Below are 576,716 nucleotides of genomic sequence, written 5' to 3' on the forward strand. Positions count from 1 at the left end.
TTATTCCAGGGTAAAGTGAGGAGCAGAGAAGATAAGCAATATAGCTAAGGCAACATTGCATGTTTGGGAAAGAGATGGGTCTAGAACCAAGGTCTCCTGGCTGCTAGTGTTTTGCTCACTGACCTACTTTGCTTGTAAGTAGAGGTGTAGAACCACAGTATTGGAATGGAGCCATCTCTAACATCTACCATTGTATAAATTAACCAGGTAGTATTCATGGCGTCTAGGAGCATTCTACAGGATGCTCCTAGTATGATCATGAACAGAATATTAAAATAACATTAGAGAAAATGGAACCTTCTTGGCAATTATTTCAGAACTGAGCTGGCAAGTCTGCTGGTTTTGTTCATGTTCATTTGAAAGCCTTTGACACATCAGTGCTGTATGTTTCTTTTATGAATATGCAAATCAAAGCAGTGAAATTACAGATAATGATATGTAGTCAAAACTTTTCAGAAGTTAATGCATATTCCTTATTTTGCAGATTTCTATCACATTTGTATTTGCAAAATAGATGAGATAACGCAGCTCAAGAGAACAGCTTTCCTGTCACAGAAACAGCGATACACCTTTCAAATCCAGCAATGGAGAAGAGCCAACTGCCTTCACATTGACAGGGGTGCCTTTTGGTGGGGAGTGAGGTTGTTAAGCTAACTCTCATATACTGATTACATTGGGGGTAACTGAAGAACAATTGCCCTGGGAAACCATATAACTGGCTCAAGCAAACAGATCAGTGCACACGGAGGCCACAGTTATGCAGTTACCTGCTTTGTGTGCACCGTTTGGATGTCTATTTAGCCAACCTCATGTGGGCTGCTAGTGAACCCAGGTCCTTCAGAGCCAAAAGCCTAAACTCAGCCAAAGCACCAGGCCCCTGAGGTATAAGCAGTAGCACACACATAAATTCCTATGCAGACCCGCCATCAAAGCCTCTTCCTAGTGTGGGTTACACACATATAGTGACTTGTTTTGCTCACAGAGTTACTATCAAGGTAGGATTTGCCCTTTCAAGAGAGTACAGAGATTAACAATGGACACAAGGAAGCTGCAAGACTGAACTTGGCTTTGTCTGGATAGTTGCTGTTGCATTATGTTTGTGTTCTAACCATTGATGAGCGTGTGGGGCTGCCACTGTGTGGCTGGCATCGGGGCAGAGTGCCCACATGTCCTATGTTAACACCCCCACCTGCTACACATAGCTCTGCCATTGTACTAGTACTGATTTACACTCCCTCCTCCCTGCTACTTTAGCTCTGGGGTTTCAGGGATGGTTACAATAATACGTGCGGTATAAATATGGGGTCGTATTTATCACTGTGTTACTCCACTTTTACTCCTGATTGAGTGCATTTACACTGTCCTATGACTTCACTGACTTTGTGGTGCATCAAGGCCATTGGTATTTGCAAGTGTGCTAATAATATTAGTGGATAACACAAAGTTGGGAGGTATTGCCAATACGGAGGAGGACCAGAATATCATATAAGCAGATCTGGAGGACCTTGAAAACTGAATAATAGAAATGGGGTGAAATTTAATAGTGTAAAGTTCAATGTCATGCACTTAGGGGTTTACAACAAGAATTTTTACTATAAGCTGGGGATGTATCAGTTGGAAGCGACAGAGAGGAGAAAGACCTGGGTGGATTGGTTGATCACAGGATGCGACCGTGAGAAAGGTTAATGCATCAGTCGAGGTATTTCCAGGAGAGACAGGGAAGTGTTATTTCCATTATACACGGCATTGGCGAGACCTCATCTGGACTACTGTGTGCAGTTATGGTCTCCCTTATTTAAGAAAGATGAATTCAAACTGGAACAGGTACAGAGAAAGGCAAATAGGATGATCAGAGAAATGGAAAACCTACCTTTTGAGAGGAGACTCAAAGAGTTTGGCTTGTTTAGCCTAACCAAACAAAGGCTGAGTGAATGAATATGATTGCTCTCTATAAACACGTCAGGGGGATAAATGCCAGGGAGGGAGATGAGTTATTTAAATTAAGCACCAACGATGACATAAGAACACATGGATACAAACTAGCCATCAACTAGTTTAGGCTTGAAATTAGACAAATTATTATCTGACCATCAAAGGCATAAAGTTCTGGAACAGCCTTCCAAGGGGAGCAGTGGGGGGGGGGGGGCAAAAGACTGTTCCAAGACTGAGCTTGATAAGTTTATGGAGGGGATGGTACGATGAAACTGCCTACAGTGGCATGTAGCCAATCTGCGACTGCTACCAGCAAATATCCCCAACAGTCAGAGATAGGACACTAGATGGGGAGGGCTCTGAGTTACTATAGTGAATTCTTTCTCAGGTGTCTGGCTGGTGGCTCTTGCTGTCATGCTCAGGGTTCAACTGATCGCCATATTTAGGGTCAGGAAGAAATTTTCCCTCAGGTCAGATTGGCTGAGACCCTGGGGGGTTTTCACTTCCTCTGCATCATGGGACACAGGTCACTTGCTGGTTTAAACTAGTGTAAATGGGGGATTCTCTGTAACTTGACATCTTTAAATCATGACATGAGGACGTCAGTGACTCAGCCAGAGGTTAGGGGTCTGTTACAGGAGTGGGTGGGTGAGGTTCTGTGGCCTGCGATGTGCAGGAGGTCAGACTAGATGAGCACAATGGTCCCTTCTGGCCCTTAAAGTCTATAAATCTATGAAGAATGCAATATCTCAGTTGTATGAAAAGTGAAGTGCACATCACACAAAAAATACACCAGCCTGCAACCATTCATTTTACTCCTCTGTGCTCTAATTGAAGTTAAAATCAACAAACTCTGCAAACATTTTATATGCTCCCCGGTAGTTCTGTGCTTGTTCTATCATCCAGCAAACAAATCAGAAACTTCGGTGAGGTGTTTTCTCTCAGTATTAACCTCTGAATGCCACATTGCTGACTTGGTGGTTTCTAAAAGACAGGCAACATTTAAGAATAAAGAAATGACGTCTGTAGGCAGAGAGAAATATTGTAGCTCAATGTGATTCATGAAGGTCATTGTCTAGAGAGAATATCTCCTGCGGAGAGCCTAGCAAAATCTCATCTCACCTCACTGGTAAGACAAAAATGCCCTCTGAAAAGCAAAACCAAATCTGAGAAGTGCATTGATTTGAAGAATCCACTGTGGTTGCACACCACCTGTATGCACATGCCTGGGACTGAGGGAGGGTAGAGGTATCAGACGAGAAGAGTTATGGAAGGAAGGGGCATTTGTTTTTCTCTGAAGCATACGGTCCTGTTCACTGTTGAGAGACCATTCCAGACTGGACCATTGGATTGGTCTAGTGTGGAGAATTCCTTGATCTTAGGCATCAAAGTGGGGCAGTCAGCTCCCAGCAGGAGAGTGGAGCAGAGAACTTTGCTTCTTCTTCTTCTGAGCGGCTGCTACTCCAAACTGACTTGTAATGAGCATCCCCCAAGTCAAATATTTGCTGTGGTTAGAAGCAGTGATGATGATGGATAACGAGAAAGCAGAACCACGAGAGAGAAACATGAGGAACTCTTTGTATTCGTTTAAAGACACACTAATGGAAAAGGGGACTATGCCTCGTGAATTGAAGACTAAGAAACTGCATCCTCCAGCAGAACGAGGGGTCGGGTGTATGTGCCCTCCCAAGCAGCTATTCCATCCAACACCTCTTGTATAGCCATCTCCCACTCTTGTCTTTGTGCCTGTTTCCATGTGGCCTCATCCTCCCAAAGCCCCTGCACCTCCTCAATGTGGCAAAGTATAGGCTGATTTCCATTCAGATCCCTCCTTCACACACCCCTCTCCTGTAAGACTTCACAACAATGACCCATAAGAGACATGGAATACGCACTCAGGATATCCCTGGGGTCACCTTGTGACCAGATCTTCATCTGCAGCTGATAGAATGCCAGTTCCCTCGGACAGGGGCCCTATCTCCTGCCATGTTTCCCACTGAGCTCAGCCCTCTGGCAGTGTCCCAGTAAGAAGACTGTGACCAATTAATAGCAGGGCACAATAATAATAGCAAATACTAGTGTAAACTGGCCACAGCGGCTCACTAACACAGCCATGCTGTAACTAATGAAAGCTTCCTAGTCAAGACGCAGTGGAAGAGTGAGCTGGTCTCTCAGTTTGCATGGGATGTGGAAGCTGGTGCAGTGACTGCTCTCATCAGACTCAAGGCTCGTCTGAATTTCATGCTTTGCACAGGAGCTGAGAGCAAATTCCTTCCTGACCCCTGGGGGCACCTTCGGTCCTGAAGCAGGGGGTTTGGTTGCCCTCATGTTACCATGCATAACCACAATTGTTACTGAACATCTAGTTATCCCTGGTTTCAGAGTAGCAGCTGTGTTAGTCTGCATCCGTAAAAAGAAAAGGAGGACTTATGGCACCTTAGAGAGCAACAGGTGCAGTTTGTAACCAGTCCTCTGGCTCTTCCAGCTGAAGACAAGAGCCCTTCCACTGAACAGGAGCTGGATTGGGTAGTATGGGAGAAAACAGTTAAGGGCTTAGCTCTGCCCCTTCTCCGTCTCACTGAGCCACTCACAAGCATTGCGATACCCTTCCAAAGCCTCCCTGGTGGGAACTTGACCCCTGCTGCGCCATTCACTCCAAGATTTATTTCATCAGCCTTTGTAACAATGAGTGAATGACTGTATGTTTATTTCTCACTGTGTCCTTTCACCTTCCTGCAAGTGACAAACACACAGAGACCTTTTCAGCTGCACAAGGGCCCTCTCCCCCACTTCTTTCTTCTTGCATACACCTACATCCTTCCTGTATTGTTTCAAACCACAAGAGAATAAATTAACTGACAAGTAAGCTTCAGCAGCCCCCCATCAAATGGCAAGTGGAAAGGTCTGTGGCTATGGAGCCGGGTGTGGTTCGAGGTGGACCTTTGCACCTCGCATGCTCCCCCTCCTTGTGCAAATATCACCGGAAACCTGTGGCCTGCTTATTACATAACCACAGCCTGGGTCAACAGAGAAGTTTATAATAACTTGGTAGGGCTTGGGACGTGACTTTAATGAGTTCCGGCCTTTTAAGGTCATTTCTCCCCTCCCCTGCAGCCTGCCCTGGCTGCACGGCAGTTTCGTGCTAGCAGCTGGGGGCTCACCAGCCCTGCGCCCGGGGGCTGGTTTTCTGGGTTCCTCGCAGCGTTCTCACCAGCTGCTATTTTAAGCAACAGGTTTGTGATAATCCTTCCCTTCCGCATCACAGCCCAAAAAGGCTGATTTCTCACTGGCAATAGCAGGCCTTGAGAAGGCAATGACCCCCCACCCCTCAGGCATTGCTGAAAGGGTGGGCAGAGGTTCGCTGGGTCAGAAATATTCACCACCTGGATCAGAACCGGGATCCGCTTCCACACAGATCACTTCAGTGCCATGCCACACGCCACCCATCTGGTGAAATTCCCTCCCCCTGGGGCAAGGGAGAGAGACACTCAGGGGCTGGGTATTTCTTTTAAAACTTTGTAAGGTGTCCAGACACTATGGTGTGGGGCCTGGTGTCAAAACTTGAGAGAGAAAGTGAGGCATACTTCAGTCTCCTTTGTCCCAGGCTCCCATCTTAACTGTGGCCTTAACTTAGACTTGGTGGAGGAGTCATAGACCCATAGACTTTAAGGACAGAAGTGACCATCTGATCATCTAGTCCAGCTCTCAACCTTTCCAAACCACTATACCCTGTTCAGGAGTCTCATTTGTCTTGCGTACCCCAAAGTTTCACCTCACTCTTAAAAACAACTTGCTTACAAAATCAGACATAAAAATACAAAAGTGTCCCAGTGTACTGTTACTGAAGAAATGGCTGACTTTCTCATTTTTTCCATATAATTATAAAATAAATCAATTGGAATATAAATATTGTACTTATATTTCAGTATATAGTATATGGAGGAGTATAAACAAGTCATTGTCTGTATGAAATTTTAGTTTGTACTGACTTGGCTAGTGCTTTTTATGTAGCCTGTTGTAAGATGAGTTGATGTACCCCCGGAAGACATCTGCATACACCCTGGGGTACATGTATCCCTGGTTGAGAACCACTGATCTACTCTGACCTCGTGCACATCACAGGCAACAGAACCTCACCCACCCACTCCTGTATTAGATCCATAACCTCTGGCTGAGTTACTGAAGTTCTCAAATCATGATTTAAAGACTTGCAGTTACAGAGAATCCACCATTTATACTAGTTTAAACCTGCAAGTGACCTGTGCCTCATGCAGTAGAACACGTCAACCCCTCCCACCCCCCAAGATTTTTGCCCATCTGACCCAATGGAAGTCCTGGTGAAGAAGCAGCAATTGGAGAAGGGGAGCTAGGCACATTGGCATGAGCTGCATGCACCCTGCTGTATATTATCCTTTTAATCCTTTTCCAAGGTTTTTCATTTTTGTCTCCTGAACACCCTGATGATTCGATATTCTGGCTCCCACAGCAAGACTCCTGGGCCCAAAGCTCCCTGTGTGGAAGCCTGCTGGCATCCAGAGAGATGCACCAAGGAGGAATTTGGCATCTACTCCCCATTTTTAAAAATGAGCAGGCAGCGGTCCTGGGACAACCCCCGGTTGCTCGGTTGGGGCTTCACAACCAGAAGGCAAACAGACAGCAGGCTGAATCAAGGTCACCATTATGGAAAATGGAAACAAATACCAAGATTTCAAGGGGAAGCAATGTCCAGTGAAAAGGCTTTTGAAAGGAGTGGGGTGCAGGCAGGGGGAAGGTGGGGACCGAGGCCTGGTGCTCTCCACTCACACAGACAATCCCAGTTGCCACATTCCAGCCGCTTTACCAGGATATGCTTGGGTTCTCTCAGAAGTGAGGAGATTTCTTCATGCGGCCTGTAGGTGGCAGCATTGCAAGCTGATACTGGGCCGCAGGGCTTCATACAAGGAGGAAGAAGAGCACGCCAGCCTTTGAGACAACAGAGATCTCCTGCTACATTGCTGGCTCTCTGTGGAACATCCCACCACGACTTCACTCAGAGACTTTGTTAGTAGTTTTTGAAGCCCATCCATATCTAACATCAATGAGTGGCAGGATCTCAGGCAGAAGCAGGGAAGCCCAGAGGACACAGACTATCACAGAAGACGACAAAGTTCTGTCCACACCTACGCTGCGGTAAATCTGGAGTAAGTACTCCATCGTCATCAGTTGACTCCAGATCTTGCTCCAGCATCTATACAATGACTCGTCTGTGTGGGAAAGCTCAGACCAGCGGGTTTGTATGGGGTCATGGGGGGCAGTGCTGATGAAAGGGCCCTGAAGAAAATAAGGTTGGAGACAGTCACATTGGGTCAAACCCTGAGGTTCTGGCTCAAGTTCTACCTGGCCTGTTCTCAGGCAAAACTCCCTGGGACGTTGAGAGGAATTTGCCAGAGTTAGGGCTGAGTAAGAACTGATTAAAGGAGCTGTAGCAAGAAATGTGCTTATCTGTTAAAACATTTCTAATATACAGAAAAGCTGGGGGGCATTGATCCTGGCCGTGTCAATCTCCGCTGACCGCAATGGATATTACATTACATTCCCTCCACCCACCTCAGCTGAAAGTATCCCCCATGTAACATGGATCAGATAATATATTTGGGGTTGTGAAGGTCAGCGGTCAATTAAAGCGAACTGTGGTCCATATACTGGGAAAGAGGGCTGTGTGTCCTGCACAGAAACCTAGTTCGGTGAGACCAGGATCCAGGGAGTGTCACTGAACCTCGCTCTAGTAAATACACAGCAGGATCAGCTGAACAATCCACCTATTTAGTGAGCAAAACAACAGGAGGGTCAGCCCACGAGTGCATCCCGTTTGCCCACGTGCTTCTCTGCTTCCCATCCCTGCTCAAGCAGAGCCCTGCATGATTTCACTAGCATGTCACCGATAGATTATACGGCACTTCAGCTTTAAACCCCAGAGCATATTTCATGACTAAAACATCATAATTAGGAAGACTAGGGAGAGGAGGCACGAACAAAAGGCTCCCATGAATCTCCATAACTCTGCCAGCTGAGCACGGGGAGTTTGGAGAGATAGTATATTATCCTAGCGTGGAGGAGAGCCTTGACTCAGGCTTGCTCATCACACTCGTCCACCAAGCATCTGTTTCTCAGGAGTCACGATGCATCCCCAAGGCAAAGGCACCTGGCAAATCCAGGCAAATTCAAAGCCAGGCAGCTTTTCGTTTTATTTATTTTTGAGCTACTTTGGGACCGTCAAGGCATATCTCTAGGTCCAGATTGTGGCCCATCCAGTGAGCCCAGGCAGGCTCCCCTCTTACTGCTCTGCATCAGCTCTCCATGTTGCAGGTAGCAACACAGGACATAGACTGATATATTGCAAGGTCAGAAGGGATCACTGTGCACATCTAGTCTGCCCTCCTGTATAACACAGGCCAGAGACCTTCCCCAAAATAACGCCTGTTTGAACGAGAGCAAATCTTGTAGAAAAACAGCCAGTCTGGATTTCAAAATTACCAGTGCTGGAGAACCCACCACCACCCTGGGTAAATTGTTCCAATAGTTTAAAAGTGTTAACATTTGCATCTTATTTCCAATCTGGATTTGTCGAGGTTCAGCTCCCAGCCATTGGATGATGCAGGCTCTGCAGAGCTGCTACTCCTCCTCCCATGCAGCTGAGCAGAGAGCAGGTGGAGTGGGGGGGGGGGGGGAAGCCTGGAGTTCCACTCCCACAATGCACCAGGCAGCAGAGGGAAGTCAGGAAGCAGGTTTTGACTCTAAATCACAGTCTGACTCCCAGACTGCAGCATAACAATGTGCTGCCCCCAAACGGGGCTGGTAGCAAAGTAACAATACAGTCTGTACAGGGGACTCCAATTTCACACCCGTAATTAAATGATTTGCTCTAAATCTGTCACTGCTTATCAGTAGCATGCCGTCTGTGTGCACCAGGCACACGTTGCATGCCCCAGGACCCACTGTGCCCACGGGATGGTTCCATCCGGCCCAAATGCACATGGAGGATGCCATTTTATAAAATAAGATGGCATTGCCCAATAGTGCAACCTTGCACACACCATACATGTGAGGTCACGCTGCATGGAGGACACCATTTTGCACGCCTGACTAAAAGTGTCACGACACGCCGCTGCTACTTACGCAAAACAGAATGGGAAACGTTTGAAATTCCAGTTCTGCTCACCGCCCACCTTTTTAACGTCCTGGGTCTAGCATATTTTGCCATATTTGGCTTATATTGCATCCTGGGATGAGTAAATCCTGAGCAGTAAATGCCTCTCTGTACTGTGTATCTATATAACGAGATTCCAGGAACGTCACTGTGTGTGTCACTCCGACGTCTGGAATGTCTGAGTCAGTGTGAAGCGATGGAAGCAGCTACAAGCATGGCTGAGAGCAATTTCTGTTCAGAAATTCACTGGGTTCTGTCATCGCTGGATTTCGTGGTCTGTTACTGTCCATGTTTGAGGTTCTCAGCCATTTTAATTTTCCTAAATATGCTCATGCTGTGTACAGCTACAATAAGGCATGTATCTATGCCATGCCAACAGTTCCAGACAATTGTGATATCCTCGTTAACCAGTCACCACCCTCACTCTCCAGTAATTTGCATGCAATAATTTCGTTGGTTGTATGATGGAGACGGCAGAGCATGTGTATTACTTGGCTCAGCGGCCCCACCTGTGCACCCAACTGCTACTTACACAATTCAATGGATAGCTCCCAGCACAACCCCCACAGATGCAAATCAACACAACCAGCTATTGAGCAAGCTCACCAGCACGCACAATAACCCCAAGCATCATGAATGCCTGTAGAGTCAAGGTGAAGCAATGGAAAGCTACACACGTGGTTAAGGGCTCTTTTTGTTTAGAATATCACCAGGTTCAGTCATTGCTGGGATTTGCGGTCTGTTGCCACTCAGTTTTTAAGTTCAGCCATTTCTGGCTTTTATACACACATGGCTTTATGAATTACCCCCATGCGACAACACGGGCCTTCAGCTATTAGCAACACGATAAGCTGGCCTCAGCAGCACTTGGAAATCAAATCCCATGACAGCTTTATCATAGATTTCCATAGCAAAGTCCACTTTCACGCATTCAAAACTTTGCATCCTAAATCTGTAGGAGTCTGGGTTTGCAAAAAAACCAGCACCAGGAGCTAAAAGATGGTCTTTAGTTATACCACTACCTGCACCACTTTGCACTTGTGCAACGTTTGTACAACTCCCGGGCACTACCGCTACATTTTTCGTGTGTGGTTTTTGTGAAGTGTGTTGTTTAAAACCCAGGGTGCTGTGTAAGGCACACTTGTACTCCTCGAGCTTTTCGTTTCCTTTCTTATTTTCTATCTGCAAAATCCCCAGGGAACGGAACGCAAAAGCTTATATCAATGCAACGGCATGGCTGCGAGTCTGTACACAAAGGGCCTGCTTTCCAGCCCCATGGGAGGGTGGTTTTTGTGCGAGTGCCGTGCCTAAAACATTACACACTGTGGACATGGAAAGGAGTTGGATGTCAGCAGTCCCACGATGGGCCAGAATCCGTCCGGGTCTGAGTAATTTCAACTCCATTGGCTTCAATATGTCAAAAACTACAAGCAAACTCAGCTCAGCTGATTTCAACAGGATTGCACTTGCTTGTGCCAGGGTTGAGTCCTAGGAGTTCTCTGGTCCCTGCAGAATCCAGTGGACTGTTAGGGAGTAGGCACCGACTGAAACAAAACATAGCATTGGTACCTACACAGACCCGGAGAAGAGGGAGAAGGAAAAATCAGTGAATCTGATATAGCGACGAGTTTGCCCCCATAGGAAGATCTGTTCCTTGCCTCAGGTAGTCATACAGGTGCGTACCTCTGCAACAGCCTGGTGCACTAGCTTAGAACAAGAGCAGCAGTGAAAATGGAAAAGAGCACTGTGCAGCCGTCACTATGATGACAGGCCTCAGGCAGCCATCCTGAATTGTGAGGTCTGATGGCAGGGTGCACAGTGTTCTCAAAGAAAGATGCTTTACACTTAATGAATTATTATTACTGTTGCAGTGGCACCTAGGAGTCCCAGACTGAACCAGGCCCCCACTGTGTCAGGTGCTGTACAAACACAGAGCAAAGATGATCCCACAGAGCTTATTTCAAAGAACACCTGGAAGTGGTCTAGTGGGGAGGGCAGTGAACTGGGAGCCAGAAGATCTAAGTTCCATTCCTAGCTCTGTCACTGATTTGCTGTGTGAAATTTGGCAAGTCCTTGCACCTCTCTGCCTCAGTTTCCCCTCCCAACCTTTGTCTTTCTCATCTATTTGGAAGGTAATCTCTTCAGGGCATGGGCCATATCTCTGGATGTGTTTGTACAGCAACCACCACAAAGGGGCCAGGATCTTAGCTGAAGCCTCTAGAGGTGACTGTAATAAAATAAAATTAATAAGGGCCTGATCCAAACCCCACTGAAATAAATGGAGAGACTTTTACTGACTTCAGTGGGCTTTGGACTAGGCTCAGGCTGATGAAGAAGCTTTGGTGGCTGGATTTCTGCGCGTTCACTCATGCTGAGTAGTGTCTGTACCACCTGCCTCTGTGAGCAGTTCCACTGACACCCGAGGGACTAACTGTAGAGTAGGAAGGCACTATGCGGTGTAAGAAAGGGTCACAGAGTCTGTACCTTTCTGAGCAGCACCTATTACTTCCCCCCATCTGTGCTCAGCCCGCCCAGAGAATTATGGGCCAGATCAGCGCCAAGGGAATACACCATATACACCAGCTAAGCATCTGGCCCATATATAGAAAATCTAATCCATTGTAGGTATTTATACGGTTCCAATCACTGGAGTATTGAGCCCCCATTGTTCCTGCTTGAATACCCAATATATGTCCTAACAGCACTTGTCTCGATGAGTCGCCTACACGGCCCCTTCAGTGCTTGCCAGCTGCACGGCTGGATTTAGGCACATTACTGATCTCCTGCACTGGGCTCCACAGTCACAGAACAGGCTGTACATACGAGAGAGAAAACTGTCGCTCGACTCCTACTCAGAACACAGGAAGGTTACTTCCACCCTTCAAAGCTAGTGTTAGACAATTTGCTGCAATAGCTTCCCCCAGTAATATATAGGTATAGGCGACCAAATATGGCAGGCGCCTAGCATGGCTTAACAGAGAAATCTTCGGCGAGCTGAAACACAAAAAGGAAGCTTTACAAGAAGTGGAAACTTGGACAGATGACTAGGGAGGAGTATAATAACATTGCTCGAGCATGCAGGGCTGTAATCAGCAAGGCCAAAGCACAGTTGGAGTTGCAGCTAGCAAGGGATGTGAAGGTAACAAGAAGGGTTTCTGCAGGTATGTTAGCAACAAGAAGAAGGTCAGAGAAAGTGTGGGACCCTTACTGAATGAGGGAGGCAACCTAGTGACAGATAATGTGGAAAAGCTGAAGTATTCAATCCTATTTTTGCCTCGGTCTTCACATACCAGGTCAGCTCCCAGACTGCTGCACCGGGCAGCACAGTATGGGGAGGAGGTGAGCAGTGCTCAGTGGTGAAAGAACAGGTTAAGGACTATTTAGAAAAGCTGGACATGCACAAGTCCATGGGGACGGATGCAATGCATCCGAGGGTGCTGAGGGAGTTGGCTGATGTGATTGCAGAGCCATTGGCCATTATCTTTGAAAACTCATGGTGGTCTGGAGAGGTCACGGACGATTGGAAAAGGGCAAATATAGTACCCACCTTTTAAAAAAGGGAGAAAGACAATCTGGGGAACTACAGCCTCACCTCAGTCCCCAGAAAAATCATGGAGCAGGTCCTCAAGGAATCCATTTTGAAGCACTTGGAGGAGAGAAAGGTGATCGGGAACAGTCAACATGGATTCACCAAGGGCAAGTCATGCCTGACCAACCTGATTGCCTTCTATGATGAGATAACTGGCTCTGTGGATATGGGGAAAGCGGTGGATGTGATATACCTTGACTTTAGCAAAACTTTCGATACAATCTCCCACAATATTCTTGCCAGCAAGTTAAAGACGTATGGATTGGATGACTGGACTATAAGGTGGATAGAAAGCTGGCTAGATTGTCAGGGTCAATGGGTAGTGATTAACGGCTCGATGTTTATTTGGCAGCCGGTATCAAGCAGAGTGCCCCAGGGTTCGGTCCTGGGGCTGGTTTTGTTCAACATCTTCATTAAATGTTCATTAATGATCTGGATGGTGGGATGGATTGCACCCTCAGCAAATTCGCGGATGACACTAAGCTTGGGGGAAGAGCTAGATACGCTGAAGGGTAGGGATAGGGTCCAGAGTGACCTAGACAAATTAGAGGATTGGGCCAAAAGAAATTGGATGAGGTTCAACAAGGACAAGTGCAGAGTCCTGCACTTAGGACGGAAGAATCCCATGTACCGCTACAGGCTAGGGACCGACTGGCTAAGCCGCAGTTCTGCAGAAAAGGACCTGGGGATTACAGTGGATGAGAAGCTGGATATGAGTCAGCAGTGTGCCCTTGTTGCCAAGATGGCTAACTGCATATTGGGCTGCATTAGTAGGAGCATTGCCAGCAGATTAAGGGAAGTGATTATTGCCCTCTATTCGGCACTGGTGAGGAGTATTGCGTCCAGTTTTGGGCCCCCCACTACAGAAAGGATGTGGAAAAATTGGAGAGAATCCAGTGGAGGTCAATAAAAATGATTAGGGGGCTGGGGCACATGATTTTCGAGGAGAGGCTGAGGGAACTGGGATGATTTAGTTTGCCGAAGAGAAGAGTGAGGGGGGATTTGATAGCAGCCTTCAACTACCTGAAGGGGGGGTCCAAAGAGGATGGAGCTAGACTGTTCTCAGTGGTGGCAGATGACAGAACAAGGAACAATGGTCTCAAGTTGCAGCGTGGGAGGTCTAGGTTGGATATTAGGAAAAATTATTTCATTAGGAGGGTGGTGAAGCACTGGAATGGGTTACCTAGGTAGGTGGTGGAATCTCCATCCTTAGAGGTTTTTAAGGCTCAGCTTGACAAAGCCCTGGCTGGGATGATTTAGTTGGGGTTGGTCCCGCTTTGAGTAGGGGGTTGGACTAGATGACCTCCTGAGGTCTCTTCCAACCCTAATCTTCTGTGATTCTGACAGAGGAAACACACATGTTAAAAGGACCCAGCAACAACTGAACCTATTCATTATTATGATGACTACTATTATTTATTTATTTGTTGTACCATAACATGTAGCAGCCACAGTCATGGAGCTGGACCTCACTGTGCTGGGTGCTTTCTGAAATAGAACAAAATATAGTCCATACCCCTAAAATCTTACTAGGTGCTATTTAAGTGCTGTCCTCTCATGGCTAGGCTTAGACACAAGGGAATTTGAGCGTCAAAATGTTCAGAACCAGAGCTAGTTAAAAGTTTTTGAAGGAAAAAATTTCCCGCTGAGAAATTGAGTTTTGCCTTAATTAAATGGGTCATTGGGCAAATTTAATTGTTATTAGCGATTTTTATATGCAAATTTCTAAATGAAATTAAAGTAAAATGTTTATTTTGAATTTTATTTTTCCATCTTAGTTTTTGGAAACCATTCCCCACCTCCCAAGTTTGGATTTTTCTCCCCTTTCTTTTCTGTTTTCTGTTTTTTGCCACCAAAGGAGTGATGGCCGGGGGTGGGAAGGAGGTTATTTTCCTTTTTGTTCCTGGTTTCCAGTTTTCCACTCTGCAACTTTAAACAAGGACATCAGCGGTGGAAACATGGTGGGCACAGCAAGACAACTGGAATGCCGTAACCCTGCCACAGTTATGAAGTTGGAGAACTTTTCAAAAGAGACCAGAAACAAAGGAAAAGAAAAGGAAGACAAAACTGAACCCTGGACACTATCACTTGAATGTACTTTGTGGCAAAAAGCGAGGAAGGAGGAAAATGGAAATTTTGAAACTTAAAAAAAAATCATAAATATTGAAAAAATAAACCAAAAATTATTTCATTTCTAACACTGCAAAATGGAAACTCCTGGGAAATTTTTATGCAAAATTGTTTTTCCCATTTTTCAGGCCACACTATTCAGAATAAAATGCCAACTCCTGGTCTTGGTTCTGGATTTCCTTCGGAACCCAAACCCTGAATAAGGTTTTTTTGAAGGTACACAAACATTTTAAGTGGAGCAGTTGTGTTCCAGGCAAACCCCTCCGCGTTTGTTTTGACTCAAAACAAAATGAATCTTGGAGGTTTCAACTGAATGTTGCTTTTAATTTTGGGACAAACAGTGCAAAATTCAGAAGGTGTGCAGGCCAATAGGAATCAGCCTCTCTCCCCGAAATGTTATTGAAAGCTATGGGAACTGAAACTGCCGTGTTTCACACTGTTATAGGAAACAGCCCAGAGCAGATAGCTATGAGTATGTTGGCCTTTGGTTGCAAACTCTGGCTGCCTGAGATCACGGTGAGTGTGAGTTGTATCATATTCAGAGCACAATGCAGCTTCTTCTCACGGGTCTCCTGTCAGTAGAGGAGACAGCAAAGCAGCCTTGCATCTTTGCTCCTTTGAAATCAATGTCTAAGGATGCTCGTTCAGCAACCAGAGCGAGCAGGGAACATGGTGCAAGGAGCTCCCCTTGGATGCTCTTTGAGGATGGGGAAGCTTTTAAATATGTTACTCCATCATGTCTCTCCTTTTCCCTCTGATGCTTTTAGCAACAAGAAGCGCCTTGCATAGTGTTATTCTCCAGGAACACACAGTAGAGGCGAGTCAATGTTCATGTCCTTTCTATCATAGTTTTCTGAGACTGATTAACCCAGCAAGTCACAGTGCTGCCCAAACCCCTTACCAGAGTCCTGGCACAGAGGTGAGTAAGGAAACCAGACAAGGATCTGATCTCACGTTTTGCTAACAGCCTGGTATGCACCTATAGAAATATTTGGAATAAATGCAATGAAAGAAAATTTGGTGTAAACCTTGCCCCAGGCCAATAAATATTACAGTATTCTAAAGTCACCAGAAACAATGCTTTGGATCAGGCTTGTGTGGTCAATAAAAGAAAAGGGTTAATATGTTCTACAACACCTTAACCCTGGGTCTCTGCTTCCTCTCCCCAGGCCATTCCCACTCCCTGAGGAATTCCAAACCCCAGTGGCTTCTCCCAGCCCTTCTTTCCATATTCTAAGAGTTATGATCATCCAATCAGAAAACTGAAATGATATCACATGACACGTGACCAATCAAAAGTAACAGAGACAGATAAACTTTAGACTATCGAGCATCAGCGCTCCCTAGAGTAGGAAGAAATTTTAAAAAAGCTAGTCTGGCCAGCGATTGAGATCCCGGACTACTCCCAGGCCTTACCCCTCTCGCCTGCTGCGGGAAGGATCAAGTGAGGCCACCTGCTCATAGTAAACGGATTTTGGCTGATTTCTTTGTGTAATTACCTATTGTGTCTATATTTTGCTTGTTGCTTGTTTTGGGGGCTTTTTCGGGGGTGTGGCTTCTGCTTTTGGGGGTGGGGGGTTGTTTTTGTTTTTAATTTCCCACCGGAGAGTGTGATTGGCTCTTGGTTGCACAATCTGTCTTCTCTGTGCATGAGCACACTGCTAAAAAAACCTTAAAACGCTGCTTTTGGTGACAACCTGGCTCTGGGTGAATATGAACACAGAGGAAATTGCAGCTTGTTTCCAGAAATTCCAACAGGAGAAAACAAAAATCATTGATTTGCTGTAGCCTGTTTGCTCATCTCAAGTAGTCAGTCAGTGCATTTATCCCCCAGCCTAGTCCTGAGCATGAATCACAGACGGACATGCACAAAGGCAGAGCTCCATTACGACACAAGCGCAGTGCTCTGCATTGGTGGCCCTCCATTGCTCCCCTACTGGGTATCTCTTGGCTCTAAATTGACTCCACTAGCTAAAGGGACAGGAATCCAAAGCAGGGAATTACCAAGAAGAGCCAAATGCTCTTGTTGTTTTCTGGTTCCTGTACTAGAGTGGGGGAAAGGACTTGTTTTCCTGGATCCATTTAGAAACCCGCGTCCCGCGCATTTTTATCATGATCTGCCTGGGACCTGACAGAAAGAACATAACAGGGAAGCCTTATTATCCCACAGCCATTACATTAAATTGCTTAGGAAAGATGACATTTTGAGAAAATTGTCCCAACAAGCACCCTCTCCTGGCCCCCACTGCTGCCGTGCAGCTGCGACAGCAGTGGGACTGTGTGTGGGTTGTGCGGGAAAGTGTTGTTACACATCATTGTGCTGAATGGGGGGAAATAACCCAATAAAAACCCTTGATGGCAGATATTTCTAGATCACTCTGTGCCTTCTGCTCTTGCTATTCATGCGCCAATCACCTACTTCCCCCCCAAATGAAGCAATCATGAGTTGCTTGAATCCCTCACACGGAGAATGAGCTCTGAGTGGCACAATAAAGAAACACCTGGAGATGAGGATTGCTCTTAGTTATACTCACCGCCAAACCATTTTGGAACAAATTCTGCCTCCTTCACTCCTGCTGACTTGTAACATACTCCTTGGTTGCTCCCATTCATTTCACTGAGAGTTCTCAAGTACTAAGGTCCAGATCCCCAAAGGTATTTAGGTCTTTAACTCCTGCTGAAACCAATGGGAATTAGGCACCCTCATACCTTTAAGTATCTGGGCCTAAGATACTACTCAGAGGGAATAAAGAAGGCAGATTCTGACCCTTTAGTTGTATAAATTGATAGACTCCAAGGCCAGAATGGACCACAGTGAACATCTACTCTGACCTCCAGTATAACACAGGCCAGAGAACTGCCCCAAAATCATTTCTAGAGCAGATCTTTTAGAAAAACAGCCCATCTTGATTTTAAAATTGTCACTGATGGAGAATCCACCACCACCCTTGGTAAGTTCTTCTGATGATTAATTCCACTCACTGTTAAAAATGTACACTTTATTTAAATTATATACATATATGATTTATATATATTACCCATCTACAGCACTTCTATTAACTACTTTATTTTATTGTTATTAATAATAATTATTATTAATTAAAGTAGATCCCAAAGGTCCCAGACAGATCGGAGCCCCATTGTGCTGGGAACTGTACAAACACATAGCAGAAGGTAGGCCCTACCCTGAAGAGCTTATAGTCATAGAATCATAAAACCACAATGTTAGAAGGGACCGCAAGGTCATCTCGTCCAACCCTCTGCCAAGATGCAGGATTTGTTGTGTCTAAACCAGCCAAGACAGAAGCTCTCCAGCCTCTTTTTGAGAGCCTCCAGTGAAGGAGCTTCCACAACCTCCCTAGGCATCTGTTCCATTGTCCTACTGCTCTTACAGGTAGGAAATTTTCCCTGAGATGTAATGTAAATCTGCTCTGCTGTAGTTTGAGCCCATTGCCTCTGTGGCAAGAGAGAACAACTTTTCTTTAGGTAGTATTTGAAGACCACTAACATCTTCCCACTTAATCTCCTCTTTTCCAAACTAGACAGACCCAGTTCCTTCAGCCTTTGCTCATATGTCTTTTCATCAAAAGATCTTAAAATGCTTCTGGAAAAGGCAGTGATCTGAATCATGCACCCTCCTGAGTTAGAGAAATAGGGTTTGTGATCCTCGTTTTACGGATGGGAAACTGAGACACTATAGGTAAAATTCTCAAAAGCACTTCAGGCAGGTCTACACTGACAGCTGTGCCTAGACTCTGCACACCACTAGCAGGGGTATAAATAGCAGTGTAGAGACTGCTTAGGTGGGTAGAGGGCCTTACACACCTGAACCCCAAGGTATGTATGCTACATGGCTCTCCACATGGTCAAGCCATCCCTACCCCATCTACACTGCCATTTTTATCAGTGTAGTGTCCCCCTGCGTCCATCCTTTCCTGCCGCAGTGAAAGACTCTGGCAGGGGGGAAAGGTGGCAGCTCCCGTTGCTGGAGCCTCTCCCCGTTGCCTGCCCCCGCCCGAGCCTTTCATTGCTGCATGTGAGTGTGGACACCACCTGCCTTTCACTGCAGTGTGTAGCTATACATACCCTAGATGCTGCTGCAAGTGTAGACTAGGTCTAAGTGACTTAGAAGCCTGAAAGTCACCAGGACTTAGGCTCTTAAATCACATAGATGCTTTTGAGACCTTTACCCAGAGAGGGTAAATGAGTCACTCATGGTCACACTAAGGCAGTAGCAGAGACAGGAGCAGAATGCAGCTGTCCTGACTCTAGCTGAGCACTAGGGCTGGGATTTACAAATGGGGCCTATAATCATGTGCTGCTCACCTCTGACGAGCACCCCCTGGCCAGGTGCACATGTGCCTCCCTCAGCTTGTGCTGCTTGCACTGTTGGTTGTTCTGGTCTTCTCAGGCGGGTGCTCTGTGACTCAGCCCTGCAGCCCCATCCCTGGGCTCAGGCCTCAATTAGCCCAATAGGGCCCATTGCCAGACCCTCAGTTACTAATGTCTACGGCCCAGTCCTTGCCTAGCTTTCAATTCTCTCTCGACCCTGGTATGGGACCATGCCCCCAGGGCTTCCTCCCTGGAGCCTTTTTGCCCTTGGCAGTCAGTCTCTGATCCCAGCTCTCCAGCTGAGGCCCTCATTGGTCCCCATCTGGGGGTGTATCAGAGTCCACAAATGCTCACCCTCTTCAGTGTCTTCAGCCCCTTTCGCTGGGCCTGTTAAATTCCCCTCTTTGGGGTTAGGCCACTCCACCTGTGGCCAGAGTGGGATCCTGGGCCCGCCCATTACTCCAGATCCTCCCACTACTCCGGGCCCCAACCCAGAGACCCTCTAAATAGCAGCCACCCATTGCTTCCCCCTAAATCTGCTGCTACTGCTCCTTGGGCCACTTCCCACATGGCCCCTTCACCTTCACTCTTACCTCAGGGTTCTTCCAGCTTAAGTCCCAGTAGCCAGTCAGGAGTTCCTCCCTGCTTCCCCAGCCAGCAACGGCTCTGCTCCTGGTGCTGCAGCTTCTTCAGCCGGCCAGGAGCAGCCTCCGTGGTCCTCTAGCTCCAGGCAGCAACCTTGGCTCAGGTCCTGCAGCTCCTTTTAACTGGGCCTGCACCACTCTGATTTGTTGATCCCTGTAGCCTCTCCCTGATTGGCTGTTTCCCCCCACAGCCTCTCTGTGCAGTCTGGAGCACTCACCTCTATTGTTCTTTCTGTGGTGGGGTGTGCTAGGACCGTGAGGCTTCAAGCAGGGGGCCTGGTGGACTAGTGTACCCTATCACAGGTGCCTAAAAGAATGAGGTGCCCAGATCAATGGGACTGATACAATCAGTGGGTCTAATTCCCTTAGTCCCTCTGAAACCCACAGTCTAGCTCACACTCAGCCCCTGTGACTGAGAACTAAGGAACAGGGCTTTTATTATGAAATCTGGATCTCCTTTCTCTGAGCCACTTCTGAGACCTTTCCCTTCACCTTGGGTCTTTTTGCTGAGTTCTCAATTTTACTGGGATCTTTCTGGCACCATGCACAATTCTCCCACCCCCTCAACACCCATTACAGATCTACAGAGAAAAGCTAATCTGCAGCATATGGGGCAGGAGACTGCCCCCTGTGGCCCTCTGGGAGGCATTACAACGGCAGTGTGATTTCCACATTGGGGAATATATAATTGCCAATCTAAGCCTTCAAGTGTTCATTGCATAAATGCCTCAGCCTAGCAGATCCACCCATGTTTAGGACATGTGTTTTCTTGCATGTTTGCTGAGCTTGGAATCTGCAGTGTTCACTTATGCTTCCAAGCTAAACTTTTCAGGTTTACTGCATTTTATAAGCATATTTCTGGGGGCACATACTATCTGACCATAGCAGGTCCAGTTTCAGGGGGTGTTAGACCACTGTGAAGCTTCTAAGATAAGAAGGGGTGTCTGCAGTAATCTGATTCCAATTACTGCAGGTCTCTGGAGGCCAAATTTTCAGAAGGCCCTCAACCTTTCACCTGCAATTGCACCCACAATTAAACATGCCCGTCTATATGCACACAATTTTTCATGCCCCATATTGTTTGCAAGAGAATGTGCACACACAGCTATATGTATAAACATGGGGGCATGAAAAATCCCACCCACGCAGAGCTGAGCAATCAAACCAGAGTTCAATTTTAGAAGCCACTTTTGACGATTTGACCCCCAAGGATGCAGAAAAAACTATTTTCTGAAGTCATAAGACTAGGCCTAGAAGCCGTCTTTAGAAGGAGCTATTCCTCTCCCAGAAATGGTTATGGGCTTCTCTGACCATGACGGCTTTGGGTCACCCCACATACCATGTCCCTTAACCATTCAGCACCACGGCCAGAGCATGAGGAGAGCAATACAGAAACGCTCTAGTACGAAGATGAAAACAGGCAGAAACAAAAAATCTCCACTATGTTATTGATGCCTCTCCAATCATTCCATGGAAAGAGCAGGTATTTTATTTAAAGGTGTTTTGAACGTTTTCATTTGTGCTCTTTTCTTTGTGACGCCCTCTCAGATGTTTGGTGGTTCCAGCTAAGTAACCAGACTGAAGGGGTCTCTAACAGGTGGGCTGACTGCACACAAGTACTCTGGGCTAATTCTGTTGCACGCTCCCAATGTCAGGCTGTTTATTAGCTCGCCTGTGTTATTACCCAGCGAGTGGAGTCTCCGCTTTGTATCCAAAGGGCTGCATTGTCCTGATCCAGTCCCTTCTGATGAAGCCAGCGTGAGTAATGCTGATTACGCAGTAAGATCGGAGGAGGACTCTGCCAGCTTCATAGAAGAGTGTAACCTATACTCTTTACCCCATCAAAACTAACTGTCATTTTACAGCCATAACTATCTCCCATGACAAAAATTCATTTGGAAAGCAATGACATGTACATTAATTACACATTGAAAAGCAGTAAAAGTTTTCCTCTCTCCCATCAACTTGCAGTGCAAGAGGCTTTGTTCATAATAAAGGTTTAATGTGATTACATTCTGAGGAACTGTATTATAGCAACGGGACTAACTGCAGTCAGTGGCATAAAACGGGGGCGGGAGGAAGAGGGGGCAGAGCTGGCTTCCCTAAAAGTCAAGGCTGTGTGCTGGGACAGGCCTGGAGCACTATCCCTGCAGCTGCTCAGCGGCAATGCCTGGACCAGCTGCGAGTGTTGGGAGACAGAGAGCAGGACAGAGAAGTCAAGTGGTTGCGCTGGCATCCCAAGGGGCAGTGACAGGACACTGACCCCATCCAATGGCCTGCCTGTGGGGCGTGTTGTCAGAAATCCTTCTCTGGATTTCTGTTTGCAGAGTTGCTGCCTGGGTGCTCAGCAGAGCCAGAACACAACGGACCTGTTATTAAGTAATCTGACGGGTAGGAATGTTCTGTCCAGTCCCCTGCTCCAAAATGAATCGGAAGCAGTTTGGAGTAGAGGATGGCTTTGTTTTTTGGCTAATGATAAAAGCTAAGTTCTGCTGAAACAACTGTCAACGGGGGCTGTAAGACCTCCGCCCTAGAGCACTGTCGGGGCTTTACAACACAAATATATTTGTTTGCACTAGAGCTAGTTGAAAAATGGTAACAATTTTTCATTAAGAATTTCTAAAACATTTTTGTGCTCCAAACTTTGAAGCACGAGTTTTCGTTTATTTGTCTTTTTTTTTCAAAAATGTTTGTTTGAAAATGTTTTTATTCCTGCCATCCCTCCCCCCCCTTCTTCTTTGTTGCCTTTGGAAAAGGGGATGGGTGGAAAGAGAAAAAAAACTGTAAAAATAAACCAAAAATGTTTTTGTTTTCAGGTTTTGTTGAAAAACCAGAACATTTTAAAAAAACGAAGTTTTTTTCCATGATGTGTTTTTTAAAAATGCCATTTTCCAATTAGAGCTGGGAAAACATTTGCATCAACATTTTTTTCCCCTAGCAAAAAACTTGCAGATTTGGTGTCAATTTCAATTAATTCTTTTGCTTTAAAAAGGGGGTTCTAAAAAAAGCCACCCCCAAATATTTCATTTCAACATTTTTAAAACAAAACCATTTTGACTTTTTGATTCAAAATAATTTTTGCATCAGTTTCCTTTAATTTTACTTTTAAAAAATTAAATGTTAAAAATGTTCAAAAGCTAAAGATTTTTTTTACTTTTTGTGTCTCTAACATTTTTGGAAAAAAAAATTTTTTAGTTCAATCCAAATGTATTTTTTTCCACATTTTTTCAGATTTACCAACAAACCACAAAATCCATTATTTCCACAGCTCTACTTTCAGTTAAAACATATTTCATTTGAAAAATTATGATGAGCCTCTTGATGTATTTTGAATGTGGTGTACATAGTAGAATGTCCCATCAAAAGGTAAGCTAAATTCTCTTTGTTACTTCCAAGCATTCTCCGTCACTCTGAGAGCAGAACATGTGCTAACTGGTTCAGCATTTTGTAGGTTTCTGAATAGGGTGGGCACAGTACACTGTGCAGCTCGGGGTGTGTGTGTGTGTGTGAGTGAAGTAACTGATAATCAAATAGGGACGCTTTGCTAAATGCGTATGAGCAGCATTGTTTTATTTTCGAGTGGAAAAATGGTCCAGGTCCTTCACCAAGAAATTCATCAAAAGGGCCAACAAAACAGATTAACTTCTCCTAAGAGCCATCTGATGGGTGTCAGGATGGGCACATCGGATCCAGCAGCCTGGAGAAAGGGTCAGTGTTACCCTAAAACAAATTTCAGAGTAACAGCCGTGTTAGTCTATATTCGCAAAAAGAAAAGGAGGACTTGTGGCACCTTAGAGACTAACCAATTTATTTGAGCATAAGCTTTCGTGAGCTACAGCTCACTTCATCAGATGCATGCTGTAGCTCACGAAAGCTTATGCTCAAATAAATTGGTTAGTCTCTAAGGTGCCACAAGTCCTCCTTTTCTTTTTCCTAAAACAAATGTGATTTTAAAAGAAGGTAAACACTGAAAGTATTTCCTACTGAACTGTTTCCCTTGTTGTTATTACACTGTATTCTATGGAGATGGAGCCAATTGCTGGGTGGCTTACCCTAAGGCATAGCATTACTTGCTGGGACTTGTTGTCTTCACAGACCTCCCTGTTGTTAAAGATGAGAGGAGCTGCAAACTGTTCAGTTGCTTTGCTGGCTAGATACCTGGCAAGTTGCCCCTGCAGCCCTTGGCTGGGTGGCCTCTCTTCCTAAGATATGATAATTCCATGTGGACTGCTGAGGAGGCTGATGGAAAAGACAGGCTAGTCAGCGTTCACCTTGCTCAGAGGGAGCATTTAAGGGTATTTTTGCCAAGCTTGTCACACTTGAGGGGTGAGTAGTTCAAACTGAATCGCAAATGGATGCCATGGAAACTACCATTACTGCAGTGAAAGCGAGAGCCAAGGCGCAGAATGAACCTTCCAAATCCCTAGTCCCAGGCAATGCTGCAGCAGAATGAAGGACTGGAGTTTTGGCATTTCAACTGTGGGCTGCGAACGAGAGGATGCTGGACGTTCCTCCTGGTGGGGGGGTCTCCAGGGCTGCTTCCATTCAGGGACAGAGCAGGGTTGACCATTCCAATAATGCTGAGCATCATCTAGATTCCATATGGAGCTTTCCACCCAGAGAACTCACTGATATGGAGAAGTAGCATCGTCCCTATTTTACAAAAGGGGAAAACGAGCTGCAGAGGGGTTAAGAAACTTACCCAATGAGCCACTGGTGGAGCCAGGAAGAGAATCCAACTTCTCTTGACTAGTGACCAATCCCTTGGCTTGCCTGCCTCCTTTAGAAAGGCTGTAGTGAGGCTCAGTTACCCTTAGAGGGTACCTATGGCTGTTTGTTGAGATTACTAAGGAGATGTCCTGCATTCATAGAATAGTTTATGGCAAATAAAAATCACCCTATGGGATGCTCCCAAATTGTTCACTTTAATTAGTTGCTAATTGTTATCTGTGCTTTTTGATTAGCCAGCTATGTCACATGATATTGTTCCTGTTGTCTTATTGGTTGGCTGAAACTTTTCAAACAGGAGAATAATGCATATCAACTAAGTGCATGTCATAAGAATATAAGAACGGCCATACTTGGTCATCTAGCCCATCCATCTAGCCCAGTATCCTGTCTTCTGTCAGTGGCCAATGCCAGGTGCCCCAGAGGGAATGAACAGAACAGGTAATCATCAAGTGATCCATTCCTTGTCTCTCATTCCCAGCTTCTAGCTAACAGTCGCTGGGGACACCATCCCTGCCCATTGATGGACCTATCCTCCATTAATTTATCTAGTTCTTTTTTGAACCCTGTTATAGTCTTGGCCTTCACAATATCCGCTGGCAAGGAGTTCCACAGGTTAACTGTGCATTGTGAAAAAATACTTCCTTTTACTGTTGCCTATTAATTTCATTTGGTGACCCCTAGTTCTTGTGTTATGAGAATAACAATAACACTATTTACTTTCTTAAAACCAGTCATGATTTTATAGACCTCTGTCATATCCCACTTTAGTCGTCTCTTTTCCAAACTGAAAAATCCCAATCCTTATTAATCTCTCCTCATATAGCAGCCGTTCCATACCCCAATCATTTTTTGTTGCCCTTTTCTGAACCTTTTCCAATTCCAATATATCTTTTTTGAGATGGGGCAATCACATCTGCATGCAGTATCCATGTACTATGTATTTATAAAGAGGCAATATGATATTTTCTGTCTTATTATTTATCCCTTTCTTAATGATTCCAATATGAAATTATAGAAACTTTGGGGATTCCTAAAGACTCTCTCTCAGACAATGTGGCAGGCTGGCTAGAAGTGTAAGCCATTGGTTAGGTCAGTGGCCTAAAACTTGGTGGACTGGTGGTCAGTCAATCCTCTGCTCTGTCACATACTTTGTGACCATGGGCGAACCACTTAGCCTGTCTGAGCCTCAGTGCCCCACATGTATAATGGGAATAATAGCCCTGCCTTATGGGGGCGGGGGGGTTGTGAGGCTAAATATGTTACAGGTTGGGAGGTACTCAGATATTATGGTGATGGAGGCCAGATAAGTATGATGGATAGTTTGAATACTCATAAGCAACAAATCTCCTGACACTGCAGATAACAGAGAATTGAGCAGGCCAGTTTTATTTGCAAAAATATTTACCCAATTTTTTTTGCATTCTTTGAGCTGCTTTACCCACAACTAATAATGGTAGAGTAACAAAAATCTCCTCTCTAATGTGCTTGCAGTATAATAAACTAACCCCACTTGGCATAAAACCTAACACAATTACTGTGCTAGGTATTATGCTGATATATCAAATCGCAGTTGAAAGTCAAGAAGAGTTGAGGATATAGTGATAAAACGGCTGATCTAAAATCGGACTCTAAATTACCCTTCTGCCTGGCATGATATTTCACCCAGAAGAATTGTTATTCCTCTGATCTCTCCTCTTCAAAAATCGGAGTGCAAACTGCTCATTTACAGGTCCTTTTTAAATATTAAGGAAGGAAGAGATTAAAGGCCAGATTCTATCCTTGGTGCCAGTGAGCAGCTTCCAGTGACTTGACTGGCTATGCACACATCCAGGGGCAGAAACTGGCTGGGTGGGGTTTGAGTCAGTCCATGCTTGCGGGCCACAATATCTCCTCTAAACTAGAAGGGCAGGGCATCGAGTCTCCCACCCGCCTGCACCTGGGCAAATAGCAGCACTCGATTGGGGTTGCTCTGCGGTTCATGGAGCTGTCCTTCAGGTGATGCGGGGAGAGGGCTCTCTTCTGAGGTGGTCCAGATGAACACGAAACAGCTGACCTCTGATCTGTGGCTAATCTGTCCTTCTTTCTGCTACCCACGAGCCTAGGACGCTCTTCATAAAGAGAAGATTAGTCCAACACTCTGTTTAACATTCATCTTCCACTTTGCAGAACACCCCTGAAGGATTTGTGAACCCAGGCCAGGGGCTCTGGTTATACCATGTGCCCACAATGGAGTGTACTGGGTTTGGTGTCCCCTGGAGTGGTTCCTGGAATGCTGGCACTCGTAGGAGTAGGTCCTACTGAGCTCGGTAGCAGCGTGGAGTTTGGTGGTTAAAACAGTGTGGGAGTTCTCAGTGACTTCTGATGCAATCACATTCAGCTGTGCCGAGCCAAGCTCCAGTTACTTGGGGCTGGCCCTGGCCCAGAGACTGTATTCTAATGTGCCTGTGTAGATGTGTGTAGATCTAATGTGTAGATCTCCTGGGCCTGATTCCCTTTGGCCCTGTACCATATGCTGTCACTTAAACCTGTGTAAAATGCTCCCAAACCAGAATGTTAGGTTTGACACTCAATCTCCCAGGTGCGTGAAGCTACCCAAGGTCCAAGGCAGGGGGCAGTCACATCTTCAACTAGGGGAGCTGTTCCCTCTACTGTGAAAGTGAAATGCATCAGTGAAATGCACTTGTTTTTCCATCAGATCTGGCCTATCCAGTAGCAGTAAGGTGGTTTCTGTTATTCATCATTGTGATGGAGCCAGTGGAGGCTGGTGACTTCTGAGAGTGGGCAGGGGAAAAACAAAGCAGAAGGGGGTACCCAGAATCATTTCCCACTGGCAGAAAATGGTGACGGCACCTCTGGCTGCAGACGGAACGGGAAATGCATGCTCTGGGCAGAACTGCTGTCTTCTTAAGCTGCAGATCATGTGATCTTGTCCGCTGGAGGCCCTGGAATTTTTCAGAAGAAGTTCTTTGCTTTGATCCTTCTTGCATAACATTTTCAATATTACTTGTCAACACTGTTTTCACTTCCATTCCATCATCTTAATAACAATAACAGAAATGTAACAAAGACAAAGTATCCCTCTGTCAGCTCACAGATGCGCCATCAGAGCTCACCCAACTCCACACTCTCTGCTGGGACTTCAGGGAGGATTTGCTGCAGGTACCTAATGCAAAAGGGCACAAAAGATGGACATTTCAAGGGGGAAAACACCCGAGGGAGGCGAATGGCTCAGGAAGTCCAAGGAGGTATAGTCAGGAGCAATGGGGTGAAATTAAATGGAAGAGTATTCAGGCTAAACTTTCTGTGTCTAGGCCGCTAAGGGGATAGTGGCAAATCAGTCTCTTGAATTATTTAAAACTCTATTGGAGCAAGTATTGTAGAGGACAATTTTGCACCAGCATTGGGACAGATCAGAAGATCAAATAGGTCTTTGCTATCTCTAACTCCCACGATCCTGCTTATCAATAAAGGAGGAGACCTGAGAAGCTTTTTGAATGCTCCTCCTGAGATCTTTACATTCCCACATGTCCTGTAGGTAGGGAGGGTTTTTTGCAGGAAGTCAGTGCTATTCAGGGGAATTCATCCTGGAGGGCAGGTGCAATTTTAAATCTCCAGGACCACTGCAAACAGCAAGAGCCGGTAGAGATGGTGTGGCAATACATTATGATTTCCTAAGGGGTACTGGGGAGACAGCCTGGAGGAAAGCTACACTTTGGCACACAAGGTGGGAGGACAGTAAGGAGACAGGAAAGAAGCAGCCTGGTCAGATTCAGCAAGAAGCAGTTCATGATGCGGCTGTCCATGATCTCTTCCCTGTGGCTAATTTTAAAGGCCAAGGGGAAGCAGCAATCTAACTCAGGAAAAATACTGACCAAAGAAAGAGACCATGGCACAGAAAAATGTCTGTGGGAGGCTGAATTGACCAGAAGGAATGTGATGGCCTTCACCAAGGAAGATGATGGGATACATGCAGGTACCAGACGTGGATGGGGGAAGTAGTAAGGGAAAGGAAGAAAGCAACAGAAGAGTGTGTATATAATTTAGTGGCCTGGCCCTTAGCTGTACCACTACAGACTGGTCATGGCAGGTCTCCAAAGATGTGCAGGGTCTGGGCTGACCAGTGCTTGGATGGGACGGGAGAGAGTCTGCCACAGAATGGATGGGCATCTCTGTGCCTCACAGGATGGAGGAGGCCCTAGTAAAAGGGCAAAACCAATGCAGATGTTAATGTTCTTGGCTCCAGTGCATGGAGAGCTGGTGGAATCAGAAGTCAGTAGCAATTCCACAAATGTGGCATATACCTCCAAAAAGAAAGGCGGGGTGCTACTGAGCATACCCATTTCCTGCCGCTTCTAGTCCTAGATCTTTGGCATGGCCAGGATCAGCCCACTCCATCTCAGTGACAGAGCAGGGGTGTTCACACTCATTTAGGTTCAGGGAAGGGGGAGCCCGACAGCCCAATTCCCCAGGCATTTGAAGGGTTAATAACAGGGAGGAATTCAGTGATGAGAGTTGTTAAATTCTCCATGACATTTACCCTAGTTCTACAATATCTTTAATTACCTCTTCATAAAACAAACTCAATTAATGATCTCTATCTGCCTCTGCCTCTTAATTTCTGTCTCTGTTATTAGCCTGATGACTGAAAGCTCTAATTTTCAGCACTGTTTTCTCTCATTTCATATTGCATGTTGTACTCTGCCCTGGAAGACTGAAGGCTGTACATTGTTCTGGGAACTGAGCAGGGCCAGCCTGAGGGAAAATGGCCCCCTGGGCGAACTTGTATTTTGGCATCCCTGGACCCCGTGAGCACCCCGCATCGCCCCTGAACCCCGCAGCTCCCCCCAGCACCTCCAGGCCCACTACCTCCCCGCAGTATTTAATTTGTATTGAAAGAGGGGCCAGGGCTCAGCCCCAGCATAAATTACGCACTGGCAGGGCAGCCTGGTACTGGGCACCTAGCTCTGAAGGCCACGCTGCCTCCAGCAGCAGCGCAGAAGCAAGCGTGGCATGGCATGTAGCGTATTGCCACCCTTACTTCTGCACTGCTGTATGGCTTGTGGTGTCTGGTGCTTGGCTTGCGGCTTAAGGCGGGCTTTGTGCTGTCACACGGGGGCTGCGTCTTGTCAGAGCCCACGGTCCTCCCACAGCCCTCTGGCCACTCCTGGCTCACCAGGGCACCATTTCAGATTGTGGCCGGAGGGGGGGGGGGCTAATTTAACCATGATTCCAGGGGCTACTTAAGCACCTGAAAACTAGGGGTTTTTTTTGCAAACACCAATTTAGAAATTAGCTGACAGAAGCACTGTATCTAATTCCTATAGAAAGAAAGGGAAAAAATATATATACAAACACCAATTAATGCCATATTTTAAGTTTATATGTAAGTTTAGACCAATCGGGAGATAATACACTATCTTTGGTGGAGAGAAATAAAAATAAATAAAATCTGCTGAATTTCTCTAACAGACACACCCTGTGTAACTGCCATTATCTACTCTATTTTAGTCAATTGTTTTTCATTCCACTAAAAGTGTATTTACTTAATTTTAACATATGTAATTAAGGGTTTTCCCCTCTTTTATTAAGAAGAAGGAATTTTAATTAGTTTGACATTTATGTCTACCAATCACAATCATGTACATGACTCGCTAACATTTGACTCCATCATTACTATCAGAATTGGAGCCACGTTTACTTTTGTACACATTTTAAGTTATTTTACAGAGATAACTAAAAATACGATTTGAAAACATGCAACCCTTCATCTGCCCAGTGTCTAAAGTTATGTGTTTAGCTATTTTTTTAAAACTGGCACTGCTGTTTCTATGAGCCAAATTTACATTCTAGAAGGATACTATTAGTTGATTGTACCATTTTAAATAATGAATGACAATGCACAATATGGTAATAAAAGTAATAATGATAATCACTCCTGCCAGGACAGGTTAGGCATTATAGAACTCACTACTCAAATAATTAAATTTAAGCCTAAGAGAGAAATAAAATTATGAAATGCACAGACCAGTCAAAAAACTAAACAGCACTGTAATCCTTAATGAGTTTGAAAGAATAAAATTACTGAGAATATTATGTGCATTGCGCATTTTGCAAGGAAGTGCCAAGAAGTAATAACAACAACACCACCACCACAAGTGTGTGTGTGAGAGATGGAGCATGTATTGCAGGAGTGTGTGAGAGAGCGTGTATGTGTGAGAGAGCGTTGGCGTGTGTGAGAGAGGGAGTGTGTGTATGACACACTGTCTCTTTAAGAAAGCAATCAGGATCAGGAGCCTGAAGACTTGTTCAGACATGGTCAGCCACTGGCAGCTCCCACTCCGGACCCAGAGAGGCATCAGCACAGACAAGTTCCCCCGGTGCTGCCACCCCAGCTCTGCGGAGACCTGGTACACTGGCAGGGGGAAACACCCCGACATCAGCCTCCTGCACAGCAGACAGGATGCTCCCAGTCCAGAGCAGTGTGGCCAGGGGAGGCTCGGGGAGAAACGGAGGGGGCAGGGAACAGGAACAGCAGCGGGTGCACATGGCAGTGAAGCAGCAGGGGGGAGGGCCATCCCTGCTCCGGAGGAATGACTTGGCTGGTCGTCCAACTGCCCCCCTATAGCTGGGGTCCCTCTGCCCGCTCCAGACGCTGCTGCTCGCCTGCTTCCTCCATCAGCCCAGGTGGCTCTTGGTGGTTACAGGGGACTTAGGTACCAAACTGTGCACATAGCACCTGCTTGAGCAGACCACCCTGGGCCACCACCCAGCCCGCCCATGCCTAAAGTTGGCCCTGGAACTAAGGTTCTATAAAAAATGTTATTATACACTAGACTCAGCGGAAGGATGGCCCAGAGCCAAGGGCACTAGCCTAAGTCTAAGTCCTGTGTGACCCTAGGCAAACTCTGTGCTTCACAACTTCATCCGTAAATTGGGGATAATAGCTGTGCCTCACAGGGGTGTTATGAGGATAACTAGACTGAAGAGGGTATGGTGCTCAGAGGCTATGGTGATGAGGGCTACATAAGTACCTCAGATAGATAGAATGGTGCTCTGCCATGCAACAATGTGGCTTCCTATAGGCAAGCATAGGAGTTTGAAGCTCCCACAGAAGTGATTCTGAAGTCAGCCATGATGGAACTCCATTAACTGGCCCAAAGTCACACAAAAAGTCTGTGGCAGAGCTAGGAATTGAACCAAGATTTCCTGTATTTTACCCATGCCATATCCCACGGTATAACTGCTGCATGTCATTACCCAGCATGCTCCCCCAACCCCATGCACACAGGCTGTGCTCGCCTCTTGGGAGCGGTTACAGAAGGGTTATTTGGTGCTGGTTTCCCTTTGCCAGGGGTGCAGCACAGAAGTATTTTGACTTTTCTTTGCTGGGTATTGTGTAGACGTAAATGTATTGTGAGACGCCGTTCCTGCAGTATGGACAAATGGAAAGCAGTGCTTCCAGCTGGAATGCTGGAGTGACTCCAACTCAGGACACTTGGCTAGCAGCTAGAATGCAGGTTAGGCAAAGCTGCCTTTGTGAAAATGTAAGGATTATGAGGGATTTAACTGGGCTGGCATGTTGCACAATCTCATCCTAATTCCTTCGTCCCATAATAGCCAACTGCCCTGGATCTGCGCACAGAGCTTCACCCCTGTCTTTGTCTGAGTGACGTCACTGTGCCCACCACCAGCCCAGGCAGCAGCGGTCCTGTGGTCATTGTTTAACTGCAGAGGGGAGCAGCAGGGAAGGATGGGGTTGGAACAGCCCAGTCCTGTCATGTGGCTGGATAGTAATTGAAAGATTTAATGTTGTTTTTCACTGGAACCAGTTAATCCTGAGTCTAAATCTGCAGAGGCAAAACACTTGCCATCCCCCACCCAGAGATTATTAACCCCTTTTGGTCTCTCCCCACTGCCAACCATCTTTCACCCCCCTGCACAGATGTCTAACGCCAACTCTTTCTAGACCAATGCCAGGACCTGGGAGGCTACTCCAGAATCACAACCTGCCCTGAGCATGGTGAGGCATAGCAGCTGGAAGATGTGCAAACGTCCCTTTATTTCCAGTGGGAAGGGGAGGGATCTAACTGCCAATTGTACCTTCGAAAATCTGCCCCTTGGTGCTTTTGGGAAGGACAGAGAAGATGTCAGAGACCCTGGTGCCTGGAACCTCTTCAGAAGTATCCGTGGCAATAAAATACCCATTGTTGGTTTACCCTGAAACTGCATCGGGTTGCCCCAGAGGAAGTGGAATCCAGTGACAGGACAACTGTGGCAAACCCAGGGCTGCGGGTGGAGACGGGGCAGCGTCATGGCAATAGGATGTAGCTCAAGGTTCCGAAAACTCTCCTACCGGTCCCACGATGGGTCAATCCGCACGGACCCTAGCAGCTATTGTTACACACATAAAACGGGAATCCAGCTGGAAGGAGTTTTCACTAAGCCCGCAGGGAAGCTGGATACTTCAGGGATACACAGCATTGATACAAAGGAAGCTGCACAGGTCCAGCTGCTCTGCTGGCCCACGTTTGCAATCTTTCTGTGACCCTCCCCTTTAGAGAAGCTAAACAATTTGGAGGTATATTTGGTCCTGCTTCTTCACAGGGGGCCAGACTTGAAAACCACTTGAGGTTCCGTCCAGCCCTATACCCAGTAGTTCTGGGCTTTAGTCTCCCAGCCCTCACTGCTCCTTCCCTGGACTGCTTCCTGCCACTCCTGGTTCCCCTCCTTGCTCTGGGTGTATCAGCTCCCAACCCCCTTCCCAGGGAGTGACTCCCTTTTCCCAGCAATCACCTCTGTTGCCAGCCTCCTGGCTTTTGTAGAAGCCCCGCCTGCCCCTTGCAGGTGAGCTTCTCTCTCATTAGCTGCCTCCAGCCTAGAGCTCCTCCTCCCTTCCTCCCCCTTTGCAGCCTAATTAACTGATTGGGCCCACCTGGCCTAATTCAGCTCTGACAGGGCCAGTGTGGGGAGCACACCGCATCACATGCGCATAGGCAGCTCAAAAGAGAGCAGCTGATTGGTAAAGAGAGATGTGCTGTAAATCAATGTTCTCCTCCTGCCTTTGCTCTTTCCATGTTTGTGCAAGGTGCTGGATGGAGCGGGAAGACCTCTGGCTCTCAACGAAAAAGTCGCAATATGGGCCACAGCAATGTAAACTCCCCCACAGTGCTCACAACTGTGCATTGCCCTGCTGAGGGAAACCGCCCCCAGGAAATCATCAGTCTTTGTGCATCTCCCCTGATGCCAGTTTGGGGCATGGTTTGTTTGATGGAGACATCATATGGCTACATCTACACTGCTCACACTTTTGGCAACGTGTAGGGGATGTGCAGCTACACACCGCAGCGAAAAGCAAGATGGGTCTACACTGCAGTTGTAGCTACACGTGTCTACTCAGTCAAAAGCTCTGCCAGGATGAGCTTTTCCCCACTGCCTTCCCCATGAGAGCCATTCTCTGTGGCTGGAAATGGTGCTGCAGCAGGACACTACATAGCTAAAAACAGCAGTGTAGACAGGGAGGCATGACTTGGGTAAGGAAAGAGCCATGTTGGAGACATACTCAGGTACATACCCACACCCTTCAGGTGTGTCTTTACTCACCTAAGCTGTCCCTGCCAGTCTACACTGCTGTTTATACCCATGTGAGGGGGGCTACCCCTGTATGGACTCGACGCTCTGCCAAAAGAAGCGTGCGCTGTAAATGTAGCCAAAGATTCAGAACTTCTAAGACCAGACAGGACCATTATGATCATCTAGGCTGACCTCCTGCATAACACAGGGCAGAGAATTTCACCTTGTAATTCCTAGATCATGCCCAATTGGTCTTCTCAGAGCTGAGCTGAGCCCTACCAACTCATTTCACAGAGGTCCCTGGACACACGCTAAATGAGAACGACTTTTTTTCACTGCAGGCATGGGTGGGCCTCAAACCAGTGACCTGGGGTAAAGTCAAAAGTCTTGCCATTAGTGGGTCCAGCATTTCTTCTCTGGAGTAGAAGGCTTCATGTCCCATTACCCATCCCCTGAACCAGTTTGCCTATAACTACCAAATTAGCAGGGCCACACTTCCCTGTTACATAAAATAATATTAACATTCAAGAAAAGCCCCTGGAAGAAGTCCTATCTTCTTTCTGTGAGAATTCCAGCTAGGTTTCATGTTAATGTTCTCGTTTCATACTTGCATATTTTGAGGAAATCTCCCTGCTTTGATATTGGGAAGCAATTAAACACTTGACAGAAGATCCCAGGCCTTGTTGAGATATCATTTTCAGAAATGTTATCTCTCTCCCAGGTTCTATTTTAAAATGGACCAAGATCACTAGTGATACAAAGGCTGATTCACAGCAGCGGGGTTACCCAGAACACCAGCATGGAAGAGTTTAACTTTTGTTGTCTTACTCAACAGCTCAATTTCTTATTGCTTAGCCAGACTGCTGCAGTCATAGTGCAAACAGTGTCCCTTAGGCTTGCTGAGGGAACTCTGCTGGTTTCGCAGGGAACTGGCAGTTCTTTGCATTTCTCCCCACTGCCCCCTGCTCACAATTATTCCAGGATCAGGAATAAAATACATGGGCCTTGTGTTTCATGGGAGCAGGCATTGGCCCTAACAGCTTCCTACACGTGCCTTTATTTTTCCATGACTGAGGAGGGAAATGGGCTGAAGGGGATCAGCTGTGGTTGGTAAATTGGCCAATGAATGCAGGGCTCTCTTCAAATCTCAGTTCCCTGTGTTTTTCACACAGAGAATAAATGTTTTCTGTGGGGAGGGCTGCCACTAGCAATAACATCATGCTGATATTGGAAACTGATGAGAACAAGGGTTTTATGTCAGACTGACAGCAGGATTTGTTTTTTACCTGAATATATTTCATAAAACATCCAAGGCTTCCCTAGAGCTGAAGACATGACCCACCACGTCCCATTGGAGTCGGCCTATTGGCCTAGGCCTCTGGAATTTATCTTGGTGACAGCTGCTGCATGAAGGGCAGCCGAGGATTGTGATTGCACCAGAGCACACAACCATAGCCAAACACAGATCAAATGGGAGGGTTCAAGAAGGAAGTATCGAAAACTTCCAGCATCCTACCCAGCAGGCCTATCATGCTGCCCACGATTGTCTTACCGTTTCCTTGTACTCCCCCATCTGTCTGTCTGTCCATCAGTCTTAAATTTGGAGGGTCAGCTCCTTGGGGCAGGACCATCTTTTTGTTCTGTTTGTGCAGCGCCGAGTGCAATGTGGTGCTGGTCTAGGACTGTAGCTCCTAGGTACGAAGGCAATACTCATAATAAATAATAATAAAAGGCTGCCAACGTTTCATCCAAACAGACTAATAAGGTGCCCATGGCTCATGCGAAACCACAGATTTATTGACAGCAGTGACCAAAGGTAAAAAGTTATGGGCAGTCTGCTTCATTTGTCAATGCAATATAGAGTGGCTTGTGCTGAAAGGAAGTGAGAAACAAACTATGAAAGACACACAAAATTGAGAGAAATATTTTCCTCTGTTTCTAAGGGGTCTTATAAGTAGGAAATAGAAATTGGTAAATTTCAGGTAAGAATGTGTTCCTGTAATGGGTGCTTATTCTATGGGATACCAGCTGTGTTAGCGTTTGTGCCTGGAGAACGGTATGTAGAACCCATATAGGTTAAAGATTTAATTGAAATGAACATTTAAGACCCCCATGTGAAAAGGATGGACTCCCCTCTGGCATGTCCCCTCCTGGTTGGGCATGGCATAGCAGCTTTTCTCATCTAGTGCCTATTGCCAACAGTCACTCCAGCCCTGCACTGGTCTGCCTCTTCTTGTGACTCAGTCCTCTGACCAGGTCACTTTAAACTCCGTCCCCTTCTGGAGTAACAGAAATTCAACTAAAGGTCCAAAGATGTCCCAACACAAAAACTCCTTCTGCCCTCTCTTGGGCTATTCTTCAGCCCCACGCTGGGCTCAGTTGTCCTTACATTGACCTGTACGCCCCTTCCTCGGGGCTGGCCAGAGGGCCCAGCCCATACTCTGCTCTGGGTTCCAGCCCAGGGACCCTGTCTGAAGCAGCGAGGTCTGCTCCTTCAGACGCACTTCTGTTCCCTGGGCCACTTAGAATCATAGAGCCAGAGGGTTAGAAGGAACCACAAGGGTCATCTAGTCCAACCCCTGGCCAAAATGCAGGATTGGTTGGGTTTATACCACCCACAACAAATGGCTCTCCAGCCTCCTGTTGAGAGCCTCCAGTTAAAGAGCTTCCATGACCTCCACAGGCATCTGTTCCATTGTTTTATAGGTAGGAAGTTTTCCCTGAGATTTAATCTAAATCTGCTCTGCTGTGGTTTGAGCCCATTGCCTCTTGTCCTGCCTTCTGTGGCAACAGAGAACAACTTTTCTCCATCTGTTTTTATGGCAGCCTTTCAACTATTTGGTGACTTCTGTTCTGTCCCCCCCGCCCCCTTTAATCTCCTCTTTTCCAAAGTAAACAGACCCAGTTCCTTCAGCCTTTTCTCCTATGGCCTGCATTCCATCCCTTTGATCACTTCCCATCTCCGAGCGCCTCGTGCTGCTTCTCTGCAGCCTGCACTTAACACAGCCCCTTCTCTGGTCCCCAGGCCTCTGGCTTCTCCCTAGCGCCTCCATTCTCTGCTGGAATGCAGCTCCCTCAGGACTGCCTCTCTGTGCCCCATTTCTAGGCCCACCTCAGGGGCTAATTCCATCCCAGGACCGTCTTCCGTCCACCTTCCCCAGGTCCTTCACAGACAGCTTGACTCCCTACCTCCTCTCTCCTGTAACTTTCTGTCAGGTGCACTCCTGGCTCCTTCATCCCAATGCCCTCAACCACAGGCCCATCCTGGGGCACTCCCTCCTGAAGCTCCTCGTCAGGTGAATGCCTTGCTGGGTTTCTTCCCTGGAGGCCCAGGTCCTGCCCTACTGCTGGGGCTCACTACTGGCGCATGCTCCAGCCTGGTAGCTTCTCTGTGTCTCTCCAGATTCCACTCTGATACTCAGAGGGCTGACAAGTTCCTTCCCTCTCCTGCAAACCCCTTCCACTCAGTACATCCCTTTTTATAGCAACCACCCAGCTGGGCTTCATCACCCACTATGCCTAACACCCAGTGGCCTAACTGGGCTCAGGCTCCTGTTAAGCCATGTTAACCAGTGTGGGGTTTATACACTCTATCACACCCCAAACAACCTTAACTCTGCCCTGCTGTGATGCCGGGTGTGGAGGGGTGAAATATGAAAAGAATGAATCTACTTTTAAAGGTCAGTTTAAACTAATCTGGAGACCACAAACACTAAAATAGCTCAGAATCATCTACATTAAAAATGGGCACATTTAAAAAATGTGGGATTTGGTATCAGACCTTGTTCCCCCCCACCCCACCCCACCCCAAGGATGTTAATAATGGAGTAACAGAATCTTCAAATATTCCATATAGTTAAAACTCTTTAAAATCTACATTTAAAGAAATGAGGTTGTAATTAAGATAAGCTCTTAATGTTCGTAGTATCTAATAGCTATGATTATTATGGAAGTGTTGGTTGTGACTCTAAGTTTAAGGTTCTGTTCCAACATGGCCTTAAAATGCTATGTTAATTCCTGTGTGTCTGTACCAGCAGATGGCCTTTTGGTGTAAAACTTAACATTGCGTTAGGTTTTATGCCACTTGAATTTTCTATCCTAGCTGTTTTCTCGTTTCTTTTCATGAATATTTAATAGGAAAGGTTTGAAATTGGTCTCTTGTTGACATTTGTCTGTGGCCATCACATTTCTGGTGACTCATATCCTTATAAAACATCACCTGTCTGCACAAAAGTTGGCAGAAAGGGGATTCAGGAGTAGATCTGGCACAGTGGGTAGTTTTTGAAAAGAAACATTTAGGATTAGAGGTTGCTTTTTGTAAAGGAAACTTTATTCTTAAGGAGAGGCTAGTAAACAAAATCTGCAGAGAAACTGATGGAGAATTGCCCTCTTTTAAAATGGCTGTATCCCCCTCACTGTTCTCAATAGAACTGAAGCCACAGCCTGCCCTTAGTAGAGATGTCACTGCTTCGGGCACAATGGAACTCTTAACTCTGAGAGTAAAGTTGGTCGGCATGGGAGACAGAGCTTTCTGGACAGCTGGTCCGAGACTATGGAATAAACTCCTCCAGGTGCATTGCTGTGACCTTGCCTTCTTTAAAGTAAACACGGAGCAATAGGTTTATTTATATTGAAGAAAAGACACACCCTACCAAAACAAGCCATGCCATTGCACTTCTCCCTCTAGGGAGCGGCTGAGAGAACAAACATGACAGATGTTGGTCACGTTGCTTAATGCTCGACTGGAGGGGGCTCAGATCTACACTGATGAACGGGGTATGAGAACCTATACAGAATGGAATATCAGCCATTAATTCACAGCCTCCCAGTAACTCCTTCATATCAGATGCTGCACTTCAAGAAACGATTGCAGTGAAGTGGTTAAAAAATCGGCGGAGGCCCAAGTGCAAGCTATTCATAGGTGTCGCCTGGGTCAGAGGAGAGGGGCTGTTTCCCGAGTGCATCCCAGGCCAGATGACATTTGCAGCCCATGCAAAGGCAAAGGCCATTGGAGATAGAATTGCCAAGCTGGGGGAAGCCACACCAGGGAAATTAGCACTTGTTGATGCAGCAGGGGCACGATCAGCAGCTACTGAACGGCCCATGTGAAATGCTGCCCAGACACATATTACTATAATGTCTGGAGACAACAATGGCTGGAAACCCACAATGCTGCTGGACTGAGGAGCTGAAATAAGTCTGATCCAGGGAGGGCACACACTGCTAAAAGGCGGGAAAAATGTAGTGCAGGATTATTTGGTGATTATAAATCATCAGCCACTGCAGGCAACAGGAGAAATCCAGCTCTCACTGAACTTGGGGTCTCTGCATACTAAATATACTCTGTGGTGACCAATATTTCCAGTGCTGTTGTACTAAGAGTGGATTGGATCTGAAGGCGTCACAGGAAGTCCTGGGGTGTTCACAGAACACACTTGTCCGTGGACAGCATTCAGGTCCCCCTGCTGGTGTGTGGGTAGGAAGAAACTTGGACCCTTGGGTGCAACTCCTGGCGCCTGAGAAGAGCCTCTACCATGGCTACAGGGTGATGGAGAGGAACTGCTCCCTGGGGTGGCTCAGAATTAAGTGGTGGTGAAGCCAGGTCATCCTGCAATAATACCCCTAGGATAAAGGGCAGCTGCAGCGAGCCTGTGGGAGTGTTTGATGCTACCAAGATCCAGCCAGGATTGCTGGGTAGCAGAACTCTGTGCAGAGCTGGACCAAGAGGGAGTTCTGGGTAAGAGACATTCATGTGACAGGGCAGGCAGTGCAGCTAGTGAGATGTCAGTGTCCAGTTTAACCAGTGTTTCAAAGCCTCTCGCAAGAGCAGAAACCAATAGATGTGAAGCAGTCAAGAGGGTAAAAAAAAGGTAGGCGTTGATCTGGCAGAAGCATCTGTGGAAGGCAATGAAAGGAAGTGACTAGACGAGTCACTCTTGTTATATGCTACTGTTTTGTTCAGGAATAAGGAAGAATTTGGGAGATACGATCAGGTGCAACACTGGATTGTGCTTAGGCTCGGGTGTTCCTCTGAGGCAGCCCCAACATCAGATTCCCCTGGCATATCAGATCTTAGTGAGAGAGAAGCTAAATCATAAGCTGAACGATGGTCTGAAGCAATCTGCATCACCGTGGGCATCCCCAGCTGTAACTGTAAAAACGTCTAATGGAGATTTGACCATATGTGTTGACTACAGGAGACTTAATTCCCAGGAAGTTCAAGATGGCTGCCAACTTCCCAGCATAGCACACCCCCTGGATAAAATATCAGGAGCAAAATATTTCAGTAACTTTGATTTGGTATCTGGAGCCATCAGATTAAAGTGGGACCGAGGATCGAGAAAATAATACTTTTATTCAGTTCTGCAGAATGCCTTTTGAACTCATGAATGTACCAGGGATGTTTCAGAGGGTAGTAAGTGATCTCACCCGAATTTTGACTCTAGAGAACCTCATGTACTTAGGTGACTGTTTCCATAAAACACCGAAGGAACAACTGGCAGGACTGGAAAGGATGCTAAAACTTTCTAAGGAGTCAGGGTTTAAACTTGCAGGAAACAAATAGTTTATGCTCTAATAAATTGGTTAGTCTCTAAGGTGCCACAAGTCCTCCTTTTCTTTTTGCAAATAGTTTGTGAGGAGTCACAATCTTCCTGCGAGATATAGTCATTGAGGACAGGTTGGAATCCCAACTCCAGAAACCAAACGTTATAAAGACTGGAAGTTTCCTACAAACCTGAAGGAGGTGCAGTGGTTTGTAGGCCTCTGCAGATTTTACAGGAAATTTGGACAAAGTTTAACACAGTAGGCAGTGCCATTATATCAGCTAAGAGTGACTGTGTCTAGACAGAGGACCACCAAAAAGAGTTTTAGTCACTAAAGGAAAGACTTCTAAACGGTTTAAACTGAAAATGGTAGAATGCAAAGCAGGAGCCCGGGGTGGGGAAAAGCTGAGTCCCTGAACACTAATGTCTCTGTGCTTTAAGGGCTTCCCTGACAGTGTTGTTTTGGTGAGCAGTGAAGCTGAGGCCACAGGACTTCGGGAGCCTCTCTCCTGCACTGATTGCTCACTACACGAGGCCTGGGCGCCCCACTCCAGAGCTTCACAAAGCCCCAGAGTGCGCTGGGGAGTCTGGCCCTAGAAGTTTAAAAAAAGAAGAAAAATGTTTTGCACGGAAGTAGGGACTCAACCTTTATTATGGAATGAAGAATTCAGTGCATCCTCCCCAAATCTGCAGCACTTACTTCATAGCACAGGATGAATTTTCTGAGAATGTATAAATCAATCTGTTAAATTGTGAGGCAAAATTAATAAAAAATTGGTCCTTCAAGCTATTTAGCATCTCGTATCAGACTTTTTTGTGTCTGAATGATCTTAATGGAATAACACAGATTCTTCAAACTTCCCAGAGAATTAAAATTCACTGAAATCTTGTCCACAGGTTCCATATTAAAACATTATGTTGTAATGAAACAAAGTTATTAACAGTTGATTAAATATAGCATTCATGGTTGGATTTCATAGTTTAATGTTCATATATGACCTTTTAGTAATTAAAAAAACCAAGCAAATTCCCAGACAATAAATTATGTTAAGGTCTAATAAGGTTGAGAGTAGGTATCAGAAATTTAAGGGTAAAAAGCCATTGCATATATAGGCCGAGATCCTGTGAAAACATATGCACATGCTTCTCTTTACACAGTGCAAATAATCCCATTTAAGTCAATGCGACTGTGTGTAAAATTAAGCATGTGCATAAATCTTTGCAGGACTGGGGCCACAGTCAATGAGGTGAGGCTGGTTTCTATACATTACCTCTGGGTGCTGCCCACAAAAGAAGAAAAGAGTCTGGTTCATTTCTACTTTTCATATGTTTTATTATAAAGAAAGGTAAGATAAGCATTGTGAACTGAATGTGCTGGGTGCTGAGAAAACAGCACCATCCAAAAAAATTAAAAAACCCCCCAAAAACGCACCTTATGATAAATTGTAATTCTGCTTTCTAATTCTTCATAAATAGACAAAAATCATTGTCAGCAATTTTAAATAGATGGACATATGGCTGAAAAAAATATAATAATGCCATACAACATGGATATAAATTGTCCATTTCTTGCTGTACAAATAATAGAAACAAGTTTGGCAGGCTTTTTTTTTGTTTTTGTTTTTTATACACATCTCCCTTCTATGTATAACTAAAAAATGTGCTACACTTAATATAAAATGCTTTTACTATAAAGTAAACTACGAATTTTTTTCCACAAAAAAATCTTAAAGGATGTCTTCAGCACAGCTCTAAAACACTTAGTAAACTACTTACAACTATCCAACAAATTATATTTTTTCATGATCTTTTTCACATTTTTTCCTTTCATATTTTGCCAGCTGGTCTTTCCACCCGCCCATCTAGGAATAGTTTTTACTTTTATTTTTTCTTGCCAGACATCCAAGGCCTTTGCATGTACAATATTCACACAAACTTCACATTTTCCTGCACAAAGTTTAGTGCTGTTAGCAAGTCAAAGAGTGCATCCTCCTACTGAGCCGGCCTAATGCGGCAGGACCCCAGACCTGGGCCTACGCTGCGTCTAAAAGCAGTTCACTAGGAAAACAGTCCATAGCTAAGCTGATGGCAAGCAGATAAACGGTGTTCTTATTTTTTTTTTTGTTTTTTTTTTGTTTTTTTTTGTTCTTCATGATTTATGAGGTTTGGGCTTTCACGAAAAGTAGACTTTAGAGTTCAAAATAATAAAAGAAAACTGCTCTTAGAGCCTGGAAATGAAGCCAGCAACGAGACGTGTTAGCTCAGCTCTCTCCTCTGTATGACTTGCGTGACGCCCCTCTGGGTGGTCCGTATTATAGACCCTCTCAAGTGTCCTTCCTTTGAGCCTTATTGGAAAGAGATGGTGGGTTTAGGTGAGGTAGAGTGACTTGTCCCTTGGCAGCATGCTGTAAGAGAAACGAGACAGAGGGCGGTGAGACAGGCAGCACAGCACTTCTAAAATCAACAACCCTCAGGGAAGGCGCCTTGGAGGGGAGGGCATAGAAATGAGCCATCCCACAAATAGTGACTGCATCTTTTGAGCTGGTTTATGGTTTTTATGGTGTTATGAGGCAGATTTTAATAGATGTAACTGCATTGGCCTGCATGCGGGTGCGTGTGCGAGCAGCAACATCAATGCCTGATGTGACAAACAGGCAATTAAAACAGCAACAAATTGGGCACTTTTTAATTCTTAATGAACTTCAATAAACCTAACAATCCTCCAGCATTACACCAGGTCCTTGCCTGCCCCAACATCTGCTTTTTACAGGGAGGCCAAACATTTGCTCTCAGTTTTTATTCTCCTCACACACTTTCCATACTAGGTTCCCCCAAACCAAATACTTTAATGCAATCAGTTTTTAACAAATATCTGTCATGCCTATTAGGCACTGGCATGCATGGGGGAGGGGCGGAGAGAGTGAGCTCTCTGGAGGCCCAGGCCCGCCCCATCCCCATCCGCTGCACAGGAGAGCACCCAGCTGCTTCACCAGTTCACGGGGCACAGCACCCCTCTCGCTGCATGCTGGTGGCAGAGCCATAGTCCTGTCTCTTGCTGGCCCTTTTGGGGGTTGGGAGCCCTGGGGGCGCACGTAAAGAGCAGCCCCATAGCCCCACGGAGTACAGGGACTGCTGTTCTGAGAAGCCCTTGTTGCCAGGTGTCAGAAGGGCAGGGGGAACACCTTGCCTGCTCCCCCAACCTATCTGCCTGTGTCGGTGCTTGCCAGAATCCAGACCTAACAAAGGGACCCGTCTTCAAAATCAATTGAAGTTCGGAGCCTAAATACTTTGAGGATCTGGGCCTTAGTACCAGTCCTAGTGCTCGGTGCTGTGATCAATCCCAGGAAAAACACAGCCTACACCTGGTAGTAAGTGCTTGCAGAACTGGGCTCTGCATGGGCCCTGCTTTGCCAAGACTTAGGGAAATCTTCGCCCCATTTGAAGTTGATGGGATTTTTGCCATTGACTTCCAGTGCCAGGATTAGACCCTAAATAAATGGGGTTAACTTTACACATGTGATCAGTCTCCACATCTCCTGTCCAATAGTGGTTGTCTCCTTAGGCCTCAAAACAACAACTTCTGAGTATTTTACAGCCACCTATGCCAGAGAAACTCTTATCCAAGAGCTCCTTTGCTCTGTACGGGTATGTCTACATTACACACTAAGCCTGGTCTGTGGGAGTCAGTGAACTCGGTGTTTCCAAGCCTGTGCTTCAGCGTTCACACTACACTGTAAACCTGGGTTTACAATTGCTAGACCTGGTTTCACAGCCATGCTAATGGGTCCATGCTACACTATGCAGACCCTTTGACTCAGTCTGCAGCTTGAGCTGCGTCCACACTGCAATGTGACAGGCTTGGACTTGAGTCACAGGAGAACTTAGGCTCTGACACCCCCTGCCCCTTTGCAGAGTCCTAGGACCTAGGTTCTGAGTCAGAACTGATGGCCCGAGTCAGACTGATTTGTGTGTGGACAGAAGGGGGACTTGGGCTCAAACCTGAGTCAGGCCCGGGCTTAGTGTGCAGTGTAGACATGTACTATGACCCTCGCACTCCCACCAAAATCAATGGGCTTACCAGATCGTTGCTCTCCCAATGGTAACACTTCCCAAGAGGAATTCACAACATGATACCATGCAGTTTCCCAGCATGGAACCCACAGAACAGCAGCAGCCCAATCGCTTTTCGGCCAAAATGAGGTCATCTGCAATTTCTTACGGCAATTGAATTTCTAACCTGCCATTAGCAGTGGACTGCAGGTGACCCCAGCTGGTCCCATTGGGAACGTATTAGCCACAAGCAACGGAATGGAGCCATCCAAACAAGAGGCATTCCCAGCTCTAGGGGGTTATGTCATGCAAGTAAAGTACTTAGGGTTGCCAAAAGCGAAGGCATGAACTCTGGAAGGCTCTTTTATGGCTTTCATAATCTACACAAATCTGCTCCAACAAATTTAGCCCCATAAAAAAGTCTGGCTTTAAAAGGTGATGAGAAAAATGATACAACTTTGGGAGATTCTTGTGTGTGTGTGATTATTAACTAGAGTAATAGAAAAAAAGGAATGAGGGCAATGAAGTACTGAAGGCCTGGTTGATGCAGCTGTTGATAAAACAAGAGCAATGGAACGCAGCCTGGCCCACACTTCACTAATCTGCATGTTTTATAATTTGCACTTAAAATGCACAGTCTTTCCCTACCGCACTAGCAAAGATTTAATACCAACGAACAGTAGTGAGGTCTTCTAGTATCAAAACTTCATTAATTTTACAATATGCACTACAGAACATTTCCTAGTATATTACAATGCATTACCATAAATAACTGAATGCAAACTAAGTCTATTTGTGATGTTTTATCTTTGCTTTTTTATGGAGCTTGTTCACTCAGTTGCTGATTTGGAAAATTCAGCCATCTGGAATGGCTCTCCCAGTCATTAGTATGAATTAGTGAGCATCTCCTCGTTTGGACAAACTGTGCATACACAACTCTGCAGGCCTGGTTGATATGCATCCCAAAGTAAATTATTCAGCTTTGGTAAGGTGCCCAGAGGACGGTGGGGAAATCGGGCCAATAGTAAATCATAATAAGTAGTTATGAGGGTCATAAGGACTGGACAACTGACCAGATCTTTGAGAAAATACGAGCCAGGCAGATACCACATAACTGGAAAAGAACACATGTGGTAGCATCTTTACAAGGGAAAACCCATCCGTGTCAGTAATACCCGTCTGGTAACATCAGTCCCTACTAATATCATGGTGCAAATACTAAAAGAAAAGCCTCACAGTACTCATCCTGTGGCTCTAGAGTTTTATATGAAATGTAGGGGTGACACAAGCGACTGGATCTGATCAGAGCCTCTTGCTGTGCATGCGACTAAGCTGAGCTGATTCCAGAAGTGCTTCTCACACCGGTGAGGCTGTGGGGAGCATGCAGAGGGCTCCAGAAAGGCAGTGCAAGCGGGGAATCTTTCCCAGGTACAGAGGGATGAAGAGGAGACCATCCCTCACTCTCTCCTTGTAACCCAAGGTGGAGTTGGGGGAGGGGAGAAAATTTGCTGAATGGAGTTACAGAGTCATAAAGACAATCAGCCCATGGAGATGAGACGTTGTCTTGCAATGTTTGCATCTTGATGTTCCACCAACACATGATGCTGACGAGTCGTGACAGTGCATTGTCACGACGTTAACATCACAACCGCAGAACTGAGATGGTTTTTACATCTCTCTTCAACTCCATTTGATGACCTATTAGTTCTTCAGCTTTTCAAGATCAATCACCACTGACCTGGAGGACATCAGCTGCTATAAGCAATCGCCAACATAGGTTTATAATGAAAACACCATGCCAGAGGTACTGGGATACTTTTTTTCTTTTTACCAAATCACATAATTATCAGATGCAGGCAATGCAATAGAGGGCCTCAATTTGGATTTTAGTACAGCATTTAATATAGTGCCTTGTGTAATCTTATTGAAAATATTAACACTTGCAAATTTCTGTCAGATTGGAAAAGTGGTTATAGGACTGGGGAATTATAATGCCTTAAATCATAAGGAGGTGTTCAATGTATTGCTACCTACAAAGATCTAGATGGGGGAGCTAAACATAAATGAAATCTGCAGATAATGCTACACTGGGAAGAACTGCAACTGCCAATGAGGGCAGAGGAAACATGCAAAGGGGCCTGGAGAGATTAGAAAGATTGGCAGGTAATCACAAAATGAGCTTCAAGCTGAAAAAAGGCCAGCTGATATACTTGAAGGAAAGCGATCTAAAACCCAGGTCTTTAATAGGTACTTGAGAAACAGTGATGGTGAAAGAGGCCAAGGGGTGATACAGAAGAGACAACTCGAGTCCGTAGCTTGTGATATACAGTACCTGGGAAAATGAAAGCCACGCAATCTCACAGTTCTAGATTGCAACAAATCAGAGAAATGATAGTCACTCTTTAGGCAGTAATAGGGAGATAGTAGCTATATTATTACTTCCAGTTCTGGGCAACTCAGGACCAGAAAGATATTGAAAAATTGGGTGGAGTTCTGTAAAATCAGCATGATAATGAAGTGTTAGGAGGGAATGATTGGTGAAGAAATATTTAAAACGCTAAATATGCACAGCTGGGCTGAGTGATAAATGAAGGGATATGTGACCATGATATATCAGTATTTGAAGGGTATAAATGCAGGAGTATAATCATTTAGTGGGATAGAATTAGCAGTAATTGGATTAAACTGAGCTAAGGAAAATTTCAGCTGAATTATCAGGAAATACTTCCTAACACCAAGGAGTTAGGAGATGCAGAATAGTCTTCTGAGGGAAGCACAATCTTGTTATCATTTAAAAGTTGTCTGGACAACAGATTCAAGAGAACAATGCAACACTGGCCGAGAGAATGGCCAAGATGACTACAAATATATAGAAACAAAGCAAATGTATGGATCAGACATGAAGCTTAGAAAACACTAATCTGGAAAGCAAGATGGGATTGTCTGTTGCTTTAGGGAGGTTGGTACAATCCTAGCTAACGGGAACCTGAGCACTTTGTGTGTCACATCACCATGGAAAACATTCAGATTTTTGCCAGCCCATTGCTGATTTCTCTCCCCAGATTGTTGCTTTAATTACAGTTATATTGAGCACAATTTTGAGGCTGAAGTGGGAATTACCCGATTTAGTGATTATCTGATAACACTGAAAACTGTGCCACTCAATCAAACCCAATGAGGTGTGAATTTCCTTTGACAGGCCATGCATTGCCTAAACTTTGTTGATACAAAGTCAATTTATTCATGTGGTCAACAATCCACAGCCAAGAGTAGAAATGATGGGAGAAGAGCAGTCCAGTTTAACATTTAATGTGATCTGCAAATTATCATGAAGTTTGTTGGAGATGCTGTGGAGACATTCAGCTTTCACATACAAGTACCTACATTGACAGATGGAGTTATAGTCTCATTGAGACATATAGGGCTAAGCATTCAAAGTTAAGCAAAATGAGTCCTCCTGCAAAAATGTGTATGCACCATAGACCCTGAAAACCATCCATCTTGGCAGCAAATACCAGGTTTTAGTAAGTGCAAGAGGCACAAATTCATTATTGCAGGTACAATCACTGACAAACTGTGCTTACAGCGAAATAAGAATTTGTCTCTGAAATGCAACAATGTAGCTTTGGTAACTGAGCTTCCAACAGAATGAGTCTCTGTAATACAGTGGTTCTCAAACTGTGGGTCAGGACCCCAAAGTGGGTTGCGACACCGTTTAATGGAGTTGCCAGGGCTGGTGTTTAGATTTGCTGGGGCTCAGAGACATAGTCGAAGCCCGGGCTGCACCACATGGGGACAAAGCCTTCAGCCCTGGGGAGTGGGGCTCAGGTTACAGGCACACTGCCTGGGGCTGAAGGGCTTGGGCTTTGCCCCTCTTCCCCCCACCCCCCCGCCTCGGGGTGTCGGGGCTCTGGCAGGCTCAGGCTTCAGTCCCCCTTCCTGGGGTCATGTAGTAATTTTTGTTGTCAGAAGGGGGTTGTGGTGCAATGAAGTTTGAGAGCCCCTGCTCTAGTACTAAGCTTTGCTCTTTGCTCGATAGCAACTGTGTTTTTTCAGTCCTGAGCCCTGTCTGTACAAGTGGAAAGAACGGAGAGACAGTCCACACAGACAGACCCATACTCAGTTCAGTTCATTGTTATAATTTGCTGTAATTATTTTCTGGCGTTCTCTGCATAATGGGCGTGGTTTTAATATGATTCTTCCAGGAATCTGAGATAAACCCATGAAATTTGATATTTTCTCTGTGACAAATGCATGAACTTTGATCATGAATCACATGGGGCCCTGTGCATACAATACAGCTTTTGTCAGGCTATTAAAGAGCTTGTTTTAGCAGCACACAGCTCACACCGGCCAATTACAATGGTGCTTCTCGCAGCTACCATGGTACCCCAAGTGTTCTGTATAATACACTTTTTATCAAGCTACCTCTATCAGGATGCCTGGAGGGGCGCACTATGGGAAACTTCTCTCCCCACCCAATCCCCAGAAAGCTCCTTCCATGGAGTCTGGGGGAAGGGTGTGTGTGACTTATCCCTAGGCCTGAAAATCCAGCACTTTTCACCAGAGATAAATGCACGTAACATTTATAAAACGAACTCACTGATGAGCTTCGTTAAGTGCTTGAAAGAGGCTACTGAGGACAGCCCTGAATGGTGATGTTCACACTGAGTATCACTTATTTTTCTCCCAAGGTATCATAAATAGCATGAGAACAAGACCTCACTTTCCTCTGGCTTCCCCAAAGAACTAGAGCTACCCCCTCAGAGCTACCTGCTCCTGAGATGCCCAAACGACCAGCAGGGAGAGCCAGTTGATTTCAGAATGCTGGCCTGACTGTTCGCGCAGTTCATGCTGTGGAAACCCTTCCTGCCCTGACCAGAATCGCCCTCTCAAGCTCCGGAGTGTAAATGTTCGTTTGCTGCTGCTGGATCTAAAGAGGGTTTTGTTTTTCCTGATACATTTGGTACCCAGTGCTGCTCCTTCGGGCCAAAATGTTCAGACATCTCTTCGGCGCCTAGGGCCACATTTTCAAAACTGGCCACTGATTTTGCGTGTCTTAAATTCTGGTGCCCAAAAGGAGATGCTTTGTGTCTGATTTTCACGAATGCTGAGGACAGACATGGCAGCTGACGCTAGTAGGATTGTCAGGTGCTCGGCACCTCTGGAAATGATGTCGTCAGGCCACCTTTATTTAGATGGTAAGCTTTCTTGGGCAGGATGGCCTTTCTGGGATGTGTTTGTACAGCATCTAGCACAAGGGGGCTCTGGTCCAGGACTCCGGAGTACCACTGACATACAGATACATAACAATAAACATCGTCAGAAATAACGAGTGAGTTTGGGTGCCTTGATTGTTGATGAGCAACTTCAGTCACCTCAAAGGAGCCGGCACAAGATGCTCAGAGCATTTGGGCACTTCAAATTTGAGTGCCCCAACTTCAGAGAACTTGGCAAAGATTTTCCAAGATGACGAATCAGTCGTCAGGTCTGAGGTGCCCAAAATTTGAAGCCACTTTTGAAAATGTGGACCTACACAGCTGCAATGGGAGCTGTGGGTGCTCAGCACCTCTAAAAATCAGGACCCTCATAGATGTAGGTGCCTGAATTTAGGCACCCAAGTCTTAACATTTTTGCCTTAATATCCAAAAGTACCTTCCCGGGGTCTGGGAGGCAGTTCACTTCGTTCAGACTATCTATACCAGAGGTTCTCAAAGTCAGTCCGCCGCTTGTTCAGGGAAAGCCCCTGGCGGGCCGGACCGGTTTGTTTACCTGCTGCGTCCGCAGGTTCGTGACTCCCCACAAAGGTTTCCCAGAAAAGTCTGCAATAATCCATGTAGCTGAACTGTTTCAAGTAGACAGAAGTCCAAAGCATCCTACAGGCTCAGAAGATTATTTACTTCCCCGAAACAAATACAATGTATGTGCTATCTGGGCTGAATCAAGAGATCGTAATTGCATTGCTGGCATAGAAGAGTGTGTTATTTCCAAAATACCTGTAAGCTTGCTATTATCTATAGTGAATGCATTATGTTCCAGTACAGCACTATACCTCAGTCAAATCAAACAAGCGCTCAGAAACAACCATGCTTCCCCTTCCATACTTTCAGAGTGGGCAGCATCCACATCTCACAGGGTAACAGGATAAAATGACTCCCAACTCCTTATCACTGCACTTTTGTGCCACGAGGAGTGGATACAGCAGAGGCCGGAGTGCTTTTAATACGCCCACCCCCTCTCAGCTACAAGAACTAAGATGCTTCCGGACTTTTAGTTTATTCTTCCCTCAGAGCTTGAATGCCATTGCACTGAACTTTCCATTGACATCCTCAATATTGTAATTCTCATTATGGCATAATGAGAAAGAGCTCTCTTCAGCTCTGCAGAATTTACAGGTCTTGTCCTGAGACATGTGGAGTGCCTGCTGTAAAGTACTTTGTGTGTATTAGGGAGGCATGCTGTCCTTTAGTGCTCAGCCCTACAGAAAAGATAAGGGACATACTACTAGTGTTAGCCAGGGGAGTTTTTTAGCTTAAGTGTTAGAGGCCAATATTTTGGAAGCTGAAAAGACAAGTCCATTGTCTGCAGACATAGTATTGCAATACCACAGCTCCCACTGAAGTCAAGCATTTTTCAGGATTAGGTCCTGTATTCCCACCCCCTGAACATGGAACAGAAGCTGTCCAGACAAGAGAAAAATCTTGTTTTCTCAAGTTTGGGGGGCAGCAAATCAACCTCTCTCTGGTTACAAGAAGCTGCTCCTCTTGATTAACCAGCACATGCTGGGGGGAGGCCATCCTTGCTAATACTTGAAAAAGTCTTTCACGTTTTCAAAACTTAAGAAGTCAAAACTAGTCAAGCCGGATTTTTCACTTCAGTGCATGAGAACCATACTGGTAGGGATGAGACAAGAACTGTCCAATGCACATAACAGCAGTGGGTCAGGCTGACCTGTCCTGCTCAGTGTAAATGTGCCTTTACTGTGCATTTACTTACACAAGAAAATCACAAGATTCAGTCATTTTCTTTCCTTTTTAAAAAATATTTTTATATTCAATGTATGTGTAATTTTCAAACTGCCTGCTCGTGTGGCATGGTTTAGATTATTAGCCTGTGCAGAACGGACAATTGCACAGCTTCATTTACCTTCATTAGCAGAACAACTTGCTGGACATTTTGGGGCAGATCTTCACCTGGTGTAAGCTGGCAGAGCTCTGCCAATTTACACAGCTAAGGATGCGTACCCCCTGTGACAAACTGCCAGCACTACTTTGATGGGTCTCGCACTTTCTCTTCCTGCCCTCCCTCTTTTCCTGCCCTCCCTCTGCACAAACCAGGTGTCCCTTTACGTAGGGTCTTGGTCTTAGCCCACCGCAGCACTTCTCCAGACTCTCCTCTGCATCCCTCCAAACTGCTCTCTACTCCAACATCAATCCACTCTGCTTCAACTCCTTCCCTTGTCTGCGGCGGGGGGGGGGGGGGCGGAGGGAAGGGTTATCAGGTGACTGGCTTCAGGTGCTTTAATTAATCTATACCAAACTTTCTTCCCTCTACAGGGAATAAGGCTCCTTTCTAACACTCTCCTGCTGTCCTCTGGCCATGCTGTATCACCCCCCCCCCCTTTTTTTTTTGGTCAAAAAGTGCTGATTAAAACTTTGCTCAGCGGCAGTTGGAAACACTGCAGAAACTGCTTCCACAGCTCAGGAATGAAAGTCAGACGAAGCTAATGGGAATCTTCACTGAGTTATCCTGTTATCATTTTAGTCCTCAGATTCAAGCAATTGTTTTGGGGACAGGACAGCTCACTTTCCCAGAAACCCAGGTTACTAAATAAAAGGAGCACACGAACGTTAAAATAATGCATGTTTTTGGAACATGGCATTTTGATTTCTTTTACATTTTCCTTTCTTGAAGTTATAAACTATCATGTGTCTGATCATAAGAGAACAGTGCAGACAGCTCGTCAAGCATATTAGTAGTACATTGTTTTGTCTACTGGCCTGCAGTGGTTAATTCCACACTCTCTGCTGGAGTAATCATTGTCCCAGTCGGTATTTCCTGGGGGGTTTGATGCACCAGGTGACCGGGGTCCAACACTGTTTTGAAACTCAGATGAAATATGTGAAAAGTCCTGTGTGGGGAGACAATAAAAGAAGGGAAGAAAAAGTTACACCCATACAAACAGGCAGATAAGCAGAAGTTCTAGTTAATGTTTGCCTATGCATGTCCAAATATACTGCCCAGAAAGTATGGGCAGAGCCAAGCTAAGACGAGCGTTAAACATGTGCATAATCTCACTGAAATCAAAAGAATTTGAGCATGTGCTTAAGAACAAAATGGGAGAGTGGAACCATTTCAGAATGACCCCGATACAAGGACAACGTTTACTTCACCTCACTGTTTCTCTCCCATGTTTTTAAGGGCCTCTCTTCTAGGGAGAGCTTTGGTAAACAGCTGCAGAATATGCAACGTGATGAAAGCCTTTGCATCAGCATTCTGGTAATGAAAGCCATTTTCCCATCTCAAGTGCGGTTCTCTTTGCAGTAATACATTAGCCTGTCCTAATGTACAGTAACAAGTTAAAGAATATCCACACAAGCAACATTCTCTCCATCAACTGTCATGGCTGGCAATTTAACAGGAACTGTGGGAGTTCATATTATCTGAAAACCTCTCATGGTACTGTGTGTGCATGGGTGACCTAATTATCAAAAGTTAGGGAACAGATATTAACAATGGAATCAAGGCAGCTACTTGACTGAGAACATGGCTTCTCCCGAAACATTCATTTTTGGTATATAAATTGCTAACAAAATATGTGGAATTAAGCTTTAAAAAAAAAATCTGTGTCCAACCTTGCCTGACACCTCCATTTTAAACGATTGCCATATGATTGTCTCTTATCTCCACCATGGGGTGAGAGCTACTGCTGACTCTATAAGGTGGCCACCTTTGATTACACAGCACCACACCATGCCAATATTGAAATTATTTGCTCTATAAAGAGCGTTTGGGATTTCTGGAGTATGCAGGATATTGCTCTTTTGGATAGGATGTCTTTTAGTAGCCTGAGGGAGAATTTTGTTACCAAGGCCCATTTCATATTATATTTTTTTCCCACTACTCTATATGCCAAGGTTATCAAATGATCTTTTCTCAAAGTTAGTCCTGAATAGGATGGGCAGAATCATGGAAAAAGCCTTGTTCATTAATTACATTATTTGATTAATTTTGTGAAACATATCTAATAAATAAATGATTCGACAAATTAGTCAGCCAGGTCCTCTGGCTGGGAGAAAAATGGGGTAAAAGATTCATCAAATAAGTTGTCTGACAGCTGTGAAATTCATAGAGCAAGTCCTTCATTATGAATAGTTCACCCAGCTCTAGTTACATGGGAGAATCAGAGACTCCTAGAAATTAGAGACGGAAACGATCTCTTACGTCATCCCACTCATCCCTAGCCAATGCCAGAGTGTTCCCTTTAGGGTATATGATGTACTTTGTACCATTGTGGCCCATTCATCCAAAAGCTCTCTCCCCTCCTGGTTTATTTTCTTCATATCAGAAACCCATGACTGGCCACTCTAAATGTGGGCGCACAGGCTGAGTTTGGACATTGCAAAGAATGGTTTGTTCATCTTAAGGTGGGCAGCTTGCATATGAGCACACAATACAGGAACTACTTTGCTTTCATACAATTCAAGTTAAGCCCGTTTTTCATCCTTTCAGATCTTCTACCAAGCAAGTGAATTGGGTAATTTTTCCCATTGCTGGGAAGACACTGCAAAATCAATCATATTCCATGAAACGCTTGGTTTTTCCCCTCTGCATTTTTTACTTATTTTCTCTTCCCACATGCTAATCTTTGGGAAAAAAAATCCTACATTCACCTCTGTTGTTATCCCAGGAGCTTTCATCCTTTATTTCAGTGCTGTCACATATGCTTTCTTTGCTGGATTTTCCAGGGCACTGCATCAGATGAACAGAAAGCTCCGCTCTACCCTGCTAAATTCACCTGAAGCCCAATAGACAACTAAGGGACAGCTTGTCTTACAAGAACTTCTTCCTGGTACATCCTTGACTGCTATGGGAGTCTAAAGGCATGTCTACACTGCAGCCGGGATGGCAGATCATGGAGACATACAATGAAAGTCAACAGGATTTATGCTCCTAAGCCGCTTACTCCCTTTTCAAACTCCCACCTTAAAATGTCAGACAAATAACAGAGCTGGGAGGTAACAGAGCCAGCGGCCATCTACAGGAGAGTCGCATGGCTAAGGAGTTGACAATGGAATACTTTCTTAGAGTGACATCTTTGCCCAAAGTGCCAGATTAGTACTGTCATGACCTAGAAAATCATTATTAGTAATAGGCTCCACCGGTAACATGAGAAACTTAAGCTGAGAGTACAGTCTCTGATGCACAGCAGATCTTGCTTTAAAAATGTGTTTCCTTTTAGACTGGTATTCAGGATCCAGGCCACTCACCTGCTGCCCTGGAGGTGAAGCGTTCATTGGGGGCTGTACCTGTAGTGCCATGGAAGGAGACAAGATGGATTGCTGTTGGACCTGCTGCATGCTGAGTGACTGGTTGAGGAGGGAGCTCTGTGGGTGATGCAAAGACAGCTGCTGATGGAGAGGAGGGCTGATTTGGAAAGAAGGAGGTGGCGAGGCACTGATGCTGGGCAACATGGGTTTGGAACTGAGGGTTCGGGAGAGGCTGGGGTGAGGGTGTCCCCGGTAACTCTGCAGATCTGATGGGGACAGGAATGAGCCTAAGCCAGGATAAGGCGATGAGGCCTGCGGTGGCATCGTATACATGGGCTGTTTTGGTGGTATCATTTTGGAAGGTTGGTTGGGTTGGGTGCTTTTTGTCTCACCCTGGTCAGCAGAGCTCTGAAAGAAAACAGAACAGGGGTCAAGTGAAAAAGGAGTTCTTTAAATGAAGAAAACATCATCATCATCCACCTTCGCCTGTTTCCTCACAGGCACTCTGCCTCCACCTCTCCCACACTGAGGATAGTGCTCAGGATTGTTCTGTGTTTGTATAGCGCCTGACACAATGGGTCCAGGTTCGTCGCTAGGGCGCCTCGCTGCCATGGTACTACAAATAATTCATGATACGGTAATAACAACAAGCTCAGACACAGGTTTAAACCCAACATTAACACACAGTTACCACGTGGCTCTCACTGACTCAGTTTTATTCCCTAAAATCTTGCAGCAAAAGTCATGTTAGTTTCCCTGATTCTCTTCCCCACCTAATACCTCCAGCCCCCTCTCAGACTGGCACCATCACCTACTGCTCTCAGCATGTCACTGATTCCTTCCCGTTAAAATCCCTCCATGCTGATTCTAGTCTCCTCTGCAGGCTCCACAATACAAAGGTGCACAGGTAACACCTTCCTTTCCTTTGTTCCTCCTCCCGTCCACCCAACTCAAGCCAGCAGGCCTGTAAAACCAGACTGACAGCAATATCCAAAGCCAGGAAAATCAAGCCCAGTACTCAGCAGTGGACTCCGAAGCGACTGGAGCACGAGGAAGCCAAACTCCTCAGAACTGGTGCCTGCCTGCAGTTCATTTTTAGACCCAGAGAGATGGGTGATAGAATCGCTTTCTTTTCCAATTAAAAAAAGAATGGCATTGTAACATGCTGACTTCTTTATCGTGTGCATTCCTGCAATCCTGACAGGGCTTCATAAAGTACAACGCAGGAATGGCCTCATTTTGGAACAAAGAGGACTACATGGGATATTTTTTGGCTTGGGCAAGCAGGGTTTTTCATGAGGGCTTTATAATGTAACTAACAGTTTCTTTCTGCCAGAGAAAGAGGGAGCATTGCCTAATCTGACTTTCACCCAGAGTTGCCCTTCTGCAGACCGATGACTTTTGGATTAACTGAAATTAAGAAAATCTCTCTCTCCCGTCCCCGCCAATTAACTGCCCACACCCATCTCCCTGGAAAGAGCAGCATATTATAGCAATAACTTCAGTACATTTTGTTCCCTGGAAAAGACTCTTATTCTGTCCCACCAAATGTGGGTTCTCACTGCTTCTCAGGATTGATCCCAACAGCTGTTGCTGCAGTAACACAAACAGCCCTAACATCTCACACCTCAGACACACTCCCAGTACTTCTGCCATAACCTCAAGCCTCTCCCGCCCCACCCACCCCCACCCTCCCAAACCAAACCGCTGCTGCTGCTGTACATAAACCCTTCACAAACCCTGCCAGTGCTCCCCTGCACTCAGTCGCTAAGTTAACTGCCTTATGTCACTGCCTGTTGTCGGTTCAGGGCAAGATCCTGCGAGTTGCTCTAGGCAGACTTAGTGAGAGGCTGTTAGGCCAGGCAGAACTTGAAATCTATTAGAATCAAAACTGACCCTCACATACAGTCACTTTTCAGCTGCTCTGACCCTGACAGTTACGAACGCTACAGTGTGTGTGTTTGTACGATGGCTTTGTTCTCTTGCTGCCCATCGCATCCTCCTCTTTGATCCTGCAGATCAGTCAGGATGCTGGATTTGGGACATCACATTATCTTCCATGGTAACTGACTGTGATGCAATCAACTAAGGCTTAAGACTTCGGTGCAGGACCAAGGAGGAGAAACTGGGTTGGGAGGGAAAAGGCCCTAATATTCTTACAGACACAGAGACACATGCATAGAATCCTGCACTGCACTGGAATTTTGCAATTGACTTCAAATGGTGCATAAACACACACACAAAAGTGGACATAAAAGTTGCACATGTCCACACCCACAGTAACTGCAGAAGTCCAGTGGTGGTTCTTAAAGGCATCTTGTCTCAGTGTCTGCATGTAACAGCACTGCACTGGCTAGGGCCCTGTACGGGAGTGCTAGAGCCTTGCATAAAGAGTCAGATAAATTACTGACTGTCAGATGAATCTTGTTAGCTCCAGTCAGGATAGAAATGGGGTTGGAGGGGATCTCTGGGGCAGAGGGAACTAGGCTGGGAAAGATGAGTTCCTGCAGGGAAACTCTAGCAGCAGCTGTGCTCAAAGAGAACGCTAGGCTGAAGTCTACATTTTCTTAATAATATAGTAATACTAGCATCAGCTCTTAGCCAGCATTTTTCATCGGTAGATCTTACAGCACTTTTCAAAGGAGGGCAGTATTATTACCCCATTTTACAGATGAGGAAACAGATGCACAGGGAGGTGAAATGATTTGCCCAAGGTCACCCAGCAGCCCAGTGGCAGAGCAAGGACTAGAACCCAGGTCTCCTGAGCTCCAGAGCTCTATGTACTCGGCAACATTGCCTTGTGATTTGATTTACCAATAAAACTAAGCCCTAGTAGGAAGGTCACCCCGGATGATGCAGTGTGTGTAGGAGCAGGATTGGGCCCCCCCGCAATATCCCCTTGTACCTCCTATGCTTACTTGCATACAACAAATACTAAGTTTCTCTAACTGCAAATACCTGTTTACTTATCTGAAGCAACAGGCAAGTTTTTAAGGCACATACCGACACAGGAAATATCTTTGCCTCTAAATGATCTCATTTCCACATTTATTTAAATGTGAAACTCACTCTTTGAAACTCCAGCTCTCTCTAACCGCTCCCCCACACAACAGTGATTATTGCTTTCTTGCTGTATGCACCGAGATACTGCTGCACTGTATTAAAGGCAGCACGAACAGCATTCCAAAATCAGAATAGCCCGGCAAGCTCATACTAAATACATTCAGAGCGGTTATGAATCTTTTTAAACACTTAAACCAGTGAAAGGGAGTTAGATTACTTCCTTTTTGACCTTTTCGCCACAGCTCTTAACCTTCAAGTGTGGCTCGGTTAACTCTGAGGCAAGATGCCTCGGTGCTCACTGCACAGCATGACATGTGTAGCTACTCCGGTTGTAATTACATTCCAGTTTAAGCCATGCAGGGTTATTTTTAACATGAAGTATAATTCTGCACAATATTAACAATAGGCTGACATCACTAAGCTCTCAGTCTGACACAGTCTCACTCCCGGGGCCTATCAGCCCATGCAAGTTTAACAGGTTTCCATGCCAGGCACCCTTGTCATTGAAGGCAGTCCCAATTCTTAAAGGAAAGCGTATATTCGGTCCCCTCCCTCCACACCTTCAGCAAGGGCAGAAGCTTAGTTTGGTCCTTCACTGTGATGGCGCCCTCTGCAGGAAAGGGCCAACAGCTACACCTAGTTCCACTGCCATACAGTGGACAGGTCACATTCTACCACAATTGGGAGAGAGGGGGGAGAGAAGTCAGGCTGATGTCCTATATTTAAGATTCTCCCTCTGTGGTTTCACAAGTGGGTTGGGCTTCTCCCTGGCTGACTGTCGAATGCATCCGATGAAGTGAGCTGTAGCTCACGAAAGCTTATGCTCAAATAAATTGGTTAGTCTCTAAGGTGCCACAAGTCCTCCTTTTCTTTTTGTGAATATAGACTAACATGGCTGCTACTCTGAAACTAGTCAAGGAAAGACATTTATTGGTGATTTGTCTCTACGCCTCCCATCTTCTACAGGATGTTGATGAGGATGTTCCGTTTCCTTGTGGACCTTGTCAGCTGAAGCCACGTGCAGCGTTTGAGTCACGTTGATGGGCCATGAAGCTGAGCCGTTGCTCCTTCAGAGTTCTGGCTGGCTGAGCGATGTGCATGTGTGATGTCAGCCTGCAAGGGCCATAGACACAGCATAGAAATCTGCCTCTGCTTCTTGTAGAGTGCTAGCCAAAATAGAGATGCACTACCATGGTGCAGGAAGAGAGACAGCACTGATAACAACCACTGAGGGAAGGCAGTCCCCTGCCAGCAAGGTGCTAGCAATGGAAGATACTTAAAAGGCATCATTCAGAGTATGAGATTTGGATGTTTAGCCAAACCTTTGAGATCTTTCCCATCAATCCATCCCCATTCCTTGTTCCTCCCACCCAGGTCTCCTCCCCTTCCCATGTGAACCTGATTCCAAGTCCTGCTACTATCCTTCAGCATGGGGACACTTGCCTCTAGCTAGTCTCAACCACCCTAACCCTTGGTTAGGCCCTGCTCATTGGGTCCCTCTTGTTCCTCACATGCCAGTGGCTACTTTCCCTCAGTTAAAAGAAAAGGAGTACTTGTGGCACCTTAGAGACTAACCAATTTATTTGAGCATGAGCTTTTGTGAGCTACAGCTCACTTCATTGGATGCATCTGATGAAGTGAGCTGTAGCTCACGAAAGCTCATGCTCAAATAAATTGGTTAGTCTCTAAGGTACCACAAGTACTCCTTTTCTTTTTGCGAATACAGACTAACACGGCTGTTACTCTGAAATCTTTCCCTCAGTTCTGTCCTTCTCCATGCCCTTTGCTAACATTCTCCAAACACCACCGAGTCTCAGCAGTCTGTCTCCCTGAGTCCAGGCTGCACACAGCATCGCTCAATCTGATACCCTCTTTCTGACCTGGGACACCTCAGAGCCCATGTGACTCAATGACAGCCGACCTGAGACCCAACCCCGCAGAGATGGCCAGAGCTGCTGAGAACCCACAATGGCTTCATGTCAGAAAGTGCACAGGGATGTAAAGGGGATAGAGTAACTGGGTACAGCGAACAGAATGAAATTTACTGTATGAAACCGTGAAGGTATAAAGGGGGCATGAGGAACACCCAACCAGCAGAAGGAGATGAGCCAAGATCTCAGAAGTGTGATACTAATGTCCTGGGACCAGTGCTTAATTTGTAACAAGAGAGGTTCCTGAGCTCAAGAAATTTTTTTACTTTCATAACTGAAGCAGCAAGGCCAGAGGGGCTGGGGCTCTGAACTGCCAAGCTGAGAGGTGGCAGGGCTCAACCCCTGGCACAAATTAAGCACTGCCTGGGACCTCACTGAGAGTGACATTTATATACTTCCAGAACTGACAGTGGCAGATCCATTCTCTCTCCATCCTTTCTCCTCTGGACTGGATTCCTCCTCTCTAGCAGAGAAGGTTGTTTTTATTTTTTACTGTTGCTGTTGCCATGTGTTATTTACCCAGCTCACAGCTGTTATGGCACTAATTAGCTATTTATTTCTTCACTGTTTGGGACGGTACACTTTCCTGTTTTCTAGGAATTCATTCACATTCGTTTTTAACCTTCTCTCCTAACCTGGCATGGGGAAACAGCACCCTTCTCCCCTTCTTGAATGCACCGCAGACTTCTGTTTCCATTTAGAAGGTCTGCCTGAACTGCAGACCTATCCATTAGATTACACCAAAGTAAACTCTCCCTAGCACTGTGCTGTGCACAAACCTAAATGGAAGAGAAGAGTAAGCACAGAGGAGCGGGGAGGAAACATTAGCACAATTCCAATGACAAAGTACAGGCACTTTCCCCTATAATGATGGTCCAGAGAATCTACTGCCTGCATATAACTCCCCTCCTCCCAGATCCAGCCCTGTTCAATGGGGCAAGAATAGCTGCAGGACAAAGAGAATCTATATTGTTTCTATGGAACCTACTGCTGTGATATCGGCACTCCTGTCTTGTCCCATATTGTGCACTGACCTGGTAAGTCACAACCCAGAAGTAACGCTACCTGGCGGGAGGGTTGATCCTCTGCCCCCGCTCTCCACTTCCACTGATGTTGCCTCTACCTCCACTCAACTAGCATCTGGAATTGCACCCCGAGTCTACTACAGCACCCAGGCCACATCAAGAGAGAGAAAGGGAAGCACTGGGTGCTTCCAGGCATTGAGGCCAACAGGTGCTACTTGAGGACTAAGCTGGATAGGCCAAGGGGCACCATGGGGGGAGTTCTGGTGCAGGAAGAAGCCGACTGCCCTCCACACCATAGGAGACCACCCCAGATCAGGAGCTGTAGTGGGGGAGTGAGGTGGATGGAAGGCAACCTCCCCACCCGAGTGATGCAGAGAGAGAAATGGGGAAGACAGGTTGGGAGGAAAGGAAAGAAAGATAGGACTGGCTGGGGTGGGGAAGAGAAATGGGACCTGGAGGGTGGTCTGCAGAGGACAGACTCAGGGGAGGGGAAACTAAAACCTTCTCTTCCCAGGGAGCCAAAATAAACAACCACCTCAGAGCCCTGTAACACTATCACACCGTGGGCTCTGCTCTGCAGATGGCTGTGCTGCTCCTTCAGGACTCTTCCCACGCAGTGTGAACCTGTGCCCTCCAGAAGGAGTTGCTATTCCTCCCTCACACAGCCAAAGTCTCCTCCCTGCTAGTCTGGAGGTGCCCCGTGTGCTTTCACTGGCAGCAGTGTGAATTCACAGTAACACCACCGACACCAATGGAGTGACTGGGTATTCACACTGCACAGGGCGCTGGACTCACAGCCGGAGCCACCAGCAGGGCTGAACTGATAGCTCAGCACATGTGGCTCCAGTCCGGCTACTTAGCCCAGCTCCAGAACAGTTTAGGGCTCACCTTGCCACCCCAGCCCTTTCCAGGAGTCAGGAGCATCACTCGCTGCAGTGCTCATGGCCCCTCTTGATTCAGGGGACAGGAGAAGGGGCCTGGGATATGAGAAGGCAGCCACTGGGAGGTGGACAAAGTCAGCATACGTGTTCCCTCCTCCCCATGGACAGAGATGCCCATTGACTGCGGTGGTACCTGCTGATAAGGACACAGATGGTAAACAGCAAGATGATCAGTGGTGAGCCAGGAGTGGAAATTGGGGAATACACTCACATCTGCAGGTTGTATCTAGGAACCTTACAGACCAGTTCCTTTCTCCTCTCTCAGGAATTAAATCCAGCAGAAGGTTCTTCCTTCCTCTTACTTTGAAAGGCAAACAGTGTCCTGATCAATGGCCATGGGCACTCAGACAGACATGCTGAAGAGGGTGTACGGCTCACACTACCATTCTAGGAGACACTGGCAAGTGAGGGGGGCACTGGGCTTGGGCGTTACTTCTGTTCTGCACACTCCCATGTAAGGCCATGAATTAATGTACTGAGAGTCCCCTAAGCTGACTTTCCTGTAATGGGTACGAAAGTCTCCTGTTGTGGGCATGGAAGGGACAAAACCTCCAAAGAGTTATAAAACCACCATAGCCGATCCTCAGCTGGTGTAAATCCATGGACATTGCTGCCCCAAATTATACCAGCTGCGGATCTGGCCCATTATCTTTAGTTCCTTTTGCAAAATGCCTGTATATTGCAAATCCTTTTGCTCGTCAGCCTATTACCTGGAAGCTAATTGCAAGAGTGGTGTAAAGAATCCAAGCACCATGCTCTGGAATGGTGTAAGTGAGTGACAGAACCGGGTAATGGAATCAAATAACATCTCACCTTTGAGCGATGTCAACGTAGTGCTGACAATTCAGCCCCCTCTGATGGGGGGGCGGGAGGAACCAAGACAAAATGGAAACCTATCTAAAGCTGCAAATCAGTTATTACTCAGTGTGGTTACAGAGCAATCCAACTGCAGTGAGGGATCATGGAAGCCCTGCCTTCAAACACTCCAATGTGCCATAATAAATTAGATCTTATTTTGGTGTGTTAAGGAAAAAAAATTGGCACCCACACTGCATTGTGTATGCTCAAGTCGTGCTGCAGAGCATTTCATTTAGCTCTTCCAGAAGGTATTTAACACTGATATTAGTTTTGATAGCACGGTTACAGTGTATTTCTTACAAACTTGCTCCTCCCCAGAGATTTCCATGAGTTCCAGCTAATTCATCATTGCCACATCCATAGAGACGCATGTATGAAACACATTGTCTGTTACCTTGGAAACCAAGCTGGCCCTGTAGGCTGCCAGAGCCTTTAGATACTCCTTCTTCGCAGCTTCTGTTTTCCTCTTATATGCCTGAAAGGACCAAACAATGAATAATAATTAATAAAGCAAAACAGGGTGCTGTCTGGCACTGCTACATCTCACCCTCCTCAGATCGCCCGTGTCTCCACTGGGCTGCATTGCTTTGTTACAAGGAACGGGGATGGGGCCTTAAAATACAGTATGCAGGAAAAGCTGATTTCTCACTGAGGTGCTGCTGCCAAGGGGGCGGGGGAGGGAGAGAGAGAAAAATTTGCCCCAAACAAACCCCTACATCTGAACACCCTTAGATATTGGGGAAGTTGGGGCGGGACCTTATCTGAACCTTGCTAGATATCTGAACCTTGCTAAGTATTTGTACGTGCTCATTGCCATGGTATCTGAGAGAGTGGGTTGGGGAGGTAAGGACAGCCTCTCTCTCATGGCATAGTTCAGAGAAGTCTGTGTTCCTGGTGCATGCCAAAGTGGACAGCCCTGTCAATGGAGCAAATCTATTACAAAAAATAGAACCCCATCAGGGTTCTATGCTGACATCTGCCCTAGCCAGAGACCTGTTTCAGAGAGAGGTGCCTTTTCACTCACCCTTTGATTCATGGCTACCAGGGCTGTCAAGCTGTGGTTATCTGAATGAGTGAGATTTTGTCTATTTCATTGAAATACATGGGGAAAGTCTTCATGGTAAGAGTGAGGGTCATGGAGTCAGGGGGAGGAGGTCCGCTGTCGCTGACGCTGGTGTGCAGTCAATGGAGTCATTCCATACTGTTACCCCGTGTGTGAATGAGAACAGAATCTGCTCCAGGTACTTGAAAAAGTACCAACAAATTAATTCAATATAAGGAAGCCTCCCAACACTGCAAATTCCAAATGTTCAAAAATCATGAGTCAGGCCCCCCAAAATCATGTTTAAAATCATATTTAAAAATCACAACATTTTCAGAAATCCTAAATTTTGGGTTCTTTTTCTTTGCCTTCTGCTTTTGAGTCTTTAAGGCTCATGTTTTCAAGCTTTTCTCTGCAACCTTAAGGGCTAGAAACTTAATTTTCCTTTTCAAATGAATGCGGAGATTCGCCACGAATTGGTGCTTTGAGAAAAACACTACATATCCTGAGACTCAGCATCACTAAATGGAGCTTTGCAGACTTTAACAAGTCTGATATTTAGTCTCTTTCTACCATAAGAACAATTGTTTTACTGTAGCTGTATTGTGCTGGGCTAATTTTCAGCTCAGAATGACACTCATGAAACCTTAGTATGAAGTCAACAGGCTGCAAGGAGCATAAGTATTAGCAGAATCTGGTGAGCTGTCTGTAGAACTGGCACAGAAATACAGCCCTGTCTCATGCAGGCCGATTCCCCAATGGCCCTCAAGGACCAAACTGGAACCAGTTAAAATGATCAAGTGAGAAAAATATTTTCAAATGAAAGAAAAATTTGGGCAAGGGAGGAAATTACTGAAATAAAATATCTACTAACCTCCCGTGTGAAACCCAAATCTCTCATCAAACAAGTCAAAGTTAACTTCAGTTAGAACAGATTTGAATGCATTTAACTCTTCTTTCAAAACAACAACTTTACAACAATAAATATGCTGATGTCCACAGGGGATTTTCAGTTCTTTTTCGCCATGTGTTTCTATCATGGCATCATGTATTATAGTCAAGTAATGTAAATGACCAAGGACTCACCTGTGAGCCCAGCTCCATGCCTGTCAGGGGGGCAAGGAGCTATAAGGAGCCCCCTTTCTTCCCTTTGTGGGCTATGTGCACCCGAAGATCTGTGCAAAGGGATGAGCAGCCCCTGCGGGGCTATGACCTTCCCTGCTCAGATGGACAGGGATTGGGCAGAGCTATGGCTCCACCCCCATGCTGCCAATAAATTGGCCAGTGCAGCTGAGTCAGCCTGGAAGGGAGATTAAACTGTCCAAGCTCCAGTCACAATCTGGTTCCTGCGCTGCCCCTTACTCAGGCTGGATTGGAAGATAACCATCCAGTTACAAATTAGTATTTTATTACAGTCAAATGCCAAAGAGTAAATAATGTTTTTACCAGTGAGTTCACACATTTCTGCACACCCTGAAGGCGCCTGCCTGGCATGTCCCGTTGTGTCGTGTCTGTCCACACCCTGATCTTTTTTATCTTACTATGTCTGGTCTCTCAGCCTTGATAGCTGTTGCAGACCCGCAGTATTACCACACTGGGCAGTGAGAGTTCAAATAATTGTGGCCCCAGTAGTATCAGAAAGGCAAAAAAGGGGTGTGAGGTTTTGCATCATGCTATTTCTTTCCTTAGGATTGTAATTTACAAACCATACTTGCTCTAGGTTGAATGCACCGTCTAAGAATGGGATCATTTCTCTTTACACTTCTGAAAAGGATCAATCTGGGAGATGTTGGGCCTGGTCCTGAAGTCCTTGCACATGCAAAACTTCCAGTAAAGTGAATAGAATTGAGAAGGTGTTCCAGCCCACAGACATTCATGCCCACTGAGCATATTTAGCAGCCCCACAGATCTAAAGATCACGCAGGAGTCAATATGGTTTCCCAGGATGAAATTTCTGGCTTTTCACTTAAAAGATACGAAATTTGATACAAAAAATTAGGTTAAAAGACCATTAAAATGACAAAGTCAAGCCCTCTAAAGTGAGAAATGGAGAATCAAGGTTGCCCATGCAATCTTAATTTCTCCCTTAGTAGGAAGCTTTATGATACAATCTTTAGTAACGATCACATTTGTTCTACATGGTCCCTGCCTCATTCAGTTCACTGAGTGGATGGTGCAAGAACAGAATTAGAAAGGATGCTTTTTTGTAGTTAAGGCACTGATGGAACCCAGGAGAGCTGGGGACTCTTCACAGACTTCCTGTGTGATGTCTAGCATACATACACAGGAACCCAATTAAGAATACAGAGACATATTTAATTCTGACATTTCCTAATTTTTGAGTGCTAGAGTTTGCAGCCTTTATTCGCTTTTAACGTATTTTTTGTTGTGTAATATACATCATATACACTGCCTATATTGTATATATTATCAGGCAACCTTAATAGTAAGTGGTGCTATCAGCCACACCTATAAATGCACATACACATATGCATTATACACATACCGATGTGTGAGTGTTTGGGTGTGCAGGCATGTGTCTAAAACAGTGTCAGGAAAGATGGTTCCAGTTGGAACACACTTTTTTATTCATGCTGCAGTCATGTACTGCTTCAACTCAGATACACTAACAAAGGATCTGAGTGCAAGATTGGGAGGCAGACATTTTAAAGATCATCTTGCGTGTAAAGGCTGAAAATTGGATGAAAGCTAATCAGAAATGATTTCAGAGCTGAAATTGTTTCTTCCAAAATGTGCAGAAAAACATTCATCTGGTCCCAGTGCATGAAGGACGCCATCCTCTTCACAGGGGCTTTTCAATCCCATGTCCTCTTCATTGGTTTGTATAAAGGAATATGTAATACTGAGGAATTTGCTTTTAATAGATGCTCTCAAATGCAATATCAGATGCCAGTATAACAATGAAATATCCATCCCCATCTCTCAAGTCAGTACATAACAACGACCATATCTGATGGTGATGAATCAAAACCATATTTATTTTCCTCTTATGCTGCTATAAAATACCTAGGACGAGATTTTCTTGTCTTTGGAAGCACATAAACTAAAAGTGCTCTTGACTCAAACGCTGCATGGAAGCTCATTCAATGACATGGACACTATTGTCATCTGTACACACAGAGAAGCAGCAATATAGTGCTTGGGAGAGTGGGGAGGAAGGAGAATTTTAGAGTTTTTAACTTAACAAACAAACAATAAGAAACAAATAACGAATAAGTCACGTGCTTATCACCCCAGTCACTTTGCTTGTGTGTTAGAGCCCTTTCCCACCTCCTTCATCGGTCTTTGTCTTTTTAGATTGTAAGCAATTTGACGCAGGAACTGCGTCTTCTCTTGTATTTGGAAAGTGCCAGTAACTTGTAGTTGCTACAGCAATCTATTACATGATAATTGAACAAAGAGACCTCATATTAAGAAGCAGTAATAACAGAAGGGAACTTTGTCACAGGATAATGGTCTCCTGCTGCTGAACTAGATTTATGACACTACTCTAGGCTGATGTTGCAATGTAATATGTGGTGCACTATTTAGGCGGCTGTGGTCCCTAAAAGGAAAAACTGCTTTGTGGAAAAGTGTGGAACCAACCTGACATCAAACTATTCCTCCTCGGGCCTGCAGAAGCCCCTCGAGAGATTTTTTTTGTTTTAAAAATAAACGGGCAGTTTCTCCTTTTGACACATTTACTGTGGTGACACTTGGAATGGTCATTTCCGGCGAGAAGTTGCACTTCTGAGCTACTTGTCCTCTTCCTGAAGGTGGCAAGTTAGAGGGGAGCTCCACCGACATTTCGTCTCCTTAATCGATGCTGAAGTGTGCTGAACTCTTAAGGAAACACGAGGCATCTGGAAGCTCAGCACTGCGAGACTACAGTAAGTCACAGATTAATATATTCTGAGAGCCTTCCCAGGGTCTGCACTCTTTCTGAAGCATCCTCCTCCAAGTCCTTCTCACACAGCAGCCATACGGCTTGCCCTTCACATAGGGGAGGTGGGGAGACTTCTTGGCATGTGCTACTTGGAAATTGTTGCCAAGTCCTGGAATCTGAGATCTATTAGATCCACTAGGGCTGAGTAACATTAGGGGAAGGTGACTCTGGAAACACTCCAGCAGGAATCTATCTGAAGTAGCTTTCAAAGAGCTGTGTGTATGTGCGTGTGGATTTAGCCACATGATCCTCAGGACAAAATGTCACCATGTCCAAACATGATGGCCAACAATTGTCCTGACACACTCAGCGGTTCTACGCTGACCGTTAAACCTTATTCCGTATGACGTTAACACAACTGGTGGCAACCTTGTTTAGGTCACAGCCCAGACCTGACTTTATGTGGTAAAATCCTGGCTTCACTGAAGTCAATGGCAAAACTCCCACTCAGTGGGGCCAAGAATTTACACATTGAGCCATGGGAGTCTTGTGGCTAAAAACACTGCATGACACTTTGAAAATGTAGGGCTTAAGTGTGAACAGCAGATCCTAGTGAAGCCGTTTAAAACGCCTCTGTGTTAAAGGAGCTTTGAAGCAGTGTTTATGACCTTTTAAAGTTTTCATTTAAATATTGACAGAACCATGCTACTTTCTAATTAAATCACATTTTCTCCCAGGGATTTTAATTTCAAAGTCATTTATCAGATTTAAAGATGCTCCAAATATTTTACATGTGTTCCTTGATAATCTGTCATGCCTGCTGATTTATTTTGCTTATTCGTAAGCAGAATTCATTAGTCATTAAGGGAGGGGGTGGAGGATGGTGGCGGGGGGGGAGCAAATACAGTTAGTGATTATGAAAAAAAATATCAGAGCTGTAAGAAGCATACGTTGGAGTCGTAATCCTGACACCTCCTGTGTCTCAGCAAAGCAGCTAGTAATTGTACCCTAATGAAATGTTCTTGTTTGATAACCAGTTAATTAGAGAAGACAATTATTCCGGACCCTGCTGACGCCCGTGGAACTGCTCTGTGTTGCGCACACACAGGATGACAGGAGTAGCGGTATCAATAACCTTTCCATTCCAGCCCTGCTGTTTGAAAAGAAACTGGTTTGTAACGTGGGGCGGGGGGGGGGGGGTGAAAAGGAACCCAGAACTACCACAGAAACATTTTACAGTGACAATTACCACCCAACCGACTGATTGTCTTTGCCCAGAAAGTATAGTTTTTTGGTGAAATCTGGAGGGGTTTTTTTCGTTTTAAATACCAAATATATACCACCAAGGTGCAGTTTGGTATTATTGTTATTTCTGAAGGCAAATTTGGTGCATTTCATAATGAAGAGGATCAAACTGCTCCCCCTTTGCACCCCCACCACATAACTCTATATGACCCATCCAGCCCCATGCCATATGACTCAATAATGACCAGCCTTCCCCCTTTACCTCCCCACTCTAAATGTGACTGTATCGCTATATAAAGCCATACAGACCATTACCAACATTGCCACCAACCCAGACTGACCATGGTCCTCACTGGGCAGTATAACTCCATATGAACTATCCTAACACACTATAACCATATACAGCCTGCAGCTGTGCATCCTGCCTGGGCAATGTCCTCCATATGGCCCTACCATCCTCACTGCCCACTGGCAGTCCCATATGGACTATCCTATACAGACCATATAGAGCTGCATGCACTGGTCCTCTCTGCCCTGTACTCCTGATGACTCTCTCCCCACTCAGGCCTTTGCCACCGTCAACCCCAAGGTCTCCCAGGTGGACAACTCCTCCGACTTCCTGGGCAACGTCCCCCACACCCCAGGGGCAATGTGTTCTAATAATAATGCCATGAGTAGTAGATAAGGAGTACATGCCATACAAAGTAGAAGCAACCTTAAGTGACACGGAGCAAGAAAACTTGCTGTTTTGTATCAACACAGAAAAGCTAAAGATTTGGTACAAGAGAGGTGACACCAGCTGGTGCACGGCAAGAAAACTATCCAGGGCCCAACACCCGGAAGTCAAATGTGAAAGCAGTGCAGCCCATACGGTGCGGAAGAAGTTTGTTTCTTCTCCTCAGCTACTGTAGGAAGAAAATGCCAGGTCTGGCAAGCCCCAGCCTTGTTCTGTTGTTTGTCCCCGGAGGAGCACTGACATGTGCAGGTGTAATATCCTGCAGACAGAACTGCTGGCCTGAGGGTTCACTATGGGAGAGCAGCCTCCAAATTACATAGTACAGTTGAGATACTGCAGTGTTAATAAAGTAAAAAGTGCCCATGCTGGTGATAACAAGTACTGTGCGGTGGCTGAAGAGGGCACTCCTGGTATGAACCCAGGGAATGTTATTTTCATTGGCCTGTGCTCTGTTTCATGCCTAAATCTCCAGTGATGACAAATCAAAAGGTTTTTATATTTTGGAGCAGTTTATCATGATGTAATTAAAATAAAAGCCAAGGTGAAATCACAGATAGGAGACTTTAAAGACAGAGCAAGCTTATAATGTGGGTTTGGGGCTGTACCCATAGGAGGTGAGCATGCAGCCCCTGCCTCGTTCTTTGAGCCTAGTGTTAATGGTGGTTCAAACTATTAGAGCTACTGTGGACTTGGGAATACGTTGCTGAGTAGAGACCTTAAAAAAAGGAAGCACGGGAAGAAGGAGATATGATGCCAATGAAATGTAAGCTAATGGAGGAAAGACAAAGAACAGTGGTGCTACGTAAGCTTGGGTTGACATGAGTGATTGGACATGGATGATGTGGAGAGAGTGTGTGTGTGGGTGTACGTACGCACGCATGATTGCAGTCACTCACTGGGAAAATACCCACTCCATGGCCTGGAGGAATGGCATATCCCAGTGCAGTGAAGATGGATCCACAGGCTAGGGAGGATGGTGACCAGAATGCATGGTGCCAGCTAAGAAACTTGCACACAGGGTGGAGTGGGAGAAATGGTTCTCACGGGCCTGTCCTCTCTTTCCCCTCCTCCCTCAGCTGAGGAGGAAGCAGCTGTTTTGGGTAAGGAGTGGGAGGAAGACAGCACCCCACCTAAGGTATCCTGGGAGAATATCAAGGAAATAACAAGCACACACTAGATTTCTGTCTTGGCTCTCTTAGGAGAAGAGTTCAGACTCTTGGGGCTATGTTAAGAGAAACTCAAGCCTTTCCTCTTTCACCATACAGCCCTGCTAGATCACTTTATCTCTCCAGGGAACTTCACTCATTCTGTTCTCGGGGAGAAACGTTCAGCTTCCCCCAGCCCGTATTCCCCTCAGGGCACGAAGGACTGTGCAAAAGCCTTGGATGGCACTCACAAGGCCTTCCTGTCTGCTTCCAGTTAGTGGTACCAGTCTGGTATCATCCCATTGCTAACAACAGCCAGGTCATTACATTGTTGCCTATTATCTCCCCACTGAATTACCACGGTTCATCATTGCCAGCTCTCTGTATAAACACTATTACTGGTCAGTATTATGGCCAGGTTGCCTTACAAGACCGCGCTGTATATTGTTCCCAGCAAGTCTAGGCTTCACTGTGGCTGAAATGTAATATAACTTTACAACAGGCCTCAGACGCCCTTATATCCTGCAGGTGATATATGCAGTACCCTGTCAGTAAGTGATGTATCTGGTCCAATGAGCAGATGTCTCTGATTAGATGGGTGATCTATTATTTTCTGCTGAGCAAGTAATTTTTTCCTTGGGTGATTTATCCATTTAGTATAAACTCTGTTCCACTCCCCATGCAGTGTATTTATATGGGAATGTTGCACATGCATTTTGCCATGGGTACTGTATATCGCTACTTAGCATAGTGAATGTGTCCATTTCTGTGTAAGGTAGCCACAACGAGATATATTCTGCTCTCACATTTGTGTAATCCCACTGAATCCCAAGCCTCAAAAATGCAGTCAAAACTGCTGCTGAGTTTAACCTGATTTTGCATGAAAGCTATGTGAAATGGTGAATTTCACCTGTTTTATGATGTAAAGCCCAGGATTACTTGAAAGCATTGTTCATGAACCTTGTGCTGATCCTGGTCTGAGTTTCAAGTTTTTAATGAAATCCCAAACCAGCAACTTTCATATGTTCAGTGGTTTCATAATGCAACTTCCATAAGCCTCCAGTATTTATCCACATGAAAATGTAACCGTGATGCTTGCAGACCAAGTGCCAGCTCATGCCAAGACTCCTAGGCCTCACTGGACACTGACAAATGCATAGCTGGAAATCAGCCTGGATCGTCTGTGTGTTCATATTGCTAAAATAGATATTAGAGTTACGAGAATGCATTTAGACTTTATGAAATGATTGTAGGATGCTGCATGCCTTAATCTTACTTATAATATCTGTATCCCATCATATAAGGTAATATTTAAGTGTTTGCTCTGTACCTATTAACATGTTTGTTAAGACTGTAAATCCCCACAGCTGGGGAGAAGCATTACCAAGTGTGAAATGCTAGTTTACCACAAGAGGCGTTATCTCCTCCCCAACAAAAGGCCTGGGTAGACCAGACAAGCCATTGTGAAGCATCAACGGATAAAAGGTTTTGTTGGTCGCTTCTGCCTGTCTGCGTTGGGGGGGAGGGAGGGGGCGGGAAGAAGGAGAGGTAGGGTCCGTATAATTATGTTGCTCAGGGGTGTGGAGTGTAGATCTTGCCAAAGATTCCTATTGACTTCAATAGGAATTAGATCAAGCACCTTGAGAAATTACTCTAAAAACCTATAGCAGAGATATAATTTTCTATTAGATTCTATAAAATGATGCAAAACACCGATGGACAAGTGACTCTGTGACCTTTAAAAGTTTTAAATTGAGTAAAATAGTACTCTGTTTTAACTTAGGTCCATTTTACTCTATCTAAAACCGAGAAAAGCTAACTAAAGGGAAAGACAATTGCCTCTACATTAAGATAAATACAGTATTTTTATATTAAGACAATGTTTATGTAACTCTAAAATCAGGGAGACATGATTCATAGTTACATGAAAGTGCTTGGTTCTGTTTATTCAATAATTTTTTTATGCGAATGCTGCTCTTTAAGTGGTAGCTGGTATACAAGGCAAATAATTGAGGAAAAATAAAAAAAATAAAGGTGATTAAATAATGAATGTAAACTGTATTTGTGATTTCAAGTACTCTGTAATTTAACTACCACTAACAATCAGTAAATCCAGAAGTTAGACCTATACATATTATTAAGCCCCTTGTCTCCCCAAATACAGAAGTCAAACTACGCCCTCATCCCATCACAGTTTGAATGCTGGGGGGAAGGGAATAAAAATCCCTGTTAAAGAGAAATTGTATCCCTATGCTGCCTGAATTCTGAGGGGTGAAGTTTTGAAGCATAAGCAAGGGGTCCCCAGTTGTTTAGCATGGGCTAGCCCTAAAGGACATATAAATCTTGCATGTTATAGCAGCTACTCTCATCTTTTGGAACTTAAGACTGTAACTCGTGTGTGTGTTTACCAGCTTTAACCTTTAAATAACTCTCATTTCTTTTTCTTAGTTAATAAACCTTTAGTTCATTATAGGATTGCTTACAAGTGTTCACTTTGGTGAGAGATCTAGGGTGCACCTGACCTGGAGTAAGTGACTGGTCCTTAGGGACTGGGAGTAACCTGAATATTATTGTGATTTTTGGTGTAAGGGACCATCTATCACTAAGGCAAGCCTGCCTGAGTGGCAAAATAGACTGGAGTGCCCAAGGGGGCTGTCTGTGGTTCCATGTTGAGGGTGTTGTAGTGCTTGATTTGTTCACACTTGGTGGATAAAATCTAAGTATACAACATACAACCAATTCGGGGTTTGTGCCCTGTTTCTTGAGGTGGGCATTCACAGCCATGGGTCACTCCAGAGACCTTGACAGCAACGACCAAGGAAATCTGAGGTTTTCTGTTCTATGCAGGTGTCTTGACGCCCCCATCACCATGTCAGCTGAGAGCCCTTTGGGTCTTTCCCCTGAGATAGAATAGGGCTTTGGGGAGTGAGACACAGGAAATGTGGTCAGGGAAGAGAGGATGGGAGACAAGGGAATGGGTGCGGGGGGAAGAGGAGGCCACATCATTCATGTAACTTTTCAATATGCAGCAGAATCGCTTCTGGACATCTCAGCCAAACAAAATCTCCCAGCCCTTGGCAATTCACCCACTATCACCTGGAGTCAGGCATGGGCTGTTTATGTACAAGTGACAAGCAGGAGGCAATGATGATACCCTGGAGTCTTCGCCCTGGTACCTCCTGCTGGAGACGAATAGAGTAGCACTGAACTAAGGCTAACTCCTGCCTTGATTTATACATGTGCTATCCACTGACTTCAGGGAGGTTGCACTGGTCTGGGCAGAGTTTAACTACACTGCTGAACATGAAATTTTTCTAAAGGGGCACACCTCATCTCTGAAAGCTTCTTGGAGCAGGCTCCATGTTTCAGGTTAATGTATTTCGCTCTCTCTGTCAGGGCAATGACAGGGGTCGCTGGCTTGGAAAACCAAAGGCAACACATAAGGAATGAGGTAGGGTCCTGGGGTGCTCATGGTAAAGAGATGGAACAGGACAAGAGCCACTGAACCAGGAGGAGATTAAACCAGGCAACAAGATCAGAGAGGCTGAGCTCATGGAAGAGGAGAAAAATTATATGAGAAGGATGGTTCAGTCAATCAATACAGCTAACTACAGCTGAGCTGTTGGAGGAATAAACACCAAGAGGCCAGGGAACCTCATTGCCATTTTGTTTCCCTCTGATTTGCCTATTGACCTGGTTCAGACTTATAGCATAGGCTGTACCTGGGTATGAAACAGGGTTACCTGCACCACAGATTTGAGCTACATTTATAGCCAGGCTGGGGGACAACCAAATTGTTTGGCTCCCTGGCACAGCTGTCTGGGTATCATGGATAGGGCCTTTGTTGCGTCACCTACAAAGGCAGATGGGCATGGTCACAGAGCTCCTCAGCGAGGGCTCTCATCATCAAGAACTCATGCCCTGTAATGACAGCAGTCCCGTGGGATCCTGTGCTATTCACACCAATTCCAGTGCTAGGACTGTGCCTCCCTCAAACAGGAGCGAGGGCCCACTCCCCTCTCCTGCAGGGTCATCCTGGAGAACCATTAAAGCATTCTAAGAAGAGCAGAGATCAGATTCTTCCTCCATTTTTTAAGGGACAGAGGAGTAAAGGCTTCGACTGCCTCCTTTATTCTAGCATGACCTTTTTGCCCACATGTTTAAATACATGCCACACCCTCCAGGTGGAACAGCTAGCCCTACTGGAGACCAGTGCACTTTGCACCTCATCCCTGGGAACCCAATGCAACAGCCTCTGGCCGACTTACTTGAACCTAGTCAGTCCAGTAAGGTAGCGTCTGAACGGTACCTTTCTGGATAACCTAAGCTCTTCTAGATGGTGCTAACGTTAACTAGATTCCAGCATCTTAACTGCATTTTGACAGGTGGCCTCAACTCCATGCTTGCTCCAGGATAGAATCTTCTCTGCAGAATTAGAAGAATTCCTTTCAATCTGATCCTCAAGATCTGCCACAGTTAGCGTCAAATCAGCCTGCTCGTTTTAAACCTCTGTCTAATATTGTGAATGTAGCTGTTTAATGAAAAAAATAACATTGTGGCAAGGAATTATACGGGAAGCTGGGAGTTGAAGGATTACTAAAGACAGGTATCCCATTTGATGATAATAGCTGAATTAGCATTTCACTTTTGAGTAAAGTATAAGCTATCTCTACAGGAACAGCTGCTAAACTATTTGCAAAGTTCAAAGACTGTGTATTATTATTTTTTTTTTAGTGTCACATTCTTTAGATTCCGGTGTAAGCCTCTTAGGAAAGGCCATGCCAGCTGTTGAAGAATGAAGATTATAATGTACTGTAAAAGTAGTGGTTATGGTATTTAAAATTATTAATATTATTTATTATATTTATTATTATTTGCACATGGCAAAGTTCAATGCCCGAAAGGGTTAAGGAGGGGAAGGAAATGGTGCAAGTTGTTGAACAGGTGTCCTTGAGCAGTACCCAAGGACAGGGAGATTGCTAATCCTGTATTCCACAGCATGATCAAATCACCAGGCAACAGATATAAATAAAAAAAGGCAGGAAATGAGGAATTTAGATACAAGTGTGTCAGAGGGAAAATGAAGATTCATTGTGAAGAGGCTGGGAAGAGAAGAAGAAGGAACAATCTGACAAAAGGCACAAGTGATAAACCAGAAGAAAAAGAAAGGCTAAGAAATACACGTCCGTGACAGCAGCCTTCTAATCAAAGATGTTCCTAGATTATAGGTTTTCTTGCATAATATGCATTCTGTTTCCCAGTCTGTGTTTGTCTTTCAGTTAGTGGAGGAGAAAGAAAAAACATATTTGAAATGGGATGGAAGCAACCTTTATTTTGCTTATTTCATCAGGAGAAAAAAGCAAATTTGCTTTGTGGGAGCAGCAGCACCTGTTCAATGGCAAATAAAAGGCTACAGCTTTGCTATTCCAGTGCATATAATCATTAGCAACCCAAAGGAGAGAGAGGATTAACCCTCTGCTTGCTGTCAGAGGTATGTGGCAAACAGCAGCGTCTCGCTTCAATTTGTAGAGAAGCCATATGCAGTGTCTCTCAAATTAACACACACTGCCAATCAGCCAGCTGTGGGAGGGTATTAGATTCTGCCTGCCAGGAGGACTGGCACTGGGCCACCCTCTCTAACTGGAGGGATTGGAAACACTGTGTAGCGTGGGTGGGCAAACGTTTCGGCCTGAGGGCCGCATATGGGAATAGAAATTGTATGGCGGGCCATGAATGCTCACATAATTGGGGTTGCGGTGTAGGAGGGGATGAGGGCTCTGGTTGGAGGTGCGGGCTCCGGGGTGGGGCCAGAAATGAGTTCAGGGTGTGGGAGGGGGCTCCAGGCTGTGGCAAGGGTTGGGGTGCGGGATGGGATGAGGGCTCCAGCTGGGGGTGCGGGCTCTAGGGTGGAGCTTGGATCAAGGGGTTTGGAGGGCGGGAGGGGGATCAGGGCTGGGGCAGGGGGTTGGGATGTGGGGAGAGGCTCAGGGGTTCAGGCTCCGGGCGGTGCTTACCTCAAGCGGCTCCTGGAAGCAGCGGCATGTCCCTTCTCCAGCTCCTACACACAGGCATGGGCAGGTGGCTCCACATACTGCCCCGTCTGCAGGCACCGCCCCTGCAGCTCCCATTGGCTGCAGTTCCCAGCCAATGGGAGCTGCTGGGGTGGTGCTTGGGGTGGAGGCAGCATGCAGAATGGAACCCCATGGCTGCCTCTACGTGTAGGAGCCAGAGGGGGGCCATGCCATTGCTTCCGGGAGCCACATGGAGCAGCCACCAACCCTGCTCCCCAGCTGGAGCGCCGGAGCAGGGAAAGCCCCAGATCCCACTCCCCAGCAGGAGCTCAAGGGCTGGATTTAAACAGCTGGTGGGCGGGATCCAGCCTGCGAACTGCAGTTTGCCCACCCCTGCTGTGTAGTGATCCTGGCCAAGGTACTGGCACAGGCAAGGAATTTATGGACCATCCTTCACCAGCACAGATATGGCGGCTGGGTTCACTCAATACCATATATAACTTTCAAATGTAGCATATAGGGACAGACGGATCAATGTATTTGTAATACTTAATGGGCATGTGCTGTGAAACGGTCAGCATGTATTAGAAAGGTGTGACTTGATAATGCAATGGCTCCGCTCAGCTAAGAATAGATTCATCAGACAACCAGATTCAAACCCCTGCCCTTGGTCCTCCCCTCCTGCCTCATCCTGGCCATTATCTGGAAGAGCTTGCACCAAAACTCACCTGCAAGGAGAGGTTTGAGACCATCTGAAAACAAGAAATGATAAGGTTTGCAATCTTTGTCCAAGCGAAACAGAGCTATCAAGTCCAAAGGGCTGTGGGAGGAGTTCACTTCCAGTTATCCTCTTATAAAAAGTGGAAAGCTCAATGAGGCAAATGATGCATAAAAATATTGTCTGAATTGACTAGTGACTTGGGAACACTTTTGCCTTCTTTAAAATCATAGGATCATACAAATGTAGGGCTGGAAGGAACCTTGAGAGGCCACCACGTCCAGCCCCCTGCACTGAGACGGGACCAAGTAAACCTAAGCCATCCCTGACACATTTGTCCATCCTTTCTTCTTAAAAACCTCCAGTGATGATGACTCCACAACCACCCTTGGAAGACTGTTCCTGAGCTTAACTACTCTTAGGGTACGTCTTCACTACCCACCGGATTGCAAATTTTATAAGCATATGCTCCACTCCATTATCCAAGTCATTAATGAAAATACTGAATAGCAGTGGACCAAGGACTGACCCTTGTGAGACCCTACTAGAGACATCCTCCCAGTCTGACAGAGATCCATCCACAACTACACTTTGAGTATGGTCTTTCAACCAGTTGTGTATCCACCTTCTAGTCATTTCATCTACGCTACTTTTCCCTAGTTTGCTTTTGAGAACATCAGCTATCTATAGTCTTGATCCACCATACCTTGCAGATCCCAAACTCCTGATGACATCAATGGGAGTTGTGTGTGCGTGCAAGGAATGCAAGGCTGGGGTCTCTATGTTATGCCAGCTACACAATAACATTCTGGGGACATATCCCTAAATCCACGGTTTTTATGCCGGAAAAACCTTGTTGGAGTCAATGGGAGTTTTGTCTGAGCAAGAACTCAGTAAAAATTGAGTAAGGCCTTCAGGATTTGGCTCATTGCTTGTCTGGTTTTCATTGTTGTAAGGAATCGTTTATTATGGGGCTAAAGTTATGTCTTTCTGAACACTGGGTTCTGTGGCAGACTGCAATCTTGCCATTCATACTTCGCATGGACCTTACTGAGAGATTATCTCCATGTGAAAAACAATGTAAATTAAATTTCTTTCAGATACTTTATAAACATTTAAAAAAGTCCATGTCTCCAGAGCTAGTCATGTATTAGAACCAGTAATGAACACTAGAGTGTCTTTTCAGAGGATCTAGTGAATTGTAGTCTAGAAAAGCGACTGCTGAGAGTCAGGATTCCTGGTTTTTATTTCTATTTCGGTCACAGATTCACTGAGTGACTGTTCTAGCCACTTACCTTCTTGGCCCCTCCCTTTGCCCATCTGTTAAATAGGGATAATGATGCTTACCTGTCTATTTACAAAGGAATGTTTGAGTTAATACATTAATCATTGAAACGTCGGCCTGGAAAGGACCTTGATAGTCCAGCCCCTTGCACTGAGGCAGGACTAAGTATTATCTCTAGACCATCCCTGACAGGTGTTTGTCTAACCTGCTCTTAAAAACCTCCAATGACGGAGATTCCACAACTTCCCTAAGGAATTTGTTCAAGTGCTTAGCTATCCTTACAGTTAGGAGGATTGTATCATGCTTTGAGATGCTTAGAAGAAATGCCCTATATACTGTATGTTCTAAGCACCAGTCAGTGTTTTCATATATCAAAAAAATTGTGTTAATTTAACCTGTCTTTTTTTCCTTAGCATTTGCTTGGGAATGTAAATGAAGGAGACTGGAAATACTGGCAGCTTGGCCAAGAGAAAGCAAATAGGGACTAAACAAACCATAATCCAGCCAAACTCTTCAAGAACAAACGTGTCCCATCTCACAAACCACCAGTGCAGCCTCGGAGTCAAAGATAAATAGTGTCCTCTCTGCCAGGGCCTCAGGCGGAGGGGGTAATTGTAGCAGGAGAAATGTTTACAGATGGAGACAAAGCCAGGAAGTTAATATTTAAGCATTCAGACAAGGAACAAATGACTTAATTAAATCAATTAGAAAGAGAGAGAAATTGAGCCACTTATAAAGCATGTGTAAAGAAATGGCAAGCGCCACTGCTCTCTTGTAAAAGAAAATAAGGGAGAATTAGCAGGCAAGAAAAATGGGCTGGTTTAATTCCTTCTGTTAATTAGAGTTGAGCATTTGCACCTTGCTCAGGCAGGGGTTGCACCAATGTTTCCATTATGTAAACCCAATTTTCAGCTGGGCTGGGTTGAAACTGGGTCTCCCATCCACAGAGACATCTTTAACATATTAAGAAAAGAAGATGCAGTTAGGGCTGAAATTAAGTGGCAGGAATAAAGGTTGAGAAAGCTGCTGTCTCCGAAGCCTGGGTTGGGTTTCTTCTGTACATCTATAACTCAGATATGCCTGGGCTCTGTACATGGGAGGGGTCAGAAACCTAGGGGCAATTCCAACCCCTGCTCTGCAGAGGGTCTCTTGGCAGCAGAACTGATGCAGCTCAGCTGTGGAAGGGGGAGGTGGAAGGACTACAGGGCATGGAGTCTGGTATGGTAGCACACAAGGGTATGAGGGGCGCATGGGTGGTCTGCATGAATCCTCCTGTCCTCCTCTTCCACCGGATGCTGCAGAAGGGAGGGCCCCTGGGGGCTACTCCAGCCATTGGGCTAGAAGGGCCTTTACGCAGCTACTCCATTCTCTGGGAAGGCAGAGTCCTCTCCCGTGGCTCTCTAAAGTTAATGGGGTTATATCAGGGGTAAATTTAGCCCATTACATTCCTGGAGGGTCCTAATTCATATGGTGTCATAGGACGATTTACTGTGAGAGTCAACCATAAGCTACAGGGGAAGGTAGGTTTTAAGCAGATTATTAATGACTAGAAGTGAAAGTGGCTCCATGGATTAGAGATGGGGGGAAGGGCCAATTTCCAGATGAAGGGTGCAGCCCATGCAAAAAGCACCAACTGCTGTGGATAGCATGGAAGAGGGGGACAGAAAGAAGTCCCAGAATGGAGAAGTGGAGTCTGTGGGCTTGGTTTTTGTCTTGGTTACATTGACCAGGATTACTTCTGCACTACACCAGTGCAACTGAGATCAGAGTCGGAGCCAGGGAGCAGATGGGTATGAGGCCAGAGATGTGGAGGAGGAATAAGGCCCTGGAGAGATCTGAAACGTAGGAAAGCCATTTTGAATTGGTTTAACGGCTGTATAGGGGAGAAGCCAGAGGGAAGGTGACAGAGAGGATAAGACTGGTATGATTCTCAGACCTGGAAAGAAAGAACATTCCTAGGAACCATGGGAATTGCCAGACCAGATCAGACTCGGAGTCTATCTAGTTCAGAATCCTGTCCCAAACAGTGACCATTTTCTCATTTTCCATATAAATGTTCAATTATTATTGGAATCCTGCTAAGTTCCTGGCCTCAATGATATCATGTGGCAATGAGTTCCATAGGCCAACCTTTTGGACTTGCTGAAGTACAGAGAGTAATAATTTAGGAAGACTAGTAGTTAAGGATTTCAGGATTAAGAATTTCAGTAGAGGCCAAGTCAAAGCCAGGATGAATCCCAGCAAGAGGATGGTGCTGGACACCTTACAGAGAGCTAAGATGTAAGACGACAGAGAAGGTGTGAGGTCAAGAGGAATTCCAGGAGGTCTGGTTGTAGGAGCAAAGCAGAGGGGAATGTGTTAAGTGAGAGCAGGGTCAGAGAAATGGAACAGAGTACTTTTTACCTAGGGGAAGGACTTTGGGGCTGTTTAGTAATAAGAAGTTATGGTGTATTCAGGAGACAAGACCACAGCAGCAGAGAGATGGGAGAGGATCGGATCAGCAAACCATCAAAAGGGTCACTGCCATAGAAAGGGATGTCCAAGACTTTACATGCCATACCCTAGCTGTTAAAGTCCACTGGGTAAATAATAACCAGAATACGGGCTTGATTGTGCAACCACTGATCACAATGCTGGTAATCTCATTGAAGTCAGTGGGACCCTTTGCATGAATAAACACTCATTGACGGGAGTGACTGAGGGTTGCAGCATTGCATCATGTGAAAAGGGCCTATGCACATTCTGACAGCACCCACCAGAACTAGACTGACCATCTGGTTTATCATGTAAAGGACAGGAAGCATGAAAAATCCTTTTTAGCCACAATTTAGAAGTCATCTAAATATTCATTTTCTCAACTGATTCTGGGTTTCTGATGCAGGGGTGGTAGAAGCTTACTAACAGTGGGGGAGCCACCAGTGCCTGAACTGTGGCCCTGCCCCTTCCCCGAGGCCCCTCCTCACCCCTTCCTCCCCGAGGCCCCGCCCCGTGCCATCATAGAATCACAGAATATCAGGGTTGGAAGGGACCCCAGAAGGTCATCTAGTCCAACCCCCTACTCGAAGCAGGACCAATTCCCAGTTAAATCATCCCAGCCAGGGCTTTGTCAAGCCTGACCTTAAAAACCTCTAAGGAAGGAGATTCTACCACCTCCCTAGGTAACGCATTCCAGTGTTTCACCACCCTCTTAGTGCAAAAGTTTTTCCTAATATCCAATCTAAACCTCCCCCACTGCAACTTGAGACCATTACTCCTCGTTCTGTCATCTGCTACCATTGAGAACAGTCTAGAGTCATCCTCTTTGGAACCCCCTTTCAGGTAGTTGAAAGCAGCTATCAAATCCCCCCTCATTCTTCTCTTCTGCAGGCTAAACAATCCCAGCTCCCTCAGCCTCTCCTCATAACTCATGTGTTCCAGTCCCCTAATCATTTTTGTTGCCCTTCGCTGGACTCTCTCCAATTTATCCACATCCTTCTTGAAGTGTGGGGCCCAAAACTGGACACAGTACTCCAGATGAGGCCTCACCAATGTCGAATAGAGGGGAACGATCACGTCCCTCGATCTGCTCGCTATGCCCCTACTTATACATTCCAAAATGCCATTGGCCTTCTTGGCAACAAGGGCACACTGCTGACTCATATCCAGCTTCTCGTCCACTGTCACCCCTAGGTCCTTTTCCGCAGAACTGCTGCCTAGCCATTCGGTCCCTAGTCTGTAGCTGTGCATTGGGTTCTTCCGTCCTAAGTGCAGGACCCTGCACTTATCCTTATTGAACCTCATCAGATTATCATCATCCCTTCCCCTGACGCCTCATCATCCCTTCCCCTGACGCCCCACCCCCATGCAGCCCCTTCCCTTGAGGCCTTGCCCCTGCACCACCCCTTCCCCCGAGGCCCCTTTCCTTCTCCCCATCGCTTGGCTTTATGGTAGATAAAAAGTGAGGGGGCCATGGCCCCCTGACCCCCCTGTTCTGATGTCATCTGCAGTGTCTCAGGGTGAATGATGTACTTCTCTCAATTGGCACTTTTATATTTACACAGGTTATAGATTTCTTTAGAACTTAAGAAAATAAAATACACCAAGGAATAACCAATACGAATGGTATGGAAGACAGTACGGAAGCCTCATGCAGCCTGGCAAACAACACTAGTGTGGAGAGTCATGAATCTTTGCAGTTAAATAAAATGGCTTTTACACCACCGGAGTGAAATACATCCATGCTGTTTGTGCCTGACCCAAAGCAACAGGGACTATTTCCCGGCATAACTTTCGTTTCAATTGGTTCTGTCTATTTGCTGCTCCTCTCTTAAGGGTAGCCACCTGGAATTCTGGCAGTGGGAGCACTGGGAGCTCAGTGACAGAGGGCGCAGGCCCTAAGCTGTCAGTAAGCCTTTAAAGTTAGGGCTCTGTGCTTCAGGAGAGAATGGTGAATTTCCGAACGGTTGGGTTCAGAGACCAATTGCAGAGAATGTCAGATCTCTCTCCTTGTGATAAAAAGACACACGTGCTACCAAAAAAGGGTGCCCTGGGGTCTTCGCAATAGGCAATTACAGGGCTTTTGTAACTGACTCAACATCAACAAGAATAGCTAAACTGAGCCTAGAAATCTCTGCGTGAAACAGACTGAGGGCTGTGTGATGGTTACAGAGTAGGGAAGTTCCCTGTGAGATGTTACACTGAAGATCTGCTTCCTAGGCTTTTTTGAAGCCTTGACACTGGATTTGAGGCTGCCAATCTGTAGAGAAGCTATTGTAGTTTATAAGCAAGCCCCAGAACAGTGAATCAGCACATACAAAACTGTTTCCTGACTAGGCTTATTTTACATGACTGGCTGTAATAACGAGCCCTGAGAATTTCCCTGCTTTTGCATGTGTACAAGGGATTTATATTGTCTTAAATAATGTTTATATTATTCAAATGAAATTACTTCCCAAAGGAAAGCCCCTCCCCTCCTTCCCAATGGCATGAAGGATCTCTTTGCAAAGGACAAAGAACATAAGAACGGCCATACTGGGTCAGACCAAAGGTCAATCTAGCTTAGCATCCTGTCTTCCGACAGTGGCCAATGCCAAATGCCCCAGAAGGAATGAACAGAACAGGTAATCATCAAGTGATCCATCCCCTGTTGCCCATTCCCAGCTTCTGGCAAACAGAGGCTAACAGCCATTGATGGACCTATCCTCCATGAATTTATCTAGTTCTTTTTTGAACCCTGTTAATGGTCTTGGCCTTCACAACATTCTCTGGCAAGGAGTTCCACAGGTTGACTGTGCATTGTATGAAAAAATACTTCCTTTTGTTTGTTTTAAACCTTCTGCCTATTCATTTCATTTGATGGCCCCTAGTTCTTGTGTTATGAGAAGGAGTAAATAACTCTTCCTTTTTTACTTTCTTCACACCAGTCATGATTTTATAGACCTCTACCATATTCCCCCTTAGTCGTCTCTTTTCCAAGCTGAAAAGTCCCAGTCTTATTAATCTCTCCTCATATGGCAGCCGTTCCATACCCCTAATCATTTTTGTTGCCCTTTTCTGAATCTTTTCCAATTCCAATATATCCTTTTTGAGATGGGGCGACCACATCTGCATGCAGTATTCAAGATGTGGGCGTACCATGGATTTATATAGAGGCAGTATGATATTTTCTGTCCCTTTCTTAATGATTCCCAACATTCTGTTCTCTTTTTTGACTGCCGCTGCACACTGAGTGGATGATTTAATTGGGGATGGGTCCTGCTTTTGATCAGGGGGTTGGACTAGATGACCTCCTGAGGTCCCTTCCAACCCTGATATTCTATGATTCTATGATGTTTTCAGAGAACTATCCACAGTGACTCCCAGATCTTTCTTGAGTGGTAACAGCTAATTTAGACCTCATCATTTTATATGTATAGTTGGGATTACGTTTTCCAATGTGCAAAGCACATTGCACAAGCAGCTCAGCTCTAAAGCTCAGGCTATCTTCCCTTTGACACTACAACGGTATGAGCCTGATCATATCCCCTGACCTGCACAGGTGGGAGATATTCTGTGTGTGGTTCTATCCCTTCCCAGTGGTACTAGCCTGAGCTACCTCCCCGAACTTGGCTACCTCCCCGCAGTCTGCAGGGAGTGCCCCAAGAGCCAGGAGATCCATGCAGGGAGAGAGGGAGGTTGGGGCACATCACCCCCACACCATCTCTATGGAAGTCAGAGTAATAATACAGCCTTAGACCTAATCTGACCTGACACCATCACTCTAACTCACCCCAGTAGAGTAACTGCCATTAAAATCCATACAGTTCTACTCTGTGCCCTAGTTAATATTACTGCAGCCATCAGTGTGTTCTCTACATACTCCTTTAGGGACTATTAGAAATACTGCCAGCAAGGCTAATTACTTGTGAACTGCAACAGTAAAGATGTGACTAGAGGATGCACTGTGTTAACAGCTGATCACCTAGCAGGTCTCCGACATGTCTACATGCAGTGTGGTGGGATGGGAGTTGTAATGTTAGCTTTGATAGGTCAGGCTCTGAATACAAAACTTCAAAAAATCTGTTGCATGCAGAACTCCATCTGTGTGTGCTCACTGGAGGATGCGATAAGGACAGAGGCACTCAGAACATATTCTCTAGTGGCTTCTGACCCACAGCTCTATCAAATGGCATGCAGCAGGTTGTGAGCATTCCAGGACAAGTCCATAAAAAAACTATCTTTGATTCATTGTAGCTGCACTGCATTATGATATAGCTGCTCTTGAGATTTGTGTGTGGAGAGAACTTACTTCCACTGGAATTATCCAGGGGCCAGGTCACACAATTACTGTATAGAATTAGGAGCTCAAAATTGTGCATGCAAACCCTAAAGCCTTGCTTCTAGTGGCAAAGGGCACTTCAACAATACTCCTGAAAATAGCCTCCATTTTTGTGCATACACCTTTGGGTACCTAAGCTCCCAACGGTTTCTACCATGCTGGGCCAGACTCTAACTCGCTGGAGGTAGAAAAATAAAACCAATTCAACAGCTGTAACAAACCAGATCAGAAACTCACCTGCTTTTGTTCTTCTCCCAAACTGTCCCACATGGATGCAACAATTTTTGAAACATCTCCGAATGTAGCATTTGGGTTTTGCCCTTTGATAGCTGCTTGTGTGTCTCTGAAAAACAGGGCATAAGCTGACACAGGCTTCTGGGGCTCGTTGGGGTCCTTCTTTTTCTTCTTCTTTTGGCTTTTGGGTTTCTTGCCCAGGTCTGTTGATGGTCTCTTCTCTCCAGAAATCTGTAAAACCAAAAGGGACCCAGTAATGACCAGCTCTCTCTGGTTGGAGTTAAAGATTCTGGTGGCATTGGGAAAATGATGAGACAGGAAGCCAATGAAGAACGAGCACTCATGACAGGCACAGGATGGCGCCTGGCACCACAACCTGACTCTCTCCCCAGTATCATCCCTTTCACTTGTACAAATAGTTTGAGAAGTTTAGTGTTCAACCCAAGTGAGGAACTAATAACCCTGGCTAAGGGCAGGCCTAGTGCAGGCAGCTCCTGGGCTTTCCCCTAGCTACCCAGCACTGCCCTCCAGCACAGGTATCCCATTACTGCCATCCTGAACCACTTGAGCAATTTGCTGGTTATTCCCGCCTCGATGTACTTGCTGTGTATGGTATGAACAAGACTGGGCCAGTACACTGTTTTTCAACTCCCTCCCACCTGATCTCTCACCAGTACCACTCTCTGATCTTGGTGACCACCCAGCTTCTTATGCCCCTGAAGATTTCGCCACTGATACTACATTGTTAACCCAATGTAGATCAGTTTTTTAAGCAGTGTATTGAAGGCCTTTGGAAATTCCAAATAATGCGTCTCTTTCACCCCATGCTGCTCCTATTATCACTTCCCCAGAGACATTAGTCAGGTTAGTTAAGCAGGCCCTTCCTTGGTGTAGCCTGTGGAATAACTCTCCCGAAGTTCCACCTGACCTCCGACTGCATGCTTGATCAGTTGTTCAGGAATCCATCTCAGTCTGTATGTTAGTTGGAGTCTGTATGGAGTTTGCCATAGCTCTTCCACTGATCCCTTTTCAATATTGGGGGAGGGGGAGGTGTCACTTTAGCACTCTGCTCCCCTCCAGCTGTGCCCAGGCGTTCATATTTTCTATTCACCTCCTCTTTCTGCACTGTGGGATGCTGGGTGTACAGCTCTGGAACTGTCACTGCACTTCTCTCCCTGACTTGTGCTGGTGTCCTGTAGTTTCATGAGTTTCTCACTCTTTGTCCCCCAGTACATTCCCCTCTGTGTGTGGCATGTTTCCCTCCTTTTCTTTTGTAAGCACCAAGACTAAAATGGTGCCTGATGTATCCCCACATTCCTCATGCTCTCTCCTAGGGACACAACCTCCCTCACTGTTTCCACTAAACAGCTCCCCAGATACTTTCACTTGCTCTTGCTTATTTCCCCTAACCATCCCCTGGAGGCTCATATACTCCCTCCCTGTGCCCTGCCCATTTCCTCTGCCGGTGACCTCCCCATTCATTTTGCTTTCCAGCTGGTTTCATTCAGCAGCACACACTTTTTTCAAAATTCACTTTCATGTTTTTGCTTTCCCCTTTCTCAGATTCCTCCCTGTCCTGATTTCACCCTGGTGAAGTCATGGTCCATCTTTACCCATCATTCCCCAACTTTCCTCATTCCGACTGCGTGCTGTGTTCCTTTGCACCAGGTCCACCTTGCCCCCCAGAGCAGTCATGAGCAGGGGCCACAAGCACTACCGGCATGACACTGGAGCACCGTGCCCTTTTGGGGACATCTATACTTTGAAAGGCAGCTTGCTTCCCTCCCCCAAATAGTGCAGGGCCTGTTTGCACGTACGCACACACACACGCATACACTCCACAACAACAGGGCAAGAAGCACCTCTGGGGGAATTCACAAGTAAAGTGTAGTATATCTTTATGACAACACTATACACTGTGTTAATCCTTAGAGACCTGCCAATTTTGTGTTAAACAAGTAGACTCGGCTATCTGAATGCATTCAGCATTCCATGAGCTTTGAGAGCACTGAAAAGACTGAGGTAACATTAATTATTTAGTTATCTGCAGCATCTGGCAAGATTTTAAGGGAGTACAGATCCTCTCCTGCTTTCCTTGCTTACCTAAACCTTGACCAAAGACCAAGGGGAGTTTTGAGTGCAGAAGGACTACAGGATCAGGGCTGCATTTTGTTACCTGTGATTACCAAGTCTCATCAGATCACTGTGCTGGGCAGGCCATTTAGTGGGTCGTTTAGTCCACTCCCTGTACCATAACAGAACTGAATTCATTCTCCCCAAATTCTTCTTGAAGAGAGTCTAAGACTCAGCCTCCAGTGAGGTAGAATCCATAGCTTCCCTTTTTAGTTAGTGTCACCGCCAAACTTCTGCTTCTTATAGGGTCTGATCTTTGGCCTTGGGCACTCTCTTTGGCACTGCTGCACAGGCCATGCTGCTGAAATGTAACCACCTTTTTTACTGCTGTTTACAGGCTGCTGTTCCAGGCTGGCATGCCTGGGTATTCCAGGGTGTTAATGTAGCATATGTGACAGCTGGTAACCAGAACACACAGTCACAGGGCTAAGAAATAACACGCGGAACTTGAAAACAGAAAGTAAATTTCCAGGTGGAGTGCATTTGCTAAAGAAGATGGTAAGATGCAGCAGGGGTAAGTATATCAGACACAGACAAAAGAAAATCCATGAATATTGAAGCGTACATGTTCACCTATAGAGGAAAGAGATACTTTTAAACCACTTTGAACTCATACACTGAGGACCTCTACGTTAGTGAGTTAAGCCACACAATACCCCTGTGAGGCAGGGAAATATTATTAAACACATTTTACAGGAGGAAAATCTAAGACACAAAGAGGTTCGTTGACTTGTCCCATGTCAACAGCAGAGCCAGGAACAGAACCCAGAACCAAAGGCTGCCAGTCCTGTATTCTAACCACTAGAAACACTTCCTCAAAGGCAAAAAGTCAACTAGCATCTCTGCTTATCAAATGCTGACAGTGTTGAGACACTTCTCAGACTGCTCAGCAATTCCATTAGTTAAAAAGTTACCCACTTTATCAGGAAGATGATTTTAAAAGAGGAAGTTACTTACTTTCATAATTGGAAGTCCTTTGACCTGTGCGGGCCCCTGTAGGTATGCATATGCTCCAGGCCCCCGAAGCCAGAGAATTTTGAAAGCAGTGTCTGTTGGTCTGTGCCTGCACCTTCACTCTCCTCATGACTCCAACTGAGGAGATAAAGGGCTGGGCAGACTGACCATCTCTCCAATTCCTGGTCTACTGTGAATCAAAAGATGATCCAAAACAGAGGGGAAGGAGGGCGAATAGTGAAATACAGACAGGGACCATACATCTTGAAGAATCTCCAGTAAGTAACTTCCTCTTCTTCGAGCGCTGGTCCCTGTGTGTATTCCACTGTGGGTGACTGACAAGCAGTACTTAAGTAGGAGGAAGGTGTGAGAATGTAGATGGCAGAGCTGAACGAAGGGCCACCATTCCAAAGGATGCACTGGTGGGGGAGTCCTGTACTGAAGCAGTGTGGCTGGAATTCCATGTAGTTGCTTTGTAAATATCAAGTAGAGGTATTTCTTGAAGCGATGCCATAGACGTCACTTGTGCTCTCGTGGAATGAGCCCTCCCCCCATGAGGGGAAGGGAGATTAGACAGCGGATAGCAGAGCAAAATATAGACATATAGTTTACAGATAAATGGATAAAGACAACAAAACTCTGGACTCTGGCAGTTCTGACCTGGTGGTGAGAAGGAACTGGGGAGGAGGCTGGTCTGCCTCACCCTTTATCTCCTTGGTTGGAGGCACGGGGAGAGTGAGGATGCATGTGCGGATCAGTGGACACTGCTTTCAAAACTGTCTAGCTCCAGGAATATGGAGCACATGCATACCTACACATAGGGACCAGCACTCAAAGAAAAACACCATTTTATGATAGAAACTAGGCTGAATACCAAGCCCTTAAGCATAAAATGTAACTAGACATGGCTGTCTGTCTGTCTAAAGAAGGTTGCTGTCATAACGGCTTTGTTATTTAATTGCAAGCACCAGAAGTGCTCGGAAACCACAGAGTTTAAGAGGACTCATTTCAGCTGGCACAGTTCTAATGTTCTCTGTTCATCAGCTCTTGAATGGCCATTAAGCTCGGTCTCAGTGCAGTGGCATTTCTCAAATGGACAGTTGCCCATTAGCGAATAAGCAAAAAAAAAAAAAGGGGGGGGGGAATGGGACAGAAAAAAACATTTAATTTAAAACTGCCAATTGGGTTGGAATGGGATTCCTGGGGGTGAAAGGCCACCTTGTTAGGAGGAAAAAATTCATTACAAGGTTTCACTCCGTGGGTGAATTGGATGGCATTTTATCTCATTTTAATCTCAGTTCATCTACTTTTGTACTGATGGGAAAGAAAACAAACCCTCCAGCAGTTATTGGCCAAAGTGCAGCATCAAGTAGAGGAGCCAAGAACAAGAACCAGCAACTCTCAGCAACTATTAGGAGTTTGTGATCATTCTTATTTATACAGAGCCATAAGTGTGCATGGCACTTTACAGACAAATGACAGACTATGTCCTGGCCCCACAGAGTATTGAGACTCCTAACTTCTGTTGAAATGCCTTTGTGGATTTGGGTCTTATAGTCTTTAGCAGTGTGGATTGTGCAGCTTTCATGGCCCATGTGCTAAGCAGTGAGCAGAGCTACAACACTGTTTAGAGTTCATTTTCTGCTGAAGTATGAATCTGGTACAGCGTAGTACGACATAGTCCTGGCTAGAGGGAGGTGTCTTGCAGGCGGGTATTATGTAGGCTTAAACAACCTGATCATTATTACTGGCACCCTAAACCAAACCTGAACCAAGGCCCAGGTCACAGAATCACATTGGGTAGAGATGGAAAGATCTGTGAGATTATGTAAACCCCCCACTCCCATCATGCCAACCAATGTACAGTGGGATTACTCTCTACAGTGGGATAAATTGTTCTGGGCCATTATGTCTCTTCCACCCTCCTGTCTCCTCCACCTTCACACTTTGCATAAATGCCAGAGACAATCATGGAAGCACAAGGCTTTCTCCCTGTAAGCACCACAGGAGTGCATCCCACCCCACAGGAAGTGGGAGGAGTACAGTCATGACCCCACCCCTCTGCCTGTGGAGCTGGCTGGGTATGATGCTGGGGGAACAGGCTGCAACCTCCAAAGAGTTGGTGCATTAAGCATGTCCTCCCACACCCGGCACAGTTTGCTCGGGGAGGGATTTTATGGGCTGGCTCCACAGAGCACCCAAAGGGAGCCAGTGTCTTCCTAGCACAATCTGGCTCTCGGTCTTCCCTCATGGGTTCAGGAGCCTAGTGCCCACAGCAGTGGGAACTGCCGCAAGGACTGAATGCCTTTTGCCAATAATTCAAGTGGAATCACTCACAAGGGGCAGCTCAGAATGGCCTGGATTTGCTGCTGTTGACTTAGAAAACAGCTGTGAATGTTATTTTAACATGTGACAGTGCTGTGATGTGAATCCAGCTATAAATGCCCTGAGATAACGCACTTTACTCCATTGGAGAGGCCGGTGTGCAGAACAATCGATGTAACATGAAGAGTAAGCTGGGATAATTCACAGGTTTGGGCAATCAAATTATAAACAGGCTGCTTTGCTGTCATCTAGGCGATTCTCAAAGAGTCAGGGGCTTCATTGGTCACATCTGAATTTTATAAAACCTGCAGAGAGATTTCTAAAGCAAGGGTAATTGGGACTATACCCACTCCCCAGGCTGGGCGAGTAAGAGTTGGATGCTTAATCCTGGGAACAACTAAGCCCGGAAACACACTAAACTCTTAGGCTGGGGTATTCAAAAGGAGTTTAGCACCCAAATGCCATTGAAATGTCCATTGGTCTTTCCTTTGAAAACCCCTGTCTTACTGTTTTAATGGATGTGAATTCAAATGAGTAGCCTGTGCAGACAGGGCAGGGGCACAAGAATGTTTAGCTTTCCAGACACTACTAGTGAAAACAAAACAGCCATATTTCTGCCTTGATGCAACAACAAAAACAACTTTTCAGCCATGAAGTGCTGGAAGTGAAGTCACTTAGCACAAAATGTTAGTGTGCTGCTTTCCCCCTACATCTGAATTATCTACTGGTATGTTGCTTGGGTTCCCCCACTGACCCCTCAGGGCTTTGAAAATTCTCCAGTGAAGGGATCTTTCATGATCCCTCTTGCAGTGGGTCACTACGCTTCCAATAAGAGTTACAATTTACTTCAGCGTTTGGTCTCTATCCAGTTTTCACAAATTACTGGCTTTTGTGGGAATAGAAAAACCACCTCCTGGCATCAGGACCATTTCTTATGTGTTAATATGATTTTCTTGGTAGATATTTTAATTTCTGTTCGTTAGAAACTCTTTTTATGATCTGTTGTACAAAGGTCATTAATGGTCATAAAATAAATGATGGATTGATGCCTTTAAATATTTCCAACAGCTGTGTATATAGAGAAAGCAAACAAAAACGCATAAGCCACTGTGACTCCAGTGCTCTCTTTACACTGTGGTTTCTTTTCTCCAGGAAACATACCACTTGATTATTGCTTTGCCTAACTTGCTATGTGTATACAGGATAGACAAGGTATATATTTGTGGCCAGAAAAAAAATACAGGGCTTTATCAATTGCCTTAGCTATCTTGCTCCAAGAATCTGACATATCCCCAAATTCTGTCTCCCTCATTGGGACTCGTTGGACCTATAAGAAATCCAGCAAAAAATCCATGACCTAACAGGTAACTCCTGTACTATCATATTGTCAGGCTGAAACCTTGAAGGTGATTGGTAAAGGTACAATGGAAAAAGCTGCTGCAGACACTGAGTGTAGTTAGCCTAAAACTCACACTGCACTCTCACTGCAAGAAAGGTTTTAGCTGCAAAGCAAATGCCATTTGCTTTCTGTGACCCTTGAGTTGCCGGTGATACAGTCTCTTCTAGCCAGCAGATCACCAAACTCCTCTGGCTGCATAGGGCTGTGCCAAATAGACACAACCAAATTCTAAAACTGCAAAATCTGAGGATTTCATAAAATACTTCTATTTTCAAGCAAAAATATATTTTTATTTTCGCAAGTTAGTTCTAATGAAGATCAGATTTGCATCCACACACACTTTTTGAAATGTCAGGTTTTGAGATGAAAACTTTCATTTCATGAAAAGTGAAATGAAAACGAAGAATATTTTTTCCTGAAGTTTCATGAGAAAGTATTTGATAGTTTGCTCAGCCCTAATACTAGAGCTAAGCGGTCACTATATTACTTGTTACTGTGGGTAACACACACACAATTTGATCTTCAGGAGGTTTTTCTTCTGGGAATGAAGATACACTACCAGCAAGCCAGTGATTTTGGTAATACAGTGTCTTCCTCAGAAGTAGCATCTTTCAGAGACAGCCCTTCCACGAAGGCTTAACAAACGGGTCAGCACCATCCCAGAACGTTACAAGTCTAAACATCAAAGTACCCAATGTCGGTGAATGCTCATGTATCAGGTACACAAGACATTATGGCTGTACCATAATCATCTCTGCAATCTGCCCACATGCAAGGAGAGTCAGGGAAGACGTGTGGACAACAGCGCAAAGAGTTTGCTCTGCCAGTGCATTTTCTGAGAATGATGCAGGATGACTAAGGTGACCCAGAAATCTTAGCCCAAGCTGTCCTTCAACACTTCCTCCACACCAGTCCTAACGAAGCAGGTGATTTTTATTTTATAATCTTCCCTACGTTTTACCTCTTTGTTTATCAGTTCTCTTCATCCACTCAAGACAACTGGCATCCTAAGGGCTTCTGACCACTAGCCAAACAAGAATGGCAAGCAACTTTCACTATATCCTGTGTCACCATCACTTTATTAACTGTCCTAGGTAATAACCGGTTGCTAAAAAAATACCCAGGTGAATTAAAAGACAGAGGATGCTTTCTTTGTTATTTGACACGGGTGCTTCTTAAGGACTCTGCTAAATCACACGCTGGATTTTTGCTTCTCTCTTCCAACACAAAGTCTAGTTTTACAGATACAGTCTTTGAAACGGGAAAAAAATTGAGCACTGAACCACGTATTTATTGTCAAAATCCTAATCTGAAAGAACAATGTAGCATGATGTATCTGGCAACTGCAGTAGGAAAGAAAAGACTTAGGGGAGAAAACTTCTCTCAGAATTAGAGACTTTCATTCATTGAGTTGTTATATGCACCAATATAGCACACCAATGTTTGATATGATTTGCAAATCTGCCATGCTTTCCCGCGTCCTAGCCCAGAAAAGTTCTCTGTAAACAATCGCCTGTTACAGAGAATGTCTCTATCTCTGTGCAAAGGAAAAACAAAAGGTCTGTTCTCTTATTAGAGCGAATTATTTCTATCACTGTAAATACTGTCTGTCATTCTCTTATTGTATGTCTGTTAAAACAGGCATGGCTGCACGTACCTTATAATGTGATTCTGTCTCCTCTTCCTGAGTAGAACTGGAGGGAGATGGTGTAGCAGATTTACTTCCTGGGGGTGATGGGGAACCATGGGTAACACCGCTCCTCATACCCATCTGAGAAATCAGCTGTGACTGGCTGAGGGCACTCATGTGACCGGCTAACATCCCTGGTCGATTGATCAGGGGGACTTGACGGTTGGAATCATAGGAAGTGGCGTCTGAGTGGACCATCTCCTGGATCTGAGTTAGGAGAATATTACTTTTTAATTAAAAATGTATTTTATTTATTGTCTTATAAAATTACTTTATGATGAACTAGTATTGACTGATTTAGAAATTATATTACAGAACTGGTAGAGAAAAATCTTCTTCCCTGCCCCTTTCCAAAACAAGAGAAGAGAGCGAGTTGGGCAGCGTATGCTTGTGGTTTCTCCTTTCCATAATTTCCCTGTGGGAAAACAAGGATTACGTCTACACGGCAGCTAGGAGGTGTAATTACCAGCTCAGGTAGATGTAGACACGCTAGGTCTGCCTGAGCTAGCACGCTAAAAATAGCAAAGCAGCGTGACTGTGACGGCACGGCTAGCTGCCTTAGGCTCTCAGGTGGGCTTGTGCCTGGGCGACTAGCAGTGTAGACGTACCCTAAGGGTTTACAACATGAGGGCTTAAATTGTATTAGCAAAATGTGTGTGCGCATGTACCAGAGAGAAATGCTTCAGGCTATAATAGCGGGAAGAAACTTCCCCCAGGGCAGGCTACAGCCAAACTGTCCAAAGTGGGGTTTTCACAGTCTCCTCTGAAATGCCTGGTCATAGCCACGGGATGTCAAACTAGCTGGGCCAACCAACTGAGCACACACACATATTGTGTGGACACATCGTCAGCCCTTGCTTTTGAAAGTTCAGCCCTGCTCTGCTCAGGGATGCAGCTGCAAGGAGTTGCGATTCCTCGCATGCTGCACATGATCAAATACAACGTGTTATCGCTTAGAAAAGTGAGAAGCTCAAAAAATTAACTTCTTCTTGTTTAACAAGTTACCACAACTTCTCGGATCCCCTGCTCCCTGGCTTAAACAGAAAAGTACAAGTAGAAATAAATAAATACATCGTATACTCTGGAGCAGAACAAGCAGAAGTCCCCAGCCTCCCCCAGACAGGCCTGGATCTGGCTTTAGGCCAGATAGCAGAACGTAAGTAGGTTTTGTTGCAGAAGTTTGTTGTTTGACCGCACTGCGAAAACACAAATTCCAACCTAACCAGCTGAGGATCTGGCCCCATGCCGAGGTATCATTAGGGAAGTGACTTCAGTATAGTAAAACCAAGAAGATTCCGAGACCCAGAAGCGACTGTGTCCTAGACACAGAGGGTCTCTCACACAGTTTGCTCCCATGTGCTGTATAGTGTGGCCCAGGCACACAATGGGGTGTGTTAAGAATGATGCTTGAGCCTTACTGCCAAGAGCCTTACCTGACACTGCTCTGACTGCAGCATCTCTTTCATGAAGGTTTATGGACCTCCTTTTAATTTTTTGAATAACAGTAAAACAATAGGTGCAAACCCTCCCTTTGTCATCAAAGCCCCATGTTTACAAAGAGGGGTGCCTCTCTGGCAAGTCTGAGTCCCCTGACTGGCAGAGAAATCAAGAACTTTCTACTGTATTTACTTACTTAAAACATGCCACCCAGTGCTCCAGACACTAGAACTAATGACACAAAACAACAAACACTCCCCACAAAGATCTGACCCTACTCAATCATTCATCCTGTCCCCCAGAAACCTGTGCCCTGTCCCATCTCCTGAAGGCCAGCAGATTCGGGCTCTGGCAGACTGAGGCAACAAGCAAATTCCACAGTCAAGAGGGCGAAGGATTTCAGAAGTGACTATTGATTTTGGGTGCCCGACTTGGGACACCTTAAAGGCCCCCAATTTACAGGCACAGGGGCTCAGCACTTTTCAGTGGAGGCAACCAAAACCAACAATGGACTATAAGGTGGATAGAAAGCTGGCTAGATTGTCGGGCTCAACGGGTAGTGATCAATGGCTCCATGTCTAGTTGGCAGCCGGTATCAAGTGGAGTGCCCCAAGCGTCGGTCCTGGGGCCGGTTTTGTTCAATATCTTCATAAATGATCTGGAGGATGGTGTGGATTGCACCCTCAGCAAGTTTGCAGATGACACTAAACTGGGAGGAGAGGTAGATACGCTGGAGGGTAGGGATAGGATACAGAGGGACCTAGACAAATTGGAGGACTGGGCCAAAAGAAATCTGATGAGGTTCAACAAGGACAAGTGCAGAGTCCTGCACTTAGGACGGAAGAATCCCATGCACCGCTACAGACTAGGGACCGAATGGCTCGGCAGCAGTTCTGCAGAAAAGGACCTAGAGGTTACAGTGGACGAGAAGCTGGATATGAGTCAACAGTGTGCCCTTGTTGCCAAGAAGGCCAATGGCATTTTGGGATGTATAAGTAGGGGCATTGCCAGCAGATGGAGGGATGTGATCGTTCCCCTCTATTTGACATTGGTGAGGCCTCATCTGGAGTACTGTGTCCAGTTTTGGGCCCCACACTACAAGAAGGATGTGGAAAAATTGGAAAGAGTCCAGCGGAGGGCAACAAAAATGATTAGGGGACTGGAACACATGACTTATGAGGATAGGCTGAGGGAACGGGGGATGTTTAGTCTACGGAAGAGAAGAATGAGGGAGGATTTGATAGCTGCTTTCAACTACCTGAAAGGGGGTTCCAAAGAGGATGGCTCTAGACTGTTCTCAGTGGTAGCAGATGACAGAACAAGGAGTAATGGTCTCAAGTTGCAGTGGGGGAGATTTAGGTTGGATATTAGGAAAAACTTTTTCACTGGGAGGGTGGTGAAACACTGGAATGCGTTACCTAGGGAGGCGGTGGAATTTCCTTCCTTAGAAGTTTTTAAGGTCAGGCTTGACAAAGCTCTGGCTGGGATGATTTAATTGGGGATCGGTCCTACTTTGAGCAGGGGGTTGGACTAGATGACCTCCTGAGGTCCCTTCCAACCCTGATATTCTATGAGTCACTTTGGACAATCTTACCCTAGGACCCCTCACTGAGACGGTTCTGTTTCCAGCCCCCTGGCAATCAAACAGGATGTGTTCAGAGGCGCACAGCGCTGTGCATGATCAGACTCATGCCACTGCAGCAGGATGCCCAGATTTTGCCTTCAGGTGCCGCCGTCAGCAGTGTGGCGTCTAAATGGGGTTCTGTGGGCTGAAGTGTCTCCCTGAGCTCCCTCAGGATCCCCTCTTAATATGACCACTCTTGAAAATTGAGCTCTTCATCCCATTAGCCTACAACCACCACAGTTAGGCTGGATCCATGAACACAGAAAACAAACCGCACAACGACAGATAGAGCAAGACAGACCCAGCGTGGCCCTCTAACTCCCCAACAGAATGGTGATGGCCTACTTGCGCCATAGGACAGCTTACAACGTAAACCACCATACTGTGAGCAAATTCCACTTCAGTCCATGGCCTGCAAGAGAGCTACATCACACTCACACATTCAGGGCCAAGTTCTGCTCCTACTGAACTCAGTGGCAAAGCTCACATTTGTTTCTATGGGAGCAGGATTATAAGGAAACAGGCAGCAGGATCGGGCCCATATACAAGCGAACAGGCTTGTTTTGCATTCTTCAGCAGCTCAGCCCTTTCCCAGCTTCAAAAGATAACATGTGCTGGGGCCTTAACCAACACTGCAAGCACATCAGACACCAAACTGCAAAAATTCATCTTTGCACCCGTCTGGAAAGTAATGGAAAACAACAGACAGAGCCTGCTGGAAGGGCTGAAATTATAATTGCCTAAGGGCCAGCTGTGTGAAAAGGTGAAAAAAACTAATATTATTCTTTTGGGCAGAGAATCTGTATGTCTAGTTTATATGACAGATTGTACAGATGTCAGGCTTAAATCGCAAACACCACTGATGAAAGGTGCTACATAAATCATTAAAATGCAGAAGGAAAAGGAGCAAAATGACAACAGATGCTTAAATACTCCCAAGCTAAGCTAGGGAGAGAGGCTATGGTGAGGACCGTTACTGCATGAAGAGTAAAACGCCCTGTTCACCAACAAAAGAAATGTTCATTGTCTAGCCATTTTCAGCCTTACCATTCTGCCATCCATCTCTGAACAAGCCTCAGAATATACAATCAGCCCAGCCTCAAACTGAAGGCCCTTTGGACATGGATGATCCTCCAGGCTGTTGTTCATATAGTGGGATACCATGGTGCCAGGAAGAGTGTGGGAACCTATATACTGAAGGGAGAAAAGACAGATAAAATAGAGATACAAGGCCAGATGTTCAGCTGGTGTAAATCATTGTAGCTCAACCGAAGTCAATGGAGCTAGGTTGACTTACACCATCTGAAAACCTGGCCCATAATCTGTCTATCAAAGGTACTTCTAGACCACCCCATCACCCAATAACTGAGCACTGACTCACGGTAATTGGCCTCAGGAATATAGTGCGTTCATGAAGAAGAAATCCTGGAGAGGACTGCTGCACTTGCTCAGATCACGCCACATTATAACAAGCCCTTCCCACTGAGAATGAGTCATACTCTGAGAAACATCAGGCAAACTTCAGACATGATGTAAGCGGCTACAGCTCCACTGAAGTCAAATGGGTTGCATCTGCTTACATCTGGGCTGAATTTTGTCCAGCGTTTCTAATTCCAACTGGCTTTTCACATCTTCCTTCAGGCTCTGGGAACTGCAGTAAAGGAATGGCTGTCATCTACGACCATAAGGAACCCAGTGTAAGAGAGCCCAAACCAGTTCCCAACCTGCTTTATCACTCTCTTAAAAGTCTTTGTGGACTTTAATGTTTTAAGTTAAATATTTCGGATCAAATTTACAAAGGGCAGAGAACCATATACATACAGACACCAAAAATACACAACCTTATTTATGCATGCAAATTCTATGGTTGTGTGCATAAGTTTGGCAATGCATTGACCCAATTTGCACCTGCAGTTGCATGCACAAATAGAGGACAGAGTTGCCTTTCTATAAATGGAGCATTGTTTAGTGGATGAAGCATAGGTCTCTAAATGAGGACCTCCTGCATTCCAATCCTGACTTTTTGCATGCCCTTGTACTTTTCATAGAGATGATTTTCCTGTCGTCTGATTATCCAGTATACACAGAGTAATAACTGAGACATGTAGTAATCACAAAAATATAACAGTGAGGGGTTACTGAAGGTCCAGACTCGATGTAATAACAGAATAACAACACTATTATGACGTGCTACTTGTTTGGATCCAAGGTTGTAGAAAAATAGAGCCTTCTTCAGGGAAATGACCAAAGACACTGAACACTTTACTACATGGACCACTTGTCTGATCTAGCAGGGAAATTCCCATGCTCCATGTTGCTCTCCTCGATCACAAAACCCACCCTCCTGTGTCTATGGGAGGATTTTGTGTAGTCCTCACTGTACTGCTTGTTACTCAGTGAAGCTAGCAAATCTGATAAAAAAGAAAACTAGTTTGTATTCCTCTCCCTCCATTAATCCACTCTCTCCCCCACAGTCTCATCTGGGCACGCTACAGCCCCAATCTTGGAAAGACTTAGGCACACACTGAACATTACAGATATGAGTAGTTTTGATATTCAATGGGTTTTTTCATGTTTGTAAAGTTAAGCACATCTCTAAATTTTTGTAGAATCGGGACCTAAGCACCGATATCACTGCAGGACTGAGCCCACAAATACTTACTCACACGAGAGACCCTTACACATACAAGCAGTCCCAATTAATCCAATATGACTGCTCACATGAATGAAGACTACTCATGTGAGTAATGCTTGTCAGATCAGAATCTAGAACAGAATTTACTCTCGGGGACTAGTCAAATAACAGCAGACTCAGAAGTGCCCAGAAAAGACTATGCAACCGAAATCTGTGCTGCCTTTCCTAGAGAAAACCCTACCAGAATTCACATTAGGTTATTTATCACCTTCCCTTCCATATACAGATCAGTTACCCCCGCCCTATAAATGAGGGAGGCCTATCCACATGTCAATGTCATCAGCAGCATGCCAGAGTTCTCTTACTAATTTCAGAGACAGAGCTAAGCCAGCTACTTACATACAATCTGATTCAGCCACAGAAGAAGTCAGCAGGAGGGAAATCAAACACAGTCTTAAATATCTTCCAGACTTTGTGCTTTCTGTATTAATCTGATTAATGTTAACATGAGTTTAAAGACCCAGGGCTTTATTTATTAACAATCTTCCGATAAACCCACTGAGGTGCAATCGCTCATTAACAGGGAAGTCCTGCCAACACCATGAGCAGCACATAAAGTAAGAAATGGAGGGAAGATCTGCTAGGGCTCAGCAGGCTTCAGTGGAAATAAATCCAAATGCAGAAGCAGATTTACTGCTGCAGGTCAGGAATCGAGAGCTCTTCCACAACACCAGACAGCACACTCCGCTCATGCATTCAGATCATACACATGGGGAGAGAACAGATTTTGACAAGAGCAACCCCTTTCTATGTTAATTACTTAGTGCTGGGATTTAACTTTCAAACAGCAAATATGTCCTGCATAGAAATAACACCAAGAATTTGACTTAGGCTGACTATGTTTCATGCCCTTTAGGGTCAGACTGCATCACTGTCCTCAGATCACATCATTGTGAAAAGATACAAATAAATACATGGAGAACCACAGAAATGTGAGTTAATGACAGAATGACAGCAGTGGCCTGTGCTATATATCTGCAAGGAATTTCCAATGCACACTATCCAGCTAACACATTCCCAAATAGTGGGGCTCACTGGACAGCTGACTGCTCACAGGGCACTGGCCCCTCCTCCTCATTTCCAAATGCTAAATTGCACTGAGACAACTACAAACACATCAAATACTTGCCTCCTAGAACTTTTCCAGATAAGTAATTGCTGTAGTGGCGGCAGGGATGGTGAATGATTATGAATAGAATGGGAAAGGAGGGGCCAATGAGACAGTTTCTGTATGAAAGAGGAGGTCCAAGTTATGAAAACGTTTGTGAACAGCAGGTTTTGCATGTTGCTTCTGGGAGTCCTATGCTCAACAGCTATCTCAGGACACAAGCACAAAAAAGATCGGTGGGAATACTGTATGACAGCCAGTCTCTCTTCACCAGAGGCCTAGGACAAGGGCCCTGACTCAACAAGGGATTTAAGCACGTGCCTAACTGTAACCACGGGAGTTTAGTCCCACTGACTTTAGGGGGACCATTCATGCTTACAATTAGGCATACATTTATGCACCCTGTAGAACTGGGGCCCAAGTCATGGGACTCTTGGAAATGTGTCTGCCTGTCTACGATATTTCATTCTACAGTTGTCTTTTTAACAGTGAGGATGATTAACCATTGGAACAAACTACTAAAAGAAGTGGTGGATTCTCCATCTTTTGAAGTCTTCAAATGAAGACTTGATGCCTTTCTGGAAGATGCTTTAGCCAAAACAAGTTATTGGGCACAATACAGGAGTAACCGACGAAATTCCATGGCCTCCGTTTTACAGGGGGTTAAACTAGATGATCTAATGGTCCCTTCTGGCATGAAGATCTATTAAACTTTTAATCTAAATGAGGAGGGTGCTGCAGGTGCATTGACTGAGAGGGCTAGTCATCCCAGAAATGGCACAGTAAGGGCTACTGCAGGTCAGAAATTGAGTGTATTTGCACTAGGCAGAATATTCTTGGGGGCCAGGAGAGAACTGGAATAACAAGGGGGTGAGACAAGCAGGACTGAGGTGAGTGGCAGAGCTGGGTGTGGGGAAGCTAGTATGGGACCTGTCTGGCTCACATGCAGTGAGTTCACTTGCAAATTTCAAAGGACAAAATGGTAAATTTGTCTTGGATTTTGTCAGTTTAATCCAGAACTTTCATGTTCAAGATGATCTGCCAGCTCCCAAGGAAAAGCATAATTTATTGTCCTTATTTTAAATTTAAATGAAGAGAAGTTTATAAGATGTGTGTTTTATAAATGGGGAAGGCTTTAAAATGTGGTTTAAAAAATCCTAAAAGCTAAAATAGCTCATTCTCATTTACAGCCATTCCAGTCTCTTGGGTAAATACTGTATTAAGACAATTTTAAAAACTCTTATTATGTGGGCAATAGACCACAACGGCTCCATTTATCCATTAAATATGTAATCATACATTTTTTCTTTAAAGTGCATATTATTTATGCAGCAGAGCAGAACAAGTCCAGGAGTGTAATTATGGATAATGGACACGTGCTACAAATTCTTATGAAAAATTGTAGGAATGAGTTAGGGCCTGAGCCAGTGCCCATTGAAGACAATGGAAACACTCCCATTGACCATAATGGTCTTTGGACAGGTCTCCAGAGAGCATATCCATCAGGTAGGGTGGAAATTTCAGCAGCTCTGCTTTTTGTTGTCTTTCAAAGACCCGCATATGATTTTCTCCACCAAGCCCCATGGGACTCTGGGAGAAATTGGGACTCCAGAAGTACCAAAAAATTGCAAACCTCCATAACAAAGGGCTGGCAAAATCCCTTCACAGCGGGAACTGGCACATTCCTTGACATACTCTCAGAATGCTCCTAAATCGGCCAGGATTGCCTCTGCCTTGTTTAGATTAAATTTCAGTCAAGCTCACTCCCAATCGGCTCCTAGCCTCAGCCAAGCCTGAAAAAGTGAGAAACTGCACCACCTGCATCCAAAGAAAAGGGAACGGTGCTGCCGCCCAAACCACAGCGCAACCGCCACCTGCAGCCTCAGATCCACATTGAACAGGTGGAGTGACAACAAGGATTGCCACGGAACCAACGAGGTCTCAAAGTGCTTTGCAGACACTGATCAGCTCTCACAACTTCCTAGGGACAGCATCCTCATTCTTGTTTTACAGATGTGGAAACTGAGGCAGGGGAGTGACTGACCCAAGGCCACCCAGTGAGTCAATGGCAGAGATGGGAACAGCTCCACAGTGTTCTAATCCATAGACACTTATTCTAACCTCTGCACATGCCTCCTCCCTAAAATAAGGGAGACCAGTATTATTGGTTAGTAGTGACAGAAGACCAACAAGTTAAGCACTGCATCCTCACTCAGAGCTGTTGCCTGCAGAACACTCATGGGGTCACATTTGGAAGGCTACCTGAGCAACCTGGAAAATATATTTTGAAATAATCCTGGTGCACGACATGGGGGAGCAGGTTCCAAAGGTGGAAGGGAAGGGCAGGTGGGCTTCCAACTGGGTCTGCCCTGCTACTGAACTCAGAAAGCTGAGCTCCAGTCATCATTAACTGATACACCTGGGCAGCCTCTTATTTAAGTAAGTGTTTCCCAGCCCTTGCAGAATATAAAGAGCGTCACTAGCACCTGGAGCCAGACAGGTGGCCCGAGAAACACATGGAGGACAGGGGCATGTTCAAGGCGAGAGCATTTCAGCAATCCAAGCTGGAGGTGACAGAGGCACAAGTAACTGGGTGGATGGCAGAATGGTCTCCTCTCGTCATGGAGATCATCACCTGGGGGAATTCTTCTGCTCCCGGAGCTTCCAACAGACAACACATGTTAGCCCACAGACCTCCTCCAAGAAAGAGTATCTGCATCCTCTCTCTCCCAAGACATCCGTTTCCACTTACTCTTTTTCCTCTTTGCTGCTTACTCTTGGTTCCTCTCTCCTCTCCTTCATGCAATCCCGCAACTCAGCCTTCAAGCACCCACTCAAGTAACTCTCAGAATCATGATAATGAATGCAGAGACTCAATGGTACAGTCCGCACTCCATAATCTCCTTGTTTACTGCATTAATAGCTGTTATTTTTCATTCATGACCAGGGCATTTTTACTGAGTGAATGATGGCAGGCTGCACTCAATTGCCCCGACCCTGCCAACCCTCAGAGCAGTCCGACTGAGACCACTGAGCTACTGACGTCGGCAGGAGCTGGCCCAGCCTTTGTCACTCACTAAGCTCATATTCCTTTTCTGAAGAGCATTTTTCAAACAGACAAGGCTGCAGCCATCCCCTGCACACCCACTCCCTTCATTCTGCATGGCTTACTTTTATATCCCTTTACCACAATCACTGATTTTTTAACGTAGGCTGTGATGGGCAGTATTCAGTGTGAAGACCCAGGAGAAACAGTCCTGTGTATTCCAGCCTCTCCTTTTTGGAGACCTAGATTCAAATTCTGCTCATTTCAGAAATACTAATAACTTTGATGGTCTTCACTCAGCTTCTAAACAATAATAGTGAGTAGTTTTGGCAAAGAAGGAACGCTTTATTCAGAAAAGGCCAGAGAGCAAAATTCCAAGTCTCCATTCCTTCCGTCTCTCCCAAAATGGCCCACCTGCTGGCACCAGCCTAATTAGCTAAATAAACAAAGCAACAACAACTGTCCCTATTCAGAACAAGGGCACTAGTATGATGTGTTCCCCTTACAAAAGCAAGCCCACCTTCACCTTCCCAGGCATAAGCACCCCATCCCCGATATTATCTATCTCTGCTTCCTGTCATGCTGAATATAACCTATCATGTAGGCTCACTGGCGCAGGCTCTGTGTCTTTATTCTCCGTAAAGCTCCATATGCCCTGATGGAGCCAAATGCAAATACATTCATAATTAAATCATCATCATGAGCATACCGTTAAAAAGGCAAAGAAGAGAAGATGGCCTAGTGAATACAGCACTGCTCTGGGTCATAAGGAACCGAGATTCCATTCCTGGATCTGCCACAAACACCCTGGGCAAGTCATTTCCTTTCCCCGTGCCTCAGTTCCCCCAACTGTAAAGTGGAGACAATGATCTGAATTCTGCTCTCCTACGTGTATCTGTGGCTCGCACAGAAAGAGAAGCTGCAAGTGAGTATCCGAGAGGGAATTCGGTCCTGTTTTTTAAGTGCACTGGCATCCTCGCTACACGGCACTATAGCAATGCAAACTTCTAGACTCCAAAGGACATGTTTGCTGCCTCTGTTTATAAGATGTTATGCATCTCAGAGGAACATGAGTAAAATGTGATGTAGTAGTTACTAAAGTAATTAAATGCATCTTACTTAAAAGATTCCCAAAGGCTGCTCTAATTCAAAGCCAGCCTTCTTTTTTTTTTTTTTTTACAATAGTTTAGTTTTTTTTTAATGAATATGCATATCAGGCATATAAATACTCCAGCTAATCCTCCAAAAAGGAAAGAAAAATAGGTTGACAAACTGCACATGCTCTGAGCTCCTTATTTATGGGGAAACCAGTAATCTACACTTTTGCAGCATGAGTAACAAAACACCATTAAAAACAGGCTAAAGATTCTGCTATGGGAATTGGACACTCTGGCAGCAAAGATAATGTTTTTAAATATATCAAGTGCAGTTTTATGTTAACTCCCAAAAAATTCATCGGCAAAAGGCAGCTCTTTCCAGCAGTAAGTAGCACAGAATTAGCCAATTTATTTGGGCAGACAATATACTGTCATTCCAAGCAGCATCACGCTTCGGACAGTGTAGTCATGAATGAATTATTTCAAGATGGGAAGATACTGACTACTTCTGGCCATTCAGAAGTCTGTGGTCTCTTTCTGCAAAATGAGATTTTAATCCCAGTGCCCTGGCTGAATTCCACCGTAGATAATTCTGCCTATCTAAAATTCCCTGTTTCTTTCATTCTGTTAGGAATTCTTCTTCTTTTCCACCTTCTACCTCTAGACTGTTGTGCATATGGCTGCTAATACTTTTGCGGTCATGTTGCACCTCGGACGTAGTTGTGTTTGGCTGTAGAAGACTAGATCCTTATATATAGCATATAGATGGTAAAATTCTCCTCTGAAGCCATTATCTCTCCTTGCTGATCTCCACTGCATATTTTGTCCTTGTTACACATGTGGAACTGCTACTCTTGTTGATGAAAGCTGCTTGTGAAGAATAGGCTACAGTGAAAACAGGAGAGAAGTCTGCCCACAGCTTCTGTTTCTACAAAGCACTGCGAGTTCGTCTAGACTAGGAAAGGTGACTGACGCGAGCTTGGGGCCAGCTAACACATTGTAGAGGAAAACCCAGGAGGGGCCTACACTAGCTAAATCCATGTAGAACAGTGGTCTCCAACCTTTTTACGCACAAGAGCACTTTTTGAATTTAAGTGCAACCCAGGAGCTACCCCACCCCTTCCCCAAGGCCCCGCCCCACTCACTCCATCCCCCTCCCTCAATTGCTTGCTCTCCCGCACCTTCACTCCCTTTCACCAGGCTGGGGCAGGCGGTTGGGGTGCAGGAGGGGGTGCAGGTGCTGGACTGGGGCCAAGGGGTTCAGCGTGTGGGAGGGGGCTTCTGACTGAGCCTGGGGCAGGGGGTTGGAGTGCAGGACAGGGTGCAGTTTTGGGAGTTTGGGTGCAGGAGGAGGCTCCGGGCTGAAGGCAGAGTATTGGGGTGCAGGAGGAGGTATGTGGTGCTGGCTCCAGGAGGGGGCTCAGGGCTGCGGTGTGGGAGGGAGTTTGGGGTACAGGACGGGCTCGGGGGACGGGCTTCGGGAAGGGGCTCAGGGCTGGGGGTTGGGGTTCGGGTGGGGTGTGGGCTCCCGCCAGGTGGCACTTACCTTGGGCGGCTCCCCGTCAGTGGTGCAGCGGGGCTAAGGCAGGTTCCCTGCCTGCCCCACTCCCAGAAGCGGCCATCACCCCTCTGCGGCCCCTGCGGGCAGGGCCACGTGGCTCAGGACGCTGTCCCTCTCTGCAGGCACCATGCCCGCAGCTACCATTGGCCGCAGTTCCCTGTTCCCGGCCAATGGGAGCTGCAGGGGCAGTGCTTGCAGGCAGGAGCAGCGCACGGAGACTCCTACCCTGCCCCCTCTGCCAGGGCCTCAGGGGCGTGCTGGCCACTTCTGGGAGCAGCATAGGGCCAGGGCAGGTAGGGAGCCTGCCTTAGCCCCACTGCACTGCCGAACTTTTAGCGGCTGGAGATCACGATTGACTGGCAGAGGCTCTGCGATGGAACAGTCGATCACGATTGACAGGTTGGTGACTACTGATGTAGAAGGTGTTTTCCCTTGGGAAAAAAGAGGTTAGGCCAGGGCTTGCTAAAACATATTCGCTAACCCTGACCTGACCACTCTTTCTAGTCTAAAAAAGTCCTGTGAGCATGGCAAGACAACGGACAATGATATTGGCTATGCATATCAAAACCACACTACAAGATCACATCCCAACTCCATGCACCCCAGGAGGTGAGGGGGGGCTCCACTTACAAAATATCTTCAGGGCTACCAAACACTCTAGAGTGACTTTGGTCCATCTCCCAGGATTAGCTCCTATAGCATGTCTCAGACAAGAGCTACTTGTCCTTTCAAACTTCAACTATAATATTATATTCCTGCATCTTTAGCAAACCAAAACCTACAACCTGCTGCTATCACCCCAATAGACGAGCAGCTATTTCAATGGCAGATTATTTGGGGGATCCTCTGGCAACCCCTATCTCTGGCATAGATTATCTCTCCTTAGATTTGTTCCTAAAGAACAAGCCATTACAATCATAATCAACCTGGGAGGGAAATTATCTGCTGAACAGCTTTGAAGCTACGTTTTCCCAACAGGCTTTTTCTGTATTGAAGTTTAAATGTAAATGCATCACCATAGTTGAAATGTGTAAAGATGATTTACTTTAAAAAAAAAAAAAGAGAGAGAGAGAGAGAGAGACATGCTGATAAGAAAATATATCCCCAATTACCACCCCTTCTCTTCTCGATTTGTAACTGCTCCTAATAAACTTTCATGGTCTATAGAAAATGCTCTAGCGCAGTGACAAATTTCTGCTGGAATTTGAGATGTCTTGTTCAGAGTAATAGCTATCTCACACAGGTGCCCAGCTGCTATTGTAAAATCAGTAAGCATTTAATTGAAACAAATGACTATAATAATAGTACATTATCCCTGCAGGCTCATAGCCATAACAGTTTTAATTATTGAGTTAAGAGTCAAACTAATTTATCCTTTAAAGTAACAGCCACATCTTTGGTTCCACCGATCATCCTATTATGAATATGAGGGGAACAGTAGGGAAGGATTTAAAAAGGAAGTGATTTATTTTGGTAGGGGCTGCATTTATCATGTGGTAGAGGCCTTCTAGTGCTGTGGTTCCCAACCACTGGTCCGTAAGCCAGTTTTGCTACCTCAGAGAACAGGCTTCCCCTCCCTGTCATAAGGACTAATCCGGCCAGGTGCTGAGTGCCTCTGGTGAGTGGTTGATTTGCCCTTAGTGCTTGTTGATTTCCGGCAGAGCTGAGGGCGCTCTGCACCACACAGAACCACGCTCCGAGGAATCGGCCTTGTTGAGGAGCCCTGGGGAACTGCCACTACGATCTCTCAATCACTGGTACATGTTCTACCCCTTAATAGAGTTTGTGCTGCTCCAAAGCTTAGTCTGGTGCATACAAGTCTGGGCTTGAAGGTAGGACCGGTTCCTAGGCAGCTTAGAACATGGAAAGCAATGGACAACAGCTGGTGCAGCAGTATCTGATTCGTTAAAGTCTTCCCGTGCTAGACTGGTATCAGCACTGAAACACCAAATATCACTGGCAAAGTCCCAGCACCTGGAGGCATGTGACTGAATGAATCTCAGTCTTCCACAAAAAAGAAAAAGTTTCTTGCCCTCATGGTGCAGGAGAAAAGGCTAGAAACCAGAAGGCAAAGAAAAAGAACCCAAGATTCACTATTCCAAAAAAATCTTGATTTTAAAACCAAACTCGTGTTTTGGCAGCCTGACTGGTGACATAAAGGCTGAGACCCACTGTCCTGATATAATTAGAGTATGATGCAGGTGAATGGAAGCAACAGGACATCACAGACAGACATTTTACCACCCAGTGCACGGGAACTATGAGGCTAGCAGGCAGTGATGGAGACTGTACTGCCAAAAAACACACAGCAGATTCTAGCACTAACGTGAGGTTTGAAAAAAAAATCTGGGTTTAGACCAAGATCATGAAAGATAGATTAGACAGATAATGTTTGATAACGGAAGGTTTTTAAAGTTTACCTTAAAGGTTAGTTACCTTAAACCCTGCTCATTTTAATTAACTCAGGTTTTGCAAACACGTTTCATTTTCTTTGCCACAGAACTGACCCAGGACATTGTCAGCTGAAATCTCTCAGAGAGTCTTCGAGCTCAGATAAATTTATTTCTGCATCTTCACCTGTAAGGTTTTTGTTCTGCTTGTTTTTTTTACCTTGGGAATATCAGGAATCTCTACTCTGGCCTCCATTGGCTTAGCTCCAGGACTCAGTAGGAGTTCTAAGAGGATGTTTATTGTTATTCTCATGCCTTAATTGAAGATGTGATAATTGGAGGTTTTAATGGAAGTTTCCTTTCTTTAAAATACTAATTAGTCATTGCCATTAATAGATGTTAACAAAACAAGAGGTTTTTACTCAGCTTTCCCTCTCTTAGCATTTAGGGTGCCATCATTTCACTAGCTTCCTACAGCCTTGCAGGACAGGTAGGACCTGATCTTCTAATGTAAAAAGAACAAGAAGAAAAACAAAGAAATCAGACTTGAAACAAAGAACTTCAAAGTCTTTTAAGTATTATATATCCATTGCAAAGAAGCAAAAGAGGTACAAGCACATTTTTGCCACCTTTAAACCATGATATGGAAAAGCAGAACATCCTGTAAGCAATATTTTGCAACAGTACCCTTATAACAGACCTCAGGGCTTGATTCTGCAAAATACTTAAACAGATGCCTAAGTTTACTCATACAAATAGCCCTATTGACTGGAGAGGGATAACTCATGCATAAAAGTTTGCAGGAGTTAGCCCTTTATTAACTTATGATAGGAATAAATAAACAGGGATATGTTCTGGTCTCATTTACACTGGTGAAAGTAGAGTAACTTCATTAGCTTCCATGGAGTTACCTCGCTTTACAGCAGGATATTTCAGCTCAGAACAGAATGCTGCTGAGTAAGACAGGATGGTAAGAGGGTTAGCAGGGACAAGGAGGCATATATAAAATGTGTGTATTTCTGCTAGAGAGAGAAGGTGGGTGAGGTAATATCTTTTATTGGACCAGTGTCTGTTGGTGAGAGAGAGAGAAGCTTTTGAGTCACCAGAGCTCTTATTCAGGTACCTTTCCCAGACCCAAAGAAGAGCTGAGTGTGGCTTGAAAGCCTGTCCCACATCAACAGAAGTTGGTCCAATAAAAAATATTACCTCACCCACTTTGTCTCTAATATCCTGGGACCGACACAGCTACAAGTACACTGCATACATGTATATCTGATAAACAGAATCCCAACATTTAAAACAAACATGAAAAGTACCCAAAAAACCTTTCCAATATGCAAAGTTCTCCCTAGAGTCTACAGGCTTTGTGTCATTATGGAGCTGGGAATAGGAATTATATTTTAAAAATGTAAAGACATACATGAGAGATTAAATAATTATTACTGTATTAAATCTTTATACCATCAGCCAGCACATTTTAATGGTCTTCATTAGAAACCTCAGCGGGAGTCTTGCCTGAGTAAGGACTGGAAAATTGGGCCCTAGATAGCACAGGTATCATCGGCATCTCAAATGGTTGCTAAGTTAATAATTAAGGAAATGGGTAACTGTACATTTGTTGATCAAAACAGATGTTATCACAAGTTTCCTCATCCATTGCCATGTCACAGACAAAGGGAACCTGGTATTGTTTTTGGAGCATACCTGCACGACAATCTGAATTCAGCATTTTGACAGGCTCTGATCTAATGTTATGATATCCTATTATTAGTAGGAAAAGAATCATCCAAACACAATTAACACTTCATTATGAAGATAAATCACTCTGACTTCTGTGCAAGGAAAGCGGCAAAAAACAGGATGGAGACAGCATTTAACAAATGGGGGATGTCTCTCGTTAATATTCCTAGCTCTCTCACACTGTAAGAGCATGACCAAAAGGGATATCCCAGGGTTCTGGAGTGGTTCCTAAACCTTGTTATTTTAATATTATAAAAACATGCCATCATGCACATTTCCAATGATGAATATAACTGTGGACTAATGTAGCAGACTATCCACAGTGAACCCAAATCCAATAACTCTCAAAACCCAGGAAAGTGTTAGTCTCTTTTTAACAGAGAGATTCCTTGTCTCTGAGGCAGCAGAATTATTACACAGATTGTAACATTTTATCTTTCTTTAAAAATCCTGCTAGCCCTTCACAAGGAATAAAAATAGCTTGTGCAAAGCAGCGGATTCGGCTGTGACATTGCTTGCTGGTTAACAATCCATGGATGGAGCTTTTTCCAGCAAAAAAGTAGTATTTTTCGTTTGTTTGTTTACTTTCTGTTGAACAAACAATTTTGAAACCTTTTATTAAGGCAAAGTTACAATAAAATGTTAACCTGCAAACTTGTACTTTACTTATTACTTATGGAGGATCAGGTTAATATTCAAAGAACCTGGCTGAAGATTCTGGCTTGCTGGCTGGGGAGCCCTCCTACTCTGAATACGCTAAACGAGGTCACCAAATTTCTAAATATCTGTCCCCTTTTTGGCACTTGTGTACATACTTTGTGTGAAAGTTTTTCCATTGCAAGGACAGTCAATATTTTACTATACTACAGTTCACAGAAGGAGAAGTCACATTTTCCAATAATGTGGTGTTACAAGATCCTGAACCAAATGGTACCATCAGTAACACCCATAATTTCTGCCTGGGAATTAGCAGACCAGGGGTCTGTTTCCACTGACCTGCTGCGTTACTTCACCTCTCCAGGCCTGTTCACCCTCCCACCCTTTGTCTGTCTTGTCTATTTAGACTGTGAGCTCTTCAGGGCAGGCTCCGTCTTTTATCATGTGTATATACGGCCCCTGACACTATGGGGCTTTGGTCTCGGAACCACTGGAATATAAGCAACAACAACAAGAAGTCTGTGTAAGGGGCCTAGCAGCTGGGATTACTACTGAAAACTGAAGAGTTTGCAGCTGATACTGAGGGTTTGGGTATATGAAGGATCCTGGGGCCTCCTGTGCTCCCTAATCATTTCAAATACATTCAGCTGAATAAAATAAAATAAAATCAGAACAATGCTTAGGGTCACATTCAACTCTCAATGGAGCCTGGCACGCGTGTGCTCAAGAATTTGGAACTTACGTTTTCCTGGACATCTTGATCCAGGAAACTTGAGATCTCTGACAGGTCCTAGTGAATGTGTTACCCCATCGCAACATGTGCTGGAGCCCTGGAGAGCCAGCCCACTTCCTTCCCCCAGCTCATTCGTTCACATGGGGAAGGACAGATTTCTATAGGCATATATTTATGTACTTAATTCTCATTAAACGTTCAGGAATTTACTATACTATATATTGCACAAGACTGTCCGGGCACAGAAAGTGTTGTGAGATTTATTAGGAGCCCTGCTGAGAGTGGGTTTTATATGAAACATCTGGAATGCCGTGAAGAAAGGAAAGCTGATAGCATTGGACAAAGTAGAGGACTAGAGAGAGATTCTGAATGCTGGTTTGAGTCAGAGGCTCAGGTAAGAGAGGAATGCACAACATCCCCTCCTCTACTAAAAGCAGGGGGAGACCCCCCCCCGGCTCCTCTTCCTGACTTGGGATAGCTGCCCAGCCCCACAACTCCCCCTCTGGCTTCATTCCACTTCAATCACTGGCTTGAGTCTCTTGTCTAGGTTCACTTGGGAAAGGTCAAGCGACTGAACTGCCTAGTTCTGAATGATCATTCTGTAGTTTGGTCACTGAACTTGCCTTGCCCCAAATTTGATTCATGCTGCAAGTGGGGTGTCTTGAGCTACACTCGGAGCAGCTGGCATCTTTTCCATGCACCTGCCTGCATTAGGAATGTATTAGGAGATGTGAGTGAGTGCCTAGGGGCTAGGAGAAGGGAACAGAGTTAAGACAGCAAAGGTCTGATTTCTCTCCCAGCCTGCACCTTGCAAAGTCACACCTGAGCAAAGTGCAAGTCAGTATGGCAATATTTTATCCTTAGTCGGTCCAGCTGTAAAGGACTCCACAGGTTGCAAGGGAGGGCAGAACCATGCTGCTAGAGGCTACTATTCTGTTTTCTACTCTGCCTCCAACTTGCTGTGAGACCATGAGAAGGCTATTCAACCACTGTGTGTTTCATTTGATCCAGCTTTATAACAGGCACAAGCAGAACAGACAGACTTAAGACATGTCTACACTGCCCTCCAATATTGACGTAGGGGGTGTGAATAACAGTGCACCAAAGTGCTGTACTGTAATTCCCCTGTGTGGGCGCTGCAGATGTGAACGTAAAGGTACCGAGTTTACACTGAGTGCACCTATGTATGCGACTAAATCACCCTTGCACTTTCACCAAGATTGGCAAATAAGGAAAAACTCCGCTGGTAAAGTACAAAAATTAGCCGTGGTCTCCCTCAGTTCACCCTTCATGGAATTACTGGGCAAACAGATAAACATTGATACTTGTACAGAAGGTCACAGAGTTTAGTCCTGTGGGACAGAAAGTGGTGGAGTGAACTTCAGAGTCAAGGACCCTCCATGAAGAAGGCCCTGCCCCCAGCGGACATGAAAATCAAGGCACTGTCAGCGCATATGTCCAAGCTAATCTCAGTTGTCAGAGTATGGTAAGAAGAAGGAGCTGGTAGCCAAGATGTCAAAGATTCCGTCATAAAGGGCTTTAGTAGAGAAAAACCTTTAACTGACCTGGACATGACTAGAAGCCAGTGCTCTCCCTGGAGCACAGGTGTAAAACACGCTCCTGCTGAGAAGCCCATGAAAGCAGACAGGCTACTGAATTCTACAGGAACGGAAGGCCAAGTGTTATTCCAAGTGTTGCCCAAAGCAGAGAGGACTGCTGTAATCATGTGAGGATTGACAAAGTTAACCCTGATCATTCTGTGTTGCCCCATTTTCAAGAAAGAGGAATGCAAACTGGAACACGTGCAGACAAGAGCCTCTAGGATTATTACGGCAATGGAGGGCCTATCTTACGAGAGGAGACTGGAAGAGGTGGTTTGTTTAGTCTAGCACAAAGAAGGCTGAGAGAGGATATGATTGCTCTCTATATACACATGGGGGAGGTAAACACCAGGGAGGGTGAAGAGCTATTTAAGCAACAGGACAATATTGGCACAAAACCATACAGGCATAAACTGGCTATAAACAAATTCAGTTTGGAAACTAGAAGAAGGTTTCTAGCCATCGGAGGGTTGAGGTTCTGGAACAGCCTCCCAACAGGAGTTGTGGGGGCAAACAACCAAATTAGTTTTTGGAGAGAGCTGGAGAAATTTGAGTGCAATTGTATGACAGGGTTGCTTGTGATGAATTGGGCATGGCATCAGAACCTCATGCTTCAGGTGTTAGGAAGGGATTTTTTCTCCCCAATGTATTCTGGTTTGGTTTGGTTTTTTTGTTGGTCTCCTTCCTCTGAACCATCAGCAATGGCCACAGCTGGAGAAGGGACACTGGAGGGCCAGGGCTCTAAAGTGGTATCAACCATTCTCTCTCTCTCAGGTGCTTGGCTGGCTGGTCTTGATCACATGCTCAGTGTCTAACAAATCACCACATGTGGGGTCAGGAAGGAATTTCCCCCCAAGTCAGATTGGCCTTGGGGTTTTTTCGCCTTCTTCTGCAGTGTGCGGGTCACTTGCCAGGATTATCTGGGTATATCTCACTTAATCATTTCCCTGACACAGTGGAAGTCTCAGGCACTGATACATCTTGGTCCCCCCTATTCTAGTCCACTGTGGGCTGTAATACTTTGGTTTAATGTCAGATGTTGGTTTAGTTTGTAGTGCTGGTGGCCTGTCTTAGGGCTTAGCTTAGGTCGACGTACCCCGGTGTCTTCATAGCACTGTGTCAATGGAGACGTTCTCTGGTCGACTTCCCTTTCTCTTCTTGGAGAGCTGGAGTACCATGGTCAACCGGAGAGCACTCTGCCATTGATTTAGCGGGTCTTCACTAGACCCGCTAAATCGATCCCTGATGCATCAATTGCAGCAGCATGGATCTCCCCGTAGTGGAAACTAACCCTTTATAGGAAGTCAGTCTAAATTGTCTGGTCATCCCTTCTGGCCTTAAAATTTTTGACTTTGTGACCAAAGCCAGAGGGAGTTTTGCCATTGACTTCAACAGAAGCAGGATCAAGACCCAAAGCAAGTCAATGTATATACTGTGACAATCATGTCTGGTTACAACCATACAAGTGAACTAGAGTTCCATCTAGCTGGAGAAACTGCCATCATGTTTCTTTCTTCAAACTTAGATTCCAAAGGGTAGACAACGATCTTAGTGGTGCAGGAAAAAACAAAGTGGAATGCCATGTTCCTCTCGCTGGAGGTGAATCAGTTTTCATGTGGCACACTGCAAGTAAAATAGTTGTATGTGCCATACAGTGTGCATAGCTCTAGATCCCTGCTGGAGAAAGTCAAATAATATTCTTCAACTAATGTATTCGGTGAGTTTTATGATATTAAAAAATATTCATATTAGTTCGTTAATTGCTATCCAGCGACAAAACGAGGCTGATAATTCAATGAACATATTTTCAAATCTATTCAATTAAGTCTGATGACATTTTGTGAATAAATTATTTGACAATCTTTTTAAAATCGCTGAAGAATGAACATAATAGAAACTCAACCAGCCATCGCATCACTATTTCTCACCAATTGTGAGCCAGGATTTTTCTTATGCATGTAACAGGAATTACCTCCTGCTCCTGTAAAGGATGGTTGGGAGGTTAAATAATTAGGGCCAAATCCTGAGCCTGTTGCTTGGGCAGAGAAAGACCTAAAAACAACGAAATGGTCAGTTTCCCTGTGTGTGCATTAGGAGGGGTGGAAAGGAAAGTTCTTAGTTGCAGAGGTCAGGTTCAGGGGATATTTGCAGGATAGACATGGCAGTAAGTTTTCCTCAAACATGTATATAAAGAATTTTCTCTATTCACAGGAAAAGTGCATTCAGTTTAGGATTCACCCATTCAAAAACAAACGGGAATGGAGAGAGTTGAGAGGAGAACAACAAACATGATCAAAACTTTGCAAATAAGACCTGTGAGAAAGGCTTGTGAGAATCAGGCATATATGTTGCAGAGAAAGGTCTATGAAGAGACATGTCTGCAGTTATGTAGAGAAACAAGGTAAAGAGGGCAGGGATCATCATTTAAACCGCAACAGGAAACATTGCACTTAAATATTGGGAGAAATGCAAAAAGAATGTACTAAACTGCCCAGAGAGGAGGTATCATCTCAGTCACTGGGGATATTCAGTCAGGAGGCCAGACACCATACCTTAAATGATAACAGACTCCATCCTGACACAAATGCAGTGAAGAGAAATTATTAATCAGACTGCCAGCAGAAACACCACATCCAACCCAAATCTCCCTATGCAAAGCTGTTCCCTGTGTTCTGGACACAGACTAGGTGAGGCCCGGTGCCTCCAAAGAAGCTGTTGAACTGTATCTATAGAGAACAGAGTCTGAAAGTTCCACTGACCTTCTGATAATAAATAATAATATTTTGCAATCTCAGGTGCCTTTCATCACAGGGTCTCAAAGAGCTGTGCCGGCCAGACTTTCACTGCACTACTGTGAGGGGGGGGAAGTAAACTTTGGGCCACTAAGTCTTCTTTGCACAGCCCAAGTGATGCAACGTGGATGTCAACTGGGAAGAAATGACCATCAAAGTTCTCCTGCACAGGGGACGTTATATCTGCTGGCAGAAGCAGTGAAGTTGCCTCTTGTGCTAGCCAGCACCACAAACTCCCTGCGGCATTGGAGGGCATATTCGAGACATGACGGGATGTGGCAGAGGAGCTACACCCGATCCTCCACTGACATAGGGTATCTGAAGGACTATATGCCAATGGCATAAGCTAGAGTCACGCCTCTAACCACTGGGAATCACTCCAGCCACCAAAAAAGTGCTTTCTCCTCTGACATGGAAGTCAACGACTGCTTAAAAGAGCACAACAGCACGCTGCAACCATTACATTCACCAAGGCTCAGAAAGGGGTGCCCAGGTATTGTGTTGGCTCTTTGCACAGAGGTGATTTTCACCCAAAAGGAACATGACTATACATGTCCATCTGAAACATCAGGGAGGATTTAGGGAGGCAGAATATAATTAACTATCTTACCACCAGAAACAGAAACAGATCCCTGAGACAAAGAGTTTGTTTTCATGCTTATAACTAAAAGAATAAAAAACAAAAGCAGAAAAATACGAGAGAGAGAACGTCTTCCATTCAGTATCTCCAGCTGTAGGAGCCTCCCTTGGAGAAGGTTGCTTTGTTTGGTGGGTTTGCCAACCCTTGACATTATTATAATGTGTTTTATAGCTTGAATTATGGTTCACTCTTCTCTTTGCAAAGTTCTGCACTATTAAAATGGATCAAAGTCCCTTTTTCTTCCCCTAGGGCTTGCTCCTGCAAATAATTATGCACACACTTAACTTGAAGCATGTACCTACCTCTCAAAGTCAGTGGGACTACTCAGGCACGTGTGTAAGTGTTGGCAGGTTCAAAGCTGTAGTGATAGCTGAACTCCATGAGCAGACAGTAAGAAAATTTGGGGAACACAGGGCCTGAGTGCTTGACTTTTCACCCTTAACATTTTGTTAACGTAGGGTTTTTCGTATATAATTACATAGATAAAGAAGGGACTAAGACCCCAATCCTGAGAAGACTTATGCACGTGCTTAACTTCATGCACTGTGAGTAGTTCCATTCATGTCAATGTGATTACTCACTATGCATAACGCTAAGCACATGCCTAAGTCTTTGCTGTATCAGAACCTAGGTTATGTTATTTTCAGGTGCCACAAGCCTTATACTCACATGATGCAGAATTACATTGCTGAAGAACAAGCTGAATCCCTCAGATAACTTGCATGGAAATAACAGGGAACAGTGTGTTGGCTATTGTCATAGGCATGAGAATACTGGACTATATGGACCACTGGTGTGGTCTGGTCTGGTAATTCCTGTGCACCTATGAAAACCTTTCTAACAACTCTCTGAGTTGGACCAATTTCTTCCATGGAAAAGCTCACAGGAGGGAGCAATGCATGTGGAACACGCTAAAGGCTGACAGAGGGGGTAAGAGTGCTCTGAGCCTGGGATGGTGGCAGAGATCTCCCTCTGCCCTCCAACACTAGAGATCTCGCTGAGCTCAGGGAGCCTGCCCAGCATGCTATCCTCTTTGTGGAGCTGCATAAGGCTTCAGTGCATTGCAGGATCAGGACTGCAGGTGTTAACACTGACAGCATCAACTATAATTCCCATGGGAATTTCCAAAGGAAATTATATAGACCATCTGGAAGAAGACTATGGAGTGCCCCTGTCCATCCACAGCCACAGAGTCATACACTGCCCTAGCCCATGGTGCACCACTTGCATGGAGGTATGTGGTTGAGGGGCCAGGAAATGATGCCAAGTCTGTTCCCTCCATGTTTATGGGGCCCTTGTTCACGATTTCTGCTACTTCCATCCCTTCCACACTGTGCAGAAGAGACGGTGACAGCGACCATGATGTTTATTTAGCAGTAAGACCCCTCAGCGTGAACATTTGCCTTTTATTGAACCCTTTCTGCACAGTACCATCCACCTTGTTTTATGTCTCTCCTGGCCTTTCCCAGACATTTTAGATATTGCATTCCCATAAAGCAATAGGCTGAAAAGTAATGACAGGCCTCTAAGTTTTATTGCAAGGAGTTAAAAAAAAAAAAGTGTGTGATTTCAGAACAGGGAAAATGGGAGGACTATGGAAAAAATCACCCCCTTGGGATTGTGCTCTGTGAATTCATTTTAAAAGCATGCTTCTTCATTGCGAAGTTTAACAGCTCACTTTTCAAATATCATAAAATACTCATTCAGTTATATAACAATGAAGTCTAAATATGTACCCCAACATTTACACTGCACCTTCAAAGAGACAGCTAACAAGAGGGGGCACCCTAACATACACTGGAAAAAACTCTGTCCCCAGTTATTTCCCACACTACCTCAACAAACTCAATGGAATTGCACAGGGTATCAATCATGGCAGAATTTAGCCCTCTATGTTTCGATCTGATCTACCTGGAAATGCTATAAATTACATTTGAATTAGGGAGATTTGCATTCTGGGGGAGACAGTCTGGGGTTGTTGGTTTGCAGTGTGTTTTTATGACACTGTGAGAGTTATCAGAAACACCAGGATACAGGGATGGAGGATGGTTTTAAGGCTAAGGCACTGGCCCTGGACCCGAGAGACATGGCTGTAAATCCCAGCTCTAACAGAGAGTCTCAAGGCACGTCACTTAACCTCTGTACCTCAATTCCCCATCTGTAAAATGGAGATAATGATATGTGCCTACCACATAGGGTAAATTAATTAATACCTCTGAGGTGCTCAAATACTACTTTGAGTGGGATTATATAAGTAGATAGTAGAATAGATCAATAGTTTCTCTAATCTAGTACCTTGTCTTTGGCAATGGCCAAAGCTGGATACCTCTAACACAGGTGTAAAACTCTCACAATGCACCTGTCTGTACAATACTTACCCTAGAAGGGGAGGGAAAAGGGATGCATGAGAACTACCTTCTTACCCCAGCTGCTGACCACTTCAGTTTCTGCTCTGAATCATGAGAGCTGATAAACATTTTTAATTTTTATCCGAGCTAGGGTAACTGCAGACAAGAATGATGGCAAATGCAAAAAGCGGTGTTACTGTAACGTTATGGTTGCACAATTAAAGTAATAAAAACATCAAGAAATGCCACATTTAAGGGTCCAATAGCCTCATTAACAGGACCCATTGTGCCTCCTGTATGAGTTATAGTATATATTTCATGACATGAAAGGTACAATATTAAAGGTGACCTGCAGAGGATGGTTTAAAAAAATGGGCTTGTGTCCCTCTTGCTTCTTTATGATGGATAAGGGACACCTGAACTTCCTTCCTTCCCTTATAAAAGCAAGAAAGCCAGAGTCTGCTTTTCATGGGGTTTGAAATGCACGGGATCTAAGGGTGCCTAGGTCTGTCCTAGAGCTTCTTTACAACAACAAAAAACTGCTTTGAATGGATCCTTAATTAGCCAAGGTGACCATCTGGGACTCACATAATCAAAAACACTCGCTCCCAAATCATACTCCCCCAAATATTTAATCCAAATTGGAAAACTAAAACCAACATGAAAAGGAGGACTTGTGGCACCTTAGAGACTAACAAATTTATTTGAGCATAAACTTTCGTGAGCTACAGCTCACTTCATCGGATGCATTCAGTGGAAAAATGTGGCCTATTACAGGTTTGATTTTCCCAGTTGGGATTAAATTTTTGGAAGGATGATCTTGATCCATAAGTGTCAGCTACAATGTACTACATTATCGTTACATTATTGTTTTATCATGTTAAATAATTCCAAGCGTCCAAAACAGAAGTGTACTAAGACAGCAGTTAAAGCCTCAGTCATTCCAATAACAGTGAAGTCTCTCTATTTAAGTATTTATAATGTGCCATAATACATCAGTATCTTGGGGTAGTGCGCAGTTAATATTTTGGAACCAGAGTGGCCAAACTCATTAGGAATGACTATAAGCACGAAAGGACAGAATGACGATTTGTCAGTGCATCACGGAGAGGAGAACAATAGGAAAAATATCCATCTCAGTATCATCCACATTAGATGTGTCAGAGGGCCAATGTTAATAGACATGGTAAAACTCAAAGGCAATGACAAACATTTTAATTAGGGTCTTTCGAAAAGTTACCCCTTTGTCTTGCACATTGGATCACCAAAATATTTCAGAAAGACTGGCACACTCAACACCACAACTGCATTTCCATCCAATCAGATATTAAGGACACATGCCAAATCAATGTTTACATTCCAGATCAAATCATACATCTCATAGATCTTATTAACTTAAAGACCTGGAATTAAACCATAGCACTTGGAAGGGAAGCTCTTTCATTCACTATAAACCAAAAGGCACATGCATGCCATGTAATACCAAGCCCTGAATATGTTTTGCCTTATGTTGGCCTAAGGATCTTGATTCTCTGGAATATCTCCCAGGCCACAGAACTTCAATGCGTGCTTTCAAAATGGATACAGCCCCTAAGAAGATACAACTGTCTCCATACATAGAAATAGTAGGGCTTTATAACTGGAGAGAGAATACCCAGAAAGAATGAGTTAATACGGGTGGGTGGAGGGAAACACTAGTAGTATCAGCCCACTTGATTGGGGGAAGCGCCTCTGCCATTAGTTCTGAGGGTTTGCAATGCTGGGGTGATTTGAGACCCGCAGCTGCTGAACATATTACAGTAGTAGCCCAGTCAGCTTTTAACCATCTGTCTACCAGTAGGAGGTTTTACCCTTCCCTTCGGATGCAGACACTGCCGCTATTGTCCACGTTTGTTACCTCAAGATCAGCCTACTGCAATGTCTGCATGGGGCTGCACCTTAAACCTGTTCTGAGCCTGAAGCCAGTGCAGAACCACCAGCTCGCTTACTGAGTGGGCCATCTCTCTGGGAGCATGGGACACCACTGCTCCAGACCTGCATTGACTGCCCACTGGTGTCTGTGTGGCGTTTAAGGTGTTGATCATGACATACTAAGTCCTAAATGGCTGGGATCAGCCCACCTTAGGGATTGCCTCTCCCCCTGGGCCATACTGCCACAGCTGCAGTCAGCAGGGGTGCCTGAGCTGGACCCCCCTCGTTATAGAAGAGTAGGGCGGCTGGCAGGGCATGCTCCGTGGGGGCTCAGAGTCTGTGGAACTTGGTCCTCACACCCTGGTCCAAAATAGCCCAAATGTGACATTCTGAGCAGGCTGCAAGAGATACCACCTGTTTGACAGGTCTTTTGTAGCGGGCTGAGGGCGACGTCCCCATAACAATGAGGCACTGGGAAGGAACTTCTGTGGGCTTCTGTCTGGCTGAGGTCTTGTGAAATTATTACTGTAATGCTGCTGGGATGTAATTGCATTAATGACGTGCTAGGGCACTCAGGGCCTTGGACAGGCACCTTTTCATTATTTAAAATCTAAACAAATCAAATCAAATACATGCCCCCAATTTAAGCAAATAATAACAAAACAAGTACACTCCCCATAATGCTGAGCACTGTAAGCCACTGTACACTTGCCTGCTGTCTCACCCACACCCTCTCTTTCTAGCCTGATTGACAGGAGCAGCTCGTGCTTGGGTAATCCACAGAGAGCCCCGGACTTTGACACTTTCTACATCTCTTCCCTTTGATCTCTGTATTTGTATCCTGAATGTGATCAGGATGCCTGTGCCCTCCCACAGCCGCCCTCTGCCTGGATGAAGAAAATGGGGATTCTGGGAACTTGAGAAACTTCTTGACTTTTTTAGTAAATTCAGTTAAAGGGGATTCTCACGTACAGCTGTGGGTTCTCTCGCTCTACTAGAACAGTCTCAACACCCTAAGCAGTAAAGGTCCACTCCTGGGAATTGCTCAGCACCTCAACTGCCATCATCAGCACCGCCACCGTTAGCGGAAGGCGCTCAGTACTGCCCAGGAAAAACTCAGCACCTCACTGAATGCAACCCTCTGATGAAAACTTAATCCCAATAAAAGAAGGGAGGAATAATTCCAAGAGCCAGCATGTTGGCCATATAACTTTACTCCAGGCTTTAAACCCTCTCTGCCAAGATGTCAGCCCTCCAGTTAGGACAATTCTCACATGGACTGAGCTTCCAGGTGAGCAGCTTCCATGACAGTGTTTATGGAACATCTTAATGTAGTCAAAACAGCAAGGCAGTCCCTTCTGTGATACTGGCAAATATCCCACAATAAATACTTCATTAACATGCCACAACAGCAATAAACCACCCACCACAGGGCCAGGTTTCACAACTCCATTGTGCCAAGCCTCAAGTTCTCTTCTTCTATGGCCTGCAGCTCAACAAGCCAACTGCATGCAAAGAGCGGAGCAGCAGGCGTGAGTCCTTCCAGAAAGCAGACAGCCCCTCCTCAAACCAAGACTTGAACATGACAGACGGGAGGAGAGGAGGAAAAGAAAATCTACTAAACAAATCTCAAACCAATCTCTATTTCAGATATCACAGCAACAGATGGATAGTTACATTGCAACTAGAGCTGCTCACAATTTTTCATTCCATTATTTTTAAAATTACTGTTTTATTAAAATGACTTTTTTGTCTGTTTTCAACTACGTTTCAGGTTTTCTTAAAAACAAACAAACAAACAAAAAAACCCACAAAAAACAAAAAACCAACCAAAAAACCAATAAGAGAATTATGTTTCAGTTTTCAGCACCAAAAAATTGAACAATTTTGGCAGAAAAAGATTGGTTTTGGTTTTTTGACAACTGAAATTTTTCACAGGATAATAAAATATTTCTCAACCAGCAATAATTGTACCAAAGAAGCAGTGGATATAACATGGGCCTGGGAATGGATAAAGCAGGGCTTCTGGTATCTATTTACATCTCTCCTACTGACTGGCGGTAAAACCTTAGGCAAACGACTTAATCTCAAACTGTGACTCAGTTCCCCCAAATTGTAAAAAGAAATAATTATACTTACTCCTCTTCTTTGAGATGTTTGGAGGAGAAGCACTGTATAAGTGCTGGTTATCATTATTGTAAAAGACCTGCAATTACTGCAGCCATTCTGCAGCTGGAACTTGTTGAATTTGAGAAGCAGACTGTCCAAAATTATGAGAAAATTAAAGGAGAGAAAAATATTACCTGGGAGAAATGGGTTACTTTTCAGTCAAAAATTAATGCACTGCGTTCCAAATTAACATGTGGGATAATTAAAACCATCTTTCCAATGAATTTATTATAGGATATACAAAGCTAATTATAAATTCTCTGTTGCTAATCCCTTGCAGTTTGCTAATGCAGCGTTGAAATCTCTTTGGCCACACTTGTTTAAATTATTCATTAGACACAGCAACAGTTGTGAACTGTAATTTAAATTGGCATCTCATGAATATTCAATTAGAACAATAAATATTGGAATGTTTTACTGCACACTGCTCAATATTTTGTGCTCTATCCTATGTTTACACATTTTTATTAACTCTTTATAAAGGTGTTACCTATTTATGTCACTGATTACAATAAGAATAAAAAGCCCTACTCATAAATATTTGTGTCGTTGCCTTAAGAGAGGCAAGGTAATTAGGCAAAGCTTCAAAAGTCATAATTAACATTGTGCAGATATTATTCTCCTACTGTTTTGCTTTGAACATGTGGACTGGCACCACTTCAAACACTGTCACATTTACATACAATGCGGCTCCAGCACTACAGCTTTCCCAAGCAGCCAGGGCCATATCTACTAATTCCCATACCCTCACTGCAGAAGGTCCTCAGTGGAGCACAGCTATACAGGGAGGTCACTATCAGGCGCTCCATACCCCCTCCATGCTGCGGAGGATGCTCTGTGCCAGCTCCCTCGGTGACTGTGCAGAGAAGACCTAGGACGTGCATGCATGGGTGGCTGGCAAGCCCTGTGGGTCCACAGCCCCAGATCCAACACAGTAGTTGTGGGCAGTAATAATGGCTGCAGAGCATCTGAGCTGGAGCTCTGCTCCTTGGGCAAAGGTTCTATCTATCACCACATGCCCAGTAGAGATCCCCGCACAAGGCACCTTTACTTAGGCTTTGTGCCTGTGCCTGGCATTTGGCTCTGAATGGACCCAGAAGCCAGAAATCTAGTGCACTGGTTTAGGATTCGATCCTGCACGGTACAGAGCATTGCAGCCCCGAGCCAACAAAGCACATAAACAGGCCCACTGACTTCACTCGAACTTGTTACGTGCTTAGCAAGTAAGCACATGCTGAAGTGCTTTGCAGGATCACGGCCTTAGTGCTCAGAGTCTTGCAGGATCCAGTGCACAATGATTGGGACCACGAGATTTGATGTGAGCTGCAACAGGACTTGCTGATTGGGCAGCCTGCATCTGTGTACAGACACGAATGGTGCATTTCTGGGACCTGACTTTCTGAAGCTCTGAGCACTTGCAGCTCCCTCTGAATTTGACAGAAGCTGTGGGTGCTCAGCACTTCTGAACAGTCTCTTGCCAGGAACTGATTTTCCTGGTAGGAAGGAGTCATTTGTTCTGGTAGGCAGCATACAAGGGCAACAGGTGTTGTTTGCCTTTCACCGCAGAGTGCCAGCCACAATGAAGATAACGAGGAAGGTCTTGCCTTCAGTTGACAAGAATCCAAAAGATCCTGGCAAACTGACTGGCAAGACATTAGCATACACAGGAACCTGCAGTTCCTGGTCACGTGCTTTGGTGGTGGGTGAGATTGCAAGTGACTAGCTCAGACATCAGCAGTAGCTATTTCACTGTACATATTTACTCTCTACTCTGTAGACTTGGACCAGCCAAAATAAGTAAATAAAATCCTCATGTGTGGGAGCGCAGCAGCATTCTGCAGTGAGACACTGCCTTTTCAGGGGGCATTTTTAGCAGCAGCACTAAAAAATAATTATCGAGTACCGTATAATTCTGTGTGCTTTTAATTTTTTAATCAGACAATTTTTATTTAAAGTTTGGTTCTACTGTGAAAAGTGACTATAAAAATGACATCGTGGAGCTCCATGTTTATTGATTCTCAGTGGCACCATATAACAGTCATTCAATTTATAGATTAAATGATGTTTCCCCCTAACTGCAACCCCTGTAAACTCAGCATGGGAACTGAGAATCAAACAGGGTTCTTTCAGACCCAGTTATCCCCACCGGTGGAATAGGCTCTGCAGTCAGTACTAAGGACATGATTCAGCAAAGCAATTCAGCACACGATTAAGATCCACCCCTGTTCAGCAAAGCAATAAGACGTAAGCATGTACTTAGCATTTGGCTGAATCAGGGCCTTAGTTAACAATTCTGTTGATGCTGCACAGCACATCCCAATTCACTCTCCTTTAGGTCTATGGCCTCTGAAGGGCAAATGGGGAGAAAAAAGCCAGTGAAAGTTCCTTTGGCAATAAAGAAGGCAGCTGAATATACACAGGATGAAACTTAGCTCTCTGCAAAGGGCCAGCACGAAGCCTGCATACCACTGATATCTCACTCAAGCTGTCCGGTGCTGGTCACCTAGGTCCCGCCTTAGGCCTGCCTTAGGCTTTGTGCTGTTCTTTGTAGAGAGATGAATGATTCTCAGTGGGGGCAGAACTGCTGAGTAAGAAAATGCCGTTTTTACATAGTCATTTTCAGACCATAGTTTCACTTCAAATGGTTCATTCCCAGAGAAATAAGGAGATTTTACAGCAAACTCTCCATCTGTGCATTCCTATGTATATTAGACAACTGACTGGTTTGTTTAAGTGATCATATTGTTGACCCTCTGTTTTATGGAGTAATCTGATTAGCAAGTGGATAGATCAGGAGATCAAAGGCCAAGCAGTTTATCACGCCAATGGAATCTGTTGATTGAGGAGGGAAACAGAGAAGCGCTGATATCCCTGCTATTTAAGGTGAGTGTAAGAAACACAACAAAACAACTAGACTGGAGTCTAGTTTCCAGCTCTACCACCACTTGACGCTGGGCAAAAATCAGGTGCATATCTGCACCTCATTCCCCCATCTGTAAAGCAGCCATAATAATTACTTCCCTCTCTCACGGGGATTCTGTGCGGAAAAGCTACTGAATATTTGTGACAGGTTTCAGAGTAACAGCCGTGTTAGTCTGAATTCGCAAAAAGAAAAGGAGTACTTGTGGCACCTTAGAGACTAACCAATTTATTAGAGCATAAGCTTTCGTGAGCTACAGCTCACTTTATCAGATGCATATCGTGGAAACTGCAGCAGACTTTATATATACACAGAGAACATGAACCAATACCTCCTCCCACCCCACTGTCCTGCTGGTAATAGCTTATCTAAAGTGATCATCAGGTGGGCCATTTCCAGCACAAATCCAGGTTTTCTCACCCTCCACCCCCTGAGAAAACCTGGATTTGTGCTGGAAATGGCCCACCTGATGATCACTTTAGATAAGCTATTACCAGCAGGACAGTGGGGTGGGAGGAGGTATTGGTTCATATTCTCTGTGTATATATAAAGTCTGCTGCAGTTTCCACGATATGCATCTGATGAAGTGAGCTGTAGCTCACGAAAGCTTATGCTCTAATAAATTGGTTAGTCTCTAAGGTGCCACAAGTACTCCTGAATATTTGTGAGGCACCCAGATATTATGGTGATGGGCCATATACTTAGACAGTTACCATACCTTCCCTTTTTAAAGAGGTTTGCCAAATTCCTTGAGTCAACAAAATAAAATACAGAGATTAAACAAAAGAATATTATTAATGTTATTACTTTATCAACAGGTTGAAATTAATCTTTTTGGCTACTTTAACAGTTTTCTGGAACTACTGTAAAGCAAAGCAACTTTTAGGCATTTCCGTGCCTTTAACAGTCTAGTCAGTCTCTTTCACATAGTCCTGAATAATGTTCCCAAGTACCATTAGCATACATTTACAATTCCTTTGTAAAATGTTTCCACATTTGGTTATTAATAAATATGAGGTACTATTTCTTTACTCTCCATAAATTGGTCTGGCCAGAAATCATCTTGCCAAAATCTAACAGAATCTTTGTTTTTTAACTGTGGTAAAAGTCTCTGTGTTATATTTTTGTGTCTATCTGAGTTGTCTAATCTCTTTGCCGAGACCACATTTGTCTTCTCTGTTTTATCTTGTAATCAAGCAAATATATGGCTGTTACACTGAAGATGTGATGATGATTTTTCATACTGAAGCAATGTTGCTTTGTAGTTGAGTGTTGCTAAATGTAGATTTTTTTTCCCACCATCACTTGCTTTTCTGAGCAAGTTCTTCACCATAGGACTCCACATTCTTCTGTGCTGTTTACTTGTGGGTATCTAGGACTAGATTCTCATGATGAAGTTCTTAAGTTTTAGCAATGCCCAGGAATTATCTGATTTCAAACTATGATCCATTATCTGCAATTACAGTCCTTGGAATTCTACAGCATATAAAAATGGAATTAACAAATTGGATTATAAATGGACCTTTGTGATGAGATGGTCCAGTAGTGAACAAATCAATTCCCACTCTGTCTCATTGGACTGAAGGCTTTCCAAACTGTATCATAGGTTCTTACTGCTCTCAGTCTTTGTATCGCAGGCAGGTTCTAAACTTCCTCACCATTTCCTCAATATCATTGTTCATTTCTGACCAGAATACAGCATCTACAGCTCTTCTGTTTGACTGAGTCATTCCTATGTGTCTTTCATTTACTCTTTTCAATATTTTCTTTCTGGCCACTGTGGGAATTACTGTATCTTCCATGAGTACTTCTGAAATCAATAAAGATTCATTTTATATTGGGAATAAGTCGGTGGAAAACCCTGATGCTTCTATCTATTAATTACTGCGTTTAATCTCTGGCTCTCTGCAGTTCAATCTTTCTTTCTAGTGATACAGCACATGATGATTTTATCATGCTTTTATGTACTGATACTACTTGTTCCAGATCATCTGATTGTGGGTCAGCAGTGGAACATATACTCTTGATAGGACTGCTGCAATTATGGGGTGATGTCCTGGCTTGAACTGCAGTGACCTTCCAAAATTAATCACTGTATCCTTGCTAGTGCTTCTTCAAGCCCTTTCTTATGCACTGCAATCAGTGATTTATGGACAGTTTCAGTTTTGCAGCTTCAACCATAGAGAAAATTGCAGAATTTTGTATTGACATGTGCAGCTCATTTTTGATCTGTGCATAATTCTGTCTACCATTGTCGCAGTTCTCCTAACTTATAGCCGTCCGGTCCCATACCGCCGTACTGATACAGGTCTAACAATGAGTCAAAGAACTGAAGCACTGGTGGTGGTGTCAGTTCACGCTTCAAAGACTTTACCTCTTGTTCATGCTCTGGCATCCATGCCCATTCTGTGTCTCAGAGAGACCTGCAGAGCTGGGTATGAACTTACTGTATAATTCAGCATGGCCTGTGGTCTTTGAATTCCCGTTTTATCTTTCGATCGCTATGTGTTCGGTATAACTCACACCTTAGACTGGAGTCTTCAGGCATTATTCCCTTTGTGGTCACTTTCTCTGCTAAGCAGGTGATTTCAGTCATTTGAAATTGACAAAATGGCCTTGTTCAACTTAAGATTTCCTCTTCCTGCATTTTCGAGTACTCTCTTTGGTTGTGGCTGGTGTCTAACAGCTGTGCTGCCCCAGACTATTGTCAACAGTGTACCCTTTTTCTCCTGCAAGACCTTCTAGCACCTGCGATATTATGCAACAAAACACTTCCGATGCCTACCATATTCCAAAAGGCAATCTGCAGAAGCAGCGTCTGACGAATTACACATTGAAAGTAATATTGGCAGATGTTGATGCTGCCCAAACCTTGCAAATGTATTTTAATTTACAAAAGAATTTGGCTTCTGCCATCACAGCAAAAATTTTGTTCCTAGTGGTATGTACAAATGTTCCTTTTCAAAGTTCTTGTTTAGCTTCTTGGGGTCCATAAAAAGCATTTGTCTCCCCCTTATTTCCTCCACACTTACTCAGGCCACATCTACGCTTACCGGTAGATCAGCACTGCTGCAATCGATGCAGCGGTGTCCATTTAGCGAGTCTAGCGAAGACTCACTAAATCAATCTCGGCGTGCTCTCCGTTCGACTCTGGTACTCCAGCTCCCCGAGAAGAGTAAGGGAAGTCAGCGTGAGAGTATCTCCCATCGACACAGCACAGTGTAGATCCCGTGGTAAGTCAACCTAAGCTACATCGACTTCAGTTACGTTATTCACATGACTGGAGTAGCGTAATGTAGGTTGACTTACCGCGGTAGAATAGACAAGGCCAAAGGAGCGAACCCAAGTCTACTAAGGAGTGGCTCTTATACCACTGATGACATCTGCTGCGATGTTTTGCAGCTCCTCCTCAAGGTTCTTTTACAAAGCTTGTGGGACCGGATAGTGGCTGTGTATAATGGGTTCTGCATTCTTCCATAACCAGATCTTGCATGTCACCTGAAGACAGCCTTTTCCTTTGAACATATCTTCCTACCACATGATTAGCTGATTCATGCCTGAGTTGCATTTCTTACTAGAGTTACAGCATACACCCTGCTGCTAGACCAAGCACTTCACACATGTATAAGCCCAAGAGTGGTCACTTTCCTTGATATACAACCACAAGCTCTTGTTCTAAGGCTTTGCCTTTACACTACAGCAACAGTTCACACACATCCAGGTCTAGAATTTGTTGCTCGCTATCGGCGCTCACCTTTGACTTTTCCAACTTTATTCTCTCTTTGAGCCACTCTAGGTCAGTTTGTTACATTCACGTGGACTCTTGCGTTTATTTTGTATGTCACATATGGAGCAGTTATGCATCATTTTATTGACCATTTTTAAAAAAACAGGCAGCTTCTTTGTCCACTGTGTTTATGAAGGAGTTCGTCCCATTCCACAGAGGAACCCTCTCATTACTGACCCAGGCACTCCCCTGCTACAGCACATTTTTAAAAAGTGGTTGGGCTTGGTGGGACATCTCTCTACTCATGCCTGACATTGCCCTTTCCCTGGCTATTTTATTCCTGGTCTTATCTGGGAAATCTGTCCTCCATAAATAAAACGTCATCCTAGGGACTCAGCGATCCTCAAACCGTTTCTTTACTTCTTCATAGCTTTTTCCCTTCCTCCTCGGCCAATGCCAGCATGGAAGGCATTGTATATATTCAGCACTCCTGTAATAGCTACAGAACTAGTGATAGACATGTGCGTGTGTGCATATTTTTTTTTTGCTAACTGTCCATTTTTCTAGTCACTGCGGCCTTCATATACTGTTCAAATTGCTGTCTGTATCTCTACCAGGTCTCCGTAGCATTCCCTATGGCATGGGAGGGGGAAGGGAGGGGGGAGAGATTTACATGTTGCAGTAGCACAAGCTTGGCCATAGTCATATTTAGTTTACTATTATCCTTGCAGAAATTGGAATTGCTGTCCACAGACATGAGAAATGTAGTTGATCTTTTCCTAGATTCACCTGCATTTTGGGCCTTAGACTCCTGGTGCCATGTGGTATATCTTTAGAGGCTGAGGCAGTGTTTTGGGTAATTCATTTACTTAGCTAACAACGAGGAATAATTTGTATACTAAACAGTACTGATGCTGCTGTAATCTAGCCTGGCTGTATTCTCTGTCTCCGGCTGCAACTGGTTCTCTACGTGAGTGAGTCCATGAGACTGGAGGAATCCTGGCATTGAACAGGGTCCTGCAGAATCAATTTTACGCTTCCTGCTGAAACACAGTCCTGTAAAAGCACACTCACTCAGAGCTCCCCATTCATATGAAGAGCTTGGGTAGATCAGGTTTGCTATGGGTATGCGGACAGAGAATTCTAAGAGCGGAAGACACTAACAGCACATGGCTGTACAGATCACAACACAATGGTGAGAGGCCAGAAAGCACATCTCATCTTCACACCAACTTGGGAGTGCTTCCTGTAAATATGGTAACACAGTATGCTTGGTTAGTGATCTCTGAGTCCAAAAGCCTTAGTTTACTAACAGAATGCAGTTGAAACCTCATAAACAGGAAACACACGAGTTACCATCTAAGTAATTTCATCACTGACCATAATTATTTTTACCTTGAATTGTGACTGGTTGAGCAGCCTACTATACCTGTGTTATATAATTAAATACACAACAATTGATAAATATAGGGAATAAATGTGGTAGGCAAGTGCTTTTAAGTTAAACAGTAGACTTGATTCTCACCTACATAATGCCACTTTCCATCACTCTAGGTGTGTAAAGAGGCCTTAAAATGAGATTAAATGATATTTATACTCATACTACCCTTTAGATTGCCAGAGCAGTGTAAAGCAGCCTGAGCATAAAGAAGAATCAGGCCCATAAAATCTAATAGATACATACTTATTTTAATGATCCACTATTTATAAATTACAGTAGGTTATATATTACAAAGGAACCTGCTTGTTCTGACATAACTGTACTCGCCTAATTTTTCCCTGATGATCCATAGTATCTAAGTATAGTGAGCTGTAGCTCACGAAAGCTTATGCTCAAATAAATTGGTTAGTCTCTAAGGTGCCACAAGTACTCCTTTTCTTTTTGTGAATACAGACTAACACGGCTGTTACTCTGAAACCAGTCAAAATTCAGTTATTAATATTATTTATTATTTGCATAGTCCTAAAGCGTGCCAGGTAAATGAGTGTAATGTCGTGACTGCATGGACACCTTTCCTACAACAGATCAAGCCCTCTATTTCTTCTAACCATACTGCAACATTCCCATGCAATATGATCCATTAGAAAAGGTAAAGATGCCATGAAATTATTAAAAATGTAGTGCAAATATTCTGCTCTTGGATTTGCTCAATGGATCTCAGGCTCCAAAGCCAGTTTTCAGCCCACGGGGAGGATTCTCTGTGCTATCTGCTCAGTGTCTATGCAGAGCTGCTCAGAAACAGCCCATTGCTGAAGCTTTGGCCCATAATGTTCTGAACTGCTGGGTTCCTTGGCAAGACCAGTTACTACTCTCAGTTTTTATTGTTCTAAAATAAATGCAAACATTATGATAATGATACAGAGGTAGCCATGCTAGGCAAAGGGAGAACTTCAAACAGACTTGTATGCCACCGTCAGGGCAATCAGGAGTCGCAAGGGATTTCGTTACTGCAAGTCCAGTGAAAGCAGGAAAACTGGAAAAGTAACAGAGTTCCCAAAAGTGAAGGCTCAGCATTTGTGTGAAGTAGATAGTGCCGGCCACACCTTAGAGACCAAGCTGTGACCCTTCCCAGCTATGCTCGCTATGGGAAGTCCCAAGCTTTCTCCTTCTCATGCGTTTGCTCATGGAGCAGAATCATAGAAATTGGGTAGGGCTCACACCTGATTCTCAGCTACCTTGTAACACCCCCTGAATTGTGCTGGGTTGCGCTGATTACATAGGGGCAGAGTTGCTCCTGGTAGGTCACCTTTCACCCATTCCCCCTTCCATCCAGTACTGTTCTCTAGCCCTTTGCTCAACCTAACCTGTACTCAACTCAATTCAACATTATTGCAAACACAAACAAGACTCTTCTTGAAGAAGAAAGCTGGTTTACGATAGGCAGGTCATCAGCATCCTACCCTAAAGTAATGCTCACTGGATGGCCAAGGGTCTGTAGACTGTAGTGACTGACTACTAAGTAAGCCCTGCAAATCTGAAGATGTCCATTTTATATCTGCAGATATCTGCATCCATAAATGCAGTTGTATTGTTTATCATCGTTGTGGATTGGACAGTGATCCAAATATTTGTATCTGCGCAGGGCTCTAACAGTAAGACGGTGCTGGTGCAGGTGCAGATACATGTAAAAGGTCAAGTGTGGATCCAATACAAGTTAATTATCGTGGATGCGCATCAGATGTGGAGCCAAATTTTTGTATCCGCACAGGGCCCTATAACTAAAACATACACTGCTAAAGTGATCAGAGAGAGAATCAAGGACAACCACAGAAAACCAAGACAGGGCTGGAGAAATGCCATGGAAGCTCAAATAGATAAGATCGAAGAGCCGCAAACAGGACAGTTTTCAACTCTGAGCAGAAGCATTCTGCAATTAAGCAGGTGGGCTGGCAACGGTAAAGGTGGTTGCTCTCCACTAACAGAAAATGAAACCTGCATCGTATTAGCACTACCAACTCTGCTCTTCAGCAGACTAGCTTTGCGCATGAAAGCCAGATGCACTGATGTGATCAACCTCTTTGCATTAGATAAAACAACATTGATAAGACAAACAGAACATTTGCATAGAAAGCTACACGGTTTAATCTGGAAATGCGCCCACATTTCTCCCTTCCTCTCTTCCCTCAACAGAAAAAAAGAATCAAAGGAGCTAGGACTTGGATGGAAGGGAAAAATTACACAGACAACTTTGATTAGTGTAACTATGTAGAAAATTACAGCATAGTCAGTACTGACTCAGTCACCTTGCCTAACAAGGATCTAGGGCAAATTAATAAGATCAAACCATTATCTAATGACCTAAATGAGATATGGATTGATATAGACGATGTAGAGTGGCTTTACACTATACATTGTTTTGCTAAAAGTCATTATTAAGTACAAACATGGCAATTGTCAGATTGAATCAGTCTTGCACACTAGTTCAGCACACTGTGTACCACAGATTTATAATATCAAATATACTATAACATCTCTGTATTATTCATCGTCCTATTCCTTATGTATCCTAACCTCTTGTTTGCTTTGTTGATGGCTGCTGCACACTGAGCAGAGGTCTTCGTTGAGCTGGCCACAGTTATGTCATGGTCTCATTCTAGAGCTGCTACAATTAATTTAGAACCGTGTAAGGTATAGGTTACAATTTTTCATCTAATGTGCACTGCTATGTATTTATCAGCACAGAACACCATTTGCCATTGTGTTGCCCATTCACCTAACTTTGTTTGGTCTCTTTGAGGTTCTTCACAGTCCTCTCTGGTCCTGAGTAATTTAAATAACTTTGCGTCACTTGCAGATTTTACACCTCACTACTCCCTGAAATTCACAGGACTTAGTACAGAACCTTGAGGCACCTGCTGTTAACCTGCTGGCATGATGAAAACTGACCACTTAATTCTACTTTTTGTTTTCTGTGTCCCGACCTTTTTTTTTATTCAAGACAATACTTTGCCTCTCATCCCATGATTACTTCATTTCTTTAGTGACTTCTTGAGTGTGACTTTGTTGAAGCCTTTTGGATGTCTAAATAAATCATGCCAACCTCTTCTCCTTTAACTCACTATTTTATCGACAAGTCAGAAGAATTCTAAGAGATCAGTGAGATACGATTTCCCTTTGCTCCCTTTCATGCTGGGCTTGGTGGTCCTCTCAGTCTCTGAATTTCAGTGGGGAGGGGCAGCTAGCTCTTGTCACTTCCCCAGAATCCTGGGGGCAGGAGAGCGACCAGGCAAGGGTTGCTGCCTCTCCTGAATATGAGGGGAACATGAAGTGCTCACACATACAGGAGAGCAGGAGCCAGGAAACAAGAAGGCCCAGGTCCTTCTGCCAGTAGAAGGCAGGCCTCCATTCATCTGCAGAGCCAGTTAGCCAGGACACCTCCTGAGGTTGCAAAGCAGCTGCACACCATGAGAGTCTCCACAGCGTTGAGAGCACATTCAGGATTATGCTAGGTGGGAGTTGAGAGGCTCATGTTCTGCAGAACCCAAGACTCCTTGACAACCACCAGAGGGTGACCTAATGTCCAATCCCTGTGAAAGAAACTTGGTTTGTGGAGCCTTGCAGGATTCACACAAGCAGAGGTGAGGCTCACAAGGAGGGTGGGGAGGGGAGATCTGGTCTATACTACGCCTGCTCTAAGAGAAGACTTCACTTGCCAGAGCTTTCAGTAAAAATAAAGCTTTTATTAGTATTCATATTCTATAGTGACTATTGCATTTCAGTTTGTGTTGGGGTGTCAACGTGTGTGTTTTTGAGTTGGAAAGAGAAGACAAATTGCCGGGAATCCAAAGATTCATCCCACCTGACCATGCCTTGCCGCTACAGAAAGCCATTCTAATTTGAGTCTTTGAGTCTCCAAATCTCTTGCTTATGGGTATGGCTGCAACATACTTCTTGAAGGCAAGTGCTTTCCTTTACAGCCCCATCACCAATGCCACTGCAGGGGTTGGCTGTCAGATGCTGTGAAGGGCAGCCCTCCTGCCCTCTAAACCCCAACCAAGCAGCATCTACAATTGGCTTCAGCAACACCTGAAGGCTGAGGGACAGGGATTCAAGAATACTACTTCCTCTTTGTCCCCATCCAGTGTTTGGGGGTTGCATCACTGGCTGCAATGGAGGACCATAAATGAAGATTGTTACTCTCCTGCAAAGGAGTTTAACAGCTGACTAGTGCAGCTCACTTTATAGTGAGAAATGCCCACTGCAGCGAGAGATCAGTGAGAAGTACAACACTGATAATTTTTATGGATGTTGAAGAACTGCAGCAATACAATCCCATGTTCTCCAAAAGCCAGTTCTGAGAAACCAAACAATTTCCATGGTATTAAATGGAAGGATAGTAATGGGATTCTGTAGAGCTGAGAGACAAATATAACAGCCAGATACAGCATTATGGGATGCTTTATAACCAACAGAGTCAAAGTGAAACATTCGGATTCGTAACATTACCAGCTGGCTTCCTGCCATGCATCAGATGGTATGGAAACATATCTCTCTCTGGATGACGAGCTGTTATCTGTAGCAATCATCGTAATTTCTCTTGACACTGCATGCCACATTTTTTTTTTTTTTTAACAGTCGCAGGACTCAAACAGGATTCCTTATTTAAAAGGTAGCTTTGATTTTTCTGATCCACATAGATTTAAACCATTTAGATCTGTGCCACTGATGCACAAAGTAGGATATTCAGGAACTGCATCCTCTGGGAAGGTTGAGTCCTGGCCTCCCATTGGGGGCCTGAACATTTTCCATCTGCAGTCAGATAGTTGGCTACAGCTGAAAATATTCAGATTTACCCCCACAATTTAATTGTAGATGCAAAATGCAGGCACAGATTTGAGGGACTCATACTACACCCACAAAGGGAAAAATCTGACTTTAGATTAATATTTTCCAAGGGCCAAACCCTGAAGTTCTTATTTGCTTTTTACTCTTTTCCCCACAGTGAGAATAAGACCCCACTGAGGCCATGGACAGGGTAAAAATGGAGTAAGGAGGTTAGGATGTAGCCCTTTATATTTACCAGCTAAGAAAAGTCTTACCTACCAATTAGAACCTATTTCTCAGCTCACCAAGAGCACTTGCAGAGTGGCTGATGTAGCTCTCTGATCTACTCACTGCATAACAAAGCATTTTACAGGCTATTATTTTTATTGTAAGCACTTTCTGTTATTTGTCTCTAAAAATGGTTCACATTTAAATAAAAAAAAAGATGTATTCCCTGTGCATACACCTACACGACTGTACAGTCATCCTAACCCCTATGTCGGAAACAAAAGCCATGGAATTTTCCATTCCTTTGTGCTCTGTAGCCTACAGTATATCTTAGCAGCAATTCAACTGTAGGGATGGCATGCAGGCTGCGATTCCGTATTCTGTATAAACAAACTACTGCAAGAACATTTGTTCACTGCCAATGAAACCTGCACAAAGAAGGTTGGAAGAAAGCAATTTAACACAACGTATATTTTGATTGGAAACAAGTCTAAAAGTAGTTTTTACCCTGCTTTTTGGCATGTAAACTCAGACCATCTTCAGGAACGATGAGTAAATATTGTGAACAGTCCAACTTGATAAGATGCTAAGAGGCGGCAATTGTAAGCAAAGAGATAAATAATGTTCAGATGAAATAATTAAAGATCAACTGTAACATATTTGCAGAGCAGATTTTCAAGAGTGTTACGGGTGTCATCAAAGACTACTCACAGTTACACTGTGGGATTATTTGCAAAAGCACAGCTCTTTCTGAGTCTGTGAGATCATGCTGTTTGAAGTTAAAAATTATCCTACTCCGACTGCCCATTGCAATTAAAATAGATTTTATGTTGAGTAACAATAGTGTGCACAAATACATACAGGGATATAAAGAACTATCTTTATCCCATATATGAGGTCATGACACAAATTAAAACCATTACTTATATTGATTTTATATGACATTGGTGCATGCCACAGAGCTCCCCCCATAAAATAACATCATTTCCATGGTATCTAATGTACATCAAAACGGAGAGAGTGGCATAAAAGTGAAAGGACAACAAACAAACAAAATATGCGGCACAGACTGTGGGATGGCATGGGAGCGCCATGCATTCAGGAAAGCCAGCTACACCAGACAAGTGGCAATAGGAACTTTATTCCACGCTGCACAATTGCACCAATACCCACCTCCTCTCCACACATATGGCATATAGTCAGTGGAAGTAGGATACAGTATAATGCTCAGACTCACAGTTTTTGGGATTATTGTCATCTGGAAATTACTAGTGCGGCCAAAAGGATCCCCCATTACAGACAAACTAAATACTCCTGTTTATAGATATTAAACACTTTAGAAACATTTTTTGGCCCCATATAGACTGCAGCTTGCAGTTAACTTCTGATGAGACTTCCCTTTTAGTCCCTATCTTTGAAAAACTGCAAATTGCTGCCACCGTTATTTATTGTTCCTAAAGAGGTTATAGTTCAAATATAGAGGATGCAAATTCCAGAACCTGATAATCTTTAGCTAGACAGCAGTATGACTCTGTCATATTTGACGGAGGAAATTATGATACACTCTTTAATTACAATGGTATGTGCTCATGTAACTAAAGACTGAATGCACTATGATGCATATGCACAAGGGGGCCAAATTAAGATTACATGGACAACCTTAAAAGTTGGCAATTTCTAACTTTTGAGTACTTGACTTTGCAATGTTAACATTCTTTTAATGTAGGTTTTTTGGATGTAATTTCCTAGGTTTAAAAAAAGCAAAAAAAAAAAAATAGAAATTCCATGTGGAACTGTATTTGACTTCCATATAGTTCATCAACAGGGTTAGGACACTTAGATCCACAGCACACACCTCTGCTACTTGTGTTACCTGAGTAATTGGTGGCAGTAGTAGGTTCTCATCCTACATGTGGGCCAGCCATTAGAGGGATCACAGCCACAGATTTTGCCAGCGGGTCTCACACGGTATTTGCTGATGGCAGAGGAATGATAGACTCAGGGATCCTTGGTTCTACTCCAGGTTCTGAAGGGAGTGTACTTAGTGGTAAAATAGTCCCCTCCCGAAGTCCAATACCTTCTGCCTTAGGCCCCTCCAGTCTGTCCTCCTGCCAATCTTAGTTCCCTAACTCCACTCAGCCCCTTGTCCTAGCCCACCCTCACTATTTTACAGCTCTTTGTCCCAGTCATACCTCTCGCCACCCGAGCTCTTCACCCCTCAGTACTCCAGTCAGACTGATTCCTCCTTCTCCTCTTTGCTGCCTACGCGCCAGCAAGGGGGCACTGAGAGCACAGGTGAGACAATCTCCCTGCTTTCAGCTCCAGTGCCTGGTACCTCCACAACCTTTGGCAGCTGAGTGGAACAACTGTAGGAAAAGTCCTGCTCAGCCTATGCAGCTCCTGCTGGATGGAGCATGCTCAGCTGGTGTGTGGCGATGGCATGGAGCATGTGCAGCGCAGTCGGAACACAGGAGCTGTGCGGGGATGGAGCACGCTTAGAACAAGCAGACTCTTCAGAGAATTTAGCTGCCAAACTCCACAGATTCTCTTCTGAGCAGGTGTGAACTGAGATTTTCAGAGGCTCATAAATTGGCCAAATATGGGCAGTTTTTCACTGGGATGGCAAAAGGTCTGTCCCTGATCCCAGAGCAACCCCTCCACCCCCCTTCTAAATTTCAAGCCCCTGTTTCAAAGCATGGAGGCATTAAAGCTACCCAATGAAAAACAGAAAATTTCAGCCTAAAGTGTTTAAGTTTAGCAAAGTTATACGCATTCATATAAGTATATGTATGTATATACATTCATACTCAGATATATCATCCACATGGATTTTAAATTCATTAGTGGACTAGAAATGGCACCCACACACCCTAAACATATTTACTGTGCCTATTTCCAGCCACTTTATATTGTTCCTGAAAATCTCCTTCCTGCTGTATTATCTTCTCTGCTACAGTAATTCATAGATTTTATTTTCCACAACATTTTTAATTTATATCATGTTTTATTTATGCTACCGCCTTTTGTGAAATCCCAAATTTCAAACCAGACACAAACAGCACACACATAAAGTAGACTTCTCATTATCAACCTGACATAGGAAACACAATTGACTGAAATAAATCTTGGGTTTTATGTCGGTGAGGCGTTTACAGAGTACGTGACATTTTGCAGCAATACAAATTGTACATTAAAAGATAATTTTCCAAACACGATACCAAATATGCACTCGGAGCGTTGCACCATTATGTAGAGTAATACTGAAACTGTGCTTTAACAAATGCTGTTGTTATTTTGGACTAGTTCAGCTTCAAGATTGCATCAGGCCTTGTGAGTAGGTTTAGGAGTGATTAAGTTTACTGTGCACAAAAGCCAGCTATTTGGCAAACTGTCAACACAGCGTAATTGATATTTTAATTACACCACTAATACATACATGCTGCTGCTCACAATGAGCCTCCTCATTGGTGTTAGACAAACAGCTTATTTACGGCTCTGATTATTGTTCCAAAGAAGTTTGCATTTAAATTGGTAATATTCTAAATTGCTATAAAAATGAACCAAATTGTTTTTTGCAAATTCCTAATGGCAGGAAATGGATAGAACAATGCAAACAGAAATGATCATCCCGCTTGGCATACATTCTGTGGGATGAAATGGGGCACAGTCAATTTACAGCTGAATGTCCAGGAAAATCTCGTAAGGGTGACACCTACTATTAGGTGGTGGAACAGTCTCTCTCAAGTTGTAGAAGCTCATCCTTTGAGACATAATGGGTGGCAAAGAACTGCAGAATATATAAATACCTATATAACTGTGGACAAGAATTCATCATTGGCTAATGGAAGAACTGTTAGAATTCAAAGACCTGAAAGGTCTTTTCTGCCTCTAGCCTCTATGATCCTGGGAAAACACCATGTGTTGCCCAGGTAACATGGACTTCTGGGCCTCCATTTACACATGCTTATTGAAAGGGAAATCAGAGGGGCCATCTATTGGCCAGACCCTGCAGCCTACTACTTTGGAGGTTGTGGTTAAACCCCTTCTCCTAGATCTGAGCGGACAGGATGAGGCTGTATGAAGAGGGAGATTTTTAAAGGCATTAATAGGAGCCATGTCTTCAAAGGTAATTGTGCACCTAGTTGACCTGTGTGCTTTTGAAAATCTCCCATGCAGTGTGTTTAAAATTGCTATGGGCATTTGGGACCTCCTCTCCTCTAACATCTCCCCTCCCCTCTCTCATGTGCCAGCCACACCAGGCTTGACATCCCATTTAGATCCTACTTCCACTTCTCTCTCCTTGCTATTTCCTTTATTTTCCCCAAGGCATGGAATGACCTCCCAGTCCCAGCGCTCCAGGCCACTTGCCTCTCATCATTCCAATCCCTCCTCAAAACCTTCTTTTCTGTGAGGCCTGTAAGGAGTGAACTAATTACTGATTAGGGAAGGAGGACAAGGAAAAACCTGAGTTGTTTCCCTCTCTGGGTCCCGCAGATAGAGATCTAGCTTTCAGATGATGAACACTACAGAGGAGTGGCTCTCTATTTCGATGTATTAACCGTACTGAGTGTGTTGTTGGCACTGAACAATAAGGGTGGGATTTTCAAAGGGATTTTGAAAGATCAATAGGAGTTGTGCTCTTAACTCCCTCCCTCCAGCAAATATGAAAATCCCATCATGAATAATTATTCATCCATCCACATCCTGTGCTCTTCACTGGAGGATCTGAGCATCTGTAATAACAATAATGCCACAGCAGTGTCTCCTATGTAGCTGAGGAACAATATGATATAGATATCTGTACAAACAGGCTAGGGACAAGTAACCCAGCATGCAGATGCAATTGCTGAATTTCACATATTAGCATCTCGACCGTTTAATTAGCATGGTTGAAGTGGGAAGCCCTGGAAAGGTCCACACCAGGGGCTGATCTGTACTCATGTACATTCAAAGCTCCCATCAACATAGGGCCTGGTTCTGGGAACTGGTGAGCATCTGCAACTCCTAACTAAGTCAATGGACGTGGTGCTACTCCCACTAAAGCCACAAGGAGCCTTGCCACTGATTCTCGTAAGAGCCCAAAGGGAGTTGTCACCTCTCTGCATCTCCCAGAACCGGATGGAGAGCGCTGAAGCTTCAGAAGACAGCACGTGCTCTCTGACTGTGCATGCAGGGGATTCTGAAATGAGGTGACTATGCACTGATGGGCAGGGTCATGGCATGATCTGCAAATAGCCACACACAACCTCTTTCAGAGCTGCTCAAGGGCCACCCAGGGCAACGCAGCACAAGCAAATGAGACACAGTGCAGGCAAGTGCAAGCCAAGAAGCGCAGCAAAGTTAAGGGAAGCTGCAAATAAGACTCAGAAAGAGGATTTTAAGCAAATGAAAATAGCAGACCAATTTACTGCAAAGTAAAAGCTACGGCTCAGGCACCATTACTCCCCGGTGGGCCTGGCCTGTTGGCAACAGCAACTGGGGTGGGACCAGAGCATCTAGCACACAGACTCATAGACTTTAAGGCCAGAAGGGATGATTATGATCATCTAAAAGCTTATCTTGGATTGAATCTTCCCCCTGAAGCCACCAGGACAGTGAATTGCTCTGCAAGTCACTCCTCCAGCTCAGGCATAGGGTCCCAAAACAATCTCTGTCACACTGCCGCTGACTCAGTCTCTCCACAGATCCAGGGTCTCAGAGGGCAGCATGACTGTGAAATGATCCAGCCACAAGTCTCTGGGCACCCGGGGCTCAGTGTGCTGCAGAGCATGTGGAAGAGGGCACATTCAGCACCATGAGGACTAATGCCTACAGCAGCTACTAGCCAAGGAGGTGAGGGACAGCTAGGGGCAGGAAGGGGGAATTGCTGGATGGCACTGGGAAGGCCCTTTACACAATGCCAGTGCTGAATTCATGTCCATTCCCAGACCTTGACTGCACAGTTCTGGCCTCATTTTCAGCCGGCCTAGGCATACAATCAGTCTTTGAATATAGATACCATCCCATGTACCTCTCGACACCACTGCACACAAGCTGCCTTGGAAGTGTGACCGCTAACCACAGCACTGCTGCTTAACCGCCCCAAAAGGCATAGAAACGCCCAAACCTGAGTGCAAAGCAAAGAATTTAGACAGCAACTTTTAACAAATGTCCGTTCCTATGATCTAGAAAGAGGAAAAGTGCTTTCGGTTTATTTATTTTTTAAGTATGTATAAAAGTAATTTGCTCCTAGACTTGTCTTCTAGGTTCCATGAAGTGAAATTTTGTAACCTAGTGATAAACCCCAGAAAAAAAGGGGAGCTTTCAAATGAAACTGCCAACAGAATCTTAACAGGAGCACATATGGGTGCTGCTAAACTAAGCTCACAAGGAGGTGGGGCAAATGCCTTAAAAGAGTTAGTGAAGGCAAAATAATGTTCATTAAAAACAGAAAAACAACTGAAAAAATATCCTTTGTATTCAACTTCGTACTCGTACATCATAATGTTCCAGTAAAAGCCCATTTTCCCTTGAGATAATAAAAGAATTGAATTTTTCCTTATCGGTCATCTATTTTTCTAGCTAAAGCTATTACTCCCTCTCTGTGGTTGCTAGGCAACAAGAAATATTAATAGCAGCTTTTATTAGCTTAGCTTTAGCAGCAGAGTACCAGAATGAGAAAATGGAAAACATAAATGTGTTACATAAATCTTTCAACCTTTCAGGGTTTGTGTTAGTCTCTGTTTTCATAATGATTTATTGAAGTGATGGTTCATTTATGAGAAAAAGGAGTGTGAAATAAGAAAACGGAACATTACCCTGAAGGACTGTTTGAAAATAAATAATTATAGGAGGTGAAGAAAAGCTGTTTAAAACCATTTTTCTGAGTTTTATAAAATTTAAAAAGACATATTTCTTTCATTTATTGCCTCTGAGAAAAACACTAGCAGGAGACTGCAAACAGGGCTCCGTTTAATACAAAGAAACCTTCACATATGATAGTATTATTATTATTGTCCACCCAGGCCTTATCTTAGGCAGTTTAGTTTTTAAATAGCGAACCACTAATGAGCAGAATTACAAATTAGTTAAAACCCAAGATGTAAAAAATTAGTACAACTCCAGAGAGGCACAAACCACCATAAGGTTTCACTCACTCTCTTTGCACTCCGTCAGTCCCTGTGTTGACAAAGTCTGTCCCTACATTAAACTGCACCAATATTAGTGCTGTTCATTGTGTTGTAAAGCCTGCTAATTTGGAATTTAATTTGGTTTGCATCTTGATTTGTGTGGCGTCATGCTCTGTTTTATCGCAGCTGTCCTCAGCAATATGTCTGGTAACTGGAGCACCGTATTTATTTATTTCTGATTGCGTATCACATGTGTTCTAAACACTGTAACTCAGGAAAGCAAGTCTTCTTGGCTACCACGTGGAAAAGTAAGACATACAGTCCTGGTACCTTATCATTCCATCTTTCCTGTAAAGGATTTCTGCCTACCTGGGTGAGTTCCACTGAATAACACCGAGTTCTTGTTTTAAAAAAAAAAAAAAAAATACACGAGGTGAAATCCTGGCTCCATGGATGTCAACGGACTTCTGGCTGAACAGGTGGAATTTTAAGGCACAGGGAGGGTATCTCCTCAAAATGAACTCTCCAACGAACCTCAGTTATGAAAGCACTACCCCTCCCCGGGAACTAAATCACAATGATATAGCCCCCAACCACACAGACATTTACAAGTCTGACAGGACCTCAGCCATAACTGTCCTCTGACTGTTGCCTTCCCACATCCCGCCTGCATACCTCAGCCCATGAGGGCCTTCTACAGCATCCAGCACAGAGAGTATGCCATGTCTTGGACAAGGGTCCACCAGCCACAATCTGACCTATAATTCTTAGGGGGAAGGAGGAGGAGTGAGACAGAATCACAGCCTGACTGTGAACGATGCAGCCAATCATTCTACATGATTTTCTTCGTTGTAGGGCCATGATAAGAGCAAATTTGCTCCCAGGTTTAATATTTGACCCCTAAACCTAACACACATAGAAATGTTGTTTTAAATGATAAAGAAACAAAATTCCAGTAGGAACAGGTTTTCTAAAAATCAGTAAAATAAGCATCTCCTCCCCCATACAGGAGAACAAGAAAGTGAAACTCACTAAGGTGCAATTCCATAATATTTAAGCATTGTGGGATCAGGGGCTAACTTACATACAGAAGCAAAGCTGACTTCCAGCCTGTTCTCATGCTGAAGTAAAACACAAAAAGGAGATGAATACCAGAGCTAGAGGGAGTGCGATTCAATTTCCTTTTTAATTGTTCAGCTCTAATAATCTAAGCCATTGGGTTTGATTCAGTGCTAGGCTAAGGGATGCTACGGTGATATATGCAGTATCAATGTGGGGGATGGGATTTGGACGTAAAAAACACTATGCATTAATTTCATATTTGAAATAAGTCTCATTGAAATAAATTAAATTATTTTTTGTTTCCCTTTCTGTTCTGTGACTGTCTGGACCGTTTAGACTGTGAGCCTTTTGGGGCGGAGGCTGTCTCTCACTGTGTGTTTGTACAGCACTTAACACAATGGAACCCTGGTCTCAGCAGAGACCTCTGTATTCTACCATAACAACAGCAATTAAAAAAACCTCCCTGTTCATGACATTGTTCCTTTAAATCCTCTTATAAAGGAATAGTGCTAGATTACAAAGAATACTTTTAATACATTTTATTTAAAATATGTAACTTTTATTTAAAGTAGATAGGAATTTAAGATAGATATATTTATTTAAATAGTTACGCATTTAAATATTTATAAACAATAAATACATTATATCATCTGCCAAGCTAAAAACCACATTTAACAATTTCCATACCTCGAAGAAACAGCAAATGGCTAACACTTGTTTTTCTAGTAAATTTCTAATTGATTTCCTTTTTGGGCTATTTCCTGTGTTAGAAAATGATCCAAAACTAATTTAAATCAATTATTATCTTTAGAGTGTAAGCTCCTTAGGGCAGAGACCCTCTTTTTGCTCTGTGTCTGTAAGGTGCCTCATTCAATGGGGTCCCCTAGTCCATGCCTGGGGCTCTGAGGCAGTACTCAATACAAATAACTAACAATAAATTATTAAGACTTGCACTGACTTCAATGGGATTTGGATCTGGCCCTAAGGGAGCACACAGTTATGTATGGACTTATCAGCACAGCAGGTCTGACTCAGGAGAAAAAGTGGATTCAAGTATGTGAGCAGTCTGAGGAAAGAGAACAGAGATGACCAAGGGTTTGATCCTGGGAAAAGTTACGCCTGCTAGGTCCCACTGACAATGTGCAGGAATAACAATACTCGGGGGGAGGGGGGGGCATAGCTGTTTGCAGGATTGGACGCCGAGAAAGAAATTGCTAGGGAGAGTGGAAGGTGTGGGAAATGTCATGAAGAGAGAACCAAGAGGGTGGGAACTGGGGCACTTGGGGAAAAGGAATAAGGTCTGGGAAATGGGGAGAAGCAACAACAAGAGAGATGGAGGGAGACACATGGAGCAAAGACACATTCAGCGACAGAAGACAAGGTAGTGAATCAGAAGAGAAAATGCAGCAGCACAGTCACAGGGCTCTGGATGGTTCCATTTGACATTTCAAATGTCTGATTTAATGTTGCTGTTTATTATTTATTATTCAGATTGTGGTTTGGGCCCACACGGCGTGAAGCACTTTCTAAACACAAAGGATCCTACCTTGAACAGCTCACAATCTATGGTCTTTGACCATTTGCATTTTTAATTACTCTAGGCTTTGATCAGGGAGAGGGGAGGCTTCATCTCCCCCATCACGCACATATGCACACATCCCAGCCCCAGCCAAAGGAAGTGGCTATTTTTAGTTTCCATTTCTCATTGTGAGATAGGCAGATTGTTTACAGGTGGATTGTTTATTTGGCTTTTATTTATATTTCATTCAAAACTGCCACAAAGTTAAAAGAGCGTTATTTAGGTTGCAAAATGAAGCAGTTGACTGTTAGGAAATTCCAGATTTACAGATGCCCTTGCAATTTCAATTCTGCTTCTTTGTGCATGTATCCTATGCACTAAATGAGACAGGGGTTATGTGGAAAAAACAGCATGTACTATAATTAAAGACTGTATCATAATGCATATATACCGGGGACTGAATTAAGGTTACATATGCAACTGTAAATCTGGCATAGTCAAACTTCCAAGTTCTTGCAACCTTAATGTTCTTTTAACTCAGGGTTTGTCTACTTGTATAGCACAGCAGCTGCGCTACTGTAGTGCTTAGCGAAGACACTACCTATGTCGATGGGAGAGCTTCTCCAGTCAGTGTAGATACTCCATCTTCCCAAGAGGCAGTCGGAGAAGCCCTCCCATCAATATAGTGCTATCTACACCGGGGTTAGGTCAGTATAACTGTGTCACTCAGGGGTGTGGATTTTCCACAACCGAGTGATGCAGTTATACTGACATAAGTCTTTAGTGTAGGCCAAGCCCTAATGTGGGTGTGGAGGGAATATACAATATTCAATTTTGTTGTAACTGTAACAACTCCCCCGTGCACTGGATTTGAACCTTGAACTTCTAGCCCTGGAGCTCAAACTGCTACAGCTTGACCTACGGACTAACTACATTAGCTGGTAGGAGGAGAAATCTTTTATCCCACTCAGTCCAGAGGATGGTTATGAGGAGCCCAGGCTGGCTCTCTTTCCCACAGTGATCTAGGGGAATTTCTACCGCACATGATGCCCCTAGAAGAAAATATGGGACACTGGATGGGGGGAGCTCAGCCTGGCCCAACTCTTCCTAACCCTCCAATACAGCTGCTCTGGCAGCTCCCAGGCGCTCTCAGAGCAGTGATTGCTGCTGCTGCAAATTTGGTGGCAGTGTGAGCCCAACCTTAGAATGTTCATATTCAGTTATTACTTCGGCGGGCTGCCAACATTTTCCTGAGACACAGGAGAGACAGAAGTAAAATAAAAGTTAACTTTCAACAGTTTACAGCTCAGAAAAACTCAATGGAATTTTGTTGAACAAACTCTTATAAATTTCAAAGACCTATTGCTAATCATGGACATTTTTGAGCTTCTCAAATAAAGTCACAAGAATGTTTTATGATGGAAGGTCTTAGGCAGCTTAGATACAGGGGTTGCTACCAGTTCCCCCTATAATACAGTGATCACCACTAAAAGGTCAGCGCTTCCTAATAGTTACCATTGTGTGGTATCTAAGACACTGAAGCTTCCACACACACAACAGTGCATGTAACAATAATGTCCTTGCTTCTGCCCCTACCTTGGTGGAACCCGTAGGAGAGGAGCACAGGGGACAGAACTCTCGGCAGTGATACCTTCAACATCTCGAACCCCCTCCCTGAACCAGTCACACACAATGCCCAAGCCCAAGGGAGGAATGCCCCAGTGCTCTAATACCCTTTTCACTGCCATTGTGGACCATGGAAGAACAAGGCTGTGTTCCTGGAGTTGGTGTTTGTTCACATGGAGTTTTGTGATATTCATCTCCTAGGAGCAGGTTTGAAATAACGTGACCCCAAGTGTTTGAGTCAATGGTAAGTTACAATGGCAGGCGCAGTTCCAAACTGGGCCAGTGGGGGAGCTGTCAATGGGCTCCCATCTGGCTGACCAGCAACGCTGCTCTCAGGAAGTGAGGTTTAGGGGCTGGGCCCTCAATAGGCTCGGGGGACTTCTCCCCTTTACGGGGTGAACCCCTGGACAGCCAGGGAAGCCCAGTCCAAAATGGCTGTGGGCAGAGCTGTGTGCAGAGAGGTTAGCCTGGGCCTGGGCAGCACAGGAGGGCCCAGCAGGAGTCACTGCGAGTGGTGGCTCCCGTCTCAGTGCAGTAAAGTCCCATCGGTGGGCCAGGATACACCGACTCCTCCCCTCCGCTTGGGGTGCCTCCAGTGCTGACAGGCTCCGTTCGGCAGTCTCGCACGATGAGGGACGCAGACATTCTGAGACCCCTATCTAATATTTATGGAAATATGTTTGCACTGCATTGGAAATTCTTCAGTCTGACCTTGATCACCCTTTGTTTCTGTCAAACATGTTCTTCCAAATCCCTTCTGAAAACTCATTTATTCACAACAGCTCTTTAACCCAACATGCTCCCATTCTCCCTGCTACCCTGGCCATTTTACCTCAGCTTTTTCAAAGGCTGGGGCTGTGCTGCCTCCAGTCACTTTCAGCCAATCTGCTCTGGCTGCACCACTCTCTTCACTGTTCTGTCCTCAGTAATCACCTCAATTCGGAAGGCACCCTCGCCCACTGTGCCAAGGCCCAGGACATGCTCTGCTGCCCGCTCTCATCATCACAGACACTCCTGATGGACAGAAGTAGCAACAACTGCTGGCTTCAGGAAAAAATCCTTGTGCTCACTGAAGCTGGTCAAAAATTTATTTCAAAACTCTCTTTTTCTGACAGAAAACATCATTTTTCTAAATTACTGATTTTTGGAGGGGGAGGGAATTTTTCGTTTTGTTTGAAATGTTTTAATTTCTCACCAAAACATTTTCTGGTTTTCTTTTTTTTTTTCCTCACGCACTCTCTCCCTTTTTTCTCTCCCTCTTCACTCCCATTTTTATTTCCCCCCTATTTTCTGGAGGCAAAAAAGAGAGAGAAAGTGGAAAAAAACTGACAATTTGGGGGGGTTGGGTTTTGTCAACAAAACAAATTTTCCCATCAAAAAGCGACCTTTTCTGACCAGCCCCCACACATTTCCCTGCCTCCCGACTATCCTTATGTTCCTCCCATATCTCTGCCCCTTGCCTATCCCCAGCCCAGGACACCCTCCTTCTCTCCTCCATCCTTTCTAGCTCTCCCATTCTCTTGTCCTCTGCCTTCTCGCTCCCTTCCCTTCACATGTTTTCCACCACCTTCTTTCCTCTCATCACCTTCACCTATTTCCCCAACCTGTGAAAAGTCACCATTTGTATGAACAGTGATACAGGCAAGAGAAGAAAACACCACCACTACATTACAGAACCATCTACTTTACCAAGATGAGCACATAATATAAGAGAGCGAACACAAAGGGTGAACTCCTAATCCCACTCAAGTTAATGGCAAAACTCCCAAGGACTTCAATGGGACACAATTTCCGACATGCCCTTCTCCACCATCCCACCCCCAGGCCTTCTTTCCTATTGTTTATTTAATTCACTCATGCATCTTGTAGGTCATAGGCTCATCGAATCAAGGATCATGTCCTGTATGTTTGCACAGCACCCAACACAACAGGCCACTAATTCTGACTGGGGTATTAGGTGTGATTCATAATATAAATAATTAATAGTAACTGTAATTATGTGCCAGGGTCAAAGGTGGCATGAAAACCATCTCCATTTATTCTCACTGTGTTTGTAACAATATTCCTTAAGATTCAGGCCTGAGAAAGGCATCTACGGTTGCATCTCAGCTTTTTGCTTTGCTATTTCATGTTATGATTTTTATTTGTGCAGGAAATTTGCACAATAAATGCTTCCTTACTAGTGACACAGCAGCACGCTTTCTGCTTATCAATGGAGAGAATGTCAACTAGCTTTCAGCATGCTTCAGGCGTTGAGGAAAAGGCCTGAGGGCTAGGGAGGAGAACAGAACAGAACCATCCACAGAGCTACCCGCCCTCAGCCAGAGGAGTAGGGTAGAAGAACAGAGATCTTGAGAACACAGCAGAGCAGCTCAACATTGTTCAACTGAAAAACTTCTCCATCAAAAAATGCAGTCTCATTGAAATCAAAATGTTTCACAAAAGCACTGCTATTTCAAGGAGATTTTTCCAAAAAATCATTTGAAATGAAACAAAAATGTTAATTCTGTTTTATTTCAAATCACAATTTTCATTTTGTTTGTGATTTTGGACTTTAGATCCCCCCCTCCTTTGCCCCTGTTTTGTCCCCACTGAAAAAGGAGGGGAAAAACAGGTTTGGGGGATTCCCTCTCCCTGCCCACGCTGATTTATTAGTAGGGCCCTACCAAATTCATGGTCCATTTTGGTCAATTTCACACTCATAGGATTTTTTAAATGGTAAATTTCACAATTTCAGCTATTTAAATCTGAAACTTCAGGGAGTTGTAATTGTAGGGGTCCTGACCCAAAAAGGAGTTGTTGCGGGTGTCACAAGGTTATTGTGGGAGGTGGGGGTTGCAGTACTGCTACTCTTACTTCTCTGCTGCTGCTAGCAGCAGCGCTGCCTTCAGAGCTGGGCAGCTGGAGAATGGCGGCTGCTGGCCGGGAGCCCAGCTCTGAAGGCAGAGCCACTGCCAGCAGCAGCCCAGAAGTAAGGGTAGCATGGTATAGTATGCCGCCCAGCTCTGAAGTCAGCACAGAAATAAGGGTGGCAACACTGTGACCCCCTAAAATAACCTTGTGACCCCCCCCCCCGCAACTTCCTTTTGGGGCAGGACCCACAATTTGAGAAACTCTGGTCTCCCCCCGTAAAATCTGTATAGTTTAGGGTAAAAGCACACCAAAGACCAGACTTCACAGGGGGAAACCAGATTTCACAGTCCTGATGCATTTTTCATGGCCATGAATTTAGTAGGGACCTATTTATCAGTGGGAAAAAAGGAGGGGAGTAAAAAAGGAAGAGGGTAAGGGACAATAATCCAAAATGTGAAATATTTTTGATTTTTGAAAACTGAAACAATACAAAAAACTGTGATTCAAAATACAGAGCAAAAATGTCATTTTGTTTACAATTTCTTATAGAAAAATCTGAAGTTTTCTTCAGAGTATTTTGAACAAAACATTTTTATTTGAAACTTTTCAGGGGGAAAAACACTGAATTTTTGGCCTGTGTCTGGTACAGAGCATTACATTTAATTTGTTTATTAATAACAAGAAATATCCATCTATCTAGTTTTCTCCCCCCAACTTCCCCATGCTGAGATTTCTCTCTCATAAGCGCGCGCACACACACACACACACACACACACACACACACATTCAGTGACCCCTCACTCTCTCACTGTCCATCCTGCAGCACTGGAATCCCAGTGGTATCTATTCAATTATTATTATTTTTTATTTGTATTATCATACCACCTATGAGCCACAGTCATGGACCAGGTCCCCATGGTGCAAGGTGCTGTACAAACATAGAACAAAAAGACAGTCCCCCGTCCCAAAGCGCTGCCAATGTAAGTATAAGATAAGTGACCACAAAGGGACAGACACATGAGGGTACAGGGAAACTATATCGGTCAGCATGGGAGGCCATGATCACAGCACACCAGCAGCCTAACCACTGTCAAGTTTTCTGTAGGCCTCTTTCTTCTCCCTCAAAGTTCTGCTCTTCCACAGAGGCAGCCTGTACATGATGTTTGGAATGCCCCGTGTGCCAGAGAAATGTGTTGAACCTCACGTCTTCAACAAAGGAAGAGGTTTGAAGATGAACACCCAATTTGAGCAGCCAGGACATATCAGACATTCACACAGAAAGAAGAGGAATAAAAAGTAACTTCCCATAAACCAGTGGCTTTTTGATCCCCTCTTGCAAATCAATCCAGAACCAGGGATGCTGCTGGGGAATCTGGGATGGTTGGCAATGCAATCTAATTGTGTCCCAAGGACACATGAGTCTGCAAGAGGGAGACCAGACATTAGATCTCAGGGAGCAGTCTGAAATGCCCCAGGAGCAACTGGCTGAGCAAAAGCAGGCAGCGCACAGAAGGTGCCAGGGAAGGGAGACTGTTGATAGGATGTATTCATAATAAGCAAATACGGAGGTGACCTTAGTTTTGCAAAACCTCCTTGGTCAGGTTACTGCTCTGGAGATGTAATACAAGGTCCCATTTTATCAATACCCCTATATTCCAGATACAGAGTGTGCTTCGCAGGAGGTCAGACTAGATGATCAAAGTGGTCCCTTCTGGGTTTATAATCTCTGAATCAGATAAAATATTCCAGTTTTGGCCCATTTTTGAAACACGACCACACAGCCCTGGGAGTCAGGAGACCTGGGTTCTATTTCTGGCTCTTTAATGACAATGTGGGTCTTTTAACAAACTATTTCACCTTGCAGTGCTCCTTTCTGTAAAATGGGGATAGTAATTTTCTACCTCCCAGGGGTATTGCAAGACTTAATGAAATGGTTGGAAAATGTTAGTTATCAGATTCTTGGATAGGAGACATTACAGGATTGCAAAGCATCCCTTACCCTTATTCCCAATTAATTTTTGAGCAGTAGAGTAAATGTCATTTCCCATTGCTCTCAGTAATGCCTAGGTCATGTCATTTTAGTAGTCCTAGATTTTTCATTAGAGCACATGAAAAAATCCGAGCTACTAGACATAAATTCTTAACAACATTTAAAATTTGTATCCCAAACTTCTTGCAAATTACAATTTTTCCCTTTCATTAAAAATATTCTTACTCCAGAAATAAAATAAATAGCAGCAAACGTAGGAAACATCTGTGTATGCAAAAAAATGTACAGACCATTGTGAGCCAAAGCACATAGGAGGCATGTTAATACCCTTAACATTTGCATTAGTCATTTAGGTTTTGAAACAAAGACCAAATCTCATCTGGCTTCCTGCTGAACTCTCAAACAAGAGTCACCTTCCTAACCGGCTGATGCCCCCATTTCTACACACAGTGAAACAATTAGTGCTTTGTTACTGTCAAGTCTGTAAACATGTTCCTCCTCAGAATGAATTTTTCCTGTTGCAAATACCTACCTTAAATATGAGTAACTTTCAGGGAGGATCACAGCACTTCAGACGCCCTGCAATGTCACCCAAGCAATGCCTGAAGCACAGTCTACTTCATTAGACCATTACCAAGTGGGTTATGGCTTGATGGGCATGCGGGCAGAAGATATTAATGATACAAATTTAAAAATCTGCTCCATCTCTGGGCTTTTATTGTTCCCTCATGTGCGTGCACAGCTCCCATTAATGCTAATCAGGAGTACACATGCACATTGGGACAAACACTAACTGCCATGTGCACACACGGGAGTCAATGGGATCCCTGTCCATGCATCCAAAGGCAGAATTGGCCAATTTGTGAGGGAAAAGGGCGGTCAGCCTGTAACAAAAAGTTTGATTGTAGAGGAAAAGTGTCTGACAGGAGGGTAAGAAAGGATTTCATTTGGGCCTAAAATTACAACACAGTTCATTTAGTGATCTACCTCATTACTGCTGGGATCTATGGAGATATCTTTCCCAAAGGCTTTGCTTTAAAACTAAACACTTCCAATTCACTATCAGCTGGAAAATTCAGGATACCCTGGATTTTTAATTTTAGTGGTAAGGGGGAAACAACTCCTAATCTCTCTATTCTGTTTTCAGCATACTAAGCCCCCTTCTTATCTTCCCTAGCTCAGTCCTGATTTATTGTCAAGATGCTGCATTTGTAAAACAGAACCATAAAATAAAAAAGAGAACATTTCCCAAGGACTACTCCAAAATAAATTATTTCAGCCATTCAGAAGCTGCTTAATAAATCCCACTATTCTTGTTTCTTTGGGTATTTTAGAAACTGATTTATCAATGCAATATCACCTTGCAAAAATGAGACAATCAACACAAGATAAAAATATTGTGGTATGAAAACAGGGGTCAGAAGTAGGGGCTGTGCTTTAAATTAAACTAGGGAAAACATCTTTCATATAAAATTGACTCTTTTTGTCTCAGAAATGAATAATTTAATGAACTAAGTACCTAAAAGCTAAAGAGGAGCCCGACGTAATATTTAATTTCATAGAAAGAGGTCTGTTTTCAATATCATGCTCGATCAATTTTTTTTAAACACACAAACTTTATAAAAAAAAGAAGTGCAGATATGCCAAGGATTTTGGGAGCTTTGGAGCATTCCTAGAGAAAGTGATAATATCTCCTGTGAACACTACTACCTTCCAGACCCTTATCTACTGAGGCAAGGAAAAGCAAATACTCTTTAGCTAGGATGGTTGTGGAGATGCAGGCATGTTAATTAAACAAAATTAGCTCTGTTTGATATTGATGCATTCCAGTGACACCCATGGAAATCAATGATCTTAGAAGCAAATAATATAGAAAACCTACCATGTAGTTAAATCTGCTAAAAGGGAAATTATTATTAAATGACTTCATCATAAATTCAATACAGCTGATGAAATCAAGACAAAGGCTTACACAACATGGCTGGTTCTGTGCTGAACTGATCTCTATACTGAGTTAAATAAGCTCATTTCCCCCCCTCAGACGTCCATTTTTAAATTTTCATTCATTATCCCTGTGCTAGTCCTTTCTGCAATAGGTTAACATGAAACTTCTGAAGATACCGCCTTGTCCCAGAGTAATCCAAAAGGCATTTTAGTATTGCCACCTCTAACCTATGCAGGACTGGGGACTGATCCTGCTCCCCTCAAAGTCACAAGCAAAGCTCCCATTGACTTTGAGAGGAAATGGGATAGGCTCACTTCTTTCACTAAATGGGCTTTTAAACCACAGAATGAGGTAGTCCATGCCATACCTTAACCTTTTTACCAGGCCCGTGAGCAGATTGCTCCAATTTTACAGTACTTGCAACGAACGTGGTGGTATATTTATTATTCAAAAGATCATCAATATTGAAGTGCCCTGGGATCTTTTTTGGATGCTTTGTTTTGGATGATCCAACCAAAGTATGCAAGAAAAATAAAGCAGGCGTACTTCACTCCCTCAAGGCAAGAATCAATGCGTATGACATTATACACCAAGAGTGAAATACAAAACCACCCCCTGAATATAATTAGGTTATTAACATGGTCCAAAAAGGCACAGAATTTAAAATACAAAATTACGCTGAAAAGCACCATGACCATGCAAATGACTTCTACAGAAGCAATCAAACCACCCCCATCTTTGAGATATGCTCCCTGTCCAACTGAAGGCAGCTCAGTGTTCACTGCCTTTATTCAATCCTTAGTTGGAAATGTTTTTTCCAAGAATATCCTTCTATATTCAAACGACTCATAGTGACACACAGTGGATTGTATCGGATCAAACAGAACATGATAAAAGAGAAAACTTTACTCACCGTAGGTAGTTGGCTGGAGAGAAGATGCCCATCCTGACTCAACATATTAGACACCATGATGGCTGGAAGGTCCATGTTCTGATAGGAATATGCTGGTATCAGGCTATTTGGAGGGAGGCCGTGGCACAGTGAATGATACCCGGTTTCATGATCCACCAAATGAAGAAGTGAGGGCTCTGGGAGGTTAGGAGGAGTTATAGGAGGGATTTCATAGTCCTCATTATTCTCATTCTGACCATTATATGTCTGAAATAGTAAAAGGACATTTTTACAATGTGTCACTTCCTCATTGCTTCAGCAAAAGAAATGTTTTGTGATGAAAAAAATAAATAAAAAAATTAACCACAACCAGATAATACAATAATTCCTAAATGACAATTCCCAGTCATGTACATAAGCAGGTCCCAGAGCAACATCAGACTATCACAGCATGCTGTAGCTAATCTCAAGATCATCCCAAATCAAACAGAAGGGCATTTCTCATGGCCTGAGCTTCAATTTCTATCACTAAGGTATAATGTCCTGCCTCCATCTGCTTTGTAGAACTCTCATCCACCTCAGCAGAAAATTCTGTGCATGGATCAATGTCAAGATATGACCAAAAGAACTAAATTTGCAAAAAGGGCTCTAAGCTTGCTTCTTGAAAGGGTATTTTCATGCATAAATCTGGTAGTAATACATACAACTGCTGCATTTGTAACTACAAATGTTTCTTTGGACACACAAATGAGTGTGCAATATTTATGACTAGGATTTCCAAAGGGGCTTAAAGGAAGTAAGCACTCCACTCCCATGGAAAGTCAGTGATGGTACCTGAGCAGCAAATTTCTTTAGGCTCCTTGAAAAAACCCAGATTTTATCTACCAGTTGAGAGACCTACTCAGAAAAGTGGCTGTAGCATCTTTTTCAAAAACGAGTCTCATTTGACTGTCCCAGGCATGGAGACCTGCCCATATTTACTTTATTGTGCAAAGATATTTAAGAATAAAAATACCTTTAGCTAGCTCTTTTCCTGATGACACTACCTTGAAAAAGAACACAACTGTGCAGATAGTTTGATTGTGATCATTTCCAGTTCAGTGGGATTTATTAAAACATTTCCCTGCCGTGTGTTAAAAATTAATCTGAAATTGCACCCATGTAATTCTCCTGAGACAAAATATATTAGATCTACAGTAAATTTAAAATAAATGTGAATCTTACAATAAAATTGTTAATTGTGGTATGGAAGACCATTATAACAGGTTCTATTTTAAAGAGAAAGCTTATTCTGAAGATATCCTACATTATATATGACTATACTATATGAAATTCTGATTATCCCTAGTGTTATACACATGGATTTTAAGATCAGCTTCCAAGATCACCTAATTTCATGGTTGGATTTTGATTTAATATTGACTTAAGACCAGAAATCTATGTGTGCAAAAACGGTTAAACACTATAGACTATTAAGCCATTGCCCCAAAACTCTCACACAAATCCTCATCTTCCATCACCCCAGATTTAAAAAATTATAAAATAAAAGATTTATGTAACTTGAATTCTTCATGAAACTCAGCAGAGAGCAAGTGAAGAAGCAGCTGTCTGGAATCTTGTTATGAAGCACCAGTTGGAGAGTGCATGAGCTTAAGCGTTCTGGCACTTTCTTTGGACAGGAACATCGACTGCAATGGCACCATCCCTTCGTCACTCTTCACGGAGGTGCAGGGAGTTTAACATTTTCATTATCCTTAGCAAAGGTGATTCCCCTCCCTTCTTTGTCTCCCCTATGTTGTTCACATGATACCATTGCAATAAAGATAGTGATTGGAGCACTTATTGTGGGGCCAATTCTGTGATTTATATGCCCTCAAAATTCCCATTGACTTCACATGGTGTACATAAGAAATAGGGGCTCAAGGTCTATACTACTATATATTAGTATCAACACAGTTCTCAAGTGGAGATTCCAGTTCATTTATTCTTCCAGCCAGCTTGTCTAGCTCAGATATTACACTGGAAGGGGCGGGGGTGACAGGCTGCACATAAAAGAGTATAAGGCCGATGGATTCCATTTAATAGGTTTGGTAGTTAGTTTTCATTTGGGTTACGCAGTTTGAAGTGCACTGATTCTTTCCCAGATATTTAAGAGGATTTTGTTCCACGGTATAGGGAGAGGGATTTGAACAAATCTTTACGCAGCAAACTTCTTCCAACTGGTTTATTTTGGTATCAGGTATATAAACAAGTGGCTTTGCTGTACTTAGTTAAATTATGTAAAATCCACTCCAAGTTTCCTAAAGCGCTCTTCAAAAATACAAGTTTCTTGTGTTTCTGCTGAGAAGCTTGCTAAAAGGCTTTGAGGAGGTTTTGTCAGGAGTATGGAAAACCTGTCATCCCTGCTCACACCCCCTGCGCATTTCTGTCTCCTCATTCTATTCAGCTCAGAAAACAAGAACTGTCTAAATCACAAAGCTTTCCGATTCACTACAGTATTATGTAGTCATATCAAAATAAGGATCAAAGCAATACAAAATCAGTATCATATTAGACAATATCCAATCAACATAATCAGACTTCACGCCTGCAACCATTCACACCATATCAGCTAAGAACAATTTTCCAAGCCTATATTTACTCTATACGTGTTTTAAAAAGACAGCTAGAAAGATAAGGCAGAGAGATTCAATAGATAGATACTGTATATAGGTGGAATCCATGATGATGATGTATTGTAATACACTCTGTTTATTTTTACGTTTGGGATGACTGAATCCATACGGACAAGTGGTGGTTTAAAGTCACAACTGAAGAAATGCTGTCCTCTAAAACTCGTCTCAGTAACAACCAACTCCCATTTCCTCATCAAGTGTGTTATACAACATATTTTGCATTTTAATGTTATTTTAGATTAAATTATGCAGTAGATTATTCATTATAATACACACTACAGATTAAATTAAAGATTATGTTAAATTTTAATTATTTACTAACACAAACGCCCCCTCGGTTTATGTTTAAACCAATTCATCCCACCAGTGACTGAAAGATGTCACCACAGTGAAGCTCAACTTCCCTAAAAGGTGGCTTGCTTTATTATACACCTCTACCCTGATATACCATGACCCGATATAACACGGGTTCGTATACAATGCAGTAAAGCAGGGTCTCGGAGGCAGAAGCTGTGGGGGGGGGCACTTTGGGGGGCCCCGCAGGCCCAGAGTGGCCCGGGTGATTAGTGGGGGGCTGGGAGCAGCCTGCTCCACTTCCCTCGCCGCGGCCCCAGCCGTGTCACTCGGGGGAGGGGGCTTGGGGGATGAGGTTCCCCCCCCACACTCACTGGCAGTGTCGGAAGCAGAGCAGCCTGGCCCCAGCCCAATCCACTCCACCAGCTCCCAGCTGCAGTGCTCCACTTCCCACCGCCGGTGAGTGGGGTGGGGCGTCCTTTCCCTAGCCTCCCCGCACTCACCGGCGGCGGGAAGCGGAGTAGCGCAGCTGGGAGCTGGCGGAGTGGAGCAGGCTGGGGCCAGGCTGCTCTGCTTCCCACCGCTGCCGGTGAGTGCCTGTCAGGGGGCGGGGGTGTGATAGGGGTCGGCGCAGTCAGTGGACAGGGAGCAGGGGGGTTGGGTAGGGGGTGGGGTCCTGGGGGTGATTAGGGATGGGGGAGTCTCTGGAGGGGGTGGTCAGGGGACAAGGGGCAGGGGGGCCAAAGCAAGTTCTATATAACGCAGTTTCACATAACGCGGTAAGCTTTTCTGGCTCCTGCGGACCGCATTATATTTGGGTAGAGATGTACTACAAATGCGGAAGAGGTAGGGTTTTCCACTTTCAAATATATTGAGCTAGGCTGAAATGAGGAGCCTGAATCTGCACAACTACCATCAACTTCTGGGGTGGAGGGGAGAGTTGGATGCAAAGTCCCTGCTTGATTCTGCAGTAATAGGCACATGTTAAAATTAAGGTTGCCACCCATATGGTTTCTACTTGGACAGTCCAGTTTCTGGTTTCTGTGCCAGATTTTGAGGGTCCTGGCAACCCTAAATGGCACCTGAACCAAAGGCCCAAAGGCAGAGGGAGGCACCAACCCGCGCCAGCACCTGCTCATCTGGGGCCACCTCCTACCTGCAGGCAAGTTCCTTGAGATTATCTAATTAGCGGTGTGGGTGGGAGATCAATGGGGATGGGGCCTTGGGGGAAGAGGCAGAGAAGGGGGCGGGGCCTTAAGGGAAGAAGTGGGATGGGGCGGGGCCTTGGGGGGGGGGAAAGAGGTGAAGCCTTGGGGGCGGAGTCCAGTTACCATGAATTAGAAAGGTGGCAACGCTAGTTAAAATGGAGTGATGATGCCAAGAATCCATGTATCTTTCCATTTTTGCAATATGTCGGCCATATGGTAAAAAGACTGCATTTCCCCCCTGCCCCACCCCCAACTGCACTTCTCTCTTCATTGTATTCAGACCCTTTCATGTCTTTATGTGATGCTGATAATGGGGCTAGAGTTCAAGGACCATGTCCAGTATGTTCAGCTCTTATGGAACTAGCTAATCCTTGTGTAGATTGCACCTGTGCAGAGACTCATTTCTAGGGTCTTTGTGGGAGGGGAACTATGGGGTGGAGGGGGGGGGTACTGTGGGAGAAACAAATAAATACTTTTTACATCAATTGTTTTAATTGCAATTAAATATAAACTTGTTTCAAAGTTAAAGTGTGAATTTATGACTCTGAATCTCAAAGACTCAGCTTACCCCACAGCCTGGCTAGTTTGTGACTTTCAAGCTATAGCCCAGCAGGATGCAGAGGGGCTATGATACAAGGGTAGCTGCTGAAAGGATTCTGGCTGACTCAGCCAGAATTCAAGCTGCAGCAGCCTCTCTGCCATCCTTTCAGCAGGTACCGCATGCCTTCCCCTCCAAAGGACGCCAGGGCAGCCATGACTCCACCCCCAATTTACCATGCCCATTCCACTTTTGCAGAGGTAACATTGCCTGGGCTGCTAAGAGGGAGCAGTGTCTCTGATCCCTAGTGAGATCATACCCCTCTCTCATAGATCACAGAAATATCGGGCTGGAAGGAACCTCGAGGAGTCAAGTCCAACTCTTGGGCTGAGGCAGGTCCAAGTAAACCTAGACCATCCCTGACAGGTATTTGTCCCACCTTCTCTTAAAAACCTCCAACGATGGGGATTCTACCACCTCTCTTGGAAGCCTGTTCCAGAGTTTAACTTCCCTTAGAGTTAGAAAGTTTTTCCTAATATCTCACCTCAATCTCCCTTGCTGCAGATTAAGCCCATTACTTCTTGCCCTACTGTCAGTGGACCACTGATCACTGTTCTCTTTATAACAGCCCTTAACATACAGGAAAACTGTTATCAGTCCCCCACCCTGAGTCGTCTTTTCTCAACACTAAACATGTCCAGTGTTTTTTTTAAAACCTTTCCTCAGAGCTTAGGTATTCAAAACCATTGATCAGTTTTGTTGCTCTCCTCTGGACTCTCCAACGTGCCGACATCTTTCCTAAAATGTAGCATCCAGAACTGGACACAGTGCTCCAGCTGAGCCTCACCAGTGCCAAGTACAGGGGACAAGTACTTGCTGTGACTTACATACAAAACTCCTGTTAATACACCCGAGAATGATATTCACCTTTTTTTCTAACTGTATCACATTGCTGACTCATAGTCAATTGTGATCCACTATAATCCCCAGATGCCTTTCAGGAGTACTACCACCCAGCCAGTTATTTCCCCATGGTGAGTAATGGGAGAAGAATCTGTTCCACATCCTGTACAAGACTACAGCCTATTGAATTGAACAATATAAATAAAAGCACACTATAAAATGGTACAGAACAGGTACTGACAAGTCAGTGGATCCACCAGCTTTACTGTTGTTGGTTGATCAAGGAGCCTATTTCCTGTTTCCTCTGCACCCAGACACAGTATCAGTAAAGCCTGGGGCAGTTCCAGCCCGTTTAGTATCTTTCATACAAACCACGACCCCAGAGACTTTCTCGAGTGGGTTCATTAACAGCTGAGAGAGACACAAATGAAGAGGAAGGAGATTTTCAAAGGCACAAATGGCAAGTAGGCACCTAATTCCCACTCACTTTCATGGGGAAGAAGAGATGCATCAAGCTGAGGTTGGTAAGGAGAGTTGAGGAGGTGCAGAGATGCAGGGGGCTGCTCCTGACTGCACACGCCAGTGGCCTGACTGGGGATGAGCAGAGTGGAGGCCAGAGCTAGAAGACGGTGGGGAGCAAGGAGGGCAGTCAGCTGGAGCAAGTGCATGAAGGGAGACCGTGGGGAGAAGAGAGACCCAAAGCAGGCTCCTCTCTCCGTGGGGAGACCGAAAGGGAGAAGAGAGACCCAAAGCAGGCTCTGTTAGGCTGGCTACAGGAACTCCATGGAAGGTTGTTTATAAACAGAGGGAGATTTTGAATTGCACAGAGGGCAAGTGGGGTTGTTTCAGGAGGGTGACTGAGCATTAATGCTTCTTTCATGCATATTCAAGCAGCAATGTTCGGTACATGCTGAGGCCTGGGAAGCAGGGACATAGGGCAGGGAACTCCAATTGCCAAGATAAAGGAAGATGAAAGCTTAGAAGAAGAGTTTAACAGAGGGGGAGGGGCGTGAATTTCAAGGGGCAACAGAAAACAGGGAGTTATGCTCAACACCCAATCACCTTTGTAAATGAGAATTAATTGGTCCCACTGAAAAACTGCTCCCTGTAAAATTTCAGAGGAGGTGATTGCTGACAAACTCATGTTCATCTCAGGATTCAGGTGGCTAAAGAGCAACTTCTACCAGCTCGTTGGTTCTAAGGGGGTAGGCAATACACAGAAGAGCCCAGAGTGCCTTCTCTGACCTAGGGGAGGCATCATTCAGAGGGCCAAGAGGGGAGGCTATGGAGGTGGAGGATCTTTTTCTGGAGATGGGGGAAGTGCTGAGGACAAGAGAGATCCTGAGGAGCTCAGTGAAAAATGAGGATGTCCTTAGTACCCCAGGAGTTAAGAGCCTGACTTTCTTCTAAGGCAGTGGTTCCCAAACTGGGGTTCATGAACCCCTGGGGGTTTGCAAAATGTTACAGGGCGTTCTTGGGAAAAAATTCCCTAATGGTGGACAGAGCTATCCCTAGGGACTCCAGGCAGGATGGGCCAGCAGCCCAGAGCCCCTGGAGTTCTAAGAGCTAAGCAGATCAAAGCAAGCATATCTATCACACTGAGCAGATTTAAACTTCAAGACTCATAAGAAATGGAAAAGGAGGTGGATATTTTTTGCTCTTTTTAAAATTAAATAGGCAGCTAGTATTGTTTTTAAAACTATTATGAAGAACAAGTTTAAGCTTTGTTGAAATGTGTGTTGTTTTCCTGGACTGCTCAAGACCTGAATGCTTGTGAAGGAGAAACTTTTTGAATTGGCTTCTTAAATACCTTCATGCTGTTTCACATCTGATACTTCTTGATGAAACCTAGGAGCCTTGTCTTATAACAGGCTTATTCAAAGTGATACAAGCTACGGAAGTGAGATCTTGGAAGCGTGTTGCCGTTTTCATAAATAAAAATACTGTAATGATAAATAATTAATAATAAATAATGTGTAATAAGCATGTCATAAAAACAAATTTTCTATTTCCAAGAGCACTGCTTTTATAATTTATATTCGGGTAAAGGAGAAAATCCCTGGAAATATTCATTTTTAGGAGGGGGTTCGCGAGACTTAACATTTCAGTGAAAGGGGTTCACAGGTTGTTAAAGTTTGGGAACCACTGTTCTGAAGCTTAACCACTCTCCCTTTTTGTGCCCACCATTTCAGTCACTTAGACATTGAAGTGCCTGAAGTGTCATGTATTTGGACATTACTACAGATACCTTAAACTGCATCTGCAAATTACTGGGGGTGGAAGAACAGAAGCCAGGATTTTTCCTTTAAGATCATTTGGGCCCAAAGATTAGTGAGTTTGAAGCAGCACTGAGCCTTTTCAATGCAAACCTCTAACACTGTTGTAACACAACTTAAGCGTATGTGACAAAGGAACATGATGCTTCTGCTGCTTCCAATGGTGGAGAGAAACAATTGCAGTTCTGTTCTGCTCTTATCAGTGTGCTGCACAAGGCAGCTTCGCAGAGAGGTTAGGTAGGCGGGATGCTGGAATCAGATCTCCCCTTCAGCTGGGAGAATTCATTGGACATTCAGCTGCTGCAAAATCTTTGCACATGGGAACGTTGTGTGTACAGACTGCAGGAAAAGTGGGAGGAACTTGTGCCAATAAACAACTGCCCTGTCTTGTCTCCTGCAAGTACAGAACTTGCTGGGCCACGTAGCTCTAGAGTGCCAGGCAACTTTTCCTCATGTGTTAACCCTGGATTTGCCTGTTTCTGCCCTCTTGCCAATTATAGGCATCATCACACACATGGCTTCCGGAGCATGTTGTCAGACAGGTCCCAGGAAGGGGGAAGTCCCCACCTCCCTCTTAATAAATTAACCTGAAGCACCATGCCATCCATTCTACTTCTCTTCCCTGGGTGGGTACGAGGAGCCAGAAGACATCTGCCCTGGGGGATGGAAAGACCATTTCTGTGGAATTACTGTCCTCTTTCAAGATACTATAGAAGCCTCCCAGCAAGGGCCCTGTGTGATGCATGATGTAGGTCTGGGGTGTGAATGGGCTCTGGGGAATGTTTTTGGTAGTGACATGATAGCTGCCTACATCCCCAGCTACACAGGACTGTGGTGGGTATGTGAAAAGCTGACTCAGGTACCTTTCTCCTCCAAGCTGTGGAATCTATTGCCCTTCCTGGGAGGGGCTCCAGGTTCAGCAACCTGTGGGGGAGTCCATTTTACCATCATAAAAAGAGATGGGCTGCTAGGAGGCTGGTGGGGCCACTGTGGACTGCCTGCACCTCTGCTGATTGCCTGAGGTGTACATGGTTCTTCAAGGGTCTGCTCTTTTGGGGGCCTGAACCCCCAGCTACTTCCTCCGGCCTTGTGCCAGAGCAAAGCTCTCTCCCTGACAGATAGGAATGGGCAGGTTTCAGAGTAGCAGCCGTGTTAGTCTGTATCTGCAAAAAGAAAAGGAGTACTACTGGCACCTTAGAGACTAACAAATATATTTGAGCATAAGCTTTCGTGAGCTACAGCTTATGCTCAAATAAATTTGTTAGTCTCTAAGGTGCCACAAGTCCTGCTTTTCTTTTTGAGGAATGGGTAGGAAGCACTGAGAAGAGAATGTTGGAGTTTCCCATCCCCTGTGCATTAGCAGATCACACAGGGGACAGTATGGGTTTCTCTCACCCTCCAGCCTCCCAACAGTGTGGAACAGAGTGCGTGTTCCTATGAGCAGAGCATAGGCTTGGGAGTCAGGAGTCCTGGGCTTCATTCCCAGCTTGTCCCATTTCTCTCACCCAGCTGCAATCTAACAAGGTTGCCACGTGTGACAAGCACCCAAAACAAGAAAAAAAATTCACACAGGAAACTCAGAATGCCGTGGGAGTCCTTCCTTCAGCACAAATGCCTCGAACACCTCTGCTGCATGATTCTTAACTGCTGCCATAAACCATTTTCAACAATAAACCTGTGAAAGGTATGGAGCTTTGAGACTAAAATGAGTGACATCCCTTGATATGACAGAGAGCTGAGCGGTATGGTTCCATTGCTAACTCACGGCATGACCTATGGAACAGTTCTGGGGCTATGGCTGGCGGTTTCTGTGAATCCATGTTGCATTTCAGCCTCCATTTTGGCTGTGTCCTTGTCTGTACACTATAACTCTTGTGCTGGATTGTATCACTCTGTTGTTGGTGGGCCTGGTGCCTAGATGTCTGACTCTGCATGAGAGTCAACAAGGGGGCACCAACTTTGAACGACCCTCTGCAATGGGAACAATGGATTTGCCAAAAAGGGAACCAAACTAAAGGAAGTTGGTTCTCCCAGTTTGTGTCCAGGGAGGCTGGACTTTAACTACCTGACCAGGGCTTTGAAGCCGGTCAGTGACAGAGTAGTCTGAAACTTTGTTTAATGGTAGAATGTGACCTCTTTCCCCAGCAGAACATCATCAGGAAGCAGGAGACCAAAGGTAAGAGGGGACTACCCACCTCACACATGGACTGGCCCCTTGGCTCACAGAAGCAGTGAGCACAGACACATACAGGGTGGAACATGTAGGTGTTGATTTTGCATAGATCTGCATAGCTCCAGTACTGCTAAGAGTAAAGTGAGAGTGTGTGTGTAAGAAATTCCTGTGCAAAGCCTGTGGGTTCCTTGCTTTATCTGCTATGTCCCCCCGAAGAGTTAGGCGACACACCTCACTGCCAATGAGGATGGAGCTCTGGGAGATTGTAACCTTCAGCACTGGTCTCTGGCACACCCAGTGGTCTGGGAATAACAGGGATTCACAGGTTGGGCCAAATACAGCAGACCTGTGACCATCCACAAGGGGGATCTCAGACAGGGCTGTAACTGCTATATTTTCAGAGATGCTAAGATCTCACATCTTACATGGACCTTATGGGAGTTGTGGGTGCTTAGAACCTCTGAAAATTAGGCCCTTAAGCTTCCTGGGCCTCAGCTTCTCCCCATATGGAAAATGGGGACAGTAATGCCCTTCTTTAAAAAGCATTTTAAGATCTACAGCTAGCCAGCCTCATCTCAGCATGTTATTGGTCACAGAGAAGATGACTTGACCATGAACCTGGGAACCAATTCTCCTTTGAAACATGCCAAATATCCAGTGACCCCAATTCTCCACTGAGTCATGTTCTCTGTGATTATCTGTTAGGATCCAGGAGTTCCAGCCAATCTCAGAGATTATTATTCACAGTTAGAGGGGGAGATTTTCAGCATTATTGCCAGTAAATATTTGCCCTGTGAAATAACGTTCACAGGCAAGCTTGAGTCTGAGAGAGAAAACGGCAGAGAATTTATTTTCGGTGAACTGCAAGGAACCATGGAGAATGGTGTGATCCACCCCACCCTAACAGCAGAGACAATGCAAAATATTCAAATATGTTTACTGTAAGCAATGCCTAGGAAATTTCTACATATCACTTTGTCATTTATGATGGAAACTCCCTCATCTACATCCGGTTTATGGGATTGTACAGTAAACTGTCATGCAAAGGAAACTGTGAGATGAGAGTAGCCATCCACTTTCCTGCTTCTTCACCACCCTCCAGCCCCAGCTGAAATCATCACTTTCCATTACTCTGGTCCTCTGCAGCTCTTTCCTTCTCTTTTCAGAGGTATCCTTGAATTCAATGTACAGCTAGATGAAGTACTGCAGTGCTTGGAGTGATATGGTGCTGTGGACCAAGTATACCAAATAGGAATACAGACTAACACGGCTGTTACTCTGAAAACTGGTAATAATGGTGAGCAAATGGATATTATAGACTGAAGAGAAATGAGAGGAGTAAAAGAAGGCAGTGTGATCACTATGGATGTCAGGGGAAGGACACACTGCTGGTAGAGAAGCAGTGGGCAGGGGCACATGCTCCTTCATGTCCCTTTGGCATGATGCCTCTGCATAGTACTGATGGAGAAGGGGATCTTCTTTAACACCTGGGATTTCAAAACCTCAGTGCCAAAGAAATGAAGCAGCACTGATTTTCTGCATCAGCAGTTGTGTGTGTTGGGAAAGGAAATTGATTTGCTTCATCTTAGCGTGTGGAGATCTAGCCTGTTCTCCACTGATGTATGTGGAACAAGAAAAGAGGATACCTTCTGCTATATTTAGACTACACTCTGAAATACGCATAGATCCACGACCCTTCCTATAGTCACAGATGTGAATTGCAGGGCCTACGAAATACATGGAGTACAGTTGGCCGAATACTCTAAAGAGACATTTGTGAATAGTCACTCATATACAAATTGCTGATGGCCTTTGACAGTATTCACTGCTCCTTTCCCTCAGTTGCACTCCTTTCCCCCAGTGCAAATGTTCATGTGCACAAGTTTTTGTTCATAAGAACGTAGGTGGAAGGGGAAAGGGGCACAAATACTTGTGAAGAAGTATATTTCCACTGGAACTGTTTGCACAGTTCCAAACTATGACATGAAAATTATCTTTCTGAAGGTTTTAAAGGGAAGGCTAATATGAAGCTTATAATGGAAGGCAAGTCTCAACCTTAACTATGGCTCCTCTGAATAATACCAATTGTCAATGGGCCCTAAAAGCCCAACGACTAGGTATAAATAACATGTGGTTTTTAACCATGCACGAGTTGTTTACGGGTTTTTTTAAAAGAAATTTAAATAGAATGAAAGCCAGAAAATGTGTCAAAACTGTCTCTGATCTGAACGTCCATATCTGTACTTTGTTTACACTGGTATAAATAAGGAGGAAGAGATGATGATGATGATGATGAATTATCTGTATTACAGACACACCCAGAGACCTGATCAGGGCCTCGTTGTGCTAGGTGCTAGACATGATACAGAAGTCCCGTCCCCAAGGCCTTACAATCTAAGACCCTGATCCTGCAAAGACTTACACTGACTTCTGGACTACTCGGTGTGCAAAGAGTTTAGCACATGAAAATCTCTGGAGAATCAGAATGTACCTAAAACCTTACAATATAAATAAGAGCTTACACTGAATGTTGACTTTAATTCTCAAAGCTCCAGCTGACTTGCATCACAACCTCAAATGGAAAATAAAATAAAAAAAAATGTTGCTATGTACAATTTGTAGCAAAAGAAACCAGTCCTATTGTCGGCTTTTAAACAGTCTCTCTACCCTGTCCCTTTTTTTAAACAGTATCTTATCCAGACCTGAAATTCTGTCAGATAGAGTGGATAGCATAGAACTATAACTTCTTATTATGTGTACAGTGATTTTACGAATTCAGTGGGGAATGAAATGCAATTTTGTCAGACTTGTCTGTGTTCATAATGACCAAGTCAAATTAATCATCGTGGATAATACTCTTGTGTCAGCCATTCAAGAGATTTTTTAATAGAATTTTTCTGATTCATGTCTTGCAGTACATCAGATCTGTAGTACTGCAGCACTTCTAAAAATCAGTGCAATTATGGCTTCTTGTTGGCCTGTCATTTTCCTGGAATAAAAATGTCTCTGCAAAAGTCACATACTGTATATAAACCAAAATGAAAAACAAAAATATAGTTACAATTAGACTTTTTTTTTTTTTTTTTTTTTTTTTAAGATTTAATGTCTTCTGGAGGCCATTACTCATAGGCAATATATAAAGGTACAGTGTGTGATGCTGAAGATGGGCTGTTTTATCACAACACATACCAGTTTTGTGCTGGCTGCCATTCTTCCTTTGATTACGCTGTGATTTAGTGTTTTTGTGGGCATGAAAATGATTATCCCATACAATAAACATAGAATAGGTAATGGGTTTACAGTCAAATTACTGTGTTTATTAAAAATATATCCTGGAAAGTCCACACAGGTCCCAGAGGGCTCTTGTTCAGGAAAATCTCTGGTTCAGGAAAAGGTTACAGTTACCATAAATGCAGATAATACATGCACGAAAGTAGCAATGCAGCATGCAATGGTATATAAAGAATTAGTAAAGCTACTTTTATCCTCTTGTGTGAGGATAGAGACCCAGAATTCCCCAGTGACAATGCCAGAAATGAGCTTTGGAAGTAGTTACCCTCAGGAATAAAGAGGAAAAAATTGTAATCCATCACAGTTCCCAACCTTTTCTGCTTTTATTACTAGGCTTTTTGAAGTACAGCAATTGCTTTGTAAAGAAGTACCCAGGAGGAGCCCACCAGAGCTGCAGAATGTCCCCAATTACAAATCTACACAAAGATTTGGGGACTTCTTCCTCCAGATACATGCTCTCAAGCCCCTCTGACTTCATCTAGGAGGAGAACAAACCCTCTGATAGAAACAGCATTTTTTAAAAAATAGAGGAAAGAATGGAAACTACACACATTTATTACAGGAACAACTGACATACTGGATCAGACCAACAGGCCATCAAGACAAGTATCCTGCCTCTGAAAGTGACCAGACTAGATGCTTCTGAGAAAAGTACAATAAATCCATAATGAACAATTACAGAATAATCGGCTCCTCGGGCAAATTTCTTCTTACTAGAACTTGTCAGCTAGCAGTTGGCTTATGCCCAGCAGCATGAGGGTTTAGCCTTCCCATATTATATATAATTTAACTATAGATGTTCTCATCATCCATAGAAAATGTCCAATTCTTTCAAAATTTCTACTAAGCTCTTGGCCTCAATATTTAGCGACAGTGAGTTCCACAGAATAATTATACAGTGTGTAAAAAGTATTTCCTTTGACAAGTTTTAAGTTTGTTGCCTTTGGTTTTTCACTGAAATATCTACTTAGAAGATAAGGTAAACATGAGTGCCTGCAATATCTTGGTTCATCAGCAAGTCCTAGAGCTTTAATATTCTCTTCTCCCACTGAGCAGACCAGAAAAGGGCCCCAGGTTTGTTTGTGAGATTTTTGAACGTGCTCATCTAGTTGGCTTATACAGAGTTAGGGCAACACTGAGCATGTCTGAGAAATCCCACCCTCTGTCTTTGTAGTCAGATTTGGAGGGTCTCATCAGATTCATGTTAGATCCTTGGCTGCTCTTGAATTTTTAGGAAGCATCTGTGACCAAGAATGCTTTTCTCCACTTGTGCTTGATGAGAAGGATGTGACCATTTCTTTCAGATGAGTCAAATTGTTGCTTTTCTTGGCTATTCATGCTATCGTCTTAAGAGCATTTGCATACATCATGCAACTGAAGGGTTCTGTCTACAGTTTACTTTGCACTCCACTGGCTGACATCTCTAGGTGCCAGTGCTCACTGTTACTTTGGCATGACTTTTGTTACATGCTGTGTATTTTGTTTGAGCTCAGTGGAACTATCAGCCATCTTAATATTACTGTTATTGCTTGCATGATCTTAAAAAAGATTGGGGATGAATTACACAGCCAGTGTCAGCATCTTAGCTGGTGTCAATTGGTGGAGCTCCCTTCCACCAATCTACACTAGCAAAGGGTCCATCAAATACTGGTGTCTGCAAACAGTGATGGGGCCAGACTCTCTCCCTTAGTTTCCTAGTATCTTGGGCTGTGCTGGACAAAAGAAATATTAAAACATAAAACATTTGACAGGCACAAATTTTATATATTTTTTTTCATTCATGATATACTGCATGTGCATAATGAGGTGATCACAGTATTGCATAGAGATGCATTGTTGGACCATACCAATTTCATATTTTGTGTTGAGCAAATGCAGCTGTACATAATTATACATAATACGGTATATGCAGGTCAAAAGATAAGGCTGCTTGAAAACATTAATGGAATTCATGCAGGAAAGAATAAGTAACAAGCACTCTAAGAAATTAATGCAACCTGGCTCCAGTGAAGCAGGAAAACAAGTACCCAAAGCAGGAACAATACTATGCTGCACTATGCATATTCTCCTTCCCTTTCCATCTTACATAATATTTCCCTAGTGTACAGAATTTAAATGGTTCTAAAGAAGTTGTGCCAGTTTTAATGGATAGTTTGGAATAGGTTTTCAGCAGACTTACATCAAAGCACATGCTGCCTATATTCCACTGCTCAGGGCCAATATGCACTTCACATGGTTGTAGTACTGTGTTGCAAATGGATTTCAGCAAACACTACTTTATTTAAGGCGCTGTGGAATTAAAGTGATCAAATATTGCTACAATGAGAGGGCTACATACTAACTTGATTCACCCATGGTTTCCGCTGAAACATCTCATGTTGCTTCTTAATTTGTCAATGAAGATTCAAGACATAAGGGGCCAACTGTTCAAAAGGAGGCATGACTATTCACCCACACGCCATCTACAAAAATGCACATCCGTATGCACAAAAACTGATTTATGTGCATAAACTAGTGTGTTACTAAGGGGCCATTCACAGGAGCATGTGAATTTTTGAAGATGCAGAAGAGATGCCCTCCTTAGAAAATAAGATACAGTGTTTTCCACATCAGATCCTTAGTGAATATCTTGGACTTTCCCACTAAATGACCCACCAGCACATAACTGGTGTGCCTTGATGTGTGTGAGTCTCTCTCTCTCTCCCTCTCACACACACCCCTCTCATGTACAGCGTGATATTCTGTACTCCTTGATGTATTTTTATTATAGATACAAAATCTTATGGAGTTTAGAATATCCAAATGAAGATTTACAATGGCCACATTACGCACAATACCAAGACAACTCTGGGGGGATGGAATATGGCAGCTGTTTAACAGCCTACAGCAACAGTTCTTGAGATTTTATGTAGGGAGTGAAGAATAATGCAACTGAAATCAGAGGGAGAGTTTTAGGTGGAAATTTGAGCCGCAAAGCTGGAATTAGCCACATTACACTTGCAGAAAGTACCATTAGATATTTAATAACTGTACATAGTCAGGCCTTCGATTTTTACCTCCCATCCAAGATATGAATATGTGAGGGATCTCTGTGACATGTTCTCATTTAAACAAGGCCTAGACCAATGAAACAGCTGCTGAATACCATGACAAGATGAACACTCTTACTGTGCAGCGCGTTTTGGAAGTTGCCATTTATTTCTGTAAAAACCACTGAATAACCTTTGCTATGAATAACGCTCAGGCGTTAACCATAAAATAGACGGAACCCACCAGTGTAGGCAAACCACTCTCCATATGTCCTGGCAGCTTATAACCATCAATTCTGTGAAGCTCTGAATGCTAAGGAATACAGGGCCAGCCCTACTTAAGTGATTGCCAGATCTCCCACTGGCTTCATTGTGGCCAGGGTTTGGCTCATACTGAGAAAGACACTGAAATAAAGCTGAAACTTAATCGAAATGTGACGAGCTAAACTCCACATTAGCATAAACAGGAGCAGCTCCATGCATGTTGGTTTTCTAAAGTAGGCACTAACCACGGCTGTAGGACAGCAATGCTGTCACTCTGGATATCTCAACACAGTAATAAAAGACGTGGTTGGCCCAGGTCAGCCGACTTGGTTAGGGTTGCAGAGCCCGGGCTCCAGCCTGAGCCCAAGTGTTTCTACAATTTTATAGCCCCACAGCCCGACCCTGAGTTAGTTGACTAGGTGCTGAGACTTGGTGCTGCAGGTTTTTGATCGCAGTGTAGACCTACCCTCTATGTCTGGGGAGAGGGATTTCTTCCCCCTGCCCGCCCCATAACCCAGCTGAACTCCTCAGCACACAGCTCATGTGCTGAGCCTGTGCAAACAGAACAGGGTTTAGCAATAATACTATTCCAAGCATGCCCCCCTCCCCCCCCGAGAGGGGCCAAATAACTGAATGCAATTTAGGCAAGCATTTGCCAAGGGTTCTAAAGGAGTTAGGCTCCCAACCACTGACCATCACTGGGAGCAGAGTGTCCATTGTTATTATTTATTGTCGGTATTACCATAGCATCCAGGAGACCCAGTTGTGGACCAGGACACCATTGTGCTAAGTGCTGTATGAATACAGAGCAAAATGATGGTCCCTGCCTAACTCTGGAAAGTCCCTTTGCAGCCCTCAGCCTAAATCACTATGGAAAATGATTGGACTTAACCCACTTACTTCAAAAGTTAACTTTGGGCCCTAACAAGTAAGCTGACAGTGTTTCAAATTGGGGGGAGGGGGAAGAGAGAAAAGAGCATGGAAAGAAAAACCTAACAAAATACAATAGAAGCAATGCCAATTCCCCTCCTCCTCCATCCCCAGATTTGATGTGTCTGATTAGCACAAGTAACAGACAATCTCGGGGAAAGCTTGCATAATGTGGTGCAATCTAGCACCTCCCCCAGGGTGCCCAGCTGCTGCAGAAGCAATTTCACAGCTCATCATCCATTATGAGATTAAAATAATTTTTTTTCCTCCCGTGAAGTATTAATAAATTGTGCAGGCAGCCCAGAGTCGGTGCCGTTTACACGAATGGTAGTGAATCACCTACCTAGTTATTTCTTAATGGATGGAGTCTCTGCAGTTCTCCTGATCCTGTAATTTAAGAAACCAAACACACGAACCTGTACACGTTGCTGTTTGTTTGCATCATCATACCCTGCATGCCACGAGGCTCATGCTGTAGCGGTAGGATGATGAGAACCAGGAGTATGGGAGGGGCGAAGATGCTCTAGTGGATTCCCATGGTAAGTGTATAAATCCAGGTTACTTACTACAGAACGACACCAAAGCATCCATGTCGATCAATACAACAGAGGAAATGCACTTAAAAAAATAAAAAGTCCAAGTCCATGTTCAAATCCCTTCTAGAATTCACTTACATTTCCCTGTGGGGGCAAAGTCACTGAAGCACCACTGACAAAATACAGGCTCCAAGGAACCTACAGCGAAGATGTAAAGCTGTAGTCAGAGCACCACTAATGGGTCTTCGAAGACCTCTGCTTTATTACAGCATCACACAAAGCAGGCATGTTTAATGTTTACACTCCCACCAACTAATGCCTTCAGCAAATATGTATTTATCCAGTGCTCTTTGAAGCGCCTGTTGCCTGGGCAGCTAGACGCTGCTTTTACACACACACCCCCACACACACACTTAAAAACAAATAATACATACACTGTCCCTCTGAGCACCTCCAAACAACAGTAGCCTGAAAGCCCTTGCCAATCCATCCATCTTCAGATTGTCCAGAAGTTGTTAGGAGGGGAAAACGAAATTAACCACATCACTAACACAATAAATCCACCTTAAATGCTGCCCTGAAGACCATCAAATTCAGGATCTGGCCCCAAAGAAATAAGAAGGGGTGCTGAAGACCAGGCCCCTTCCTGCCAGTCTGGGACAGCTGAATTGTAGGAATCGACAGCTGGAACATCCTCTCTATGTCTTAACTGCGGTGAGCAGGTTTGGGTGAGAGGCATTCTGCAGTAATGTGCAATTTGGGTTTCGTTTGTAATCAAGCACACACTCTCCTGTGGAAGCTGTTCTACTGTGGATAAATAATTAAAAAATCCACTGGAGAAGGGGGACTGGACCCTGGATCTCCCACCTCTTAGGTGGCTTCCCTAACCACTGGACGACAGAGTCATTTTCTGTCTCTCTTGTCCAATGAGTGTTACACTGTGGATAAATACCTGAATACATAGTATCCATTGGCCCAGAGCAAGAGAGAGTGAGAGAATAAGTTTGTAGTCCAGTGGTTGTGGCACTGAGGTGGGAGACCCCAGGTCCATTCCCCTGCTCCAGTCACTCCTCCACTATTTATCCATAGTGGAACAGCTTGAAAAGGAGAGACTGAGGGAGACCCACACCAGAATATCCCACAGCCCAATGGTTAGCGCACCCACCTGAGGGGGACTTGATCGGGGTCTCCCTCTGCTCTCCCCCTTTGGCACAGGGGAGGAATTGAACCTGGGTCTCCCATATCCCAGGTGAGTACTTTAACCACTGGGATAAAAGTTATAAGGTGAGCACCAGGGTAAACTGCCACCTCCTCATGGGTGACAGGTATAATAGGCCAGGGTATAATAGGCTTTGCCTTCCCTGGCGCTGCCAATGACCCGCCGCCAGACAACTGGGCCGCGGTGCCCCCCCACTTCCCCGAGACCTTCACCGCCTCCTCTACTCATGGGGGGAGGGATAGCTCAGTGGTTTGAGCATTGGCCTGCCAAACCCAGGGTTGTGAGTTCAATCCTTGAGGGGGCCATTTAAGGATCTAGGCAAAAATTGGGGATTGGTCCTGCTTTGAGCAGGGGGTTAGACTAGATGATCTCCTGAGGTCCCTTCCAACCTTGATATTCTATGATTCTATGATACTCCTCACCCGACCCCCGAACGTTGCCACTGCTCGCCGCGCTGCTGGGGCTGGCGGCTTCGGGGGAGAGGGCCTTCAGAGGCGGGAGGAGCTGGTGCTCGCGGAGGCTGCCTGCTTGGCCCAGTGAGCCTGCTGGCTCGGCCTGGCCCAACTCTGGCAGCACTGGGACTGGCTCAGGGCTGGAGCCGGCCCAGCACTCGGGGTGGGGGCAGCAGCTCAGCTGGGTGCTGGGGCCGGGGGGAAGCAGTGGGGCAAGAAGGCCAGGGCTCTGCCAGTGTGGGGGAGGCCCTTAGGGCGTTTCTTTTTAGGGGGGGATTCAGGGCTCTGGTGTGGGGGGGGTTGGTGGGGGCATGGTGTGCTAGGCTCCCCAAAGCAGGGGTTCACCCGCTGCCCATGCACCTTCTCCTCCAACCAACCTCTTGCAAAACAGCATAGGTATCTCCCTGCAGTCCAGACTTAGGTGCCTATCTCTGAGAGAGGGGAACGGCTTAGCGCACACCGCTGTTGTCAGCATCTCCCGTTGGTTAGGTTAGGCAGGTAGCCACCTAACATGCTGGCTTTTGTGAATTGCAGTCTGAGGTGCTTCCCTCTCTCCATTCATTGCATAGGGAGCCTAGACACCTAACAGGCTTTTGGGATCATAGTGTGTTTCTGTGATTTTTCTAAGCTCCTAAAAGTTAGGTGCTGTGTCACAATGCTTAACTTCTTATGGCATTCAGCCCTAAGTGGCCTGGAACTGAATAAGCATATAGTGCAGGTCTCATTTCAAAAAGGAAAAAGTAGAAATGAAGGAAACAAAAAAACCCAATCCAATTAGCAAGAAAAGGTAGGCAAAAATGCAGACAAGTAGACAAAAGGTACTAGACTTGGTCGAGAACAGGAACCAAGACACTGAAGAGCATTTAGTTCCAATGTACCATGATTGCCATGGGGGAAAAATACATTTTCCAAAGGTATAGTGCATAGTTAAAGCCAAGAGCATCTGCGTGTTTGGAGATCAGCAAGGCCATGAACAGCAAATGGCTTCTGACAGGCAAATGCTAATGACAGAGTTGTATTCTTCAAGCTACAGACTGAAATATAATGCAATGTTATTCCCACAGAAATGTGTGGCAATGTACCTAAGGAAAAGCTATAGAAAACTAAAGCAAAGCTTGGGTCACAGTTAGGAAATATATTACCAGTACCAGGGCAATTAACTGCTACAAACTTCTTTTTAAAAAACAGTATTATTTACTGTGAGAGGAACAGAGGAATTTCTGACAATTCACTGTGAAGTGTTTTTAGAAGACTTTTGTATTTAGCATGACATAAAATTCATCACATGACTCTGAAGCTGCAAAGATAAGGAGGTAACTCCTCAGTGGGACTGAATGGGAGGGCGAAGAGTGCTTCTAACCCACATTTCTACTCTATCCTGGAACCAGTAAAGTTAAAATGGCCCCCACATAACTGAAAGCAGCCTAAGAGCCAGTCTCTCTTATGTCAATCTGAGCAAATGTCTTAAGAACTGTTCTTCCATCTGAGGACTGGCCAGATGACTGGTCACTGAGACCCTGCCCCAATATGCCCCAAACATGCCCACTATGCAGAGTGAGTAGGAATAGGTAGCATAGAAGAATGAGAAGACTGACAAGGACATTACTTCCCATGAGAGTTCAGGGTCTCAAACATTAACAAATACCAGATTTCTAAACTGAATGGGAAGAAAAGTAAATCAAAAAAAAATTTCTATGACACTTATATAACGCACTGTCCAGAATGGCAGCCTGGCACTCTGGGAACAGATAACAGCTAGTAGCCTGCCACAGTTATTAGCTACAATCACATATTGTGGAAATGGACAGTCACAGGTACTATGACAGCCAAGATTTACTTACAATTCCTGAGACATTCCATATACTCGTGGATACAAGGGGAAAGGTCAAAGCTCAATTCCTCAAGGAACAGATGAGGATATCAGAGGATTTAAATCAAAGCCATTATTGCCTGAGTCACCAAGTACAGGCAGAACCTGGCTGAAGCCATGAGTTAATCAGCCTGGAGTGAGATGTGTTAGCAACTGGATCCTAAGAAAACCTGCCAGACATTTAGGGGCTGAAACCTTATAAAAATGACTCACTCATTAAGTGACTTGGGAAGGCTTTTCAAATGTCTTCACTGGTAATAAAGAATGTTACTATAATGTTAAAGTGGTGTCCTTAGAGAAAATAAAGCAGCCAAAGAGGGGGAACGGGACTGTAAGGGGAGGCAGCAAGTTACAAGTAAAAGAGGGACTAAAGTAAGTGAGATGATACAGTTAGTCATGAAGTCAAAATGTTAATCCTCGTGTTAAGCCCCTGGACTTGCCCAGCACACGCTAGGGTTTTAGCTGACACATATTCAAAATGTTAGGCTATTCAAGGCCTAGGTGTTTCCATAAGCTTGAGCAGACGCAGTCGGAGCTGAGTGCTCATGCTGTTCATAAAACCATTCCAACCAACTTGCCTCCTGGGATACTTACTAAACTTTATCAAAAGCACATTTATTTCTCTCCTCAAGCCCAGCCCCAAATCTGTTCAGAGTGGGACAGAGTTCTTTCCAAGCGTCAATTTCTTTGATAATTGCATTTGAGCCAAATGATTTTGTCTTTCACCCAGTTCTCCCCAACACAAAATCTTTTCCTCTTTTCTTTCAAGATAGCCAAAGCAATAAAGGAAGAACATTGGTAATCAGGTATCACTAGGGAAAAACCTGGTGGAAAAGAGAAGGTGTTACATTTTCTTTTAACTTGTACATTTCTCCATATCCTTGATACTGAAAGTCTAAATAAAAGGACAAAAAGGAGTACTATGCAGTATATTCAGATCCCACTCTTTGGCTTTCAGAAATTAAACACCATAGCATAATCTGCTTGAAGAACTCTGGAGAGCTTTCTGCATTTTACATAGCTGCTTTCCATTTTTGATCCACAGCATCTCTGTGCAAGCATGATAAATTCATTCCCACTCAAGTGCATGATATTTTTTTTCCTTTATATATAATTTCTCATTTGGCATTTTATGGGCCAGTTTTCTCAGAGAAACTTATTGAATTGCACTTTTAATGTTTGCCTACTGCTTGTCATTAGTATATGCCATATGGCCATTTTTGCACATGGATAAATAAAATATCCCTCTTGCACGTGGAACTCCAGTTAACTGCACATACAAAATAGGCATGCAAAATATGCAGCTTTAGGGCTCAACTTTCTCTAACACTCAGGCACTGAATACACAAGCATTCTACTGATTTTGTGATATCAGCCTTCTATGATTTTGCTGCAGAATTAGAGAAGGAGAATTCGCCTTTCCTTGTTAATATCAATTGAATTTCTTTTCATTTCCTCAGGCGTGGAATATCTGGAGCAAAAATCCTGCTCTCGGATGCATGGGTGGGTTATCAGGTAGGAGAAAACAGTGGACATTTTCCTTCCCTTCCAGCAGCAGGACAGGATTTCAAATGCAGAGCACCCAGGCCAGTGCTCAAGGGAGTAAGATCCATCAGGTTGGGAGCAGAGTCAGTCCCCTGGCTCTCTCCTGCTTGCTGCAGTCAGCATCACGCATTAAAAGGGATGCACACTACTGCTTTTCAGAGCAGCAGAATGACGTGCTCCAGCGGGCCATGCCCTGCCCAGGCAATATGGCTCAAGATCCATCACATCTGTGGCTCTCCTCTGCTGCCCACTTCGCATGTCCATGAACAGCTAGGGCAAGGCCTTGCCCATAGTGTACATGAAAGACAGTGGCCAGTGAGTCAGACAGTCTACCAGTTTCCCTAGCATAGCTCTGCCAAAGCACCAGAAGCAGCCCTGAGCACCTTTTGAACAGAGACAGGAGACAAAGTTCAAGTATGCTAGACGGCATGGTGGATGGAGACAAATGTCCATCTAGTCCATAGGGACTAGAAGAAGTGGCTTCCAACATCTCTCTCATTTGCTACCTTCAGAGTTCAAAGGTAGCAGTTAGCTGGTGTCCTACAGCAGGAGAAGTCCAATTGCCTGTAAGCTACACTACAAACTAAGCCTCGGAATACAATAAGAAGTGGTAGCTCAAGGCAAAAACAGTTATGCTGGGGTTTGTAACGTCCCTTGGCTGTACAAATCCCCAGAGAGTCTGCTGGCTGCCAGGATGTTCAGTGGCATGTAAGTGCCCCCCTGAAATCCTACTGCAGTTGCTTTGGAGCCCCCTACTGAACTGTTCATACAGCACCAAGGACACAGCTGCCCCACACAGACCTGTCAAGTGGAAGAGCCTTCTTATTAAATTAACTGCAGTGGATGAATGGTGGAGAGAATTGGCATGAAGGGAAATTTGTTCTACTGTGATTTCATTTTCTTATTTTTCTGAGTGATACTGCACCCTCATTGCAGAACCACCACCATCTGGGAGAGAACAATGAATGATACCGCTTTATTCTCCAGAAGAGATGTGGATTATCAGCATTACAGGTACAAAAGTAAATGTAAATCTGCTTTGCTCCCAGTGGCAAGCCAAGAGCCTTAACTTATGTGAAAGGAAACACCTCACCCTACATTCAATGAGCATTTACAAAATCAAGATCAACTCAGAGTCTTCTTATACTTTGTATTACACAAAAAACAGATGGAGAAAAGCTCCCTGGAATGGGGTCGACAGCCTGGAAGAACATACAGCACCCCATTGCCATGCTTCCCAAGCAGAGCTCAGGGGAAATGTTAAAACGTTAGCAGCCACATTTGGATCTGTTTTGTTTATAAGTCATCTGGAGTTCTTTAAATAAATTTACTAAATTGTCTTCCAGAGACGAATGGCTTCTCCCCCCATCGCTTAATAAACTTTCAGGGATATCTTTATTGTTATGTCTAATTTTAGAGAAAACTAACATTTCCTGAGATTCAATTTCTCTCATAATTGTTGGAAGGAAACTAAATTGTCTGCTGTAAACATTCACTGTATTGTGTCAAAAGAATCTTTATTACAGTCCACTGGGAATACTAATAAAATTCCCAATCCAAGCCCTTGCTTGCATTTTTTTCAGTTAGCTCTTTTCTCTTATGTGTTCATTAATGTCAGTTCAAACAGTCTGCAGCCTAGATATGAGAACTTAAAATATATTATTTAACAATCAAAGATAGAATAAAGACTTGTGCACAGTAAGATCCTTTTTCGCTTTTTCCTTTGCTGCCTTCTATTACAGAAAGTGAGAATGGTTATTCCATTTGTCTGTGTGCGTGCTTAGAGTTGATGAAAAAATCTCATTAGTTTAGTCTGACATATACTCAATGCAGTCTATGTACATATTTTTTTTCATTTTATTCTACAGCTGCAAAATGATACTAAATTTCATCAGATTGGAACGAAAACTATGGTCTTGGAACATTTCCCTTTAAGGGTCTTATATTTATTCAGAATTCATGAATCATTTTCCAGTAATACAACTATAATTATTCTTAAAGTGTTATGTTTGAAGGTTTAATATGAAATACTTGCAAAAAGCTCTTTTTCACTTTGATAGTTTATAATCTTCATGGTAATCAGATCAGTTAGCTCCTTCACACAGCAGCCAGGAAAATACAATTTAATATGAATCTCACTCTTCACTCATGTTTTAATTAAAGTAATAAAAGCCAAGTCATATTTTGCCCTTTACAATGTACACAGACACATAGACCTAAGTTACATAGCACCAGCTCAGACATTTTTGATTACTGCCGACCGATTTCTTCATTTATGATTAATCCAACACAAAATTTTTCAAAGACTTCCAATCATGAAAAGAAGTGCCATTGATGAACAAGGCCATGCACTTCATTGGGGATAGCTCAAGTGCAACCCCTGGTGACACAGGATATCTAGGCAATACAACAATGCACGCTGCAGAGGCAATGGGCGAAATTCAGGCCTGGTGTGAGTGGGCTCAGCTGCCATTGACTTCAAATGGAGTAGCATCCACTTACACCAAAGCTGGATGTGGTTCTACACATCCCAGCTCTTCATCTCAGTTCCAAAGGCCAACCTGCATCTGAATATGGAAGATTAGGGCAGCCGCAATTTACTGCAAATATTTGCTCCCATCTTCTTTAACATTAATAAGTAATATAATGCCATACCATAGGTGGACATGGTACTTGCATAGCGACCGAGGAGACCATACCATATGGCTCCATTTGCCACCAACACTCACTACCCAGCACAGGGATTACTACCATGAGTAATCCTATTGACTTCAGCAGGATTACTCAGAAGACTAAAGAGCATGCTCAGCAGCAAGTATTTGCAGGATTGGGGCCTTAACTGAGTGTGAGGAACACAGAAAGTAGGGGAAAGGCAGGGGTGGAAAGAGTGCATACACAGGATGTTGGGATTGCCAAGGTGGCTTGGTTTGTATCATGTCCGGTCTGAGAGCTTCTTCAAGAATTGAAGGCTCAGGTGACCTGTTAGATAACTACTAGAGTAGAGCTTTAAATTATAATGCAGCTAAGAATGATGTACATAGGTTCCAATCAACATCGAAGTGGCACATTTCAAGCCATGTTAGTTTTGGGGAGCTTTATTTTTATTTAGGTTTTATGTATTACTTAAGGCTGCAGGACAATGCACCTCTTGGTTGGGCAAAGTTTGGGCATACCAAGACGATACATTACACAAATGAAAGACTGAACAGAGGAAGGAGGGAAGAAGTGACCCTACTTTAAGACCCTAATGGCCATGCTCAGGAAGAAAGGTCATAGGTCTATTAATGAGATGAGCACTGCAGAATAAATTAAAGGTAGACACACACTTCATGCAGCTTCTGGTAGTAGCTCTGCAGAAATCAGGTCTCATCAATGCTCAGCACAATCCCCACAAGGGAACACTGTGATGCCTGTGAAACTGCACTGAAGCTGCTATCTGCCATAACACATACAACAGGAAATCTTCAATCAGCTTCTCTAATGGTGAACAGTGAGGGATGCATCATCCCTGGAAGAGAAACAACAAGAGCTCTCACTGAAGGCCAGTGCATGAGAACACTCCTCTTGTTGCCTTTCTCCTCAACCCAGCCTTTTTAGAGGTCAACCCTGATCTCACAGAGTTAAATGGAAGCAGGACCAGGCCCTTTGCAGTAATCAGAAAGAAGATTTTCAGGCTTAATAGGGCTGGGAAAGTACTGAACCACCCATAGCAATGGGTGCAACTGGGGGCTGAGCCAAAGCCCATTAAGTGAAGAAGATTCTTTCTACAGATCAATGGGCTTTAGATCAGGCCCTTGGTGAGCTGGAGTGAGTCTGAATCCACACAAATAGAAGAAAGTTGTCGTGGAACATAAATGTTGAAGGCAGGTTCGGATTGTGGAGTCTCCTTCCTGTTTGCACAGGCCTCCATCCAAATATTGAAGTGGAAAATAATGCCTTCCTGCTTGAAGTAACTGGCTCCCAAGTAACCTTTTGACAGTTAATCACCCGGCTATGATGGAAGGCCCAAACACAAGCTTGGTCCTGGTGCTCAGATATGAGAAGTAATCAATCAGTTTGAAGGGAAACTTCACTCAGCTGCTCAGTCATTTTTGGATTCTCACACCGCCTATGATGCAAAAAACAGAACAAAAACAACCAACCCTCCCCTGTGCAAGGACCCTTTCCTCCCCTCCCCCCACGCCCAACTCACAATAGGCCAAAGTAGAAAATCTTACTTGTCACAAATCATGTGATAACTTAGTTATCAGTGCTCGGAATCAATCATTAATATGTAAAGTCCTGAATTCCAATCAAACTTTATCACAGTGGGTACTTGTGGAGACAACCAGTGAAGAATTAACATAGTGGAAGGATTTGGAAAATCTGAAGACAGAAATAGCTCATGCATAAAAGTTATTGAATTGTCAATGTCTAAAGTAACAACAACAAGGAGTCCGGTGGCATCTTAAAGACTAACATATATATTTGAGCATAAGCTTCCGTGGGTAAAAACCTCACTTCTTCAGATGCATGGAGTGAAAGTTACAGATGCACACATAAATATACTGACACACAAAGAGAAGGGAGCTACCTCACAAGTGGAGAACCAGTGTTGACAGGGCCAATTTGATCAGGCTGGATGTAGTCCACTCCCAACAATAGATGAGGAGGTGTCAATTCCAGGAGAGGCAAAGCTACTTCCGTAATGAGCCAGCCACTCCCAGTCCCTATTCAAGCCCAAATTAATGGTGTTAAATTTGCAAAGGAATTTTAGTTCTGCTGTTTCTCTTTGAAGTTTGTTTCTGAAGTTCTTCCAGTTCCTCAGACAGAGAAAAACACCTACAAGATCTTTGTCAAGCATTCTTAAAACTACAATACCCACTGAGGGAAGTGAGGGAAACAGATTGACAGAGCGAGACAGGTACCCAGAAATCACCTACTACAGGACAGGCCCCACAAGAAAAACAACACAATACCACTGGCCATCACGCACAGCCCCCAGCTAAAACCTCTCCAGCACATTATCAATAATCTACAACCTATCCTGGAAAATGATCCCTCATTCTCACAGACCTTGGGAGACAGGCCAGTCCTCGCTTACAGACAGCCCCTCAACCTGAAGCAAATACTCACCAGACCACAGAAACACTAACCCAGGAACCAATCCCTGTAGCAAACCTTGTTGCCTACTCTGTCCCCATATCTACTCTAGTGACACCATCAGAGGACCCAACCACATCAGCCACACCAGAGACTCATTCACCTGCATGTCTACTAATGTTACATATGCCATCATGTGCCAGCAATGCTCCTCTGCCATGTACATTGGCCAAACTGGACAGTCCCTACATAAAAGAATAAATGGACACAAATCGGACATCAGGAATGGTAACATACAAAAGCTAGTTGGAGAACACGTCAATCTTCCTGGACATTCTATAACAGATTTGAAAGTAGCTGTGCTTGGACAAAAAAACTTCAGAAACAGACTTCAAAGAGAAACAGCAGAATTAAAATTCCTTTGCAAATTTAACACCATTAATTTGGGCTTGAATAGGGACTGGGAGTGGCTGGCTCATTACGGAAGTAGCTTTGCCTCTCCTGGAATTGACACCTCCTCATCTATTGTTGGGAGTGGACTACATCCAGCCTGATCAAATTGGCCCTGTCAACACTGGTTCTCCACTTGTGAGGTAGCTCCCTTCTCTTTGTGTGTCAGTATATTTATGTGTGCATCTGTAACTTTCACTCCATGCATCTGAAGAAGTGAGGTTTTTACCCACAAAAGCTTATGCTCAAATATATCTGTTAGTCTTTAAGGTGCCACCGGACTCCTCGTTGTTTTTGTGGATACAGACTAACATGGCTACCCCCTGATATTTGTCTGAAGTGACTGTCACTGTTAAAGAAAAATAAAGCATAGTCTGGGAAGCAGCAATAACTGACTTTAGAGGTGCAGTAAGTGGGCTTAAAAGCAGAGAAGAGGCCTTTATTATAAATATTACACCTATGTTTCTAAGGTGATCTGCTTCCTTGGAGGGTGCATTATTTCAAGGCTTACTGCACTTTTCCTGCTTTCAGTACAGCATCATCCCCTGTATCCTATTGACCACAAAATATTTCAGCTGTGCTCTAGGGGCATGCAGTGATTTCAAAGTTTTCAGAACTACTAGAGACGCTGTATGTTATGGGATACCATTGGTGAGTTCGCAAAAAGAAAAGGAGTACTTGTGGCTTTTAGAGACTAACCAATTTATTTGAGCATAAGCTTTCGTGAGCTACAGCTCACTTCATCGGATGCATACTGTGGAAACTGCAGAAGACATTATATACACAGAGACCATGAAACAATACCTCCTCCCACTCCACTCTCCTGCTGGTAATAGCTTATCTAAAGTGATCACTCTCCTTACAATGTGTATGATAATCAAAATGGCCCAACTTGATTATCATACACATTGTAAGGAGAGCGATCACTTTAGATAAGCTATTACCAGCAGGAGAGTGGGGTGGGAGGAGGTATTGTTTCATGGTCTCTGTGTATATATAAAGTCTTCTGCAGTTTCCACAGTATGCATCCGATGAAGTGAGCTGTAGCTCACGAAAGCTTATGCTCAAATAAATTGGTTAGTCTCTAAGGTGCCACAAGTACTCCTTTTCTTTTTGCGAATATAGACTAACACGGCTGTTACTCTGAAACCTGTCATTGGTGAGTTGATCTTCACTGATTCAGCTTTTTTGTATGTCATCTTCATCAGTTTTTGGAGTTTCTAGATCAGCAGTACTACAGGACAAACAGACATTCCAGCTCTGATCCATGCTAGGTGTCCTTCACCAACACCAAAAGATCCCTAATTATGACATTTACTCTTGTATGTTCAGCCAAATCTCAGGTGTGTTTCCTAGCACTCTAAGAGAGTATTATTGCCCCTCATATTCTCCTTCTAACTTGCATAGCAAATGTACAATTCTGGAACCTTATAAGCACCTTTTCTTATCTAAGTGCTAGATCTGCAAACATCCGGATATTTTGAGGCTGACAAAGGTTTGGTTATTGTAGCATATAATATACCTCGCAACTGAGTCTTTTCCTCTTAGGTTCCAATTCTTCCGTAATAAAATTCCTTGGAATTAAGGTCCAGCCAATGAAGGAAGCTGTATTAAGCAGGATTTCTCTCAACTTTTGCTAGTTGTACATCTTTGGAGCGTTTTCCCCAACTTCCTCATGGCTCCTGCCTTTTGTTTACATCTACTAGTCATTTATCTCTGTATCTTTTCAGAACATGGGGCCAGATTCTCCGCTGGTGTAAATCAGTGCAGCTCCACTGAAGTCAATGGATCAGCTCCCCAGCTGGCATAAAACAGTGTACCTCCACCACAGCCGTCAATGGAACAATGCCAGTTCACAGCAACAGAAGACCAGGGCCTTTGTCTTAAATCCACTCTCTCCCCCCCTCCCTGCTGATCAACAGTCATGTCCTAGAGTTCCAAAATATTGATTGAAGCCTGTATGCCCCATTCTCAGCCATATTTGAATCAGACCTCTACTCCAGAGTTTGCCTAACAGATTGTCCTTAATCTTGCATTCTTGCAACCATACTAATATTCTCAGTCTATTTTCCATCTCTAATCTTATTGGGCCAAAATGACCACTGTTTTATGAGGCTGCAATTCCAATCAAGCCAAAGAAAATGCACTTATTCACACCAGTGGTGAATTTGTCCCACTGTCTCTAAGAACTTCTAAACATTATTACATTATTCCTTTCCTGATTCTCCTCTTACATATACTGGTTTTATACCGGTGCAACTTCATGAACTACTCTTGATTTACACCGCTGTGTTAAGAGAAACAAGTCCCCAGTTTTCTCTAATGCCCCTATCTATTGGAGCTTACTCTCAGAGAAAGCCTTTTACCTCTCTGCCATTAAGAAGACTTTTGTTTTTCAATTTCGTTGGCACTTCTTGAGTCACCTCTTCCCAAAGTTTTGCCTGATATTTGGGGGTCTCCACAAACCTTAGATTCTCTGTTCACCTGACACACCTAACCCATGTGAAGACTCCAGTTACTGTTTCCTGATGGTTCTTCAAGAATAAACAATCTGAAGAATCATGCCCTCATGTCAAGAGCAATCACGGGTCTTTAATTCTAAACATCCTAACACGATTTGATTCTACCACCCAAGCCAGTGGAGTTACACAAGCTCTACAATTTGGAGTTAATTCACAAGATTCATGAAAATTATGTACTGCTTGGTATGTTTTCCTTCCTGCAGATTTGGTAATCTTTGTCCATCCCTCTGTCATGTTGCAAAGAATTCTCAGCCCTGGTCTACACTACGAGTTTAGGTCAAATTTAGCAGCACTGGTGGATCACAAGGGATGTTGAAAAGTAACAGTTATTTTCTGGTCTGGGAAGTAAGTCCCTTCCTGCAGCTGTTCAAACAGACCAGAGTTCCTGAAGATGCGAGCATCATGTACCTTTTCCAGCCATCCCACTTTAATGTCGGTGAAACGTCCCTTGCAGCATCATTTAGCAGCGTTAGATTGATTTAACCCTGCACCCGTCCACCCGAAGCCATTTTTGTCGACTTAAAGGGCTCTTAAAATCGATTTCTGTACTCCTCCCCGACGATGGGATTACCGCTGAAATCGACATCGCCGGGTCAAATTTGGGGTAGTGTGGATGCAATTCGACGGTATTGGCCTCCAGGAGCTATCCCAGAGTGCTCAATTGTGACCGCTTTGGACAGCGCTTTCAACTCAGATGCACTACCCAGGTACACAGGAAAAGCCCTGGGAACTTTTGAATTTCATTTCCTGTTTGGCCAGCAAGGCGAGCTCATCAGCAGAGGTGACCATGCAGTCCCAGAATCACAAAAGAGCTCCAGCATGGACCAAATGGAAGGTACTGGATCTGATCGCTGTATGGGGAGATGAATCCATGCTATCAGAACTCCGTTCCAAAAGACGAAATGCCAAAATATTTGCAAAAATCTCCAAGGGCATGATGGACAGAGGCTACAACAGGGACCTGCAGCAGTGCCGTGTGAAAATTAAGGAGCTCAGGCAAGCCTACCAAAAAACCAAAGAGGCAAACGGCTGATCCAGGTCAGGGCCCCAGACATGCTGCTTCTATGATGAGCTGCATGCAATTCTAGGGGGGGGCCCTACCACTAACCCACCCCTGTTTGTGGACACCTGCAAGGGGGGAGTCTCATGCAACAGGGATGAAGATTTTGGTGACGAGGAAGATGAGGAGGAGGAGAAGGAGGAGGAGGAGAGCACACAGCAGGCAAACGGAGAAACCGTTCCCCCCGACAGCCAGGAACTGTTTATCACCCTGAAGCCAACACCCTCCCAAGGCGGGCTCCCAGACCATGAAGCGGTAGAAGGCACCTTTGGTGAGTGTACCTTTGTAAATATAATACATGGTTTAAAAGCAAGCGTGTTTAATGATTTATTTGCCCTGAAGACTTGGGATGCATTCACGGCCATTACAGCTACTGGAAAAGTCTGTTAACGTGTCTGGGGATGGAGTGTGGAAAAAAGGAGCGAAATGATGGTCTGCCATTGCTTTCACGGAGGGAGGGGCAACTGACGACATGTACCCAAACCACCCGTGATAATGTTTTTGTCCCATCAGGCATTGGGAGCTTAACCCAGAATTCAAATGTGCGGCGGAGACGGCGGGAACTGTGGGATACCCACAGTGCACTGCTCCGTAAGTCGATGCTAGCCATGGTAGTGAGGACGCACTCTGCCGACTTAATGCACTTAGTGTGGACATACGCAATCAATTTCTAAAAATCGACTTCTATAATAGCAACCTAATTTTGTAATGTAGACATACCCTCAGTTTCTTGTGTGGATAGTAGGTGACTACTTTTCTAACTGTTTGAGACCGGTGTCCAACTCCTTCAGCACCTGAACCCAGCATCTCCAATCCCAGAAAGCATCTTCATAACAGTACATTGTTCATTAGAAGGAAGATTTGCTTCAATTCTAGCGTTATCTCTTGAACTCGCTTCATTCTATTTAGTCCCTGAGATATTTTTGAGGTGCAGCTTTATTACACTAATATCCCACACCTCCCACAGAATTCACTGATGAGCATATACAACCTTGCTTTTGGCTCTGCCACATGGTACTGATGCTTCTTAAGGTTGGGTCAAAAAATTCTGTCTTTGTCCTGATTCAAATTAGAGATTTTTGGCAAGTTCTGGGGGGGGGGAACCCTACTCTTTTGAACAACTAGAGCAAGGGAGTTTCTTGGGTCAATATATATACTGTTTTATATATATATAAAAACAGACACTGCAGTGGTCTTGGTCAGATCTCTAATTCAAGGTCATTAACAGTTTGCGGCTGTTATTTACTTTCAAGTACCCAGAGTTTCACTCTTCCCATTGTTGTTGTTCCTGATCCAGCTGGTGTCAAATGGGGACCTAGGCAGATTGGTGAAATGTATGTGTCCACCTGTCCACAGATGAATTTCAGCCACAATATATTGCTCGTCACAGCCTTCTGTCCCTACAAGGCACTCTCTGTACCATCTGACTTCTTCTCAGATATCTACAATTGTATTTGATGCTATTTTCACCCACAGTAACTGCAGTAGAAACAGAGACTATTCCTTTTGGCTCCAGGAGCTGTTCAGTTACATTATCTTTTCGTCCTGTGAGACATTGTGGCTGTTCTTTCAAACACAGCCCTACTGTTAACAATGCAGGAGTTCTTTGAGACCTAGGGGTTGAAGACAATGTTTATTCTACTGTAACACCAAGGTAATTTTTCCCCATTTAAACAATATAGCCAATCTTACACCCAGATATGGATGCTTCTACTTCCAAAACCTTCATTGCTATCAGGCTAAATTACCGTAATGCCTTCCTGGCTGTACCCTCAAAAACATTTAATTGGCAGATAGAAGCTCATACAAAATTCAGGAGCTTAGATCTTCACTTGTACTTGCATTCATCTCAATATTACTCCTGTTTGGACGGATCTATATTAGCTGCTTATTCCACTAACCTCAATATAACATTATTTTCCTCATTTTTAAAATACAGTTTATGATATTGTTGCTGCATAGTCTGCTGAGGAGGGCATTTCACATATTCTGGTGTGTCTCCTGTAGTCTGTTGATAAAGCTCCTCTGTTTTTGATCCTCCAACACAGCATAAAAATTATACAGTAGAATTTGAAAAATAGCATATGAACAGTGAAGAGTGTACCTTTAATGCACGCACACAAGGGGGCAGAGGTAAGACTCCCTGTTCAACCTTTACTTTTGGCATTTCTTGACTTCTTCTTGATATTGCATTTATTAACCATGTAACTAACTTTGTGTTAACATTTTGTTCATCATGGAATTCTAAATATATCCCCACCCAATCTAAATAAAATTAATTTTTCACTCTTTCAATTAGGAACTTTGCATATTAGTTCTTTTTATTATAACAATAATGGTTGGCTATTTTATTGTCATGACTTTTATTTGTAAGATGCATTATAACCAAATTGTTGTTCATCACGAACCTCATAAATACAAAACTTGCGAAGGATAAAAGCAAAGGAGAACACGCTGCTCATCTCATTCATGCACTTCAGTGAAGCAAGACAGTCAAGCCAAGGAAGTTGATAGAATATTGGCTTACATTTAGAATCACCAAGAAATCAACAAGCCAGTAGGACAAACAGCCTACTCTTCGAAGCCTACTATGATAACATCAGGGTTTTTTTTAAAACAATCTGGTTGATGTTCCTCTGACCCGTGTCTTCTTTAAGTAGCTAAAACCAATGGATTACAAAGATTATGAAAGACTGCCACTTCCCCCAGAAGTTTACACAAACTCAGGTCCCTGAGACTCATTAAATGGCATGGGAGGCTGAAAATTCATCAGGAGCCTTGAATGGAAATCATGCCAAGAAGCCTTCTCATAGCATCATGGACCACTTTACTTTCTTTTTGCAAATACAGATTAACACGGCTGTTACTCTGAAACCTTTACTTTTCCTGTATTTATCTACTGTTCACTCTTTAATAGAGCAAGATTCAAAATAAGGGTCACCTCTAGCTGTCACTCATACATGCAGAGAGTCTCTTGGTTTCTTACAACAGCGTTATCAAATGAGCAGTGTCATCTGTCAACAGCTAACACCGAAAGGGCTGGAGGAAACCGCTGATCTGTGTCAGCACTGAAGTCATGAATTCGGTATCCTTGCCAACTTACTTGCACCTAGTAACACCTACGTATCAGCAGTAAATGGACTGCTGGTATTTACTGGGTGCAGCGGAGTCGTAGCCATGTCAGTCCTGGTCCAAGAAAAGAGATTACCTCACTCACCGTGTCTCTCTGGTATGTATTGGGGACATACATGTGTCCTGGCATGCATATAAGCATTTGCATGTGTGTGTCATGTTTGGAAACAGAAGGATATTTCAAAGAGCCGAAGATCTGTGACAATAAGGAAGGAGGGTAAGAGTCCATTGCTGGAGCTTTAGTCACAGGAGTTGGGAAGTGTCTGCTGCTTGCAGGTGGCCTGGACTGGCATAGCCATTCCCATTTCACTGTCCAGCTGCAGCACTGCTGTGTATATTTGGCTGCTCAGCACACCTGCTCCCACGTCGAATAAAACCCGTATATTGATTGTATTTCTTCTTTTATTGTTAAATGCACCCTTTCTCCTTCCCTCTAATGGGTGTAGGACTGCACCATCCCAAAAGCGATGGATGGTCAAATCTTTCTCTAACAGTTTTTCTCTTTCTGTGACAATGGAGTATCCCGAACCCTAGCCCACTGGACTAAACATGGCTACAGCCCCGGCTCTGCTCCTCCTTCAGCACATGGTGGCTCAGAATTTTTTCCCCTCCCCTTACCAGAAGCTACCCAGGACCAGTGCCCATGTAGTAATGCTCAGAGCATCCAAGGCTGATATGTTAACAGGAGAGAAAGCCAATGCCCTCTCCCCTTCTACCTTCCACCCAACACCCCCCTATTACCCTCTAGTCTCTGCATACATGACTCTCTCCTCCCACGCACTTACAGAGTTGAAGTAACAGCTAATCCGTGCCCTGCCTCTGACTGCCTATCTGCAGTCACTGTTCCAGTCCTATCCATGATCGGGGAGTCTGTTTAACTAACCAATCAGCCCATTTCCAATGTTCTTAGGCTAAGGAACAATGTTCATGCAAATGCTTCTCAAACGCCTTTGACTTTCAAGTTCTGAAAGGGAGCAGTGATAAACACACTACCCCTGGTACTGGTTGTTTGTACAGATCCCTAACTTTCATACACAGCATTCACCCCAAGCACAGGAAGCAACACTGAATAACTAATCAGTGCAGGCAAGAGAGGCAGAGCAGCACTGAGGGCGAAAGAAACTGTCCGGGGGACAGCTGCCAGCTGGGAAGGCCAAAAAAAAAAAATCACACTTTAGAGGAACAGCCTTGCCAGAGGAACGGCTGTGTAACGACAGGTCCTTGGCAAACCATGGCAATGGGGAACAACTCTGATCCCAAAGCGAAGTATCCTGCAGAGCCGATGACATGTTGGGTGTGGCTGACCTGGGCAGTAGAGCAGCAAACTACAGGTGCATAAATCTGGGACCAGTTTCTGCTATGTAGAGGAAGAAAAAGAGAAAGAGAACAAAGAGCAGGGAAGAAATGGAGGAAGAAAAAATGGTCTGTGGAGATGAAGGAAAGTTCTATAAAGGAAGTGCAGGCTCAGAGTTGAACTCTTCCTCTTGTTCTCTCTTTTCTCTCCCCCTCCTCATATAGCTTTCCCCTTCTTTCTTACCCTCCATCATTTCTCATTGTAATGAACGGAAACGCCTCCCCATTCTTCATTTGGCATGCGTCAGTCACAGGTGCAGTTCATCAATTAAGCCCTCCTGATTGAAGCGCCTCTATGTTCCTTTGTGGTGCCTGGACCCTTGTTTGATGATCTTCCTATTTTTGGCGGGGGGGAGGGCGGTTGGGGGGAAGTCTATGTGTGTGGGGGTAACTGTATTCCTTCCTCTTCAGTAGGAACACACACGTGGAAACACTCCTGGGTTTCCTCCTGTTATGCTTCTTTACCTTTTCTCTCCCAGTGTTACTGCGATGCTATGATGCTGGTGGCAGTTCTGAATGCGTTCAGGGTCTGTGTTGTTGGCTGATTCATGCTGCCGACACCATGCTGCAGTGTGGACTATTGGGGTGAGTTGTTGCACACACTGAAGTGTTGCACTGGAACTGCCTTGTGTAGACCCTGCTAGCATGAACTACCGGGTACCTAGCTTGCAATAGCAGGGTCTATACAGGGCAGTTACAGCACAACACATTAGCATGTGCTGCAACTCTCCTCATAGTCCGCACTTTGGGGCCCTGTAAACAAGCCCTAAGGCTCTGGTGTGGAGTGGGCTCACTGTATATATCTGCCCACAGTCCAGTCTTACTTTATATACAACTCTTCTGTTGACATTCTGTTACAATTCAGTTGAGACTGGGTCTTTAGGGAGGAAGTGTAGTGCATCACCATCATCACAAAGTTTTACAGCACATTTTATAATCTCGGGTTGCCAAAGCTATCTCCGTCTAATCTGTAATACCAGCAATATATGGGGAAGTTCCTGGTATCCTCACTAGTCTCTAATTATGCTATTATTTACTTTTACATTATTGCTTGTTTACCAAACTCAGTTTTACTGTGATGGCCAATTCTTCATTACTAGCAAAACTATTGTTATGTTAAAATGAGTGTTCTAAATGTTATTTATTATTTAATAAAAGCTGCGTAACCCTGAATGACGGCATTAAATGGCAAGAACACTGCTTCAAATTCCCATTTTAAATAAGTCACCACGACAGCTGTGCCTTTATAAAACACATTATAGCGGCACCGAGACCCGTATGGCTCAGGGATATATACAAATTATACAGTTTCTGTCATTCAGTCAAATAAGAGGGACGTTTTGACCCAAGAAATGAGTCAAATACAAGTTGTAATTCAACACCCAACAGAGGCCATGATGGTAATGCATCTTGACATCTGATCAAACAACCCTGACCATTTGCCCCCCAAGATCAGTGAGATACTGCATCTGTTATGACTAATACAGACCAAAGTTTAAAGATTATACAAATAGATACAGTAGAGAGATGTTGATTTCTACACATTCACACCGTGTACACACACACACACACACACACACTCACTCATCCCAATTTTATTTATACGCACATGCGTGTGCACACACACTATATCTATCCAAGTCTCTCTCTATAGATATATGCTCGATTCTGTTCTCACCTAAGCCAGGTCTCCATTAGTGTAACTCCACTGACATTTTTTAATCCTGATTTACACTAAGTGAGATAAAATTCTGGCCTTTATTTTATATACACAGTAACACATATACACACACAGATTCCTTTAGGGCCAAATTTATTACTGGTATAAATGGGTGCAATTCTATTGACTTTGAATGAGGTGCTCCAACTTACACCAATGATTAATTGGGCCCAAACAGTAAACATACTAACTAACAGAAAATAAGTGGATTTGTGAAATCAAGTGTCTTCACAAGCGGACTTGTGCAATTCATGTTCTGAAAGGAGATTATTTTCACCCAACCCCAGATTTTCAGCATTTTGCATCTAATCTGTACATTAGTTACCAAAATTGTGGTGCAGTTACAGAAATCTCATACTTCCAGATCAGACTTCCCTGTGCAATTTGTTATGCACAAATGCAGTTCTTAAATACTAAGCTCTTACGTTTCTTGGTACGTTGGAAAGCAGCATGAGTGCCGCAGCAGTGCAATGCTATCAAAATAGCATTACTGTGAAGATTGGGGCCCATCTATACAAAGCTTTTGTACCAATTTAACTATAATGTTTTCTAAACTGATATAGTTAAATCAGTACGATCCCTAAGGCAGATGCAGTTTTACCAGTAAAAGAAGCTGCTTATGTCGGTATCGCTTTTTAAACTAAACTGTACGGATATAAACCCCTTTACAGCAGTATACCTGCAGCCGCAGGGAGGGGTGTACCAATGTAACCGGTGTAGGAACTGATGTAGTTGAATTGCTATAAGCTATGTGTAGACAGGCTACACTAGTCGCAATGATGGTATTTTTATAGCATCGCACTGCTGGAGCACTCAGGCTGCTTTACAACATTATTACGTATCGTATCTGTGATCGGGGTGCCCGGTGCCAATCTGTAACACCCTTCCTCCTTTAAAACTCTCTTACCATCCAGTGCCCAATTAGCCAGCAGGTAAAGACAAGGTGGCAAGAGAGAACCTGGCCAAACCGTCTCAATTTCAAACTCAGCAAAGCTTTTGGTATTTTTCTCTGTCTCACTAACAGGAGGAGGGGGAAAAAAAAAAAAGACTCGCTTCACTCATTCAAGAGCCAGGTGAAGACAGAACGGATCATATTGCTGTCCCCAACAAGACAAGGTAGAATCATCCCTATAAAACACCTCTTACCATCTCCAGTAGGATGCATGAAGAGCCCCTTTCCATTGATCTGCATTGTAGCCTAGCGTATCTACAAATTAGACTGTACTGCTCTGACTAACATGCATGAGGTGAGAGAAACTGCATAAGTAGGCAGGCCAAGGTCTGATTCTATTCACAGTTCTGCCATTGCTTCACTACAGGTGATCTCGAGCAAGTTATTCACTGTGCCTGTTTACTCATCTATTATATGGAGACAATAACCCCCCACTGAATGCATCTGATGAAGTGAGCTGTAGCTCACGAAAGCTTATGCTCAAATAAATTTGTTCGTCTCTAAGATGCCACAAGTACTCCTTTTCTTTTTGCGGATACAGACTAACACGGCTGCTGCTCTGAAACCTGTCATTAAAGGGTACTGTGAGCTTTAGTTAGTTAATGTTTGTAATGCGCTTTAAATTCTCACTGTAAGTGGAAAAGACCATGAATACCAACCCAACCAGCCTTATATACGTATCAAACTGCATTCCGAATTTCTTAACCTTTGCTTTCACAAGCATTCACATTGCTTCACTAGTCTCTCCATTTGTTTTTTTAATTATAGTCCCACTTCTGTCTTATTTTGCACAGTACACTGGATGACTGGTAACCTACCTGTACATTCCTCAGGATTTTACATTATTTAGCTACTCTTCGGTTCAAAAAAAGAAAACTGACAAGGGTAAAGAATGACACTCTACCATCTTTATCGGACACAATAGATACTTCACTCATCTCAGGGGTCAAATGTCCACAGTCGTTTGATCAGATGTCAAGTGGAATTAATACCACGGCCCCTGTTGGGGGTTGAATTACATTTCGCATTTGACTCATTTCTGGGGTCATATGTCCCTCATGTTTGATTGAACAACAGGAATTATTCTCATGGAGCAGTTTCTACCACTGTGGCTAGGGGTCTGTCAGCATTTCTATTATGCTGTACGCCTCCATGTTCATGGGTTTAGTTCTCCACTGAGACAGCCTCTTTCTGGCATGAAAACATGACATATAATGAATAGCCTGGGAGCGAATCTTTCAAACATAAGGTTCAGGGAATTAGTGGATCGGTGAGCTTTAAAATGTACATTGCTGTTGTTTATATAAAATAGCAGCTCTGGAACGTGCTACCGCTCAGAAGGAAAGAAGTGTACACACAGTTAGAATAGGGAATTGGGCTCTGAGCCTCGCTTTACTGCTGAGAGACTTTAGAAAAGTACTCAGGACACAATTCTGCAAGGTGCTGAGTCACAGGAGCTGAAGATATGCAACCCGTTACTGGGGCTGCTTATCACAGAATCAGGCCCCTTAATCTCTCTATGTCAGTGTCCCCAGTTGTCTCAATATCCCCAACTGTATCTACCTGATGGGAAAGGAAGAGGTTGAGAGGCTTAATTAATGGTTGGTAAAGCACTTTGAAATTCCTGGATAGAAAGTGCTAAAAAAGAGCAAAGTTTTATCATCATCAAATTGCAGTTACAAACACTACACATGGAGGCCATTTAAATCTAAAAGGCTAACAGCCATTACGTTCAACAGAAAAATGATTGAATCGTAAATCTAATCCCCAGGTGGTATTTTGGAACAAAAGCGCAGGAAAGTACAACACTGCACTTTAAATATTAGCTACAGCATGTAAGCAAAAAAGAGAGTTAATTCTTAACCACCACAGACATATAGGGCCAGATTCTCAACTGCATCCCGCTAGCCTAATCCTGGACTGGAGTAACTACATTGATTTCAATGGATTTCACAAAGTAACCCCAGCATAAAACTGGGGTAACAGAGAAAATCTAGCCCATATGTTTAAGCAAAATTTTCCTGCCCAAAATTAGCTTTTGTGGTCAATAAAACAGAAAATCCATTAATTTAGAATTTCTCAGGTGTCACTGATTAATTTGGTCCAAACGATATACTCTGACCATCACTGATGTGCAGTCACCTCTGAGATGGAACGCAGCATCTACGGTAAGAACATAAGAGCTTCCATATTGGGTCAGATTATGGTCCATCTTGCCCAGTAGTATGTCTCCAATAGTGGCCCATACCAGAGCTTCAAGGGGACTGTACAGAACAGGGCAATTATGAAATGATCCATCCACCTTCCACTCCTGGCATCCAGTAGTCAGAGGTTTAGAGTTGCATCCCTGACCATCTTGGCTAATAGCCATTGATGAACGTATCCCTCATTAAACTTATCCAGTTCTTTTTTGTACCCAGTTATACTTCTGGCCTTCACAAATTCCCAGGGCAATCAGTTCCATGGGTTAGTTGTATGTTGTGTGAAAAGATATAATTTCTTGTTTGTATTAAACCTGCTGCCTATTAACTTCATTGGGTGACCCCTGGTTCTTGTGTTTTGGGAAGGGGTAAATAACACTTCCTTATTCACTGTCTCTACACCAGTCATGCTTTTATAGACGTCTTGCATATTCCCCATTAGTTATCTCTTTTCTAAGCTGAACAGCCCTGATCTTTTTAGTCTCTCCTCGAATGGAAGCCGTGCCTTACAGTGCACAGTGGCACTATGTAAAAGTTCAGAACAGGAAATGAAGAAAAAACCAGATCCACTGGTTATAACGTAATGGATGCTACAATTAGTAACTATGGTTTCTATTGATCCCCAAGGAGCGTGGGTTCTGAATGGTGTCCCACTGCATGCTATAAAGCTATACCTGCGGTGGTGACTTACCTGTCTCTCAAATGTGATTCTGGAGCTGTGCTCCTGAACTTGTAATGTGCTTGGCAAACACTAAATAATGTCTGGAGCGCTCACTGTAATAGAACCCTTGTGTCGTTAGTAATGAAGTCATGGCCAGTGTAATAAAACACTCTTAGGTAAACAAGCAATCATGTGAAAGTAAACAATGGCAGGGCTAGCGACTAATGAGGGTGGAAGCTGGGAATAGGGAATAACTGCTGCCATTACACAGCAGGTAAAGCTCCTTTTGGCAACTCTGGAATATGCTATGAAACCTCACAGTAACATGGGGATGCTCTCAGGGACCGAATTTCTCACACTCCTTCCACCCTGCTTCTATCCCTGCTCTCTTCTCCACCCCCAGCAAGGATTAGTAATGGGCTCAGGAGCAGGGCAGTGAGCAGCGACGGACTGCATGAGCACCCACCCCACTGGACATGCTTGGAGGCTTAACACCAGCACTGGCAGGATAATGTCTGTACCAGTAACCCGATACTTTGCCTTGTGCTCTTTGCGCCTTCCTTCTTCCAGGTCCACTACTCCTCCCTGTCAGTCAGTATGGACTGCTGGCCCCCAGGGCTGCAAAATCATAGGGAGATGCCTTCTAGATCCCCAACCAGGACTCTGGAAGATCCAGAAAAGAGAGTGGCTCCAGAGACTCCATCCCAAACTTTGCATTGTGCCTGTCCAAGCTGGGACAGGACTTTCAGGGCCAAGATCCTCTGGAGGATGCATGAGATGTAAGGTACAGGCAAGTGGTGATGGTGAAACTGGTCACCATGTAGCTTCCCATGGCCCCAGATGCATTTGCCTCAGGATCTGCATAATAACTCTTGTTGCTGCAAAACACATGGCCAGTGGTCTGTCTGGCTATTGATGAGAATGCAGCTTATTTAGGACAGGGCAACGCCACGTGGGGAGGAATGAGCCAAAGTTCACTATAGCACAGGAGCAGTGGGAAGTGCTCTTTCTGCAATTCCTAGCCCTCTCCAGGTCTCCCACAGAGGCTCATGGGCTTTGCTTCCTTCACTTGCAGTCTCACCCTCCTTATCCTTGTCCCACCAGCTCCTCCTCTTCACTGGTTCTGAGTACTGCAAAGCATTACAGGGGCTCTGGACCCAGGAGCAGCCTCATCTTCACCCATTTGGTGTGTATTTCTTTCCCCCTATCCACAGGAGGAGGTCATCGTGCAGCAGGGGCAGAGCATGTCCCTACCACAGTGCATGTCCACTTCACATCCTGCTGTGTCTCTGACAGGTGCCTCCCCACCTCCCATGATGCTTCTCTTGGTTTTACCCCTGCCCCCTTTGCCTCTTGGCTTCCTCCTTTCCCCTCGTCTCTCCCACTCCTTTCTCCTGTTGCCTCTTCTCATACATGCCTTCCCCTGTTACCCCACCTATGTCCCTCCCAGCCCTCTCTAGTCCTGTATGCCCCAGTGCGAGGGAACCGAGCAGCCCAGGAGGAATAAGCATGGTGCCATAGAGCAAGGGTGGGCTTTGCAGACAGGGGGAATATGCTTCTCTCTAGAGGCATCAGAATGGGAGCCCAAAATGATTCTGCAGATTAATTCAGGGAAGACACTAACTGTGCTCTCCTCCTTCCCATGCAGATTGACTGGGAAAATGTCAATTTATAGGGCTGCAATAAAAAAGAGCAAAGAGAAGAGGCAATAACAGGAAAGCAAATAAGAGCCACAAAGTTGTCCCAACAGGTGTGCCAAGGAGAGCAGCTGAAAGAGGTCCTGCTGGCAAAGTCAGGAGCAAAGGACACCACGAGCCCTGAGCTTTCTCGCAGCTCAGCTTACAAGCTGGCGGGCCCCAGAGAGAAAAATATTCTCCCCAGCAGGAAAGAAAAGGTGGAAAAGGCAGCTGAGCTATCATGCAAGTCAGGCTACGAGGCCCCAGACTGGACTAACAGAGCACCATACAGAACGCTAACAGACACATATAGCGCTGCACACAGGAACTGTTAATTACCCCTCTGCCTCCTTAACCATGCTGCCATTGACCTCCCTTCCTGGATGGCAGCACATCCCTTAGAATCATAGAATATCAGGGTTGGAAGGAACCCCTGAAGGTCATCTAGTCCAACCCCCTGCTCGAAGCAGGACCAATTCCCAGTTAAATCATCCCAGCCAGGGCTTTGTCAAGCCTGACCTTAAAAACTTCTAAAGAAGGAGATTCCACCACCTCCCTAGGTAACGCATTCCAGTGTTTCACCACCCTCTTAGTGAAAAAGTTTTTCCTAATATCCAATCTAAACCTCCCCCACTGCAACTTGAGACCATTACTCCTCGTTCTGTCATCTGCTACCATTGAGAACAGTCTAGAGCCATCCTCTTTGGAACCCCCTTTCAGGTAGTTGAAAGCAGCTATCAAATCCCCCCTCATTCTTCTCTTCTGCAGGCTAAACAATCCCAGTTCCCTCAGCCTCTCCTCATAACTCATGTGTTCTAGACCCCTAATCATTTTTGTTGCCCTTCGCTGGACTCTCTCCAATTTATCCACATCCTTCTTGTAGTGTGGGGCCCAAAACTGGACACAGTACTCCAGATGAGGCCTCACCAATGTCGAATAGAGGGGAACGATCACATCCCTCGATCTGCTCGCTATGCCCCTACTTATACATCCCAAAATGCCATTGGCCTTCTTGGCAACAAGAGCACACTGCTGACTCATATCCAGCTTCTCATCCACTGTCACCCCTAGGTCCTTTTCCGCAGAACTGCTGCCGAGCCATTCGGTCCCTAGTCTGTAGCGGTGCATTGGATTCTTCCATCCTAAGTGCAGGACCCTGCACTTATCCTTATTGAACCTCATCAGATTTCTTTTGGCCGAATCCTCCAATTTGTCTAGGTCCTTCTGTATCCTATCCCTCCCCTCCAGCGTATCTACCACTCCTCCCAGTTTAGTATCATCCGCAAATTTACTGAGAGTAAAATCCACACCATCCTCCAGATCATTTATGAAGATATTGAACAAAACCGGCCCCAGGACCGACCCTTGGGGCACTCCACTTGATACCGGCTGCCAACTAGACATGGAGCCATTGATCACTACCCATTGAGCCCGACAATCTAGCCAGCTTTCTACCCACCTTATAGTGCATTCATCCAGCCCATACTTCCTTAACTTGCTGACAAGAATACTGTGGGAGACCGTGTCAAAAGCTTTGCTAAAGTCAAGAAACAATACATCCACTGCTTTCCCTTCATCCACAGAACCAGTAATCTCATCATAAAAGGCGATTAGATTAGTCAGGCATGACCTTCATGCTGGTCTCTCCAAAACAAACCCCATCACGCTGACTCCGCCGACATCCTTCCTCATATCTAGCATGCTACCCTCTGCAGCATTGAAAGAGCTTGGCAAGATACCCCACCCTTCACAAACTACCTCTCATGTTGCCAGCCAGTAGGCTGAGTGGTGGAGCTTAAAGCTCTGCTTTGCTTTTCCTGTGAGACATGGAAGAGTCAGCCTCCCTGCCCTTCCCCCAGGATGGTCTCTCTTTTACAACAGACTGACATAAGAAATCACCTTTTGTTTTTTGCTGGTGTTGTTTGGAGGAGGAGAAGGGGTGGAGAGGGTTATGTGTTTTAGAAATTTTAGTGTTACCCTTAGCTGATCCTATGTCAAGCCACAGTTAATTTCTTCCGTCTTAATTTTTTTAAGTTTATTTGGGGGATTGGTCCTGCTTTGAGCAGGGGGTTGGACTAGATGACCTCCTGAGGTCCCTTCGAACCCTGATATTCTATTATTCTATTTTGTGTTTTAAAACATGGCTTGAATTTCCATTTGAATTAATTATTTACTAGATTTAAGGGTTTAATTTTTTTTTTAACCGTCTCCTATTTTAAATCTGCACACTTATTCCCAAGTGCATGACAATGTGTCTTTCCTTATGAGAAAGTCATCTCCTTTGTCTACGAGGAGAAATTTACTCATCATCTCTTAGCAGTGCTTCTTATTCTGGTTTCCCTCATGTTATCCTCATAATAAGGAAGCAAGATATCACAAGGTCTGAGAGATAAATTTTATCACTTTACAATAGGAAATACAAATGGTTCCTTTTAGCTGCAGTTCAGGTCCCAGTACAGACCATTCTCCCACACTATATTACTGATTTCATATTCAAAGTGGCCAGGTGAGTCATGCTGCACATTGGACTGGGAGCTTCTGACCTTTCTTGATTAGTATGTAAAGTTATTGCTCCTCGAGTTTTTTCTAACACAAGGACTCCCAGCCCTTCTTATGATTCATACTCCATTAATACACTTTGGTCTCCATCCCAAAAGATGCTAAACACCTGCAGTCCCAGTGGCTTCAGTTCAGACATTTGAGAATCATTTGTTCTTTTGCATCTGATCCTGATAAGCAACAGACAATTCCCTTGCTGTTTCAGCCCCACAGTCCAAGCGTGGTGGGTGTACAGCGCTTTGCTGGGGCCCTTTTTGAGGAAGCCCTTTTATAATTCCTGGACAAGTCAAATGAGAACAAGCACGGATGATCAAAAGGGACATCCCCTTCCTGTCCTGCCATGCACAACCTGCACGGTACTCTCGGAAATGTGTCACCTATCAAGAACTGCCACTGGGCTCCCAGCCTGCAAGGCACTGTGTGCTCTGGCTCTGAAGTCAGTGGGACTATGCACATGCTTAAAATTAAACACACCTTAAATCCTTTGCTGCAATGGGGCCAGAATGCTCAGAGCCTTGTGGGATCAAGCTCTTTGAGATCAGACAACACAGGATAATCTGAGCTCGTCAGCAGCACTATCCAGTTCCCAATGAAAGAAGGGTTAACTCAAGCTCAGCTTCCCCCTTTCCTTGTCCAGGCGCTCATGAAGTGGGTGCTTGGAAATCTGAGGTGGGAGACTGTCTTTGGGGAGGTCAGACTGCACACCCAGGGTGAACCCTAGGCTGGGGGTTTTGGTAGCTTGTTAAGTTTATCTGGCGTATTTATTTTATTGTGACCATGTTCTCAAAACACAAGGCACTGCTCTTGCTATTTATTTGTTTCTGCTGAGTCATTTTAACACCTGACGATTGCAACATACATGCCTTTTCCACTCTCAGAAATCTCTTGAGCAAGAGCAGCCCCTCTCCTCTGGAGCCGGTGCAACAGAACCATTCCATGCAGTCTCGGGAAGCCTATGGCAGAGCGCCTCTCTCTCTCTCTGCATGGATCTGAGAAGCTCATGTACGTTACTTCTCAAGAAGGCAAACAATTTTTCTTCTTGTCTTCAGTTTACCATTTGTTTACATCAAAATTTATAGCCTTGACGAGGTACGCAAGAAGCCTGAACAACAGGAATGTACCGTAACCTTGTCCCAGACAGCAGATAATCAGCTTCTGGGAACGAGGAAGCTGGTAGTATTTTGTGCCTGGATAGAAATCCTCACATGGATTTATTATGAAATCTGTGATGCAATAACTTAACACAACTTTACTTGGCATTGTTTACAATGGACACTGCTATGTTACACTCATGACAGCTCATTGGCACCAGCAGTGTGGCATGGATGGAAACGAAAGCAGAATGTGTCTTTCTGGGTTGAACTTTCCAAAGCAGTCAAATGACTTGGGAGAAAAAGTCCACTGAAAGTCAATAGGACTTCTGCTCCTGCATTGCTCAGGCACTTTGAAAATGCCACCCTCTGTGTCTTCACATCCCACATAAGCGAAGTGACCCTTACCTGATTCGCTGATAGGAACTCCTGATTATTGTCATTCATTCCCATATACATGTTCTCTCCGTCAAACTGGAAAGACAAAAGGAAGTGACAGTTAGTGAAATGCAGAACTCTGTCCTTGATGGGCTTTTTGGATCCCATGCATTTCCCACCCCCTCAACATGGAGAATCAAGATCTGAGGAACAAAATAAATAGTTATTTAAAACAACTAACTGTTTACTCAACTTCTTGCCTAGGGTTTTTGGGCCCAGGTTATAACCTCAGCTACATGAGAGTTTGAAACAGACCAACAGTACACACTCAAAAAGGAACCATCCAAACAGAACTAAAGTACTGAAAGGCACCACGGCCTACTGAGAATAACTGACTTTCCAAATCCTCCCATCTCTCAGACACCTCGTTCAGTTACCCCCAGCCCTCTCACACACAAAGCCCCTCCACGGAAGGCCATTCGGGAAAATGCTAGGCAGAATTGTTTGGTTTTGTCAGAGGGAAAGCAGGGGGATAAAAATTGCACTTGCAGCATGATGACAAGCTAGCTACACTCTTAGCTCGGCACTGCAGCACAGCTCTGGATCATACATACTTTCCAATAAAGGGAGACGTTAACGGTGATTAGAATGCCAAAGCACCGCTGTGTTAATTTTTAGAAAAATCATTAACCAACCATTTTAATCATAACCATACAAATCAAAAACCATAGACATAGTTGGAGCAAAGGTTAACCAGGCTAAGAGCTTACTAAAAATAACACTAAACCTTCAAATCTTTTATTCCTTATTTCCTTTCTCGCCACTGCTAATGGCAAAGATGTGTAAGTCAGAGCTACACTTTTTCCCATTCAGCCTTCTTCACAGTCCTGTGCCAGCAAAACTGCAACTATGTATGATGCAAAGATCATGCATTGAATGTGCAAAATTATCTTTAGCTAGGCATGATTCCTACATACTCCTTGAATAACTGATCCCAGGTTTATGAGGCCACACGAACAGACACCATCAAAATCAGGATCTTTAGCACAAATTACAGGCCTCTGCCACTAGAGCTAAAACTGCTCCACTTTAGCTATGTGTAAGCAGGCGGCTGCTAAACTGGCCAGGGCCAGCTACCCAGGAGAGATAGGGTCACGCACACGAAACCACTGTTACACGTGCATTATCCACGCATGAGACTGGCACCTTTTGAGCTGCTTGATTCAGTCAATGACATCACTATTCCTGATACCACACTTGCCTCCATGGTTACAAGACCAGGATAATCGCGAGCACTGAGTAGGAAGCTGTTTGGGAAAAGAGGCAGGTTATAAATGGGAGAAGGTATCTGTTCATCAGCAAATTGTAACCGGCAATGAGGAGGCAAGCATGGCAGTTTAAAGGGCTTTTGACGAAATAGTCAATCTCTAAAAGTTACCTGGAGAGTAGCATTCCTTTTTTCCCTTCTATTGGAAGACACAACACACCCTGCAAACCACAGTGGGCCCTGGGTCTGTTAATTCAAATTAACAAGCAGGAGCTAACGAGCTAAGCACCCTGCATTCTGAAGCACTGTTCTAGACTCTTGTTATAGGCATAAGGCCATGTCACATTGACCAGAGTCTTTATAAAATATGGAGGAGAGGTTCACTATAGGCCTATATTTGGCTAGAAGAAGCCTTAATTGCTTTGGAATGAAAATGTCTTGAGGGCACAGAGAAATCGTTTCTTCTTTTCAGTTTACGAAGCTCTGGGCAGGCCTGATTCACCTTTGCATTACTCTAGTTCTGCACCAGTGTAACACTGTGGGAAATCAGACCTCATGCCCGCAGGGAACTTTGTCTATATCAGCTGGAAACTTGGCAAGAAGCCATTCCCTTTTCACTCCGGCTCTGACTGCAGCAGGTCTCCTCCCTGTGGCTGGTCAAAGATGAGTCCGTTCCAGAGGCAGCTTGAGAATGACCTGGCTACGTTTGTACGATCAGCTCAATGAGAATTTACATGCCCCCCTTGCATTCAGCACCAGACAACTAACCCAGTTACTAGACTCCAGAACCTTGGAGCTATAAAACTTTTCCTGTTAATCAGCTGGAACAGCTCTCTCAGAATCAGAACCAAAAAACCCTTCCAGAACTGTGTCTATCTCAAGGTATTGCTGGGGCAATTCCTGAGACTAAGTTCACAAATTAATTATGACAATACAATGGGATATGCCTTAAAACATTTCTGAGTTAGAGTCGGGGTATTGGCTCTAAATTACACAGTATTCTTAGCAAGAGGGGGAGAGAGTCCTGATGCCCTTACAAGCCAAAGGATGAAATGGAGATGCTTGGCCACTCTGTGTTTCTTCTGCTCCTGGCTATAAAACAGATACCAGTTGTGCATTAACTGACTGGTAAATGCCTAGTGAATTGCTCACACAAGAAAAATTAAAGAATATAAACACAGCCAGATGAAGATTATCAGTCTGACTATAGACTACTAATTACACTTCAGCTTCTCAGACTTGCAACAGATTTAGCCACTGTAGTCCACGGAGTTTGGAAAGCCCCTGGGAACAGCACAGCTATATCCCCACACAGCTGTGTGTTAGGGTGGAGACACACCTTTTAATGGCCAGATTATCTCCTGGAGTCAGAGAACAAGCCAAATTAAAAGAAGCCAAATTACACAAGATGGTGTGACAACCATTAACCTGCACTGACGGTGCAGCATTGCAGCAGCTTCGTCAGGGTTAAAAGGTGAGCCCAGTGAAATGTGGGACAGATTCCCTTACAGTTAATGGTGGAGAAGAAACTCCATGAGATCAGTCACAAGAGACGATGAGCAGCTCCCGCTCCTGGTGACTTCCCGAGGAGTTCTGGGCTGGTCTCTCAGAAGTTGACCATGTGTTATTACATATAAAAATACTAATTAAAAGTACTTGTAAAATATCCATCTCCATATCTGCATGCTTTTAACCCAGTTCAGATGTAAAGCCATTATGTTTCTCCAAGTGTTAAGTTTCCCAAGCAGCCATGTCGCCCAAATACTCCACTGTCTCCCTGCCTCACCACACCTTTAAAAGGCAGAACATGCAGAAGCTGTCGGGTGGCTGGCACAGAATGCTAGACAACCTGGTAGAGAATGTTCAGACATTAGAAAGCAGTGGTGGGGCTGTTTGAGAGGGAGAAGCTCATAGGACTGGCCATTATTGATATTTATGACAAACTAACAGTATAGGGTAGGTTTCAGAGTAACAGCCGTGTTAGTCTGTATTCGGGTATAGGGTATACCCTATATAGGGTAGGTATAGGGTAGGTAGCTTCTTCACTGGGAAGGGCACTGGAGTGGGAGTGAGGAGAACCTGGGTCTGTTCCCAGCGCTGCCACTGGCCAGCTGGGGAACCTTGAATAAGTCACTTCCTCTCTCTACACCCCAGTTTCCTTATTTATAAAATGGGGATGATCATAATTCTCCACCTTTCATAAAGATCTGCAGACAAAGGGCATGAGATAGTTGCTAAGCATTCATCACTGGGGTATGCTCCACTCTTGGCTGCAGTATGCTCTCATCTACATTGTATTTGTACCAGTGTTTTGTCTGGTTTACGCCAGTGTAAGATAAGAAGCAGGGCCACAGGCTGATGACTGCCTCTGGTCTTGTGCAGGAGGACCAGGATGTAGGCAACACTGGAGATTAAACCTCATTTTGTGGATTTAAGTGGAGCATAGTCTTGTGCTGACCTTGGTCTAAGGGTGAATTTCACCCTTTCTAACCAGTTTATAAACTCCTGGAAGTCACTAAATCCAAGTAATTCCAGTGCACCAGGCCTGCAACAATTTTCTAAACCAGCATGGGCACATGCTCCCTAAGAGGGGACAAAAGGTGCGTGGGAGGGTATGGCCAGGCGTTTTAATTGTTCTCCAGATCCTTGGTTTTAATTTAAAAAACAAATTTAGTCTCTAGCCATTATGGTTGCTAAGAAAACCTTGAAAATATGACCTCAATGGAACATATGCAGAGATTCTACCTGCGTTTGCAAAGGTTGCCATACTCATTGCCATACCAACGAGACCCATTGTTTCATGTTCTCTGTGTATCTACATCTTCCTATTGTATTTTCCACTGCATGCATCCGATAAAGTGGGTTTTAGCCCACGAAAGCTTATGCCCAAATAAATTTGTTAGTCCCTAAGATGCAACAAGTATTCCTCGGGTTTTGTTTTGTTTTTTGATGATGATCTGGAGAGAGTCTACCGAAGTGAATAAAAATAGCTCTTTGTTTATATAGGGCATGATGGGGTGTTCACCACACACCAGAAAGGAAGGGGTTAAAAGCAGCCCTGGGAAACTGCGCAGCGAGCAACTTATTGGAGGGAGGCTGCACGGAAAAGCCAATCAGGGCCCAGTGAGCTCACACAAAAGGAGCTGCAGGACCAGAATGAGTCTGTTGGTGTAGGGGAGAAAGGATTGTGTTTCTAGTGGGCTGCAGGAAGGTAGCACCTTGGACAGAGCAGTTGCTGGCAGGGACCAGGGGGAGCAAAAGAGAGCTCCTGGCTGGCTGCTGGGATGTGCTGCGTGGAGGCCCTGAGAAGAGGATGACGAAGGTGCTGGAGCCACAGGGAAGTCGCCCAGGGAATTGAAGCAGCACTGCCAGAGAAGTCAGAGAGTTGCAGCAAGAGGCTGCTAGCCACATGGTCCCTGGGCTGGGACCCAGAGTAGCGAAAGGGCCCGGGTCTCCCCGCCCCACTTCCCACTGGGGAAGTGTCTGGACTATAGAACTGGGAGATGCTCTTCTATCCCAGATGGTGACACAGCCAGAGGGCCAAGTCATGAAGAGGAAGCTACGATTCCTGGACTTAGGTGGCTCTGCAGGTGGAGAAGATGGTGGGACAGGCACCACTAGAAGGGGGCGCGCCAACCGAGAGAGCTAATCCCCGAGACGGCCAACTGAAGGTGCTCTAGTGAGTGAATTCCACCACACGGTGAAAATAAAGCATAGTGGAAAGGAGAAAGATTTCACTTACTGGAGATATTGTCACCACGAGGTCGTCATTTCCTCTGCACACCACACACACTGGTAAAGCCATGCTGCTAACAGCCTGTAGAGCGGACTGAGTCTAAGTGCTCAAACCACACCCTGAATTTAGCCCTGATGCAAGCAACTTCATTAAAACGCAATGGCCCAGACTTCAAACTCCATCCCATCCGTGTAAATCTGGAGGAGTTCCACTGGTTTACAGTGATGTAACCGAGATCAGGATCTCGGTCTGGTGGAGCTGAACTCTGACAGCAGGGCCTTCAGAATGCAGAAGATGAAGTCTGCTCTCGTTTACACCAGTGCAGAGTGGGTATAAAGTGCTACCACATCAGAATAGTAGCTGTTTCACACCCACTTTGTGCCAGTGTTAATAACGACTCAGCCCCAAAAAGACATACTGCCTTCTAGAGGCTGGGGTTCTGGCTATTCAAGCTGTTTGGCATTAGCAGAATTCAGAGACCAAGAGCCTGGTTCTGAGCTTATTTAGGACCAATTCCAGCAATGGGATCAGCTAGCTCAGACCCTTATGTCTGCATAGAAAACCATTGACACAGTGGTGGACCAAAAAGGCCCGCTCCAGCTGATTCCATTGCAGGATCGAAGCCTTGCACTGGTGAAAATCAATAGCACAAATACATTTGGCAACACCCCAGACATTTGAAAGCTACCGCGCCATGGGTGTGCATATTTGGATGCTGAAGGCGAATCACATGACAAAGCACTTTGACAAGCAGCTCCATGTATATATTTAACTTTTTCTACTGGGGAAATTATTTCTACCACTGAAACAAATCTGTTATTCTAACAGTAGAAATTCTCAGCAGTAGAAAAACTAAAACTCTTTCCAAAGTGACAGTATCCTTACTGTCCTATAAATATATATAAACTGTACAGATCCATCTCCAGTATCTTTTCACACACACATGCTGCTCACTTTTCCACCCATTTAAGGCCAAATATTTTACAAACTCAGGATAAGAGCTATTTGCAGCACCTCTTCATAGGAAACCTACAGAAAATAGACCTCATTTGGAAGTTGATTTTATATACAAGTCTTTCTCTGGACCAAATTCAAAATAGGAAAAGCTCTCTCTGCATCATTCTATTTGGCAGAACAAATTTGTTTTATTGCTTTATACCATTTCCTCCCATCCCCCACTCCTTCATAATAACTATAATGAATCCTGTCCTGAAAATTACTGGGCCACTGATTGCCAACCTGAGCAGTGAGGCTGAAAATCAAGACTCAAAATGCAGTGGAAACTTCGGAACTTCCCCATTGCTGATTAGATTTTTTTTCCCCTCCAGGCTATAAGGGTGCAAACAAATTTATTAGAAATTCTCAAGTCAGGATATTTTTTCAATTAGATGTTTGCCACTTATGCACTAGCCAGGTAGAGCAGATAAATAACGTGCTCTCTTGCTCGCTCGCTCTCATCATTATCATTTTGCCACAAAATGCATTTGAAAACAAGCAGTCCCATTATTCCACACTGATTTACTGCAGAAAACAAACATTTTAATATTTGCCTTTTGTTGCCGTTATTTCCTCCCATTTCACTTTGGAGTAACTCCTCATGCATGTCAGAATTCAAATCCATTTCCAGATCTGAGAGCCTACAGTCATCATACTCCATCTCTAATAAAAATCGATCTGGCTCCTTTTTGAATGATCTAGGCACGCTGAGAGCTGGATATAACTTTCTCCTAGTCCTCTTTAATTTGAAAGAAATGTAGTCTTGTTCTATTGTTTTAATCATTCTTCTGCTCTTTTTTAATTATTTTATAATGGCCACTGTTTGGTAAAAACTATATTAAATAAATCAATGGGTGGGGCTAATTCTCACCTTTGTTAGTCATTTACACCCATGTAAAGTGAATGCAAAGTAGATGCAAATTGTAATCATAATGATTTGGTAGCATTGTACATCCAAGGCGTGAATGACAATGCCAAGCAGTGAACAATGCGGCCCTGTGTATCTAAACTTGGAAATGAGGGGTTTCTTTTTATGTACCCTGGGCCTGATTCTTATCTGACTTGCACTGGTGTAAATTAGTAGTGTCTCCACTAAAGCCAATGGAGTGATTCTGGTGTAAGTGAGATCAGAACCAAGGCCCCTATTTTTAAGAGAACCCATTTCTACACAAGCCCAACTGAGATTTGCCTTACAAAATCAACACGAGATTTAAACAGCTAGATTCATCCATCCCAAAAATTTCAGGAGAAAAAAGCCAAAATACCCTGGAACCCTGAAATGTAAAACATATAAACAAAGAACATATAATAGGTGTTTCAGCTGTGCTGGCCACATTTACTCCCACTGTTTTAATTTTGGAGTCAATGTATATTAAGTATGAGGCACACCCATCTCAGAGAAGAGGTTATAATCCTACTGACCTGTGGAAGATTTCCAGAATTGAGCTCATGGGGCCTGATTTTCTATGGCTTTGCAACATGTGTGGCCATTTCCACCTTTGCAGCATGGCTGTAAAATGCTACCACCAGTGGGACTGAGTAGAGAATTCTGATTTGTTAGCACAAAGGGTGCAAATGATGACAAGACGTAAAGCAGTGGAGAACTGGGACCACTACCAAAATGGGACAGTGGCTTGATTCTGCAAGCCTTATTCAAATGAGCAGCCCCCCTGAAATCAACTGGGCTATTAGCACAAAGACTGTATGCCCGGGGAAGTGCGGCAGCATCACACATGTTGTCAAGTACTTTAGGTCCATAACTCAACCTATATGAAGACTGTTCTAGTCCGTTAGGAAATGTCTTCCAAATGCTAGGTACCTTGCCTTTTTTTAGTCCAATTTGTCATGGAGAATGTACAAAAATGTCCATTCTCTTAATTCAGCTCTTCCCAAGGAAAGTGTAATTTGCACACCAGCAGCAATGCCTGGGGGAGCAACCTATACCTGGAACAGAATTGGCATTTTTTTTTTAAATTCTTCTTTGGGTTGGCTTTTGTCTACTTGTTGTTTTTGCAGTATGATGGGTGTTTTGACTTATAAATGTGCCCATGGGTCACTATGGGTGCATGTTAATAGGATGAAAATGAATACAAATAATAAAAAATGAAGATGAAGCCAAAACTAAACCAAAGCAGTTGTGAGATCTTCAGTTCTACTTAAAGTATAAATGTTTGCCACTCAGAATGGACGAAATTGGTAAGACATAATTACTCATTTCCAAGCTTCTGAGAGGAGCTACCAACTCTTACAGATCACATGATGTCATAAACCTGCAACTAAGGGTAGCATAAAATCCCTCCTTTACCTGTAAAGGGTTAAGAAGCTCAGATAACCTGGTTGGCACCTGACCAAAAGGACCAACAAGGGGAGAAGGTACTTTCAAATCTGTGGGGGAAGGTTTTTGTTTGGGGCTTGGGTGTTCTCAAAGAGAGAAAGGGAGACAAAGAGAGAGACCAAGCAAGTAATCTAGCTCCTACTGAATGATACATCTAAACTTACAGAAATAATAAGTAATAGCAAGGAAATGCGTTAGAGTGTCTTTGTTTTAGCTTGTGAATTTTTCCTGTGCTAAGAGGGAGGTTTATCCCTGTTTTTTGTAACTTTGAAGTTTTACCTAGAGGGGAATCCTCTCTGTTTTAAATCTTATTACCCTGTAAAATTACCTTCCATCCTGATTTTACAGAGGTGTTTCTTTTACTTTTGTTTTCTTTATAATAAAGTTCTATTTTTTAATAATCTGATTGGTTTTTAGTGTCCTAAAAACCCAAGGGACTAGTCTGTGCTCACCTGGTTTACCTACTTGGTTGGTAGATTATTCTCAAGCCTCCTCAGGAAAGGGGTGAAGGGGCTTGGGGGGATATTTTAGGGAAACAGGAACTCCAAATGGTCCTTTTCCTGAATCTTCGTCTAACTCTCTTGGTGGTGGCAGCAGTACCCATCCAAAGACAAGGAAGGATTTATGCCTTGGGGAAGTTTTTAACCTAAGCTGGTAGAAATAAGCTTAGGGGGTCTTTCATGCGGGTACCCACATCTGTACCCCAGAGTTCAGAGTGGGGAGGGAACCCTGACACATGATATTTGGTGATTTTCTTAAAGCTTCAGCTTCTGGAGTCATGGGGTGACATGAGACTCTCAGCTTTCAATTTTAAAAAAGGAAATTTCCAGTTCTCAAGTTTGCAGAGAAAAAACTTGAAAATGTGAACCCTAAAGACTCAAAAGCCGCAAGGCATACATCTGGGTTTGTTTTTGTTTTTTTAAAATCTTATGACTTTTAGGCCAATCTTATGGAGCCTGTCTTATGCTGGTTCAATGCTTGGAATTTGCCACACCGTGACCATTTAAAAAAGAACTAACTACAGATACAGTGTCTTTAATGAGTGACTCATGACCAGGACAGCCTAGGATAGCAGTGCCCAGAAGTCATCATCATCAGGTAGCTGTTGCATGCCCCAGGAGGAATGAACTGGGCATCTCAGGTGGTTTCTAGCATCCAGGTATCCACATCACAAGAACCTTCATCTGTTTGCCTCGGCAGAGAAGCCAGGAACCAGCTGAGTCTACAGAACGAATCCCCCTCACCTCTCTAGAGACCATCTGACACTCTGTTGCTGGCAGAAGCTTGCACTCGAGTCAACCTGTGTCTGGGTTTCAGTCTCCAAGAAGCTCAGTCTAGCACCCCTGCCAGCCCTAAAATCATTAAGGTTAATGGATGAAAATAATACTGTCCAGTGAATTCCTTTCAACTGCTAGGAGTAAGCAAAGAGATCCAAAATCCCAGGTACAGAATAGTTCATGTTACAGTTAAAAAAAAAAAAAAGTTACTTAAAGAAATTTCATCAGATCATAGCGGCGTAAACGCTACTGAGATGTAAGGGAATGCATCTGATCAGGTCACGCCCAGTATGCTGGCAAACGTAACTTGTCTTTGCCAGTGGATTACAGATGTTTTTTCCATCGTGAATAGCAAACCAGAACTATTTCAAAACCAAAACTTTTTATGAAGTGCAAAATGTATCCCTCCTCAAATGCATTTCTGCCATAATATTTATAGGCCCATGTCTGCAGAACTCCTCATCCTGCAGGGTGTTGGAGTGAAACTAAGATGCCAGCTGAACAGGCTAAGCTTTATGGATGTGCTGGAATGTTACCACTAGAACAAACATCTCCAAACACTGTCAAGTGCCTATTTTGTCAACATACATTTCTGTCAAGTCATAAGGATGTGAAATATTTGCTTCTGCCCTGCCCCCATCATACTCTGCTACCCGCAGGGCCGCAAGTGTGATTTCCTATAGGAGTAATTTAACATCAGACACCTTTAAGGAATACACAACTGAGGTTAGTCTAATATCTTTAACTGCAGTTTCCCCATTAAGGTCTCTACACAACCTCTGGCCCAAAGTGATCTATTTAGCATTATTTATTTGTCCACTGAAATGCTTGGATTTCCCCTCACTTGGACCTGTCAGATGGGGTCAAAAATTCAAAAAGAGATTTACTTAAACCTCCAGAATGCTACTGCAAGGACAGCACATTTCCATTTCCCTCTAGAGCACATCCATCCAGGCTTACCACTTATTATAGTTTACCTTTCAGAGGAATATGTTGAAACGGCTACATAATAGCACAGCATGCATTAATAGTGCTATGTGCCTCGCACGGCTATGCAAGCCTTGGTGCTACAAAAGTAACCTGTCTTTTATTTATAGAGGATTTTACACGTGGTCGTTAAATATTATTATGTATGAAGTTAGAGGAAACATTGAACTCTATAGACAACAAGCAAGCAGATTACAAGAGCATCCTTATAAAGGATCAAAACTCGAAAGACAGTTTTAAAAAGCGCTTATCAGATGTATGGACTTACTGTGGGACTATCATGGTCCGATTGTCAAACCAGCCTCTTGCCTTTGAACCAAGATTTAAGGTTGGTTGTTTTTCATATCAGGAAAAAACAAATACTAGCAGGTGATGAAAACAGAGGATCATTTTATTTTCAAACAAAATGAAGTCATAACATAAGGATTTTAAAACACATTAACAGTAATTAACTTGAGAAATTATAAGAAATCAATACACAATATTTATTTTTTAAATATTTTAAATTATTTCATATTTAACAAATAGTTTAAAATCATTTAAACCCTGTGTCACTCCAATACACTGGCCAGGTTTTATGAGCCCAGCTCAGAATGGTGACTAATTTTAAGTATATGAGCAGTTCCATTGAAGTCAAGTCACATGCTTAAACTTAGGCACATGCCTAAGTACCCTGCTGAATCTGGGTGTCACAGTATGGCTGGCCCTTTAACGGGAGTTGGGTCGGTGACTAATCAGCTGCCTCCCAGCTGAAGCTGACAGGCCAGGGATCAGGTGATAGCTTGAAGATCATCTGGGCCTCATAAAAGTCTGCAAGAACTCAGCCGCTAGGAGTAGGAAGGCTCCAGGAGGAGCCTGCACATCAGAGAAGAAAACCCAGTTTATATGTGACTCAGATGAATGGTCTGCAGAGTGTAATCCTGCAGGGAGCAGGCTAGGAAGGAAAAAGGAGCAAAGAGGTTAATCTCGACTCCCAGAAGGATGGCTTGTGGACTGTAAATCTGTAGGGAGTAGACAGGCCTCCACAGAAGACCCCTGGTTGGGGAGAAGCAAGAGGACTGATATGATGAACTTGAGTTATTTTTAAAAGGAAAAAGGGACTCAAATCTTATGGCTAGAGGGAGTTCTTTGGTGCACAGACCACTGAGTTAGCCCACTGGCTTACACTGAACTGTAGAAATAAATCTATACACTTTCATGGAGGAGTTTTAGTCAGCAGCAGTTGGTGGGACTGCAAAGAGCATGGCTGGTTTGTTTTGCTTTGTTTTGTTTTAAATTGGGAGGAACACCACCCTAAGTCATGTTTTTTATCATGGATGCTCTGGCTTTACTGCCTTGCCTAGAGCATCTGGTATTTATATCCATTATGGCATCTAGTGCTTAGAGCAGCAGATCAGGATCAGGCCAAATCCTGGCCAAAAAGTTACATTGGTATAAGTCTGGCGCAGACTCATTGCAATTCCAGATGAACTCCCCTGAAAGCACTGGGTAACTGAGAGCAAAATCTGGCCCTGGGTTCTATTCATGGCTCTATTACGGTCCCATCACTGTATGATCTTCATTTAGCTATGCAAATGGTGCAAAGCCCTAGAGTGGATGCAGTGAGGACTGCAACATCCCAGGAGGTGCATTGGGAGAGAACATGCCTCTTGGGACTGCTCAGTGGTATAGGTGGGGTGCCCGTGTGCAGCTGCAAGGCGGGGGGGGGGGGGAGTACTGAGTCCCATCTCCGCCCCGGTCCTTGCTTGGTGATTGGTTCCCCATGAGGGAGGAGGGCCGTGCAGTCTCTGCTCACAGGCACTACCATTGGGATAGTAATGATGCTGAGAGACTGGGCTGTGGAGCCATGCTCAGCCATTTTGAGAGGTTGGGTGAGAGACTACAGGGGCAGGGCGAGATCCGAGCAGTGCTAGAGGAAAAGGGGTTTGTGCCCAGAGACACTTGTCATTTCAGCGACTCCTGCTGGTGACATTTCTGCAGGGCCATCGCAAAAATCAAAGCTGCCTCCACCCTAGCAGATCTTCAGCACCGGAGTCTGTCAGAGTCCTATGCACAGTACAGCCCTCACCTTTAAACTTCCCAATTTTATCTTAGATAAATGGATCCAGGGCCAAATTCTATGCCAGCGGAGTTACACCATCAGAGAAGTGGGCCCAGTGTCCACAATCCTCCCTTGTAATTTTCCTACACTCCCTGTAGGAAAGATCTTGAGTGCTGCAAGTACTCACATAATGTTATTTAATTATCTAGGGGAACATGCACATTTTTGATGGCAATTGCTGTACACCAAGTGCCAAATATTACTGTTATTATTTTTCATATTATTTGGCAGGAGTAAGGACCTAAAATAATTTAAGCAGATCTTCAGATCCTGCAAAAGAGTGAAAATTCTTCACAAACAAAAACCGATCCACTCAAATCTACGGGCAGCAGGAGAATTTAGTCTTAAGACTGACATAGAAATAGATTAATTTTTTCCCCATTTCATATTTTAATTACAATCCTTTTATTCCCCCCTACCATTTTCTGTTCTCATTACAGTCTTAAAATTGCTCTGAAAAATTCTGTACCTTATTCTGCTTTTCCTGCAATCTTTGTCATGGAAATGAGGAACAGAATGTATAAGCATAAAAATACTGCAGAGATCAAAATTCTGGGCTAACCCTTTCACGCCTGACTGCAAGGAGAGGAGAAAACAGTATAAACAGAGTGGTGAATCAAACCTCACTGCATCTTCATTTGCCCAGTGCTCAGTCTGCATTTCCTACTCCCAGACCAAACGAGGGATGGAAGGACCCACAGAAATGCAACATTAAATAGGCCACGTACTGCTTTCAGTTACAACTGGGCTACAAGTTGTTTTTTGGAGTTGCAGGGCTGCCACTGAGGCCAAAGTGTGGCCTAATCTATTCAAATATCATTCAAATAATCAAGTTTGTCTGCTACTTTTCAGCCCACCAGGCACTCAGGTGTCTTGTGTAAAACTGTCCAATATAAACTCTTACAAATCATACTTCACTTTGCAAAGCATGGGCTTGACACTGCTCTTTCTTATGTTGGTGGAAATGAGTAACAGTTTTACTGAAGTCAAACTGATGTGAGCAAGTTCAAAATCAGGCCCCATGGCTCTTTGCTCACCCCAGACTCTGGCTGATTTTGCTAGGAGTTTTGGAACAGGCAAAGAAAACCACACAGGACCACAGACCTGTCCAGGAAACACTTCACCCACCAGTGCAATGCAACCTCCTCTGTGGCAGTGGCTGGGTGACAACACAGCGTTAACACCTCAGAATGACTGTTCAGGAAAGGAAGCAAAGGAAGATTATTTATCAAACTGAAACTATAGAAATATAAATATTTAAATGTCAATGGGCAGAATTTGATTAACCAACTAGAATTTGACAAAGACCCCACGGTTTTAACACTCCGACCATTATATGTAGTGTCAGGGGATCCTAGAACATACGAACGGCCATGCTGGGTCAGACCAATGGTCCACCTAGCCCAGTATCCTGTCTTCTGACAGTGGCCAATGCCAGATGCTTCAGAGGGAATGAACAGAACAGGGCAATTATCAAGTGTCCCGTACCCTGTCATCTACTGCCAGGTTCTGGCAACTGGAGGCTTAAGACATCCAGAGCATGGTGTTGCATCGCTGATCATGTTGGCTACTAGCAATTGATGAACTGACCTAATTCTTTTTTAAACCCAGTTATAGTTTTGGCCTTCACAACATTCCCTGGAAACGAGTTCCACATGTGACTGCGTCGTGTGGAGTAGTACTTCCTTTTGTTTTAAATCTGTTTCCTATTAGTTTCATTTGGTGACCCCGGTTCTTGTGTTACGTGAAGGGGGTAAATAACACGTCCTTACTCACTTTCTCCACACCCATCATGATTTCATAAACTTCTACCATATCTCCCCTTTCGTCGTCTTTTTTCCCAAGCTGAAACATCCCAGTCTTTTAATCTCTCCTCATTCAGAAGCTGTTCCAGCCCCCTAGTCATTTTTGTTGCCCTTGTACTTTTTCCAATTCTAATACATATTTTTTGAGATGGGGTGACCAGAACTGCACACAGTATTCAAGGTGTGGGTGTATCATGGATTTATATATTGGCATTATGATATTTTCCATATCATCTATTCCTTTCCTAATGGTTCCTAACATTGTTAGCTTTTCTGACTGCCCACTGAGCCGATGTTTTCAGGGAACTATCCACTATGATTCCAAGATCTCTTTCTTCATCAGTAACAGCTAATTTCGACTCCATCATTTTTTATGTATAGTTGGGATTATTTTTTCCAAGGTGCATTACTTTCCATTTATCAACATTGAATTTCATTTGCCATGTTGTTGCCCAGTCACCCAGTTTCGTGAGATCCCATTGTAACTCTTCACAGACTTAACTATCTTGAGTAATTTTGTATTGTCTGCAAATTTTGCCACCTCACTCTTTACCCCTTTCTCAAGATCATGATGAATATGTTGAACAGCATTAGTCCTGATACAGACCATAGGGGGACCCCACTATTTACTTCTCTCCATCGTGAAAACTGGCCATTTATTCTTACCCTTTTTTCCCTGTCTTTTAACCAGTTACTGATCCATGAGAAGGCCTTCCCTCTTATCCCATGACTGCTTACTTTGCTTAAAAGCCTTTGGTGTGGGACCTTGACAAAGGCTTTCCAAAAGACCAAGTATATAATATACACTGGATCACCCTTGACCACATGTTTGTTGACCCCCTCAAAAAAATCTAATAGCTTGGTGAGGCATAATTTCCCTTTACAAAAGCCATCTTGACTCTTCCCCAACAAATCATTTCCCCCTATGTGTCCGATAAGTCTGTTCTTTACTAGTTCTTCAAAGTCCACAAGGGAGCCGAATGTCTGTTTTACATCTCCTCTGAAAGTCAGCACTTTAAGCAGCACAGTGCAAACAAAACCCATGATGAGCTATTGGCTCAGCACTGACTTAGAGGGGAAGAATGTCTCCTATTGAAAATACCCACATGCCTTCCAAAGATACCTTGGGTTTTCTTTGGGGATCTCCAATCCAATCATTGACCATGCCCAAAGTTGTTTCGTTTGTAAGATACGATCACTGGCCAAACTGACTTGGCTGTAAGTCTTACATGCACTGCTTCCTTCTCGCTACTGAGCAACCACCACATCCTGCATTGCTTATCACACTTAAATAGGTGCTAAAGGAGTTTATCTGCAAAAAGCGGGCATCTAGTAAATTGCTCCTTCTCCGACCAGGGGTTGCAGATGGAAGCCAAATAATCATGAGGTTGGTAGACCTGAGCTTGCATGGAAAATATCTCATGCCACGTGCCTTGTTTAGGGAAGAAAGAGGGTAAATTAAGGCAGCACATTTACTGGCAAATGGAGTAAGTGACAATGAGACTGTGTATTCTACTCAGCCAGTAACACTTTTTGTATTTCACAGGAAACTCAAAGAGGCAGCAAATGTACAAAGTTCTAAAAGACCCACAGAGAATGTAAGAAAGGAAGTATATGAGAGTCAAAGGTATCTAGAAACATTGTTTTTGAAAGATAAAACCTGGAGTCTGAAATAAAAATAGAGACTGTATCTACCTGATTCTGAACCCGATACAAGTGTGGTTTTACTGTGGAAGTCTTTCAAGGAGATGCTGGTTTTGATACAAAAACAACAGCTCTCATTGCAATCAAAGGTAACATACAATAAATGCCATATGAGAGTGAGAACACTCAGACTGAGCATCAGTGTGACAGGAAAAAAAAGGTACTCTTGAGTTTCAGAGGTTCTCTTGCTTTATTATTTGGGGGCAGTTCATAGATTTCATAGATTCCAAGGCCAGAATGGATCATTGTGATCACCTAGCCTGATCTCCTGTATAACACAGGCCAGAGAATTTCCCTCAAATAATTCCTTAAGCAGATCTTTTGGAAAAACATCCAATCTTGATTTTAAAATTGCCAGTGATGGAGAATCCACCACCACCACCCTTGGTAAGTTGTTCCAATGACTAATTATTTTCACCATTAAAAATTTACACCTTATTTCCTGTCTGAATTTGCCTTGCTTCAAATTCCAGCCATTGAATTATGTTATACTTTTCTATGCAAGATTGAAGAGCCCATTATTTACTCCTGGGGGAATTCTGTGCTACTGTGTGAATGCATAATTAATGAGCCATGCATACTTTTAATTTTTTGCGCAGAAAAAAGCTTCTGCCAAAATGTTGCTGCAGTTCCGCCTTTTGCCCACCAGAGGGCGCTGTGGTGATAGAACACAGCAACAGCTCCCAGCCAGCAAGGGAAGAGAAAGAGGCCTGCCTTCTTTGCAGCGGGCCAGGTCAGGAGACAGGGGCTATGACAAGACAAACAGTGTGGGGCTGCTCGGGGGTCAGACAGGGGCTCATAAGGGCTAGTGGGGGAAGACAGACTGGGGCATGGGCTGAATGGTAGTGAAGGCACAGGGTCACGGGGAGAGAGGTGCAGGGCCACCTGGGGATGGGGAGGGGGTACAGGGACACATAGGGACAGGGGAGCAGCTGGATGGGGGCACAGAAACATGGGGACAGGGGGAGGGGGAATAGGGACAGAGGTGGCTGGATACTGGCACAGAGACACATGGGGATGGGGGAGGAGGGTACAGGGACACATGGGGAAAGGGGAGTGGCTGAGTGGGGGCACAGAGACACATGGGGACAGGAGGAAAGGGTAGAGGGCCACACGGGGAGAGGGGGAGTGGGTGTCTGAGTGAGGGTGGAGGGACACATGGGGGTGCAGGAACACATGACGCAGGGGCAGATGTGCCTGAGTGAATCGGAGAGGCTAGAGGTCAGCCAGGGTCTGCATGGGGGAAGCTCCCTAACAATCCCTCTTCACACCAACGCCGCCCCCTCCCCCCCAAAAAAACCCTGTTCCATACTTTTCCCACCTATACCCAACAACCCTCCAAGTTCACACCCAGGCTCCTTCCCAACAATTTACTTCCCTCTCCTTCAGCTCCTCTGTTACCCCTGACTCCCCCAAGCCTTTGCACTGCTTCTGAGGGGTGTGGGAAATACGGTTCTGTATTGTAGTTTAAATGAATTACTCAGATTTCTGTATTAATATGCCTAGTAAGGAATCTAATTGTCAAAAAACACTTCCTGAATCTTTTTTGTTGTTTATATTGTTACAGACATACTTGCTGACAGGTATTTTGAAATAAATACAAAAAAACTGAAACTGGTATGATTATATTGTGTTATTTTGACAAATAAAATATATGGAATTTTGCAGAATTTTAAAATATTGTGCGCAGATTTTTTGGTTGCAGAATTTTTAATTTTTTGGTGTAGAGTTCCCCCATGAGTAATTATTAAATATTTGTTCCTCATGTAGATACTCATAGACTGTAATCAAATCACCCCTTAAACTTTTCTTTGTTAAGCTAAATAGATTGAGCTCCTTGAGTCCATCACTATATGGTATGTTTTCTAATCTTTTAATGGTTCTCATTGGAGGTTTTTAACAACAGGGATTGGCTAGGTATACTTGGTACTGTCAGGGATGGGCTAGGTGTACTTGGTACTGCCTCAGTGCAGGAGGCTGGACTAGATGACCTCTTGAGAAATGACCTCTTCCCGCCCTAAATTTCTATGATTCTATGAACCGAGGGGAAAAAAATCTCAGAAGCTTACAAGGAGATAGCCATTCATTTTACATAGCAAAGTTTCAGTGAGGTCTCAGAACTGAAGCCTCTATTTCACAGATGAACAAGTCTGCACACACAAATCATTTGAATGCACAGTTTTTGCGCACACACCAACTGTTGAATGCACAAATGAAAAATATACCTGCTCTTGATTCGCACCCAGGTTTGCTTGCAAATGAGTTTTGCAGAGGTACAGTCTATGGTTTTCAAAAATGCACTCTTGCCGCTACTAGCTGTCTTGAAACTTTTACCCTAAACATTTTGAAACACAAATTTACGACGGCGCCATTTTGGGGGGCGAAGGGGAGGTAAAAAAAAGAAAAAGAGGAAGATCATTTCACTGTGTGATGAGAAAACGCTATTTTATTTAAAAGTAAAAAAATCAAGGGCTATAATACGATTATTTCCTAACTGCTACCCATGATCTGGAAATCTGGGCATGTCCCATCTCCACTTTGGTCTTAGACAGCAACCTAATTCTATAGAAGCAATGTGTTTGTTAAGGAAGTTCGCCTCACTCACTTCTCCCTATTTACACTGTAAGCACATTGGGGAAGGGACAGTATCTTAATAGGTATTTGCATTGTTCCCAGCAAAATGATGCCCTTATCTTGGTTGTTCCTCATGTAGATGCTCAGATTGTAATCAAATCACCCCGTAACCTTTTCTTTATTAAGCTTAATAGATTGAGCTCCTTGAGTCCATCGCTATAAGGTATGTTTTCTAATCTTTTAATGGTTCTCATGCTCTTCTTTGAACCCCCTTCAATTTATCAGCATCTTTTCTGAACTATAGCCACCAGAACTAGATACTGTATTCCAGCAGTAGTTGCACAAGTGCCAAATACATTTGGTAAAATAACCTCTCTAGTCCTACTTGAGATTCCTCTGTTTACGCATCACAAGATCGCATTTGCAGCACATGTTCAGCTGATCATCCACCACAAACCCCCAAATCTTTTCCAGAGCCATTGCTTCCAGGATACTGTCCCCATCCTGTAAGTATAGCCTACAATCTTTGTTCCTAGATGTATACATTTACATTAAGCCACGTTAAAATGCATATTATTTGCTTGCACTGAGCTTATATACATCTTCTTTGAAGTACATTTGAAAGCCACATGCTGAAAGATATGGTATCCCTCCACACTGCAACTGGAACTGACTGAATGGGACACACAAGGGGAGGAGGTTTGGTGTCGAGTGCACATAACTATGACAAAGGGTGCATTTTACAGTGAGTCTGCAGTGGTGTAGTATACATGACTTTCCACAAACTGCTCAAATTGGCCCGAGTCTAGCAACTGCCACAACTAGAAAACCAAAAGCAGATAAATAGTTTTACCTGCAAGGGAAATATTCCTTAAGGACAAAATCCACCCCAAGCAGAGAGCCAGCACAAGACGGTGCTTTGAGTATCAATGACTGGAGCCCTTTATGCCTTAACCTTTACACCAACCTGCTTTGCAGCTCCACTGCAGAAGCTAGTCCAGTGTGTTTATTTAAATGTGGGATCCCACATACATGAGAACACTGAAACCATGATAATCCCACACTGCACTTTTGTTTCAATATGCAATCACTCAGTGACTCTTCTGTGTATATTTACAGCAAATGAAAACAAGGAGCCAAATTCTGCTCACTATGGCGCTGCATGGGGGCATATTACAGGAAAACTTTGCAGATGACATTAAATGCAAAAAATAGTTAATACAGCATCAAGGTTGAGATGTCAACTGCACAAGATTCAGGAAATGCAAAGCTATGGTTCCTACATAGACTTTAACTTAGCCACAGTTCACATATAATTTACAAATCTGATTTTACTGGGTGTCCACAGGCAGTAATACAAAATTTTACAGATGAGCCTGCACTAAGGGGCTGGGTTAAATTTGCTAATCAAAACCACCATTCTACAGTTCCAGATTTTGGGGCTGTAAAATCTCAGCCATGACATTTAATTCAACTAGATTTGTGCAGTCACTGTCCAGCCCATTTTGCCCAAGTTGGGTGCAACTTTACCCCTTAACCTCAGCACATTTTTAGCGAAACTCTTTCCCCTTGGATCACTTCTAAACTGAGTAATTTCTTTTGGATACATAATTGTGTGTTCATCTTCCTTTAAGTCACTGTTAATCTTCCTGATGGATTTTGCTGCTACTTAACTTTATCTCTATGGCAAAAATATAGAATATTCTTATTCCCTTGATCAGGAAAATTCAAAACAAAACTTAAATCAATTTTTTTATTTTAAAAAAATGTATGTCAACATTAAAGAGACCCTAAATTAACAGCAAGGTAGCTGGAAGAGGAAAGTTAACAAAAGAAACAAATTTCATCAGAAATACTGACCCTGATATTCCAGTTCGTCATTAGAAATAAGTACTTTCTACATAATGTGGCTTTGCAGTGTAGTATTACAGAATTGACCAACCTCTATCAATGGCACTGGAAAGTTTACAGGAAATTTTTAAAAAGTGTCTTAGGGTGAGATTTTCACAAGAGCTTATTGGCGTTAAGTACCCAAATCCCAACGAGTTTAATGAGAGTTGGAAGCCTAATGACTTTAGACTCTGAAAATCTCAGCCTAGTCAATCTGGGCTTTGATCTACATGTTAAATGTGACGCATAAAGAACAAGAAAAGAGGTTAATAATGTAACTTGAACCATGGCACGTAACAGCCGTTCCTAACCCATAAAATCTGAAATACCCTCAACCTAGAATCTGTTCTACTTCTCATTTCTTAACTTTACCGTAAAAGCCTCTTTTGATATGACAGCAGATATGATATTATTATTACTACCTCCACCAAGAAACTTAAAGCCTGTTAATGAGACAGTGAAAAACGAACTTTGTCCAGCTAATTAATGTAAAGAGGAAAAAAAAGAATCCTCACTGATTTCAGAGAAGAGCTGCCTTTTTCTAAATAGTTAAAAGCTGGACTGACAGCTTTAAAGACAGGCAAGTGGAGAGATAAGATAAACGTACACAGCACAAATTTGTCCAGTGCTGTTACAGTCTTTCTCTGCACCACTTCCAGTCCATTAAATTACAGTATTACTATCGATTTACAGCAAAATTATCTTTTATCTCAGCTTCTTTTAAAGCTATTTGACATTTGCTAGTATTTTCTATTATAAATCTAATTGCAGATTCCAAACAGACCAGGGCTCATTAAGCCTTAATTATGCACATGTTGTTTTCAACAAACATTGTCATTTGGACCGCTGTGAGCTGTAATTGTTCAGAAGGCACCACCAGTTCAGATTACATACTTTGCTGGGATGGCAGAAGCTTCTTCGAAGTAGGTCATGGTTCGGATGAACAAACAATTTGGAACCTGTGGAGTTTTGGTTAATCCGTTTCTCCAGTGATCCAGGCAAACTAACGTCATCTTGCCAGGAAGAGCTGGCAAAGGCAAACTGGCTCTTACGTGGATGCAAAAGGGCAGTGGACGGGTGCTAGGAGTGAGTGCAGGGAGTGATCCCGCCATACCCCCCTGAGGGCTCAGGATGCCTGAAAAGTGGCAGAGGAGATACGATTATGGCTCCACTCCTTGGTGCCAGCTCACAGAGAAGAGCCAGCCCAGCAGGAGCTATGCCTGCATGCTGTCCAGGCAGGAACAGTGCACATGTTCCCGCCAGGGAGCGAAGGGAAGAATTTGGTCTCTGGGAGGAAGGATTCCTTCCCCAACGGTGGAGTGCCAGCAACAAGGGCTTGTGCCTGACCAGAGACCACCACTCATGGTGCAACAGACCCTATACCAAGGTCCAGTTGAGATCAAACAGTTGGTAGGGTGACCAGATAGCAAGTGTGCAAAAACAGGATGGGGTGGGGGCGGGAAATAGGCATCTATGTAAGACAAAGTCCCAAATATTGGGACTGTCCCTACAAAATCGGGACATCTGGCCACCCTACACTCAGGCCCTGTAGCCATGACCAGCTCCTGACAGCTGTTTGGTGGCCCCAGCCTATTTCCTTGAGTTCACATTACAGCGGCCTCTCCCCCACTGGCAAGACCTGGCAACAGGGATGGGTCAATTCCTTTGCCTATTTTCAGACCCACATCGTCACCGTAGGTTTGGAAGGTTCAGTACTAAATTGAAGAGGGCTGTGTTTGTGTTCTACTTAGGAGAAACAGAACAAAGAAGCAGAGAGGGGTATAGAGAAAAATACTAATGAAAAATAGATACAGTGTCTACAGCCCTCACAAACTATCCACTGGAGACCGCCAAGCTTTTAACCCCAGCACAGAGTACCCTGCTTCCCTTTATAGCTGGAAAATCATAGATGTATAACTTGCATCAGGACTAGCAGAACAAGTTTAAACTGCATGAGGACAAGGTCTGCGTTCTGTTTGGGGAACCCAGAAGCAACAGCAGAGGTTTGCAAACTCCTGGGCCTAAATCTCACTTATCCTCAGGATTTGCACCCACTTGAAAGCAGGGGCCTTAGCACACATTAGATCAGGGATCTCAAACTCAAACCACCATGAGAGACACATGAGGACGAGTGCATTGGCCCGAGGGCCGGATCACTGAAACCTTTTCATACAACGATACAAAAGTATAGTCAAAAATGAAAAAAAAAAAAATGAAGAGTAATATAATATGCTATTAAAAGTCAATGTATGAATTTTTTTAAAACTGTAATACAAAGAGGGATTTTAATAAAATATAAACACTCAGTAATGCATCTCACTCAAACAACAAAACATGCATTTACTTTTAGAATACTTCGGGTAAAGCCCCCACCCCCACTCCATCCCTTCCATGAGGCCCCGCCCCTGCCCTGCCTCACGCTCGGAGGGGGGACGAGGGGGCGCAGGGTGGGGAGAGGAGCTTGGCTGCTGGTGGAGTCGGCGCCTATGGCAGGCCACAGGGAATAACTCCAAGGGCCGTGTGTTTGAGACCCCTGCATTAGATTAAGGCCCTCCAACTTTGTCAGCCAGAGCCATTGCTATTCAGCTGCCTTGATGGGCCGGGGTGAATGGGACATGGGGCTGGCCTATGCCCTCACTTCTGGAGACGATTCCCCTGAGGCACAGCTGAGGAACAGTGATGGTGTGGGGGAAACTTACTGTGCTACTGTCCATGCTGTATCAAAGTTCTCAAATCTGGCCCTGATTTTAGCTATGGCAGTAAGGTCAGCGAAGTCAGTGGATCTACTTAAACCACAGACTTGAGTGCTTGCTCGATTATGAGGATGTATTTACTGAAAGGCATTTCTATGGAGTTCCTCAGCACTGAGTATTTGAGGCCCTTCACGTTAAGGAATTTCGGTTTCCAGGGCTGCGTACTTGGCACTTTCCACTCGCACTGTATTTATTTTAAAATGTCAACTGTGATCTCCTCCACTCAGCCAAGGGCAGGAGACACATGACCGGTTTTAAAGGGACACTGTTCTTTAAGGCTTCCTGCCAAGCAGCACAGATAACACTGTAACCAACTCCCTGCCTGGTCTTAGCCTTGCCTACTGAGAAGTCTGCAGGAGCTGGCCGCTCCAGCTAGGTTGGGCAGGCAGGTTGTCATGAGGAGGGTCAGCAGCTCAGAGAAGAGATGGGTGATCTGTTTCTTGTAACAGAGGTAGTGGCTATCAGTGTTCTGCTGAACACAGCTGTGTTATGAACTGTGCATGTAAAGGTCATCTAGCCTTTACTGGACCTTCCTTGAGATTGAGTTTTTACTGGAGAGAACGAATTTAAGGCTAGATTTTCAAAAGCAGCAGCCTGAAGTTTAAGCTCCTAAATCCACATTTAGGCACCTGCCAGATTTTTGAAAGTGATGCACCTCCAACAGCTCCCACGTCAACAGGGTCTATTCAGTGTTCAACACTCTTGGAAATCAGGCCTATATGTGAACTTGGCTTTCAAAATCTGAGCCTTGGAGTCTAATGTATAGTGCACCTAATAAATGCAGGGAGCAGCACAGGACAGTTACATGAAGAAATGAAATATCTTCTGTTCTTCACATTTGTTTTCCTCCAAGTGTATGATATAAGAAGTTCTCAGTAAAGGTCTACAGTGCACTGTCGGAAGAAAAATGCATCAGAGTAAGCATGAAATTGTATGTCCGTGCCTTGGGGGTGGGGGGAGGGGGCTTTTAAAGCTATAGTTTGACCTAAAAAGTTTTTCTAGGTCATTTGCACTTGGCATCTATGTGCCTGACCTACTAAATCTTACACAATAAAATTACAGAGTTCATTTCTGCCAGTCAGTGTCAGATCACTCAAATTCAGATGCAATATTTACAAAACCACTATTCATATATTCACAAATAAGGTCTTATTAGGGTCCTTCTGGAGGTGAGTTATTTGCCCTGTTCTACATTGACTCATGCTGACAAAGAGAAGTTTAAAAGCTGCTTTGTCAAGTTAAAATCCAACCTTTAAATTTTCTCACAGATTCCTTATTCCCAAATCACACAGGATTTATGATAGTGCCACCACTGAAAACTGCAATGTCAACATTCTCCATAACAGTCCTTTTGCCAAATACACAGGGAAAATGGGAAACATCTAGGGCTAGCTCCTTTTATTGACACTGGTGCAATCTACTGAAGGCAATGTGGTTGTACTGGTGAAGTGAGAGAGAAGGTGACCTGTAGTTGACTGCATAAACTAGGCTGGCATCACCATTTCTATTGCTAAAATACACACATAAAAATCTTATAATTTTCCATCTGTTTGATTCTTGAAGTGCGACCACAGCCCGACATGGACTTGCTTAGAGGAAGGAAATCTAAGGCCTTGTCTGCACTAAAGGGAAAAGTCGATCTAAGCTATGGAATTTGAGTTATGTGAATAGCGTAACTCAAATTGACACAGCTTAGATCTATTTACCACGGGATCCACGCTCTTCCATCGACTCCCCTTACTCTTCTCGATCAGGTGGAGTACAGGAGTTGATGGGAGAGCGATCGGCAGTCGATTTAGAGGGTCTTCACAAGACCCGCTAAATGGACTGCTGATGCGGCAATTGCCGCAACATCGATCCTCCTGTAAGTGTAGACAAGCCCTGAGAAGAGGCATTGACTCAGGGAACGTACATTTTGCCCCAATCATTCAGTTTGTTCCCATACCATTGACGTGTCCAGTGGAAAAGACAACAAATGTAACTTGGCCACTCTGTTACAGAACACTGCAGTGGTGAGATCTGATAAGGACAAGGAGGGAGGTTGCATTTTCTGACTTTAGGCTTGGAAGGATTAGATTTTTACTAGTAAATGTCAGTATGCATCAGTTACACACACAAACACATGAAAAAATATTTCCATTGACAACAGAAATTTACAGACAGACAGACAAACAGAGACAATGTCAGAAAAATGCTGCTTCTGAGCTTATAGAGTTTGATTTAAGAATATTTACTTTGTGTATTTTGACATGTGCTGTTGACAATTTGTCTTTAGCTTTGATTCTCAGTATCTACAGTCAGTAAATAATCATCATCTGACATCCTCTCAATTTCCCACAACTCTGAAAATTTAAAATACATAAAAATTGGATAAAATGTTTAAAAATAAACATTGATATTATTTGTCACAATTGTAACAAAATAAAAATCGAATTTCTGCCAAGTCTACTCACATGTTTTATGCATCTGCCTGTTCTATCAGGACATTCCAATTCCTGACACCAAAGAGTTTTCTTAAATCAAAATTAATATTAATTAATTTTATCTACCCTTGTTTATTAAAGGAATGATCATGAAAGGTGTTATGTGGCATATCTATCTAGGTATTCGTATGGCCTGCATCTCCACAGTAGCTGAGCGTCTTACACTCACGAATGGCTTTTATCTTCACAGCACCCCAAGAAGTAAGTATAATCCCAATTTTACAGATGGGAAAGTACAGTATAAAGGATATTAAGTGACCTGCCCATTGTCACACAGGAAGCACAAGGCTGAGCTGGTACTTAAACCCAAATCTCCTGAGTCCTGGTTCAGTGTGCTACTCATTAAAGCATCCTTCCTCTGCATGCTGGAGTTGGCTGCATATATCATTCAACGGCTGGGTGTGCTGACCCACAATGATCTCCAACAAGGCTACATGAAGTACACATTTTCAAGTGACTTAAGGGCTGAAGTGCCTAAATCCCATTGACTTTCAGTGAGGCTTAAGGTCTGAAGTGTCTAAGTCCCTTTTGAAACGGGACTTAGGCACTTTGGAATATTTTATGCTACGTGATTTGCTCGACGTACACACAAGTCAGTGACAGAGCTGGGAGGAGAAAGAAGGAGCATAGATACCCCATCCTTTGCCCCAATCACTCTCCTTCCACAGGTTAATTTATTGGAGCTGGCTGAAAAACAGAGAGCATTTTTTGTGAAAAGTTTTCAATTTTTTCATACTTTTTTTGTAGACACTTAGAATTAAAAAAAATAATTGACCAGCTCTATAGTTATATACAAAATTGGGGCTTTAAAAAGAAAAAATAAACTGCAAGAGAAACCAAAAAATTAACCAAGTTCCCCATAAAATGTTAAAGCCCCAAAATAAATAAATTCAGAAAATCCCCAATACAGGACATCAACATATCCACGAAAAAAATGTGAAATTTGCTACAGCTTAAAATGCATCAACATTCACCCATAAACCTTCTCACGTTTCCATCCTTCTACTCACTATTGTTGCTAATTAACTATCGTTCTTAATGATGCTGGTGGATCAGCTCTGCTTCAACTTGATGTTCTGTGGGGGGAAAAAATGAGCAGGGCAAATTGATAGCAGCCTCGTTAGCCCCAGAGCAATGAACTGGGAGGCCACCGCAGTGTTTTGCTTTCACTAAGGCCCAAGGAGGCGTAGCAGAGTCATGAGACAGACAGAAGAGGAAGTGTGTATTTATCCACAGAGATTACCCTCAGTTAGCTGCACAGGAACTAGGAAAAGGCATTGTGGTGGGGAGAAGCAGCTATGCAAAAGTTCCCCCTACCTTTGCACCAATTCGAGTTCTCTTTTCCTTTCCCATTCCAGGAGCTGTAGCGCACACGGCAAGGTAACAATTCAGCTCCATGGGCTTGCTTGCCAGGGAGTGAATCCAGCCGCTCCTCCAGAGCCATGGATGGTGGGCAATGGGGAGCTGGAGGTAGGGTGGTGCACAGAGGGTTCGCACCCTGTTTGTGGTACAGAGCAGCAGGCAAGGCACAGGAGGGGCCAGGGCACAAGCGTAGTTAGTTATGTGTGGATCCTTCCATTTCCTCCTCCACTGGAGGGAACAAGCATGCACCTCCTCTGAACAGGTAGAGAGGATTGCTCCTTCCCTGCCATCCTGCACATCTCCCCCAGTACCTGACCCAGCCACTCAAGACAGGCACCAAGGGCAGGACTTGAACCCATGTACATGAACCATTTGGTAAACATTAGAGATAGGAAAGGCATAGAACCAATGTATTGCTGCCGTAGCACAGGGGCACGGGAGGGAAGGAAGGAGGGAGGGAGGAAGGAGGGGAAATGGACAGGACTCTTTTCCCCTCCCAGCTGGCAGCAACTGCATGTGTATAATAGTGTAACTAGGAATCACACCAGTAGGAGAACACTGGCAAAGCTATAGCAAGTCCTGCTGCTCGCTCACCACATTCCTTGCAGTCCCTCCAGAGGTGCGATGCCTGGCCAGGGCACAATGCCACTCTGTACTGTCACTCGAGGGCTGAGCTTACTACTCCTGCTCCCCACAAATGCAGCTCCCCTGCCAAAGAAGTTTAACTGAGCTGCTATCATATTGGGAAAAAGAAAAGGAGGACTTGTGGCACCTTCGAGACTGACAAATTTATTTGAGCATAAGCTTTCATGAGCTACAGCTCACTTTTGCTCAAATAAATTTGTTAGTCTCTAAGGCATCACGAGTACTCCTTTTCTTTTTGCGAATAGAGACTAACACGGCTGCTACTCTGAAACCTACCATATTGGGCCATCACAAAACAGGCAAATCGCATATTGCAGTTGAAGGCTCTATGGCTAAAATGGATGCAGAAATCAAACCCTGGAAATCAGGAATTGTGCAGACAGCACTCTTTGAGCTCAGCTCTAGCGCGGGAATGAACAGGGTATTTCCCAGTCCATCACAGCAATTTTAAATCCCAGAGTGGCACCTTATCCTGTATGCTACCATAGCAGGAAAGCAAAGTCCCCTGGACCAGAGAGCATTCTAGAGACAGGGTCTATTTGTTAGGCTCCTCAGGGAGTCTAAATCAAACTCCTTAACAATCAGATTTCCCAGCAAATAAGATTATTCTCCCTCCTGGGTCCTCAAGTGTTTTTGGGCAAAAGTGATTTCCACTGAATTCTACTCATCCTAGCTTTGGGATTCACTCTAGGCTCCCAGCCCTTCTAGACTGCATGTTCTACTTCTATTTCAATTATGCCTATTCAAAAAGCTTTTTCTCTTCCAAATTTGTTCATAAGTGTTGAAGATGGAGAATTCTCCTCAGCCTGAATCTACAGAGAGCAACAGAAATTATTCTGGCTGTGTGTGCTGGATGGTACAACAGGCTTAGTCTCTGTTTCAGCTGAACTCCAGTACAGATGAAGGATTTGCTGATTTGAATTTGTATTATAAAGATCTAAGTGTCCTAGAGAGATAATGCTGCTTAATTTTTATTGCTAGACTGCTCTCCCTTGTTCTGAACAGAGTACTCTACCTGTTTCCATTGACAAATGTCCCCATGCAATCCTCTAAAGCTATGTAGACAGCACCCTCCCTCCACTGCTAATTACAGGCTTCATTGTGCTAGATAATTCAGCACAAGTGAAGCTGAAGGGACAGTAATGTATTGCCAGACCATGTTTTGCTGTTGACTACAATACAGAGAAATTAATCATCATCTTTGTTTCTGTGCATAGGGATGGACACTTCAGTGTTCATGCGAAAGTAAAGCAGATTTGGAGCCTCAAAATGAAACACAATGAAGCTCAGAAGCAACAGAAACCCTGCAGCACCTGTTTATGTAAAACAGAGAGAGAGAGTCCTTGTGAACTGTACCAGAAATTGCATGCAACATCCACAGTCAGGGCCAAAGGATGCAACCAGAGATGACGCAGGCAACCCCAAAGTGAACACCTGTTGTGCAAATTGTGTTTACCATCAATATCAGCCAGGTCTGTAGCTTAGCTCCTGCTCCGCTTTCTTTGCAGAAACACATACTGTGAGCAGTGCCAAAACCATCGTTTCATTCTGACCCCACTTGTCTCCAAGACCTTTCCAGTTCATTTTGAGTATCCCAGGGCCTGGACATACACTAAATAACACCTAATTTGTGTCTGTATTTGACAGGTCACCATTGCCAGGCAGCATCAACTGATTGTGTTTAATTATCCTCTGCTGAGCATTGAAATTAGATTCACGCTTTCCCTTCCTGGCAGTGGAAATGACACCACCAACAACACCACTCTACATTTCTATAGCATCTTCCAGCCAGAGCTCTCAGCAGGCTTCGCGCAAAGGGGACGAGAAGTATCCTGTATGGGTACCATAGAATCTAACGAGGTAGAATATCTGAATGGGGAGGACCACACACATCAAATGTCACATCAGAACAAGGTCTTGAGAATAAATTTTTTAGCATCTTAAACTATTGCTTCTTGTAACAGTTCTGGTGCACACAAGAGGAGACACTATTCTTGACTTATTCCTATGTAACACAGAGATGTTTCTTCAAGAAGTAACTACTACTAAGTAACAGCAACCATAATATAATTGATTTCAACATCCTCCGGAGAAGGAGCATACTAAAACCTAGCATTATGACATTAAACTTTAGAAAGGGGGACTTCAGCAAACAAGAGAGAAAGACAAAAAGACCCTAAAGTCAAAAGTAAAAAAATCCTTAGACTTAGTATTGCAGCTACTTAAGAAACCAAAACTGGTCACTGGTGGCATGAATAACCCCAAACAGAAAAGGCACCAACGAGGCAACAACAAAATCATATGGTTAAATGGCAAAACTCAAGAGGTATTCTAGCCTGCACCTTTCAAAAATGGAAATCCATTCTAAATGAAGACAGCAAAAAGGAACATAAACTATGGCACTGAGACTGGGAGGGCTAAGAAGGAATTTGAAAAGGAAGGAGACAAACATAAAAACGAACAAGAAATTCTTGAAGTATGTCAGAAACAGGAAACCTGTGAGAATCGGAGGGACTGCTGGGCCACCAGGGGAAGGGGACAAATACAGAGGATAAGAACATTGCAAAGAAGCTTGATGATTAATTTGTACCTCTCTCCATTAAGGAAGTTACAGAGATACCTTCCCCTGATCTACTTTTTTTAGGTAATACAGATGAGACAGTGCCAGATACTGAAGTGTCAAAAGAGGAGGTGCTGGGACATATTAAATTAAAGAGCAACAAGTCATCAGGGCTGAATGGTATCATTCAACAGTTCTGAAAGAACTTAAGAATTAAATGGCTTATATGCAGCCTCTCATTAAAATCAACTACTATATGGATGAAGGCCTCAGGATAATACATATTACACTGGTCTCTAAAATAAGCTAGTGGGGTCATCCTGAGAATTTGAAAAAAGTGAGCCTTACTTCAGTACCAGGAAAACTGGGGGAAATGATCATTAAGAAGAGAACAGTCAGACACCTGGAAGAGCATAGTCCCATGCGGAGGCTGAGCAGCACAGCTTCTGTAAAGGAAAATGGTACCTCTCACGTCTACCAGAGCTCAACAACAGAGTGGATAAACGAGAATCAGATGCTGTAATTTACTGGGATTTTCAAAAGAACATTTGACAAAGTCCTTCTCAAAGCAGTCTTTAGAGCACTGAAGCTTTGTCTACATATAAGAGTTGTCCCTGGTTAACTAATGTGAGATTCTTAAATTCATTTAGTTTAACTGATGCAAACCAGAGTTTGAATCCTCTTAATCCAACTTAAACTTTTTTAATGATGTGGTTTAAATTTGTGAATGAATACATTTAAGCTTAATCAACATAAACCTGGTTTAAACAGAATTAAGAAACACAATGGCAAAGGAAATTCAATGTTGATAAACCACCTTGCATGTTTTTTGATGAGATGACAGGATTAGTTGATCAAGAGAACAGTGTTGATGTAATATACTTAGACTTCCAGAAGACACTTGACTTGGTGCTGCGTGACATTTTGATTAAAAACTTAGAATGATATAAAATTGACATTGCTCCCATTAAATAGATTAAAAGTTGGCTGGTCTGAAAATGTCCTTGTAAACAGGGAATTGTCATTAAACAAGTGTGTTCCTAATGAGGTGCCACAGAGGGGCCCTGTGCAATTTAACCTTTTTATGAATGACCTAGAAGAAAACAAAGTCATTACTGATAAAGTTTGCAGATGACATACAAATTAGGGGAATGGTAAACAATGACGGGGGCAGATCACTGATATAGAGAGGCCAAGATTGCTTGGTAAACTGGGCACAGGCAAACAATATGCATTTTAATACAGCTAAATGTAAATATATACATCTAGGAACCAAAAGTAGGCCAAACTTACACAAGGCGGTACTCTATCCTGTGGCCCTGAAAAATATTTGGATATTCAGCTTAACATGAGCTCCCAGTGAGATACTGTGGACGCATAAACAGGGGAATCTCAATTTAGGAGTAGAAAGGTTATTTTACCTCTATATTCAGGACTCATGCAACTGCTGGTGGAGTATTTTGTCGAGTTCTGTGCCCACAATTCAAGAAGAACATTGACGAACTGGAGAGGGTTCAGAGAATCGCCACTAGAATAATTAAAGGATTACAAAAAACTGCCTTACACTGATTGAGCTCCTTGAGTCTATCTATTTAGTTTAACAAAGAGAAGGTTAAGGGGTGACTCAATTACAGTCTTAAATATCTACATGGGGAATAAATACTTGATAATGGGTTCTTCAATCTGGCAAAGAAAGGTGTAACACCATCTAATGGCTGGACATTGAAACTAGACAAATTCAGACTGGAAAATTGGTTTACATTTTTAACAGTGAGAATAATTAATCACTGTGATAATTTACCAAGGGTCATGGCAGATTCTGTGTCGCTAACAATTTTTAAACCAAGATTGGATGTTTTCCTAAAAGATCTGCTCTAGGAATGATTTTGGGGCAGTTCTGTGGTCTGCATTTTATAGGAGGTCAGACAAGATGATCGCAATGGTCCCTTCTGGCCTTTGAGTTTATGAAATCTATGAAAACTAATGCACTTTGGAAGAAATCATTTGAACTACTTATGCTCCTTACTGGGTTCTAAATTAACCATCAACACTGAAAGAAAAGACCAGCATGTCACTGTCAACCACTCCATGAAAACCTCCACTCAGAGTATACCAACGGCCAACAAACAAACAAAATCCATAAATGGAATAAGAAATAATACTAGAAAGATTATAATGCTATTATCCAAACCAATGGCACACCCTCACCTGGAGCACTGTGTTCAGTTCTAGTAAGCCCTGTCTGAAGAAAGATGCAACAGAAATGTGCACGGAGTGGGATTCCGAGAACTGAAAGGACTGGGACTGCTTAGTTGAGACAGGAGATGAGTAAGAACGGGCATCAGAGAGGTATATAAACTAATATAAGGTATAAGAGAAAGTGAATGTAATGTTCTTAGTCACCATCCTGTCACAATGTCAGAACTGGAGAACATCTAATGAAATTAAAAGGAAACCAATCTAGAAGTGATAAAAAGGAAACACACAGTATAATTAGCATATGGAACTCACTGCCACAAGTCATCACTGAGACTAACATCTTAGTAGGATTTAAACAACCATTAGAAATTTACATGGATATGAGAATATTTATTGTTATATTAAAGAGGATACAAAACCATAAGGGATATAAATGCTTATGCTTCATGGCACTGACCACCCACCTCCAAATAATTGGTTGTGTAACGTTGATACATTTCTCACACAGGGCTGGGTCAGAACTGTCCTGAGTCATAGTGAAACAAATCAGGGCTCAGACTACAGAAAATGGAATTGCACACTATACCAAACCAAGAAGTCTCAAAGTGGAAAATAAAACCAGTAGGAAAATAGAGGAGGGCACATTCATCCCTGGCATACCTGACTTTAATGCAGTTATACCAGGGATGAATTTGGCTCATAATCTTCTTCCCAAAGGAAGACAGTGCCTTCAGGAAGGCACATTACAGTGAACTGAAAAGGCCAAGACAAGGAGAAGTAAGCACTAGTGTCGGTGAGGCCCTATTCAGCTCCAGTTCATGGGGCCTATAAAGTACTGTGGCTCTCCCCCCCTGAAGTTTGGCAAAGTGGAGAGCCTCCTTTGTAGCATGTGGTAGGTGGGCCTCAAAAACCAAAATGTGCCGGGTCTGACAGCCTTTCACTGGCCTGTGTAAAATACGTTTATGAATCTGGATAGAGCTGTGCTCTCATCACAAAAACCACCCTAGCATTTTAGTGGTAACTAGCCCACTAGTTTGCAGCCCCACCCGGGTACTAAGGACTGAATGGATCATGGAATCTGAGATCCTCACTCCTGCAAAGCCAGGACTGGGGCGCACTGGTGGGCTTGGTATGGAAGATGTTCACCCTTCTGTTACGTCATGCTGTTCCTCTTTGGTGGCGACATGGAGGAATCCAGTCTCAAGCACTTTATATTTTCAGTTTATTTCACTATTTTTACACAAAGCAACGTAAGGGGGCAGTGGAGGGTGGCTGGCAAGAGAGGGAGAGGGGAGAAAGCTGGGATCTGTGTCCCCAAAGCGGGTAAGGACAACAAGGGAAAGCAGTAGCCTGCCCCAAATGGACCAGTACAAAGCATGCATCCCACACTCCTAAATACACTTGAAAAATGTGCTGCATAAGACAGGAACTCCAGTCATCTCTAACTCGCATGGTCAGAGCTTCACAGCGGGTTATCAGAGGTCTCCAAGAGCCTGTCACCCTTGGGACTCAGATTTTGTCCAGTGTGAGCTATCTTTTAGAAACATTCCCCGATATTTTGTGCAGTAAGAGGCTCTTCTCCGTTATCAAGAAGGCAGGTCATATCTTTCACCAGCAAGCAAATGAAAGGGCTATGAAAGCAATTACGCTCCCATTTCTTACGGCATCATAGGATATGGTGACACTTCAAGAAAACGTGTGTTAACGAGGCTTAGCTAACCTGCATGAGCTAACTTGGGTTCAAACAGCAGCAAAGACGTGGCAGCTTATTTTAACTCGTGATAGCAGTTCAAGTTCAAGCCTATAGGGCAGCCTGAAGTCAAACTTGGGCTGCTAAACCAGGTTAAAATAAATTCCTGTGTCTTGGCTGCTATTTTAACCTGAGCTGGCCAATGCAGGTTAGCTAAACCGAGTTAGACACAGCTTTTTCTGCCCTGTAGACACTTACTCAGAGAGGTGGGTGGCCTTTAATCATCTCTTGGAGAGACATTCCCTTTAAGCGTCTGTCCTGATAATGCAGCTGGGAAGGTTCCCTGATTTTATTGCGCTTCCTCACTGTGTAGCTTTGCTTGTTTGTTTTTACCGTCCAACTTGCTGTGTATTATTATTTGTATTTCAGCGGCAACTCTAGAGGCCCCAGCTGAGATCAGGAACCCACTGTGCTAGGAGCTATGCAAATTAACAGCCCAAGATGTTCCCTACCTCAAAGGGTTTACAATCCAAATTTGGGGGTGGGGGAAGGACACAACACACAAGCAGAAAGAGCACATTTCGTTTCCTACATTTTCAAGGGAAATTAATTCAGAACAAGAGTGATAATGAGGTGAGAGTTGCAGAGGATAAGGGCCCAGCATTCTTTACACTCAAAACAGCAGCTCCAACCCCACTGATCATCCTTATGCTGTAAGGATGGAAAGCAGGGCAGCAAGCAACTTCTCAGATATCAGAGAGTGGCCTAATACTATTAAGGCCTTCTTAACATTTTAAGGTGCAAGCACTGGACAACAGGCAGCTGGTGAAGACTTTATGTAAGACCCTGAGTATCGCATGATTTTGTGGCTTTGGCCACAAGCGTGATCCACCACTGGTGCAGAATTGTGATTCAGAATATCAGTTTTCATTTTGAAATGTATGTCACTGGCCGTTATGGCTGCAAAGGGTAACCTTCAAAATACAAATGAAATGTAAACTGCTATTCTACGTGAGCCTGCAGAGCTCATAGAAGGGCAAGCTGTTTCCACTCAAAGCAGTGGGGTATTAACACCGAGTCTAATGACAACTGAAGTGGCCACATTGTTAAGCCTTCTGCACCTGGTAACTTTCCAGGCCCATTCAGCTCTTGCGCTTTATCAGAGTTGCTGAATACATCAAAGAGAGGCAGTGGGGCAGCCAATTATTGCCTGTGGCTGCTGGGGTAAGGAGCAAAGACTTCTAGCCCTATCACCAAGCAAAACATCTAGTTACCTTGCTTAACAGGTAAGGGGGGAAAGAGAAGCATCTGCACCCTACTGACAAAAGGCAAAACCTCCTGAGACCCAAAACCCCAACTGCTCCCCATCTTCCTGGGTACCCACACCCCGATTGGCCCCTCTCTGGCTACCACAACCTCAAGCTTCATTTCAGCACCGCATACAATGCACCGATGAGCTTTAATTACTAAAGTCTGAACACGCTAGAAAAATGAAAATTGGGGAGCAACAGGAAATTAACTGAAGTGGATATCTGAATAAATAGGAAGAGATGCCTTAGTGATGGGGTTTATTAATGGTCATAACGAATCCAGGAAAAGCCTCCAGTTTTGAATACACTGGGACCTGCAGCCGAATTCCAAGCCTGCTGCCAAATATAGTTTCAGCTTCCTGTAAAGGCCTTAATTTAAGCAGTTTCTTGAGTTTTTGAATAGGCGGTCCCATTCGAATCTGAATGTTAAAAAAAAAAATTTTTTTTTGAATGAAGCCTGCAGCCGGTTAAAACAAAGCCCTGGTAAGTACCTTTCCAAAGAGACTGCCACTCAAATATTATTTAAGAGAGACTGAAAATACCAACTGATAAACTCCCCTGCAGGATTCAAAGAACAATATATTCCACACCGCAGTGCTGTGGCCAAGAATATATTTGCAGTGCAGGAACACTGCAGCAGCAGCAGCAACAGAAACCCTTGCAAGAGTAAATGAGGTTATTTTGGCAGCAGAGCGGATGTAGCAAACAAGCCACTTTAACTGAATATGGTAAACAGAGATGGAGTGATTATAGTACGGGTGAATGTAATACGGTTCTGAGTTACTTTGTATTGCCTCAACTGACCACAATATCTGATAAAACCAATGGAAAAAGTTCTGGTTTCCTCTCACATATAATTGATTATCTTAATGCAATCTACAGTTTTCACACACACAAAAAACCTGAAGTTCAGTTAGTGGGTGATGCTGACAGAAATAACACACAGCAATGGCATTTATTTTTGTTTTGGTTCATGGGCTCACAACTGAGGGATGCAAAGCTATCACCTGAAATAACCAACTTGGAAGGTATGCGGGGGGTTTTGTGCTTTGTTTTTTTTTACTTTAAGACATATATTGGCAATGATCCATACATGACCAGCACAGATTATGGCTTTTTTAAAGACATCAAGGGTGTTTTCCCTCAGGGGAACACCGTATGTTGCTCTCCATTCATCAGATCTACCTCCAGGGTGTGTTTCTTGACAAAGAAAGGCTATCTGATTTGCAAAGAAGATGTTAATGTGCCAACGGAATGTGACCAGCCTGCCAGAGCTGGGAAACAAAATTATGCCCCATTTCTTCCTTATGCCCCTTCCCCGAAGGTAATGGATCCAGCACTGTCCTGCTGTGCAGGGAGCTGGGCAAAACATGGACAGCATACCTCACCCACACCACCAGAGTAGAGATTTGGGGAACACAATGGGCCAGAAGAGAATGGAGCCATGGATCCAGGACCCTGCCTGTCCTACATTCAACTGCCCCTGCAGGGGCATGTGTGGATGCCACAGAGTGACCCCCTTGTGCTCCCCAGCCTAAAAGGGGATTTCAAAGCAGTGACTACTGCAGAAATCCACTACATGAAGTTTGTACTTAGATTTTCAGAAAGCCTTTGACAAGGTCCCTCACCAAAGGCTCTTAAGCAACGTAAGCTGTCATGGGATAAGAGGGAAGGTCCTCTCACGGATTGGTAACTGGTTAAAAGATAGGAAACAAAGGATAGAAATAAATGGTCAGTTTTCAGAATGGAGAGAAGTAAATAGTGGTGTCCCACAGGGGTCTGTACTGGGCCAAGTCCGATTAAACATATTCATAAATGATCTGGAAAAAGGGGTAGACAGTGAGGTGGCAAAATTTGCAGATGATACAAAACTACTCAAGATAGTTAAGTCCCAGGCAGATTGTGAAGAACTACAAAAGGATCTCACGAAACTGGGTGACTGGGCAACAAAATGACAGATGAAAATCAATGTTGATAAATGCAAAGTAATGCACATTGGAAAACTATACATATAAAATAATGGGGTCTAAATTAGCTGTTACCACTCAAGAAAGAGATCTTGGAGTCACTGTGGATAGTTCTCTGAAAACATCCACTCAATGTGCAACAAGGAGTACTTGTGGCACCTTAGAGACTAACCAATTTATTTGAGCATGAGCTTTCGTGAGCTACAGCTCACTTCATCGGATGCATACCGTGGAAACTGCAGAAGACATTATATACACAGAGAGACCATGAAACAATACCTCCTCCCGCCCCACTGTCCTGCTGGTAATAGCTTATCTAAAGTGATCATCAAGTTGGGCCATGAAACAATGGTGTTACCATACACACGGCAATGAGAGTGATCAGGTAAAGTGAGGTTTCAGAGTAACAGCCGTGTTAGTCTGTATTCGCAAAAAGAAAAGGAGTACTTGTGGCACCTTAGAGACTAACCAATTTATTAGGTAAAGTGAGCTATTAACAGCGGGGGGGGGGAGGGGGGACCCTTTTGTAGTGATAATCAAAGTGGGCCATTTCCAGCAGTTGACAAGAACATGTGAGGAACAGTGGCGTGGGGGAGGGGGGAATAAACATGGGGAAATAGTTTTACTTTGTGTAATGACACATCCACTGCCAGTCTTTATTCAAGCCTAATGTAATGGTGTCCAGTTTGCAAATTAATTCCAATTCAGCAGTCTCTCGTTGGAGTCTGTTTTTGAAGTTTTTTTGTTGAAGAATTGCCACTTTTAGGTCTGTAATCGCGTGACCAAAGTGTTCTCCAACTGGTTTTTGAATGTTGTAATTCTTGACGTCTGATTTGTGTCCATTTATTCTTTTACGTAGAGAATGTCCGGTTTGGCCAATGTACATGGCAGAGGGGCATTGCTGGCACATGATGGCATATATCATATTGGTAGATGTGCAGGTGAACGAGCCTCTGATAGTGTGGCTGATGAGATTAGGCCCTATGATGGTGTCCCCTGAATAGATATGTGGACACAGTTGGCAACGGGCTTTGTTGCAAGGATAGGTTCCTGGGTTAGTGTTTTTGTTGTGTGGTTGCTGATGAGTATTTGCTTCAGGTTGGGGGGCTGTCTGTAAGCAAGGACTGGCTTGTCTCCCAAGTTCTGTGAGAGTGATGGGTCATCCTTCAGGATAGGTTGTAGATCCTTGATGATGCCTTGGAGAGGTTTTAGTTGGGGGCTGAAGGTGATGGCTAGTGGCGTTCTGTTATTTTCGTTGTGCAACCGCAGTCAAAAAAGCAAACAGAATGTTGGGAATCATTAAGAAAGGGATAGATAATAAGACAGAAAATATCATATTGCCTCTATATAAATCCATGGTAGGCTATAACAGGGTTCAAAAAAGAATTAAATATATTCATGGAGGATAGGTCCATCAATGGCTTTCAGTGAGGATGCGGCAGGGATGGTGTCCATAGCTTCTGTTTGCCAGAAGCTGGGAATGGGCGATAGTGAACGGATCACTTGATGATTACCTGTTCTGTTCATTCCCTCTTGGGCACCTGGCATTGGCCACTGTTGGCAGACAGGATACTGGGTTAGATGGACCGTTAGTCAGACCCCATATGGCCATTCTTATGTTCACACAGAAGAGATAATCCGGCCCTGAAATGAAATCCACCCGTGGTTGCAAACATACAGGCTGTCATCGGGGAGAGCTATTGACCTTTGGTATCAAAAGCACAAGCCCCCAAAGCCTGGGACAGAGAAAAACAGTAAGGAGTAGGCTCTCATTCTCCCTGCAGAGCAGCTTCACTCAGCCAGCATATTTGACACAAACACATGATTCTCGATGGGCTTGCCTCACGTTTCTAACATAGGTGCACAAACATTCTGACATGTCCTGCACTTGAGAGAGCTAGAATGAAATATTCCAGGAGTCTCCTCTCTCCACAGCACCCAGCTTGGTTTTCAGGAGTTTGTTCAGAAACAACTCAGGATGCTGCATTTCCGGATGGACCTTTCAAACTCAAGCTGAAATTTAGAGACTCATTTGCTGGCACAATTCATAACCCAGGGAAATGGGAGAAAGTGGATTTCATGACTAGAAATTAATGAACAAAGTTACAGTGGTTCACGCCACCAGAAAGAGAAACCAACAACAAGAATAGTCCGTGCTTGAAATGTCTGAGTAATTACTCTGAATATAAATGCATGGACTGTGAATTGAACACTCTCCACCGGCGCTGCTAGGCAGATGAGCTGCAGCAAGGCTCTGTTCTCGCTGCCATTGTGCATCCAATGCGCCTTCTAGACTAGAACAAGGCTAGCAGGAGTGCAGGAGAGAAGCTGGGTGCCCAGATACTGGCCAAAGGACAGTCTACACATTTAAACACAGACGTGCGGCCACTGGGATCCTATGCACAGACCCCACCCCAATCCCACGAACTATTCCGGCTCTCCGGGATTGTTCACAAGGCTAGTATCAGCCATGATTTGGGCACACCTTTACACCGACTGGGCAGGATACTGGAGCTCCCATTTGTCGTAATGGGACATTGTGTCTATTCCCAGGTCCCTGCCACAGCATGGACCAAATGCTCTCCATTTTTGGAACCATGATTTCTGCTTGTAGCCTCTACTTATGCCCCCAAAATAATATGCTGTGGGCCAGCTTGTGGGGTGATGCCCATGCCATAAAATCCGCGGATTTCAGCAAGACTATACAGTGCAGAATTTGCCCCACTGTCTATTAATCTCATCTTAAGAGAAATATCAGGATATAATCTTCTCTCAGTTCAAACGCATGCTCCATCCCTCACGTCTCTCCCTCCTTACTAGGCATTATGGTCTTGTATTCACAGAAGAATTTTGCACAGTTTGCAGGATACCCCTGAACATGACAAGAGACACCACCCTTGAGTGGGGAAAAAAAGAGGACTTCATATCCTATGGTAATTCTGATGGAGCGGACAGACAAGCGTGAAGGAAGAAAACTGTGATCCGCTGGTCTAAGCACTGGGATACAATAACTCTGAAGTTCTAATCCCAACTCTAACACTGGATTTTCCTCTGACCTTGGTCAAGTCATTTAGCCCCTCTGCCTCAGAGTGCCCATTGAGAAAACAGGAGACAATAATCCTCACCTCCCTCACAGCATGGGTTACATGGACAACTGGTCACAGTTAGCGTACTCCTTGGTGGAGAGTGCTACATGACAGCCAGTAGCAGCCCGTAGCACTAGGTGAGTCTGAGCAACTGTGGCTGACGGAGAATCAGGAAGCACCGCTCATATCACACTGTGTTCCACTTCCAAATAATTCTCAGCCGTGCAACCACAACCGCCAACATTTGAGTCAAGGGAGAACTCTTCAGACTGCACAGAATGGGAATGCTCCCGCATACAGAATACTCCACAGTGCCTTGGCCTAGCTGGGACCTATAAAGGAGAAATGGGGCTGGAAGAGGAAAGGAAAGCTAGGAGTGTGAAGAAAGAGCAGGATGGCAGTAGAAAGGGAGCTAAAGGTGCCCCAGAGAGGGTATGGGAACCCCAGTACATTCACTAATGTCCCACACCTTCTACCAGCTCTGGAGGGCTGGCACTGGGCTGATAGGGCCAGTGGCGCTGTAGTGTGCGCATGTCACCTCTCCAAAGACAGAACCTGCACACAAAGAGTTCAGCTTCTGTATCTGGAGTCACACACTCTGCTCACTACAGACAGAAGGAACTGCACTGTGACCAAAATAAACCTGGGCCAAATGCACTGTGTGTGTGTTGAATTGCACCAAAGAGGAGTTTGGCCCAGGGGTGCCAGAAAAATCTTGTGATGTAAGATTGGAAATATAAACCAACAACAGAGATTCCTGTTTGAAATTAAATTTACTTACAGACACCGAACATAGCAGAACCTGTGATTAATATTTTCCTCCTGGTGCACAGAACATGACAAAACAAGAATTAATGAAATATGAAACTGAATCGGAATTACAGCAAGTGTAAAAATATTGTTTCCTTCCACCCCTGTTCCCATTATTCCTCAGAGAGGTGAGAGGTGGGTAACAATGTGTTTGAAGACTGTTGAGTTTCCCTTAACTAGCTGCCTTCGACACTCCTCATAATTGCATTAATTAATCGATACAAACAAGTGTCAGGATTCTAGCTCAAGCTTCTGTTTACCCGGCACATTTCTGAAACGGGGAAACAAATGACAAGTACAGGAATGGGAGGATATAGGAAGGAAACAACACTTCCACAGCTGTGTGAATGACCTTGACAACACAGCAAACTCTGATTTGCATGAACTAAACATTAGATTAGAAAAGATTTATACTGACTGGCCTTGCTACCTGAAACACTACACCCTGCTGGCACACATGAAATGGTTTCTGCTGACTCCCTGGCGCAGGTGGTTTGTCACCAAACACAGACACGTGAGAGGTGAAAGGCTTTCTAGAAAGAGGGGATCTAGGGTACAGGCGGAGCACTCTAGACAGCGGAGGTGAAGTGCAGCCAAGCCTGAGGAGAAGACTTACGCTGAACTTTATGTTGTCTTCTACTACTGTTTCCTGTGTTAATAAGCCAAAGGTCCAGAAGTGGGTGAGTTTGAACTCTACTCCCATCTTCTCCCATTTCAGAAAGGGCCATACTTCCTAATGTCATAACCTCTAATGCTCTGCAATTTCAGTGTAATTTTCCTTCTTTCCCTCCCTCCAATGCCTTGGGAGAAAAGCAATTGTCCATTTCTCATTTTACTTTTCACACCAAAGGCACAAATAATTAGTCAAAGGACCCTGTTTTAAGTAACCACTCAAAGGGGCAGCAAAAGCCAGCCAACTAACAGAAGTAGTTCTTTAAATAATGACTAGGAAATGACTTAGAGACACATCAGTTAAGATAGGGAGCTGACTCTTGAGGGTGGGGTCCTTCGTGCAGGTTTCACTGCACACAGTAATAGAGACACACTCTACTAATTGCCCAAGTCCAGCAATAAAATCCCTGCAGTGTTCTGAGGGGCAGCCAGTCATCTGTCTAATGAGGATCATGGGGCAGGCATGTCAGCCACCCCTCCCCAACAAACACACCTGTCCAAACTGAAGATACACACACTGAGTATATTAGTAACCCCACTGCACCTAGCATTTTAAATGCAGGAGCTGACTTCAATAGGAAATGGATTAAAATTAGTCAATTTCCTTTTGCAATTAGCCCTCACTGCTGGGGCACTGGCTGTGGCCAAGGATTTAAGCAGCTACACAGCTCTCTAAAGGCCCCATGAAATGATCAGGAGGCATTCCACTGAACTGACAACAGATTGGCTCTGGGTGAGAGAAGCGCTTCGTGAAACAGAACATGCTCGGCCTGCAAGCCACCTGTGCAGAGCTACTGTAAAGTGCGTATTAAACGATAGCAGCCCGCAAGACATTTCCAAATTATACATCGGAGTAGCAACGGTTGCTTATGCTCAGAAAGAGATATCACTGAACAAGAAAAAGGTGAAATAACATTGCTTTGACCTGGAAATAAGGCTCTTTTTAAAAACAAAAACATACAATTTAGGTTTTACAAAGAAAAGTTTAACAGACTCTAATATTCATTGTTTTAATGATATTTCTTACATTTCACTTTTCTCTGTAGCTCTCCAGCTGAACAGCATCACGCTAACACAATGAAACCAGAAAGTGAAACTGTCCACTCACACACACACACACAAATTGAATCGTGTCAGTTTCTCTTTAAAGATTCCAAGACACTTTAGAGCCCTATTCCCTTCTCTTTATGACCATGTAGCTTCCACTGAAGTTAAATGGACTCCATAGACATAGAGCCAGACCCTGCAATTGAGTATCTGCCCAGGCAGAGCTCACTGAAGTCAATGCAGCTTGGCGCAGGCAAAGGCATCCATCTGCTTGGATTCAGGAGCAGGATTTGGCCAAGAGGTGTGAGAACAGACCCTCCCCATGTCAGAAGCAACCTATGGAAACTAGGCCCAGGTCAGTGGCTGAAGTTTCAGAAAGGTGCCAAAAACAGTAACAGAAATTACCCTTTGAGGAACATGAGCACCTTGAGATTCAAATGATGATATGATCAGCAAAAATACCTGTGATGGATTTCAGGACTGAATTGCCAGGGTATCTTCACTGTATAACATAATCGGATGTGCAACAGACTCGATCAGTTAATATAAATGGTGCCATGTGACAGTACAGCAGCTACTGCCCCTGCCCAACTGTAGACTAAATTCACTTTATTTATTTATTTAGATTTACAGAGAGAGAGAGAGAGAGAGAGAGAGAGAAATGCGTATCTATCCCTATGCTCTAGGCACCTTTGGCATACCTAAAAATACAACAAAATTATATCTAAAGTGCACCATACAATTCACTACCAACACCACCAGCAAAGAGACCACTCAAAAACTCCCAACTGCCTCTCCCTTCGACACCAATCATAGCATGTTGCTACCCAGCATCCTATGTCAATGTAAGGTTTGTTCACTAGAACACTAAAAATGTTTATTTCCTGTAAGTGTATTTTCCAGCTCCTCACTTTTGGTCCATAATAAATACAGGGAGGGAGGAAGCTTAACTCGGCCCTCTGCACCCCATGTAAATAGATATAGCTCCCGAATAATACTCTAATCAGTGCATTTCAGTGTAACAGTTTGTATTTTTGCTAATGGCTGAAAAATTAATAGTATGATAGATCAAGTACAAAACTACTTAATTTTCACATCTACAACTAGACAAACAATCCCAACAACATTCACGGTCCAATAAGTGCATAACTTTGATTCCAGCCCTACGCCAAGTTAATCAAATATGGCACTCTACATTCCATGACCCCTTTAAAATCCGCCTCTGGTCCGAGATGCCTCACAGGGTGTGTTTTTACTTATCAAGCAAGTAAAGCTTCAGGTATATTTCCTCTGCTGGAAGAATGCTTTGTTTCCAGTGATCAGCCGCCAACTGCTCAGAGAGTATCCAATACAAGACCAAAGGAAAAGAGGAGGAAGAGAAAGGATTTTATAAAAACGTATTATTTAAGACTACAAAAATGCACCAGCCATCTAGTAGCTGAAGGACTAACCTACTAGCCAGAAACGGATACAAAAGATGAGATGACAAACGAGCCCAGGAACAAAGCAGCAGTGAAAAGACTACCATTCCTACATGCCTCTCCTTAAAGGATTTCAAAGTGCTTTGATCAGAGGCTCCAACTCTCTGAGCAACCTTAGCTATTCAGTGTCTATTGAACATGAAACCCCTTCTAGATGCTAGAAGGTAAGAAGGAACTTTCACCCTTTCCCCACGCCACTCCAGAGTCTCCTGACTGTCAGGGGTATTGATCTCTGCTACAGTACTCCTCCACTATCCTCCTGGCAGGTACCAAGGTTGGGGAGCATGAATGGCTATTACTCTGCACCTCTCCAACCTTCTAGGGTTTTCTTGGGTCTTGTTACTCAGCAAATAGCTCCAATATCTGGCTCTGTTGTTTCTCAGAGCTTTGGCTAGAAGCAGAAGAATGAAATTAACCTGAATCCTGTGGCTCTGCTCTGCACAAAGAGCTCTGAAATTGACAAGGGCACTGGAATCCTCTGTGTGAAGACAGGAAGAGAGCACTTCAGCATTTTGGAAGGTAGTTTTCACATCTCTCGATTTTTCAAGCCCGGCAATTAAAACACTTAGAAGACGGTTTCCTCTATCCTCAGAGCCTCAAGATTTACTGTATCTGTTATTTGAATTCAATGTATGACTTGTCCTACCAGACATTATGTAATGAGGTTTTTGTGGTCCACAGCACTGTTCTTTACTGATCCTTTTGTTGATATAGTCATCAGCAAGGATCAAGATGCAAATGTGTTTAGAAGAGCTTTGGATAATTTTTTTCATGTACTACGAAAACTGAAATTCCCTGCATTAATATGCAAGGAGAATAATGATCTTACATTCTTAAGGACCCCAAATTCTATGAATTGTGCTGTAGGAACTGATACACCCACCAGTGAAGTACAGTACCTTTTAGAGGATGTGCAATCACTGTTTAAAATCACACAATGACACAACAACATGGTAGGAGACAGAAGGAGAGAAACAAGGGATCAGGTTAGGGAAATAGACTGCATTTCCCCAAAGGGTTATCTGGGTAGGACACCAAGGCTAACACTCCTACAAATGTACCATGGCATCTTTAATGACCACAAGGCGCCAGGACAACTGTTTTACATACAAACGGAAAGACAACACTTCCAGCTGCACAGCGCCCCATAATGCACAAGCATGGTTTCAGTACCAACTCAAAGGAAAGAGTAGGAAATCACCACTTTGAGCAGCAGCTGGGTTCTCCCTGAAGGCATCTCACCTCTGTCTCAAACCCACTCTTCCTTCTGAGCTGAGCAGATCACAAATCAAAGTAGTAGGGCTACAGAAAAACACAGGCCAACGTTTTCAAAATGTGGGTGCCCGAGACAGGCACCTAAAGCTATACTAAAGCACTGAACTAAGTTTGGTCAGATTTCACAAGTGCTAAAAACTTGCAACTGCCAACACCTTGCAAGTGGAGCTCAGCACCTTTGGAAACCAGATCAAACTTACGTAGCTGCCTGAACGTTGAGTTAGATGCCTAACAGCCAACATTTTTAGTTTCAAATTCACTAGCAGCTTTACTGTCTGAATGACCACAGGATGAACTACCAGGGCCAAATTTTAAGTCACAATATTCTACCCATGTAAGGCTGGGCATTCTGGCCAGTTACAAATGATATGGGGCCTGATTTTCAGAAGCACTGAACACCCAAAACTCCAACTGGAGTCAATGGAAGCTGTCAGGGCTAATTATCTCTTGGACTCACACCCAAGTTGAACAGTAGCTGATGGGGACTTTTAGGACCTGGCTTAGTGATTGGTTTCCACCTGCCCTCCCCATCACCCTTTGTTGCGCCTGCAAATTTTTGAAGTAAAGTTTGTGCCTGCAGTGGTTTCCAGGCCCAATTAATATAATTTAGTCATGTTAGTAACTGACTGTCACTGCAAATCAACTGATATTCATTGTGCCCATAAATAATCAGGGGTACAAAACTGTGGGCCAGTTTTTTAAAATCAGTATTACATAATGCAGAATAATAAAATCTTGCACTGGTATACAGTAACACCTTTCCGTTGACAATTCCAAAGCACTTTATAAACATTAAAATTAATTAAGCCACTCAGCTTCACTATTCAGTAGGTAACTGACCTCTGTGTGAGCTAATTATTATTGGACCCATTTCACAGGGAACTCAGGCACTGAGGGTTGAAGCAAATGGGCCCAGGGTGCACAGCTAGTCAGAGGGAGAGCTGAAAAGAGTGCAGAAGTCTTAGCTACCAGTCCCAGCCACTAGCCCAGACTCGTTTCCCTTAAGATGGGAAGAACAGCAATCATAGTTATTTTCCACTCTTTGAAAACAAAATCATGCTAATGCTTTTTAGCTGCAGGAAGTAACTGAGCCAATAGTTATTTGATTAAAACAAGAAACACAACAACATACTCTGCAATGCTTGGACATGATTGCTCGAACCAATGTGGTTAGTGTCAGGTGATAAATCATATGCCCTTTAACTTGTGTATCACAGCTGCATGCACTCACTACTGAAGGCAATAGCTATAACCAAGATTTCTACTGGCAGATGATAAATCAGGTGCCCTTTAACTTGTGTGTATCAGTTGCAAATTTAGTTAATTAGAAATTCATGCTCACTTCTTTTTATGTATTATTTCCCAGTTGATTTACACGAGCTGTCATATTTGACTACTTCCCACAATTAAGGTTCTCAGAAGCTGAACAAGCACATGCATATGGTGCACAGAACTTCACTGGAGAGCTCAGAGTCCTCTGGTGTTTTACAAGCTAGGGAAGTTATCAGCTCTGCAGAGAAAGGATCAGTAGCTATCCTGCAGTCAGACAATATTGACTAAAATGTTCCATACAACAGGGGAAGTTGCTGTCCTGTAAGCGAGCCATGAATGCCAGAGAATAATACAGCAATGGAGCATAGGCACTAGCCTCAGTGTTACCAATAGAAACTGAAGTTTCTTTAATATCAGTGAGCTTACTGATACCTGGAGGAACATAGAATGGACAACACCAGGATCCTGACTCCAACAGCAGCCAATGCTTGATGCTTCAGAGGAAAGTAACAAAAATAAATGATAATGTACTTCATCAATTTTGCAATGCTGAACAAAGAGGGATTTCCTCCTTGGCCTCTGCAGTGATCAATTTGCACCCTATTGTATGAATGTGGATCACCTGCATTTTAGCATGTGTCATAGCCAACAGTTATTATACATAAAAAAGTTACACCGATCTTTCAAAGAGACAGCCAGAACATTTAAGTCAATGACCCTACTGCAGCAGGGACTTCTACAGGCTGCCTAAATGCTATGGGTGAAAGTCACACCTCCAGCACTAAGCCTGAAACTGAATTCACTTCTTCAGCCTACTGGCTGGGGTTGTGCAGTTGAGGCTATTACCCCAAGCAGAGGCTGCACAGGGTGATAGGGCTGCTGGATCTGGTAACTGTGAAACATGTTAACTGCTCCCAGCCTGTTCCTGAACCTATGTGTGCCTGTTGCCTGCAGCCAGGTCAGAGGCCTCCTGAGAAGTTGTCCTACCCACAAACCACCTAACACCCCCAAAAAATCCTCACTATAAACCCATATCCCTTTCTTTCAGGTCAATTTGCCCCAGGGTAAGAGCACATTTCTGGTTAACAATTCTAATTTTACCAGCCTATGAATCAAATTCAGCATAGAGAGATTAAAGCATTGCCTATTTGGGCCTAAGAAACCAACAGGTGACTCAGAGAGTAAGGTACTACACAGATTGAGCAAGCGTGGCAAACTCCAATCCTTTGTGAATATATCCCGTACTTGCCTACTGGCATCCCAGACAGAGCAGTGTGCACCACAATTTGGAAACAAACTACATGATTGACACAAACTCAGAAGTTCTTAGTCCTCCAGGATAAGACATAAGGATTTACTTTTTTCTGTGCTTGGACTGAAGATAAAACTTGGTAACTATTTCTGCTGGTCTCTCAAAAACCTACAGGGCAGAGACAATGCCTTGGAACAAAGATTGCCATGGCATTCTGCACGCTCAGCAAAACCCTCCCCTCCTGGCTATACACAGCCTGATCCAGTTGAGCACTCAGATTGCCCAACCCACGATCATTTCCACAACCACCACCACCTCCAAAAGAATTTCTCTTTGTAACTAACTCACTTGCCCAGTAACTTTTCCATGTGGTGGAATGTCACACTGGGTCATAGTAGCACCTGGAGACTCCAGCTGAGATCAGAGCCCCGCTGTGTCACACCCTTCAGTCCTCTTTTGTTCCCTGCCATGGGAGATTTGCTTCTGTAAGGACTGCAGGATTTGGCTTGTTGGGCCTGACCCAAAAGCCCAGTGAAATTAATAGAAAGCAGTCATTGACTTTAATGGGCTTTGGATCTACTGTGAACTTCTAACGAGTACAGGGTAAGACCAGTCCCTGCTCTCACACTGTACTACAGTAGAGCCATAAGCATCATGCTTTATTTACTTTATGATGTGTAGCTACTGATCCAATCACAGAAATCGGAGGAATTAAAAAAAAAACCCAGGACATTCTTTTTATTGGAGCCTTTAATGGAAACGGATTTTTCATGCCTTACTATAGCTGTACACCTCGTGGATGCAATCTGTTAAATCATAATGGCCAAGAACGTAAAATCTGGACAGTAACAGACTGAGGAACGCAATGATGATTCATCCTGGTGATATTCTGAAAAAAAAGAGCCTCCACCCATGCTAACCGCCATGGCTCAGTTTCCCCATCAGCAAAGAGGAATAACACTATTTATCTACCACATGAGGAGGTTGTAAGGATCAGTTTATGGTTAACACATTGTGAAGGTAAGTGATATACAGCCTGATTCAAAGACCACTAGAGTCAATTGGACTTTTTCCGTCATAATGTAAAAAAATGAAAAGTATTCACTGGTGAATAGAACAGACATGTTTAAAAGTAGAACACTTTACATGAAGGCAAGAGAAATGTAGAAAGTGCAAAAGGGGAAAATGCACAATCCCTCATCCTGATGTAGGGGATTCATGGACGTACATGACAGGTAGATGGAAGAGAATGATCCATAAGCTACCTATTTCACAATGCAATGCCAAGAAGGGTTTCCAGGGAAATGTCTCAGGTGTCCGTGTTTTTATTCCTACTTTTAAAAAGAAGTAATAAGTCTTCAATTTGCAGCATGGCTAAAGGTCAACAGAAAGGTACTGCAAGGTTCCCTACTAGAACTGGTGCTGTTTAATGTATTTATTGAAGAGGGGAGCAGTGAGGTGGAAATATTTACAGATGACAATTATTTAGATTAGTCAGCACTAGAAATGACTGTAAAGAGCTCCAGAGGGCCCTAAAAAAGTGAACTGAATGAGCAACACTTTGGCAGATGAAATTTAGTGGTGACAGATGCAAAGTAATGCACACTGAAAGAGATACTTTGAATTATACTCATACTTGATGGGTTTAAAATTAATTGTAAATACTGAGGAAAAAGAGCAGGGCATCACTGTGGACAGCTCAGTGAAAACCTCTATTCAGTATGCAGCGGCAAACACAATCTTAGTATGCATAAAAACAGATCAGATAATATTGTAAAGCCATTTATCTAACTTAGTGGGAGCACTGTGTTCCATTCTGGTCATTCAACCTTAAGGATATACCAGGAATCTTTAGTTTCAGGAGTTTGACAGATAATATTGATTTTCCTTTCCAAGTATTTTTGCAATATTTTTTCCAACATACATTTTTGCACTTCCAAGATTATTTTTTACCTCTAATACTAACGGATATTTGTTTTAAAATGTCATGACTGCAGAAAATTCATAACAAATTCACAAATGCACCATAATCATAATTTCATAGTGCTCGTCTGCCAGACAGAATTATCAGCAAAAGCGGGCACCAGTTATCTGCCAGAAAGGCATATGATATGTTCTTCATTTTCTCTCTCTGTAAACTTTAGTTATTAATGATGGTTCCCCTCCTCACTCCACCCGATCTTTCTTCCCCCTCCCTCTACTGGGAGAGAGAAATCTGCTATTACCACCATTTGCTGATTTAAATCTAATCCTCCAAGTCTACATGTAGACAAGCATTTGCAGGACTATATCCATTGATATAGCCAAGAAAGGTTATGCTCTATAACTTAATCTGATGCCAAACCATGATGTGTGTCTCTAGAAAATCTGTGCTGTAAATCTCAGTGCTATAAATATGTCACCAGAATTAACTGAAACCACTAATAGGTCATTCAATGAGCTTCGGAGTGCGTGGAGGGCATAAGTAGGCTGCTATCCAGGCGCTCATGATTGATGACACAAAAATTAGCAGGCTGGCAAGCAGGGACTCTCTGAAACACTTCTTTTCTCTGAGCAGAGGGATTCCTGCACTAGCCCATGAGCGATCTGGAATATTTAATACATTTTATACTTTAAAAGAGAATCATCCTACTACTGTCAAACAATTTTGACCTCTTCCTGCTGTACTCAGGGGTGACAAGTTTCATCCCAAATCAGCTGATGTAAGAACTGAGTAAAGACTTCAGGATCTAGTCCACAGACCTTGAAGAGGAAGTTGAACAAATCAGTAGCATCTAGTTCAGGATTGTTCTGTACATCGTATTCTCTGGGGTTTTCTTCAGTTCAATTTCAAATGACCCAGGCATTGGTCTTAATTGCTTAACTTTATTCCATTATTCTTAATTACATCCCCTCCCTTTTGACCAATTCCTCTCTCTCCTCCATTTATACACCATTTAAATCCTTGTACATGGTTATCAAATCCCTTCACCTCAGCCAAGCAACACACATTCATGTTTGTGTCTTCTTTTTAGTCCGCTCCTTCAGCCCCTTAATCGTTTGCATTGCTCCTTTCTCAGTTTGTTCCATGCCATCTCGCACTGAGGTTCCCTAGAGCTGTCCAGGGTAATCTAGGGGCAATCACTGAAGGGAGCCACAGTACAGTCCTGCACGGTTGCAGCATTCTCTCCTTCTAAGCCTGGGCATGGACATAGTTTAGTTGCTCAGACTGCAACTCAGTCTGCTAGTTGACATGTTTTGATGGAACGTGAGTGCCTCCACAGATTAGGAAACGGCTTATGTAACATGAGTAGCAGCTGCACAGAAGCAGAGCAGAGCTGGTTTCTATTTAACTTTTTCCTGGTCATTCACTGAGCTGAAGAAAACAATGCCCCAAGTATGCAGAAAACCCTCAGGAGAACGGCAGCCACCCACCCGCTCATTAGGAATAACTGGGCTGTGCTCTTCATTTAATCTCCGTTTGTCAAGGACCATCAGCCTGACCCCTTGAAACAACATCTGTCTTCCAACATCTAGGAAATAGCTGTGAACCTGCCTGGCTTCCTGAAGCACACAAGCACATGTCTGAATTTGTTTCCACTTTGGTGACATTCAAACAGACAATGTTCCTTTTGATACATGGCAGAAGCATACCCTGTGATCTGGCTTTGATTGAGTAAACTCCAATCTCTCCTGCAGCAGCCAAAACACAAACCTCCAGGGAGGCCATTTGAAACAATGTAAATTTTCCCCTCACTTTTCAGGCTGAAGAACAAGAATAGGAATGTCCCAGTTACCTTCAGCGCAAACCTGCCCTGCTTCTTGCAGGGTTCACTGACAGCAATGCAGCCCGAGTGAGTGTCCAGAAGCTGACGTCAGACATCTGTGGCAAATGTAAAATTTTTGATAGTACTGCATAAGTGAATTCTCCTTGTGTGCAGGCTCCCAATGAAACACTATTTTCCCTGACACGTGAACAGACTCCACAGTAAAGCAAAGGAAGAGCATCCCACTTCTGTTTTGAATAAAATCCATCCTGTACAAACAGATTAGGCTGTAATCTTTTCCATGCCCAGTAACAGCCATGCAGCATCTTCTGCCTGAAGGCACAATTTTCACATCTGCCTAAGAGGAAATCAAGACAAATCCTCATTCTTCCATAAGCCAAAGTAGCAGCATCAGCACCCAGGGCAGCTGCAAGATTTGACCCAGATAACAGAAATAAGATGCATAAAGAGATGCCGCAGCCTGATATGCAAGAACAGGGATGTACTCAGACTATGCAGAATACAGACCAGGAAATTCTTTGGAGCCCTTGCTTCTGTCTTTCACAGAACTCTTCAATGTACAAGTTTGTCTTCAGAGCCATACTTTAACTACAATCAAATGGACACTGCAGCAGAGGCCTTCCCTGCACCCCAACTTCCCACAAGGGGTTAAATACCTTAGTCTGTTTTAGGAAGAGCAATACACTCAGAGCGGCCTCTGAGTCAAAGTTTGGTCTGTGGGTGGGCTAAAGAATCATCTAGAGTCTCATGGAGCTAGGGAAGGTTCTCACACACATAGTCAGCATCTGTACTGTCCTCCACACAGCAGCCCTCACCACATTTCACCCCCAAATCCACAGCTGCTCTTTTCTGAGACTTTAATTTAAAACTACTCTTGTTCTGGAGATGGCTTTTTATCTGCTTCCAAGTGATGGCAGATTCATGTGTGTCCTGCAAGTAGGCATTTAAGTCCATCTCTGATATGTCCCCTAATGCCACCCAAAATGCCCCATGCAAATTTCCAGAATACACACCAAACACAAATCTGGCTCTTCCAGTTCTTCTCAATTAACCGGATTCTTCCCTCGTCTTATTTCTATGGTTATTTATTATTTGTGTCAAGTGCTGTATAAAACACAGATATCAAGCTCCGAAGGGCATGGAATCTAAAAGATTTACAGAAGGAACTACGTGCTCCTTTATCAAATCAATGAGCAGGGATTCTACTACAAAGTCCTGATTCAAGAAACACTTGAAACCCAAAATTTACGCAAATGTAAAAACCCTGGGCAACCCCACCAAGGTAATTGGGTTCGAATGGAATGCAAACCAGGGCAGAGTTTGATTTTCAGTTCACCAGAACCTAGCCCATCACACACCGCTCAAACACAAAAGAATCTCTCTTTAATCCATCATCCTTAAAGTCAAATATGTGGGTTGTCCTCAGAGGAGCTGTTATACACATGCTGTAATTACTGTGGTTGGGAGGCAGGTGTACAATAATCTCAGACCATGGAGAATATTATAACTTGTAGCACTGTAATAAGAGCAAGTGATTTTGAGAGGTAGGCTGAATTAACAGGCTCACCTTAAACAGAGAAGCAGGCAGCATTTTCTTTACCTCTAGCACGTGCTGTGTGGTATTTTCAAAAATCTACAGCTGCCTTTTTGTCAACTGCCAGCACTTCAAGGATTAAGTTTCTTTTAAAAATCCCATTTCCCCAATTCCAGGGTGTTGTGGTTAATTTTGTTTTGTGGGCTTCTTTTGCCCATATTTTTCTGTGGCTTTTCTCTAGGCCATTGAGCCTGGCTCTATTATAATTACTGTCACCGTAACTTGTATAGCACTCAGTTGCATTGTGATTGAATGTAAGCGAATGCCCTTTACATTCTTTGGTTGCTAGGTCTGGGCTCTGCTCAGGGAACCCTAATTATTATTGGACATTGTCTACACACCTGTCCAGCCAATGACTGAGTGCAGGCTTCCAAGCCCTAGCAAGGGAGAACACCCAGCAACAACTATACCAGATCCCACAATGTGAGGCACCTTTGGGTTTATCTGCACCGTTTTTGCACCATTTTAGAAACTGCTATGCTACTTTAACAATAACCCTGAGTGTTGACAGTTATAATGCTATAAAAGTGCTTAAAATGGTATAGCCAAGTCCCCACCCAGGGCTATATTCATTTAGCTATATTGATATAAAAATCACAGCTGAAACTGAAATACTTAAATCAACATAAAAACTGTGTGTAGAACATGTCTTCCATCAGATATCTGGACTGAGAGCCACCCAAGTGCAGCAAAACCCCATCTCCCATAAATGGAGGAAATTCTGAATCCTACATACTCCACGTGGCAGCATGGGTGCGCTGTCTTCACAATAACAGGGCAGCTCAGAATGGAAATTCACAGCCCTTCATTGCCAGATTTTGAGTTTTTCCTCATAGTGCCCAGTGGAACTAATCTGTGGGGACATCCATCAGCAATGGAAGAAGGAGCTGTGACAGTCATGGAATTGCATGTAACGTAAGAATACTGAGATGTAATAATTCTATAAACATAGTGTGTGTCCTGGCTAGGTGAGGTGAAGTGAAGTTATTATACGTTGGGTTATAAGTGTACATTCCTGTATGTGAACGCATTGTTCTAGCTTAGTGGGGGCCTGTGGGAAGAACAAATAAGAAAGCAATTACAGGACAATGACATACTTCCAGGCCCCTAGCTGAGGACACACAACTGAGACCTAACAGATCAAAGGGCTGTAAAACAGTTAAAAAATGACTGGGTCTCAGGGGAAAGTGGGGGCGGAGAGAGACGCACAAAAGGACTAAGCAGCTTTTAAAGGACTCTCCCCTTTAGGCTGGGAGAGAGAAATGGTTTGAGAGTTAAGGGGACAGACTATGCCCTCCGGATCCTAGAGGTCTCAGGGGGTCTGTAAGAAGCTGAGATCCATCAGGATCGCCATTTGGAAGATGGCTAGCCACCTGGTAAGACAGACATACGTAACGTGTGTTTTATTGCTTTAAGATGTGTTTTCCTCTGAAATGCTTTAGCTCTAATAAATAATACTTTGCCTTAAAAAGGCTGTCTAGTCACTGGGCACCACTGTCATTGCTCCCAGAGAGCAGAGAAAACTGCAAGTACTGCACATATGTCGGACACAGCTGATACACAGGGGCCTGCAACCCATGGCCCTGTCTGATAGTGGGAGAAAGGTGCGATTTCATCCCAAGAAAGGTGATGGCCTGAGGTGTGTATGTGAAGGGGGTGCGGGGTTCTCAAAGAGACCAGGATGGGTCAGAGGTGAGGTTAGACCAGTAACTGTAAGGGAGCATACATCTTAAAAGACTGTAAAGGAAGGGCTTTAATGAGTTATTGGCTCTTTCCCTCATTCCTGGAAGTGATTTAACTTTTTACCTAACCTAGTGGGGTCTAGTGCTGGTTGACTACAACAGAACAGGGTTTGTGAATATTCACTCAAGCTCTCTTCATGCCCCTTGTCATTTGCGAATGTTCAGGCAAACAGTCACTCAATTATACATCTGAGCATCAATCACGCTGCAAACAGCAAATAACCAAAGTGAACAGTGTGCAAACAAATAGACAAATTCATTCACATAATAAACTGCTCCTCAAACAATTACGCAAAGCATACAGATTCAGTAAAAATATCAATGTTTGTTTGTAAGCAACTCATGAACAGAAAAAAAGGGCTAAATTCAAAAGAGAGTATCACATGCAATGAACAACGTGACCAGCCCTATTACAGGTGTATAATTAATCCATCAACTCAGCACGACTGTGTGTGTCCTCTGATTTATATTGGCTGTAGGCCTGACTCAAAATCACTTTTGGTTTTGCTTTAAGTGAGAAGGGCAGTTGGAAATCTGCAAGAATGATGCACTTTCACAGGGGTCTCATAATTGGAGAGAATCTCATCTGAGGATGTTATGTTTATACTCTTAGAAAACTCCTATTTGTCTGACAACATGAAGATAAGTTTCTTTGAAGCTAGATGCCATTTATAGATCAACCGCCATTCTCTTCCGAATGGAAATGAACTGAGCGAGCAAAGGCTCAGAGTTGCATAACTATCTGGCTTTCACACTGTGGGCAGGATTGAAAGGTTACACGTAGACACAGAATACTGTAACTGCACAGTTGGAATAACTTGGCCGTGCTGTCCTCTGTCATATTGAAATGCTAATGAAAAAGCAGAAAACTTAGCGAAGGGATTATGTCCAGTGCATACGACAAATAGATAGGGGCTTCATTCTGATTACAGTCCAATGTAAATCAGGAGTCAACTGAAGTAAATGGACCTTCACCGGTGTAAAACCAATGTGAGATCAAAATCAGGCCGTAGGTCTGCATTTAGATGGGTTAAATTAGGATTCAGTTTTCCATTGGTGGGGGCAATGCTGGAAGCAGCAGTGCAGACAGGACTCAGGCAGGTACTGATGTTTCATTAGAATTGTAGCATTTTACACCCTCTTTGCCCAGGTTTAAATGACTACACAGGTGCAGGGCAGCAGAGAATCAGGTTCTCTCTTTAGAGAGGTACTCCCACCTGACGTAATGAGCCACCTGCCTTCATGAGTCAGCAGAATTTATTTAAAATTTTCCCAGCAAGATCAACACTTGCTGACAAGGTAGAGTGGTTCAGGTAAACACTGCCAGCCCGTTACACCATTTTGATAGTGGAATGTAAACATGGGCAAACATATTACAGATTGTCTGTTTCTCATGTGCTAAAGATACTTGTTCTTCAGCTTCATCTCCTGTTACACCCTAGGCATGTATATGCTGTATCCTTTGCCTACGTTTGTCTTGCAGTCAAGTAATTCTAGTTTCAGTTAATCTTGTACACAGTATTTGACAGATCAGACCAATTAGCCCAGTATCCTCCTACTGGAAATGGTCAATATCTGATGCCTCACAGAAAAGTGAACACAACCCTATAATCATGCATAAGCCAAAATGTCTGAGTTATGTCATAGACTATTCATGTGTGCTGCTGCAACTGTAAGCTGTCAAAACAATGTCAGATGATCAGCTCTGACAATGCCAATTGCTGTATACTATTGACCCTTAGCAGCACAACACACAAACAATTGTGAAAGTGACCCAAAAATGCAATGGAAAAGGAAAAGTAGTATGTAGCAAAATGCATTATGCAGCTCAAACACTAAACGTGGAAAGTCAAGACTCTAGTTTCCCCTTGAGTTGTGTACACATGCATCTCTCCCACTGCTATCAGTGATGGTTGCTAAAATGGCTCAAAAGAACCATTTAATTTAACCCTCAGTGGATATAGTGCCTCCATCCATCAATCTCAAAGCATTTTTCACACACTAAGCTACACAACACCCTTGGAGGCAAATACATATTGTTGCCTTTGTTCAGATGGGTAAACTGAAGTCCTAAGAGATTAAGGCTGAGATTTTCAAAGGTACCTAATGGACTTAGGTACCCAACTTCCACTTAACTCAAGGGGCACTGGGCACCTAACTCCTTTAAGAACCTCTTGAAATCTCAGCCTAAGTGATTTGGCAAGGTCACACTGTGGGTTGAGCTATGTATAGAAACCAAGAATCCTGACAGCTGGTCTCCTGCTCTATCACTCAACAACATTTCCCAACTCCCTGCATTAAAACAATGAAATTTTCGTATGCACTAAAATAAGAAGCCTTTTTAACAATTCAGCATTTACACACCAGGTCAAATCCAGACCTAGCATATGTGGATTCTGGTTTCAGTGAATTCAGTGGAGCTGCACTTGCTTACGTGGAGTCTAAATGTGGCTACTAATGTCATTAGCTGGTGAACAGTATAATTTTAGAATGTACAGAAATGGTTCCTTTTAAAAACTCATGTGAATCTGTATTGTGCAACTGACTGCATGCCTACCAATCACTGCATGTTCACTATGAAATGGAAAGTCAGCTGTCTTTAGAAAACAATTAATCAGATAGATGTAACTAGTTCAGAACAAAAACCAAAGCCACTTATGCTTGTGTGCTCTGAAGTTTCTGGTGCATTCATCTTTTGTTTTTGTTTCAAATGAGAAGTAAAAGCACATTTTCGTGTGTGTATGTGTGTGTGTGTGTGTGTGATATAAAGATCACTTGGTTCTGCTGGTTTCCTTCAAGGCTGGGGGTGAGCTCAGCAGCAGCAAGTTGCAACTGGAAAATAAGACAGCTGTCTCTGAAGCACAGCTCAGAAGGTTTAGTGCTGCAATTCCTACGTATTTTAATGAGAATTAATTCAGCTAAAACCCATGTCCTACTGTAATTGTTCAAGGCCAGTAATTGTTCAAGGCCAGTCCATAGCCGTCTTACTCCAACTGACTAGTATGTACTCAGGTGACTACCGTTCCACGGGAGTACTCATCTGAGTAAGTACTATTCAACATGATGGGAGTTACACGGTGGATCCTAATGGTATAGAGAGCAGTTCACAGACAGTTTCCTAATTCCTAAACACATTAGGGACAGGTTAATCCCACAAGATGAATTAATTCCAGGTGTAACTTTATTGACCTCAATGGAGATTCAGCCCTATGTACTGTACATGCAAGTGGAAGGCTTACAGCTTGCCTTCAAAGGAGTCCATTTCATGTGGTTGCCAATGCAACAATACCCAGAGAAACTATTTCCACCTCACAGGAGACACCAGGCCTTCCACTCACTTCGCTTACACTGGTTTTACACCAATTTAATTCCACTACCTTCCATGGAGACACAACCAATGGATGGCATTGTCAATGAGAGAAGAATCAAGCCCCATTGTGTTGCCTTGCTAACCTGAGCAAAGACCATTCTACTCAAGTCTAATTTAGCCATCCCAAATATTTTGTACTACAGTAATTGGAACTACCATTTTGTCTCTCTCTGAGGGAAAATGTAGGACAGCTAGAGAGCACCCTTTCCAAATATTTTTCATCATGTTAGGGGTCACTTAGAATACTCTAGGAAAGCTTAAAATTGACATTCATTTTCTAATAATTTTTTCTCCCCTTCCTTGCAAATTTCCAGTCACATGGATGCTGTTTCGCAAGGATGCTTAGCAGTGCAGCTGGGTTAATGGCATTGATTATTGTTGTTCTTTTTTAGAAAGAAAGAGTACGGATGCATTTGTTTTCAGGAAGAAAAAGAGTTGCATAGACTTTGCAAACATAGGTCAAGTTTGGGGCCTCCCAACAATGATAACCATAGGCATGTCTACACTGCAAAGAAAAATCCACAGGGCCAAACCTCAGAGTCTGAGTCAATTGACCCAGGCTCAGACTAGATGCAGTCGTTTTTTCTTTGCAGTATAGACATACGCTATATTACAAAGTTGGAATCTCACCTATAGCTTCTTTAAGGTTACACTCTGATACTGAATAGCCAATATCATCAGCTGAAGTTGTGCCATTTTGACATAGTAAGCTCTGTTTTATCTTCAGTTACATCCATGCAAAGCCACTGAGCCAAACTCATCCCTGATGTAACTCCACTGACTTCACAGAATTAAACAAAGATGAAGGACACACTGAGCCCATAACTCCCTGGGTCATGCCAGTTTCTGCCCCATCCTCATTGGGGGTGAGTGACTTCAGTAGCCCCCATGGGATGAAATGTGTCTTTCTGAGGAGCCAGGAGGAATCAGGTGTAACCAGTAGGTAGAAAATCATATTTTAATAGAAACATAGAATATCAGGGTTGGAAGGGACCTCAGAAGGTCATCTAGTCCAACCCCCTGCTCAAAGCAGGACCAATCCCCAATTTTTGCCCCAAATCCCTAAATGGCCCCCTCAAGGATTGAACTCACAACCCTGGGTTTAGCAGGCCAATGCTCACACCACTGAGCTATCCCTCCCCCCATTTTGTTGGAAGACTGAAGTAAAACAGGGAGGGGGCCAGCTTGAGCCAAAGCCCTGGTGTCTGGGAGCCGAAAGGTTGGGCTGGGGAGAAACGTTGTGTGTCTAAAACTGAAGCAAATATAGGAAACATGCAGCCATTAGCCCGTTTCTAAATGATGTGTCGTTTGCTCTCCAAAATACCCTCCTGGCCTCCCCTTTGCTATATCTGCCCCTTGCCCATCAGTTTTACTGCTGCTCCCCAGACCATGGCTGGGCATTCAGACATCCCAGCCCAAGGACATGGAAAGAATCCTGCTTGCCAGGACAGTGACAATTCTGATGAAAGCCTGGCTGGCACAGCACAGGCATACAGTACGTTCCTCAGGGTGCAAAGCCTCCAAGGGGCCCAGTAGCAGTAATTGAGTACACATGTGGGAGGCAAATTCAATCTGTTCCCAACGCCACATTGTAAGCAGAGAGCAGCATGTCAACAGTCTCCTTTATTCACCTCATGGGCACTGTCAATGGCAGAGTCCTGCTGTGCAGCACACCCTACCAGTCACCAGTGGCTCTGCAGCATCTCTTCTGGGACACTTCAACACACCAGGGCGGCCAGGGTGAAGCTACAAAACCCCGTTCTCAGGGCCGGTGTATTGACACACCACAAATCAAAGTACAAATCCCACCTCCCAGGGGCACCAAGTTCAGTCTCCCCAAGTCTCTCCATCTGGGCAAAGGTGGTTCTTCTCCCCAGAGGTCATATTAGGTTATTCAACACTGAACATAAACTCCAGCCTCCTCAGCTATTTGCCCAGCCCTCGCCTCTTTAGACTTTAAACTCACCGAACATAAACTCCAGCCTCCTTGGCTACTTCCAAGCCCTGTTCACTTCAGGGCAGCAGGAGCTTCCCAGGGCCCTTCTCTTGGGCTTCTCCCACACAATTCCAGGCCGCTCCAAAGAGTCGTTTTTCCGGAGCTCAGTCTCTGTCCTGTTGGCCCTTCACTGACCCTGACTGCATCGGGCAGCGCTCTCCAGCAGCACCTTTGTCCTTCCACCCCGCTTGTAAGTCCCCAACTCCCCTTATTTCTCTTCCTGCTTCCCTCCTCACAGCTAGGGTTAATTACTACAATCAGACTGCTTTCCAGGAGGCACTCAAGCTTTTATGAATGTCCGGTGCCCTTCTTTTAAACTTAATTAAGTGGCCCAAACTAGGGGTGTGCTGATCCAGCATAGAAGCACTGGCCCTAACTCACCCTTAAGGGCCAGTCACCCTGCGACCAGCATAATGGGAACAACACAGCGAGACAGGAGGCCCAGCAGCTAAAGATCAGCAGGCAGCCATGGACACAAGAACATTCCAAACATGTGAGCATGTGTCAGAATCGCTTTTTGTTTTTTCTTAAACGTTTGATAACACTAATAAGGGCAAAGTGATAGTGAAAGTTTGGGAGATTACAAGGCACACCAGCATTTACCTTGTAGCACAGCAACAGATACAAATAAGATGTCAGTCTGTGGGTGCAGGGACAGAACCTGCATGTTAAAGCAACACCGTCTGGGCCCCTGGATACACACACCATGGGCCCTTCCTCTGCTGCCAGGTAATCAAACACAAAGGGGAGGGTGTAAAATACAGAATAATCCAGGGATCAGTGGAGCTATGCTGATTTACACCAGCGGAGAATCTCGACGCAAAAGCTCTATGTCGGAGAAATATTCCATTTGAAATCCAGGGATTTCATTTCATGGAGTTTTTTTAAAAGCCCTCTGTTCCCTTGGAAAAATGAGCTTTGTGGTTCACACACAATGCTTGAGTACACAAAGGAGCTAGTTATCCCCTTTGTTACCCTAAACAGCAGTAATGAGATGAAACTGAGCAGAAGTCAATTTTAAGGAAATATTTCCTCATGATGAGAGCTGTTAGGCTGCACAATAGTCTCCCAAATGAAGGTCCATTGCCTGGGACATTTACAGATGGACAAAACTCTGAAAACTCTCTAAAGAAATACAGCCAGAGCCCAGCATTGTGAATGGTGAGGAGTTGCACCACCCCAAAGAGAACTCCAGGGGGCATCAGGACAAACTCCTCTGCTGTAGCTACATGGCTTTTAATGCGGGAACTACAAACACACAGGGTCAGGGAAATGCATTATGGTTGGGGAACATATCCAGAAAAACAGCTTGAAGCTGCAATCAGACCCCACAACTGCAGTGTAGACAGACCCTAACACATGCAGTTTTACTAGAGGATGCACTAAATAGCAGGATCCTTCCCTGGTTTCTCCCTCCACACTCTAAATACAGCTTTTAGGCCCTACAGACCTGACTCTGACCTCATTGACACAATCAGACATTAGAATCCAGATGGTGCCTCCCCCGGCATCATGTGGGTTTGGGAGAACCCTGCAGAAAGAAGCCAGCAAGAGACTCTAGCCACTAGGAGCAGAAAGCAACCAAGGCAGGGACCTTGGGCCTTTGTAAAACTTCCTGTGGCTCTGACTTGGCTTTCTCTGCCCTGTGCTGATTGACTGTTTGCTCTGATCCTCTTGCACCCCTTCCCTCGCAGTCTCTTCATCTCAACTTCACTCCACACCTCTCCCTCTTACCGTCCTCTCACTTGCCCTTCCCCACTCACTCTTCCTTTTCTTTCCAGTCAGCTGAACCCCTCCTACCGAAACACATCCCCTTCCAAAAGAATAATTTTGGCACTAATATGCCATTTGCTGCCATCACACCGTTCACTCTGCATAGAGCCCTACCAAATTCATGGCTGTGAAAAATGCATCACAGACAGTCAAATCTGGTCTGCCCCGTGAAATCTGGTCTTTTGTGGACTTTTACCCTATAGTATATACAAAAGTACACAGTGTTTCTCAAACTGGGGGTCCCAACCCAAAAGGGGTCGCAGTATTGCCACCCTTACTCCTGCGCTGCATTCAGACCTGGGCGGTCAGAGAGCAGCAGCTGCTGGCCAGGTGCGCAGCTTTGAAGGCAGCGCTGCCGCCAGCAGCAGCACAGAAGTAAGGGTGGCATGATATGCAGGGGAGTTGTCACTACTTGGGGGAGGGGTTGTCACAGCCTGAAATATTTTCAAAGGGAGTCCCAGCAAAAAAAGTTTGAGAATCCCCAATTTAGCAGACTCCATTGTCCAGGGTGACCTTTAAATGTAACAGTACAGTACTTGTATATATACTGTATGAACACATCTGCAAAATTTGCTATTTATGCCATGACCAACCCACGAAAAATGTGTGATTTCTCTGCGATTTAAGTAGACCCCTAACTCTGCAGGCGTTATCCTTCCCCTTCCCTCACCCTGGATCTGTCTTGACTATTTAGACTGTAAGCAGGGTCTCTCTACCACTCTGTGTTTGTGCAGTGCCTGACACAATGGGGCCCCACCCTTGGCTGACCCATAGGCACTGAAGCAGGACCAAGCCATCCCTGAAAAGGTCTTTGCCTAACCCATACATACTGAATGCAATTAACACAATTAAAAATAGTTTAACTGCAGTGATTTCAGTGAGTTACCCAGTGCTCCCATGCACACCAATAATTTCCCAAAATTCTATTATGCTACTAATGCTTGGAAATATTCAGATTCTCTACATTCTCCTAAACCCACATCTTGACCTTGGTAAATACTGAATCAAACTGTGGTTTTTACCAAACTAAAAATGACTGAAGCAAAACAAATTTTTGAATTGCAAAGAGAAAAGAAAAAGAAAAATGGCTTTTCCTCCCCCTCCCCTTCAATATTTATCATATGCTTAGCAAACACCTGTCATGCAAACAGCCCAGGGAGAAACAGAAGGTGCAGGGAACTCACTCGACAGCAACTCAGACACAACAGGAAACAAAACTACTGGTAAGAACATCAGAATGATTCTCTGCAATAAACCACACAGAACAAACCTCATGCACCTTCAATGGCAGGACACAAAGACAAATTCTGCTTCTAGCTACACCAGTGTGAAGCTTCAGTATCCTCACTAATGCCAATGATTCGGTCTCAGTGTACACTATAACCAGAGTGAGAAGCCCAGCCAATGGTGCCAAATCCATGCCAGCTAACCTGAGCTTCTGGGCTTTTTGTATAAATGCACATTTAGAACCCTTTTAATTGCAATAAACCAATCGCTAGGCTTCTGAGTTTGCCACTTGTAACTGCCCTAAAAAAAACCACAAGTAATTCATGGTGATACTGCAGAAGAGGAGAAAGGGAAATCACAGAAAAGTAAATAACGAAAACACTAGGCAATTTCCACTGGAGGATTTGAATTCACTTTACAATAATTAATTAATTCTCACTAACCCCAGGCAGGGAAGTATTCTCCTCTCCTTTTCACAGTTGGGTGAACGGAGGCAGAGAGAGGGTAACAGACATGCACAAGGTCATACAGAGTGGGGAACAGAACCTCAGTCTCCTGCTTCCCAGTATTTAAATCACAAGACAAATCTCTGCTGGCTCAAGAGCTCCCTGTAGCTCAGTTAATTTTGTTATGAAGCTACCTCAGATGACACAAATGAAGTGTTTGTTTTATGATAAACACACAGGAATCAGAAATATTGTGGAATTTAAAAAAAAAATTAAGTTATCTGATTTCAGACTGTGCCAAACCTGTGTAAGTCTGAAATAGCTCCCCAGACCAAAAATTTACATCAGCTGTGACTGAGAGCAGAATTTGGCATCTCAGGGTAATCATATTATCCGTATGTTGTTTTATTATAAGGTCAAATACAGTAATGACTTATTTCAGAATTAGAACCAGAGTTTTGGAAGCCTGAGGAACTGAAAGTATTGACTTTGGCAAGGGCTGCCCCCTCTTACACCAGTGAGAGATTTGGTCCCATTAGATCTATTACTCAAACTATCAACTGCTAAAGAAAAATGTACATTAATTACATCCTAAAACCTAAATAAAATAAAGTCCCTAAGCACCTCTTGGGGGATCATTTTCCCATCTATGTTACTGGGTAATAAACATGAAGTTCCGTTGTCGTTCAAAGTTTAATTTATCTGGGTTGTTGGCACAATGACAATACACAGTGCTGCCTCTTGGGAAGGCCTCACTGGAGAGTAGAGCAGAAATCTCAACCCTCCACCAGGCATGCTACAGAGACAATGCGTTACGGGAAGGATGCCAGATGTCTCACTTTTTCAGCATCCCCACTGGCTGATCAACAGAGCAATGCGGGTGTCACCTCTAGGAACTGGGAACCATCATGAAACCTAATGTAAAGGGAGATGCCTGAGTGACAGGGAAGAGAAGCGGCTTCCATTCCAGAGGCAATTTCTCCTCACATCACCAAGTGCAAATCAGACTCCTGCAATGCTGAAAAATTAACCATGAAAGACAGAGTGCGCTATTCCAGAGCTATAAATCATGACAGCATCATCTACACAAAAATGACTCCATTGGACAAAGTGTCCAAAAAGACATTTGGACCAATCATTTCACATTATGCTCTGAGAATATTTTTTCCTGTCACATAATATAAATTGCATAAGTCCAGTCACAGGTGGGACTCTCTATAGTGCCTTATTTATGGACACATTGATAGATGTTTTCTTCACCGAAGTCACATTTGAGAGATCTAATCTCAACAATTTTGCTCTCTGAAAATTTGGCCAAACATGTGAAAAGGTGGTACGCAAAACTCTGCATGTGTACATGCAAAGTCAGACTTTTGCATCTAGTCCCTTACTTAGTGTGTGGGGTGCATAAAAGCCCATTAGAACCTCAAAATATGGACTTTTGTGCATGCAAATAAGGCATGGGGGTGTGCAGAATAAGGAGTGCAAAGTCCTCTGGTGTTATTTGGCTCAGTAACTGTCATCCCTGTGTTTTCTGAGTACTGCAATTTTAAATCTCACAGGACACTTATGTGCAGCAACTAGCAGCCATTTTGTTTTCAGTTCAGTGGACACTGTTACTAAGGATTCCCACACACCATGAACCAGGGGTGGCCAACCTGTGGCTCTGGAGCCAAATGCGGCTCTTCAGAGGTTAATATGCGGCTCCTTGCATAGGCGCCAACTCCGTGGCTGGAGCTACAGACGCCAACTTTCCAGTGTGCTGGGGGGTGCTCACTGCTCAACCCCTGGCTCTGCCCCAGGCCCCGGTCCCATTCCACTCCTTCGCCCAAGGCCCCAGCCCCTTCCTCTGAGTCTTCTGTGCCCTTGCTTTCCTCGTCCCCCCCCCCCAGCCTCCTGCATACCACAAAACAGCTGATCATGGCGGGTGGGAAGCGCAGGGATGGAGGGTTAGGTGCTGATCGGCGGTGCTGCTGGCAGGTGGGAGACACTGGGGGCGGGAGGGGGAGCTGACGGGAGGCTGCTGACGTGTTACTCTGGCTCTTTGGCAATGCACATTTGTAAATTCTGGCTCCTTCTCAGGCACAGGTTGGCCACCCCTGCCATGAACGCTTCCATGGAGACTTTACTTTGGTCTTTCTTGGGTTTACTCTTGATATACAGTAAAGCTCATTCTTACTGAAAGTAACTGTTTGCTCTTCGTGTATGCAGAAACATAACATGGCTCTTAAAGTTTTGGTTGTCAATATTGCTCCACACATCCACAGTGCACATTGCAATCATAGCCTATGAAGTATACCCCTCCACTTTATGCAACTGGCCCTTTGGGCTGTGCGATTGTTTTTTCCCAGGGTGTGGATAGAGCTAAATAATACAACAGAGATAATATTGAGAAATCTAGTCTTCTTGACAAAGAGGCCCTTCCCAAACATGAAAACCACATACTGATGATTGATTCAATGGCCACATTTTCAAACTGTTAAATTACTCAGACCGCCCTGCAAGCCAAAACAGAGCCTCTAAATGAGCACGTACAGCTGTCTACAGAGAAAAGGGTTAACAATCTTATCTTAGGCCACCAGAAGAAATTCCAAGTAAAACCCACAGCACACAGGTTTCCTGCTTTCTAACCCAATGCCCTATTTATACACCTCTTTCTTCACAATGCCAGTGACAGCTTTTTCCTCGTTACAGGCATGTTTCCTGCTTTTTGAGTTACTTTTCATTTGTAGCTCATTTCCACAAACTCAAAAATATATTTTCAATAGATCATGTTAAATGTATTGATAAGCTCTTTTGCAACTTTATTTTATGCTATTGGGAGTGTGGGAGCAATTTAACCGGCAATAGAAAAATCATATATTTCAAGCCTTTTAACAGAATGCGGCAAAGTTTATCTCTGAATGATAAGGTAATGCCTTGTTACTACTGTGACAAATAAAGCACGTTTCCAAAATACAAAGTTCCTAATATAACAACAACAAACTTGTCTGTTCACAGTGACCTTCAAAGTCTTGAACCTTAATCAAACGATACAGCAACTAACATTTTGTAATCAAGTCTGGGCAGCGATCAAGTATGACACCAAAACAGCCCTGATTTCCAATTCTCCGTGTTAATTTTTCATTCCTTTAATCTGATTAGCCTGCACTTTGAAGAGACTAACAATGCACTTTTCTGTCTGTAACTTGCACACAAACCAGTAAAGGAGTCTGGTTCTGCCATTGCTCCATGAGCACACCTCAGATTTTATTTCCTCATAGTAAAATGTATAGAGGCAGGAAAAAACCTGATGAGCTAGATGAGACCTATCTCCCAGCCAGTGCGGTAATGGTCCCTGCAGAATATCAAATGAGAGCGCTGTGTTAAAAAATAGCAGGCGTAGGGGACTGATTTATAAGGAAAGACTAAGGGTATGTCTACACTGCAATTAGACACCCGCAGCTCTCTCATGTCCGCTGACTCAGGCTAAGGGGATGCTTAACTGCAGCGTAGACGTTCACAGACAGATCTCTGGGATCCTCCCACCTCACAGGACCCTAGAGTCCAGGCTACAGCCTGAGCCTGAAGATGAGCCTCAGTTAAACAGCCCCTGAGCCCAAGCCCCGCGAGACTGAGTCAGCCACACGTTTTTAACTGCAGTGTAGACATACACTAAAGGACTCATTCTGTGCTGATTTACATTTTGTGCTACTCCACTGACTTCAGTGAGGTTGCAAATGATTCAAGGCAAACAGAATTTGGTTGTTAAAGAGCTATGGGTACATATAGCAGGTCAAAATGACAGCGAAGGGGAGAGAGGAGGATGACGAGAAAGATACAGAGATTCTCACTGTGTTTATTTTAGAATTGACAAGGTGCTCAGATACCATAGTGATGAGTGCAGTATAAATGGGGCAGGAGAGAGAGAGAGATACTAACTACTTATTACAAACATTTGACTGGTGTAAATGCCATGGATAGAGAGGAATTATTTATGTACCAGGGCCCAGCTGGAAGTAATGGGATGAAATTAAGTACAGGAAAATGTGAACTAAATAGCAGGAAAAACATCTGGATAGTAAACCATCAGAACATGTAATAGCCTCTCAGGGGAAGTGACAGAAACCCTATTGATTGGGAGACATTTAAAACTAATAAGTACTAGAAAATGTCTTGTAAGGCCTGCATTGGCCCCAGAGAGAGGGACTGCAAGATCTAACAGGGCATTTTCATCTCCTACTCCTACAACTCCACATTATACCCTACCCATCTGAAATTACTCAAAGGCAGCTGAACATTGGCAACAAAACCTACCCGCACCTCAAGGGCCTTGAACAGTGTCCATGCAAAGCGCAGGACTGGCAGCACCTCCTATAGAGAAAGGCAGGAAGCCCACGAAGAGGGGTTCGAACTGCTGCAGTGAGAAAGTAGCACGTTCATTCCCTTCTTCAAAAGCTGACCAAGGTTATCAACAAACACACATTTGTTAAAGCTTGATATGTCACTGTTACTGCAGTCTGATGAGTGGTCGAGAGGAATCGGGACCTGTGAGGAAGCCCAGCCACTGGATCCCCAGGCGTTTTAAGCCTTTGGCTCCTGAACAGAGTCCAGCCACTGCCCTAGTCTTGAGGTTCCTAGACACAGTCTCGGGGTGCAAACTCTGTGTCTAGCATTCCTTTCTGAGAGCTGGAACCCACCGTCCACACGCCTAAGCACCCTTCAGACTCCCCCACAGCTTAAACACAACCTCTCCCAGACCTCCACCCAAAAAGTGAGAGACTTCTTGGTTACCGTTTAACCCTCTGAGGAGTCTTGTGGCAGCTGTGAAGCAAATAATGATCCTTCTTTGAATGCTGTTAGACTCCTTCACTTCCATATTATCCCGTGGCACCAAGTTCCTGGGTTAATCATACATGGGGAAAAAAAGAGTATTTAAGCAGCCATGCTGGCTGTTAATTTCTATGATGTGCTCAGAACCATCCTGCCACTTCCCATAATGATTTAAAACTTTTTCCCTGCTGCTTTCTTTTTTCTACCTCTGGCATTGAAAAGCCTCTAATTAAAAAGCAACGCACTTCAAAAAATAAAAAAAAAAAAAAAACCATTGCAAAGAAAAAAATAAAATTCAGTCACAGCTCTTTACTCTGAAAATATTAAAGTCTTGGGAGCACAAGAAATGGTGCTTTCTAAAGGATGCTAAGCATTCAAAAGATTAGAGTGCAGTGTGCAATTAAATGTGTTCATAAACCTTTTTCAGAACACCTAAAATCTTACTTCCGTATGAGCTTAAGGTCCTCCCACTGGGAGCTTACTAAGTGGTTTACTTTAAACCTGCATTTCAAATATTCCATACCTTTCACTTTTATAATACTTCAACATATGTTAACAGTAGCGGAGTTAATAGTAACGGACTAATTTTAAACCTATGATTACTAGGGCTGATTTATATAGTAGCTTCACTTCACAATACTGTGAATCATGCGTGTGGGAATTGCCAAGTTCAATTTTAGCTCTGTCATACTGAGGCATTCGTTTTTATGCCTCAGCTGTTGCCTCCTCCATGCTAGAGGGGTAAGTGGATAATGCAGTCATTTTCACTGTTAAATATCATAATATTATGATACCCTATGTCAGATCCTTACAAGCCTTGTGAGCTGTACATCATCTATTAACTAAATACTTTGTAAAGATAAATGATTGTAAAGGATTTTATTATTCTAACTTGCTCAGCCTCTACCCTGCATGCTGAAACATTTAATTTAACCGTTTAATTCGTCGCCAAAACTGATGTGCTCCAACAGCAGCATCTGCCACTCAGATACATTCATCATGATATTGTGACAAAGGTGGCAAAGGGATCAAATCAATAGTTTCATTAGAACAAATATCTGAGGTGAGATTTCCTGCAGCAGAGTTAAACATAAGCAAATCCACAACGCATAGGCAATTCACTGGACCAGATCCTCCAGTGACTTCAATAGAGCTGCACTAGTTGAAGATACAGCCTGAGGAGTTTAAGGCACTTGAGTACAGAGAATTGTTACTGTATTGTCTCACACATTATCAAAAAAATGCAACAATGCCTTTCAAGTACAATAGGTTCAAATATCTCTTCGTGCGCAGGCCAGGTAACTCCCAGATAGCCAGGCACCTGCCTACAAAGCAACAGCCCGAGCACATGTTCTGACAAAGAGAACTCCACCTCTGACATGCAGGTTTTACCTGGGAGATACAGACAATTTGCATGGGAAAGGCAGCACGACTGGAGGTTTGGACAGAGCTGCTTTGCAGGAGTCCTGAAACTCTAGCAGATACATATAGGCTTTAGCATGATCCTTGCTGTGGCTTTTGTCCATCCTCCATCACAGCTCTATTTACGTTACAGAATGTGCCTTATCCACATTCTAGATATCAGCATTAACTATGAGCATAAAAACAGACTAGTCTAGCCCTTTACTTCTGTCCCTACCAGGGATAAACCCACCCTGCATGCCACGCCCTCCTTGACGGCTTGAAAGCCAGGCCAACAAGAAATTTGAGAAGTCTGGGCATTTTTGCATGACCTTTTAATACTTTGCTGCTTACTCAGTACAGGAATTACTGACTCTGGATTCCAGTTGTTTTAATTCCACAGTATGTGGTTTCAAAGACATGCCACAAGAACATTGGATGGCTTGGGGAAGTGGGCCTGGAATACAGAGTAACTGTCCTCTGCATCACCAGTTCAGCTCCAGACAATGTCACACTTATTACTGGTTGTTTGATGGCCTAAGTGAAATGGATGGCAAGCCTGGCCCACTTCCAAGTGGAGCGGTCCCACTCAACAAACTGCCATCCCAGCTGGCACCTTCCTTGGCAGTCTCACCAGACAGTCCATCAGCCCTGAGTTGTCTACACTGGACTCTACTTCTGGATAACACCCGACTGTGCCATCACCAGTACAGCCCTACTACTAGAGTGGAAGCACTAATGCAGACCAGCCCCCAACAGCGCTCCCACCCGTGACCCCGGGCCCCCTTCCCCTCACAGGGCTCCCACCCGTGACCCCGGGCCCCCTTCCCCTCACAGGGCTCCCACCCGTGACCCCGGGCCCCCTTCCCCTCACAGCGCTCCCACCCGTGACCCCGGGCCCCCTTCCCCTCACAGCGCTCCCACCTGTGACCCCGGGCCCCCTTCCCCTCACAGGGCTCCCACCGTGACCCCAGGCCCCCTTCCCCTCACAGGGCTCCCACCGTGACCCCGGGCCCCCTTCCCCTCACAGGGCTCCCACCGTGACCCCAGGTCCCCTCCCGGCCAGAAGGCTCCCACTGTGACTCCGGGCCCCCTGCCCCATACAGGGCTCCCACCTTGACCCCGGGCCCCCTGCAGCTCTCCCACCGTGACCCCAGGCCCCCCACATGGCTCCCATTATGACCACGGGACCCCTTCCCCCCACTGGACTCTCACTGTGACCCCATGCAACCTGCCCCCCATAGAGCTCACACCGTGACCACTGGAAGCAGAGATGAATCAGTGCTTGCAAAAGTGGGAAGTGTTACAAAAAAGGTCTAAAGTAGCCAAGGTCAGAGAGACTTGGCCCTGGGACCCTCCCACCTTGCAGAGTTGTGGAGCCCAGGCTCCAGCCCAAGCCCGGAAGTCTACATAGCAATGAAACAGCCCTGCAGCCCAAGCCCCGCAAGACCGAGTTGGCTGGCATGGGTCAGCTGCAGGTGCTAGTTGCTGCATAGACAGACTCTCAGAGGGCTGGGAGAGTGGTGCAGGATGCAGAAATACCAGTTCTGTGCATGCTGTGGGCTCTGCCACTGAAGGGGAATTCTCAGATAGCCAGATCTGGTGGCTTTCCAGACCCTTTCCACTGACAGAGTGGCATCTCCGAGAGAATCCAACGTTCTGTCTCTTTCCATGACCCTCAGGCATTTTGTGTTCAGAAAATACAAACTTTGCATCAGATATCCCAGTCACATGCTGGCATTTTGTCATCTCCACTGACCGTTGCTGAGACTGGCACAGGCCTTCCACTCAGAACTGAGCCTTCTGAGTATTCTGTTTTCGCCTTCTGCTCTAGTCACATTAGAAAGATAACATTGGGGAGGATCATTAGGAAGGCAGTGCATGTAATTAACATGCAGCATTTGCTCCAGGACAGTTAACTTCATCACCCTTTTTCATTGTATTTAGTGGTGACGAAAGGTGTCAGACCAGCCGCACTAGCAAATGAAGTCTTCTCTTAACCCACAGAATGCAAACAGCATGGGCAAAAGCACTGCAAGGTTTCCTCACTGCCTACTCCACCACAGGTCCAGATTTAAATTACACACATAAATGTTTTGTTGTCTTCTAATGATTTCTTTCATGTTGTGCAAACTCTCCATTCAAGAGAAGGAGGAGCTCCTGCACAGCAGCTCTCACTCTAATAGGAGGCTTGGCTTTCCACAGCAATTAAAAACAGTTCATGTCAAACACCAGCATCACTGAGTGCACAGGGAATGCAGGATCATGCTCCATTCTTGGAGAATCCTACAAATCTAGGGGCACTCTTAGCTGTACAGCGCCTTGCACAATGGCACCCAATGGAGCCTCTAGGCACGACTGCATTACAAATAATGAATAAATTGAAATAATATTCCTAGGCCTCAATCCTGTGTATCGGTAGAGCCCTGCACCCATGAAACTCCAGAGAAGTCAATGGAGCTTCACCCACACATATGCTGTTGTAGAACTGGGACTCTAGTGTATGAGACGCACACAACTGCATGCAGAGAAATCAATGGGGAATTTGCATACTAAAAATAGATAGCTACAATAATAACAATGCTTAGCACTTATACAGTATTTTTCCTCTTCAGAACACTTCACAGTCATATTTGAATGGCTCCACACAACACCACCATAAGGCAGGGAAGTATCTCCATTTTACAGATGGAAAAAGGAGGCAGACAGGGTGAGCTGCCACAGTACACAAAGGTAGTCTGTGTCATTGATGGGACTGCAATCCAGGAGCTGCAAATGCCCAGTCCTGTGCTCAGACTACCTCACTAAACCAACCTGACTTTTACATAAAACTATATACTAGTGAGTACACAGAAATCCTTATGAAAAGTAACTACTATCCATGATCAGGAGCTAATTTTCTTATGAAAATATCTTGGTCATTCCTATACATTGAGAAAATCAAAGGCTATTAACTAACGTCAACACTAAACTTAAAATAAAATCTAGATGCCTCTTTGCAAAAAGATCACTTGAATTTTCTTTTCTTGCTAATGTTTTTAAAACTGTTTTAAATCCTGCCTATTGCTAGGCAAAAACAAATTTTTGGTAAAAGAAAAAAAAGAGGGGTAGGTGAATAAGGTTGGGTGAGTCTCATATCCCAGTGTTATGTCACTAACCTGAAGATTTATACAGGTCTGAAAACTTACTTGCAACGGAAGTGTAGACAATGGAGCTACAAGATGTTGTTCCCCTAATATTTTTTACATTATATCATGTATTGCTTTAAAACAGCCTCTGCCAAATTTTCAGGAGGGCCTCAATTCACCCTCTATTTGTGCATCTGGAATTTTGGTGCCCTGTCATTTGGACACCATTGGAACTGTATGCAAAAACCCTTTGCACTCAATTTTGTGCATACAAGTGGGGCTTTTATACATGTAAAATTGCTTGCACAACTGAGAGCTCAAAGTTTTCTGAACAATCACTTGCGCATTCAACATAAAGACAGCCCACATTTTGAACGTTTGTATTGTACCGCTTATTTTTATATTGAGATATGGTTAAGGAAAAACCCAAATTGCAGGAGTAAACTGCTCCTCAGCATCATTTCAAAAGAGACTCTCTCTAGATCAGAAATAATTAATACTTCACCAAAGCTATCATAGAGATATACTGAAATATGGAAAGGTTACATCTTAAAAAGCAGCAGTAACTTGGTTTCTTCCTCAGGAACTTGGCTCCTTCCTCTTCCAATGAGTGTTGCTTACACAAATGGTCAACAAACAAGTCATGCAACACTACAGGCTTCCTCCCAACGATGCCCAGTTAATTCCAGTTTTGAATGCAAGTGCTTTAACCAATTTCATCACTAAAGCGAAAGGGGAGGAGGGAAAGACAGAATTACATCAAGGACCGAATTCTCCACCCTGCCCCTGGAGATGTGTCTGTGATGTACATCCCAGTGTCAAACTGTCAGCTCCCAGCATTCAGTCTGATGGGGGTTTATTTGCTTCAGAGAATGAATTCACTATGCACTCAACTAAGGTAACCCCATGAACTTTAAAACAATATTCCCTGATAGAGAGATTGCCACATCCGTAATTTTTCCTGTTTGGGATTAATATTAAAAAGATAAGTATAATGGTTACTTATATGAAACAAACATCAACAACAAAAATGGATATTGATTATCTGCCCTAGAGTGACTTCAATTTTTCTTCCCTCTTTCATTGAGATATCATATCTATCACAATTTTGCCAAATGCATTCTATATAAGACGCTGTACATTAAAAATATTATGGTAAAAAGTCCTTTGTCTTCACGACACATGGAAAGACTCCTTTTAAAACACATGCTTCATTCCAAGCTCTCCTTTCCCTTATTTTCTGGAAAAGCAGAATTCTAATGGCCTTCTAAAAATAGCAGCCTTTCTAAATTATACAACATGATGTACTTGACAGTGTATTTGTAGTTGGCATTGAATTACTGCTAGACTTTCATTTCTCTCACCCATCCCATCATAGTCTAAAATTATCTGGACCCAATTCTGATCACAGTTATACCAGTATAAATCCAGAGTAACTCAATGGAAGCGAATAGTGTTACTCCAATTGTACACTGGTGTAACCGATTGGTAACTGGCCCTTTAAGTCAGTCCTCTGTCATCCTAGAAGTTGAAGCAAACTGAGAGTTAAGTCCTATTTTACAGCTCTTGTAATTTCACATTACATTCAGGATAACTGCACCTGGCTCTAGCTAGCACTAACAGCTCTCTCTTTCACGAGCAATAGAAATCATCAAATTATAGAAAGCAAGAAGCACAGCAGCACTAGCCAACTTTTGCTGGATCCCTTAGCAGCTGCACTATAACCGGCTTTGAAGTGAATCAACACATCAGATACCCACAAGCTGTCTCATGCACCTACAGAGTTATTGTGAAATGTATTGAGAGATTTGCTATGAGTTCTCATGTTGAATCCATTTTGTTTCATAGTATTTAATGGTTATAGGACAGGTTTTGCCTAAGTTCATGGTAGCCTTGTCTTTACCTTGGATCTTTTTGTCTTTGGTCCAAAAGATCTATCTTTTCATAATAAACTGGGCAGGAAAGGGTCGCATATGAGTAATTTTTTTTAAGTGTTTAGTTTTACTAACAGGTAGGGAAATATCTGCTGCTTTGAAATCCACCTTCACCACAAAACTCACCATGTACACTACAATAGTGACTGTTTCCTTCTTGAGAAGCTCGAGTAGTTGGGCTGGGCATGGAAGAGATAGCTCTGCAGACACTCTATGGACACTACTGAAGTCCTCCACCTCTCTTGTGCACCCCAGCCATAACAGAGGATCCATGATATGGTGAATTCCATAGCTCCTCTGTCATCCTCGATGTACACCAATTGCCCGTGTACTCCCTGGACTCAGCATTGTGCAGGGAGTGAGCTCACACTATTCAGAAGTCCCCTAAAGTGTGATCTGCCCAGTTTCCCCAGGCAGGGAATGTGCCATGGTTGTGGGGGCAGGGCAGGAGCGGGAGGGTAGGTTTGCCCCACAGTACACGTGCAATATCTACTGTAGAACATGTACCACGCATTCCTACTACTACTATACCCTGTTCCCATTACCTGAGGACTAAGGGCACCTCTCTGCTTGGAAGTGTTCCTCCTTCCCCTTTTTTCTATTTGATTTACACAGCTATATACAGTTGCAAGGCAGGCTACCTCACACACTGCAACTGCATCTCCTAAGTGCTACAGCCCAGAGCTGGAGGGACCAGCCCTGCAGTTAACACTCAGTCTCTGTGGCTCATTCAAGCCTTGACCTCTCTGCGGAGACCAATATCAAGAGACCCAATTAAATGCCTCCCAAACTGGCACAATCTCCCTACATTACACGGGTGCAGCGCACGACAGAGCGTTGGCAGCAGTGTAATGAGTTACACCATTGAGAATCTCTAGTCTATACAAGCATTTAGCAGGTTAATGCATTCCTTGGATGTTTTCCCCCCTAGTAAATCTTTTGTTCCTCAAGAACTTAATTTGATAATAGACAGTACAGAGAAGGAAAAATAAAGATGAGAACTCCACAGAAGAAATTATTTCTGTAACTCAATCCAATGCTGAGCATTATGTTAGAACAAAAAAGGATATGATTAATTCACTTCTGCTGCACTGTATGTGGGACACAGCATTATTTTTATGAGTCACACCAGCAGTTCTCAAAATGAGGTGCTCACACCACTGGTGGTACCTGGCTTGGCTTAGTGTATAGCACGTGAGTAAGAATCCATTATAGCTACAATGAATCAAATTACAAAAGTTAGACATGGCATGCTAGGCCTTAAAGACTGAAGTACAGAGCTATACTGTAACCACCATCTTGCATGTACACAACTCATCTATCAAAGCAGAGGGCCATATCCTCACATAGCGTAAAAGAGCAGCTCTACTCAGAGTCAGTGGAGCTATGCTGATTTTTAACAGCTGAGGAGCTGGCCCATTATTTCTTTTACTTTGTGGCACTGTGGATTGACTGGAGACTGAGATGGGAATTATCAACCTGCTAAAGGCTAATGCACTAGTCTCTCTGCTCCAGAGACAAATTCTGCCTTCACTTATACCCATACAGCTCCACTGATCTTTGTGAAGTTGCACTGGTGTAACAGAGCCTTTCCGATAGGTTCACATCTTGTCTTAAATCAGAAGTGGAGAGGGTTTTATCCTAGTCCCTTACAGAAGTTCAACAGCACCATCAGGCCAGTTCAACAGGATTCACTTCCCACTAACCCAGTGGTATCCCAACTGTGGTGCATGGAGCACAGAAAAGTGGCTGGTTACTCAGCACTGCTGGCTTTCCTGCTTTTTTCCCCTCCAGCAGCCAAATCCAATTAAGAGACATTTAGAAGTGCATTACAAATTCTACTAACACCACTTTTCCGTGTAAGCAATTGTTATAGTTGCCACAGAGATGTTATTCAAGCACCACTGGGAGGGGAAAAAGCCTATCCAGTCATGCATGGCAGAGGTAGTGCTCAGCAAACAATTTCTCTATTAAAATATGGTGCCTGCCATGAAAATAGCTGAGAGCCTAACCAGTCTAATGGAGAGAGGCCCACATGGAAAGGTCATGATAAGTCACAGTCAGAGCTGTGGTTTTTGTTTCAGTGATATACTGCATGGTCCTTCGTGAGAGTCAGCTAAAGAACTTGTAGCAGTATTGTGGCATGAACTCCCCCAGACCTCAAGCAGGAGACTCGGAGCATCTTGTTCTAAAGCCAAAAATTAGTTTTAATGTGCAATGGCTGTGGTCTAGAAGCAATTTAAATCCCAGCCTACAGTGACTTATGGTGCTCGTTCATAGCTCAAGCTGAAGCTACCTGAGACAACAGAACTACTTATTCAGATTTCTCTGAATGCCATTACAGATATCTGTTTCCTCCCATTAGTTGCTGAGCCAAATTCACCCACAGTGCAATTCTACTAAAATCAGTGGAGTTAGTGCAGGGGTGAATTTGACCCAGTGTGCTTAGCAGTGTCTGCTGTGAAAGTGTTAGGCTGTGATTCAAGGCTTACATAACACCATCAAATGCTTCTGCAGAAGCAAGTGGTGCTAGCAAGGAGGAACCAAACATCAGAACTGGCAGACACAGCAAGCAGACGCGCCACACCAGCCCCAAGGCAGGAAATAAGTGTATAAGATGCAATGCTCAGATAAAAGGGGGGGGGGAGGAAAACTGGACAAAAAGAGAGAAAAATGGTCAGTGTTTAGCAAGTCATCTCCTTGATCAGTCAGTTCTCTGAACTCAGTGGTCTCTATTGACCAAGGCCTGGTCATTGTCAAACTGTGCTCTGAAACATAATGAAGCAGAATTTTCTTCTCACCTAGGGCTCGATGCTGCACTGAGTAAGTTGTGAGAGATGCTAAGCAGTTTCAGCTCCCAGAGAAGTCAATTGAAATGGAGGGTGCTCACCACCTGGTGGGACAGCATCCTGTGAACATACAGGTCCACCAGTAACTTTGTCTAACACTGCACCAAGAGGTTACACCATTTAGTTTCATTGCCATAATTATCAGAGATCCATGAGCCTTAGATAAGCTTATTTAGAAAAAATAACTATAACAGCAGCATCTTGGCATGTTAAATGTATAATTACACAAGCTCACCTTCACTTTATTATTTTTAAGCAAATTTAGTGTGGGTGCGAGGTGACAGTAGAACTGGAGACCGTTTATCCACAGAGCAAACGCAACAGAAGCAGCACAAGCTTCCCCACATTGCCTCAACGCTGTGCCCCAGCTCTGACCCACAGGGGCCACCATAGGGATGAGAGCAGCTAATTCCTAATGGTCCATTTAATCCTTGTTCTTTCTGCTGAACTTGACCACGGAAAGGCCCATTAATACCACAGTGCATGGAACTTATTTATGGTGCGGATACCTGTTCACACACAATTGCACTGAGATGCACCAGTGCTGTTTCACATAGGCTGCCTGACCAGCGTCCAATGATGATAATGTTTGGTCACTGCTAATGTGAGCCCAGTTAGAGCCAGGAACCTAGTGCTGGAAGGCTCTGTAGTGGTTCTTAAATCGCCAGAGCCATCCAGCTTTCACTATAATGTTGACATTTAGTGAGAAGCTCTCAGAATCATCCCTTTCTAAAACAGAACATGCTTTCCAATCTGACACATGGCACTATGACATTTTACCTCAAGTTGAGGATCTGACCATGACCCGAAGAGAAGGATGTTGAAATTCAAGCTGTCCCATGTAACTAAGGCAGCTGGGAGCACTGCTTTGCAGCTAATGGGCACTTGTTTTAAATGTTGTTATACAGGAAGGTTATAACACTAAAGGAACCTAAATGAATAAAGGTTTCAGAGTAGCAGCCGTGTTAGTCTGTATTCGCAAAAAGAAAAGGAGGACTTGTGGCACCTTAGAGACTAACCAATTTATTTGAGCATAAGCTTTCGTGAGCTACAGCTCACTTCATCGAAGTGAGCTGTAGCTCACGAAAGCTTATGCTCAAATAAATTGGTTAGTCTCTAAGGTGCCACAAGTCCTCCTTTTCTTTTTAAATGAATCAAAACACTTCAGGTTAACCCAAAAGTAAGATATGGAAGTTTCCCTGAAAAACTGTGATTCGTCCCTCCTGCAATTTCCTGTTGGCAGCATCATCTGACTGCTTACACCCTTCATATACTTCCAGCAAATCAAGATTCACAACTTGCCTCAGGACTTGCATGACCTTACTGGAAGTATAACCTAACATTCCCCAATTCGAACATACTGATTTGTTTTAGTATATGAGTGCAGAAGAAGTGTGTACCCTGGATTTTGGGATCATAAGAACATAAAAGTGGCCATACTGGGTCAGACCAAAGGTCCATCTAGCCCAGTACCCTGTCTTCCAACAGTGGCCAATGCCAGGTGCCCCAGAGGGAATGAACAGAACAGGTAATCATCAAGTGATCCATCCCTTATCACCCATTCCCAGCTTCTGGCAAACAGCGGCTGTGCACGCCATCCCTGCCCATCCTCACTAATAGCCATTGATGGACCTATCCTCCATGAATTCTTTTTTGAACCCTGTTATACCCTACCATGGATTTCTATAGCGGCAATAGGATATTTTCTGTCTTATTATCTAGCCCTTTCTTAATGATTCCCAACATTCTGTTCGCTTTTGTGACTGCCGCTGCACATTGAGTGGATGATTTCAGAGAACTATCCACAGTGACTCCAAGATCTCTTTCTTGAGCGGGAACAGCTAATTTAGATGCCATCATTTTATATGTATAGTTGGGATTATGTTTTCAAATGTGCATTACTTTGCATTTATCAACATTGAATTTCATCTGCCATTTTGTTGCCCAGTCATCCAGTTTTATGAGCTCCTTTTGTAGCTCTTCACAATCTGCCTGGGACTTAACTATCTTGAGTAGTTTTGTATTATCTGCAAATTTTGCCACCTCACTGTCTACCCCTTTTTCCAGATCATTTATGAATATGTTGAATCGAACTTGGCCCAGTACCGACCCCTGGGGGACACCGCTATTTACCTCTCTCCATTCCGAAAACGGACCATTTATTCCTACCTTTGTTTCCTATCTTTTAACCAGTTACCAATCCATAAGAGGACCTTCCCTCTTATCCCATGACTGCTTACTTTGCTCAAGAGCCTTTGGTGAACGACCTTGTCAAAGGCTTTCTGAAAATCTAAGTACACTATATCCACTGGATCCCCCCGTCCACATGCTTGTTGACCCCCTCAAAGAATTCTAGTAGACTGGTGAGGTATGATTTCCCTTTACAAAAACCATGTTGACTCTTCCCCAACAAATTATGTTCATCTATGTGTCTGACAATTTTGTTCCTTACTATAGTTTCAACCAGTTTGCCCAGTAGTGAAGTCAGGCTTACTGGCCTCTAATTGCCAGGATCACCTCCATAGCCCTTTTTAAAAATTGGTGTTACGTTAGCTGTTCTCCAGTCATCTGGTACAGAAGCTGGTTTAAATGATAGGTTACAGACTACAGTTAGTAATTCTGCAATTTCACATTTGAGTTCCTTCAGAACTCTTGGGTGAATACCATCTGGTTCTGGTGACTTATCACTGTTTAACAATTTGTTCCATAACCTCCTCTAATGACACCTCAATCTGGGACAGTTCTTCACATCTGTCACCTAAAAAGAATGGCTCAGGTTTGAGAAGCTCCCTCACATCCTCAGCCATGAAGACCGATGCAAAGAATTCATTTAGTTTCTCCGCAATGGCCTTATCGTCCTTGAGTGCTCCTTTAGCATCTTGTAGCCCCACTAGTTGTTTAGCACGCTTCCTGCTTCTGATTTACTTAAAAAAGAAAATTGTGATTACTTTTTGATAGCTGTTCTTCCAATTCTTTTTTGATCGTCCTAATTATATTTTTACATTTCATTTGCCAGAGTTTATGTTCCCTTCTATTTTCCTCACTAGGATTTAACTTCCATTTTTTAAAGGAAGCCTTTTTGCCTCTCACTGCTTCTTTTACTTTGTTGTTGAGCCACAGTGGCACTTTTTTGGTTCTCTATGTTTTTTAATTTGGGGTATTTACAGGGGTGAAAGTAACTTAAAGGACTTACCCGTATTCTGGAGTTCTGAGCAGGGGACATGGCCTTGACCAGAAGAGGCGTGGCCTCAACCGGAAGAGGCAGGGACCGGACCTGCTTACTTTCACCTCTGGGTATACATTTAGGTTGAGCCTCTATCATGGTGTCTTTAAAAAGCTTCCATGCAGTTTGCAGGGGTTTCACTTTTTGCATTGGACCTTTTAATTTCTGTTTAACTACCCTCCTTATTTTTGTGTAGTCCCCCTTTCTGAAATTAAATGCTACAGTGTTGGGCTGCTGTGGTGTTTTCCTCACCACAGGGATGTTAAATTTAAATATATTATGGTCACTATAACCAAGCAGTCCAGTTCACCTCTTGGACCAGATCCTGTACTCCACTTAGGACTGAATCAAGAATTGCCTCTCCTCTTGTGGGTTCCAGGACTAGCTGCTCCAAGAAGCAGTCATGGGAGTTCATGGGAACTTATGGAAGTTCATTCTTACTCTCCACTGGTAAAAACACAGGACTCAGGCCTTCAGCTAATCCAAACATATATGCATAATTTGAAAGGCAAGTTGGTGAGTCTCCAGTCTGGACCAGTTTAAACAGGAAAGTAATGAGTGTGATATTCTGCTGCCTTGGAAAAGGCAGGAGGGCTGCAAGGCTTGGAGAAACTAATCACTTTTCTCTAAAATTAAATTGGAAATAAGGCACAATTTTTTAACAATGAGAGTAATTAACCATTGGAACGACCTATCAGGGGAAACAGCTGATACTCTATCTCTCAATGTCTTCAAATCAAGACTGGATGTCTTTCTGACAGATGTTCTAGACAAACACAACTTACTGGGCTAAAGCAGGGGTAACAGAGTCAGACTAAATAATCTAACAGCCCCTTCTGGCTTTAAAATCTAGGACCCTCATTTTCACTTCTGTACTCACTTCCTCTCAGACTTTCTGTCTATGACCACAACCTTTGCAAAGAAACAAAACTATACCATGGAAAGTCACAGACAATGGGAGAGCACCCCTCCAGTGCCAGATCAGGAGCTTGCAATATGCAAGTATTTGTACAGGAAAAAGCTTTTCAAATCTCAATCAACTCTGGCACATTTTACAAGGAATTAGATGTTTCGCCTTTTATTAGTATGGATTAATGCCCTTTTTATTATTAAGTTCCTATTTACCATCTGATTGAAGCCATCACCACCGATGTAGTATATAGAATTACAAATCCAACATTATATATATATATATACACACACACACACACACACACACACACACAGAGTTTAATGACATTTTCCTTCCTGCTTCTCATACCTAGGAAGTGCCAAGAGAACCATTTTAAAGCAATCTTTGGTGTATCGAGACCAAGGTGCATCTGACAAATGGAGACATACACAATTGCCAAGCACAGTACCAGTGAGGCTACCTCTCATGCGTAAGGGCCCAGCTCCTGCATCTGGCTCCACAGGCAGACCCTGCACCCACCAGAAAGCCCACTGAAGTCAATGGTGAGGAGGCAGCTGTCCATGTTGGGCCAGTTGCGGGACTGAGGCCTAAATCAGTCGATAAACTGCATAAGAGGTTTCAGTTCCATCAGATGAAGGACTGGCCAATATAGCCCAGTGAAGACTGAGATCAAATGAGAAGAACATCTGTTTAGTTTGCATCCACATGCACACAAGTTAACTATTTGCTACTGTATTTTCACAAGTAATTAAAATTTAAGAGAAAACTGCACCTGTGTTATTCATGTTAGACTTATTAGCAGGCTACTCTGCCAGGGAAGAGAAGGCCAAGTTACAGCCATTCTAACACAGAGTTTAGAACGAGGTAGGCTTAAGCAGCTATAAAGATTATAAATTTTTCCCTCTTCAAAGCCCATTACTAAAGTGACACACTGACTGAAAATAATTTTCAAAGACCAATGTTTCAATCTGCTTTAAATCAAATCCCAAAAAGCCTCTATGCGCTCTCTGGCCAGGTAGTGGCTGAGCTGCCCAATTTTTAGGCAGATGGCCTCCCACAATTAATTTGCCACTTTGTTGTAGAACCAGAGGTTGTCAATTAGTTAATAAATAACAAACGTGCAGTTAGTCTTCAGTTTACTTTATGACTACCTAGTCTTTTCTTCAGGGCAGGCTCTTTATCTTAAAAAAAAATTGTACCACTTAATAATGAAAACACTGCTTTGGTTTTCTTGGCATACAGTAAATGTTTCCTTGGTTTTAAGATTTGTCAGGTTCAAAACAACATGTCACCACTGTCCGTCTGGTGTAGAGGAGACCAGACCATAATTCCAGTGCAGGTTCCTAAATATACACAGACTGAAGCTTGGGTGACCTCACTGTCTGGCTATAGGGTTCACTCCATGGCTCTTGTTGGAAGAGTTTTCTTTTGCTGTTTGATCTTCAGTCAACAATGCTTATCACTGGTAAGGTCTGCCAGCCATTTCTGAAAGCTTGATATTTTTAACACTGCATTCTTCTTCATTTAATGTTCACTACTTACAGACAAGATAATACACTGGGCGGGGCGGAGGAGAAAGAATTACCTTCCTGAGTTTAACATGAAACCACTGGCAAGCAGAGCTCAGAAGTAATGGAAGTGACTGTTAGTTCCTAGTGTGATGACAAGCCACATTTTTCTGTGGTCAAAGTGCCCATTTTTCAACTTTTAAAGTATTTCTAATTTTTTTTTCCCCCCAATTACATCCAAATGCTTCCCCTACCCACCCCAAGTGCAGAGACAGGCCAAGATAATTCAATTAAACTCTATTCCAGCTCTTGACAAAGAGTTTTCTTAAAAGTTTTCATAAAATTATAATCACTTCCACATTGACAAAGTCTCTTTCCTGCCGATTAAGGAATCTTGGGTACCCTGCCCCCTTTAGACAATAGGGTTACAAATCCAGCTCCCCTTGGGATTCCCTAGAAAACTTCTATTATGAGATCATTTTTACACTCCAGATTAGTGCGGTTAAAATTGCTCACCTTATAAAAATGCAATGTTAAGATAAACCTCTGTAGAAGATTAGAACCATTTCATATTCTCCATTGTTTTATTTCTTTAACAGAGAAAGTGTTTATCTGTAAATTAAGGAGCAGTGATGGTATATAAAGGAAAAAATGAAGTCCACTAATACAGTGCTGGCAACTAGTGCCAGACAGACACCCCTTGAGCCTGAGCACATGTCTCCAGAGAACAGATACAGCTGCCCAGGCACGGGCAGTGCAAGCCCCACACACACTATTCCTTGCCATTGCACCTCATCCCTCATTTCTTTATGCTGATGTGGTGCCTAGAGGCCCAGTCAAAAACCAGAACCCAGAGAGCTCACAATCTCGGATTAGTCAAAACCCAAAACTGGGGGAGAGGGGAGGAGGAGGGCGTTGTCCAAAGCAAAATAAAGACGAGTAAATCCCTGAGCTGGAGAAACCATCTTTAGGGGTAAGAGGGTAGTTCAGTCTACGTGACCCATTCAGTCACTAGTCTTTCTACTGAGACTGCCAACCAGAATGCCAGAATAACAGCAAATGTAGCAGTGTAGACACCTGTCTAAAACCTGGACAAAGGCCCACAAACTCTTTTCACACATCCCAGGGAGCAGCCATTCAATTGGAACAGATTTCAATCAGTAACAACCTGAGCTGGATTTGAACTGAGAACCTGGAAGCAAAAGTTCCAGAACATACTTTCAATCCTGTTACTCTCCCACCCATTTCCCTTATTTAAATTGATTTTGAAATCAAGAAATATTTAAATGGCTTAGAATCTTCTTAAATGTATTAAAGATGGCCTAGGCTGTACCGCCACCTCTCTCTGGATTAGTGCTAATGGGAATGAAAACTATTTGTGTGGTCAATGTTGGTGTTGGTGGTGCTGTCAAGTTGGTATTGAAGCCAGGAAGTGGTAGGTGAGTTCTGCAAAAAGAGAGAAGGCAGAAGAGATAAGCATAGAGGAGACAGGGATCGGAGACTTTGAAGCAAAGAGCCAGGAGATACAAAGACCGAATTTTAGAAGATGAATGAAGGATAGGTCAGAGTGAGGCGGTAATAACATTTGCTGTTTTCTAGAAGCTCTTAAGGGCTTTCCAAACACTAAACTTCAACTTAGTGACAAAGGGAAGAATTATTCCCTCCATTTTACAAGTAGAAAAGCAGAGGCTCAAAACACGTAAATTTTCAGAAGTGACCAGTGATTTGGGATGACTCCATTTCTGGATGCTCAACTTGAACTACCTTCTAAAGCTCCAGGTTGCAGAGAGCAGGTGGCCAGCACTGTCTGATAATCAGGCCCCTCTCAGACTGGGCACCACAAAAAATGGAGCTGAAAATCACTAGTTACTTCTGAAAATGAAGGCCTCAGAGACATGCTCAGTTCAAACAGCAATAAAATCCATGTCTCCCAACTCTGACGCAATGGGAACCTGAAGCAAAAAGGAGAAGAGCTGAGCCCAGAGAAAGAGGAAGATAATGACTTCCACTAGAGGGGAGAGAAAGAAAAAAAACGGGCGTACAGGAGTGGAGCAAGAGACAGGCCAGGAGAGGAAAAAGACAATGCCTCCGCAAGGAATCCAAACAGGAATGGAAACAGAGTCAGACATTTTTGGTATATCTTGTGGAAAGAAAAACTATGTTAATCTGTCTAATCTTCTAAAAGAGCTCCCACAAAAACAATGAACCCTGTTCTGCCATCAGACACTGGCGTGGGTCAAATCCAGAGTGAGTGGCGGAATGACATTACAGCAGGGCTGACTTTGGCCCAGTGGGAGCCGTGCATGCATAGCCAAGGCCACAAGTGTGCCCAATATTGTTTTCATTTTGGAACAGAGTATCTCCATTTCCATAAAAACACTGAAGTACCATGGCTATAGATTTTGCAACATCCAGTGCCATGATCCTTTGTGTCAGGGTAATGTCTATAGCAGAGTGGAAGTGATACAAGTACCTTAGCCAGTCTTAAGGATCTTTTACAGAAGTTAATGGGACCGTATCTGCAGCTGGTGTAAGTCAGCACTGCTCCATTGACTTAGAGGAATTACTCACATTGAGGATCAGGCCAGATATTTCCACTTTAATTTCCTTGCTCTTGTGGGGTTAGCCCACCCTTATGAACACAGAATAATTATTTCACAAGGAGTGAGAGGGTGAGTTTTTAAGGCAATACAGAAAATCTACATATTACATTAAGCACTCATGCAATCCAGCCTTCTTGTGACCACGCTATAATTAGAGGTCAAGAAACTGCCTCAGACTAAAAGTCACCTGATTTCCTCAGATAAGGCTTCTGAGAAATAGCTCACTACCCAGTATAAACTGATTTTCAAATAATCATATCACAATAACAATTACTGATATAGGGCCCTAATTTAACACTTACCTAACAGATACATACAGCACAGAGCTGAAATGAAACCATACAGTAGCCAGGAAGAGATTTAATTATATCTACAGAGGTCAACCAATCTATGCAAAAGATTACAATGGAGGATGGATATTCTGTGGCATAATGCAAAGATTCAGCCTGCAGGCTACACAGGAGACTGTTCCTTTCTGGGTTTTTTTTTCTGATGGATGCCATTTCTTCTTTGAAAAATGGAACTATAAAAGAAGGGAGGATGCACATGACTAAAATATTTAAACCTACTCATAAGTGAGTCAGACAGATGATTTAACACCATTCTCAACCACATCTTTATCACAATTTTGATTATTGCTCATTTCAGTGCATGTTGCATTGTAGGTTTCTCCCTCCCTACACGAAATGAATTCCAAAATATAAGCCTTAATTATAAAAAAGGTGTATGGAAAAATCACAAAAGGGGAACATTAAAACTCAAATCTCCCATTAAGAGTTAATGGTAGCAAAACTGGAATCATGGCACCACTTCACCCATACTTTAGCAATGCAAAACAAAACAGAAAGAAGCCAGAGAAGATGTTGTACGCAACAGCTAAAAACAGAAGCCTGATAGTGACTAGATGGAAAATTGTCTAGGAAAACACATTAGCAGCATAATAACTTATTTTTAATGTAGAGCGGTTAGGAAAACACAATTATATGCTTCATTTATACTGAAAGATATAATCCAACTTATGGTAAAAGCATTTAGAGCACTATTCATAAAAAGGATGAACATAAAGGTAACTGGAAAAAAAATTCATTCCACATCTAGTGGGATGACACATTCCCCCCTCTCCTCCACCCGCCTTCCTGATTCACAACAAAATGCTGCTGGCTTGAATAATCTGCATATGGATACAGAGTGGTCCCTGCCTCTTCTGCAGATTAATACAGACACACAAGGAAAGCAATAGTGGAACATGCAAAAATACCCTAAAAAGCAAACAATCCTACTTTACCTGTAGTGAATAAAACAAATAGCAAAAGTAGGACACTGAAAGAACAGGGATAAAGAGCATAGCATGGGTCACAGGTGTCCTCTACATTAACAATCATCCCTGGAGCAAGCAGGAATAATGTGTGTGGTACACTTTTATAAACCACTATAGAACTGCTCCTTTTTATGAATACGAAGTCAACTACAGTTTGTCACCAGTAATGCTTTTTTGACTGTACATGCACGGAGACAGATTCTGATCTCTGTTATACCACTGTCAGTACGCAGTAACTCTGCTGACATCAATATTTAGTCCAGATTTATGGCTGCATAACCACAATCAGACTCTGGCCCAGTGATTTTAAGGAAAATGTTCATAGTCAATTTGAAAAATCATAAATAAGTAAAAGAAACTTTAAGATTTTGATCCATTTTCTTCAGTGTGCCAACTCCCTCCTCACTACATGCGAATAAAACTTTTATGGATCAGGCCTTTAAGGGATTTAATCAGAACTGATCTTTACAACCATATTGTTATATAAACCACCGTAGTCTTCAAGATATCTCTATTATTCCAAAAGCAGCTAGAATAAAGCCTTCTCTCTGCACATATAACTAGAACAACAATTTCTATGAATGGATGGGCATTCATTATTTAGCTCTGAATTTCTGATTTAATAAAGCCCACGGCAAAATAGAGCTTCAAACACTTTCTACTATGCAGATAGAATGCATAAACCATCAAAGAATATGCTATAGGAAGCTGGGATGGCCCAGTGAGTGAGTCAGATAATTCCCAAGACTGTAGGTCCTTGCCCATCTTCAGGGAATTATTCAACATTTGCTATCAAGAGGAGTTCCCTGCACAAAGTGAGAATAAAATAAACTCCAAATTAAAAATTTACTGGACATTTTATTCCCTATCCAATATTCTCTCTTGAAAGAAAAAAAGATTTATGTTTCTTCAAAACAGAACTGGCTTAGAAAGTAAAAAGGAACAGAAAATATTTTATCTTTCAGCATGGCAAAGTAATAAAACACTGAAAAAGGCCAGTGTTTATCACTGCAATTTACAACGTACAGTAAAAGTCAAAACAAAACAGAATGTTCCATAAAAATGTATTCATTAGATTGACCCTGTTTTATACCAGTAGGGCAGATTCAGTTTCTAATGAGTGTTTGTTTTTTAAGAAGAAAATGTTGGTACAAATTAATACTGATCTCATGGCTTGTGGGTTTTAATTATCTATAATTTATGACAGTATATTAACAAAATAGTTTTTTATCAATTTAAGAACTGAGAAGGCAAAATATAGGGAAGTTATGGTATATCTGAAGCAGCAAAGTAACTAATAGTTTTCTTAGAAAGGCTTAGGGCAGTGGTTCTCAACCAGCGGTCCAGGGCCCCCTAGAGGCCTTCGAGCAGGTTTCAGAGGGGCCTCCAAGCAGGGCCAGCATTAGACTTGCTAGGGCCCAGGGCAGAAAGGCAAAGCCCCACCGCATGGGGCTGAAGCCCAAGTCCCTAAGCCCCACCACCTGGGGCTGAAGCTGAAGCCTGATCAATGTAGCTTGGGGAGGGAGGGGGGCCATGTGGCATGGGGCCCCAGGCAATTACCTTGCTTGCTAGCCCCTAATGCCGACCCTGGCTTTTATATGCAGAAAACCAGTTATTGTGGCACAGGTGGGCCGTGGATTTTTTATAGCATATTGTGGGATGGGGGGGGGGGGTGGACTCTGAAAGAAAAAGGTTGAGAACCTCTGGCTCAGGGCACAGGTTTTGATTATGCTATTGACTTCTAAAGATGTTAGACATGTTAAGGCATCTACAGCTTTCCCTTGACGTGTGTGCATAACTCCCATTAAGAATAATGGGAGGTGCACCAAGCAGAGCATATATTCCTAGTGTTAAAAGAGATATACTCTCTACACCAGAGAGTGAAATATACCATGTGTTAGACAACATAAACTATGTTCAGTAATTATGATTACCAGGTTGTTTGCAAATTTAATATCAAGAACTTTTTAATATGCACAGTTATAGTTAAGAGGGATCTATATTTAAATTTCTTTATGTAGGGAAATATACAGAAACATACTCATTCACTGTCAAAAGTTCCTTCTAGAGATAAGAGGCAAGGGCATTGGAATCTCAATAACACACCCAGTACATTACAACATAACACTGAAGCCTATAGCCCATAAGACAAAGAACAGTCCTGATCCTGCTTTCCTCACTCAGGCAAGATCCCCACTATCTTACTTTTATTCAGTAGCAGTTTTCCTTGAATAAGGATTGCACAACTGGGCCTTTAATTAAAATAAGTAATATTCAATGTACCTGAATTATTCATTACATACATGCCAACAATTCAGCTAATACAATGTACGTGCTCACTGAGGGCTCTGGGAGCAGGATGGGGCCCTAGGACAATAAAACTGCAATTTACCATGAACCCTTTATACATAATTTACTTACCATGGATTTCAAACACTGTTTAAAAGCAAAGGACACATATAAATATTCGTTTCAACCAAAGTGGGCATGAACCCAAGTTTTTCATGGAGCAGGCAGGGGTGTGTAAAAACCATCACATGACGGAGTGTCAATCATCTTACATGCCACAGATGTGTGCTGCCTTGGTCATGTACATAATATATTCACAATAAACAATAACACAACTTGAAAAATAAGTGGCTTCTTAGAGTCTGAGGAAAATGCATCATAATACACCTAAGCACGTAAAAAACCCTTCGCCTGCTGGGGAGATCTTCCCCCCACCCCAGTAGGTGGCGCTAAATGTAAAAGAACTGATGTGCATGCAGGAGTAGGAGGTGCCAATGCCAGGCACCCATGCCTCAGGGTGGATGGTTGGAATGGGACTGGAGTAGGAGGGCACTCACAGGCTACAGTAATAGGTATCAACAGGAGTGCCTGGGCAGGAGGACAGGTGTGGTTCCACTAACCATTCCCCTTCCCCAGAGGGAAGGTGGGAAGAAGAGCCACATAATGAGGCCAGAATTTGCCCTACATGAGCTAGCATTCGCCATTGCACACAGCTAACGGAGGGAGAGCTTTAGATGAACAGGCAGTCCCTTGCATGTGGTGCTGAACATATGCCCCCATTTCATTTTATCTTTAAAAGCTCCTGTCTTTTTTTAAAATGGAAATGCCGATGCATAATAGGCACCTCAATAGTTGTAAAAAGGAATTGCAGCTCACTGCAGCGCACAGATGAGATCGGAAATCTCATGATAACAATATCATGTTCAGTAAGTGCACAAAACAATTACATTAACATTTCAGGATGCTTTGGGCTAAAGAGAGTTTCCTCAGTGAGCTTGCTGGTTGTACTGAAAGTGCCTATTGGCTCAGCCATAGCACGGGCAGAGCTATTGTTATGCTCTCAGCTAGAGCTATTTATACACTGTGACACTGCGCACTCCTTTCAATCTTGGTGTTTCTCCACATACTCAAAAGGCCGGGGGGTGGGGGGGGGGGAAGAGCCCACCTAAAACTAAAAGCACTTTAGCCCAAGAGCTTTAAACTTACTTCTGAGCTCCTCCTTATTCACATTATATATTTACTGAGGTTCTCAATGCAGATGTTTCAGCGTAGCAGCCGTGTTAGTCTGTATCCGCAAAAAGAAAAGGAGGACTTGGGGCACCTTAGAGGCTAACCAATTTATTTCAGCATAAGCTTTCATGGGCTACAGCAGATGGAGACTTCAAGCACAAGAACCAGCCCATGGAAGAGGAAGCACAAGCCAGGCCCAAGAGTCCTTCCCACCTCAATCAGCTTCCAGCCCAGACTCTCGTCTAATAATAGAGAAGGGGGATCATGCTGAGGAGCTGCCGCTCACCCACAGGTCTGAATTAAGGGTTAGAAGAGTAGCACGTAGAATGCAGCACCACGTTACTGCCCTCTCCTTATTCACAGCCAGCTCAAAAACAAATTAACATTTGTAATGGCCATGAGTAGTGATAATTAACCTCCTTTAAGGCGTTCATTCCCTCTTCCTTCAGACTTTACACCACATCTGCCTTCTCCGTGTCTGTATCTGTGTGTGTTGTTCAGTGATGAGCACTTTGTCAGCACTAAACACACAATACATATCATGGATGAGTGGAGGGGAATCTGTATATGATGACCAAGAGTCTCATGAAAGGGGAAGAACTCACAGGGGGAAGCAGCCTTTTGCTTCAGAAGAAATACGCAAACACAAGGAGTAGCTCTCTACGGAATGCCTGGGAAGGTGGATCTACAGAGAAGAGTGGACCACCAGTAACTGCACAACAAATTGAGCCTGCACTGTGCAGAACAGGATAGGAGAATTCAAACACACAGTAGCCAGGTCTGTCCCCACACCCCACAAACATACCCTGGAGTAGAACCAGATGATGCACACCACCTCCTGTTCATCTTGCTCAATCTTTATATTAAAATTAGCCACACTTGCATCTCTCTGCACTTGGTCCATAAAACAAAATTCAACCCAGTGGGCTCTCATTTAAGGTAAAGTTGGCCCACTGTGCATAAGCAAATGGCGTTTGATAGCTCAGAAAAAAAAATGTCCTAAACATCAGGGAAAGGGTTAGTATTTTCCCTTCTTCCTCTGCCTGTCTTAAGATCTTCAGTAGTAGTGACAACAGCAGCACCTGGTGGCATGGTCAGTACCCTGTACGTTCCTGTGCAACATCCCATCCAGCTTGACAGCGCAATGGCTAGAAATTTACTTATTTTACTCTATTAATTAAGGAAAAGTAGCTCCTTCTGTGCTCTCAGAGCATTGCACTCACAGCAGTTCTCTCACTGGATGTACAGGTATTAACAAATAGCTCCAAACTGATCACAACAGTCTAACCTGCCAATCCCACTGTTGAGTCCACAAAAATGGGCCCCACAGAATTTTCTCCATCGCTCAAGTCAAAGTTTTTGGAGGCACATATTAACTTTTACTTTGTGACTTTCCACTACAGGGCACTCTGCTCTCAAACTGCCACAGGAAGAGCATATCACTCAGGTTACGGACAAATGAGCACTGCCCCAATTAGAGCTTTGGATGAATAACCCATGCAGCATCTTCTACATCAAAAAAACTGGAAAACAAGCTAATTTCTACAATCTTCTTAATAATTATTATAATTATTATTATTATTAATATTATTAAAACAAGCAGTATTTTAGAGTTGTAGCTCTCAGGGTCTTCTGCTTATGTACTCCTGGACTCCTTTCACAATTGATATTTCTGTACTAATGAAAATGTATCTTCCCTCCCGTGCAGCTGTTTGCCCAATTTTTAGTATTTTCAGAGTGATCCTGTTGTTAAAAAAAAAAGAGGGGCAACCAACAAAAGTGGGGTGGAAGGAAGTAATTTCCCATTAAAATTGTTCAGCTTCAGAGAAATTATCTGGGCATTTTAAAGAAATGATTATAGATTAGCAAGTCTAATTCAAATTAAACAGGCTATTTAAATGACCCAAACAGCAGAGAATGCTTAATACGTACAGTTTACAAATGAAAATTCATTTGCTAAGTCTTAAGAAACCATATTGCTTTTTTCTTCAGTTCGATTCAAAGTGTTACCGTAGAAAAACAAATGGGCATTCTAGTTGCAGTTCTGAAACATTAAAACTTTCACTACTTTCATTAACTTTTTAAATATGAGCACCAGAACTTGGCAATATGAAACCCAGTCCCAGCTACACCTTCAAGCTTATCCATATAAATAATCCTCCGAAGGTTTTACTCCAAACTGTTCTGTTACTAAAATGTTTACGTGTTGTTTTCCTCAAACCCGTGGAGCAGGGTGGCATTTGCAGAGAACTACCTGTCCCTCGAGTGCTGAATCTATCTATCACTGCTTTATCCTCTTGCTGCTCTTGGATGAAGGATTATTTCCTAAAATACCTCTGGCACTCTCGAATACTCCCCACCAAATTCCTTGCTAGTTACAAAAAAAAAAAAAAAAAAAGGAGGGGGGGGGTGTTTTTCCGTGCAGCAGCAAGTGGAGAAATCTAGGTTAGAAAGATTGCTATGCTACACTGTAACTCTTATGAAATATACATAACTCAGGACTGTCTGCTGTGTTGAACAGAAGTAACTGCGTTAAGCGGATGAAAAGGCGAGCGAGATACTGACAAGTGCGGGGGCAAGAACCCGGAGTCCAAAGCCAGAGTTCCGAAAAATGCAAACAAATGTACCAAGAGCCGCGGCCCGGCAGCTAACCACGCCGGGGAAGCCAGGTTTGCGAAATACAGGAAAAAACACGCCGAGATCCCTTTGGGCAAAGCATCCCCGTGGAGAAGGGGTGAATAAAGGCACCCAGCCCACAACGCGGCCACACTCACCCGACAGCGCGTCTCTCCTAGCCCGTACATGCCCCAGCCCGAACCATCGCCCCAGAGCCCCACTTCTAGAGCACAAGCCGCCCCCCGGGCGCACGCAACTCCCCTGCCCGTCCCCACTCACCCCCTCGCTCTCACACACACCCCAGCGTGCGCGCTGCTGCCGGTGCGGTGCTTTGTTTTCCCCTCCAGCCACCGGGGGGGTTCGCAGGCAGCAGCCCCGGGGGCGCGGGGGGGGGGGCAGAGGCGGCCGCGCCGCTGCCGGCCCCCGGGGGCTCGCTGCCGGCCCGGGCGCTGCTCTCGGAACTAGTTTTGAAATTCCCTCCGGCCGGGCGCCGGGGCTCGGCCGCCTGCGGCACTGGGCTGCCCGCCGGGGGAGTTCGGCCCGTCCGGGGCGGCGAGCACCCGGGCTTGGCCCGCGCCCGCCCGCCCGCGGTGACAGGTCCCGCCCGGCAAGTTTGCCGGCCGGGCTGGGCGCTCGGCCCGGACCTCCCCGCCCGCCGTACCTTGTTGCAGTGGTAATAGTCCAGGGGGCCCAGGCAGCCGGGCTCGGCCCCGGGCAGCGAGGCCACCGCGCTGGGCGCCGAGGGGTAGAAGCGAACGTCCATGGCGGGGCTAGCGGGGGCGGCGGCACGAGGAGGCTCCAGCGGGCATGGAACCGGCTCCTCCGGCGGCGGCGGCTCTGCCTCTGGCTGGGCGTGCGGCAGGCAGGGGCGGGGCGGGGAGCGGGGGGCAGAGCCGGCTCCTCTCCTCGCTCGCTCGCTCGCTATTGTTCAGGCGCCGAGCCGCTGAGCGGGGCTGGGACGCCCCCCCCCCCCGCCCGCCAGGGAGAGGGGCTGCCCCCCCACCCCACAACTGAAGGGGGGCTGGGACCCTCCCCAAACTCCCCGCACGGGAGAGAGGCGGGGACCACCCCAACTCCCCCCAGGAGAGGGGCTGCCCCCAAGCTCCCCCCACAGAAAAGGGGCTGGGACCCCCGACCCAAACTCTTCCCCCATAGAAGACGGGAGCACTGGGACACCCCAAAACCCCAGAACGGGAGCACTGGGACCCCCAAATCCTCCCACAACTGGAGCAGGGCTGGCACCCCCTACCTCAGTTCCCCCCACGGGAGAGGGACTTGGACCCCAGAATTCCCCCCACATGACAGGGGTTGGGACCCCTCCAACCTCCACCACACAAAGAAGAGGGGCTGGGACCCTCCCCCCACACCCTCCACCAAGAGAGGTGCTGGGACTCACCTCCCAAATCCCCCCCCCTCCAACTCCTACAGACAGGAGATTGACTGGGATCCTCCCCCCCCCCAAAAAAGGGGAGTGGCTGAGACTCTTCCTCACCCTCCCTAACTCCTCACTCCCAAAGCAGCAGAGAAACTGGTCCTTCACCCTCCCCACCCCAGCTCCCCAACAGGAGAGGGATTGCAACCTTCTCATCAGCACCCTTCAGGAAAGGAGTTGGGACCTCTTATCCCCACCCCCAGTGGAGCTGGCACTCCTGCCTCTCCCCCTCCCCTCAGAGGGTCTAGTTTTACACTCCTCTTGCCCCAGGCCTCCAAAATACTTAAGTCTCCACCCATCCCCAATCTCTAGAGAGTGTCTGAGTTTCTCCTACCCTCTCCCTACAAAGGTCAGAGCCGCTGTTTGCACCTGCACTTCTGAAAGGGGCATATTTTCTTTCTGCCCTACCATAAAGAGGTTGAGTCTCCTTATTTCCTCCCCTCTCCAGGAAAAGGAGCAGGGCCTTCCTCTCTGCCCATCCCCCAGGAACATGCCTCAAGTCCAAAGCTTCTGAAGTGGTTTCTCATTTTGGGTGCTTCAAGTTAGGTTCCATTACCAACATTTTCAAACCCCGAGGCCTAAAATCAGGCACTTATGATCACAGTTAGTGACCCACTAAGTGGCCTGATTTCTAGAGATGCTGAGTACCCACAGCATTCAGTGACTTCAGTGGGAGCTGTGTGTGCTCACTTCTTCTGAAAATCAGGACCCCACAGGTGTCTAAAGTTGGCACCCAACATTTAGAGGCTACTTTTGAAAGGGGGAAAAGGTCCAAAACTCTCCCTCCTCTCTGTGCATCCCAAGGACAGGTGCTAATCTTGGTCCATTTCATCTGAGTCACCTGCCCCATTCACCAAGGAATGCGGGTGACTCTCCCATCTCCTGCCCACTCCACCACAAAAGTTTCAAAAGTTTACAACTGAACATTGACTTAATACAGCTTTGAAACTTTACTATGCACAAGAAAAATGCTGCTTTTAACTATCTTAATTTAAATGAAACAAGCACAGACCCAGTTTCCTTACCTTGTCAAATATTTTTTTAAACTTTCCCTTTATTTTTTTAGTAGTTTACGTTTAACACATTACTGTGCTGTACAGTATTTCCTTTTTTTGTGTATCTTTACTGCCTGATTGTGTACTTTCGGTTCCAAATGAGGTGTGTGGTTGCCTGGTCAGTTTGTAACTCTGGTGTTCATAACTCTGAGGTTCTGCTGTGTATGGGGCGGGGTTGGGCTATGCATAACAGGCTAGTCCCTCTGAGGACAGGCTGGGCATGGGCATAGGCTGAGGTAGTTTTGTTGGAATGTCACCTGGGCACCCTCACACTGGCTCCTCACGCTAGGTTCTGGCACATCTCTCCATTTTGCGGTCCATTTTCTCTCTTTTCTCCTTTTCCATTCCTTTTCTTATTTGCCTTGTCAGGTTTTTTTATTTTTCTTTGTACATTTTCTTGTTCTCTTGTTTTTTGACTCTTTTCTTCCCTGTTTAATTCCTCCCTGAATGGGCTGAATCCCTTTTCTCCCCCATTCAACAGAAAGCTACATACTGGAGAGGGCATCTATTAGTGTCATCCACGGCTGGCTGGGCTGAGCACCATGGGTGCAAGGAGAGTAGCTTGGGCCTGGCAAGCTTTTGCCCTAGGCCTGATCTAAATTAGGTGAACATAGCTACAGCTCACGGGGGTGTGAAAAATTCACACCCCTGAGCGCTGCAGCAATTCCGACTTAACCCTCGGAAATTCTTTCGTCAACCTAATTACCGCTGCTTGAGGTACAGCAATGGCAAAACCCCTTCCGTTTCTGTAGGAGGTGTCTGTGCTACGGTGCTGCAGCACTGTAGCTGTGTTGTTGTAGCACCGGTAATGTAGACATGGCTGAGCCTGCAGACAGGCATAAGGGAGCTGTTCCTGCAGCTAATTCCATAATAGGAGTCTCAGGATAGGCCTGGTAAGTACTCGACAATACATAGGATCATATTCTGCTCTCATTTACACCACTGCAAATCCATGGACTTCTGTGGAATTACTCTGGATTGACATTAGCATAAATGAGCAGAATTTGGCCCAAGGAGAGGCTAAGCTATGCACTGGAGCAGGAGTGGCCAACCTGAGCCTGAGAAGGAGCCAGAATTTAGCAATGTACATTGCCAAAGAGCCACAGTAACACGTCAGCAGCCCCCCCGTCAGCTCCCCCCGCCCCCGCTCCCAGCACCTCCCGCCCACTGGCAGCCCCACCGATCAGCACCTCCCTCTCCCTCCACACACCGCCCAATCAGCTGTTTTGTGGCGTGCAGAAGGTTCGGGGGAGGAGCGTGGGCACTGCAGGCTCAGGGGGAGGGTGTGGGAAGGGGTGGAGTGGGGGCAGGGCCTGTGGCAGAGCCAGGGGTTGAGCAGCGAGCACCCTCCCTGGCACATTGGAAAGTTGGCACCTGTAGCTCCTGCCCCAGAGTCGGTGCCTAGGCAAGGAGCTGCATATTAACCTCTGAAGAGCCACATGTGGCTCCAGAGCCACAGGTTGGCCACCCCTCCACTAGGGGCACACCCTGTGGGAATGGGCCAAACACAAGGGGAAAGCGGGTGAGAGGTTGGATCCAGACTTTTTAATACAACTTTTTAATTTCCTGGGATCAGTGTTTCTGGTGATGATTACTAGGTTCTGATGTTCCTCACCAGAAAAGGGGTGTAGGTCATATAGTATCTGGGAGGGTGAGGAGGACTATGCAGCACTCTCCCTGGTACAAGGTGGGGTGGGGACTCGTAACAAGCAGCTGAAGGAAAGAAAGGAAAAGAGGGTGGTCATGAGAAAAGGCTGAGCTGAGCAAAAGCTCATAGGACTACTACATGGGGGAGATGAGCACTGGAGAATGTAGGGTGCTACAGTGTGGAGGGGCTGGGCCATGGGGCTAAGAAAAAAAAGGAAGACGAGTTCTGCCCTAAGTAAGGGTTGGGATGTAAGAGAACCAAGAGGTCTGTTGCGGGAGGAAGAGTTGCTGGGCATGTGAGAGAAAGGCCTAGCTGGGGGAAACAGGGATTTGTCTGGGGAGAGTAAGCAGAGGGAGCTGCTATGGGAAGATGCTCAGCTTGGCCAGACACATATTCTGTCACAGCAGCTGCGCCAAGCCTGAAGCCTGACTATGCATGGGGCTAGCTGAAGCAAGCTATTGGCAAGGAGGACTCATCACTCCATCATGTTCCAGTTCTCAGTTATTAATTACTTATTAAAAACAAAAGCTAAGTTTTGGGTGACTCCTGTGGAGAAGGCAAAGGGAGTGCCTCAGGCCACAGTGGCTGCAGGATAGCTAACATTAGAACCCAGTGGAGATTTGGGGAATCTTTAATAACCTGTTTTAACTCTAAATTGGGTTCTAATCTGTTCCAGTAACCCAGACTGATGAGGAGAAGAACGGGGGTGGGGTGGGGGGGACGTTCAAAGTTGCCATGATTACTTGGGTCCATGTCAACTATTAGGTCTTCTCCAGGAATTACAATTAATATTGATATTTAATACTTGGCACCAACAACCTCATAAAGGAAATTAGGTGGAATGAAAATCAGAGACTGTGAGTTCACAGCTCCCTACCCTGCACAGGATTATATGAGCACTATCTGCTGTCCTGAGCTTAGGCACTTACTCTTCAACTATCCAAAATCATTAGACCAAAATATGCCTCTGTTCTGTGCAAACCTGCTGTTATTTTAATTTTTTATGCCAATTATTGACAGTAGAAATGACAATTCTCTAATCTGGCCTCTGGGAATTGTTCTGTATGCTAGCATGTGACATAGAGCATTTGGAAAGAGCCAGTAAACAGAACTGGGGCCTGGAGAACCACAGCTTGCACCAGGCAGGGTGGAGAAATAGCAATTCCATAGTTAAGGAAGGCATGAAATGGCTTTTCCATTTTAACCCCTTATTTTCAGCCACATTGAACTTTTTAATTAACTTTTCTTTTGCAGCTGAAATTTCTCCTGCTTCATAATTATTAAAGAAATAAAAATAACAAACGCTCTCTTCGCCATCTGGTAGGAGTAAGCTTGTGTAGACCATAGAATTTTTCAGTAGGTGTACTCTGTGTGTATGTGTGCGCGCAAAGAAATTATTAGGGAAAAGGCAGGTCAAAGTAATTAATCTTGTATTTAGTTCTGAAGGCAGCCATGGAGCAAGTTCCATAGCATCAGCCCATCTCTTGTGAAGGTTTGGTCTGCCACATTCATGAGCCTCCCCTGACTGATCAAGAATTTCATTGTTCAGGTGGAACATAGCTGTCATAGGCGCTGAAGGAAGAGGCAATATCTCAGGTGGCTAAGGTAGCCAGGGAACAGAGCACGGAGGTGATACATTTGCAGTGCACTGTGTTGCTGAGCGGATGGATTCCTGTGTTTTGTATCAGCTGGAGTATTTTCAGGATGTGTGGTTCCATTCCTAGATATGAATGGCAGTAATCAAGCTTTGAGACCACCATTGTGTGGATCATCATGATCAGGTCTGAGTCTATGTTCTCTGGCAAGTAACTGATAGAAATGGCCATTTTATTTATTTATTTATTTCGCAGCACAGCTATTTGCACATCCAATTGCAATGAGGAGGCCTAGAGGATCTCAGTGCTGCAAACCCACCTAGTCTGTGGATTCTCTAAGGTCTCTAAGTTATGGGGAGTTTTCCTACCACCTGTGACAGTGTTGCAAACTCTCACAATATTTGATATTTTTCTTAAAATCTTAGCTTCTGGAGTCAAGTGATTACAAGAGAATCTCAGCTTTCACTGATATTAAAATGAAGTTTCTAGCCCCTCATGATTGTGGCAAAAAGCTTGAAAATGTGACTTGAGTGCTGTCTAAAGGCTCAAAAGGCAAAAGAGAAATAAACCTAATGCTTTCAGGGGGCTGATTTGTGATTTCTGAATGCTCAGGGTTAGCAATATTGTGTTTAATAACCACCTCTGCTTTGCTTTCAGACATTCTCTATTGTTTTTGTAAAGTGCTTTGAGATCCTTCCATGGAAAGCACTATGGAAGTGTATATTATTTTACAGTACAAATTCCCTGAACTGCAGTTTGCTAATCTGCACATTTAGTAAGTCACACATACCCAAAAATGGTGCTGTCTCCCCACTTCTCAGCAGATGCTGTAGTGAAGTGGCAAAGAGTCCTGTGGCAACTTATAGACTAACAGATGTATTGGAGCATAAGCTTTCGTGGGTGAATACCCACTTTGTTGGAAGCATGTAGAGAAATGTCATATTACAAAGGCTTCATTATTTTTGTAAATCTACCCCAGTACAGAGACTAGTACATTATGAAGTATAAATAATTAAACCTAAACGAGAGTTGTCAAAATAACTGAACAAAGTGCATTTTCTGATGCATTATTTTGGCTTGTTTATTCACAAAATTCAGTAATTAGTGAGGAGCCTCTCAGACATTAGTGTGAATTAGCAAGGTTTTACTGTGTTATTATCTTTATTAATTATTATCATTCTGATATTTCATATATCACTGAGACATTGCTTGCAACTCCACAGTTAAGGCTGCACTGACTTTTTCACTTCAAGCAAGATTTAATTCCTGTATTGCCCATGAAAATTAACACATTTCATCACCAAACACATGGCATCTCCTCAGCAGATACAAACTGATTTTTTAAACAATTATTATATTAAATCAGTCCCATTCTAAACATGTTAAAATCACTCTCTTTCAAAATATAGAAATATTTTCCTAACATCTTCTCCAATCCCTAGAGCATAAGTCTCACAACACTCAGAGATGTCAAACGTTGTCCATTCATCTCCCTTCACTAGACCTCCTACACGGACTGACTTGAAAAATCAGTCATCACAAAAGAAAAGGGTTATTCCTCTCAATATCTCTAACTGTTTTCACATACACCAGGGGAAGCTGGCAGAAAAAGCCCTTTTCATCAAACAAATGGCCTCGTAGCTCCTGTCCATTAAATCATTCAGTGCTTTTGCTGGCAGAACTTTCAGAAAGGACCATCTCCCAGCTCTTCTCTCCTGGACCTCCTAGGCCACAGGAAGTTCACAGGAGGGCACTGCTCTCCTTTGGACTCCCAAAGGTCCACAGGAGAGCTCCCTGTTTATGCACTTTCTAAAGTGTGCAGGATGGAAGCTCCTGACCTGGGTCTTTGCACCCCTTGTGAAACTTCCTCAGCCACTGTTCTTGTGTACAGTACCCACTCTGGTCCAAATCCCCACTTCACCACCCTTAACGGCTTTGTCCAGTTTGTTCTTGTAAAGGCGCTAATCCTGAAAACACATACTCATGAGTTTAACATATTGCAGCCAGTGGTATTACTGGCAAGAGGAAATTTAAACATATGCATTTTTCCAGCACTGGTACCTAAGTGCTTAGTTTCTGCACATACACAGATATACTTATAAAATGTCTCTCTATAAAAGCTAAATGCTTATAGTGTCCAAGAAGATATGTAGGGGTGGGGATAAGAGAGTAGTGGACAGGGAGCAGAAAATGCCTGTTTAGAACTTAAACAGGGATGGAGACTGAGCATCTGGAGAGCAGAGCTAGAGAAGCTGGGAAGACACTTAATCAGTTATCTGCTCTGCTTAAAACTTTATGGGAGATATTCATAGGTGCATTTGGGAATTACTATCTGTTGTGCCTTTGAAAATCTGCCCAGCACACACCTGGCAGAGAAAGCTTTAAGCCAAAGTTTTCAATACTTGGAACCTAAAATTAGTCTCCTAGGTTTATATTTAGGCACCTGCTGGATGATGAGCACTACTTCCTACTGCCTTCAATGGTAGCTGTTGGGTGCTCAGTACCTCTGAAAATCGGGCAGGTACCTAAATATGGACTTAGTAACCTAACTTTAGGTGGTTAGTTTTGAAAATCTTGGCCCATAATTCCTGCCTCTTTGCCCTGTACCATAACCACTAGACTGTGACTCTTACAACTGCACTCTGGTACTACAATTTGGAAAATAAACATTTTCCCCAGTGCAATTCTGTGTATGCCAAAGGCTACAGAATAAAGGGCTAAGCTGTGTGTGTGGCAAGAAGTAAACCAGTCTCAGTACATCTAAATCAGAGTCAGAATATTAGGGAGTTCTTGAAAATTATAGCTCATTAGAGGTTAGTTACAATCAGAAAAGTGGCCAGAAAAATGTGAAGTTCCATATTTGTTTTCTCTCAGCGATGCCCAGCTCAAAGTGACCTTACCAGCTAGCTCTGAAAACTCAGCTCACCTCACCTCACACATCACCAGAAATAAGGAATCTGCAACCAGGATGTAGTGGGAAATGTTGCCGATGATGCACAAAGCAGGGGGAAAATCAGCTCCCCCCCCCCCCCCCGTTGCCATATTAGACTGTAGAACTAACAAGAATAAACACAGTCAGCTCTTAAGGTCCTTACTCAAGACGCAGTTACTGCAGGGAAATCTGTGGAAGGTATGTGGGGGAAAGGGGGGAAAGTTTCCAAGATTCTCCCAATTTTCCCCAAATTGTTCTGCCATGGGGGTAGAATTGTTTTCCCCACCCCCGAATCCACTCCCACCAGTGGAACAGGCTGCTGGGCTGGCTCATGAACTCCAGGAGACCAGGGAAAGGCCAGGGCTATCTGCGTGGAGGTTCTTTCACCCCAGCAGCACACCTAAACTCCCTGATAGTGGGGCTCCAATGAAGCTGGTGAGCGCCCCAGGGTTTTCTGAAGAGGGGGATCCCTGTCACAGAGAGATGGGGAATTAGTACAGCCTGGACTCTTATTACCATTCCTGGGGAGTCTCTGTGGGCCTTCTGAGAAGACAAGGCATATCTCCTACCCTTGGCCTGCTTACTCCTTGCCCCCTACTCGCTTGCAGATTCCCAGACCTACAGATGGCCCTCTCCAGGGCCTGTGGCAAAAGGTGGGGATGTTGCCATGTATGTGACTGACAATCCTTTTCACCTGGGAGCAAGGCGTTCCTCATTCTGAAGAGAGGTTTGATCAGACCCTCCGTTTTCACTCAGCCATTACTTGAACAAAACTCCTATTGAAATCTATGAATACAATTCAGCAAAAACAGAGCAAAGACCTCAGGAGTTGGCCAAACATCAAAACAGTAAATGAATGCATCTCAAATACACAAAGAGACAAATTCAGCTTGGCACAAGTAAGCACAATTCCAGTGAGATCAGTGGGATTGCATTATTTACACCAGGACAGAATTTAGCCCCAGAAAGCAGACACACCAAGTCAGAAGGTGCAATTTTGTCATGGTCATTTTTAGATCTGTGTGAATCCTGCAAAAAATAGAATGTTTTCATTCTCCTTAGCCATGCTTATCCCTGGAAAAGAAATTGCAGGGCTGTATGCACAAGTATTCACAAAGACTGAATTTTAAATGTACACATTCAAGCATTCAATCAAAGAACAAAATACCATGTGACCTTTCTGTCCAATCATCTTCAGGCAACACAGCTAGAATTTCAAGTATCGAACTCTTGCAGAGAACAATTTGAGATCAAACTAAAGTTAATTTTTGTAAAATAATAGAAAAAATCTGAATAACAAATAATATTGAGAGAATCCTGTTGTCAGGTAGATATTTTAGGAGCAGAAAAATAGGCTAAATTTGTCAGATAAATTATTTGTTTTGAAATATTCACCCAGCTCCAACTGCACTTTAACTTTAAAAACGTATATTTTTTTCAGCTTATCCTTTAAAATGCCTGTTTAGATTGATTTTTAAACATAATTTAATACTGTACAGTTTATTGTTTTAAAATATGGATATTAATTTAGTGCTGTATTACACAGCTCTATCTTTGACATTTAAGTCTTATCTCCAGTTTGTATCAGAGAACTTCGAATCACACTATTTAATTCAGAGCTACACTTCTCATTTCTGCAAGGAAGTATACAGATCTCCAATATTCAGTAGTTTCATCAGTATTAAGTTGTCCTGGGTTATTAAAAAATGCTGAACAAATGAATAAAACCAACTATCAATAAATACAATGCAAATTAATACAACTGCAACGAAACTGGATTAACTAAATCCACATTGCATCTGGATTTACATGTAACACAAAATTAAATGCAGCTGAAAAACTTCCTATTACATGGGCCTGATTCAAAGCTCTCTGAAGTCAATAGAAGGATTTGTTTAATGCAATGGGCTTTGGATTACGAGCTGTGTGAGTAAATAAAAGCATTCATATAAACTGGATTTGATCCATAAAGCAAGGTTACCCATTTGACATTTTACGTCATGTAAAATCTAAAGTAAAATTGCACATCTCTGCTTCCAAAACAGATGGCATTAGCCTTCTTTTTGGCTTGAGGTTTTTGGTACCTGTCCAAAAAAAGGAAAAATCTTCTTGACATCCTTATAAATGCAGCTATTTAACCACCTGTCAGTTTGCTTTGGATCCCCATTGAATTCCTGACAGGAAAAACATTATTTTGTCTACATGTTATTTCATGACACAAGAAATGCAGCACATACACAAAGTTTACACATTGTGTGAAAAGCTATTTAAAAAAGAGAGGAGAGTTGTTCCGTAGTACCAAGGCAATTACTGTGTAATCAATGTCACTGATAGGACACAACATTACAAAAACCCAAACAAAACAAAGCACAAAACTCTCCCAACAGTCTAGGAAAGGACTAAGGACACTCACATGATAATTTACATCATCCTTATTTTGAACAAGCACAAGAATCTAAGATCCAGTCACATGTGGGATAGCTCAGGGTTTATGGGCTCAATCCTGCAGAACTTCCTCACCCAAAAATCCCATAATCAACAATAGATCAAATCAGAAAGGCTCACATCTTGCAAACCACAGGTTAATAGGATTATCCATGTGCTTGAAGTTATACACATGCTTAAGTGCCTCGCTAGATCAGGGCCAAATGCTTTCATCAGTCCCTATTAAGGACTTTTGGCTTTGGTCCAATAAGAGCTTTATGGAAGCAAAGTCTATAGGATCCTACAACTTGCATTTTTTATTTCATGGAAATTGAAAAGATACTTTTTTAGAGTGCCTGGAGGACTGGATTTTGCAAAGCGTAACATAAATGGTTCACATGTTCTTATGTAAAATTATTACACGCAAGAACCTATTAACTTAAAATTAAAGTTGCACTAGTGGAATTCCTCACAACAGTGCAAACATCTAAAGGACATGGAAAGGAAATGTAAAAGCAACATTCACACCCATATAATAATGATCTCCAAACATTAGCCTACCACCAATCCAGTATTCAAACACCACAAAATACTAATAACGTCTCTATTATGCTAACCTTCTGTTCAACGTTAATATCCCCCTCAATGCACACATCAAAGAACTCAACACTACACTGCAGTGCATAAATTAACTGCAATCTATTACATGGCTCTTTTGTTGTATAAACATACTATGATTATACATATGGAACATCTGGATAATATTTGTACATGGTTGTGTCTGGTACTGTGTACGGCACAGCTGATTACACAGTGGAGAGAGGAAGGATCAAAAGATATCTAGGACCCTTAAGCAGAGCCCATACCACCCAGTACAAACACCTTCCCCCGATCCTCTCTCAACTCCACTGGCACCCATGTCCCCTGCCTAGTGAGTGCAGTTTAGTTGAGGGTGAGTCCCTCGATCAGGGTATGCCAAGCACAGTTCTGCTGCCCTTGATTCACACAACAAGGATAACAACCCTTTATTACCCCTACCCCCAATAACAAAGTAACTTGTGATCCAACATGAGCCAAAAGTGATCATTTGGGCAAAGCAGCCTAATCATGCTGTGCACCTGGGCAGAGTGGGCATGTCTATGCCAACAAGGTTGGTTCATGAAGTCTTCTTCTCCAGCTCATCACTAGATGTCAGGGGACAGCTCATGCAGATCCTGCTTACATCAGTGACAATGGAAATATGCAGTAGATGTTTGTGTTTTTAATAAGTTTTAAGTTTGCAGTTAGTTTACTAATCTTCCACTGTCTGGTGTAAGGTATCTGGAAATGCTACTTTTTCATTTGAAGACTATAATTCTCATTAATTATTAGATAATGTAGCCAAATTGCAAACTATTGGTGAGTTTTATCATGTTTCATGAAAGTAAACATTACATATTTTACAGGGCCAATTACCAAACCATTACACTGGAAGAAACCTCAGAAGAGGAGATCAACTCTTCTTGATGGGTAGATATTATCCACACCAAGTGAAATAGTAGACACAGGCTGCTTTCTCTTAATATTTATTCCCAGAAAAGCTGTATTTTGGGATAGTCCCAAAACATAGGCTTCAAAATGTCAACTGCTAAATTACAGGACCAGTATTAAGTGTCTCTATTTTAAAGTTCCACCAGGTGATGGATAAGGTCTAAGCTGCATTTGATATTGCACATTAAGCTGGTTAACACAAAAAGACAGTTTATGGTTTTGTTACCAGACCTTTTACTAGAAGTTTTTTTTTTTTTAGTGAAATGCTGACCCTACTGAAGTTGATGGAAATTTTGCAATTGCTAAAGTTAGACTCCTTGATCCATATTTAGGCACCTGCCTGGTTTTTCAAAAGTGCTAAGCACCCAATAGCTCCCACTGAGGTCCATACGATCTAGTGGGTACTCATCACTTTTGAAAATCAGCCAGGTGCCTAAATATGGACTTAGGAGCCTAGCCTGGCAATGGGTTCTATTACATGATCCGTCCTGTGCTTTGAGTGTGATCATGGACAAATCACGCAACCATTCCGTGCCTCAGTTTCCCCATCTTACAGACAGAGATACCGATTCTTCCTTCATACCCGGCGGTGTTAGGATGAATAGATTAATGTCTGTACAGTGCTATGGAAAAATCAGTGGATCTGAGCACAGGCTTTAAATTGTGAAAGTATACAGTATAATCAGACAGGACTCAGCCATGTTGCTCTCAGTTTCTCTAGGTTTCTATATAAAAGCAATGACAATTCAATCCAAGATGTGGGGTTTATACAAATAATTCCACGTTAAACACCCCTTAACCTGTGGTTGATAATTGCTTTGTGGGGGGAGGGGTTCTATTTCTGAGTGCCCAACTTGTGACAGTTTAAAGGGAACTGATTTTCAGAGGCCAGGTTGCTTAACTGATTGAAGTTCCTTTAAGTAGTTTTTAATTTGGGCACTAAATATTTGGGGCACACAAAACCAGCAATCACTTTTGAATATCTTGGCCACAGACTTTGTGTGAGCTTTGGAGGTGCTATGCCTGCAGTTCTCGGTTCTGTATGTCAGCTTTTCTGAATTGGCATTATTAATACCAGTATGTCAAGTCAAGGTTTATAATTCCTCCAGAACGTGTAAGCTTTCCCCAGGCAACTGTAAGCAAAGGAACGGACCACGTCCTACAGTGTAAATATAGGCCCTTTTCTGTACAGAATGAATTTGAAGAATAAACCCCAAAGAAAAAGAAAAAAGTCAGGAGAGAATAAACAGAGAAGTGTATCTGCCATACCCCTCTATATAGAGAAGAAAATGTGGTCTCATGTTAGAGGATTGGAGGCCCTGGGTTGTATTCCTAGCTCTCCCACAGGTTCACTGCATGGTATTTGGTAAGTCACTTAACCTCATTCTGTCTGTCTGTAAAACGGGTACAGTGATACTCACTGTATCAGATGCTGATCTCTGTTACAGGGGAGTAAGCCAACAGTTGGGTGTAACTTGAAATCAGAATCTGACACGTGTGTTATGGTCCCCAGTCTACCGCCAGGCAAATGAAAGCACAAAAGGCTTAAGTAGGTGACTTGCTGAAAGTCAGGTGCTGAATTAATTGCAGGGTGGGGGGAAGAACAGAACCTCTGGTACTGCCTCACTGGCAACCATCCAACTCAAAAGATGATGGTGTAAGGGCGAAAGCTGTTCAGTTACTATCAGTCATGCTACAGCACCACGAGTGGCTAAAAAGTCCAATTCTCGCACGACTGTTCTTGCCACAGATAACACAACTGCCTCAGGTGTAGGGCCAGAAAACGAAGCTGGTGCACTGCTGGCACTTGAGGCCTACTTTGCTTTCTTCTTCGCTCTTTGTGCTTTCTTCTCTCTCAACCATCTGTCTTCAACCTCTTTGGCTCCCTGGTGCAGCTTAACACCCACAGCCCTCTAGTGTGGCCTGTTGCTAGCTGCATCTTCCAAGTTTGTGGTGTCGCTTTTGAAAATCTTTGGGTCCCACTTGCAAACATCCTTGAACCTGAGCCTCAGTGGCCTTGGAGCATCAGCAAGTTCTCCATTCAGAAGATCCTTTGGGATATACCCATGGTCCATCCAGTGCAGACGAAAAAGCCAGTGGAGAGGTCTGTATTTGAGAATAGTGATTAGACTCAATAATTTCGCTTTCTCAAGTATTTCGATGTCAGGAACTTTGGTTTGCCACCTGATATTTAAAACACAGTGAAGACAGTGGATGTGGAAGGTGTTTAGCCTTCTCTCATGCTGGCTCTATGTGGTCCAAGTCTCGCCACCACACAGCACTGTACACAGAACACACGTCTGGTAGACCAATACCTTGGTATACAATATCAATTTCCTGTTTCCCCATACCAGTGCTTAACTTGTCGAGAAAGAGGGGCTGGGGGCTCAAGCACAGTTTGCCAAAAGGAGAATGCCCTTTTGCAGCGCACACTGCTCCATGCCAGCCTGCGTGTCCTTGCACGGGTGGTGCACAGAGGGTGCCATAACAGAAGAGGAGTTGGGGTGCAGTCCCAGCATGAAAAGAGGGGCTGGGGCTAAGCCCTGGCACAAATTAAGTGGTAGCTGCCTTTCTGATGCAAGAATTGAGCTCACCATCTAGAGATAAGTTGTCCAATACAACTGATTGTAGATAGCAGAGCTTGTGCACAACTTCTAGTGCAGTGCCTGCTATTACAACTTCTGGTGCAGCCAACACACCCCATGTCTTAACCATTGTCTTCTTGAGATGGGGTCCTGCCTGCTGATCCTCTAATAGGCTGGATTCCTTCCCCTCTACTGAGGGCTTGTCTACACTACCGCTGTGCTGCTGTAGCACTTCAGTGAAGATGTGACCTACGCCAATTGGAGGGGTTCTCCTGTCAGGATAGTAATCCATCTCCCCAAGAGGCGGAAGTTAGGTCGACAGGAGGATTCTCCCATTGACCTAGTTCTGTTTCCACCAGGGCTTAAGTCAGTTTAACTGCGTCACTCAGGAGGGTGAATTTTCCACCACTCTGAGCAATGTACTTATACCAATCTGATTTCCTAGAGTACGCCAGGCCCCGACAGGCATACCGCTCTCTAAGTACTGTCCTGACTCAGAAAGGAGTTTATGGAAATATTTTTCTTCACAGTAAAATTTGCAAATTCCGTGGCCTTCTGAGGTATTCCTTTGCACTTACACTGACGTGAACAAGATCAGAATTGTGTGTGCCTGCAGGGATGTTGTGGGCCTTCAGTAATGCAGTGTTTGCAAAGTCCTTTGAGATCCCCAGCTGACAGTCACGCCATTTTTGAAGTGCAGAGCATTATACTGAACAATTTTAAAGGTTTCTATAACTAAACCTTTCAAAAACTCTTGGAACCACTTATCGGTCTTCCAATCCAGTTACACAGCAGGGACAATTAATCCCTGGTGTCACTCCCCTGATGTCAGTTGGATTACACCAGGGGTAAATTTGGGCCCCTGCCTTTGTTTTTACTTTGCAGTAGCCCAGCAGAACTATTGCTTCTGATTTCAGGGATATCACACACTGTGACCAACTTTAACAGTTTCTTCAGTATTCTTCCTCCTAAAGTGAAGGAGTCATTTCTTATAACTACCCTTCTGAATGAATGTCTCGGAGGCTCAGACTCTGAAAGTGATACAATTGAATCATCTCGCTAGTTCATTTTGAGGGGTGAAGCCTACGCTGTCTTCCTCTAACCAGAAAATTAATCTCTCTCAGAGCATCTCTCAGAGTCTTCAGTGCAGCACAGTGGTTTTTGTTCTATAAATGATCTTCGGAGCTAGGAATTCTTTACACTTCAGTATTTTGGTGGTGTTAGAGCTCTCTTGTTTGTACCCTCAGTCTAGTGGCAAGACTGGCTGCTGATCTCGGGTAACTAATTCCTTTTATTTCTTTTTTACCAGTTTTATGTGGCTTCATTTTGCAATGAAGACAAGAAAAATGATCTATTGTGAGATTTGCTGATTGATTTAGGATTAAATGTCAAAATTCATTTTATTTCAGTTTCATTGTCACAAATTTACCTAATGTTTCAGAGCTTGTGTTCTTGCTTCCATCCGACGCATTGCTGTCAGACATTTTGTCTTAGTGCTGGAATTTCCCCCTGTGTCCTTTGAGTTACATACACAAAGCGTATTTGAAAAGTATTTTTGCATATAGATATGCGTGCACATACACACACGTGAGAGACAGAGAGTCAGAGAGAGATTCACAGACAGAGTTTCACAATGAAAAATCTTTATTAAAAAAGAGTTAAGACTGAAAGCATGTTTTAGTGGAGTCGAGCTAGCAATCAAACAGTATAATATTGTCTTTACAAAAAACCCTACCTCTTCAGCAAAATAAAGGTGTTAAAAAGTTTGGATATGAAATCCAGCTAGTTCCCCAGTTCCACCTAATCCTTTATCACTCCCTATTACCTAAACTGGTTTAGTGGTGGATGATGCAGAGAAAATGGACTGAGAGATAGGGGAGGCTTTTACACACACTGAAACATCAAACACTTAAAGTTTTATATTTAAAAAGGTTTGAGCATCTAAAGTTTTTAACATGAATATAAGCTCCCCGTCTCCCTACCCCACTCCCATTCAGCTCCCTGTACCCTATCCCATCCCCCCACTCAGCTCCCCATCTACGGGGAAACTGAGGCACAGAGCCCTTACCCGAGGTCAGTCAGCAAGTCCATTGGCAGAGCTGGGACTAGAGCCAGATCTCCTGAGTTGTAGGCCAGTGCTCTAGCCCAGCAGTTCTCAGCCAGGGGTCTAGGGCCCCCTGGGGGGCCACGAGCAGGTTTCAGAGGATCCCCAAGCAGGGCCAGCGTTAGACTCACTGGGACCCAGAGCAGAAAGCTGAAGCCCCACCATGCGGGGCTGAAGCCCGGGGCCTCAAGCCTTGCCACCCAGCGCTGAAGCCTGAGCAACTTAGCTTTGTGGAGCCCCTGGTGGCATGGGGCCCTGGCCAACGGCCCTACTTGCTACCCCTTAACGCCAGCCCTGACTTTTATATGACGAAAAACAGTCGTTGTGGAACAAGTGGGGCCTGGAGTTTTTATAACATGGGGGTGGGGGGGCGGGGGGGAGAGGGGCTCACAAAGAAACAGGTTGAGAACGCCTGCTCTAGCCACACTGCTCTTCTAATGGTGCTATTATTTTTTCTTCCGAATCTCTATGTTGTCAGAGATAGGGTGACAATAGGCCTGCCTCCTCTGGGCCTACCTCCTGCCTGGCTACTCCTCTCCCTACAACAGGCAGGACAACGGAGTGCTCTGGGGCACTGGGGGATGAAGACGATGGTAGTGGCTGCACAGGAAGGAGGGAACTGCCCCTGGAAGGTCCCCGCCATGCATTTTGGGTGGGAAGGCCCCACCGTCCCACATACAGTTTAAAAACCCAACAGATATTTTAAGCCTGGGCTACAAACAGCTCTGTTAATTATTAATGCCCAAAGACGTTTACATTATTTTCACTGTTTTGGTTTTTCAATGGGCATCACGGGCATGCTCTGAAGAGTCCGTTCTGCTCTTGTTTACAGTTAGCGTCACTGTCCTGGGGTGATGCTCTGGCACAACGCTGACCTATTCAGTTGCAAACGTTACAAGCATTTAAATCCAGATGTAAAAATCAAACAAATCCACATACCTGTTTTTCCTGGAATTAATCAACAATTTAAGACCAAAAAACATTTCTGTTGCCCATAGATTGAATGGGGGCCTGAAACCAACTGACAGCTTCCCTTTAAACAATGTTACAAAATGCTTCCTGAGTCTCCTTCCCCAAGGGGCAAGTTAGAGATCACCATCTGATCAGCTGATGAGCATGCCATCCCGTGATATGTCAGCACAGCCATTCAATGAATTGGAGAAATGGCAGAAGAGGCCATGGGAATGATGGGAAATGTTTGCAAAATATTTCCCTGGTATTTCATTTTCAACAGCCTTTTAGTTTTTAACCTTTCCATCAGAAGGGACACGTCCTCAGATGGGCATACCCAGCCCCTGCTGAAGTCTGTGGGAGTTCCTTGTATGCATCTAAGGGTAGAATTTAGTCAAATACATACAGAACACTTCATGCCCTTAGTATCATGGGACCAATGGGAGTTTTGTGCACATGTGGCCTCATCCAAAGCCCACTGAAGTCAATGGGAATCTTTCCCTTGACTTCAGTAGGCTGTGGGTCAGGTCTGCAGGGAGAGCAGAAGATGAGAGATAAAGCTCGGTGAGTACTATAAAAATGATTAATAATTTATTTGCTGAGTTTGTTATTATTTGTCTAATAATGTATTTTAGAATTAGCATTCAGCTGGCAACAGAGCCAGGCCAATAACGCAAAAAGTTATAGGTTGCACAATTTATTCATTAAATAGCAGCAAAATCCAGTGAATAGATCGTTCATTAAGTAGTAATCCAGAGAGCAGGATTTTGCCCTGTAATCCACTTTTACAAATGCCGGGCTAAATGCATCTCTCATATCCCCTGGCAGAACCCTTCTCACATGAGTTTGGCTGGGTTGATGTAACTGAGAACTGTCTTTTGTATTCAGTTTTCAAACTCTTTCCTTTATGCCGGTCAGTTTATTAACTATTCAGAGATTGGAATGCACAACCAGCAAAATGCGGGCTGACTGATCTAACTGTAGCAAGCTCATGTTTGGATTATTTGTGAATAAATCCTTTACTTGGTTAAGGCTGGTATGCTAACCCTGTGTTCTCTGGCTTGAGGTTTGCAGTTCACCTCTGCTAGTTTTAATGTGCACTTATTTCTACATTAACATTTTTATTTGAAAACTGGCAGACAAATAGGAACAGATCACACCCCCCCCCCAACCACCCACCCACACACATACTTATCAAATGATGCCTTAAAAGTTTGTGTTGAAAATTTTGAAAAAGATCTGGCTCAAGCTGTAATATTGATTCTGGGATGTCTGGAATTTACCATTCTTCCTAATTCCAATACAGTGTTTTGAATTATTTCTGCTTATATTGACAGAGAAATATGTTGGCTCCTTGGGTAAGATGGGACCTTAGAAAGCTGAAGTGCTTACAACTTATGACTAGAAAACTGTCAGAGGCAAGGGTTTCCAATGAAGGATTAAAAATTAATAAATAATAATAATAATTAATAATAAATTAATCACAACATCTAAATTATACCTCTGATGTCAGTCCAGGGGCTGTGTTGATTGTGTTCTTTGGAGTCATAGAATAAACAGTGAGCAAACCAGTGTCTATATGAGCCTCACTGGTTTTGTATTTGCAGGAGAACTGTGGATCTGAGAAGTCACTTAAACTGGGAATGTGAAGGGATACAGAAATCTTTAGATTTGCATATACAATATTGAGATCATGAGAATGTCAAATTTAAATGCAAAACTCACATGTCTCATGAATAAATCATGAATGATAGCAAGACTGATTTATTCTTCTTTTTCTTCCAGTTGTCATCCCTCTCTCCCCCACCCCCACCCCTTCTCTTCTCTACAGGCACTCAATGAATAGGCCCTAATCTGCAAAACAGACAATTTCTTCTTTCCTTCTGCAGGAAATGCATTGATAGATGTGACTGCATAGGAAGCTGTGGGCTCCTCCAATGTTAAAACATGTATATGTGTTGTTTATACTTGGTTAGGAAGTAAAGAAGCATCATTTCCTCTCTCTCTCTCTCTCTCTCTCTCTCTCAAGAGATGCCTCAATACCATGGCAACAGCCTTCAACCCTTTCCTTGTATGACACAACCAGATTTGGAAAAGGTTAGCTGTGTGTTGTAATCAAATCCAGGCAGGTCAATCATGTCAGGAGATGACTTTCCATGAACTGTAGAATAATGAATGAATAGATCACACAGGACTTTTTTCTTTTTTTCTTTTTTTTGCCATTGTAAGTGCTTGGAAATGGCTCTGTGACTTTGCCTCTGGTGAACGAGATGGCTCTGAACAGTTACAGGGGTGTTGGAAGGAGGGGATGTCACTTGAAACCGGACCTTGTTTGTAGCTGTAATGAGTGGAATGAAAAGGTTTTGTGTGCAAAAGGTAACCCAACAGTCCTGAACTCCTTGTGAAACACATCACCTCTGGCTGCCTACACCTGCCCCTGCTCCCCCTTGCTGTGGCTGTCTCCTTTACAGCCTTAAGGTAGTCTTCCCATACTCCTGCTTTGAAAACTAGGATTCAGGTCCCAAGCAGCATTGGGTCACTACTTAGCAGCACTGGGTGCATAGCATTCATCACAGCAACGTTTCATCAAATGTAGGGCTTTGTTTAGCTCCAAAGTCTTTCACCAACTGTTCCTGATTTCTACACATTTATTTGTAAGGGTTTGCCAAGTAATTTGGGTAAATAATTTTCCATTTGTGTGCTGTTCACTGTGACTATTTGCTGGTCACTATGTGTGGTGTTTGATTGGTCGCATAGTACATTTTCTGCTTACTGATTAGCTGACTAAAACTTTTTGCTAATGATAACAAATGACAAATAGTGAATAGTGCACTTCCAGACCATATAATAAAACATAGATAATAAACCATATAATAAAACATTCAGCATTCACAAACATCTTCACCAATATCAGTGGTGATAAGAACATTCATGGATAACTATTATTATGACTCTATGAACTGCGGTGAATTAAACAAATGTTGCTACATTCTTGAATATAGTCACCACTGTGTTTTTTTATTATTCACTTCCTGTTCTAAACTATTGTGTAGATTTACTATGTGCTGTTAAAGAACTGCTATGTTTCACCTCAGACGTGGCTGCATTTCAGTGCTGGGCCAAGACAGCCACACAATGGACTGTGCACCTTCTCCATCCAATTTGCCAGCAAACACAAATCCCTTTACTACACCTGTGAGAGTGCAGTATTGGTATCATTTGTATTTTGGGATATCTTTTTCTGTGACTGTAATTTATAATAACTATCAGCTAAATTGTGTAAATAGTGTAAATAGGCATAGTTCCACTGATCATCTGAGGATCCAGCCTTATGTGTAGTATGTGTGTATATATTAGAATTAATTAGATTTTACTATATGATTACGAATGGCACCGGAGCCTTGGATAAGCATGTTTATTATTTCAAATATAGATAAATAAATACATAATTTAAAGACTACAGTAAAAGAATGTTAATGCTGCAAAGTCAAGCACTCAAAAGCTGCCCAGGCAACCGTAATTTGGCCTTCCTGTGCTTATGCCCGAGGCAGATACTCAAATTGGAACATTTCAGCCCTAATGGTTAAAAGTTTGGCAAAGTTATAAGCAACTGAAGATGGGGTGTTATAATGGGAAGTGTCCGGCAACCTTAATTTAGATGGTACTACTGGCTCTGCCTGTAATTTCTGACTTGCTACACAGACGCGTTGTGCGGTTTAACTAATGTTGGTAAAATGCTTTGTGATTCTTAGAGCAAAGGCACTAGCCAAACACCAGGTCTAATGGTGGGTTCTGAAATGTTGCAAATGATGAAGCAATCTTCCAAAGCTCTGAGAGACTCTAGTACAGTTTTTGGGATTCAACACGCTGTGTTCCACCTCTGGTTGACAAAGTATATGAAAAAATGGCAATGTGAAACAATGCTACCATTTCATGCTTGTAAGTGTTACATGTTAACACCCCTTGAAGTTTGCCTTTTTATTTCGAAACAGCTTATTTGGTGGTGCCGGTTCCAAGTTCTGTGTATATATAAATCAGTTTACTTCAGAAAAGGACAAGTATGCAGAGTATAAAAGGGATTAGAATGATACCAGATTCCCAAGCTTGATAAAACTGATTTTTTTTAAGACTGACTTTGAAGTGAAAATGAAGTAAATCTTTGAAATTTTTGAGTCAGAAATGGTGTATTTATAAAAGCCACTGAATGTAAACAAGTGGCCTGGTTTTATGCTGTGTTGAATGATGGAACTATATGAATAATCTGGAAGTGCAAGTCACTTTTCTTTGTTAATATCCTGGGATGAACTGAGGCAAAGTTTAATGTTCATAAAGGGAAGGGGCAGAGATCACTGACTGGGCACTTTCAGGTAGGAAAAATAAAAGACAAAATATATTATTTTGTGCTCTCTGTTTAGTTGAAATTGGACTCAGAAAGATTACTATGGTTCTTCAAGCAAGAATTAAGCTTTTATTTAGGGGATGACTATGCACATTAGATGATGTAATGTTAATAAATAATAATAATAATAACAACACCAAGCTCTTACATAGTGCCCATCTTTAGGTGCCTAAATATCTTTGATAATCTGGCCCTATGTCCTGGGAAAACCAGTTAGATACATGTGGGCAGAAATCAACTGTAACTGACTAATAATCATGTAACTTTAAAAAGTGTTCCACAAGTAATTGACTAGTTATAGGGGTTTTTTAATTGCTAAAAAAGGATGGATGTGAGGATAGGTATCAAGTTACTAGAAGGGGAGTGACTATGTAAATTATATGATGTGATATCAGTAGGAGAGAGTCTGTGCTAATGACTTGTGTTAAGCCTCCAAGTATACCCATTGTGAATTAGGGTTCAGGTCCCCAAAGTTATTTAGGTGCCTAAATCACCTTGAGGGTCTGGACCTACATATTTCCAGAAGCCTTACCAAACTCAGACTGAGCTGTTAATAAAAGTGCCATGATTCTCTCCTGACTAAACATTGCACTTTACAGACTGGTAAAAAGAAAATGGGCCAGAACTTAATCTCATTTACAGTAGTTTAAATCTAGAGTCAGTCCATGAATGTAAACAAGGTGACTCTGGATTTAAACTGGTGTAACTGAGATCAGAATTGATCTATATTTCCCTGCCCTGAGGGGCATACAGTCTAAGTAATAGACAACGTGCAGTTGAAAGATGAAGAATGGGATTGAATAAAGCAGATTATTGAGCAATTATATTTGGGGTATGTATTTCTGGTTCTTCAAGGTTATGTATGTTTCAGCTCATTTATTTTAAAAGAGCCCAGAAAAGTAATGGAGAATGGACACTATGTCTGAATAGAAAGTGGTCCCATTCTGAGGGAAACTAATCCGTCGGTGTCCATGCGCCATGTACAACAGCGTTTACTATTTGAATTTCCTGGGGCAACAGGCCTTCTGGTCTGTCATCAGGTCTTTTATGCAGTTACTCTACAGCTCACTGAACCAGCTGTGGGAGGGATCATGCTGGCCGCAGTGATAAATCTGCCTTGGGAGATAACGTGTTAGATTTTGCACAGGGCCTCCATGCAGATTCTGCCAGCAGCCACCTGCATAACTTACAGCAGCCTTCTGATGGCTGCCTATGGGATGCTCAGCAGCTATGAATTATTACAGTGCAAAGTGCTGAGGTCACTCCCTCTCCTGCCCCCAACAGGCTCAGGTGGGGCCGGGATCAGGCACTATGTTTATAATGCAGGCAGGGAGATTATATGGATGATCCAGTGTGTGCAGGCATTTCAGACTAGTATTTAGTATTTGTACCGTGATAGCACCTAGGCTGCTCAGTCATGGACCAGGACCCCATTGTGTCAGGTGCTGTACAAACAAGAAAACAAAAAGATAGTCCCTACCCCCAAAAGCTACAATTGATGTCTGAGACAAGAGACACCAGGTGGATACAAATAGATAGGAGAACACAAGGAAACAACGAGACAGTATTGGTCAGGATGATGGACAGTCACCTCAGCACCCTATTGTGATATTTTTTGTAGGCACCACAGCTAAAAACAGGGTGTTGACTGATATTTCTCCCTGCTACACAGAAAATACACTCATCTCCAGTAGTGGATGCAAAACTCCTATTTGTGTTGCAAACATGGATTACCATGTATCCTAAGAGCATAGGTATACATGTAGGATTTGTGTGGCCAATTTTGTGTGGGCCACTCTTTTTTTTGGCAGGTACAGTTAGTATTGCCAACCACGAACATCATGAGTCAGACCCCCAGCAGTATGAGATTGGCTTAAAAATAATAAATACTGTTTATTTACCTTCTCATTTTTGAGCCTTGAGGAGTCATGTTTTCAAACATTTCTCAGCAACCCCGGGGCTAGAAACTTCCTTTTTTTTCCCAACACAAGCTGAGATTCTGATCTGTTCACATGACTCCAGGAGATGGAGCTTTAAGAACAACATCAACTATTGTGAGATGCATGAGAAACCGGCAGCTTTGAAAATGTGTCCATAGCTGTCTCATGACATGGCTGCTAGGGGAGCCATACATGCAACATACTCAGCCCTGCGGTCCTTAGTCACCTACAATTCCAACTGGTTTCTCTTACATCTTCCATGGACAACCCATCTCAGCCAATCAGCTCCCTGAGGTTTTACTAATCAGTGAATTGTCCCTGTGTTTAAGTTGCCAAAGAAAATGTTTGTAATCGAACATCCCCAGTGTTCAGGTGGAGGTGGAGGGCTCCCCAGCCTGATGCTGCAGGTAATAGGATGTGGACCCTTATGTCTTTAGGGTGGACCCTGCTCAAACCTGGTCATAAGCAGGTTGGTAATGGGCTTGGGCTGGGCTTGATCAAAAGCCAAGTTTACTTATGGGCTTTGGATCAGGCCCCAGAACTGTTACCATGTGAAGGCTGTGTGGTGGGGGTCTATGAAATGAGCTGCTGGTGTCAATACCCAATATCCAATACCCAGCAAAGAGGTCCCCACAACCCCACCCTTCAAAACACTGCAGTCACAACGTGCAGTCTTGTCAGCAGGCTCAGCCATGAGGAAAAGGATTAATGTTATTTTGTTAATAAACATTTGTTCTTGCTAGCCCTGTGTATTCACACAATGCATTTCAAACATAAATAAGACATGTTCCCTGCAAAGGCGAGCTAACAGGCTTAATAAGATAAGTCACAACATTTAGGAGAGGGTAAATAATGTTGTTAGGCTCTCTCCACTCTAGTGAGTGTAGGATGGATAGATAGACGGAGGGGACAAGTGTGTGGCTGAGCATTTTTTATTGAGCCTTTTGACTGATCACCTAAATCACATGGTATTAATTCTGTTCCCTACACAGATGCCAGGACTCACTCACAACTAGGAGTCACTTCTTTTTCTGATTCCAAATTATCTGCAAAAGTTCCTAATTGTTCGACATGAATCTATCATGTGAATTATAACAGTAATAGAAAGACCTTTTTGCACTGGCTGAGGGAGCCCATCTGGTACAGATACTCTTTTGAATAAATAGTCACACTGTTGTCCAGGAGGCTTTTGCCTTCTGCAAATGGTGCCCTGAATGAAATCTCCCCTCACCTAAATTTTGGCAATTTTAAAATCTCATTTGCTATGTAGACAATTGGGCCTGATTCCCTGCTGCCCTGCACTTTGTGTCATTTACATCTATGCAAAGTACATGTAAAACCCCACCAGATCAGCAATTGCCACTTACACCAGAGTCCGTGTTTTGCACCCACTCTGCACCCTTGAAAAGGGCCACATACCATGCAAGGCAGTGGCGAATCAGTCCCCATGGCAACACTTTTTCCTCCCCTATACCTCTGTGGAAGTGAAGAGGATACAAGTGATGGAGCGCTTTCCAAACTCCACTGCCTGGTTCTCATATTACAACCCTCCACAGTCAATTTGCAGCATCTTTTAAAAATCATGCTCAGGACACTGCTCGAGGCAGTTGTGTGTGGTTGCCAAGTAGCTACCATAAACTGATATGTGTTCCTCCACTGCGAGGGGCCCCAGTCGCTGCAGATGATGGTGTATGATGGTGTATGAGACCATTTAAAATGCTATCGAACAAACAACAATCACAACTTGTCGTTTACTTTCCATGTGGTAATTGTCTCCTGCCTTTTTTCTTCAGTCTGTTACCTTTACAGAATGCTTTATTGCATGCCGGTGATTAGCATTTTGTAGTTAATTGAAAGGACACTGTCAATTACTCTTTGTAGCTGTTAATTTTTCTTCCACACCAGATTGGGTTCATGGCACTCAGGTGCACAGTTCCTGATTCAGGAAAGTACTTAAGCATGGGACTTTAGCATGTGTTAAGACTACATCTTAGACAGGGATGCTTTCCCGAATTGAGGCCCTAATGATTATCTCAGGGGACAAGTTAGTCCTTATTTTCTAGCTACCATATAGGAATTAATATCAGATACCAGACATCTACATTGTTTGAGTAGCATCAGGATCTCCTAGAATCAACTCTTTGGACACAAAAGGTGGAGCCATTCTTCCTCCAGATAGTTCTTCTGCTTAACCCCAGTGTCAGGGCAGAGTTTGGCCCCATGTAGGTCTCAATCTCATTTTTATTTATTTTCCTGACTTTTAAAATATTTCATCCCTATTCAGTTTTAGGAGTAATTATTATGTCAAAGCAGAAGGCATTCTGAGACCCACTAGCAGATGCTCTGCTGGCATTTCATGCTTCCCTACAGCACCGTATCTTCACAAGCATTCATGAGTTCTGTCTCTGAAGGGAACTTTTAAATAGCCACAGGGGAAGGAAACAATTTTCTATGTTTAATCTCTCAGTAAGTAAACTCATCCATGATTTCTGCTCCTCCCTTTGGGATCGCTTCATTCAGCTCTCATTTCCGAAAGACTTCTACTTCAAAGAGTTGATAAAGACCTACAGTAGGAGAGCCTGGATCACTTTTATCTTTGTGGCAAAGGAGAAAAACTCCCAATGAAGTAAACAGGAGCTGCACCCACTTATGACAGGGATAACTTTGGCCCCTTGGCTTTAGCAAAGAATTGGCTTGATTCTTTCTGTATCCATTGTAGCATGGTGGGTAGAGGTATTCTGGCTACTGTTCTTTCCAGCTTTCTTCCAGTGCTTTGACTTGATTAGCACATTCTTTTTCACTCACATTTCCCTTTACTACCAGCATGACTTGTCTATGCCAGACAGTTGCACTGGCTCAGTTTAAATCCATTCTTTTTCTAAAAAAACCAATCTCATTTAACTGGTGCAGATGGTTTAATTCAGTTTAAGAGCAGCTTATTTTGGTTTAGCTTAAACCAGATTCTAAATGACTTAAGCTAAACCAAAATAAGCCTGGTTAATGAGGAAACAAAGATGTCCGTGCAGCGGTTTGCACCAGTTTAACTATATTGGTTTAAAGTCACACGTTAACTTTAACCGGTGCACCTGTCTCGTGTAGATGCTCCCCGCTATAGAGAAGCTAGCGAGCATGTGGGTCAGGCAGCCTGAACTCTTCTCATTTCCCAGTAACAGTCTCTTCAGGTCAGGACTGACACACAGTGGTAGGGCAGCATGAAGGACTTACCATACTACCATGTGGTACTTATTTTGGGCATGAGCAGGGCTTCAGGCCAGGGTTCTCAGTCTGGTGCCTTTCATTAATGCTTAGAGCTATACGCTATACAGTAACTCAGACCAAGATGCGCTGGAAGTCACACCTTTGGGTTATTTTGGAACAGGTCTTGTGCAGACACTTATTTTGAAGTGAGCACCCTGGCTTAAGAAAAGAAGTTGTGTTTTTTTACTGAATTAAATTATGTTCACACTCAGATTTGCACTGACATAGCTAAAGTCATGAATTACAACCCAGTTAATTATTTCCCTTCCAGTTACATTGAAGACGAGACCTCAATTCATTTCTCTTTAATTTGTAAAACAGGTAAAATTCTTTTTCTTCTTGAATTTTTTAGGAATAATTTCCCAAACTCCCTAAAATCGCTGACTCTGGGAGATTCAAATGCTCACTGTGGTAATTTCTCTGAATAGTTCACATAGGGATTCTTATTGATCACAGACTCTGTTCACCTCACTCAGCATGTTTATTTCCTTATTTTCTGAGAAGGTCACAACTTGATCTCATTATTTTGCTTAGTTTGCACCCTTTATATTAATCTTCTCAGTTATTAACTAGTTTATGATTATAGGGGTCTGTGCTTTACTTTGCCTCCATCAGCAAGTTAGGAGGTTTGTACAGTCTGGCCTAAATATTTTGGGATGGATTGTAAAGGTATTTAGGCATTCATTTCAATGGGAGTTCAGTCCCTAAATAGCTTTAAAAATCCAGCCTTTTATGACAAGTGATAGATTTTTTGTGTGTGCAGGAGGGGAGCAGGGCACTTCCTTATTTGCTCATGTATTTTTGATTGAACTCAAAGAACCCACTGATCGTTACAGTCCCATGCTTGACATGGTCCCTGCACTTTTCTGCTTCTGCACTCGGACTGAAAAGTTTTTTTCCTGCCCATTACAGAAATGGACTGAAGTTCACACCTGGAATAAGCAGGCTCAACTCTACTGACTGCAGAAGAGTCACAACCACACGCGCCAGCTGTGGATTTGGCTGATAAAATTCAGGTGCAGGGTTTAGCTATGATGTCTTGGTTTGGGACCATCTCCACAGATGAGTATGGAGAAGGAGAGAGATTTCATACAGAACCCGAAGGGGTTTAACTTAAATCTGTTCAGAAACAGTTTAGTTAAACTGGTGCAAACTCCTGTGTGGACTCTCTTCTATCAGTTTAAAATGGCCCTTGCCAGTTTAATCTGCACCTGTCCATGTCCCAAAGCCATCTACACCAAGAGAAGCCAAGGTTAAGTCGGTTTCAGAATGTCAAAAAGCTACACTGATTAAGTCGGTTTCAAATCACACGTCTAGTTACATTGGTGCCATTTTGTGTGTACACCAGACTCACTGAAATGTTTACCAACAGATCCATGATCTGCTTCACCTTTTTGACGTCTTACCATGACACAGAAGCGTTCATGAACGTGAGGATGGTTGGCAGATCATGAGGGAGACTGGAAAGCTTTTTGGACTACCTATCCCTGGGGAAAATCTCATCTTGCTAGAAGGAGGCTTTAAAATAGTCTCAGATATGAGTCTGAAAGAACAGAATCGCTTTTCTTCTTATATTCTCCTTAACATCCAGGCTGGGTCACTTCCTGAACCTGAGCAGTCTAAGAAGCTTTGTCAGACATTTCAATTTTACTTAGTTGATAAGGTAAATGACTTTAGGCTACATTTTTCTTCCAGTCTGAGAATCTGTCTGGATCTGCCTCCTTCCTGTGTATCTATTAGCCCACATAAATCAGGCAATTGTGATTTCTCTCATTTGAATGTGCTCTGTATTGAGGATTTAAATAAGATTGTCCTCAAGCTCTGGACTACCACGTGTAGTCTTGATCCTTGGCCTTCCTCATCTATGAAAGGCTGTTTTTAGTTTCTTGCCCCAATTTTAACTCACACAGACAATCTCGCTCTAGCGTTTGGCAAGTTGCCAATAGATCTAAAGTCTGCTATGGAATTTAGTCCCAGTGCTAAAGAAACCAACTATGCCAAGGAAAAGTATTGCTAATTAACAACCTATTTTCAACATATTTCCTTAGTTCTGATCACTGGAAAAATTCACTAGTTTCTAGTCAGCTTCTACATCACCCAGGCTATCACTGAATTTCAGTTAGGATTTCAATCTTCCCAAATACAAAGGTGACTGTCCTCAAACCTTTGGCAAACTCTTCTTCCTTTACCTTTAGACTGATCTGGAACCTGAGAGACTGTTTAATTTTATTTAGCTCTGGCTGGAACTGGGTTCGGATGAGTATTTTCCCAAACTAGGTACCTAAAATTAGGACACCAAGATTTTCAAAAGGGACACGTGGTTTTTGGGAGCCCAGCTTGAGGTGCCTTATAGGGGACTAATTTTCAGCGGGTAAAGGCTCAGTACATTCTGAGAATCAGTCCTCTTTACGCTGTCTCACTTTGGGTATCCAAAAATGGAGGGATTCAAAATACTAATCACTTTTTAACATCTGTGTAAAGCTACTGTGTAAGTTCTGATGACTCTCTGTGATAGGTGAAAGACAAGAGAATTGGGTGTGACCCTTTGGTCAGAGGGAAGTCCAGGAAGAGATAGGGGAGTCCTGCAGGAAACCCTAGGAACAGCCTGGGGAGAAAGGTGAGGGTGATGTTGCTGTTCTGTTGTCATTGTTATGTCAGGTTTTGCCAGGTGGAGCTGTTACATGTAATCTGCCAAGCTCTTTTTATTGGCATGCGAGTAAGTGTTCAGTCTTGGGAAGACATGCTCTTTGCTGTTAGTTTTGGATATGTTTGATTTGGTTCCCTGTGGAGGCGGTGGTCCTTGGAGAGGGAACTGTGCAAGTAGCCTGAAGGTTTTCTCTCTGCTGTGGTCTCTGATTAGAGTATTACAAGATATTCTCTGGGAACAGGGCATTGGTGTGGCTATGAATCCTGGAAGAAGGGATTACCCTGCATGCTATCTGACCATCTCATTTCAGGACTGGCATATATATATGTGTATACAACAAGTTACACTTTAAATATTCCCAGACTCCATGATACTGCTTTCTCCTGCACGAAAAACTGACCTGCAAGGCCCAGACATGTGCAGAGAGGTGGCACAGCATTATCATCTGAGTTACCAATAAAGCCAGATGTCAGGAAGGGCGTAGGAACCATTTGCAGCATGTGCAGACCTGAAGCCACAGGTTACACTGGTGTACAATTGGGTGTAATGGAGTGGTGAGTTAGGCCCAAACAGGCATGGTGGAAATGCAACCTCTTCACAGGGTCACAAACTTCTTTGGCAAAGTGTATAAAGCTACCAATCCTCTGTGCCCCTCAGTACCTGTGGTGGGTGGGCTAGGGGGGAGTGGGCTTGTGTAACATTTCAGATTACAAAGTCCTTTTTATCATGTATCTGTTTCTTAGAGCATTTAAATAACAACCTAATGCAGAGGAGAAGGGGAACGGAGGCAGCTGGATGGGGAGGAATCAGTATGGGGGCTAGAGAGATGTATAGGACAGGATGAGGGATATTTTCCTTATATCTTTGCCGTGGGAGTTTTGTATTATTTGTAATAAAAATAAGAAGGAAGGTCACAGGACTGTAACTACACTGGAGCAGATTCTGTTTGTGATTAGATCCACTGGAGTCACTGCAGATTTACACTGGTGTAAATGGTCCCCTGCCTCAGGATGAGCTGGTACCATCACTAAGTGCTCGAGCTTAATTCCGGTATTGTGTAATGTTATTTGATCCCTTTGAATGCTCCGCAATTCAGTTAACTAATGCATAGCATGAGTATGTGGCATGGCTAGATAGGCCTGGGCAGAACCCAAGGTCCCGAATTGGAACCAGTCTGTTCGGTTGATCCCTGCCCCTCCGATGGGCTGAACCAAAGCCATAGCTTTGGACAGCCATAGCTTTAAAAGTCAGCAAGCTCAGTCTTCAGCTGTGCCAAAGGCATGCCCAGTGCACCTAAGGGGGGCGAAGCTAAAGACTGCTCTAACTCTTTCCACTTGCCCCAATCCTGGGGGCTAACCCAGATCCTGGTGCAAGATAAAGCAGCCTAAAGTCTGTTCTAGCTAACACTACCTTGAAATGGGCCCCAGTGGTTGTTAAAACTGAAAGGCCAGGCTAGAGTACTCCAGCCCTGGCCCTTTGCCACTCCTATCATGCCCTAGTATGCTTAAATGCCCCAGGTTAACTTAAATAAGGTGTTTTACCCACACCGCTATCTAGTGGCTGAGCACTATAATACAGTTCAGCATTCCATTTCATCTCCCCCTTTAAGTTCTACATTCCTACCATTTACAATATTTACGCTATCACACGGTCTCTGAAGTTCAGTATGTTTCAGTCTGCTAAGTGTCTCTGAATCATACTGTTTTTTTAATTACACAATCCAAATGCATAACAACTTGATCCGGCTGTTCATTAGTTGTGACATCTGTCACTGGTCAGTCTGGAATCCTTGGGTCTTCTACTTCTTGTTCTGTCTCTGCTATTCATAGAGTTTGCTCTGTTGACTGTTCTTTCTGAGGAACAAACTGTAGGTATTGATGACAGGTTTCAGAGTGGTAGACATGTTAGTCTGTATCAGCAAAAAGAACGAGGAGGACTTGTGGCACCTTAGAGACTAACAAATTTATTTGGGCATAAGCTTTCGTGGGCTGAAAGCCACTTCACCAGGTGCATGCAGTGGTATGGCAACCACCATTTTTTCATGTTCTCTGTATTATATATCTTCCTACTGTATTTTCCACTGCATGCATCTGATGAAGTGGGTTTTAGCCCACGAAAGCTTATGCCCAAATAAATTTGTTAGTCTCTAAGGTGCCACAAGTACTCCTCGTTCTTTTAGGTATTGATGGTTTCTGCTGAATTCTCCTCTGCTGGTCTCAATCACATATGATCTGGGTGCTGCATTCTTTTTATTTATGACAGCTGGAATTGACAATCCTTTTTCTTCATCCAGCTTGACATGATCATGGTCACCAGGTTCTAGATCAGGCAGCTCTGAGTGTAGTCAGTTGTAAAAGCTCTATTTGCTTAAAAAAAAAAACACAAACAAGTAAACAAACAAACAAAAAAAACCCCAAAAAGATTTGGCTACTCTCTTCATGTCTGGCCACTTTGGAGACAGATTCTTTTTCAAAGTTGGAACAGTAGTTCTGAGTTGTCTTCCCAGCAGGATTTGTGCTGGATTTTATCCAGTAGCGGCTATTGGTGTTGATCTGTAACTCAGAAGAGTGGGGCATAGATCTTCCTGCTGTAGGATTTTCTTGGCAATCAATACAGCTCTCTCAGCCTCTCCATTTGCTTGTGAACAATGTGGGCTGCTAGTAATATGATCATCATCATCATATTTCATTTGGAAATACTTCAATTCTGCTGCAGCAAATTGTGGTCCATTGTCCATCACTAATTTTTCTGGAATACAGAAATAGCAAAAGTGCACTTCAGTTTCTCGATAACACTGTGACATGCTATGTCTTTCAGGTACATTATTTCTCTATACCTGGAAAAATAGTTCATGATGACCAAGTAATGTCCTCTGAATTCGCATAAATCCGCAGCAAGTCTCTGCCAAGATCTGTCTGGTAGAGATGTTGTTGTTAAAGTGTTTTTGTGATACGTTGGTCTGTTCTGCAATGTACACATGCAGACAATTTATTTGTTATGTCCTTGCTGATGCCCAGCCACCATTCTGACCGATTGACCTGCTCATGGCATTTAGTTAAATCTTTGATGTCCATCATGGATGAGGTTTAGGATTTTTCCTCTCATTTTGTTTGAAATTACAATTGTCTTTACATTTTACATTCCAATTACAATCGGAATTTCCAATTGTCTTTAGTTATGAGCCCATTTGACTTCCTTCATTGTCCGCACACAGTAAAGTAGTCTCGTCCCTTTCTTAATGTCCTTTAGCTACTTGGGGCAGCTGCCCCAATGTAATCTAGAACTTTCCAAAGTTGCTAATCTGTCAAGGTTGCTTTTTGTAGCTGGTTTAATCTCTTTTCTAACACTTGTCTGTATTCATTCACAACTGCCACTTATGCCTTTAAGTCATCTTCAAGATCACAGGTAATGAAGTGTGATGCTGAGTTCCATGACAGAGTATCTGCTACTTACAGATTATTCTCAGGAACATATTTAGCAGTTGGGTTAAATCACATTAACCACAGCAATAGATGTTGGCTTCTCAGCAGTGCTTGATCCAGGTCTTTTTAGTTGGTACATTCAATTCTCTAATTGGTTTTACTTTTAGGGCTGGGACGAATTCCATCTTTCTTTGTTCTCAGTCCCAAAACCTCAATTTGGGGTACGTGGAAAACACACTTTTCCTTGTCTGGATTGACAGATTAGGATTAGAACTGTTGTGTTCTTCCATTGAAGATCCATATTTCACAATATCATCCGTGAAACTACAACTCCATTTGTGTTTGTTAACAGTGCTGCCATCTTTCTTTGGAAAACTTCAGATGAACTGGTAATCCCAAAAGGTAATCTTTCAGAGAAAAATCTCCCAAAGAGTGTGATAAATGTAGTCAGTTGTGAACTTCCTTTGGCTAAAGGAACTTGCCAAAATCTGCTGGAGACATCCAGCTTGGAGGATACTGTAGCTCGTCCAATGTTGGGAGGATATATTTTTCTCTCACAACTGCTTCATTAAGTCTTTGAAGATCCATACAGATTTGCATTTTCCCATTTTCATTTATAGATATTACCATTAGGGCACACCATGCTGTTAGCTCAGAGATCTTCTCGATTATGCCAATTCTCTTTAACTCAGTTTCCACTTGATGAAGTAATGAGACAGGATTTCTGAAAGGTATAACACACTATATGATTCAGCATTGTTCTGTCAGGTTATTTGTACTGGATCTCCTTTCACAAGTCCAATCACCAAATATTCCATCGAGTTTTTCCACCTTTCTTTCTAGGCCCACCATGGCCCCCACACTATGTCCGAGAAGGCTGTGGGTCTGTGGTTCTTTGATCACACTCACTCTGAATGCAGTTTTTGTCTTTGTAAGTTGTTTCTGTGGTGAACAAGTCCATGCAGTTCAGAATCTCTCCAGGGCTAGTCAAAGCTGGGTCTGGTAACTTCAGCTGTGGGAGGATGTGATGGGGTGTAAACTCCACACAGGCCCTGAAGGGGTTATTATGGGCCTGAGGGGTCAGTTAGGGTACCTGGATGCACATGGAGGGAAAGCCAGGCTTAACTGAACAGGAGGCTTAACTGGGCTGGAGCAGGCTATAAAGCCAGGAAGTTTCCAGCAGAAGGAGGCTGCAGGAAAGAGTCTGCAATCACTGTCTGGGAGCAAAGAGAGGGAAAGTGAAAACCCAGGAGGGAGAATAGGTGCCAGGGTTCTAGCTCAAGAAGAAGCGTCAATCCCAGAGGAGTTGTGCGGAAAGGAAGCTTGAGAGGGCTGGATCGGAAGAAGCCTGGGTAGCAGCAGCAGCAAGGGCCTGTGCATACCTTGGCTGCTTGTCATAGGGACCCTGGGCTGAAACCCAGTGTAGAGGGTGGGCCTGGGTTCCCCTACCAGCTACTGGGAAGTGGCACAGGAGCATTGGAGATGCCACAGAGAGATTTTGTTACCCTGGGAGTACTACAGGGACCTTCCTGGGGGGCTGAGTCACAAAGAGGGAGCACCCTGAATCATGAAGAGACAGGGGCCACAGTGCAAGGAAGGGGGCACCAGACCTGAGTGAAGCTAATCCCCAGATATAGCCACAAGGAGGCGCCCCTAGTGGTAAGTGAACTCCTTCATAGAGAGGTTGACGATGATTGAAATTCCCTTCTGAGATGACCGCGACGTCTGCTCCTGAGTCAGTTTTAAAGTCAATAGTCTTCCCATGAATATTCAGTTTCACTCTCCTGGCAGGATCTGTGTCATCGCAAGTGATAGATCCCAAAAACAATGGCTCTTGATTGTCGGTAATGTGAGTGAACTCCCTGACTGTTGTGTGGCAAAAAGCTGAAAAATGTCCATATCGTGTGTATTTATTACACTGTGTGTCTCTGGCTGGACATGCATCATCTTTTGGAATATGACTTCCAGCCTACATGCACAATGTATAGAAAAAGTCATATCCCAAGAGATGATACATTTGCCACACAAAACAGTCAGGGAGTTCACTCACATTACTCATTACAGACAATGCAGTGTCTCCCTTACCAGGGAGTTCTCTCTACTTGCCTCATGGGCTTTATATTAATTATGTTTTATGCTCAGGTGTCTGTTTATAGCTTCTAAGCTAGCTTCAGGTTTTTCAAGTTGCTCCTGCCTTTTGTTCTGTTTTTTGACTAGTTCAGACTGATTTGCTTTCTGTACAGCTGTGACTACAGTAAAGTCTGTAATCAGCTGTAGCTGCTGTAAAACATTTTTATCTGTTAACCCAAAAACCAGCCTGTCTGATATTTTCATATTTTGCATTCCCAAAAATCAGTTTTCAGCCAACGTATGCAGAGCTCTTATGAAACATTCAACATTTCCCCATGGTTCTTGGATTCTCTGGTGAAAACATGCTCTTTCATAAACCACATTGCTCTGAGGAAGAAAGTCTTCCTTCCTTCCAGAACTCTTTCTTAGCTATTTTTGTGACTGTGGAAAGTCAAAGGATTTAAAGATATGCACTGCCTGATTCCTCATAGCCTAAATTAAAGAAGATACCTGTATATCTCCAGTTTCCTTGTGGAGCTTGTTTCGAATGCAAAATCTTCCATAATACTGCTTCCAGTGTGTCCACTGTGATTTTTTCTGAAAGCTGAAGTTCTCTGGGTCACTGAAGAGTGGCATGTTGATGAGATCCTGCAATCTTTGTTCCTTCTGTTTTCAACCTTTGTTGCTGTTTTCCTTCTGTTTTTGTTCTCCTCTGGCACTAGTTTACTTCTGACACCATGTCATTTTCCTGCACCAGATATGGACTGGGTACAGCGCTTTCTTATACAGCAGATGTGTTCATCATAAGATCATTTTATGCACTCCCAGGTATGGCTGGGGTTAGTTTAAATAAGGTGTTTTAACCACAGCACCACTTACTGGCTGAACAGTATACTACAGTTTAGCATTCCATTGCAGCGGCAGGAGGAGGATTTATAAGCTGTTCAGGAGTGGGGCTCTGCATCTCTCCTGTTGAAGCTGTTTCACTTTGTATAAAATACTTAATAGTCTTTGAGCCAGAGAGAGGAGACAGAGTCTATAGCCTTGTGGTTAGGACACTTGCCTAGAAGGAGGGAGCCCCAAGGCCCTGCTCCACTGAATATTTATATAAAGTGCTAGCTTCAACAAAAAGTGAGACTGAGAAGGCCCTGCCAACAGAACAGCCTCTGTGCTAATTGTCAGGATGGTCACCTGGGAAAAAGAAAGCTTATGCTCAAATAAATTGGTTAGTTTCTAAGGTGCCACAAGTACTCCTTTTCTTTTTGCAAATACAGACTAACACGGCTGTTACTCTGAAACCTGTCACCTGGGAAAGGGGGCACCTGAGCTCAAATTCCTGCTCTTGAACATGGGTCTCCTACATTCCAGGCAAGTGCCCTAACCACTGGGCTAGAAGTTATCAGGTGTACAGCAGCTAAAAGTTATAAGTGCCGTTGCTGCTATTTTGTGACTCTAGTAATAATAAATTCTGTTGCAGTGCTTTTGATTAGTAGATCTCAAACTGCTTTACAAAGGAGGCCAACAACATACACTACAGCCCCCCTGCCCCTCAAAAAAATTTCCGGACAAAATTATTTGGTGAATTCATGTCAAATTCACAAATAGTTTGGGGTCAGCCAATGCTACATGTTTTGGGTGGATAATACATTCTAGGATGTCCTACTGCACAGAGAACTGGGAAGAAGAGGGACTGGTCAAAATAGTTACACAGAAAGAATTAGAAAGTGCTGTTCACATGGCAAAACAACTGGACAGCACTGGTTCCAGGAAGATAGCCATGCCCCAGACTGGGCCTCGGGCAGGCATGACACAGCTGCTATGTTTTAGGTAAATTGTTTATGGACACTAAGCATGCTCAGTGTCCGGGTAAACAAAAAGTTTTACAAACTTGGTTCCACTGCAACTTTTAACCAAGGCCTTTGGTTTTGGAAACCCAGCTGCAAATCTCATGAGCAAATCATAGGAGAACAAGCTTTCTCAAGATTTTAGCACTGCCTGGTCCCACAAGAACTGCCCTTTGGTTCTGCTGCTTAATCTCAAAGCTACTGCAAGGGTAAGCATGGGGAAATGAAAACAAAATCTTAAATGCATCAGCACTCAGGATGTTAGCAAAAAGCTTTGGGTTCTGGAGGTTCAGGGCATTACCTCATTTATTATAATCAGAACTGGCTGCCCCAATATCACACAACCCAAAGCTATCAAAGATCATGAGTCAGCCCCCCCCCCCACATGTGAAAGAACGCCAGATTTAAAAAAAAAATATAAATGTAGGGTTGCTTTTATTTGCTGTCTCATTTTTAAACCTTTTGGGGGCATATTTTCATTTCTCCTTCACACCCAGGAAGGCTAGAAACTTATTTCCTCTTTATAGAATCATAAAAATTTAGGGTCAGAAGAGACCTTGAGAGGTCATGTAGTCCAGCCCCATCTGCTGAGGCAGGACTAATTAAACCTAGACCATCCCTCACATGTGTTTGTCCAACACGTTCTTAGAAATCTCCAATGAAGGGGATTGCACAGTCACCCTTGGTAACCTATTCCAGAGTTTACCTATCTTTACAGACAGGAAGTTTTTCCTGATATCTAACCTAGATCTCTCTTGCTGCAGATTAAGCCCATCACTTCTTGCCCTACCTTCAATGGATCTGGGTCATTCCTCTCTCCAGTCTCTAGCACCGCCATTGCCCATGGTCACTCTGGCGTGGTAGCAGTCTTCTTTCTAGTAGATAGTAAGTCAGCCCTCTGGCTAAGTCACCTGTCTAGTGTGACCCTCTGGGGTAACAGAGTCCAACAAAATATATAAATCCAACATCTGCAAAGGAAAAGAGGCTTCATCCCATATCCAGGTCCCTGTAGGCGGTGTACCCTTGCCTCAGGGCTTACAACATCTCTGTCACCCCTCCCACCCTTATCTCCCAGGGCATGAAGGGAAGGTGGTTGTTGAGGGAGGTCAGGCCCTCCCTCTCCACCAGGCTCTAACCCAGGACCCTAGGCATGGCAGCAATAGCAACCACCCAACAGTGCTCTGGGACTGCCTCCCTGGGCCACTTCCTATCACTTACCACGCAGTCCAGGGCATGGTCAGAAAGCCTTGCAAATGATCCACCACATGACAGAGTGAAGAGTTCTTTAGGGCTATGGAAAAGCTGGTCCCTCCTGTAGAGCTTGGGGTAGCTGTTGCTTACATTTCTTACCTTGCAGACCTGAAGCTTTTGCCCAGGAGCTCCCAGAGCAGGTCTGTCCTAGCCTGTCTGCTACCTTCTGAGCTATCTGGGTCTCTTTTATATTCCTCCCGCATCTGGAGCAGTCTCTGCAGGTGCCAGGGGCGGGGCCACCTGGGCCCAGAACTGCTCCTTAACCCCTTCTATCTCAGTGTAGGGTTTATATACCCCTATATCTGTTTATATACCCCCTAAACCTAAATCTCCTTAGCTGCAGCTTAAGAAGATTACTTCTTGTCCTATCTTCAGTGGACATGGAGAACAATTGATTACTATTGTCTTTATAACAGCCCTTCCACAATGAAAACTGAGATTGCTGCAGGAAACTGTGGCTTTCAGAAGAACACCAAATGTTGAGAGACTCAATAAAATTGCATGAGATGGCAACACCAAATCGAAATCATTAGCATAACCAAAGAGAGTTTAATTCCATTCGAGTTAGTGTCTCCAAACCCTGAGGTTGGTTCATTTCTTAAGCCATTTGAACAGCTTGACTGTCCATGAAAAGCTTTGCCTTGGAGAATTTCATTTGAATTCCTTGTTTCTCTGCTAAGCACTTTGTCCTTTGTACTAAGGAAATATCTCTGGAAGACACATTCAGTGGGCCCACTCCTGTTCACACTAAAGCAAGGGGAATTTGGCCACTGACTTCAGTCGGGCTGAGTAAAAGGCAAATATGGGAATGCCATTGCTTATGCAATCCACCTCCACTTGAATACCAAGTCCTAACCCCTGGAATAGAAACATTAGAATTTTTGCTAGCTAAATATAACATTATCAAGTAGTGTCTCAACTTTCTCATATTTTCTGCCATCTTAAAACTGGCATGCGCCTGATCCTGCTACTCTCATGAAATCAAAATTCCTACTGCCGTCATGGGGAGTTTTGCCAGGTGAGCACTGCAGGATTAGGCCCAAAAGGAATATTCTCTGTCAAAGTGTTTTATCGCAGCATGCAAGTCTCAAGAGAATTTGTGCAACAGAGGTGAACAAGTCATTCAACTTTGCCCATTTCCCTCCTGCCTCTTCAGGTCTGGCTAACTCTGCTACCCCAATTGCTGCTTTCTAGTCATTAGTTGTCTGAGATGTTTATCTGGAAACATAAAGCGATCGTACAAATATGTTACAGTAGGAGAGGGTTAATATCCTTCTGAGCGCAAAATGCCCTCATGGGAATGGAATGCGTACTGTTCGTAAGTGGTTGTGCCCCAGAATCCTCTGAGAGACTCCTAACTACTGAATGTTAACGATCGGTATTATTAAAGAACAATTGATGGCCTGTAACCAAACAACAGAAACTAATTACTGGAAAACTTTTATTGTCCTTTAATTACTGGGCCTCTTTGTCAATTAGCAAAAGGGAGAGAGAGAGAGAGAAAGAGACTCATTTTATAGCAACAATAAATTTTCTAGAACTACAGTCATCAGCAGCTGAAGAAGTGAGTCTATTAATGCACAATATTAAGGCACAATGTTCACTCTAGCTACTACGTGAAAGTGTTTTCATTTTAAAGAGTGAGGAGTTCTGTGAACGTTCAATGTAGTTTTCCTCATAAATTGCACGGCTGCTGCACATGATGGCTTTAACTGTCAAAGTAATTTTAATCCTTGACCAATAGATTCTGTCTTTGAGATTCTACTATTAACTTGGCATCATGCCCACTGTAACATTTGAGCAGCACAAAGTGGCTAGAACAGGAGGAGAGAAACTGGTCCAGAGGCTTTAATGGACAGATAGACATTGCTGTAGCAAGGGTCTTTGATCATGGAAAAAGTAGCTCACTCGTCATCATTATAAAATGCTCTGCTGAAGGAACCTAACTCCAGAGTCACCTTAGACACAATACACCTATTAAGGCAGTTCCTCTGTGTACTGGCAACTAGGTACGTTAATCTGTTCTGGATGGGAAGGCCAACACACTGATCCCTAAACTTGATGACATCTAATACTAGAGCAGGCTCAACAATATTTACAAATCACTTATTCATCTATTTTTTCCCTGTCAATTGTCCCATAAATGGTGTGTGGACACATTTTCCCCCACTATTCAACCAGCATTGAAGATGGTCAAGCAATAGTCAGCCAATAAATTAGCCAGGATTTTTTTTCTGTCATTCAGCAAATAATTTATTCACAAATAGTATTTTCTTCTATTTGGCCAGCTCCAGTTAGTGCTTGCAGTCCTAAGGAGGGCACAGTAAGGGTTAATGAATCACAGGGTCAATTGATGCCTTTGTAACACCACTGACTTTGATAGTATAAACCAGGAAGTAATTTGGTGCTCTGTTGGTAAAGCACTTCAGAGATATAAAGGGCTGCATAAGCCATGATTTATTAATTAATCTATTAATTATTAATTAAATTATTATTATTATTATTATTATTTATTTATTTTAAATCACTGGAAGGGAGTTACTAATGGACCCAACTGATGATATTATTAGCATCAGAATCACTATTAATTGATTTCACACCTTCTAGTCTCAGCTAGATGCTCTGGCAGCTGAACTTTGAAAGCACAAGGGGACATCAAACGTAAGCTGATTTTGTCAGGGATGGGATACCCCTTATTGAGGAAAAACTGACAGATCATAAAGCACCCTGAGCATAGCAATGTTGGATGGATCTCCTTACTGGAGCATGGAGAAAACAATGCCATGGAAGAGAATGACTCTGCAAATACACAAGCTTACTCAGCTTTAAACATGAGATTATTTCCGTGGCCCTCACAAGCAGGATCAGCTCCAGAGGAATTATTCATAGGAATAAAATTAGGAGTTTATAGGAGCAGCCCCCAAGACAGTAAAAGAGCAGGGAAAGCACTGACTCTATTAGAAGGGAGGTATAATTTAGATTTGTAACACATGTTGGATACTGTGACGGGGTGTTCACCCTACACCAGTCCTGAAGGGGTTAAGATAGGGTGAATGGGCCAATTAACAGCATAGGCTGCACCTGGAGGGGAGCCAGGGATCAATAATGTTAATTAAGGATGAAGCTCACCTGGGCAGGAACATGCAGGGCTTCTAAAAAACTAAGAAGCTGAGAACATAAGAGGGCAACAGTCTGCAGTCACTCCCTGGCAGGAGGGAGGTGTGTTGAGGGTTACAGTTCTGGCAAGAAGCCAAAGGGGAAAGTAGCCACAGGGAGTGGAGCAAGCTTGGATGGGTGGTAAACCCAGAGGTGTCAGAAGGGAGAGGGAGGAAGCAGGTCAGAGCCCAGGGAAGTAGGAACTAGTCTGGGAGTAATTAGACCATAGCTGGGGAGCATAGGGTTCCTGGGCTGGAACCCAGAGTAGAGGGTGGGTCCTCCTACCAGCTGCTGGGCACGTGGCAGAGCTTTGGATGTAGAACGGAGAACTGCCTGGAACAGCAGAGGGACAGCTTGTCCAGAGAGATGTTGACAGACCCTGGAAGGGGAAAATAGCCTGGCTGGAGGGCTGAATCACATGGAAGAAGACTGCCCTGAGTCCTGGAGGGTGAGATTGAGACAATGGGCTGAGCGACTGCAGGAAGGGACGTCCGACCAGTGGCGAGTTTCTCCCCAGATGAGCCACAAGGAGGAATGCCAATGGTGAGTAGAGAACCCTGTTATAGATACACTGGACTGTTCTCTTTGGATTGTCCTTTGCCAACCCAATGCCCTGCCTTTGTCAGGTTCTCTTCTGCATGTTCAACATACTCCAATGACTTGAATTTGTGGTTGCATTGAGATAAGCAAGTAGCTTGTAATTTTGTCACAGCCTGTCTTACTTTAGGCCACTTGAATAGAACATGTTTTGAGCTACTTGGAGAATCCAGAGTAGCTCCTGCAAGTGGCCTAAACAGAGACAGTAACCTACAGTCTTTTGATACTTCATCACATATATGATGATGCAGAGGAATAGTTAATCCCATAAGGAGCAAGCCAAGCTAAATGGGATTTCTGGAGTGTACCCTTGAGGCATTTTTGTACAGAGGTCAGAGTGATTTAGCATCACTCCCAAAATCCCTTGTCTGCCTTCTCCTCCTCAAGAGGATTTGAGGCAAGATTAGTTGAAAAGGCCAGGTGGGAAAACTCTGCACAATGATGTACACTATGCGCAGTATCTAACAGGTGGTACGAGAGTGAGGCTTATCCCGAACAAAATTAGCCCAGACCCCAAAACTCTCTTGTTGTAGAAAACCCCAGTTTTTAAGTGTGTGTGTGTGTGTATATATATATATATATATTTGACAAAAAGTCTAAATTTTCCATGGGGAAAACCCCTATTTTCCAATAATCCTTATTAAACTAACAATGAGGCAGATCTCTCAACTTGAGGATCTTTCTGCAGAATCTTTCTGTTTTGAACATCACCATCCAGCTGTTCTCTGTGCAGTCTAGTGAGTTTATATACAGCACTGGCCATATCTGCCCAATTTCCACAGCGCTGCAGTGAATGCCTGCACTCTATCTAAAGAGCAGTAGCAAAGGTGACAGTTCCACCCTCCTTTCACACATTCACCACAATGAGGTGTTAACATCACAATTTAGCCCAACCGCTGTTAACACAGTCAATTATTTTAAAGGGTGGTAATTTCCTCCCACAAAATGTGTCTGTATTTTAGCTGAAGTGCAGTGCAAATCTGATTACTTAATCCTCAAAATGCCAGGTAGAAGGTATATATCAGGGAGTTTGAGAAGTAAAGTAGGCACATCCGATCATGCAATTCATTTTGCTGGTGCAAAAATGTGGATTCAATTTGCAATTGACAACAAAGAGACCTGGCTTCAATTCTTCTGAAAATGCCCACCCCCACCCTTCCAAGTGTTGCTAACTCTCAGGAGTTGATTGTGAGTCTCCCCATATTTGAACTGCTTAACATCCCACTAGGGTGACCAGATGTCCTGATTTTATAGGGACAGCCCCCATTTTTGGGTCTTTTTCTTATATAGGCTCCTATCACCCCTACCCCCATCCCGATTTTTCACATTTGCTGTCTGGTCACCCTACACCCCACATCCTTCAGCCACATTTTTTGGTAAGGGCTTGTCTACATTGGCACTTTACGGTGCTGCAACTTGCTCACTCGGGGGTGTGAAAAAATCCCCCTCATGGAGAATGTAATGCTTTAACGTTGGCAGTGAAAATGTACCCTAAGTAATTTCCTAGCCTTTGTGGTTTTTTGGAGAGAAGCTTGAAAATGTGACCTGAGCACCCTCTCCCCACCTGAGCACCCAATCCCCTCTCCCCACCCCCAAATTTATTATTTTTAAAAAATCTCAGGGTTGTTTGGAGCCTGAATCCTCATTTTTGAACATTTGGCGTTGGCAATACTGTAATAAATTACAGGTGGTAGCTCACGTCTCTGTGCAACCGCTCATCTCCATAGATTCCAGGCTGCTTCACAAGCAATACCCAGAAATCTCTTCACTCAACACCACAACCCATCTGTTTTGTCCACATGAAATAACAAGGTTGGTAGAACCTAGCCCATATGGAATTTGCCAGGATGCTAATGCTACTTTCTGCTCTTGGGAAAGTGTGATGGGATCATTAATGAGCCCAGGTGATCAGGACCATGCTTCTATGTCAGATCCAAAAGATAGATAATGGAGCACACTATGAATCAGAGACACACTCAACTGGGCCTCAGAGACTTTTTCAGATTATGGTTTTAGTGCCCACCATTCCTCTTTTTTTCCCCTCACATGGGCTCCTTGCTTGAGAGTCTTCCAAAGTAGAAAGTCACTGTCATTCTCATTGACTGGTTTGTGTGGGCAAATCAGGGGACTGCATGCGTGAATGGGTAAGTATGGGAATATATGCATGCAGTTGTGGTAACTGCACACACAAACTATAAATGCAATGATGCATGCATTTTTGCTGGCTTAATCTGTATAAAAACCCAACCCTTCATACCTAACTGGGCTGGAAGTCAGTTTCATGGAATTCCACAAACCTAAACAACTCTTCTGTCTTTCCAGAAATGTGCAAAATTCTTTATTTCACAATAAAAAATGTGTCAAACAGCAGCCAGCTAACCCGCCTGCAGTATTAGCGCTTGATGTCAGTAACAGGAAACCCATATTAGAGATAAGGACTTGCTATCAGAGCAGGGCAAATCAGGGTGAGTATCTCTGCAGATCCTCACTCTCTTTGCCAGCAGGTTGGAAATTTTGCCCCATTTTGCCGAGCCCAACTGCTTAGCTCCAGCGTGGGAGCTTGCCATGCTACACGCCGATCCCATCCCTGGGATCCATACAGTTTCAATGAAATGATACTGACCTGGCTCAGCCCTTTGTCAGAGCTGGCACCCTCCCACCTCTTGTGAAGGTGAGAGTAGCTATTAGAGCAGGAATCGCATGCATTTTTCCGAAGTACAACAGACCTGCTGTGTTTAATTATGATGCTGTATCTGCTTTCACATCCTGGGTATTTTTAGACCTGTCAGTTTAAAATCTGGGATTTAGTGCACAGGATCTAATGGATTGTTCTCTTTTGCTTTCTTTGGCGCTCATGTCCCCTCAGTGAAAGCAATATGCACAAAACAGACATAAAACCATTTTTTTTTTTGTAAGGAGCTGTGAATCTTTTAGGGCAGGTGAAAAGGAGAGATGGTTTCACAGAGGTTTAAGGCCCAAAGAGACCATTATCATCTAGTCTGACCACCTGTATAACACAGGCCAGTAAAATGTCACCATCCGCCTTGTACTGAGCCTAAGAACTTGCATCTCTTCCAGAAAGGCATCCAGTCCTGATTGGAAAACTCCAAGTGATGGAGAATCCACCACTGCTGCTGGTCATTTGTTCCACTTGTTAATCACCCGCCCTGTGTGTGCTGTCCGGGAATGGGAAAGATGAGGACCTGCATCCCCCATCACACTATCCTGCCAATGCAGAATAGTGGTCTGTGCACAGTGCTAATGAAACCCAGGGTATGCCTACACTGCAACTGGTAGCCAGTGCCCTAGCCGGGGTAGACAAACAATAGCAGTGTGGATGTTGTGGCTCTGGCGGACAAGCGGGCTAGTCACCTGAGCTCAGACCCAGAGGGTTGGGTGGGCTTGAGAGCCCACACTGCTATTTTTAGTGCACTAGCTGAGCGAGTCCAGCAGGAGGCTGGCTCTCGGCTGCAGTGTAGACATAGCCATAGAGGTACAAGGGCCCTGCATGGCATGGCGGTACCTCTTTAGGCTATCCTTGGCTGCTCAGGAGACGGAACAAGGAAACTTTTCACTACTCCGTCACCACTTCCAATCCAGCCCAAGGTGGCAGTGGCCGAAAGTGGTTACCATCTGATGGCTGACTGCGAGGGTCGGTTGGTCTCAGTCCAGTTGTCCAGTTCAGAGGTTCTCAACCTTTTTCTTTCTGAGCCCCCACCCCACCACCCCAAATATGCTATTAAAACTCCATGGCCCATCTGTGCCACAACAACTGTTTTTCTGCTTATAAAAGTCATGGCTGGCATTAAGGGGTAGCAAGCAAGGCAATTACCCTGGGTCCCATGCCATAGGGGGCACCGCAAAGCTAAGTTGCTCAGTCTTTCACTTCCACCCTGGATGGTGGGGCTTGGGTCCCTGGGCTGCAGTCCTGCACAATGAGGCTTTGGCTTTCTGCCCTGGGCCCTAGCGAGTCAAACACTGGCCATGCTTGGCAGACCCCCTGAAACCTGTCTGTGCGCCTTCCCCCCACCCCGCCGGGGGGCCCTGGACCCCTGGTTGAGAAGCACTGGCCCAGAACACAAAGGTGACGAACACTGTTGGCACCATCCTTGTGGACAATCTCAGCAGAGAGGCCAAGGACTGAATGGGCCGTGGAAACTGGACTGTCCTCTCATGCACAGAGAGATGCTCCCGGGCAGAAAAGGGGGAGTATGGCGGGCTTCCACTACTGCCGCCTTTCCACCTGCTCTGTGGAGAAGCAGCGGGCTTCAGTCACCAGTGCTGAATTAATCAGGGAACATTCAGAGAAAGAAGTTGTTGCCTTACCAGGCCAGAGCCACTGGGCTTTGGTTTGGAGGGGGATGCGTTCGCTGTGTTACGATGGGGTAAAATTTTCAAAAATTTTTAAGTGATTTAGGAGCCCAAGCCCCACTGACTTCCAATGAGACTGAGGCGCTTCAGTCACTTTTGCAAATGAGGCTTAGGCACTTTTGAAATTTATTTCCCTAAGTCTCATTTTCAAGAGGGATTTAGGGCTGAGTTTCCAAAGGCATTTGGACTCCTACAGGTACAGATAGGTACCTAGTGGGATGAACAAAGTGCCTAAAAGTGAGTTAGGTGCCTACTCCTATTGACATTTAATAGGCATTAGGTGCCTAATCAGCTTAGATGTTTTTGAAAATCCCAGTTGGTGCCTGTGTGCATCGTTAGGTGCCTAAACACCTTTGTCAATCTGGCTCTTAGGCATGTAGGAGCTTGAATCTCATTGAAAGCCAATAGGATGTTGGCTCCTAAATCACTTAGGTGCATGTAGAAATTGTACCTGATGACAATACTTCCCTTTGCATCCTACAGTGTGCACTGTGTGTGAAATGGAGTCTCAGCAGCTTGGCTAGGGCAGGACTTTAGCCCAGTGTCCTACCTCGTGTACTGCTTAGGGGCCCGGCGCTGCTAAGCACCCTCCATGCCCACTGACCCAGCTGAGGGCATTCAGTACCTCCCAGGAGCTGCCCAGCACCCAGTAGGAATTGATCATGATACATTTATTGCAAGCCACTGTAATGTGGGAGTTTCACACCAGGGCAGACTAAACATCCGCAGGATACTCACTTGGAAGAGGCTGAAAACCCTAATGTGTTACTTTTCATAATTGTTTCCAGTGGGGCGTAGGCGTGAATTCCAAGCACCTTAGCCTTGTTTCACTTTTACCAGGGTGACTGGACTGACTCCAATGGTCTTACCCCAGCGTACATCCGTGTAAGCATCTGTCTCAAATGTCCCTAATTTCAGGGGACATCACTCATTTTAGGCTCAAAGTTATTTACATTCCACACAGATTTGGAGTTGCCCCTTCTGAGTGTGCATTATGGTATAATCTTTAATTACAAAATCACATGCTATTTTTCCGCAGGACCCCAGCCTCATTTAGAGGACTGGGTGTAGGCACAAGGGGGACAAATTAAGGTGCCTGGGCAGCCACCGAACTGGCATTTCCTAACTCTTGAATCTTGACTTTGCACCCTAAAGAACATTCTTTTAACATAGCCTTTTGTGTCGCAGATATATATTGCAAATTCAGTGAATCTGTTACAAAGCAATTAAAAACCACTCTGTTCCTTTGCATCCCCTTCCCTTTGCAGGTTCCCTCAGTGTTTGACCAGGTACCCAAGAGAGTTCCTAGGTTCAGCAAAAGATCTCAATAGTCCAAATGTCTGAATTAAACATAACTAGGTGAAGACCACCATATTAGCTCCTTTTACACGAAAGACCTTCTGTTGTAACTGGCCTGGTATATGCTGACATAGAGCTCATTCTTCTGAGATGTACACAGCTTTTATGATGTGCTTTCCCTACATGCCTGAATGTCCCATTGGCAGGGTGAGCAAAGCATCCAACATACGAACTTGTAGATTGCAGCCTGCAGTGTAGAATCTGATCTTTCATGTTTTTACCTTTTTTTACGTTGTTTTTTCAGTTTAAACTCAAGTAAGGAGCAGCACAACCATTTGTTTTTTTTCTCTTTATCATCAAGCAAAAATCAAAAGTAAAGGGGGGGGGATGGAATGGCATAGGGACAGCTAAGATGAACTCCACTTCTTTTCGACTCTGTGACAGTGCTCTGGGAGATTATAAGGTGGGAATAATTGAGACAACACACAATCCTGCCCTGAAACATGTTCTTATTTTAGCTGTCACTACTGTACAAGAGCTATCTGCCTGGCACTGAGTAATTCATGGGACCAGACTTTCACAGTCAGGCTTTGTGAGGCCAAGTTAAGACCCATTTTCGTAGTTAACACCCATCGCTCTCAGAAACAGAAAAGAAACATTCCTTTCCAGTACATGGCATTTCCTATACAGCGGTTACCTACCCTCCTTTTAAAGTGACTGCCTTTAGCCCAGAAACTGACTCTTGTTTTATGAACATCTCTGTTAATCTCACTGTGGCAGAACAAGCCATCTGGCCAGCAGAGGGTACAAAAATCATCACACCTGGAAGGCACAAACAAGAAAGTAGCAAGTGGACAAAAGGCCATGTTGAAAGCATTGGGGGAGGCAACCAAGGAATGGAGATAAAAACAGGCAGAAAATTAATGACATGGAGCCAGATTGGGCCCAACCCTGCATGGGCACTCAGAGATGAAGTAAGGGGTCTCCTCCATCACCCTGTATCACAATCAGGTATGGGAATAGTCTGCCCTTGGTTCAGGGCACAGAAGGACTACGTAAATCTAGCCGAATCCTCAAAGCAGGGACCAAGGGAACCGCTTGGGCTCCACTAGCAATGCTGGCCCTAGCTGGGTGAGTGCACACTGCCTCCTTTCCAAGGGAGTTCTGTGTAGCTCCAAAGTTTGTCCAATAAAAGACATCCCCTCCTCCACCTCACTTCTCAGAATTGGATTGACACTACTCCGATGACATTGCAAATTGCAGAGCTAATATTAAGGATGGGATGGAATCAGGACTCTGAAGCAAGGTGCCCCTGAACTGGATCTAAGCTTGCACCTTGCTGCTTACGCCCATGATAGGCTAATGTTTGAGTTACCAACAATTCAGAGAGGTACCACCAGATGTACCATGTTATTCACAATGCCAAGTGCATTCTTGTGAGGAGATCACAATGCCAGTTGGTCTATTTTTAATTGAGTTCCTTGACAGAACATTTAGCTCTTCCTCTTAGAGAAGAGTTTTGTAATGGGATCCTATCATGTCAATTTGGAAAGAGTTCCAACCTCCCACTACTGAGAAGTATAAAACTATTGGCAACATATGGCATCCCCATGGAGCTATTTAATTGCACAAAGGGCTGCCAAGAGATAAAAAGGGACTAAGAGAAATAAAATAAAAATACTACAGTGCTATTCTTCCCTTTTCAGCGAAACTGTCTGTTACATTTTCTATATCCTGCCGAAGAGCAGGCTGGGTTGCTTAGTCAGTTGTTAATAATCTACCGAGAATTTTGCCTGACGAGGTCACCATTTTGAATCCAGCCCAAACTGGTAATGATGGAATGCTGGGATTCTGCAGTCTTGGAATTTACTGCAGAATTCAGCCTTTCAAGGATCCAGCAGAAACCCTGCAAGGAATGGCTGTTTCTAGGGAACTTTTGGTATCTTTCAGACTAACAGCCATGTTAGTCTGTATTTGCAAAAAGAAAAGGAGTACTTGTGGCACCTTAGAGACTATTTTTCCACTGAATGCATTCGATGAAGTGAGCTATAGCTCACGAAAGCTTATGCTCAAATAAATTACAGTGGGGAGATTTATATACATAGAGAACATGAAACAAGGGGTGTTACCATACACACTGTAACGAGAGTGATCACTTAAGGTGAGCTATTACCAGCGGGACAGCACGGGGGGGGGGGAAAACCTTTTGTAGTGATAATCAAGGTGGGCCATTTCCAGCAGTTGACAAGAACATCTGAGGAACATTGCGGGGGGGTATAAACATGGGGAAATAGTTTTACTTGTGTAATGACCCATCCACTCCCAGTCTCTGTTCAAGCCTAAGTTAATTGTACCCAGTTTGCAAATTAATTCCAATTCAGCAGTCTCTCATTGGAGTCTGTTTTTGAAGTTTTTTTGTTGAAGAATTGCAACCTTTTAGGTCTGTAATCGAGTGACCAAAGAGATTGAAGTGTTTTCCAACTAGTTTTTGAATGTTGTAATTCTTGACGTCTGATTTGTGTCCATTTATTCTTTTACGTAGAGACTATCCAGTTTGGCCAATGTACATGGCAGAGGGTCATTGCTGGCACATGATGGCATATATCACATTGGTAGATGTGCAGGTGAACGAGCCTCTGATAGTGTGGCTGATGTGATAAGGCCCTATGATGGTGTCCCCTGAATAGATATGTGAACACAGCTGGCAACGGGCTTTGTTGCAAGGATAGGTTCCTGGGTTAGTGGTTCTGTTGTGTGGTTGCTGGTGAGTATTTGCTTCAGGCTGGGGGGGCTGTCTGTAAGCAAGGACTGGCCTGTCTCCCAAGATCTGTGAGAGTGATAGGTCATCCTTCAGGATAGGTTGTAGATCCTTGATGATGCCCTGGAGAGGTTTTAGTTGGGGGCTGAAGGTGATGGCTAGTGGCGTTGTTGTTTTCTTTGTTGGGCCTGTCCTGTAGTAGGTGACTTCTGGGTATTCTTCTGGCTCTGTCAATCTGTTTCTTCACTTCAGCAGGTGGATACTGTAGTTGTAAGAATGCTTGATAGAGATCTTGTAGGTGTTTGTCTCTGTCTGAGGGGTTGGAGCAAATGCGGTTGTATCGTAGAGCTTGGGTGTAGACAATGGATCGTGTGGTGTGGTCTGGATGAAAGCTGGAGGCATGTAGGTAGGAATAGCGGTCAGTAGGTTTCTGGTATAGGGTGGTGGTTATGTGACCATCACTTATTAGCACCGTAGTGTCCAGGAAGTGGATCTCTTGTGTGGACTGGTCCAGGCTGAGGTTGATGGTGGGATGGAAATTGTTGAAATCATGGTGGAATTCCTCAAGGGCTGCTTTTCCATGGGTCTAGATGATGAAGATGTCATCAGTGTAGCGCAAGTAGAGTAGGGGCATTAGGGGACGAGAGCTGAGGAAGCATTGTTCTAAGTCAGCCATAAAAATGTTGGCATACTGTGGTGCCATGTGGGTACCCATAGCAGTGCCGCTGATTTGAAGGTATACATTGTCCCCAAATGTGAAATAGTTATGGGTGAGGACAAAGTCACAAAGGTCAGCCACCAGGTTTGCCATGACATTATCGGGGATACTGTTCCTGACAGCCTGTAGTCCATCTTTGTGTGGAATGTTGGTGTAGAGGGCTTCTACATCCATAGTGGCTAGGATGGTGTTTTCATGAAGATCACTGATGGATTGTAGTTTCCTCAGGAAGTCAGTGGTGTCTCTAAGATAGCTGGGAGTGCTGGTAGCATAGGGCCTGAGGAGGGAGTCTACATAGCCAGACAATCCTGCTGTCAGGGTGCCAATGCCTGAGATGACGGGGCATCCAGGGTTTCCAGGTTTATGGATCTTGAGTAGCAGATAGAATGCTCCGATAATGTCACGGCAAACCTGGTGGCTGAACTTTGTGACTTTGTCCTCACCCATAACTATTTCACATTTGGGGACAATGTATACCTTCAAATCAGCGGCACTGTTATGGGTACCTGCATGGCCCCACAGTACGCCAACATTTTTATGGCTGACTTAGAACAACGCTTCCTCAGCTCTCGTCCCCTAATGCCCCTATTCTATTCCCCACCCCCCTCCACTGTTCCTCAGACGTTCTTGTCAACTTCTGGAAATGGCCCACCTTGATTATCACTACAAAGGGTTTTTTCCCCCCCGCACTCTCCTGCTGGTAATAGCTCACCTTAAGTGATTGCTCTCGTTACAGTGTGTATTGTAACACCCCTTGTTTCACGTTCTATGTATATAAATCCTCCCCACTGTATTTTCCACTGAATGCATCCAATGAAGTGAGCATTAGCTCACGAAATCTTATGCTCAAATAAATTTGTTAGTCTCTAAGGTGCCACAAGTACTCCTTTTCTTTTTGGTATCTTGTTACTTAACTCCAAATATTAGCGACATTCAGTCTGGTTGCATGTAACAGGACACGGTACAGAGAAGCATAACGATTGCCTCCTGGAACAGCTAGCTCTAGACCATGGAAAAGGAGAGGCTATTCCCAGCTAGACTTAAGTAACACGTAGATGTTGGTTCAAAAAGTAACTATAGTTGTGCAACTAAGTAATAGTGACCAAAATATCAAGTTGAGCATACTCGGGGGAAGGATCATCCATCCCACAAACTAGCCTGGTGCCACGACACTTTAGAAAGATAGATATATATACACAAAAATTAGGGCTGTCAAGCGATTTAAAAAATGAATCATGATTAATTGTGTGATAGCGCTATTAAACAATAGAATACCGTATTTTAAATATTTTTGAATGTTTACTACATTTTCAAATACATTAATTTCAATTACAGCACAGAATACAAAGTGTATGGTGCTCACTTTATATTTATTTTTAATTACAAATATTTGCACTGTAAAAAACAAAATATTTTTCAATTCACCTCATACAAGTTCTGTATTGCAATCTTTTTATCATGAAAGTTGAACTTACAAATGTAGAATTATGTCCAAAAAAACCTGCATTCAAAAAACAAAACAATGTAAAACTTTAGAGCTTACAAGTCCACTCAGTCCTACTTCTTGGTCAGCCAATCACTCAAACAATTTTCAGGAGATAATGGTGCCCGCTTCTTGTTTACGTCACCTGAAAGTGAGAACAGGCGTTCACATGGCACTGTTGTAGCTGGTGTTGCAAGATATTTACTTGCCAGATGCACTAAATTTTCATATGTCCCTTCATGCTTCAACCACCATTCCAGAGGACAAGTGTCCATACTGATGATGGGTTCTGTTGGATAATGATCCAAAGCAGTGCAGACTGACGCATGTTCATTTTCATCATCTGAGTCAGATGCCATCAGCAGAAGGTTAATTTTCTTTTTTGGGGGTTCAGGGTCGGTAGTTTACTCATCAGAGTGTTGCTCTTTTAAGACTTCTGAAAGCATGCTCCACACCTTGTCCCTCTCAGATTTTGGATGGCACTTCACAGTCTTAAACCTTGGGTCAAGTGCTGTAGCTATCTTTAGAAATCTCACATCAGTACCTTCTTTGACAAAATGCAAAGTGTTCTTAAAATGAACATGTGCTGTGTCATCACCCGAGACTGCTATAACATGAAATATATACAGAATGCGGGTAAAACAGAGCAGGAGACCTACAATTCTCCCCCCAAGGAGTACAGTCATAAATTTAATTGACACATTTTTTTAACGAGCATAATCAGAATGGAAGCATGTCCTCTGGAATGATGGCCGAAGCATGAAGGGGCATATGAATGTTTAGCATATCTGGCATCTAAATACCTTGCAATGCTGGCTACAAAAATGCCATGCGAATGCCTGTTCTCACTTGCAGGTGACACTGTAAATAAGAAGCAGGCAGCAGTATCTTCCATCAATGTAAACAAACTTGTTTGTCTTAGTGTTTGGCAGAATAAGAAGTAGGACTGAGTGGATTTGTAGGCTCTAACGTTTTACACTGTTTTGTTTTTGAGTGCAGTTATGTAGCCAAAAAAAATCTGCATTTATAAGTTACACTTTCATGATTGCACTCCAGTACTTGTATGAGGTTAATTGAAAAATACTGCTTTTTGTTTTACAGTGCATATATTTGTAACCCTAAATAATAATATAAAGTGAGCCCTGTGCACTTCGTATTCTGTGTTGTAATTTAAATGAATATTAAAAATGTAGAAAAACATCCGCAAATATTTAATACATATCAATTGTTATAAGTGCGATTAATCATGATTAATTGTTTTGAGTTAAACGCATGAGTTAACTGCAATTAATTGACAGGCCTAATATAAATATTAAGTGGAAAAAGCCTTTAAAGTTAAAGTAAAAATAATTAAACTCAATCATCCCCTAGCAGCATTGTGCTCCTCCCAAAAAAGAAAGGACACAAGACAGGCAAGGAAAAACGGTATGCCTCAATGGCTATGTTCGTGGGATTATTTGAACCAAGCAGGCATCCTTTAAAAAATGGAAATCGAATTAAACCAATAAATAGGAGCATAAACTATGTCAAGTAATATGAAGATGGAAATCAGGAGGGCTAAGAGGGTATTTGGAAAGGAAACAGATGATTAATAGAAATCAGCACCAAGAAATTCTTTAAGTACCTCAGAAGCAGGAACCCACTGAAAATTGATTTAATTCATTGGACCATCAGGGGGTAAAGGGACCAAGTAAGGAAGGTAAGGTCATTGCAGAGAAGCTGTATTATTAGAAGTCTAAATAATAAGTTGGGTGAACTAGAGTGCCTAGTATTAAATGAGGATATTGATATAACAGGCATCACAGAAACCTGGTGGAATGAGGCTAATCAATGGGACACAGTAACACCAGGGTACAAAATATATCGGAAGGACAGAACAGGTTGTACTGGTAGGGGAGTGGCACTATATGTGAAAGAAAGCATAGAATCAAATGAAATATCTTAAATGAACTAAATTGTACTATAGAATCTCTATGGATAGTAATTCCATGCTTGAAAAATAAGAATATAGCAGTAGAGCTATATTACAGACCACCTGACCAGAATGGTGTTAGTGACTCTGAAATGCTCAGGGAGCTTAGAGAGGCTAATAAAATAAAAAACTCAATAGTAATAATGGGGGATTTCAACTATCCCCATATTGACTGGGTACATATCACCTCAGGAAGGGATGCTGAGATAAAGTTTCTTGACACCTTAAATGACTGCTTCTTGGAGCAACTAGTCCTGGAACCCACAAGAGGAGAGGCAATTCTTGATTTAGTCCTAAGTGGAGCACAGGATCAGGTCCAAGAGGTGACTATAGCTGGACCGCTTGGTAATAGTGACCATAATATAATTAAATTTAATATCCCTGTGGTGGGGAAAATTCCACAGCGGCCCAACACTGTAGCATTTAATTTCAGAAAGGGGAACTACACAAAAATGAGGAGGTTCGTGAAACAGAAATTAAAAGGGACAGTACCAAAAGTAAAATCCCTGCAAGCTGAATGGAAACTTTTTAAAGACACCATAATAGAGGCTCAACTTACACGTATACCCCAATTTAAAAAACATCGTAAGAGAACTAAAAAAGAGGCACCGTGCTTAAACAACAAAGTAAAAGAAGCAGCGAGAGGCAAAAAGGCGTCCTTTAAAAAGTGGAAGATAAATCCTAATGAGGAAAATAGAAAAGAGCATAAACTCTGGCAAATGAAATGTAAAAATATAATTAGAAAGACCAAAAAAAGAATTTGAAGAACAGCTAGCCAAAGACTCCAAAAGTAATAGCAAAATTTTTTTTAAATACATCAGAAGCAGAAAGTGATCAATGGCTCCATGTCTAGTTGGCAGCCGGTGTCAAGTGGAGTGCCCCAGGGGTCAGTCCTGGGGCTGGTTTTGTTCAATATCTTCATAAATGATCTGGAGGATGGTGTGGATTGCACTCTCAGCAAATTTGCGGATGATACTAAACTGGGAGGAGTGGTAGATACGCTGGAGGGCAGGGATAGGATACAGAGGGACCTAGACAAATTGGAGGATTGGGCCAAAAGAAATCTGATGAGGTTCAATAAGGATAAGTGCAGGGTCCTGCACTTAGGATGGAAGAACCCAATGCACAGCTACAGACTAGGGACCGAATGGCTAGGCAGCAGTTCTGCGGAAAAGGACCTAGGGGTGACAGTGGACGAGAAGCTGGATATGAGTCAGCAGTGTGCCCTTGTTGCCAAGAAGGCCAATGGCATTTTGGGATGTATAAGTAGGGGCATAGCAAGCAGATTGAGGGATGTGATCGTCCCCCTCTATTCGACATTGGTGAGGCCTCATCTGGAGTACTGTGTCCAGTTTTGAGCCCCACACTACAAGAAGGATGTGGAAAAATTGGAAAACGTCCAGCAGAGGCCAACAAAAATGATTAGGAGACTGGAACACAGGACTTATGAGGAGAGGCTGAGGGAACTGGGATTGTTTAGTCTGCAGAAGAGAAGAATGAGGGGGGATTTGATAGTTGCTTTCAACTACCTGAAAGAGGGTTCCAAAGAGGATGGCTCTAGACTGTTCTCAGTGGTAGCAGATGACAGAACAAGAAGTAATGGTCTCAAGTTGCAGTGGGGGAGGTTTAGGTTGGATATTAGGAAAAACTTTTTCTCTAGGAGGGTGGTGAAACACTGGAATGCGTTACCTAGGGAGGTGGTGGAATCTCCTTCCTTAGATATTTTTAAGGTCAGGCTTGACAAAGCCCTTGCTGGGATGATTTAGTTGGGGATTGGTCCTGCTTTGAGCCGGGGGTTGGACTAGATGACCTCCTGAGGTCCCTTCCAACCCTGATATTCTATGATTCAGAAAGCCTGCTAAACAACCAGTGGGGCCACTGGACGATCGAGATGTTAAAGGAGCACTCAAAGACAATAAGGCTATTGCGGAGAAACTAAATTAATTCTTTGCACCAGTTTTCACTGTTGAGGATGTGAGGGAGATTCCCAAACCTGAGCCATTCTTTTTGGATGACAGAGCTGAGGAACTGTCCCAAATTGAGGTGTCATTAGAGGGGGTTTTGGAACAAATTGATAAACTAAACAGTAATAAGTCTCCAGGACCTGATGGTATTCACCCAAGAGTTCTGAAGGAACTCAAATGTGAAATTGCAGGACTACTAACTGTCATCTGTAACCTATCATTTAAATCAGCTTCTGTACCAAATGCCTGGAAGATAGCTAATGTGACGCCAATTTTTAAAAAGGGCTCCAGAGGTGACCCTGGCAACTACAGGCTAGTAAGCCTCACTCCAGTTCCGGGCAAATTGGTTGAAACTATAGTGAAGAACAAAATTGTCAGACACATAGATGAACATAATTTGTTGGGAAATAGTCAACATGGTTTTCGTAAAGGGAAATCATGCCTCGCCAATCTACTAGAATTCTTTGGGGCAGGGGAGGAGGGTCAACAAGCATGCTGACAAAGGAGATCCAGTAGATATAGTGTATTTAGATTTTCAGAAAGCCTTTGACGAGGTCCCTCACCAAAGGCTCTTAAGCAAAATAAGCAGTCATAGGATAAGAGGGAAGGTTCTTTCATGGATTGATAACTGGTTAAAAGATAGGAAACAAAGGGTAGGAGTAGATGGCCAGTTTTCAGAATGGAGAGAGGTAAATTAAATTGGTGTCCCTCAGGGATCTGTACTGGGCCCAGTCCTATTTGACATATTCATAAATGATCTGGAAAAAGGGGTAAACGGTGTTAGGATATAGATATTCAGGCCTGTCTGTAAAGGCCTAGACTCTAAGAATTTAGGTGTATTCTTATCACTTGGCTAGTTATAGAGGTATAAAAGAATCAAAATCACTGTCTGCCGGTGTAAGGGCCTTCTCTTACTGTGACAGTCTGAGGCCCTGTGCTTAGGCTAAGGCCTTTGGCTAAGCAGCAGAGGCAGCCATAAACTGGGAAGCGACTGGTCACATCCTCACATTCCAAAGTAGGAAATGGAAATAAGATGCTATTGGGCTGTTAGGAATGCAATCCTGTCCTGATAGTGCCTATCACCTCCTGAGAAAGGGAAGTGCCTAGAAGATGTAAAAGGAAACTTAGTTTGATAGCATCCTGTCTGGCAAGAACTCACTTATCAATAGCTGGGATGTGAAATCCTCACTTCTGTATTGTTTTGTCATTATAGTTCCCACTTTGCTATTGTTTGTCTGTATAATCTCTGTCTGGTTCTGTGATTGTTTCTGTCTGCTGTATCATTAATTTTGCTGGGTGTAAACTAATTAAGGTGGTGGGATATAATTGGTTACATAGCCATGTTACAATATGTTAGGATTGGTTAGTTAAATTTCAGGAAAATGATTGGTTAAGGTATAGCAAAGCAGAACTCAAGTTTTACTATACAGTCTGTAGTCAATCAGGAAGTGTGTGGGTGGGGGAATGGGAACAGGGAATGGGGGTGGGGAAATTGGAATCATGTTTGGCTAAGGGCAGGAATCGGAACAGGGACACAGGTGTAAGGCTCTGTGGTGTCAGAGCTGGGAAGGGGGACACTAAGGAAGGCAACTAGAATCATGCTTGCTGGAAGTTCACCCCAATAAACATCGAATTGTTTGCACCCTTGGACTTCGGGTATTGTTGCTCTCTGTTCATGCGAGAAGGACCAGGGAAGTAAGCGGGTGAAGGAATAAGCCCCCTAACAAACAGTGAGGTGGCAAAATTTGCAGATACAAAACTACTCAAGATGGTTAAGTCCCAGGAAGACTGCAAAGAGCTACAAAAGGATCTCACAAAACTGGGTGACTGGGCAACAAAATGGCAGATGAAATTTAATGTTGATAAATGCAAAGTAATGCACATTGGAAAACATAATCCTAACTATACATACACAATGATGGCGTCTAAATTAGCTGTTCCCACTCAAGAAAGAGATCTTGGAGTCACTGTGGATAGTTCTCTGAGATCATCTACTCAATGTGCAGAGGCAGTCAAAAAAGCAAACAGAATGTTGGGAATCATCAAGAAAAGGCTAGATAATAAGACAGAAAATATCATATTGCCTCTATATAAATCCATGGTATGCCCACACCTTGAATACTGCATGCAGATGTGGTCGTCCCATCTCAAAAAAGATATATTGGAATTGGAAAAGGTTCAGAAAAGGGCAACAAAAATGATTAGGGATATAAAATGGCTGCCATGTGAGGAGAGCTTAATAAGACTGGGACTTTTCATCTTGGAAAAGAGGTGACTAAGGGGGAATATGATAGAGGTCTATAAAATCATGAGTGGTATAAAGAAAGTAAATAAGGAAGTGTTATTTACTTCTTCTCATAATACAAGAACAAGGGGCCACCAAATGAAATTAATAGGTAGCAGGTTTAAAACAAACACAAGAAAGTATTTTTTCACACAACACACTGTCAACCTCTGGAACCCCTTGCCAGAGGGTGTTGTGAAGGCCAATACTATAACGGGGTTCAAAAGGGAGCTAGATAGATTCATGGAAAATAGGTCCATCAGTGGCTATTAGCCAGGATGAGCAGGAATGGTGTCCCTAGCCTCTGTTTGCCAGAAGCTGGGATTGAGTGTCAGGACATGGATCACTTTATGATAACCTGTCTGTTCATGCCCTTTGGGGCACCTGCCACTGGCCACTGTCAGAGGACAGGATACTGGACTTGATGGACCTTTGGTCTGACCCAGTATGGCCATTCTTATGTTCTTTGCATCAGTCTTCATCACAGAGAATGTTAGCGAGATACCTATTTATGGAACCCTACCTCCGGATCTATTCTATTCAGATGAGACCCTGTCAGGGATTGAATTGTCAGAAGAGGAGGCTTGGAACAAATTAAAGAGTAACAAGTCACTGGGACCGGACTGGATTGCCTAAGAGATCTGAAGGAATTTAAGAATTCCGCAGATGAGCTGCGAACAAAAATATCCAATCTCCCACTAAAATAAGCTTCTGGACTGGAAAAGTAAAGGGTAGTAGATATTGCACCTACCTTTAAAAGATGCTTCAGGGTTGACCGTGGGAATTACAGACCAATTGTACTTACTTCTGTACCAGGTACATTAATAGAAACAATTATTAAAATTGGATTATTAAGTATGTGGATGACCATGATCTGACAGTGACACCAGCAGGGCTTCTGGCTGAGATGATTGATTTGGACTTTCAAAAGTCTTTGACCAAGTCCATAACAAGGATATTAAACACTCCTGCTGTAAGGCACAGATAACTGAGAGGAAGGGGGTCGGAGGAAACTTACCTATGGTCAGGCTACCCCATAGCTTCCATTCTGAGGTTTCTTGCATGATCCTCTGAAGCAGCTGACATTTGGCACAGCCAGAGACAGGATTCTGGACTAGTTGCACCTGTGGTCTAGGGAATTGCCAGATCAGACCAGAAGTATAAACCTAGGAAGTGTGAAACTATACCTGGTGCCATACTTGACTGACCCGATCAAACTCCTCATATCCTACAGTTTTACAGATGCAGATCTAGGGGAGATGGTTTACTTCCTCTGGGTCTACACATGGAAAGGACCCTTTCCTACACATGGAGCTCCTGCTGTCTACACCAAATAGAGAGTTACTTGTTTCCATGACACCATCCCTTGTACCACCCCATGGAGCACAGAGGGGCAGAGTGGGTGTGACCATCTGTACCCCTATGTTCACCCCTTTTACAAGATTATGATAAATTATGACAAAGTATGCCTTGTGAGATCATTTTAAAAACTCATAATGTGCTGATCATTATTGTTCTGGTAAAATGTGTGGCAACATTGTGTAAAGTTATAATATTCTACTGTATGATATTACTAAGATATGTTCCAAGTCTGGAGATCAGTCACAAACCAGTTCCCCAGAGACAAAAGGCTAGCTGATGCCTCAGCCAGGTGTCAACAAAATCTAATGCACTATCACCTGGTTAAGTGGCCAGTCTTCGGCAGGAAAGAGGATGTGGGCAAAAATCTACATCTTGACAAAGAAGCAGCGGGGGTTTCCAATCCACACAGATGTCCTATCTCCTAAACCTGAGCTGGAGATGATCCTCCAAGAACAGAATAACTGTAAGAAAGGAGAACCGATACCCCAAATTATCTCTCCCTTTCTCTCTACCCATGGCATCAATAAGACTTGAAGAACAAAGGAAGCAGGATTGGACAGGGGGATGGGGGGGGGATCCTGATTGAAAGAAATTCAGCCAGTAAGACTCCTGAAACATGTGGTGAGAAAGACTTTGCTTTGAATTCACTTAGCTTGTTAAGTTAGGCATTTTACTTATTTTCTTGTAACCAATTCTGACTTTTATGCCTCATTAGTGGTAATCACTTAAAACCTATCTTTCTGTAGTTAATAAACTTGTTTTACACTTTTATCTAAACTGGTGTGTTTGGATTGAAGTGTTTGGGAAACTCCATTTGAGATAATAGGATTTGTGCATATCATTTGCTAGTTATAAAATGACGGACTTTATATGAGCTTGTATCGTCCTGGAGGGGGTGGGGCAGTACAAGATGTACATTTCTGGGGAACGCCTGGAACTGGGAATTTGCTGGTGTTACCAGCAGTGTAATGCACGAGTGGCTGGCTGTAGCACTCTCATAGTATAACTGGGAGTAACTTACCAGGAGTAGCGGCGCTCTCAGTGAAGCAGTGTAAAAGGCACCCCAGATTGGAGAACTGAGGCTACACAGCTGTTCTTTGCTCTAGATCGTACCCTGGATAATGTCACAGTGGGGTATCAGAAATGTTGCATGCACTATCCCCCACCCAAGCAACCAGGGGTGAATCCACTGAATGATAATGCAGCCTAAGGTGGCAGTGACTTTCCATTACCCCTTCTGCACCATAGGGACCCTCTATGAGGGGGATTTGAAGGCAGTCCACAGCAGTGAGGCCCCATAAGGACCAGGCTGCCACAGCGCCAGGTTGGGGAGCAGAGGGCCCCAAAGCCCACAAAAAGCACTGGAAGTTGGACACCTAACTAGCTTTGAGGATCTGGGCCAGAGCCTTTGGTAGATCCCTGAGATCCACACAGATCCCTGGGGATCTGGCTATTCTGGGGACAGAGACCCTTCCTCCCCCAACTCATTGGAATGATATTGGAAAACTCTGCCAGGGAATCCAAGTTGGTAGGATTTTCCGCAAGAGCTGGCAAATATGGGCCCTATTTTTAAGTCAGGCTTTTTAACACCAATAAACAAGGTGATTCCCCAGTTTTCCTGGTGGCTGAGGGTAAAAGCACCTAATTGCCAAGGATTTTTCCAGTGACATTTCAGCTTCTAAGTTACTGTGGCACTTCTGAAAATGCATCCTTGAGTTTCTAGCTCGACATGGGCCTTGACGTCTGGGGGAGGAGCAAAGCTAAGTGCATTATCTTACTAAGGGACCTCGCATCTCCCCCGTGTCATGTATTATTGAGACCAGGATTTCAATAGCAGCAAATTAGTATCTCATGAGTCCGTTTGGTGGACCAATCTCCCTAACGCAGTCTACAGAGAAATCCAACTGCGCAGAGCCGACTCCGCAGTCACAATTAATGAGCTCGAACCAAAACTTCCTTACTCTTTTTAAACAAATGACCCTTTGTGGCTCTGTAAGTGGCGAGGCACAAATGGGACATATTCTCTTGTGTTTTCCTCTTCCAGGTTGGCTTTTCCTTACAATAGACTGGATTTTACTAGGGAAAAAATGTTTTGGAGGTGAAATAATAAGTTAGATTGGTGAGATTGGGCTGATGAGACTGAAAAATCATTTATAAAAACCCCTTGTGTTTGCTTCTGTTCATCTGAGCAGCAACAAAGAGGCTTCTGTTGGACATTCATTTTTTTTTAGTTAAGTTGGGCTGAATCTCATTAATAAAGGAATGATTTTACTCTGAAGAGCCTGGAGAATTAGAAAATAAACTAGAACACTGTAGCCTGAACAAGTGAATTAAAAGAGCGAGACAGAAAACCAAGTGTATTTCACTAACTTCCCTTCTGCATTAGAGCTGACTTGTCATTTCTAAGACAAAGACTTATGTTGTTGTTCTAAAAGCATTTTGAAGTCTACTTAATGGGCCAAATTCTGATCTTGGTATAAATGGATTTGAATTGCACTTCTCTGGATTCATGCCAGTATAAATGGACTTGAATGGATCTCCCCCTCCCCCCGATTTACACCACTATCACTGAGATCAGACACAGGACAATATGCAGAACAGCTCACAGCCAAGGTTCTCTCTGGGCGTGAAACAAATGGCTGTAAAACCTCTGAGCACTGCCTCTCCCATTCCAGCTTCCTCCCCTTCTTATTGTACCACCGCCCTCAATCCATCTGCCCCTCCATTCCTTCTCTCTCCATAGACTCCCTCTTGTTTACTGGCACACTCCCTTTCACTTTCCTCTGCCCTCTCCCACTCCTCCTCCTCCCATCCAGCACCCTCCCCTTCAATGGCTGCCTGTGTCAAGGTTCCTTCCCCACTCTGAACTCTAGGATACAGATGTGGAGACCTGCATGAAAACCCCCTAAGCTTATTTTTACCAGCTTAGGTTAAAACTTCCCCAAGGTACAAACTATTTTCCTTGGACTTTATTGCTGCCACCACCAAGTGTCTAACAGATATATAACCGGGAAAGAGCCCGCTTGGAAACGTCTTTCCCCCCAAAATCCTCCCCAAACCCTACACCCCCTTTCCTGGGGAAGGCTTGTTAAAAATCCTCACCAATTTGCATAGGTGAACACAGACCCAAACCCTTGGATCTTAAGAGCAATGAAAAAGCAATCAGGTTCTTAAAAGAAGAATTTTAATAGAAGAAAAAGTAAAAGAACCACCTCTGTAAAATCAGGATGGTAAATACCTTACAGGATAATTAGATTCAAAACATAGAGAATCCCTCTAGGCAAAACCTTAAGTTACAAAAAGACACAAAACCAGGAATATACATTCCATTCAGCACAGCTTATTTTCCCAGCCATTTAAACAAACAGAATCTAATGCATATCTAGCTAGATTACTTACTAAGTTCTTAAACTCCATTCCTTTCTGTTCCCGGTGAAAGCACCACACAGATACACACAGAGCCTTTGTTTTCCCCCCTCCAGCTTTGAAAGTATCTTGTCTCCTCATTGGTCATTTTGGTCAGGTGCCAGCGAGGTTATCCTAACTTCTTAACCCTTTACAGGTGAAAGGGTTTTTCCTCTGGCCAGGAGGGATTTTAAAGGTGTTTACCCTTCCCTTTATGTTTATGACAGCCTGTTAAAAAGGAAGGGAGGGAGAGGGGCAGGCAGATGTGGGAGCCTCAATCCCCAGAATGGTGACACCTGAAGTGGCCAGGGGGAGGAGGAGCTGTAGAATCCCTTTGCCCTGTCCCCGAGAGCAGCGGCACTTGGAGCCCAGTGGAGACTCTGCCGGATGGTGGACACCAATCTGTGCAAGGAGGCACTATGGCTGCACAACCATCTGGCCTAGAAGTCACCTTACTCCAGACAAGCCCCGGCATGATTTTACGGCTACCGGTTAGAATCTGCTCAGTAGCAATAGCAAGTGACGATCCCCCTCTCTTCTAGTGGCAGTATTTCTCTGAAATAATTAGCCACACTGCCCCTAATGCAAACACCATGTTTCCGCTGTGCCGAGGAGGCCCTTCCTGCAGCAGGCAAGGATGTCTGGTGCAGATTGCCCATTTTGCTGCAGAATTTCTCAGAGCAGAAAATACTGTGAAAGGGCCTCTCCACTGTCACTGGATGGATTGCACCTTGAGATTGGTTTTTTGGATATTTGAAAACGGAGAGGGGAAGTTGCACCTGTGTCTCCATATGAGAAATGGGAGGACATGCGGAAAGCTTAGCTTTAGAGGACAGTCTTGGTTTAAAAAAAAAAATCAGATCTGAATTGCAATCTCAGTAATGCAAGCTCATTTAAATGTTACTCAGGCCAGAGCTGCTGAGTTTGCACAGGAATTGTAGCTAACCTATTTGAAAAGCATGGGGGGTTGTTCTCCCCCCCCCCCCCCGAACATTGCTGTAAAAGTTTGCTCTGGGCTGAAATGTGGCCCATGAGGGCACAACTGAAGAATGAGGCTGCTCCATTTTTTACAAAATGGGAACAAGAAAAAAATGAAGTTTGGCTGTGTTTTGTTGAATTATAAGGTGGTGTCACAGTGCCGGGAGTGGGAGGGAGGGGCAGCGTGGGAGAGAACGCAGATGATGGAGAGTGATCTGGCCAGAGGGAGCTGGCACAAAGCAGTTGGAAGGATGGTAAAGATCTGGCCTCTTCCTCCAGAGAACATCAGTGCTGTTATGCCAATGAACTTCTACATAGAGATTATACCGGAGTGGCGGGTCTCCAGCCTCTGTCCCTGATAAGGTTAGATGCTTCTGGTTCGGGCCCATCTGGGTCAGCCTCATTGTTGCAGGGAAATTATCATAGGATGAAAAACAGTGGAGGAGGGAGGAAAGGAGATTTTTCTCTGTTCAACCCTAATGTGAAGATTCTGCTACTGCTCCCAAGGCTGGTGGTGCCAGCCAGCCCTCAACCCCCACAGCCTGCTGTGTAGTCCAAGGGCTTGTAGGGACTGGCTTAACCTCTTGCTGGCTCTCCAGCTTCCCAGGGCTGGCTCTTTACTAGTGTTTAAAGTAGTGCAGTGCTAGGAGGTTGGGGTCCCCCAGAGGAAGGGACAGAAAGCTGAGGCAGCCTCCAGCAGCCCCGATGGAAGGCAAATATTGTAGTTGGGGGAACCTTTCCCAGTGCTCAGGCAGGAGGAAATTATGGAACCTATGCCAGCTTCCAAGGGGAAAGGGGGAGTGGGGCAGGGAGTAGCTGGGAGGAGGGACAAGTGTTGGTGTGGTTCTGTGAGGGAGAAATGGGGGTGGGGAACTGGAAAAAAGAGAAGCGAGGGGGGAATGGGCAGAGTGAAGGAGAAGGGAAGAGAAGGACAGTCAAGGACACCAGGGGAAAAGAAGAGGGGAGGAGAAGAGAGGAAAGAGGAGAAAAGGTGAGGGAACCTGACACAGGGGAGACAGAGCATGGGGGGGTGTCACATAGGAGAGACAGAACTGGGGCATGTCACTAGGGTTGCCAACCATCCATGATTGGCCCGGAGTCTCCAGGATTTAAAGATTAATCTTTAATTAAAGATTAATGTCATGTGATGAAATCTCCAGGAATACATCCAACCAAAATCAGCAACTCTAGGTTTTACACTGGAGAGACAGAGCCAGGGTGTGTGTGTGTGTGTCACACAGGAGAGCTGGGGCTGGGTGGGGGGTGTCACACAAAAGAGACAGAACTGGGGGGGGGGCTGTCACACAGGAGAGCTGGGCCTAGGTTGGGAGGTGGTCCTGCAAACCTCCTACAAGCCCCTCACTTCCCCTTTCCCCTCCCTGTCCCACTCTGAGCAGGCTGAACTGTCATTGCCTGAACAGGGCTCTGCTGCTGAAACCCAGCTGGGGCTGAGGTAGAAATAGCTGCCACCATCCCCTTCACCTCCCATATGTCTGACACTGGCTCTGCCCACCTCTCCAGGTGCTGCATGTCCTGCTGGCTGGGGTGCAGCCACATCAGCCAGGCCTCTCTCCAGGCACCACGCCTTGACTCCCCAGCCTGTCTCTGCCTTCCCTCTCTCCCCGACATGCCTTTCCATCCACCCTAGCACCGGCCCTCCTGCCTGCCTCTCCAACTGCTCCAGCTCCGCCCACCCCTGACCACACCTGGTGCCTGAGCATTGGATCCCTATGTTCATTTTCCCAGTGAGCCTTTCCCTTAGTGTCCCCTCCCCAACCAGATTGCGAGCTACTGTAACGTACATGCTGAGGGGGCAGAAAAGACTTGGCCATCACAGCAGCTTAGATCCCCTCTGTGCGGGGCAGTAGCTATTACAATATAGAAAAAGTTTTCATTGTCCCAGTCTGAATTTGGAAGGAGGAAAAGTGCCAGATGAGTGGCCCAATAGGGTTATAGTGAAAGTACCAAAGAAAGGAACTTTCTGTGATTGTAATAACAGGCATGGTATCACTCTTTTAGCTGTGTCAAGCAAAGTATTATGTAAGATCATAGTCCAGCGTATATCAGAGGCATTTGATAGCGTTCTCAGAAAAGAGCAAGCTGGTTTTCGGAAAGGGCGTGGATGCACAGACCAGGTCTTCACTCTACGAAACATAATAGAACAGTGCTTAGAATGGCAACGGCAACTCCACATAAATTTCACAGACTTTGAGAAGACTTTTGATAGCGTTCACAGACCAGCCCATGGCACATTCTGCAGGCATACGGAATTCCTTTCCGTATAATCGATGTCATCAAAAGCTTCTATTTCAACTTTACATGCAGTGTTGATCACAGTGAGCTCAGTTTTGAAGTCAAAACAGTAATACATCAGGGGTGTGTCATGTCTGCAATCCTCTTCAACATTGCCATAGACTAGGTAATGCAGTGTACAACAGAAGACAGGCCAAGAGGCATTAAATGGACACTCTTCTCATCCCTTGAAGATCTGGACTTTGCAGATGATGTCACTCTCCTATCACATACCCAACACCATATACAAGAAAAAACAACTCGATTCAATGCATTCAGCCAGCAAATTGGACTGAAAATCAACCACAGTAAGACAGATATCATGTGACCTTTAATATTGGCTCACCATCACCAGTACGGATAGAGGATTATGTTCTCACCAATGTAGAAACATTCACATACTTGGGCAGCACCATCAGCCAGGATGGTAGAACATCTGGAACAAAATCAATAAAGCCAGGAATGCCTTCAGGAGCTTAAATACAGTCTGGCAATCATCAAAATACAACACCAAAATCAAACTCAAGATTTATCAGAGCTGCATACTTTCAACACTACTTTATAGTGCAGAAGGCTGGGGACAGAGAAAGTAGGACATGTCCAGACTGTCTTCATTCCATACAACCTGCCTCAGAAAAGTCCTCCATATCTTTTGGCCCAGAACAATCTCAAACCAAGATTTATTGACACAGTGCAGCCAAGAGGATCTGAGCACCATCACAGGAGATGTTGGAGATGGATTGGTCATGTGCTTCGGATGGAAACTGATTCCATCACCAGAGTATCAATCAGATGGATACCTGAAGGCAAGTGAAAACGAGGCCGCCCGAAAACAACATAGTGAAGAGCTGTGGAAGCCGAGCTGAAAAACCTGGGGCACAGCTGGGAACCATTGAAAGACTTTCCAGAATCAGACAGGAGTGGAGGAGCTTCGTCACTGCCCTAAATGCCAGAGGCGTAATAGGAACATGATACTGATGAAAAGTGTAGGACAGGGAGGAGAGGCAGAGGGGTCCGCTCTGCTCTGAGGTGAGGTTGGCCAGATGCTGTCTCTGTACTGTGATGACAGGTTTACAGGTTTGATCCTTGGGACTGGTTTTGCCGTCATTCCCTATGGAGGCACCAGGGGAGCAAGCAGAGGTGCCTGTGACGGCTTTGGGACTGAAGACGGTGACTTTCTAGCAACTCCTGGGACTGCTTTTATCCCTGCGCATCTGGGGGAGGCAGCTTCCACCCCACGGCATGGGGGCAGTGCCTGATCATGATTCTGCCAATGATGCATGCTCGGGCGACAGGAAAATTACACTGTGCTGGCAGGGTACCCAGGTATGGCCATATGAGAGAGAGGCTGGTGCTGCATTTCAGAGGGGGTGTGGGCCTTTAGAACTGGAGTTTCCCCCATCTTTCATATACACGTCTGCAAGATTTTGCTGTTCCATGCAAAGCCAGTGTGTTACACTCAACTGAGGAAAATCAAGAAACAGTAATAGGATTGGCATGTAGTGCATCCACACAAGAATTAATTCAGGGAAGGCCTATCGCCTCTGTTATGCAGGAGGTCAGACTAGATGATCACTGAAGTCCCTTCTGGCTTTAGAATTCATGGATTTCTGCTCTTTCTTACCGCTTTAGAAATTCAAAGCGGCTGGGAATAAAAGTATCCCTCTGCTCACACCTGCAAATTCAGCTTCAGGTTTCTCCCAGTGTGTTGATCAGACCCCTTCACTTGGCTCCCTAATGTAATAACCATTCCCTCCAGGGGTTTTTGAAACCCATGCAATGTAGATGTGCAGCAAGCACTGTTATATTCAGCACCACAGCCCTGCCAGGGGTTCCTGCCCAAACCTCCTATGGAGGAGCGAGGTGCATTCAGATCAGTGCCGGGAGCGTTACCACCACAGAAATGGTAGGCGCGCTCACTGTGAGGGAGGAGCACCCAATCAGCTGAGGTTATGGAAACTGAGCACCATTCATGTCAAGAAATTATGATCATGAGCACCCCTCTAGGCAAGTACCGGAAATACACTGTTCATTCTCTAGTCAGTTCAGTTTGAGAGAGCTTCCTTTAATTATACAGCAACTTCCCCAAGCTGATGCACACTTCAGAGTTTAGCACTGCTTAGCCTTGCCATTCACCTGTAGCTTGTGACCCCATTGACAATAACTAGCATCGCAGCTCTCTTGTCTGTAGACTGAATGATTACAAATTACAGCCTGGGGTTCTGTATTTATTGCCTCTCACTGACTCGTGGTCAGATTTGCTCAATTTACAAATCAAAAGATATTTTGTCTGACTTTAGGGGACCTGGGAATCAAGCTGGGTACTTTCAGCCTATTCTACTATCCCCTGTAATTGAGGGACTGATTCTGCTCTCACTTATACTGATTTTACTCTATCAGTATCGGTGGCATGATTCCTGATTCACAACAATGTGAGTGAGAGGAGAGCCTGGCTCAGACACTAGGCAGTCAGAATTTAGCTGACACTATTCCTGATGAAGCATGAAGCAAAACCGAATCCAGCTCAATCTCCAGCCTGTGGCTGTCTCAGCAATGAGGCACTAATGGGGGTAAAGATGTGTTGTGGTAGTATACCACAAGTAGACACATGGGGCGAAATCCTGGTCCTATTGAAGTCAATGGCAAAACTCCCCTTAACTTCAGGATTTCACCCATGGGGAGAAGCTTGTGATGAAGAAAATGCTATTCTCCGTAGCCACTAGAGCCACTATTTAAATTCATTTGCATCAGAGAGTAATTTCCCCCCGCTGTTAAAGGTTTCGTTTGTAGTGCCTCTCCATGTCTCTTGATTTGATTTCCTTCACCTTTTTTTCTTCTGTTTTTAATAGGCTTCCAGATTTGTAAGAGATTAAGAGATTTCTTTTCTCCTTCGTGTCTATGTTGTTGATTTGTGATATTTGCTTTTGGATCTCTTCTTTCTTTGATACCACGTTTGTCTGGGTCGTCTTTGCACTTATCCTTAGAACATATTCTGAGCTGATTTGGTTTACTTTATTGAGTACTTTCTGAAATCTTTCCCTTTGCATTTGCACTCAGCTCTGTTATCTGAATACATCTTAGGTAATTAATCAGCCTCCCATTGATCTGAACTCAAATTTCCAGCTTTCTTAGACAGTCATTATGTGTTCTGAATTGATGTGAAAATGGGTGGATGATAGAAATCATACCTGACAAACAGCCCATCCAATCTTGACCCATTCTGTCTACTCTTTCCCTCCTCCTCCCAAATGAGCAGAGCAGGAACATTCAGTAGGCAGCTGTGAGGCAGAAGTATTCAGTCTAACAAGGGCTCTTCTTCAGATCAAAGTTCTGTGTACACAGCCTTTGCTGAATTGAATAAGATCATGGGTGGAAGGCTATTCAGAAGTAGCTACTGCTAAACTTTTTGCTTTATTATGAAGCACAATGAATACTAATACCTTACATTTGTGGAATGCATGGCATCACAAAGGATCCCAAAGCACCGCAAGGTGGATAGCAGAGATCAATCCTGCATTGACGCAGATGGATAATTTGACAAATCCTTTCCATCTCCAGCTTCTATAGATCCAAACAAATATGACACCACATGCAACAGTCAATTTCTCTCACCCCTGAAGCTCAGCCAGCTCTGAGGTAAAATCCCAGACGTGTAACTGTGTCCAGAGATACTGCAGAGCAGCTTTGGGCAGGGAGTGAAGAAGAATACTCGATCCAATTTAAACTAAAGACTGAATTGAGGCAGGCAGAATGTTGGCTCTTGTCTTGAGCAGCTGTGCCAGCCTATGTGTACCACAGTGTATCGGGGGAGTAGGGAAGATTTTGGGGGGGGACTGTCTCTTCCTGGCACACTCCCTCCTCAAATTCCCCCCAGGGTGGTGCACCTCCTGTCTGGCACAGCCAAACCCCGAGTAAGGTGAGCACCCAGGAGGAAGGAGCCTGGCTTCACAGAGGGCCACCTTGCAGACTGTGCAGTGAATGAAGCAGATCTCCACGGAGTCCTGTTCTGATTCTGTGCTCTCCGAGGACAAACAAGCCAAACAGAGCCAGATTTTGATTTTTTTTCATCTTTAACCCAACAAAACAAAAAACAGGGCAGGGGTTGTCACTTCTCAGCCTTTCCCAGACCATGTACCCCATTACAACATGTTTTGGGACCCACCTCCCATCCAGCCATAAAGAAAAGGAGGGTGACACCCTGATGCCTGTTCTTGGCCCCCATGGAAGGGTCATGACTAAGGCTGGTCAAAATTTTTCTGTCAAAATGTTTTTCAATGGGTTTTCAACCACCCCCACCACAACAAAAATCATAGAAAGTAAATTTTCCTCAAAAACTCTTGATTTTATGTCAGACAACCAAACCCCCAAAATTTTCAGCCAAAAACATAAAGATTTTTTGGTTTTCAGCAGTTTCTGGCCAAAAAACTGGGGGAAAAAAATCACTTTTCAGGTTTGTTTTTTTAAAGGAAAAGTTGCAATTTTCTACTGAAAATTTTGAGGAAAATAAAAATATTTTGTTTTCACCAACATTTTCCATGCACACCCCCCCCGCCCCACATTTTCCAACCTTCTCTATTTGCACGCCCCTCCCCCCCCCAGGTTGAGAACCCATGGCCTAGGAAATTCCTATAAAAATAGCCGGTTTACAAAAGTATTAATGTTGTGCTTCCAAGCACTTAAAAGCCAGGAAATGCTTAAGTTATGGCTGTAAATGCAACCTTCATTTGTTGTCCTTGTGCATATGCCTTACGACCCAGTCTTTCATTGCATGATCATATGCTACTTCTCAAAAAACAAAATAACACACTATTTTCTAAGAGTTTGTTAAGTGAACAGGGTCCTTTGCCTCATTTACTGTGTATCTCCTATATAAATGATTTTCATGGACTCTGCCTAGCAGCAGCAGTCAAACACACCAACAGGAGATGCTTCACATGAGTACCTAAAACTGATATGTATGTATTAAGTATTAAGCAATCATAAAGATTGTATTGTAGAGCATTAGCACAAGAAGGCAGAATTCTGCTTGCCTATCTGTGCAACCTCTAAGTTCCCTTGATGTTGTTTTTTGATGGAGTTATAACTTACTTGTTGACTAAATGGACAGCAACACATTATCTCTCCTTTCCACTTTCTCCAGCACCACTGCAGCTTCAGGCATTTCCTGACAACTGGATTTAAAAGCAACTCCAGCTTTCTTGAATGCTGGCTCATTACCAGCACCTTTGTCCTCAGCATTATTACCCAAACCCAGTTATGTGGGCCCTATTCATTCAAGACATTTTGGGGTCATCAGCATATTTTAGAGAGCAGCTTTGATGCAACAGACGCTATTCGGGAGGAAAATGTTTCCTGTATTTGCAAAGTATTTTAGGTCCTGTACTCGTGTACCTCATTTCTCTTCATTGCTGTAAATGCTGTTAATGAGCTTTCAACTGCAAATCACCTCTGAACTATGCATTGCATCACTTTTTACACAACATAGTGCACTCCTATGATAATTAGCACCTTTGGCTAACAATGGAGATAGCATATAACACCGTAACAAAGAACAAAGAATTGTTGAATGGAGTGGATCTTAATGGCGCATATTGAGTGGACAGAGATTGTGCATACTGTAGAACGGGCATGAATTGCACATACCATAGAGTGAAAATGAATTGCATATAACATTACATCCTCATCCTCCTGATGAAGCAAGGTTGGAGGTCTTTCCAAGTCAAAGGGCTAGGTTCTGATAACTTTATCTCCATGTCTAGTCGGCAGCCGGTATGAAGTGGAGTGCCCCAAGGGTCGGTCCTGGGGCTGGTTTTGTTCAATATCTTCATAAATGATCTGGAGGATGGTGTGGATTGCACCCTCAGCAAATTTGCGGATGACACTAAACTGGGAGGAGAGGTAGATACGCTGGAGGGTAGGGATAGGATACAGAGGGACCTAGACAAATTAGAGGATTGGGCCAAAAGAAATCTGATGAGGTTCAACAAGGACAAGTGCAGAGTCCTGCACATAGGACGGAAGAACCCCATGCACTGCTACAGACTAGGGACCGAATGGCTCGGCAGTAGTTTTGCAGAAAAGGACCTAGGGGTTACAGCGGACGAGAAGCTGGATATGAGTCAACAGTGTGCCCTTGTTGCCAAGAAGGCCAATGGCATTTTGGGATGTATAGGTAGGGGCATTGCCAGCAGATCGAAGGATGTGATCGTTCCCCTCTATTCAACATTGGTGAGGCCTCATCTGGAGTACTGTGTCCAGTTTTGGGCCCCACGCTACAAGAAGGATGTGGAAAAATTGGAAAACGTCCAGCAGAGGGCAACAAAAATTATTAGGGGACTGGAACACAGGACTTATGAGGAGAGGCTGAGGGAACTGGGATTGTTTAGTCTGTGGAAGAGAAGAATGAGGGGGGATTTGATAGCTGCTTTCAACTACCTGAAAGGGGATTCCAAAGAGGATTGCTCTAGACTGTTCTCAGTGGTAGCAGATGACAGAACGAGAAGTAATGGTCTCAAGTTGCAGTGGGGGAGGTTTAGGTTGGATATTAGGAAAAACTTTTTCTCTAGGAGGGTGGTGAAACACTGGAATGCGTTACCTAGGGAGGTGGTGGAATCTCCTTCCTTAGATATTTTTAAGGTCAGGCTTGACAAAGCCCTGGCTGGGATGATTTAGTTGGGGATTGTTCCTGCTTTGAGCAGGGGGTTGGACTATATGACCTCCTGAGGTCCCTTCCAACCCTGATATTCTATGATTCTATCTCAGTCCACAATAGTTTCAACAGGGCTATTTCCAGAGTAACAAACTATCCAGTGTGAACCAGGGTCCCAGACACTGGCTGTGAATGAGGTCGAACATAGAAATCTGTGTTACAAGAATTTGATTTAGGAACACAGGGAATGCAGTATCAGATCCTGTATCCTGTCTCTGGCAAGAGTCTGTACCAGAGGTTTCAGAAGAATATGCAAACCCCCTCAAATTTAGTTTTTTGATGAGTAAAGCTCTCTCTCTCTCTCTCTCTCTGCATATATTCTTATAGATAGCATAGCACCATGGTGGCAGAAATTGTTAGAGTTAAGGTTGAAAAGCCATTTCCAACAGTATTTACCCCCCTTCCCCTTCACACATTCAGCTGGTTGAATAATATTTGTGAATAGTTTATTTCAACTATTTTCCTCTTCACTAATTGCTGAATTTGCATGAAGACACTTTTCCTGCTATTCAGCCAGTTCAGTGGTTGGCTGAAAAATAATCATCAGTAACATTTGTCATGTTTTTTTCCCATCCGTTGTCAAACAACGCATTTGTGGACCCATTCTTCCAGTATTCCACCCGCTTTACTCACTCCTTTCCAAAACAGTCCCCTGAAATGTTCCATGCTCGGTCTCTACCCAGAAGTGATTTAACCTTTTTGGGGAGAGTGCAGGGGGAAATTTGCTCCAAATCCCATCGTCCATTTTTGAGATGGGCAATTTGGAGAAGAGCTTTTCCTGTGTCAAAGCAGAGTTGAAGTTTGAATGGTGTAACGTGGCCTGAGCACAGTCTCCTGAGAACCTCAGAGCCCAAGACTCTGGAGCTATTCTGGGGAAGAGCCATTTCCATTGCTCTGTAAGGGCTTGATCCTGTAAAGTGCTGAGTACTTTGGCTCTGACCATTAAAGCACACAAGCAGGTGCTGAAATTTAAACACAAGGCAGTCCACTGAAGTCAATGGGATTATTCACATGCATAAAGTTAAGCAAGAGTTTATGTGCTTTGCTGCATTGGGTCCAGAGTATTCAGCACCTTGCAGGATCAAGCCCTTGCTGTATATTTAGGGACAAATTCTCCCACATAGGGCCAGGCATAGGGCAGATTTTATATCCGCCCCGCCCTTTCCAGCTCCACCCTTCCCATGACCCCACGACCTTCAGCATGCTTTGTATCATGCAAGGTATTGATTCTTCTTCCCATCCCCACCAGAATCCAGTTCCCCCCCACAGCTCAGCAAACATATATTGGTTTGGCTGTCTGGTCTCCATGCCCTTGAACAAGCCTAGCAAAAAAATCTCAACTGCATATGCTCAGATTGCAATTTTCAAGCACTCATAATGTGGTCAAATCAAACCCAATTTCCTGCAATACAAAGCCCCGAGCTGCTCCCCAGTGACGGTTATTTCCCTGCCAAATTGCATCTTTTCAAACCACAGCCAATTGGGCTGTAGAGCTGCCAAAGAAAAAGGTCACAAGGATTTTTTAAACAAGTGTATTCTCCTCTTTCCTCTTATTCAAAAATGGCTCAGCCAGCTTTGCGCCAACTTTCAAAACAAAACAAAAATCACCTTTGGGCAGATGTGGAACATGGGCCATTTCAACCCAAAAGGTAACGTTTTGTAAAGTTATTATGAATATCTAAAAATAGGAATTTCTAATGGAAACTTTTTCAACAATAGCCCTCACTGCTCCCAGTATAAATCAGAAGCTGCTTTACTGAAGTCAATGCAGTTATACGAATGTATGTGAAAGGAGAATCAGGCCTCCTACCTATAGCAGTGATTGCTGCTTCTGGTATAATATATTACATGCATCAGTTTTATTTTAAAGACTGTACAGTTGTCTCTTATTAGTTCATTTTATGAGACATATATGCTGTGCTTGGGACAGGCATCTCTTCTTTTCTGAATGAGGGAAAAAGACTGGACTGTAAGAGAGCAAACAAAGAATATGTAGAAATGGCAGAGCGGCAGTAATGGAAAATTTTGAGCACCCAGGCCCAGAATGGAGGGCATTAAGGAAAGAATGCTAGGCTAGAAGCTTGTTTATGGAAGTGGCATATGATTGCTTTTTAACTCACGATGTGTACTGCCGAGAGCTATGTGACTTGTATTCAGTGTTGTGGTACATAGGGTATGGGAAGGGGATCTGCCAAATTCCCGTGCCCTTGGTGTTAGCTTTAGGAGAAGGGGAAAAGACAGCAGGGCTAGATTTAGGGGCAGGTGACCCAGGTGACCACCTAGGGTGCCAGGCTTGGAATGCTGGTTTTGTTGTTAACGACAAAAGGGGAAATAGAATGTTTGAAGTAAAATGTTTCAAGCGTTCAGTAAGTGGATTCATTTTTCACTAACCTCCTAGAATGTTCTAGACCTCTGTAGAATCTTGTGGAACCTTTCAGACTTTCTGAGAACTATATTTCCCTGGAGCCTCCTGGAATGTTATCAGTCATGCCCTCGCAGGTACATAAGGGGCAGGGTATTGCCAGTCAGTCAGTGAAACATCAGAGTGAAGTGAAGTGAGAGCTCAGCTGCAATATTGTGAACCTTGTTTTATTGTGTAATTGTGAAAGTGTACTTGTGTTTTAAGACGAGAAGAGAGTAAGTAGTGACTAATAAAGGACATATTAAATGAGACGCCCGCGATATCTATCGAACCCCTGTCTACACAACAATATAAAAGAAATAGTGTTACGTCTTTTGCCATGGTTCACATATAATGTTTGATGACCGTCGTGAGTGTTGAGTGCAGCTTTTCGAAGTTCAGGCTCATTAAAACATATCTTTGATTGACCTTGTCAATGAGAGGCTGACATCGCTTGCTATTTTATCGCTTGAAAATGCCATTGGCCAGTCTTTGGACATCTCTGACACTGTGCTTCAGTTCGTGAGGGCAAAGGCGAGAAAAGCGACCCTTTGAACTACAGGACTCGGGGTTAACATTCTAAGGCAGTCTGTGGTGGGGTGGGGTCATGATGCAAGTCAACAGTGGCCGCAGAACTTTCAGATGCGGAAGGCCACATTCCTGGCGGCGTGAGCTGAGACACCAGAGCGAGAGCTGCTTGGACAGTGGTGAAAGGAGTGGGCATCAGCCAGGTGTGCCAGGCCATTTGGTACATCCTGCTGCATGGGACTGTGACTCTGGACAATGTGCAGGAAATCACTGAGGGATTCAATGCAATGGTCATCTCAAACTGTGGTGGGGTGATAGCCAGGATGCAAAGCCCTATTGTAGCCCTGCCCCAGGTTGCTTCTCAGTGCACAAGCAGAAAGGGGTACTTCCTCATGGTTATGCATGTGGCAGTGGGTCACTGAGAACATCTCACTGACATTAACGTTGGTTGGTCAAGAAAGGTGTGTGATGCATGCATGTTTAGGACTACAGACCTTTTTGAAAAGATGCAAGCAAGGCTTTTTTTTGCAGACCAGCCCATTCACATTGGTAAGGTTGCAATGCCAATAGTAATTTTCAGGGACCCAACCTATCCATTCCTTCCCTGTCTCATGAAGTCATACATCGGCCCCCAGGACGGAAGCAAGGAAAGATTTGAGTACTGATGGAACAGGTGCAGGATGGCTGTTGAATATGCATTGACAGAAGGCTGCTGGTGCTTCATGATGAGGCTGGATATCAGAGAGCCCAATATTCCTTGCCGTGTTTTACATAATATTTGTGAAGTAAAGGGAGATAAGTTGCTGGCAGGGTGGAATGGATAGGAAGTAAAAAGATTGTCTGTTCATTTGCGTAGATTCATAGATTCCAAGGCCCAAAGGGACCCTGTGATCATCCAGCCTGATCTCCTGTGCAGCAAAGGGCAGAGAACTTCCCCACAATAATGCCTAGAGCAGATCTTGTAGGAAAACATCCAATCTTGATTTAAAATTTGCCAGTGATGGAGAATCGACCACAACCCTTGGTAAGTTGTTTGTGAAGGCCAAACTATAATTGGGTTCAAAAAGAATGAGAGAGAATCATAGGAGATTAGGGTTGGAAGAGACCTCAAGAGGTTATCTAGTCCAACCCCCTGCTCAAAGCAGGACCAACACCAACTAAATTATCCCAGTCAGGGCTTTGTCAAGCCGGGCCATAAAAACCTCTAAGGATGGAGATTCCACCACCTCCCTAGGTAACCCATGGATAAGTTCATGGAGGACAAGCCCATCAATGGCTGTTAGCAAAGACAATTCGTGATGCAACCCCATGCTCTGGGTGTCCTAAAACTTTATGTGCCAGAAGCTGGGAGTGGACGATGTGGGGATACATCACTTGGTAACTCCCCTGTTTGGTTCATTCCCTCTGAAGCATCTGGCAATGGCCCCTGTTGGAAGACAAGATATTGAGCGAGATGGACCATTGGTCTGACCCAGTTTGGCTGTTCTTATGTTCCAATGGTTAATTATCCTCACTGTTAAACGTTTACACCTTATTTCCAGTCTGAATGCATCTAGCTTCAACTTCCAGCCTTTGGATTATGTCAGACCTTTCTCTGCTAGACTGAAGAGCACATTGTTAAATATTTGTTCTCCATGTAGGTACTGACAGACTGTGATCAACTCACCCCTTAGCATTCCCTTTAAGATAAATTGAGCTTCTCGAGTCTCTCACTATAAGGCACACTTTCTAACCTTTAAACCATTCTCCTGGCTCTTCTCGGCACTCTCTTCAATTTATCAACATCCTTTTTCAATAGCCACACATCAGGGCACTAACTAGAGCACACTGAAGTTTTGTGTGGCTGAGGGAGGTCGTGAGCACACACCCTGGCAGTGTGTTATTGAAGGAAATGTGCTGCTGGATGCTCTTTTGTGTTACTTGATGAAAAGAAAAACTTTAATTGGCTTCCATACAAATTGTACATGCCCTGTTAAAACTGTAAAACCTGTAAAGATGGGAGAGATGATGATTTGGGGAGATCACATGGTGGCTTTGTAGGACAAAGTAAATAAATCTTGATTTTTCACAAAACCCAACATTACTGAACAGTGCAGTCAACGAAAACCATTTAAAACAACTGATAGCACAGTGCAGTGTGTGGAGTTCTCCTGCATGAGTCCAAGGTCAGCATGCCTGTACTCACAGCAGTTGGGGTTGAGTGGAAGGGGTACTGTGTCAGGCCATGCAGGCACCTTGCAGGGGCGGGCCTAGCCCATGGCACAAGAACATGCATTGCAATGATGACTCGGGTGTAAGTCTCTTGGAATTTTGCTCCATAATATTTTGTGTTTGTTGTCTGAGGAGCTGCAATACATTCTGGTGCACTTCTCAATGCATCACTCATTCCTTCTCCCTTTCCTTGAGCATGTGGTACCTCCAATCCCTTGCATCTTGTGAGCCAGCCTCAGAGCTCCAGAGAAGAATTGAGATCGTGTCCTCCCTTGTCCATTTCTTCTGCTCAAGGTTTGTCTTTCAGCAGGTGTGCAGGGGCCGCCTCTCAATGATACCCCAGGAGACACATGAACAAGCTGACAGTAAGACTTTGGCTATGTCTACACTTGGAGTTGGGGGTGTGATTTCCAGCTTGCGTAGACATACTCACACTAGCTCTCCTTGAGCTCGCGTGCAAAAAATAATAGGGCCGCTGTAGTAGCGTGGGCATCAGAAGAACAGGGCTAGCCGCCCCACATACAAACCCACATGGACCTTATGGGTACATCTTTGGGGCAGCTAGCCTGTGTCATCCATGTTACTGCAGCTACACTGCTATTCAATGAGAGCTAGTGTGGGCATGTCTGCTTCAGCTGGGAATCACATCCCAAGTGTAGACATCGCCAATGTTAGACTGAAAGGCTTACCAGACAAGGAAAGATAAGTCAACCTTCCCCTGAAATGTTCCCATAAAGAGATTCATAAAAGTAGGAACTGGGTCAGACTTCCTTCAGGGCTGCTAGCTTCAGGACATTACAGATGCTCCCTGGATAGTGAGTCTATGGGGCACTGTTCAAAGCTGGTAGCTGTGCGGGATGAGGGGTGAGCTGCCGGGTGTCCCAGGTAATAAGTGTAGGGCTATTGCAATAAATGTTGCTAAACTGGTTACAGGCAGCGGTGATCCTGGCCAGTGAGGACCTGGACCTGTCGATAGTAGGGGAGCAGAGTGAGGGCAGCAGCTTCAGCAGATGTTACTGAGCGTGCTCAGTACAAATCAAGCAGCAAATGGCAGGGGATGACCTAGTGCCCCCCCCCATCACCTCTGATCCTGGCTGATATATTGCTCCAGGGGGTGACAAAGGCCCAGGAAATGCAGCTGCTTAGGTGGCTCAAGATTGTCCTGGCCTGTTATGCTGCCAGCTCTTCACAGCCATGGTACCCCAGAAGTAGGGTTGCCAACTCTCCAGGATTTCCCTGGAGTCTCCAGGAATTAAAGATTATGTCCTGTGATGAAACCTGCAGGAATATGTCCAACCAAAATTGGCAACTCTTCCCAGAATCTCAGTGCAGAGTGTCGTAGAAAGGTCCAGCCCCAGGGGCAAAACAAGGCTGCCCTTCCCAGAAAGTCTGGGCACAGGTTAAGGGGTGCCTGCTTCAAAAGTTTACTGAGATTGTGGAGCAAAGAAAGATACCTAAGAAAATAAATTTAAAACTCTGCAAGCGTAAAAGGGTGGGCACTACTGCTTCACACCAGCAGGCACCACAAAGCTCTGCAAAGCCTCTACCTCGTTCTGCCCAGAATCCAAGCACAGCATGCGAGAGGTTTGTTATGGAAATGGGCTCTCAGGGTATGTCTACACTGGGTTAAAAAACCCATGGCTGGCTCGGGTCAGCTGACTTGGGCTTGTGGGGCACGGACTGAGCATCTGAAAGTTGCTGTGTAGCCGTTCGATCTCAGTCTGGAGCCGGAGCACTGAGACTCTGTGATGGTGGAGGGTCCCAGAGCTCAGGCTCCTGCCTCAGACTGAACATCTATCCTGCAAGTTTTAGTCCCTCAGACCCACCCCTGCAAGCCCAAATCAGCTGACCCGAGCCAGCCGCGGCCAGGCTGTGGGGGTTTTATCCCCGTGTAGACGTATCTTTAGACTGGAAAACCGAAGCACTGTTTCTTACAGTGTTTACATGACGTGTTTAGCTTTCAGGTTTATTCATAACAATCCTATCCTCACAGTACACTGGCAAGGATTTTTGTAATTTTGCTCTGTCCTGTATTTGAATGCTCACGTATCGATTTCAGTATATTTCTTTCCATGTTTGCAATGCATTGATTTATGCTGCTAGAAATTCTATCTGGCTGCCCTGCCAAAAGCATGCATATAGAAATGCTTCTATGCTCATAGTCTTTAAATTTTTATAGTCTTCTCTCATTTAACTGCCAGGGTATGTTGTAAACTAAACTGGCTACTTGAAAAGGCAATTCCTTTTTTCTCTCTCCGCGGCACTTGGCCACCATTTTTGAAGGGGGAGGAAGTGGGAAGGTGGGAGACAAGGGCCTATGAAGAGGGAAAGGAAAGTGAAACCATACTTTAATACACCTCCCTGAGCTCCCTTCCCTTTCCTCACTGGGCTCTGTGTCCAGGCTCATCTGGGTGGGTTTCTTCTGGGTCTCAGAGAGATGCTCACTCTCTGTAGGGCCAGCAATCTCCCGTTCCTTTCCTTCTCAAGCTCTTTGTCGCTGGCCACTGTTCGGGTTCACTGTCGCCCATGGGAGGTGGTGGGGGTCCACACCAAGTATAGCATCCAGTGCTGCATTGAAGCAGTAGGTGTCTAGGGGGCAGCCCCAGGTTTCTGGTTGGCTTCCCTTGTCTTTTGCAGCAGTTCCTTCCCCTTTGCCTGGCATTGTTGCTCATCCCAGTGTGACATTCCCCAGGGTGCAGTTTGGACTGTTGAACTGTGTCTCCTTAATTCCCTAGCCTGGGGTGCCTTTTACACTGCTTTACTGCCAAAACATCCACTCCTGGACCGTTCACACAGTCTTCAGCATGCAAAGTCACTCCCAGCTATGTTACATGAATGCTCTGACGAGTCACTCATGAATTACATACAGGGTGACACCCGAAATTCCTAGTCCCAGCTTTGTCCCCAGAAATGTGCATCTCGTACTGCTCCGTACCCTCCTGAACAATACAAACTCATAGAAAGTCCATCATTTCATCACAGGAAAACGATATATGCACCAGCCTTGTTATCCCAAATGAAATTTCCCACACACTTTAACTAAACACAGTGGTTAAGATAAAACAATAAGACAAGTTTATTAACCACAGAAAGATAGATTTTAAGTGATTACAAATAATGATGCATAAAAGTGAAAATTAATTACAAAAGAAATAGATAAAAAAACAAGCTATTGGCTAACTTAAACTAAGAGAAACTAAAGCCAAGATTTTCCTCACCATACGCTTTCAGCCTGGGAAGCCTCCCACTTAGTTCAGTGTCCTTCAGATATTCACTGATGTCATGAGCAGAGAGATGGGAGGAGGAGTGAAATCAAGTGTTTTCCTCCCCTCCTTATAATTCAGTTTCTTGTGCTAGAAACATCCTTGCTGAGTCATGGCAACACACAGTCTGTTGTGGATGTGAGGTTTGAACCGTCCCTGTGATGAAATGTAAATTTCTTGTTCAGGCCTTCCTGTTGCTGGAGAATGGCTGCTTAAGCAGGTGATAGCCCTTTAACACTGGCTGGAGGGTGTCTTTGTCTCTGAAAAACTGGTTTGGGCCTACTTTTCTTAACCTTGGAGCATGTTATAATAATGTTATGCAGTAGAATCTTGTAACTTTGCATTCAATGTTGATACACACATTTTACCAGGACAAAAATATTCAGCAGAGTATGATTTTTCCAATGATGCCTCACAAGGCATACCTTGTAAAAACGTATCATAATCTTGTAAAAGTAGTGAATATAATGGTACAAACAGTCACACCCAGCCATGCCCCCGCTGCTGCATGCCCTCTGCAATGGCCCAATACGACAGCTTTATTTCCATGGCTATTCCACAGCTGGGCTTGCATTGCTCCTTCTTCCCACCAGCTGAGGAGATCCAGGATTTCTTTCCTGCACCAGGCAGCAGCATGAAGTTTACCACTAGCTTTACATGGAGCCATGCCTGTGTACTGGCTAAGGTGGGCTAGCAGAAGGAGAGGCATTTCAAAAACATGCTGGGAGGGCTTTGGGTCACTCTGACCCCTGGGGAGCAGATTTCCAAATGGTGAGCAGAGCCGTTACAATCACGGGGACAGGGGCATTGTGGGACTGCTCCTGGAGAACTGCTTTAATGGCACAAGTCATGCAGCGTCCCCACGGGCATTGTACTAGTGGCACAGTGCCAGTAGATGTCGTCTGTCGTTCAGGGAGGTGGTTTTCACCACTGGCAGAAAGCCAAGGATTTACCAGCACAACCCTAAATAGATGCACGCAGAGATCTGCTAAACTAAGGCAAGTTTTACTGGTAAAATTTTTGAGTATTGAGCAGGCCTCACTATGCCTCCGTTCTGTACACAGATGGGCGTCATGGCCGCCGCTCCGAAAGTCGGGCCGCTTTGATTGAGGTGCCTATGTCCAGATTTGGGTGCTGACTCGAGGTCCCCAAACATGAACATTTGACACTGAAGCCAAGCAGCGTGTTGATGCCGATTTCAGGAGCAGTAATGCTCAGAGCACTGGTTTCAAACAGGCGCAGGGCCCAATCCAGGCCCAGTGAAGACAGTCGAGATCCTCGCATGGATGTCAGTGGGAGCTGGCCTGAGCACTCAGCTGGGCATGTTTCTCTTGAATGGGTCCCCCAACCCACCGTCCATCACAGCTCACTGATGAACATAATCTTTGCTAACCCAGTGCTGGAACAACCCTCCCTGGCCACCACACACACAGGCTTCTGCTAATGCACCTCCGTCTTCACCTTCAGCACCCCCCGCTATTCCAGCCTAGGCTCCCCCCACACAGCCCTCTTTCACTGCCCCTCAATCCTGATCTGCTGCCAGCCTGCTATTCCAGTCCTGTCCCCTCCACCCCAATAAATGGCTCGTCCAATGCCCATCATCCTGATCTGCAGCACCCCTTGCTATTCCACTGCTAGGTCTCTACTGAGCAAAGATCCTTTGCTGAGCCTGGTTGTCATGCGGAATAATACCCTTTAAGAGGCAGAGACAATTGCTCCCATTTTCCCATGGGATGCTGTAACAGGGTGTGCTAATCAGGAGCTACCTCAGCACCCAGTCACTCCAATACTCACCAGTATACAGAGATGGGGACCTCATGGGAAGACAGAGGGTGTAAATTGCCTGAGCAGAGCTACAACTGAAGGGCTAATTGAAGGGGATGCAACCCCAGCAGGTGGGATTATACAAACTGACAGGAAGGAAGTGCTGGAAGGGGGAGGTGCCCAAAGGATGGCAGAAGTAGGCAGCACTGGCTGCTGCTGCTACTACTCCTGTACGCTTCCCCAGAAGCAAAGGGGGAAGCTAGCGACTCACTGTAAATATAAAATACCATACAACATGGGGGTGGGAAGGAGACCTGGAGTGGTTGTGGTCTGTGGTTGAGGCCTGAAAGGATTCACTGGGGACCACCCTGGGACTGGTGCAAATTGGAATACAGCTGGTCATGCAAAACCTGGCTCTAGCCAATACTAAAAGCCCTTTCCTTTCACTGGTACCAAATGCAACTAGATAATTTTAAAATAAACACTAGAAGCAAAGGAGAGCGCGCATAGGAGCGGACTTATTTGTTTAAAGAATTCCATTTTCATCCTCGAGGAAGGTGTATGCGTGGCTTTGCTTTCATGTAACAAACTACATTTAAAAGCAATTGCTTTTGCAAACACACTATCAAACTTGGAAATTACTGAGATAATGCAGCTTTCGTCTCTGGATGCTCCAGTCTGCGAGGAAGCACAACAGCAGCTCTTGATGAGGACATGAATTTGTTATGACAGTCTAATTTTACAAATCCATGGCTGCCTTATGGCAGAATTATACAGACAGATATTTTTTTAAAAAGCCTAAGGAATCAAAAAATGTATCATGTCACTGGTGAGAAAACAGTCTTGCAGAGTCAACTCCCACAGGTCAGTTCAAGGTACTACCCAGCTGCCTTCGACAGCTCAGCAAACAGCATGCCGGGATGAGTGCCGTACACATTTTGCATGTTTAGACTGATTGACAACTTCAGTTCTTTGCTGCATGTGTGCTGGGATATGAGTTGCTCCACGCTAATAAGAAGTGACAGATCTTTGGGGATAGAGCAAAGAAACAAAAATCACCCTACCCGTTCCTCTGCTGCCTGCCCCCCGCAATCTTAAACAATAGAAATCCTGACTAGAACCTTCATGCAGTATTGTTATGCCTGAATGAAACTGACTTTCCAGGCCAGCATCAGAACCATGTGGGTCTCCGAGAAATAATCTCATCATCATTTCTATTGCTAAACCTCTATTGGGAAGGGGCGCAAAGACACAGCAATATATGTCTGGATAGGTTTTAGGATAGATGCCCGCTGTGGATCCTGCAGCTGAAACAGAGAGAAGGGAAAACAAAACATGGCAGAGAGATGAAGCAGCAAAGTTGGCTCCCAGGCGTGGTGTGGAATAGGAAACTGAAGTGAGCAATCTGTACGGTCAGGATGGAGGAATGGAGAGCCAGAGGGGCAATCTAATTGCACAGACAGCACTGTGGGTAAGTCAGGGAGTGATGGAGTGAAGGATGTGGTATGGGAACTGGCAGAAGGGACATGGATAATGGAATGGCTGACAACACACAGGAGAAAATCAAATGATTCTTAGTTCTATGAACTGGCCGTGCCAAACAGTGCATCAATCCCCCCACTGCACTGTTTGCTCAAAAGGCCAATGAATCATTTGGGGTTAAGGAATTCTATTGTAGACACAAAGCAAGATGCCCCAAACTCATGGGCATGTGCAGCATATGATAAAGCCCAATTTGTTGCTTCTGCCAAATGATCTAAGGATCACGTGTCCGGCTCATGACTGAGGGATATTGCCACATCACTACCGTTCACTATCACTGTGTAAATCTCTCTAATGTGTCATTGATATAACAGTCTAAGTACCATAAATCTGATCTAAGTACATCCATTCCCGCCTGGGATATCACTCACAATCACGTACAAAATGTCTGTTTGCAGTGGCGAATCGGGGAGGGAAGGTTTAGATCCATTTCAATACTAGTATCCGATTATGCAAATGAGCAAGAATAGGGCGGCGTGGGCGTAACCCTATTTAGGTTGTTCCCTTGCAGCCTTCAGTACACGTGGGCATAGCTCCCTAGGCTGAAACTTTCTAACCATCTATGGGATTTAGATACACAATTAATGCCTTAAGTTTTATATTTGAAGGGCCTGATTGTGCCCTGTTTTCCACTTCGATGTTATTATTTACACGTGAGTAAAAGCCTTCCATCCTGATTTGGCAGCATTTTGCCCTCACTGTCCCTGAGTATGTGTGTCTACACATTGGCGCTGGCTGGGAATTTTTTTTTTTAACAAATTGTTTTTTTGATTGAAAAATGCCTATCTGTCAAAACCGAAATTGTTCACAAACCAGGGTCCTGTTCAGCAAATTCCTGACTTGAAAAATGTTTAGAAAAAAGTTTCAAATGTTTTGTTTTGACACTTTTTGAATGGAAAATTCTGCTTTTCCATTTTGGAATGAACTTTTGTTCTCAAATTTTAGCTAATTAGCTAATTAGACGGAAATCGATTTTATAAAAGAAAAATGGTTAAAATCTAAGCAAAACATTTTGAAATGATCAAAACAAAATATTTCAATTGACCCAGAATGAAATTTTTCTTTTTTTCAGTTTGCAAATATTGGCACTTTCAACTTTTCAACCTCATTCGAGATCAACAGTTTTTCCTAATTCTTGAAAATATTTGCAGGATTGGAAAAACATTGCCTCCTCAGCTCTAGACGCAAGGCGTAAACATGGGGTAAACCAAGGCGTAAACATGGGGTAAACCAAGGCGTAAACATGGGGTAAACCAGGCCCTCTGTCTTCTCAACATGTGAACATTAACATAGTTTCTTCTCCAAAATAGTACAGTTTCTGGCCTGAGTGTCTTACAGAAAACTCACCAGTAACGGTGCATAATGATATTTCTGGAGTCTGCTAACCTGTAATTACAGTAAGGATGTTTGCGGATGCATCTAAGCAACATATGAAAGGATGGTTTTTTAAAAAAATTATTTATATTTATTTATTTTGTGAGGAGGAGTCATTGATAGCTGTTCTGTGGAGTCTGTGGTAGGAAGAAACCATACAGACTGAAAGAGTGAGGGAGGAGTTCATGACAAAGAAATTAACAGATGCTTCAGAATAACAGCAGCAAAATAAGGGGCTCTCCTGTGTCCTGTCTCTGAAAATGGCCAATTCCAGCTACTTCAAGGGAAGGGATAGTAAACCTTGCAGTGGGCAGCTAGGGAATAATCTGCCCAGAGAGCAGGTTTCTTCCTGACCCTCATTGGTTAGCTTAGGCCCTGCACCATGAGGGTTTATCTCTCTTCCTAAATGCATTTCAGAAATCGAGAAGAAGTATGGTCCAGTATAGGGTACTCACCTAGGACTTGACCCAAGGTCTGTCAATTCCCTCCTCTACCACAAACTTCCTGTATGACCTTGGGCAAGTCACTTAGGCTCTCTGTCTCAGTTCCCCATTTGTAAAAAACGGAGATAATGGCTGTGAGCATAAATATATTCAAGCTTATGAAGCCTTTTGCTATCCCCACCTGAACAGAGCTAAGAACTATTGTTTTTAATTATTCTTATGCTTCTAGATATTCTCCTTATTCATAGAAATGTCCAGTCCTTTTCTGAAGCCTGCTAAGCTCGTGGTCTCAATAATAACTCTTGGTAACGAGGCACACTGGGTACAATGTTCACATGCCAAAAGCAAATGGGCCTGAATTGGCATATCAGATTCAAACAACTCCAAACTTTGTAGAAGTTTGAATTTAAGTTCTGTGGCTCGTGCTTTGTCTCTAGTTTGAAGTCGTGTACAAATCGGACAAAAGGACATGAAGTCAGAGAAATCAGCTCTGCTTTGTAAGCATCTGTGTGTATGTGATGCTCATAATGAGCTGCTGGAAGGAGATCAGATCACTCATTCATAAGGAAGAGGAGATGAGAGGAAATGTGGAGTGAGCGTATGAGAAGTGAGTGTGGGGGAACTTAGCAAGAAAAGTATTGTAGTTTTTAATGAGGATGATGATTATGTGCAAGCAGCTGTTTACTGATCAGAGACTGAGGGCTTAGTTGATCAGGGATAATTATGTCTCTCTCTCTCTGTAATGTGGAGTTTTCCTACTTTCTGGCTGGGAAGGTTGTTCTGGGCTCCAGAGCCCAGCATCCAGATCTACAACCTCAGCTCCAAAGGGAAGGGCATGTTAACAATGCTAGCAGTAGATCTTTGTCCCCGCAAACTGGGGAGAAAGCTCTTTCAAGAAATCTTCCTAGAAGCAGCTGCCTGATTACGCCGTATTGTCCTCAGTTCCTCCAGTGTAACACAGAAACTTTCAGGCTTGCATGCAGCCATTGCTTACTTGGCTATGGGATTCTGCGTTGCTTGGTCTGCTATTTGGTTCAGTAAAACACTCTGGAGATTGCATCCCAGAATCATTCATCTTTTACAGAATGGCAACCTCTCTTTTGAGGTGCAAGTTGAGCCCTCATTGTTACAACCATTAATCTGAGTACTTGAGCCTCCAACAACATCAGTGCACATGTAGGCAGTGAGTGCGCAGTATGAGTGCTCAGATTGGCATCTCATTTTGTGGGCAGAAACCCTGCAGCTGCTTGCAAGAGGAGAAGATGGGCATCAGGCTTTTTTTCAGTTGTACCGTAGAGCGTCAAAATGTTATTTATGCATCTTGTTTGTTCCATTCAAGCCTGATGAGAAAATACATGACTGCTACACCTGCTTAACAGAAAAGCTCCTGTTAGTGCCAAATTATTTTTCACCGGAAAGAAACTTTGTGAAAGTACAGTATTCGGTTGTAAAAGTTTTTTCTTCAGGGAAATGGAGATCTCTTTTGTTCCACCAGCAGTGCAGACTGAGACGGTAACTAGTGCGTGTTGAGAGTATTTGAACTAGTTTTTATTAGAATCCTAAACTAGACTCTATAGGTAGCATCTCTCAGTGGAATACAGTCATCCCAACTTAAAAGCTGTAAACATGCATGGTTCCCTCTATTCTATCCATCCATAAAGCTGAATGGAAAGGGTGTTTTAAATCTGGTTCCAAAGGGAGTTGTCAGTGACAGATGTGCCTTTCTTTGCTTTAATTAAAGGAGGTTAACTTGATTTGCAAGGAACACTGGGCAGGTTAGCAATCTGCTTCCAGTGGTGAATTGGATTCAGTCCATAAAGTGAAAGGGGTATTAGCATTGGCTGAGAATGTAGCCTAACTCCATCATCTTTCTACTTGTCTAGAGCTCTGTTGTCCTCTTGGGGAGTACATGTAACTGCTGTAAACAGCTAGGAGGGTGACCTTGTGCATAGAGGGGAACTCAGACTGCCACGTAGTCTATTGTCCTTTTAGAAAAGTCCTATCAAATTTATTAGAGATGAAACCAATGGGATTCCATCAAAATGTAATAGTTTTATAAAAAATGGCTTCTAATAAGCTGTAAAATTTAATAGAGAATAAAACCATTTCTATCAGGGTTTTTTTTACCTATACTATAGTTTATTATAACAGGGGATTCTCTTACAGAATTCTCTAGATCAGTGGTTCTCAAACTTCTTTTTTTGTGGGCCACTTGAAAATGGCTGATGGTTTTGGTGGCCCACTCACTGATCTTTCCAAATGTTGTTTGTACTGTTAGCTAACTATTGTAAAGCGCTTTGGATAAAAGCGCTATATGTAAAAATCCTTAATAATTAACGTATTTTTGTTCTACAAATAAAAGCCCACAACTCATATTTTAATATCAGTAGTCTCACCTTTCTAATGCAATGGATGTGCCCTCTCTCCCCCACCGCAGCAGCCCCCAAGCAGGGGCTGGGAAGGAAGGGGGTCTCTCTCTGGCTACAGCAGCCACAGAGCTGAGGCTGGGACGGAGGGCAGTCTCTCCCCAGCAGCTGCGGCCCTGGAGCTGGGGAAAGTCACCTCTTTCTCAGGGCTGCCACGGCCCTGCACATCCTGATCCCACCCACCCCCTCTTCTCACCCTGCTGCCCCCTCCCACCACCTCACCTTACATGTGCGCCTTCTAGAGGGTCCAGGCACCTAATTAGTGGAGACTGCGCAGCTCCATTAATTAGGTGGGTGGCCCTTCATTCTCTCATGTGTGGTCACCCAGGCGTGCACCTTAGAGGGAACTATCCGCAGACCACCTGAATGGAGCTCGTGGTCCACGGACCACAGTTTGAGAACCTCTGCTCTAGAGGATGGTTAACAAAGCATACAGAAAGGGATTCTCTATTGCATTTTCTATGACTGCTCCATAAGGGCTTTGGGGTGCAGCTGTACCAATGTTCTGCTGTCATTTGCATTAATCCTGCAAGGCCCCAGTCCTACAGACATTTACACGTGTCTCTTTACCGGCGTGCGATGTCCCTTTGAGTTTGATCAGGAACAAGGAGCCCGAACCTCCTTAGCCTTTTGGGAAGCTCAGATATGAATCTGACCTTGGCCCTGCCGCCTCTCTACTTAAAAGACATACACACAGTTGTAGAAGTTACTGGGAATTCAAGTCCTCTCTGCTACATGTGAAGGGGGTGGGAGGGAGAGGATGCTCAGAGCCTTCCTCCCATGCCTCAGGGATTGGCGGGAATGGCCATTGCAGCCAATGGCAAAGCCCACGCTGGCTTCAGCGAGAGCACAACTGGCCCCCTAGGTGGGCAGCAAGCTGCCGAAACAAAGAGGCAAGGAGAAGCCGCCACTGCTTCTATGCATGAAGGCAAGTCCTAGTAGCAGCCAGCGATGCTGGAGGTTGGGTGACCTGCTTCTGTCCTCTATCACACAGCAGGGCTGTGTCAATGCGAGAGGAGGTGCTCAGACATGGCCCCTGAGGAGATGGCATTAGAGAAAGGATCAAGGCTGGTGTGTATGTGTGTGTAAGAAGGTGTTAGAGTTCTAAGCAGTCATGGTGGGAGCTAGGCTGTAATTCCTCATCTTTCCCATCCTCCCCGTACCAGCACTAGTTGTAGCCCAGTGGGTGACCGTATCAGCCTCACCATGTGAATACACAGTAGGTAAAAAAACCTGATTCCTGAGATATTGGTCAAACATTAATGTTCTGAAAAATAAACAGGCTTTTCCTGTAGCAAATGGGATAAACATAAATTATCCCCAGATCAGGAGTGTTCCTCGCAGCACTGTGCCTCTTAGTGACAGTCTGTTCCTGAGCTCATAAGGAATTACAAGTTCCATATGCAGCCATACATGTGCCTGCTGCTAGCCAACTCTTCCGCATGCTCGCCTGTGCGCTTGTGCTCCTGTAAGAGATGCCAGGCTTGGCACGTGCAAGCTACTTGCATTTTAAAGACATAGGGCAGCCAGGGTCCGGGCTCAGTGACACTGTATCGAATAAAATGGAGGCAGCAGAGTTCCAGGGTGTATCTGAAATCAGACTCTGGCTTATTGTGTGTCAGTGGCATCTGTCCAAAATATGGAACAAGCGTGCAGGTGAGCGTGCAGGTGAGCGTGCAGAGAGCCAAACACAGGGGATACTGTTGTACAGGGTGCTCTGGGGCTCGCCAAAGGTGTCCATTTCAAAACATTGTGCACGAGTGTAATGATACGTGCTGTAGCTGTTGTGTTGTTGTTGAGCTATTATTAGCTGCCTCTGTGCACCATACAGAGTTCCAGGCAGGGTGGGATCCCTGATTAAAAAAAAAAGGAAGCAAAGCTGGAATTTGAAGTGGGTGGAAGCCTAGTCGCTCGGTCTCTACCATATAGTTCTTTGTACAACAGACACCTACCTGAGAAGGATTTTGTTTTGATTGAGGATTTGATTCCCTATCACAACAGACATCCAGGTGTATTCCTGCCCTGCCTTGCACCATCATTTATGGCTGTGCTATGTGGGTGTAAAATGCTAAAATGGGTGCAAGTGAGTGGAGGGCTCCAATCTGGTAGCACTTCAGCCCCACTTTGCATAGGTGCAGATGACTCCAGAAGGTGCCAGGCGGCCCACCGTGCTGTCCTTGTGATGCACAGCCAACTATTGCAGCTGGGTATGACATTTACTGAACTTGGGTCAGTTGCTGTCACCTGCAGGAGCTGCAGATTTTACTCTGATTACTGGCACAGGGCACTTCAAAACCAAAGAAATCATAAACAAACAAAATACCTTGGACCATCCAAAAACCAAGTTAAACAATCCTCATGCTTGTTCCATTTCTGGTCAGTGTGTGTGGCAGGGCTCTGTGAGTTCAGACTCACAGGGTCCCCAGAATTCTTTGTGGGTGTGTGGGGGTTACTGCCTACCCCTTCAGGGAATGGCTGGAGACCCCACTCCTGAAAACCCCTTGGACTTTGGGGAACTGGGAAGGTACAACGCCATCAAAGCAAAGGCCCTATATATCCACGCCAGGGCCTGACTCCCCCATTTTTTCCCAGCCAGAGCAGCCCTTAGAGAACAGGCCCCTACTAGAGGCTTTCAAAGAGTAGAAGTCAGAATTAAGCTTAGAAGTCCAAAACTCGGTGACTGCTGGGCATTTGGAGGAGGGGATGAAGCCTGGAACAATTCTTCTATATTCCATCACAGGACACTTGTTCAGCTGGGATGCTCTTCCCCCCTGGAGAGGGTCATTGTATCCACACCTGCTGGTGAATGTATGCACTAACATGTACAGGAATAAAAGTGCTGAGTCCATGTCACTGTGGTGCGTAGGGGCAGGGCCAGGAAGGTGGGGCCCTGGGGCACTGTGTAGTGAGGTGCGCCTTGGGCTGCCTTAATCCAGCCCTGTGAGGGAGGTTCCTGGGCACGCAGCCCAAGGGGAGCAGCTATTCCCAGGGGAAGGACCCAGGCCCGGAAGTAATTCTGAGAGGGAGTCTGGGGTCTCTTCCTCCCACTGGTGAGGGAAACAGAACACGAAACTGCAGCAGCAGCTGAGTTGTCTCCAAGAAACAGACCAGTGGACCTGTGTGCCTGTGGTGGCCAGGTCATGGGAAGCCAGGCCCAATAGTCAGAGCCAGAGTCTTCAGTCACAAATTGGGAACCAGAGTCAGGCCGGGTCAGGATACCAGGGGACCAGAGGCAGGAACCAAACTGGAGGCCAGGAACCACAAGTCAGATACAGATGTCAAGCCATGTTGGATGCCAGGAAATTAAGTGCAGAAGCAGGGAGCCCAAGGCACACTGTCCAGAGTTGTTTGGACAGCTCCTTGTTCCTGCTGCTGGTTTAAAAAGGGCCAGCTGGTCAATCAGCCACTCTGGGACTCTGCCATTCAGACCTCAGGGGTGGAGCCTCACTCTGGGCTTCATGGGTTCCAGGTAAGCCATGGTCAGCAGGCAGCCAAGTGGAGCACTGGAGAGTAGCTGCTCCTGTGGGCCTGGGTCCGAGACCCAGGGGTCATGACACTGCTTGCTGCCATTGCTTGGGGAGTAAGCCTGCTTGTGCCAGGTTGCCATTAGGCAGACTGCCAAGCCATGTGTCTCAGGTGCCCAGCTGCACAGCACAAATTAGAAACACTGAACAGTCAAAGCCAACAGCTTGTGAATGTCGCACCATCTGAAAATGATTCGTCCAGTGCTGGGCATGTAATGACTCCACGGGCAGAAAGCTAGAGTCGGCTGGTGAATGATTCTCTATTGAAACCATGGGCTAAACAAATTCCTCATGAAAGTTGTTTATGGCTGAAGGCGTGTCCGGCCAGGGCCGTCACTCTTCGGGGCGGCGGGGAACCAGACCGCCTCGCTACTTCTGTCAGGTGTGTTGGGGAACTAGCCTGCCTGAGCAAAGAGTTCAATAGCAAAGCCCAGGCCCTGGGTCAGGGCAGGGCAACAAACAGTCCTCAGGCAGGGGCTGAGCAGAGAGTTCAATAGCAAAGCCCAGGCTCCTGGCTCCGATCGGCCTGGGAGAGGGGGAGACTGCCACCCGCGACATGGGTGGCAGGGGGGACGCAGGCCCACCCACTCCACTGCGTCCCAGCCTGGGGCCCTAGCAGCGGCAGAAGACCCGCTGCTGTGTCAGTGGGGTTCTTGGCAGCAACACACTGACATTGGCTCTGGCAGTGTTGCAGCCTGACTAGGGTCGGCTGCCCCGGGGCTACCTCCTACCTCCCCCTCTAGAGGTTCCTGGGTCCAGCCGGCATCCTCCAAGGGGGTCACACACCATGGGCTCCTTGGGGTAACTGGCGTTCAGTTGGCTTGGCAGCACCTCAGGGTAACTGGCAAACGGCAAGCTTGGCAGCGTCTCTGGGCTCGGGCTAGCATCAGGCATTGGCTGGTCTGGCCAGTCCTCGGGTTGGCCACCGATCGCCGTGGTCTCCTGGTTGGGAGCTCCACCACATGCATCTGGCCTCTCCCATGGCTGTGTTTCAACTGAGCTCTAGGGTCGGGCTTTTATACTTCTGGTCCTGCGCCTTGACTTCTGAGGGGCGGGTGCAGGGTTCCCTGGCTCCGCCCACTTTGGCGTCCAGAGAGGCTCGTCATTCTCCGGGGCAGCAGGGAACACAGACCGCCTCACTACAGTGGCCAATAGGTTGATTGGTTCTAGCAGTCTCCACATCCCCTGGGGGAGGCGGGGAGGAGGCAGGAATGGGGTCAAACTATAGGGATACCTACTGTTGATGGGAAAAAGTAGGGAAAACTCTGCCCCTTCCCAAACTGTCACATTTATAGTGTTGGATTTTTGAGAGACTTGGCATGGCTCATGCATTTAAGATCATCACATCCTTCTGCAACTTGATGTTCTAGCTATTTAATTTTCTCAAGCACAAACAAATCAGAAATGAAGTCTGGTCTGAAATTGCTGTTTCGATGTTATGTGACATTTTCAGATGTGCAAGGTAACAATGTGTACAGGGCACCAAGCAAGGAGCTTGCTTTCTGTGCTCAAATTCTCAATTGAGACATGCACTTTCAAAGCAAAAGGACCTTGCTTGGATGGAAAAGTACAGAGCACAGTACTCTAACAAAGAGCTGCCTAGTCACTGTGCTGCTGGGCAGGGACCAGGACACGGGCCCTGTAATGAACCGTTATAGCATTCAAAGTTTTTAAAAGCCACTCAAGGATATTGGATATTGCCGTCTAACTGGGCCACACAGATGGGATGGGTTCTGGCAGAGAAGGGTGTTTCTACCTATTGAATGTGTGAATAGGCTGCTGTGCATTGAACCTATGCACGCGCTTTGCAGTAGTTGGCTACTTTGCAGTTCTGGACCAGGTGGGACACCCAGCAGCAAGCACTAGAGTGATCTGTTGCTTTGTCTCTTGGTCTGCCACAGAGCTCCAGCATTGGCTGCTACATGGGGCAGCCATGGGAAAATAATGCCAGGACACTGATGGCCTTTTCATTGGCAATACTCATCGCTGGCAAGGGATAAAACCCAAGTTGCACCTCCTGGCTGCAGGTGAGCTGGCAGTGGGTTTCGCCACTGGGAATGAACGGTGCCCATAGCATCTGAACGGAAGAGATTGCACATTGGTGATGTTACGCTGCATATTGGATCGCACTGCAAGGCTCCACAGGCCTAACTGAGTGATCCACTGAGCTGCTTCTTACATCAGAGATTCAGAAATGTCAGGCTGGAAGGGACCTCAAGAAGTCATCTAGTCCAGTCCCCTGTGTTGAGGCAGGACCAAGTAAAACCTAGACCATCCCTGGCAGGTGTTTGTCCAACCTGTTCTTAAAGACCCCCAACGTGGGCATTCCACAGCCTCCCTTGGAAGCCTGTTCCAGCGCTTAACTACCTTGAGAGTTAGAAAGTTTTTCCTAATATCTCACCTCAGTCTCCCTTGCTGGAGATTACGCCCAACACTTCCTGTCCTCCTGTCAGTGAGCTAAGGCACAGGGTAGGACTGAAGTGCCCATGTAGGTGAGTAGCATTGTCTCTACCATTTCTTGACACCCCCTCAACCTTGCAGCTTCCTGCTGCTCTTCACAGGGCACTCACCCTGATCTCTCCCAGGTGTTACTTGTTCTCTCATCAGGATTAGCTAGCCCAGGGGTTCTCAAACTGGGGATTGGGACCCCTCAAGGGGCCGCGAGGTTATTACACGGTGGGTCGTAAGCTGTCAGCCTCCACCCCAAACCCTACTTTGCCTCCAGCATTTATAATGGTGTTAAATATATAAAAAAGTGTTTTTAATGTATGGGGGGGGGTTGCACTCAGAGGCTTGCTGTGTGAAAGGGGTCACCAGTTCAAAAGTCTGAGAACTCCTGAGCTAGCCCCAGCCCTTAAGGGACAAGCCACCCTGGGTCTGTCCACGCAGCAAAGAAAACCCCATGGCTCAGGCTAGAGGGGTGGTTTCACAGCTGTGTAGACTTCTGGGCTCCACCTGGAGCCCATGCTCTGGGACCCTCCCAGCCCACAGGGTCCTACAGCCTGGGCTCCAGCCCAAGCCCAGAGATCTACACAGCCAATGAAACAGCCCCGCAGCTGGAGGCCCACGAGCCGAGGTCAGCTGGCATGGGTCAACCATGGGTGTCTAGTTGCTGTGTAGATGTAACACCAGGAAACATCCCCAGTGAATCACTGCAACATGAAAATGAACCCCTGGAATGTCAGGGCCCAAGTGGAGATGTTCAGCTGTTTTCTCCTTTGACTGAATAGATAAGATTCTTGATTATCCAAAAACATGGAGAGAGGCTGGGCCATTGCTACAAATTAGGAGAGGTGGTTCTTTGTTTAAATATACTACTCCTATTTGAAAATATTTTGAGAGGAAAAAATTAGCATGCAATTTCACTTATGACATTATCTACTTTTAAAGCAGGGGGTAGGAGGGAAGGTTTACATTTGTGAGACAGCCAGGGAAAAAATGTACTTTGCAAATTCCCTCTTATTCAGTTCAATTAAATAAGCTCTTAGCCTCTTAGGCACATCTGACAAGAAATGTTTTGTCTTGCGCACACACACACACGCACGTAAAGAAGCAGCATGCATACTGTCTTTTCTCTCTGTTTTGCCGTATTACTTTGTGATTTAGAGACGAACTAATAAATTGTCTTGTTTCTGAGTGTGTAGCTAGCAGCACAAATAACAAGTCAAAGAATTCAGACTTTGTGTCCAATATACTGAGAAAACACCAACCTCTGGCAAGGATGACCTAAATTACTATTAATTATAGTGGTAGGACTAAATATCTGTGTGCCATGTGTTTACAACTGTAGCAATAAACAATTTGTTCTCAAGATTATTATGAACCGTTTATATTTGGTCTACAAAAGGACTGTTTGTTCCCTAAAAACCTGCATCAGGAATTGAATTGTGAAAGGAAAATAAAATGCCTGCATGAGCAAAACAGGGCTTGGAGCTCCTCCATTACAGGATACTGAGTCTAACTCTTCCACTCCAGAGCTAACTGGAATGGTAGCATGAGTTTTCAGCAGATTATTGGAGTCAAAACGTCTTCACAGAACTACCAGCATCAAAGGAGTCAGGAACAAGTCCTTATTCACCCTGGAGTGTAACTCCAAAGCCATTTGACTCTGAGGATGTTATAGTTTCCAATATTTCCATCTGCAAACTACAAAAGGATCATTTATCTATCAGAAGCCATCCAAGTGCTACTGTCCAATCCTCCTGCATTACTCACCATCTGCTGGCATCTAAACACTGTAGGAAGAGAGTCTATCTATTGTGCAGGACACTCCTGATTTTGCTAGGGAAGGCCCAGCTCAGCTAGACAATACTGACATGTTGCAAGGTTTCAGAGGGCAGGAGATCTCACAATATCAGATCATCTCCAGTGGCCTCCATTTTGGGTCGAAAATCTCACAGAATCAGCTCATCACATTTTGGTGCAGCAGAATCCAAATTCTAACCCTAGCTCTGACTGAACCTGACACTCAAACACTAAACTCTAGCTTATCTGGAGCTGAACACAATGCCACCTTCCAGAGACTCATAGTACTACTTCATTGGGTTTGAAGCTGGACGCAGGCCCACGGGCCTGTGCGACACACACTCTTGTGAAAGCTACAGCTACATCCAAGCCTCAGCTTCTCAGAGTTCACTCATTTACAATGGACCACACTGTGCAAATACACCCACTCATGTTCATGGGCCACTCACCTGGGGAAAGCGATCATGATTTGGCCTGAAATGTGGCTAGAACAAAGTTTCATTTTGAAATGGCAGGGGAAAAGGAGTCTGAGATGTCACTGGTCAGGAGAAAACCAGCTTTGAAAGGTGGCAGTTCTCTTAATCAGAGATATCATTCCCCTTAGGAGTTCATGGCTTTGGTGAAAACCCACAACAGTTCTGCACGCTTAGGGCCAGATTTTCAGCCTGGCTTCCATCTACTGGGGGGCAGAAATTCAACACCTGCATTTTTATGTTTGCAATTCACTGAAGGAGTAAAAATGCATCTGTAGTTATTAGATGATACAAAATCACACCCACCCAAATGGAGAAAAGCACTGAAAATCTGGCCTTCAGCAGCATGACTTGACTTCCACATTACTGCGTGTGTGTGCAGATATTTTGAAAAGATCTTATCATCTTGGAATGACCATGAAAGGCCTGGTCCTGATCATAACAGCAGGAATTTGCTTTGGTGTCCCTGGACAAAAATACCCGTTCCCTCTTTGCTCAAGAACAGTGTTGTGTGTGCTTGCTTGTTACCTTCTTCCCCAGAGACAGCTGCATTTCAGAGATGCTGCACGTGTATAGTGAATCCTTAGGAATTAAAGATGCAAGGCTCTAAATGCACCTACCGTATATGCAAAATACTGTTGCATTAAAGAATGTAAAGCAAAATGATGATTCCTTACCTGTACACCCTTCGAAATGAAGGTCACTGCAGCTAGGTACAATCTGTGCTCGAGTTCAAGCGTGTTTAACTTTGGGTGTTCAGTCCCACTGCTGGGAAATCATCCCCTCCAAGAAGCAGCAATTTTCCACTGTTACCCAAAAGCTCTAGCCCTCCATTTCTTGCGCGTGAGTACACGGCAGTGCAGTTGAGTTGCTGTGCTGGCTGGAATGACGTTTGTCTTGACGGGGTATGGGAGCCTAGTTTAGGTCAGGCTTAGCTGGCCAATCCTAGCTAACTGCACCTAAACTCGACTGCAAAATGCTGAGCATTCGATGGGGCACTTACACTCCCCGAGCGCTGCAAGAGAGTGGCTCCTCTCATCTGAGAAGGACCTTGAATTAGAAAATTACTCTGAGGGTATCCAGGGGCTGGGGCTGCTCTCCCTGATGCTGGGGAAGGAGGAGGCAGTGCACGTAAAAACCAGCAGTGGGGGGTGAGCTGCCTGTGCAATCTCTTCAGTGATATGCAGTCCCGTCTCTTTTATTTAATGAATGTCATTATTCCAGGGCTGGCTTCTGCTCACCCACCGATACACAGACCATGAAGCTTCAGGAGGCTTTCTACTCTGAACACTGCACAGAGAGGTTACCAGCTGACTGCGTCACAGCTTGCGGCCCACCACTACCTCTGAAATGCCCTAAAATGCCTTGATTGACAGCAAGACCAGAATGAGGCTCTGCAGAGGGAAGTTAGCTAACAATTCTGGTGGTAATGCATGAGGCAGAATAGACTCCAGCTCAGTCTTCCACAACGGGGCTGTCTCTGAAGGGCTAACACGATTAAAAAGTAGTCAATAAAGTCAACAGCTGGAGGTAAAGAGGGAGAAGATCTGTTGGGTAAACTGTTCTGGTTTCACATAGTCACTTTTCTAAGTTTAACAGCAATGTAAGTGTGAAGAATGTCTAAGTGACAGAAGCAAAGGACACTAATTGTGTTCCTCACTATGCACATTAGGCTAATCAGACAATTAAGAACAATCAGTGATGCCACTCATTGCCCATCAACTGTCCATTTGGCAGTGATTTTACTTTCCATTAATACTGCACTCTGTAAAGTCTGTGTGTGTGTGTGTGTGTGTGTATGGGTCTGGGTATAATGGATGACAGATTCCTAACAAGAAGAATTCAGCTGTGAAGTCAAGTTCAAGAGCAAGATAAAATGATTATCCAAAGAGCGAATGGTCAGAAGAACTGCACAGATACATTTTAGTCTCAGAAATGCTGGGAGTAGCTTGTGGGAAGCACACTGCAGACCAAACACAGTTTGAGGAACTGAAGATGACTAGGGATGGGCCAGCTCTTATGGACTTGTAGGTATTGAGAAAGATTTTTCTTGGGTTCACATTATTCATTGGAGTTTGTGACAAGTGCAGGGTGAAATTTCTCAGATGAACAGTTTGTTGTCATTTCGGCCAACCCAAAACTATTCTCGAACTGGACCCGATCAGTTTCCACTGGGAAAAAGTTTTTCAGGGCCAGCTTCAGAAAAGTTTCAGAGTAACAGCCGTGTTAGTCTATATTCGCAAAAAGAAAAGGAGTACTTGTGGCACCTTAGAGACTAACCAATTTATTTGAGCATAAGCTTTTGTGAGCTACAGCTCACTTCACGAAAGCTTATGCTCAAATAAATTGGTTAGTCTCTAAGGTGCCACAAGTACTCCTTTTCTTTTAGCTTCAGAAAACTAAGTCAAAGAGAAAGTGGGTGTCCCCCTTTATAGCCCTAGTCTAGTGGTCAGGGGCCTTTCCTGGGATGTGAGACACCCTAGTTTAAATCCTCCCCTTGGACCAGGAACTTGACTTCCTGTGAGCATCCTAACCCCCAGGCTATAGGCTCTTCTGGGGTGGGCTGCTCTCAGTCTCTCCCGTGGAAGCTGTTCCACTTTGTATAAATACTGAGAAATTCATTGGAGCAGTGACTTGAACTCAGGTCTCCCCCTGCCAGGGATGTGTCCTAACCACCAGGCTATACTGCTCTGAATTACTCCTTCTGAAACTCTCCCACTTTGAATAGCTATTTATGTAGTGCAGCCTCTTTCATTCAGTGAATTAATGCATATGTTTATTTCGATGTGTTCAGATGTGCCCATTCAGCACCATGGTGCTTTCCCCATTCTATTCTCTCTGGCGCCTTACACCACACCTATCCCCAAGGGCTCTTAGCACCTTCCCATAAAGACAAAACAACAACTCCCTCCTCTTCCTTTGTCCCTCCACGATCAACACTCCCCCATCACCGCAACCCATTTACTCCTGTTTCCCCGCACAAGAAAGTCCTGACACCTCTTGGCATAGGTACCTCTGTGCATTATACCTATGGGGTGGGCTTTCCAACAGCTCCCAGCAAGGGCCTAATGCTGCTCCCATTGGAGTCAGAGGGCGTTGTACTGTTAACTCCGACAGAAGCAGTGCTAAGCACTTTTTTAAATCCATCCTTGGAGCCCAGTGCTAGGCCGTAAGAAAGCCTCATGTGCCTTTCATATCTGGACACAAACCCTTCTGGGAAACTAACCCTCTCCAGAGCCCATTCATAAACAGACTCACAGAAGTTCCACCAGCAAGCAGGAACTCAAAGCAATTCCTTTCTGATAAAAATAGCCCAGCAGAGCTAATAGCAACAGCCCAAGTTACTTCCCAATAGAGCTAATGTGGTATTTAGGATCATCAGCACAGACCCCTGTAGCAATTATTTAATAAGCATTTAGCACCTGAATTTCAAAGGTGCTGACTCCCTGCAGTTCCCATTGTCTTCTATGGAAATTCTGGGTGCTCGGAAAATTCAAGCCCTTAATGTGTATAATTTATTTTTGTTAAGATGCCTAGATATTGGGAGACAAATGGTTTGGGGCCAGGTTAACTGAGAAGCCCACTGTTTCCCCATTCAGTTGCGGGAGGCACACGAGTGAGGGTTTAAATGGGAGGAGGCTGTGGCCACATGAGAGAGAGGTTCATACCTCCTATTTCCAGAAGTGCCCGAGGCCATCTGAGGCCTGTGAGAAGTAAGCAGTGTTTTATCAGGCAGAAACCTGGAGGTGCTGGTGGAGAAAGTCTCCATTCTGCGCTTTGCTGGCTGGTGGGGTAGCCTTTCCACGGGAGGCAGAGAACAAACCCATGCGTGGGGGTATGACATTGATTAGTAGAAACTGGCACCACGTGGAATCCTATACAACAGTGAAGAGCACACAAGCAACAAACTAGTTGCTGCTGATATATGAATACCATTAAGAGGCAGAACTAGCTTCTGACATTTGCCTATCGCCTACACAAGGGGAAATGCTGCAGCAGGTCACTGGAGATAGCTGGGTGAATTTTCTCTCATACTGGGGAATGCAGGGGATTGTTAACGTGCGTTGCATCCCCATTCCAGCCAAAGCGTGATGTTTGCTTGTGGATTGTGCAAGAGTATCTATTCAAGGTTTCATACGAGTCATGGAAACTCTTGCCTGTCCCATGTGTGATCCTTGCTTCATGCATGTGTGACACTTGCAATTTTAATGCCCAGGCCCAACCCTACTTAGCCTGTGAGTTCTGAGATGACAACAGGCCAAGACTGATTCTCGGCCAGACGGCCGAAATAAAACTTGCTAACAGAGGAAACTGTTCCCATGTGACTGCAACATTTTTTGGCATTGCTAGTTCAGGCAAAGTCATGCACACTATGGCTGCCTTTTTACTGGGTGAACGTACCCACATGCTAGATCCTGCTACTGCAAAAAGGACACAGTATATTACAGTATCAGGAGTATCTCTGTGAATGAGGCAAAATCTTTATTGCCTTTAAATCCAAAAGTTCTTCAATGCAGCCAGAGCTGTTCCACAACCGGGTCTATGTCTTCTTCCAGCCCCAGACAGCAGCACTCAAGATAAGACCACTTTCATTTTCCATTCCCCCAGCCTCTTTCAAACCACATCCACCAGCTGCCCAGCTCCTGGGGAGAGGAAACCCATCGCAGTGTTATTCAGAATACAGGAAGATTGTATTTTTCACATGTTTCTTAAGTAGTAATACATGCTCACCGCTGGGACTCAGGGGCGCTCTCCTGGCTCTGACTTGAGGTCAGGCATTTCGCCTTTCTGTCCCTTAGTTTTCACATCTGTACCATCAAGCTGATGAGTCTTACTTGCTTTGTTCTTTAATATCAAAGGGTGACAAGAGTTGACTATTCTCCTTAGTTAGAGCTGGGGAAAATGGGGCACACTGGGACTTCACCACGACCACGCAGGAAGCTGAGGTATAGCTGGGATTAGAATGCAGGTTTCCTGGCTGCCAGGCCTGTGCCTGAGTCTCAAACAAAAACCTCCTCCCTAGGCCCTGAAGAACTCTGCCGGCCTTCATGGAGTGGCTCGGCTGATTGCTGCTCTCCGATCATCTGCCTGCACGCCTCCAAGGTGGATGCCTATCGGCAAGGCCAGCCCACAACATTTTGTCACCTGAGGCAGGGAGCTCAAATGACACCCCCAGGCCGCCTCGCTTGGGCCAAAACTTTGAAAGGTCTCAGTTCTGCCTTCCTCCTGTTCTACTTCTCTCATGGTACTGCTCTACCACCTACCCCAATAAAGGAGAACTAACATCTTAAAATGCCTTGTTCAAAAATTTTAAGTAACACTTAACTTTCAAATGCCTGAACAGCAAATGTAACTTTTCTTGTCTGCATTGTAAACACTGGCATTTTCATCTGTTTGAATAATCAAAGTGGTGCTTTCCGTGCCTTCTTGGTTGCAAAGATTTGAACTGCTTCCTGCGAAGGTCCACAGTCTGGGCCAGCTCATGCTCTATTGAGATGGTTTCAAGGCCGACCAGCCTCTCCTGTGTCATTGTGGAGCGTAGATGTGTTTTTATTAACTTCAGCTTGGAGAAGCTGCGTTCTGCACTGGCAACTGTTACAGGAAGTGTTAGAAGTATGCGCAGACCAACAAAAGCATTTGGAAAGAGGGTGGTCATCTTATTTGTGCACATATATTCCAGAACAGCTTTTGGAGTTGATCCTGCGCAAATGTTTTTTTTTTTTTGAAAGGGCTTTTAGTTCATCACCTAAATCACTCGCATCAATATCGCACATGTCATCACGTGTCAACACAGTCTCTAGTGCCCTGCATTGCTGGTGTAGGTCTTCTTCAGGTATACTGAGGAGTTTTGGAATATCATACAACATCCCAAATATACTGCTGTGTTCCTTGAGCTGCATGAAACGTTCTTCAACTGACTATATTGCACAATCTAGCACCTGGTTAAAGAATTCAACTTTGAATTGTTGTTTGGGGTCTCTTATGGGATTATCCCATGCCTTGTAATCAAAATGTCGTCTTCTTCAGTGACTCTTGTATTCTTGAATGGGTGGGAAAACAGCTTCAGTGTGAAGTTCCTCTGCCAACTTCTGTGCACTTTTCAGAACATTTTGAAATCCCTCATCTGACCGGTAAGACTGTAGGTATGACTTTGCTTTGTCCAATTGTTCCATTGCTCCAGATATATCAAGGTCAACACCTTGGAGTCTCTTGCTTACAACATTTATTTCAAACAGTATGTCATGCCGCAACACTAAGCCACACAGAAATTTGAAGGTATGTATGTTTCTGGTGATTCCATTTCCCTCTGCCACTGTTCTCCCCCAGAACAGTTCCTGTCATAGCATTATCCTCCATAATGGCAACTATGGCATCCTTCATCTTCCCAATTTGGTGTTTGATAGGCTTTATTGCCTCCACTTGACTTTCCCATCGTATGGCACTCAGTGGTTTCAGTGTCAGAGAGGATGTTCCCAGATGTTGCTACAAAATTTGCCATCAATGAGTTGATGCAGAGAAAAATACATAGATGCTTTGAATTACATTAAAAAATTCAGCAGCCGCACTATAAGTCAGTAAATTCTAGAAAATGCTCTCTGACAGTCACCATTGCAGGGACATTTTCACTATTTTCACATTTTCTGTTGTTGTTACAAAATGCACCATTAAAGTCATTTGTTCCATATGGCTGATGTCAGGTGTGCAGTCCAGAATAACAGAGTAATATCTTGCTGACTTTAGATCTGCCACAATCTTCTATTTGACTTTTGTTGCCAGTAACTGTATGATCTTATTTTGAATTGGTTTTTCAAGGTAGTAGTGTGTACATTTCTTGGGTGGTGACTCTTCTTAGATGCTCCTGGAGTACAGCATCAAACTCAGCCATCAGCTCCACAATTTTAAGGAAGTTTCCATTGTTTGGCACATACCGCTGATCTGAAGTGCCACACAGTGCTAAGTTTTGGGTAGCAAGCATTCTCACAGTGGCAATGAGCCTTTTCAGAACATTTTGCCAGTAAAGAGACTCTGATGCAACCTTCTCTTGATTCTGATCATCTATGGTGGCCTTTAACCTTAGTCTCATCTCAAGCTCTTTCCACCTATGGAATGCTCTCTGGTGATTTGCTGCCTTCTCATGGCATGCCAGATTTCTAGCCAGATTTTTCCAGTCCTTTGTTCCTGTAGAACCCAATGTGGCTGGAGCATTAGACTGGAAGAGTTTGCAAAAAAAAAAAAAACAAACAGTGTGCAGCATTCTGGGGTTTTGAGTACATAAGCCAGGGCCTCTCCACTTTGTCACCATTGGGGATTTCATGCCAGTAATGTACTGGATGAAAACTTCTATTTTCATTGTCTTTGGGGAACATGAAGTTTTTCACTTGCTGTGGCCCATGCAGTACAAGGAAGTCTCTCAGGCTACTGCTCAAGTGGGTCCACAGTCCTGGACATCTAGACTTAAGAAACTAAACTCAGCAGCAGCTGTTTCTTGTGCTTCCGCCACACTCTTCTCTGATCTACACTTTTCTTCAGGAATGTGCATGGTTACATCCATTTGAGATGGAGATATGGATGCTGCAGTAGCTGCCAGGTCACCTGCACTCTGACTAACTGGAAGATTAGGCATCTCCTCACCACTCACATCCTCACTGGGGCTGGAAGGCTCACCGTGAACATTTGTGTCTATGTATCTCAGAAGAGCTCCTTCCTGCTTAGATAGAAAAGCTTCCTTTGCTTGCTTTCTTTTACTGAATGCTGCCCCAGAGGGGCGTTTTCTTCTTTCACTCATGACTGCTGTTCTGTGCCAGCTATAGTGGCTCTCAACACTCAGTTGAAGGGGACAAATAAGCAGGCTGGTAGCAGGGCCTGAGTGATGGAAGATATCAGCGTCTTAAGGGCCTAACTGACTCCTACTCCTTCAGCTGACTGCCTGTTCTCCTCGAGTGGGTTCAGGAAAGCAGCAAGAAGCAGGATGCTCCCTGAGAAGCTGGTGTTAATCAGTCCAGGCTCCTAGGGGTGCTAGAGAGGTACATAAGAGGCTCCTTCTGCTCTCTCTCCCTGTAGCTCCTGCTGCTTTCTGTTATTCCCTCTCACCTTTTCTCCTGCCTGCCTGTTATGTCTCTTGTGCCCTCCTTCCTCCAGCACAGCTCTCCACCATCTCTGTGCATCTAGAGCAGAGAGAATACATACGCATACCAGCAGCAGACACAATTTTCTACACTCTGGGTCCTAGTGGCGCCCCCCTCTCCCCGCCCCCGCCAGTCGGGCACCTGAGGCGACGCCTCAGTTTGCCTCATGGTAAGGCCAGCCCTGCCTATCCGGCTCAGACAGTGTGCAGCGGAACAGCCTGCATGTGAGCCGGCGATCTCAGACTCCTCTTACATCACTGCTTCTTTTGGCAGTTCAGCTAACACCCAGGGAAAGACCTTGGGAGACAAGCCACCAATTTATTTGGTCTTTAAACTGTGAAAGGCTGTTGGCTGCTGTGTGATCTTTGATAAACCCAGGGAACAGCTGGGTTGCAAAAGTCACTTCCAGTGGCTGAGACGGATGCTTTCTGGCACGACACCAGTGAGCTCTAGCACTCCTTTCATCACATGTTTATCCACATGTCCTGCACATACTGATAGCCACAGAAATGGCCTCTGGTTTTGGGCCCACAAACAATGGCATCTGCGTTTTTCTGCCTGCAAAACCTGTGGACACAAGTATCAGTAGTGAGGGCATGCGTTGTCGAAAGTTGCCTATTATTTTGGGTGTCCACTTTTGATCACCTTGGGTCTGATTTTCAGAGGTGTTGAATACTTGCAGCTGTTGTTGACTTCCAAGGCGCATCCTCAGTATTTATTAACTGCCCAAAACATTTGTTAATGCAGAGTTAAGGGTGCCCAGTGCTGCCTCATGCCCTTCCAGAATGTGGAGAGTAGGTGAATCTTAAACTGCTGGAAACCAGGATATGCAGAGTTAAGGTACATACCAGCCCTGCCCGGCTGAGATCAATCCCAATTGGGTGATGGCAGTTTGGGGAGGATCAGAGCCATAGTTTGAGCCTCAAGTGTGTTCACAAAAATGTTATAAAGAACAATTCTGATACCATGTGCTATTTGTGGTGTACTGACAACTGTGTTAATATTATGTTCTATCACTTTAAATTCTCAGGGGATTTCCAGGTCTTGCTTGCAGACATGAGGCTCTGTAGGGGAGCTAGGATCAGGGTCAACACTCTGCTGGGGAACAATATGGGGTGAGTTGTGCCTCTCTGCCTTTGGGAGCAGCCTGCTGTGTCTCTCTTGGGTTTGGGGTTCTTGTGCGTTATTATTCTGAACTATAAGAAATAACAGTGTTACACTGCAGCCTTCCAGCAAGACTAGTTCTGTTTTTATCTAGCTTCTCTGTGTGTGTTGTGAACATAACAATATTGTGAGAGAGCTGTATCTCGAGAACCCCTTATTGAAATGTCCCCAAACCTGGACCATTCACCATTCCCCAAACCCTGATGAGGCACAGCAAATGTCAAGGCAATTCAGGCATGCTTGTGGATTTTAGAGTGCTTGGAAAAACTGACTGGTGAACAGTAATTGTACAACAGTAGGTTTCAGAGTAGCAGCCGTGTTAGTCTGTATTCGCAAAAAGAAAAGGAGTACTTTATGGCACCTTAGAGACTAAATAAATTGGTTAGTCTCTAAGGTGCCACAAGTACTCCTTTTCTTCGTACAACAGTACAATCTCAGTCTTAATGATAGCGATTCTAGTGTAGTTTGTATCCACTTTCCCCATTTGCACCTGCAGATCTGGTAGGTACACATCTAATTATGAATATTTGTACCCATATTTCATTGCAAACATGTGGCTATGTTATTAAATATGTACATGGGCCCTGAAGTGTGTAACAGTGCATTTTAGAAATAATATAGAGATATTAATAATAATAACGTCCTTAACCCTGAGATTTCACTCCCAGGAGCCACTTTTCCCTTTGGCTCAATCATTTAGTGAAGTTCTGATCTGGACACAAACTGCACCAATACTGAGATGAATTTACTGAAGGTAAGAACCAAAATCTTGCATTATGCCAACTTCAGTCATTTCCCTTTTATTCCATCCAGACAGGAAAGTTGATTTTAATACCAAAGAGCAGTTCATTCTTTTATAATCTCTTGAATTAATTATATGTTGCTGTATCTGGGACAGCATATTTCCAGCATTAGGCCTGTACTGTGGTTTTCAAACCAGGAGCCACTAGATTTCCTGTACAGTTCCTTCGCTGCCACTGGCAAGCAGTAGCACGTATGTTCTGCAAGGATCCAATCAAGGTGTCCTTTTCTTACCATGGAGGTGTCTGGGAGTGATTCCTTAGTTAGGGCTGTGTTCTAAAATGGGCCTGAAAAGGGGCAAACATTGCTGGTTTTGCTGAAATTAAGGGGTTTATCAGTGTACAGTGTTAGTTGTTATGCTCTTTGCATTTTCTGTGCGATTTTTCATAGGTTTCTCTCTATATATTTTTATTACGAATCATTTAAATTTGGACTCCGGTTGGAACGTTTCCTGTCCATAGTTGACCAGTAGGTATTTCCAAACTCTGTCTATCTACACAAAGCTGGGCAGAGAGGTGGGTCCTGAGAAGGGGATTTTTTTTTTAAATATTGAAATTGGGGTAATTTGTAGTTGTTGTTCATGTTAGAACTGAAACTTTACAGGCTGTGCACACAAGGCTGATTGATGGGGATGGAGGTGGGGGATCACAAATCTGATTGCTGGAATGGGGGCAGGCACACACAAACCTGATTGATTAGGGTGGGTTCACACAAGCCTGATAGGTTGATTGGAGCTGGGCTCACACAGGCCCGATTGTTGAGGATGGGGGCACGCAAACCTAACTGATTGGGATTGGGCGCATCCGGAACATTCTCACTGAGGAGCTAGGCTTTTCTGTCAGATTTTATCTTAGTACAGAGAACAGTTAAGGTGGCTGGCAGATAAAATATTCTGTCAGGAGCTGCATATCTAGTCCTTACAGGTTCACCCCCATGATTAAACTTTAAGAAAACGTAGGAAATTAATACACAGAGAACTTTGTTGTGAAGTGGCCAGAGTTTCTGCACACACCACATGCCTGACAAACCCCACAAAAGGAAGGAAAAGCCATCTAACAGCACAAAGGCTCTACAGCTTTACACACAGACCTATGCTGTACCACCACAACAACTGAACACCACTGACCACATACCACAACCTTAACTCTGCCCTTCTAGGGATGCCAGCTCTTCATCATTGCTTTTAATCATCCTTCTGCACACAACCTTTTACCAAACTGCCTCTTCCACCACAACCAACTGCTACACCATACTCCCACAACTGCTAGTGTTGGGAAAGAAACAAGCAGGCAAAAGGGCATGTGCGGAAGGGCAGTGGGGGGAAGAGTTAAGGTTGCAGGGTAGGGTGCATGTATGGTAGCTGTGATAGTCATAGGGTGTGTGCCCCTGAGAGGAAGAGCAGAAAGTAGGTACTGCTATGGGGCTTAACTATTCATTTCCCTACTTTTGTGGGTTTGTGTCAGGCATGTTGTGTACAGCTGCTCCGAGTGTCTCACAACAACATTTTCTGTGCATCAATATACTTAGGTGCTACCTCTGGCTCAGAGGGTGCAGCACATGCCTTTATAAAGTGCTCCGTCTCTTCTATGTTGTTAATGAGCAAACTTATCATGTGAGTTACCCGAGGAAGCAGGTTCGCTTGTCCTGCCTTGTCACCTTTTATTATCACACTCTGATGAGAGCGAAACCTGTCCAAGTCAGAATGGCTGATCCAAAGTTCTGGGACGTCACTGGGAGTCTTTCCAGTGATTCCAGCAAGCGGGGGCTCAGGCTCTCATTTCTGGTCCTGCTGCTGAGGCCCTGGTTTCTCACTCCATTTGAATTCGACTGCATCGCTCACCCTGCCCCGCCTCTGTTGCGAGGCCTTGGCTTTCTCACTGAGTCACAGCTCTCTTGGGCCCCATATCAATCACATGGCCAGCTTCTGTTTCCACCTTCTCTGAATTACTGCTGGTTCCCATCACTGCTGTCTGAGCTTCTCTGACATGGAGACATTGATTCATGCACTGATATTTCCAGCCTTACAGTCATTCTCTCTTCTTTCCATTCTTTTCTGCTGTGCCCAGCTACCGGCTCACCTTGAATGTGCTAGGCATCTCTCCCCCAGCCAGGCTAGTTCTCCCTTCACTGGCTCCTTATGAGGTCCTGCACTGAATTTAGAAGCACTTAGTCCAGGCTTTATTTGAACCTATGGTACGTCCTTCTCTCTGGAGTCTGATTTGGTAGAATCATGTTCTCTTTTGCCCTCCTAGAACATCTGACTGGGGCCTTTTTGTGGCCCCACTGCCCAAACGTAAACCATGTTAGGTCTTTAGTCTCTGGATGCATTTTTTTTTCCAACTTGTTTCCACACGCCATAAAAAATCCACTAAATCACCAGCAAACTTCAGATCAGAACTGACAACTAAGCTTTTTAGATGTGCCTATTCCAGTGTATGTAATTAACATGTCTTGTTTTCATCATTTATATTTTATTTATATGCTTTTATGTATTGTGCGCATCTCTGAGAGGGTTTTCTTTTTATGAATTATGCTTTATAAAACAACAGCACTGATGCTGATGAAATAGTTATTACTGGCTATAGACTATCTCCTGTACTGTACCTATCACGGCAGCTGGCAGTCTGTCATTGTTCATTATGAACCAGCTACCTATGACAGACAGACAGACAACTCAGTGGAAGGAATCTGCAAGCCAGGAGAAGAAACAGAGAGTGATGATGATGTAGCTGATAAAGAGAGAGAAGGATCCCTTTGCCACAAATCACAGAAACAGAGGCTTCAGGGAGAAAAATAACAAACCTAAAAAGCTGCTGCCCAAAGGGGCTTTCACTGATTTCAGGCATTTTGTTGTTCAGCTCAGTTCACTCCAGTGTGCGGCTCTACCAGGTTGTTAGGACAGAAGAAATAATTGTATGAGTGTATTTTGGTTTGTTTGATTGGTTTTAATTTAGTTACCTGAATGATCTTTTTGTTCATGTCAAGCTTGGCTTAAAAAAGGTTAACTGAAAATGGATAATTGAAAAATTCCCCCCCGGCCCCTTGGGCTGATTAACTCTCTGCCAAGCTACAGTCCCAAAGGAAGTTTTATCACTACTTATAATGTACTCCTGAAAAATATGGGTTTGCAGTGGAAGTGCTGAGACAGCAGCCTCTTCTGTAAGGCTGGAAATGGAAAGCGTAAACACAAAAGCTCTTTGAAGCAGCCTGACCAAGGAAAATCACTCCCCAATTTGGAGGTATTCTTCCTAGTAAATACTTTGATTAAATGGGCTAACCATTCTCCTTAGTAAAAGGAATGACTCAAACAATTACAACTAGGACTGGAAAGTGAGGCAGCTGCAAAAGAAATTAAATCCACACAGCATCAAGTCTAGATTATTTAGAAAATGTATTACGACCCACGCAATGTAACTCCCACGGAGGCTGCTGTTCAGCGGAAATGGTGGAGGCGCACAAGGTTGCAGAATACAGTTCTGATCCTGGGCCGAGCTGTACTGGGGAACATGAGCATGAGCAGAACCTGCCTTGGCCCTCCTTTGTGTGGATCTGAGTGCAAAGGAGACAAGAACTTGATTTTAATACTCCAGGGCCCAATCCAGCATTCCTTCCATGGCCAAACTCCCATTAATGATCATGTTAATAGCCCAGTCAAAAATAACTTGATTGTTAATATTGAAATTAACAGGAGAGGTTTGTGGCCCCATTCCTGCCCCAGCTTGAGTTAATGGCAGAATTCCCATTGAGTCCAATGCAAGTGGAAATGGGCTATAAAATACCATTTTGCCATTCTGTGTGCCTGAGGAGAGAATAGGAGAAGTGCTTCTCCTACTTATCCATGGGGCTCTGTCTGGTACTGCTCAGGGTGAAGATCGGACAAAGGGGATGTCTGCACTGGAGCTAGAGGTATAATTTCCAGCTCAAGTAGACGTACCCATGCTAGCTCCGATCGAGTTAACGTGCTGAAATTAGCAGCGTAACCAAGGCTGCATGGGTGGTGGGATGGGCTAGCCCCCGAGGGGGATTTCCAGGTGGGATTGTACTCAGGGCAGCTGGGTGGAATGGCTACACTGCTAGAAATTACACCTCTCACTGCAGTGTAGACATACCCTAAGCGGTGGGTACTCCTCTCCTCAAGGTGCAGCCTTGATGCTCATGTGATGTGCCATTTACTGGATCCCTTCACTTGTACCTTCCCATTAGGCAGCTCTCAAAGCTGTTCAGATCCAGGGACTAGGTCACGTCAAGCCCCCTCAATGGAGGTGGCTGGCCAGCACAATGTTCTAAATATCATCCCTCCCACAGGAAACCCAGCCATTTTGATACTGTTGGTTCTGTCCCGATGACTCATGTTGACATTTACATGACAAAGAGATGACTTGCAATGGTAATTGGAGAGAAGTTCAGTCTCACATGAGTCAAACCAACAAAGACCCAGACACACGTGGGAAATTCCCTGAGAGGCTGCCAAAGAGCCCGCAGTGTGTAACAAGCCCTCAGGGAGCTAGACCCTCTTCTGATTTGCAGCTGGGATTCTGTATTCACTGTGGACTCCTCGTCACCAGAAATATACCAAATAATGGGAGTGAGCTCAGAGACGAGCAGCGCAAATGATCAGAGGGTTGGCGGGGCTGGTTTACGAGGCAGGATTAAATGAACTTCATACAAATACCTTGAGTAAGTGACCCCATTATTATTATTCATTATTTGTACTGTGGTAGCACCTAGTGGCCCCATTCATGGACCAGGACCCCATTGTGCTAGACGCTGTAGAAACACAGAACAAAAAAGATAGTACCTGTCCCAAAGAGCTCGTGCCCCAGGTAAAGCCATAAGCCATAACTGTCTGCAAGTGTCTGAAGAGTGTAAACACCAAGGGATGGAGAGCAATTAACTAGAGTAGTACAAGTAAGTCTAGCAAGCAGCAATGGGGCACGATCAATCCTTTGTCTTTCTGTGATGCCTTTGCTAGAAGGTTCTGGAAGCATTGACTCACAAAGGCATGTAACACCCCAGCCTGGAAGGGCTCTCAGCTGTGTAGGAGATCTAAGGAGTTAAACCTTGTACTTGCTGATGTTTGGGAAGAGCTTGACATGTTGTTGGATCTGTCAGTATGTAGCTCAGTCTTTATCATCCTTATTTTAGAAAAATAATTAGTACCACAACAGGGCTGGGCCTGGCTTTGTCTTCACCCACACAACCCCATTGATGCTCATGGAATGAAAGGCAAAATATGATCCTCCACGAGGAAGGTTCTGTAAGTAACATTACACCCATTTTACAGATGAGGAGACCAAGACACAAAGAAATTAAGAGATGTGTCCAAAATCACACAGTTAGCCAGTGGTACAGCTGGGGGCAGAACCCAGGTGGGTGGCCTCCAGTCTCCTGCTCTCACTGCTAGACTGTACTTTCTCTAAAGTTCATCTTCTTGATTCCAAATTAATTCCTTTCTCAAATGTTCTATTGCTCCCAGTATAACTAGGAGGAAGTAACCAGGGGGGCAGCCATTTTGGACTTGATTCTGACTAACAGGGGGGAATTGGTTGCAAATATGAAGGTGGAAAGCAATTTGGTTGAAAGTGATCATGAAATGATAGATTGCATGATTCTAAGGAAAGGAAGGAGTGAGAGCAGCGGATGGGACAATGGACTTCAAAAGAACAGACTTTAACAAACTCAGAGAACTGGTAGGTAGGGTCCCATGGGAAAAATGTAAGTGAAAAAAGGAGTTCAGGGGAGCTGGCAATTTCTCAAAGAGACAATATTAAAGGCACAACAGTAAATTATTCTGATGTGAAGAAAAGACGGGAAGAATAGTAAGATGTCTATATGGCTCCATCAGGAGCACTTTCATGACCTGAAAATCAAAAAGAAATCCTACAAAAAATGGAAACATGGACAAATTGATAAGGATGAATACAAAAGAACATTATAAGTCTGTAGGGTACAAAATCAAAAAGGCTAAGGCATAAAATGATAAATGATTTTGAAATGAAAATGATAGGCACAAAAAAAGGCACACTATATCTAGCAGGGGACATAAAAACAATAAGAAGAGCTTCTGTAGATACAGCAAGAGAAAGATGAAGGAAGTAGGTTCACTATTTAGCGGGAAGGAGAGCTAATAGCTGTTGACATCAAAAAGGCTGAGGAGATTAATGCCTATTTTGCTTCAGTCTTCACTAATAAGGTTAATTGTGACCAGATGCTTAACACCATCAGTATAAACAAGTGGGAAAGAACACAAGTCAGAATAGGGAATGAACAGGTTAAAGTATATTTAGTTAAGTTAGATGTATTCAAGTCAACAGGCTTGATGAAATTCACCCCAGAGTACTGAAGGAACTAGTCAAATCAATCTCAGAGCCATTAGCGATTATCTTCAAGAACTCATAGAGGACAGGTGAGGTCCCAGAGGACTGGAGAAGGGCAAACATAGTACCTATCTTTAAAAAGGGGAAAATAGATGACCTAGGGAATTATGGACCAGTCAGTGTAACTTTGATACCTGGACAGAGGCTGAAGCAAATTATTAAACAATCATTTTGAACATAAGAACATAAAAATGGCCATACTGGGTCAGACCAAAGGTCCAGCTAGCCCAGTATCCTGTCTTCCGACAGTGGCCAGTGCCAGGTGCTTCAGAGGGAATGAACAGAATAGGTAATCATCAAATGACCCTATCGCCCATTCCCAGCTTCTGGCAAACAGAGGCTATGCACACCATCCCTGCCCATCCTGGCTTTTAGCCATTGATGGGCCTATCCTCCATGAACTTATTTAGTTCTTTTTTTGATCCCTGTTATAGTCTTGGCCTTCACAACATCCTCTGGCAAAGAGTTCCGCAGGTTGACTGTGTGTTCTGAAAAAATACTTCCTTTTGTTTGTTTTAAACCTGCAGCCTATTAATTTCATTTAGTCACCTCTAGTTCTTGTGTTATGAGAAGCAGTAACTAACCCATCCTTCTTTACTTTCTCTGCACCAGTCAAGTTTTTGTAGAATTCTGTCATATCCCCCCTTAGTCGTCTCTTCCAGGCTGAACAGTCCCAGTCTTTTCATCTCTCCACATGTGGAATCTGTCCCCTAATCATTTTTGTTGCCCTTTTCTGAACCTTTTCCAATTCCAGTATATCTTTTTTGACATCGGACAACCACATCTGCACACGGTATTCAAGGTGTGGGCGTACCATGGATTTCTATAGAGGCGATATGACATTTTCTGTCTTATTATCTGTCCCTTTCTTAATGATTCCCAACATTCTGTTTGCTTTTTTGACTGCCGCTGCACATTGAGAGGATGCTTTCAGAGAACTATCCACAATGACTCAAAGATCTCTTTCTTGAGTGGCAACAGCTAATTTAGACCCCTTCATTTTATATGTATATTTGGGATTATGTTTTCTAATGTGCATTACTTTGCATTTATCAACATTGAATTTCATCTGCCATTTTATTGCGATCTCACAAAACTGGGTGACTGGGCTTTGTAACTCTTCGCAGTCTGCTTTGGACTTAATTATCTTGGGTAGTTTTGTAATCTGCAAATCTGCAAATTTTGCCACCTCACCCTTTACCTCTTTTTCCAGATCATTTATGAATATGTTGAACAGCCCTGGTCCTAGTACAGACCCCTGTGGCACACCACTATTTACCTCTCTCCATTCTGAGAGAACGTAAGCATCTAGGGGATAATAGTGGTATAAGACATAGCCAACATGGATTTGTCAAGAATGAATCACACTAAACCAACCAAATTTCCTTCTTTGATAAGGTTACTGGCCTACTAGGTGAGGGAAAGCAGTTGAAATTATATATATCTTATATATTTCCTTACCTCACCCCTCCCTGCAGTCAAGCCTCACCCTAGGTGACAGCCCATCCTGCTTCCCAGACAGTCTCTGGCAATCAGAGGAGCTGCTGTGGTTTCAGAACTCGCTGGTGAGGGCCTGGCATGCGGTATGCTGGACGCAGCAGCTGCTCTAGCTATAGTGGTGTTATGATCCTGTGTGCCAGGTCGCAATCCCACTCATTCAAATTTGGACCTGCTGCCTCTTGGTTCTGATGGGGGATAGCCAGGCAAACCTGAGTGATGCTGCGACCCTGTCATGTATCATGACAGAAGGAAGACTGAGGCAAATTTGAGTGGTACTGCAAGTCCATGTGCTAGGCCACACCACCACTCACATTTGGCTCAGCCATCCCTTGGTCATATTATTCCATGAATTTGGGGGGAGGGTTCTGGGGCCTCCTCCCCACTCCCAGGCAACCCTATACCTGGATCCAGTGCTAGTCAAAATTTTCATTAATCGCTTGGCTAACGGAGTGGAGAGTACGCTTATAAAATTTTCAGTTTATACCCCGCTAGGTGGGGTTCCAAGCACTTTGTAGGAGGGCAGGATTAGAATTCAAAATGACCTTGACAAATTGGAGAATTGGTCTGAAATCAACAAGATGTAATTCAATAAAGACAAGTGCAAAGTACTTCATTATGAAGGAAAAATCAAATGCACAAACACGGGATGGGGAATAACCGGCTAAACAATAGTACTGCTGAAAAGGATCTGGGGGTGATAGTAGATCACAAACTGAATATGAGCCAACAAGGTGAAGCAGCTGGGAAAAAGGCCACTCTAATTCTGGAGTGTATGAATGGGAGTGTTGTATGTAGGCTTGCCAACTTTCTATGCGCACAAAACTGAACACCCTTGACCCACCCCCTGCCCCACCCCTCCTCTGAGGCCCTGTCCCTTCCCTGAGGCCCCATCCCCCACCCACTGCCTCTGTCGCTCACTCTCTCCATTCACTCACTCATTTTCACCATGCTGGGGCAGGGGGTTGGGGTGTGGGAGGAGGCGAGGGCTCCTGCTGGGGGTGTGGGCTCTGGGGTGGGCCAGGGATGAAGAATTTGGGGTGCAGAAGGGGGCTCTGGGCTGTGGCTGAAGGGTTCACAGTTCAGGAGGGGTCTTCAGGCTAGGGCTGGGGGTTGGGGTGTAGGGGTGTGTGTGAGGGCTCCAGCTGGGGGTGCAGACTCTGGGGTGAGGCTGGGAATGAGGGATTTGGGGTGTAGGAAGGTGCTCTGGGATGGGAGGTGGAGCCAAGGAGTTTGGAATATGGAAGAGTGCTCCGGGCTGAGATGGGGTTGGGGTGAGGGAGGGAGTATGGGCTCTGAGCTGGGGTGCAGGTTCCAGGGTAGGGCAAGAAATGAGGGGCTCTGGGTCTGGGAGGGAGCTCTGGGCTGGGGCACAAGTTTGGGTGTGGGGTGGGGGGGAGAGCACCGGCTGGGGATGCGGGCTCTGGTGTGGGGCCAGGGATGAGGGATTTGGAGTGCAAGAGGGGGCTGGGGCAGGGGGTTGGGTTGTGGGAGGGGTGAAGGCTCCAGCAGGGGATGCGGGCTCTGGGGTAGGGCCGTGGATGAGGGGTTTGTGGTATAGGAGGGGGTTGAGGCTGAGGGGTTCAGAAGGCAGGAGGAGGAACAGGGCTGGGGCAGGGGACTGGGGCATGGGCAGGGTGAGGGCTGGGGATGCAGGCTCTGGGGTGGGGCTGGGGATGAGGGGTTTGGGTGCAGGAGGGTGCTCCGGGATGGAATCAAGGGGTTCGTAAATTGGGAGGGGGATCAGGGCTGGGACAGGGAGTTGGGGCATGGGAGGGGGGTCAAGCTCTGGGCAGTGCTTACCTCCGGCAGCTCCCAGAAGCAGCAGCATGTCCCCACTCCAACTCCTACGCGGAGGCACGGCCAGGTGACTCTGCACACAGCCCCGTCTGCAGGTGCCACCACTGCAGCTCCTGTTGGCTGTGCTTCCCAGCTAATGGGAGCTGCAGAACTGGTGCTTGGGGCGGGGGCAGCATATGGAGTCCCCTGGTTGTCCCTATGCATAGGAGCTGGAGGGGAAACATGCTGCTGCTTCTGGGAGTTGCATGGAGCCATGGCTGGCATGGAGCCTGCCTTAGCCCCACTGCGCCAGCAACCGGACTTTTTATGGCCCGGTCAGTGGTGCTGACCGGAACCTCCAGGGTCTCTTTTCAACTGGGTATTCCTAGCAACCCTAGTTGTATGTAAGACATGGGAGGTAATTGTCCCACCCCATTCGGCACTGGTGAGGCCCCAGCTGGAGTACTGTGTCCATTTGTGGGCCCTACACTTTAGGAAAGATGTGGACACATTGGAAAGAGTCCAGAGGAGAGCAACAAAAATGATGAAAAGTTTAGAAAACCTCACCTGTGAGGAAAATTTTAAAAAACTGGGCATGATTAGTCTTGAGAAAAGAAGACTGAGGGGGCACCTGATAACAGTCTTCAGGTATGTTAAGGGCTGTTATAAAGAGGACTGCGATCAATTGTTCTCCAGGTCCACTGAAGGTAGGACAAGAAGTGATGGGCTTTGTGACAGGGTGCTGAGTGAGAAGCACTTAATCAGCCCCTGCCACTCCAGCCCTAATCGAGGGGAATGGATTGGGGCTGGTTGGATAGCCCTGTGCCTGCCTGGTAATGGGCAGCACCTGCCAGCCTTATTAGCCAGGGGCTATAAAGGCTGGGAGGAAGCCAGAGAGGAGGAGGAAGGGTGGAAGAGAAAAGCCAGGCACAGAGGGAGGTGGGAACCGTCTTTGGTCTGTTGCTGGCCAGGCCTGCTCTTGGCAAAGCTGGCTGCGAAACCTGTACACAGGTGGAAAGTGGTGGCGGGGAAAGAACTGTAGATAAAGAACACTGGAGTTGCATCAAGCTGAGGTGATCCTGACTGATTGGAGAGGGCAACAGGGGCTGAAACAGAGGGGCCCAGCATGCACCTCGCTACAGCTTAATCTGCAGCAAGGGAGATTTAGGTTAGATATTAGGAAAATAATTTCTTATTATAAGGGGGTAAAGCTCTGGAATAAGCTTCTAAAGGAGGTTGTGGAATCCCCATCATTGGCGGGTTTTAAGAAGAGGTAGGACAAACACCTGCTAGGGTTGGTCTAGGTTCACTTGGTCCTGCCTCAGCACAGGGGGCAGGACTAGATGACCCCTCAAGGTCCCTTCCAGCTGACATTTCTATGATTCTAAGATTAATTTTTAAGATATTCAGTGGCAGCACTAAGCAAGCAGGGTGCTGGTTCTGTAAAGCTTTTGATACTGTCTTGCATGACCTTCTCATAAGCAAACTAGAGAAATGCAACCTAGAGGGAGCTACTATAAGGTGGGTGCATATCTAGTTGGAAAACCATTCCCAGAGAGTAGTTATCAGTGGTTCACGGTCATTCTGGCAGGTAATGAGTGGAGTCCCGCAGGGATCAGTTCTGTGTCTGGTTCTATTCAATATCTTCATCAATGATTTAGATCATGGCATACAGAGTACACTTACACAGTTTGTGGATGATACCAAGCTCGGAGGGGTTGCAAGTGCTTTGGAGGATAGAATTATAATTAAAAGAATCTGGACAAACTGGAGAAATGGTCTGAAGTAAATAGGATGAAATTCAATAAGGACAAATGCAAAGTACTCCATGTAGGAAGGAACAATCAGTTGCACACGTACAAAATGGGAAGTGACTGCCTCGGAAGGAGTACTGCAGAAAAGGAGCTGGGGGTCATAGTGGACCACAAGCTAAATAGGAGTCTACCGTGTAACGCTGTTGCAAAAAAAGCAAACATCAGTCTGGGATGCATTAGCAGGAGTGTTGTAAGCAAGACACAAGAAGTAATTCTTCCGCTCTGTTCCGTGCTGAGTAGCTGGAGTAATCAACTGGAGTATTGTGCCCGGTATTGTGTGGGCGCCATGTCTCATAAAAGATGTGTACAAATTGGAGCAAGTCCAGAGAAGAAAAACAAAAATGACTGAAGGCCTAGAAACCATGACCTGTGAGGGATGACTGAAAAGATTGGGTTTGTTTAGTCTGGAGAAGAGAAGACTGAGAGGGGACATAACAGTTTTCAAGTACATAAAGAGTTGTTACGAGGAGGAGGGGAAAGAATTGTTCTTCTTAACCTCTGAGGATAGGACAAGAAGCAATGGACTTAAATTGCAGCCAGGGAGGTTTAGGTTGGACATTAGAAAAAACTTCCTGTCAGGGTAGTTAAGCACTGGAACAAATTGCCTAGGGAGGCTGCGGAATCTCCATCAATAGAGATTTTTAAGAGCAGGTTAGACAAACACCTGTCAGGGATGGTCTAGATAATACTTAGTCCTGCCATGAGTGCAGGGACTGGACTAGATGACCTTTCAAGGTCCCTTCCACTCTTATGATTCTGTGATTCCCTCTGTTTGTTGGGAATGAGCATTCTTCATATTGTTCGGTTGTGTATTTTTGAAAGGAAGTTATATTCCTGCAGCCTTTGTAATTTTAATATCGCCTCTTCCTAGATGGATTGGCTGAACGCTCCGTGAAATCCTCTCCTGTGCAAAAAGTCAACAAGAGTGAGTACCAGAGGAATGTGAGAGAGAAGAGTCAGAGACACTTTTACTTTCCTTTTCAACATTGGGCTTTTCATGCTGTAGTGGCAGTGAGGCTAAAACAGAAGTATTTTTGTAAATGAAGGTAAATGCATTGAATTCAGGCTGATCCCCAGTCTTGGCTCCCACAGCAAACAGAACTCAGCTCACTTGCACATGTGGCATTTTGTATTTGTGCACGTGTCGTACATGCAGTTTGAAGTCAGGCCTCACCACAGTTCCCATAGGGTTGATGGCCTCTGTAACTGGGCCACCTGCAGACTAAGGGACCCAATCTGGTTTTCTGTATGTTCCAGGAAGAATACTGAGAGGTGTTGGACTATTCTACTGATGGCCTTGGGGGACATTCTAATCATTCATTGCCCTTGACCATTAATATAATAGCTTCTAACATCCCCTCTTCCCGCACTTGTTGACTACCTGTTCTATTCATTCCCTCTGAAGCATCTGGCATTGGCCACTGGCAGAAGACAGCATACTGGGCTAGATGGACCTTTGGCCATTCTTATGTTCTTATCTTCCTCAGAGATCCTCCTCTTTACAGGGAGAGACTGCCAGCTCCTCATTCTGTCTGATGAGCTCTTGCTAACATTCCCTCCCTGGGAAATACGTTTTCTCTGTGTGCAGTCTCAGCTCTGCGCTGGTAGCTGGCGTCCAGGTGCTGGAGAATTATCAATCTCATCATCTCAAATGGGGAATGGGACCAGATGAGATCTGAACTTTCTCAGTGTGCAGCAGTGTTTGGATCTGAGGGTCAGGCCCATCTGCAGTCTGAACATGCTTTAGTGAGTGTCACAGTCGAGGAGCGTGCTAGGGCTCCCACAGGAACCGAGCAAAGAGTGAAGGACAAGAACAGGCAGGATGTCTCAGTGGTGATGTGCCCTAGAAGTTGCCACCTGCAGAGAAAAACACTCCACACTGGTAAATTCAGCTTTGTTTCTAGCTCAGAGCCAGGCAGAAAGGTGATTCAGCAAAGCCAAAGTATGTAACCCTACAGCTGTCCCTGTGAGCCACATGTCAGCACAGGTGGCGAGAATCGAACCAGGATGCTTGGGGCCTGATTTCCCAAGACCAGGGCTTTGTGAACATATCCAGTTTGCATGCATGGTCATGGTATGTGTGCACATAAATTAGGTGTATGATTCCACAAGCATTTTTATGCATCACCCTAGGCTTCTCCCCTTTTAAGATCAGGAACTTGAAGTCCCCAACAAAAATAAAGGGACACCACATGCAGTCCCCCTAACCCAAACCAGCAAGAGCTGTGCTGAGCTTCTCTCAGCTGGAGGTCATTACCATACATTAAACATACAGTCTTCACTTCCAGACCTATTTATAGCATGTTGAGCAATCACAGTCATATGAATTCCTTTGCCATCTGCATCAGTTGTGAAAAAACAAGCCAGTCAGGTGACAGAAACGTCATCCTGTAGGCAGAGGGTGCTTTTAGCACATTACAAGTTTTTCTTTTTTTTCCCTTTTTTGTTCATTTTTTTGCTCCAAAAGGAGACGCCCAAGCCACAAAAAGCATTTGATCAAGGACCAGAGCAGCAGCCCCAGCAATTGTTTTTGTCAATATCAGGAGAGTGGCTGAAAGTGATGTATTTGCAACATATATGGTCCATTGCCTGATTAACTCAGAATGAAAACCACCCAAGCTTTGCGCTGAAATCAGTTAGCAATACGATATCTCCAAAGATTGTGCAATTACTTTTATTTTTTTCTGAATGGTTGCCAATAACTGCAACTTTCACAGAAGATAAAGATCTTTTCTGCTTCATTACTTTTGAGATGGCACATTAGGATCAAATGTACCGTCCTATTAAATAAAACTCCAGGAACACTATATATAGCACCATACCAAATGTGGCCTGGAGAGCAGCATTGATCAGATTAGCCCAGCTTGTTGTTTACATGTTGAGCAGTTAAAATATTCTTGCCATTAAATTTATACTCTTTTTGTAAACTTGTGTGTGCTGTGTACACACACACACACACACACACGCTTTCCACTCTTCCTTTCCCATTAATTTGTCTGTGGGTTTTATCCCAGGTAAGCTGGCCTGATTCCAAGTGGGCCAATTACATTCTACCTCATCTAATCTACTGCATTTATAGTGTCAGGTGCTATTGTACCTAGACGTCTTACTTACCTGGATTCCTTCTCCAGGTTCAACGGGATAAGCAAACTCCAGAGAAGGGCAAAAACGGTTTCTCTTTGTATTCCAGCAGCAGCACCTGGAGAGATCAGGACTGTGTTTTGCGAGGTGCTATACAAACAGAATGAGACAACGCCTGCCCCAAAGAGGTAACAGCTGAAAGAGACAAGAAGGCCTTATAACCCCCATTTTACAGACAGGGAACTGAGACACTCAGCTACGGTCACATAGAGCAGTAGCAGGGCTCAACCCCAGGTCTTCTGAGAGCCGTGGCCCCAGTTACATGTATAGCCCCTCACCACTCAAACTTAGCCGTTGTGGGAAAACAGCCACTGTCCAGCCCCAGGCATTTGGCCAGTCACAGATGATGGGCTAATGCCATCGGAGGGCATCCTGGAACACACCGATGACACCCACTGAGTGGGCGCTGAGTGATTGATGGGCACAGCTGGCAGGTGTAGGGGCAGTGGTCAAAAGCGCCCAGTGATCCAAAGGTGCTGAGTCCCAAGAGGGGAACAGAGCCCTTCTTTTTGGGGGGTGGGGGTAGGGAAGGATAAAGGAGGGTGAGCTGTCCCTGCCCTGTGCCTTGCAGATGGTCAGGAGGGGGTGCATTTGCTCAGCAACTGCAGAGCTGCTGAAGGAGGTGGGGAACTCATGCAAAGGAGCCTGCCCCTCTCTGTGCCCCACAGGTTCCCTGCAAAGGCTACTGCCGCCCTCGAGCTGCAGTAATCCCCCAGATCTGCATTGGGGAGGAGGGAAGAGGGCATCAGTCATAGCAGGACGTGGCTCAGATGGGAGATGGCTGTGTGAGGGTTGCTCTTCTGCCCCGGTAACTGCAATGGCACAGGAGGGGACCCACCTTGACTGACAGCTCGAGATTAATCCTGAGAGAACACACCCAGCAGCAGTCCCCACTGCATAGACCCCTGGCAGGCCCTGCTCCCTGTAGGGACCGGGCAGAGCTGTGACAGAGGCATAGCTAATTCCCAAGGAATATGTGGACAGCAGCTCACAGGAACTGTGCAAGACAATAGAGCCCCCAGTGCTGACACACAGGTGGGAATGGCACAGCGCAGTCCCCAGGCTTGTAAATAGGATGCGTGCGTGGAATTCAGCTTTCTGATCACCTTACAGACCCACCATCGGGAAGGCCAATGGAAGAGACCAGCCCTGCCTGATAACAGTCTGTCTCCTATGGTTTTACATCACTCCCCATGAGGGACAGAGCTATACAGATTTGTACTCTATGTATAGCTATATATTCCCAGGGTCTTTGAATGCTGGGCACCCCTTTATTACAGCTACTTCAGGCTGATGTTGTTCAAGGTGAGCAACCCCTCTAGTTCCTCCTGCAGTAGAAAAGAAATCAGACATCAGCCTCATAAATACATAGGATTTTCTCTATTGAGGCTGCTGGACCATTGACAGAACGAGGAGTAATGGTCTCAAGTTGCAGTGGGAGAGGTTTAGGTTGGATATTAGGAAAAACTTTTTCACTAGGAGGAAGGTGAAGCACTGGAATGGGTTACCTAGGAAGGTGGTGGAATCTCCATCCTTAGAGGTTTTTAAGGTCAGGCTTGACAAAACCCTGGCTGGGGTGGTTTAGTTCGGGATTGGTCCTGCTTTGAGCAAGGGGTTGGACTAGATGACCTTCTGAGGTCCGTTCCAACCCTGATATTCTGTGATTCTATGAGACAGACCCTGTGGTTCTCATTGGCTCTTCAGCTGCCAGACTGACTCACACAGTGGTGCATCTCACTAGGTTCAGTCCTAGCAATCCTGGAATGAACTGTTGACTCCACATCCCCCATCCTGTCATGCTAGGGACACCCTCTGCTTTGCTTATAGCCAACCACAACTTTCCACCTTCCTCCTTGAGGTGTGGCTCTCAGGACAGAAGACATGACCTTCCCCTCCCCACTGACTTTGCTTTGAAGACTATGACATTATTGATTTTGCAAACAGCTGGGGAACATGGGGACAGGACACAATGCATGTGTGGCTTCTTTTAGTAGCTGAAAGCAAGGAGGCAGAGCCAGCACCATACAAGCAGCCAGCTCTCCTTGACCACTGTGGTCATGTAGCTGATCAGGAATGGTAGGGGAGGCAGGGTTGGGCTGGGTGATGGGCTATGGGAGGGGAGCTGGGGGCCAGGCCGTGGTGAATGAGCAGGGTAATGAGTTCATATGAAGTGGGTCTTCACAGTGGCACTCACGTGACTGGGAACTGCAAGGGTCTGCAACATGTGCCCAAGGTCATAGGTCTATGAAAACATGGTTCACATTATGGAAAAGTTTGCTCTGAAGGGCCAAATGTTGAAAAAGCAGAGGCCCAGCTCTGCCAGCAGAAAACCTGTATAGATTAAATTCAAATGTGTGCACAAATTAGGTAAAGGGATATCTATTTGCATATAAATTGACATGATTTGCATACACAATTGCACTAACTGCACACTCACTCAGATGTGCTATTGCACAAGCATTGTTTGCACTTATTTAAATGAGTTTGCTTTTTGGGCTCCTCCTGGCCCCATCCTTCCACAACTGGAGAGAGGTGGCTGGGAGGACCAATCTGGGTCATTCTCCCCCCACCTCCCCATCCACTTTATGCGTCTGACCTTACAATGCTTCCTTTCCCCTTTCACTCACAGAGGATTGTCTTGTCTCCGTGAAGCATTTTGTGGTGCTAGGTACAGAGGACACAAAGTAATAAACGTATTGGCTTGTTTTTATACTGGAACCTGTTCAAACAGTAAAATGAATCTTGGATCAAGAAAAGTTTAAAAGATAGTAAGTAGGAGTTAATGTACCTCAATAACATTTTTTGTAGACTCATTACCTCTCTATTTACCCTTCAAGAATTTGCTTCTGGTTTATAGCACAATATGCATTGAGGAGAGACATAAACTGGGCAGAGAAATGCCAGTGAAATGAGAAAATAGAAAGTTAATGGTGAAACTAGAGTAGGCTAAATTAATTTACTGATTATATGACCATATCCCATCAGTAAGACATGAATTATTTTGTTTACAATCTTCAGGTTGTTGCCTGGCTCTGCTACCCTTCACTGTTTTCAATTTAAACTGCAGTGATTGTAAAGAGAAGAGAAAATAAACCAAACGTTCCCATTCCACTTATAAATTTTATGTTTATAATCTTGTAGCCATCCATGGAAACCATGCCTGTTATTCAAGTGCTTCGCCTCCCTAAGCTGAGCATAATTATTACTGATACATCTGGATGTTTAACTACCTTCTACAGCCTCTTGAATTCCTTCCAGATTTAAAATATCCATTAACACAGGAGCAGAGCCACATGGAATCATAGGGGAGGGAGAGAGGGGAGGTCTCCTGTCTATTACTTAAATTCTTTGAGGATTTATGACTTGCTTACCACCTCCGGAGGTAATACACTGTTACCTAAACAGGTATAATTCAATTAGAAGGATGCAACAGGTTTCTTTCCTTTTACATTGAGCTCTTTGTGAAGAGCTGGATAGCTCTCAGCTGGACTGACATATGGGAGAAAAGCAACTCATTTGTCCCCTCGAGCTGCATGTGGCTGAGCCCCGGATGTCAGTGGGAATTCCACACATGCATAGGTGCTGATTAGATGTTAGTACCTGATTCACAACACCTGGACTTTCACCTGGAGGTGATGTTATCCTAGCCGACAGAACACGGTGTAAAACCCTGGCTTGATATGTTGCACAATTCTGAGATGAGTTTTTCTTTCTCTGCTGGTTATTTCTGATTAAAGTCATTCCACAGCGCCAAGATCACCCATCTGCTTCAGGTGTCACTGTGAGCAAAGGAAGGTGTTGTAAACAGGTGCTTGTGGTGTGCACATAAGGGGTACTCCTGTACGGCTAAACTGACCTGCAGTGGTTTGTCCATCCCACTCCCTGGACCTGTCTAGCCCTAGGAAATAACACTGAAACCGATGCTTGAGATGTTTGTAAGTCTGGTGCTGGACATTGGCCGGAGAGCAGCACGGACACCAAATGAAAACCAATCCTAGACGTGGGTTAGAAAAACAGCTTGGGAATGGAGACAGGTTCATCCATAGACCTTAATTTTTCTCCATGTTGGTTATATTTGATTTGTGGTTTATTTCTCTTAATGTCAGAATGAGCCGTGGCCAAAATGTTCCAACCTGGTTACCAGAAGTTGGGGATGTGGGGCTTGATCCAGCTCCCGGAGATGTGAATGGAAGTCCTTCCATTGACTTTAATGGGAGACGAGTTGGACCTTGAAATTCATAGCTAGGCAGCCGGTCTTTTCTTCAGAGGGGGAGTGTTCCATGCAGCCTGCAAAGGAGGCAATTTTTGCACCCGTGTTTGAAAATGTTACTCCATGTTTTTATGAAAATAACTGTGATACTGAAGATTTCCTTAAAACAACAACTCCATTAGCACCCAGTTAGTCCGTATTACATGCTTACCGACCACTTTTTCACCTGTGCCCAAAAACATTCATATAGACCACTGACCCATACACGGGAACAGTTATTTTTAACCAGTGCCCCATCAGCTCCTATTTTAAAGAGCACGATAGTCATTCCTTTGTTATTGCCTCATTACCTGCAGCATATTCCAGTCCAAGGTGCACTGCACTGGCCTAGGTCCAGTGCAGTACTTTAAAGATCCGTCATAAAAAACGAGGGCTCACTCTTCCCTATGTCCAGGGCTTGGAACACGTTTTAGGAATTCTAAGACAAACACTTAGGCGCCAAGTGTTTGATGTCTTTCTGTGAAACCATTATTTGCCTTCAAATAGAAGGGGAAACAACATCTCTTTGATCACAGTTACTTTAAAGTGACAGAGTGAAGGGGTAAGTGAGATAAATTAAACTGTGAGAGAGAGCTTTCCAACCAGCAGTTCACTACATTCAGTCCGGCAGGTAAGTTCAAGGCTTTCAGCCCCAATCAAGGTACAGTAGCTGAACCAAGAGGCTCAAATTTAGTATATTAGCTCAAACATCAGCTGCCATTCTAGAGTCAGTCACCAAATGCAAGATGTCTTCCAATGCCCCTTCATTGTTTTCCCTGCCACCACCACATGCTCCACTGAACAGAAACCTGTAAGTCACTAGTACTGCTGCTTCCCTCAGATCCTTCCATCAGTGGGTCAGGCAATTATCAGACCTCAGGCAAAAAAAAAAAAAAAAAGAAATCTCATTCTCAGATTGCCTCCATCTCTCACAGCCCCATAAAATCCTCACATGCCAACCCTGAGCAATGATGCCCCAGCATTATTTCAAAGGCAAGGGGTTTCTACACCCGTTTCCTTCAATCTTCAGTGGCATCACAAATGGAACTTCTGAAATGCCTCCTGCAGAAATGCAATTTGTCTCTGCACAAGCTTATTCCGATTGTACAGGGTTGCCAGATGGAATTTCACTTTCTACATATTAAGCAGCCTGGATGAGCACAGGGAAGCTATACAGGACAGGCCTTGTACTCAAGTATCAGTGGGTTCACGTTTCACAAAGGCAGTGGACTGGACTGGAAAATCCCATCTGTTGCTAAAATATTTGTGAAAATTGGATGTTTTGATTTAGTTTTTCAAGGCTGGAAATACCTTTTGTCCCCCTAGCTACCCATTGTAGGCCACAGCTGGGGCAGGGCAGGACGGTATGCTGCACAGGGCACTTAGCACAGGGCATGAAGTTCAAGTGCCTGGAGCATCCTAAAGCAATGAGAAGCACAACCCATTGAACCTGCACCAGAAACATGACTTGTAAACATGGAGTTTGTGCTCCCCTTGCTTCAGCTCTTGGGGCTTGCCCACCCTTCTGGGACACATGGTGAGGGCTGAACTCTCCAACTAGGCCTTGGTACTATATGCATGCACTGGGGATGCAACTTTCAGTGGCCGCCCCCTCAGTCCATCTGTGGCTCCTGTCCAAACAGAAGTTAAAAGCTACGAGGCTTTTAGCAAAAAGAGGGGGTACGATGTCTAATACTCAGAGCAGAGAACTAGAAGCCAGCACTCCTAGGTTCCATTCCCACCTCTGGAAGGAGAATGTGATCTGGGCTTAGAAGAGCATGGGTTGGAGAGCCAGGCCTCGTGGGGTGGAAAGTGCCTTCAGATCCTCTGGTGAAAGGTGCCATCTCAGCGCAAAGCCTTCTTCCCTCTCCTCAGTAAAGAGGCTTAAATGCCCAAGAGCTGTGTGGGAAGGGCTGCTGAACATACAACGAGTGCTACAAATGGCCTCTCGTGCTAGAGGAAGCAGTTCATGTGGGCTCAAGCCACAGCTATGCCCCAGCAGAGCTCAGCATTAATATCTCACCAGAGATTCTGGGAGGAATTGAAATGACCACTTCAGAGGAGAGAGGGTGGTGCTGGCTCAGCCCAAGTGCTGTAAAGTGGCCGGAAATTGCCACTGGTGAACTCCCCCTGTGCACACTACAGGCAGGTCTGGCTCCTACACCAACTGACCCCCACCGCCCACAGCTTAGGGGGAGCAGATGGACTGAGTTCTCCCAGAGCAGGCTGGGAATTGGCAGAGCAGAGCTCCAGGGTGCCCGAGCCTCCATTGGTGTAGGTCTGTGATGGGGTGTTTACCACACATACGTGGCAGAAGGGTTAAGGTGGGCCTGAGAGGCCATTAACCCACCTGGTTGCACCTGAAGGGTGGGCCAGGCCCAACTGAAGGGGAAGCCCAGCTGGGAAGGAGCTGGGTGGTGCACTTAGAGGGAGGAGACCCGGAGGAGAGGTAACTGGGAGTTTCTGCTCTTGGGCTAAAGGCTGAGAGAAGCCTGAAGTTTGGAACAGGAGTGGGAGGGTCCTGAGCCAGGATGAAGCCTGGGAGGCTGTAATGCTCAGGGCAGAGGAAGCTGGAGGATTGGGCCAAAAGAAATCTGATGAGGTTCAATAAGGATAAGTGCAGGGTCCTGCACTTAGGACGGAAAAACCCAATGCACAGCTACAGACTAGGGACCGAATGGCTAGGCAGCAGTTCTGCGGAAAAGGACCTAGGGGTGACAGTGGACGAGAAGCTGGATATGAGTCAGCAGTGTGCCCTTGTTGCCAAGAAGGCCAATGGCATTTTGGGATGTATAAGTAGGGGCATAGCGAGCAGATCGAGGGACGTGATCGTTCCCCTCTATTCGACATTGGTGAGGCCTCATCTGGAGTACTGTGTCCAGTTTTGGGCCCCACACTACAAGAAGGATGTGGATACATTGGAGAGAGTCCAGCGAAGGGCAACAAAAATGATTAGGGGACTGGAACACATGACTTATGAGGAGAGGCTGAGGGAGCTGGGATTGTTTAGCCTGCAGAAGAGAAGAATGAGGGGGGATTTGATAGCTGCTTTCAACTACCTGAAAGGGGGTTCCAAAGAGGATGGCTCTAGACTGTTCTCAATGGTAGCAGATGACAGAACGAGGAGTAATGGTCTCAAGTTGCAGTGGGGGTGGTTTAGATTGGATATTAGGAAAAACTTTTTCACTAAGAGGGTTGTGAAACACTGGAATGCGTTACCTAGGGAGGTGGTAGAATCTCCTTCCTTAGAGGTTTTTAAGGTCAGGCTTGACAAAGCCCTGGCTGGGATGATTTAACTGGCAATTGGTCCTGCTTCGAGTAGGGGGTTGGACTAGATGACCTTCTGGGGTCCCTTCCAACCCTGATATTCTATGATTCTATGATTCTATGAATATTGCCACCAGGCAGTGATGGTGAAGCCTCAGGGGGTTTGGCTTGGCCTTTGTGGGTGCAGAGGGAGGGGAGGCACTCTGCAGTCCTTCTCCTGGCAGTAGGGAGTGAAGACACCTGCAGGGAACAGAAAGGCTCTTGCAGGGAGAGGAGAAAGCCCAGGGAAAGGTTTGGTAGGAAGAAGTCCAGGGTGATGGTCATAAGGGTTCTGGTGGAGTGAACTGCCTGCCCGAGGGTCCCTAGACTGGAACCCAGTGCAGAGGTGAGCTCCCCTACCAGCCACTGGGAAGGTGCTGCGAAGCAGGGGATGTCATTAACTGGAAGCCCTGAGAAAAGGGCATATGGACCCAGACCCAGAATTGAGGGTAGCAGCCTGGATGGAAGAATCAGTCATTTGTATTTGTTGGACTTTCTGTGACCCTAAAAGGAGAAAGACTTTCAAGTGACCTGGCTGGAGGGCTGAGTCGTGAGGAGATGCAGGGCCAGAGTGACAATTGGCAGGGGGTGCTAGACAAGAGAGAGCTGCTAGGCCCTGGCCAGTCGGAAGGGGGCATGCCAATGGTGAATCTGTCCTTCTACAGGGTCACTGAGTGCCACACAGCAGGTATGCTCCTCAGCACCTCAAACTTACACCAGGCTCGCTGGTGCGGAGCCAGCTCCCTGGGGCCACCACTGTGTCTGAGTGGTGCTTGGGCGGGGCCGAGGAGCAGAAGCCACTCAAGACAATCTGACTCCCCAGGCAAACCTTCAGTATTCAGCCCCCTGGGACAGAGGTTCTCAACCATGGGGCACCCCCTGGAGGTATGCGTCGGACATTTGGGCGTGGGGGCGACGTGCCTTCTGAGGGTGTGGTGGTAATGGTAAAAGTGTGGGGGCCAAGCACCAGGTCACAGCACCACTTGCTCAGGTTTGGCCTGGCTGCCCCTTTCTCATGACAGGGGAGGCCAGGCCAAATTTCAGTGACCTGTTTGACAGGGTCAGAGTGCCACCCAGGTTTGGCCTGGCCACTCCTGCCACCCTAGGCAGAATCTGCCACCCTAGGCAGCTGCCTAGTTTGCTTATAACAAGAGTCGCCCCTGTCCAGCGGCCTCTGTATGCTAAGTGCTGAGGAAGGTAAATTGGCTGCTGGCCAAATCCTCTGCTGGAACCTGGAGCTGGAAAGCAATTCTGTTAGGTACAAATTTCAATCCACCAGTGCAGGTGGAAAATCTTTTCCAGTAGCTCCACCTACCTAATCCTATGTCTGCTGAGAAATTAATTAAGTGCATCTCTTATTCCCAAATCAATTATGAGGCTAAATTTACCGTTTCTTTCTCTGATAGGAATAGAAAGGTAGAGCTTAGTTGTGTATAAAGAAGCTATGCTGATTTCCAGTACAGGTAGAGGAACTGAATAAACTCAGCTGGACTGATGTGGTTTTCTCTACGCTGCCAAATGGCCGAGAGGAGTGAAATCATGGGCGGTGCGTGAAAATTCCCTTGAGGGAGGCTAGCTCCTTGTCCTACCTCTTCTGCCACGGCTCCGCCCACACTCCACCCCAGGCCCCACCCCACTGACTCACTGGTGCACCGCTCGCCTCTTCACTCTCCCTGCCAAGTCCCCCACACCCCCCGCCTGCCGTGCCGCTGGCTTGCCCCTCGCCTCCTCACCCTGCCTCTGACCCTCCCACCACAAGACCCTCCCCTCTTTTCATCTTAAAGCACTAATAACATTCCCCAGGGGAACTGAACAGCTACAGATCAATTGCCAGATGGACTCTCCTCTGTGCGGTTAGAGTTCAGTGTATACTGTAGAGAGAGACATGGCTTTTCAGCTTGCGCCAAACTGATGCCTAATCTCTCCTTTTTCAAGTGTTTGTCAATGACCGCCTGTATTAAGGCAGTAGTTTAATCACCTTTCTTACCCAGAATTCCCTGCCAGACTTGTTTACTTAAACGGGGTTTAAATAAAACGACTCGATCAAGAAATAAACTCCCTGGCTATGTCAGCTCCTCCTTGAGCCAGGTTAGTCAAAAATACTTCTGCTGGGTACAGAGCATGGGAATTACTGACCAGTCATTTGGAAACTGCTTTTAACCCCAATAACACTTTTTCCTACAATATAAAAGTCAGCTGAATGTGGCCAAAGGCTTCCTGGGCAAATGCCTGTTAAATGGCTTCATTACCACTTCAGTGGCCCCTTTAACAATTTCAGTGATCTGCTACTAGGTGTCTGGAAGGCTTTTTCACTTGGCCTGGGTGTCGGGTGGCACGAGCGGCTGCGCTAGGGGAGGCTCAGCCTCCCCTTGCCGATTATACCCACCGCCCATGAGTGAAATACTGTCTGCTTGATTTGACAATGGGAAAATGTCTATGCCTATTGATGTTGCCTTCCAATAACTGGGGGAGATAACTGGACCACGGAACAATGAACCAAACTAGCACAATGTTCTGGATAAAAATGAAATTTTCCAGCTCTTTAAATTACCATTTCTCCCATTCTTCTCCTTGACTTCCAACTCTGCCTGTTCCATTTTCTTTTCTTTGACCCTGGCTGACCCATGTAACCCTCCCTCTCTGTGATCGTAGGCTTGGCCTTTTCCTTCTTCTCCTTGACTTTTGGCTGTACCTTTTCCTTCTTTTTGATTTTATTTTGGGTGTCTGTCTTTCTCTCATTTTTTCACACCCTCTAACTCAGGACTCCAGTCAGGAGCTGAGCCCCAAGGTAGGGTTTCTTGTTCAAGATGACCAGTCGGGACCAATGTTGCCAACCCAAACGTTCAAAAGTCATGAGTCATGCTCCCAAAAACCAGGAGATTTTAAAGAATAACAAATTTTATTTGCCCTCTGGTGATGGAACATTGCGGTCACATTTTCCAGCTTTTCTGTGCAGTCATGCGGGCTAGAAACTTAGTTTATACAAAAAATGAAGACTGAATTTCTCAGGAGATAACCTGATTCCAGCAGCTGCAGTGCTAACAAAAACACCAGATATCACAAGACTCATGAGAGTCAGCGACATTGAAGACCCTCTGCCCCGTCAGGCACATCATAAGATTTGTCAGCAGCATCTTAGTTGTTATAATCTCAGTCTTGTTCCTGAATCTGGGGGAAGGGAGATCAGTCTCCTGACCTTAGCAGTAGCTTTCATCTGCTGGGAGTTCTGTGCTCGCTGAAGCTTTAGATCAATTGTTCCAAGCTGTTTGGCTGGTGTCACATTTCCAAAAATCTTTGTGCTGTCATACGACAAGTGGGACTGGGGAAAGAAGGTCCATTTCCAGAAGACCCAAGAATACATGTAGTGCAAAATGGCTCAAGAATACCAGGAATGCAAAGCCACCTTTTCCCGCCTTTCCCCTGGAGGTGGAACCCAGTCAAGCCTGGCACCATGTAGGGCAGCAGTTTAGGCAGCAGCTTGGGGCAGAGTGGTCTGCATGACCCTATCTCGTGTTGTGGCACAGGCTGACAAGCCTGGTGCTCTCCATCAAGGACCCAATGGAATTGCTGCAGCAACAAGGGAGTAGTATCCAATGGCCTCTTTTTCTTGAACTCTTGTGTGAAATAAGCATGAGTCCCTTGCCAGCTGGAAGTGCCACTCAAAATTCCTACTTAGCCCCTTCAGATTCCATTTGGCTATCAAAGTTGCAGTGTGCCATCTGGGTGAGCATCGTGGGGTAACTATAGGAGATTTCCTCTCCCCAGCTATCTGCCCGGCTGGGTCACTATCTCCATGAATGCACTTTAGAAAGAAGTCCCAGTACTGGGTTTGATCATTAAGAATACTATGAGTTTCTAAAAATGCATGAAAACAACTGTGTTTAGAAATGTCTGCACTATGGCTCACAGTTACATCTATAGCCTTCTGAGAGGTGAAGTTTCCTCTGGCTAAGGAAAGTCTTGTGCATTAAAATTTCTGTTTTCTTACAGCTCCACTTATTCTTCATTAGAACACTCACCTCAAACGGATACTAAGAGATCCAATTAAATAGTGATTTGTGAGCATGAGTTCTGGGCTGGTATTACCCAAAATGTCACTTAACCGTTTCTAGTTAAAGTGAAAATTGGTGTGTAGGAAGTGAGCATTTATTATCAAATGACCTGTATTGAATGTATACCCACTATGTTGGCTTCAACTAAGGATTCATGTGTTGAAGCCTTTCTTTCTTCTGCATGGAACAGGATGTTTCTGGGGCTAGAGCTTTAGCTGATTCACCCAATCAGATCCAGACAGGTCCTATCACTTCTAATACCATGCATGCTTTTTGTTATGATCTGTGCACCAATAATAATTAGTAACCTGACTGGGAGTCTTCTGGCAAAGTCACCCCAGAGTCATCCTGGCTCTGAGCACTGCAGCTCCCAAATAACCCGCAGGAAACCACCCCTTTGTCAAGGAAGTTGACTTGAGCTCGAGTTAGTGACAGAGCTAGCTCATTGAGGACCAGATTGCAAGCAGGAGAGGTTGTTCTACCTCTGTATTTGGCACTGGTGCAACCACTGCTGGAATAGTGTCCAGTTCTGGTGTCCACATGATGTTGATACATTGGAGAGGTTTCAGAGAAGAGCCACAAGCATGATTAAAGGATTAGAAAGCATGCCTTAGGGTGATACTCAAGAAACTCAATCTATTTAGCTTAACAAAGAGACGATTAAGGGGTGACTTGATTAGAGTCTACAAGTACCTAAAACAAATATTTGATGATGGGTGTGACGGGATGTATCCCGGTGTGAAGCTGGAAGCTGTTGGAACTGCTGAGCCTAACTATTCAGCTGGGTTGGCCTCTACCCCTGCTCTGCTGGTGACACACAGCCAGCCCCTCCGGGCCTGTTATCACTCAACACAACAGCAAGTGGTGCCACACACCCAACTAAGTTACCTGAGTGCTTTACTTAAGCCACTCATGGACCAACAATGGAGGCACCAGCCAATTTCCCAGTTCCCCAGCCTTGCACGCCTACTGGATCATAAACCCCAAATTATACTGCCTTGCACTGCACAGGGATCTTTATGATGCAAGCTCATTAATTAGTCTGCTCCCACCTCGATGTGGGGAAGACATGCACCAGCCTTTGTTAACAGAGCTAAGATTCCCAAACACTTCACTCAAAAACACACCGGTTAAGATAAAACATAAATCAGGTTTATTAACTACAGAAAGATATATTTTAAGTGATTATAAGTGATAAACAGATCAAAGAAGGTTACCTAGGAAATCAAACAAAATCGCAATCTAAGATTTATACAAACTAGATAGGATGTGAATCAGCGATATCTCACCCTGATTGATGATACAAGCAGGCTTACAGATTCTTGAGGCAGAGGTTGCATCTGCTTTGCAGCCTGGGTTCCCCTCTCCCATTCAAAATCCTTTGTTTTCCAGAGGTTCTTTCAGGTGTTGAGTTGCGGGGGAGTGAAGACAAATGATGATGTCACTCCCCATCTTTTATAGTTTCTTTCAGTTTGCTGGAAAATCTATGCATATCACATGGGGGACCCACCCCCATTGGCCAAACATTCTCCATTCTCGGAGGAGGCTTCCTTATACAGAGTTCCTGTGTTAGTGGATTCTTCCCTTGATGAGTGTTGATGACAACAATTAACACTGTCTGGCTAGTCCACTGTTGTACCTGAAAGGCTGGATGGGGTGTTTCCAATAACTCACACATAGCAAAATTTTATAACTTTGCATACAATGATAGCACATACAATCAAATGAGATATTAATGTTTAGCAGATCACGACTTTTCGAATGATACCTCACAAGGCACACTTTGTACAAAACATATCATAATTACATCACCATGGTAAATATGGGGTGCTTTGGGGTGCAGAGTGTCAGAATGGGTTCTGCAGTCTAGCAGAGAAAGGTATAGCACAGCCTTACCAAAGCATGCACCAGTGTATAACAAAACCCATAGAGGCATCATGTCTAAAACATCAGCAGCATCAAGTGTGTCTGCCATAGGAGCTCAAGCACTGGTGCAGAAGGGAGAACGCAGATGGCAAAGCCATTTGGAATGTCCCTGGTAGGGACAGTTTGTAGCCAGGAATGGGGAACCCTCCTTGGATCATAATGGGATAGAGTTCTGAGATCTCAGGCAGGCAAAAATCCCAAGAATGACACCTCAGTAAAGGCCTCGGGATTCAGCCCAGTAATAATGTTTAGCGCCGATACAGTGCTTTACATCTTTAGTGTCCCATGAGCAGATGATGACAACTTTGGTCATTAACTGCATCTTTGTCTGCCTCTGTATAGTGCCTAGCACAATGGTCCCTCAGTCCTGGTTGGTGTTGCTGGCACTGCAGTGATAGCAACTGTGAGGAATATGAGTGTGAGTCACAAACCCGTCTGGGAAGGAGGCAAACGTTACCCTTTTAGGGGAAGCTGAGACAGACCAGCCATGGCCCCACCTTTTCAAAAGTGCCCCCTCATTTAGGGTTTCTCCATTTCTGGTTCTCCAATTTGAAACACTTTGAGGCCTGATTCTTCTCCCATTCACACCAGTTTTCTTCTGGAGCAACACCACTGGCTTCAGTGAAATTAGTCCTGATTTACTCTGCTGTTAGGAGAAGAATCCAGGTTCTAAGGGTCCAATCCATTGCTTCCCAGCAGCTCCTGAACAGTGGCTATGTCGGCACAAAGTGACAGCAATGCAGTGATACAGCCCCTGAGGAAATAGCATGGAATTAGGGAGTCTTTAGTTCCCAGCATGTGCAAAGCTCACCAGGACATCTGTGATCTGATGATGGGGGGACTACAGCGGCCATCCCTGGAGAGCCAGGCTCTCCCTGTCTCACGCTACGTGTGTTCTCCACTGGGTTCTCAAAGGATGACAGGAAACACCACTGAAATAAGACAGTCCATTACCTCTGTGAAACTAGACGGTTTCCTAAATGGTGTGAACCACACACTCACAGCCCAACGGAGCTGCTTCCTTGTGAACTGGCAGCCCCAAAACTGCATTCACCAGGAATTCCATTCCTGGTCCAGCCCCTGTGGGCTGTAGGCAGGGATGGCTCCTCTCCCCTTCCCCGCTCTCCCCCAGCTGGCTGGGAGCATGTCTGTAACTATGGGGATGGTTTCTAGGTCTGTGTACTTGGTACCCTCTTGCCACCTAATTTCTTCTGCCATCACCTGCCCCTGCCCTGAAGCCTGTGGGTTTGCCAGTCTCCAGTGGAGCCTGCTTTAGCACTGCTCCCCATTCTGCTTTCAGGCAATATTAGCAACTGTAAATCAATCATTTACATATGCTAACGTGTACTTAGCAGACATTTCCACTCACCTCTGAGCAACCAGGAAATCTGCATGAGCACTTTTGAAAATCCCTGCACACTGGGCACTCAGCCACTCTGAGCACAGCCAAGCCCCAGCTGCGGATTCTCTGGGTACCCTACTGCCACTCGAGCCCTTAGTCACTGCCCGGATGGCTGTCTGAGCCTCCTGCCCACACCTTAGGAGCTTTGGGCTTCATTCTTAGCCTTGGCAGCATGGAAACCAAAGACTTGCAGAAGCCATTCCAGAGGTAACCACTGAGAGGTGGGGCCAATCCCAGTGGAGCTCATGGGTTGCTTCCAGGTAGGAATGCAGGGTTGGCTTTTACAGCGCCCGAGATGGCACATGAAATGATGAAAAAGCAGGCACAGAACCAAAAGGACTCGCTTCCTCGTGCCTTGTTGCAATGTTTTAGAGCCAAACAGCTCCCTCACCTTCACCTGCTCTTTCACCCGGCCGGCTGAAACACAACCCAAACCTGCCAGGTGTGACAAGGGTTCTAGACAACATGCACGTCACTGTTCTCCTAGGATCAAAGCATTCAATGGGGCCTCATCCTGCATTTGAAGAGAGGTGGACCAGTGATCCTAACAGAATCCCATCTACGGTAGAGACAGGAAATCACCTATGTTTCTCACAGCCGCAGCGACATTGTCTGGGAATGCTGATTTTCTGGCTTCTTGTCACATGACTCCACAGCTGGCAGCTGATGTAGATGGAACTTTTCGAGTCTGCGTGGGCTACTGCCCTATGCTGCTATTTTCCACTGCCCTACACACGCACACGGGAGTGCAGTCTGCTCCCTTTCATGTGCCTGAGAATAGAATCCCACGCAAACATAACCATATCAGACCCATGCAAAAAAACCCCCAAACCGCCATTTTAAGGTACAAAAATACCCTTTTTTTCCCCCTCCCTAATTCTGGCCCAGAAATTTACTCCCAGCCTGAGAACAAAAGTGTTAAATCATATAGAGACAAAAGATTTTGATAATAGAAGCTAACAACATAAGTGGTCTCTCAATCTCACCCCAAGCATCACTGGGGCTGTGGTAGAATATTTTATCTTTCTCATTCATTACAGATTGCCAGAGATCACTGGCTGTGAAATTACAAACGGGATCTTTGCGCAATCTGCGGACACGGGCCTCCCAGCATCTTACTCTGAATTTAGACCATTTTGGCTGTTCACAGTAGCTTTTGGTTCTGGCTTCGTGGTCTTTTTAATACACCCTGATTGGAAAGGAAAACCTTTAGAAGCCCAACATGGATGTGACTGTGCCACCCTGCTCCTTAATTAACTCTTTTCTCTGCTGATGTTTCTTCTGATATCCTTATCCATTTCCCTGCAAAGCTCCATGCACGTCTCCCTCCCTCATGGTCTTCTGATCAGCCTTCTAGAACTGTCAGGGCTGGAAGGGGTCCAGAGCAGGTCCTATTTTCCTTCCTCCAGGGCCTTAATATTTCAACAGCATCTTCAGCATGGACTTATCAGTCCAGAACTTATTATTATTTGATCATACTTTATACTAAGGTTCCATCTGTAAATGGTTTGTAAAAGGTTAATACATTATTAATAGATGTTACAAGCAAGTTACAGACAGGACTGGTATGCTTATTGATGGTTAAAGGCACATCAGTAGAAGGTGGTATAGGCAATTATAAGCAGCCTATTTGCCTGTTGAACTCTACAATAAATCTATAACAATTGATTAACCATTTTTTTTAAACATCTATTAATCATTTATTAACCCTTTATAAACTGGATATAAATAGAACAGTAATGAAAGTGTGACCATGATTGGTGTTACAGTAGTGCCAAGGGGAGCTGGGCAAGAAGTGACTTTCCCTCACTGTGAAGTTTTGTGATTTCAAAATTTAATCCCAGGATGAAAGGTCAAAAATCTCAAAAAATTTCATTGATTGATAATCCAAAAAAAAAAAATCATCTTCAGTCAAGTCCACTGTTTTTGTTTCAATAATCCAGGAACTTTTCATTTTAATTTTCACCTTTTTAATTTTGTTTAATTTTTTAAAATATAAATTAACAAAAAATTCCTCCCACAATGTTGTTTCAAATAAAAAAAATAAACTTTTTGTTTTAGAAATAACTTCAAAGCCTTTTCCCCCCCCTTCCTCCCAAAACTGCGTGCCTCAGGAGATTCGCTGGAACCGATCCTTTCCTGCGACCAGATCCGTTTGGCCAAATCAGCATTTTCAGATGACAAAACATTTTGTCAGAAAATCCCCAGCTGGCTCTAGTGCCCAAAAGGCCCCGCTGAAATCAGGGATCCATTGTACTTTCAGCTAAATAGGCCACACTAAGGTGGGGTGGGAAAGACATGCCAGGGAGCTGAAGTTATTTGCTTTAGGTCTCTGGCACAGCGGGGGACTGGAAGCCAGGCCTAATAAGCCTTAGTATAGTGTTGGAGCCACAAGATCACAGCGACTTCTACATTTCAGGCTCTTCTGAAATTTCCTTTCATCTTACTTCTCTACCCAACTTCCTCACTCCTTTGTCAGCGAAATCGTATTAATTCAGACTCAACTGCTTACCAAAAATATTTAAGATGGAGAAATAACTAGGGAGTCCTTCTGCTTGCCGTGTAGTAAGGGACATTCCTAAAATGATAAATTTCCTTCACGAACGAAAGCAGAAATGTCCTTGAAGTCCCCATTCTCCGGCCCCCTCTGATTATTAGTCTGGGAACTTCTCCCACTAGCGTATTGCCTTTGGGCATCCTGGCGCACACTCATAATGGAGTAAAGACTTTCCCCAGCTTCCTCCACCATTTTGTACATAGCTGATGCCAAGTCAGCAGCAATCTGCAGATGCTACTCTCCCGCCCTGTCCCAGATCAGCAGAATATCCCATGCTTTGAAAAGATGTTAGACTGTCAAGACACAGGAATGCAAACAGTGGCACATCTGATGAGCAGGGATCCATAGATATTGCTACTTTGCCCTCTGAATCCAACCCAAATAGGTGTAGCATAATTAACTAGTTAAAGATACAGCACACCACACAAATATTACATACACTTCTCCCACCTGCTGTCTCTTCCCTGTCCCCTTATTTATGTCCCCCACTCTGTCCCCCAGATCCTTAGCAATCACGCCTGTCTGCTGATGGGTCCCCAAGGGACCTGCAGTTGAGACCCACCCCTTTGAGAGCTCACACTGTCTCTCTGGATTGTCAGAGAATGGCATTGCTTCTGCAGCTCGTGCTGCCATGTCGTTCTGTGATTTAATTGATAGGTCTCGATTCAGATGGGCCATGCACTGCTTCCACCCAGCATGGATAGCCTCCCAATTCTGATGGTTACGAACCCAAAAGATCAGATGCTTCATCTGAAGCTCTTTGTATTGACAGGCAGGCTGGAAATCTTGCACTAGCATGTTCACAGGATGGGAAGTCTCATTCCAGCCAGGTATATCAGGGACACAGCCTTTTTGTGGATTTCTGTTCCCGGATCCTGGCAGAGCCATGTGACTATTTGAAAAGGAAGAAAAAATGAAATTAACTTTCTTCCATCTCCCCCAAAATGTGGGCGTTCTGGGCAGATCCCACAAGCTGACCTGGTTTGGCCACCTGTACTTGACGTTCGTTCTTCTGTGATGAATCAGGTGCAGGCAGACAGCAGTTTAAGATTGGAGTTTGGTATTTAGCATGAATATCGATTTTAAAAACTTCCAGTGGGTGAGCTCTGCTAGAGTGTGGAGTAAGCTTCCAGGCTGGAGATTGTTCTGTAGGAAACCATCCTTTGTTGGCATGGAAAGACTGGAGTATTGCCCGTTGCTGATCTCTAGGATTGTCATTGTTCTGCACTTCTCCGATCTCTTGGGGCTAGACTGTGCCACAAGGACACAGGCCACAGTGAGGAGTGACATGATGCTGTGTCACTCCGGGGACAAGCCTATCCCTCCCTGCTCTCCACTTGCAATGGGAGGGTAGAACTGTACTGCTGGCTGAAAGCAGCAGCAAAGGATACTGCTCCTCTGCAGTACCTTGGAGGGGTGGACTCAAGTCTCCAGTCCCTACTCCACTCTCCAGCTGCTCCCCCACTTGCTCAGCAGCTGCCCCAAGCACACCCAGGCGCAATGCCTGGATTGCTGGTGCATGGGTGTGAAAGTGGAGGAGGGGCTTGCCACCTCGCTCACTATCTGCAGATTACTTGTTTGCAGTCTGCAGGTTCTCTACTGCAAGCAGGGCTGGAGGCCTTATTCAAGGACAGAATGGCAGCTTGACCTGAAAAAAGTGATTTTCTCCTCCAGGTTGTGACCTGCACTGAAAACCCCTCTCTGTGTTTTACACTCAATAGTTAATTTCACACTCTTTGTTTCAGGCAATGCTGCTTGATAGGAGCTGACATGCTACTACCTTCAACTGCTAGAGGCTGCTAGTCTCCCCCCCTGCACAAATTCTGAGCTATCGACTGGCTTTAGAAAGATTTCTATTAATAACTGGAGAGTAACCCTCAAACTCCCTCTTCTGTAGGATGTGGGGGTCGCAGAGCTGCAGCCGTCAGCCAGTGTAGCAGCTCCCAATGTCTGCAAATGAGCCACGCCACTGAAGAAAAGCATATATTAAATGAGTTAAGAACTGGCTGATGGACAGATCTCAAAGAGTAGTTGTCAGTGAGGAATGGGGATGTTTCTAGTGGGGTTCTGCAGGGATCGGTTCTGATAGTGTTTAACATTTTCATCGGTGATCTGGAAGTCAATACAAAAACACTGCTGATAAAATTTGTGAACAACACAAGGAAAAGTGAAGTGAAAAGTAATGATGAGCACAGGGCAGCCCCACGGAATGATCTGGACCACCTGGTAAACTGGGCCATTCAAACAAAATGTATAACTGTGCAATTAGCTGCATGAAAACACACCTAGGAACAAGAAGAAAAGGAGTACTTGTGGCACCTTAGAGACTAACAAATTTATTTATAAATTTAATAAATTTCTTAGTCTCTAAGGTGCCACAAATACTCCTTTTCTTTTTGCCAATACAGACTAACATGGCTGCTACTCTGAAACCTAGGAACAAGGAGTGTGGGCCATACCTACAGAATGGGGGACTGTACCCTGGAAAGCAGGGACTCTGCCCCTTAGCTCCTTTTATAGTGGACAAGCAACTCAGCATGAGCTGGCAGTGTGATGCTGTGGCACAAGGGACCAGTGTGATCCTTGGATGGATAAACAGGGGCGTAGAGAGTAGAAGTAGGAAGGTGTCTTTCTACCTCTGTCTACGGCTCTGGTGAGACTGATCCTGGAATCTTACATACAGAGCTGGTGCTCTCCTTGAAATAAGGATGTTCAGTAACTGGGCAGGGTGCAGAAAGGAGCCATACAAATTATTTGAGGACTGGAGGAAATGCTTTGCATCGAGATGGAAAGAGCTCCGTCTGTTTAGCTCATCAAAAAGACTGGAAGGTGTCTGATCACTGTGCATAAATGCTTCCCTAGGTTGAAAATGCCAGGTAGGAAAGGGGTCTTTCATCTCGTGGAGAAGGGCAGAAGAGGACCCAATGGGTGGAAGCTGAAGCCAGATGAATTCAAATTAGAAATAAGGCTCCAATGTGAGTTACCACTGGAACATACTATCAAGGGAAGCAGGGGCACTAGGACAATTTGTACAGTGAGGGGGGAACAGCTGAGAGCCATTGAACCAAACTGTAAATCCTGGATATGATGGAAACCACTGCAAGCCAGGGGGACCCCTAGTTCCAGCACCTGTGAAGGGAATTGGTGGAGTCTCCATCTATTGATCCGGGCTGGAGGCATTTCGGGAAGACACTTTAGCCAATTGCAAATTATTGGGCTCACTACAGGAGTGACAGGGTGAAGGTATCTGGCCTGGGTTCAACAGCAGGTCAGACTAGATGGTCTAATGGTCCTGTCTGCCCTTACCCACCATGACTGGGTGTAGAAAAGAACCACTGGGAGGTATAGCGCCAAACCTGGGCTGCTTGGAGGGCACAGATAAGACTGAGGATAGCCATGGGAGCTCTCCAGCTGCTCACACGGTGACTCACTCCGTGAGGGGCAGGCCCCAGGGTGCCAGACAGAGGGGAGGTTTCAGCATGGGTGTGAAGAACTACAGGAACTCATACCAGCCCTCCCCCCACACACAATCCCAACCTGCTGCTCTACAGGCAGAGACAGCTGGCTCCTTGAAAGCCCCCCACCACCTCCCCTTCTCCTGTTGCAGGAGCAGTTCCCAGGGCCGAAGGCTCAGGCACTGGCTCATCAGCCCATGCGTCTCTCCTCTGCTGCCATGGCACTCCGCTCAGCCTTGCATGGCACCGGGGGGAAGGAGGCTGGGGAAGGAGGTCAGGGCGCCTGGAGAAAGAACGCAAGGGAGGGAAAAACCAGCAAAAAACATGTAACAGAGCAAAGAAGGATAAAAGAAAAGGGAAGGAATACAAACACAGATGGACGAAGAGGAGAAGGGACTGCAAAGGAGAGAGGAGAGAAAATGGATGGCAACAAGGAGAGATGGTGCCAGGGCTCAGTGCGAAGGGACATGCTGGGGGTGCCCAGGCAACAGTCACCCATAGAGGACCCAGCAGAGCCAGGCTGGGCACTGCTGGCACGAGGTGGGACCCAGCAGAGCCAGGCTGGGCACCGCTGGCGTGAGGTGGGACCCCGCAGAGCCTGGCTGGGCACCGCTGGCGTGAGGTGGGACCCCGCAGAGCCAGGCTGTGCACCGCTGGCATGAGGTGGGACCCCGCAGAGCCAGGCTGGGCACCGCTGGCATGAGGTGGGACCCCGCAGAGCCAGGCTGGGCACCGCTGGCATGAGGTGGGACCCCACAGAGCCAGGCTGGGCACCACTGGCGTGAGGTGGCATTTCTGTGCATGCAGTCCCAGTTCAGGTGTCCCAGCAGAGCGGTGTGTGTTACTTCCCAGGCGCTCTGGGGCAGAGGCAGTGGCAGGATCCCCCCAGCAGGGCTCCTTGGCACAGCTGGCTCTGTCTGTACGTGAGGCACTTGGTGCGGATGTCAGGGAGGTCCCAGTGGGAGGCTGCCGTGAGCCATGCTGGAGGCAGCCATGGGAGGTGGGGAAAGCATAGGGCGTGAGTCAGCTCTTCACACGTCTCTGGATGAGGTGCTTGCAGGCTGGGTGCGAAGGAGGAAGGGGCCATGTGAGGGGGAAGCCCGGGCTTGGAAATGCTCTTTCTGGTTTTCATTTCCCCGTCAGACAGGAGCTGCCCCGCTCAGAAACGAAACTTACTGAGTTGGCCCATTGTGTGAGCCTCAGCAGCCACCCCAGGGTCAGGTCCTGCGCCCATGCCGGGCACCTACAGCGTGAGAGCTGCCAGTAGGGCCAGGCTGTGCTGTGCACACCATACACTGTGCTGTGGGTAAATGCTTGCCCGAGCTGCTGGTGTCACTGGGCTGCTCATGGACACAGGGATCACAGCCCAGGAGGAGATGGGGAAGCCAGGGAGTCCCTGTGACATTGAGCCAGGGAGACAAAGAGGGGAGTTGGGAATGTAAGAGTGTGCTCTGCAGACTGGATTCGCCATCTCTTCCCATCTTCATGTTTTATGTCCTTAGACCATCTCTTCTCTCGTAGTAGCCATAGGCTTCCTTGGCAAGCAGCACAGCGATGTTTGAGTTGGTTGTTTGCTTTACCCCAAGAGAATTGCACTGGGATTTAGTCCCTGTGGGAAAATATATCTGAGGGCTCGGCTCCCAGAAGCCCAGCTCCCCCGGCTTACTGAACACTTCCTCCCAGGGGTGGGCAGACTCCAAAAGGGCAGAGCGAGGTTTGTGGGGGGGTCACTCTCTGGGACCCAGGGGAGCCCCAGCCAAGCTTGCTAGAAACTCAGGTTCCTTCTGGGAGCTATTACCTAGAGCTGCGGGGCCTCCATGATGCGACTAACCATGACCCACAAAGGGATAAGGCACGGAGTTCTGCCCTTTGTTCCGATCCATGGGCAATAAAGAGTGCCTGGAAAGGGGGATAAATAGCTGGGTCAGGTTTGGTCTTCCCCGGTGTTGTCAGATGGCTCACTGGAGGTCACAGAGAGGTGGATTGGGAGCTTTTCCTGCCTCTCTCCTGAAGGGGAAATATTGGATCTTTAACAAGGGAGTTTCTTGGTGAGAACAATTTTCTCCTTAGTGTATCTCGGGCATTTGAGTTATTTAGGGTATTTGCACTGTAAGCTCTTTGGGGCATTTGTTATATGTTTGTACATTGGCTGGCACAGTGGGGCCTTGGCCTCTAGGCACCATACAAATAATAAATACTATTAGCAATAAACTGAAAATCTAAAGGATTTCAGCAGTTTCAGTAGAAATCTTGCTTTGCATGGTGTTCCTGCTGTTTTTATTGTGCCAGCTCTTCTGTTGTTATTAAAGCCTTCCATGAAAAGCAGGGAGCCAAGACTCAGAGTTCGACTGTGAAAAATAACCAGAGTCACCTCCCCGACACAAATAATAAACAAACAACTGTGAAACCTTCTTCATCCATCATTAAAAACCAAAAAGAGGCCGCAAGCCCATGCTATTGGTGGTATTTTCCTTTGCATGTCATTTGTAAAGACCACCGTCATCCAACATGGAACCACATTGAAAGCCAGTAGGTAATGAAAGCAGAAATATTTCTTTGAATGCCTCCATAGGGTCCTTTACCAGCTTAAACAAGTCTACTGTTCAAGAATGGGCATTTTAATTGTTCAGCCATAGTGCAGGCAGGGGTATGGTGTTGAGTGACTTCATAAATCTAGCTAATTTGTACAGTTATCTTAAAAGAAAAACTGTAATTAAAAGCAAAGTCCTGCTTCAGACTAAATTATTTGATTAAATATTATGCTAGGTCTGATTATTAATGTGTGTGATAACTATTTAGCAGCTTGATATTTATTCATCAGGTTTTAGTAATAGCACCCAGAGCAATATTTCCCGTAATGCTGGGCCCTGAGAAGAGTCGAACTCTTTTCCTTTTGTGGTTTAGCTCTGCCTGGTAATTTCCACAGATTTTCTGCCTTTCTCTTAGCTTTCGGGTTTAGTCAAAAGCCATGCGAAATCGGCATTATTTGGCCATGACGCATATGGGTTTTTTAGCGGGGGGAAAAAGAGTCGTCCCATCCCCATGACCGCAGAGCAAAGGTGCTGGCTGGCTGTATTTTCCCTTTGTGTCAGTCAAATGGTCCCCTCCTTCCAATGCGATGTTTTCTAGCAAATCATCTCCAAAACCACTTCAGAATAAATATGATCACCTCGCCCCACACTTCTCCACCCACCCAGGCCAAACCCAGGGAACTGGCCTTTACAATGCAGGAACAAAACCTGTGTTGAGGGACACCACAAAAAAACAACAGCCCACAAAGAACAATGAGAAGAGGAGGGGGCCGTTGGGCATTGAACTGCCACTGCTAGGTTCACTTTCTGTAACCTCAGAGTCAGCATTTCGGATGTCAATAATTTCCAACAATCAGCACTGAGCTTTGCTAATGAGATACACACGTAAATTTGGGTCTCAAGCTCAGTAAAATGGAAAAGGCCTGTTAAGTCACATCGAGGCCAACTTTCCCAACCCTCACACTACAAAAGTTGCCTTCCCTATATTCTTTGGGGTTTGTGCAGCCTAATTTTCGATGGTTGGGTGAGGGGGCTTGTTCCAATTCCCAGGTAAGACTAGCCACAACTGGACAGATCTTGCTGCTAGGCTTATGTTCCCCATTAAATCCCCCTGGTTTAATTGTATTCCATTACTCTCTGGGAACAGAGGAATCAGTAAATATGGAGTGAAAGTAACCACAATATGCTATTACTCTCCACTGTCTCCTCTTAGGGCCCAGTGAGATCCCCTCACAGCCCAATCTGTATTGAAATTGGAAGATATTTGGGTCTATTTCTTTCCCCCATTTTCATGGGTTGCTGCACTTCCTGGTTTTAGACCAGGCCAGAATTAGGGCTGCCACACATGTTTCACTTGGATCATCTGCCCTGTGCACTCTAGGCACACAGGGCCCTATTAAACTGTCCTTGATCTAGCTCTTGCGCCTTGCCATAGCATCAGGATGTGGCAATTGCCTCATTGTGACTCAGCAACACTACACAATTATTTCATCAGGTTGGCAGAAAACGCGCAGTACTCTGGGAAGCGAAGATGTGCAGGTGCCCAGAGTTGGGATGATCTCCTGGGGTCTCTGCCCCAGTTCCAGGATATACTGGAACCCAGATAAGACTTTTGGACATTTGTCGGAACCTTGGCGTCTTTGGAGTTCTCCCATCACTAATAACCAGAGTTAGAGGTTGATGACTGCCCTGGTTTTCCCTGCAGCTGGGTCAGGCACATACACTCAAGTGACTGGGATTCATTTATATGCCCTTACAGACTTTTTTTTAAGACACACAAAGTTACCATTCAGCATTTGAATGGTCAAGTAAAGAGATCTGCCAAACTCTCCCTGCTCAGAGACCCACAAACCAAGGGCAGAGATTCCCCCAAAACTTGCAGTGTGTGAGGGATTCTAGGAAATTATGCTTACAGGAGCAGGATCTCATTTTCACCAAACTGTGATGTATATAAGCTATGTACATGTTAGGACCCTGCTTCTGTGCACTGCACCTCTGAAATCTCTAAGGACTCTTCCGGCTGCAGAAAGCAGCAACCATTTTGTGTTCTGTTCAGTGCAGACTGTTACCGGGGGAGCATACACACATTGTGCTCCCTCTTGGAGACTTCACGTCTCTTCTTTCTTGTTTGCATAGTCTCTTGATCTAAAATAAAGCCTGACAAAGTCTTTTATATATGGAGAAACATCATAAAAATACTTGCTATTTACCATAAGCAACATTAATATTCAAAGTAAATTGTTCAGAATTATGTGTCGATATAGTGAAAGATCCTGGGCCCGAATTCAGCTCTCATTTACAAGCCCCCATGAACACAGCATGCATGGGTGTCATAAGAGCTGAATTTGGGCCCCTGTTTCTCTACATCCTGTTGTGAAAGAGTAAAGTCCCCCCCGCCCATCCAGAACCGAGAAGTAGATAATCATCTCCTTGAAGTGACAGCTTCCCCTTCCTTCTCGTCTAGCACTGCCAGTTATGAAAGTGGGTGGGAAAGTGTTAATGTTTGAAACACTTCCCTGGGAGTCTGGTTTTGGTGCCTTTGTGCTTTCTGTTCTTCCTCTTCCTTCTGTGTCCTGCTGTGTCCAGGGAATGTGTGTGAATGATCCACCTCTTAGACATTGAGCTCTCAGCAAACCTACCAGGTTTGACGGCTGAGTTCCAAGTGCTAGAGGTGGGTATGCTTCTGCCTGCCTCCCCTGTTCCCAGCTACATGGGAGAGAGGGTTTTACAGCTTACCAGAATGGCTGTGATACACAAGGTCTGGAATGGGTTCCTGGTGAGTAGAGTGATTGTAAGTTAATCAACTTTCAAGCTTCAGAGTGCAAACTATTCACCTCTGGGGGTCAGGAAGCAATTCCACAGACTCATCCATTCACGAGCAACTCACACAGAAAAAGATCACTGCAATATTGTCATGTGAAGTCATTAAGGGGGATGGGGCATCAGACCTAGCCACTGCCCAGGGCGGAACACCAGAGAATGAACTCTGATCTGGGCTTGCAATTCCTATCTTCCAAAGGTTTGCTTTAGTATTTTTTGTAAATGTAGTTCATATTTCTAAATGTTCAGACACAAGGAAACCAATAAAGGCTTCATCTTCAGGAAACAATTTTAGCCAAAACTCCACTGGAGTATAAAGAGGTATACATGTGGGAGATATAGATAAGCCCAAGTATCACAATCTAAAACTCAATATAATCCAAATATTTTACCAGGCACAAAATATAATAAAAGGAAAGAAAAAGAAAATGAAATAACTAACTCCTTTCCCCATCATGCTCCATATCACAAACTAACAATTATCACAATCAACACACCTTGGTACTCCTGCTTTCAATAGTAATAATACTTTGCACTTTTACAAGACCTTTCATCTCACCAGGGCGTGTGTGTTACCAATATTAATTAATAAAGCTTTACAAGACCCCTCTGAGATACACGGAGCTCTACACCTATCACTGAAGTGTCCACCTCTGGGATGGCCTGGAGCAGCTGTCTAACTGTGCACAGAAACATCGTACAGTTAGGAGAGGCAGGGAAGGGAAATGCTGTATCCAGCTGAAACTGCAGGGGAATGTAGAGAGGCAGAACACATTTGCATGTACTGAGATTTGGCTGGGACACTCGTGTTTGCTGTTTAGATACAACTGATTGTTTCAGGATTGAAATGTATATGGTGACAACCCCTACCATGGCTGAGAGTATTTGAGTCCCAGGCATCATGGAATGGCCCAGTTTCCTTTACTGCTGTTTTATAACAGGGTTTGGTGTTTTTTATGAGTGGTCTTGTGGTTAAGGCACTGCACAAGAACACAGTTCGGTTCCAGCACTTTGGGCCTGATTTCCAGAAGCACTGAGAACCCACAACTCTGACGGTAGTCAACGGGATCTGTGCATGGGCAGCCCCTTAGGAAATCAGGTCTTAGTTCTTTGAAGTTGACCCTCCCCAAAAATCAGTGGCCAATTCTTCAAAATATAGGTCACCACCTCTCTCTGCACCTCAGTTTCTCCAGCTGTGAAAAGAGGGATAATAAGACAGCCCCACATTGGAATTTATGGATGGAAGGTGCCATGTAAGTGCTAAGAATTATTATTGCTCCAGGGTAATGCAGGAGTACATCTCTAAGTCCTGCTGACTGCAAAAGGAGATGGGAGCCTCTCAGAACAGCAGGACTATCTCTCCTGAACAATGTTGGTTAACTGGTTTCGTTCCTCCAGAGAAGTAGGAGCCACAGGACTGAAGGAAGATTCAGAAATATTCAGCAGCCACTTTCCATGAGGCCCCTCACTGACTCGGCCTGTGGTGGGGACATATAAGTTAATGTTCCCGAAACAGTTGCCAAGAACCCAGCATCCTCTTCACATACCCAGGAGCCACACACTGCTGGCTGGGGTTTTATGGCTTGGCAATTCCTTGGATTGTGCGCAGGGGTTGAATGAATGTTTGTGAGCACATCTGGCGGTGCATGCTCTGACACAGCCAATGCTATACGTGCACGAGAGCTTTGCATTAAGTAACTGCTGGCTCCTGAGGGTGATGGGAGCACGCACGACAAGCACAGCATCCAGAGAACGCTAGCAAGAGGAGAATAGCAGCAGCGGGGAGTACGATTCTGCAGTGGGCACCGGGGAATTACACTCTCAGAGGCTGTGCTGTCATCTCACCTGGACCCCTGGCCCTCTAACACCTGCTCAGACCTCTCTGGATTTCAGCAAGGCAATACATGCTCCCGAATGGAATAATCATCCGGAATGTAGGCCAGTGCTTTCCTCAACATGCCCAACACAAGGCTGCATTTCAAGAACCAGATTTTCCCCATTCTTATTGTTCTTGTTCCTCTGCGTTACTTTCATCAATCGCTTTTTCCAAAGACTTTTATAACATTGTTTGCAATGGCGGTATGTGTATGTCTATCTCCACCCCTTCTCTTTTCTAGCAGAGCATCTCGTTTTCCCACATTTTCTATCTTCTCTTCTTTCAGCTTCACTGTTTTCTCTTTCACTTTAGTGCTGCTCATTTCCCCTTTTCCTTTCTTCTTCTTTCTTTCCCTTAAGCCTTTTCTCTTCCCTTTACTTCTCTCAGCCCTGCAGGGCTCACACAGCTCTGGGAGAAGGAGCTGAAGTCCATTCTCTCTTAGCATCACCAACAGAATTGTTTACTAAGTTCCAATCAATGATGCCTGTGCGAACCCACTGACAGCAAAGGTGGGCGTACAGATGTCTCCAAGGGCAGAACCTTTCTGTCGGTGCTGATGATGTGTGGGAAGGGAAGCCCAGCTTGTCTCTCAGATCCCAGGCTGAGTTTTCAGTTAGAAAGAAGCTCTTTGACACAGTTTATTTGTAACCAGTCGTTGAGAATAGCCCAGTGTCCCAGGTCTGGTCCCCAGCACTGCTGGGAATCAGGTTGCCGGGAATGACAGGCAAGTCTGATAAATAATTTTGACACAGGCGAAGCATTTAGTCAAACAACTAACTTCAGTTCAAGGACAGAATGGATTTTGTCAAACGCATTTCTTTTTTCTGTCAAAACCAAAACTAAATGTGCAGACCTTTCATTCTGTCACCACAAAGGCGTTCGTTCAGGCTGCTTGCTTCAGTCTATGTAAAAAAATGCGGTTGTCAAGTGGCAGGCAGGGGATTGCTCTTCCCTGGGTTAGCAAAGACACGGGCAGCCCCTCACTTCCTTGTGCTGACTGAGCAGGGGCCCCTCTCTTGTTGCCACAAGTGGACGTTCCTCAGCGTGGGGTTTGGGAATGGTCGCAGGTCCGGGGGGAAATGGTCAGGCGCATTCCCTGGGGCACTATTGGAGGAGGAATTTGGAGCATCACCTCCTTCCAGAGCACATGACTTTGCCAAAGGAGAGGTCTGAGCTCTCCCTCCCCCTGCACCCAGCCTCGTGCATTCCTCTCCTGCTGCCCCACAGTCAGCTCTGTGCTCTTCCCCCCACATTGCCCCACCCACACCCAGCTCCACACTCACCCCCTGCATCCAGCCCCATCCCCACGGTATGCTGACCTCACCCTGACCCCTGAGCTCTTACCCCGGAGGCAGTCAGGCTAAGAACACCATCTCCACAGGGGCCAGGCAGTTCTGGGAGCCCGACCCATCCTCCTTCCATGCCTCTGCTTCCCCGGGAAGCACCAAAAGCCCAGATCCAACCCTCCCCCCGGCTGGGGGTGCCCGGTGCCCTGCTCTACTTCTCCCTGGGGCTGGGAGGGGGGCAGGTACCCATGGGTGCCAGAAGGACTGCAAAGGTGGGGGTCCAAGCAGGCACATAGGGTCATAACCCCTCTCAGGTTTGGCCCAGCCATCCCTCTGTGATGCTGGGGGCAGGTCAGATTTCCAGCTCCAGTCAGGGGTGAAGGGTTCCCCTGCTTGTTGTGCCCCTGACTCTTTAACAAAGGACTTGAAAGCCTGGTAGGCAGGCAGCATGGTAGGACACAGGGCTGGGAGCAGGAGCCCTCATTTCTAATCCCAGCTCTGACCAGCTAAGTGACTCACCTGTTCCCCCATCAGAAGCATCCCTTTGTCTGCCTGGCCTTGTTACGGCTGGTGTGTGAGAGCCTGACTCACTCGGAGCAATAGATAGCCCAGTTGTCTCCAGTGGGAATGCATCTGGCATGAGGTACTGTTCAGAGTGAGTGAGATGTCCCAGTCTTGCCCTTACATTGTAAACGCTTTAGCACATGGATGGTCTGTCATTGTGTATGTACAGTGCCTGACACAATGGAGCCTCTAGGCACTACTGTTAGATCAATAATAACAAGCAATAATTAAGTGAGTTTCTCAACAGCCCTACAAGATAGGTCAGTATTATCATCCCCATTTTACAGAGGGAACCATTGAGGCCCGGAGACAGGAAGGGGCTCAACCAAGCTCATGCAGCGAGTCAGTGGCAGAGCTGGGAACAGACCCCAGAACTCCTGCGGGCCAGTCCTGTGCACTAACCACTAGACTCTGCTTTCTCGCAGAAATAAAGCTGGAGGAGCAAACCAAAAAATAAAACTAAATTGGATTGATAATTTAAAACAACAAACCCCGTTGGTACAGTTGCATTGTAATCTGTCACCCTTACACATACACTCATTTCCTAACCACTTCCCAATCTGCTTCTGAGTCTGCATGTGTGTTTGTAGCCTGACTCTTTGTACAGCTCCATGCTGGGACGTGTTTAAAGCTGTATGCTACAGGTAACATGCTTAAAAAGTGGAGCAGTGCAAAAGCTTCCGGTGTAAGGGTCTGGAACAATAAGGTCAAAAGCAACATAGCAGCAAAGCTGATGGGCAGCTGGTCTGATCCTCTGCAGGGATCAAGCATATAGATTAGGGTTGTCCCCAGAAATTATCCCCATGGTACACTCCATCAATCCCTGTGGTGCCATCCTGGCTGCAGCTGCTGGCCCCAGAGCCTCGCCCGCTGAGTCCGTGCCATGCTCAGCCCCTGCCTTCCAGCCTGGTGTGCCCTGCTGCCCATCACTGAGAGGGGACATGGGATGCTGGAAGCAGGGTGAGGCCAGGCAGGCCACCTGCGGGGACCCTGGTGCAGGAGCCAGCCAGGTGGCAGCTGCAAGGAGGAGCAGTGCAGGGCACTCCCACTGCCCTGTGTTCCCACTCAGCTTTGGCCCTGCAGCCCCTTTGTCATGATGTGGGATGGAGACAAAGTTGTGTGGGTGGCATTGTGGCCTAGCGCATGGGGGTTGCAGCACCATGCAGGTTTGGCCCCGCCAGCCTTCCTTCATGACAGAGAGGCTGCAGGGCCAAACCTGAGTGGCACTGCGACCCCCACAATGCTGCTTACTCTATTTTGGCCCCACAGCTTCCCCATTACAATGGAGGGCTGGTGGGGCCAAACCTGAGTGGGCAGTGGAGCGGCTGGTGCTGCTTGTCCTCGCCCCTGCCAGTGGTATGCACCGTGCGCAACGTGCGTATGACTGCGGGTGCCACCAGTGGCAATCACAGTTGCTTCCCAAGCCCGTTTCTGCCAGCAGGCGAATGGATTAGCTAATTGAAGGGTGTTAGCGGAGTGAGTTGAACGTATATATATTGTTTTGGCAAATAGTAAATTCACCAAAAAAATTCATCGTTTGGGACACCCCGACGATTCACAAATTTAGGCTGAATTCGACAAATAGTTTTGGCCAAAACAACCTGAAAACAAAATGTTGGAACTGTCAGAATGAACTGTTCTGCTGTTTCATTTCAAACGGATAGCTCTTTTCAGCATGTTGCTTTTATCAGCTGTGGAAAGGGTTTTATCTTTTTGGTTTCCTGTTTCATTAAGAAAAAAAATCAGCTGCAGGTCAAAATGAACTGAATTTGTGTATGGGATTTGAACAGCCACTGAACCAAAAAATTAATTATTCGCGGCGCTCTCGTGCTGGTTACGGAACTCGGATCCCCGACGCTGGCAGAATAACTTTCTTCCCTTTTTCTTCCTCTCCATCGTCTGCCATACTCTATCCCAGTGGCGTGAGTACCAGCCCATCGCTGCCTGCATGAGTTTGTAGGAAAATGTCCCTTGATGATGAGGTCTCAGTTTACCTGCTCCTGCTCTGCACCAGGTTTCTGTGACCCTCAAATCAAGGGAAGGACAAGCGGTTTTTCATGCCTTGATAGAGTCAGCCAGACTCCGGATGTTCCTAAGCCAACCCTGCCAGAGACAGCTTATTCCCAGGCTCATAAAAATACTTCTGAAGAGCAGTTTCTTTTTACTTGGGAATGGAGCCAATTGCACCACATGGCAGGGATTACAGGCTGGGGTCCCCTCAGCAAAGTCTTCACCCCCCCGCCCCGAGCCTCAAGTGGTGACCGCTGAACAGTGGTATCCGATCCACCTACTTGGGGCCCTGAGTCTCCCCCACCTTGCACCTTGTGTTGTCATTTCCATGCGTGGACAGGGACAGTGGGGGAGACACACTACAGGACACATTCCCCTCCCCCCAACCCCCGCAACCCCTGTATGCCTCTAGAGGAGTGTGAAGGGGGAGGAAGTGGAACAGCCCCCGGTGGAATTTCCCCAATGCAGGGTTGTGTAGGGCTGCTGTAAACACCCCATGCTGCTGACCCCAGGGTTTCTGGGACAAGGTGCAGTGGCTTGAATGGAGCAGCCCATGGGCAGTCATACAAGGCTGCTGTAAATTAAAGGAATCCCTGGAGCAGCTCAGAATTAGGAAGGTGCATATGCGGCTCCAAGTCACCCTTGCCCCTTCTCCAGCTGGGCTCCGACTCCTGCTATGTGGCATGGCACAAGATTGGGCCCTGCAGTTCTGACCCACTTTGAGCTCTCTGTTCACAGGCTCAAATGACAATACAAGGTACTGGGCAGGGGAGGGTCAGACCCCACAGATTTCTGAGGAACAGTGTATGATCATATCCAGCAAAATGCAGCTCAGTGTAAGCTGGTGGTTGATGGCTTTGCCCCCTTCCTTGAATGAAGCATTTTGGTTTAAATGGGAACTTAGAATCGTAAAATCATGGAAGTGTAGCACACTGTGAAGGGACCCCAACATGAAGGGACCCCAACAGATCATCTAGTCCAGTCCCCTGCACTCAAGGCAGGACTCAGGAATAAACTAGACCATTCCTGACAGACGTTTGTCTATCCTGTTCTGAAAAACCTCCACTGATGGAGATTCCACAACCTCCGTAGGCAATTTATTCCAGTGCTTAACCACCCTGACAGTCAGGAAGTTTTTTCTAATGTCCAACCTAAACTGCCCTTGCTGCAATTTAAGGCCATTACCTCTTGTCCTATCCTCAGAGGTTAACGGGAACAATTTTTCACCCTCCTCCTTGTAGCAACCTTTTATGTACTTGAAAACTGTTATCATGTCCCCCCTCAGTCTTCTCTTCTCCAGACTAAACAGACCCAATTTTTTCAATCTTCCTTGGACACAATACTCCCGTTGAGGCCTAATCAGTAGTGTGAGTAGAGTGGAAGAATTACTTCTCATGTCTTGCTATAACCCTCCTGCTAATACAGCCCAGAATGATGTTCCCTTTTTTTTGCAACAGTGTTAACACTGTTGACTCATATTTGGCTTGTGATCCACTATGACCCACAATCCCTTTCCACTGTACTCCTTTCTAGGCAGTCATTTCCCATTTTGTCTGTGTTTTTGATTGTTCCTTCCTCAGTGGAGTACTTTGCATTTGTCCTTATTGAATTTCATCCTATTTACCTCAGACCATTTCTCCAGTTTGTCCAGATCATTTTGAATTTTAATCCTATCCTCCAAAGCACTTTCAACTCCACCCAACTTGTAGGATCTGCAAACTTTATAAGTGCCATTATATAAATCATTGATGAAGGTATTGAAAAGAACCAGACCCCACCGGATATGCCCTTCCAGCTTGACTGTGAACCACTGTTTACTACTCTCTGGGAATGGTTTTCCATCCAGTTATGGACCCACCATATAGTAGCTCCATCTAGGTTGTATTTCCCTAGTTTGTTTATGAAAAGGTCATGCAAGACAGTATCAAAAGCCTTATTAAAGTCAAGATATACCACATCTACTGCTTCTCCCCAAAGTTTGTTACCCTCTCAAAGAAAGCTATTAGGTTGGTTTGACAAGATTTCTTCTTGACAAATCCATGCTAACTGTTACTTACCACATTATTATCTTCTAGATGTTTGCATATTGATTGCTTGATTATTTGCTCCGTTACCTTTCCGGGTACTGAAGTTAAGCTGACTGGTCTGTAATTCCCCGCAATTTATTCTTATGCCCCTTTTTATAGATTGGCACTATATTTGCCTTCTTCCAGTCCCCTGGAATCTCTCCCACCTTCCATGAATTTTCAAAGATGATCGCTAATGGCTCAGAGATCTCCTCAGGCTGCGCTTTGAGTATTCTAGGAAATATTTTATCGGGACCTACAGTCTTGAAGACATCCAACTTGTCTAAGTAATTTTTAACTTGTTCTTTCCCTATTTTAGCCTCAGATCCTACCTCATTTTCACATTCATTCTGCTAGATGTCTGACTGCTACTAACCTTTTTGGTGAAAACTGAAACAAAAAAGTCATTTAGCACTTCCGCCATTTCCACATTTTCTGTTATTGTCTTTCCCCCTCATTGAGTAATAGGCCTACTTTTTCTTGGTCTTCCTCTTGCTTCTAATGTATTTGTAGAATGTCTTCTTGTTACCCTTTATGTCTCTAGCTAGTTTAATCTCATTTTATGCCTGGCCTTTCTAATTTTGTCCCTACATGCTTCTGTTGTTTTTTTAAATTTTCATCCTTCAAAATTTGACCTACTTTCCACTTTCTGTAGGACTCTTTTTTGGGTTTCAGATCATTGAAGGTCTCCTGGGTAAGCCATAAATGAATAGAACACCAAGTCCCTCTCCCTTCAATTCTGTAGCTACAGACATTGCTGATGTACAACAACTAAAGGGAGGACATTTGTGTGGACATGCCTGTTTAAATGACAGGCTAGATCCCACAAATTATCAGAGCCCCATGATGCTAGGCACTGTATACGCACATATAATCAACAGATGGTCCCCACCCTGAAGAGTTAACAGTTTAAGTCTAATATCAGAGACAATGTGGGATACAACACACAGAGGGGGAAACACAAGGTAATAGTGAGAGGATGAGTCTGAGCTGCTACCTGTCCCATTGCCAGAAGAAGGGCCTGGCAAGAGTCTTTGGTACCTGTCTGCACAGGAGCTCACCTCTAAGCAAATTGCTCACAACCAGCATCTTGCAGCAGATAACCAAAAATGCAGGAGGGCTTAGGGTCTTTTGTAAATGACTATGGGGCCATTGTGAAGAGGGCTGAGCATCTCAGTCCCTCAGATCACAGGTATGCATATGACAAAGCCTCTACAAGTGCCACTCCCTGGTTCCCTTGCTGGCAGTCTCAGAGTCCAAGGGCTGAAGGGATCATGGAGACAACTTCTCCAGGAAAGTTCATGGATGGGGCATTTTAGGGGCAATAGATTACAATCTGTGGACACCGAGAGAATCTCAGTCTCCAGCTCTGTCACATTCACCACGACACCTTTTGTGCTCCTTGTATTTACTAAAGAAATGAATTTAAAACTGGCAAACCTAGAGGTACACGCGGGGGTTAGGGTAATAAGTGATCCGTGCATCATGAGGGACACATGAAATGCGAACACAGCAGTGGACACATCACCTGGTTCAGTTAGCTGGCTTTGCTGTCATGGTTACCAGAGTGTAAGACCAGCCCTGTCTCTGAGGGTGTGTGCTGCATGGACATGGGTAGCCTGGACTGTAGCTCAACGGTACCTGTGCAATAGCCAGTTTTCCTTTTCCCACATTTGCTATTATTACTAATGGAAAGGCTAATTCACATATTTCTGGCCTGATTCTCTGCTCACGGTGGTGTAAATCAGAAGTAATGCCATTGAAGTCAATGGAGTTATACTGGTACAAGATTGATATAGCAGAGTGGAGGATTAGACCTATAACTTCTAATGTGATATAAATCCAGTAGCCAAAATTTTTTAAAAAATCTTGTAAGATGTACTCCATATAAATACAGAGCATATCTATTCTAGCACAATGGCACTGTTTGGCAGGAACAATTTTTAAATACTGAGTTGCACCTTGAGCTAAAAATCAGCAATGAATACGGCTGAGACTATCTGTCTGACTTTTTTTGGTTCATGATCTCAATGTCATAGCTACAGTTTATGTTTTTAAACAATAAATTAGTGAATGGAAGAGAGTGATGCTCTGTGCACTGGCTTTGCCCCGGTGTAATTAATTAGTTCATGGATAAAAACAAATTTTTTTAAAAACCTAAGATGGTTCCTCACAATCTTCAATCTCACAGTATCCCGATGAGGTAGGGCAGAGCTGTTAGCTCTATTTTATAGATGGGGAACTGAGAAACATAGTGACTTGCCCAAGAAAGTTAAAGACAGAGCAAGGAATTGAACCTGGGTCTCCCAAAACACAGGCTTATGTGCTAACCATTGGGTTATTTGTCTTCCCCAGACAAGCTGATAGATCACATACATGGCTCACTCACCGGGATTCTGCCCACTAATGTATCTCATAGGCCCTTATCGCAGACAAGCTTCAAACAGCCCACTCAGAGACATTTCTTCCTTATCTTTCCACATGTTGAATTCCGCCCCCATGTTACAATTGCCCCAGGCCCAGGTTGAGCAAGAATTAACCCTGGGCCGTAACAGGTTTTCCATTGATAAAAGTGTCTCCCATTTAGAATCTTTTCTCTTCCCACCCTTGGCAGATCAGTGTCATTCGAGGGAGGAATTCCTGCTGGAGGCCCCTGCAGTTGCTTCTCATTCTGGAATGGCCTGGGAGAGTGAATGTCAAAAGAATGTCAAAAGAAAAGCTACTTTAGAGGTTCTTACAGCTCCCTCTGAGCCTTCTCCAGCTGGACTCCTGGTAAAGAAAGAAGTCTGGCTTTACAGGTAAAGGGATTTGGAAAACAATCCCTCCGAAATTTTGATCACAGTTTATCACATGGCTATCACCTTGACATATGTGATGGATCTATAGCTGACTGTGGGTTTGTGTTGTAGATATACATTGTGTTTACACGGTCATGTGGTAGTCAAACATCTCTACATTTCTGGGACAAGAATAAGCCATTTCTCTAGCAGGCTGGTTTAAAAAAGCACTGGCAAATGTTTGAATCTGCTCAGAGGTTAAAGGTGATCCCAGAAGGCAAGAGTTAGTGCACAGAGTATAAGCAAGATGGTCAGAGGTGCATAATAAATGCAGTTTATCACATAAAGCTGGCGTTTATGTCCTGAATATCCCCAATGAATACAAACTCCAGTGCAAGATTCCCATCCTGATATTGAAAACCCTCCATGAGATTCATGCTGGCACCTGTAGAGGTCATCTCGCCCCTGTGACCATGACGTCCCATGGCAGTCAGGTTCCATCTGAACCATGAACCTGCCATCCTAAAGCCCCACAGCCAGAGGAGCGGGCCGTAGACTACAGAAATCACTTCAGCACAGACAAAGCATGACCAGTGGTTCAGAGCTAACTGCAAACCTTATCTCCAGTGTGCTTTCCCTCAGTCAGTTCCCCCTTGCATGCAAATACTTTCTCTCACACTGCTGCTGCTCTGCTGCCTTTTATATGCTGTCTCCAGCTGGAGCATGCCCAGCACAGCCGAGGGGGCGTGGCCTCCTTGGCCAAGAGAGAAGGGTTAACCCCTGCTGCACCAGTGCTGGGCTGATAGACCCCGTCACACACACCCATAGCAATGATCTAATCAAGTAGCTGACTGGTGCCTACTAGGGAGGAAGAGAGAAAGCCATTGATATTGTTTGTTATTTTTAATTCTTGAGTGGGGCTGCTGCAGGGATGGGAGAATAAAGGAATCTCGGCACAGTGATGCCTCCACAGATTGTATATACACTGCTGTGCTGTGTAGACACTGCTGCAGTTATCATGCATAGTAGCCCAGCACACCTGTGCTCTCTGCCCACTAGTCTACCCCTGCCAGTATCCCTTCTAACCTTCCAGACTGATGGGCAGCTCCACACAGCTGCCATAAAAAAAAATTGCCACAAAAATGTTTCTGTAGTAAAGTGGTCACCAAGGGGTTAACTGTGTTACTCAGAATATTTTTGGGGACCTTACTCCACCCCTCCCTCTATTCTTGTTTCGTCAAGGGGCATCCTCCCGCCCTCCACCGCAATTTGTTGTGATGCAATTAAATACTGCAGCAAGTGCCCTGCTTGCAGTCGTGGGAGTAGACATATTCGTCTTGCACTGTGGTTGCTTTTCAGGCATTTCCTTCTCACTCACAAATACAGTCCGGGACCTGAGAGACCATGTTGTTGGAGCTGATACATTCCTGAGGAAAGTGTCAGTTTCAACATGTTTTCCACTGAAAAATAGCCACCCAGCTGTACCCAGCCACTGCCCCCGCAGCCAGGCAAGCTGCCCCGCCGCACAGAGGGGCAGGTACCACACGCCCTTGTGTGCAAAGCTGTGTACGGGGGAGCTGCAGGCATTGTGCTCCTCTGAGCTACCCCTGCGTTACTGCAGTTCCACAATGCTCCAACCTGCACCAGGGCCTCAACAGCACAATAGAGCCCAGCCTATAGGAACAATGATGGATCTAAACTACACTTGTAAAGGAAACTAAAACCAAGAATGGCAAACATGCATTTCATTCCGATGTAGGAAATGATTAATAAGTTCATTAGCTACCAATTGATTGATAAAGGGCAATCTATTGGAAGGTCTAATATGTGTAGCCAAAATTAGTTTGCCATGTAATTAACTAAAAATTACTTAAGGAATGCATACTTAATTATTATCTTAGTACAGCCGACTTGTAAGAAATTTCAAGCATTTAATTGGCATTTGATAGAATAGCTATAGCAAGCTAATTAGGAATCAAATTATGGAATGTGCTAATTGATATTTAATAAGTATGTCAATTGGTATCTAACTAGCCAATATGTTATAGCTATCTTGGAATATGTCAAGTAAGTGCCTAAAGATCTCTTTCAAATAGATTATAAATGTAATCTATTAAGGATGTAATTTGCAACATTTTTTGATTATGGATTGTAATTTATTTGCTTTCTGAATGTGCTCCTGCTATTTGCAGACTTATTCATACAATATAAAGGATTGACTCTTTCCTATATAACCTACTTTGACAACTGATGCTTCGCTGGGGCCAGATTTTGCTTCCATTATACTGATGTAAATCCACAGTAACTCCACAAAACCCAGTGTAGTGCTTCTGAAATGTATGCTGGTGTAAATCTGGTGTAACTGCATTGAAATCAGTGGAATGACTCTGAATTTAAACTGGTGTAAATGAGGTCAGAATCAGGCCTGGCGCATTTTAAATGATCAGTAAGCATCATCAAGCCAGAGAGAGGTTAGACTAGACTAGGGTGCGAATAAGTCACCTGAACAAGAGAGCTAAGCTAGTTTTCTAGCTGTGCTAGGGGTGACCCTGGTCTCTCACTGATGTAAATCAGGAGTGACTCCACTGAAGTCAATGACGTTACACACGTGTAAAATTAAGCATGAGAGTTTTGCCCTGGAAGTTGTTTCCCAACAATAGTAACAAGTGTTACTCGCAGGGTAGAGTCAAGAGGGGAGTAGTGTGATCAGCTGCTTAATACAAGGGAGTACCTCTCAGTACCTCTCAGGAGGGCGTTAGGCTCGCACAGTGATTTCATAACAGGATTTACTTTTCCTTAAGCATTTCAGTCTGACTGAATCCACAGGGAATTGCACTAAAGAGTTAATGTAAAGGGTGATGAGGGCTGTGGGTATTTTTTTCTGATGATTTCTTTGACACAAGTTCTCATTTCCTCTTGCCTTCCCTAGGTCTTTTCCCCCCCAAAGCAATCCACACATCTAGTTGTATCATGTATAAGTATAAGGTTTGTATTATGATAGGTGCAGCACATAACATTAGTGTCATTGCGATCCGAGCGCTTTATCTTCATGAATAAAGTACCCAGCTGCTCTTGAATTGAACTGGAAAAAAAAAAAGCTACCACTCTTAACAGCGATACATTTTCAGTTACTAATAACAACAGTTGCCATGGAAACAGTCGGTCCAGCGTGAATGTAAGGATTTGCTTTCAGGTCAGTGCTGTATTAGTCAGCAGCCTTTCAAAACCTCGTCTCCCAAGCACTGAAGTCTCCCATCTAATTTACTCTCTACGGCACTTTTTCTACATTGTGAATTACAGAAAATTAATTACATTTTCTGACAATTGCATGCAGATCCTTTTAAACTCTGCTCTTCGGATAATTATTTGGGAATGCTTTATAAATTCCAAAAGAAAACTTCATTCTGGTTTGCTTTTTGGGGGGCATAGCAATAATAATAATAAACCAAAATCACAATAATAATTAAAAATAATAAAGCACTGGCTATACAAATGGGCAAGTATTTGGGAAGTTCATTGTTTTCCTGCCCTTGTCGTGAGCTGACAATTCATGCAGCTTTCTGTGGATCTCCTTTTTTAGCAAATTCAGTGCTGGTGAAAGGGATAGGATTGAAACCCTGCACATTGAGGTGCTGTGTTTATCCCCAGAGCAGGTACCGCAGAAGCAGAGGCACTGTAAGTGCCAGTACAATCCCAAAAATTGGGGTTGGGGAAGATTAAAAGAACCCAGGATTGATTCCAGCAAGTCCAAGAGATCCCCTGATTTGTGTTTGGAATTTCCATTGTCCTCATGAATGAGCAGCTTAGAAGATACAGCTCTCCTAACTGGAACTGATTTTGCCAAACATTTACAGGAAACTGGTCAAAAATGCAGCATCCCCACTACAAAAATAATCTAGAAAAAGGGCTGGCCTCCAACCCCAAATCTGAGCTCTGGAGTGGGTTAAAGAGCCAGAGCAGGACCTGGTTCCCAATGTGCAGCGTGCGCTCATCTCAGCCAAATCCTTTGGGGCCTAACTCACAGAGGTGCTGAATACTCCCAGCGCCAGTCGATAGCAACAGGGGCTGCAAGACCAGGCCCTTTGTTCCTAATTAAAATGCCCCACTTCTTCTCCTAAAGGGGGGTTAAGCTTTCCCCGGATGCGTGGGCTTGCTGAGCAGCTGAGCCCATCCCTCGTGCCCAGCCATCTTTGTAATGCCCCTCCCACATAGCCATAGTCCCTGCTGTGTCCTGATGCACAGACTCACATTTATCTCTGTATTATAGCATGGTATCTTAGCACCAAACTTTCTGAAAAATGAAAAAAAAGAAAGAAAACTAACTGGTCCTGATCCTGCTCAACCCAGCATTAGCTCCAGTGGCTTCAGCAGAATTCCTCCTGATTGCTCATCCAATGCAGAATCAGGCCCGCCAATGAAGCCCAGGTCTTGCTCTTTCTTTTTCCCTTCCCTTATGCCAGCTGTCTCCTTCTCTCCATTGTTTTCTGTGCCTCGTTCTCATTTTCCCAGGCTGGGTATTTTTTTGGTTTCATTTTATTTTCTCTCTAGGGCCAGCCTTGTTCTTCTTCTCTCCTTTCTTGTGAAGACATTAAAAAAAAAAAAAAAAAAAGCAATCTTGCCCTTTACTTTCCATGCTGGCTGGGCAGCCCTGGAGATCAATGGCCTTTTCATTGCACCACGGACAGCTCCCCTCCAATGTGTGTCACCCAGTTCCACAGAGCCCAACTCCGGGGTCAGTTTAGTCTCTCTGGCCCATTTGCTCTTTAGCGTCTCTGCTGACTTTGCCAGTTGTGATGGCAGCCCCCATCCATTTCAAGCAGAGACCCGGCAAACTCATTTCAGAGTTACTGAAACAGCCTGCTGAGAGCAAGTGTTGACTGGGGCGCAATACGAGCTTCTCTGCTAGTGGTGAATTGCTCACAAATCCCTCATCAATCCCCAGAGCCACCCAGCCCCTCCTGCTTACTTCTGGGCTGCCTCTGCCTTTCTTTGCCTCCATATTTCCCCCACATGGCACTTTCCTCTGATGTTCTTCTCTATCACACCTTTCACCCTGTTCCATCTTCTCTCCTTCCATCCTTCCCCTCTTCTTTCACTTGTCTTCTCCTTCCCTTCAACTCCCCATTCTCTTTTTATTATGAGTTATGTTTATTATGGTGCTGCCTAAGGCCCAACCAAGAGTGCGTTGTGCCAAACACCAAGCCCTTCCCTCAAAGCCCTTACAGTGTAAATAGCCAAGACAGACTCTGGGTGGAGGAAGGGGTAGAAGACACCAGCAGAGTGAACAGTGTGATGGCAGCAAACATCCTGTTCACTCCACCGTTGGGGAGGAGGGGGAGTTAATCAGGAAGAGATCCGCCACAAGGAAAGAAAAGGGAAGGGAAAGGGGACACTGAAAGGAAGAGGAGAGAGAGTAATGGGGTCAGGTGTGGAGTGGAGCTAAGGAAGAGGGTTAGAGCAAACAGCCAATCAGCAAAGGCAGAGAAAATCCCATCCGAACACTAATTCACTCACTCTTCTCTCCTTGGTCATAAAGAACACATCCGAGATCTTCTGACCAATTTCAATGAATTCAAGTCAGCACGGCTGTACACTGTTCACCCCAGGGTGCTTAAGGAACTAGCTGAAGAAATATCAGAGCCACTAACAATAATATTTGCTAACTTGTGGATGACAGGAGAGGTCCCAGACAACTGGAGAAGGGCTAACGTAGTGCTCCTCTTTAAAAAACGGACAACGAGGAGCCAGGAAACTATAGACCAGTCAGCCTGATTAAGATATGTGGGAAGCTACTAGAGTAATGTATAAAACAATCAATTTGCGAATACCTGGAGGATGAAGGGCTGATCACTAGCAGCCAGCATGGATTTACCAAGAACAAACCATGCCAAACTGGATTGATTTCCTTCTTTCACAGGGTAACTGGTCTGGTGGATAGGGGGAATGTGGTGGTTATAATATACCTGGACTTCAGCAAGGCTTTTGACACAGTCCCACATGACATTTTGATAAGTAAGCTGGAGAAATGTGGGCTCAACAGAACTACCATTAAGTGGATACAGAATTGGTTAAACAACCATAAACAAAGAGTAACTATGAATGGAATGATGTCAGCCTGGAGGGAGGTCCCAAGGGCGGTTCCACAGCGATCTGTTCTGGGTCTGGTGTAATTTAACATCCGTATTAATGACCTGGATGTAGGTATAGAGAGTATAGAGATCAGATCTGCAGATGACACAAAGCTGGGGGGCTTGCCAACACTTTGGAGGATGGAGCTAAAATTCAGAGGGATCTTGATAAATTGGAGAACTGGGCTATAGACAACAAAAGAAATTCAACGAAAACAAATGTAAGGTGCTAGAAATAGGGAAGAAAAACCAGACACACAAATACAGAATGGGGAGTAACTTGGTTGGCAGCAGCACTGCTGAGGAGGATCTGGGAGTTGTGATGGATCACAACCTCAACATGAGTCAGCAATACAATGCTGTTGCAAAAAAAAAAAAACAGCAATTTTAGATTGCATTAACAGAGGAAAAACAAGCATGTCACAGGAGGTGATAGTACCGCTCTACTTGATGCTGGTTAGGCCTGAGCTGGAGTACTATGTCCAGTTTTGGTCACCAATGTATAGAAAGGATGTGGAGAAACTGGAAGGGATCCAGAGGCAAGTGACAAAGATGATCAGAGGGATGGAATACAGCTATACAAGCAAAGGCTGAAGGAACGGGGTCTGTTTAGTTTGGAAACGAGGAGATTAAGGGGGGACATGCTAGCGGTCTTCAAATACTTGAAAGGCTGCCATAAAGCAGATGGAGGAAAATTGTTCTTTCTTGCCACAGGGGGCAGGACAAGAGGCAATGGGCTCAAACTACAGCAGATCAGATTTAGATTAAATCTCAGGGAAATCTTCCTGCCTGTTAGAGCGGTCGGACAATGGAACAGATGCCTAGGGAGGTCGTGGAATCTCTTTCGCTGGAGGTTTTCAAAAAGAGGCTGGAGAGTATCTGTCTTGGCTGGTTTAGACACAACAAATCCTGCATCTTGGCAGGGGGGTGGACGAGATGACCCTGGCGGTCCCTTTTAACCCTCTGGTTCTATGATTCCTTCCCACCAGCCTCCATTGCAAGGAGTGTGAAGGGGCACATTATTCCACCTCCCCTAAAGGGCCTGTTTGCCGCTCTCTTCCTATGCCACCCTCAGTCCTCCAAGGGATGAGCTGAGACTGCCAAAATGTGCTATGGGGCGTGGGGAACTGTGCTGTTAGCTGGAGCCTGAATAGCGCTGGGGCTTGGTAATGGCCAATGGCCCCTTTTCACTTGAGCTCTCAGGTTCCAACCCAGCCATGTGTGGAAACGGCCAAAAGTTGTTACTGTCTAGAAGTTGGCTCAACGACTGGCATGAAAACATTGGGGAAAGGGGTAGATCCTAATGCAGCAGGTAGAAGGACAGCTGTTACCTTGCTGTGAGCACTCAGCTGGGCCTCTTCATGGCATTATCAGAGAAGACAGACGGAAGGACTGGATAGGCCACGGAAACTCTGCTCCCCTCTCCACTCTCAGTGTTGCTGTGAAACTAACACACGGGCTGGCGGAAAAGGTAAAACTTGGTGCTGGAGTTTGGTGCTTTCTAGGGGAAGGTGGGCTCTGCTGGCTCAGGGAGGCCAGGACATGTCCCTCATGAGGTCTGATCGTGACTTCAGAGGGAGTTGTGGATTTCATCGTTTCTTGGGAACTGCCTGGGTTAATGCAGTGAGACATGATGCAAAATTATGCTCCTGGGAGCACATTGGACTGCAGGGCCCAGCTCAGTCTTAATTCAGCTCTGCAGAGTGGGCTGAGGAATGGGGCTTATTTAGAAAAAGAAATGATGAGCCTGAGTTAGGATGTTCTGATCTGGACCCAAACTTCCTCATAGAAACATCCTGCAGTGAGCAGATGAGATGAGAAGGAGAGAGAGATCCTGATTAGCAGTGGCCCTAGGAATCCCAAACTCAGATCCCAAACTCTTCCATCTCCTAGCTCAGAAACAGTCAAGTGGAGGCTATGAATGGAGGCAAGTCTATTATGTCTGAAGCTCTGTAAAGGGGAGCAGGCAGAGGGGGAAGGGAGGGTTCACACTAAAGAGAGCGAATTTCTCAGCAAAGTGAGTTTATCCTACATTCTGCAGTGCTGCTATCATTGTGCAAATCTGCTCCATTGTCTGGATCATTCCCACATATTCCAGTGTGGTTGAATGGTGCAGACAGTTGGTTGAACCTTTTGTACAATGCCATAAAATAAATAAATAAATTCCAAATAATAATACATTAAAGTAAAGAAGACTTAGCAAATATCATTAAAGAAATGTTTGAGTTTTCATTGCACTGAGAGTTGTACTTGCTGAGCTGGAGCAATGGTATCATAGTTCAGAGATCCATCCAATACTGTATTTATGGATTTTTAGATCTTTACAGGCATTTCTAGTGTCCACATGTCGGACATGTTACCCTCAGACATCTTAATCTTATCACATACCGCAAGATGGTATTCAGTCTACTAAAAGATCTGATTATGTATTAGTATATTGATATATTTAATTATATTATTAATTATACATATTATAATAAGAGCTAATATTATGATCAGTTAAAGATCACAACTCAGAGGAAAGGTATCAGGCTAAACCCAGCGGCACAGCCACACAGCTATGGAACTCTATGTATGCTAACACATTAGTGCATTAATCTATGACTCTCCTCTGCATAAATCTTCCACCAGATGATATTTCTGAAAGACACAGTAGAGGAGGAAGCAACAGAGTAACTCAGGTGCAAAGTGGGGAGCAGCTTTCCGCAGCTCATGGGAGAGCCAACGGGGAAAGATGACTTCTCTCTGACTGGCTCCGCATTATGCATGTGGCTCGCACTAAAACTGGTTCTTCTTGGCCACAGGAAAAGGTTTGTACATATCAGTTCAAAGGGACTCAGAAATCTACAATCACAACAAAATGAATCTAGAGTCCAGGAGAAATTATTTCTCTCTTTGTTCAAAAGACACTTGTTAGGAGCCTATCTTTAGCCCATTGAAGCCAAGGGGTGTGGTGGAGGGGTTCCATTAGCTGTGGTGGCCTTTGGATCAGGCTCTATCTTTCTCCTGACCGTTGCTACATAGGAATATGGGAATTGTCAGACTGGCTCAGACCCAGGGTCCAGCTAGTTCAGTACCTTTCTCTGTGGCCAGCATGAGATGCTTCAGAGGAAAGTGCCAGAACCCTGCAGTAGGAAGATGTCGGATAATCTACCTGTCACATTAGGGCCTGGTCTAGATGAACAGTTAGTACGCATCATGCTGGGGTGTAAATTTACAGCACACTAGCCAGCCATTTGCTAGTGTCCATGTGGTCCCTGCTGTGCTTTGATCTACTGTGTTTGGTCATAGGTCAGTGAGGGAACTCCTAATGCATGGTACCAGGGTCCACACAGACCCACACACCTAGTTCCTGGCAGCCTAGTGCACTGTAGATTTATACCCTAGCTTCCTGCCCACAAACTGGTCGTCTAGACAAGCCCACTGCCTCATCCTGCTCTCTAAGAGGTAGAGATTGGCTTAAGCTCTGAAGCATGAGGTTTAACTTCCCTTCCAAATATTTTGTTAGCAATAACTACTGTAGTCTGTATTTTACCTGAATTTAGACATTTTGGGTCTGAATTTAGACATTGGCCAGGCAGAGGAAGATTCATTCTTAGGGTAACCTCACTGAATTCACTGGGTTTACACCAGACACAAACTGGGCCCCTGTTATCAGACTTCTAGTTCTCAATATAAAGCAAATACTGCAATGGTTGTGGTGTTCTGCTCCGATCTATCGGAACAAGGTGTGAAACTGGAGGACGTGAGAAGTTCAGAATTCCAGCGTACTCTGTAAGATGAAGTCAGGAGAGCCAGCAGGAACAGAGACAAGGAACAGCAGCAGATGGGGAGCTGAAACCACACTGGGATTACCCTCCCTAAATACCCTCCCACCTCCCAGTCCAGAACTGTGCAGGGGAGAGACCGCTCTGGGCTTCTAGGTTCCACATAGCATCACCCCTCTCACTGGTCATTGGTGCTTGGGAAAGGAAATCCCAGGGAGGAGTCAGCCAAGGACACAGGGCGTATCGGACACAGGAGCTGACGGCAGCGCGTGCAGACATAGCCAAGCTGGCTTTGAGTTACCTAGCTTGAATGACACTAGCAGGGACGCTGCAGCGCAGCTGGTTGCACAAGTTAGTCTTGCCCAGCCTGGACCCTGGGTACATACTTACGAGGCTGCCACCCCTGCTGCTGCAGCTTCACCGCTATTGTTATTTGAGCTAGTTAGAGCCGATCTAACTCAGGTATGTCGACATGGGCTGCAATCACACCTGCCAGCTGCAGCGCAGGACCTCAGCCGCAGACTTCAGATGCAGACGAACTTCTCCAGTCATCAGTGCCTGGCTGCTTTCTACAGAGTTTGTGCTGAACATTCCGCCCCCCCTTTGCTGATTGGCTGTTTGCCACAGGCCCTGCCCACCCTTCGTTGTCTCTTTGCTCCACCCCCCGTCATGCTCCCCTCCTTCTTCCCCCTTCCTGGATCTCTTCTACTCCCTCCTTTCCATGACCCTTCCCCCTTCCTGTGTCTCTCTGTTCCGCTAATCCCCTCCCACTGACACTCCATCCAAAATACTAAAAACAAACCCAGCCAAGCCAACCCGCCTGGCACTAACATGCTGTCTGTCAGCCATCGCGCTGTCCTCTGCTTCTGCGTCACATCCCATTCCACAGCCCTGTGTCTGGCTTGTCACGTTAGACGGCTAACTCCCGGGGGCACAGATTGTCTGGCAGGATGTGTACGTACAGCGCCCAACACAATGGGGCCCTGAGCGTGGATAGCGCCTCAAAGCACTACCATCAGCCTAATAATTGAAAGCAATCAGTAATAATTATATTAACCTCTTACCTTCCTCTAGCCCCTGTCGGCCTAAAGGAGCCCAAAGGTCTTTATACACTGTACAGAGATCCCATCCCCGCTGACATGCAGCAGCTCTGCAATAGCACATGGCACACTACAGAGCCTGTTAGGTCAAGAAGTGAAGAACAATCCTGAGTCCAGGGGAAATGCAGGCAGAGGCAATGTAGTTACCTACACTGGAATTTGGTCACGTCACAGGCTTCCACCCAAAGCTCTTAGTAACAACTGCTCAACACCTCAGTTTTACACCTCATCTGCAAGACAATTCCGGTAACACAGAGCCCTCCAGTCCCATGCTCAGTCCTTACTTCTGTACTGACTCAGAGGGGAAAGCGCCATCTGTTGACCCACAGTATCGATCTTACTTCTCTGCAAGCCTGGGCTCTCTGAGGCCTTTCTCCATCCCAGATAAAAATTAGTAAATGTAGGCCAGGCATGAATAATGATCGAACACCCCCAAAGTCTAACATGAAGCTAATTCCTTTTCTGGATCACTGGTCAGATGTTTAGAAAACCTTGCCCTGCATACGGCTGCCTCACCTGGTTCTGGGTTCCTATTAGCTCTTACAAATTGAGTAGAGCTTATTTGGGAGACCTCTAATACACACCTAAATGATGCTGGAGGGCCTAGCTTTTTTCCCTGGGGGCATTAAAAGCCTCACTTGGTCATGAAGTGAGATGCAGAGCCTGACTGCTTGTCGTCAGGAAAACTTATATGGTCAAGCCTGCAAGGGTAAAAGTATTACCCCTCGTGTCCGGGCCAAATTCCAGCTCGAATTATTGCATTCTGCCTGCCTCAAACACCCCTTGGTGATGCCATTTGGAAAACATCTTTCTGCCATGCACAACTGTAGGGGTGCCATCCAGCGGAGAATGCATTTCACTGGTGAGCTCTGTGGAGAGTTTAGTGTGGCCGCAAATTACATTTGTGAAGTGTTCTGGAATCCCTTGGGGAGGAAGGCCCAATAGAACTGTCAGGTTATGAGCATTTCTGAGACCCCATTCTACAGCTCCTGCTTCTCTCCTTTCCTGTCTAGTCATTCTCCTGGTCCCTACCAGAAGTTATAATGACTCCTATCATCTGCTACTTAGCTGCCATATTTTAATAGACCAGTCCAGCAGGGCGCTCAGCTAATGGCCAGGCACATGAATGGAGTCAGGGTTGCCAACACGGTATTTCAAAAATAAGGGATTGTATACTTGGCACCCCCATCCCACCCCTCCTCCCGATATTATTATCATCATCATCAATAAGCAGGACTCACCTCCATTCGCCAAGGGTATTTCTTGCTTCTTTTTGCAGCACTCAGCCACTCCCAATCTTGCTATGCAGAGATAAAAGAATAAGGGACCTCCGTTGCAAGAAGGGACTGTTGGCAGCACTAGTCAGGTGGTAGAGTGGCAGGAAGTGGGCAGAGAAGCCTGGCAGACAGCCAGATTGATGGCACTAGTATTCTTCTCCAGTCCCTATGTCTGCTGCCGAGTCTGAACACCAGTGTACGGAGGGTTGTGATTAATAAAAAATTACCAATAGCCTGGGTGCAATGGACAATTGGATGAAAACTAATTTTTCCACCAGCAAACCTCTGTTGTACTGTTTCACAAATCCTGGTTCTGTTTTCTTAACTTTGCTCCAGTTATCATGCAGGGGGCCAATTGTGTTTTTCACGCTGGTCCAGGTACCCCAGGTAACATAACATTGTATTGTCTCCACATCTTTACTCCCTTAGGGTCAGCACATTATGCCTGTCTAGGCTCACTATGTTGGCTCCCAGTTTTAGGCTTCTAGGGCCACATCCAAAAGACCATTGATGCCAATAGAAAGATGCCTGTTGATTTTAGTGGGCTTTGGATCAGGTCCCTGGAGTGCTAGACTGTCCTTTGGATGGCACGTGGCGGAACAGTTTTGAGAACAGGAAGTCGCCATGTAATCAGAAAGTCATGGTGATTCAGAGATATCAACAGACAGCCAATAAGGGTCACAACACTCTGCATCAGCCAGGGTGGGCCCCTGACCTGCACAGCAGGCCTCGTCATTTGTGTGTGTTTTAATTGCTTATATTTGTCTGTGGCTCTTAATACCCAGGTCAATTTATCAGTACATCTCAAAGCACTTTACAGTCCTTATTGTACTTATCCTTACAACTCACCTAGGACGTAGGGCAGTATTATTATCCCCATTTAAAAAAAACAGATAAGGGCCCGGGGCACAGATAGGCTAAGTGACTTAACCAAGTTCACACAGGAAGTCTGTGGCCGAGCAGAAAATTGAGTCTCCCAAGCTCTAGGCCAGCACTCTACCCACTGGACAGTCCTTCATCTCCTGTTTGCAGTTGTTTTTTGGTTTTAATTTCATTTGATTTTTTTAATGACCCTTGTCATGTAACTGGGCCATTGATAACCCTGAGCCATATCAGATGACTGAGGCCAGAAAATAAAGTTCCATCTCTTAGCAGCTCTGCTGTGAGTCCTGTATTTAGCACACGCCTCATCATACTGGAGGAAGCAAAACAGTTGCAGTGTATTGAAACTTATTCCAATTTTGAAACCACTTTGCCAGACCATCAAGCCATGGGCAGAGGCTCATTCCAGGAGCTGTTTACTTAATAAATTAAATGTGGAGATTTGGAAACCCCTGTTCTCTCCTATATTACTCATTGTTTACTCAGTGACATTTGAGTCTTCAGCAACCGCAATAAATGGGAGGCAATCTGATACAAAAGGCTAGTAAATGAAGGCGCACAGAGACTCCTCTGAAATTAGCTGCAGAACAAGCTAACATATCATTCCACCTCAACTTGCAGAGAGGAGAACTGGCCCAGGAAATATAGCAGCTGTGCCAGTCAACCTCTGATTTTTCCAGATCCAAAGGGAGGATTTCAAAAGTATGTTGCCTGTCTTAGTTTTTGCTGGATCTTCCCTGGTTCAAGAAGGCAGATCTGTATTCTGCAAGGTAAATATAAAAGGGATCTTATAAAGGACTCTACTGCCAACTCCAAGAGTTCAAAAACATGTCAGGCTAAGGCTCTCCCAAAATTGGCTTAAGAGACTTAAAAATCATGAGGTTTTTTTAAAGATAATGAATGTTGGGTTCTTTTTATTTGCCTCCTGGTTTTGAGCGTCAGGGGGCACTCACTGCACATTTCCAAGCTTTTCTCTGCAACCACAAAAGCTAGAAACTTCCTTTTTTCAAACTGAAAACAGAGATTCACACGTAATCCCTTGACTCAAGCAGCTGGGGCTTTCAGTTAAACATCAATAGTGTGAGTCTCATGATAAAATCTTGAGTTGCCAACACTGGAAAAAGTACCTTTCAAGGCTGGCACATTGTCAAACCAAGCTCTAGATCTCAGTACTTCTGGATATCTCTGCTGGCCCAGATCCTAGCTTCAGATCCCAGAGGACAGAGAGGACTGCTGTGGTCAGAAGCATGGCAGGCATTCAGCAGCACTTGAGATACCACAGACTGCCTCAGGGAAATTTGTGGTTCCCTCTTTCAAAATGGCCACTGCCTCCCTTTGTTCCTATAGGGTTCCCCATCTGCCATGAGGGTAGCTTGGCTTCGCTCTCACTAGGAACAATGGGAGTCAGTGGCCATTTTGAAAGGGAGGTCACTATCTTCCCTGAGGGCCCCTGTTGTTTCAGTCCCATTGAGAATAATGAGAGATGGCAGCCATTTTGAAAGAGGGTCGCTCTTTATGGAACTCTCTGTAGAATAACTTTATGCATCAGGTCTCACAGAAGGAGAAACTCTTCAAATGTAGCCAATGTGCAAGACTTCAGTGAGTTTTAACTACGTGGGAAGTTTGAAGAGTATGTGATATTCTGTTATGAAAATCATTCAGAACAGGGGGAAAAAAGGGTCTGACTCAGGATACCAAATTTCTTAAAAGACCCATTTTTACATGATTTTTAACCATAAAACTAATTAACAGATTTACTTGTGATTTCTCAGATAATCCATTCTGTGCTCAAAGTATAAGAGCTATAAACTTGAGAAGGTGCCAAAGGAGCATTCAAGGAAGACAAGGCTGCTGCAGAGAAGCTAAATAAATTCTTTGAATCAGTCTTCACAGCTAAGGATGTGCGGGAGACTCCCACACTTGAGCCATTCTTTTTAGGTGACAAATCTGAGGAACTGTCCCAGATTGAGGTGTCATTAGAGAAGGTTTTGGAACAAATTGATAAATTAAACAGTAATAAGTCACCAGCTCCAGATGGTATTCACCCAAGAGTTCTGAAATATGAAATATGAAATTGCAGAACAACTAACTCTGGTATGTAACCTATTGCTTAAATCAGCCTCTATGGCAGAAAAACAATGAGGAGTCCGGTGGCACCTTAAAGACTAACAGATTTATTTGGGCATAAGCTTTTGTGGGTAAAAAACCCACTTCTTCAGATGCATCTGAAGATTCTTCCATGCATCTGAAGCAGTGGGTTTTTTACCCATTAGTCTTTAAGGCAGGGGTGGCCACCCTGTGGCTCCGGAGCCACTATGCTGCTCCTTGTATAGGCACCGACTGCGAAGCTGGAGCTACAGACACCAACTTTCCAGTGTGCCAGGGGGTGCTCACTGATCAATCCCTGGCTCTGCCCCAGTCCCTGCCCCCACTCCACCCCTTCCCACACCCTCCCTTGAGCCTGCCATGCCCTCACTCCTCCCCCTCCCCCCCCAGAGACTCCTGCATGCCAAGAAACAGCTGATCAGCAGGTGTGGGAAGGGAGGGGGAGGCACTGGGAGTGAGGGGAGCTGATTGGGGGCTGCTGACATATTACTGTGGCTCTTTGGCAATGTACATTGGTAAATTCTGGCTCCTTCTCAGGCTCAGGTTGGCCACCCCTGCTTTAAGGTGCCACTGGACTCCTCGTTGTTTTTGTGGATACAGACTAACACAGCTACTCCTCTGATACTTGGTACCTCTGTACCAGATGATTGGAAGATAGCTAACGTAATGCAGACTTTTTAAAAAGGCTCCAGAGGCGATCCTGTCAAGTACAGGCTGGTAAGCCTAACTTTAGTACCAGGCAAATTGGTTGAAACTGTAGTAAAGAACAGAATTGTCAGATAGATAGATGAATATGATATGTTGGGGAAGAGTCAACACAGCTTTTGTAAAGGGAAATTATGCCTCACCAATCTATTAGAATTCTTTGAGGGGATCAACAAACATGTGGACAAGGGTGATCCAGTGGATATAGTGTACTTGGACTTTCAGAAAGCCTTTGACAAGGTCCCACACCAAAGGCTCTTAAGTAAAGTAAGTTGTCATGGGATAAGAGGGAAGGTCCTCTCATGGATTGGTAACTGGATAAAAGATAGGAAACAAAGGGTAGGAATAAATGGTCACTTTTCACAACAGAAAGAGATAAATTACGGTGTCCCCCAAAAAGAAAAGGAGTACTTGTGGCATCTTAGAGACTAACCAATTTATTTGAGCATAAGCAATGGTGTCCCCCAGTGATTTGCACTGGGACCAGTGCTGTTCAACATACTCATAAATGATCTGGAAAAGGAAGTGAACTGTTAAGTGGCAAAGTTTGCAGCCGATACTAAATTACTCCAGACAGTTAAATCTAAAACTGACTGCAAAAAGTTACAAAGGGATCTCACAGAACTGGGTGACTGGGCAACAAAATGGCAGATGAAATTCAATTTTTATAAGTGCAAAGTAATGCACATTGGAAAACATACTCCCAACTGTACGTCCAAAATGATGGGGTCTAAATTAGCTGATACCACTCAAGAAAGGTCATGGTGGAGAGTTCTCTGAAAGCATCTGCTGCATCTGCAGCAGCTGTTAAAAAAGCGAACCGAATGTGAAGAACCATTTGGAAAGGAACAGATAATAAAACAGAAAATATCATAATGCCATTACATAAATCCACCCACACCTTGATTACTGCGTGCAGTTCTGGTCACCCCATCTTAAAAAGATACATTGGAATCGAAAAAGGTTCAGAGAAGGGCAACCAAAATGATCATGGGTCTGGAACAGCTTCCATGTGAGGAGAAATTAAAGAGCCTGGGACTGTCCAGCTTGGGAAAGAGACGACTAAGGGGGGATGAGATAGAAAATCTATGAAATCAGGAATAGTGTGGAGAAAATGAACAGGGAAGTGTTATTTACCCCTTCACATGACACAAGAACCAGGGGTCGCTCAATGCAATTAATAGGCAGCAGTTTTAAAGCAAACATAAGGAAGTATTACTTCACCCAACACACAGTGAAGCTGTGGAACTCATTGTCAAGGGAAGTTGTGGAGACCAAAAATACAACTGGGTTCCAAAACAAAAATTGGATCAGTTCATGGAGGATGGGTCCATCAATGGCTATTAGCCAAGATGATCAGGGATGCAACCCCATGCTCTGGGTGTCCCTAAATCTGTGAGTGCCAGAAGCTGGGCCTGACTGACAGGGGATGGAGCATTTGATAATTGCCCTCTTCTGTTCGTCCCCTCTGAAGCTTCTGGCACTGGCCACTGTCAGAAGACAGGATACTGGGCTAGATGGCCCATTGGTTTGACCCAGTATGGCCACTCTTATGTTATATGCTGTATTTGTTATACATAGCAATGATGCTGAATAACTGTTTTAATTGTGCAAAATTCAATTCAACCTTATCTATGGAAAACCATGACTGGCACGCTCATCATTCTAAGAGAGAAATGGCTATGATAGATCAAAGATCATCTATTTCGCTTTCGTTCTGGGAGGAGCACATACTAATATGATTCATGGGTGCCTCATCAGTTGTGCTCGATAGGCTGAGCAGTGAACTTCCAATATATGAGTGGTATGTGTACAGAAGGGATGCTGAGCAAGGGGGACCAGAATCACTGGTCACTTTTGAAAATGTTGGCCAGGGGTCTCCAGGATAACACCCAAGTGACTAGATCCTTCACTGCTGTAAGCCAATGTAAGTCCACTGAAATCACTAGATCTATGTCAGTTTACATCAGCTGAGGGTCTTGCCCAAGATCAATTTGCACCAAAGGCAAAGCAATTCTGCTAGCAGGCAGACTACTTTCCATTGATGGACAGGGCTGGTGAGTATGGAGGTTCTGCACTATGCAGTGAGTCATGCCTTCATGGGTAGGATTCAGCCCCCAACGTGTTCCTGCACTGCACTTGAGTGACATGGAGAAAAGTGTCTGTGGGCTGCTGCCCCCTACAACAGTGCACAGAGTGCAGGTGACAGGGAAACCTGGAGAAAATCAGGGTTTTGATACTGCAACATTCAGAGGAAATTGAATATGGACCACTCTGACTCCTCCCCATGCGCTAGGGACTGGGCCTGAGAGCACAGAGCTGGCAGCATCACCACCATCGCAATGTGACCACATAACTTCAGTTCATTGCAAAGCAGACCTGAGCCTTGTGCTGCATATCTGGCCTGAGGTACGTAGACCCTGAACCCTAAGGTCTAACCTAAATCTCCCTTGCTGCAATTTAAACCCATTAGTTCTTGTCCTGTCCTCAGTGGATAAGGAGAACAATTTATCACCCTCCTCTTTGTAACAACCTTTTACATATTTGAAGACTGTTCTCCCCCCAATCTTCTCTTCTCCAGACTAAAAAAACCCAACTTTTTCATCCTTTCCTCATAGGTCATATTTTTTAGAACTTTATTCTTTTTTTTTTTTTTTTGCTGTCCTCTGAATTTTCTCCAATATGTCCATGCCTTTCCCAAAGTGCAGTGCCCAGAACTGGACGCAACATTTATCATTGCTGAGTAAAGTGGAAGAATGACTTCTAATGTCTTACTTACAATACTTCTGCTAATTAATGCCAGAATGATGTTTGCTTTTTTTGCAACAGTGTTACATTGTTGACTCATATTTAGTTTGTGATCCACTATAACTCTAAAATCCTTCTCTGCAGTCATTTCCCTTTTTGTATTTGTGCAATTGATTATTGAATGTCATCCTGTTTATTTCAGACCATTTCTCCAGTTTGCCCAGATCATTTTGAATTCTAATCCTGTCCTCCAAAGCTCTTGCAACTCCTCCCAGCTTGGTATCATCCACAAACTTTATAAGTGGACTCTGTATGCCATGATCCAAATAATTTATGAAGATATTGAATAGAGCCAGACCCAGGACAGGTCCCTGCAGAACCCCGATCAATATACTCTTCCAGTTTGTTGGGAATATTCCTAGACAGACATTCTCCCCCTACTTTAATATTGTTAAGGGTTATGCTTAAGCTACCGTATTTTCAAAGTCAAAAACCGGGGCACTGTTGTGGCAACATAGCTAGCATCACTAAATACTTCAGCGCTTCATGTTCCATCTACTTCTTTGGATCTGCTCCCTTTGGGCTGGGGAAATGGATCAGTGGGGCCATCAAAGCAAGGCAGAGATCTCCCTCTTCTTGCATATCCTTCTGACATTCACTTTCCTCCTCTCTACGGTTCTGGTGACTGTAAAGCAAGGGACACTGGTACCGTCATGTACCTCTGACCACCCAGAGGCTAAAACAGGAGTTTGCACTGACTTGAGTGGGCCATTGACTCAGCTATAGCAATGTTGCCACCTGATAACTTATGGTCAGCTTTTGGCCTTGAACAATGACTGGCACAAAATCCATGCTCACTACCTGATGGGAGTGACCCAAGAGTTACAGCAAGATGTGCCAAACATGTGGGTTTTTTATTGTTAATAAACCCCAATGTTTTAATGGAGGAATTGAGAAAACAAGGCATTTCAGGAGTCCCTGAGACAAGTTCCTGAGACACCACAACCTCATATGAACAGCCAGGACAGTCCAGCGAAACCAGCACTGTGGCCTCTAGTTATCTCGCTGCACATACAGAGTTTCTTCTCATTGTACTGCAACAGCTTCCAGTGGATGTATAGCTAAGGTGCTGTCTATGCCGAAGAGGATTCAGACTTTATTCATAGCTCACTACTTTCCACCTTTTTATTATTCTGTTATGGGCACTGAGAACCTTGACAAATGTGTCCTGGACTGGGTGTAGATGCAGTTTTGTTCTCACCAATATATGTTGTATTGAAAAACAAAATGACAACAAATTGTGAGCTTAAAAAAGCAAGGCCCTTATATAATGTATACTGTACATTGAAATAAAGGAGTCTTCAAAATGATCATTTTCATATGCCACAGGACTGCTCCTGCCATCAAGCTGATGTTTTGTAGCAATAGCTAAATTTGCCACTAGTTACGCATGCTAGGGCTGTGGGGTTTGTTTTTTGAATTTGTTTGCAGGCAGGAATGGGACTCTTTCTGTTTCTTCTCCGTAGCCTCTGAATTGTTTTTTGCAGACTGAAATGGAGTTTTTTGATATAGTGAACATTTAAACGCTGGGAATTTGCAGGACGGAGCAGACAGAGACTGCCTCTTGCGATAAGAGACATTGTTGTTGTGAAGAATTCCTTTAAGATTCCATCTTAATCATTCTGCTATTGAAATGGAAGAATAAAGTAATAAATGGTTTGAATAGACTTGATTAAAAAGAATAATTATATTGCTCGGGGGGGGGGGGAGGGTTACATATATAAACTGGTTGTGGTTTTGCATTCTTACCATTGGCCTGTGAGAAGCGGGTTTTTTGCTGTCAATGAGTGTGTGGCTAGCCTGTGTGAAGGAGAAGAACCTCTGGCAATAGATTGGAGCCTGCAGTACCCATGCTTTGTTAAAGATGAGGGAGCCTGTGGCAAGCTCAGCCCTGGGTAAGCAGGCATTGTTTCCTTTGACTTCAGTGGGACCCACAGCTACAGTGGTCCTCATGCCCCGTTGTGACCCACATGCCAGGCAGGTCCATGAGCAGAAAGAGACTTCCAAAGATGGGTTCGTCCCTGAGTCAGGTGGAAAGATGGGGCCATCCATGTCTGGCACTGCCCTGGATTCGGTATGAGCATTGCCCTGTGGCCATTTGGGAATGGGATCAGAGGCCGGATGCAATGTAGCTGGGGTGCTGCTGTTTTCCATGGTGCCATCCCTGCTCTGCGCCCAAATTTCCAAATGGAAATCTGAGCAGGAAGCAGCACAGTGCAGAGATGTTTTACCTCCCTTTGGGTCCCCTCTTGGCCCAGCCAAAGGCAGCATGATTCTGGTAGACGCCAGGCTGCCATGGGGAAGGAGTGGACAGTGGAGCTGCAGCTGTCCCTGGGTGAAGGCTCCTGCCTTAGGAACCTGCAGCTCTCCTTTCTTCTCATGCCAGTGCATAGCAACCTGCATGGGACATGGAGTGAGGAGCACAGGTGGCAGAAGGGAGGAGACAGTGCCAGCAAACTCACTGGGGCAACCTCCCTGAGCTTGCTTGCCTCCAGTGAAGCAGGCCAGAAGGAGTGACGCTGTTTCAGACTCCATCAGCCCGCCACCCTGAGCCAGTGCCTGGAGCTGGGTTAGCAGCCTGTGTGCTATTGAGGCCCTGTTGCATGTGCCTTCACCACAGGGAGGGTTGCTAGGCTGATAATAATGATGCGGTTTATCCAGCACTCCCACTCCTTCGGAACACTTGGGATGCTGTACAACTGGATTTAAAGTGGCAGGAGCCTTTTAATTAGAACTGGCTGAAAACAGATTTTCCATCCCATGGGAAATTCCGAGATTTCAAATTTTGTTTCATCCAATTCGGGCTGAAAATTAGAAAGTTTGGAATTTTTCACAAAATGAAATATTTGGAAATAATCTGTTTTCACCTTATTGTTCTGACTTATATTACAGCATAAAAATAATCAAACACAACATTTTGACCTTTTCAAAACAAAATGTTTTGGCCTAAGCTTTATTTCCTTATCTATTAATAATTTCACAACATTGATATGTTCCCATGAAACATTTCAATTTGCTGAATTTTACATTTTCTGGAGGGAAAACTATTCTGTTGGAAAAATTTTGACCAGCTCCACTTTTAACTGCTAGGGTACTGAGTTCCCCTGGCCCATCCCCCTTCTCTGCTGCAACCTTTGAAAATCTTTTGCCACAGCAGAATGCACCTCCAACTTGTATTTCACTTTTTGACTCAGATCAGAGAGCAGCTGTCTCTCTCCACTTCCCTGCAGATCTGAGCACGGAAGCTGTATTACTAAGGCTTCGTTATTTTTGCAAAAATCAACTCCAGTGCATTATGAAGTGTTATAAATAATTAAAGCAAAAACTAGAGTTGTCAAAATACGTGAACAAAGTACAGTTGGTGATGCATGTTCCTGGCTTGTTTGGGGTTTGTTTGCTCACTTGCTGATTCTCAGAATTCATTAACTGGGAATAGGTCTCCCATTCATTAGTGCAAGCTAGCGAAGTTCAGCTGTCTAACACAGGGGACTACACATACTTCTCCCAGGTATTGGGCCTTTTTTTCTCTGGCAGGCACCACACAACAGATTTCAACTAGGAGCTTTCAGAAAGATAGTTCCCTTTTCTCTCTTTGGCCCCCTGGAAGGGTCAAGAACCAACACTCTTTTCTGCTTCCAAAAGTTTGGCTTCACTCTCTTGCATGCTGTAGCCTTTGTGATCCCAGTATCTGAAAGGAGTGTCTCATTGTATTGCATAGTAACCATTCTTCTTCTCTTCGCTCCATACTCTTTTTCAGAGGGTCCCCTTTTTGTTACCATGACAACAGGGATATTTCTTCCCATTCACTAAGATCTGCTAAAAAGCTGGTTATTAAGTTAATTTGGCCAGTGTGGTGCTGCCGAAGGAGAAGAGAGTCCTACTTCAACAAAAGATGCCATCCTCTTCTGGTCTCTGTGGCAGTGGGAGATCTGCCGTCAGGTGCTCGTCTTGGCCCCTCTGTCCATTCCTCCCACTTTCTTTCAGAAATGCTCTAAAAAGAGAGAAATTCCAGACATAGAAAGAAAATAGTTAATATTGAGCTAAGGAATAAATGTCTCTCTATTCATCCATTCATTCATCTCCATCTATCTACCTCCAGGTTTTCTGTAGCATCCATTGCAGTAATAACTAAATTCTTTTCAAGTTTACTGGATCTGCGTAACAAGGTTCTCGCAGGCCTCTGGAGTGTGGAAACCTCAGTGACCTCTCATGGCTTCCTAAATGCCACTAATATTCTAATTTGTCCCCTACTTAGCTCTTGTAACCTCCAGCTTCTGCATGACAACTTGCATCATACAGCTACTCAACACCTGCAGCAGGGGTGGGGGATAGAATGGGGAGGAATTGTAAAACAAATTAAATTGTATATCAAACTAAATCAGCATAAGGTAGACTATATTAGTTGGACTATAAGGGATCAGCTGTGGGTAGAAAGCTCGGGGGATCTCTGCTGCATAGATCTGTGGTCTGTGCTGCATAATGTAGATCTAACGTACCACATTGGACACAGGGCCTTGAGAACAACCAATAAACACTACATAGGATATATCAGCCATTTGAAGCTCCCCAATAGCTTACAAGCTGCAAACACCAGCTGGCATTTCAGCATTTGCCTGTTTCTTCATCAGCTACAATATTTTTAACTGCTTTTACTCTCCCACAATCCAAACTGCAAAGAGGTCCCATGAGAGTAAATGCTGAGCGCTTTCATGTGGTTATTGTCACGAGGAAAACCACTTCCTTGTGATTCACATGTTCTGCTGCTCTCCCTTCATTTCTCCCCTGGTTTCAGAGAGGTAATATCGTGCTGGTACATGCTTGGGGGATGGGCAAGAGATGAGAGACAAAGGGGCAGAAGAGAAATATCTCGAGATAGAGCTGATTGCAATGGCTCATGCAGAAACTGAGCTTCGGATCAAGGCTGGATGGTGAGGGTGATGTCAGAGCTAAAGGCTTTGTTGGATATGGCTCATCTTTTAAGGTTACCAAAACATGAAATTGACAGTGTTGGGCTTAGAATGACAGTGCCATTAAAAGCCTCTTTTTTGTTTCTCCCTGGCTCACTTCCTTTTTCTCCTGTATATTACCACAGCTGTTTGAAACCTTTAAAGCCCAAATTCCAGGAGACAAAAGCTAGTAACATAAATCTCCACAAGCCTGGCTCTTCAGATGATCCAGAAAGTCCCCATTATCTTCTGCTCCCGAGGCCAGGTTGATGGGAACGGTCCTCTGACTGCCTGCCCCTCAGTGACCCATGGGAGGGATGTTCTTAGCAGCACTTTGCCCAGTGGTCACCCTAGCTGATAAGAAACCAGGCTGTGGTCTTAAAAATGGACAAGGATGTAATCTGTGCTGCTGCTTTTAAAGGAGAATGGATGAATTACATGAGCTGTAGCTCACGAAAGCTCATGCTCAAATAAATTGGTTAGTCTCTAAGGTGCCACAAGTCCTCCTTTTCTTTATGCAGCTTATTGGCTCTGGTGAGTGACTGCAGAAAATCAGAGAACCTGGAGAAGCCTCCAAAAGTTCAGGTGCATAACTGAGTCAGAACTCAGGAACAAACCTGATCAGCAACTCCCTGCTCCTGCACAGTGGGAAGTACTTGAATGGGCTCTCTCGGGGTATTTCTAAGCTGCAAGGCAGTGATTGTAGCACAGGTGGGTATAGCTGTGCTAGCATTAATCTAGCTCGCAGACGTAACAATAGCAGTGAAGACGTGACAGCATGGACTTCAGCATGGGCTAGCCATCCAGGTACATACCCAAGGTCCCAAGCTACCCCACAGTGAATCCTGTGTTGCTGTGACATCACTCCTAGTGTTACCTGTGTTACCATGTGCCTGCCTGTGCTACAGTCACACCTTCACTTGCAGCGTTGACCTAGCCTCGTTGTGTTTCAGCTTCCAATCTATGACACTGGTAAAGAATCACACAACGACTCACTTGCTATTAGCTCTGAACAAGGAACTTTATTACAATAAGGAAAACAGCATTAACCCCAGAGCGGGTGGAAATTTTTCCATTTAAACTGTTTTGGACAGAAAATGGAGTTTTCAGTTAAACAAAATTTTTCACCAGAAGTTTGTGCTTTCAGCAGAAAATGTTGACATTTTGTCAACAAACAAACCCCCAAAGTTTCAATTCAGAAATGTCACTGCGATGCCGCATGTGGGTGGTAGTTTGGGTGCTGTGTGGCCGCGTTCTCCTCGATGGGCCAGCCCCCGTGACTGGACTACGTCTCCTGTGATGCACGACCAGGGGCTCTCACCAAGAGGGGAGACCATGGTGCATCATGGGAAAAGTAGTCCAGTCAGGGAGCCCTCCCCATAGAGGAGAATGAGCACATGAGGTGTCTGAGCCACAATTCCCATGAGGCATTGCAACGGTATCTTTTAACCCTTTTTAAAAATTTTCAGCCCAGAATTCAGTTTTTCATTTTTGTTGCTGAAAATTCAAAATTCACAGAAAAAAGAATCCATTTTCTGACCTGTTCTAATTATACAGGAAGCTGCTCTCTCTCTCTCTCTCTCTCTCCAGAGCTTCTGCTTGAATCCTACCTCGTTGCTCCTCCTGCCTGGCTTCCTGCTGGTGCACATCTCCTCACATCCCCTCTCCACCCTGTGTATACAGCCTTTATAGAGGTCAATGCCCTACATACCCCATGGACAACATGCCCCATGCGTTCAGCTTTCATTTTTCTGTAGTACCATACGCAGAACACTCAGCAGTCCCACTCTGTTGCTCTTTGGAAGACTGAAAAAGGCGGTCTCCTCTCCTTGCCCCAAAGTCCAAGTTGCAGCCTAGTGTATCTCCACCTCCTTACTCCTAGGCACACCAGAGAAATTTGCTGTTGCCGGCACCTGCCGGTTGCTTATAACACACCTTGTGTCCCCACACAAAAGTGCTTGACCCAGTCACAAGTGATGCCAACACCATTGCAATGGCAGTTGCTGGGAGCTGTGCTCACCACCACTGCATCCTGCGCTGAGCTGCCCAGCACTGTTGCAATGCCAGTGTAGACCAAAAGCACCAGCATTTCAGCTACCCCAGTGCAAAGAGCTCACTCTGTTTAGCTGATCAATAAAAAGAACAGCAGATGACTTGATCACAGTATGTAAATATCTTCTCAGGCTGCAAATACCACATGCGAAAGAACTCTTTAATATAGTGGAGAACGGCAGAACAAGAACCAATGGCTGGAAGCTGCAACCAGAGAAATACAAATTATAAATAAGGTACAAGTGTTTAACAGGGTGGGCTATTAACCATTGGAACAAGCTACCAAGGGAAGTGGTGGAGTCTCCATCTCTTTCATGTCTTCAAATCAAGATGGGCTACCCTTTTGGAAGAGGCTTTAGCCAAACACAAGCTATTGGGTGCAATACAAGAGTAGCTGGGTGAAATATAAAGGCCTGTGCTATACAGAAGGTCAGACTGGATGATCTAATGGTCCTTTCTGGTCTTAAACTCTATGACCCTGTGCAATGATCCTCCCAGTTTGGCCCTATGATGTCCCTTCCACCCTTCCTGTGACTTTCCTTTGAAGTCTGCAGGATCAGGGATCTATCCCTATGCCCTTGGAGGTATGCAGAACAAGCTCCCCTTTGCTGAGGGCCTCAGAGGGACCATGCAGGAGGCTAAGACCCTTTTTGATCATAATGCTATTCTGAACCAAGTGCTAACCTGACTCCAACGAGCTGGCTTAAAGTTGAACGTGGCCAGGTGCAGTTTTGCAAAATTCGCTGTAGAATTTCTAGGGTGTTCTCTGTCAGCCGATGGAGTGAAACTGACACCTGAATGGCTACAAGCAGTTGCTTCACTCCCATTATACACTGTTCATTGCTTGGCCTACCTCACTACATAGGTGGCCATGCTCTGCCACATTTCAGTACCCTTGCCAAGCTACTATGGGATTTATCCCAGGGCCAGTTGGTGTGGACTAAGGAGGCAAAGCAGGGTTTGGAAACCCTGCATCAAGCCCTTTGTTAGATCCAGCCCCTGTGCTTATTTTGATCCAAGGAAGCCTGGAGTGATTCAAACTGATGCATGCAATTGGCGGGACAGCCAGTTATATTTGTGTCCCATACTCTTACCTCAATGGTAGCAAAATATTCCCAGACTGAGCTAGAGTTCTTGGCAATGGTTTTTGCTACTGTGCGTGCAAAGTCTACATAGTAAGAAGAACTTTTACCTTAGAAACTGATGGTTTACCTATTCTGGGCCTCTGTCATGAGGCCAGTGATCTGCTGATTGGGAGGCTACAGCAGAGGCTTATTCAGTTGCAGCAAACTTTAATTGGATTCATATCAAAGGAAGACATGATTTATTTGCCAGTGCTCTTTCAAGAAATTCTTCTGGGCTGGCACCCTCGTGTGCAGAAACAGCAGAGTACACGGCATGCTTTTTACTAAAAGATGTGCCAGTTGACTTAGAGTGATGCCACTCTTCAAGATGCTGAACTGCACAAGGCGATAAGTGCTGTACAAGTGGGTTGGATGGATACAGTCTTAAGAGAACTTTGTCTGTATTCTACAAAATTCATTCTGAGCTCCTGGTGAAGACACGTGCTACTCAACATACCTTATACAGAGGAGCCTGGGTGTTTGTCCTAGCAGCATTGCAACAAGCAGTCCTGGATGTGGCTCATCAAGCACATTTGGGGATTATGAAGATGAAGGAACTTCTACATAGTTGTGCTTGCAAGCCAGGGCTGCACTCAGACATTGAGCATCATATGAAGGCATGCTCAGCGTGCCCTTTGCATAGAACTACTGCTCCTTTGGCCCCTTTGAAATGGGTAGTCATAGACAGACCGTAGCAAAGAACTGCAGTGGCTATTACTGGCCTCTTGATTGTAGTACATTGCTACACACTGTTGATTGTTACAGACTATTACTCACATTACCCCTTTGCATTCCTAATTTCATAAGGCACCTCAAAGGAGGTCATTTCTTGCCTAATCACTTTATCTGTGATGTTTGGCCTCCCAGAGAGCCTTGTTTCAGATCATGGAACACCTTTTGTATCAAGAGAGTTTGAAGGCTTTCTGACAAGTATTGGCACACTACATAATAAATCTGCTGTGTCCCATCCCCAAGGAAATGGGACAATGGAGAGATTGCATGGGACTCTGAAGAAGCGTGTAGCTCACAAACTGGAGGAACATTGAGATACCTTCTTCCCTATTGCATTGAGTCACGTTTTATATGATATTTGGAGTACACCTCATGAAAGTACTGGAGAAACCCTGTTCTAGTGGCTCATCATCTGACCTATGAAGACCAGTTTGCCTGGGCTGATGTACCCCTTCATCCTCCTTGGAGCCAACAGCTGACGCTAGGAAATATGTAAGTTTCAACCAGTGTGACCATGCAAGAGTCCATGGGATCGCCATTGTGGGGTGCATCTGAGTGGACCGTCTTGGCCGTGCTTAGGGTCCTTTGTGAAAATATACTGAGAGGACGCAGAGCACTGAGAAGTGGCGGCAGCACTACTGGGAACTCAGCCACTTTGGCATTTATTATTTCCAAGTGTGCTGAAGTCAACACAAGAGAAGCAAAGCCTGAGGCAATCAGATGGGAATCAGCCTCTGCAAACTTTAACTGGCTGCTCTTTTCTATTGTACTGTTGCTCATTTCATTAGATATCCTGCAAAAACTCTCTCAGAAAACTCAGGCCCCAGCTGAGATTTCAGGGTGAGATTTTCATCCTGCTCCAGGCTCTTTATACTGGGGAAAGCTCTAAATGGCCAGTTCCAGCCAAAAGAGAATTCTTCTGGCATCAGCATTACAGCTACCTTCTGAGGACCCCCTTTCAAGGCCTGGCCATAAACAGGCGGAGGAATAGCATGTATGGGGTGGGACTACCACCCCATATCACTATAGAGTTTCTGGGAAGTGCTGATTACAGGCCACTGTAACTTACACAGGCCCCAACAGCTATCTAAAGTATGCCAGGAGGTGCAGAGGAGCCCAGAGCTGGGAGGGCACTGTGGTGTAGTCTGTGTAAACAGGAAATGAAGACAGTCTTGCATTCACCCCAGCCACAATGTCCTGGGTCTCTGTAATCTTTATAGGCTCACAGGTGGCTCATAGCCAAAGTGAGAAAAAGGAGATTTTCAGATTCATGAGAGGACACACCTCACCAGACCCTAGATCGATGCAAGAAGAGACAATGAGACTAGCCAGACCAGAAGCAAGGTTGGGTACTGCTCCAAGAGCTGAGAGGGCAAAGGTGGCTAGCAGATGAGTAGCACGCCCTGGAATGGTGGCTGGTAACACAAAGGCTCAGGGCTGGATATGAGTCATTCCATTGGCTTCAATGGGCTTTGAATCAGGGCCTCTGAGCTTGCAAACAAACATGACAAATTAGATGTCTTCAAGTCACCAGGGGCTGATAAAATGCATCCTAGAATAGTCAAAGAGCTGACTGAGGAGATATCTGAGCCATTAGCAATTTTTTGAAAAGTCATGGAAGACTGCAGAGATTCCAGAAGATGGGAAAAGGGCAAATATAAAAAGGGAAAGAAGGACAACCCAGGGAATTACAGACCAGTAAGCTTACCTTCTGTACCAGGAAAGATAATGGAACAAATAATAAAGCAATCCATTTGCAAACATCTAGAAGATAATAAGGTGATAAGTAACAGTCAGCATGGATTTGTCAAGAATAAATCGTGTCAAACCAACCGGATAGCTTTCTTTGACAGGATAACAAGCCTTGTGGATGTGGGGAAGCAGTAGACATGGTATATCTTGATTGTAGTAAAGCTTTTGTTACTATCTCTCATGACCTTCTCATAAACAAACTAGGGAAATGCAACCTAGATGGAGCTACCATAAGGTGGGTGCAAAATTGGTTGGAAAACCATTTCCAGAGAGTAGTATCAGTGGTTCACAGTCATGCTGGAAGTATATAATGCAGGGGTGGGCAAACTTTTTGGCCTGAGGGCCACATCGGGGTTCCAAAACTGTATGGAAGGCTGGGTAGGGAAGGCTGTGCCTCCCCAAACCCTAACCCTATCCGCCCCCTCCCACTTCCTGCTCCCTGATTGCCCCGCTCAGAACCCCCGACCCATCCAACCCCCCCACTCCTTGTCCCCTGACTGCCCCCTTCCGGGACCCCCTGCCCTAACCGCTCCCCCGGGACTCCACCCCCTATCCAACCCTCCCTGCTCCCTGTCCCCTGACTGCCCCGACCACTATCCACACCCCCGCCCCCTGACAGGCCCCTGGGATCCCACTCCCCATCCAACCACCCCTCTAAAGCCCCTTTTAGAATGCAGCCCTGCGAACATGGGCGGAGGACTCAGGAGGAGCAGGGGCAGCCACGCAGCCAGAGAGAAGTGGCAGTTTCCCCATCAAAGCGCCGCTTCTCTCCGGCCACCCTGTGCTCCTCCTGAGTCCTCCGCCCGCATTCACAGTGCTCCTGCCACCTGCACTGCCCACCTGCTCCGCTGAGGCTCTCCCCTGCCCCCGCAGTGCAGCCCCCCTGGAAGGATAGCAGGGGAGGGGCGAGGGGATAGCCTCCCTATCCAGGAGCTCAAGGGACAGGCAGGGCCATAGTTTGTCCACCTCTGACATAATGAGTGTGGTCCTGCAGGGATCAGTTCTGGGTCTGGTTCTGTTCAAAATCTTCATCAATGATTTAGATAATGGCATAGAGAGTACACTTATAAAATTTGCGGATGATACCAAACTGGGAGGGGTTGCAAGTGCTTTGGAGAATAGGATTATAATTCAAAATAATCTGGACAAACTGGAGGAATGGTCTGAAGTAAATAGGATGAGATTCAATAAGGACAAATGCAAAGTACTCCATTTAGGAAGGAACAATCAGTTGCACACATACAAAATGGGAAATGACTGCCTACAAAGGAGTACTCAGGAAAGGGATCTGGAGGTCATAGTGGACCACACGATAAATATGAGTCAATAGTGTAACGCTGTTGTAAAAAAAGCAAACATCATTCTGGGATGTATTGGCAGAAGTATTGTAGAGACACGAGAAGTAATTCTTACGCACTACTCCATGTTGATTAGGCCTGAACTGGAGTATTGTATCCAGTTCTAGGTGCCACATTTCAGGAAGGATGGGGACAATTTGGAGAGAATACAGAGAAGAGTGACAAAAATGATTAAAGGTCTAGAAAACATGACCTATGAGGGAAGATTGAAAAAAATGGGTTTTTTAGTCTGGAGAAAAGAAGACTGAGGGGGGATATGATAATAGTTTTCAAGTATACAAAAGGTTGTTACAAGGAGGAGGGTGAAACATTGTTCTTGTTAACCTCGGAAGGTACGACAAGAAGCAATGGGCTTAAATTGCAGCAAGGGCAGTTTAGGTTGGGCATTAGGAAAAACTTCCTTACTGTCAGGGTGGTTAAGCACTGGAATAAATTGCCTAGGGAGATTGTGGAATCTCCATCATTGGAGATTTTTAAGAGCAGGTTAGACAAACACCTGGCAGGGATGGTCTAGATAATACTTAGTCCTGCCATGAGTGAAGGGGACTGGACTAGATGACCTCTCGAGGTCCCTTCCAGTCCTATGATTCTATGACACACCTACTAACTCACAAACCCTGGCTAGCTGAAGCTCTCTCAGCTGAGGCCTAGGACATTAACACTGAAGCTCCTGCAATTTGATTTTTGTTGGGGAGAGTAGTGGACCTACCAATTAAGTTGGCAAGTCCACTAACTTAAGTTAATATTTAGATACTTCTATAGCCTTACAAGGTGGCTGTTTAACTCAGACCAAGAAGAAACATATGATTTCTTTAGTATGTGCATTCAACCCTGTTTTTAGCAGATCATTAATACTGGGCATTGTTTGTGAAACCTCTTATTGCTTCTAGTGAATCCCATGAAAAGTGACACGCTGGATTATTTTGAAGTGCATTGGATTGCATTGGGTCTTAAACACTGAATGCTAATGACTGGCCATACATTGTCTTGTCCTGTTTAGCTGGTGCTGATAAAATAGAACTCGGTTTACTCACTTAGTGCTGAATCCTTTATATTACGAGAACACAAAAAACATGGGCTTCTGCTATTGTGGGGTGGCTATCTGGAGAGTGCCTTGAAGATTTATCTAATCTGAATGTAAGTGACCTCTCACCCTGTGATGGGGTGCCTGCACCACTCTGGGCTCTAAGGGATTAATAGAGCCCTAGGGAGGCTGTGCAGGAGGCGGCCAATCAGAGAAGGGCTGAAGGGAGCAGCCAATCAAGACCAAGCAGGCCCATATAAAAAGGGAACTGAGAGAACTGCCAGCACCCTGGACAGAGTAGTGCTGCTAGCAGGGACCAGGGGAGCGAGAGACAACTCCTGGCTGGTTGCCAGGGTTTGCAGGCTGAAGCCCTGAGGCAAGGGCACAGAGGATGCTGGGGCCACAAAGAACTGGCCAGATAATTCGCTGCAGCAGTCACTAAGGGAAGTGGCTGAACAGCGGACTATGGGTCCCCTGGAAGGGGGGAGCACAGTGCGTAGCATGGCCAGAGCACTGTGTCACTGAAGAGGATGCCACGGTCCTTGGAGAGATGTGGGTCCTAGAGCAGAAGTGACACCAGCAAGGCACCACCCAAAGAGGGTACACTAACATGCAGAGCTAATTCCCAAGACAGCCAGCAGGAGGTGAGTGAATCCCGTCACACACCCCCACATCCAGATGTCCATGGGGGTTGAGAAGTAGACTTGTGAGCCACAGGAGTTGCACAAGAGTGGGGCTCCAGAGGAAGGGGACGAGGTCTGGGGCAGCAGGGGACTTGTGAGAGGGAGTGAAAGAGGGGACTTTCCCTACATCCATTGTTCATCCTGGAACTCAACAGTTCTGGAGAGGTGGGGTTGGTGCTGTAAGGAGATGTGGCCCTCAAAAGGGGAGGAGGAAGGGAACCATAGGAGCCATGCTAAGAACAAAGGGATAGGTACCTACCATGGAGGCAGTGCAGTGGATGCAGGCGTGCTGTGCATGGACATGCTGCATTTCTGAGCCTGAAGCAGAGTGCCTCATGTGGACACACTGCACCATCGCAACATGTGTGGGTGTGACTGTGCTGCTGGAGGCTGAAATGGTTCAATTCCTTAGTGTAGTCAGAAAGTTAGAGTGAAGTGAGCTCGGCTGCCTGCATGTTACATAACTGATAAAAAGAAGGTAAATGGCATGGCAAAAATATGACCCTGGCCTTGAACAGGGAATCGCAGTATCTCTTAACCTTCAAAGATTTGGGTGACAGCTGCCTGACCTGCAACAGTCTGAGTGGGAAGCTCCTGAAAATCTTCTAAAGTGGCTGTGACAATTTTCATGCTCCTGAGTTGATGTGCTGCGTTATGTTGTGATACATGCTGTCAGATCCCTCTTGCTGTGATACACAGCCATATGTGTCAGCCTCACAACCTCCATGAAGAGGGGACAGAGCAGCAGAGGAATGTGTACATGTGCCTTAAGGGAAAAAACAAGGTGGAATAAAGTGTAAGAAGAGAGAATATCTGCAAAAAAAGATACTCACTACTCTGGATCTCCATACCTGAGTTACAGATTTAGGCCCAGATCCTCAAAGGTATTTAGGCATCTAACTCCCATGGGGAGTCACTCATGTAAGTCCCACTGAAGTCAACCGAAATACCTGTGTCATCAAGGACTGTCTCCAAGACTTATGGTATGTCTACATTAAAAACGCTACAGTGCCCCAGCCGCTGCACTGCTGTAGGAGAGACACTTACTACAAGGTCAGAAGGAGCCTCCTCCTTCACTGTAGTGAATCCACCTCTTTGAGAGGCGGTCGCTAGGCTGGCGGGAGAATTCTTCTGTCGACTTAGCGGTGTCTACACTGGGGCTTAGGTCAGCTTAACTACATCTCTCATGGGTGGGAATTTTTCACATCCCAGAGCAATGTAGCTAGGTCAACCTAAATTTTAGGTGTAGACCAGGCCTTAGAGTCTACAAGGGCAAGTAAATGTCTGATCCAAAAAAGAAAACGAACAAGAACACACATCTCTCCATCCCTCACTGCCTAACTGCACTAATTAATTTAGTAATGATACTGTGTACTGTAATTTGGTTAATTCAGTAATAGGATATACAGCAGCAGTCATCTTGGTAGCAATGATCGTCTTCCATTTTGGACTGGTCCTGTAAGGTGCTGAGTGCTTCCAGCCAGGTGCTATGCCCCTGAAGCTCCCATTGACTTCTGCTGTGCACTCAGCACCTCATCAGATCCAGCCCTTAAATAGCTACAGATAAAAAAAATAAATGTCCTTTATTGCAGAGGCTGCAATTTCTAACCTGAATGAAGTCACTTGAAACTGAGCCTCTGATTGTCAAGAGCAGTTAAGCTCTCATCTGCTGTCTCTTGTTTATCCTGTGCATGTTAGGGTCCCTTTCCCATTGTGACGGGAAAGCTCATTCGCTGTTCCCTGCATATGGAGGGTGTTTATCTTCAGATTTTTGTTCTCTTCTAGGGTTTCTTTCTTTCTTTCTTTCTTTCTTTCTTTCTTTCTTTCTTTCTTTCTTTCTTTCTTAATGAATATTTGGCTTGTTAGTCAAAAAGCTGGTTTTTACACATGTAAAAAGATGCTGAAACTGACAAAACAGAAGGTTAACACTAACAGGCAACTGTAAATGGATTAGAAACCATTAAAAAAAAGCCCCTCAACAAAGCTGGCATTTGTGTAGTGAAAACAGAAGGACTTCTATGCTGAAATGAATTACAAAATAAAAATGTCTTGTGTGCTGTATCTTGGGAAAAGAGGGGTTGGGGGGGTTGATGGTTTTTTCCTTTTCTTTTACTGAGACATTCAGGAATTCAAAATAAAAGGATCATGAATTATTTCCAAGAAGAACATTCATGGCAATGCTACAAAAAAAGAGTCCTGAAATAGCTGTAATTTCTTCTAGATTTTTTGTCGCTGCTTGGCAATTTTCATGAAAAAATCTGGTAGTTTTGATTCCTTATTTGCTTGTCTTCTCAATCTGTCAGCAAGGAAAAACATGAGAACACACTACACACTTTTGCACATCTCTCTCTCTCTCTGTATATAGATACATAGATAGATATAGATATTCTAGGAAACCAGGTTTTTTTAATTTTCTTTTTACCATAAGCTATAATATTTGCCCTCTTTAGGTTATCATTCTATATTTACAAGTCATTTCTACTTTAATCCTTTGATTTATAAGCATTCTTACAGCAAGAGAACTCTTTCAGTAAAAACAACCTTTATTATTCCAGGTAAAATAATTTTCTAGGACAATGTGTCAGGAAACCCAACACATCCCTTCAATTACTGCTGTACTGATTTTCTCTGAGCTACTGGACAATAAGTAGCTTTCAGGGAAGCATTAAGTAGATTTGCCCTCAAGGGTTTGCATTTCAGTAGAGTGACAGTTATTTTCATAAATACAAAAACACACACACACAAAACCCCCAAACCTAGTAAGATAGACAAACAGACATTGGCTAGACAACTGCTTATTATCTGCGAACCTTGATTCAGATAGGAAAAAAAACAGTTTCTAATGTCTTCAGATGTCAGCGTATTATGATTTATACCAGCACACAGTGTACCATGCTTTATTATAGAAGGGAAAAATTGAATTACTGAGCTAATGTATGTCCCCTTTTTTCAGACGGCTTCGATACTAGTCTGAGGATATAAAATACATCATTAGTTGCTTTTAAGCTTGTCTCTAACGATGAAAAAAATAACGGGGCATGAAACCCAGACTTACCAAAACAAAAATAAAAACACAGCATTTTACAGACTTTACGTAAACATAATGTGACAATGCACTTTCTTTCATTCTCTGCTATGACAGTTAATTCCAGACCAGGAAAACTGTCAAAAATATTTAGTTCTGCTTGGGCTGAGTTAATTACAGGCCCTGGGGCTGTGCTGAATTTCTCCTGCTAATGGCACTGTGCTACAGGTAAAAATCCATTTGCAAGAATGTTTTCATAGCTACAGATCTAATTTACTGAATATCAAATATTTATGCCATTGCAATTAAAGTGACAACGTTCCACCCCCACCCCACACCCCCCTTCACCATGCAAGCTTGGGCTTTTTAATAGAATTTATTATACAGTAAACATTTGGTAAAAAGTTTTGCTAGCACTTATCATGTGAAAGCTTTGAATATTTTATTGATTTTATTTCTTTTGCCCTCAATTGCTATAAAGGCGGGAATGTTATGAACTTCTGCAGCACATAAAAGGCCATTTTTTACTGTCACATCTATATGGGTGAGCGTGCAAAGCTGAGTCTGAAGGAGGGAAGCTGCTATTTAACTCTGTAATATTCATTTGTTATTAGGGGGCGTGGAGGGATGCAGGAGGAGAGCGTGAACGGCTGAAATGTCAGGGAGAATTTGACACGGCAGGGATTCTAGTGGTGAAGTGGAAGGAAAATAAATACATGCTAATAATGGAAGCTCTCCAGCTCATTAGCAAATTAGCAGGTGAGTGGCCAAGTAACCCAGGGCCTGATTTTTCTCTCACTTACAGCTTCACACTAGTGTAACTCCAGAAGTCGGCGGAGTTGCTCCCAGTTTACACTGGTGTAAATGAGATCAAAATCAGGCCCTCAACTGAGAGCAACTTCTCTGTCCTGTCTTCCCCCCTCACTCCCCTTCGCTTCTGAGTGACAGAATTCCATGTCCTGTCAAACCAGAGCAAAGGGATTGTCCCCGCATGCAAATGCAAGCACTCCTGACTAAGCAAATCCCCACTCTTCAATGCAAAGTGAGCAAAACCACTCCCAGCGTGGCACCGGTCACACAGATCACAATGCTCCGTGCGTGGAATGATGCAACGCCAACCATTTCTCAGTAATGTGAAGGGGCTAGTGCATGAACCTCCCCTCTGAGTGCTGCTGTAAATCTCAATGAGCTCCAGTGGAGTTTAGGAGGCTACGCTGCGTTTACACCAGGGTAACTCAGAGCAGAAGGCGTTCTGCTGTTTGGTTCATTGTTGGTTCTTTTGCCAGAGGAGGTGCCAAATTCTGTGCTTATGTCAGTTTACACCACTCCATTGAGCTGTGCTAATTTACACCCGCAAGGAGTCTGGCCCGAGATTTGGCTCAGTCACTATTGGCACCAACTGGAAAAAAAATTTCCATGTGAAAATTTTTGATGACTTTTTTTCATTTTCATCTAAATTTCTGTTCAAAAGCTTTGGGTTCTTTACTGAAACCTTTCTATGTTCAGCAACCCCTTCAAATTTCTCTTTTTTATTAACAAACCCCACCTCCCCCATTTTTTGATGAACATTTTGAAATTTTCACCATTTTGTCCATCAAAAACACATCTCCAGGGAAAACTTTTGACCTACTTTGGTCAATATGTGGCCAAATATTGCTAGGCTGCATTAGCCTCATGATCCTTTGTACATTTTAGCACAGAAAGACCTGCCTAAAAATTTCCCAAATGCTCACCTCTATGCTGAAGGAAAATCCTGTAGAATGAGGGAAGGGGGTTCTGCAGGTATTCCAAGCAATGGATGAACTGTGAGGAAAGAGAAGGTATGAGCTGACTTCAAGAAGACGCAGTCTGGGGCCAGCCATTCTGTGTGGTCCATTCCATGTCCAATACAGCCCAGATACTGCAATCAATATCAGGGCCTACTCATTAGCAAAGTGTTGCTAGCCCTGTTGAGGCTGCACCGGAGAAAGTGCAATGCGGAGAGAATTAGGAAAGTGTGAATGCAGATAAGTCATCTAAAGGGCAAATTCTGATCTCAGGAATGCTGATGCATCTCTGGAATAATTCCATTGTAGTCAGTGAAATTACACCTGTGTAAAGCAAGAGACAATGAGGGCAGGATCTGGCCCTTTGTATCCAGTTAACATGCCCATAGTCCAGCTTTTGGTATAATCAGTGCACTTCCAGCCTGAGAGGTCACATGCCATTACTTTAATTAGGTGACTTATACTGTAATAATCTCTCTTTTAACACATCATCTTAAAATGACATAAATGAAATGAAAATCTATATTGATAAATGCAAAATTATTTATATAGGAAGGAAAAAAATGTGAACTACTCTTACACCTTACACGGGTCAAGTTAATTGTGTCAACGAAGAAAGGGACCTGGATATCTGTCAGGGCCAGTAGTGTGGGCTCTCTGACCTACTGGTGGGAGCCCAGAGTAGGGTCAGGGTCAAGGTCATATGATGGGTCAAGCAAGACACATCAACTAGGGTCAGTGCAAGGAAGCATTTTTATGCCCAAATTCAGCAAGCAGGAGTAATGGAACTCAACTGTTCTGACAGTGGTTTAGAAAGCAGCAGAGATATTGTTTGAGCACCTGGTTGCCCCATTCCAATTGACCATCCGGCTGAGGGTGGTATGCGCTGGACACATGGGATCAGATGTCTACAAAGTGAAACACTTCCTTCCAGAACCTGAATATGAACTGGGATCCCTGGTCTATGGTAAAATGGTCAGGAGGCCATAGAGGTGGAAGATATGTGTAATCAGAAGACATGCAGTGGTTTCCAGAATTGGGAGACATGTGCATGGTACAAAATGGGCCATTTTGGTAAGCTGGTCCACGACAGTCACTATGGTGTAGTGGCCCTCAGACTTGGGTAGCTCCACTATAAAAATCAAAGGTTATCCATGACCAGGGCCAGAAAGGGGTCTCAGATGGCATCAGGAGGCCAAAAGGTCTGCTCCAAGCGGTATTTGTTTGAGCACAGGTGTTGCAGGACCTGCTGTAGGACCAAACATCATCCCGCATTTGTGGCCACCAGAATGAGAGGGCTACAATGCTCAAAGTCTTAGAATGCTCAAAGTGACCGGCACAGAGGTATCATGATGTATGTGCAACATGTTGGGGAATTGCTGGGGACATATAGGCAGCTTTTGACATAGAGGAGGTTGTTGACCCAGGAATAGTGGTGTAAGGTGATAGTGGGGAGACCTTCTTGGATGAGGTTATGAGTTTAAAAAAAGGATTGCTAGGGAGGGCTGCTTGGAGCATGGTAAGGAAGTCTGAAGATACAGACCCACAAATGAAATTGTGTGGTTTTAATATGCTAGCTGGTGGTTCTTTGGCATTGGTGGATTCTGTGTAGCATTCCCTTTTTTGTGAGAGGGCATCAGCCTTGCCATTCTTGTTGCCTGGATGACACATGATTATGAAATTACATCTCAAGATGACTAGGGCCCAATGCAACTGCCGCTGATTCAGCTCCTTGGCAGATGATAGGTATTCTAGATCTTTATGGTTGGTTAAGACTAGAATACCCCCCTCGGAGTAGAGACTCCAAGTCTCCAATCCAACCTTAATGGCGAGTAACTCCATGTCAGCTATTTCATAATTGCATTTGGCCCTGGTGAGTTTTCATGAAAAATATGCAGATGGATGTATCTCATGCTGGGGCCCAGTTCCTTGGGATAGTACCACCCCAATTGCTACATCAGAGGGATCACCATCAAAGATAAAAGGTTGGTCAGGATCAGGGTGGAGCAGCATTGGGACAGAAATTAAAGCTATCTTCAGACATTAAAAGGCCTATCAGACCTCTGGGGTCAGTGAAATCTTGCAGATTTGTGAATGATGGCAGCCACAGGGGCTGTGACCTCTGAGAAGAATGGAATAAACCTCCTGTAAAAGTTGGCAAACCACATGCACATCTGAATGTCTCAGATGTTCCGGGGTTCAGACCAATCCCAAATTGCAAACACCTTTTGAGGGTCCATCCATAGTCCATCTGCTGAAAGGATGAACCCCCAAAATTTGACAGATGATTGGTCAAATATGCACTTTTCCAGTTTTGTACATAACCTGTGCTGATGTGATTGTGTGAGGACTTCACAGAAATGGTGGTCATAGTTTTCTTAATCACTGGAATAGATTGAGATGTCATCTAGATATGCCACCACAAACTGGTCTAGGATATCTCAAAATATGTCATTGATCAGGTCTAGAAAATGGCAGTAGCACTGGTGAGTCCAAAGGGCATTACCAAATACTCAAAGTGTCCATACTTTGTTCTAGAGGCTGTCTCACACTCATCTTCTGCCCTTATATGATCTAGATTATACGCTTCAGTTTGGTAAACATCTGTGCTGACTGTACTTAGTCCAGGAGATCTAGGATTAAAGATAAGGGGTCTAGTAGAGAGAGAAAGAGCTTGGAGCACTGGGCCTAGTGTAAGTCTGAGGCTTGAACCCAGACGCTGTGAACCAAAGTTAGGTCGTGTATTAAAGCAGATGTTTGCAAGTTCACTGTCCAGTATATGAATTTGGCAAAGTTTTTGCTAGTGTACTAGGCACTAGATATTTACATAAATATATTCCAGCTAGTACAGATATATCCCACTCTAGTACAAAATAAGATGGTTTGGCAAAATAATGAATAGGAATGCTTTGTCCAAGATATCAGGAACAAGGGGACGTAACAAACGGATGCCATGAAACATGTAAGGTGGTATGTACATTGTTTATCCTAGTTGTTTGTCTTAGGTTATAAATGTCAGGGTACCTCACCTTATGTGCAGCCAAGGGGATGGCAGAAATTCCCACTGCTGACTGAGCTGTTCCTTGCCACTGGGCATTCATATGTTGGAGTACCTGTAGCTCCTATGGGATGCTAGTTCTGTGCCTGGAGGGCAATAAAACTGGCTGAATGCCTTTGTCACCAATCCATGCCAGTGGTCTTTCTTTATGAGTAACATTGAGGTCTGCTGAATTAGCAGACTGCACTATCTGCTAGTACTGATAACACTGGACACAAGCACTGAGCAGCCTGAACAGCATTACTAAGGCAATGACATTCCAGCTTTCTACACTTAACTACAAGAGGTACCAATTGCATATAGTTATTTGGTTCAGTGCTTTGTGGTCTATGTAGAGTCTTAGAGACCCGTCTTTTTCTTCTTCACAAAAACGAATGACTTGCCTGCAGGGGAGGTAGAATGGCACAGAAAACCTTTAGTTAGGATTTCCTGGAGGTACTCCCTTAACACTACTAACTAACACTGATAGTTTAGACATAGAATATATACATCCACATGGAGCCTTGGCTCTGGGCTGCAGGTCAATGGGGCAACTGTAGATGTGATGCGAGGGTAGTGAGTCTGCATTCCATTTGTTGAAGACATCATGGTAGTCTTGATATTTCACAGTAAGTCACGGGTCATTGTGTGGGGATGGTGTTTCTAAGTCTGACAGGGTTGCCACCATGTGTGGGGAATGTCTGGGTTATCAAAGTGGAACCCTCTGGCTTTGTTTCTAGGGTTTTGAATTCTTGAACAAGAAGGCAATTCTTCCTACAGAGTCTAGATGAGAAGGCAATGATGCACTTGGACTACAGAATATGGGGGTTGTGACAAATGAGCCAGGGTGCCCCTCAAATCAGGGTGAAATGTGGGGAGGAAATAAGTTTAAACTGTAGGACTTTGTGGTGCTCCTCAGATGCCACTTCCAGTGTTGCGGTTTCCTGTTTAACTAGGTCTGATGTCATCTATAGTTTCTATCAGCTCCAGGATAACCTTGGGTTTTATTGGGAGACTGAGAAGTCAGGAAATGGAAAAAATCCATAAAATTGTCCCCCACACCCAAATCAATCAAGGTCCTTTGTATAGGAAAGACCTGCTCTACCTCTGGGTTCTCCAATTGCAGGGCAATCTATAGAAGTGGAGATGTATGAGGAATTCCTGGGTTAGCATCATCTCAGGGTTTCTCCATGGTGGTAATGAGACTCAGGGCTCCGACTAGGTGTGAAATTAGCTTCTTCCCTGTCATCAGCCTAGTAGGGGTTTTGACAGGACACTTGGATAATGCATACCCTGCTCCCCCACAATAGAAGCAGAGGTTCTCCCATCTTCTACACTCTTATTTATCATTCCATGTCAGCTGGTATGGACTTGACCAAGGGCAAGCTCACATGGGCCTGAGAGCTCAGCATTGGGTAAGTGTAGGAGCTAGGAGGGCTCCTTCTATGTTCCAGTTGTCATGCATACAGTTGTGTTCATCCAGATGCAGGTCCATGAAGGCCCCTAAACTGGTGAGGGGGAGGTCCACCCATGCCAGCTTATCTTTTGGTTCTTTGAAAAGTCTGAGATAAAACTGATGGAAGAGTCCACCTCCATTCCATGTGGTACCTATGGCCAAATATGTGAACTGGGTGACATAGGAAGGGGCTGACCCAGGGTTTGCCAAAGCTTTCATAAAGCAGACTGCTGAGTGGACTTTGTGAGGGTCATCAAAAATACTGGCACACACTCATAAGAATGAGTCTCAGTTGGTCAGTACCGAGTGATTTTGTTCTAAAAAGTGAGAGGCCCATGCCAGGGCCTCCGTGGTAAGCAGGCTTAGTACTAGCCCCACCGTTACTTGGTCTGCGACATCCTCCTGGGATTGGAGCATAAACAAGCGTCTGCACGGGGTAATGACCACACAAAACTTACTGTGGGTACCATCATATCTCTCCAGCAAAGGAACTCTGGGGCCAGTCACCCAACCTAGTGTATAAGAGAAGCTGAGTGGTTCCCTGCAGTCTCTCTGAGAGTTGTAGACTGTCCTGAAAGGGATTATTTACTGTTTGCAGCTGTCATAGTTGGTCCCTCAGTTTCTGGTTTTCTGCCTGAAGGGCAGCGATCTGCTCCTAAGGACTCACAGGGTCTGGGGCGACAGCTTTGGTAATGTCCATACTCAAAGCAGTGGTTCAACAAGTCCTGGAGGAGTCCAAGGTTGGACTGAGCAAGCTGTCAGGTTCCGTAACATGAGCTGGCTGACCTAGTGGTGGGAGCCAGGAGTAGAGTTGGGATCAGGGTCATGCCAAGGGTTAAGCTGGAGTTGGAGTCAGAAGTCATGCCAAGGATTAAGCCAACTCAGCAAGTGGGGTCAGGGGGAGGAAGCAGGAACCAGGAGTGGTGACAGGAACAGGGATATGGCCTGATCGCAGGAACAAGGAACAAGGCAAGATAGCAAGAACAAGGAGCAGGAACCAGGCAAGAAAGTCAGGTCTCTCAAGGTGTATCTACACTGCAATGTAAGACCAGGGTTAGTAACACTTGGGGTAGCACACCCTGGGTTTGCTAACTCAGGGCTTGAGCATCTATACTTATTTGTAACCCCTGGTTAGAAATTGTGGAACTGTGATGTTCACCTGGTGTTATCTGGACTGGTGATCTGCTAGGTCACTCCAGTCCTTGACTCTGGGAACCAGCCTTACCCTGATCTGCTGTGAAAACCCAGGGTGGATAAAAATCAACGATTTCTTTTAAAAAATATAAAAAATTGGATTTTTTTAATAAAGTGCTTTTTGAGGAAAAAACCTATCTAAAACTAGTTTTAATTAAGATACATTATAGCTCAAAAATATCTCATCATGGAATAGGGATTATAAATTCATATTCTATAGTATGAGACAATATATTCATGTAATGTTTAAGAAAAGCTTTGTGAATGAGTTCCAATAGTTCATGGATTAGGGACCCAATTTTATGGGATTCCACAGGCCTCTGTATCGATTATTTAGGTTAATCTTTCTATCTACCCAATGAGACTCAGCGCTCAATCTAGAAGATACCAACAGAGATGCTTAGTTTTGCAGTTTTCAAACTGTGGATTTGTGTCTCCAGAGGTAACAGGCTTGTTAACAGCAAAAATGTTTTTAAATAAATAAATAATACATAGAGATTAGAAATAACAGACCTCAACTCTATTGTCCCTCTGCAAATTTTTGTACACAGAGACAATCCCTTAGCTCTTTCTGAAAGTGCAAAGTTTCAAATAGTTGAATGAATAGAAGATTGTTGGGAACAGAATAGATCTGGACAAGGAGAAGAAGTCTGGAGATAAATGTGAGAAGCGAGGGACATATGCTTTTTTTGTTAAAATATTATGTTTGCTGTTGAAGAAAAAAATCCAGAATACTTAAAGTTGTTGTTTTAGTTAAATAAAACAATTTAAATGTCTGTCTGGTGATGTTCTCCTCATAATACAGCATGGCAAGAAAATCCTCCAAATATTAATGATTAACCTGTTGAACTGGAGATAGTTCACCTCCCAATGACTTCATAAATATCTGCTTCAATTACCTTTAGTAAATGACATAACCAAACAATCATTCATTTTCTGATATAGCTGTAAAACTAATCTGAAAAGTTTTCAAAATAAATTACTGTTTAAAAATGTATAGTGTGTACCTTCTAAAAATGAAACCTACATCTATCTCTGAGTTGTGAAGAATATGTATTAAAGTTATAACAACCAACAATAATGCACTTTTATGTAGAAAACCATGATTAAATCGAGTCTTCCATGATTAAATCAAATCCACCCTGTGAGAACCCCCACTCCTGGGCTGTTCACGCACAGCCTCTGTCATGTAAGCTGCTTGGATTGTGCAATCGAATGACACTAGCCAATATCTCTGGTCTCAGATACAACCCTAGGAACCTCCATCTTGCAGTGTCCAGTTGTGCCCGCTGGATGCTGCAAGCTTATATGAGTTCGTCTATTTAACTAAGAAATTGATATGTACCAGGCTTGTTATCCCAAAGGGAGTCTCTGACATGCTTCAAACCAAGTTCACTGCTTCAGGTAGAATAAACAAACAGATTTATTAACTACAAAGATAGATTTTAAGTGATTATAAGTCAAAGCACAAGAAGTCGGATTTGGTCAAACGAAATAAAAGCAAAACACATTCTAAGCTGATCTTAACACTTTCAGTGCCCTTACAAACTTAGATGCTTCTCACCACAGGCTGGCTCGTTGCCCTTCAGCCAGGCTCTCCCCTTTGATCAGCTCTTCAGTCACTTGGTGGTGGTGTCTGTAGATGGAGGTGGAAGAGAGAGGAAGAGCATGGCAAACGTCTCTCCCTTTTATCATGTTCTGTCTTCCCTCTTGGCTTTGCCTCCCCCCTTCGGGGTCAGGTGAGCATTACCTCATCGCAGTCCCAAACTGGCCAAGGGAAGGGGGGTGACTCACTCCAGAGTCCAACAGATCCTTTGTGGCTGCCTAGGCCAGTGTCCTTTGTTCCTGTGAGGCTGGGCTGGATTTGTCCCATATGTGCCCCAATGAGGTGTGAACTGTCCCTCTGTTCCCGGAGAGTTTTGCCTGGGCTTGTTTTAAGCCATGAGGACACATTTTCAACCTCATAACTTATATACATAAAATTACAACCTATAACAATAACTATAACATTACTATGCTCAGGGCATCATGAGCCTTCCGAAGGACAAACTTTGCATTGGATACCACACAATCATTTTATAAGGATGAACATGGGGTGCAGGGTGTTCCCACGAGGTACAGAAAGTCACAGGAGCCCTCGGTCCCTAACTGGGGTCCCAGTGTCTACATTGCATTATTCAGGCCCAAATCCAACCACCTATATCCCAGATTTCCTAGCGCCCTCCCAAAATGTGGCTGCTCTAGCCCTTTGTTCATGGTGTAGTTGGAAAAACTTGACTGTTCACCAAACTTGACTGTCCAGACAATTAAGAAAGTTGGCCCATGGGACTATGGAATATTTTTGGTGAGCTCCCAAAGCAGGAGTCTGGTTAGGGTATATCTATACTGGAAAGCAATAGGCCTTGAACCCTGGGTCCCAGTTTGATGCAAGCTCAGACTCTCTACCCCCTTGTGGTCCTGGGACCCTGGGTCCAAGCCCTGGATTAGTAGGATTTGTGTGTAGATGGAAGGCTGGTTAGGCTTGAGCCTGAGTTTGTACCCTGGGCTTATATTGCAGTGTAGATATACCCTCATGGGGCTAGGCAGCAATAGACTTAGCAACAAGTTGCTCAGACAAAGGATGGAACAGGAAGCTTTATGCCTGGTGGTGTCCAATCAGCAGCCTGCTTTTAGCCATCTGACCTTGCTGCATTAGCAAGTGTAATTTCTGGTATTAGCAGCAGTTCCCTCACCAGTCCTTGCAGCTTGGGGGTGCTCAGGACAAGGCTCCCACTTGGCAGCATGTGCTTTGAGGCCTGACAGCCTCACTGTAGACAGCTCCATGGAGACTTCTGCTCAACGTGCATCTGCAATTAAAAAAAAAGTTAGGAATCCTAAGGAACGAGATGGAGAATAACGGAGAGACTATTAACATAGCCCTATATAAATCAATGGTATGGCCTCATCCAGATACTGGATGCAGCACTAGTCCCCCCCTCCCAAAATGGATATTGTAGAATTAGAGGGGTTTGGAGAAGAGTGAGGAGAATGACCAAGGGGCTGGAAAAACTCTCATGTGAAGAGAGATTGAAAAAGTATTGTTGCCTTAGAACGGAGACAAATCAGAGAGGTCATGATAAAAGTATGTAAAATACTGAATTGTCTAGAGATGGTAGATTGGAAACATCTGTTCTCCCTGACTCACAACACAGGAACAAGGGGACTGTCACTGAAACTACAAGGTAGAAAAATTCTAATTCAATAAAAGGAAATGCTTTCCCCCACAATATGTGATTGAATTGTGGAACTCACTGCCACAGGAAGTCATTGAGGCCAAAAATTCCACAAGTTTCAAAAAGGGATTGGGCATTTATATGGATAATAAGGCTGTCCAGAACTGTAATAGTTAATTCTAACAGAGTCATAGAAGAGATATTAAATCTCCTGCTTCAGGAGACGGGGGATGGGGGGCAGATCATCCCATATCTTCCACTGCAGGTTTCCTTCACCTACCTCTGATGCTGGCCACTGATGGACAGGATTCTAGATTAGACAGGGCTTGGTTCTGATCCAGGCTGACAATTCCTATGTTCCTAAACAACATGCTCAAGAAAGAGAATTGCACTAGTTCATAGCCATGGGCGTGCCGAAGGACTAGGGGAAAGCTGTAGCAGCTATCAAACATGGGCACAAGGTAATACAAAGAATTCAGAAAAAAAAATCTGATGATCAAGTTGGTCAAATAACATTTGGGGAGAAACCTGACCTTACTGTAGCTGTAGTCCAAGGAATACAACAGTGACACAGGACATGGGGTAAAACAGCTGTGAGCAGAACTCTCTTGAGGATTTGAAAATGTTCAATTAGCTTTATTTGGAGCATTTTTCATTTGTACTCAGCTCTGCCCTTCCCAGATCCAAGTGAACGCCCTAGGAATTCCAAAAAACAGGATTTGATTTGAAAGATTCAGGCTCGAGAGGCTCAGACAAGGGTCCCACAGAACTCTCCAAACTGAATGGAACCTCTGAGCTCCTGGAGACTTGCCTAGCTAGTCTAGCCACCTGAATGACGTTCCCCAGGATCCAAGACTTCTCAGGCGACCGTGGTCATTTAAGTGGTGGAGAAGTGCTATACTGTGCACAGTGCATGGCCCATGGATCACTGATAGATCACAGCCCATTACAGGGGGCCATTGGGTGTCACACTGATCTAATCTGAGATGGGTCAGAATCAAGACGCTGGATCTGAACTCCTCTGGGGATGATCAGAGCTGAACATAATGGCCCCATCCCATCTTTACCTCTGCTGCCTGCGGATCTTAAAGAAGGAGACTGCAATCGGTGTCAAGTACACCTCTCTCTCTGCAGTCACATATTCCAGGGAGGGCACAATTTTTCCACCAGCAATCCCAGGTAGCTATAGTGGGTCAGATACCTTCCACTGCAACCCTCAGTTAAGTGGTGACACCAGGCAAATGGTGGGGAAGTGAAGGCTTCCCTGAATAGTGGTTTGAGACACCATTGCTTCACTGCTGCAGTATTTGAAGGATCTCAGATTTCATTGCTATAGAACCATTTAGGGAGCTGGACCTCTGCAAATGCCCTTCCTGAGTATTTGCTATCAACAGACACCTTTCCAGCCAGGAAGATGTACAGGCAGAGCCATTCCAGCAGTGCATCAGAGTCACCTAGTGATCACTCATGGTACTGCAAAGCATCTGTCTGCATGCACAGCCTTAGGTATGTATAAACAGAGATCAAATAATTTGCTTTTGCTATTTAAATTAGGGATGGGAGAATGGCATTTCATGAAAGGAAAAGTCTGTTTGTTCTATTTCAGACAACATTCAAATAAAACCAGCAACTTCAGAGGCAAGATACAACTGAAAAGTTTTTCACGGATGTAAAATTAAAGAGAAAGGGAATCAAGATACTACGTTACTTGTTAGTTATGAGTAGAATGCATCACAATGTCACTCCATAGGGAGAAACACCATCAGTAGCATGTGACCTGTTTTCAGACAAACGCCTGACATTAAGGCCCTCTCCAGCTATTCAGGCATGAACACATGCGTCCTCAGAGAAGATGAAGACTTTCTGGACAGACGTCAGTGTTTGGTACAGCAGGCACAGCGTGCTGAAGAACCAGAGAGGGCAGGGCAGAACGGGGAAGAAAATTGGCAGCATCTGACCTCCAGAAGAAAAAGAGGAGAACCCATGTACAAATCCTACTAATCCAGGGCTTGGACCCAGGGTCCCAGGACCACAAGGGGGTAGAGAGTCTGAGCCATGTACCCCCAATGCAGACAGAGGCAAGAAACTGTTTTCAGGATGGGTGGGTTCCAAAGAGGATGGAGCTAGGCTGTTCTCAGTGGTGGCAGATGACAGAAGAAGGAGCAATGGTCTCAAGTTGTAGTGTGGGACGTCTAGGTTGGATATTAGGAAAAACTATTTCACTAGGAGGGTGGTGAAGCACTGGAATGGGTTACCTAGGGAGGTGGTGGAATCTCCATCCTTAGAGGTTTTTAAGGCCTGGCTTGCCAAAGCCCTGGCTGGGATGATTTAGTTAGGATTGGTCCTGCTTTGAGCAGGGGTTGGACTAGATGACCCCCTGAGGTCTCTTCCAGCCCTAACCTTCTATGATTCTATAGTCTAGCTCATCATGATTTTTGTGTTTCTTTTTATATCATTTTCATAGACTCATAGATTCCAAGGCCAGAAGGGACCACTGTGATCATCTCATCTGATCTTCTGTATAGCACAGACCAGAGAACTTCCCCACAATAATGCCTAGAGCAGATCTTTTAGAAAAACATCCCATCTTGATTTAAAAATGGTCAGTGATGGAGAATCCACCACAACCCTTCCTAAGTTGTTTCATTGGTTAATTACTCTCACTGTTAAAAATGTACACCTTAATTCCAGTCTGAATTTGTCTAACTTGAACTTCCAACCATTGGATCATATTAGATCTTCTCTGCTAGATTGCAGAGCCCATTATTAATATTTGTTCCCCATGTAGGTACTTACAGATTGTAATCAAGTCACCTGTTAACCTTCTCTTTGTTAAGCTAAATAGATTGAGCTCCTTGAGTCTATCACTATAAGGAATGCTTTCCAATCCTTTACTCATTCTCATGGCTCTTCTCTGAACCCTTGCCAATTTATCAACATCTTTCTTGAATTGTGCACAATATTCCAACAGCGGTTGTACCAGTGCCAAATACAGATGTAAAATAACATCTTCTCTATTCCTACTTGAGATTTCCCTGCTAATGCATCCAAGGCTTGCATTAACCTCTTTGGCCACAGCATCACGCCAGGCACTCATGTTCAGCTGATCATCCACCATGTCCCCCAAATCCTTTCCAGAGTCACTGCTTCTGAGGACTGAGTTTGAAACCTATTTGGGCACTGTGGGGTGGAATTTTCTGAAGGTTTGTTTGTGGCATTTCTGTTGGAACATGACATTTATCACCCATGCGTTCTGTGGTCTGGGTAAAGATTGCGTATTCCGAAAAGCGTTGTGGATCAGTGGTTGTGCTGTGTGTTTGTGACCAGGGACATCTTGATGCCAACTGGCAGAGGGCACCGGTGTGCATATGGGTTACAGGAATCCCCTGGATCTGGTATTTACATGCTAGTTCACCCAAGAGTGCCATGTGGCAGCTCTAATGAAAGCCTGTGTTATACAGGCCATCAGTATCAATGTGAAATGCATGTACAGTTGTTGTGTACGGAGTTATGTACACACACTGAAAATTGTGCCCTTAAGGTCTTTGTCTAGGGATTGATCACCAGGAAAAGTGAAAAGGAGGTTTTTCTCTAGGCAAGAGATGTTTATCCCTCTGTCCATTTACAAGTAAACTGAATATTGTCTGGTTCATAATAGGCAGCTGTTAGCATTCTAAGTCAGCATTAATGAAGAGCTGGCAGTGACTTCAAAAGGAAACTAACAGGGAGAGGTAAAAGGTGGGGGCAGGGACCCTATCTTGATGTGACCCTCAAAGGTTTGCTGTTTGGGGGGCAATGAGGACAGCTTGGCATCCTTCATCTAGGCCTGGTCTACACTACACTGTTAGGTTGACACAAGGCAGTTTACATAAACCTAGCTGTGGATGTGCCTTCACTTCAATCTGGGTCCTGCTGATGTAAGTGATACACCAATTTAATAACAATACCTCCCTGAGCAGTATAGAGTCAGGGTCGATGTAGTTAGGTTGACACAGGGAGAGTGTAGAAACTGCATTACTTATGTCAACCATTGCTGGCCTGCAGCAGCTGTCCCACAATGACCACTCTGGTCCCTGTTGTGAACTCAGCTGCCCACAGGTCATGGAGACTGGAAGCTCCCCCTCCCCTTTAAAGCCCCACAAAGTTTTGAAATTCCTTTCCCTGGTTGCCCAGCTTGCGAGCACAACTGACAACTCTCCTTTGCTGACCATGCCAGCTACATGCTTCAGACGTGCTCCTGCCTGAAGTAGACAGGAGGCGCCGACTCCTGTCACCTGCCACAGATCAGCTGTTTCACAGCGTCAGGAGGTGCTGGGGGATGGGGAGGAGCGAGGGTGCAGCATGCTCGCGGGAGGGGACAGAACGAGGCAGGGAAGAGGTGGGGCGGGGATGGGAAGAGGCAGGGAAGAGGCAGGGCAGGGATGGAGTGGGGGTGGGAAGAAGCAGGGTGGGGGTGGGGCCTTAGGGGAAGGGGTGAAGTGGGGGTGGGGGTGGGAGCAAGGCCTGGGTGGAACCAGGGGGAGCACCCCCCAGCAGATTATAAACTCAGTGCCTATGGGTACTGGATCTCCTGGGCCTGTGAGGAGGAGCAGCTGGGCAGGCACAGCTCTGAATCAGCCATAGAAATGTGGACCTTATGAGCAGATTGCTCAAGAAATGCTGGCGAAGGGCTATGACAAGGACCAGCAGCAGTGCTGCGTGAAAGCCAAGGAGCTGCAACAGCATACCAGAAAGCCAGCAAGGCCAACAATCAACGTGGTGCCAAGCCACAGACCTGTCACTTTGACAAAGAGCTGCATGCCATCCGCGGTGGAGACCCCACCACCTCTTCCAAGAGCACCAGGGATACTTTCAAGAAGCCTGAGTCACATGCCCCTGCTGTGAACCGTCAGGAGGAGGAGGGGCATAGGGGACAGGTGACAGGGGGATCCTGCTGCATAGCAAGCCCAGACCTGTTTTTGACTGCACTGCAGTCCAGCCAGTCCCAACAGTCCAGCAAGGGTGAGCCTGATGCAGGGGAAGAAACCTTTGGCAATTGTGCAGTTTGCTTTGAAATTACAGGGATGATACGCCCAAAGTAACAGGACACATCATTTGATTTATTCATTTTTACTTGTGCTAGAAGAAGTAGTGGAACAACCAAGAGAGGTAGAGTTGCTATCTGCTTTTCATTCCCCTCTAGAGTTAGGCAGTGGGGGCCACATGGAGTAATTTGTTTATGTGCACCGGGATGTCCTGTGAATCCTGTGTAGTGATCTCAATGAAACTCTCACGAAGGTACTCTGCAATCTTCTGCCAAAGGTTTCTTGGGAGGGCTGTCTTATTTCTTCTGCTATGGTAGGACACTTTCCCATGCCACTCAATGATTATTTCAGCAGGTACCAATACAGTACATTGGTTAGCAGCATATTGGTTTGGGTGGCATTGGAATGCCAGCAGCAGCAGCAACAGGCTCTTTCTGCCTCTGTTATACTCAGAAGTGAGATATCAGCTAAAATCAGCACCACCTGTGGAAAACGGTGCCAGTATTCAGTTCCATTGCCCTATACAACTAGAATCATTGAGCTCCAATCTTGTAAGTAAACCACGCCAGCAACCCTTCAAATGACCAAAGGTGCATTCAATTCAACCCATTCACAGTGCTTGTGCAGAGGCTGCAGGTTTCAGGGAGCTGATCCACAACAGGTACAGACAAAATTTCCTCAAGCTCAGGGCAGGTGGGGTTGGGAGGGCCTCAGAAACCTGGATGCCCTGGGGAGCACCACAGTGATAACTGTCAATTCCCTAGATTTGTTATGTTTGCATCGCTGTTTGCTTATCTTGGGTGACCACAGTTGGTGACACAAGGTAGTGTTTTTCTGTGTTAATATGATACAGTTACGGGACCACTCTAGACATATATATATCAAGTAGGGCCAAGGTAATATACTGAGTAATAAGTGGTACAATAATGCTGACTGCACTTAATTTTTTAAATAGGAACAAGCAAAGTGCCAGACTGGATCAGACTCACTGTCCATCTAGCTCAGTGTCCTATCTCTGACAGCAGCCAGCACCATCTGCTTCAGAGGAAGGTGCAGGTACCTGGCAATAGGCAGGTATGAGCTAATATGCCCCACATTAGGTCTCCCTTGTAGTTAGTATTTGTCATAAGCCTTGAACTATGAGCTTTAATATCCCTTCCACAATGTTAGTTAGTAATAACTATTCTGATTGGATATTCTTGGTATCCATATAAATATCCACTTCTTCGTTTTTTAAAGCCAACTCAGCATGGCTTTCCCTGAGTGAAGATCAGAAACGGCTGTCTTCTCTGTGTTAGATCAGTATAAATCTGGGCTTTCTCTCTTTGGGCCCAGTAGTTTGTGTCCCTTATCCCACTCGATGGGGTAACTGGAGGGCCTGGAACATCAGACTGCTATCTATGTTCACAACATACCCACTGGGACTTCAGATAAAAACATAGGTACTCTTGTGGGAAGACTGCAACATAACACTGTTATTTCTTAGAGTTCAAAACAATAATACACACAAGAACTCAAAAACAGATTGGGAGACAAAGCAGGCTTCTCTCTAAAACAAAGATGCACAATATATCCCACCTTACTCTAGGCTGGCTGGCTGCAGACTGATTGCTGCTAAGTCCAGATCACACACAGAACCCCTAGCCTGCAAGCAGGACCCAGAAACTTCCGTGAGCATTTAAAGGGACAGCTTACAATTTCAATACACCACACAGACTTGGTACCAAGACAACAAACTCCACAAAAAACTTTGCCTGCAGTAGAAGTTCCAGAACATGTGAGCTGATTTTACTGAAATGTGTTGAGTTCTGGAACAAGTTACACACCATTTAGCTTGTGATCCTTGGGATTTATCAGGATAAAGCTACCACAAGCTAAAGAGAGAGTCTAGAGATTCGTTGGTTGTTTCTTCAATTCTGCACTGAAGGATTTCTGAAGTGTTGCTGACACATTTATTGTTCACTTTAGTAGGTGTTGATCGGTTGATACTGGCCATTAAAATACTAGGCTATGAAATTTCGGGCCAGATCCTGGGGCCTCCACTCTGTCTGCTTAAGCTGAACTGGCAGGAACAAAGCTGGTTTAAGCAGCCAGGTGGGGATTTCTCTGATGTAAGGGGAATTCCTACGTGACATAGAGACAACGTAGGGCATAAACTGATCGCTATAGGAGTTGGAAACAGAATCTCACACTTATGCACTGTATTTCAAGAAAACGAGGGCATGAGATTTTCCCTCTTTCCCCTTACCCCTAAAGCATGAGTATCTCCTGTTGAAGGTAGGAATTTGGACTTGATCCAGTATGGCAAATGGCCAGGAACCGACCCATCTCAGGTATCTGCTACCCGCATACTACATTTCACCTCTAATCTTAGTTAGAAGAAAATTAGTGGGAGGGTTCAGGAAATCGTGATTGCAGTTTTATTGGCCCTTCATGCCAAAGGCAGAATCTGTCAGGTTGCCAAGAAGCAGCAAGAGACTTTTCTACGAGGATTCCAAAATGTGCTCTCCTCGCCACATCAGCCCCTCCGCACACTGCAGCAGAAAGCGACGTGCCGGATTCAGAGCTAGATCATGGTATGTTAGCCCGCCAAACTGCACAGCGTCCCCTGGCTGCAGGTTACTCATGGAGGGAAGATGTTTGTTTATTGTGAGAGCAAATTAATCATGCAGCTGCTAGCAAAGGAAATATCCCCTGTGGGTACTGGATGAGGGAAGGGCATACTTCTAATAGGAAGAATGGAGCTGGGAGCCTTTCCTCTAACTGAGGAGGAGCCAGCCCCACCCGCAGCACCTGTGCTCTGCAGAGCATGAGGACTGCACCCTGTTATCCTCCCCAGGGGCAGTAGCCACCCCAAAAGTTGTGGGCAAGGATAGGGAGGAGGCAGGATTGTGGTTCCCACCCCACCTTTTCCCTCCCCTCCCCTCCCCAGACACAGCACAGCTGACTGGTCCAAGAGAGGAGTGGCAGTGGGTGTGCGCCCCAATGCAGAGAGCTCATGAGACACAATGCTCCCAAGCGCTTTGGCTGGGCTGGTGCCCCGCAGAGAGCCCCTGTGTATCCTGTGTAAACTGGAGGGCACCTTAAACTCCTGCCACTCCTCAACATGTAGCCTCATGGATGGCCCTGAGCTGCAAATGGCAAGGCACAGTGATGCATGGGAAGACAATCAGTTTCCGTCGCATTAGGGTGCAGGCTGCCCCTCAGCACCGCGTTGCAGCAGAGCAGAAATGTGCACGCCAGCTCTGAGCTGCCACTTGCAGCATCACGGCCAGTTGCACACGCTGCACTCGGCTGAGTGACTCGACTCCAGCCCAGTGCCAGCTACACCGTCACTGGTATATTAGTAACCTTGGGGAGTGGTTTGGGGATAGTCTGACGCTGAATCCAGAGTGGCTCTCATTTGGTCACTGGATACTGCTCCCCTTTCCTGCAACTCTCCTGGCCCTGGGGCTCATTGCTCCATTTCCCTAAGGAGCTTCGCGGAATGCATTAAGTCTCAGTTTGCAAGTCCCATCAATCCTTAGCCCCATTTGCATATTTTGCCATGTTTTTTAAGATGGGAAAGCCCTTATGTAAGTGCCAAGGACACCCCACCCAGCCCAGCCCAAGCACTCTTAAAATTCCGGACGTGGAGCTAACTCTCTATCACGGACGCGTCCCCACCAGAGCAGCTCCTTTGGAGGTAGCATGGGAAGAGCTTCGAGCAGGAGCGTTCAGTGCAGTCTAGTGATGACAGGCTCGCAGCCCTCCAGCCAAGGCCTTCTGATTATTTCTCCCCTTTTGGGAGTTCCAAGGGAAACAAACAATCCAAGGGCAGCAAAAGAAATTAACCAAAAGGGCAAAATCTGTAGGCAGTTCCAGCCAGGTCCTTGGCCTCTCTCCAACGTTCGCTGAGGTCTCCAGCATAAGCTACAGCACACAGTCCCTTCCCACCTTTTTAATAAAGGTGACCTGGGCTCCCTTTCTGTAAGGGCAGAGGCTCTGCTAACTTCCAGGCCTCTTCCTGGGAGCTGGGAAGCTCAACTGCCTGCTCCCCTCCCTGGATTGTCCATTTCTTTCTTTCTTTCTTTCTTTCTTTCTTTCTTTCTTTCTTTCTTTCTTTCTTTCTTTCTTTCTGTCGTTTTATGGCACAGCAGCCTCAACACATGAGGCTATGACCTCCACCTACCCCTGTTTTGACATAAGCAAAAACTAAATCCTCTCACCCAGTCCTGTCTCTTTAAAAAAGCAAAGTAGTGCTTTTTCAATGCTACCCCGCTGTCTCGGTACTCTCCCCAGCCCCTTCAGATTGTTCTTTCACCTTGAGACATCTCAGTTCTTCATCAAGAATCTTTCCTTCTGTGCCATTCTCCCTGCTTTGCCACAGCAGATGCTCACCTGTTTCTTTAACTTTCCATGTGTCACACAACCCAGCTGGGTGCATGTTTAGCAAATGTAAATCACCATTCAGGTCACAGTGACCTGCTAGCACTCTAAAGATAGTTACTTTGCTTCTTCGATCATAGCTATTAACCAAACCATTATGCTAAAGTTGAGGACATACGTCATAGAATGTCCACCCTTTTTTCTCTTTGCTCTGTAGTTTGTGCCATTCCTTCTTAAGTTCTCTCCTAACCAAACTTTTGATTAATGGGATCTTTATATCAACCTCCTCATTTTTAAGACATTTTGGGCTGCTTTAGATACCATTTCATTGCCTGGTCTCCAACACATGCCGAAATCCACACTACTGCTATATGTATACTTAATTGGACCCTCTCCATATTTAAGAACAATATTTCATTGATTAAGTCACTCCTAATTTCCCAGACTCCCTTTCTGATTATGATTTATGATTGGGCGTGCACCCCTTATCCAGGTCAGTGCCAACAATATGCCCATCAATTTGGCTGTCACAATGGCCACAAAACTGAATAGTCCGAGATTTCTTAATTCAGGGATACAAAAGGCCATTCTCACTCCACCCTTATTGTCATCTCTAGAGCCGTCAGTATAGATCTGGCAATGCTGACCCCATTTGCCATGTATAAACTCATAAATCTTAAGTATCATATTTGACAGTCCTGCTCTTCCATTTTTTGTTATTGTATAATTCCAGATCCACAACTGGAGAGACAACCATCCAGCTGTCGTTTGATTTCCCATGACTACAGATTTTCATTTCTTCCAGTCCTTCCTTTTCACCCAGGCTTGTTACCCACCTTTTGATGCTGTTAGCATGTGGGAGTTTGTGGCACCCAGTTACATCTTGTCCACTTAATCCCCTCCACCCTCGTATATTTGTGTAGTACTCTGATCTCCACTGTCTCCACTAACCTTAGCCCAAAAGGTTCAATCTAACAATTTCATCCTTCAGTTTATAGGCATTTCTCTGGTCGCTTCCTACAGCACACACAAGTGTCGTAATGCTCGGACCACATGTGATTGGCAGAGCTTGGGCTTGGGTTGGCTCTAATTTTTTAGTGTTGATTTAGAAGCTGAATTAAAGGCTTGGCATCCACAATCTATCACTAGTCTAATTAGTGCCCTATACAGCATCAGCCAGATATTGTCATCTACACCCCAGTTATTCCCAGGAATACTTTAAAGCAGATTCATCCTATTTTTCCCTTTAGTCTTGATATTATGTATATGACCCTTCCAAGTTAGTTTGTTATCAAACACAACTCCTAAGAAGGCAACATTTTGAACTACCTGAATTGTTTCTGGAAAAAGTTCCCTTCTTGCCCATGCTTCCGTTTGGTGACGATCATTCCCTTTGCTTTAGCAAGTGACAACTTAAATCCCCAGGAATTGCCCTGAGCGCCTCATTGGTTCTTTCCATAGCTATCTTAAGTCCTCTAAGTTTGGCTCGTACAGTCATCTGCAAATAGAGTAATATGTATTCCTGCCTGTGTGCTCTCTCATAATAAGCATAATGTTAGACATGGTAGGGCTGATAAGACTCCCCATTAGCAAGTTTATAAATATTCGACAGTGCCAACCCCACCCTGACTTGTACGGTTCTATCACTTAAGAAGTCGCTTATCCAGCAGAACATGCTTATTATTCCAACTGTGGCCAGTTTATACAGCAAGCCTTCCCTCTACAGCATGTCATACAATGTCCAAAGAGACAGCTCTCATAAACTCTCTGTTCCTCATGCTTTTTTGTATTTCTGTTTCTAATTTTACAATATGAGCCTCTTTGCAGCTTCCTTTCCTGAATCTACTTTGTTCACTCTTTATAATTTCATTTTTTCCAGGTACGCTACTAATCTCTCATGTGTCATTCTTTCAATACTTGTGCCCACACATGATGGGAGGACGCTAGGTCAATGTACATCAGGTCTTGTGAGTAATTTGCCAGATTTCCCTATCGGTATAATCGCCACTGGCTTCCATTCTGCTGGTGGTTTTCCTTTTCTTCGTGTATTATTCTGTCATTTCAATAAAACTCTTGAACTTCCTTCCGGTAGGGGCTTGTGCAGGTGCAGTGCACCAGTAACAGGGCCCTCCATAGTGCACATCTCTGGGCAATTGCTGCACCCTGCAGGTGCTCGGGGTCAATTGACCTCCAGCCTTGTGCTTTACCAGAGTGCCAGAGGCAGGCTCTAATCTCTTAGCAATCCAGCCATGACCGCGTCTTGTTGCTTAAAACTCAGCTTCCCCAGCTGCAAATTTACATCCTCAGCATTGACTCAGCTAATGTAGCTGTCATTTAGGCATTAGTGATCTGCCAGAAATAGCACTTGAGACATCAGCTATTAAGGACTGGAGTCTGATGGCTTCCAACAGGAGAAATTGGTCCCAGAGCGTCCAGTGGATGGACGGTGTGCTCTCACCCATGCTCACCTTCAGAGCTCCTGGGAGTTGCCAACGCATCTCTAAATACACTTGCCCAGGTACTTCCTGACATCATACTGGGGTGGTCTGGCTGAGATCCTGCTCAGCTTCCTGGGGCCAAGGGAAGAGGTGAATCAAAGTGACCACAACCTCAGGTGCACTCAGGGATTGGAGAGGGAGCCAAGAATCCCCGAGCATGGGCACACTGGTGGGAAGGAGACATGGCCAGGTGCTTCCAGACTGCCCTGTGATGAGGGCTCCGTTTTGGTAAGTGAGGAGTCCAGGAGAGTATTTCCCCTTAGATGCTGAGTTCTATGCTGTGCAGGAGCAGGGAGAGCGGGGAGCCCAGGGGATGTGCTGGCAGAGAATCCCTGAAACTGGTGTGAGCATCCTCTGGATAAAAAGGACCTGCGAAGTTCAGGGCATAGACATTGTAAGCTGCTTAAGAGGCCAACTCAGGAGCAGACTACAGAGGTTTAACAACTGCACAAATACTCACAGTCTAAATCAAACTCAGTCCCTCCTGCTCTCAGCAGCTGAGTCCAGAGCTGGGGGTCCATGCTGTGCTGGCAAGGACTGAGGACAACATGGACACCCAGAGAAAAGCAGAGGATGCAAGAACATGATCTGTGCTAGGGCCAAACTCTGCCTCATGCCCACCCTGGGCAGCCTGAGCAAAGGCCTGATGTGTTTCATCCACTGCCCTGTGAGAGCATCCCCCTCTGATGGCTTTAATACTGACTCTGGGAGAAACCTGCCAGCAACTCTTCCTTACCCTTCGGGCACCAGGCCTGGAGGGGCAGGCTCTCAAATCCCACATAGCATTCACTGCACCATAAGTCCCATGGGACTTGGAGACAACTGACATGTGGCCTTAAAATGGGACATGTTCCACTCTGACAGCGCCATGTTGCAGTGGTTCTCACCCTGTGGTCAGTGGCCACTGGTACTCTGCAGAGCTGCCAAAGGGTTGACAAATCATGTCATCTTGGCTCTTACTCCTTGCTTCCAGCTTCTCCATGTAAAGGAGAACATGGAGGCCTGTTAAAACAACTGGAACCAAGGAAGGGGAGAGAGCAAACCGTCTCATCAGAGGAGGATTAGGGGGGGAAAGGAAGTGCTCTTAAAGATCAGGACCAACTCTAGAACTGTAAAATAACTAAATTCTTTCCTGATCTGAGAGGGTGCTGTTAGCAGCTATAAACAGAGCCTCTAATGACAGCCAGCACCCTGGTCACTTAGAACACACGGAACACTGGGTGTAGTTAGAGTAGGAGGGAATTAGGCAGTCTGATTGAGTTTGAAAGGTTAGAGGGGATCCTTTGCACCTGTGGCGGTATGAAGAGAGATTAAAAGGACTGGGACTGTTCAGCTTGGAAAAGAGATGACTAAGGAGGGATACGACAGAGGTCTATAAAATCATGACTGGTGTGGAGAAAGTGAATAACGAAGTGTTATTTACTCCTTCACCTAACACAAGAACTAGGGGTCACCCAATTAAATTAAATGAATAGGCAACAGGTTTAAAACACACAAAAGGAAGTAGTTCATAGAATGCACGGTCAACCGGTGGAACTCATTGCCAGGGGATGTGGTGAAGGACAAAACTATAACAGGGTTCCAAAAAAAACCTAGATAAGTTCTTGGAAGATAGGTCCATCAAAGGCTATTAGCCAGGATGGGCAGAGATGCAACACCATGCTCTGAGTGTCCCTAGCCTTTGTTTGCCAGAAGCTGGGAGTGGACAACAGGGGATAATTGTCTGTTCTGGTCATTCCCTCTGAAGCACTTGGCATTGGCCACTGTCAGAAGACAGGATACTGGGCTAGATGGACCATTACTCTGACCCAGTATGGCCATTCTCATGTTCTTATAGGGAGTCTGATGAGCTAATGAGGTAATTAGCTCACTAGCTAGGTAGCTCAGAGGAGAAAGCAAGCAGTATAAAAGGCTGAGCCAGGGAACACTAAGGAAGCCCCTTCTATCTGCTGCTATATTGTGTTGTACCTGGAGCATAAGGAAAGAAATAATAATAAAGACACTTGGTGAAGGTACCTGGTGGAGTGTGTGCTTTTAAGCAGCAGGAGGGCTGACTAGCCGGGGTTTCTAGGGCTGGAATAAGAACCTGCCAACACCTGTTAATGCTTTTCCACATCAAACGATTGCTGTAGGTGTCACAGGGACATTCCACAAGCATGGATGGGTGGGTAGCAGGGTCCAGGGGATTGGGAACAGGTGGGAAGGTGTCCATGATGAACTCTCTCTACTAACACACAGTATACCAAATGCCAATGGGGCAGCAAAAAGGAAATTTGGTTTCTTTTTGGGATGAGCTTGTCATGCTGCCAGGCCAGGTTCCAGCTTACGCCACGGTCCCCGGCTCTCAGCCGGACACTGACAGTTACACAGCTGGAATCTGTCTGGCTCACGTTGATAAAATAGATATTAGAATGATAAAGAACGTGTTTAGTGTTTAGACTCTGTTGAATGCTTGTGAGTTGCTGCCTGCATTAATCTTGCCTGGAATATCTGTGTCCCATATTGTAATGTAATATTTGCACAATTGTATTGTGAATTGCCACACAGGAAAGTGACACTAATTAGTGTGCTCTTCTACAGAAGTTGTTATGCCCCTCCCAAAAGAGAAGACCCATAGAGATCAGACGGGCTATGATTGGAGCTTACAACTGGAAACTCTTTACATCTGGATTGAGAAACTGTCAACAAAAGGACTAAAGTTTCATATTGTTCTGCTCTCTTCACCGTGAAGATGGAACTAAAGATCTCTGTGCTGCCTGGGCTCTGGAGGGGAAGGTGTTTCTAGGCATAAGCAAGAGATCATCCACTTTTAGCCTGGGTTAGCCCTAAAGGATACATAGAGCTTGCTGATTATAGAAGCCTAAGATTGTAACTCATTCATGTGTCTATGTTTGCTTGCTTTAACCTTGTAAATAACTCTCCAATTTAAGGTTTCAGAGTAACAGTCGTGTTAGTCTGTATTCGCAAAAAGAAATGAAGTGAGCTGTAGCTCACGAAAGCTTATGCTCAAATAAATTGGTTAGTCTCTAAGGTGCCACAAGTACTCCTTTTCTTTCTCCAATTTAATAAATCTTCATATTGTTTATTATAGAATTGGCTACAAGTGTTGTCTTCGTGTGAGACCTAAAGCACAATTGACCTGGGGTAAGTGACTGGTCCTTTGAGATTAGGAGTAACCCGAATATTGCTAGGTTTCAGAGTAGCAGCTGTGTTAGTCTATATTCGCAAAAAGAAAAGGAGGACTTGTGGCACCTTAGAGACTAACAAATTTATTTGAGCATAAGCTTTCGTGAGCTACAGCTCACTTCATCGGATGCATTCAGTGGACTGCATCCGATGAAGTGAGCTGCAGCTCACGAAAGCTTATGCTCAAATAAATTTGTTAGTCTCTAAAGTGCCACAAGTCCTCCTTTTCTTTTTTTGGTATAAGGAGTCATCTGTCACCAGGATGGCAAGACAGACCCAGCACCCCACGGTGACTCTGGTAAAGCACCTGAGGAGTTTGCACTTGGTGCAGTTAGTTGGTGAAATCTAAGTTTACAACTCACAACCAACATGGGGATTGTGCTCTGGTTTTTAACAGGCTGCCCTGAGCTTGGTATTCACGCTCTTGTATCACCAGTGAGACCTTCACAGAGATGACAAACTGAGGCTCTGCTACTGCGCTATGCGACCGTCAAAGAGCACCTAGTATAGGAGTAAAGGGAGCTGGCCCTAGTATCTTGATCACATTCCAATCCAGGCAATTACATCCTGCCTCATTCAGACTTCAATTGAATTCGATGCTCTTCTTCACTTCCTGTCCTAAACAGTCATGTATTGCTGTGTGAGCTGTTGAACAGCTGTCATGTTCCATCCAAGAGGTGGGTGCATTTTCATGATGGGTGAAGTGATCTATGTCTATACTGCCGACAAAGCAATTTGCCATCCTTTGAAATGATAGGAGCTAGCTAAGTGCAAGTCATTATCATTATCTTTCAGAGTTTACTTGATAATGTTCAATTAAGTCCTAAGCTGCGAGATATGAATAATTGAAAGGTACATATTGGCTCTGTGGAGCAGATTAATGGATAGTAACAAGGGACAGGAACACAAACAAGACCAATCCAGGCTAGGATATGTAATAGTTCTGTGGGGCGGAATTCAGAGCATTGTATAGAGAACTCTCCCCTTACAAATATGGCTGACTCAGAGGTTCTTGGGTATGGGGCCAGCACAGAGTTCCAAAGCTGCCACCGCTGGGATGTGCCATTCCAATTCAAGACAAAATCGTGCTTCTCTGAAGGCAAACCCAACCTGGAGGCTGGGATTTCAGTTACCTGCAGAGCCCTGCTCTCTACCCGGCAGAGCGGAGATGACAAGATCAGCTATCCAGAATGCAGGCAGCTGCATCGCTGACATATTCAGGGGAGATAGAGCAGGAGGGATGAGAACGAGATAAAAAGGAGCCTCGCTCCAGAAAGGGTCACCCAGGCCCCTGCTGAAGAACCAGATGTGCCATGAGGGGCACTGCCCATGTCAGAAGGCTGACGGCCTCCACTGGCTCACTGCGCTGCTGTTTGTGGAGAAGGGTCCTGCGGCACGGGGACCTCTCCTGAGAAAAGGCCAGAGGCGGAGCTGGCCAGGCAGGGGAATCCTCCAGACTCTGCCCACCCCAGGGGCCAAGGCGAGTCGCCGCTTTCAGCAGGGGGTGTCCGTGTTCACAGTATGGTCATGATCTTGGCGCTCCCCCTTGAGGGGACTCACATGCCTGCCTGGGCTGCTCAGGCTGAGCTCCCCATCTGGTTAGACAGATACGTGGGGGTGCGGCCCAGCCACCAGCACCGAACTGAGCCCATGGTGCCGAGCTTCGCAGCCTCCCAGCCCCTGGTCTCCCCTCTGCGTTTGGCTGAGCAGTGAAATAGATGACAACGCTGATATTCAAAGTTCAGAGCCCCACCCCAGTGCCTGCCCTGACCCCACCCCCTGTGAGGATCTGATTTCCCTCACTGCTGGAGGGAGGGAAGGCTGGCCCAAATTCCCAGCTCTGGTGAACCCCCCTCATTGGCCCCCTGCCAGTACCTGACCCCGCCACTGCAGGATGTGGCCATGGTTGCAGTGGCTCTGCTGCAGGACATGGCTGTGACTGTAGTGGTTCAGCAGTACCCGTCCCAGCCCCCGACTGCAGGGGGTGGCTGTGAGGCCCATGGCTCACCCAACCCCCTTCTCTCCCACTGTCCTGCATGGCTGTGAATGCGGGGGCTCACCAGAACTGGACACCCACCCGGCAGGGCGTGGCGGTGGGTGCTGTGACTTAGCAGTACCTCACCCCCACCTCGTGCAGGGCATGAGCGGGCCCTCAGCAAAGAGACACAATCCCCAGCAGGCCATACACCCCAAAGCTCTCCTTGAAGAGGTGCTAAGCCTCACAGGAGCCGGGTTCCTGTGCTTCAGGGACTCTGCTCACATGCTGCCAACTCTGCAATTTTATTGCAGGTTTCATGACAGTGGGTGTTTTTCTTAAAGCGCCAGCTCCTGGGGTCATGTGATTGTGTGAGACTTTCAACTTTCATTTCGAAACAAAGTACACTTCTAGCCCTCACAGTTGTGGAGGAAAGCTGGGAGATATGCCCCCTCAGGGTTCAAAAGCAGGAGAGCAAATAAAAAGAATCCCTAAAAAATCTCATTATTTTCAAGCTAACCTCATGATATTTGGGGACCCTATCGCCTGATTTCTGAGTGCTGGGGGTTGGCACAACTGCACACGTTGAGGGCTTTGCCACGTCCTGCCAGGCTAATGTGCTGCAGACCACACAGGACCTTGCCTAGCAATGCTACAGAACTGTGCTAACAGCAGCATGGATTTGTCCAGGCTCAAAGACCTCCAGCAGCCCCAGCAGACGAGTGAGCTGGAGGATTGAGAGGGAAAAAGACACTTGCTGGAGGCTGCTACTACTGAAGTGGCCACAAAAGCCCAGAGGGACTATAACCTCCAGACTCAGGGACTGACTGGTAGCAGTACAGCACCTCGAGCGAGGGGACATTGGCCACAGTAACCATGCGCCTTAACAGCCTACAACGGTGGAGGAACTGGCAAGTCATAATTGCAGGGACGCTGCACAGACAGTGCTGCCTGAGGATGTGATACTTAAACAAGCCTCCCAGCCGCTCAGCACCCACCAAAGAGTGACGGAGGGAGAGGCACCAGCAGTGAGAGCAGAAATGCCAATAACGGTTCTGTCAAAGAAGGGGCAGGGAAAGAAGTCGAAGGGGAAAGGCCAGGGAACTGAAGGCTTCTGGGGGCTGGTCCTGGTTTTCAGGCACTTCACACGAACCAGGGATGGTATATGGACTCTCACGGCTGCAGCATGCAGTGACCACAACCACCCCCTTGGCCAGCTAGGGGACCATTCCCCCAGCATGGCTGCTGTGTCTGGCCACTTAGCACATCCTGGCAGAGGGGATGTCAGGGAGCCCCTGGGACTACTGTGGGGCAGTGTGGCTGTTTCAGTGGGTGGAAGGGGGAGGGGAACCCTCTCACAGTTCTCAGTCCAGGATCAGGGCCTGTCATGGGAGAAATTTGGGCTCCCCTGCTCAGAAAAGGCATAACACAAATGGGGACTTTGGTCCTTTGCACTTGAATGGTAAGTGGTGACCTGCGACACCCACAGGAGGGCTATTGGCAGGGACGACTGAACCAGGGGACCGGGATCTCTGGGGCTTAAAACATGAGCCTTGACCACCGGAGCTGTAGCAGCAAACCAGGAGCAGGCTCACAAAGGCCGGTGTGGCCCAGCCCCGGTCTGTGTTGGGATAATGGCACTGAGGCCCACATCCTTTCAGAGAGAGCAGGGAGCTGGAGAGGCTCCAGGTTCAGCTTCAGAGAGGATCCCTCTGGAAGGCAGCCGTGAGCTGGGGGGATGGAAGTTCCCCACGCCTGCTCAGCTGGTCGGGCAGGGGTCTCTCTCTAATCTATCCTCAGCACCCCCTCCTCTGGCAGGACAGAGTGAGGAAGACACAGGCTAGGTAAGGGAGGCTGTTTCATTCCCAAAGAGCGAAGCTGAATGCAGGGTACGTTGAGCAAACAGAACCTTGTTAAACCCTGTGCACTGCTCTCTCCGTGTGGCTGTGTGTGTCAAGTACCACCAGTGTCCCTGCAGTAACCGCAGTGGTGGATTAGCCACTGGGCCAACAGGGCCCGTGCAGGGGCCCCAGTCAATTGGGGGTCCCCAGAAAAATGGGCACCCCCGCACTCTGACCCGCTCTGCCCACCTGGCGCTCCTGCAGGGGAGCGGGGGAAGCCCTGCGCCCCGACCCCGCTCCCTGGCAGGAACACCGGGGGGAGGGGCAGGGGGGACTTCAGGCAGAAGGGGTGGGGAGGGTTCCCCACTTGCTCTGGCACAGGGCCCCACAAACCCCTAATTCACCTCAAATAACCGCCCCACCAGGGGACAGGGGCTGTGGCCCCCTCTCCTTCCACTGATCACAGCATAAGGGTAAAGAGGGCTTTGGAAAGGGACTCCCCTTGCTCTCCCATGTACACCTGACTCATGCTGCTCAGCTGCCTAGAAATGGAGGGTGGCTATAGAAGAAGGCCTGGTCCCCTCTGGGCCCCTGGGAGTGGCATAGGGGGAGGTTAACTCGTTAAGAAGTCTAATGGGGAAAGCCCTGAGGGCCAGATTCACGAAGGGACTTAGGCAGCGTAAACCTGAGCATTGCAGGCTAGGTGTCCTGCTGCCCAGTGGAATTCACTGCCCTGAGCTAGGTGCCCAGGCTCCCTACACGGGGTCTGGGGAGAGTTAGGCGCCTAAGAATGGGATCCACAAAAGCCAGCACCCTGAGCAGGGAGCCGCCTAAGCTAGCCCACAGGAAATGCCGAGGAGGAAGGGCTGGCCTAAGCTGCTCCCCTTCAAGGGAGTTAGGCGCCTGTCTTTGTGTGGGATCCATAACCAGGAACCCATCCCTGGAGTTAGGTGCTTAAGCTCTTTTCTGTAAGAAACTAAACTGCAGCTGCTGCCTTAGTAGCCTTCAGCCCAATCATGTGGGAGACCCAGGTTCAGCTACTCCTCTGCACCAGGGAGGCCAAGGGATCAGCACTTGGGCCTCCTTCCTCCCCAGTGAGGGCCCTAACCACTGAGCCGAAGAGTCACTTGCACTCAGTCTGTGGCCCAGTGCATAATTAATACACCACAGAAGAGCTTCAACAGGAAAGACTGAGAGTGACTCCTACCAGCACGCCCCAGGGCCCAGTGGTTGGGGCCCTTCCCTCACGTTCAAGTCCTTCCCCTCCGTTAGGCCAAGGTGGGACTTGAACCTGTGTTGTGCTGTAACCACAGGGCTAAAGATTACAGGGGGTGGGGACACCGCCCTGGCTGTTTTGTGTGTGTTTAGACGTACTCGGAGTATGCCTACCGGGTTGGACCCAAAGGCGAGTTAGACAGGGGAATGCCTGGCTCCCCCTGCTGGGGGTGTCAGAATGCAGACGGCTGTGCCGAGGCTCAGTTGTTGGAATTTAGGCACTTTCCCTGCAGAAATGCAGGTGCCAAGGGACCTCAGGCACCCACCTGGTGAGGTGGCAGCTGAGCACAGGTTTGTGAATGCCAGTGGTGCCTAAATGTTGGACTTAGATGCCTAATTCTCTTTGTGACTCTAGTCACAATTCTTGTGCCACCTTTGAGCAGGTTTTCCTGTAGGGCTAAGCAGTGGCAGAGCCAGGTTTTGCAACGGGGGGGCAATAGCCGGAAGGCGAGGGTGTGGGGAGGGTAGGACATGGGAGGGCAGGATGGGGCAGCTAGGGTGGAGGTAGGACATGGGGGCCAGAGAGGAGCAGGAGGACTACAAGAGCGGGAAGATGGGGGGTCAGGGGGTGCTACTTACCTGGTCACTGCCCCTCCAGCGGGAGCCCTCATCCTCATGCTTGTCCACAGAGACACCGCCGGAGGCTGGGGGCAGCCCCACTGGTCTGGGCCCTCCAGCTGCATGATCTGTGTTGAGGCCTCTGTACAAGTGGACAGGTGAGGCCTCCCTTAGTGTGCACTGGGTGGTGTCTGCTGATGCCCATTACATTTGTTATCACTCTTTGGTCTAGTCCTGTTTCAAAGAGGCCTCAAGAAACGGTTACTGCTCACATGTCAGGGTGTGCATGGACCGTCAGTTCACGGCACAGCAGGCTAGTGCACAGTCGATCACCTCCCAGCTTGCTGCAAATCTGCCGCCCTAGGTAGCTGCCTAGCTTGCCTATGCCTGGAGCAGCCTCTGTGCATATAATTGTTGAAAAGGCATCATACATACACCTAAAGTCTGCCAGGGAGTGGGTGCTCATCCCCTGGACCCCCTACTAGCTTCACCACTGGGGCTCAGTTCTTTTATTTAATCTATGCACAGGATTTAGAATATTTCCCAAATCCATCCAGGAGGTGAAACCCCACATTGGAATCCCATTCTGTGTGTTTCCCCGACAGTCAGGCTTCGCTCCTGGGGAGTAACTACAGTTGCCATTTTGGCTGGTTAATCTGGCTTTCTCTGTAGAAAGGGTGTGGTTAGAAAATTCCTTAGGGAGCAGATTTCTGGGCTTACCCAAAACAGTAGTAAAGGGTCAAAATCACACCTCCTAAGTGAGAGGGGAAAGGACAAAATGTGCGAGAGCAACACCAAAGGTGCAGCCAGTGTTACAACATACGTGGACATCCCTGGCTGGATCACAGCTCGGAACTGGGACCTTTCAAAACATCAGTGTGTCCCTTTAAGAGTCACTCTCGCGTGTATCAACTCCCTGCTGCAGCTGTGACGGAGCCTAACAACTGGTGAGCCCACTGGTAGCTGCTTTTTGTGATGCCACTTCTGCCCCCATTGGCAATAAAGACGGTGGGCTGGAGCAGCAGAGTGGAGATAAGAGGAAAGATCATTGGTTCAATCCTCCCCTCAGGTGAGCCGTGTGTCTAACAGAATGAGACACAGCAGTGCTACTTAATCAGCGCCGAAGCTCAGGGGAGCTTGTCTGAGGTCTTGCTGCGCTATAGGAAGCCGGCAGGCTTAATGAAATCTTTCATTCATCAGTAAATGCCGCTGTACGAAGTGTAATTAATGGATTTACCAGAGCTGGAAGTAGCCCAAACTGAAATCTAAGCGTTTAGTGAGCTGGTTCTGAGCAGCGTCCTCTACACTGTTAATTATAAGTTGGTTACCAGAGTGAGCAAGAGAGACTCGCTCGTACCTCTGGCTCTGGCGGGGAAGTTGTCAGCTCTGAATTTTTCTCTGGCAAAGTGATTGATTTTAATAGCAAGAGATCAGCACGTTTGCTGATCAGGAAGCACCAGCACCAGCAAGGCAGCCTGCACCGAGGGCCTGATCCAAAACCCACTGAAGTCAGTGGTACTCTTTGGATAGGCCCTGAGAGCATGCTACAGGCCAACTTTAGAGCCAAGGTGAAGCCCCAGTGCAGCACACACAGGAACAAGCAATGTGAATGCACCTGAGAGAGGACCTGGACTTTAGATCTGCTCCCTCAGCAGCCAAGAGGTTTGGGGCAGCAGCTGAGGCTTCAGTTCTGCCTACTGTTGGGGCTGTCACATTTTGGGGCAATAGCAACCATATTCCCCATCTCTGGTCCAGCAAGTGCACCCACTTCCAGCTCTTCAGCTGTTGGCGCTCTGGGGTGGAGACACATGTCTCTTTCTTTCCCGACTGTGCGTTTCCAGGCTGCACAGTCCCCTGACTACCCAGCAAAAGACAGGCTGCCTAATCAAGCTTCTTTTGCCTCTCTTCAGAGACGGTTAACAGTGTAATTGCCACAGGTATTAGTTACCACACAGCTCTTTCTAACTAAGCACATTTTATTATTAAGGTATAAGAAATGCTGAGAAAACATCTTAAAAACAAAAAAAGAACCGACATGCATGGTAATAAGCTTACGAGAGATCACCCCAGCTTCAACATGGGTTCTGGCAGGTGAGCAGTCCTTCAAACCCCACCCAGGGGTGGTCATGTAGTTTCATGTGCATCACACCCTTTGCTCAGAACAAGAACTCTATGAATTTGTGAGTCAGCCTTTATCCCGTTTGGGCCTTTGAAGAGACCCTGCATAGGTAATCAACCAGACAATGTTTTTCTGCTCAAAGCAAAGCTTCAAAGGGGGGTGGGTCATCTGCTTTCCCCTCACCCCAAGTATTTCCTAGGAAATCCACTTCACACGTTGTGTCCCCTCAAATCCTTTGAAGTTCCTAATTCTTCCCAGAGATCACATTAATCACATCTCCTAGAGAAATTACATACAATTCCACAATAACACATAAAAAATTGCATTTTTAATACACTGGACTCATAAAATACTCAATTCCATATGCTTTGTCCAGAATATTGCGGCATATTGTCAGAGCTGTCACAGGAGCCAGTTGAAAGTTTGGACCTAGCGCCAAATTTCACCAAAGTCTGGGAGGATTTGATTCGGGTTCCTCTCCAATATGCATCAGCCATATCCAGACCTCAAAGCCAGGACTGAAGACCCATGCAGTCTCATGGCTCTTACTTCCCAGATCATTCATCCCAGATAGCTTGTGGTTCTAATGTGTCCTGTACACAGGATCCCCCAATGGGCTTTCTACAGGGCTCTGGTTCTGGTTTCTTTGGTATCTTCCATAGCTTAGTGCGCTTATCAAGTGTCATTCTCTGTTCTCCTTCACCTTCCCCCCTGCCTGCCTGATGTCTCCAGCTATGAAACAATGGCAATAATAATTCATAAATAATCATGCTTTGCCTTTCTCCAGCCACACATGGCCACACATCAGTCAAGAAGTTAATCTTAGATACTTTCCACCTACAGTAAATATGACTCTCTAAGTCATACCTCCTGCACCTAGCCTGTATCATTCAGAGAGAACAGTCTTATCCTTCTACCCTGGGCCACACTGTGCCATCAGGCCTCATGCTGATTGATACCTGACTCCACAAACCAATCAATGGATCTGAAGTTGCCGGAGATGTCTTCAGAGTAAAGTTACTTGGAAAGAGTAAAGGGTGGCACAACCTGACCTCCTGTATAGTGGAGATGTAAATGGGCTTCCCAGAAAACAACATACCTAAAGGTCAAATGAATCAAAGGTCTAACCAAAATGGATAATAATGTCCCCTTTGTCTATATTATTTATTTAGATTGTAAGCTCTTTGGGGCAGGGACAGTCTCTTACTATATGTCTGTACAGTGCCTAGCACAAGTGAAGTCCTGATCACAGTTGATCTACATGCTACTGCAATAGAAATAAGTCCAGAACCTAACAGATATATCCCCTAACCCTCTGCATCATGAAATTTCTATGCAAATCTTCTCCAACATATTTCAAAGGACCAAAGCCCATTATGAGGAACAATCAGCAGCAGATTTTAATAGATACATTTTACACTTAGCCATTACCATCTGTGTTTCCCCATTAGAAATGCAGAATGAACATATTTTGCAACTACATCTGGAAAGAGTGAGATGTATGGAACTGGGAGGGATGGCAGAGGGACCTGGCAGAGAGCAGCCTGCATTTGTTCATGTTTTTCTTCATTTTCAAATATTATTTAGGGGAAACCGTTGCATACCTGCCTCCCAGAATGCTACTGCTGCCTAGACCGTATGCTCAGGCTCTCTCAGAGGTCTGCATTCCGTTTAGTGCTCATCAAGAGGACACTAGACCTTGATGTGTGTGCCTGCCCCTCAGGCATATTAAATACAGAGGAATGCAGCTACCTGTAGAAAAATAAAACTCAAAAATACTAGACGTGAGCCAGGCCTTGTAGCTAAACACTCCCAAACTCTAGGAGGAGTGGGGAATGATTTGGAGGAAATCGGGACTCATTTCTAGATGTTTGGCCTGAAAAAAAATGAACAAGGTGTCGTGTTGACTAAATTACAAGTTGTGAATTACTCACATCTTCCTGTAAATTAGCCAAGGGTCATGCAATACTGGAGCCAGATACATGAAATAGACCTGAGTTCCAGAAAACCCAAACTAGTCAAGTTTCACAGAATCATAGAAGTGTAGGACTGGAAGGGACATCGAGAGGCCATCTAGTCCAGTCCTAGCACTCAAGGCAGGCATTCCTGATAGGTGTTTCTCTAATCTGTTTTTTAAAACCTCCAATGACAGAGATTCCACAACCTCCCTGGATAATTTGTTCTAGTGCTTAACTGACAGTTAACTGACAGTTAGGAAGTTTTTCCTAATGTCCAGCCTAAACCTCCCTTGCTGCAATTTAACCCATTACTTCTTGTCCCATCTTCAGTGGTTAATGAGAACAATTTTTCACCCTGCTCCTTGTAACAACCTTTTATGTACCTGAAAACTATTACCATGTCCCCCCTCAGTCCTCTCTTCTCCAGACTAACCAACCCCAATTTTTTTAGTCTTTCCTTATAGGTCATGTTTCCTAGACTTTTAATCATTTTTTTCTCTCCTCTGGACTTTCTCTAATTTGTCCACATCTTTCCTGAAATGTGGCATCCAGAACTGGACACAATACTTCATCTGAGGACTTATCAGCGCAGAGTAGAACGGAAGAATTACTTCTCGTGTCTTGCTTACAACACTCCTGCTAATACAGCCCAGAATGATGTTTGCTTTTTTTGCAACAGTGTTACACTGTTGACTCATGTTTTGCTTGTGATCCACTATAACCCCCAGATCCCTTTCCGCAGTACTCCTTCCTATGCAGTCCTTTCCAGTTTTGTATGTGTGCAATTGATTGTTCCTTCCTAAGTGGAGTACTTTGCATTTGTCCATATTGAATTTCATCCTATTTACTTCAGACCATTTTTCCAGTTTGTCTATTCTCTATCCCATTATCCAAATAATTCATGAAAATATTGAACAGAACCAGAGCCAGGAGCCATCCCAATGGGATCCCACTCAATATGCCCTTCCAAATTGACTATGAAAACTGGCAACTATTCTCTGGGAATGGTTTTCCAATCAGTTATGCACCCACCTTACAGTAGCTCGGTTTAGGTTGTAGTTCCCTAGTTTGTTCATTAGAAGGTCATGCAAGACAGTATCAAAAGCCTTATTAAAGTCAAAATATACCACATCTACTGCTTCCCCCTATCCACAAGGCTTGTTACCCTGTCAAAGAAACCTATTAGGCTGGTTTGACACAAATTGTTCTTGACAAATCCATGCTGATGTTACTTATCACCTTATTATCTTCTAGGTGTTTGGAAATTGATTGCTTAATTATTTGCTCCATTATCTTTCCGGGTACTGAAGTTAAGATGACTGGTCTGTAATTCTCCGAGTTGCCCATATTTCCCTTTCTATAGATTGGCATTATGTTTGCCCTTTTCCAGTCGTCTGGAATCTCTCCCATCTTCCATGACTTTTTGAAGATAATCACTAATGGCTCAGAGATCTCTGAAGTCAGTTCCTTGAGTATTCTAGGTTGTATTTCATCAGGCACTGCTGACCTGAAGACATCTAACTTGTCTAATTAATTTTTAACTTGTTCTTCCCCTGTCCTAGCTTCAGATTGTATCTCATTTTCAGTGGCATTCACTATGTTAGACATCCAATTGCTACTAACCTTTTTGATGACAGCTGAAACAAAAAATTCATTTAGCACTTTTGCCATTTCTACATTTTCTATTTCTAACATGCTGTATCTCAAAGTACCACCCTTTACCCCCATATTCACCACTGTCATATAATTATGATGTGTTTTGTACAAAGTATGTCTTCTGAGGTATGATTTTAAAAGTCTTGATCTGCTGAACATTAATATCCAGTTGGCCTGTAGGTGTTGTCATTGTGTGTGAGGTTCTGAAGTATTGTTATATGTGTCACTGAAATATGATGTGGGGTTGGAAATGCCCACAGCCAGCCTTTCAGTTGCAACAAAGGAGGGCCCAGACAGCATTAATGGCCCATCAAGAAAACAATCCACTATCCCAGAGGCTCCATAGAGAAGGCACGTAGGCAATGGAGACTGCTTTCCCAATGGGGATTGACTGACCCCCCATGTCACAGCAAGGATCTTTCTAGAAGCTGGAAGAAGGTATAAAAAGGGAGACAGTGAAATCATGACTTGTCCTCTCCTCCCCCAACCCCATCTCAACACCTGAAAAAACATCTGAAAAAAAAAACCTTTGAACTGGGGAAGAGTGGTCTCAGGCTGGAAGAATGCCCAGTCTGTGTATTGAGGAACTGTACCCTGCTTGTTGTAGCATCTGTTAGACACTGCTTGATTCAAATTGTCCTCAGTCTGTTAAAGTTAGAATTAGACTGCAAATTTATTTTTGTTTCTTATGTAACCAACTTTGATCTCTATGCCTGCTACTTATAATCACTTAAAATCCGTTAATAAATCCATTTTATATTTTACCTAAAACAGTGTGTTTTGGAAGTGCTTGGAAAATCTCAGCTCAGATTACAAAGGCTGGTGCATGTCCACTTGCCTATGAAGAAGTGGTAAAGCTTATACTTGCCAGCCTTCTGACCAGTGCAAGTTGTGGGGCACAAGACTGGGGAGCTGGGGAGAATTGGCTGGAGTCTCTCTATTGATGGTTCACGAGTGGCTGGGAGATCATTCATGTAACTCAGTAGGGCGTATCCATGCCTGTGGTTGGCTGTGTACGTGCAGTGGCTGTCAAAGGCTTGTAGCTTGACATCAGCATCACAATGTGAAAGGCAGCCCAGGTTGGTGGGTTTTGAGGGCTCAGTGGTCTCACAGTCCAGGCTGCACCCCATGGACCCGTCACACTGTTATTGTTTTTCTCCCCTCATTGAGTAATGGGCCTACCCTGTCCTTGGTCTTCCTCTTGCTTCTAATGTATTTGTGGACTGTTTTCTTGTTATCTTTCATATCTGTAGCAATTTAATCTAATTTTGTTCCTTGGCCTTTCTAATTTGTCTCTACATGCTTGTTTTGTTTTTTTATATTCATCCTTCATAATTTGACCTATTTCCATTTTTTTGTAGGACTCTTTTTTGAGTTTCAGATCATTGAAGATCTCTTGGTTATGCTACGGTGGTCTCTTGCCACTCTTCGTATCTTCCCTACACAGTGGGATAGTTTGCTCTTGTGCCCTTAAAACTGAAAAACTGCCAAGGCTCTCGAACGGTTTTTCTCCTTAGACTTGTTTCCATTGGGATCTTATCTGCCAACTCCCTGAGTTTGCTAAAGTCTGCCTTCTTGAAATCCATTATATTTATTCTTCTGTTTTCCCTCTTACCGTTCCTTAGAATCATGAACTCTACCATTTCACGATCACTTTCACTTAAGCTGCCCTCCACTTTCAAATTCTCAACCAGTTCCTCCCTATTTGTCAAAATCAAATATAGAACAGCTTCTCCCCAGGTGCTTTCTCCACCTTCTGAAATAAAAAAAATGTCTCCAGTGAAATCCAAGAACTTGTTGGATAATCTGTGCCCTGCTGTGTTATTTTCCCAACAGGTGTCTGGGTATGCATTTCATGCATTTTCAGGTTTCATTTTTACTTTGCTTGACCAGCTCTGCCCTACGCTTCCCATCGTGAGTTGCTTTGCTCCTCTAGGGCCATAAAAGAATGAGGATTCATGAGATTAATGGATTCATGAATTCATGGGATAAGTGTTTATCCACCTAGAGTCCAGAGATATTTTATCTCCTGGGAGGAGATTTGAAACTCACTGTTTGGTTCAACGGGTAAGTGACGATGGGAGGCGCAGTTCCAAACTGGGCCAGTGGGGGAGCTGTCAATGGGCTCCTGTCTGGCCGACCAGCAGTGCTGCTGCAAGGGAGTGAGGGGTAGGGACTGGTGAGGGCTGGACCCTTCCGCGGGCTTGGGAGACTTCTCCCCTCCATGGGGTGAACCATTGGGCAGTTGGGAGGATGTGTGCCGAGAGGGGAGCCCAGCCCGGGGCAGCAAGGAGACCCCAGCAGGAGTGACTGTGAGCGATGGCTCCTGACGCAGCGCAGCAGAGTGCCCTATGCCACCCTGCCGCATGGCGTCACGGTGCCCTAGATAGGTGGTAGTACGCTGGGTGAACCACATGCTCAGAGCAAGCGCTGTGGGCGTTCCGGGCACAAGGCTCTGGCCCTCAGCGGGTTCCCATACACGCTGCCAGGAAAGTAACAAAGATGCCGTAGTAGGGCTGCCAGCAATACACAGTGCACCTCCCCTCGGCACGGTAGCTTTAAACAAAGATCGGTGGGTCCCAGCTTGGCCTCTAGGGACAGCGCTGCTCAGGATGCCAGTCACTTCCACACAGCCCCTTGCTTGCAGGCTACTTCTATGTATCAAGCCACAGGCTGCTTCCCAGCCTGGTGCGAGGTCCCTCACTCACAAATCCCAGGCTGCCGGGCCTTCTCTCCACAGCCAGCTCCCAGGCTGTAGTCTATGGCTCCTGCTCCCACACTGCCAGCGCCTGGCCCCTCTGGCAGCACCTCCCTCTCCTGTGCTGGAGGGATTGCAGAGCAGTCCCCTGGCTGGATGCTGGGGCAGTGCCCAGTAACGAGCCAGCAGGGTCATTACAGTTCTGTCCAACTTCGCCAGAGAATGTCTCAGACCCTGGCTATTCTGCACCCCTCCCTGCCACTCAGCATGCAACAGTTCCTGCACCACCTCCATCCCGGACCTTAGGCACGAGATGCCCCACCCAGGCTGGGAAGCAGCAGGAGGGAAGGGCACTGGCTGTTTTTATAGGGAGCGCACCAGAACACACTCTAGTTCCATCTCTTTGTAGGAAAAGGAATTGTCTCTGCAGCAGCAGCACAAACACTGGCAACAACTCCAGTCTGGAGTGGAGAGTAGGGAAATACAGCCTAGATGGAGGTACTATAAGGTGAGTGCACAACTGGTTGGAAAACCGTACTCAGAGAATAGTTACCAATGGTTCAAGGTCAAGCTGGAAGGGTATATCGAGTGGGGTCTTGCAGAGATCTGTCCTGGGACTGGTTCTATTCAAGATCTTCAAAAATGATTTGGATAATGGCATAGAGAGTACACTTATAACATTTCCTGATGATATCAAGCTGGGACAGGTTGCAAGTGCTTTAGAGGACAGGATTAGAATTCAAAATTATCTGGACAAACTGGAGAAATGGTCTGAAGTAAATAGGATGAAATTCAGTAAGGACAAATGCAAAGTACTCCACTTGGAAGGAATAATCAATTGCACAAATACAAATGGAAATGACTAACTAGGAAGGAGTACTGCAGAAAAGGATCTGGGGCTTATAGTGGATCATAAACTAAATATGAGTCAACAATATAACACCGTTGCAAAAAAAAGCAATCATTATTCTGGGATGTATTAGCAGGAGTGATGAAAGCAAGATACAAGAATTTTCCCACTCTACTCTGTACTGATAAGGGCTCAGCTGAAGTATTATGTCCAGTTCTGGGCACCACATTTCAGGAAAGATGTGGACAAATTGGAGAAAGTCCAGAGGAGAGTAACAAAAATGCTTAAAGGTCTAGAAAACGTGACCTGCCAGGAAAGATTGAAAACACTGGGCTTGTTTGGTCTGGAGAAGAGAAGACGGAGCGTGGACATGATGACAATCTTTAAGTATGTAAAAGGTTGTTATAAAGAGGAGGTTGATAAATTGTTCTCCTTATCACTGAGGACAGGACAAGAAGCAATGAGCTTGTATTGCAGCAAGGGAGATTTAGGTTGGACATTAGGAAAAACTTCCTGTCAGGATAGTTAAGCACTGGAGCAAATTACCTAGGGAGGTTGTGGAATCGCCATCACTGGCAGTTTTTGAACAGGTTACACAAACACCTGTCAGAGATGGTCTAGATCAGCGGTTCTCAACCAATTAGCACATAGCTGCAGCCTAGCTGTGTGCTTAAAAAAAATCAAAATTTGCTGCTCTGGCAGGAGGCGGGGCTGGCTGTGGGGGAGACAGCATCTTGTAGCCTACATGAGCGCTCCTGCCAGCAGAGGGCTGGTGAGTGCCACAGTGGGGCAGGAAGAGTGGGTCTATGGGTAGGTTTGTGGGAGGGACATCTGAGCAGTGGGGGGGTGCTGAGAACTAAAGTTTTGCCAGGGCGCTGCAGCACCCCTAGGTTTTAGGTGGGGCTCCGCTCCTGGGGTTGGGTCTGGCTGCCAGGTGCCTGGCTCCATGGTGGGTGGGGGGTCCCGAGATCCAGTGTCTGGCCCCATGCTGCAGGGTCTGGGTCCAGCTGCCGGCTGCCCAGCCCCACACTGCGGGGTTTGGAGTCTGGCATCTGGCCCCGCTGCAGGGTCCAGGGTCCAACTGACCAGTCCCAAGCGGTCGGGGGGCCGGGTCCCAGCTGCCCAGCCCAGTGCCCTGGGCTCTGCTCCTGGCCCTGCTCTGGGCAGGGATGCTGGGCATAGGGGACTGTGTGGGGTTTGGGGGGTGCTGTGGTTCTCAACCTGCGGCTCACGTAACACATTGAGGGCTGCATATGCAGCCCACAATGATAAACAGGTTGAGAACTACTGGTCTAGGGGTCTGGACTAGATGACCTCTTGAGGTCTTTTCCAGTCCTACATTTCTATAATTCTATGATTAAAGGCCCATTGTTTTATCCATTCTGCCTCACTTGCCCCTCTATCTCTGTCTGTCTGTCAGACAGGAGGGTCTTTGCAGTGGACACTGTCCCTTCTCTTATGTTTGGAATGCGCCACCGTGGGCACTCTCGGAGACACACAATAATAGTAAGGAGAAGGCAGTCCCGCTGGCCAGCCCCGCCGTGGAGTCGGAATGCACACTCTGCTGCCGTGGAAGGGAGCGTGCTGGAATTCAGCATGCCAGGCTGGGCTGTACATGGGATTCAGCCACAGCTTCTGACAATCCGCCAAAGCAGCAAGGCTCAGGGCCAGAACCTCACCATAGCTCCCTTGATTCCTAAAGTGATTTACACCTCCGAAGGATCTGGCCCAAGATGTAAGTAGGTGCCAGGCTGGTCGGAAACAGGTGGAATTTTGCCAGGCTATGAAATCAGAGGGAGAAGGTATGGGGAGTCCAGCTGTACCATTGGGGAATGCTGGCTGCCATTACCAAGTTATTTTGAAACTGCAGCACCTTGACTATGTCAATACCACCCTCTGAATGTGAATTCCACCGTTGCTGGCATGGGCTGAGTCCTATTCTCCTAGGCCGAGTCCTATTCTCCTAGACCAGGGACAACAGAGGGTCGTGAGAGCTCAGCGATCAGCCACTACAATAAAAATAGTTGGGAACGATGGGTGAGCTCAGGCCTAGGAAACAACAGTTTTACCCCAGGTTTTTGAGGGGCACGGGGGATGTGGAGAGTAGAAATTTACCAGGAGCAGAACAAAGGAAGTCAGGTGACCAATCAGGGGTTTAAAGAAAGATTCACAGGGGGAAAGAGGGAAAGGAACATACAGGAAGTTTCAGTACTAGGAAGGGCCCGGACCCCCAGCCCAGGTGGGGAAAGAACGTTCCCTGCTTTAGGATAAGCCAGGCACTGAAGTAGGACTCAGGACAACCGCAGGGACTCTGCCTCCAGCCTAAATGCTTGGGAGTGGTGAGGAAATGGAGGCAGGGAAAACCACTTTTTGTATAGAGCAGTGTATTTTTTGTGTGATTAAGTAAACATCACCAATGTGGGAGAACCCTGTGTGAAGTGTGTTATGTGTACAACTACTACAGGCCCCCCAGAAAGAGTTAAACTAACCCAGAAGGTTCACCCCCTACAGTGGGAATCTGGAAGATGGCGTGTTTAAGCTACAAATGGAGTTTGAGGGGTCAACACTGGCTCTAGGGACTAAGCCACTAAGCCATGGGGCCACAGCTAGCTCTCAAGAAGGGGTGCTAGATAGAAGGTCATCAGTCCAAGTGTGTTTAGGGACCCCCAAGACTGGAGCAATGCCTGGACTGTGTTCAGACTCGAAGTTTAAAAAACCTGGGAATCCAGAAGCCGGATCCTCTCATAACAGTCTGGTGGGCTGCTGGCAGGGGGTCCCACCTGTGAGGATGATAACCCACGTGAAAATGGCTCAGAACAGCTGAAGATTGGCCAACCTGGAGATTGCTCAGACATGGGTGAAGGTGATGGGGTAATCTTGGGAGTTCCCAGGTAATGGGGGAGAATCCAGACCCGGGTAATACTTAGTGCAAGGACCAAAGAGGAGGTGCTCAGAGAAGGGGCAAAGGTGGGGACAACTCTGAGAGGCAGGCCAAGAGGAAGTGAGCTAGAGAGAAAGCCCAGAGAGGGGAGATGCCACAGTATGAGAGGGAAAAGGTGTCTCCTTCGTTAGCAGTGGTAGGAGACAGAGCTGCAGCTAGGAAAGTGGCTGAGCGGGAAGAAATCCAACAGGAAGTAGAAACTCGTGAGCTGGTAGGATAATTACTTTTTTAATCAAGTCTTTTCAGAACATCTAATTTTATTACTTTATTCTTCCATTTCAATAGCAGAATGATTAAGATGGAATCTTAAAAGAATTCTTCACAACAATCATAACGTCTCTTATCGCAAGAGGCAGTCTCTGTCTGCTCCGTTCTGCAAATTCCCAGCATTTAAATATTCACTATATCAAAAAACTCCATTTCATTTCACAAAAATAAAAAAGTCACATCACACACATGTCCTGTTCCCCCCCACACACACACATACAAAAACCACCCAACTCTTTTCCCCTTGAAATCACTGCAAAGCTATTTCCAGAACAGAACGTGCAGAGCTAGTAGTTAACTCAGCTACCTCTCTGCAACCTTCTAAAGACTTCATTGCTATAAGAATCCACTGAGAATCATGGACCGGCAGGCATTGCTAAGGAAAATCTCCCACGGCTGGAAGGTTGCAGGTCAGTTTGGATTAAGACCAGAGATAATACAAACCAGGTCATTTCTGACTCTGTCCATGCTTTCTATAGACTCATAGATTCCAAGGCCAGAAGGGACCATTGTGATCATCTAGTCTGACCTCCTGTACAACACAGACCACAGAACTTCCCCACAATGATCCCTAGAGAAGAAATTGGCTATATTTGGGGAATGGGGTTGGATTTCTGGCTCCCAGGAGTATACACAGGGGAATCCATCCTTGTCAGGGTGCTGAAACTAGCATAGGGCTGTGTCACCTTGATTTGGGGACTGGTGGGAGCTGGTTTGGGCTGCAGCTGTCATTGCAGAAGGGCAACATCTCCCCAGCCAACACCACCCTTGACACACCCCTCTCCTGCCCTGGGCCTCCTGCAGGATGGCATGGGGCTGTGTAGAACTGGCTCTGTGGTCAAGGGTCTCTTGCTCCATTCCTGACAGGCCCCATGTAGCATAGCTGGCACAAAGGGGCCAGGGACAACCGTGAATCCAGCCCTTGCACTTTTCCTTCCTGGGTTTGTCACACTTATGCTAAAATCATCCCAGCAATCCTTGGCCTTCTCCTAGGGCTGAATGGGAAATGTTAGGAAATGCCAGATCTGTGACTGCCCATGCAGCCTTCATTCTGCTCCTTTGCTCATCCATCCTGTGCACCAAATGGGACAAGATCCTCTGGAAAGAACAGTATATCCTCATTTAATTAAAGCCTGTCCCATAATGCATAGACACCGAGGGGCTGAATGAAAGTTGTTTTTCCTACCTTTTGATTGCTTGACTGCAAACAGAATAAAGTTCTTTCAGCAAAGTTTTGTATACAATTTCCTTGGTTGTTTTTTTTTTCTAAAGGCAAAAGTTACAAATAAATTCTCTATATAATTGTAACCCCACATTATGCATCATTCTTCAATGCTGACTCTTCAGCAGTGTCGCACAGCTGCAGCTCCAGGGCTAAGTATAATCCCGTGAGTTAGTAGAAGGCCCAGGTGCTGGGTGCTGGCTGGGAGTGGGGAAGCCCTGACCAGCCCGGCTCAACTCTTTCTCTCCCCATGGGAGGTGGGGTGCTCCTACCCCATGTGGCATTCCCAGAAGGGGTCATGGGTCACTGGGGCCACGTTCAGGGTCTGGTGGATTTGCAGTGGGAAGATGGCTGGGTGAGCTCCTGACCCTTGCGTTGTCTCCAAAGGAGGAGGGGAATGGGATGCTAGAGCCATATACTGGGGTATGAAATTGGGGAGTGGCAGCTCGGCTGAGCTTAGTCCGCCTCCCATGCCTCCTTAGCTGCTTCACCAGCTCTCAGGTATCCTTGGCAGTGACTGCACTTTGGTAGCAGTGCAGGCCAGCTTCCGAATGTTCATGCTCAGTTATTCCTGCCGCAGGCTGCCAGCACAAGCGGCAGAAGGGAAATGGTGATTTTCAGTCATTTTTATCTCAGCAAAACCTGGCTTGTGATTTCATGGGACAAGTGAAAGGCATGTCTCTAGCCCCAGAGCTTTCCCCTGCTGAACTGCAAGGGCCTGCTACAGGCAGTGCTGGGGTTAGTGCTTCTCAGATAAAGGGCACAAGAACCTTTTATAATGGAAAGCGTCAGGGAACCTGAATATTGGAGTCAGTACCAGTCCCCCCATAACGTCAGACATGTTTGTTTCCTTTTCCTTCTCCAAGGGGAGCAGGTGTGCCTGGAACAGCAGCCTGCAGCAGTGGGCTGGGAAGAAGACATCAGATGAGTGGGAGGAATACACTTGCAATGCCTCCATACCATCAGGTGCACCCTAACCCAAGATCTTAGCACAATGGCTGATTGTTTCCAATGCTGGAAACTTAGGAAACGTCCACGATAAACTCAGGTCTCGTATTGCATTATAAGAAAATTGGCTGGAATATCATGGGGCTGTAGTCCATGGACCTGACAAACCACAACTATTCCCTTGGCATATTCTGCAGCTGAATGTTATGCGTCAGTATTGTCTCAAAGCAGTCACACTAAACTCCTTGACACTCAAGTCAATATTGCTATATGCATTGTGTCAGGGACACTCAAATCGACTCCAGTCGACTGGCTCCCGGTCCTATTGCACATCCAGCCACCACAGATTAGAAGAGCTGCTCAGACACCTCGCTTTCTTAACCACGTCAATGCAAACACGAGGATCCTGTTGCACAATGACCTGCAGAACCCACTAAAGACAAGATTAAAGCAGTGAAACTTGTTAAACATCCTTTGGATTTTTTTCCCTCCTGCCCTGGTTCCACCTTGAGCTGCCTCAGAATCCCCTCCTGATGGTGCCCACAAGGGGCACATGGGTCCCAAACTAGGAGGGCCCAATTCACCATCGCCCTGCACTGGTGGTGGTGTCTGTGCAACATGCCCATGAAATGCCGCTGTTCTGAGCTGGGCTGCACTTCACACTTGCTTGGTGCTGGAGTAAAAGCCCGCACAAGATGTGGGGCAATGGTGACTCAGGCCCTGAGATTCATCTCGAAGAAGAGAGCTGAACAACAGCTGAAGAGAGGAGGCAGCCATGGCAGGGGGTGACTGAGGTAACTGCTGATAGTCTATTTCCTGATAAGAGTCAGTGACAGCTGCTTTCCTGGCTAGGGAGGACTTCTCTCCTGCCCCAGCTGGGGAAGCAAAGGTCTCCTGGTGGGACAGACTCTTGAAATGCTGTCTTTTTTTTTTCCCCCTCGGTTTTCAGAAAGTAGCTTCCGAACAGCGCAGAGCTCAGAACCTCCCGGTCCTACGTCCAGATGCTGTGATTCTGAATGCCACCATCCTTCCTCCTGAGCAAGTGCCAGCTGCTTGTGCCTGACATCACCCACACACCCCTCCATGTGACTCAGGAGCCTCTCACTCCTGGGTGAGCTCTACAAGCTTGCCCAAGACCATGGCTATGTACCCAAGTGGCTAATCCTGCTAGTGTGATTTGAGATAGCTAGATCAAAGCTAGCTTGGGTGCTGCAGTCACACCTCTGATTGCAGTGTAGACATACCCTGAAAGGGCCAAGCCCCCTTCCCACCTAGGACTCTGAACGGGATCATTGCCTAGGTCTACAGAATGTCTAGGCCCTGTCTACCATCGGAGTTCTGGGTGCGAATCCCAGTTCCCGCAGACGTACCTGTGCCAGCTCTCCTCTGAGCTAGCGTGCTAAAAATAGCCACGTGACCATGGTAGGGCGGGCAGCGGCGGCAGGGATAGCAGAGCCGAGTACTGCTGGGACCCCATGGGACTTACTCGGGACGAGTAGCCCTTCCACAGCTGCCCGTGCCTACACTCCTATGTGTAGTACGCTAGCTCAGAAGAGAGCGAGTGTGAGTACCTCTGTGAGCGACTGGAATCTCCCCCCAGCTCGCAGGGTAAACGTAGCCTTACAAAGGTGGTGACTGCCGAGTTCCTCAGCCGGGAACAGCACAGGAATGCCGAGCTAAATCCGGTTAATGATGCTGAGTGCTCGCTTGGTGCCTGTGCCCAAACTCCCTTCACCAGAGTGATCAGGCCAGCGGTAGAGTATAGAGGGCGACCCGGCATCCCTGAAAAGGAGACCCGCACCCTTCACCAGCTGTGGGGACCTGATTCAAGGGGAGATTTTCAGAGACTCAAAGGGCAGGTAGGCACCAGCTCCCAGTGACTGCCAGTGAGAACTGGGGACCTAACTGCCCCACGTGCCTGGGAAAGTCTACCCCTCCATTTTCAGACTTTCACTGACTTATCCATTGCCCCGACCACTGCAGCTGCAGCGGTGGCCTCGTGTTGTGGACACAGCGCCCAACACCAAAGCCAACAGCAAACACCCAACCACAGATTGTTTCCAGCTCTGGCGTGTCAGTTCAGAGTCTATTGGCTGATTCCTGCTAGCATTTCAGATCCACGACCTTGTCGGAAGAGGTGCTTATCCAGATCTTTGCAAATAACAAACAATGTGGCCCCACCCTTCACAATGAGCAAAGATGGCCCAGTGCTTAGAGCCCTAATATTAGCTACTGGACACCTGGGTTCAAATCCCTCCTCTGGCCTAGGCTAACTGTGTGATCTTGGGCAAATCACTTAGCCTCTTTGTTCCTTGGCTGTAACACTCCCCTAACTGCCAGGCATGTTGTGAAGCTAAATGACATCAAAGGTTACAAGGTGCTCAGATACTATGGCAATGGGCCAGAGAAGTACCCAATATCGATGTGTCTGTGCATCTGTCTTCTTTGGTCCCCTCTCCCAAGGTCCAGTGCCTGGATTGTTCGTGGGCCATCAGGAACACTTATAACCCCAAGCAGCTGTCACACTACAACCTGGTAAATTTCCCCACTTGTCCCGATGGCAGTAATTTGACAGTGATCTCCTAAAAACCTCACTGCACACAATGATACAAATGTTCTAACACATAATTCTCCCGTAAAAAAGAAACCACTTTCAGCAGTTAGTGGAATGAGCTGCATACAACATCATTTATTTTTTTAAGGTGAGCCCTGAATTTGGATCAGTTATCTAATGATATAATTTTCTCTTCTGTAATGGCTTCCCCACTGCATCTATACTCTCTTAAGATGAGTAATTTTAAATTGCTGTCTATCTTTAATAGACTTTCCTCAGACTCCCCTTACGCTTATTGCTTGCGTGCACTGGGTGGAGATTAAAATCTACTGGAGCTTACCCAGCAGTTGTCCATCACTGAGAGTAGTTTCATTAGTTGATGAAAACCTGCTTAAAATAAATTCTAATTAAACTAGAACCTGAAATATATTTTGGAATACAGATTGTGCACATTTCAGTGGCATCTATTCCCTGCACTGTGCTGCCAGCCAAGTTATTATTTAGTCCCAGATCTTGTCATTGTGGATGTATTACCAGATGACGCTAAATAAATAGCACTTTCATTAAAGACTTTGGAAATCCGGCAGCCGATTGAATTATTTGTTTCTCAAGGTAGATGGTTCATTCTGTGCATGTGTGAGAAAGACAGAAAGAAACATACTTCACAGGCATTCTCATTCCAACTGGCTGATCTGTTTATCGGCTTGTAAGTGGCCCTGGCACTGTCTCATCATTCTGATGTCACGGATGGTGATGTTACTCCTCTCCGCAGTCACTCAGTCCAGAAGAGGAATGAGGAGCTGTCAGCTATGCACTACAAAGAAGCTGGGGCTTGCCTACTGTAAGCAGAGGCAGTGATGTTTGTTAGGAGTTTGCTCAATGAAGCAAAGTGTAGATTAGGATGAAGAGCAAAAGCATCAGCACAATGCCATGGTGTTAGAATTATGGCAGACCGGGGCCTGCCCAGAGACGCATCGATGCTCGCTACCCCATGATGGTGACTCAGAGCTCTTTGGATTCACGGTGTTCAGACCCCAAGGTGATGAGCACAGCATAAATGCCTAGATAGATGGATTAGGTGCACTGGGTTGGAATAATCAGAGATGTTTTCAGAAAGGGACTGTTAAACCAAACCGTATATGATGAGACAGCATGGTGCTCGTATTCAATGGACAGAGAATGTCGTTGGGCTCAGGGGATATCCGACTGGCTCAGATAAACAGACCGAAGTTTGGATGATCACCCCAGCCACTTGCATTGGAAAACAGGGGCTAGAAAACAGCCTGTCTCTTGAGAGTCCTAGAAGGTACAGCTTCTGGCCAGGCTCCAATGCCACAATAGAGCCTCTCCTGACATTTGGGCAGTTCTGTTGCCTGCAGAATGGACACATGCAATAGCACACGGGACATGGGGTAGCAGAAACACTGAACTGAACTTCTTTTGTCCCTTAAAGCCATGTCTGCAGGGGCTGGCTTGAGTTCTGAGTGAAAGTTTGGCTGGGTCCTTGCTTTATCCAAACCCACATGGGCTGTGGTGTCACCAGAAGGCAGGTGAGATAAAACGTCACGTCCCCTTTTAAACAGGCTCCTAGATGAGGATGCATCTTTGCTTCTTCAGTGGCTGGCTGACACTGGACTCACGTGAGAGTGAGCTACATGAAGCACCATCCAGACAGAACGGGGGGGATTAATGCAGTTGGGGTGGAATCTAGAAAACATTGTAGGGGAGTGTCTTGTCTCACTGTTGAGGCAGTTTACCCACCCTCTGCCCAAGAGCTTTGCAACTTGGGATGCACTAGGGTCCCTCTTGCTCCTGGGAACGCAGGTGGCATTGGCATTCAGGAGCAAGAATGCCTTATAGTTCATCTGCTGATAGCAAAGTTATTTCCACCACCATTTTTGCTGGCCCCTCATTACAATCACCAGTGCCTTTGTTGAGTCAAGACTGGGATGCTGGCTATATGGGGCTATCCTGGATTGTGGCTTGGAAGCAGCAGCTGGTGGAGAATGTATCTGTGCCTCTGCTGGGTGGCATTAACTGCACAGAGCATCTTACACCCATTCTCTGCAGGCTGCATTAGTTTTCTCTTAGTTTCTGGATGCAATTAAAGATGTTGACACCAAACTGCAAGGTCTAAGGGGTTTGGATCCTAGCTATCGGGGATGTCTGTCTCTGTCCCCATCCACTCTCACTGCAGTGGTAGTCAGCTGAGGAATTTTCACTCCCAGTCCCTAAATTTGAATGTCTGGGAGGGTGGGATAAGGCATTATTGAAAGAGGGACTTGGAAAGTGGAATTTGCTTCCACTTTTGGTCCTCCAGAGCCCAAGCCTGTTGACTTTCACAGCACATTGAAAGTCCCATCTCCTCTTTCAGGGTTTTGCCTTACTGGGTGTGCTTTGGGGGAGCTCTGTGGTTTCAAACAGGGTAACAGACTTTAGTGCGGATCTCACTGTTTCCATGTGTATTGTACAGCCTGCAGGGACTCTTTGACAGGCACTTTGCTGCACAGAAAATAAAAATCAAACCTTACCACAAGTGTCCCTTTTAATTTATTCTCTTGGATTTTATGGATTTAGTGTAAGTGGGGGAATAGTCCCACTATTGTGGGGAACTTTCCTAGCTTCTGCACTACCCTGGTGAAGTGGGTTAGTGAAAGGATCCAAGTGCTCGCTCCCACTTCCTTTACCCAGTGGCCTCCCTGCCCTTGAGGGCTCCCCTTCCACTCTCCTGTTGGGGTTGCGAGGACTCTGCCAGACAAGGCTGGGCCCAGGATTCCTGGGGGGCTCAACCCCCCAACCCTGCTGTGGTCACCTAGGACAGGGGCTAGGGTATCCCCACTCTGGGGTACTCTCTCTGCACTGGGCACTTTTCTAACCCACTGATCATTACAATTTAAAGCAAATGCAAGTTATTTAATCAACATGCTTTTAAAAAGAAAAAGGAAAAATGGGAAAGGTTAAAGGAAACACATCAACCCACTCTGTGGCGGGGAACATCACAAACAGTGTCTCTGGAACGTCAGGGCGGTTCACAGTCTGTTCCTTGCAAGTCCCAGGCCTTCTTCTCAGGCCCTGGCTGTGCTGCAGGGATGCTGTGGGTTGGACACTTGCTCTGGTGGTGGCCAGACGCTCTTAGGCTCTAAGTGGTAGGACCCTTCTGCCCAGTGTCGCCCCCGCCCTGGCGGGGTTACGATCCAAGCCTGGCCTGCAGAGCCTCTTGGCTGAGGCATCTCCCTGTGCTGGGCCCGCTGCCCAGGGTCCCCCTCGCTCTCCCCAGCTGCTCACCGCACCCAGCTCCGGCCCCAGCTGCACCGTCTCAGCACGGCGGCTGCTGCTCTGCCTCCAGCTCCCTGGGCTGCTTCTTTGGCCCCTCTGCTGCTGGTTGCTGCAGCTCTGCTCCCAGGACAGGTCTGCTCTGCAGGCTGCTTCTGTGACTCTGCTCCCAGCCCTGACCGGCTTCCTGGGGTGCTCTTCTGGCCCCTCTGGCTCTGGTTGCTGCAGCTCTCCTCCCAGGGCAAGTCTGCTCTCTCTGGGCTGTGCCTCTGGCTTTGGGGCTGCAGCTCTGCTCCCAGGACAGGGACTGCTCTCTCTGGATCTGGCCCAGCTCTGCTCCCCAGCTCAGCTTGCACCCCAGCTTTCTCCTTAGCTCAGCCCCACCCTGTCTGACCCAGGCAATTCCAGCTCACATGGAGGACAGGACCTCCCTGGCCTCCCGACTCCCTGATTAGCCTGCCCGCCCTGTCATTCAGGCTGACCTGGAGCATTGGCCTCTCCCCATTGTTCCTGGGGACTGTCAGTCTCAGGGTCTTGATTCCCCATCAAACCTTCCCCCTTTTTAGTACTGGGAGCTAGCAACTAAAACACCCCCACTGAATGTTAGTAAGGGGGCAACAGTCCCCTTACATTAGGTAGCATACAAAATTAACCAGTCACTGGTTGCACAGTGTAATAGAGCCAGACTCACCCAGCAGTGCCTCCTGCTGGTTGCCCTTGGGAATTAGCTCACCAGCCTCCAGAGCTCCCTCTGCCATCTGGTGATCCTCCTGTCACTGGCCCCCCCCGTGTCCCTCCCAGACCCACTGCCCTTTTGTCTGGGGTGCTGCCCCTCTAGCAGCAACCCCTCTGTCTCAGAGTCTCCCCACCCAGGGGAGCCCCCACCTCACCCTTGGCTACTGCCAGTCATCGCTTAGCCCTGCTTCTCAGGGCAGACTGCAGTGTATCAGCCACTCATCACAGGCAAGGGGGTTTGGACCTGCTGCCTCTGTCTACCCGTGGGCTGCCCCCTTACAAGCCCAGGACCTAATAGGCCCTAATCTAGGCCTTGCAGCCTGGGGGCTTCCAGACTGGAGCTTCCCTCCCCTTCAGCCCTGCTCCACTCAGGGGCTCCCCTCAGGTCTCTGCAGCCAAGCCAAGCCCTTCCCTCTTTGAACACAGAGAGAGACTAGCTAAGCTTCAGCCTAGCAGCCCCTTTATAGGCCCAGCTGCGGCCTACCTGGGGCGTGGCCCAGCTGCGGCCATTTCCACAATCAGCCGAACTTCTCTTGCCCTCAGCCCTGGCTCTCTCCCAGGGCTGGCGCTACACACAGCAACTCCAAATATATGGAGATACACACATAGACATACACACGGAGTCCAGGCTCCCAAGAGCAAGCCGCACTGTACAATGGATGTTCTAATACCCAGGCCAGTTCCCCTGGGAAAGGAAAGTCCTGCTACCCTCCAGCCCTAACTGTAGCACTTTGATGCTAGGAGCCACCTGGCTGTGGGTCCCCCTTTCCTCCCGTGAGGGGTGGTCACAGTGCCGTCCCTGCGCTGCCTGTGGGCCATCCGCCAAGTGGGAAGGGCAAGGCAGGGAGGTGGTGGGCATGCAAGGAGGGTGAGTGGATTGGGTCAGGTACACTGTCCTATGTGTAGTGTCACCATCAACCCCTTCCATGAATGCTTAGTTCAGGCAGTCTGGCAGCTAGAGAGCCAAGGAGAACTGTAGGCTCTGTCTTTGTCCAGCTGTCTCAATAAAGACTCCATTTTATATTAATTCCAGCCAAATCCTGCCTCTTCTCTGCCATATTGGCTCTAGCCCATGAACCTTGGGCAGCTCCTCCCATATGCACTGTGGATCTGGTGCTGCACGCTTGAATTCCGTGGGAGTTTTGCCATTGCCTTTATTGTAACAGGATTGGGGCCCCACATATTTTCCAACTTCTGAAAAATATGATTCCAGTTTTGCAGGCGGTGTGCTGGGGAGAAGGATGCTCTGAACTTATCCAGACCAGTTTGCCTGCCCCAGTTACAGTGGAACTTATTTACTCACTCTCAGGAATACAATTCTATTTAAATCAAAGGAGTACTTGTGGCACCTTAGAGACTAACCAATTTATCTGAGCACACGAAAGCTTATGCTCAAATAAATTGGTTAGTCTCTAAGGTGCCACAAGTACTCCTTTTCTTTTTGCAAATACAGACTAACACGGCTGTTACTCTGAAACCTATTTAAAGCCCAGGATCATGTTGTAGCTACTTCTTATTTACCAGACTGGAAAGTTACATTACAAAGTTATCACTTATCTTGCCGGAGACCAGATTAAGAATGAGGGACCATTCCACAGTTTGCATGCAGCTGCACTTCCTAGGTTGCTAAAAAGACAATTGATGTAGCTGGTCAGGAAGAAATACGATTTTCATTATGATATGCAGGCATCAGGGATTTTGTTCTAATGGTCCGCTGTCACCATCGAAGAGCAAAATGACCTGTGACCACTGTAATGAAAAAAAGGTTTCCTTGCTATTTTGCATAGCATGTCAATTCTTTGTTATTTTCTTGTACCATTTTGACTGAAGCATTAAAGGGAACTGGACCTATTTTGCCCAGTATGGATCTTCCCTAGCATGGGAATCTTGGCCTTCACAGCAAGTAACTTTTCTCACCCTGTATATATGAGGAATTATGTTTGCCAACAAAGTATTTAATTAGACATTGTTAAAATAAAATTGGGGGCCAAAGGTTTTCAAAGGTTTTGGGGTGCGATTGTGGATCTCTTTGGCAGGCACAATTACCACAAGCCTTGGGGCAAATAGGGTGAGTGTGTGCAAATACGTGACATGCAATGCAAGCATGTGGGGGCCTAAACCTTTTCAAAATGTGGCCCTCTGCATTAAAAAGCAACCCTGGCCTGTATGTTACTTCCAGGGCCTGAGGGCGAGATTCCATCCCCCATCTCCTGCTGAGGAGTAGCTGCAAATAGTCCTATTGGTACTTTCCACCTGCAGCGGCCACATTGACTTCAGCAGGGCTCCTCGAAGAGCAAGATATTACTTCTTGGGAGTAAGGATGGCAACATTCTTTCCACAACTGGAAGAACAGTAGAAAGCGTAATACAGAACCAAACTGCTGAGCCCTTCCTCGACCTCATAACTGCTTCTGCAAGGGGCCCCAGTGATGTCAGTGGGCGACCATCTGAGGAAGATGAGTAGGGGCTCCCCAGTCTGACCATTATTTGCACTTCCTTCGGCTTGGTCAGTGCAACAAAACTGGCCAGTCCATCTTTCTGAAGTCTCATTCATGTCGGGTTATCACACGCTAGCACCAAGCTGTTGGGTTTAGGTTTCCAAAATGGTTTCCCTGTTCTCAGTGGATTTTGACACCGTTCATAAAAACAACTCCGTTCATGTTACTGAGTGTTTATAACCTCCTCATCCTCCTTTTTTGTAAAGCAGAATCTGTATTTAGGACTTTAAAGTTGGCAATGGCCCCTAAGAGGTGGTGTTTCCCTGCTGTCAGAGGTCACCATCTCTCATTCACGGGGATTATTTCTAAAGCTGAGCAAATAGTACAAAGGATTCTCCACAATTATTCACTCGAATGTGTAAGTACATTTTGATTTGACTCTATTGCTGACCCTGTCCTCTTTGCTTTCTGCAAACAATCACTTGAGCTCTGGAGGCATGGAGCCTTGTGAAAAGTGAATTTTGAGGCAAAATATTTGCTGAGAGTGGAGTTTGAACAGTATATTTGACTGCCGTATTTGGAATTCATAATTTCCCAGTGCATGCCCTGTTCGTTAGCTACCTGAGTTATCCAATAAGGGAACATAAAGAACACCACAATTCACATAATTAACCAGCACACCATCAATTACTATATTTAGATATTGAATATTCACAATAAAATGTTCTGGAGCAGTTCATATGGGGTAGGAGGATGGCGTTCTCAAAGAAATCTGTGAATTAATTGTGTATACCTGATCAATTTGGAGACCAGGCTTGCTGGAAAAGGGTGATCTGAAGTGTGCAGGCCTAGCTCCAGGAGCAGGCGAATGAATGATTCATTTGAGAATTTCACAATTAGCTTCTGAGCCACAAAAGATGGGAACATTTGACAGAGAAATAATTTGTGGCAAATGTTTTAATAGCCTTTAATTACCTGATTGGTTCAAGAACTACAATGAGTTTCAAATGTAACCCACATTCCCCCATCACTATGTGGTATGAGGCACTTCCCATCAGGTGAACTTCCAGACAGCTGGGCTAAGCAGCTTTCCTTTAAACCAATGTAAGTTAAGGACAAACAAATTAGGTCCATTGATCTGTAGCTGCGGAGCCTCCTGTTTAAACTCTGGGAGTTGGAGGAAGCATAAAGCTGGTGCACGGGATTTTCCTTGCATTGCTTAGATTAAAGGACTTTGGGGTGAGTGATTTGTGTGATGATCAAAAGATGTAGCATACTCTGCACCTGTCACAGGTACAAGTTCAGTTCTCTACAGATAAAAGCAGAGTGGAGCTGGCATAGCATGAGAGACTTACTGTAAAGTACGTGTGGGGAGTGTATTTCAAGCAGGCTACATAAATATAGGATTAAATGCTAATACCGTATAATTTGCCTCGATTAGGCCATTCCTAGCATGAGGTTCCTGTTGATCAGAGCCTTCGCTGTGAGATAAAGAGGGCAATAAGGGATTGTTTTCACAGAAACACGACCAAGGCTTCTAGGCCCCGGTTTGATCATTAACATGAAGATGGGACTCATTCCCTTTCCACTAAGGCTCCTTTGCACTGCCAGAGTGGTGGAAAGGGGCCCGCACCTAAAAGAGAATCTGGCGCTGCCAGTCAAGTCCCGACTCTTGCCAATTTCCAGTCCTTGCTGCGACTCTGCAATTGATCTGGGAATCTGGAGGTCACTGGCTACCTGGGAATTGGCCCTGAAACCAGGTCCAGAGGCAAGCGTGGTGTTTCTCAAGTTAGACTAGGTGGAGAAGGTCCCGGTGCTCTGCCAGTCTGATGTCTCGGCTGTGCAGCAGCGATGGGTCCTGCCAGCTGAGCCCAGCCTAAGATTCTTTTAGGGCTCCCAGATGACTGAGCAGCCAGGCACTGCCACAGTACAAACAATAAGGACATATAAGAAGGGCCCTACTGGGTCAGACCAAAGGTCCATCTAGCCCAGCATCCCATCTTCCGACAGTGGCCAATGCCAGGTGCCCCAGAGGGAATGAACAGAACAGGTCATCATCACGTGATCCATCCACTGTCACCCACTCCCATAAAATGGTTATAATTAATAATAACCAAGAAAAATGGGGTGAAACTGAGCCAAGGCAACATTGAGATGGACCTTCAGGAAGCCATTCTTAAGCTTAGCCTGCACTAGTGCTCCCTGCAGGAATGAATGGGAGGCGCTTGGCTTGTTTAGAATTAAACTAGGCAGCACCCTGGAGCAGGCAGGCGAGGGGGCAAATGCTGTATGATCAGGGCTGGTGTGGGTGGCTGGGAGTAAGGTGTGCTCTGCCTTTAACGTCTCTCAGTCTGAGTATTGGACTGAGCAAGGCATCATCCCAGGAATGTCCCTCTCTGTGTGTCCTTCTGAAGTGTCCGTTGAGTCAGCGTGAAGCGATGGTAAAAGCTACGAGCATGGCTGAGAGCTCTCTCTGGAATATCGCTGGGATTCGCAGTCCATTACCATCCAGGTTTTAAATTCTCAGCCATTTTTGCCTTTGTTAGACACGTGGCTTTATGAATTACACCCATAAGCGCCGACTTCATGGGTGCTCAGGGGCTCAAGCACCCACGGGAAAAAAAATTGTGGGTTCTCAGCACCTGCCAGCCACAGTTGTTGGGCTGTGCCGCCGATCAGCTGTTTGGTGGCTAGCGAAGGCACTTGGGAGAGGGGTGGGCAGAGAGCAGTGAACGGCGAGTGGAGGGCCTCTGGGGAGGGGACAGAGCAAGGGCAGAAAGAAGCGGAGTAAGGGCAGGGCCTTGGGGGAAGGGGCGGAGTGGGGGCAGGGCCTCAGGAGAGAGCGGGGTGGTGCACCCATGTGGAAAAATAAAAGTCAGTGCCTATGATAACACCTGTGCGAGCGCACAGGCCCTCAGCTACTAGCTTGACAATAACGTATCTCTTTTGGGCTCCATTTATCATCACAGGCCTCAGGAAGGTCAGGAGCAACCCAGCCGGAGCTGCTCTGCCTAGTAGCTACCTGCAGACTCTGTATGGCAGTTCCCCCACTAGGCGGCCTCCCCGGAGAACACGGCGTTCCCCCTTAAGGGGTCAGAAAATGATGCTCTGAAGTTGTTAACAAGCTTGATGGATGTCTTCAGGCAATGAGGGATCCTGGAACCCAGGTGTCTGCCCACCACCACAAGATCCCAAGGATGAGGAGCCAGTAGGGGAGCTCATGGACATGCACAGACATTGTGAATCACACTTATTCCAGACACTGCCCTTTGCAACTTTACTCTTCCATTTCAGCGGCAGAAACATAAGGCTGGACCTGAAAGGGATCCTCCCTAATAACAGAGACAGACTCTTCCTGCACCCCACAGCCTTCACTATGGAGGGAGCCTGCAAACATCTCCCATGTTTAATAGATGGAGTGTGTAAAAGAAAATCCATTGTCCTCCACAAAAGAGTTTGTCTCACACTGGCAAACAGAAAAAAACCAACCCAACGCTCTGCAATCATTATCTGCCTTGGATGGTTTCAACACAACAGATCCTGCATCTTGGCAGGGCCTCAGACGAGATGACCCTTGTGGTCCCTTCTGACCCTCTGGTTCTATGAGTGTAAGATCCTATGAACAACACCTTCTATTGTGGAAGCCCCCTCTACTACCTTCGTTCCCACCCCCCTCCAAAAGAACTCAGACTATATGATGAGGCTACAGTAGATCCATATCTGGCTGAGATTTAGTTCTGAGGTTGTTTCCATTGTCCGTTATTCCAACATCGGTGTCCTCCCTCTGCTGAGAGGTAGCAGGTGTCCAGGGCTTTGCATGGCAGTTTCATGAGGAGAAACCAGCAACGTGGAGGCTGAGTATATTCCAAGTGTAACTTGTTTTATTTACACATAGACACCAGCCCTGGAACAGACATGGTCAAACAGGATGCAGGACAGCCCCTTTGTCACGTATCTCAGCCCACCACCAGTGCTGAGTTCCCAAGAGCAATTCTGCTTCAAGAACTGGTGCTGATTAGACCATGGCAGAGAGCAAATTCTCCTCTCAGAGGGTCACCACCTCCACACACAACCTTGCATAACCACAACAAAAACAGAACAGCATGTCTTCCCTGGATGGAGCACTTATTCTGCACTAAGAAAAAGAACATGCAAGATTACATGTAACAGCACCAGCTGGGGATGCCTGCCATAATACTTCCTTGCCATCTGATTTATTCCCACAGCTAGCCTTTTCTGCCCTGTGTGAATACAGGTCTTCAAGATTGTTTTCAAAATCAATCTACTGCTGGTGAAAGGTGCTGAACTTATGCCCCTGGAGACTTATTACTGGGGCTATAAAGGAGTTGGGACAATCTGAGAGAGAGGAAGACCTGGGAATCAGGAGACTGGAGAAGGACTCTGGGGAAAGCTGCAGAAAACAGAAATCTCCACAGGCCATCCCTGGCCAGAGGGAGAAATTATCAGGAAACAGGGCCATCCTTAGGGAAAATGGAGCCCTAGGCAAACTGGTATTTTGGTAACCCTGACTCCTACTGCCTCCCTGGGCTCCCCACCTAGCCCCCCATTGCACCTGGCCTCCGCTGCCTCTCCATGCTCCCCAGGCATCACTCCTGGTCCCCACTGCCTCCCCATCCATCACCCCACCACCTCTGGGCCCTGTTGCCTCCCCACTCATTGCCCCAAGCTCCCATTTGTGGCCTCACACCCAGACCTGCCCCGCTCCTTGCTTTTTGACCCTGGCAGTCTGAGTGGTCACCCACGTTACCGACCCAGGAGGCCAGCCCTGTCAGGAAGCCAGAAGAGGGGCTAGCTGACCTTCCTGAGCCAGTCCCAGTGCTGAGCAGCTAAGAAGGACTGAGGGCTAGGGGACAGCAGAAAGCCACAGCCAGAGACAGCAGGAGAGAACTGAAGGCTGAGAGCAGCAGAGGGAGATGTCTGCAGCCTCTTGGAATTGAAGGGCTGAAGCAAGAAGCTCAGTGAGTGCTGAAGGCTAGGACTGAGGCATGGTGGGAGACACTGGAGCTGCTGGAGAGCCAGGGCATGGTCAGGTCTCTGGAGCTGCTGGAGAGCCAGGGCATGGTCAGGTCTCTGGAGCTGTACTGGGGAGCCGGGGCACGGTAAGGGAGGCTGGAGCTGTGCTGGAGAGCTGGGGCGCGGTGAGGATGATCTCCAGCAGAGAAGCTGTCAGGGTTCATGCTGGGAAGAGTGGGGTTGCACTCCAGCTGGAAGGGCTGGGGACAGCAGAGGACTGACGAGGAGACCAGGTGGAGGAGCAAATGCCGACGTATGGTATGTGGTGCATCATGTCATGGGATTTAAGGCCTGTATAGACTGTGATTACACATGGACTATGTTGGGGACTTTTGTTCTGGACTGATTTGCACTATGAGTTTGATAATGAACAGGCCCCAAGGATGGGCATTGTTGAGGCAAGAGAGCCTGAAGTAGAGTCCTTGGGTTACCTGAGTGGGGAAACTGAGGCAGGCACACATGTCATGTTGCAGCCTGCGACAAGAGGGCACGCTAGGTAGGGCCGTCCTTTGACAGGCCCCACTTAAGACTGGGGCCCCATTCTGCTAAGAGCTGCATAAATTCATAGTGCGAGACAATACCTGCTCCAAAGAGCTTATCGTCCAAATGACAAGAAGTTCCCCCATACTACACTCCAAGTGTGCTTCCGTGCACGTTCTAGAGGGACAACCCAAGGGCAAGCTCTTAGTGTAAAGTAATCTCTTTCCTTCTCAGAGACAGACAATTAGCACCAAGCCCCATGCGGGGTTTTATGATGTGAACACCTGTTAGGTAGAGGTCTGATCCAGAGCCCAGTGAAGTCAATGAGTGTCTTTCCCTTGATTGCAGTGAATGTTGGATTGGACCCTAGGAAATGAACTCAGACCTCCACTTCCTTCCACCCATGCTGCTGAACAGCTGTCAGACCATGGTACTGACTCGTGGACACTGGTAATCTGATTCAAACCAGGAAACAGGCGCCCTATCCATTACAATCCCTTGAGTTGTCCGGTCCCTCCGTCATGAAAGCTTGAGTGTGCAGGTTCATTACAGCTAAAGAGATGCTGCCAATGTCAAAATGTCCAAGACAGGTTTTTCTTTATATCACTTTACAATGGACAGTTCCCCACATCCCAGCATTCATGGACAACTCAGCAATAGCCATCCCTTATGAGCAGCATTCCAGAGAGCAGAGCAGCATGCAAACCCCATAAATAGCCCTACCATCACAAATGAGTGAGCACGTGTGCTTGGAAAATGTACGGAAAGTCAAGCGATCCCTGCAGCGAGCTTGGAAGGGGTTATTCTAAACAGTGGGAAAAAGAATATTTAAAATTGTGCAACTTCTTTTGACAGGGTCGTCCTTTAATTACCCTGTGGAGCGATAAAATCCCAACGCGAAAAATGTGTCTTTACAAATCTCTAGCTGAAGTAATTAGCCCCGTGCCTTCCTCTCCTGAGGGATTATTGCTGCCTTCTTTTCTGATTACTTACTCAAACAGAAGTGGAATCACTGTTACATTTGACAGTAAGAAATGAAATCTCAGATAAGGATGTTAAAATACTGTTGCACACGCCGGGTTTCTGCAGAGTGTGTGTCTGCTCTGTCGATACAGGGCACTAGAGCTGAGTAAATAATTCACAACAGAGAATTGGAGTGACAAATGTCACCTCTTTTTCTGCTCCTGGCCATTCCAGGAAAATCAGGGTAATCAGGAATTTAGTAATTATTCAAACAATTCAATTCCATGGCTCACAACTTGTGTCCAGTCTATGGTTTGCAATTTGAGCCAAGTGGCATATCTTTGATTGGTCACAGGAGTCATAAGGTATTATTTCTCTTCCCTCATTGGTTGAGAGTATTATTATTATGTATTATTTGTATTACTGCAGCGCATAATATAGTAGGGGAAGCAAAAGTGGATGGGAACCTGGGAGGCAGTGACCATGAAATGGTTGAGTTCAGGATCCTAACACAAGGAAGAAAGGAGAGCAGCAGAATACAGACCCTGGATTTCAGAAAAGCAGACTTTGACTCCCTCAGGGAACTGATGGGCAAGATCCCCTGGGAGAATAACATGAGGGGGAAAGGAGTCCAGGAGAGCTGGCTGTATTTTAAAGAATCCTTATTGAGGTTATAGGGACAAACCATCCTGATGTGTAGAAAGAATAGTAAATATGGCAGGCGACCAGCTTGGCTTAACAGTGAAATCCTTGCTGCTCTTAAATACAAAAAAGAAGCTTACAAGAAGTGGAAGATTGGACAAATGACCAGGGATGAGTATAAAAATATTGCTTGGGATTGCAGGAGTGAAATTAGGAAGGCCAAATCACACCTGGAGTTGCAGCTAGCAAGAGATGTTTAGAGTAACAAGAAGGATTCCTTCAGGTATGTTAGCAACAAGAAGAAAGTCAAGGAAAGTGTGTGCCCCTTACTGAATGAGGGAGGCAACCTAGTGACAGAGGATGTGGAAAAAGCTAATGTACTCAATGCTTTTTTTGCCTCTGTCTTCACGAACAATGTCAGCTCCCAGACTGCTGCACTGGGCAGCACAGCATGGGGAGGAGGGGACCAGCCCTCTGTGGAGAAAGAAGTGGTTCGGGACTATTTAGAAAAGCTGGACGTGCAGAAATCCATGGGGCCGGATGTGTTGCATCCGAGAGTGCTAAAAGAGTTGGCAGATGTGATTGCAGAGCCATTGGCCATTATCTTTGAAAACTCATGGTGATCAGGGGAGGTCCCGGAAGACTGGAAAAAGGCTAATGTAGTGCCTATCTTTGGAAAAAAAAGGAAGAAGGAGGATCCTGGGAACTACAGGCCAGTCAGCCTCACCTCAGTCCCTGGAAAAATCATGGAGCAGGTCCTCAAGGAATCAAATCTGAAGCACTTAGAGGAGAGGAAAGTGATCAGGAACAGTCAGCATGGGTTCACCAAGGGCAAGTCATGCCTGACTAATCTAATTGCCTTCTATGACGAGATAACTGGCTCTGTGGATGAAGGGAAAGCAGTGGACATGTTGTTCCTTGACTTTAGCAAAGCTTTTGACATGGTCTCCCACAGTATTCTTGCCAGCAAGTTAAAGAAGTATGGGCTAGATAAATGGACTATAAGGTGGATGGAAAGCTGGCTAGATTGTCGGGCTCAACGGGTAGTGATCAATGGCTCCATGTCAAGTTGGCAGCCAGTATCAAGTGGAGTGCCCCAGGGGTCGGTCCTGGGGCCGTTTTGTTCAATATCTTCATAAATGATCTGGAGGATGGTGTGGATTGCACCCTCAGCAAGTTTGCAGATGACAGTAAACTGTGAGGAGTGGTAGATACGCTGGAGGGTAGGGATAGGATACAGAGGGACCTAGACAAATTGGAGGATTGGGCCAAAAGAAATCTGATGAGGTTCAACAAGGACAAGTGCAGAGTTCTGCACTTAGGATGGAAGAATCCCATGCACCGCTACAGACTAGGGACCGAATAGCTCGGCAGCAGTTCTGCAGAAAAAGACCTAGGGGTTACAGTGGACGAAAAGTTGGATATGAGTCAACAGTGTGCCCTTGTTGCCAAGAAGGCCAATGGCATTTTGGGATGTATAAGTAGGGGCATTACCAGCAGATGGAGGGTTGTGATCATTCCCCTCTATTTGACATTGGTGAGGCCTCATCTGGAGTACTATGTCCAGTTTTGGGCTCCACACTACAAGAAGGATGTGAAAAAATTTGGAAAGAGTCCAGCGGAGGGCAACAAAAATGATTAGGGGACTGGAACACATGACTTATGCGGAGAGGCTGAGGGAACTGGGGATGTTTAGTCTTCAGAAGAGAAGAATGAGGGGGGATTTGATAGCTGCTTTCAACTACCTGAAAGGGGGTTCCAAAGAGGATGGCTCTAGACTGTTCTCAATGGTAGCAGATGACAGAACGAGGAGTAATGGTCTCAAGTTGCAGTGGGGGAGGTTTAGGTTGGATATTAGGAAAAACTTTTTCACTAGGAGGGTGGTGAGACACTGGAATGCGTTACCTAGGGAGGTGGTGGAATCTCCTTCCCTAGAAGTTTTTAAGGTCAGGCTTGACAAAGCCCTAGCTGGGATGATTTAGTCAGGGATTGGTCCTGCTTTGAGCAGGGGGTTGGACTAGATGGCCTCCAGAGGTCCCTCCCAACCCTGATATTCTATGATTCTATGATAAGAGCCCTAGCTGTGGACCAGGACCAGTCTGCTAGGTGAGGAACACAGAACTAGCAGCATAACTCAACTGTATTTAAGTGTGCAAACCAAAAGTTGATCACAGGCCAAATCTGAACCCATTGGGAAAAGCCAGTTCTCTAAGAGCTGCATCCCCCCACAGACACTTCTGCCAAAAACCATGCTGCTGTCTTTCTTTTTTTCTCTACAGATGTCCATACTTTCTTTCAAGGGATGTAACGTCTTAGGGGCTTGTCTACATTACCCGCTGGATCGACAGGCAGCAATCGATCCAGCGGGGGTCGATTTATCGCGTCAAGTCTAGACGCGATAAATCGACCACCGAGCGCTCTCCCGGCAACTCTGGTACTCCACCGGAGCAAGAGGCACAGGCAGAGTCTACGGGGGAGCGGCAGCCATTGGCTTAACACAGTGAAGACACCGCAGTAAATAGATCTAAGTACGTCAACTTCAGCTACATTATTCACGTAGCTGAAGTTGTGTAACTTAGATCGATTCCCTCCCCCACAGTGTAGACCAGGTCTTAGTATTCTTCCTCATCCATATACAATGTTAGGATCTCAGAAGGAGGTTTCTCTTCAGCTGAGGGGACAGGATGGTTGTGGAGACTTTCCTTAAAATATATATATTTTTTTATTATTTCTGGGAAGGAGGGGACTTGGGATGGGAACTCAAGCTCTCCCAACATTGTGTCAGTCTAAGTGTTCATTATGCTTACGGTGCTAGAGAAAAGTGCCTTGTCTGATCATTCTCATCAGTTGCTGTACAGTGGTACATATTCTAGCTTATTTGTTTCATCCCTTTATTACCCAAAGGATGAATTTATACCAAAGTGAAAGTATTTCTTGTACCCAATGTAACCTAGCTAGTAAATACAGTCATACAGAAAGTGTAAACAGAGCATAGTGACAGCAGCCCTATTAGGTGCCACTGAAACATGTTTTTAAACTCTAGTTTGTGAAGAGGTTTTCACACCCCGCATGATACATACTTTGTGTGCAATGTATTCATTAGCCCCACTACAACGTTTGTATCTCACCATTTTTTAATGTGATGAGTGGCATAGCTCATCCATGGGTCATCGGAGAGGAGGAAAGTGTTTAGCAATGCACTTGTTCCCAATCACCAATACAAGTGTTTCAGGCTGCCCTTAAAGAAGATGCTCATGTCCTATTTACAGTGACAGTTAACACCACATTAGCACTTCCCAAGTGAGTACAGGGTTTAAACATGGTCCTCTAGAAAAGTTCTAGCTCTGCTTCAAATCTCAGTGCAGGCAGGGCTTCCGTGCTGGTCATGGGGGCACTGCACACCTTCCATTGATTAACGTGCACTCTGACCCACAGAGGATCTCAAAAACCTGGAGCAACCTAAACTCCATAGCGGGCTAGAATGTGATCATAGGAATTGGAGGCCTATATCAGCAACAGTGGAAGGATCACAAGAGTGTCCCTAATTAGACACAATCTTTGCAATAAACCCTGAGTAATTGCAGACATGCATGGCTGTTGCACTTTTGCTTGTATTAGGGATGGATCTAGCTTGTGCAGCCAAGCTCTGAGTCCTGGGAACTTGGGACAAATGCCCAGGAGGTTGGGAGCCATCATTGTAATGGATTCATTCTTGAATCCATTCTTTGTAGTGCCATTTGTAAGCATGGTCGTCTCACTCCCCAACGAAAAGTCACCGTGTTCTGGCCTAGTCTGCTCATCCACCTGCCTTTTAGCACCAGCAAACCCCACTCAGTCATGACTTTTCCCATGGTCTGGAGGGGGAATGCGCAGTGGGCCATGGTGTGCTTTGCTTCAAATGCTGCAATACAGAAGTTCCACCACTGTGACTCCCCTATTAACTCCAGTAAGTCAGTGCAGTTACTCTGGCTTTTTCTTGGCTACACCAGTGTCAGAATTTGACCCAGCGTCCAATCCTTCCAAGTACTTTTCTCTGTGAATTCTTTCTTGAGCATAGTTCCACGGGCCTCTCCCCACACGCATGAGCTCCTGCTGCAATCCCCATTATCACCATGGAGGGCAGCGTTACTGTGACAATGAAGGCAAGGTCCCTTTAAGTTGCCATGAAGCATCACAGACTAACAGTTGGGTGGCGGGGTTTCCCAGGAGCTAATTCCACAGCGAGTGGAGGCAAACACACACACACATGCTGCTTCCCCCTTTATTTTATTTTGATTACATTTTTTGTTTTTGCATGATTACCTACAGTAAGCAGATCATAATTAACGGAGGATGAATAATATTTCTGCCAGTCTGTGTATTAAGTTTTCTCACAACAAATGAAAACATAATTATCATTGCCTAGCACCCTTATCTCAGGCAATGTGCCACAGTTAGGAGGATGGAGATTTACAGATAGACACAAGCTTGTTCAGCTACTTTGGGATGAGAACAAAACACCTGTGACTGATGGGAAGCAGCCGCGCTGCACACTGAGCGCACTCCTTGCGCGGTGAAGGGCAATAGGTCTCCTCCAGGGAGATAGCTCAGTTGGCTGCTGGCGCAGTAGCTCTTGTGGGAGACAAGAGGCAGGACTTGTTTGTAATGATTATAAAAGGGACCCTTTATTGAGGCTGCTGGGCAGGGAACAGGCCGGCTCAGTGCGATATGTTCCCCCTCTAGTGGCTGCTTCACAGGGCGGAGAAGAGCAGAGATTTCATGTGCAAAATAATAATTGATTCAAAAACCCAATTTTCCTTAAAAAGGCCGTTTCAAAGGAAAATGTTCAACCAGGCCTAGCTATAGGGCATCTCTTCCCATTCTAGTACCGGTGACCAACCAGACACTGACAAAGGGCCACAGTTTGCCAGCTTGGTGTTCCACGCTTTTGGGGTACAGTGTGAAGTGAAGCTTATTGCTTTCAGCTCCTGCTGGCCATAAGGGAATGGACTGGCCGAGAGAGAGCAGTACAGATTGCTAAGAAAATTCAGCAACAAAAGAAACCCCATATTAGTTCTGCTGAGCTACAGAGCCGCATCACATACAGCTCAGCTACTTTATGGGCTAACAAAGCAGAACCATGGGGCCAGCCTCAGAGATCAGTCTTCAACCTAAGTAGCACTGCTTAAGGTTGTGAGGCTGAGAGATGCCCAATCTAAAGGGTCTCAAGGGTCTCCTTTAACCATCAGACACAGCCCAAAGCTTCTACTAGGAGATACACTCCTGCTAGAAGTGTGAAAAAAATATCAGATGACACCAGCTGTTGTTACTGGTAGCCACACCCTGAGATCCTGCATGGCTGAGACCGGTCAAGGTGCAGCAGGAACAGATGTGTGTACTGTTCCTTTCTGCCTGTGACAGGAGGAGAGGTGGGGGAGGGTCTAGGCAGAAGCTCTGCGGGGAAGCAGAGGCAGAGAATAGCTTTATGGATAATACTCTCTTCCTTAATCTAACAAAGTTCCTTGTTCAGAGGTAGAAGAAAGGGACTCTCGGGGATGCTTGGCTCTTGTCACATGACATGATCCCTTTGAAAGTTGTTCAAACCAGGTTCCACAGATTGTTTCCCTTTTCTCGTCTTCCCCTGTTCCAAAGTCTCCTCGGCAACGCTGCGGTCCTTAATGGAGGTAATTTTTTCCCCTCAGTAGACTCCGGTGCAAAGTCTAGGTGGCTTCTTCAATCCCAAGGCTGCTCTGCCCAGACTTTTTACCCATGTAAGAATAGCTATAAGTAAATGTGAAACCTTTTGGCCCCAGGGAGCATAACTTGCTCAGTACGTCTGTGTCCTGTCATTCTCATCGGCGTCAGTAACCGAGTTTGTGCGTCCTCGTCCTTTGCTGGTGCTGCCTGCGCTGCAGAACAGACGTAGAGTTCCAGCAGGGTATAATTGGTAGGAGTTTATGCACTGCCTCTCGGTACCTTACCTGAATCCTTCCAAAGTGAATTCTGGTCACTGACTAGTAAAAATAATGATTTTTAGAGACCAGCCCTTGGCCTGGTTCTGCTGTCTAGGCAACAGGAGGGGTCACTGAATCCTGCAGTGGCAGAAAAGGCAGAAGGGCAGAGGTGTGTTTCGATGGGTTCAGGAGGAAAAGGGCTTGATCTTCCACTTGCTGGGTATAATTCTTATTTATAATAATTATGTATATTGCAGTAGATACAGAGCACCTAGAGAGTGTCAGCCACATGTCAAAGAAGCTGCAAGGTCCATTTGAGGAAGAGAGTTGAGGATTTTGAAAGAAAGTTGCACAGAAAATGCTAAGCAACTGACAAGCCATGCTACCGCCTTCTGCTCCCCACTCCTTTCCACTTGCTGCCTTTGGATTAAATGTGCCCTGTCACCGGCAGGTAGACGGTAGGTCCAGCCACACACCACAATGACATTTGTACAGATTATTTGTCAGATCGCACCATCGCAATCAGTTTGGGCAACAAGTGTCTTGGCTGAACCTTCTCTCAGAACTGCTAAGGTCGGGACTAACTAGGAGGCAGTCCTGGAAATTTATTTCACTTCCTCTTTCTCCTTTAGTGAATGTCTCGCTGGCAAAAGGAGACTGATCAACGGGCCTGTAGGCTGAGATCTTCTCTCCATCCCCGGGCAGCAGCAGCGCCAAGCTGCCTCCCCCTCTACTTTGGCTGCATGTGCCAGCATCACGGCTTTGTCGACGGCCCGTTCCACGACCTGTCTTATGCACAGCAGGGTGATATCATTCTCGTGCATGCTCTGCTCCAGGTCCTGCTCTGGGTGTGCCAGAACACTGGAACAATTTGTACAGTGCGGGTGCTGGGAGCCATTGAACCAAACTGTAAGCCCTGAATATGATGGAGGCCACTTCAAGCCAGGGAGTGTGGCAGCACGCCTAGTTCCAGCACCTGTGCCCCTGTGCCCACCTGAGGTCCTGCAGCTGACCCAGTAACACAGCAGCAGGGCTGCTCCTCTTTCTGAGTTTAAGGCCAGGATTCTGACATCGAGCCAAGAAGTAACACTTGTCCAGCTGTAAAACTGAATGTGAACATGCTTGCAGGTGCAAACACCTACGTATCAGCTAACGTTGCATGTGCCTTTCAGACTGCCCCCTGCCTGTAAGCATGCAGGGGTTAGGATCCTGAGCAGCGGGGAGCACCTGCACTTGTGCCTCCATGCAGGTCCACAGCTGGAGGCCATGCTACTTCCCTGGATATCGATGGGGAGTGGATTTTCACTTACTGTAAATTTCAGCAGCTTTGGTAAAATCCTCAGTGCTAGCTCCCATACAAACGGGCTCTGTAGTTCAAGGGTTTGTCTACACACTGTTTTTATACTGGATGAATGGTATCGGTTTAGAAACAATCATACATTTACAAAATATGCTACACTGCTGTAAGCACCTTTATACCCTCATAACAGCAGCCACACACGCTGGTTGCACCCTTTTGATTATATTGGTCTAGAAACTGCATCTAGCCTAGCCGCAAGAGTGATGATATAGTATCTTACATGAGCACCTGCTCTTTACAAAAAACACCTGATTTATTCTTTGTTAAATATCAATGATGTGTTGGGGCCTGAACGAAACACAAATAGAGACCATCCACCCCGCCAAAGGAACTTCCAGGCTAAAAGACATTGAAGACTTTCTGAACCATTTCCAGGGCTTTCAGCTGGACAATTTTCTACCCAAATAAATGTGTGAGATTAACAAGCTGTTTTCAGTGCGGTCATGGAACAGTCAAGAGACTATCAGATCTTTGATGATAACCTTTCATCTGCTTTCAAGTGCTTGACATCAGGGTACATACTGTGCTGGCTACATCCCATTTTGTGTCTGGATGTCATCGGAAGGCAACCATTGGCCATGGTTGATAACGTAATGATCTCTGGGCAGCAGAAAATAAATTATCCATCCTAAATTAAAAAGAGTGCTCTCTGCTTTTGGAATATCACAAATGTACCCGAAAAGGCAGAAGCACACAAAGCTCCAGCCAGGATCTTTCTAACATGGAGAATTCTCCTGATAAATAAATCTCTTAATGAAATACAAGCAATTAAACTAAAAGCCCGATCAAATGCAGCTTGTCACTCAGCACACTGACATTTAATTGAATTTTTTTCCATTCCATGGTCCCTTTTCCCTGATAAACAAATTCATTCACAACAGATCAGGTTTCACTAATCCAGAAACCGGATGATAGTCAATCAACTAATTGACACAACAAAGACTTTTATATAAAGAAAAAAAGCTGTCTAATTAAAGCTCAAATGAAATGTAATAATGCACAGACTTCTTATATTAATTACTCTTTATTAACCCTTTCCTTCCTTCCAGTCGCCACCATGCTGGGCAAGAACAAGAAGGCGAAGTTAGCAAACACAGCAACGCTACACGTGTGTATGCTTTCTAGAGACTGGCAGCTGGGTTAGATTTATCAGGGAGCTCCAGCCTGTGGCCCTGGGGTCCCTTGTGGCTCCCAAAGACAACTCTGTTAAGAAAACAGCGTGTACTGGAAGATGACGAAACCCTTGCCACCTTAGGCGCAGCCTGTGATTGTTAAACGAGGGGCTATGAATCTGCTCCATCCCTGCAGACAGCAGAGTCTCCCATTGCTTCCTCATCACCCCCAGAAGCAGCTCGTGTGGGAGCCGAGCAGCCGCGGTCTCTTCTCTGCTTCCCTGCTGGCCGCACACTGAATGGCTGCTCAGGAGCTCAGCATATGGAGTCTGATCCTGCTCCTATCTGAATCAATAAGAGATTTGCCTTTGATTTCAGTGGGTGGCTGAAGCAGACCCTGGGCTGTTCAGCCCTGATTTAGCAAAGCACTCCAGGCATGTACTTAAGTCTCATGGGGTTGAAGCACGTGCTTTGTGCTCTCCTGAAAAGGGTCAGCGTAAGCACGTGACTAAAATTAAGTAAATGATCTAAGTGCTGGATTGGGGCCTAAGTGCACAACGATCCTGCACCCAAATTGACTAGAAAGAGAAAATACAAACTGATTCGTCTGGTGCTGCTGTCCAAGTGGAGTGAAATGCAAAGAGCCTGGTAACAAACAGCATGAATGGTGGACAGAACAGAATTGCAAAGTCCTTCATGTGCTCTTAATCTCAGCACTGCGAACGCGGTGAAAGGGTTTTAATTTTAATGCGGGACGGAAATGGACAGGGAGAGCACAAGTGGCAGTCAGGTGCCCAGTTGGCCCTGAATGCAGTGGCAGAGCTAATGGGACAGGGTAGGGAGGTGACTGCGCCCCAGTGGCCTTTAGGTGTATGTGTGGTGGGTTCTCAAGCATATTATGCAATTGACAGGTGTACGACATGAATTTTGACCCAGGGCTAGAAAGTGAGTCTGCCCCACACTCATCCAGCAGGTTGGGCCCTGCTCCCTGCTTCGCACTTGGGGACACGCCACACAGAATTGCATGGCGCTGCAATCTGTGCACCAAGTCACAGCACCACTCGTTCAAATGTAGCCCAGCCACCCCTCTGTCATGATGGAAGGGGTGGCTGGGCCAAACCTGAATGGCGCTGTGACCCCATGCACCAGGCAGCAATGCCCGGAGTGGGGAGCTGGGACCAGGCCTGCAGGACAGGAGTTGCCAGGTGAATATGGGGCAAGCTCACTCTCCAGCCAAACCCCAATGACACATTGCCCCTCCTCCCAGCTGCAAAATATGGCTCTGCCACTGACTGAAAGCCAGTGGGATTTGGCGTCCTGACTCCTACCTGTGTCTTTGAAAATCTCCCCCAAATCTCCCTTCAACAGAAGGAGTAAGGAACCTGTCTGTCTATGTTTGTACAGCGCCTTGCACAACGGGGCCCTGACCTCTAAGTGCTACCATAATACGAATAATCAAATAATAAAGAAAAGATGTTACCAAAGTAACGAGAAGCCACCAATGGTCCAGGCACAGTCAGAAACAACAAGAGAGAGAAACTAATCTAATTGAAATTATTGTTGAACTTTTAAAAATGGTTAGCCGCTTATGCAAGCCAAACCTAAAGGAAACGCCCGGCATCTTTTCCATGTCTGCTCCACCCCACCTCCCCTGAGCTTTCCCATTTGGCCTGCTCTCCACTGGCTTATTATGATGGGGCTATTATTTTCATGAGTATGTTCTCGTGTGCTTTGTGCCAGCATTTGGACTCACTATTGTGCATGATCATCTTGTTCCACAGCAAGCTTGGGCAGAGGAGTGCAAAGAGCATCACCTTCCCTTGACAGCAGGGAATACGCTGGGCTTCTATAAGCACCCAAGGGCTACAGATACCAGCAGAGCTTGCAAACTGCCCATGGCTACCCTGAAACACCCTGCTCCCTTGGGGATTCCATTCCTGGAGGGCTCGATTATTCTAAACAAAAGATAACAGGGCACCAGAGGGACAGAGCCTGGGGGAGAGCTCGCATCACGCCAAGTCCTGATGAATTCCCGCAAGGCGTTTAAGGCGTTTCTGTCTAAAAATGACAGGCTGTTCTTGAAATACAATGTTATCACGTTGGTGCATTTGAGGCAAGTGAATTGGCCAGAGAAGAGCTGATTATGAGATGAAATCCCTTATTTTCTGGCATGTTTGTAAAAGATAGAAAACCTGTAAAGTCAAAGGCGCACACAAAGAAAATGGGTACTGCTCACAGCCAAACCCAGGCGCAGAGGGTTAAGGCGGGTATTGCATGAAGTCCACTCGCCCAGCCAATGTCCTACTCCGTCATCGCAGAGGGTATGAGGCGTTACCTTCATCGTTAGCTGAGGTCAAAGTCACCGGGGATGTGTAACGAGCCCTCTGACAAAGCACAAGGCAAGACACTGCACTGTCTGGGTTAGCACTGGGCCCCTCCCTTGGATTCTCCCAGTCTTTCCTTCCTGCAGAGCTCTTGGTAATAGAGAGGTTCTCTCCAGGTTTCACCTCCCTCCCAGCATCCAATCCCCCCATGCATGGTTTTCAAAATATTCATTGTGTGGACAATCAGGAAGAGCTCCCTGGATCCCAGGTTAGGAGCCACAAACCTAACAGGTCTATTCCAACCCTAGGCCCAAATTCTGGCATGGCACCCAACAAAAAAGCTTCCCCCTCCCCCGCAGAAGAAACTTCAATCTTGGCTTCCCCCAAAACCCAGAGAGGCATCTCGGCAGGCTGAAGCTGCAGGGTGGTATTCCATGGAGGAGATTAGGAGTTGTGGGGCCCTCTCCCCACAAGCCAGAAAATGACCCACGGCCCCAGGCAGATTACTCATGTTCATAGCATGTTGACGTTCAGTTTGGAAGAGCTGGAGAGATACTTCATCACAGCATCACTGTGTGATGCCCTCATGTTGTGTTGCAATGTATGCATCCTGCCCCTTCATCATCATGACAATGTCCTCCTGCACTGATTTGACACCACAATGCAAGAGTCTCTGTCTCCCTTCTTCTTCCCCCCGCCCCTTCCTGGCTGCTGGAAAGGGTGTTTAGGAACATCAGAATTGCTCTTGACATACCCTTTTTAGACCATTGAATAAGTTACATACTTTCACCAGGTCTCCTCTTCTTTGTTGCCTTTCTAAGATAGCAGTCCCAATCTTGTCAATCTCTCTTCACAGTAGAGGTCTTCCAGCCCCTTGATCACTCTCATCACCATTCTCTGAACATCTTTTATTCTGCAATATCCCTTTTCAGATGGGGTGACCAGTGCTGCACACAGTACCCTCATGAGGCTGCACCACTGATTTACATAATAGCATTATAATTGTAACTGTATTATTCTCTATCCCATTTCTTATGCATCCCAACATCTTGTTTGCTTTTTTGGCCGTGGCTGCACATGGAGCAGAGGTCTCCATTGAGCTGCCTACAGTGGTGCCCGGGTCCCTTTGTTAGGATGATGCAGTTAACTTAGAACCCCCTAAGGTATATGAGTCATTGAAATGTTTCCCTCAACATGCGTTACTTTGCATGTGTTGACACACTGAACTTCATTTGCACATTCACCTACCTTGGTAAGTTCTCTGAGAGAACCCTGAAAGTCCTGCCTGGATTCAATGGACCTAAATAACTTTGTGTCACCTTCTAATTGTGCTACCTCAGTGCTCTCCCCCTCTCCAGATCATTAAAGCAAGAGTTGAAACAACACCCTGCCTCATGTGGTTTGTTATTAATGATTTCCAGATCTGTATAGGAGTCCTCTCTATAGCAGCCTTCCTGGCTGCTAGGAGCAAGGGGAGGAGTATTTCTCCTCTCTCTGTGCCTCCTTTCCTCCTTCCTGGCAGCTTGGCAGGCCATGGAGGGATTTTAGAAGCTTATGAGTGTCCTCGTCACTGCCCCCCCGACCCCCCAGCATTGCATGTAGCAGGGGCATGGCTGTGATCTGCACTCCATTTGCATGGCCTGAGAAAGGGCGGGTAGGAGGTGCTTCAGCAAACTCAGAGAACAGCAATCGCAATCATCACATAAGGAATAATGCAGAGGAATATGGCAGGGAGGGGGGTTCCAGTCAGAATACAAGAGATGGGCCTTTGCAGCATTTGGGGGAGCACTTAGCTAATAGGCAAGAGTTCGGCCTCTAATCAATAAGAGTTGGCTTATGCCTGGAGCCACAACCCTAAACAGAAGTGTAAAAGCAGCATTGCACCAGGAATAGCTCCAGGAGGCTCTGTGCCTCACAGACACCCCTCTGAGGTAAAGTTCCCTGTGTTCTAGAGGTGGGGGGGAAGGACAAGTTACTGCAGGCCTTGGAAGGTGCGGATGAATTTGGTCTCCTGTATACTTACATAGCCTCTTTAGTATGCATGTAGATGGCAGTCTGACAAATACTGGTATTCTAAGGGTTAAGCTCTTTTCAATGTCTTGGGAGTTATTTGTAAAGCTATTACTTCAGAGTTTGTTAATAAACCAGGATTTAATACACCTGAGTTACATTATTTCTACTTTCTAATGTACAAATCTTGTCAGTAGACCTTCAGAATCAAGTGGTGTGTACTTTTAGTCTTAGGTTTAGGTACCTTTCTAAAACATGGGATTGTTTCACAAGTCAAGAGTTAGATTTTTAAATCCTTCAAATCTTGCAGCAAATATACAAATCTGCGTCTGGAGTTACAAATCCGATCAGCAGGTTTATAAACCCTACAAAAGATTTGTGTGAAAAAGTTTTCATTTACAAATTCTCGCTTTGCCTTTGGGACATGTAAGTGACTTATTCATAAAGGAGGATTCCGAAGGCCTGCTGCCATGCGGGCGAGATTGATAAAGCCTTTCTCTTCAATTGTCACGCACAGGAGAGTATAAATCCTGATCCAGTTATTCTGTATCTGCTTCTGAAATGAAATGCAGGGTTAGTAATGAGCTCCATAAAAGGTGATAGGATGTTCATGCTGCAGTGCACCCCATGCCATTTTCTTCTTGGAAGACTAGAGATCACTTCTAAGACCTTCCCATCCCAAACACGAGACAACGAACAAATTTTATTGACCTGATATACGATAATGGTGCATTGGTAATCCAGCGGTAGGTTTCAGTGGTAGGACACTGCTTCCAGGCTATTGCAATGGGATCAGCACTCCCTGCCTGAGTGCACAAGTTTTGGCCTCTGGCTTCGAGCAGGGTAGCCCTTGCTGTAAGCTCGGTGTCAGTCTCTACACAGTCTATTAAATAAAAATAAACTCAGAAATCTGGCAGTGTCTTTAAATAAACAAGCAAAACCCCAAAGGCAAGCACTTAGATGCAGCAGTTAAAGATCAGGCCCTGACGGGACCCCAAGGTTCTGCTATAGCACTGAGGAGCTCCTCTGTCCCAGTCTCACCCACTACTGCCCCTAAGAAGAGGTATGCCTGATTAACTGCCCTGCTGGCTCCCAGTTGGCCAGTGTCTTCTCCTGGTCCTTCTAAGCCTTTGGAAGACTAACTCTTGGTAGCCCAGACTGTGCAGCGGGTGTTAATGCGCTGATGCCTCCAGCAGGGAGCAGAGAAGGGCTGATGGAACGCCTCACAGTGTCAAAATGACTAAAGAGTCAGAGTTTGGTTCTCCTCTCATTTACACTGTTGTAGATCAGGAATAACACCAGTGAAGTTAATGGAGTTATCTGCTAGTGTAAAAGTGATGTGAGAGGATAATAAGGCCCTCATTAGTCCCCACAACTGAAAATAATTTGTAACCCTTTATTCTGTTAAACCATTTACTATTAACTGTTTCTAGATTCAGTACAGCGTGTCCATTTGGAACTATGTGTGAGTCCCAGGCTAAAGTTAAGATGGCACTGGCGGTGTTTGTAGATTACCCCACACTGCACCACAAAAGCTCACCGGATGCATCTCAAAGACTTTTTGAAGTCATATGCCAGGGCTGTGGCAGAGGCAGAGATATGTTTGAAAACACTTTCTTTGCCTCCACCATAGTTTACGCAGCCTCAGTCACCAGATTTTTTCTTCGTGTTGCACAGTCCAGGTAATCCCAATGGTCTCCATGCAGTTGCTGACATGAGTCCCTCCTATTGTGAGGATACTTCTGGTTAACTAGCAGAAAAATGGCCAGATCCTCAGCTGATGTAAAGCGGACTCATAACTGACCAGATTGGGACTGAGCTCTCGGCATCTGTGGAGGCAGGATAATGGAATGGGACAAATGCTAGGTCTTCTTTGCTTGGGATCTAGCCAGTGTCACATAAAGAGGTGCAGGATGGGTTGGGAGAACTTCATGTCACAAGCTGTATTTGGACCCCTCTCCTTCCAGGACAGCGGAGGCCAGTGGCAAAGTACTGGGCAGAACTGGCTGAAATTTATTTATTTATTTATTTATTTATTTCTGGAAAAATAAATTAGAAAATGACAAAAAGAAATTGTGTTGCTTGAAAACTTTATGGGAACTGTTTGGGGGTTTGATGAAAATTTTTGAAATAAAAGACTTGGGATCTGTGCAAGGGGGAACGTGATGGGGTGGTGAGTGTAATGGAATGCTAAAGTCCAATTTACTGTTCAGCCAGTAGGTGGTGCTGTTTGTACCATAATTAAGCTCACAACAGCCATTCCAGGCAGTGCATTAAAAGATGTCTTAAGGAGAATACATCTTCTAATATCTCTCTGGGTACAAGTTCTGTAACCAGTCTTTATCTGGTACATAACATGGTGTCAGAAGTAAACTAGTGCACAAGGAGAACAGAAACAGGACAGCAGCAACAAAGGTTGCAGAGGGAAGAAGAATCAATAAAGAGCAACAAGGATCTCATCAACATGCCACTCTTCAATCCCCAGAGAACTTCAATTTTGACAAACCTTCGGGCTGGACAGACTGGAAGCAACATTTTGCAAGATTTCACATTGCTACAAAATTCCATGGGGAAACTGGAGCTATTCAGGTATCACCTTTAATTTATGCTCTTGGGAAGCAGGCAGATCATATCTTTACATCTTTTACCATTACTGAAGGCAGTCACTAAGATGATAGGAGAGGGTTATGGCTAAGTTTGATGCATACTTTATACCTCAGAGAAATGTGGCTTATGAAAGAGCATGTTTTCACCAGAGAATTCAGGAATCAAGAAAATATCCTATACTGGCTGAGAGGGGGTGATTGCCTTAAGAGAAAAGGAAATCAGAAATGGGGGAAGCTTAAGAACAGCATAATCAATAGTGCAGCTTTCTGTAGTTGTTTCTCTCACATTTAAAGGTTCAAAACAACAACAACAAAAAGATCCAGGGGCAGTATTAACTAAGCCATTCTGAACATGTTTGTGCCAGAACTTGTAGAAGCTTAACAATTAATACAGGGATACAGAGCACTACAGGCTGAAGTTACTCCAAAGAAGTAGATTCAGAATTGATTCTGAGCTTATGCTTTGAAGTTCCAGCAGTGATCCAGGGTTAGACAATATCTTGCACTTGCAGGCAAAATGGGCTCTGATCTAATGTGTCTTCTCCATTGCTAATAAAGTCCTATAAAACAGTCAAGCCAGCTGTTGCTGGCATCCAAGACATGAAAGAGCTTCATATAGAGGTGCGGTAATATGCCAGGATTAGAAGGCCAGATGTCAGGATCACAGTAAGTACACTGGCCAAAATGCTCAAACATGGTTGCCTAAAATTAGACACCTCAATAAAAGTGTCCCTGGACCTGTTCTACTGAAGTGCTGAGCAGCTGCATCTCTCACTGACTATCACCAGTATTGTGAGGACTTAGCACCTCTGAAAATCAGACCACTTTCATTTATATGCCAACAATGGCATTAGGTGCCTTACTTTAGGCACCCACATTTGAAAATGTTGACTACAATTTTTTGTTCCCCCTTACAGGCAAGTCCCATAAAAGAGAGATGCCCCATTCTCAGCTTGGACCAGGCCTACTTACTAAATGTGTTCATCTGCAAAACTCATTTCTAAACAAAAATGGAGATTTCTGTAGTAACAAGAGAACCAAGTCCTCTTATTTATAGCCCTGAGAGGAGGATTAAGAGTAAACACATTTACAAAAGTGGGGAAATGAGACAGCAGTGAACAAGGGATGGGGCAGGAGGACTGAGAAGTACTCTAAGATGAAGAGCACAATAAAGATCTAGTAGAATGAACCAAAGCCCAAAGTATATTGTTGATGATGGAAGGACACTTGTATGCATCTCCTCAGTCTAGAAAAATGCTGAAAAATTCAATCTACCTTGATAAAGTCATGAAAAAGAGTAGAACCCAGGTAGCAGCTAAACCCTGAATAGAGCTCATCACTCAATTTATCCATTTAGAACCATAGTAAGAAACCTAGATCAGGAAGGATTTATAAATGCAAGCAATGATTAGGAGGTGGGAGAGGGGTCAAATCATCAAGTCCATATTCCTAAGTGAGATGCATGTTCACCAGATGTGAAGAGAAAGGTTTTAAAATCAAAACTTCTTTTATAGGATTGATTGGCCTTGTTTATAAACTCATGGGAGGGTTTGTTTTAATCAGGTCCCTCATCCTGAAATCAATCAATCAGTCCTTCTCTCATGCACAAGTGCACAAACACAAACACATGAGGAAGATTCTCTATATAGCCATTAGTGATTGGTACCAATGTCCTAGTGAAACAAGCCAGTCAGCTTTAATGACTCTGCATCTGGCCTGGGCAATCATGGGCACACCATAACAGTGACCTATGGCATGGGACTGGGAAGGCCTAGCTCATGTGCCCCAATGAATGAAATACTAGCAAAATCCTGCTCCCAGCCCAGGGGATGCTGTGGATGCCAACCTGGTGTTTGTTGGCTGCAGGAGTCCTGGCCAGAAAGGGCCTAAGGACTTTCCATGCTGAGCCCAGGATCTCCAGTTAGAAGGCCCTCCCACCTATGCTGAGCAACGCAGTTCCGATAAACTAAGAAACAAATGTCTGCACCAAAAGGCATTCAGCAGGTACAGGGAGGAGCATTACAGAAGCAGACAGAGAAATCAGCTAGATTAGGTTAGGGTGTCTGATGCACTGCAGTTTGAAGCAGATTAGATAGGTTTTCCCCCCATCACTTTTATTTATTTCTTTTTCCCTGCAACTCTCTACTCCCTGGTTTCAACCAGGACACACACCAAGTACTGAAGACTAGTGTCATGAAAAAGACTAGCCTTGCTGTATTTCTGACCCATCCATAGCCAAGGAATACTCCCAAAAAAGCCACGCTTGAGATTCCCAGCCCTTTTTCTTGAGAAAAGCGTTTGGGATAAGCATAAAAATCTCGAAATATTTTGAATTTTGCTCATCTTTTATTGAATTGATGCATCTTTTTTCTTCAATAGCTTTTCCTCGCGCATCAACAGAGCTATCAATCCTTGTGAATGGAACAGCGCAGTACATAGGTTGTCAATAAAGGCACCTTAATGGAGACTAAATACCAATCAGCATCTCTCCATAGGAGTCACCAAGGCCTGGATGCACACAAGGAGTTAGATGCCTAAATCCCTGTTTTAGGAGCCTATACACAAAACTCCTGCTGAAATCTATAGGCACCTAAACTCACTCAGCACCTAAAATTTTGCTTTACAAGTTATGGCACTCCCCAGGATACAATCTGGATTGATGGATAGTTGTGTTCCTTCAGTTCACAGACTTAAGGTGCTGTCACACCGTCTTCCAACACCACCTGCAATGTCTGCCAGTGAGCCTGTGGCTCAAGAATCAGACTCTTCGATCACCAAAGGACCCGTGAAAAATAAAACCTGTGAAAGAGATTATCCTCGACCTCAAGGGATCACCGACGACATCAGGGCAGACAGTCAGAAAACAAGGGCAGATACCCCAAACTGGTGCTGTGGTCTATAATTAGATTTCACCATGCCAGTAACAAATGTGAACTCCTGGATCACTGTAACAGTCTTACTGTGGAGTCACAGGCAGTCCCCTTAGACTCTCCTGTCTTTCTTGCCCTCATACAAACTGGACTTTGTGGTAATAGTCACTTAAACCAAAAATCACACCACATCAGGTTTCTCCCAGTCCCCATTCCAGTCACTTTCCTCAGATCAACTGGTACTCTGGATCTTACACCAAAGACAATGTTGGCAGCCAATTCTGTGGTAAACTAACTAAAGGTTTATTAGCTAAGAAAAAAGAATGAGTGTTATTGCAAGGTTAAAGCAGGTAAAATATATGGACAGGTGAGTCACAGTTTGTAATTCCAGTTGGTTGCAGTGATGTAATAAACTGTCAATTTCCCAAAAGTCTTTCAGGGTACCCAGATTGTCTCTGGGGATCTCCACTTTGCATCTGGTGCGCTTCCCTGTAAGAATCCAAACAGTCCAAAGATAAAGAATCTTTCTTTGAATCCATTCTCATATCTTCTCACAGAAGCCAAGCTGACAGTCTCTCTAGCCATGTGGACTTTTCCTTTGATGACAGTGAGGAATGCACTTTGAGTCTCTCACCTCAGGTCATCACACACATGGTAATTTGATTTGGAATTAGCACTGTTTCTGATAAAGTGCTTCATTAGCATTCCACAGGGCTTCTTTGATGTTGGATAAGTTATTTAGTTACAGGGGTATTTACAATGTAAATGTTTGCTATTATATTATGACAGGACCCAGATAAGTAAAAACAATACATGTAACATCCCATTAGTTTTATAAAGTTTAAACACCAAAAACCTTATACATTTAACAATCACTTTGATCTAATACACTAAGAATTGGCCTGAATACACTCGGACATGACCTGGTCTGCCAGCATCACAGGTGCCTCTTACACTGCTTTGCCTCCAGCATGTAAATCACTCCCAACTATATGGTGTGAGTGCTCTAGCCAGCCACTCATGAATTACACTGTGAGTAACACCAACAGCTTCCCAGTCCCAGCCTTTCCCGCAGAAGTGTGCATCTTGTTACTGCCCAACTCTGTCCTGGATGATACAAGCTCATATAAAGTCCGTCATTTCATTAATAGAAAACAATATGCGCAAACCTTGTTATCTCAAATCCAAGCACACTGGTTTAGATAAAACAATAAAACAAGTTTATTAACTACAGAAAGAGAGATTTTTAAGTGATTACAAGTAATGAGACATAAAAGTCAGAATTGGTTACAAAGAAATAGAAGGTAAAACACAAACTAATATCTAACTTAACAAGCTAAGTGAATTCAAAGCAAAGGTCTCTCTCACCACATGCTTTGGCAGCCTTATTGCCTGGATTCCTTTCAGCCCCCTGGATTCTCCCCCAGTTCAGTGTTCATTTCCTTGTCCTTCAGGTGTTGTAGATGCTGTGAATAGAGATAAAGGGAGAGATGATTTGGGGCCTCTGTTCCTCATTTTTACCCTTTTTCTCCTCTTTGAAAAACATCTCCATCTGGGGTTTAGGAGACAGAAGGTCTGTGGGGATGGGAACCTCCAGGTGTTTCTTTGACAAGATGTAAATTTCTTACTCACATCCTTTTTCCTGACAAAGAATGGCCGCTTAACCAGGTGATAGTCCATTTGATTTTGCTGATATCTGGCTGAGGCGTTTGTTTGCCTTTTGTCTTTGACAGGTTTCAGAGTAACAGCCATGTTAGTCTGTATTCGCAAAAAGAAAAGGAGTACTTGTGGCACCTTAGAGACTAACCAATTTATTTGAGCATAAGCTTTCGTGAGCTACAGTTCACTTCATCGGATGCATACTGTGGAAACTGCAGAAGACATTATATACACAGAGACCATGAAACAATACCTCCTCCCACCCCACTCTCCTGCTGGTAATAGCTTATCTAAAGTGATCACTCTCCTTACAATGTGTATGATAATCAAGGTGGGCCATTTCCAGCACAAATCCAGGTTTTCTCACCCTCTGCCCCCCCCCCCC

General features: G+C 44.9%; 1 protein-coding gene across 3 annotated transcripts; it reads right to left on the reverse strand.

Annotated features, from left to right (window-relative positions):
- Positions 1-41,755: 41,755 nt before the first annotated feature.
- TOX2 (TOX high mobility group box family member 2) lies at positions 41,756-299,474 on the reverse strand. 3 transcript variants are annotated; one of them, XM_084645625.1, is made up of 10 exons: positions 299,278-299,474; positions 204,372-204,437; positions 156,323-156,568; positions 98,725-98,871; positions 94,584-94,823; positions 86,119-86,346; positions 63,412-63,492; positions 55,200-55,607; positions 52,710-52,840; positions 41,756-43,064 (listed from the first exon to the last, which is right to left on the reverse strand). In XM_084645625.1, exons 1-10 carry the CDS (start codon positions 299,377-299,379, stop codon positions 43,028-43,030), a joined length of 1,686 nt encoding a protein of 561 aa, XP_084501751.1. In that variant the 5' UTR covers positions 299,380-299,474; the 3' UTR covers positions 41,756-43,027. The 3 variants fall into 3 exon arrangements, with proteins under 3 accessions (XP_084501751.1, XP_084501752.1, XP_084501753.1); XM_084645626.1 differs by lacking the exon at positions 98,725-98,871 and having other exon boundaries at positions 41,757-43,064; positions 299,278-299,473; XM_084645627.1 differs by lacking the exons at positions 94,584-94,823; positions 98,725-98,871 and having other exon boundaries at positions 41,757-43,064; positions 299,278-299,473.
- Between the last annotated feature and the right edge of the window lie 277,242 nt (positions 299,475-576,716).

Source organism: Lepidochelys olivacea (genome assembly GCF_965140295.1).
Source record: "Lepidochelys olivacea isolate rLepOli2 genome assembly, chromosome: 13".
In the NCBI taxonomy this organism is placed as follows: Eukaryota; Metazoa; Chordata; order Testudines; family Cheloniidae; genus Lepidochelys; species Lepidochelys olivacea.

Excerpts from the sequence above, each read along its gene's own strand:
- TOX2 (XM_084645625.1), bottom strand. The coding sequence starts at position 299,379 with ATGGACGTTCGCTTCTACCCCTCGGCGCCCAGCGCGGTGGCCTCGCTG. Across the intron at positions 94,824-98,724 it reads CAGAGATGGATGGCAGAATG|ATCCAGGAGATGGTCCACTC; the intron begins GTAAGGCTGAAA and ends CTCCTAACTCAG. Across the intron at positions 43,065-52,709 it reads TGTGGAATTAACCACTGCAG|CATGCTGCCAAGGGACAAGT; the intron begins GCCAGTAGACAA and ends TTTCTCTTACAG.